This window comes from Alternaria atra (genome assembly GCF_907166805.1).
Source record: "Alternaria atra isolate CS162 genome assembly, contig: 37, whole genome shotgun sequence".
NCBI classification, from domain to species: domain Eukaryota; kingdom Fungi; phylum Ascomycota; class Dothideomycetes; order Pleosporales; family Pleosporaceae; genus Alternaria; species Alternaria atra.
Window position 1 is genome coordinate 443,171 of NW_025091336.1, and position 469,143 is coordinate 912,313.

The window sequence follows — 469,143 nt, forward strand, 5'->3', positions numbered from 1 at the left end:
AGATCCTGGATATCTTCATCGTATGACTCCCGGCCATGGGCATCTTGTTATCGTTGTTCCATTGTGCCTGTACGAGCGCGACTTCGTCCTTCGCTAACAAAATGACATGGCGATTCGATTCCTTAAAGGAGGAGTAATGGCTACCATTATGGTACTCAGACTTTTTTACCCTTTCTTTTTGCCGCCCACCTAGCACATGTCGCCTCAACTGAGCATACCTAAACAGCACAACCTACTGCGCCAGATTATAGATTTGTTGGTTCGCATCTTTGAGAGAAAGCCAGATCAGAGAAGAACTGGCATCTGTTGCAGACGATAGTTGCATGGCTGAGAGCGGGCTTCTCAGCTTCCCTGCATCTCGGACTTTCAGCGTGTGCCTCAGAAGAGATGCGTGTATGGGCGTAGTGCTCTGATGCCTGCTTCCCAGCGACATCCTCTGTAGATTGAGTTCAGAACGTTGCAGCGCATGCGAAAGCGTGCAGCAGGATGATAATGTTATTCAGCTTCAGTGGTTGCTGGGATACGGCTATGTCCGCTATTGAAGTTTGGATGACCGCGATCATGTAACGACAACGCTACGATGCAGCAGCTGAGAAAGAGAGGCTTACGTCTTGTGGTGGATCTGTGATAGCCAGACTCCGCTCCAAGACCGATAAAAGCGAGCGTTGGCATCGAACTCAAGGTGTTGCTTCGGTTCACCAGATTCGTGTCGTTATGCCGGATAGCAATGCATCGCTGGGGCCGGTATGCAATGCGTTGTGAAGTATGCATAGAGTCGACGGCGAATGTACAAGAATGCGGCTATCGACAGTCGACTGCTTGAAATCAGCCGTTGGTGACAGCATTGACGGAGATGACGAATAACGAACGCCAAATTCTGGACATTGGAGCGACGAGCATGTCAGCGCTTGGACCGTATGCGGCCTCAATACACTGCTAATAAGCGGCACGATCAGAAATGGTATGCGAACCCATCCTCTACACAAGACAGTTCTGATGCGCGCCGCTTGCTTTTACTGAATAATGAAGCTCAATTATGTCTACAAGCTTCCGAGTGCTTTCGAACATATAACTATTCACTCCGGAGACCCTTTGTCAGCATTCAATGCATCCTTATAGCAAGATCCAAACCTATCAACTGCACCAGGGGCGGGTTGGTCAGGAGTATCTTGGGAGGATGTGTATACGACACGCAACGTCGTCGATCAGTCGCTCATCGTCGGAGAGTATTCCTATCGAAAATGGCTGATTGCGGCCCGTGTCTACATCGATTTACCCTGAAGCCGAGAGTATATCGCGGCGGATCCCCAACCTTATCTGCATCATTTCAACGGCTTTGCGAATAGGTTTTCTATCACTCTCGCCGAACCGACGCGTGCCGTATGGATTCAGGGGTGAGATGTACCCTCACATTAAGCACCGCCTGGCTCGACCGGTGTCACGATACGGATACACACCTTTAGAACAATGTTCTCTTCAGTACATGAAGTATATATACTACGCAAACCCAAGATCTACGGCTTAGCAAGATCGAGCCCGGTCATCGACCCACTGCCATAGACTTACACTGGTACAAAAGAAAGGACACCTCATCGCATATCAAAGAGCTTAGAGGCTCAAGACTACGGACATAGAACCGAGAAGTATCGAGGATCAGAAATTGCGATCAAAATTACCACTTGCTTCGGACGATCGATGCACGCGACAGTGTCCACTCAATTTGGAGTGACATGCATCAGGACAGTTGCAAGATACTCCAAGGGATGTGCGTCGTCGAAGCAATCTCGCTTCTGCTATTAGAGGTTGGCATGTCGTGGTCGATCGTGTGAATTGCCTCAGATGCTGCATATGCTGCAAAACATCAAAATCGAGTTGCGAGGACCGGCACAACGCGACGAGCAGCATCCAATGCCTAAGCGAGGCTTTGCCCTACTAGTAGACCCTGACCCTCTCGTCGCTGCGGACGAGGTGAGGGAGCCTCTGCACTCGTTACCGCCGCCCTGCCCAACGTCATCTCCGCACAGGCACGCACCCCTTCGTGCCTCGAAAATCAACCAAGGCCTCTGGACAACCTCAAAGTCCTTTGGATATATATACACCACAAATTGATCAAACTTTCGCCGGAGCCCCGGGCGGGGGGTTAGGTAGCCGAGTGGCGGCTTTGTATGCCACTGAATCTTGAAAGAACGTGCTAACAGGTGCTTATCTAGGAAACACTCGGGCTTCGGCCCATGGGTTCGAGTCCCATGGAGGGTGGAATTCCCACTGTTGAAACCAATACAGTTTTTTTTTCCTGTTTTCTCAAGCACTCTATCATACAGTACAAGTTCAGATAAGGCTTGCAGGCGCAGAGGTAGGTGCAGGCTTTTGTGCTTGTGTAATTTCTTATGCTGTTGCGGAGGAACGGGCTGACTGTACCATGCCCGCACTCACTCTTTAATGTTTCCACCGCAACAGCAAAGTCACTAACGTGGGATATATCTATAGATTCTGCTCTTCTGCCTTCCAAAGGTCGGCCTTGTGAGAGATACAACTCAGTGGGCTATATTGCTTGAGGATAAGCTGCTTTTGCGACAAGCACGCACCTGGGAGCTTCAAAGGGTACATTAAAAGAACTGCTTTTGATGCAGCTTGCAGGCTGCGGAGCCCAAGATCAGGTGGCTATAGACTACGACGAAGCAGCAGGCTTGGTATCCTCCGAATGCGCCATTGCTATCTTGTGACATGCTCTCCTTGAAGAGCATTACTGCAACTTGGTGATGATGAGTACAAATGTCGCACATGATACTGGACCGCCACTCCCCAGCTTGCTCGACTTCAGCGGCATCACACCCACCTTCTATTGTTACAATAGCCGTTCGAGGATCTCCGGGATGTCTCATAGAGTGCACGGTACAAATGCATGAACATCACTGAGATCTCACGATACAGTATAGCATAGGCGTGTGCCTTACATTTCTCGTTTCTGAGTAAATACACACGTCTGCAAAAGTATGAGTGTTATTTCATTGTTATCCTTTAAACTCTCCCATTTTGTCCTTTGGTATCCAGTCTACAGTATCCAGTATAGTTTTGCGCTGCAACGCAGCTGTCCAGGTGCCACAGCCATTTTACCATCTACTTCCAGTGTCAACCCGGCTAACCCGGACGTGGAACCTCGAAGTCAGCGAAGAGCTAGGGCAAGAAAGGGCTAAGGCGCTTGTAGCTGTAGGACAGGAGTAGCTTGCTGGAAGGCCAGTTGGTCATAGACGAGTCCGAGCCAGACATCCACAGCATGTACCGGCCGGTACATCGAAGCTTTTCAGTATCCGTCGTCCCTGACTTCCAGGCAAAACGTGCCTACGGTCGCCACTCCTCGTTCGCGAATAGCAACGACCCTCCCGTGTTCTCGTCCATGTAGTGTCGAATGCTGGTAGTCGAATCCAGCTCGCGGTCGAGCAGCAAGAATTGCTTGCCTAGCTCCGCGCGGATGCTGCAATTAACGTATCCGTCGTCGGTGGTAGGAGTACCGAGCTGTTCCTGGAGCCTCTTGTGGGCGGCGGTAATGATCTTGAGCTTGTCGACCTGCTTTCAGACATCGTGGTGTTTCTCCAAAGCCTGGTCGAACCATTTCGCCTGTCGTGAACGGTCAGTAAGTCATTGATCTTTCGACGGCAAGTACTTTAGGGACGTAGAGTCTCGACTCTCCAAGGTATGTACATGGTGTGTTGCAGCTTCCTCAATGCGGGCGCAGTTTTGCGCGCTACGTCCGCATGTTCGGAGGAAAGTGTGCACATTCTCCTAGTAAGTCGCTTTCGTGACAAGAGCGATGATTTTGCGTTGCATGTCGCTGCAGAGCCGCATCTTTGCGCGTCCTTCGCGCTTCTTGTCTAGCCATAGTTTGTGCGTGGCTTCATTGGCTTTGTTCTGCGACATCTCGGCGGTGGTTAGCAGAGGCGTCTGAAGAGGCGGTTTGAGGGGCCGTTGTGGATTTGACGGTGGCAGAGATTGCGATTGAGAGGCTGTGGAAGCTGTTAGTAACCTACTCATAAGGGATTTTATACTGCGAGACCTACTCCCAGGCGCTTGTAGCCATTTTTTCGAGACTCTGAAATTTATAGCTGCCTCGAGTCGAAGGCATGCGATCGGAGCATGGAGGGGACAGTGAAACTTCGGAAAGACTCTACCCATAGAATATCGAAATCATTCACTGTCGCCAGACGCTTGGATACTCGTGAAAGTACGAAGGCATCGGCTTGGATAGCAAGGAGTGTGCAACTACGGCGGTTGTTGTGAAAGAGGTTAGGTGGTGGTGACGGAGGAGTGTTGATATGCGAAGTCGACGCAAGAGAAGAATAACAAACGGGCGATGCTGCGAGGAGCCTGATGACGCATTTGACATGGCGGGAAACTTTGAGAGTTTGGAACATCCACAACACAAAACCGAAGATAATGTACCAAAGGTTTCTGAACTATCGACAACTTGACGCTGTTCGCGCACCGACCCCATAAACCGCCGACAAGACAGTCCATCCTCAGCGCCCTCTGTATACTCCTCGCGTCACCAGACAACAATGGAATCTTCAATGAATTCGTTAAGAACGGCTTCCAGGACAATCTCCTCCCTCGTCTTCGTCGGGCTCACAAAGCATGTTGGGCTATAGTGACTTGCAAAGACGGAGGAACGGATTGGAATGCATGAGGTTGAGAGATACAACCACATATAGATAATTGCAGAAAGAAACGAAGACAGCTAGGAGTCTCTTGGCTACCTTTTATGCAATGGGACTGTTTTGTGCATCAATTTGATTATCTCTGAGCTATACTATGATAATCTGTATACGGACTGCAGAAGACAACGAGTTATTCCCGGACTTGCTGACTTGTCGCGCCCACATCGACTTGGCCGAGGCTGGCACGACACAATTCGAGACACATAACGCACGATATATAATCACTCGACGTGCAAGGACAGTAGTGCTCAAACCGATGTGTTGAAAATGAGAGTAATATATTGTGGTTAGTGCGATTCTTGCGGTGAGTCACTGAAGCTCTCCTATTTGCAGCATGACTACCGCACCGGCTGGTCAACATGCCACCGAACGTCAACCTGTATTGCATATTCGCTTTTATGAAGTCCAAATAAAAATTTAGCTAAACAAGGGCAGCAGGACCGAATGACAGCTGGCATGCATGCCGATCCGTGTGGTAAGTCTCGGCTCGTCGGGACAACGTTGCGGGCGACACTAAACCGGTTTTCTCGCCTAGCCCATCTGCCATTGGGTGTCTTCGCACACATGCCACAGCGACCCTCTTTAACCTCGTAACCCTAATCGTACTGCTCTGCGACCGACCGAAAGCGCCAATTAATAAAGCAGCTCCATGACGCCCTTCGTGCCTCGTCGCCGTGATGTTCATCGCACCCGTGCCCTCCTCCATCACCGCCTAGGACTCCCAAATGAACTCGTCCTCGATATTTTGGACAAGGCCCATTACTGGGTCGAACACGTTCATGAAAATGACCAGACTACAGTGCTCCTTGACGAAGACTTCTCTGACGACTTCTCCGCTGCGCACCCCTTGTTGAGGATACCCATTGACAAGCGCAAAATCGCGCGTCGCGAAACAAGCAAACTCCGAGAGATGGAGTTCTTGGTTGTCAGCCACGACCAAGGCTGGACCACAGAGAATACGATTGGCACATACAATACCTCTTCTTGGTTTGAGGTCTCTATCGTGCGCCCGGGTCTCCAGATCAATGAGGAGGGCAATGAGATCGTTGCTGATAACTTCGAAGAACACATGTACCCACGACGCGACATCCATAGCGTTATAGAAGACATATGCGGTGACCTAGGTTTCAGCAATGCACCGCGTCCTTCGTCGACTACGGAGCCGCAGAGATTGCACTGCGACGAAATGCAGGCTATGACATTCTTGCATGAGGATTCTTCATGCCCAATGGGTATTGAAGGACAACATGCTTGGTATTTGCAAGGCAACGAGGTCGCAAGAGCTGTGTCGAAATTTGAAGGCGATTATATTCGTCGGTATCGCGTTGTCTGGGGCTGCAGAAACAATCCAACATGGGAGGGTAACGAAGGGGCCGGACGTGGCGAGAACTTCATTGACTCTCTGCAAGATGGCGATTGGATATGCGTATGGGCAAGAGCTAAGGTGAGCTACTCTGTAGCAACAATGTTGACATTGACTGATTTACGAAACAGAGAAGAGGTTGGGAAACTCACGTCCACGGCATACGTGTCACCATGCGATACACCGTATAGCCCCTACCAAACCCACTCGCTTAGGATGTTTCGACGGATGTTTATCGCGCGCTATTGTCCACGCTCTGCAGTGCATTCATTTACGAAGGTTCTCATATTCACGACCACGCTCACCGAAACATTTGTCGCTTATAGCTTGAAGTCTTCCTGCACACCTTTATCGGAGGCATCAACCCCATGCGACAACGAATCCTCTTGTACTCCAGAAGCGACAAAATCATCATCAACCGTATTGATGCTAAATGGTGCCCCGCGCACCTTGGCTCGAACCTTCGCGATATGTTCAGCTTTTGCACGGGCTTGCTCCTCCGCTAGCGCTTTCTGCCTCTCATTTTCGGCGCGAACAAAGGCTGCCTTTTCTTCAAGTTGGGCTTGCTTGACTGCCTCAATTTGAGCTTTCCTACCCTTGCGTGCTTCGGCTCGGGCCTTAGCTTCTTCAGCCCGCTTTTCTTCGGCCCGTTTACGTTCGGCGGCTCGCGCATTCAAGCGAGAGAATGGCGTAACCGTAGAGGAGATATCAGAACAGGTACATCGCGCGGCCACATCCGGTGTGTTCGGCGATTGTGCAGGTACGACCGTGGTCGACTTGGTAGACGCACTTGGCGTCACTGGACGATGAGCCACAGCCACCGGCGTTGTGAGTGTCACTATTGTGTGACCAGGTGTTGACGCCTTTTCCAACGACTCTCCATGGTCCCTCTCGCGACGATCGATCTCCATCAAGTATTCGTGAGAGAGAATGGCACATCGAGCCTTCATCGGGGGATCGGCTGCATTCTCGTTCTCGAGATCCCCCCAGATCTTGACCAGGCTCTCGAGCTCAGCCATGCTCCAACATGCCTCAGCCTCCTGTCGCTTCTCGCGTAGGACTTTCCAATGTTGAAGTTGTTGACGTGCTCGAGCGCGCATCGAGCTGTTCTGCTCCTGTATCGTGAGCGTAGACTGGGCATGATGGTGGAAGGCAAACACTTCGTCGACGATCTCGCTGTCTTTTCTGGCCAGTTCAGCATCGTAGGCGGCCTTATGGTTCTGATTTTTCAATACGCCAAATGCTTCTTGAAGATTACTAAACACAGTGGCACGCGCAGCACGCTCAACAGCGGCTAGCTCCAAGGTCTTGTCAGGATGGTATGTCAATGCCAGCGCTTTATACGCCGCACATACGACTTCCTGGGGCGCGTTCGGGGCCAGCCCAAGTGTCGCATAGTGTGTCTGAGTCTTCATCTTGGGATGTGTCACGTTCTGGATCCTTCCCATCGGCGCAAAACTTTCATGCCCATACCGCGGCACCTTGGAAATACTCTTTTATAGACCTACGACTGCAAACAGCGCAGACATTGTGTATTGACGACTCACCTGACACAGTGGTGCGATTGTTACCAACGCATACATCGCGACACGTCTGGGATACAGCACGGGATAAGACAGTTTTGGACAGTGGTAAACAATGTACCGAAGAGACTGCCGGCTGCAGCGCATCGATGAGAGGCAAAGCAGGACTGCGTTTTGGGAAGCCTGGGTTTTTCCCGACACTTCGGGTCGAGCATGGCTGCAAGCTCACTGTAACCCACTGACGCCTCATGCATATCTCGCCCCACTGAAGCGCTGGTCGTCGCGATTCTGGGCACGCGAGCAAAGCCCGGGAGTATTGCGCATTTGCAATTCGACACTGTCCCGCGGGGCGATTTAGGTAAAAGCGTGGAGGACTTTGGCAATCGTATGAGAAATATGGCGCAATCAGACGCGATCGCCATTTCCATGGCTGCCAGAGGGCAATTCTGGCAGTGGGGTGCGCTGCCCACAAGCGCATGCCGGTGGGCATTTGTGTGGTTCTTATAGGGCGGCACACCATCGCTCGTGCAGGGAGGAACGTCAATCCTCGATCCCCCAAAAAGGCCGGCGCGAAGCTCAACAACGAACATACACCCAGACCTTGAGACCGACGATCAGAAAACGAACGACAAAAGGAAAGACGCAATTGCGCGAGAACGCATGGTGCCGATGGAGAATAATGTCGGAAACTTATCGTCAGCAAGCTTTTGGGCAGCCGACCTTCATCGACGCACATGCGAGTGGGAGTTCCTCTGGACATGATCTCTTCGATATCCTCGACGCCGCCAACCTCTACCACGACCAAGAATATCATCCCGGTGGACAGCACCTACAACCGCTGCAAATTCCAACCCAGGATGATATCACGCAAAATCAGCACTTTGCATATGCGTTGCACAGCAGCGGTGTGTCGGCTCCAGGTAAGCGCAACCCCTCTATTTATCTTCATTTGATCATCTTTCGTGTACTTCATCCTCAACGAATTCCTTGTACTTCTCATTAGGCCCGTTCCTGCTTGTGGACGCGATTCCCGTGTCTCTGAGTTGCCGGGCCTAGATGACGTTTGTTCGGGATGGGATGGCGTGCTCCCGCTAGCTGCACGTGATCGATCACGGTGATGGGACTTGCGACGACTGTATGCCTGCCTAGGGAGGTGTATATGCACGCTGTGCACAGACGCTGGTGGTTGCATCAAGGAGTTCCATCGATCAAATACGCAGCGATTGCCGCGTATTCTGGGTTGCTTTCTGTTCCCTCCGTACCATGGTCACTAACGTCATCTCGAGGCCTACAATACACCTCGCCCACGATGCCGACCATGACCAGACACATCCCGCAGCATTACGAGCACGACGCTACACTTCAGATTGGCTTCGATGATCTCCAGAGCTTTTCTCCAGTTACACAAGGCTTTAACATCAACGCCTATCGCACGCCATACCCCGACAGCAACGCGACATCCACATCATCTGCCACATCACCCGACCCCACCAACGCAAGTCTCCTGACCGATCCGATTGTCGTCGAAGCGGAGGAAGATAAACGAAAACGCAATCAAGCTGCTTCGGCACGTTTCCGCCAGAAGAAAAAGCAACGCGAGATGCAGCTCATGGAGACCAGTCGCGAGATGCAAGACCGAACCAAGAAGCTCGAAGCTGAGAATGACGGGCTAAGAAAGGAGAACATGTTTTTAAAGAAGCTGCTTGTTGAGAAGGTGGATCATATGAGCGATGAGGATCGGGAGTTGCTGAAGAAAGCTGCTGAAGGTGCGCTGGCTGGTGTGATTGGAAAGAAATCATGAAATTTTGAATGCCAGGAGCCTCGAAGTGGTCCCGATGGACGAAGATTCCCAGTATGAACTAGTACACGTTGGTGGTAATTGGAGGTGTGGGGTGCAGTTTACATGTGGTGTTACGGCGTTGACGCGTCAGCCACTTTACCGTCTTGAAGCGTTCAATCGCGGGTAGTGAGCAATAGGCGCATCGGTTTCATAGTTACAGCAACTGGCTTCCAGCGATACACGACCCTCCCTTCTAAGCACTACCTCAATGTGAGACACCTATTATTACAGAGGAGGAATGTTAATGTTCAGGCAGCGCAACACAACGCGATCGAATAAATCAATACAACAACCTCAATGCAGGTGTGTTTCCCAAACACCTCTTATTCACTGTATGCAGCTGTCGTAGTCGATAAAACTCTCTCTCATGCGATAGCTCTCATGCTTGAACGGTCGACGAAGGTATGGGTGAAGCTCTCTCTCACTGGGTAGATTGTCGTGGATTTGAATATCCCATATCATTGAGGTGCGGCGAGGTTTGAACAAGCCTCGCAGAAGTGTAGTTCAAGGGGCTAATCGACCTGTCGCTACCGCAACAACAGGAGAGCCTCCCCATTCACAGAGGCTCAGGTTGAGACCCCTATCATAATAGCTGCAAATGCACATATGGTTGGTTTACTGCAGTTCAAGGATGAACCATGTTATGTGGTATAATGTTTAAGAAGGTTTATGCGGCTAGCTACGATACAAGAGGTGAACCCGACCGACGCTCGTGAGAAGTAGGCGGTGTACTACTCAACTACCCCATGACAGCCTCGATGTTTCTACCCATGAAGCGATCTCCCCATACTTGATATTGACGCGCTCGGGTGCTGAGATCCGGGCATGTGTTTACCATGATAAGAGCCAGTAAGTAGGTGCAGTAACTTTGTGTCTGAGTGTTCAACAGTGTAGTGTTCAACTTCCACTGCAGCTCGCACACATTGGCTAAGGTCTGGATTGGATCTGACAAGATACAGTTTTCGCACATCTTCATACCGCTACAAGCTGTCCAAAGAGCCCGGGGGACGTTCGGGGATCTCCATCCGCAATATCTAATCCTTGAAAAATATGCTGCCAGGTTGCAAAAATATCAATGATTCTTTTTGGCCTTCTAACTCAAGATCGTATTCTATCATATCTGTCGACAGAGACATATCATAGGAATTGGCGATAGTAGGCTCTTCTGGCAGCAGCTACACCATACGGCCGGCACCATGTCATTCGTGAAATGTCCTACAGACAATGATACGAACTTCCGCAAGCAGTTTACACAGTTCGAGTGGAGTGGTATAGTCATCCTGTACGGGTGAACCATTGGTCAAAAAACGAAGGCACGTAGATGGTTTCGCGCAAGAGAGTTTCGGCGCGAATCCTCAATATCGTGGTAGTCCGTAATTGACAAACTAGGTGGATCTAGGTTCGTGGTTGTGGATAGTACAGCTAAATTCCATCGACTAAAGCGATAGCTCGGTGCATGATTTTCAGATGCTGTTCAACATCAGCTGAGTTTGTTTGATCGATACACTCTTGATCGATCCAAATTCGTGGACAGACTCGGCGTTAAGAAAATCGTAGGGCGAGATGAAATACAAGTGATGGACATCTGAGTTGTTATGGTCGCTTGTTCGGGTCGGAAAGGTCCCAAATGCAGTAAATTAGGAATCCTTATCCCGTCAAGAAATCATTCATGAGCCCACACGTAAGACACCGCGACGTAGTCCTTGCTCCGCCCATGGTCGCCAGCAGCCGTGAGGACAAAGTCATTATTTGATCCGCTCTGAGGATAAGGTTCCAAAAAGCGAAGGCGGAGTGAACTCAGCCCGTAGCTTTCCACCACTGCAGTGCGTTCGACCTCTTCGATTGCGGTAAAAAGTACTTCACTACTCCGTAGATCTCTTGGAAAGTGATTGTCCTGTCATCTTGCATAGCTGTGAGCGAACGACAATAGAAAGGAGAAACTTCGGGTGTAGAAGGCTAAAGGAAGTCTTCGACGTGGCATACTTAGCCTTCCAGGTCCACGCGGGTAGGCAGTATCAGGTGTTGTAGTGATAGGACGCCACATATGCATCTTCACCCGCACTAGTCCTCCATCGCTCTTACTGGTGGTACTTCATCGAATAGATGCAAGCCTCGCATTTATCCGCTTCTAGCCGGTTTCGGCTAGCGTTATCAGCATTGACCATTAGTCACTGACAGTCTTACGTGAGCTTCCCCTCGCTCTTGCGAACGCCCGAATCGCGATCAAACAAGGCTGCTTACTTGCAGTAGCTATCGTCGCAATCTCCATGTCATAGTCGCTCGGCTTCGGTCCTTGATACCTCTTTAGTTGTCAATCATGGAGCTGACAAAGCTCGCCCTGTTCGCTTCTGCCTCCGGCCGTGGTGTTGTAATGCTTCAAAGGCCATGGCATGAAGGCCAATACACGTGTATGGTGGTGTGAGACTAAGTATATATGCAACAACACCATCATCCTTTTTTGCACATCATCAACACTCAAATTTGGCAAATACAATTCAATCAAATAAACCACACACAATTCTGTCCTATCTTAGTGAATCTTCAACCAACAACGGTTACTCTCTACCCTACCTCAACTACACAACATCTCTTTCATCTTCCAAATGGCGACCACAATGCGCGGATGGCAATTCAACTCCGCGTCTGGACCTATGGAGAAGAACCTTTCCATTCCTTCGTCAGGCCTTCCCATACCAGCCATCAAGAAAGACGAAGTTCTTATTGAGAGCCATGCGACAGCCCTCAACCCAATTGATTACAAGATCCTCGAACTTGGCCTAATAACGCGCATGGTCTTCTCTGGTCTTACACCCGGACTAGAGATATATGGACGCGTCGTGAAAGTCGGCAGCAACGTCGCAGGCTTCCAGGAAGGCGACATAGTATACGGTGGTCTTACTCCAGGAGCGAAGCATGGTGCTCTAGCAGAATACGTGCCTGTGCCGCACAACTTGCTGACAAAGGTGCCGCAAGGCTTGAAGGGAGATGATATGGCGGCCATCGCGAGCACGGGCATGACAGTATACGCCGGACTAGAACCTTATGCTAAACCCGGTAACAAGGTCTTCATCAATGGTGGCTCGGGAGGAACTGGTGTGGCTGCGATACAAATCGCCAAGATACTCGGCTATCACGTTACAGTCTCTTGTTCGACGAAGAACATCGAACTGGTTAAGAGCTTGGGAGCAGATAAGGTGATAGACTATACAACGGGCCCTATCATCCAACAACTAAAAGATACCGGCACGATGTTCGATCTCGTTCTGGACAATGTCGGAGCACCAGCAAACTTATACCGGGTCTCAAGCGCGTTCCTACGTCCAGAGGGCAAGTTCATTCAAGTCGGTATCGGCATGAATCTAGGCGCCGCAGTGCAGTTCTTTGGCAACAAATTGACCAGCCTCCTTAACTGGGGAAAGAGGGAATACATTTTCGTTGATGGCAACCCGCGTACCGCAGTGTTTGAGCAGCTTGCAGCATGGATGGAGCAAGGCAAGCTTCGCGCCATCGTGGACTCTACATGGGAGTTCTCGGAGGTCCCCAAGGCATACGAGAAGCTGAAGACTGGCAGGGTGAAGGGTAAGGTTGTTGTACACGTGAAGGACTATTAGGGCAATTGGACATTTGTGTATATAGATGCTGTACGAACGGATTTGTGATTAGATTGCTTCTTGTAATTTAGCGGTGCTTCGATTAGCCTTAATTATTAATGCCAATATCTTCTATGTCTGAACATTCGGTTGTTGGTGTGATTCTGCGGATCAGCTGCGTGCCTCAATGGATCACCCGAGCCATATTCGAGAGCGGAGTAAATATGTGTACCATGGTAGAACATACCAATATCCTACCAGGTCTTCTGATTCTGAATAGCCTTTGGAGAACACTGACAACCATATATCGAACATCTCCGCTTACCCGTATAGTTGGAGAAGGTAGTTTTGATATACGTGGCTTGCTATACGCTTTTATCCGCAATCTACAGATATTATATCAATCCACTCGAGATCCAAGATCTTCGTCTTCTTCGAATTAATCACCATGGTTAGAAGGCTAGTAATATATGCCATCTCCGAACGCTATCAGCTCAGACGATGTTGAACTTAGAAACACAATCTGGTTCACGATAGTCATAATAAGTATGCCTGGACACATTTCTCCACGTTCCCTGGGACCGAAACCTCAGCTGCCAAGAATACTGGCAAATCTTCCTGTTTGCTGATGCGAAACAGTATCAGCTTTCCTACTCGAACCTCAGCTGCCAAGGGTGGCGAGAGATGAGCGGGGAATTTGAATCTTGTGATGGTTCGAAAAGACTATGCATTGAGAGAAGGAGGAACATAAAAATCTGACAACGGTCAGCTTCGAGCAAATCTCAACAACGATATCAAAATCCTCTGAAGTTACCTACTACAAACTTGTTACACATACCATTATGAAGCTGACGGTATCTGTCATCGCCCTTCTTCCACTGGCTGCAATTGCATCACCTATTACGTCTTCCAACCCCTCTGCTGAGGCTATCACCGATCTATTGCCCCGCGCCGACAACTGGTGCTGGCTCAATTCCGATGCCCTCAAATCCGTCCCGCATGGTTGCTATATTACACCCTTGAGCGACACGAGTAGACGGGGCGTAACAGGCAGTGATCGCTTCAGCGTACATTGCACAGCCCTCGGAAGGAAAGGGTATAATGGTTACGACAAGTGGGACTGGGTACCCGCATGGGAATGCTGGATCTGGGCCGGCTGGACTCAGGAGGGATGTGAAGGTAAGTAACATGTTGCTGAAGATTTATCAATTGATATGGTGCAGATATGCTGATGCGAGTAGGCGGTCTTCCATATTATGAGGACTATAGGAAGTGTTTGTAAGACGGGAGATGGTAAAAATCGGTGACTGTGCATGTGGGTCAGAAGGGCGCGTCGTGAGGATCGGGATACTGGGTTATGATTACTAGGAAAATTTTAAGGATAGTCAATACTAGTGGGTCTTTTTGCAACAACTACACTCTTTTAATTTTGTGCTCCTATCGTGTTTGCATTCGTTAATCTGAACGTCCTGCTTCATGTTGACCAGGACCTATCGGGAGTCCATTGCCTTGTTGTTAGGCAAATGTTCATCACATTCTAGTTCCGATTAGGCTTTCGAAACATTGTGTCTTCAACAGAAAGTTTTCAATATCATAGAAGGAAAGTAATGAACAGGAGATAATGGAGTCTAGAGACCGGCAAGATGCGGCATGACGTGCGCTTGGCGAAACAAAAAGTTCGGAAGCTTTCCGAAATTCACGATCGTCAAACTTTCAACATGCGCGCCTTCACGAGAAGCATACAACCTTTCTCGGCAGCTTTCACTCTCCCGAAACAAACCAATCGCATACGCATATCGAACGCGACTTTACCGACGGCATGGACGCGCTCATTTCACGCGTCGGCGAATTTGAGAGTCGTCGACCTTGCGTATCGGCTTCATGATGACTCGGGCAAGGCCGATGGAGATCCGATCGTGATTGTACATGGCTTGTTCGGGAGCAAGAGGAATAACCAGGGTGTTGGAAAGTATGGATCTCTCTTTGGAATGTCTTGGCTGGAACTTGACTGACACAGCGCTTCCAGTGCACTTGCGCGCGTCCTAAAGCGTCCCGTATACGCCATCGACACACGAAACCACGGCGAATCTCCTCACGATAAAGTCCACAACTACACTACGCTCGCTGAAGACGTAGAAGCCTTTCTTAAGAAGCACGAGCTCAAGAATGCCACGCTTATAGGACACTCGATGGGTGCGAAGACAGTCATGACCATGGCACTCAGGAACCCAGACTGCTGCGCAAATATCATACCGGTGGATAATGCGCCAGTGGATGCGGCACTATCAAGCGACTTCCCCAAGTACGCAGAAGGCATGCAGCATGTCGAGAAGTCACAGCCCAAGAGCCAGAAGGAGGCAGATAAGCTTATGGAGCCTTACGCAAAGGATCTACCAGTTCGCCAATTCCTCCTGACCAACCTCATGAGAGGTGAACCAGGCGCGCCTCTCAAGTTCCGCATACCTGTGAGCATCCTTACCAAGGCGCTCGATAACATGGCGGACTTTCCCTTCACCAACCCGGACGAGACTTCGTTTAGCAAGAGAGCCCTCTTCATCCGAGGCACCAAGAGCCACTACGTGAGCGACGAGACGCTTCCAATCATCGGTCGTTTCTTCCCTAGGTTCGAGCTGGTGGACATAGATTGTGGTCACTGGGTCATTAGTGAGAAGCCCGAGGAGTTCATCAAAGGTAAGCAGCGATATATACGTATCCTAGCAAGAACTGCGCTAATATATTCCAGCGGTTGTGGAGTTCTTGCAGGAGAAGGAATAGATACCCAATCAGGACACAAATACGGAAATATTATTCACAATCACCTATTAGACGAGCAAAACGACTTATAAGCCTCGACATTGGATGGTGCGGCATCAGATATCAGAAATTATGGGAACATGGATTCGCAAATCCATTGTGATTGTTAACGAGCGACAGACACACCTGCAGCTAATCTATCTGACACTATGCCACTACCCTCACACCGTACCGCGCCCCCTTTCGCCATTATCTCAAGATCCACCGCCCACTTGATATCTCCACTACAAGAAGCTGTATGAAGTAACCATGCCAGCAAAGCACTTAGTCTCTCCAGGAAGAACATCATTGTAGTTTCCGGATCCAAAGCCATTGCACACTGGGTTGACGAAGAATCGCGCTGTGATCACTCATTAGCTTGTTTTCCACGCTAAGGAAACGCTGTTACATACCAGTCCTGGTGAATCCGTTCTGTTGTACCCTAAAGCTACCATATGGTCCCGTGTACTCGTTACTGCGACACTTGTCGCCCTGAAAGAAGACAGTGTCCTCTAGCCATGGCTCTTCGCATCCGGAACCCGCGTAGAAGCGGATTATGCCGATTCCGGGTGACTGGCGCTCCGCGATAGTGGAGGGTTTGGGGAGAGCGTGTACGGTCATGGCTGCGAGAGTGGTGATAAGAGGGAGGAGGTTGGTGAGTTGCATTGTAAATATCGGATGAGGATAAGATATTGTAGACCTGGATGATGGACTGGAGGTTGAAAGCTAGCTAGCGAGAAAGTATATGGCATGGAGAGACCGTCTCTTATACCTTTTCGCTGCCAGACCTTGACCGAGCGTTCTTCCTGGGCGATGTATTAGTGGTACGGTATATGTTAAGAGCTAAGCCAACTCCAAGCTTCCCAACAGTCGGTCAACTCCGCCACCAACTGTTGGTGTTGAGGTCATACGCTTCCAAGCCGTGACATACGGTCGTTTGAGGTATCTCGAGAACCCACGAGCTTCGCACGTATGCCTCGCTGCCTATGAGGTTAGTCGAAACATGCGAGTATCCCACGACGTAGTACGAGATGAGATCTCGCATCAGCTTGCATTACCTCATGTTGGAGGAGTTGATTGGCTGGACAACTCACGTTATCAACGTCAGTCTTTCTTGTAGATCCAGTCCTGATTCTTCTACGCATGTTGGTGGATGAGAGAACGAAAAGTCACTCGGGCACACGACGGAAGGCTGACTCGAGATTCCATGGACCAACAGCTTGTCCATAGTCCTGTCATCACAACTACGACCTCTCTATGCTACCCGTCAACGACTGCAACTGATATGCGGAAACCTATCTTAGAAAAAGAACCCCCACTCAGTATTCACTTGGCTGCGCCTGATGCACACATCCGCCACCACCACATCTGAGTCTACGCAATAGAGACGTGCATCTGTCATACTTTCGGCTATGTACAAGCCGACATGGATGTAGCGGAGCTCATTGGTATACACACATACCTGTGCACGTGGCTGCTCACCAAATTCAAAGCCAGTGAGCGCACTCAGTTCCCGTCGCCACATGCACACCAACAATGGTCATCATCTCAACAAACTTTCAACCCTCAGATGCTACTGTATCAATCCCAATACCAGAGATACCATTATTGCGAAAATGTTACGACAACATTCTCGTAGATGCGTGGGTAAACAATGAACTGAAAACGCGGGCCGCAATCGCTTAAGCAACATGCATGTGCATGCGCCGGTCCATCGCGCTGACGCGATACGAGATGTATGGTTTCCGCGACCTTCCGTTCCGAGTCTAGGTCAAGCTGCGATTTGCTGAAGTTCACGTTGGTGGGCTTTCGGGTTGCAGGAGGCTTCTTGAACTTGCTACGCATGTCTTGTCATTGGAACGAGGCGTCGGCCCGGCGCTGGATTCACGAGTGCTTCGGGGTAACATCGACACGTAGATTCGTGGTGGATGTAGCATGGCACGTATACCACAGGTTCGGGCCGACGGTGTCGCATGTGCAGAAACGCATTCGGTCAATATGGTGTCGTTACATTCGAGTGGAAACTAAGATCTTGCGCGCTTCATACAAGTTCCCTATCCTCGACTCTTCCCGCATCACTAGACCATCCTATACTTCGAAACGGCCTAGTCCTACCATCGTTACTACCTTCTCCTGGATCCACAATTGCTAGTCTCGGTTCTACAGCTCCATCTGGGCCGACATTTGCGCCCAAACTCGTCGTTCTGGAGCCTAAAGAAGGGCTGTCTTGGAACTTAGGATTACGGACAGTTTGTACAATGTCGTGCATCCTTTTGCCTGGCATTGCACCGTCGTGGATGTAAGATGTCAACCCGAGACCGACGCAGACAAGAGCGAATACGTTGGTGAGAGCGTAGGAGACGAACAGGCCGTAAGCTTTGTAGTTGTAGCAGTTTACTCGGTGGTGAGTTTAACGGTCGTGTTGGCCATGTCACTATACGAATCAGCACATATGCGGGTGGAATGAAGCTTGTCGTACTCACGTTAGTAGGCGGTTGTGCATCATACTGACGGTCAGGTTGAAGCTCAACTCTTCAATCAAGACATCTAGCATGAGATTCCTCGCCATCGCCTTATCCTCCAGTAGCTGATCGCTCAAGTCGAAGGCTGTCGACATGTTTTGATCCTTGTACAGTTCCTTCTCTTATCAAACTCAAAGCATGCATCCAAGTCCTTGGAACCTAGTAGACTGGTGCGCTGGATGGGCGAGTCGATGGCACTAAACTGAGCTGCTGCTTGCTGCTCATCTTCAATACTCGTGTCATTCAGCCACGCCAGCTTTCCGACAAGTTGGTCGCATACAACCCACACGGGTGCTGCGTATGCACGTTGAGTCATGTTTGAGATTTCATTCGGCTGCTCGTTCGGGAAAGACATGATATGGCTAACTTCGTATTTGCCTAATACGTTCTGCAGTCCATGGTATTGCGAGATCTCTAGACTATATGATGCATTATGCGGGCAACAGATTTGATAATGGCGTGACTTGACCCGTTTGCCTTGGCCATCGATTTCAGGCCGCAGGAATGTCATCCCAAGTTCGTTCATCGGTCTTGAGGGTGTTTGTTGACAAGGGTGCGAAACTGCTGTAAAGTCTCCGGAGCTGTTGTAAGTAGGTACAAAGCCTGATGTATGCATCGTCCGTCTCCTCTAGCGCACTATTATTCCTAGCTATCTGTTTCTGTAAGAACTCGTATATAGCATGTTTTTCCATCTCGTTGGAATCTCCGCACTTGACCACTGGAGCGTAGAAGTCCACGGAGTAAGCTGAGTTGTTGAAAGGCAGATCTAGCGGCAGTATCTCACCGAGGGATGAAGTAGCAGTAGCCAAGAGGTTCATGACGGTCCTTGGTCCAGTGAAGATCCGGTTCACGTCGGTTTCGTACTGTATCGTCCCGCGTAGGGAGGGTGGCGAGTAAGTGAACAGATGCGCTGCGCTGACGTTTGCGATGGACGGATGCGGTATAGCTGCAAAGATGTTTTCAACGTTGGTGCCTTCGAATATGAACAGAGTCGCAGGTGTAAAGAACGGTGGTATCAACAGACCCCTAGACGCACGTCAAAAGAAGTTCAGCAGGCGGAGCAAACCACTTACCATGCGCGGAAAGCCATTATCGATCCTACCTTCAGCCGCTTCCACATATCGATGTTGAGCAAAGACAACACCGATGTATCAGCCCCAAATGCCGAATTCAGGACTCTGAGAGTCAAATCCTTTCTCATGAGGGTCCTCCAGGGCCGCCGAGGGCGCGCAGTCCAGACGCTTGCCCCTAGGCAGATCTGGGCGAGCAAAGCAAATGCAGTGCCAAATCTGACGCCATCAGCCAACTGCCCAACATACAGAATTTGGAGCCCGCTGCTACCTGATTTTCTCCTTTTGCAGATCGGCTATGCCAACTATCTGGCCTTTGAGCTTTGAATAAAAGATGCAATGCGTTACGCTCATTGCTAAGCCCACAAGAAAAAAAGCAACCATGAGAAGTGGAGATTTCCAGGTATGAATGTGACGTCCCTTCCGCCCAGGCAATGTTCGTGAGTCGTGACGTTCTGCTACTGGTCTAATTGCTGGGGATGGTAGCGCTTTAGGGAGCAAATGTGCGTTAGATCATGTGGAACGACTGCCATCGTGGACCTCTCGCACTCCGATCGAAGCGGTCTTTATTAGTCTGGGACTCTCTATAGCAGCGTTGTATGAGACTGTTGTTCTATGTTAGGCAGATACACTGGGCAGCTCAGTCTCCAAAGTCATGCAGGACTTGGTAGACGCCTGCTACCCTCAGTCACAAAAAGAGCGTCGCGCGGCGTCAAGAAGAATAAAAACAGAAGCTGTGGCATGAACCAGCAGCCAAAGACGCTCCACCATTTTTTAAGCATCCTTTCGGGGGCCATTTCATTGTCGTGGCACCAGTACAGGCTGCCAATTACAGAGAATGTAGTGGCAGGGCTGAGTCGACAAAGTAAGACGGTTATATTCCTCCAAAGAGATGTGGGCCTGCATGTGCCTGGCCCTAAGGTGGACATCAGAAACAGCTGCATAATTGCGGACCAGGTGTTCGTCCCAGCCTAGGCGTCATGTCGAGACGCGATCGGTGCAAGGATATTAAATTGCTCCATCCCCGTTGGCACTGCTTATCTGGGTCGGGGTTCCACGGTTGTGTATAGTAAGCATAATACGATTTAACTTTTCTTCCCCAGCAGGTGAAAATTCGATCGGCTTCCACCGTTGTAGCATATAATAACATTAGGTCGTATCCACGAGCAGATCGTGCTCCTTGACTATCGATAGTGAACGGCGAGGATATCCGCGGAAATGGTTAACGATTACGCTCAGCCACCATCAGGTGAGAGGAGTGAGCAGCGCCTACACCGCTTTGGGGTACAAAATCTACTGCGAAGGGGCGAGGTGCAGAAGACCTGATTGGGACGGTCTCGTGCCACAGGGGTCATCCAATCGTAAAGCTCCTTGAAGCAACGTAAGATTCTTTAGTAGGGTTAGTTAGACTGAAAGTCTTGATGAGGACACAATATGTCCTATTCTTGATGCGATAGATGGAAGAAGGTACTCATACTCTCCATAGTCTGCAGTGGTGTTTGGTGGGACGAAGGACCGAATTGCTTCTTTGGGGCCTGTGCACCGACGGTTCGGTTCGGGTTTTAGCCCCAAGTAAGAGGGGAACGGGTTGTATACCCGTCGGTTCTGACAATGCTATACACATAGACTAGATATTTGCTGAAATCAATGCGCATGTCATCACAAGAACTCTGTAGCGCTACTGCAAGATTCTGGCAACCACAATGGGAATTTGGTTGTGGTGTGTATGTGCGAAGGTGGGGCGCTTCTCAGAGAGAATTGTCGGTTGCTGTACCCGCGGAGCCGTTCGCTGGGTAAAGGGCGCCCCCACACGTAAAACTTGATCTCGTATACCAAGCCTGAATCCGTAAAACTCGGAAGACAGCAGAGAAGATATCAGGCTAAGCTTGAGCCGAGCCCCGTGACTAGCTGCACTAGACGAAATGCAACTTAGGGGGGGTTGAGGCATCATCTCTGTGGTTATACGTCTCGGAGAAGCAGCGCCGGAATTGCTGTATACCCTGGACATTGATTGGCGGTTGGAAGGAGCCTCGATGTGCAGGCTATGGTAAATTTGATTGGTAGTGGTTGCTTCTTGCATGCTCCTATCATGCTATTCATCGCAGTGCGTTGGTCGTGTCCCACGACGCTGCTGTATAGCCTCGAGCAGTATTGTAGCATAGGTTTCGCACTGCGACGGGTTGTTTTCTTGGGCGACTATCTCCATCCTCTGGATACTTCTTCAGCCGGCAACGTTCTGCTGTAAACATCCGATCAGAAGCTTTATCAGAAGGGTTCTATCAACTGGTTTGGCAATGTAACCCGTCATGCCTTTAGCAATATATGATTCTGCTTGTCCTTTGAGCGCGTTTGCTGTCATCGCTACGATGGGAACCTGCAGTCCTTTAGCCCGGATATCTTTGGTAGCGCTAAGACCGTCTTGAATAGGCATGTTGACATCCATCAAAATCAGGTCGTATCCAGGCTTCTGTAACGCTTTGGAGACAGCTTCTTTACCGTCCGCTGCCGTGTCAACTTCGTCAAATCCTAAGCCTGCGAGCATCCGTGTCATGACCTTCCGATTAATAGCGTTATCCTCCGCTAGTAGCAAACGTTTATTGGCAGTAACTGATTTGAGTGTTTCCATAGGGTCGGCCACTGCGGGTGATGAGATCTTCAGTCCAGCCATCCCTTCTTGGAGGACTTCTAGAGCCTTGAGCTGATTGCATTTCTTGAGCCTGGCTGTGAACCAGAACACACTGCCAGGACCTTCGGGATTAGGATGAAAGCCAATATTTCCACCCATGAGCTCAGCCAGAGACTTGCAAATGCTCAGGCCTAATCCTGTGCCTTTGTACCTCTTCGTTGTAGAGTTGTCGATTTGAGTAAAAGGGGTGAATAGCGTTTGTGAGCCGCTTGCTGGCACGCCGATGCCAGAATCTATCACCTCCGTCAAGATAGTGAAGTAGTCTTGGTCTTCTTTTTGTAGGCGAGCCACGATGCGTACGTAGCCCTGCTCGGTGAATTTGGTCGCATTTGATAGAAGGTTCTGTACTATCTGTCGATAACGCAAAGAGTCTCCTTCAGCTGACCTTGGTAGATTGTCGTCCAGTTCAATCTCCAACTTGACATCAGGACTGTGACAGGTCTGATGTGCTCGGAATACTGACTGAATGACATCACTCACGCTTATGATGTCGTTGCTGATGGAAAAGCTACCTGAAGCGAGCTTGCTAAAATCCAGGAAGTCATCGATCAGCTGGAGAAGCACGTCTCCAGACTCTTGGATGATCCGTGTAAGCTCTCGTTGATTATTATCCAGTTTCGTATCAAGTAGCAACGTTAGCGCGGACAGCATGCCGTGCATGGGTGTGCGGATCTCGTGGCTCATGTTGGCCAGGAACTCCGATTTGAGCTTCGACGCCTCCTCGTAGGCGGCGATAAGACTGTTCTCTGCTTTCCGTCTTTCCGTCAAATCCCTTGTGACTTTAGAGAAGCCGAGCAAAACATTGTCCTTGTATACCGGTGTGATGACGACGTTTGCCCAAAATCTGGAGCCATCCTTGCGGAAACGCCAACCCTCATCTTCGCATCTTCCGTCGCGGAGGGCATCTCGTAACTCTCTTCCTGGTTTGTCATTATCGCGGTCCTCTTGGGAATAGAAAGTTGAGAAATGTTTGCCGATGATCTCAGAAGGCGTGTATCCTTTAAATCCTTGGGCGCCTGCATTCCAAGTCGCCACATGCCCAGTCGGGTCCAGCATGAAGATGGCATAATCCTTGATAGTCGCTACCAGCAGGTGAAATGTTTCGTTCTGATAGGACCGTTCCCTGAACTCAAGCTGCCGCCTATGGTCCTCAGTAATGTCGAAAAACTCCATCTGGACGCAGCGCAAAGTTCCTTGGCGGATAATTGGGATAGCTCTCAAGCTCCAGGCAACACCCTTATCTGTCACAACTTTCGTCTGCTGTAGTTTCCCGGTTCGACATGCGGTGCTTACTAGCTCACGAGCTGAAGTGAATGCTGGGATGGTAAATTTGACGTCGAAAATGTCATCCGCATGTCGGCCTACAAGCTTGACGCGATCGCTTGCCTCTGAAACAATCACATAACTTAGAAATGTTAGCAGACAATCGAGGCATCGGACGACGCTTGTCTTGGACTACACTAACGAATCTGAGACATGGCGCACGAAGAGCGATGCATCTAAGATGACAGTCGGCGCAGGCGTGAACCTGATCAAGTCGTATGCAAGACTGCTGGAAGCGTAATCGTCTTGTGTTCCCATGGACGGGAGATCGCCAGGCGCAGTAGGCGGCAGTGATGTTGGCAGCACTCCCATTGACGCGGTCATAACTCCGACACAGTGAGCTAGCCTCCGCCAGGCTAACAGTGGAGACTTGTGGTGTGTTCAAGAGAAATCGTACGAGTTTTGCATAGTAAAGGATTAACAACCGGGGTAAGACCAGGCTTTTGTGGTTCACAGATTAATCAGGTTCGCTCTCCTGCTATGAAATTCATGTGACCTCGGCGGTAGCGGCTGGCAAATCTAAAATCAGCGTTACCGTGACGTCATGTTTAACCCCTCGTTTGATAGCTACCTAGGTATTCATCGTCGATGAAAACACGTCTCTGAAAATGCTGGCGATGCGTCGGAACGCCGAATTCACTTCGCTGCATGCTATCTCATACTCTCGCAATGTGATTGGCTACATGAAAATCATGCGTCCGCTTGAGCTCCTCGCACATGGTGAACCCCACTCTTCAGGACGCTACGGCACTTTCCCCCCTGCATTGCGCTGTCATCCAGAACCTTCGTCGACAACTACTTTCACTCATCCGACAGTCCATCAATATAGAAGGCTTACAGTAATACGAAAGAGAAACCTGTTCCAAAAGCAAGCGAAGATTTTAATATTAGTACTTGTGCAGCTTCTGAGTCACTCCGACATCGGCCTGCCTAGTCATCATCCGAGGCACGCCGCTTCAAAACCATTAGAGACAACCGTGGTGTGTTGCGCGTCTCATGCAGCATGGCTGAGGCCACTAGCAGAAACTGGAATATACCTTTCTTAGCATGTAAGCTGTAGTCGTCTGAGTATGCGAAGGGACTAGTATGTCTTACCGTCACCTAGGAAGTATATCTAAGACATAGGAGCATCTTCCCAGTCTCTTGATAATTTACACATTGTCTTATTTCTTCTTGGTCCACGCAATCTTCCGTGCTGATCCCAACCAGAAATGTAGACAATTCCTTGCATATCAAGCTTTCGCTTCCGTCCGATCTTTCTCCGCACGATCGCGTTCGCTGCTATGTGACGGACTCAAAATTGGTTATCAGGCACTGTCGCTCATGTCATAGATCTCCGAGTCATAGATTGTGGATTCGTTCGCTACAAGTCGCTGAGAGACACTCTCCAATATTGCGAGTTGTCTCTCACTTTGTCATAGTTGGTTTGCTTGAGCACACCGAACTCTATGCACTTCCGCTCCACATCGGCTACACCTGTGCTCCTGTCCTTATTTAAGGCGGTATACCAGCGTTGAATGTTCGTATAATAGAACCAATTTAGCATTAACTATGCAAAAACCGCCCACGTGGGCTATACGACTATACATCCTCACTTCTAACTCTGATCTCACTCCCACAACGGAATCGAGTACAACTAGGATACCAATCAGCCGTTCTTTTACCTCCAGACTCTTAGAAAATCTTCATGGATAAGCGCATCCGTTCAGAGTCACCAACGCAGGCGCGCAAACGCCATGCCTCAATAATCTCGACATCAGGCTCTACAGGACTACAGAATACAGTCCCGAACATCAGTGATGATGATTCGAAAACTCCCAGCTTACCATCAGGCTCGTCTAAACACTCGCCAAGAACGAGATCATCGTCTTCCAGATCCGGTGCCACTTCCTCGTCACAGGTCGACGATACAAATAGTGCACTCTCACCTGATTATTCCCTCCCACGAGACAACGGTTCAACGAGCACTCCACGGCCAGTGGTTGTTTATGCGGCAATGGTCACACCAGGTTCCTTGACTCCAAGCATACATGATGAGCCGTCTTATGATGGCACAGTGGTGCATACATCCAGCGTTCCATTCCGTCAACGTAGCTCACACGCGTACAGACTTCTTCATATTTTGCAAACGGTTTCCAGTATCCAACCCCGACATCGCTGATGCATTACACACCCGCAGAGTTCTTCTCCATCTTTAATACTGGGGATGTGTTCATCAAGACAGAACTGGTCACTCCGTCGAAACAGTGGCAACTGCATAGCAACATCCTAGCGCGATTTTCTTCGTGGTTCGCCAAGTCACTTTCAAGCATGGCTACTAGCACAATAGGCGCACAGTGTGCTTCATACATTATTGAAGAAGTTGATGGCAAGATCCTGCTAGTACAACAGCAAGCCACCGGAGAGCGACCAGTAATCGAAGACGTTAATAACGGTACACTCAAGAACATCAAGATTACAATGAAGAACGAAGACCCAGAGTACAAGCCTTCTTTTTGCAACCCCACAGATCACGCCGCCACCATCCACTTATACGATCAGATCTTCAACACATTCTACAACATACCCATAGACCTCTCAGCTGCCAACATCGCCGCCTCACTCACGCACTCTGAGAATCTCATGAAGACTGCTAGGAACTTGGGTTGTCTGGAAAGCCTTCCCAGCTTGACTTCCCAGATCAATGCCACGCTTCTCCAACACCGACATGCCCTCTTCCGCGCAATCAAGAATGATCCTGCACGCTGGCTTCTCCTCTCCCTCTCCCTCCAAAACGGCTTAATCTACACCGAAGCACTAATCCACATGTCTGGCGCCCATCCCTGCTGGCCCTGGCCCACCCCCCGCTCCAACCTCCCAGAAGAAATCCTTCGCCTCATCACCACCAAGAGCGCTTCACTAAACCACCTCTGCACGGAAGTCGAACGCTCCCTCCTCCTCCTGACAATCCATGTGGGCCGCAACGCCAACTCTCACGCCGTCTCCCCCGTGACAAACTCGGAATTCGACACCTGGTTCATAGTGTCCACATTCCGCTCCATCCTTGGCAAGGAACTCACCGAGCTAGACAATAACAGCAAGAAGCCCCTCTTACGCGGTACTGTGTTTAGGAAGATCAGGAAAGGAGAAGGGTATATGCCTTATGAGGATATGAGACGTATGATGGAACAGGTGATGCCGTCTTCTGTGCAGAACTTGAGTGAAGATTTGGCGATGCTGAAGAGGGAGGCGAGTGTTTATGTGGAGGAGTTGGCAAGGAATGAGTGCTTGCTTGATGTTGAGGGGCAGAAGGTGGGGTGGTTGACTTGTGTTAACGTTGGGAAGGAGGATATTCCTTGGAGGGCTGGAGATGGGGATGAGGTGGGTAGGTGAGCTAAGTGGGAAAGAGGCTTGGAGACTTCTGCTGCTTTAGGACGTTACTGAGGCGCTTGTACTATTACTTGGGCTATGAGCATGGCGAGATTGCTTGGTGCGAGCGAGAGGCACTTCAGTTTTGTCAACCCTTTTTCCTAACATTCTTACTTCATCTTCACATACACATGCCCGTAAGCGCAGAACTCATGGGAATGGTCTTCATAATGCAAAAATAGGGGTATCATTCTTAGGCCAATAAAAAACTTCCCACTAACTCATCATCTGCGTGATGTTCCTCCAAACCCAGTGCTCTCATGCCTAGGGCTGGAGAAACTGTCACCAGATGAACTCCTTGAGCTCCCTTCCCCACCGTTGTTCCAGCGACTGCCGCTCCCGCTTCCAGCACCCCAGCCGCCAGTCTGGTTGTTCCTGTTCCCTCTGTTGCCAAACTGACCGGCAGCCCACCCGGCGGCAGCACCACCTGCAGCACCAGACCAGAAGCCAGGTCTCCAGCCTTGTGTCGCACCGTAACCTGCTTTGGGATTGCTAGGGTTGCTTGGGTTGTTCGGATAATATGGTGGAGGCGGGTCGTCGTTGTCATCGTTGTAGCCTCCTCCCCATCCACCACCACCGCCGCCCCAACCAGGTCTGTTGCCTCCTGCTACACCACCATCAGGGCCTTGCGCGCGGTTTCTCAACGCAGAGTATATCATCCACAGCACGACACCTCCAAATAGCATCCAGAACAATCCACCAGCAATCTTCTCACCCATGGTCTTCGGCCCATCACGTCGGTCCTCGTCGTCGTCACCCTGCCATCCTCCTCTTCCTTTGCCATATTTCTCTCGCCCTTTCTCCGTGAGTATGAGGCGGTACTCTACACCACAGCTGCCCTTCAGGATGTATGGATCTTCGGGGTAATCGTAGCCCTCGCAGATGACGTCTGTAGAACCGAGCTTGAATTCTTCGGGAAGCGAGGCGGTGCATGTCCATTGTATGGAGTTTTCGTCGTAGTCGGAACCGCTGTTCTTGCATCGCATTACATCAGGTTCATAGAGGCCGCGTGCCGAACCGCCAATACATTTCAACTAAGATGTGTCAGTAGGCTGCATAGAGGGGTACGGTGGACGCGTGAGGTGAGTGCGTACCTGAGGAATCGGATCAACGCGTCTTGCAGAGGTTTTCTGGTCTTTGCGCAGCGTGAGACTTTGAATGTTTGCGAGCTTGACTTTGTCGGAGCGGAGGGCTTCTGCGCCACTCGCTGCCAGCAGCGCTGGATAGACGAAGCTGGGAAAGTGCATGTTGTTGCAAGTAGTGAACCGATAAACACCTCAATAGGTATACATAAAGTAGCTCAAGTAGCCCCCGGGTGGCGACAGCATGTGAAAGAACACGGTGGATGTCTTGTGCTCCAGAGCTGTGAATCTAGAAGCTGGCGCCAGTGAAGGCCGATGACGCACCGCCGAGGCACCATCAGGGATGCTCATACGCTAGCGCCGAATCAGGGCTAGACTACTTTACTCATATAGCATCGCGAGCATTACGCGTGGAGGAATATCGACACCCTTCTCGCAACAATCATGAAACAACGAATAACATATGTAGTCAAGAAACCAGAGGAGTTTACTCCCGATCAACTTGAAGTCGGCGAAGACAAGCATGGTCCGTACTTTGCCTTGGACAATGTCGTTGCAGCAAAGGAACACCGTATCACACTCGGTCTGGATGAGCTACCTGAAGAGGTATGTACATTTGCATTGACTTGCCAGTCCACAAGCTGGAGGTTCTTCGGCTAACATCATACAGATAAGCAAATTCTTCCAACAATGGCACGAAATACACCTACGCTGGACATCCCCAAGGCCTTACGCATCTACTCCACCATTCACATCACGTGTCTCACCAGGTCTACACGTCTTCTTCACGCCTCTCTCAGATACGCCTGAAGATGCACTATGTTCAGGGCTTCACTCCCTTATTTCCCCAGATCTGAAGTGTTTATCTACATCCTCCAGCTCCACCAAGATGCCTGTCCTCTCAGAGCGCTTCTCAATGTCGGCTACCTCGCAGTACTACGATTACTTGGATGAGATCGACAGGATGAAAGGCCCCTTCCAGCAAGCCTTTTGTGGAGTCGGAGAAAATTCGAGTCATTATTGTCACAATAGGGTCAATAGCTTCGTTACGTCAAACTACCTCGATGTGGACTACGACACTATCTCGAGAAGCGTGGTCCTGACAGCTGGATGGGCACAGGCAAAAGATCCCAATGGCTGGGAACTGGCCGGAGAAGATGCCAAAGGCTGGACTGAGAAAATCAGGCTTCCAAGTAAAGACGCAACAGTCGAGATTGGGGTGTTGAGTCTGGAGGGGAACGCAGATCCGGAAGACATCCAATTTGGAGGCTTCTTAACAGTGTTAGGGCAAGATGAACGACCGAGTATGTCTATTCCATTCACTATTTCAATTCCACCATAGTATGACTGCGCGATACTGACAACACGCAGAACCCACACGTTTCCAAACCCCAACCCGACACTACCCCCTCCTCCAGGCCTCCAAGAACCCAACAGCACAACCCAAACTCCACCCTCTAACATACAGCACCTCGTTCAACCAACCAACAGGCCTCCACCCAACACTAACACTCACCTTCCCTGCACACAATCTCACACCCCCGGACCGCTCCTGCAAACTTCACACCCACTTGACCCTCCCCTCCTACCTCTTCATCGACAAATACCAATTCTCCGACGCCCTCTTCCTCAAAAGTAAAAACCTAAAGCGCCTCCGCAGTCTATCCGGAGCCACAGACCTCGAAGCCCCAGACTGGGTAGTTCCAGCCTGGGGGTCCGCCGCGCTCTTCGAACTCGGCGTACCCAAACCAGAGAAGATTGACTACCCCAAAGTAGACCTCGGTGCTGGCGGGGAGAATGCTTGGGGAGATTTACCAACGCATCGCGAGATACCAGAGGGGCACTGGAATGTCAGCATACCCTTGCATCTACGCTACATGCCTGCTGAGGCCAAATCTCATGCTACACTGCCGGTCCCCTGGCCTGTAGTCTTTTGGGCTTGTCGGGCCGAGAGTGGCGCGCAGCATACGTCTAATCCGTTTGATCGCGCACATCTGGGGTACGAGGGATTGTTTGGGCCGAAGACTAGGTTCATGCATGTGGAACCTGAGGTGCGGAATCAGACAGCGGAGGGTAGCACGGATCGAGAATTTAGGGGAATGGCGGTGCAGGATGGTGGATTGATAGAGTGGATTCGTGTGCCAGTGCTTAATACAAGGAAGGCTGGGTGGGTCGAGGGAGGGACCGTTGGCGTGGTTTTGCTAGCGTTCTTGGGGTTGTGTTGGGTGCTGTTTGGGAGGAGTGGGAAGGGGGATGTGAAGGATGAGAAGAAGACGCAGTAGATAGACTTGAGCACGACTTGTTAGTGAGAGTTCAAGAATATAGAATTTCATTGCTCCTTCGCTGTTACTCAGCGACTTCATTTGGGTATCTTTCAATCATGTGCTATGCCCTCTAGATGCTCCTGCATTACTCTTTTTCCCTATCTCCCAACACGGTCATCCAACCGCGCAATGTAAAACTCTGCTGGTCTTGTTCCGTGTCCCTGCTCTCAAAAACCTAGACAATCGTGATCGGAGCGCTCACAGGCATGCTCGACATGATTGGTAGCGGTGTACCAGGGAAGATAGGATGAAGCGCGTATACCGGTCCTGTACTGTCTTCGCCATCAAACAACATGAGGTTCTGAATGGGCTGTTCACGTTGTCCCAGTACGTTGATGACGTCTTGTGCTAGCTGACCACCCAAGAAAGCCGTAACGGGTGCCAGTTCGCTACCGAGGTTCTGCAGGAAGCTACGAAGGACTTCGGCTTTAAGGGAGTCAGCAGGTAAAATGAGCTCCTTGTGCTTGAGGTTCGCGATGGTGGTGAAGAGCTGCAGATCTGCTGGTGTATGCGAAGGGTAGATACCGTGGCCGTTGCGCTGGTACTCCCATAATGCGCGTACGCAGGTGAGTAGTGGGTGGACCTTCTTCAGTTTCCTGGCGTTGTTTGCGATCTCTGCTGGGAGCGGACTGTCCTTGACCAGCATCAATGGACTGTAGAGTTCCTGCTTGCTGACCAGCTCAACCACCTTTCCGTTCTCCTTCTTGATCTGGACGCCCTTGACACTCCTTGTCGTGCTCTCAGCGCCAACCTGTGTATCGCGGTTGCTCTTCTCACGCTCGATGACGAAGTTGTGCTCGACCAGGTCGGCGAAGATGTAACCGTACATGCCGTGAGATGCGCCCGCGTAAAAAGGTTTCCGTGCTATGCGCGCACCAGCGTTGACGGCGGAGGTAGAGAGGAAGTCCATATCAGTGCATATGATGACGTCGTAGGCGGCGTAGAAGTTGGGGTCTTGCTCATTGCGAATATCGGTGGTGAGGGCCTTGACGGTGACGCGGGGATTGAGCTTCTGCACTTGAGGCAACGCTGCCTCGGCACGGTTTTTGCCTACATCGGCGTCGCTGAGGAAGAATTGCGCGCCCAAGTCATCTTGGGTCACGACTTCGTGGTCTGCGAGTGTGATGGAGCCTATGCCGGCGAGGACAAGGTTCTTGGCGATTTCGTTGGCAAGGGCTTTGATGGAGACGAGCAGGATGTTGGCGGTACGGATCTTCTGTTGCGCTTGAACGCCCCACAGGCGGATCTGACGGTCGTAAAGGGCTATTTCATCTGCGCGCGAGGTTTAGGACTGCTGCTGCGACTTGCAACGGGATCGCTCTTACCTGCCGAGATCTTGTCGGCTTCAGCAATGGCGGCTACTGTCTGGCTAGCTGCATCCTCGGACGGCAATGCGCCTGGCAATGCGCCATTGGTCGCCGGCGGAGGTATCGCAGAAGATTCGGTGAGATCGGTCATGGTGTTCTGAGACGCGCTGTGGTGTGCTTTGTTGGTGGGAAGACGCGTAATGGACGTGGGTTCTCGACAGCGCGATCAGTCCAGGTAATAGGATAGGGCTAGTCCAAGCTGAGGTGCCGTCTTGCAGAAGGCCGAGTGACGACGGCTAGCGGTGACGGCATTACCTCGCACCTTGCCCGTACCTTGTGAGGCTCTGCTCGTGGCCCGTGCTGCTAGCTTCGCCCCGCGTCACCTGCGTGCCAACTACACGGGACCCGACCAGATGCTGCCTTTGCTTGTTCGTCCTCTCAGCCTCGACAAGTGCCAACCACGCTATCCTTCACCCTGTCCACATAGCGCAAATCACTAGTCCCGACTCTGCCCAAAATCTAACCACTGCGCCAGATCTCGTCTCTTCAATGGGAGCGAGCACCGACGTCACCAATGCCCAGACCGCCCTCATCTCCGTCCCCACCGCCCGCGGCATTCCCCTTCACGACCGGCGGCTTTGACTTTCCTCATGCTTCGACGTCGCCTCCGAATCTCTCCCGTACGGCGTCTACCAGCGCCTCACGGAATGCGCTGCGCTCCCTAGCCGAACCGACGCCACCCGTTTACGATGCGACGTCGTCGCCCAGAGACACCGCCAGGCGCGTGCGCACTCGCACATCTAACAGAAGAGGCCCACTGCACCGCCTGTTCGGCCCCCCACGTGACAGCGATGCCGCAGATAATCTCTCCAGGCGGCCATCCACCGCGAACCCCAACCGACCTCGTGCTACACCAAGCGAACGTTACCTCCGCCGCTCACAGGCCCGCACAAGAGAACAACGCTTAGCCGACATGGACGCTACCAACGACGTCCTGGACTCGTTGAATGACCTACCAATCAGCAACCCCTTTACCATGTCAAATACGCAAACCCGGCCTCGTAGCCCCATCGTACAAGTCAACAGCGAGCGCAGACACAAGCGACGGAAGCTGGAACATGACACTGGTGCGGCTAATGAGTACATGTGCTTCAAGTACGGTCACAAGGGTCAGGTCGTCCGTGGACGTCTGCGAATGGAAATTGTGAGCTGCGACGGCGGTGAGCATCGCAGGGACAGCCCGCCTGGGTTGTATAGGGTACAAAACGTGTTGAGGAACGACAAAAGTGTATACTGCAGTGAGAGCTCCCAGTGCAATCTTCTACTGAAGCATATCGGGGAAGCCCCCTTCGCCTTGGAGAAGATTGTCATTCGAGCACCGGACCGTGGATTTACGGCTCCGTATGTGTCTCCATCTCAACTTTGATCAATACTAACGGGGAAAAAACAGTGTTCAAGAAGGTCTTGTATTTGTATCCATGTCTGAAGATGAACTCCTATCTGGCACCTCCGCCTATAACCTCCACTACGACACAAGCTCGCCGCTCATGTCTCCTACACCTAGCTCTCCGATCGAGGCCAACGAACAGATATCGTTGAGAGAGGCTCTCGAAGATCCTTCAGTGTGGCAGTACTCGCGCCAGGGCACTCAAGAGGAGATGGAGGAGCGTATTGAGAACCTTCGGCTTCGCAGTCAGAGACTCAATGCTGAATCTGAGAACTGGATATCGTCTTTGCGTTCCGATTCTGAACGTCGACGCATCATGCGCCAGATGGTAGAGCATGAAGACGAGGCAGACGGTGACAACTGTGATCATGCAGCAGACTACTCGTACAGCGGCCCCACTGGCATTTCCGCACCCACTCCACCACCGTTTACCGTTACTACTGCTGCTAGCGATGAAGAATCCGACTCAAATGAAGAGCTACCTAGTGCTGCTATAATGGCTGACCGCATTCGAAGAGAAAGCCGCTGGCGCCCAGATAGTGACGACGATGATGATGAAATTGTTCCACGCCTCGGTCCTTTGCGTCGTGCACCTGCTCTCGACCACAGCACATACAGCGAATGGCGGGAGCGAAGGGAGCGCTATCTAGAGCCTATTCGAGCGTCTCGTGTAACTACACCCAGCCGCATCGAGCCCTCTGAGCCTGTAATAGACGCCGAATCACTTATCCGTCCACGTTATCGATTTTTCATTGGAAAGAACGAGAATAAGATCACGATCAAATTCCACCCTGCAATGTAAGTTTGACTTGTTGGCACTGGAAAATCAGACGGTCACTGACACACCTTGCAGTTCTGGAAGATATGTCCTGCTCAAGTTCTGGAGCCCGAAACACGACGGCAATATCGACATTGAGAGCGTCCAGTTCCATGGATACTCTGGCCCTCGCTACTTTCCGGCCGTGCAGCCTCGGTAAAGGGAACCTATGGTAAACTTTTGCTTCGTGCTTGTTCGTCTGGGGGTCATATTGATGGGAGTTACGAAAAAGCATGCATTCAGGCCCTCGGGTGTGCTATGGGAGCATGTTCGTCTGGCGAGTGCTCTAGCTGTTGTGTGTGCAGCTATTCAATAGCAATAATACCCCGGTATGAGATACGAACGTACAACTATTGGTTCTGGAAAGTCATTGGTTTCGGGCAATGAAATCCATGGATGACGTATGAGTCGTTAATAAAACCCATTCGCTCTGCACTTCAGTACTATAATATCTCGCAGGCTCGAGTGAGATCAAATGTGTAGATATATACCAAATGAGCAGATGTCTGTTACCACGCGCAGACTGGGAATGTAGCAGCGTGCGGTAATAAGGGCAGTGCTGATCTTCCTATTCTCGGAACGGAGCACATGAATCTGAGCTGAGATCAGAACAACTCGACACCACCACTCAACGCGATACTTGCCCGTCCACGAAGACTGACAAGGGTCCCATATTGAACTTTCATGTGCATATGCATGCATCTCAATGTAGTATGTGCTTTGTAACGTCGCCTTCTCCGGCTCCTTCGGCGTTAAGTAACGATCTCCGAGGACGAAATCCGAGATGACCACTCAATGCGACTTTCTTGCTGCCAACATTGACTCTGTTTCATTGCTTCATCGGACAACATGGAAGAATTCAAGGCCCAAAGGAGACAGCGAGCGGTTCTCTCGTGCAACGACTGTCGAAGAAGAAAGTTGAGATGCGACAGGAAATTACCATGTGACAGATGCATCAAAGGCGGTATTGCAGAGGAATGCGCTTACGACACACAAAACCGGACTCCTTCTTCCGATGGCTCGCACGAACGACCTCCGAAAAGGCGACGATGTTCCCTGTCAAAGACAGCTACTCCTGGGGCCGAAGAGGCGCCACGGTCGCACCTTGACGTTCCCAAACTATTCAACCCATCGGAGTTTGTCAAGTCGGACATAACTGCTCAAGACCGAGTAAAGCATCTCGAACGACAAGTCGCTCTACTGGAGCAGCAGTTGCTTGTTCAGAAGAGCGTTTCGTTAGAAGCATTATGCTGTTCTGCAAAAATAAGCGAAACCGCCAGCAGTCCTGCTTCTCTGAGGGGGCTTCTCAAAGGTCGTCATTATGGGAGCTTCTGCTATGGACCTTCTTCACCAACATCTATAATGGCCTATGTGAGAATGACATAACTACCAAGTTGTTTCTTATCCGCTGACACTGACAGTTCCCAGAACTCCGGGTTTTCATGAAAAGCGTCTTCCATAACTCAACCGCTCAGCGACTGGCTCAAGATATGATGTCTGTCGGTAAAAGAGCGCGCGTCGATGTGTCTGCATATAATGTTGTATCCGTTTCGAACCTAAGGGATCTCCTTCCAGATCGATCGACCACCGACCGGCTCGTACAGAAATATCTTGATACCTTTGAGACAACGTACAGAATCGTGCATATACCAACATTCCAGGAAGCATATGAGCGATACTGGGACGTTGAAAATCCTGATATTGCAGATATGGATGCCGTCGTACTTTCAATCCTAGCGTGTACGATCTGTGTCAATACCAACGAAAGCCCACAGTATAGTCGCAACGGTTCAACGCTCCATACCCAAGCAGTCTTGTGGATTAAAGCCTGTGAAGCTTGGCTCAGGCGGCAGAGTAGCAAGCACAGAACACTCGCCTCTCTCCAGGTGCGATGTTTGCGTCTGTTGGCTCTTTCGGCAACCTCGCACAAGGCGAAAGATTACTACCACGAAGTACAAGCGCATATAGGTCTCATGATTTCCTGTGGAATGCACAGAGATCCTGCTCACTTTGGTGGTCGCTGCTCAACATTCGAGGGAGAAATGCGACGAAGACTATGGGCAACATCTGTTAGTACTTCGCATGCGCAAAATGAGTTCGAGAACCACACTGATCCGTATGATGTACATAGGTAGAGTTAGAGCTACAAGCATCCATCGACAAAGGTAAATATGCCTTGGACAGTAAACTGAGCTTATTTAATTCCTTCGCAGGTACTGCATCGATGGTTTCCAGACTCGAGTCTGATTGCGCAGCACCTGCCAATATTAACGATGCACAACTGCGTCCCAGCTCAGAGGGGCTTCCAACATCGCAGCCAGTAGATGTATTTACCGACACATCATTCCTCTTCGTCTCTATGAGATCGCTTGACTTGCGTTCGAGACTCTGTACCCTAGCAAATAGCTTGCAGTCGAGACTCAGCTTCCAGGATACCCTGTCGCATGCAAATACCGTTCAAGAGCACTTGGGACGAATACCCAAGTGGACTGATCCAAGATCCCTTCAAGCTCGCACACTTCTTGACCTACAACTTCGACAGTTGTTGGTCATCTTGCACGCAGCGAACACGGCTGATATGGGGACGACAATGAACACGGAAAATCAATATTCGAGCATCGCACTGCTCGAGGCTGCAACTGCAACTGCGAGGTTGCACACGGCTCTGACGGCATCTGGAAGCCTCGCACTATGTTGTACCCGCAGCGACTACTATCGAGCCGCCCTACTGGCCTGCCATGTAGCTTACCATGCTAGTAAAAACAACGGTATGTTTTGGTCTCGCACCTAGCGCATGCGGCTAATATTGGCATAGATACTATGGTAGGGCCAGTTGCCAAGACAGTATTAGAAAGCTGTGCACAGCAGGCACTTCACCTCCAAGAAGAGAGAGCAATGTTGGCTGGTCGTGGTTGTCGGCAGTATTGGGTTCTGAGTAAGACTTACTCCCGTTACGCTTCCTGCTTGAGATGAAACTAATAAGCCATACGCAGGTGCTGCAGTTGGGTTGGTCAATCTACAGTTCGAGCCTCTACGAGCCGACGCCGTCAAGCTTCAGGCAATAGACCAAGTTTCACGCTTATTGTACAAGATGCTTTCTCGACAAGATATTAGTGGACAGCCTCCTGCCAATGAGGTCAGTTGCTCATAGCCCGCATAGCTCTGCAGTATTGACACAAGACAGGTTCTGCTTCAGGACGCTCCACGAGCAACCAAACAGATCAATGGCCACTCCGGTCACTCCGCTGAAGCACTATCGACAGATTCTTTCGCCGACGCTGGACTGCGCATTGATGCCTTTGACTTCGGTGAGACATCAGAGTGGATGCTAGACGACTTCTGGTTTCTCAACGAGCCGTTCGAAAGCGGAAGTCAAACCCACTACTTATTCTGAAGAACAATACAACACATGCCAAACTTACTCCATGCGAGTGAACATTTGCATGCTTACGTCATGCAGGATCAGCAAATACCATAGGAAAGCTCGCCGCGGCCCCATCGACGTTTGCCGTACAGCCGGATCGTCGACGTTTCATGCAGTCTAAGATGACAATTCTCGAGTCTTTCTCTCCGCAAACTCGGCGCGTTCTGCAGCAGTGACAAGCTTCCGGGTGATCGCCATGATCGCTCGGTCACTCGGATGATCCACTTTGTCAACGCCAAGCACCAATGACGTCGGGCTGTGAAGTCTCCCCGACCATCGCATGGCTCCGAGAGACCTTCACACAGCTTGGGATACTTGGCGACGCCTAGACTCCCTGTACCTGGCACTTAGCTTCGAACAGAATGATAGGCGAGTAACACGCCTGATGTCACTTTTCAACGGGCCCTTTCACTCTCGGCGCTCTCATACCCTCTATCGAACTTGTAGAGTCTGCGCCAGACGTCGACGGTGCATAGTATCTCATCAAGTGCACGAGCGAACTCGGATACAACGGCTTCAGAATTTGGTACCTGGTCGCTGTACACAAATATGGTCGGAGCATGGCGGATGGGGTGAAGAGTAGATGTGGTATAAGAGTTACTGGGTTCGACATGTAGAAAATCAATCACAACAATATCCAGCCCTTTCAACAATCTTCAGCCACTTCAAACTCACTACTTTCACTTCCAACAAGTCGAATTCAAACAACCCAACATGCTCTTCTCCAAGCTCGCTTTCGTTTCTGCCTTTGCGGCTCTCACTGCGGCTCAAGACACCAATTTCGACTTTGACAACATCCCCGCTGAGTGCACCGATGTTTGCGCACAAGTTGGTGCAGCCGTGAACGGCTGCAAGAACGACAGCAGTAAGTTTTACATCTCATGCACAAACCCACCAACCTGACCTTCCTGCAGACGACGATTCATCCGCTGTACTCCAGTGCATCTGCACAGCCAACAACGCCAACACGCTCATCCCGAATTGCGAGGCTTGCGTCAGACAGTACAACGACAACGACAACGATGACGACAGCGACCAATACCGTCTCTTGACCGACTGCTCATACAGCACCACCACCGTTGCTGCGGGTGGCGCAGGCGCTGCGCAAACAACCGCTGTCGACACCAACACCGTTTCAGTCACAAACACTGTCTCTGTCACTGACGTTATCTCGACTACTTCTGTTGCTGTTATCGTTACCACTGGTAGTGATGGCTTGGTTGCTACTACCACTCAGACCAACACCAACACTGTGGCGGCAAGTGCCACCAATAACCCCGCTGCTATCCACACTGCGGGTGCTGCTATGGGTCTTGGTGCTCTTGGGTTTGTTATTGGCATGTTGTAAATCAACATGGAGACGTAGATAGATGGTTATGATAAAAGGTGTCTGGAATCTTTCAAGGCTTAACCAATACCCTTGTGGCTTGTAAAGCCTTATGACTGTACATAGTAATACCATATGTCTTACCTAATTGTGCCTTGTCACCAGAGTTATGTTATCCCACTTCTGGTATTACTAACAATGAAATCCATGGCCTGGCATATTCACTAGAGTCGCGGTTTTGGATATTAAAGAGAATTCAAGGGTAGTGGTAGGTTGAGGATGAGAATTTGTAGTTTCTGGGCGGGTTTGCACGACGGTAGCCGTGATACCTGGTTGCATTAGGCATCTACTGGTGACGCAATCTAGTAGAGTGTCAGCAGATTCAACATCAATTATTTCCGTTGCCACTGTTGCGCATGTCGATATGTGCTTCACGGTTACTACCACCAACCATTGTTTTCCTACGACGACGCTTCTTAGCACGTCGTCAAAACGACCAATTGCCTGCTTCATTCGGCAAAGACCAAGATACAGACAGGCAATATTGCCAATGCGTTGCACGGACGCCAATTTATGAGACAAGAAGTGGAAGAAGACGGAGCACGAGAAAGCACGCAAAGAATCAAGAAAGTGATGAAATAGTGTCACTTCATTGTTAAAAGTGATGCGGTGACGACAATCTGTCGTTGCGAAAAGTATGTACCATGAAGATACTTAGAAGCGAATTAACAAGGCGTCAAGAAAGGTATCCATCAAATAATCATCCGTCATCAAAGGTTAAGCCCATCAGCCAAAAAAACAACGAATCGAAGTAAGCACCCGTTATCTCAACTAAAGCCTAAGCGAAGTTGCTACCAGCAGTCTTCTTGCTATTCGCAGCAATGCTAACGCTCTTGACAACAATGCTCTTACCGTCGCTGCTCGTAACCTTGACATCAACGCTGTCGGCGCCGAAACCAGCCGGGTTCTCAAAGTAGTTGTACTCCTGGCGTGTGGTAGCCTTCCAGGTCGCGCCTCCGTCGGTGGAGACCTCGAGCTTGGAGACGGGCATGTTGGAGTTCATGACTTGCATGCTGAACCAGAATTTGCTGGTGCCTTCTTTGTTCTTAAGGACAATGGGGGTGGTGATGCCGCAGGGGACGACGTCCCAGGAGATAGGGATAACGCCCTTGGAAGGCTCGGCGAGCTTGGCGAAGGCGTCGGGGTACAGGTCAAGATGGTTGGGGCCGCATCTGCACTTAGAGTTAGTATCGCCATGTCTCTGGGATATTCGTAGAGGTGACTTACCCAGGGCACTGGTCAGTAACCATGGCGGTGACCTTGTTTCCATCCGGGCCTGTTACGCTGACGCAGACACCGCAGTTGTTGGCGGTGTCCCAGTTGGAGTCGGAGAGCGCGGTGCCGTAGATACCAGCGGGGATAGTGTAGCCGGTGAAGGAGCACATGCCACCAGAAGTGTTTCCGCCGTAGAAGGTAGCTTCGCCACGCTTGGAGCCTGCACCTGAGGTGGGAGCTGGAGCGGCCGGGCTGGACGCAGCGTAGGTGGACACCGCGGCGGCCTCGTAAGATTGCGCGGCCTGAGAAGACTGCGCGGCCTCGTAAGATTTCGAGGCTTCACTCTGGGGTACAGGAGTGTAGGCCAACGAGGAGTAGTCCAGCTGAGTAGTCGGCGCAACGCTCATGGTAGGGTATGATGGCGCGTTCGATGATGCCTCTGGCTTGAAGAGAGCAGAGGTGGAGAAGTTGCCAAAGTATCCACCTGTTGGGCGAACGGTGACCGTGGTGTAAGTCTCGGTGGTGCTTGTAGTCGTCGATTCCTCGACGGCATCGGGAGTAGCAGCGCCAGGAGTGACAGTGACGTATACCTTCTCGTAAGTGGTAGTGTAGACGGTGCTCCTGGAGGAGCAAGCGCCAGACTGGCTGGCGGTAGCGTCCGCAACAAGAGCGGGCTTTGCAGTCTCATACACTGTTTCGTATGCAGTCGTAGTGACAGTCTTCTGTGTGCAGACCGACTCAGCGACAGCGAGACCCGCGATGGGTAGGATAGAGAAGAAGGTGGACCTCATGGTGTCTGATGTTTGTTTGATGGAGCGATGAAAGATGGATATGCAGTGACGACTTGTTGAAAATGAGTGTGAAGGATCGTATCAACGAGTCCTGGTAATGAATGGCAGCAGCTCAGCGGCTTGCGAAGAAAGAGTGACTGAAGTTCGACTTCGTGATGGAGAGTTTTGGAAAGTTGAAACCCTACCAAAGGGCGTCCCCGCCCGACTAGATAAAGCCCTCGAACAACGCTGACATCTCATTTTAATTTACTAACCTAACGCAGCGCCACGCAGGAAACTAACATGTGGAAATTTGCGCCCGGGAGGAATGGCAATAAGCTCATCTCACGATCAACTCCGCCGTCTGGACCCACCGAACACTGCAGAGAAGAGCCGGCCTCGAGCCCGCGCGCATCTCGCCTCTTGCCGGCCTTACCCCAGTGATATGCGTCTGTTGACAGACCGGCGTTTGGGGCTGAACGGGTCTGAGTTCGTTTCAGAAAAAGCTTGTGTAATGCTTGGTATGATGGGTTGAAGGGATCGTAGGTGATGAGATGCTAAGAGGAAGGATGCGCTAAATGGAGATCAAACATGAGCGAAATGAGAAGGCGGCAACACCATGAGCAAATTTGAGACGCTCTACCGAGAGCCGAGATTCATATGTCGAACACTACAAGCGGTGTTCTACGACTGATTGCTTAGTCGCACAACAATGCACTGATCGGAGAGAATGCTGCGAGTATGTTGTTTGGAGATGCGCTAGTGGTTCGGGATCCAAGGCGTTTCAAAGAAACCGCTTCGTCGCACTTCGGGACTTTTTCGGTGGGGTAATACATATGGTGGCTAACAGTGAATCTAGAACCTGTCTATTACACAAAAATACCGAGTGTGGTCCGGTGATGGTCCGGTGGATATTGTCAACTCGGTAGACATCCGTGATACCTTGAGCGACTAAACTTCTGTATGATCCCGAATTTCACCACGTCACTTCCAAACTGAACCTGGTTTGTAAACCATTGACCAGACCACAAGTACCCACACATCAACGGAACGGATGTAGGTATCGGTACGGGAGCCGCAGCACCATCAACGAGATGCTCATCTTCCAACCAGGATAAGAGCTTCCGCTACGCAGCTTGTTCGTTGGAGTAGCCATCGGCGTCCTGAACGCGTCGTCGTTGTCGTTGCCGCGAGAAAGAATCTATCGATTCTCATCCCGGAAGAGAGCGCTAGTGATTATAACCAGCATATTGTCTTTGCCTCATAGCCCTCGCGAAGACATGAGTATGATAACTATCAAGCCAAATAGAAATTGGTCAGCAAACGACTTGCGCTCGAGCGCATACTGGTCTTGCCTGAGCGCTTGCTGCAATGTGCTATTATCCCGTCTCTAGATGACCGCCACAGCCACCCAATCTCAATCTGTTGCTGTTGTTCCGGTGTTCATTCCACAACAATGCAGAAATTGTTCATTCCCGGCCCGTCTCTAATCTTCTTTTTCTCGGCCCTTGTAGCTTTCGGTTCATTTGTTAGGGCGAACAGGTAGTAACACAATTTTGAAGTGTTCTTGTTGAATCTCATCGTAAAGCCCAAGTCGCGCATAATTCGCAGGAGTAGCTCTTCATCGAGGTAGCGTGAGTTGTCAACACATGGTAATGGTAAAACAAAGAACAGCGCTGGCAAGACTGAATTGGGGGGTTCAGTCCGCGCAATGCTCTTCCTCAAAAACTCTGTGATGCGTTTCAACATCTCCCCTCGACCAACGGCATCCGGGACATAGTTGAGCACCAACGATAGAGAAATGATATCGAAGCGCTCATCATCACATGTAGGAAGTGGTCGCTCCATGAAATCCTGTTTTTCGATGCCTGGGCCCTGGCTGTTCAGATCAATCCTCGTCATGTCGATGGCGCTTGAGTACTTCGAAATCTCATTTTTGGTCGATAGAGCTCCAACCTCGAGGCATCTGAGTTCGGCGTTGCCAGCACTGCGACGGCCTCGTGCTTTCGAGTCCAAGACTTTGGATCGTTCGAGCCATTCGACTAACAACTTGCTAGAATCACCTCCTCTGTCTTTCGCCTGGCCTTGCTTGCTTGCAGCTTGATAAGTCTTGATTCCCCCATTCTTCTCAATAGCTCGCGCAATTTCTTCAGCTAAGTTTGCATCCCCCTTCTTTAAAGCTGCTGCATGCTCCTTCTGTAGTCGGTGATGGGTCCGAATGATAGTCCTGGAGCGCTCAGAGGTCATCCGCTCTTTCGGTCTGCTGATCGGTGGGCGACCATGCGATATTGTCTTTTGGCGCTTTTTGACGGCCATGATTTTTCTGGTGTCGCAATCACATGGCTAAGATAAAGTGATGGTTGAGAGGCGCCCAGAGTTCAGATGCAAGGATTTGACGCTAGTGCGTTAGCGTGCTTTGTTCCCACAGACGACTTTCGTTTGGAGCAAAAACCACAACTTTTCGACTGCGACTCTCGACACTAACACCAGGACCAACCAAACCGCCAAAATGGGACCCAAGGCCGTATCCAAGAGTACGTCTACGCAAATACCGCAACCGCGAAATCGAGGAGGAGCATACAAGTCGCAAAGTGGCACCGGACCGTGGCAGCAGCCTGTCGGAAAGGGAACTTTGCGAATGCGCCTCGATCAGCTACCCTCAATTTGCGCTCATGGCTAACATCAATCGCAGCCCCTACCAAGACTGGCAAGCAGGCCAACGCTGCTGCCAAAGCGGCTCTCCGTGGCGTAAGCCTCCCTTGATCCTCTTGAGTCGTGTCAGAAACATACCTCTGACGGGCTGTACTTCTCGTGTGATGGGCACAATTAACGAGATGACAGTCGTATGCGAACAAGAAGCGCGCGATCAGGAAGAACACCAGCTTCCACCGGTATGCCCAACCCCAATACAAAAAAGTTTTGCCTGCTAACCCGTCCCAGCCCCAAGACCCTCGAGCTGTCCCGCGCCGGCAAGTACCCTCGCAAGTCGGTCCCCCATGCCCCCCGCATGGACGCTGAGAAGGTCCTCATCCACCCTCTCAACACCGAGTCCGCCATGAAGAAGATTGAGGAGAACAACACCCTCGTCTTCATCTGCAACGTCAAGGCCAACAAGCGCCAAATCGCCGCCGCCCTCAAGAAGCAGTACGACGTCAGCTGTGTCAAGATCAACACCCTGATCCGCCCCGACGGCTCAAAGAAGGCTTTCTGCCGCCTCACCGCCGATGTCGATGCTCTCGACATTGCGGCCACCAAGCTCGCCATCGTTTAAAGAGGTGGTCTCTGTAAAAAGGGAAGGCATGGTCATGATAGGGTCTGGTTATACCCGGCAATGGAAAAGCGATGTATTATGCATGGCGGGCGTTCATGGGATAAACGTAGTCACGGTGACTCGAATGAATCAGATTTCCACATGACGCCAATATTGAACTTGGTCCTCAATCATCTCATTGTCCTTGAGTTGTGATGTCTTGTTATCAACCGTGATTGCAGTGCATACATTGTGAATTGATCTTGCAGATACGCAAACATTCGTCACCCATGATCAATTTGCTGGTACGACTTGTGATGCCAATACTGCGCTCAGTCTATATCTATCGTACATCTCGTTTCTTCATTCCTAATACCATGCACTAAACATTTCCCGCCATGCGGTGTTGTACAGGTCGTTATATCCCCTCGTTATCATACACATGCGTCCCCGTCATCTTCTCATCCCAGGTACTTCGACCACATGTTTCCCATTTCCCAAGCACCTCCTACATGTCATCTCCCGATCATCTCTATCCCCTCAACCTCTCCAACTCCCTCAGTACAACCATATTCGCATCCAAGAACCTATCCACACACTGCCTCATACACGGCTCCTCGTATTTATCCAATTTGCCCGCTTTGACGGTACCCGCGGGGATGCATTTGCGGAAACATGTGTCGGTTAGGGAGTGTATCGCTATATTCAATCACACAATACGTTAGCCAGTGGTTACACTTCGTACGCGCTCGAGATGAGCGGGTGTAGAATAGAGGAAGGCGACAGAGGGGAGTAATGAGATGTAGAGAGGAATGGTGAAGAAGGGGGAAGGGGGGGTGAATAGAGAGGAAAGCCATACAAGATTGGATCCTGGCCTTCTGACCCTCGTTCATAGCGAACTGCTGGAGTTCTTGCTTGTCGCGGTCGGATAGCTTGCTTAGGTCTGCATTAGCGATGCCGCCTCCTAGAGAATCCATGATGTTTTTGTGAAGGATTTGATCGCGAGAGTCTTTTGGCGTGTGCCGTAAGGGTGTGTAGGGGCCGGATGTAGACGTTTTGAGGGTTTGCGTGGCTGTTACAGGCGTTGGCTGTGGTTTTTTACTGGATTGACGTACTTGAAGCTTTGCGCATCGGAGGTTCTGCGGTGAAGAGACCGATAGGTGTTAGTCAGCTTTTGCAGTGAGAAGGGTCAACTATTTGAACTTGGTATTTCCTCAGCACACGTTGCTTGATTATTAGAGTTTTTGTTGACAGTTTTAGGAGTGTCGAGTATATATAAATGTGATTATGGTGAAATATGCCGGGACGGAAACGAGAGAAACACAAGATGCACAACAGAGGCTCAGCCCCTTGACTTTGGTATCCTCGTCCTCACAACATACTCTCGAACAATATGTTTTCCGTCCTCACTTCGTCTTACCAATCTTGGCCTATCGTACACACCTGCTACCTCCATCTTGTCTGCGCCTGTCCTAGAAGCCGTGGCACCGTCAACATAGAACAAAAAGTACGGCCAACTGCCCGCCTTCTCAGACTTGAACACTCTAACCTTTGAGATCCATTTATTCCCACCCAACTGCCTCTTATGTTGCATGAGAAAGTACCCAGCCCATCGCCCAACAGGAATTCCTAGCAAGGCTTTCCCCGCATCCGACTCCATATCGAACTCATGTCCTGGCCAGCCTTCCACGTCCTCTTTCGGTGGATTCAACGTACCCAACGCACGCTTAATGTGTTGATTCGTCTCCTTGTTGATAATCATCGTAACAAAGAGATACCTAATATTTTGCAAACTCTCCGCATCACCGTGTACACGATTCCAAAATGCCCACGCGATATCCGAGACGCTGCGTATAGCAGGGAGTTCGTCGACACTCGGGGCGCGTCTCCAGAGGCGACGCGCAGCTTTAGCAGCGGAAGAGAGGTTGATAGCATATACTGCGCCTGCGTCTACGTTGACACCGATTGTGTGCTCGGCGCCAGTGACCCGGTATTCCTTGTCGCAGACGTCATATCGTTGATCGGCTCTCAAGGGCATCTTGCCATCATCGCCTTTCTTCACAGCTGGGCTGTCAAAGTGCTCGATTAGGAAACATTGGTTTGGGCCGCCTTGACTCTTCGGCTTGGTCCCGATGCTTAGGTCGCCAAAAGCTTTCTTCAGTATGTTTCCGCTTGAGCTGTCGAAATTGCATTCGGGATCTGCTTGTTTGGCGAGGGCATCGGTGGCGTCGTTGTAGCCCCACTCACGTAACTTGTCAATGAGGTCGCCATCGAAGGGGCTCTCGGCGCTGGCGCCTAGATCGTAAAGAGTTGCGGCTTCGGCGTCGCTGGCTTTCATGCCTCTAAGGAGCTTTGCGCCTCGGGCCACGGTCTGTTTCCATGAATCGTCGTCGGCTGTTGTGACTGGACCATCGATGTGATTGTCATTGGCGAAGGTAAGGTTATGTTCGGAGCCGATAGTAAAATTGGGAAGATTGTTCGGGACAGCGAGGACTAGAGCGGAACTTGCAAATAAAAGTAGAAATCTCATTGAAGGCGATGTGCAGTGAGTGTATGACCTGAGTAAGTCGGACAGACCCTGCATAGAGTCGCGGGTAGGCGATCCAGGTAAGTTCGTATAAGCAACGTAAGCAAAGGTCAGTGTAGCAGTAGGTGAAAAAGGAATGTGAAGTACGGTCTAACCTCGATCTGGGCCAACTTCACTGTAAAACCCTATAGACCTCAGACTCACTTGATGATATACATTGTAGTATGAGTAGCTGATGCTGAAACAGCCTGCCCAACATAAAGAGAACTGCAACAAAAAACGCCATGCTTATTACCTCTGGATATCAAATCCTTAACGAAATGAAAACATATTACTAGACAACTTTTTTTTTCCATCCAACATTGTCGTGATCTTGACGTCTTCGTTTCTAAGCCCCAATCATCTCTTTAGGTAGACATGCAAAAACAGTGCTGACAATAGCCATGATAGTGCTGACGACAATCAACACCCAATTCATCGTCTTCTCTCCGCTAGATATCTCTTTTCCAAACAACTTCAGATGAAACGCCAAAGGAAGGATAATACAAATGCTGAAGCAGGCGACACTGCCGAGAAGCGTCATGATGCGATCGAACGAAGGGAAGATGATGGCGATGACAACAAATATGACGATAGTGACGATGCGAAGGGTGATCTTTAGCGCCCCCCGAGTAAGGCCACTCATGCCATCGATGGATGAAGACATGGCCAGAGAGCGCGTGTCCAGACCGAAGAGAACCTCCAGCGTGCTGACAATAGGCCTTGCGTTAAGCGGAATCTTGGTTAATGGAATGATGGCGATACAGATGGCAATAAAAACGGAGATGCCTGGAGGAAAGCCAGGAGTCAGGAATATGTTGCTTGTCACTTCCTCCTTGACACCGTCTCCGAACATGAGGATACCCGCGCAGGCCATACCAACGTCGATGAGGTAGGTGAAGATGTAGGTGACGTTGACTGCTTTCCTGTACTTGTACGGATGTCGCATGTCACGGTAGATGTTCGGGAAGACAGAATGACCACCCCAAGGAGACATGAGAAGGCCAATAGAGAGCGGTACGGTAAGCCAGTTGTCTGGGAATAGGTACTGAGTAGCTGGCTGGCGAATGGATCCAGGGGCCTCAGGTTTGGCGAGCCCGTCGATCCAGATGGCGAGTGTGACTACTTTCTGTTAGCCTACGGAGATGGTGTGCATAGTTTTTGACTCACTTCCAAAGCAGGACATTACACCCAGAATAGATGTGAAAGACAAGAAGCGCAGGGGTAGGAAGCTCAGTGGTATCAATATCAACCCACAGACAATCTTCCACTGGAAGACGTCCCAACCGGGAATGAGAGCGTCCATGCTGTCAGCGAAGAGGACGACTAATGCGACACATGCTGCTAGTAACTCCAAAGAGAACAGAATGCTAGTGGCCACTCGTGCTTTGGTTCCAAAGGAGACATATGCAAGATCAGCGAAGGTGATGAGGGAACCATCAACATCGAGACATTTGGCAAGTAGCTTTGCAGTATAGCCGGTCACTACAGCCGACCACGCCAGGAAAACCATACCTATCAGCCATCCAGAGTACTTGAGCGCAAGTGGCAGCGTGAGCAGCCCAACACCGACCAAGACGTTGACCGAATTGAATATCGTCTGTGGTAGGGTTGATTGACCAACGACTACGTTGATGATGTGCCCGTCTTCTTCGACCTGCTTGACCAAGAGTGGTTCTCGTTCTTGTTCTGGCTCTGCGACGCCCTTCAGTTGTTGCTCTGTGAAGAGGCGGCCAGCATGGCGCATGGACGACTCGTTCACGCGCGAACTCAGACTGCCATATCCCGTGCCATAGCTGGCTCCGAAAGGTGAGGATAGCGAGGGCTCGATCTGGAATATGCTCGACCCTCTCCCTCTCAGACGCTGTTCGACGGTATTGGGCAGCAATTGCGTCCGCTCCGTTGCGCCCTGCTCCTCGTCTGTTATGGCATTGTCGGATGCGCGTCGTCCGCCTTCTTGAAGCGCCTGTCGCAGGGCGGATCGTTGGTCTGGCACTGGCGTCGGAAGGCCGCTGCGTGAGAAGTCGGACTCTTCTGTATCGTCGCCGTCTTCGTCCTCGATACGGAAGGAGGGTCGCACGGGTGTGATTTCGAAGAAGCCTGCTGCACGCTGCCACGACCGCGCAAAGTTGTTGATGCTGTTGACGCCTCCGACCTCGCCCAATGCGCTAATCTGTTGTCCTACTGAAGATCTGCCGTCTGTTAGCTCAGGTGTGTCGCGAAAAGCACGATATGCTCACCTTCGTCTTCGTAATTCGCCAACCGTGCCAGTCCACCTCCCCGTGCCTGCATTACTCTCTCCGCTTGGCCGCCTCGAGAGCTCGTCCCATTGTATGTGGCTTTCCGTGTCCGAGTCGATTGACGGGCGGTTGGCCGACTCGTAGGCGTCCCAGGTGGATGGTTGCTTCCCTCTGTTATCCATGGTGAGTAGCGGCAGTCACGATAGACAAAGAAGGCACGACCAAAAAGTGCATGTGCAGCAGGACAGGCGACGTGAAGTATAAAACTCGTTGATTCAAACCCTGCAGGGAGGCGGGAGCTACTTGAATCGATAGCTGGCTATCGTCGGGATGAGATTGCGCGTTGGGGATTGCGGGTGATAGCCGCTATCCATGACCGTCCTGATTATATAAAGAAGCGCCGAGCATGGCACTTCTCCCATAGAAAGACGGAGAAGCGCAAGATGGCTATCACGAGGATATCATGCAGCCCCGCAGGTCTGCCGTCATAGCTGCCCACAGCCGGAGCTACCCAAGGCACGAGTCTGATAACGGGGCATTGCAGCTGCTTCATGCCCGTTGCCCGCTTAGTGGCCATGCAAGCGAGCCTGTGTCAGCCTCCTGTTCGTGCCCCATGGTGAATTGTGCTGCCTTACTGCCTTGCGAGCACAGTCATAGACCAATAAATTCACATAAGCCCAGCTGGCTGCCCTTTCACTCTACACTTCTTCACACAGCCAAGGCGCGTTGTAGTAAAGGCTGCATAGGTTGACACTCTCCACCCTCCTCCCGCCGCCAGTCGGCAGCTACGTCGCTTGTTCTTGCCCCTCGCTGAACAAGAAAATCTCTCGACCCCACCAACACCAAACTCTCACATCGACAACACCGCCGCGACCATGTCGTCCGGGAAGAACGAGCAGCCCAATGAGGCCGAGAAGAACATTGAGATCTGGAAGGTCAAGAAGCTGATTAAGCGTCTTGAAGCCGCTCGCGGAAATGGCACATCCATGATTTCCCTCATTATCCGTATGTGACACCTGCACGCTTGCGCAGGCGCCAGCGACTGACCATGTATAGCCCCTAAGGACCAGGTTTCTCGCGCTGCGAAGATGTTGGCTGAAGAATTCGTGCGTCTTCTCCCCCTTCTGCGCCGTAACCAAAACTAATTTTCCTAGGGTACTGCCTCCAACATCAAGTCGCGCGTCAACCGTCTCTCCGTCCTTTCGGCCATTACCTCGACCCAGCAGCGTCTCAAGCTCTACTCCAAGGTCCCGCCCAATGGCCTCGTTGTCTACTGTGGTGAAATCATCACCGCAGAAGGCAAGGAGCGCAAGATCAACATCGACTTCGAGCCCTTCAAGCCCATCAACACGTCGCTATACCTTTGCGACAACAAATTCCATACCGAGGCACTGAGCGAGCTGCTCGAATCCGACCAGAAGTTTGGCTTCATCATCATGGACGGAAACGGTGCGCTCTTTGGCACCCTGTCAGGAAACACTCGTGAGATTGTCCACAAGTGAGTGCGACCAACACATCTTGACATGCAAGGAAACTAACAGATACAGGTTCTCAGTCGACCTTCCCAAGAAGCACGGTCGTGGTGGTCAATCCGCTCTGCGTTTCGCCCGTCTCCGTGAAGAAAAGCGCCACAACTACGTCCGCAAGGTCGCCGAACTGGCTGTACAGAACTTCATCACCGCCGACAAGGTTAACGTAGCTGGTATTATTCTCGCTGGTTCCGCCGACTTCAAAAACGACCTCAACCAGTCCGACCTTTTCGACAACCGTCTGCAGTCCAAGGTCATCAAGGTCGTCGACGTATCTTACGGAGGCGAGAACGGTTTCAACCAGGCCATTGAGTTAGCTGGCGAGACTCTTAGCAACGTCAAGTTTATCCAGGAGAAGAAGCTCATCAACGAGTACTTCGACCACATCTCCAAGGACTCTGGCAAGGTCTGCTACGGTATCGACGACACCCTGAAGGCTCTTGAGGCTGGTGCTGCAGAGACCTTGATCGTCTTCGAGAACTTGGAGATTACTCGCTGGGTTCTGAAGAGCTCTGCAGGTTCTGAGATTATCCTCCACACCACCAAGGCGCAAGAAGAGGACCGAAGCATTTTCATGGACAAGGAGACCGGTCAAGAGATGGAAGTCATCGACCAAGGCTCCATGCTTGAGTGGCTCGCCGAGAAATATCGTGACTTTGGTGCCAATCTCGAGTTCGTTTCCGACCGTTCTTCCGAGGGCAACCAGTTCGTCAAGGGCTTTGGTGGTATCGGCGCCATTCTCCGCTACGCTCTCAACTTTGAACAACTCGCCGATTTCGACGATGATGAAGATGAATTCTACGATGATTGACGGTTGTGCGCCCTCGCTGACTGCGAGGTAGCGTCCCCACTCGCTTCGAGTGACGGAACGTCCGCTACCCGCGTGATAAGTCAAAACGACGTGTCCGAGATCAAGGCTGGAGTAGTCGAAGCAACGACGCTTCGCCTTTCCAGATTGTAAGATGGGAGTGCCTACGGAGGGTTTGCAATGTATGTTAGAATCTTTCTACCAATAAGCTCCTACTAATACTCCCAAGGTCGACCAACACCATTCTTACCACGACCCGCTCTCGCTTGCACAAAGAGGCAGCAGCCTCAATCAGGCTTGACCTCTCCAAACCTCGGTCTGAAAAGCTCTATCTTAGCTACAACAAGGACTAGAAAGCATAGGGATCCCGAAGGATGGCTATCGTCAATCGTCGATTGCGAACCTCTTGAAAAGTAGTCCTTGACGGAAGAAGGATAGGCAGATTGTTCGCTCAGAAACGTGTCAGCTCGTCGCTCGCTCAACTTTAGCTGAATGAAAAATTGCTTTATATATTGCTCGACCACTAGTGAAGATACGCTTGAGGCTCTGTGCTGTGTACTTGATTCGCTACTCGAACCGCTCCTGGTCCTTACAATAGGGCGTAACACGCCCCATGGGGATGTACAAATTAGCGTTTGTTTTTGCTAGCGCCGATACCGGGTTCCGACGTCATTCCGAGTCTAGTGAACGATCAATCCAAATGCTTTATGTACTTGCGTACCTTTCAAAACTTCAAAGGTCACAACAGAATATGGCAGAAGAAAAGAGACCTACCGTAGCCTTCCTGGGCCCAGAAGGTAGCTATACACACCAAGTGAGTTATTTCACAGTATTACAGTTCTCATGTTTGAGCTTTTCTCCTTCAGTTTCGTCTTCTCATTTGAGCATGACTCGTCACATGTTCGTCCCCTATCCGTACTAAATTCTCCTCATTGGAATGATGAAATACTTTTCTCCTTTTCTTTCTCCCCAACTCATTCAAATCAACATCTCCCAACACATATCCCCACATTCATCTAACCACTCTCCCACAGGCAGCTCTAGACGCCTTTCCCCCGACATCAACACCCCCGGTAACGCTAACTCCCGATATCACAATCGAGGATGTCTTCTCCGCCGTCCAATCCGGCACCGCATACCGGGGCGTCGTCCCCTTTGAAAACAGCTCAAACGGCAGCGTAGTCTTCACTCTCGACCTCTTCGCCGACCTAAACAACAAGTATCCCGATATCCTTGTTTGTGGCGAGGCTTATGTGGATGTCAAACACTGTTTGTTGGGTTACTCGCCTGGAACTCCTACCACAACCACGCAAGATGGAGAAGATGGCAAAGCTACCAAAGACTACGGAAAAGAAGAATTCTCACACATTAAAAAACTCTACTCCCACCCCCAAGCCTGGGGCCAATGCAAGTCCTTCCTCACACGTTACCTCAAGACGGCCGAACGCCACGACGTGAGTTCCACGAGCAAAGCCGCCGAAATCGCTAGTCGGGATAAGAGCGGCGAGTCGGCTGCATTATCTAGTTTCATCGCTGCAGAGCTATTTGGGCTGGACGTCTTGGCAAAAGAAATCAACGATAAGAAGGGGAATAGTACGCGGTTTTTCGTCATACGGAGGAAAGAGTCGACTACAACATCATCATCATCATCATCATCATCATCATCATCATCATCATCATCATCATCATCCCACACCCACCACAACTGCAACTACTACTAGTACAACCGCAAAGCCAAAGTCGGATGGAGAGAATTGGAAGTCACTCATCACTTTTACGATTGAGCATTCTAATCCTGGTGCGTTGGCCAACTGCCTTACCGTCTTCTCCTCGCATGGCATCAATTTGACGAGTATAAATACACGGCCGAGTGGAGTGAGGAATTGGCATTATGTCTTTTTTGTGGAATTCAAAGGGAGGAAAACAGACGATGGACAAGGGGAGGTGAATGCAGCGCTGGGGGAATTGAATAAAGTGTGTAGGGGGTGGAGGTGGTTGGGGAGTTGGGAGAATAGGTTAGGTGACGAAGGGGAAGAGGATTGAGTGAATAAGGGAACGATGTAGGAAGGAGACGGAAGAAAGTGGGTAAGGAGGCTACAGGACAACAAGATAGACTGGAAGGATGGATTTGTAAGAGTCGATTCTTTCCTCTCAGAGTGGTCTCTAGACGCGATATGCATTGAGATGTTACATAGATCACGTCTACACCCCTTAAGGGCACAGAAAATGTGGAAAAGCTCATTCCCATGTTCTTCGTTTACGAATCAACTCGCTAGTCCACCAGAAACATAGCCCGGCGTAGATCTAGTTCTCCCTCTTGTACGTATCCCAGCTTAACGCTGTTTACATATCTATCCTAGCAGCCATTCCCGCAACAGTCTTTACGCCTGCTTTGTCCGGTCAGGAAGGGGCTTGTCCTCCTTGGGAGCCCTCCACTCCTTGACAAAAGGCAAGAAGTCAGGCTGACCGGGAATGTATTTCCTTAGCACTTCAGGGACAACGAAACCTTCAGGCGTCTGGTAGTTCTCGAGGATGCAGCAGAGTGTTCGTTCGGTTGCGCAAACTGTTACGGAACGTGTTAGCTTTCATGATTTCCACCCTCACCGCAAAGAGAGAGATAATAATTGGGGAGTAAACTTACGAGTACCGTTGAGTGCGTGAACATACTCCTTACGAGTCGCATTCAGCTTCTTGATACCATGTCTGATCTCCAGCTCGCGAGTCTGGTAGTCGGTACAGTTGGAAATGGAAACGAGTTCCTTGTACTCTCCACCACCTGTGACGGGGAACCAAGCCTCCAGATCGCGCTTCATCGAGGCAGCATTGTTCAGCGCTCCAGAGACAATGGCAACAACCTGGTAAGGCAGACCCAGGCTCTGGTAGAACTCCTCTGAGTTGGCCAACATCTCGTCGAAAGCTTCCCATGACTTCTCAGGGTTTGTAAGGAGGAATTGCTCAACCTTTTCGAACTGGTGTATCCGGAAGATTCCCCATGCGTCTTTGCCGTGCGAACCAGCTTCTTTTCGGAAGTTTGTTGAGTAGCCGGCGTACTTGATGGGTAGTTCTTTGTCGTGTAGCCACTCCTCCGAATGAAGGGCGGAGATGGGTTGTTCTGAGGTGGCAATGAGGTACTTGTCGGTCTCCGGCTTGTCCTTGCTCTCAGTGACCTTGTATAGTTCCTCGTCGAAATCAGACAGTTGCGCTGTCTTGGCCATTTGATCGCGGAGCATGAAGAAGGGTGGTTGGTTGGGTGTGAAACCTTTGCTAAACTGTGAGAGCATCAAGTCAGTACAGCGCTCTTCAAAACCCGGCTCTTTACACACGTACCAGGAACTCCAGACCGTAGTTGATCAGCGCTTGGTTGAGGAATACACCGTATCCAGTCAGGCAGTATCCTCTGTGACCAACAATCTTAGTACCTCTCTCCGGGTCATACCCATTCAACCGCGCAAGTACACCATGATGTGGGATGCCATCTTGCTTGAACTCTGCCTTCCTTCCCTCAGGGGCCCACGTCTTCTGAACCGCATTGTTGTCCTCGTTATCGCTAACCGGAACATCTTTGTACACGTAGTTTCCAACCGTCTTTGCCTTTGCGTGCAGCTTGGCCAGCTTCTCAGCTGCCTCAGTCTCCTTTTCCTTCTTCTCGGCCTCTAGTTTCTTCTTCTCCTCGAGCAGTTCTGAAGCGTCTTCCTTGGCCTTCTTCTTAGCACCGATGTTCTTCTGGACCGCGTTTATCTTGGAACCGAACTGGGTAGCATCGTATTGTGTGCGACGGTGATCTTCAAAGTCTGCAATGATCTCGTCGACGATTTCTACAGGCGCGCATCGCTTTTTCTGGGACTCGCGGATTTTCTGGTCGTAGGATTAGCGTTGGCACAAGATCAAAGGTCGCGCGAGATAGAGTGGAGAAACACTTACTTCTGGGTCGCCGCCGCGCTCCTTGATGAAGTCGTTTCTGTTGTAGGCACAAATGTTAGTCCATATCTCTTCTTGTCCTATCGTCTTCCCCAATTTCGCTCCACACTCTCCATCTCTACCTCCTTCAAGTGCAGCCCCTCCAACCCAAACTCCAGCGCGTGCGCATTCAAGCAACCCACACTTTCCTGTCGTGGAAAAACAAGCAACTTACATATCGAGCATCTTGTCTGTCTCTCAGTGAACGTAAGCTGAGCAGAATTGATCGTATGTGGTGGTGTGTAGTCTCGTATAGAGAAGATGTTCAAAACGCGGGACTCATCAGTGTCCCGCACCGCACTCAAACAACCGACAGGGATTAGATTGAGCGACCCGCACTAGAGCCAAAAAGGATGAAGCTTGGCGCTTACCACTTTGGCTGCGATACACGGGGATTGAAAGTACTGTACTCGACGGATGTACTGCAAACCTGCCCTTTTAGGAAGGTAGAATAAATGACGTACATACTGATACCAGCACAGATACATGTTCGAGATAAAACACCCTTCGAGCCAGACTCTTGAGAGAAAGAGGAACGATAAAGCGTGTCTCGCAGAGCCTCAAAGCTCAAACTACCAAATACAGTAGGCTGCACAGACTGCACAGAATTGCCGTTGAAACCAGTGGCTTTTCTGTCAAAGCTTCAGAGCTTCCTAATCAAGGTCTGTGGGTAGGATGGTGGGTGGTGGTCGGTGCATTCGCAAGCCAGCACGAGGCATGTGGAGCAACTTTTGCGAATCGAGAACACAGCGTTGACAAACAGTTCTGTCAGAGCAGTCGTGCACACACAATAAAGTTGGACACGAATCGTATACCGTCTATTGTTGAAAGTAACGTAAAGTGATACGTAGTACTGCAGCCGTAAAACATCGTGAGTGAGAACCAGGTTAAACCCAGGATACCAGTAAAAAACGCCTGTTACACCGCCGCTCATACCATTACGCCATTACATACTGTTTCTTTCCATGAGGATAGTGAAAAGCCGGAACCCATTAAAGAGATGTCGTTCGCAACAAGTCATCCGCCGTCTATGCCATCTACACCAAACTAGATGAAAGTATACCGCCTCTTACGTCTTCTTGAGCATGTTCGTCAGATGATCGAATGGATGCTTCAAGAGATGCGTGCTGCTTCGCCGCTTCTTCTCTGTCTTCGCGCTCCTTCTGGGGAGCTGCGTATTTGTCCACGCCGACACCTTGGTAGAAGCGCTCATGTTAGTCAAGAATCTTGCAATTACATGACTATACATTTGCTGCCGCCAGCAGGCTCACCAGGGTTCTGGGACCGCTCCACCTCGGCAATTATGAGCTCGAAAGCCTTTTGTACGTTCTCGTTGTAGCGCGCGCTGGCTTCGGTCCAGGCACACTTGAACTCTGCGGCGAGGGCGCGACCGTCTTCGGGCGTGACTTGGCGTTGCTCGGGACGCAGGTCAGACTTGTTGCCGACGATGACAAGGGGAACCCATTCGACGGCCTAAAATGACGGGTGGTTAGACAGTGGCGCTGACAATGGCACGTGTCAAACTTACAAGGTGGTTCAGGATCTTATCGCGAATGATACGCGCCATTTCAAAGCTCTGCTTGGAGGCGACCGAGTAGACAATCATATAGCCATGGATGCCAATAAAGTGCTTCGAGTTGAGAATACTGTATTCATCCTGGAAGACAGTACCCGAGTCAGCGGGTTCCTCAAACAAGGCCTTAGTCGACGCGCGTGAAGCATGGCAAAGGTGGGGCGTGGAGCTGGGCTGAGCTTCGCGACGCGGGGGAAAAGAAAACCTCATGTACCTGGCCAGCCGTATCGATAATCTCAGTCGCGTAGTCCTGATTCTTATACTTGATCATCTTGCTGAAGGTATTCTCGATAGTCGGGTAGTAACTGTCGACAAAGTGTCCGTCGACGAATTGCACCGTCATACTCGACTTGCCTGTTCATTTGGGTCAGTATGCTGTTTGTTGGTATTTGCATGTGAAGCTTGCGCAAGCTGCACTCAACAATCACGTACCGACGGCTCTGCTGCCGACAATGGCCACCTTTCTCTGCTTTGGTGGGGGCGCCATCTTGTTGTTGGGTTTGGTAGAAGGTCGTAAGGAAGCTGAACGACTCGCCAGGTTTGAGGGTTGGTCGTCTCAGTCGACTGCTGAGAGGTAGCTGCCTAGGTTTCGTTTGGTGGTTCGGACCTGCAATTGCCTGTACGAGCTAGCTTCCAGCCCGAATGACGCCGTCTAGCTGCAGGTGATGGATGCGCGTGTGGGACAAACAAGCTACTTTACTGGCCCAAGCGTTGTAACTGCTGCTGTTGGGAAGAACGAGACGCAAACTCCAGCGAGCGTCGTGGGTAGAGAGCAGACGTGGCTCAGAAAAAAAGTCCCCAACCGCGTCTCAATGCCGTCATGTCTGCCGGGTCATCTCTCGATATAGCAGCAGCGACTCGCGTTCGCGTCCGCACATCAAAGTTGGGCAACCGTGATATATCGCTTTGGGCATGGCACCGAGCAGCTGGTATTGGGTTCCCGAGTTCTAGCCATCCAAACCGAACAGTGCACGCGGCAGCCGACGAATCCGGAGCTTCTCGAAGCATTGCCTTACGTATTGCCAATCGTCTCGAGTTTAGCGCAAAGCTGTCCAGCACACCACCACCATACCAAACCATTCCAGAACAACCACTCAAAGCAACAAGTACCTCCGAAATGTCCAAACACTATCCATCGCTCTCCCGACGCCCCGAGAATACAACTTAGCCGAAATGATTTCGGGCGTTCTTGACTCAAGGCGAAACAATCACATGCAAGTTTTTGCGGAACGAGAAAAAAGTTGCCTGCGCGGATATTACACACCCGCTGCATGGAAGTTTCATAGAAGAAATCTCGTAAATTGTCCCGACGGCAAAGACTCTCCACATACCGGCTGTTGCGTCGCTTGATCCGGCTCCCTGGGTCGGGTGCAGCCGTATGGACGGGTACGTGCGAGGTTATACAAGCCTCCATTTAGCCTCTACTGCTTACGCCATGGGACAAGAGGGCAAAACGGCGACGGGTGGATGGCATGTTGCTCAATTGGTGTAATTTTGCACATCTTTAATATGATTGCTACGGCTGATTTGCTAGCCGGAAGAACCTCACTGCACGACCGTTGTTGCTATCTATCTCTCCGTCCAAGACGCTGGGGTATCGACATCTTCGTAAACAGTACAAGTGAACTCGTTTCTGTAACGACTGCATATGCATAATTTGGGGTATCATGTCGTGGCCGCCAAAGACTTAACCAGTATAAAGCCCGCCCATGACCAAGGAAATGGGTTCTTGCCTAATAGTAAACAAGCACAAATAAATCAAATAGAGAACAGGCACGTTGGTCAATGATGAACCAACACCCTAGCGTGCATGCCAGAGTCGATCTTCCATAGTTTCGCAAGATCATCAAATGCTCGCATTCTGCAGCCTTTCCACAACAAGCATGAGACGTGTGGTATAGGTCTGCAAGGCCTCCTGGCCCTCTACTCCGTCAAAGTCTTCTACCCTCTGGTCAACGTGCTGATGCACACGAACAAAGTCTTTGATGCTATCCACTAGCGTATCGAGTCGCTTGCTCGGTAACAGCGTGCGGACCTTCGTTCTTATAATGTCGTTAAGGCTTAGATTACCAAGAAGGACACCGAGATACCCGATGGCTACACCAGAGCGAGATTCTTCCACAGAAGCAGCCTGGGAAGTAGTTAGCATCGTTGAGAGCGTCATTGCGGAGGAGGTACATACCTGGGAAGCGCGCTTCAATCCCTCGAGGAAGATCTCAACCAATGTTTCAATGTCATCGGCAGTGTTTAGCCTCATTTGATCGCTCAGCTCCGCGAGATTGATGGCGGCGCCCAGGCTCAAAATCAGGCTATCCGAAACCTCTGTTCGCTTTTCCAGTGCCAACCCTGTATTGATTGACCGGAACTTTTCAACGATAGAATGCACGAGTGGCTGGACAAAAGCCTTCGCTGAGAATGGCTGGCAAGCCTTTGGCTTGTTGTTTGTCAGGTTCATACAGAGTTTGACGGCAAGCATAGTCGATGATGCAGCATCAGCCTGAAAGAACCGAGGCATGAACTCCGCAATCTGTTGAAGCACACCAGTTGACCAGGTGGCTTGTATTTGTCTCGTAGCTGATGTAGACTCCAGTATTGAAAGTACCATTTCCAGTATCGTATCATCCTCTAACGCTCCCTTGTCCGAGTGTGATCGGTCGTTCGAAACTGAAGCGATCTCGACAATCTGCGAGATCATTGTTTGGTTGATAAGCATATCTGCATTGCCAGCCTTCCGCAGTCCAATGATGAGCAACTCAATGGCTTTCAGCGCCACAAGCTGCGGTGATACCTTTTCAATTACTGCAGGCGACCAAATAGAGGATTGCTGAACTAAGGTGCGAAATGAGAGTACCGACTCCTTCGCGATCTTTGACAGATTTGTCTTGCGATCTTTTGCAATTTCCTTGATGTCCGCATCGTTGGCAACAAGTTTAACAAGGTTGTTGAGACTACCGGTTTCGTGCAGTTGGTCAAGGACAGAGTAGGCAGGGTTAGTGCGGAGGACGAACACCGTGGCGACGGCAGTGACAAACTCGAAGATGATCTCACGGCCGACAGAGATGTTCTGGAAGAATTGATGGACCAGAGCAGAGTCCAGAAGCTGATCGCAAAACGTTTCGTCAGCCATCTTGGTGCATAGATCAATCATTGCACTACGCCGTATGTTTTTACTGTTGGTGACGGACGTCTCTTCGATCATCATCTCCGCTTCGTGCTGGAGGACCGTGTTGCGTCCCCGGGTTTTGAGCTCATGCATTTGTTGAGCCTGCGCTTGGCTATTCTGCTCGGGATCATCCTCAGACACAGATCTGGCGTCCCTCTGGGAATGAGACCCGAAGTTGTCATCCAAATCCATCGAGATCAGTAGGTCATCTTCCGGATTGTCTTCCTTCAGATATGACCTTGCCATGGCGTAAGTGAGCTTTGGGCGCATGCCAAATCCAGATGTGGTTTGTGATGTCTGTGAGTCGACATTTGCTTGATTATCCACCTCCATGTCATCTGAGAGCGCCTTTGGGGGATGAACTCTTCCGGATTCTTGTAAAGGCTCTCTTGCAGTTCGGGGAGGGTTTGAGCTTGCTTCCAATTCATCTCCAACCTCATCGCTGCTCCCTTCTTCTTCTTCTTCTTCTTCTTCTTCTTCTTCTTCGTCGTCATCCGAGCTAGTCTCTGTGGGTTTGAGAGTATCAATAAGTCTAGTCTTACGAGCCTTGGCACTGTGAGTGACATCAGACTTTGATCTTGATAAACTGCCGATAAGCGATCTCGGTTTACGATCCGTTAGCTGTAGATTGGAAATGCTGGGCATTGGCGTAGTCGAGGATGATGAGTCACTTAGCAAGCCACCGAAGAGGTCCTTTTGTCGCGGTGTCACTGAGCCAGGTATGGAAGCTTTCGATTTACGAACAGGCGTAGTCAACGGATCTGGTATGTCATACATAGTCTGATCTTCCAATTCAGCAACTTCAAACACTTCCTTAACAGGAGATGGCCTGGAAGGCTGGCGGCTCGGAATCATGCTGCTTAGCATAGCCGGAGAAGATCGACCCTTGGTAATAGTTCGTGGTGCTAGTACAGGCACAGTATGTTGTCTTGTCCTTGTCGGTTTATTGATTGGCGGCGCCGGTGGCTGCAGCTTCTGAGTTAAGCCTGTGGTGGGCTGGTTCGATAACCCATGTCCCGGTGAAGCGCCATCCTCGTTCTTTTGGTACTTCTGGCTCCGCTGAGGGGCCGACTGCTCACGTTTCTGTTGCACCACTGGTCTGGCTATAGTGGCAGTTGAAGAGACGGATCCTTGGCGCTTGCGCTTCTTCGCAGCATTGGAATCGTCCGACTCCGCAGTGTCCTTGTGAGAGTCTTCAGATGTTATTTTAGACTTCTTGGCAGGCTCCTTTGGACCTCTCGATGGAGCTTGACGTGAGATCTTCTTGACCGTTGGCGGTGCCTCTTCGTCTGACATTGGCACATCAAACACGGCCAGATCGTCACCTGATTTAGCTGATGCTTTCCCTGGCGCACTTTTCGCGGGCAGGACCGGAGCTGTCTTTGCATTCTTCTTAGCTTTGGCTTGTGACGGTGCAAGAGTCGTCGCCTCTGGTAGTGCTTTCGCCTTGGCCGCCGGCCTCTGTAATAAATTGTGGTCTCGTGTAGTCTGTTCCGGTGCCTCTACGGGCTGGGGCGTCTTTCCGCGTGGTTTTCGGGGTGCGACCGGAACCGAGGATGAAGGCAGCGGTGCCTGTACGGGCTTTGGGATCTGCGCGGCCGTAGGAAGCTTCTTCTTCACGGTAGTAGGCTTCGCGACGTCGGGCTTGCGCACCGGCTGTGCGGTTCTTCCTAGCTTCTTGGGTTTCTGGAGAGTCTCATCTTTGGAGGAAGCTGAGGTTTCCAGGTCTGCTTCGGGTATGCGACGCTTCGCTACTATTTTCTTGGTCGGCTTCGGGCGCGAAAGGAACTCGTCCTCAGAGGGTACGTCGAAGATGTCGACTTCATCAGTCTTTGCGCGCGCATTTCCCAAACTAGGCCCGACGTTGAATGCGCCTCCAGTTTTCTTCAACGAACCGTTCAAGGCTGCGGCATGTTTCCGCGGTCGCTCTGGGGATGGAGGCGCATCGTCGTTCGAATCGGGTAGAGGTGGCGGGAGGGCGGACGGACGCGACGATTTGCCATAAACTTTCTTGCGACGGTCGCTAGAAGCTAAATCGGCGAACATGGTCGTGGCCATGTTTGTGAGAAGACGTGTTGTGGTGACACTCCAAAAGGTGACCTAGACGCGCATCTCGCAGGTGCCCGCGGACGTTGAACCGTGGATGTCTCGGCAATTACCACTCACGCTCACATTGGACGGGTCGACGCGTTGATTCACCACAAACCTCACCTCATTGTAGCGACATCATCACCATCATGGTGAAATGCTCAAAGCGGCTGTTTGCATGGTGGCTGGTGATCGAAGCAGGGACCCGAACGAAAGGCACGCTAAACAGCGGGGCATGGGTTGCTCCTTCCCAAACAAAGTGAAGGAGTTCGCCGACGGTCACGAGCCTAGACTGTTAGCCCACCTACGCTTCAGCTCCTCTTCTCTGCCTCTTATCTAGAGGTCATATCTGTTAATAAAAGATCTCTCTATCGTTTGGTTTTACTCTTGAACCGATCCTATTCTCGCTACCCCACCAATATCAAATTGCGTTCCAACAGCACAAACTCTAGTCGCATATTCAACCTCAGGTGAGCTCTTTCTATACACATCAGTCTTCACAATAGCTCCTGTTAGAATACCGTATAATGTCCTTAGAAGATCTCTATAAGGTTCAAAAGTAGATGACTTTGACTGACTGTAATTAGCCTCTTACCTCAAACATGTCTTCAGACTCTCAACCACCGTCCCAGTGCCTAGGACCCGAATATCGTCCTTCATCTCTAAAGCCAACGGCTACTGTCTCGACCCCTCTCAAACAGAAGAATGTTCACATTCTACCCCAATCCCCTCAGCTGATAGCATTGCTCACGTAAGATTCCCATGTACCACGACCAACACCACAAAGAAGTAATTCATTAACGATACCAAAGCATGATACGTGACCGTAACACCGGCCGCGCAGATTTCATCTTCTACAGCAACCGCATAATCCGTCTGCTCGTCGAAGAAGGCCTCAACCATCTGCCGACAGAGTCGCAGGAAATCACTACCCCTGTAGGCCGCACCTACTCCGGTGTCAAGTTCGAAGGCAAGATCTGCGGTGTCTCGATCATGCGTGCGGGAGAGTCCATGGAGCAAGGTTTGAGGGACTGCTGTAGAAGTGTACGCATTGGAAAGATTCTGATTCAGAGGGATGAGGAGACTAGTAAGCCGAAACTATACTACGACAAGTTGCCCGAGGACATCAGCGACAGGTGGGTCTTGTTACTGGATCCAATGCTGGCTACTGGTGGTTCGGCACTCATGGCTATTGATGTGCTCAAGTCGAGGGGCGTACCTGAGGAGCACATCCTCTTCCTCAACCTCATTGCCAGTCCGGAAGGCGCGCAGAACCTTGCGGATAAGTTCCCCAAGGTGAGGGTGGTTACAGCCTTTGTTGACGCAGGCCTGGATGAGAAGAAGTACGTTGAAACCCAGCCTCCCCACGCATGTGCGGTACTGACGAGATATCTAGCTACATTGTCCCAGGACTGGGTGACTTTGGCGACCGATTCTACACGATGTAAAAGTAATCAGCAGCGTATCCAGTTCATCAAGAGCATCTGTTGGGCGTAGGGCGGCTTGGGTTTGCTTGAGCATGTGTTAGCACGAGACTGTTCAAAGAAGAATGCACGATTTTGAGCATTTCACGCTTGATTACCAAGTAAACTTGTACGGATATTGCGCTCAGCTAACCGTGAACACGCCTCAGCCTGATACTGACGATAATGAAACGCCATGGTGAATCTATGGATCCTTTTTGGTATCCTAAACGCCGTGCAAGCCGTGACCCCTTCCCATGTATTATACAAGGCCCGAAGCCTTCATGCCCTGTCGCTCTTGCGCGACCGCCCCTAAGCGACCTAGTCTGCATACTCTCCTTCCGCGTCAGGCTCATCGTGCTCGATGAAGCCGCCGTCCCCATCATCATCTTCTTGGTTGTGTGCCGTCGGCATCCTGCCCATGCGATTCGTACTCCGCGCGGTATCGACATTGCCCTCGGCCGCCTGCTTCGCAACTGCGTCACACGCGTCGATCCAATCGGCATACACGTCGACGGGCGCGCTGAGATAGTTGATGTTGGTCTGGAAGGTCTGGCCACAGACTTTACATTGCAGGTTGCCGACACCGGACTTCTTTTCGATGGAGACGCTGACGGAATTTTCGTGGTTGCAGAAGAGGCATTGGAACGTCGTCGGGAGTTTCTCCTTCTACAGCGGTGTTAGTCAGCGGGACCTCCATGGAGATGGGGTATGGCGTGCCTTCTTGGGGCCTTGAGGCTTGCTGGAGGATTTGCGCTTGCCCTGTCATTGCCATTAGTTTGCGAATGCGATACGTGAAGCCTGGAGAAACATACCATTTTCTCGCGATTACTCGAGTCGCCAAATGCGGAAGGTGTGTGGATACGTGGCTATTATCCAGCGATTGTGGTGTGGATATCACGGAACAGTGTTTGGTGATTGTTGCGCTCTTGTCGTGTGCAGTGACGCGAAATCGCGAGCCTGGGTGAATGCGTCTCGAGTCTCGCGTGGTTCCGACCGCCAAGATCCCTGTCGCTTCCCTTGCAGCTGCCGCATACGTCGATAGCCGATAAGCGTCCCCGCTCCTATCAGCGCTCTTCCCGAGCCTCATGCACGTGTATAGTCAGCTGTTCAGTGCTGGCACCGCCGGCGAGCTCCTACACCGGTATAATATCTGACCACATTGCTTCTCCTCGTCCTTCTTTCTCCTCCTTCTCTGGATCCTTCTGGTCCCCTTCGACGTTTGTTTGAAGTTGTGTTTGTGCCTCTGCCCACTACCCTCCATCTACATCATCTTGTGTGTTTGTTCTTCCTACCATCGGAACTCACCGGTCTTTGTTTCACAACTCGACACCAACGCGGCAAACATATTTGCTATTTGCTTCAAAATCCAAGAGCCTGTACGAGTTTGTATGCGGTTTACCTTTACCAAACATGTCTTCTGAAAGCACTACCAGCGATGCTGTCCTTAAGGAGATCCTCGAAGGGCTTAAGGCCCTCCGATCGGAGAACTCCGTACTCGCAGCGTCAGTCGACAAGATCAACGGCCGTGTGAACATGCTGGCAGGCATCAAGCAAATCAAGGACGAGGCAGCAGATGCAGCTGCCAATGGGAAGCTAGACGTCGAGAAGGCGAATGGAGCTGAGCCGTCCAAGTCTGTAGAAGCCGTTAGCGAGCAGTATGAGCAGCCACCTTCAAATGCTGATGCCCAACCACGTCGCACGAGTGTATCCAAGATTTCAAAAATCATCTTGACTTCGTATCCCGGTCAAGCTGGTGTCGATCCATTGCCCATGCAATGGGGTGCCAAGGACCCTGCAGTCCGTGGCCCTGTCGTTGTGTCAAGACATGCGAACACTATCCGGAGACGTAATGGTATGTAATAAGAACAATCGTTGAATATATCAGTCCCTAACAGCTTTCAGCTATCGGTGCTCATGGTGGCTCATACTCCATCTACAATGCTTTGGCCGTAGCAAGCAAGAACCTCGATATCACCCACAAGCCAGACTTCACTAACACCGAGCCTGCCGCAAAGATTGGTCCTTTCCCGCAATGGAGTGACCCAAAGAAAATCGTGGCCATGGACCCATACGGCCATCTTGCACCCTGGTTGTACAAGGAAACTATGGACAAGGATGATGTTGAGATCAGACCTACCATTGCCATCACAAGAGCACACATGAAGGTGCCGGAACTTGAGGAGAGTGTAAGAAAAGGCAGACTTGTTCCTGATGGCAAGATCTGTATGAACGAGACTGGTGAAGTTGCCGTCACCAAAGTTGCCGTCGAGCCTGTATGGTACTTGCCTGGTGTCGCTGAGCGCTTCAATATTGGTAAGTGGCATCATCATGGAGTTATTCTTACCCTGACTAACGCACTAAAAAAAGACGAGGGAACTTTGCGCCGGACACTGTTCGAGGAGACTGGTGGCTCTTATCCAGAGCTCATCACCCGTCACGATATCAAGCTCTTCCTCCCTCCTATTGGCGGTATGACTGTCTACATCTTCGGTGACCCAGCAAAGATGTCCGATCCCAACGCAAAGCTCGCTCTCCGTATCCACGACGAATGCAACGGAAGTGATGTATTCGGATCCGACATTTGCACATGTCGTCCATACCTGACTTTCGGTATCGAAGAAGCAGTCAAAGAGGCCCAGAAGGGTGGAAGCGGTGTCGTCATCTACTTCCGCAAGGAAGGTCGTGCTCTTGGTGAGGTCACCAAGTATCTTGTCTACAACGCCAGGAAGCGAGGCGAAGACCGTGCCAGCGAGTACTTCAAGCGCACTGAGAACATTGCGGGTGTCAAGGATATGCGCTTCCAAGCTCTGATGCCGGATATTCTACATTGGCTGGGTATCACCAAGATCGACAGAATGCTCAGCATGTCCAACATGAAGCATGATGCTATCGTTGACCAAGGCATTCCCATTCACGAACGCGTACCTATTCCTGATGACATGATCCCGGCCGATAGTCGCGTTGAGATCGATGCCAAGATCCAGGCTGGTTATTGTAGGTCTTCCTATATTCTAGTACGCATTAGCATTACTAACATCAGAACTCGTAGTTACAACCGGTCATGTCATGTCGATGGACGAGTTGGCAAATGTAAAGGGTCGTGGTTGGGATGATGTTGATGTAAGTGCAACCATGTGACTCTTATCTTGTTTACGAACTCATACTAACCTCAACGCTAGCATTAAACCACGGTACCATGATACGAACAAGACAACAGATTGTGGGAGCAATACACCCGGATAACAACATAGCATGGACATGACACATGATGATAGTCGAAAAAAACCTCGACTTCAACCGCACATTCAAAACACACAATACAATCTATCACTCACAATGCTCTATCAATGACTGTGCTGATTTTCGTATGATATAAATTCATATCACAACAATCTCTTTGCTATCGTCCACCTTAGCTTCACGTGCACACAGCGTTATCCGAACCTACACTCAGTCCACCACATTCAATCTACCGACACCACCCACCAACCAATCGCTTACTGTCAAGTCCCCTCAACACACGTATCCACAATCCACACGCCCAAGCAACTGCACGTCGCGTTCCCATCGTCAAAACTCCCACCGTTCACCGCACACATCCCCCTTCCCCACCAAGACCCAGTATCCACCTCACCATTCCAGTCATACTCGCATCTGCATATGAGAAAAGCCCACATCACATCTGCAACACTAAACCTAGTCTGCACAAAATCTCCCCTGGCGTACCGTGATCGCTGTCATTATACAAGCATACCTGGTCCCCTCCTCTCCTATCCCCCCTGGTTTTTTTGACACCCGCGCGAAGCCCTACCCGCATGTACCGTGCATGAGTTGTGTGTGTGTGTGTCAGATGCGTACTACGTATGTGGATGGGGTGAAGATCTACCATCCGGTGTGTAACATGTCTTTTGTGGGTAGGCGTGTAAATCAAAGGGTCTAGATGCGGATTTTGTGGGCGAGTAGTGTGCACGTGTGGGTGTGTAGGAAAGTGGGGGGGTAGGGTAATGTGAACGGAGCAAAGGACACCGATTGATTGCCGGGAGCGGCCCGCTAGCTATCTTATTTGACCGCTGGTGTTGGTACACGTTTTTTTTTCTTCTTCTAGTTTACCTGTATTGCAGACCGCTTCTTTGTTTGTGCGAGGATGTGTTCAGTTGTAACTGGAGACACTCCACTGTGTCATACCTAAGTATGTTTCAGATATTGGGAAACTGAGATTTAGTGTGGTGGATGATTTTGTTTTCGCCATGATGTCGCCGTTCTTCTGTTAGCTATCGTGCAATGTGGGTCAGGAAGATTGTGTTCTTATTTGTCCGAATGTGGAAGGAACAGATGTGAGGAGTTTGGTTGGTTGATTGTGAGGAGTAGCGAGATGGAGTGCAGTGCAGTCTGGGTAGTGGCGGTAAACCCGTCACGCTGTCGGCGACCGTTTCTGCGTTGCCGCAGTGACAGGCGCTTCTCTACTCGCTCGCTCAAGAGGGAGGAAGCAGCGATTGCTCGGCATGGTGGTGAGCGGGTATGTGTGTTATTATGCGGGTAAGATCGGCGGCGAGATCTGCCGTAGAAGCGTGTCTGGATTTGCGGAGAATTTACTCGGGGCAGTGGTGTTTGAGCTGAGGGTGTGGTGGTGAGGGGTATGTTAAGGAGGGCCTCAGTACCCATCACGAAAAGCCCAACGCACGAGAAGTTACTTTCCATCGATGAACAGCTAGGAATGTGAGCTTTGGTCGTAGTTCTAATCATACCCGGTCCGAAAAGAGTACATGGGAATTTATCGTCGATGATGATGCGGAATTGGAAAGACGGGATACTGTTGAACGGCCGCGGCTATGACGGCGTGGAGGGGTACCCGCTTCCCGGGTTTCAACATGCACGTCGGCATGCTAACCACATCGTATGTACACAATGACGGACTGGGCAGCATGGCATGATACTAGACAGCTTTCGGCTTCTGCATCTGCCTCTCGAAATGGACGGACGGGCGAACGGTTGGCCTGCCTATGGGTTCCCTTGTGTTAATACAAGAAGGGCCGTACTGTACTTCTAAAGACATTTGACATGGTCCTGTGTCAGCGTTTTGTTGAACGTCCGGTTATTAGGCGGCCAGCTGAGAATGCGTCGTTGGGATAACGACTGTCAAATCGGAACGTTGCCCACTCTAGCATGGCAACATGTGAGAACAGCTGACGCGGAGGTGAAGCGAGACGAGGTAACAGCCGTTCCAGAACCAAGTCAGACATAAGCATTGCCGACAGAGTTACGTTTTGCAGCATTCTAGTATTCGCCTGGTTGTAAAGTCGAAAAGGGTGAGGGGTAGATCCGGGGATCACAGCACATCTCAAATTATGCCCGGGAAAAGCTCGAGATCATTCATCCTTACAATGTGAAGCCTCTTTTGTTGCCACATCGTTGTTTAATTAACGATACCAAAGAAAATGTATTTGCCTTTGGTCGTCTTAAGCGGTAACAGTTTATCGCAACCGTTGGTGCATCAGGGCAGCCTCTAAGCGGTAGGATGCCGGGTACGTGTCTTCCCCTCAATCGCTATGCGACGGAAAGACCATACCGATGTGACATCCAAAACACGAGAGGTCGTTATCGAAGGGTCGTGTGGGTAATAGTGACCGGTGTCGAAGGCGTTGGTGTCCTCGCGTGTCTTTATGCTCCAACCGGATCGCACGAAAGCGTTGGAAGGATGCCCTTGCAAGTACAACGTTCTCGACTTTCGATGACAAGGGATTGTCATCTGCATTGCATGACACGGCATAAATAGAAACCTCAGCTGAGGCAATGTCGTCACCGACAAAGTGACCGATATGAATGAGGCTCATTGCAGGTCCGGTACCTGTCTCATTGTCGCACAAACCGCATGGTGGTCAGTAGAGACGTCTGGAACTCGATAACAACTTAGGCTATGGATAAGCATACGTGTGCCCCTCGAACGTTCCTGATACACAGCAAGGAAGACTCGCCCAGTTTCCAGGGCGAGGAACAGGGCAGAGCCGGTTCTGTCATCACCGCGCAGCCATGACGGATGTTCATTGGGATGGCGGCTTGCATCCGCCGATGCCATGGTTTGAGGATGCGACGGCGCCGCTATGGCAGTGCACCCGCTCTTCCGACGAGGCTTTGGATCGAGGTGCGCGATGCCAATCAGGAACGGCCGACGCGAATGACCTGCCACACCGTAAGCGCACTCCAGGGCGAAATCGACCTTTCCCATTTGGCTACCTAGGTACTATGCCAGTGTCTACTGAATCACAACACAGTGTTTCATGTCTGTCATCCGCCTCGTCGTCGGCGGTGGCCAACTCACACCTGCAGCAGCTCGCAGCAGACTACCAGGCTAAAGAAATGGAGGTGAGATGGTCTTGTGTGCACCAGGGGCGAGTCAGGGCGAGTCAAAGCATGACAGCACACCTCCCTTGCAAACAGACTAATTCTGAACGTCCACGTTTTCTGGCGGTATCCACTTCGGCATGCATAACTAGTCCAAAAAGCCAGCGATGTCGAGTGGGGAGCTCCGGGCTGCTGATGCAGCTGGCGTCGACCAGGGTGCCTGGAACAGCCAGAGGCGTCACTATACATATATGCATTCGGTAGTATGGGGTGAATAGCGTCTAGGCGATTTGGACACCATTATTATACTACCCTCCCGCACACTCCGTCATTCTTCAAATTCCCATACCGCAGTTAATTCTCCGACTTTGACATTCGCTCGTTGTCGATCGACGCACATCTTCGCCATGTCCAGCCATCCACGATACTACTTCTCGCTACCTACCGAGGCGCCACAACGATCCCGCTCAGCAAGTCGGCGGCCGCCTCTAACACCGTCAACTGTTTCTTCACCATGCCTTACCACACTCGTGCCCGTAACTTCTCGACGGGACTCTGGCACATCAACATCTGGTAGCCCCACCAAAGCCTCCATTCTCCTGGCCAAGGTTGCTTCATCGCCTACTACACCTCGAGGCGAGACGCCACCTGGAAGCCCAATGCTCACTCCACGATCGAGGTTGCAGTCGGAACCGGCCTATTCTTCTGAGAGGCCATCAATGTCAAGGACTGAAAGTGAACGCTACGTCAGACAGTACAGGCAGCAGGGTAAGCACTGAGTATGTCAGATCGAAGTAGCACAAGGCTAACATACTTGTAGATGGCTACATCAGCTTTCCTGACTTTGAGAAGTTCTGCCAGAACCAAAACCCATATGGCCAGGAGCAGCAGCGGTCTGATGTCAGGACATGAACAGACATGCAGAAGTCTTTGATGTTACGCAACAAGGACTTGTCTCATCAACAACACCCACCAACTCCATCACCGCAACGCTTACCAGGTTCACGTTCTCTCCTACGATGAACAGTGTACCTTGATCTGGATCCAAGACACCGCAAGTCGACAGTGTCCGATCTTGGAAACTGCACAGCTGCTTGACTGGCGCACCATATGACTATCACCGTATCGTCTTCGCTGTCACTAAGAACAAGAATGAGCAGGGGTCAGACTAGTGATTCTACCTCACGACAATGATGTGTCGAGATGTAGAGAGAAGGAAAGAAGTCATTGGGGCCGAGGTACACGAGTGTGTCTTCTGATGCTAGGTCCAACCATTCAGCTGCGACCATGATCGCATTGTTGCCGCATAGAGCGGAGCGCTTGGCGCTGCCCCGAGGAGACTTGAGAATGAGCGCAACTCGAATTTGGATGAGGGCGCTAGCGTGTGCGAAGGGTAGTCTAGTCTATTCGTTACTGCTGAAAGAACTGTAAAGAAGTTGCAGTCGCTACAATGTAAACATATTTACATTACTTGACATGCGTAGCCTGACTGACATTTGCACTACATGACGTTATTGGTCGTCCCTCCCGTTGCCAGGTGCTTAGAGACGTGAAGTCGCGTATACACCCTACTCTCCAAGCGACCCCGACGACCGTGTCTCATATATATGATGCAATTACAGCACTCTTTGTATGTTGCACTTTGTTTCTTGTTGTGGGGAATATCATGCGCACGCAATAGATGTCGACTTGCAAGATCGCCAAGTGCACCACCGTTAATGGCTACATTGATCGCAACGCATGCGACATCAGGTAACGTTGCATCCTATAAGTGTGCACATGAACTACTGACGTCCCAGATGATTTGCATTGGATGGTGCAGGTGTGGTGTTGCTGATCGCCGCACTCGATTTTGGGCTTGGCACACGTGATGCGCTACTGGGCTCGCTTAGCGATTTTGAACACCACCAATTTGTGAGATCTCAGTCTCCGACATCGACAGCGACAACCACCCTCTCGACGACCGACAACAAGACTCGTAATCATGGCTGTCGGCAAGAACAAGCGTCTTTCAAAGGGAAAGAAGGGTCTCAAGAAGAAGACCGACACCTTCGCGAAGAAGGACTGGTACAACATCAAGGCCCCAGGAACTTTCGCGGTCCGAGAGTAAGAATTCCCGCTGCTCTACACGGGGACGCAATGCTTACTCTTCGCTCTTTGCAGTGTCGGAAAGACCCTCGTCAACCGTACCACCGGTCTCAAGAACGCCAACGACGCTCTGAAGGGCCGGATATTCGAGGTCTCGCTCGCCGATCTCCAGAAGGATGAGGACCACGCTTTCCGCAAGGTCAAGCTCCGCGTCGACGAGGTCCAGGGCAAGAACTGCCTGACCAACTTCCACGGTCTCGACTTCACCTCCGACAAGCTCCGCTCCCTCGTCCGCAAGTGGCAATCCCTCATCGAGGCCAACGTCGTTGTCAAGACCACCGACGACTACCTCCTCCGCCTCTTCTGCATTGCCTTCACCAAGCGACGACCGAACCAGGTCAAGAAGACCACATACGCCCAGTCGTCCCAGATCAGGGCCATCCGCAAGAAGATGGTTGAGATCATGGCCCGCGACGCCAGCTCGTGCACCCTCGCCCAGCTTACCCAGAAGCTCATCCCCGAGGTCATCGGTCGCGAGATCGAGAAGGCCACCCAGGGCATCTACCCCCTCCAGAACGTATGTGGCTGCACAGACAATGGTGGATGACATAGGCTAATGTGACACAGGTTCACGTACGAAAGGTCAAGCTCCTCAAGGCACCCAAGTTCGACCTTGGTGCCCTCCTCGGTCTCCACGGCGAGTCAAGCCAGGACGACTCTGGCCAGAAGGTTGAGCGTGAGTTCAAGGAGACTGTCCTTGAGGAGGTATAAGGTCTTGTTGGATAGGCAAGGGGTTCTTGGGTCTTTTCAACTTTCCGCGGCATGATATCGGCATTCCAAAGGTGTTTGTGTTTACAAATAAAAGATAAACATGGCCCTTGATGCGATCCCGCGGCAGTGATGGCGTGCATGGGGTACGATCCGCATCTGGTGTTAACAGGTCATGCGGGAAAAGTATCATGGAAATGACATTGATGAGTTCCAAATTCATACCCACTGCTATGCATTGTTGATGGTGTCTATGGTGCAATGATCCAATGACGCCCCACTGTCTTAACGATGGGAGTGTTGCCACGACCATGTCCACCTTGACGGGCTGTATGCTCCTGCTAACCTCTGAACATGAGAGTGGCACAGAAGAGAGACGCAGTTAAGGAATTCCGAATTCAGGAGGATGATTTTATACGAGCAGTGCGTGTCTCTAGAAGCATAGTAGTAGGCGAAAAGAAAAAAAAGAAAATCATCTCAATTCAAGGAATGTTTCGATGCGTGACGCAGGATGGCTTTCACATCACTGCGATTGACACACAATACTTTCGTGCTTGTGTCAGAACAGACAATGGCAGCGACATCAGCAAAAAGCAATGCCTTCCGCCAGAATTGAACTGACGACCTCGTCATTACTAGTGACGCGCTCTACCACTGAGCTAGGAAGGCTGTTTAGAGCTGTTATGCTCCTTGTTGGAGATATTCATAAATTGAACTTATATAGCCCGCACACATATTCATCAGCAGCAAAGCTTATGGTTTACTACAGTGAACTTAAAATCGTGTATGTTCAGGGATCAGGATACATCATGAGAACTAGCCCAGAATCGGAGGTAACCTTCCGACAACGTTCCTCTAACATCCGAAGACCCATGCACAAAAGCCTCCGACTACATTCTCAACCTCCGACATACTCCCTAATCCACATCACGATCGTCAGCCCATAAAACTTCGATCTCTACCTCAAACTCTGATTAACAGAACACTATGCTACCAAGCCCCAGTGCGGTCCTTCTCCATCATAATCCTGCGGTGTGCGATTGCCAATGTGACAATCAATACATTTACAGTAGATAGATGAGTCTCGACTTTGCTGATCCTGATGATGATGTGGCTTTGCGTTTTCTCCTTTTCGCGTGGAAGCGGGAGTAGGTGGGAGATGGCTTGATTCAGGTTTCAGCGTTGGGTGTGTTGGTGTTGAAGCGGTACCTCACCGCTACTTTGGCGAGGGGGGGGGGGACGTCAGCGCGTTCGCGAAGTAGCGATACCATGGTACGAAAGGATGGCCATCGGGATCGATCGCGACTGTAGAAACTACTAGAGGAATGATATGGGGATATGGGAGAGAGAATTTAGCTTGGGATCAAGTGGGCTAGTTGGGTGGAGAAGTTAGCGTTGGGCTGGGGTGAATTGTAAGACGTAGTGGATCACAAACATGGGTGGAAATGGTTCCCATCGTCGATGAAGACAGTTTGCGATTGTATCCTAGATGCCTACTTGCTTGTACGTATAGCGGTCCGATACCTGTAACTACCCTACCGGCCCGTGCCAAGGTCAATAGTCGCGGACATATACTATCGCGGCTCCGCAACGCGCTTCCATATAGTTCTCTCGACACCGCCAGCCGCAGATTGCGCGGCTACCATGGACAGTCGCATGCTGGTCATGCATGCACGTTGACTCCGGTGAAACCCCCAGTACCAACGCTAACCAATCCTCCGCACAACCTTGCTAACAGGCAAACCCTCCCTCCTTCTGATTCTGACCCGAATATCCCCTTTGGGGACCTTTATTTCCGCCCCGTCAACCGCTTTTGGAAGCACCCACTTGGCTTCTTTTCTCTTAGCATCCTCTTTCTCCCTATTCGCTTCCTCTTTAGCAGCTTTCTGCTCTGCAGTAGGCGCCTCGGCTCCAAACGATGCTTCGTTGCCTGCTTCTTGGAGGTGATCAAAGAAGCTCTTCTTTGGAGCAGGCGTGATTTCCCATAGCTGGATGATGCCTGATACTATGGAGATGATGAGATCAGTCTTGTAAGACTGAGACTTATCCATAGGCGAGACGATAGATGGTGAACCTGGTGTGTCGAAGAAGAAACGATCGGGTCTGAAGGTTTGTGGGGAAGTATGAAATGCTGTTGACGAATTTATGAGAGATCCAGAGAGACCGATATCAACGTACGTCCCGGCTTCTAATTCCCATTCCTCCCCCCCATCAGGTCGACTGATGGTGCCCTCTTTTAGATGAAGTGGTCTCTGGACTCTGTATGTGCTGATGGAGCAGGTGTATAGACGTCGAGCTTCATGAATGCATGAGCGAAGGTTAGGTAGAGAAGTCGGTGTCAGCGCTTCTGTGATTGAGCCGAAGCATATCTCTGGTGGTGCTGGGAAGGACGGATGTATCGATGGAGGCTGTATGGCTTGGGCCCAGGCCTTGGATTCTGCTTTGACATCCTCAAGAGCTGAGTCCTTCGCGTCTTGCGCTTTGGATGCCGCGTAGATATGTAGGACCGTCCAGAATACAAGTGGCATGACTTCTGAGTAAATACCATGCACTAGGTGAAGCCCAATCGAAGCCCGTAATTCCGCGGGTAGTTCATGCTTAGTAAAGAGCTCGTTTAGTTTCATAAGAGGCGTGACTATATCGGCGTCTGTGTCTTCTTCTCCGCTCACGCTCTCATCATCGTCTGGTACCCTCCTCGTGGGCGGGTTCGTCAACTCTACAAACAGATTTGCGAAATTCTTTAGTAGTCTCTTTCTTGCCAGAGCTGCTCCCGGCAAGCCTTGAATAGGTGCCAATCGCGGTAATCCGAGAGCAAGTGCCCAGAATCGCCCGTTGCAGGTCGCCAGGTCCGTTGCGAGTAGTTGATAGGATTCGATAAACTGGGCTCCGAGAATTGGGGGTAAAATAGCATTGCAGCAAAACTCATTGATGAGTGTGAAAAGGTCGCACTCGACCTCCGATGTACCATCCGTAAGTTCCACGTTCGAGACGCGTTCCCATTGCATTTGGTCGACAATAGAGGAATTGAATGTAACCAAGTCCGGAAGCGATTCGGTCAATGTGCGTAACGATGCCTTGATCAAGTCATCCTTCGCCGTACCTTCGTACAGTTCCTTTTCAATGATCTGATTGATTTCACTTTGAAGCTCGAAGCAATGGCTTTCCATTGCTTCCGGTAGGTTGAAGGCGTTTCGGAGAATAGCAGATTGGCTGCTGTCTGGTAGCTCCAGGCCTTGCGAGTTCTTGTATATCTGCTCAAGCAAAGATTCTGATAGCAGAATATTGTGTTTGGTTCCAGCAGCTTTGTATGCCACTATACTTGCTGTTGCAGAATCTCTATAACCGGTCAGATAAATCCAGCAATTACTGCCAGGACACGTACCGGACGCTGTTTAACCACTCCTCGCCTCCAAATGCAATGCTCCAAAGATGGCGTACACCCGGGATCCAGTATGGCAGCGATTGTACCCGTCTCTTCCCATCTTGGCTTTTGACTACTTTTTCTGAACTTGACAGTAGCCTCGTAGGTAGCAACACAAAAACTGCTGAAATCGCAAAGGCAGGCAATAGATCGAACCAGGAGAAATCTTCAGGTATAGTGTTCTGAACTTTTTGACCAAGGCCAAAGAACCAGGCTAGAGCAAGTGCGAATGGGCTGAATAGTGTGAGGTAGCATAATGGCAGGAACAACGTCCTTATAACGCCGTTCGAGGCATACACACCCAGGAACAGAGTCCTGAGGGAACCCATACTGGCGGTGACAAAAACAACAGTCCCCGCGCCGTCCTCGGCGATGACTCTATCGCGGTATGACGAAAAGGAAAATGCCCAGCCTTCTGCACAGTCCTGGGAACAGTTGCAGAGCGTTCGTTGCGCGCGGTGAAGTCGTGAATTACAGTCGAATGATCTTCAGCCTCAAGCCATGCGGCTCTTGCCCGGCGAGCTCGGGGGGGTTTGCAGTTTCGCCCAGTCGGTATGAACGGTAAAAACCGTTATGAAGGATTCAGGAACCTTGCAGGGTGTGATTTGATGCGGCTGAAAGTGATGTTTTGTAGGGCCACGGTAACATTCAATGCACGCTAAAAGACGGACCCCTGCTCAGCTCGCTTATGGAAGGGCCTAAACATAGACCCTTCAGCCCTGCGACGATACGTCAGACGGAGACTTTGCACATTGTGGCATTAGAAGGGTGTTAAGTCATCGACTCTAAGATGTATGTGCTTTCAGCCCTAGCGGTGTACCCGTCGGCGATGTTGAGCGCCCTTTACCGATGGAGATTGTCAACCAGACCGCTATCATTCCAATTGCGCCCTTCGCAACTTGAAAACCACTAATCACGCTCAATAGTTAACCAAACCTTGCTTAGCAAATTAAGGATTTCCAGACTAAGGATCAAAATAATCGTGAGTATCCAAAACATAAATCGCCCAAGGTTCCCAGTGCTTAGGTGTGATTGACACAAATTTTAACTGACACTCTCATCGCAGCCGCAAAAACCATCAAACCAAGCAACAAAAATTCCTGAAGCTACCCTCCCAAGTTCAATCAGCAACCTCCTCAATATGTCATCCTCAACAATCCCCACTGTTTTAAACTTCATAACAGGCAACAAGAACAAGCTTGCCGAAGTCCAAGCCATCCTCTCCGGCGTCATCGAGCTGCAGAACCAAAATGTCGACCTAGTCGAAATCCAAGGCACCGTTGAAGAAGTGACGAAAGACAAGGCACGGAGAGCAGCTGAGGCTGTAAGTTATGATTTCACATAAAAAGACTCTTTTTTTTTGTGGATAGTATATGTGTTATCTCAGATGCTGATGGTTGAATTAATGATAGGTACAAGGCCCGGTTCTAGTAGAAGATACATGTCTCTGCTTCAAAGCCATGAATGACCTTCCGGGACCGTATATGTATGTTGCCTCTCTCTCTCCCCTGCTCTTGTCCTTCCTTGCCTTCTTCCGCATCTATTCCAGCCTCAAATCCACGTCAACAATCTTTTACTTCCCCCACCAAAGCCGCTCATCTAACACTCTTATCCTGCCAGCAAATGGTTCATGCTCTCCCTCGGCGCCCCAAACCTCCACAAAATGCTCTCTGGTTTTGAAGACAAATCCGCCCAAGCGGTATGCACATTTGGGTACTGCGAAGGTCCAGGCAAGGAAGCAATTCTCTTCCAAGGACGCACAGATGGAAAGTTGGTGGAAAGCCGGGGGTCTACTGTTTTCGGTAAGTAGAGGTTTCCCCCGATGGTCGTTTTGAAAGGCGAAGCATGGCTTGATGAAGATATGCCGGAAGCTGACAATAACACACAAAGGTTGGGACTCGTGCTTCGAGTACGAGGGCCAGACGTACGCTGAGATGGACAAGAGTGAGAAGAACAAGATAAGCCATCGGGGCAAGGCATTGGAGAAACTGAAGGAGTGGTTGGCAAGTAAGAACGTTGAGGCGTAGAAAGAGCATTTTGTATTGCTATTGCGTTTAGGGTAGACGGAAGGGGTTGAGATGTAGAATTCTGCACTCGTCCATAACCCTCCCAGTTGGTATCATATCACATCATGTCATATCCCTCTTCTCTTCGCTTCTCAGTATTCCCAACACCACCTACTCATCCCCCTCTTGCCTATCCTTCCTCCACTGCGCAATCCACTGTTCCACCCTCTCTAAGTTCCCCTCAACATCTTCATTACTCTCACTCCTGAGCTCCACCACAATCTCCTCCTTGTAGCTCTCCCTCGCCTCATCGAGCAAGACCTGCATAATCTCGCTATCCATGTTCTCCTCTAACTTCTTTCCCTTGTAACCTCTTGCGGTAAGGCGATCGTATAGAAGTGTCGAGTCGCAGCGCAGCACGATGACGAGGTCAATCCAGCGTTCGGGGAAGAGATCGCACGCGTGCCAGTCGAGGATATAGCCACCTGTGCTGGCTAGCGGGAGAGATTCTAGGTGGTCGAGTAGCTGCGGGTTGGAAATGTTAGTGATGCGCAGTTGGTGGATGTTTTTGGAGTGGGAATGTTTGGGGGAGTATGCATACCTTGTCTTCATCCACAATCCAACTCCCCGTCTCCTCATCTTTGCCCTCATGGAACCCCTCGTCCTTGACAATCTGATTCACAGAAACGTGTTTGAACCCTGTTGCTTGCGCTAATTGCTCAGCATGTGTCGTCTTTCCTACTCCAGGTGTACCCGTGATGACAATGTTTGGGTTTTGGCGCGCCATGTTTCTCGTTGTAGACTCTTGTCGCAAAGTCGGTCTCGGTCGCGTAGCAGGCAGGCAGGCCGTAGTGAGTGTGGTAGGTTACGCAAGTCGTTGCTGTATAGGCTCTCGATGTTGGATCTGTTTTCAGATACGACAGGATATATCAGAGGGCAATCGAAGTGGTTTTTTTTGGGCGTGTAAGTGGTAGAGTGTTGTGTACCGTTCAAGGGCTCTCGTCGCGTTGGATACCTGTCGCATTCCAGAATTATTTTTTGAGCGCCCGAACTTCACCCGGCGTAACCCCCACTACCCCGCACTACTTGTCCCTGACATGGCCCCCCAAGGTAAAGCAAACGCATGACATCTGAAGTAAGACGACAGGTGCAAGGATACGTATGTAAGCACAGCATGTATGACATCGCTCTTCAAACACATATGTGGTTGGCTAGATATGCGGAATGAGGCGAGCGTTGTCTCACACCTGTACTGAGGTTGACCAACAATACATCTAGATCATGAGCAGGTTATGCTAGCTACTACCAAAAAGTGAGGCTTCAAACTTTTCTTTTCATTGATCCGTGACATGCGCTCAAGACTACCTATGCCGTCTAAAATACCTCGTAAACATAAACATCCCTGAACCAAGGAAAACATGCTGCAAAACCCCACCTAGACAACGCCTTACATGCTAGCGATCGTTGGTTGTAAGAGCCCAGGAACTTGTTTGGGCAGAAGTCTGGAGGGGTGAGAAGAAGTGGTGGGGGGAGGGTAGAGAACTGAGTAGTTCTTAAGATATCTAGTCCAGAGGAAGCTCCAACCAACCATTGCCGAACGAACACCCCTGAACTCTTTTGATGCAGTATTACGCCGAGTAAGAAATCGTGAAGTGAAATATCGGACGTGGAGAGTCGTTTAAAAAGACATCTCAGTGTGACGGAAGGCGGCTAGGAGCTAGCTTGGACTGAACATGCCGCTCAGAACGACCTGGGGATATTGTGATCTTGGGAGTGCGAGATTACTTTTTTTATCGAGCATTTAGCTCTGCTTGCACTCAGCAGCTTCCTGCTTTGGTTTTGTGCCGTCGTTCTGGTGCTGTGTTAGATGACTGTAGTTGGTAAAGTGGGCGTGGCTGCTTACCTCGTCATCTGACTCCTCCTCTTCGTCACGGTCATCGCTGAGCTCATCCTCATCCTCATCGTCCTCATCCTCAAACTCGCCCTCGTCAAAGTCCTCAATGTTCTCGTATTGAAGAGCCTCGCCGGTGAACCAGTCAATGGCACGGGGGATAAGCTTCTCCTTGATGTCCTCACCGAGCTGGTAGTCGAGTTCGAGACGCTCCTCAATATCAGAAGTGGCATCGTCCTCGTCTTGTGGGGGCTTGGGTGGGTCGAAGAAGTTGAAGAACGACTCTGTGGGCACGGTCTTCTTAACGACGCGAGTCTGCTTGGTGTCTGGATGTTGTTAGTTTGCTATTCGCTTCGTGGCAAGTAATTGAAAACTCACTCTTGTTCCTCTGCTTCTTGCTCTCAATGCGGACAGTCAGGTCCTTGCCTGCCTTCCAGTCGACCTTGTCACCCTCGGCGTGGTCGTAGATGAAGTCACCTCCGTAGCCGTTCTCCTCTTGGTAGAAGTAGGTCTTGGTGATGGTCTTGTTGGTGAAGAATTCATTCTCCTCAAACTCGAAGATTAGGCGGAAACCGGGGCGGTCGAGGTACTCCATGCGGATGTCAGTCAGGTGCTTCAGAGCAGCCTCGTCGCGGTCTGTGATCATCTCGGCAAGCGAAATCTGGTTCTTCATGGCGCTGAGCCAGAACTCTGGAATACCCTTGACGTCCTTGCCCTCGTCCTTGTTGAGCTCAGGCTCGGGCTGGTCCTCGTCGTCGTCGTCGTCCTCATCTTGCTGCTCGCCGACCTTGACCTGGTCTTCTGAGGGCTCCTCGTTGCCGTTGACAATCTTGGCACGGGTCTGGTATAGCGGTGTGAACTTGGCGAAGTACTTCTTCTCCAGCTGCAGGACCTCCTCTTGGAACTCAGCCTCGAGCTTGGAGTGCTCCTTCTGGACGCCCTTGAGGCCGGCAACACGGCGGCGGACCGAGGCAGGAAGGGACTCAATGTAGCCGCTTGAGCGACCGACGAGCGAGCCGAGCTTGTTTTGCATCATGGCGACGAGAGCGGGGTTGGCAGCGAAGAGTCCAGCGGCGGTGCGCTCTAGTTCCTCTGCAGGAAAAATCGAGTTAGCGGTCAAGGCCTTGACGAGAATACAAGGCGGGGTTGGAGGGGCACAAGACTGCGAGATTGCGACATACCTTCCTTGATGCTGCTGACGCCGGGCTGCTGAGCGCGCGACGATATGGGGGCAGCATTTGCGGGTGTGTTCTGAGGGGTGCTAGCAGGGCGCACGTTAGAATGCGGTACGTCCATGTTGGGGTCTTGTTGTCGTCGTGTTTTTCGGGACAAAATTGTGTGGCGGACGAGAGGGAAGCGACTTACGGGGCGGATATGGAATCCATCTTCTTATTGCGGATCGGCTCAGACATCTTGGCGAATTAGTGATGTCGGTCTGCAAGTGGCGAGTTGTTGGGCGAAAGGTGGGTGTTGTGGGTGAGCCGCAGAATTGTTCGGCGGGTTGAGCGAGAAGGACAGGCGCTACGCAAGGTTGTTTTCGCCCCTCTATATGGCTAGTTGCAGGCTAGTGCAAAATGCAACGAACAAGGACTTCGCGACCAGGTAACAGACACTGCCGTGGATGAGGAGGATACAACGCTCACGGAAGAGGCGGGCGTCGTGCTATTTGTATCCTTGACCGTCTTTTGCCAGACGCATGGCACGTGTGCCCTTGCTTGCATCTCTCCGACTTTCAGCAAACGAGCGATTCAAGTTTATCTGGCGGCGATACCTCACTTGCTTGTGCGCGCAGTAGTCTACCACGTCGACTGCCCTGCACCAAGAGCCATGGCCGACCTTGGCCGCCGGTACTTGGAGAAGTGCTTGGGGGAGTGCATGTTGTCTGATGCATTGGTTGATGAGACTCTTCCTCCGAATTGGCCAATAGCCGGCCGGAAGACGCACCCGACTGAACATTGTCACCATCCTCAGCTGAACGTGATTGCACTAAGAAGCACCATGCATGCGCCCTACCTAGCCACTGTATACCGCCGCTGCAACAGATACCATCTCTACACACACCCGATCAGCGTCAGCTTCGATTAGTAGCCACACCTGCCTTCTAGAACAAAGCGGGTCTTGGGAAAATCCTTAGCAAACCCTTAGCAAAATCTCTCTGGCCCCATCGCATCTGCCTAAACCCAAAAGCGGAAAGCGGCAATGGCAACCACGGACGTGAGCATGTTGGGGGTGGGTGTCATCAAGAGTCATGTTCTCTGCTGGCGATTAGCGGCCTATGCGACACAACCGCCGTATTCCCGGTAGTAACGACTGTTCAAAGAGAACTTTAAACACGTTTAGAAGCGGCAAACAATGTGCAAGTGACTCAACATGACGCACGAGGCCATGGAAAGAACATGACAAGAAGATGAAAACATTTGACATGGACATGACGAGGATGGTTTTTAGGCTATTCTGGCATCCACGTCTTTCCCGTCTACAGTCTTCCCTGTATCCTCCCCAACCTCCTCGTAGCAACAACTGCCATACACGCCGAACAAGCCCCAATGAACAAACAAACCGCAATCGCATTCGGCCCATCCGTGTTGTGATGTTCTTCAGGCGGCGCCTCACTCAACTCGGGACTTTTCCCGGGCTCTAGGATGGAAAACACTACCCATGATATCCCTGTGCCCATGAATTGTGGTAGCGTCGTGTATAGGTTCATGATGCCGAGGTACTGGCCTGAGCTTGCTCCGCCGCTAGAGGAAGATGCGGCACCCTTTTCAAGGTTGGATTGGGCTTCGGGAAGGTCGATGGAGGAGCGCTTCGGGTGCGAGGAGTGCGAGGTCGAAGTGTTGAGACGGTTGATTTCTACGCCGAGGAAGGCGAAGGGAGCCCAGCAGGCTACGGACCATGATCTGTATTGTGTCAGGTTGGGTTTCTGATTTTGATCCAAGGATAATGGTTGCTTACATGCCACAGCAAGCGATGATGATAGTCGCATGCCTCAGACTCCTTACAAAGGGTGCCATGATCATGCTTCCTGCGAAGATACAATGCGCCGTTGTCCACGCTGTAAGTAGGCTAGGTTTGTATTTCTCTAGCCCAGTTAGGCGCTTTGGCGGGTGGGAGAAGCCAGGGCCTTTGTCGTCGTCGTCGGGACTCTGAACGAAGAAAGGCAGGAGGACAGACATTACGAATGTAATAATGGAAAAGGCAATAAGGGCCGTTGAGCCAATGCGACCAACCTTGCCCGTAAGATCACTTGATGCTTTGACTTCAGCCGGCGCGTCATACCGTAGGTATACCTCGCCAACCCAGGTCGTGCTGTAGAAGAGGAAAGGAAACCAGCCTAGACATTTGTTAGTTCACGGTCCATAGCAAAAATACGACTTTGACATACCAATCCAAGCCCAGAACTGAACAGTGCAGATGGCTTGGATACTTCTGGGCAGATTCAGAGCAGTATGCGCGATAGTACCGAGGACTTGCTTGAGATCCAGCTCCTTGCCCTCCTCAGCTCCATCATTAATAAGCACTCTTTCAGTGACAGCCCAACTCGTCGTTCCAATCGCCAAGCACAGCGTCAACGCCGCAACACCCGTCAACTGCTTGAACTGCGTGTCTCCCAACATAGGTCCAAACACACTCCTCAGATCAATCGCTCCCGCCCCATACCCAATCAAGCTCCCGACCGCAACCATCCTACTCGCCCAACTACTGCCCATCTGTTGTTTCGAAATAGGCAGCGTATCCACGACCAGGCCTCTACAACTCCCCTGTACAGCATTGATCGCGAAATCAATTCCATATATACTAAACACAGCCACGTATATCGTTGCGCTCTTAGCCGCAGCCTCGTCTTTTATAAAGTACCTAACCACCTCCTTCGTCCAGCCAAGCAGCAACAAGAACATGGCTACTAGTATCGTGCCAAAGAACATAAAGGGTCTCCGGCGGCCCCAGCGAGAGGTAGAACGATCCGCGACGACGCCGACGATGGGCTGCATGATGAGGCCTGAGAGGGGACCGGCGACCCAAACGAGGGAGATTTTCGATTTCGTAAGACCGAGTTCGAGGAGGTAGGGTGTGCAGTATGTCATTTCGACGTTCCATGTGAATCTACATGTTGCTTAGTACAGGACACAGGTAGAAAATCCTGGGCGAGGATTGATTTACTGCAAGCCTATCAGCGATGCTGTGAGCAAAGCCATGCGTATGCTCTCAGTCGCGCCCTTGACTGAAGGTGTACCCTGCCATTGCGCAACAGACGGCATCTTGTCTTCCCCTGATTCAAGCCTCGTCCTAGCACCTTTTGACAACAACGTGGACGCAGTCGCGTGCGCTTCTCTCAAGGTCGTTTCTCGGAGTTTAGGTAAACGTGGAAGGGCGCATTGGGGTAAGCCGTATTCTGTGGTTCGGGTTTCGTATTACGTTCGCAATATGCAGGGTCGAGCCAAGTAATCAGTCAACCAGAACAATGCACGCTCAATGCAACAACGTATGAGATAACGAAGAAGTATAAAAAAGCAATGGTAAAGGGAATGGATTCCTAGGGAGCGAAAGGAAGTTGGTATTTATCTCTCCTCTTTTATCGGAGTCTAGCCTGGAGGAATGCGAGGAGAGGGCGTGCAAAGGAGAGGAGACGTTGTCGTCAGCTCCATGGCTTGGCCGTGTCGCTTGTCGAGATGATTCCGGATGTCGGGATCGTGGGAAGGGCCAAACGGCGGCCAAGTATAGCTAGCGTACTAGACTGAGCGGGCCGTGTGGCGCACCCCCGAACGTGTGGTTCGGCGCAGCTTGCGCCGACAGTCGTCGAGTTCTTATGGTTCGCGTGTTTGTCATCTTTATTTGCTTTTGTTGTCTCATCTTTGTTGGTACGCAGTGTCAAACTCCTTATCTCCACGAACACAGTCTCCATGAGCCAGGTCTCCGCACAGCGCAGCATTATCCGACGGTGTCAAAAGCACATTGATTGTCTCTTCTATGCATCGCAAGAAACCAGGCAAACAAACCCGAGAACAAAAGGAGATCTATGAACACAAGGAAAACTCGGCAGCCATTGCTAAGTTTGGAGGCAGTCCCCGGGACCAAAACATGTATGGAAAGCCTGATTGCTGACTCTTCTAGCAGTCTCTAGCACCATCCCTCGTCCCCTCAGTCCTCAATACGGATACTTGGCACGTCTGGCGTGAAGTCGTACTCGACCTTGGCGGCTGCCTAATGATAACAGGCGACTGACCCTCAGTACGGTGCACAAATACTGCCTGTACTATCTGTTAGTTTCCCGTGATGTACTTATTCATAGTTCACTGAGTAGTCTTGGAGAGGTCAGTGACCTTGTCTGCAATCTTGACGGCAGCGCGTTACTGCAGCCGTAGACGCATCTCCTTCTCGTACTCGAAGTAGCCCCATGCACTGGTATCTGGTTCCTTGATAAAGTACGTACAGCCCGTGTTCTCGTCTCCAGGCTCGAAGTTCTGTAGCAGCCAGACAGTGCCGGCTGTGCTATCTTCTCCGATGATAACCACCATGACCCAATCTGTCTCTACCCAGATGGTTCCCTCGACCTTCTTCCCTTTGGTTAGCTTGCCATTGTCTGAGAAGTGCTTCTCGTCAGCTGCGTAGCTTTTTCTCATTTGGATGCATGCGAATCTGGTGGTACCGTTGACTAAAGTGCTCTCGTCGCTGGAGCCATTAGAATGCGAATGTCCTGACATATCAGCGCGCTTAGCTTCTGCGTCCTAGTATTCAATCTTCTGTCTTACTAAACTGTCCGCAATGATCGGCTCGTTGGCGAATTCACGTGGGTCATCCCAGTTGACTTGATCTCCATCGGGTCCCAGTATTCTCATGCATGGATGGACGAAGTAACGGTAACCGTTATAGGAGCCAATAGGTATGGGGGGTAGAAGTAGTTGCTTAATCGTGTGAAAATCTTGATGAGGAAAGACTCGTTCACGTAGTCGGTGCTGGCGAGAGCGTTGATGTAGTCTTCAGCTGTTCCAGCTTCGGGCACTGTGCAGCTCATCATATCCTCCTTGTGTACCCACAACCAAACCCTCTCTAAGTCCACAGCATTTGGTAGCGCAGCTTTGAGGAGTTTAGCGTCGTCTTCGTATACGTTGTCAGGGTCTGTGGATGGCGAACCAGTCGGGCATCGAAGCTTCTCTCTTTTCGAGAACATCCTCTCTTGGATTCCCTGGAATTTCGCGAACACTGTCGGTGAGCAGGTAAAGTTGCAATTGTATCTATACCAAGCGAGGAAGCAGGATGAAGTGAGCCAGGGAGCGCCGATGAGTAGTTCCAGGGTCAACCTTTCACACGTGTAAGGTGGGACTAGCCGCTGTTGCCTGAAAGAGCCTATTATCAGGGTCCACTGAACTTGCTCATAGTAGAACCAAAGAAAGGAAACCGAATGTAACGCTCTATCTTCAATTGTAAGATGTTGAAAAGAGCGGGCTCATTCAGGAGTTTCATGTGTTCATCTCATTAACCCGCTTTCGATGAACAACTGGTAGAGGAGACCTACCAGATTCGGCTACTTATACTAGATACTCATGTATTCTTCAGGTCTAAAGTCTTTGTAATGTTTGAAAGTTCACTAGCAATGGTCTGACATCCTCGCCACCAGCGCCGGTATACCCAACCAATCTGGAGGCAGACACAAGACTTACCTCCACACACCGTTCCAAAGTGAATACTATGTCCTTGCAACCAGATCTCCACCCAATCGCCACGGCACATCAACACCCATACACAACGATAAACACATATAAGACAAGTTAAAAAAGATATAGAATTCCCAGAAAAACCGCTCAGCATTAAATACCCAACATCATCATGCGTCGTGCGCCTTTGATCCCCCTCCCGCAATTGCAGAAAAAGTGTAGTAGTTTGGCGCAGACACACCTTCCATCCCCCTCCCAGAAGTCCCGCGACTAGAACAGAAATCGAAGAAACAGCTGCTCTACTACACCTAACAAGCAATTGGTTTGGTCTATCATCTTGTGGGCGCTTAGTTTCCCCTTTCGTTCTCATTGTCTCGTGTCATGTCTAGTACCAAATTTTTCGCTCATCGCTCACAAAGATGCTAAAGTTCATGCCTCAATACCTTCTTCAATCGTACCATGTCCGTTCATGCCGTTGCCGTTGATACCCATTCCGCCGGTCAAGGCGTTCATGGCGTCGCCGTTGCTTTGGCCGTTGGGCATGTCGTCGTCGAACTCGAGCTTCTCTTGTTGCGCGATGGCTTGTTGAGAGACGATTTCAGCAAGACGCTTGAGGCGGGGTGTTTGCAGCCCTGTTGTGCGTATTAGACGTGTTCCGATTAGGCGATAAATTGTTGAAGGGAAATACTTACAAGAGGGTGTGTATGTCTCGAGTGCTGTGATGACTCGCGGTTCTGCGATTTCGTACGGACCACTGTCCTCCATATCGACTGCTGTGAGCAACAGGACGTCGCTCTTCTCTGTCACTCGCGACGCGACAGCCTTCATGATCTCGCCGTTGATGGGCTGTTCGTAGTCGGCTACCAAGTACTGGTTCAGCAGCTTTTGGATCTGATTTGGACTCAACATCCAGCAGATGTCCTGAATGATCTCAATGTCGTTCAAGGTAGCCTTCTTCAGCTGAAGCAGCTTGGTAGCTTGCATCAGATGCTCAAGCTGTAGTGTACCCTCAGGCATGTCATGCGACTTGCACCACTCTTCGATACGGGTGATGTTGTAGTTGATCTGCAGACCTCGCTTCCATGAGAGGAAGTTACGGCGCATGAGCAAGTCGTTGAAAGCAGTGACACCCACTAACCTCAGCAACTCAGTGACACACTGTGTGATGATAGAGTCTTCGAGGTAGTAAGCCTTCATCGCCTTGTAAACGCTATTGAGCAGGGTGAGTAAGTTGTCCATGCTGTAGGCAGGGGTGTTGCTGCCCTGAAGCAGTTTTCCGAGGAAACGGTTGCTCTCGTTGGTGACGAAGCCAGGTAGCGATTGCGACTCGATGATAGCAGGAATGATCATCTTGTGCAACTTCTTCTTCAGGACCTTCATCCAGGTGTGGTAGATGTTGAACTCGAGACTCTCAAGATCATGCTTGACAATCTCCAATAATCGGTCGTACTCGTAGTTATCGGTCTTTTGTTGCTCGTACCAGTCCTCAGCGAGGAAGACGAACGACAGCATCTCGTGTACATTTGACAACCAGAAAGCGCCTGGGTTGATCGCATCTTCCGCATCGTGCTGCATGACCTCTTGTTGGATCGACTGCATGACGTTTGCGAGGAAGCGCTCCGACTCCTTGACGAAGCCGTTGTTCCACATCTCTGAGGTGACAAGGTTGATGAGGTAGGCAGGGAAGAGCACCTCCTTGTCGGTGGGTGGGGGTGTGGTAGTGGGCGATGGAATCTTCAGGTTCTTGATCAACCCCAGGGTAACCTCATCGTTCAACATATCCTCTTCGGCAAGGATGTTCTCAAGCTCAAGCTCGACATTATCGAGCTGAGCAAAGGTTGAGCCGGAAAGGTTCTGTCTGTGGATAGTGGAACCAGGAGCCATCGAGACTGGCCGTGGGTTGTACTGTTCGCTGAAGCGGTTGATATCGCGGGTATCGGGTCCGGCGCTGCGCCTCTTTGGCTTCTTCGATGAGACGAGCTTGATCAAGCTGCTGGGGGCTACAGAGGTGGAGTGACCGTTGGTCAAGTCGGCGATCGGGCCAGATCGCTTCATCAGTTCGACCTGCTCTTGCAATTCGGCGAGCTGTTGGCGAAGCGTCATCTTTTCGGTCTCGGTAACATTGCTCCTCCTCTTAGATTGCTCCAGGTCGTCCGTGGTCCTCTTAAGCGACGCACGGAGTTCCTTCTCTTCCTCCTGTAGGTGTCGCATCTTTGCGGTGCTCTCTTCGTAGCTTGTCTGCAGTTTCTTGTATTCGTCCTCCATCTGGCTGAGCTTGGCAGCGGTGATACCAGCCTGGTTGGCTTCGGCTTGAAGTTCCTTCTGGCGGTTCTCGAGTGTACGACTGCGTTCTTTGTACGACTTGATCTGGCTCTCGTAGTTCTCCACTTGTGACTTGAGCGACTTGTTTTGCTCTCTCATCGTACCGAGGTTCTGGGTGAGTTCTACGACCTTGTTCTCTAGCTTGTAAGAGATGTTCTTGAGGTCGCGAGATTCGGCGCGAAGGACCTTGTATTCCCTGCGGGCCTTCCTTCCCCTCCAGAGCTTCTGGACGGTGATGATGTCGTTGATCTCCTTCTTGTATGCGCGGATGTATCTTTGTTTGCGCCAGTTCCGTTGGATCATACGAGCAGCATCTCCAAGCCTCTTGTCCAGCATGTTCTTGCGGAGAAGGAATCCCTTTGCGGCAGCCTCAAACTTGATGAGCGAGTTTCGAACAACAAGGAAGCGCTTGCGGTCTTTGCTACCACGCCAAACTCTCTGGATGGTGGTCGCAGCCTTGACCTGCCTAGCCTCTTCGGCCTGTTCCCTGGTCATGTAGCCCCTAGCCAACGATTGCACAAGAATAACAGCCTCGCGCATCTCGAGGTAGATGCGGCGGTAGTATTTGGCTCGGAGGTTCTTCTGAATCATAACGGCCGCATCGTTGAGCCTAGCTGTACGCAAGTTCTCAAGGAAAGCAAGCATACCGGCACGGAAGAAGATCTTTGTCAAACCCATCTGGTACTTGTCGGTGCCATCGTTCTTGCCAGATCCTAGTGCTTTCTTCAAGATGGCCGTGGCCATGTTTCGGATTTCGGGCGTCCATTCAGCGGATCTGACTAACATGTAGTAACGTAGGGCGAACTCTTCGTAAGTCCATCGTGTAGGGTAACCAGCGCAACTGATCCTGACTGTTTCAAGGACACCACAGGCGCGCAACTGACTGAGAACCATGGGTCCGTCGAACTGCCAGGCAGCCTTGGCCTCGTTGGGCTTGATACATCTAATATAGTGAACGTCGGTTGAGTTGATAGTCTGCATGAGTTCGATAAGAGAAGACTTGAAGATGCCACCGAGCGTTGGCTTGCGGTTGGTCGCCATCCTTCGTCCAGCCGACATGGCAGTGCCCGGCTTAGAAGAGGCATTGGTAGCGTTCTCCTTCTCTCGGATAGACGCAGCAACATCCAAAACTTGGGTCAAGAACTTGTTGCTCGCAGCCTTGAGAACCTCCATGTGCTCATCGGGCACGGTATCTCTGTTCTTCTCGATGAAGCCATCGGATTCGTATGTGACATCGATGGCGTAATGGCAGACAGTGAAGGACGACTTGCCAAACCGAGGCTTCTTGTAGAACTTGTGCTTATCTCCAGAGTAGTTGTGGTGCAGCTTAGTAACAAATTGCTCATCTGAACCCATGGGCAAACGTGATTCTTCGTCTAATAGAGACAAGATACCCAGCTTGCCTTCAATGAGGTCGATACATGGCTGGTTGTCGGCGAAGTCGATAAAAGTCCAGTCGATCTTTTCCCGCATGTACTCCTCCTGCTCCAGCTTGAAAACGTGAGCGTTAAATTCTTGTTGCAACTTCTCATTAGCGTAGTTGATACAGAACTGCTCGAAAGAGTTCTTTGCGAAATGCTCGAAACCGTAGATATCAAGGACACCAATAAAGGTGTGGGCGTGCGAAATAACCTCCTCAGTGGCCAAACTCTCGTTTGTTCGCTCGACCAGCCAGTCGAACAAACTTGAATAGATAAACTTGGCAACGGAATCCCGCACCACGATGGCCTGCTGTTGCGTCAAGTTGGAAACGATCTTCTCTCCTCTAGTAATGAGCTGCTTCTTTACAATCCACTTGGCAAAGGTGTTTGCGTCTATTCCTAGCAGTGAACAAGCCTTGACGAGAGAGGGCTCGTCCGGCGAGAGATTTGAGTCTGTCCGAGTTGCTGTAATCTTGATGTCTCCCATGTGCAGCAGGGCCGCTAGCAGGCGCCAGATGCCGGCTTGAGTTTCCGGGGCCACACCAATTTTGGTTAAGGACTGCCTTGTAGCCTTGAACTCAGCCACATCGTCCATACCTTCAATCACAGGCGCACTGCCTTGGTTGAGGTAGCTGAACTCTTCGACCGACTTCAAGGACAGCTCTTCCCGCTCCTCGTCCGACGCACCGGCTACCAGCTGGTAGAAGACGTGGTAATTCCGCTCTTTAAGCGGCTGAAACACCAGTCTCGACCGTTCCAACAGGTATGTCCTGATCTTTGCACCAATAATGTCCGTCTGCTTATTGAACATGATCTCGATGTATTTACCGAATCGCGACGAGTTGTCGTTACGAGTAGTTTTGGCGTTACCGAAGGCTTCCATGATGGGGTTGGTAGCCAGAATCTGTTCCTCGGTCTCACTCATCGAGTCGGACTTGCCTCTCCGCTTGTGGGGGTTGTCGGGAGACTCTCGTGTCGCGAAGTATCGCATGATGTATTTGGCGCTGACCGTCTTTCCGGCTCCAGACTCTCCGGAGACGACAATGGTCTGGTTCTTCTGATCTCGCAACATGTCGCTGGGGAGGGTTAGTCACTGCCATGGTGGGCATGAGGAGTGGGGAACTCACGCGAAGGCTTCTTCAGCAATGGCGAACAAATGCGGAGCGCCATAGGATCTCTGCTTGCCAGCGTAGACCTGTACCATGCCGGGTACGTATAGTGAGTCGACTCGCGCAAAGGGATTTGTCGCAATCAGGACAATTCCGGAATATGTGTAGATCTCCTTCTGCAGGTAACGTAGCTTGATGGCCTGGAGCACTGCACTATCGTCAGTATGCCATGCTTTCGGTGTGGGGTTGGGCAGTCCGTACCAGCCGGCTCGTTTAGATGTGACAGGTTCGTAAGGTCATCGCTGGCCTCGAGCATGGCCGGGTTCATCAACGGAGGGAGATTGGGGTCATTGCCCGTCTGGATGGCAAGTATCGTCGTCTCGACGGATTTGGTCTGCGCAGTGAATCGTCGTCAGTTGCCATGTTTCGCAGTAACATCATGTCTTCTCTAGTGGGCATACCTCGCCATTCTCCAGTGTGAACACCAGCTTCACTTTGTCTCCCGCAATCTGCTTGTCCGTCACCTCGGAGGCAACCCAGCCCTCGGTGGTATCGGGCTGCCATGCCCGGGTGCCGATGTCGTAGATGTGTGCCATGGTGGGTGGTTGCGGTCCTTCTTTCTCCCCCTCCAAATGGCGGTGCGGAATCAGGGTCCAAAGGCGGCTCCCTGGTGGTGGACAGTACGCTCAGCTCGCTAAATCGGTGCGGTCGCTGGCTTCTTCCTAGTCGTTGTCGTGGGCGTCGTCAGCGTTGGATATCGCTGCAGTCACAGGGCTCGATGCATCCCTAAAGGAGAGAAGTGCAATCGTGTGGGCGAAGATATGCGAACTGTTGCCCGCCGTGTTGTCGACTTTCTCTGGTCACGCTAATCGCCTCTCACCGCCAACATCCCGCCAGCCCGCACGAGCCACCTCCAGGGGGCCGAGCCAACCACCACTGCTCAACGTCTTGGAACCGCGCAGACAGGCGTCTCACCATATGCACCTCCTCACAAATGCACACAAAATAGCCTCATCAGCCTGCGTCTGATCTGCGGCCCTCCTCGACAGACCTGGAGCAGCCTGTGACGCTGCTCGGCTTTCCTACGTGCTGCGTACCACGTCGAATGCAGGCCAGCATTCTTACTCGCACTGTCCCGTTCTCCACTCATGTCATCTAAAGCGTCAGTCCTTCCCCAGAATTTATGCAAGTAGACTCCTTGTCATCGTTTTGCCGCTCGGGAATCTCTGGTCTCGCGCATCCGTTCTTACTTGGCTGGGCCTCCTGAAACGTGCCGCCTCACCATGATACGTGGGCGTCAACACTTCACTGTACTTCGAGATTGAGAAACCTAGAGCTTCAATGTTCAACGGGTCGATCAACTGTCAAATAGTTGGCTGGCTGGTCATGGCTTAACTGTATCCACTACAGTGTGACTGTGCACTTGTACACCTGTCCGTCACTGACTCCACGAGCTTGCTACTGGTAATAAAATGCTGTTGCATAATATGAACAATTCCTGATTGAATAACTGAGTCAAAGTGTCGGAAGATGTTCGTAAATACTCGCGGACGTACCTGCGCTTTAAGACGCTCTGCAGGCGATTGCCTGGTTGTTCTGAAATGGAGGATCAGAGGGGCAAATGGACAATCACGTGCGATAACCCTTATCCATGAAACACTCCCACCAGACAGTCGCAGCCTTCCTGGTTATCCTCGAATAGCCGCATCACTTCCAAATCGTACCAATACGATAAAGTCATTCGATAGGTATTCACTCGAGTTCCTACTGTAACACCGCAAGACAGAAGACAATGTATACCTCTAGGGTACATTTTGCTTATTGTGTATAAACCAGTGAAAGCGAGCTTCTTTATCCCCCGACTATCCCTATTACCTGTCATGAGCGACAGGAGCAAAGCGATCGGTAAACTAGATCATAGACCCGAGCAATTCCATCCGGAAAAGAGCCATACGTGCGATCGATGCTTGGCAGTATGGCCAAAAGTATTGTTCAACGAATACAGTGCGGATATCTTCAAAATTGAAGAGAAAGCGGAAGAGCTTTTGTTATCAGCTTGTAACGTATGCCAAATACTTGGAATGGCGATGCAGGTACACCAAGATGAAACGCCGAGCTTGGAATGGCCTTTTCTATTGCGTTGGGAACGTCGGTTGGGCCACTCAGGCGTGGCTGTCTTTCATGATTCGAACGGCATCAGAAGAGGGGACAGCGGTCGACCGGGAATCGTCAGAGTTTGGTATTCTGGGTCTTCCAGAGCTGACAGTTGGAAAGGTCACGAAACTCTTGAGCGCCTACACGTTGATTTTGATACAATCAAGAGCTGGCTTGACAAATGCGAGTCGCATATTCAGTGCAAGTTCGGTGTACAAGAAGGGCCGCGGAATATAACAGTCATCGATTGCATGGAAAGAGCTCTCGTTTTAGCATCTGTAGACTGCCAGTATGTGGCTTTGTCGTATGTATGGGGTGGCTTGGTCTTCAAGACAGACTCGATATCCGGACTTCTGCCTACTACGTTGCCTCGTACTATAGAGGACAGTATCAAGGCTACCCTACTTCTAGGTTATCGGTATCTCTGGATTGAGTGAGTTTCTCTGCACTAGTTATCTAAGGAGTTTGAGCTAATGTTACTCACAGCGCCTTCGTAAGTACCACTCTTGGCAAGTTCGCGTTTCTCATCAAAGCACTAGTGTATAAAGCAGGATGACGCAGAGGACAAGCATCGTCAGATCCAACAGATGGACTTGATATACACCTCAGCGGTGCTCACTCTGATCGCTGCAGCAGGCAATGACCCCTCCTATGGCCTACCGGGTGTAAGTAATGCACGGAAGATGAGGTATCGAGATGCTGCTATAGGAAGCGTATGCGTGTCGTTTGTTCCAGACGCAGTTTACCGTGTTGTTGCCGATTCTCGGTGGTTCACACGGGGGTGGACATTCCAGGAAGGCTACCTTCCGCGCAGAAGACTATACTTTACAGAGAGTGGGGTCTTATTCATTTGCAACCAGGCACAAGAACACGAAGGCTTCCAGCGTAGTATACCTGGATCGGATTTCTCTCTACTCGAAGGTACCTTGAATCCGCGAGCCTTAGGGGGTAGGAATGACGGATCTCGCGGGCTCAACGAAATCATGCAATTGCTGGAACAGTACACAAGACGTGAACTCAGCTACGAAAATGACGTCTTGAACGCAATACTGGGCGTTCTGAACTACCATCATACAAAGAACCCGTCTATTGGTACCATATGCGGCTTACCATATCAAATACCAATGGCCGGCCCGGGTATCATATGCATAAAGTGGAAGCACCAAAGTCCCACTACCAGACGACTAGGATATCCTAGTTGGTCACCATTTGGCTGGATTGGTCGTGTTGAATTCTCAGATATCCCGTATCAATTTCGTTCATCGGAGAAGGATGCTGCCGACATTTCTCGTCACATTCGAGATGGGTGCGGTGACTGGAACCATCGAGAGACCTCACAGTACTTACGAATCACCGTCAGTGTTCATCATCTTCCTATAGTGAATCTAGTACAGTCAGGTGCGGAAAGAATGGGGGGTATACTTTCAGACCACCCGAGAACGATGCTGGTGCTTCCCGTCGGCGGTGCTAAGGGGAATAATGGAGGCTGTAACTTTTACATGCACATTATATGGGATGTAGCGCCACCTGATCACTACGACAGCACTCGGGTCACATGCGCGGCCATTAACGATCATGACCTGGCACATCTGTCGATGATGGTACTACAAGACTACGGAACTCATTACGAACGTACAGGGTTTGCGGTGCCCGCCGGTTTTGATTACACGTCCATGACAAAATCAGCAGGGTTGGACGAGTTGGCTTCCACCACCAATGGCATACCGACCGTATGCCCTACCGAAGATCATGACACTTCTTGGTATCACAGCAGCGATACAAAGACTTTAGCTTGGCTGCGAGGCACAAGAAAAGTGACCATTACTCTCGGCTAAGATTCCTCCTCGATCAGTCCACTTCACATTATAGCGGCCTTCTAGACCACGCAACATACGTCCGATACAAGGGGCCTTCCAAGTCTCAGCTCAAATCCGCCTTTCTACCTGCCTTTGTTATTTGGACGCGAAAAGCGCGCCTGATCACCACCATTTCGAGTGTATCTCGTTCCGGAATCAAGGACTCGAGGAATCTCACCATGCTCTCCCCATGGAACGTATCACAGTTTCAGATTGTATCTTGGGAGTTAGCACTGCGTCGAGACGAATTCGCCTTACCGATATGGAAGGAGGCCATGAAGCAGAGAGTTTATTGAAGGCTTTGATTAGAAAAGAGTGAACAACCGAAGTGGCGAGGATATCAAGGAAACTCAACGCGATAACGTGACCGAATTCGTCTGCTTCTAACTCGGATTTGTAGAAACAGCTCCGGAACCTTCGCAGTCAAATTCCGAATCTGCCTCTCTTCCATCAGTCACTTCCATCCCCTAGGAACCAATCCCTTGCGCCCTATCCGTCCTCTCCTCCTCAAACACGCCATCCACGGTGCAAGAGAATGGGAGGCTGAGGCGGATAAAAGAGGGTAGTGAGATGGGGCGTAGTAGGTGAGGGTTGGATTGGGTTGGCTGTGGGCATGACTATGTATCAGGGCTAGGGCAGTGCGTGTGCGCTGAAAAGTTATGGGCTTGTCATAATCTCACGGTAGATACACAGACATACAGACATGAAGACAAGACGCTTCTCTTCTCTTTGTATCTCATGTATATCATTTAGTATGACAGTAATAACGACCCAGTGTTGAACTCTACTTTTCGAACTCTATTCTTTGCAGTTCCTAGCCAATGTATGCACGAAACCAATCAGACGCCATGCGAAAGTCTCCTACCCATACTTTTGAGGTCACGGATATGCGGCAGCGAACCCAACATATCAGAAGCCGTATCATTTTGGTGTTGCTTAACGAGATCAGAAGGGGATGGAGAGCGCTTTTCGACGTCCTCCGTTCTTTCTTCGCGATCCTGAAACGGGCTGTCCGCCTAGTACAAGACCCTGGTACGGATACATGCTGCAAAAAGTTAGCTGTCTGTTCTACCCGAGTCAGAAAAGATGTAGGTATAGACTTACAAGAAAGCTCCTCCAAGCTCGTGAACAAATCTCTGATTTCACCCTCCTTGACTTCACTGATATCTGCCATGAGGTACGCGACATCGCCTCTTGAATCGGACATTTGCTTCTCAATGTTGTGGTGGAGAAGGATACCGTTGACTTGTCTCAACACACCGGGTACGTTCTTATGGATGTAGATGACACGCATGCAGTCTGGTTGGTCGAGAGTCAAGCTTCTCAGGTTGACTTCTGGTAGGTTGACGGCACCGAGTGTAGTACCCTCGTTGACGTAGCGGACGAGTGCTGTGCTGACTTCGACACCGATGGCGGATTGCGCTTCCTCGGTGCTGCCACCGATGTGGGGAGTGAGGATGATGTTCTTCAGGCCGACAAGGTCCTTGGTCCAGGAGTTTAGGTCGCTGGTGAAGTAGTCGCCGTTGCCGGCGGGTTCGTTGGGGAAGACGTCGATGGCGGCACCAGCAAGCTTACCAGAGCGGCTGGCTTCGATCATGGCGGGGATGTCGACAACAGTACCACGGGCGTTGTTGATGAGATAGCTACCGTCCTTCATCTTTGCGAACTCTGCCTTGCCAATCAGGTTCTTAGTTTCAGAGGTAGCTGGAACGTGAAGGGAAACAAAGTCGGCTTGTGCGAGGAGGTCGTCCAGCGTCGCTACTTGTCGCGCAGTTCCCAGACCCATGGTGGTCAGGACGTCGTAGTAGATGACGCTCATGCCCATGGACTCGGCCAACACACTCAATTGGCTACCAATGTGTCCGTAACCGACTATACCCAGCGTCTTTCCGCGAATCTCCCAGCAGCCTTTGCTGACCTTGTTCCATGTGCCATTGTGTAGTTCCATGGAGCGGTCAGCGAGCTGACGGGCGAGCGCGATGATCTCCGAGATGACGAGTTCGGCGACAGAGCGCGAGTTGCTGAAGGGCGAGTTGAAGACGGCGATACCCTGGCTGGCGGCAGTTTGGAGGTCGACCTGGTTCGTTCCGATACAGAAGCAGCCGATGACGATGAGGTGCTTTGCCTCCTCCAGCACCTTCTTGGTGAGCTTCGTCTTTGAGCGAATACCAATGACGTGAACATCGCGAATCTTCTCAATCAGCTGGTCCTCTCCCAGACTGGCCTTGATTGCCTCGACCTGGTATCCCTGGCCCCTGAGGATATCGACACCGGCTTCGTTGACATTCTCGAGCAGTAGGACCTTGATGTCCTTAGTATCGAACGGCTTCAACTGCTTGGCGAGTTGTTGCGCGTGCAAGCTGTTGGCTTGATTGCTGACGCTGCCCGGGGTCGGTGGTTGCCGGAATGTGGAGGGCGGGCTGTGGAAGGAGAGGTTTGGGCTGGTGCTAAGGTTGAGGCTGTTCGACACTTGACGTGCGAGTTGGCTGATGCCGCTGCCGGCGATGTCCTGTGCGGGAGTCATGGTGTGTGCGCGGGGATGATTGCGGAGGTGGTTCGGAGGAGGGATGCGACAACTCAATCTGGTTGTATGATCCAGAAGACGATGGAAAATCCAGGCTATTAATACTGCTGGATGACTCTTCTACTACGGCGACCAAATTGTGAAAAGCTCAACGAATCACAGAGTAACTACAAGGCAGGTTCTAGGAAACTGCGGCGAAGGATGACTGGCGGCGACAATGCACAGCAACAACAAACGCATGTGAGTTGACCCCCACTTATTTAGGAGTACGTGATGACTGTGTGGAACTAATTTTCCCTACAGTGACACCTACAGTTGACTCAATCGGCGTCTTCTGGCGTGACGCTTCTCAAAAATTTCTCATGCCGCCGATGATGCCATGCCGCTCTGGCCCTTTACCCCACCAGGAATACCTAGCTTACCAGCCCTCCGCTTTCGGAAGTCTGGTATGCAGGTCCAGGCACAAGTGCTTCGTAACGGATAATCAGTCATCACATATGCATAGTGAACTGCACTGATTTACGACGTAGAGTCGTCGTTGTATTCATTATCTATTGGCTTGAATCTGCTTAAGCTGCTCAAACCTCCCGAAAAACTTGTGTTCATTGTCATCCTGAGCATACCTCACCAAAGGCATCTGCTGCATATATAACAACCGCTTACAACTTCTGCTCGTTCATGGGCCACTGGTATCCTAAAAGAAAATTGTCAGCAAGTTTGTCGGAGTTCGCTACAGAAGTGAGACCCTACCTGCTGCGTCGCTGAACTTGTATCCGTAAGAAGAAGTGAAGTCGTCCAATACGGCAGGGCCGCGGGAGCCTGATGATAGTTAGCCAATGTATGCTTGGTTCATCGTTCTAATACGAACCGTATGGGTACTCCATAGGAATGATCTCCTTGTTGTCATCAAGGTAGTGTAGGAGAGGTGTGAAGATCCTCCAGCTGGCATCGAGTTCATCGTCACGGACGAAGTTGGAGTGGTCGCCCTTCAGTGCGTCGAGAATGAGCGATTCGTATGCCTCGGGGATCTTCAGATCGGAAAATCGCCGTCTGTAGGTAAGGTCGAGTTCTGTGACAACAGTCTGCATGCTGAGACCGGGCAGCTTGGAGTTCATCTTAATGTAAACACTCTCGTTGGGCTGCACTCGGATGACAAGCTCGTTTCGTGGAATGTCCTTGAAGATACCAGAGGTGACATCCTTGAACTGGATGCGAACCTCGGTCTTCTGCTCGTTCAAGGCCTTTCCGGCCTTCAGGATGAAAGGCACACCGTCCCATCGCTCGTTCTTGATGTAAGCGACCATGGATGCGAAAGTGGGGCATCGCGAGTCCTTGGGAACTGTGTCGTCCTCCTTGTAGCCAGGCTTTTGGCCGTCCAGCGACTTTCCGTACTGTCCGATAATGACGTTCTTGGGCTCGATCGAGGCCATACCACGGAGGACACGGACCTTTTCGTCACGGATGTCTTCAGCGGAGAAGGAGATGGGTCGCTCCATAGCGAGGAGGGTCAGGACTTGCAGCAAATCTACAACCGTTAGTTATCCGTTCTCCTAACCATGAGTCTTCCACTTACGGTTCTGCATAACATCACGGATGATACCAAACTCGTCAAAGTATCCTCCACGGCCCTCAGTTCCGAAAGGCTCCTTGAAGGTGATCTGGACGTTGTCGATGTGGTTCCTGTTCCAGGTTGCGCCGAAGAACTCGTTGCCGAACCGGAGAATGAGGATGTTCTTGACCATCTCCTTACCCAGGTAGTGGTCAATTCGGTAAAGCTCATCTTCGGTCCAGTCTGGCGCCAATGCGCGCTGGAGCTCTCTTGAACTCGGGAGGTCCTTGCCAAAGGGCTTCTCGACCTGTGTGACGGCGGTTAGCTGCATGCGTCCGGGAAGATGCATACGAGCAACTTACGATAACACGAGAAATGCCGTTCTTGGGATAGCAGTTGCGCTTCAAGTGCTGAGAGACTGTAATGAAGACACTGGGAGGAAGAGCCATGTAGAATATCCTGTTGTTCTCCTTGCGGCCCTTCTCGATCTCTTGCATGTGCTTCTCAAGTGCGATGAAGGAGTCATCCTGGTCGTACTGGCCAGAAACGTACGAGCAGAATTCGCAGAACTCGTCCAACTGCTTCTCCAATTCCTTTGTAGGGGTCTTAATGTAAGACTTGACGCGCTTGAGGTACTCCTCACGGTCCATCTTCGTGCGTGCATATCCGACGATGTGGATGTTCTTTGGGAGAAAGTTGTTTCGGTGCTGTATTGGTGGTCAGAAGTCGAATGCGAGTCTTTATCGTGCAACCTACGAGGCCGAAAAGCGCTGGGAACTGGAATGACGTTAGTCTGATGCTTTCTCATATATTTGCTTCTTTACATACAGTCTTCTTCTTGGCTAGATCACCGGAGGCACCCAAAACAACAATGATGGTGTTGTCTTTGAGCTCCATGTTTCTATCCGAAATCGTGTTAGCCGTGGTGCTCAGAATCTCACAAGCGCGTTGGTCGGTTTCGCGCATCGAGCAACCCCTCCACCGAGGAGCGCGATGCAGTTCAGCAGAAAACAACTGCCGGATAAATTGATTACATATCCAAACAGCTCTTCCGAGGCTGTGAAAGATCGATTAGAGACGGTGAGGGCTACCTACCCGGCATTGACCTCCTCATGCTTAGGCTGGATAACCGTGTCCGCCATTGTGTTGATATGTAATGTAAACGCTTTGCGGGAGGGGCGGTCGCAAGGTTACAGCTCAATTAAGGGCTGTAGTGAGTGATGGAAATAAGGTTACACGAAAGATCTCGATGTAAGGGCGGAAGCTACGGATAGGACGTTGGTGTGAGAGGAAAAGTCCTATGTAGTGGGGTTATCGGAGCTGCTCTAGCGGTTTCGCGTGGTGGTGACGTTGGTTAGCTTTAATTTGCCGCTCGAACGCCGGTGATAGGGTATCAGACAGGAATGCTCACACATACACACAGCGAGGTCTGACGTCTTTAAAAGGGCATCAATAAACAACTAGGCCATTCCTCAAGCATCACTAAGCGGCCGCACGTCTTGCAAAGCATCTCCGGCACCAGTCAAAACCCTTGAAGCCCGCCGGAGGAGACCTTGCTAAAGCCGTACCCTGGGATGCGCGGACAACCCCACCATCACCATGCCCTGCGCGTGGAACGGCTTCGTACAGTATGCACTTGGCTGGAAGTCAATAGACTTTGAGGCTCTCAAACTTTGTTTACTTTTCTATAATTGTGTCCCAAGACCTTGGTTGTGTCTCATTACTGTCGCAGCGCCTGAGGAGGTCGCATCTCATGTACGGCTACCCCACCGCGAGGCTCCCCGAGTCCGGACAATGTGTAAATTCTATTAGAGTATACACAAGCATCGGCGCGTCTCAGAGTCTCGGGCAGGTAGGTACTTGGGTCTGTCAAACCCTCCGGCCCCTCTTTGAGTATACCGAGCGGACAGCGCTGGTAAGCTAGTAGCTTTGGTGGGGCCTGTCGTAATTGAAGACCTGCAGCAGCTATGTTGGCGTGCTGGACCCCCAAACAATGGGTTGTGAACGTGACATGAAAGCACCGGGGGACACGATGGATTCGTGAGAATTTTGCCGTTGGCTATTTGGGTTATCCCAGGCCGTTGACTTGATGAGTGAACCGTCCTCGGCCGGACCGATTACTCAGCGTCCATATGCCGGCGTGCGAAACGCGACGGCTGGTCTGATAGACGGTCGAACACGCCCAAGCAGTTTGCTAGTGATTGAAAGTGAAGCGTCAGCCTTATACATTCGCTGCAAGAGGAAGCCCAAAAGGGTAAGAGGAGGTTGGGGCCAGCATAACTATTGTGGTCACGGAACATTTTCGGAAAAATTGTGCCTTCACTCCCAATAACCGTACATACGAAAAGAATGCTGAGAGCACAGTTTGGAGGTTCGTGTTGTCCAGATAGATTGACGATTTGACAACTACAAAGTTGCCTCTGCTGGTAGATAGTTGCTCCCAAGGCAGGAAATGAAGAACTTCCGTCCGATGTGCACCGGGACTTTTGATCAGTCTGCTCGCCACCAAAGTCAACAATATGCGATTATGATGTGAAAGCATGTTATTATCTACAAAATCTGATACTTCAAAGTTGTTGTGTTCTTCGCAGGCTGCACACTGGTGCTGGCGAGGCGAAGCATTTGCGCCACAGCAACAAGACAAGCTGTGGCTGGTGTGGCGCTAGTAAGCGAGAACGCCCCACTGGACATGAAGCAATTCGTCTTTCTCTTTGGCAACGACGACTTCTCTGTACTAACGACAGCATCCCCCCGACCCAGACGTCCCCTTCATCCCCCCGAGGCCGCCCAAAAAATTCGCCATGTCTGCCGACAACAAGTCCCACCGCCTTTACGTCAAGGGCAAGCACATCAGCTACCAGCGCGGCAAGGTTTGTGCGCACCGAATTCGCGTATTGTGGCTACCGTTCTGACGAAGATGGCAGAGGAACACCAACCCCGGAACTTCTCTGCTGAAGCTTGAGGGCGTCGACGATGTCAAGGCAGCTCAGTGGTGTACGTCCGCCCTGATGTCCTTTCGGCCACGAATTTTGATGAGCTAACATACCTTCAACAGACGCTGGCAAGAGGGTAGCCTACGTCTACCGCGCACAACGGGCGATCCAGGGCTCCAAGATCCGTGTCATCTGGGTATGAAGACGCCAATGCCACTGTCTCCGAAAGACCAGAAATCTAACATCAGAACAGGGCAAGGTCACCCGCCCTCACGGCAACTCCGGCGTCGTCCGCGCCAAGTTCAAGAACAACCTCCCTCCCAAGTCCTTCGGTGCCTCCGTCCGCGTCATGCTTTACCCTTCTTCGATATAAGCTGTTCCGATACGATCTTTGGCGACGGGAACGAACGGTCGAAAAGCAATGGAGTGATGGATGACTAGGCGCAAATACCGGGCATGGAGCGAGAGAACATACAGTAGTATGGGAGACACCATGCACAGTCTCTCATACACGCAAATGTTCAGGCTGGTGCAACGGTGTCTTTTGGTTCCGAAAGTCCATATACAATGGCAAATTCAATCAAGATTCCTTCCAAGATCAATGATACAACGTTCAAAGTCAATGAGAGCATTGGCGTGATGTCGACTGCGATGGAGACTGTAGCGCGACGATGAAGGTTATACAAATTCGTGGTGTTCACTAACGCGTGCAGATTGTCTTTCGCAACGCCCAATACGCACCCACTGGTCGCGCGATCGCAATACCGCTCGTCAACCGCGTACCTATTCATATAATCATAACCAGTAACGGGCGCCATAGACGCTTCGGACAGTCTATCCTTAGTCTGATCAATTGGCGTATGCGTGCTTGCGCTTGTCGATTACGGTAAGATCTAGCAGTTTACAATCATGCAATTCGTTCACGATAGAAGGACTAAGAATTAAGATTACATCTTTGTCATGTTGTTGCATTGTGGGTATCGTGTTTCCATTACTTCGTAAGCCCATAGACTATCTCGCGAGTCGCAACTCGGACACATGATACATGTACAACCCTCGTCTTCTTCAAACGATCTCGCAACACCCATACTTCCCTTCCGCCGTTTCGTCGTCGTCCTGTCATCCCTATCTACAGGAACGCCTAGTCAGAGTCATCACTACACTGTTCTCCTTGATCTGTATCAGGCACATCGTCGTCGCCATCGCTGCCCTGCCCCCTCGTCATCCAGGCAGGGCTAGAGAAGTCTAGCTCATCCGGTGAGGTAATAGGTCGAGGTGGATTTATTGCTGTTGCCGGTGGTGGAGGGCTCGAACGCGCAGGAGGGTTATGAAGATTAACCCTAGCAAGATCCGAGAGGGAGATGTCGTTGCGGCGATGGCCCCTGCCATTATGCAAGGAGGTTGCTGGGAGGGCAGGTCGTGCGAAGATAGGACTGCTCATCTTAGGCGTCGCCAATTGGAAGCTTTGTCGGCCGGGAAAGGACTTTGAAATTGCCGGTTCATTGTTCCTACCCGTCGGTGTCATTACTTGTGGGCCAGGTGTGAACGAGCTGCTCTCCTTGAGTTTGGACATCGACGAGTTAGGCAGACGTTGATCATCTGTTTGCTTCGCCTTTTCACCACCACAAGCCGGCGTTTCTCCATCCAAATCTTCTTCGCAGGACTCGTCCACCTCAGTGTCCGATCCATCTCCCTGCTGACGAAGGCTATGATGGAAATTGAGACCAAAGATACCGGCAGCTTGGGGGTCATTGTCATCGTTCATTACTTTAAGCCAATCCTCCGCTTGCTTGTAGTCGTCCTCTAGGTTGAAGTCGCCATTAGATACGATCGTGAACGTATCCTTTGTAGCCGCAGAAGCTGGGGGTGGGCTGACAAGAATGTTTCTGTTCACTCCGCCGTTGTGCTGGAAAAAAGACACGTTCGTCATGCTTGAGGTATCAGGGGGTACTCTATTCGACGGAGGTTGCGACTGGCGCTCCATGTTGGCTATCATATGGTCTACTTGACGGTTTACGAACGAGGTCGAGAATTTTGGTGCAGGTGCTGACGGTGCAATGCTTAGAGTAGGGTTGTCGACGGTAGGAATAACATGTAGACGCTTTGCAGCGGGCATAGCTGCAACTGACGACTGATCGCCATCGTTGCGTTTTGCTGGAAATTGGGCATCACTAAAAGCTTGCTTGCGAATCTTTAGTGTTTGAGCGGGTATGGACTGATCAGGATGTGAGGAAGGAACTTGATGGGACTTTGCTAGTCGCGATGCGGCTTTCTTCAATGGACGCTTCGCCGGCAGAATCGTTCGCTTGTCCAAATCCGCCGCCTCATCGAGTTCTTTTGCAGTCTTGAATTTCGACCAGTGATCGGGGCGCCAGTACTCTGTTCTACCGTATAGCACTGTTGGCAGTATATTCATACTGCCAAAGTAAGTCGGCAAAAACCTCCCAGCAGTCTCGGGCGCTTCGGCAGATAGCGGTGCATGGAAGTTGAATTGAGCGCCCTGGCGAGTGACCGATGCCCAAGGAAGGAGACCAGTATGAGTGAGGACGATATGGTACAAGACCTGGCTGAAGTCTGCTGGATCATACAGAGGGAAGTCTGGCGTGGTGTTTGGAACCTTCACTGTCAATCCAAGTTGCGTACTAAAGGCGGCTATCAAGGACAGAGTAGCATACAATCCCTCTATCTTGGGCTCCCCGCGTACCTCGACGAAATTATTGCAATCAATGTTACCCTCATTGATGCACGCGAGAAGTCGATCCGGACTTGCCAGCCGATGTAACTGCGTCAGGTTGAACATTCGCGAGGGCTTGTGGTACCACACCTGATGGACTTCCTCGATCTGTGTAGTTGGTTGGTTCTTGATCTCTTCGGCAGTCAAAAGTACGAATGTGGCTCGCATGAACTCCGGCATAGTTCCATATTCTACCAAAGCATCTCGAAGCCTCTTTACATCCGCAAACTTGATTGTACCATTCTGGGGTGAGATGTGGCGCTCACATTCCTCAACGAATGCGTGACGCCACTCTGGACAGATCTCGCAACAACTTGCTAGCCAGTCCAAGATGCAATGCTCTTCAAAGCCAGCAGCTTCCTGTGTAAATGACGCTGTTCGCTTGACTTGGAATGTCTGCCATGGCTCTTCCACATCGCCAGCGAGCTTTCGGATCTTGGTGCAGACGTCCTTCGGCCTTAGATCCCATCTATTGTGGTAGAGCATCGATACCAAGCCGTCCAAGTAAGAGTGCCCTAGAGTCAATAGCATATGTTGCTCATCACCAATCTTCGAGGATGGATGCATACGCGTCCAGTCAAGTTCCATTTCCTTGATTGTTTCCGAGCGACATGGCCCGACCTCGCGGCGGGTTGCGTTGTGTATTTGATCGTTGCGGGCCTTGTGCCAACCATGTTGTTTCATACTCAGTAAGCGGAGCATCTTCTTGCCTTTCTTCGACTTGCGCGACATGCCTCTAGGTCCAAAGAAGTCTGCGACTACACGCTTCATGAGCTCGAACTCTTTATGCGCAGCCTCAGTCTTAGACCTCATGAACTCTTCGCTAGATGCATCCTTGCTCGCTGCCTTGCGCAACTGCCAGAGATCGCAACAGCTCTCGACGATCTCCATCGCGGCGCGACCGTCATCAGTCATCCTCTTGAAAGGCTCAGCCGCGCCAACGGGGAACGAGTAAGATTTCGAATAGTCGACTAAAAGCACAGCTTCAGGTTTAAAGTCCACGAGACGAAGTAGAACAGCCTCTTTGGTAACGCCTCCATGGATAACCTTGTGGAAATTTAAAAATGCCAGAGCAGAGAAGAGTCGTCGCAGAAGTTTCGAAGCGATCATGAAGCGCACACGTGGATGTTGATTCTTGATGCCCTCTTCTAGAGCCGCATATGTCTCGAAACCCTTGTGCGTCTCAGTGATCACAGCCGGAATCTGATTGATCTCGACTGATTGTAGGTAACGAACAAGAGATGCATCAACTTTGGCCTTCCCGAACTTGAGAAATTCAGCGTGCCGAAGTTCATGGCTGCTCTCTGTATGGCAAAAGAATTTTGCCGTCTCGATCTTGCCTGTGAAGCGCTCAAGAATCCGGTATGTATTTACGGAAACTTGTTCAGGACGCTGTAGATGTCGATCGTGTGCCCAAGCCTCTAGGCGATGGGTGACTTCTTGTAACTGGGGCCGCAGCTCCGCAAGCCGAAAGGTCTGAATTGGGTGAACTTCTCGTACCGTCTTCAGCATGAAGATATCGACTCGTAAGCCATTGACCGAAACGTGATTGACTAAACTTTGTCGCAGATGAACTGCCTGCGGCAACTGGTTCGGAACTTTTCGCGTACGAGGGGTGCTGAGTTGGATGGGTGCACCGTTCACCTCCGCGATGGTTTCAGAAGCGGACTGCAGTCGCCAGCTGTTGCTCTCCCATACTGGTACAAGATCAAACTGATGGACACCAACCCTAGTGCCAGGGAGAAACACATCGCGTGTCGGTGGCAATGCGCTCTTGGAATCAGTACGGCTCATTGTGTAGCACGGCCGGCCCTGAATGACATGGAGGAAGACATGGCAGCCGGCTAAGGAGCACTCACCACTGGGCAGCGGAGCTCTCAAGCGCGACTTTCTATATGCCGTGTCGCGATTTCCATGAAGAGCTCTAGGGTCATGGACTGTGATGATTCCAATGACGTCGTCGGCAGAGAGTCCATCTGGAATAGGAGGATGTCGGGCCTCAGTAAATTCGTCTCCAAGGAGATCAGCCATGATTGCGGCCAGTCTGACGAGACAGAGCACGTGCGACGCGTTAGAGAGTGGTGTGGTTTAGTCTGGTTGGCGCGGTGCTCTTCGTGCGTAATTCAGGAAGCGCCCGGGTTGGGTCCTGGAGCTGATTGGGTTTTCGTTGACTATTGAGCGAAGTCGGCGCGCACTGTTATACTGACTCGGCGTTCTGGATATCAGCAAGCAAGCGTGTGCCAGGCTTGCTCGCCTTCCTCCTTCCGTACTTGCGCCAGCGACAGAGCCTTCCGCCCACTCACAGATAGATCATGAGGTCCGAGACATTCACACGTAACTGTGACAGCCCGCGAATCCGGAAGCCCGGTACAACGGCATGATTCACTTGCAAAACTTGGTCTTAGCTGTGGTGAGATAATTGAACCAGGTCTTCCTCTCTTGAACTCCGTACAGACCTAGCAGATTTGGCTTGCCCTCTTGGGCTATGTTTGTGACTGTGATGATATATCTGACAGCCAGTTAGCTTGTCGGAGCGGTTTATATTGACTTGAGACTTACATGACTGAACCCCTTGCTATTTGGTCAAGCATTGTAGTCTTCTGGAATTGGTGTACGTCTGCTGGAAGAGATAGCTGCATGTCGGCAACCGCAATAGGTGCGTCCGTTACCAGGATCTCGTCGCCCTTGCTCTTCTTGGTCTTTCCCCACAAGAAGTAGTGATCCAGAAGCATGGCGTGTACGGGGATCCAGGGCCCCTGGCTCTTAAACTTCATCGCCATGCCACCTTGATGTACGACACGGCGGACCGGCTCATGTAAGCGTAGCTGCGAAAGCGTACCAGCGTCTGTTCGAATACGCTTCTCCAAGTTCTGTATGTCTTCGCGAGCTTGTGATTCGTCTAGCAAAGCCGATGTCGATGTTTTGAGCCAAGTGACGGCCTGTAGAGCGCGTCTCAATCGCATGACCTCGCTACTCGCCGCCGGATCACGGAGTGTTTCAGCAATGTTAATAAGACTCTGTATGGTATCAACATAAGTCTGCAACTGTAAATTGGGAAGCTCCAGATAGTCTTGCCAGCTCTTGCCAAAATAAGCAATACTCAGACCAAGTGTATTGACAAAAGGCGTGAACTTCGGGTCCAGAATCTGAGTTGTACGCAGTGACGAGGACGCATGCGGCATCTTTCGACAATATTCTCGATATAGTTGTTGAGTCTTGCCCACCCAGACTTCGAACATGTACGGATTGCAGAGGGCACTACCATTGCCAGCAAGTTCTTGGTCCATTGTGTGCAACAAACACTGTTGGTGTAGGGTTGCAAGTTGCTCGCCAACAAGAATGGCATCCAGATGTTTCTCGATGATTGGCCATTGCCTTATGATGTTGTCGTAGAACATCCGTTTGAGTTTTACCATGCGGTCAACAAATTTCCTCTCTGCGTCCACGAATGACCTCCAGATACTATTCATTTCGATATTATTCAGGAGCAATGATGCCTCCTGTGCTGTAGGTTCACTCGTACCAAGCCCAATGTTACCTAAAGCATTGTAAGATGACTTGTGCACAAGTGGCAGCGCCTTCCGCAATGGTCGACCGGTCGAGTTGGGGGTCATTGTCGAAGCTTCATACACAGTATAAGACGACGCCGTCGATACTTTTGACAGAATCGATGGCGCGTTAGAAGAGAAGATACTATCATCAGATGACACTGAGCGCATTTTGGGCGTTACAACATGCTGCTCGCTCGGACGACGAGGAGGTAACGGGGGTGGAAGTTCTGAGTCGTTCGTGTCTTTGTCTTGACTGAATGATCGCAGTGGCGCAGGAGTGAATGAGCCAGTAGGATGACTTGGTAGCGCAGAGGGGTTCTCAGATCCCGTATGGTTTGGAGTCAAGCAAAATGTCGATGACGTTTGAGGCATGAAAGAAAGTATGTCGCGCTCGAGAGTATCAAACAAATCTGCGTGTTCGTCTGTGGTTGTGACTTGAGATGAAGAATTTTGTTCTGTTTCAGACTTCAGTACACTAGTCGTAGCATTCTCGGCCTCTGACCATGGTGGAGGAAGGACTGTCGGTTCATCTCTCTTATCCTTGTTGTTGCCCTGGAACATGGTTCCAAGAGCGGTGGAGTCATCTTCTGCAACCGCAGTATCTGGTCCCTCGGGTGCATTGATCTCGTTGCGTGAAGTGGACAAGGCCATTGCCATAGCCCTACGATACGCTTTTGAATTGACGACCTCATCGTCAAACGTGAACTCTGTAGCTTTTGCGATGGATTCCGCATCGGCCTCTTTGCCGTCCAGGCTTTGCCGACTGAAAAGCGACTCCGGTACTTTTAGGCGTGGGTGCGACTGCCGTAGAGTCCTCGACCGCTTTACAACCTGATCGAGTGTAACACTATTGTCTTCAACCAGCTTCTTAATATCCGCAATCGACTCCATTTGCAGTCCCTGAATCAATAGACTGAGCGCCGACTGCTGGCCACGGATCTGTGTGAGCAGTTCTTTGAACGTATCTTCTTTCCACAGGAATCTCGCTCGGTCCTTGAACTTGAGGTCGTCATTTTCCGCTTTTATTCTCAGCTCTCGTACTTCCTCCTCCAGACATCCGTACACGACTCGACATCCCGTGAGCGCGCGATCGAACGTCTCGACCAGTTGAGGCTTCTCTCGTAATGCGTCATGTTGTAGAAGGTTTTGGACTTGAGACAAAGACGCGGCAATGACCATGGACTCGGAGTATATCGCGGTGATGAGGACCGAGGCATCTTTGTATTTGGTACGCAGGTCGTAGAGGTCTTTCGCAGATTGAATGCTCTGTGGCAGGGCGGCCAGCTATAGTAGTGGTATGCGCATTAGCTTGATACCCTGGGCAGAAGCTTGTTGACGCGCTTCGGAAGGGGGGAACGTACAACACCGATTACAGCGGACATCTCCATGCGTGCCCAACAAGTCGAAGAACGAATCTAACGCGAGCACGAAGAAGAAGGTAACATTGAAGAAGGTGGGGCTAATAAGGCTTTCGGGCCTCGCAGAGTTCTGTTTAGGACTCCCATGTTTACGCCTTTCCGCCATTTGGGGGCACAATACGCGACTTGATGCACAGATCTCCCGCGGTAGGAGCTCCGCACGTCATCACTACAATTCTTTTTTCAACTCAATCTCGACCGGTGTTAGCCACAGCACATATGCTCATATTCTAGTCCTCGCGCTCGAACCTAATGCATCTTAACGCAGGAACTTTGGTCGGTGCTCCGAAGTTTGCAAATTTGGCGACAGTGGTTAGGACATAATCACGTTGTCAAGGATCAAAATAGGCCAAAAAATGACTTGTTCGCTCTTGCGTATTTCCGCTGAACCCGATCATCCCAATCGTATAATACAAAGCTGGGAAGCGAACATAACACACCGCGCCAGCCAATGCCCGCCCGTCCATAGACGGCGCGTCGAGAAGTAATGAGAGATTACCATGTCCGCCATCAGAATATCCATCAATCATGCCTTTCTTTGCCCGATTCGATCAATTACGTGCCCATATGCACGCTCAAACCCAGGGGTATGTCCAGCTAAAAATGCCAATAGTTCACACGAAACGGTGGAGGCTCGCAAATGCGAGAAGAAGTCGTAGCTACCGACTCTGCAAGATACTACCTTGCAAATACCTTCACGATGCCGTCACCACCTGCTGAGACGACAAGGCGACCATCCTGGCTCCAGACAACGCTGCATACACCTTCACCGCGCATGATACGATGTGCAGTGATCTCTTGCGTGCAGATGCGCTTATCGAGTGACCAGAAACGAATAGAAGCGTCATGGCCAGCGGACACTGCCTCTCGGCCGTCCTTGCTGAGCGATAACGAAGAAATAGCGGCGGGGTGCGCAAGCATGCTATATGTACATTGTCCTGTTCTTGGTTAGCAGGGGCAGAATTCATTGTTTTGGCAAAACATACCAGAGTTGGCATCGAAGAACCTAATGAGATGGTCTTCGTGCCCACTGATTATAACACCCTCGAGGCCGTCATTGGCAGAGCCGGTCGGGCCATGTATACCATCCTCGTCAGAACCACCTCGGCCAGCCTCCTGTGACCCACTTTCAAGGTATTGCGAGCTCGTCACAACTGATGTGATACCAGTCGCTGGAGTTCCGTCATAAGACTCATTACTGGCCATGCCGATCAGCTCCTCACCAGTCCTCGTATCATACACCAATATCGATGCGTCGGAGAAGGAGACAACAAAGTTCTCTCCAGTAGGTGAAAGCGGGCTGATACACGTAGGTGAAGGATGCGTGTCGCGCTCGATGGTATGTATCAACATGTAATGGAATGGTGTCGTGGTAGCAATGCTAGGCTGCGGCGATGATGGGTGGTTTGATCCAGACGTGACCGAGTGTCTCCGGCTGCCTCCAACACCACGACGGGAGTTTGTTTGCGGTGAAACCAGTTGAGGTGGTGCACTTACAGCCCAGATCTTGATGGTACCGTCGGCGGACCCAGAAGCGAGTATGACGCGGTCCGGTCCTCCATACTTGCTGCTGTCGGCGCCGAAAAGGTTAGCACAGGTGGTGGGGAGGACGCACACAGTCCAGACAGCATCGGTGTGCCCTTCGAGGGTAGCCTTTGGATCAACCCGGCCTCGTTCCCATACGCGGATCGTAGCGTCTTGACCACCAGAGAATATCCAGCCATCGCCAGAGACCCTTCCGCCAGTGGCAAAATGAGCAGAAGCGGGACAGGCTGCTAACGATGTAACAGTGCCTTCATGACCCCGATGTGACCAAAAGGGCTGAATATCTAGATCATTGTTCATGCTGTGCTGGTTTGCGTAACTCGCGGGTATCATCCATCTCTTGATCATACCATCATCTCCTGCTGTGCAAATCTCCGGTTCGCTAGGGCTACCACCCCCGGTGAAAATGACTGAGCGCACCACATCAAGATGACCACGAAGTGCAAATCGGACTTTAAAACTTTGCGGGTCGGTCTTCGCTGCAGATTGAGCTACTGCTTGCTGAGCTTTCTGGTCGTTACTCAGTCGTCTGACGTGGTCTTTGCTGGCCCTCTTTACAGGACGCGGTGGCGATTTTGCTGGGATGCTATTCGCTGATGGGAATTCTTCGGTGTCTGGTCTTCTAGGTGGGCCCTCCTGAGCTGTCTCTGATGCGGGGTCAAAGATCCAATCATCTGTCTCTTTCTCCTGATTGGCAGCCTGACTTGAATCCGAGGCGTTTTCCTCACCAAGTGGTATTTGGCGACCTTCGTTGTCGAACGCATGTGTCACCTTTTCGACCTGCTCTTCGGGTACCGAGGAATAATGCTGCTGGTTCAGGGGCTGACGTTGCTGTCCGAGGAGTTCTTGGCCCATACTAGCGTTCTGTGGAAGGGGTTGTTGCTGTGAAGGTTCCCGTGTCATCTGTGGCGCGTGGTGGATTTGGTGCGGGTTGGTCAAGCTCTGGAGTTCGGATGGAACTGGTACGTTGGGAGGCTGGTGAGTAGGCATTGACGTGCCTGGCATGGTGGGGAGTTGCGACTGCAGCCGCTGGCGATGCTGTTGGATGTATATGTCTTCCATTGAGGCCTCGCCGTGGTTCAAGTAACCGTTACCGTTTGCGAGTGGCTGTAGATTCTGTTGTTGTTGCGGCGCTTGTGGGGGAGTGAGAAGGTATGTGATCTCTTCGACGCATTTCGTAAGGTAGAGCTTCGATTTCTCTCGTAAATTCTCCCGGTCGGCCTCTGCCCGGTCGAGGAAATCTGAGTCGACGTCAAGGAAGGAGTTGTGTTTCTTGTTTTGGGCTTCGTCAAGTTAGCACAGAAACGGAACATGATCCGACAGTATGATGTACGTACGCTTGGTAGGATTCAGGCCACTCTTCTTGCCCTTGGGGTCCTTCTTGTCGTCTGTTGTGGCCTCAGATTCACCTCCTGCTGCCTCGCTCTTCTTCTTTCTCTCGTTGGTGAGTGCCTGTTCCAGCATCCGAATATGCTTGTTCAGCTGGTCGTTCAACTTCTTCGCGCTCCGCACCTCGCCCTCCTGTTTCGCAATCTTGGCCTTCATCTCTGCGCGCTCAATGTCCCATGCATTTCGTGCTCGCTCGTGGTTGTGCCATTCCAGCTGTAGAAATCGCATAACACCTATGATTGTGTTAGCCTGCCAGTCTCCCCACCATCGGCATGGCAAATCTAGGGGAACCACATACCCTGCAATGTGTACTCTGTCCCCGCTGGCGCATTGCCGTCACCCGCTCCGTTGGCACCGCCGCCATTCATGGCCGAAGGCGACTGCCAGGCCATGACAGACGTATGCTAGGGTCTCGTCGCGGCGATCTCGGTTCTTAGTGAATGTTCACTGAGGGTTGGCATGCGGCGTCGGGGGGTCGGCAACAGCGCGGTCGACGTGTCGGAATCTGGCTCCAGAGCTCGGACCCTGGGACACGGGATAGATGAAGAGGCGCGGACAGTGGTTGAGGCTGTAAAGAGACGGGCTGTGAGGATTATGCGCACGCGCAATAGCAGGTCTTGTTAGGGCTGCGGCAGCATCCACATATGTCGTCGCACAGGGGAGGAAGCCATGCAGTCGTAGCGCCGAAGCGGGACCCTGGCGCACGGACCCTATCACCACAGGTTGCGGGAGGAGCGAGCGAGCTGCTCGTCACTGTGTTACCACCACGACTTTGGTGGTAGAAGCTTGAAAACTTCCCGAGTATACTGCTCTCACCCACCATATCCTCGTATCATCGCTGAAATGGTAACCCCGAAGCAAGGTTAGCCGAACTATCCTCATGGAATCGCCAAAGCATACCATCAAGGGCTTGCAATCTTATCCAACATATCATCAGTACTGACAGGGAACAAAGTGAGCAGAAAGCTCTTCTACAGGCTCTCTACTGTAAGTTGACATCTTATCATGTTCTTCCAATTATGACCCTCCCCTTGTCCACTCATGTTACGTCACTGCATACAAACCCTAGGAGCAATGATGACTTGCTACCACTTCAATAAGCCTTTTCCACCTGGTAGCTTGTCTTGTCGATAATTACAGTCAAAAGCTGTGCCCTCCAGTCAGATTCTTCTGTAACCATCACAGAGCGCCAGCGAACTACTGCTGTCCTGGGTGACGCTGTGCTTCCCAGTTCTCTGTCAGTCTTTTAGACACATTGCTAACGAGTACAACAGTTCCTATTATTCCTGTAGCCACTATTATGCCTGTAGTAGCCACACGTGTTATCCAATATGGAACATGGCAAGCTGAGAGCTGCTTTCCTGCCTTAGTAAACGCTTATTCACTAGTCGGCCAAAAGTGGTATTGTTTTCACATTTCATCGTTTCTTCTGTCTGAATCTACGCTCCAGTCCCTTCAACTACGTTCTTTCAGTCTATTCTCGTCATCTTCCTAGCCTGGTCATGGCAAAATCACACTTCGCACACCTGCACCGGCCACCATGTCGCGCTACAATCCACAAAAAAGAATTTGGAACACTATTTATCTATCGAATCAGATTAACTTGCATCTTACAGTAACCCGAACGATTCTTTTACACGCCGTATCAAGGTTGAAGACGGGGCTGGTGCCTTACGTCCAACATGCCAAGTGGAGCCTTCCCGATTAGTACATAGGCGTCGGACGCTACAACCTTGTCACAACATTGGAACCTCTTCCCAGCAGGACTTTACCACGTTCAACCCCACCTGCCGCCAAACATCACCACTTCGAATCCGCCTGTAAACCCGGGAATCACGGTCGCGCACCTCTACTAATACCATCGACACCGACATTTACACCAAATAAATCATCAGACATGGCTGGCGGTGGAAAAGGTACGCGCTGACCCTGCGTCGCGCTCCGAAAGGCCTCGAGAGCTAACAGGATGCGCAGGAAAGACAGGTGGCAAGACAGGAGGGAAAGGCGATGCGCAAGTCAAGACTCCCAAGTCGCACTCCGCCAAAGCCGGTCTTCAAGTGAGTAGCTGCCCGATACGCGTCATCGCCCAACCTCACCCCGCGCATGCCTTCGCACGCCGCACTGAAGAACGACGCGCTAATTCACCTCGTCGTTGTAGTTCCCCTGCGGTCGCATAAAGCGCCATCTACGAAACCTTACGCGACAAAAGACGCGCATCGGGGCCAAAGCCAGCATTTATTTGACCGCTGTGCTCGAATACCTGACCGCCGAAGTTCTCGAGCTCGCAGGCAACGCCGCCAAGGATCTGAAGGTCAAGCGCATCACGCCACGCCATCTACAGCTTGCCATCCGAGGTGACGAAGAATTGGACACTCTTATCCGAGCTACCATCGCTTTCGGAGGTGTTCTACCACACATCAACCGCGCACTGCTACTCAAAGTAGAGCAAAAGAAGAAGGGCGGTGCGGCAAAGGCTGTTGAGGCATAGGTGTCTGGTTCTCTTGCCAGCAAGCGCACGCGCCCTCACCCACGGCAAAATTGACCGCTTCGGAAACGAATTTCGGCTGAAGAAGCGGTCAATCGTCTGACATATGTACGGATAGGCACGCTCTTTGTCTGACTTTTCTATCTCTAGCTGTCTCATTGATGAGGACAGCTCATTTTTTTCCTGCCGAAGGGCTGGACGTCATGATACGGTGTTAACTTTCTTTAATCAGGCGTGAGAGGCTCGGTGTTGAGGGTTATGGATTTCATTTGTCCTTTGTGGTATGTAGTAACACTCAATCAATGTCACTAAGCGGCAAGAGAGGTTTATCACGTTCCCCGCTCGACCTGTGTGCGATACGCGTACAAGATACTTTCGCGCAAACCACACAGCCACCTGCACGGAAGGACGGAAACCGAAGCGCAAAGCTCAGACATGCGCGGCCTGTATGCACGTGTTTCGAGTTGGCGATCAGGCACACACGACGTGTGTTTGCGGATTCGGCTTGCACAACAATCACGAGTACTTGGATTCCAAGTTTGGTAACACCAGATGTATCCTCCCGTCCCTCAAACCGCAGACATGATGCGAAGTTGAATACCTTGTAAGCCGACCAGATAGTATCCATATCAGCTTGCTCCTTCATCTTCGAACCTTTCTAGTCTCTTTACAAGATTACGATCCATCAGCCTAGCGTTTATCATATATCCGTCTTCACTATGTTCTCATCCTCCCCGTTCAACGGCGACCCCTTCCGCCGTCTCCCAATCCCCACCACGTTCTCCTACCCAAATTACATAGTCCCAGGCTCAATGCCCTACCTTCACTCCTCACATGCCCACGAACCGCTTCGCCAACATCGTCACTGGCCGAATCCTCGTCTTCCACCTCACCATACCCGCCGATCCCGGCACCGCCACGAATCTAAGCGCCATTCGCCGTACTCAGACATAGAATCCAGCTCCTCGGAACAAGACACTCCAGACGAAGCATACTACATGTCCCCACCGTCGCCACCATCTCCAAGCCCTCTCCCCTCCCGCCTGCACACGGGTACAAGCCGGAAACACAATGACAACTCCACTCTAGACCTCGCCTCCGGATTCCGTCTCCTGCATGCTAAAGTCTCCCGCCTCACAGCAGAAGACGTTGGCAGGGACGACATCCTCATCCTGCCATCCACTCTCACGCGTATGTGCGTGAGGATCAGATCCCTACATAGCAACGAAACACTACATGCTGCTGTAGCGGGGGATATGCAGTTCCGTGATGTTGTTAAACAACTTGTTCCGGAGATGCATCATGGCGAGGTTAGGGCATATGTGAAGATGAGGGGTGCGTGGCAGGAACCAGGACTGTTTCGCTTGAGTCAGATCATGGAGCAAGGGCGGTTTGTTCTTAATGAGAGGGAGGAGTTGAATGTGAAGATTGAGATTGGGTGGAGAGGTGGTGGTGGTGGGGAGGGAGGGATGAGGGGGGTCAAGGCGTGGGAGAGGGAGAGGAGGACGTGGGAAATACGTTCGTAAGTAAATTAAGAAGACATGGGTTTGTTAGATTGTGAGATTGTGAGAAGAGGTAGTTTGGGATTTGCAAAATAGGACACAATGTGAAAGACAGTTCGAAAATATAATGGTAGTTGCACAAAGTGCTAATACATCCGATCGCTCCACTTTACTCCACCGCCCCAGACCGCAGGGTCCATGTTGCGCTGCTTCGATCCGGAACGCCAAGCTCGATCTAAGATTCTGAATATTGTAGGTTAAGATGCTCCAAGGCATGCGAGGTACAAAGAAGAGACCTTGAGAAATGAAGCTTCCCTATTGGCCAATGCGAAATGAAAAAAAGACATTCGTTCGTATGCAATACAACGCAAAAATGCCGTGGAAATACAGGAACGAGAGTCATTTGCTTTCATGCCTGTTGTCAAAAATTCTTGCCACACGACCTCCCCTATGACTTCAGGCTGTCCTGCATGCTGCGGCTGCTAGCACTGAGCGGGATGTTGGTAGTAGGGAGAATGGTCTTAGGCTTGCTGTTTTGTCGGACCTTAGCCAAAGCATAGACGAGACCACTGACGAATCCAACAAAGATAGCAGAACAACTGCCGAAGGTGACGGGCGCATCGAAGAATACCAGACCGCTGAGCGCAATGGGCAACTTGTTCAGGGCGCCGACCATGGAGTAGGTTGTCGATGAGGTAACACGGACCGCCCAGGCAGAGGTGTATGAGATGAAGACGGTGGAAAGACCAGAGATGATCATGACCATAATGACAGTGTTGCGCTGTTCGACGGGGAAGTTCTTTTGGATGTTGGCCGAGGACCAGTCTTCGACCAGGATAGAGGCAACGAGCAGGATCGGGATGGTGAGGAGGTTGTTGTAGTACATGGCTGGTTCAGATTAGCAAACGTCTTTACCCCTCGTGGCTTGATAAACCTACTATCGAAATCCTTGAAGTTGGTGAGCTTGATGCGCTTGCGCATGCACAGAACGTAGGTAGCGGAGCAAAAGCAGTTGAACATCATCCAGAGGTATCCGGCGTGCAGGGTCGACATGGCCTCAGTTGTCTTCTCTGCAGCGTGACCCATGCTCGACAAAGCGTGCTGAATGTCTGCCCAAGCCGCGATAACGGAACTTAGAACCATCAATCCGAAAGAGAAGAGCGCCATGGGTGTAACTGCACCACCGAACCAGAGAACCTCTCCGTATGCGATTAGGATAATCGTCAAGTTCTTGAAAATGGTGTAGACGGGAATCGAGAGGTACTTGAGCGCCCAGGTACTGGTGTAGATCATGCCGATGAGGAGGAGGGAGATGGGGAACCCTGACGCAATTAGCATTCTCCTACATCTTCTCAAGTGTGTCGGACGTACATTTCTTCGCTTCATCGCTGTTGAAGTCGCGGTAGTTGATGATACCAGCGGCTTTACAAATCGAGATTGCTGCCACACATACAACAGACTGCAATGAGTTAGAAGAGCGACCTACTACATAAGGGTATAATCATACCTGCACGCAGAGTAGGAAAAAGTTAAGGTTGAAGTCGACGCCAGACAGGACGTATTTGTTCGTAACTGTCATCATAATGGAAGATCCACAGTATGCCAGGACAGCAGCAACTGGGTTCTCCGTTATTGATGGACCCCCGGCGCGGCTAGAACTGGATGATCGGGGCAGCGGCGATGCTGCGCGGAAGTCCTTGCCCGAAGGCATGTCGACCCTGTAGTCGTCGCTCTTCTTGTCGTCGGACATGGTGATGGAGAGGGCAATGTGTGCACGCTCGTGTGTGTAGAGTTGTGGTATACGGCAGCGACGGGAAGGTCCGGAGGAAAGGACAGGTATGTGGCGGCCTGTGTACGACTTCAAAGGAGGGGTTGTAGTCGAAAGAAGAAGAAAAGACAGGAGTGTGGGACCAGGAGGAAGGAGACGGGCGTCGCAAGAGAGATGCGCCAGGACGCGAATTGGGTGGGTCTCAGCGATGCTTCTCCCCTGGCTTGGAGTCGCTCTGCTGTGGTAGTGGTAATTTCATGGGCCACTAGGCCGCCTTTGAACACGAGGAACTTCTTGTCAGCACCACCCTGCAGCCTTTACGAGATTTGTTCTATTTTTCACTTCTAGTCCCAACTACAGCGCATAGCGTGTTTTCTATACGATCGAAACAGTTCACGCACCCCTACTGGGAGAGCTTGTGTAAAGGTGTGTTCTTCACTCCGCCAGCCTATCGCCACGTGACTTCTCCTTATCGAGCCTTGTAGTCTTTCCCCTGATCCTCGACAAGCGACCCCAGACCAACTCAAAAAAAAAATGGCCGCCTTGGATCCCAAAGTCGCTTCACTCGTCGACCGTGCAGCGCGCGAGGACGACTCAGACGAAGATGCGCTCATTGCATCTCTGGAAGACGACGAAGAACTTGATGCTTTCCGTGAACAACGACTTCAGCAATTACATCAAGAGTACGACAAGGCACGGCGCTTGAAAGAGAGTGAGCATGGAAGGTATACAGAGATCAAGGACGAGAAGGCGTTGATGGACATCACGACAAGCACCCAATTATGTGTCGTCCACTTTTTCAAGCCAGACTTCAACCGCTGTCGGATCATGGACACACATCTCGAGGTAAGAACAAACACTGCTAGAAAAGACAACTTCTGAAACTGCAACAGTCCCTTGCGTTATCGCACTACGAGGCCCGCTTCCTCAAGATCAATGTGGAGAATTGCCCTTTCCTAGTCACCCGCTTAGGGATCCAAGTTCTACCATGCGTCATTGCTTTCATCGACGGTGTGGGAGCTGACCGCATCATCGGATTTGAGGGGCTTGGCCACACTGAACAAAGCTTCACTACTCGCGATCTGGAGGTGCGGCTAATCCGTGCGAATGTTCTTGCTAGGAACAAGGTCAATGAAGAGGATGAGAGACGGAGGCTGCAGAAAATCAGCGCTAAGCAGCAAGACGATGAGGACGAAGACTGGGACTGATCGACTCCCTGTGTCATACTGGCTGAGGTGTCAGCGAAGCTGGATTGCTGTGAGATGCTCCGAGCTTAGATGAAGCGAGAATATGATCGGAAAACAAGGCTTGTATATACAAGTCGATGTGTTGTAGATTCTTGCTTTATTGCACATGATCTGGTCACATAGCCTCACGGTCATCGAGCGCTGAGGATACCCAACATACAAACAAATACCCTACTAAGAAAGGACTGCGTTTGAACGGTCTTGCGCATATTCGGATAGCACAGAAGAATCAAAACATCATAGGGCATCTCCGGCCGAGTCAGTCGGGCGATTACCTAAGGTAGTCTCAATATGTCTGCCTGGCGTAGTGTTGGATCGCGGCGAAACTATGTATAGTGTTGTGCCTCGCTTCTCTTACTACATGAAAGCTGCGGCAGCACTCAAAGGACGACTGCGCGGAAAACAATCAGCACTGCTGGTATAGCTTGAAAGCTGACAGCTGATGGTACATCCCCACACCGTAGATGATGGCTGTGTGAATGTTGCGTTCAAGCCGTTAGCTAGCTTATCCCAGCTGGGTAATCGCGATGACGCCATTCGCCACGTGCTTTTGGGCATCTCAAATTATTTCCCTCATACCCAACGGCAAAGTCATCCTCCACAACGCGCTACAGTAACATTTGATTCGTGAGATACACATCCCGAAAGAAACCACCAACTGCAAAATGAAGGCATACTGGTTCGACAACCTCCCAGTAAGCCTCCAAATTCTTGTCTCCGCATTCGGCACATGACTTAACTTCTGTAGGGCGACCAACGCCAGCCCCATGACTCTGGTCGCTCAGTCGACCCAGACTATCTGCAAAAGCTCGGTGTCATCTACCACAGCGTCCCGGAAGTCTCCGGCGTCGAGCCGATTGCTACATCCCGCAGCTACAAGAACCGGGATGAAATCACCGTCAGCCCAGAGAAGATGGGCGACATCTACGAAGAGAAGGTGAAGTCGTTCTTCCACGAGCATCTGCATGAGGATGAAGAGATCCGGTACATTCTGGATGGTGCGGGTTATTTTGATGTTAGGAGCGAGGGCGACGACTGGGTGCGAATTCGGCTTGAGAAAGGCGATTTGATTGTTTTGCCGCCGGGGATTTACCATCGATTTACCACTGATGAGCAAAACGTATGTATACCGGAAGAATTGAAACAAAGAAGAGTATTGACATTCTGTTCTAGTACATAAAGGCTATGCGGTTGTTCAAGGAAGATCCAAAGTGGACGCCACTTAACAGGGGGAACGAGACAGACGAGAACCCATACCGGAAGCAGTACCTGACGGAGTACCTGAAGGCTAGACAGGGTGTGGAAGCTTAGTCTCAGCTACCTGCGGACCCACCTTTTTTTTCCCTAGCATTGCCGAAATGACATCTTCTTAAATTTCTCTTTCCGATTGACACGCCTGCTCCTGCTCGTATCAACCCTACATTCTCTACGCCAAAACCACAGCACTCTGCGCAAACCTCCTACAGCTACTGGGTATACTTATCACTGCTTTGTCTTTGTTAGATTGCTCGAGCGACTTCCTCATCGTTAAAAATGACATTGCTACATACTTTCGACTGAACTCTCTGGGAACGCAACTTTGGGAAGTGAAAGTGAAATTGATTCACGTTAGGTCAGGGCCTCTAATCTCTACAATGGCATTGTCTCCGGACGCTTCGATCTTTGCTCATATATACACACGTTCACTTCCACGTACCCTTCCCTTATTGCCTAAGCCTTCACAGCTCCAGTTGCTTTTATAACAGTCCCGTACACAATGCAGCAGAACTCAGCCTGAACAAGATATAACTCTTTCTTGTTTTCAAACCCAGCTTCGTGTTACATACAAAAACACCTGCCTTCCATAACACGCTATTTTTCTGCGAGTATGCCTGAAATCGTGACAGAATCATGTTCTGAATACGTCCGATCTTCCGGCCCCAACGCTATCAAAGCTGCTTTCAAAAAGAGCAAAGGTACTGGTCATGCCTTCTACGCTACTGGCATGAGAAACGTTACCGAACTTGCCTTTGAATCTCAGTCGGGGGATGAGAAGCCCATCGTCCGCAAACAGTCTACGAGGGTTTCGTTTGGAGATATCATGGCGCAGGCTAGAGGTACCCACGATGTTGTGACACAGGAGAAGAAGAAAGGAGATAAAACCAAGAAGGAGAGACCATATGCACGAGCAGATACACCGCATTTAGGAGCGCCGGTCGGTGCATGTGGTTCGCTGAAAATGAATCGTGCTTCGGAGGCCTCAGGATATGGTAACCAGTATCAACTAGAGAACCCTCACATTTCGCATCAGCCACTTGGAATTATAGACACCAGCCAACTTCCTGCTCTTCTTTCCATGAGCAGGCGCAATCACCAGACAAATCAGTCTGAGGTCTCCTTGTGCGATCACAAGAACTTTGTCATCTACTGGGATCCTGATGATCCTTGTAACCGCAATGGTTCCTTCATCGCCAGAATCGCTGACTGCGAAGAAACGTTTCAAACGGCCCAAGCGACAGGGCACTACCGCCGGAAAGATGTCAATGTCGAAAAAATGGCGATAGAGATGGCCACTGAGATTATCAACAAATTCAACAAGGAGGAGAATGAATGGTTGACTGGTCAAGATCGGCAACGCAAATTCAAGGAGCCACGACGACTGCCTACTCACAGCATTCTCCTACGAGAAGTACACAACATGTACTCCCAGCTCTTTCGTAACAAGCATAGTCAGCTGGCCAAGACTAAAGAGGCTCTTCGCATGAAGCTTGGTGCAGGCGAACGGCGTAAAGAGCTCGCTGAGAAGACCCAACTGGAGGCTCAGCGGTCACGTCAATGCTGTGGCACCGCAAAGGCTCGCAACAACAATAACCTAGAAGGCAGTGACAAGCCAGACTCAGCTTCGGACTCAAGCCCTTCTAGAGGGAAGAAGAAGACCCCCAAGCAGATTGCTCGGGAGAAGGTAGCTCGAAACAAGGAGCGTAGGGGCATGACCGAGATTGCCAGGATCTGCGCTGAGCCATTGGACCGCTTTAAGCCATCCACGGTTGAAAAGCAGCAAGCTCAGGAGGCTCGGGCCAGGAAGCAGGTTCGACGAGAACGCGCGACCAAGTCCAAGTTCTCGCAAAAGTTGAAAAGTTTCGTAACCGTTACCGACGCTGAAGAAGATGACGAGACTGCTGCTACTAGGCGAGCAACGAAGGCTACGCGTCGCCCAGCTAGGCGCATTTCCGACTCTGACAATAATTGTAGCGAAGAAGAAGTGGTCAAGAAGCGCAAATTTGCTACGAAACTAAAGTCACGACGCATGACCAGGGGAGATCGAGCTCTACTCGCTAGCATCGCACAAGCGGAGCAAGAAGAGAGAGAAAAGTACACTCGTGCCGAAACTGAAGTAGCCCAGGAAGAGACATCCGAACCTGAGCCTGCGCTTAGCAAGGCACAGAAGGAAGCAGCGTTCTTCGCCGACATCGCAGCAATCGAACGCGCACAACTCGCCGCTCACGAGAAGTGCAAGTCGGTCGTAGTCGATGAGAGCATCGCGGATGTTAGGGATGAGAAGATTGACGGATATACGGAAGTGGTGGAAGCGAGGACGACAGCTATGCTCGTTGAACCGCTTGCTGAGAAGATTGAGCATACTGCCAATGTTGGAGACAAATCAGAACTGCCGCCGCCTCCCATGCAGACGCCAAAGTTGCCTACGTCTTCAGCTTCACGAGTTTCAAAACGGAAGAACTCTTTCCCTGATGCTGGGGAGGAACTTTCATCATTCTCGACTCCGCCTTTCTCGCGACCAATCAAGAAGGCGAGGCAAAACGACTTCTTGAAAAACATTGTGCCCACTGTAGAGCAGGACCGGAAGTCGGGTACGCCGCCTGCTATTGCAGTAGAATCTGTGAAGGATTCTATGGTTGTTAGGGAAATTTTCAGCAATGATTAGCGATGCGAACATGTAGAGATGTCCGACGAAGAAGATGGGGGCAGTCGGGTCACCGAGCAGACTGATGAGGGACAGGATGATGGACTGCATCATCTATTTGGGGGGTAGGACTGCTTGACTTCTATTATAGCAAATATGTGGGGGAGCTTGAGAGCATAGGTCGAATGGGATCTGTTCCAGTAGACTGCGGTGTACTCTCCAGCCTATTGCTCCATCTCATACCGTGGTCGTTCAATTGGCTCACACCATCTTCATACAAGTTTGAACGCACGAACCTTACCAACGTAGTCTTCCGTACTATCCCAGTGAAGATGTACTTGTGAGACATAGTCGTAGCCAAACCCAACTCTTCTAAAGGTGCCCTCAAATTTGATCGTGTGAGTGTCGCCTTGAAAACTCCACTCATATGGTTCTTCCTCCTCTTCTGGGCCTGCTACCATCTCCAGAAACAGTCCTTGAAACTGCTGCTTCGGGTTGTCACTATCTCTCTGACCACTGACCAGGGGCGCAAAATGTGTAGCGCGGCCAAATACAGTTTTATCGGTCGGATCGTCCGGGATCATGTCGATGACTGCAGGACCATAGTTCCACTCCGCTGCATAACGTTCTGGAAAGAGGAAGGGCACTTCCAAATCGTCCTCATCCATGGGACATTCCTGTCGGAGTTTTAGAGACAACGGTTCTTGCTGCACCGGGATACAAAAGCCGAAAAGCGTCAATGTACAGCGGCCCGCCCCAAACACGCTGGACTCAGAAGTGTCGGACTCCTCCCGCTTGACGCGTATGACTTGTGTGTATGTTTGAGCATCGGGCTCGAAAACGGAATCATAGTACCCCACCCCTCCAACACTTGTCACCCAGGACCACGATGGTGCAATTTCTCTCAATGTCGCAGCTATCGTAGAATCTCCTGGAGTTCTTGGGTGTCGGTTCCAAAGCATATAGTTTTCCAATTTTGGCCTCCAAAGTCCAAATAGGTAGTCTTCAGTCTTAAACTTGTCTGGCATGGTTTGGGCCAAGCCTTCCACTACACCCTGTATCGCGGCCAAGCGATCTGTCCACCTGGTCAGCTTCTTATCTGAGTATTTGCGCACTACATCAGCCCATAGTTTCTCTTTGTTGGAGAGCGGTTGATCGGCCGACCCAAGACTTTCTGCACGAAGTATCTGACCCAGGGTTCGTATGGATCCGTAATCCTCGACTTTTATAGCCGTAAGAGTGGCGTCTTCGCTTGTAGGAATGCAACACTCACACCCTTTGTGATTGCTACATTCCCAAGCGAGTTCAGATGGCGTAGCATACAAAATCCTGCGCGCGAGAAAACTCTCTTGGAAGACCCATGCGCGAGTAGTGAGAGGAACGAGAACATCATCGATGTCAACATCGTCATCCACCATGGGCCGAGACGAATGGTGCGCTGGAACGTCATGATATCTCTTCTCTTGCTCGCGAATCGAGAGTTTAACTGTGCGAGAAGTTCCGTCTGGCATGCGGAAGGGTACCTCGATACGTTTGAGGGGCGCATTCGCAGCTGCACCTAGAGAGAGAAACCCTTCATGGACGTTAGACGCACCTTGCGCTGAGATGACGAGTTCGGCTCCTTGGTAGATAGATGACATGCGTGGAATCTGGTCCGTCCAATCTTGCAAATCATCCTGGATGATGCATAGCGCATCGATCTATGGTAAGAAGTCAGTTTCTGTTCTGTGTGTATCCCGGGAAGTCTGTAGCTTTACCCATAGATACCGTAAGCCGAAAGCTCGGGAGACGTGAACAGCATCGACCAGGGTACGAGGGAGCGTGGAGATATCGATACCCTGCATGTGGGATCGTAAGTTATTTGTTAGCGTTTTGAGGTTCCCGGTCGTGCCCCATGCATAACTGAGACATGCGTAACCTTCCTGTCGTTGCGATGATGTTGATTCGATTGACGCACTGTTCAAAAGCTGAAGAGAGTCAGTCGCGAGGTCAAGGACGCGGCGTGGCCATCCGTCTTTGCGCGGTACACAACATTGATGGTTGGCCTTGCAATCCTCGAACCAGATGCGCGCTTCATTCAAGCGATCTTCAAGGTTATTCGACTGTTCTCGGTACGTATCCTTTGGACCATTCCGCAGACCGAGCCATGGAATGGCAGAGTCTTCCTCCGCATCTGTTTGGTCTTTAGCCTTGTACTCCCATATCAACACCGTACGCTTAGAGCTTGCTTGGGCCAATTGAGAGGAATTTCACTAGTGGGAAGTACTCACCAATCGGAGTATAAATTTGATAATCGTTCGGCCTCGAGTCTACATACTGCTGACCGAACAACGACCTACCCTCACGTGGCTTACCCACCTGCTCGCATTTTACATGCAATACATTCTTGGGGTCCAAAAAGTGCCAATGGTCCTCCGCCTCTTTGCGCCTGATCTTGATAGTTTTGAATTCTGGTCGTCGGATATCGGTAACAGCATCAAGAGCCTTCAGAATGATAGAGCATCCATGACAACTGCGGGCGGAAGCAAGGAAGTCCGCGGTCGGTACACTGGTTTCATGGCCGTCTGCGAAGTGGTGGCAGGTACTGCATGGTGCGGACATGGTTTCCTCTGGTGCCCGAGAAGGCTTGACCGTGTCTGACGTCATTCGCACTTTCTCATGTACTAGCGGTGGTAATAACTCGCGTCGCCTTTGACGCCACCTAACAGGATGATTCTTGATGGAAGAAACGTGACACGGATTATAGCCACCTCTGGTACATGCAAGACTTTTGGAGAACCGAGATATCAGCAACAACATGACTTTCCCGAAATAAGACTTGAGGACTCCTGTGGAGTTGCGACACGTCGCGTTCGTATAAGAGCGCCTCAGCTGACTTGGCAAGGTTCCCAATGCTTGCTTGAGCCACACGGAATTAGGAAGGTTGAAATTGCTAAGGCCCGAATAGTAGCGCAGTTGCTGCAAAGATCAACCTTTTGTCTTATTCTATCTAGAGAACGTGTCGCTCTAGGTTTTGAGACTACACGTGTTCCGTCCCCAAAACTTAATCGCAGGTAAGAGTGTGCAAGCCCAGGTGGCAATCTACGTGGGTGTATAGCAGCCACGTTAGCATAGCCTCATTGCCATGATAGCAACGCCATAGCTAGAATGCCTTGCCAGAAGCTGGTAGCCTTATAGCTATGCGTCGCAAGGTATATATATTAGGGGATGCACAGGCGACGGTTTAATCCATTTTGCTCACTTCACACATTTCTCAGCCTCGTCTACTGGACTGCAATTTCTCCCCACGGCCGCCTTCCAACAACTTACCTAAGATGGCTGATCCTCTCAGCGTCATCGCCAGTGCCTTGACCGTGATCGGATCCGGATTCCACATCGCCAAGGGGCTTAATACACTCGCGGACGGTCTTGGCTCCGCCGGAGGATCAGTCCGTATGTATGCAACAGAAATTCGAATCTTCTCAGAACTACTGGAAACTGTCCGAGAGGAACTGGAAAAAGATCCAAAGCACTCTTGGTCTCGCGCAGAGCATCTGACGATGGAGATTCTGAACGTTTGCAAGTCCTTGTTAGAGCCTACAAACCAGTTACAGGCCAAACTGAATCCATTGTTGGTATTCTATCGTGATAGCCCAGCAAAAATAAGCCAGATTGCGCTTCGGATTCGATGGGTGTTTTCTGCCCAGGAGAAATTGTTGCGGTATCGTGGGTCATTGCAAGCCCTTACAGTGACGCTGAACGCGGCCCTTGCTACAATCAAGTTCAAAGCGAAGCCCAGCAGTCCGACCACCTGGTAGTAAGTGAATCCAATGCAAATCTGTATACAATACTAATAATGTTGCTAGCATCGAAGAGAATTTAGTGCAGTGTATTAATGATGTTCGTAGGTCACTCAATGATCCCAGGCGACTAGCACTTGGCGGCTTCCTACAACCCATAGTACAGGTGACCCCACCACCAGATACGAGAGCTGCTATCATGAATGGTGCTTCTATTTTGTCAAAAGCACCTCTGGAATACCATACCTCTCGGCGAATCACCTTTCAAGCCAGGCTTAGTCCGCAAACTTCCGATTCGGGTGCGGAGACCAATCATGCAGATGATGATTCCAGCAATACGACACATCATATCGGACTATCTCAAGCGCTAATACGTCCTACCTTCCAGGAAGATGAGCCAATCGAAGGTTTTGAAAACCCAGATACAGACGAGATCGACGAGATCGACGAAAAGATCTACAATGCGATAGACCAGACACTGTACCAACAGCCTGAAAGTGCAGAGCAGGAAGTGTGGGAAGACCTTCGGGTCGTATCGCGCAAGGTGCTCCTGTATGCCGAAGACATTCTTTGCGGTGCGTCTGAAACGTCATCGCATGGCCCGTCGGTAGGCCCCCGTCTTCAGCCTGATGAGCTTCCAAAGGATTCTGAAGCAGAGTCTACTGGCTTCTTTATGAAGACGAAACACGGCGTACTGAGAATGCCTAGCGATATGGCTCAGAACGTCATGATAAAAACTACGGAGGACGGCATTGATGTGATACCCAGGAATGATCGTGAATCCATATCAGTTGGTGTACCCGTATCAAGCGTATCTAGTGCCAGCGACCTAGTGGCCTTGAAGGACCTCGACGGCAGAACCTATCGAGTTCCGTACGACTCAGTACGAGATTGGGATGTAAGTTCAATCCTCTCATTGCTGGTAACTTTCGCTTACAAAGCTAGGATGCGAAATCCTTTTTCTTGTCATTGTGTGGTCCTCCAATCTTCATATCTGGTGGTTATGATGATGGAATGCAAACTTCTTTGGCTGAAGTATTTGAAAAGGGTGATTTTTTGTTGAGAGGGGATGATGGACGCTATATTCCACCACAATATTGGGCGCAGAACGTGCAACCCCAGTCGACCGTTGAATTGCAACTCAACGACAATGTCTTCTTGGCGGGGAAGTACTTTACAGGAACTCTGGAAACTGGAGAGCAACCCAAAAATCAGGAAATACCAGTAGTTTTCCAAGCCGAAGAACTACCAAAACTCGAAGAGTCTCCGAACGAGACAATCTCGAGAGCACCCAAAGTGCTACTAGGGTCATCGTCACCAACAGAATCATTGGAGAAGCCAAGGGAGTCGAGATCTGCTAAGATCGGCAGGTTGTTCAGTCGAAAGCGATAGCAGTTTCGTGTAAACAGGGGCTGGAAGGATGAGATTGTGAAATCGTGATTAGATTTTCTTCGCATTGTGGGATACAATCAAGATCAATGCTAACATCGGACTCTGCTTCTGAATAGGTTTCTGCGCACTCTCGTATGCTAATCACTCTAAGCAGTGTTGTACAAGTATATGGAGTAGTTGAATATACCGCATGTTCAACGACCATGTACCACAAGTCTCAGCTTCACACGTCATTCACAGCAACACCCGCTACCCCATCCGATATAGCACCCATAAAGTCCCCAACATCCTCTCCACGCTCATCGAGCACAAACTCCAACGTCTGCACCCACGTCTCCCCGTTGTTGGTAAACCAATCATAATCCGGACACAAGCTCCTCACGTAACTCTCCACCATGCCCTTTAGCGGCGCATGCTCCTTCAAGTATAGTATCTGAGCGGGATCGAGTTTCATGTAGTCCTCGATAACGTAGTAGTGGGGGATATCGTCGCCCCAGCCTTCAGCGCCGACTTCGTGGGATGGGTGCAGAGAGTACTTCGATGCGGCGTAGCGCGAGGTATAGGTTGGTGTGTTATTGAAGTAGGTGGAGAGAGGGTTCGGTGTAAAGGGATTAAAGGCTTGGGGGGCCGTAGGTGGATAGTTGAGGTGGATGTTGAATAGCAAAGAATGCTCATTGCCAGGATGCCGCTTCTTGAACTTTCTCGCAATGGTGCCGTTCGATGGACAGACGTTGCTCTGTACGACCTCTCGTATGACACTATGGACATCGGCGATTTCGGCTAGTGCCCAGGTACTCCAGTTGTGTAGGAGTGCTGCGCGCTTGAGCAGAACGAGTCTTGTTGCGCGGGATTCGCGAGGGTGATCGCGGTTGTGGAAGGCGCGTGAGTACAGCCATATTCTGTATATGGCTCTTCTGACTAGGTAGCGCTCATCCGTTGTCAAGAGACGGCGGCTCTCATAGTTGTGCTTCCACTTCTTGAACGGGTATATATCGCACCATTTCTCCGCCACGCGCCCATGATGCACAATCTGCTTAAGCAGTGCTAGAGAGAAAGGAACGGAGCGAACGATGTGCGCAGGCTGACTGGCATTGTGGGTAAGGAGCTGGGTGAGGTCTTCGAGCGGTCCGAACTGCGTTTCGGCGGCATTTTCGAGGATAGGGAGTTTCTGGGAGGAAGAATAGATGTTGCGGAAACGACGACAAGTGGAGGATAGAGCTGTTACGTCGGTGACGGAACGGCATGATAAGAACACCTGCACGACGAGTTCTGTGGCTAGGTCTTCGAACAACATCTTGAGGGTGGTCGTAGAGTAAATGGGTGTTTCAATTTCTGGAGTTTCCACAATCAGCATCAAGTCCCTGTAATTTATGCCATATAGTATCATCGATACGAATGGAACTCACCTATGGACTATCAGGTTTACGTGTGTCTTCAGCCCACCCGACCGGGTTCTGAGCTCTTTCTTGTGATAGAGCGAGAAATGTGTCTCGATTTCTCCCCCTCTTCACTATCCTTCGGCTTCAATCTTCTAATATGATCTATCGATCTAATCGGTGCGCAGCTATCTTGCCTCTACACCAATACGTATCTCGTAGTTCAAACAAATCGGACCCCTCCGTTGGGGCTATAGGTAGAAAACGCGACAACATTCTGGAAAGACATGGTGCAAGTCAATGCAAGCTCCGACGAGCTGTCTCTGGAAGCGAGTATCATCGTTGGTGGTTTGAAGAGGAAGGAAAGGAGTCATCGGTCGTGACGACTATCAACGTGATGGTTGCCGCCAAGGGGGCCTAACCCGGACTGTGGGGGCCAATCGGCGTGGAGGTGGGAGAGCACCGATGGCGTCAACGAGCAGGAAGTATACCACACGGATGTGTACATAGCTTCACAGTCTGCAATTGCAGGTTCAATGCCGCACGGTAATGATCGCATAATGCAACACTATTCAGATACCGCGTCACAGCAGCCATCCCCGCTCCTTCGCCTCCCAATCGAACTCCGCCGCCTTATTTTCGACCTCGTCCTTCCCCACACCACCACCTTCGAAGTGCGTTTCCAGCGTCTCGCCGATCCACCCCCAAAATCCGAATTCAATCTGACCTTCGTGCGGCAGAAAAATGGCGACAGGGGCTGGCGCATGCAACGCACGCTACCAAAGACGGAGCGTCAAACCGGCAACGACATTGTCTGGCGACGCGGAAGCACCAGCCTACTAGCCGTGTCGCAACAAGTGCATGAAGAAGCAGCGGACATGCTATATGGAGATAACACATTCGTGATTGACGTGACGTTCGACGCGATTAACTTTCGGTACCGCTGGCGCACTGCGAATAATCTTACGCCAAATCGGACGTACCCGTTCTTGGATCACTTTTCGCAGAGAAATCTGCTCAGGATTAGGAATTATATCATTAACGTTGAATCTATGGATGACTATACGGGCATGATCAAATACAATTGTGGTGGAAGGGGGTTGCCGGCTGGTATACGGAGCAAGGTACAGGAGCTGGTTGATCTGTTGGCTGTTGCGCCGCAGTTGCATCGGTTGCATGTACATCTCATAGACGGCGCGATAAGTCGCGTGAGGTTTTCCAGTGGACGGGTGCATCGGGTACAAGACGAGAATAATCTTGCGCAAACACAACTAGTGCTCGATCCTTTCAGGTCGTTATATGGAGTCAGGAACGCAGTTGTGAGTGGTGTCAATGACGAGTACAGAGAAGCCCTGGAGAAGAGCGTGACTGCGCAAAGAGGAATGGGTTAGCGTAGGTTAATGCGTCGGACACTGATTTCATTAAAAAGACAATGACACTTGGGTGAACGGTCGCTCAATAATGAGCTACCCATTAGACGATAGCTTTTGGGTATATCGCTATACATACAGGCACGTGCCCAGCCACAAACCGACGCCGACCTATATAAGATGCATTCCATAAACGCCAATTTTGCCTTCCCTCGAAACGTTTCCATCAGTTTTACGCGAACAGTACATTGTCGCTGAGTGGATCCTTCTCCTTCCTGCGTCCACCATGCGACGTAAGTCCTAGATCCTGGTGCTTGAGCAGCGTGTCTCTCTGCGCATCGGTTCTCTTGTTGAACCTGCCAGCCTTTGATTTCCTCAAGTCGGAACGGATCTGGTTGGGCGAAACGAACTCCTTGTTCTCGTAGATGATAGGTCCTCCGAAGCTGGACTCCTGGATAACGATGGGAGTAAGCACAAAACGGGGACCGATCTCGACAAGGCTGACGTCGAATTCACCGCCCTTCTTCTTCTTGGGCAGGTCATCGACATCCATCTCCTCGCCATCGACAGGCTTCTTCTTTCCAGGTTCACTTTCATTGATCTGGAACACGCGAATCCAGATCTTGCCATCTGCGATTGTGAAGCCCATCACGTGGTCTACGAAAGGCTTGACTTTTCGGCTCGTCTTGGGAACGCCGAATATCTGGGTAAAAAGCTCCTTGATGACGCGCAGATGGGCTTGCTTGTCGAATGCAGCATCAAAAGAAAGAACTGGCCGCGATCCTTTGAGACAGTTGCCGATGAAGTTGAGCTCTTCCATGGTGTGCAAGTTTTGCATGTGCATCTTTACAGTAGGACCGTTTGGTGGCTTGGACATCCACATGTAGAGATCCTTGCCCTTACGGGCTTCGAAAAAGAGAACATTGTTGCAGTTGTAAAGTTCTGCTAGCTCGTTGAGTTGGTAGAGCTTGGTCTTGGTGTCGAGTTTGGCCTCTTTCCGGCTGTGAGGCCTTTTGCAAGATCAGTAAACGAACTTCTGCAGCGCGTAAAACTACTTACATCAACGAGTACAAGTCTTGTAGCAGATGTCGGTGTCGGAAGGTAACACCTCTTGAACTCTACCTTTGATTAGCAAGGGTCTCAGATTGCGCCGCGCGTGAATTCGTACCAGGATAAGAACACGCTGCTTGTTTCTCTTCTCGCCCGTCTCCTTCTCCTCCTTCTCGGCGCCGGACAGGGTCTTGTATACGGAAGCCATGGTGATTTCAGATGGTTGTTGCTGCGCTCGACGGGGTGGATGCGCCGTTGCAAAAAAGTTCGAGAATTGATACCGCCCAGAGTTTTAGCGCGATCTACGCTCGGGCCGCGCTACGACCGAAGAAGCTAGAGCTAATGGAGTCTTCGCGGCATGGTCGCGCCTTCCGTCACCGTCGTGGTGAGGCTTCATCCAATGGGAAGTTGCAGCCCCAATAGTCTGCCCTGTTCATTTTCTGTCTGGCTGTTGGCATCGTGTCGTGCATGAGAGAGGAGATGAAGATGAGATGGTATACAGAATTCATCGGACTCGGATGCAGATGAAATGAGACGTGCACGTCCGCCGTGGTCCAGAGGCTCGTGGTAGATTAGCCGAAGCTGGCAACGCCTCAACCCGGCACGCGGAGCAGAGAAGAGTTGCAGGTGCTGAGATTGGAAATAAGAAAAGCTTAGGCGTGGGCATGTTGTAGCAACAAGTGTATCGGAATAGAGAGAACACATGTGCAGATAGTCACAAACGAGAAGGGGCTGCACGCTGCATGGCGCCGTTTGTATGCAGGTAAATTATTGGTCGATGCACCCCATCTGGGCGTGTATGCTCCTACGAGAGATGGGGTTCAGGTGCTTTGTTAAGAGGCATGCCCAGTAGCGGAGCAGAGTCGCGATGAAGGTCCCCACGAGTAATGCGGCCATGCCAAACTTCATCATCGCGCTCCGCAGCCTCCCGTGATAGAATTTGGTCGGCTCGTAGCTGGTCGCAGCCTCTCCATCAAACCTCATCGCGGCTCTGCATCACGCCCGGAGCTGCTCCAGGACATAGTTGCCGCAGCCGCACTAAGCAGTCGCTGACTTGCCAACCGTTCGTGTGTGATCTAGACGGCGCTCAAGCTGCTCCACACCAACCCCCATCCCATCTTCCCTTTTCCATCTCATCGTCGCCGTCGCATACACATCGCCAGTCGTCCGACGACCCTCGCCGACGGCACACGCTCAAGGCGCATTCCCTCTGCCGTCGCCGCCGCGCTCCCTGCGCGCCCCACAGTCAGTACCTGCTGCTGGATGCCCATGGAGCAGCCATTCCGCCGTCTCTAATCCCCCGTACGCGCTGTCGTCATGTTTCGCGATCCGGTCCTGCGGCGGTCCGTCGATGATGGGGACGAGCATTCGCGAGGAGAAAGAAAGCCGCCAGGGCACCAAGGGGAACCTACGCCAGCAGCTTACCACAGATCGCCGACACAAGCAGGCCAACCATACCAACACCATTCGCCAAACACACCAGCGCCCTTGCCTCTCCACCAAAACCTGCACCATCCTCATCAACACCCTCACCCTCCACAACACTCTCCCAACACCACCGAGCTGCCGCCCATCAGCACGGCCCTCTATTCTCGCGACACGTCCCGATACTACGACCCGACTTCTGACAATGGAGAGCGAGGTGTAGCCAGGGACCCGGCGCGTTACGATACCACTACTCAATACCCTGCACAGGTGCGTCTCTCATCATGATATTCCCACCATCCCCCCTACCCCCAATATATATTACTTCATCATCGCCATCGTCCACATTCAGGGACACGCGGCTAACAACATCAACCCTCCCTTAGACTCGATCGGCACAATCCCCCTACGAGAAGGTCTATCAGTCGCCCGTCACGACATCCTACGCGCATCACTCGCCGCTGCAGCGACCCCATTCGCAACACCAGCACGTCGGCGGCATGGAGGCCATGTCTCACTCTCCCGTGTCGCCCTCGGTCTATCAGTCGATGAACCGAGGCGCTGTACAGCCGCCGCCAGACTACGCCAGGAGGCCGTCCTTCAAGGAAGAGGTAAGTGAACTCGCGACGCAGAACGCTCCACCACTCTAGCTCACCACTACAATAGGCACCGCCACCAACGCAAACGCGTGCTGACCCCATGTCGCTCTCGAGTATAATGTCCTCTGGCGCTGACAACGAACCTCCTCCCAAGCCACAACCACTCCCCCCTGTCGCTGCCGACCCGTATCAGACTTCAAAACCTGTACATGCTTCTCACTTCGTCAAGCAAGAAGCAATGGCGTCTCCCGCGCCTGTTGACCTACCTCACCAAGAGAATGGTTATGCCCCACAAGGATTCGACGCTATGCCGCCGGTCGGTAGCTTACAACCTCCACTGCAGTCTGCAACTCGCGAGTTACCTGCGCCAGACGAAGCCGAGATTGAGGCTGCCCTAGCACATATCGAGACCAAGCAAATGAGTGACATTGACGAATCGGCCGCCCCACGCGATCTCGAGGATTATAAGCAAAGGAGCCAAAAGCGTGTTCTAGAAGTCGGAGTCGTGGAGGCCAACAAGCGCAAGAAGCGACGAACTGCTTTCTTAACACGTTACCAGGACGTGTCTGCTGCCCACCGCGACTATGCCAAGCACTCTTACAACGTCGAGCACGAAGGCGACGCATGGCAGCAGGTTCAGAGCCAAGAGATTGCTGAAGAGAAAGAGCGCAAAAAGGATATGCAGCGCAAGCGAAGGCGAGAAAAGACCATACAGAATGAGGAGGCTAAGCGCGCTGAAGCCCTCGCAAAGGCAGGCCAGGCTGAGAACGAGGAGGAGAAGGAACGACACCTGCTCGCTGCACAGAAGGCCGAGCGCAAGGCCAAGACAACCACTCAGCTTCTGCAAGGTAATGCCCCTAGCAAGGACATCCGTGAGGTCACTCCACATGGACCGAATATGGAGGGAGGCACTATGAGTTCCTTCCAGGCTTCTGATGACCTCGCGGGTGGAAAGCGCAAGGGCAACCGCGGCACCGGGCGTCTTAAGAAGAGCAAAGAGCAAAAGCAGGCTGAGAAGGATGCTGCCGCAGCGGGTCAAGCCGCTATAGACCGTGGAGACGATCTTCCCATGATCGCACCGCGCGAAGAGGCGCGCCTTGATTCCCTACGCGGCCGCAGCTACACAGAAGATTTGGGTCCCGTCGTTCTGACTTCATACGACTCGTCTGTATACCGCAACCTTTACCACCAGATTGTCAAAGACCTGGCCCGCAAGGATGTTCCCAAGGTTGTCCGCATCAAGGAGAACTCGCTGTCGACGAAGCAGTCGAACCTCCGGAAGACCGCTCAACTGGCTGCTAAGGAGGCCCGCCGATGGCAGATGCGCACCAACAAGAACCAGAAGGATACGCAAGCTAGGGCCAAGCGAGGCATGCGCGAGATGCTTGCTTTCTGGAAGAGGAACGAACGTGATGAGCGTGAATCACGAAAGAACGCCGAGCGTCAAGAGTTGGAGAACGCGAAGAAGGCTGAGGCTGATCGTGAAGCAAACCGACAGAAGCGGAAGTTGAACTTCCTCATCTCACAAACTGAGCTCTACTCTCATTTCATCGGCAAGAAAGCCAGGACCGATGAGATTGAGCGTTCCACCGATGACGCCGACGCTGCTGCAGCTGATCCGCAGGCTTCAGCCAAACCTAGTATTGATGTTGGCGAAATGTCAGCAGAAGGAGGCGCCAAGGTCACCAACTTTGAGGATCTCGACTTCGACAACGAGGATGAGAGCGCACTCAATGCGGCCGCCATGGCGAACGCCCAACATGCTATCCAACAAGCGCAAGACCGTGCCCGCGCCTTCAACAAGTCTGGCGACGATGAAGAGGATGGCGAGATGAACTTCCAAAACCCCTCTGGTCTGCAGAACAAGGAAGACTGGATCCCGCAACCAGGCCTTCTAAACTGTACGCTCAAGGAGTACCAATTGAAGGGTCTCAACTGGCTGGTCAACTTGTACGAGCAGGGTATCAACGGTATTCTTGCTGATGAAATGGGTCTGGGAAAGACAGTCCAATCGATATCGGTTATGGCCTACCTCGCTGAGAGGTACAACATCTGGGGACCCTTCCTTGTCATCGCCCCCGCATCGACACTACACAACTGGCAACAGGAAATCACGAGGTTCGTCCCGGATCTGAACGTCATTCCGTACTGGGGTACCGCCAAGGACCGAAAGATCCTCCGTAAACTCTGGGACAGGAAGCACGTTACATACACCCGCGACTCGCCCTTCCACGTTGTTGTCTCGTCATACCAATTGGTTGTTCAGGATGCACAATACTTCCAGAAGATGCGTTGGCAGTACATGATTCTTGACGAGGCTCAAGCCATCAAATCGTCTCAGAGTTCCCGATGGAAGAGTTTGCTCGGCTTCCATTCTCGTAATCGGTTGCTACTGACGGGTACACCTATTCAGAACAACATGCAGGAACTTTGGGCTCTTCTCCATTTCATCATGCCTAGCTTGTTCGACTCTCACGACGAGTTTAGTGAGTGGTTCTCCAAGGATATTGAGAGCCACGCACAGAGTAATACCAAGCTCAATGAGGATCAACTGCGGCGACTACACATGATCTTGAAACCATTCATGTTGCGTCGTGTCAAGAAGCATGTTCAAAAGGAGCTTGGAGACAAGATCGAGCTGGACGTCTATTGCGACTTGACATATCGACAGCGTGCTTACTACGCCAACCTTCGAGCGAAGATCAACATTATGGATTTGGTCGAGAAGGCAGTTGGAGACGAGCAGGATAGTGCAACTCTTATGAACTTGGTCATGCAGTTCAGGAAGGTGTGCAATCACCCTGATTTATTTGAGCGAGCCGATACCTGGTCACCATTCTCTTTCGCCTCCTTCGCCGAGACCGCATCTTTCCTACGGGAAGGCCAGAATGTCAGGGTCGGATACTCAACACGAAACTTGATTGAGTATCCTTTGCCACGATTTGTGGGCCGTGAGGGTGGTCGATTGGAGCTTGCTGGACCGGATAACCAAAAGGCTGGTTTCAAAGGACGCTACCTTGATAACCTGATGAACGTATGGAGCCCAGACAATATCGCCCAATCTGCCAGAGAAGCTGGAGCATTTTCCTGGCTCCGCTTTTCCGACTTGTCGGCTACTGAAGCCTCAAGGGTCGCCAAGAGTGGTCTCTTCCAACGAGCTCTCGCTGCCGAGCAAAAGCCAAACAAGGTCGGCCGCTTCAACGTATTCTACGACAACGACAACGGCGAATGGGAACCAAAGCATTCGATGTTCAACATTGTCGATCGCCAGGATCGTGCACCTTTGGCTGAAATCACTGCCGAGGGACACATGCATGGCCTCTTCAATGTTGCCCGAGCAGCCTTCGAAAAGACAGGCTTAAATGTCATCGAGCCCTGTGCCAAGCCCAAGGCATCTGCGCCTCCAGTTGAGCTGTACTGCGCTAGTCAAGGTGTCATTGCAGAGACACGAAACCTTTTCTTCAATGCTCCTATCCGTTCCGCGCTCTACGGTGTCTCGGAAGCGACCGAGCATGCTCTGCTGGAAACCAAGAAGGAGAGCACTGCTTTAACTGTCAGCAACAGACTTCCACCACCCACAAATGAGCGGACACGATTCACTCACATTGAAGCACCGTCAATGTCACGCTTCGTTACCGACTCTGGCAAGTTGGCTCAGCTTGATGCGCTATTGAAAGAGTTGAAGGCAAATGATCATCGTGTGTTGCTATACTTCCAGATGACTAGGATGATGGATTTGATGGAGGAGTACCTGACTTACAGGAATTACAAGTACTGCCGTCTTGATGGATCCACCAAGCTGGAGGACCGTCGTGATACAGTTGCTGATTTCCAGAGCGATCGGTCTATTTTCGTCTTCCTCCTATCGACTCGCGCTGGTGGTCTCGGTATTAACCTGACATCGGCCGACACGGTCATCTTCTACGACTCGGATTGGAATCCTACTATCGATTCGCAAGCTATGGACCGTGCTCATCGTCTCGGACAAACACGACAAGTCACAGTCTACAGGCTCATCACACGCGGTACTATCGAAGAACGTATCCGCAAGCGTGCCCTTCAGAAGGAAGAAGTGCAGCGCGTCGTTATCTCCGGAGGCGGCGGCGCTGGAGTCGACTTCAACACCCGCTCCAGGGAAAACAGGACCAAGGACATGGCAATGTGGCTCGTCGACGATGACCAGGCTGCCGAGATTGAGAAGAAGGAGGCGGAGTTGGCCGAGCAAGAGAAGAATGCGCCACCAGGCAAGAAGCGCAGCAAGAAGAAGCAACGGGCTGAGGCTAACCTCGACGACATGTACCATGAGGGTGAGTGATGATGACGAAATATGATTTAACACATGTACTGACTGTTGCCAGGCGAAGGACACTTTGACGAGAGTGCAAAGGCGAGTGGTGCTGCTACACCCATCCCGCCCACCGAAGCCCCTGCAGGCGGCAAGCGCAAGAAGGGTGGGCTAAGCAAAAAGGCGAAGACAGCTAAGCAGCGTCTTGCTGTGGCTGATGGAGAGGTATAATTTTCTGTAACACCACGACAACATATTTCTTTACATGCCTATAATTCGATACGGAGGCGGTAGCGGGAGTAGCATTATTGACGCGATGCTTGATCATGTTGGTTTCTTTGTAGGGTGTAGGCTTCTCGCGTGTGTACATTATCCGTCTTTCTCTATGCGCTAGGGTTGATCACTTGGAGGCTAGTAATTACGAGGCCTCTCTGCATAGATTCGGGAGTTGAAAAATTCAAGAGAACACGTTACATCCATGTCACAGGCGGTTGGTTGGTCGTGCTACGATCGCAGCTGCCATAACTGAGAACAGCAATAGCAGGATGACCTGAGATTTTGACACTCGGTGCAATTGACCCTAGGAGTCAGCAGCTAAATCTCCGCTGACAAGCATACCCTCCCAAAACTCCGCCATGTCATCAACTTCAGAAGGTTTACACACTACGTGTATGCGCCCAGTACGCGTAAACACCAAGATTACCACTACAGTACTGTCGCAGGTCGCACCAATCTGAGGATGCGGAAGGGCCACTAACGCTGCGTCCGCCGTATGTAGTAATCGGGCGACAGGTGCGACGAGCGAGATATTTTGCCCGAGAGGTGGGCGGAGCAGAGCCGGGTGTGTCGGCATTACAAAAGCAATGCCCAAACGACGATGACGATCAATACGTCCTGGAACGTGGTTGGGAGAGTTTGCCAAGGCCGTGTCCACAATACATGGACATTGCAGCATCATGGACATGTTCAGTGTTGCGTACTCTTGGTAAACATGTCGACTCTGACGGGACCGAAAGCAGTATCGCTACCGCATCGAGGCCTAAAATTAACCTCGTAGATTTGGCTGACAGCGTGGCGCTAAAAAACGATTGATTGGCCTGGAGACTGGGGCTGGTTGCCGTCGGGCACGTACCTAACCAACGAACCCTGCATCGCCTTCGCCCCCTTCAGCATTCGTCTTGGCGTTAGAGGATCCCTTTCGGATAGCATCTCACTCGCGTCTTTCGTCGTGTACCCCTTTGGTCCTACCCGCCTCGCTCGCCTTTCTTGTCCTCTTCGGTAGCGCTTTCGCAACCGCATCTTCATCGTCCGGTTTCTCTGTTGTTGTTGTCTCTGGTCGCTGCAACCACGTTCGCTGCTGAAGCTACACCGGACTATCTGCCTGCACCGCCGCACCCTCCCCCCGGCCCACCCGCTACCGTGCAACAACACCATCAGCCCGCGCCTTTCTCATCTCTCGTCTCCGCCCGCACCCCCAGCTCGCACCTTCCCACTGGCATGAAGGCATAGTCTATACGAGCCCGCCCATCCACTGTCGCTCGTTACATTCGTAATCCAACATCGCATACCATGGGTACGTCAAACCCCGGACACCGCCTAGACCCTTGACACATCGCATGTCGACGGCATTACAACCTACCCGAAATGGCACGCGTCAGGGACTGACAGACACGCAGTTGAGAAGCGCCCCTCAATCGAGGGTCTCGTCGACAATGTTGACCCGCGAGAATCCCACGAGCTAGAAGAGCTGCCCACTTTCGAGAAACCCTTGACCGAGCCAACGCCAGTACCGCTCAAGGAGAAACTGATAACGTGTTTTTGGATTGCGCTAAATACGCTCTCAACCTTGGGCTTGATTTTCCTGAGCAAGCGGTATGGCAGCACATATGTCGAACTGGTGGGACTTTGCTGACAGCCGGATAGAGTGTTCAGCGACAAGCAGCTAAAAGGATGCCAACTCATGGTCGTAATGTGGCATTTCACAGCCACCGGCCTTGTCCTCTTCATCTCGACCCTCCGACCATTCCATGCCTTCAAGGCCGTACGCCTGAATGTCTGGAACATGCTACCCGTCTGCGGCTTCTTCGCCGGATACGTCGTGCTTGGCAACCTTAGCTTGACCTTCAACTCGATCGGTTTCTACCAGCTCTCCAAAGTTATGACCACCCCGACCGTTGTCCTCATCAACTTCGTCCTCTTCCGAAAGCAGGTTACACGATACATGTTGGCTGCAATTCTGGCAACATGCATTGGTGTCTCGTTTACCATTAATGAGGCGGCCAAGACCCAACTTTTCGGTGTCATCGTCGCGACACTGGCATTCTGCAGCACTGCTCTATACCAAATCTGGATCGGCAAGAAGATTGAAGACTTCGCTGTCTCCCCACCACAACTCCTGCTCAACCAAGCGCCAATCTCCGTCTGCCTCCTCATCCCCTTCGTCCCCTTCTTCGACACCATCCCGAACCTTTCAACTGTACCCACCGACATCCTTTGGAGTGTATGCGCCTCCGGTATCATGGCTTCCATGTACAACTTGAGCCAGTTCTTGATCATTGGCCGCACAAGCGCACTCACGTTCAACATCGTCAGCCATCTGAAGACTATCATGATTCTGAGCATAGGGTGGTACAGCGAGGGCAAGATATTGAGTGGAAGGGAGTGGTTCGGTGTTCTCCTTGCGCTTGGCGGTGGATGGGTGTACTCGCATCTTGCGCTCAAGGCGAAGAAGCAGGGTGGAAAGTAAGACGCAGAAAGAGGCTACTGGACCCGCGCGTGCGTGGGCGGGTTTCATAGAATCATACAATGAGCGTTGGGCAGATTTGAGAAGGGGTTTAAGGATTTCTTTCCATTTTGATTGCGTTTGGCTACGCATTTCCTTTGGGTTGGGCTTGACAGCAATGTGTAGAACGGCGGCAGGCGAGCGGCTACGGCTTTTCCACAAAACAACTTGATGACGATAGATTGGCACGGTTCAGACACCAAGCGCTGTTCTTTCTTCACTTTCTAGGGGTCCAGCAGCCGGGAGTTTGGAAACCTGTCTCTTATGCTTCAAGCATTTTTCCTTTTACTCTTATACTTGGGTCCTTTCTTCATGTCTATCGATACGGCGCTATATACTCCAATGACATAATTCTGAAACTCCAACAGCATGCGGAAATCAAGTGGTTTTGAGACTGAAGGGAAGTAGGGTGTGTGTGCCTTGTCTTTCGTTTGGCGAGATAATGTCGTATGCCTCGTATAAAAGTGCATTGCATCGCATTGCACATCACTACGCAGGTCTACCGTTCTACTCACCAACATTCTTACAAAACCCCCCACTCCCCCAATGGCGACGATCGGATATAACCACAGCCTCAGCCACACACAGTTTCATCTGATTCAGATTACAGATTTGCAACCCCATAATAATGTTCTTCGCACCTTCTCCCGCTTTAACCGGTCCCAGCACACCGACATGAGCAGTTTTTTTTCGGCCCGAGATTGAACCACGTGATGCTCTTGCACAGCCTCCTCGCTTCTTGACCTCCTTGTAATCAACTCAGCCCTGTGCGCGCGCTCGATGACTTCCTATCTGGGAGGGTGCGGTCGACGATCAGGTGTGCCTTATCCGAGCCGGCGAATGAAAATGACACGAGTTGGAACAGCACAAATGCGATACAAGCATTAAATCGGGTAGTGGTAGAACGCTTCTGTGGGCTGTGATTCAGGCCGCCGGTCACGGTGTAGGCTTAGTCTGACGATTAGGCGGAGCGGTGCTGGAAGTAAAGTGGATTGCGATTAGACCCCTCGCTCCACCAGTCCTGAATCAGCCTGTTAGAGCGTCTGATAGCCAGAGAGGTGTGACGATTGTGGATGCTGTGTATGGGGGGCCTAATGACTTGTGCCTAGTTGTGCGTATCTCGTAAGGCAGACTTTGTTATAGTAGATGACATGCGCGTGATAGGTAAGATAAAGAACCGTGGTAAGTATATAGGGTCTTTGATCTCCCGTGGTCCCAGTAGTCGTATATCATCAACATCAACATCATCATCATTGTCGTCGTCTTCACGAAACCAACTCATATCAACGCTTTCGTATATTACAAGATATCCTGCGTATTCGACACGCATACGCATACGCATTTCCGACTTTACGATATCTAGAAATCTACACCCTTCGAATCTATATCTCATACAACTCCGTTTCTCTCAAACACACGCTATCAACGACATACCGTAACAACCCACAACACAACGTGGCCATACGTCTTTTATCTACCACATCCTGACAGCGTCCTAATACACTTACCAACAACCGTCAACATGGGCTGCGGCATGTCCAAACCCCCTTCTCAATACCCCCCTCCCATGCGCCAAACAAAACGCAACAAACGGCGACGCGGTGGTGGTACATATGGTGGAGATTACGGCGCGTATGCAGCAGGATACGGAGGAAGCGGTGGTGGATTTTTTAGTGGCGGAGATGGCGGCGGTGGAGGTGGATGTGGAGGTGGCGATGGAGGAGGCGGTGGCGGTGGCGGTGGTGGTTGTTAAGGGAAGAGGGTAGAGATTGGGTGAGTAGTTTTGTAATAGTGGGCTGGGGATAGGCGTTTTGGACATACCATTGAGGAGTTTGTTTCTATGCAATAGGTTTGGGATGGGAGTTTTGTGGCTAGGTAGACTTTGATGGTACCGGTTTGACTTCTCAAATGAACAGGCTTTCGAAACACTTCTCCTATGCGCATCTTTGAACACATTGTGTCTAGGGTGTGTGATCTACTTCCGTAAGCACATGCATGAACACGTGTTATCTGTGAGACGCTATCGTCAGGAACATGCAAATATATGCTATATCTTTCCTCTTGCCCGCTGCTCAGTAGTCCCGCGAGCGGATACTCTTCAGATGCTGAAAAATTGCCTATGCGATAGTAAAGTTGATCAAAAGAGTGCTTAACACTGGACTAAAGTGTGTTATGAGTCCCGAAATGATATTCAAATGAACATAACGTCTATCTGAGACGAGCTACATCTCCCATGTTTCGTTCTTAGAGAGAGGGAGAGAGAAGCATCACTGATAATGCGAATGCGCAAGACCAACATGCACTCAATCATTCAATCCAGATACCCATCTCCTAGTTCACATCCTCGTCTACGTAATCCTCCTCTTGTCCGTCATAGTACTCCAACTCGTCGTCGATATCGTCCGATAACGCCCTATTCGATTTTTTGTACTTCCTGTCTCTTGCTATCTTTGCTTGTCTCAAGTTAATCGCTGTGCTTGACTCCAGGTCTTGTTCAATATCTTCCGCTAGCGCTCTGCTGGAATCGGTCTGTTGCCGTTTGTTTGCGCCTCTGCCGGTTCTCCAACTACTAGTTTTGCTAGCAGCAGCAGCAGCAGCACCCTTGGTTGTCAATTGTTCTTGCTTGAATTTCTCTCGGTCCTCTTTGTTCTTAGCAACGACCCTCCTCCATTGCTTCATGGCACGTATGGCGAACGACAAACGCTCAGAGTGTGATCTTGGTAATCGATGCCGCGTAACCCTGATACTATCGTACACAAGACCCCAGCGATAATCAATTAGTACTTGGCGCCGAGATCGGGAACTATCGTACACAAGATTCCAGGAATGTTCGGTTTGTACTTCGCGTGGAGATCGGGAAGGTGGTTCTTGGATACTCTTCGCTGTCCAGCTAGAGCTGTCATCTTTGTTCTCCACCGAGTCATCAGATTCTATCTGTCCAAGTACGGGTTCAATTTCTGGAACCTGGGTATCTGACGTAGCCGCAAGTTCAGAAATATTTTCGCGCATTCCTGGTAAGCTTCTCAAGTAAGACAAAGCACGATCGTGTAGGTCGTTTGGTGGACCCCCACCCGGGCCTACCGATCCGATACCTCGAGCAGCCGGTAATTGCGCTTTTGCCAAAGCATGTATCTCGAGCACTCTTTCTCTGCCCAGGTTGGTCAATGCCCATGATCCATGATCCTCAGAAGTAATGAAATGTTTGGCCAACAATCTCATAATCAAGGGGAAGAAAGCCACTCCGGAAGACCTAAGGTCAGACATAATCTCATCAGGAGATTCTCCACCGTTCATGCGTACCAAGATCTGGTCAGCTAGAACATCCGTGTGGATGTCGCCTGACTCGGCTAACCGTTCCTCTGGCTTATGTACAGTGGATTCGTTGATCTGTTCCGAGATAACCCATGTGTTGTTATCGACAGTGTTGTGCACGCGCTCCTGTGCAGCAAGCTCATGTAATAAGCCATTGGCTAGTTCCGTGTCAATGTTAATTTCAGAAGCAATAATATCGGTGTTCTGCCCTATATAGGAGCCAGGCCGGGTCTTGAAATCGTTGGCAAGATAATCGAGGATCTGTACGCGCAGCTTTTGCCTTCTCAAAAACTGCCTCCATTCAGCAGATACGACACCCGAGCTGGATTCAGTATTGTTCGTGGCGTGCGCGGTAGATTGTGGATCGGTTTCCTCTTGATTGCGGTGTTTAGCATCGATCTCATCTTTGATGTCGCGCAATCTTTGGTTCCATTGAGGGTATGAGTCTGCGTTAATGGCTTCTCCAGAATCCCCAGTTTGTGCTGCTGGAGCTACTGTCGAAGCTGAATCTGTAACTCCCTCAATATCAGGCGTGGCAGACTGCGGGTCGGTTCTTTCCTCACTGATGTGTTTGTCGTACTCATCTTCTATCTCCCGCAATCTTTTTTGCCATAGAGAGTATGGATCTGTATCAGGAGCTTCTCCAGAGTCTTCAGTTTGTGGGGCCGACTCCACTGAATCTTTCGCTTCGTGAACCTCAGACACAAGCGGAAAGTGCCTCGTCTGATAGTTACGGCTGATGGCCTGTCGAAGAATGTCGAACAGTGCGACGCCAGTTGTAGCTCCACCGCTGCGAAAGTGCCAAATTCTTGTTGACCGCCGTTTTGCTAATCTATTGTCTGTCCCGAAAGACACCGTGTTGAAACCGGTCTCAATTGCATTCGTGGACGCCGTTGTGAGGTCTATCGACTCGTGTGGAGAACCTTCAGGAGAAGTGTCTTCAAGATATATATCGATCTTGCTCTTATGGACATGGACAAAGGAGTAAACCCAATCATTGCGCGCGTCAACAAAGAACTTGGCCCGGATTACTGTACGTCGCTCTGTAGCCGATGCCGAATCTGTTGCTTCTTCAACTTGCGGCGACACGTTTCTCCTCCGCTTTGGGCGACTACGGTTGACAGCTCGTTGAAGGAGTTCGAAAAGAGCGATTGAATCAACAGCTTCAACGCTGCGAAACTGCCATATCTCCTTTATATCTCTTGCTGCGTCCCCCCACCAAAACGACACGGTCCTTGCGTCTTCACGAAGTATATTGAAGTTTGGATCTGTGAGATCTATTGACTGGTACGGAGAATATCCAGAGAATCCTTCGTGTCGGTCAAGAACAAAATTTTCATACAATTCGAGCTTGTTCTTGTGGACTCTGACCCAAGTGTCCACCCTGCTTATGAACGGAGGAAGAACGTCGACCCGTATCAACGCAGGTGGCTCGGTAGCCGATTCAGATACGTTCGTATCTTCATTTACTGAACCGTGTGTGGTGTCGTCGTCCCCAGATCGGTCCTCGAGTTCCGCCGTTTGGGACTTGGTGACTTGGACAAATGGATCTCCTTTGAGGTTTCCCGTATGCATGCTCTGCGCAATAGTCGAAAGCAAAAGCATGGCGCCAGGCAAACGATCCATCGGTACCTTCAATTTGACCCGGTCACTCTTCTTGTCCGCTTTGCTGTAAACGTTCGCATCGTCAGACATTTCCATGCGCTGTGAGATTGCCTGGGCGAGAGAGAAACCCTGTTGACAGAGTTCATGGCGTCTTTCGAACAAACCATCGCTACATATATTGCAGTCATTGACGTGTGATTCAAATTGTGTCAATGCATATTCCTCGTCGTTGTGCATGGAACGGGATGTTGCCGGTGATTTGCTGAATCTGACGCTGCGAGAGGCTTCTTCCACGGAGTCAGATGAGGCGTCAGGATGTTTAGCGAGTGGATTCGATGAGGACAGAATTTCTCGGGTCTCCGCAGTTTGTTCAGTTGACGCTGGAAGTGAAGCATCTCTTGCATCTCTTCCTCGCATGGAAAGTTCCTGCACTTCTCTCTCAATTTCTCTTGTTATGGAACCATCTGTGTTCGTCGCTGCTTGATGTTCAGCTGGAGCTTGCCCTTCGCGTTGCGGTTCCTCTGGGGCATTGCCCTTTGTTGGCGGAAAGTAGACTGGCAGAAGGCTTTTGTAGATGAACTCGTCGCTTGAAGAAAATACCACGAAGATGATCTTGTCGAGACCATGACCCGGTTCTGCAGATTCGAGAAACCGCTTGACTTCCTCCATGGCTAATGATGCGCAGTCGCGCCGCGGGTAGTTGAGCATACCGGTCCCGATGCTGGGTATCGCGACAGAAGTCGCCTTCATTAGCACGGCAGTATGTAGGATTTCCCGGTAGACGTTTCTCAGGACACTCTTAGTGTCTTTCCTGAACTGTCCGGGTGGAATGACATGGAGAATGTGCTTGGCTGGTAGGAGGTATCCAGGAGTTAATTTGACGTCGCCTTCTTCGCATCTCCCGAAGAATTTTACTTGGTCACGTAGTTCAGATCCGCCTTTCTTGAAGACGCTACGATCCAGGGTGCCCATGCCGGAAAAGGAAACATCCGTCGAGTTGACCATAACATCGACTCCGAGCCTGGTTATATCCTCTCTCAACAGGCAAACCGCATAATTGAAAGGAGTAGATGGCTGCGCCATCGTGGGCTTAGCCTCAAGGTTTCCGAGTAGATATAGCCTGGCCACGGACGGTATTTGATCAACCGGGATGGTTTGTCGGTTGTTTGGGGCAGAGCGTTCAGACTCGCGCACGTGTATGACCTCGTCTAGATGATCGCGGATACCTTCCACATCTTGGCCTTTCTGCTTGACACCATAGCTCTCCAAGACTTGTCGTGCTCTTGCCATCGCATCGGGTTCTCTCATGTCACGTGTTATAACGTCGTCCAAGCTATTCGCAAACATCCAGCAATAGTCGAAGAGAGTCGAAAGATCGAATCCATGCTTGACGTGCATGTCGGTGTTGGTCTCATCCCAAAGAGACTGCGTCTCTTTAGCGAATCCCATCTCTTTTGCTCGTTCAGCGATCTCCGAGATACTAGCACAGGCGGTCAGAACGACAGAGCACAGTAAGTTAAGATCTCCTAGACTCCGCTTGAGCTCTTTCGACCCCAGAAGGTAATTACGAATTGAAGTCAATGCAGAGTCGACCCTCCGGATGTCGTGAGCACATGCGGTACTCTGTGATCTAAAAATGTACGTGTCGGACATGTCAATCAATGTCTTTTGAAGTTGCGAACGTGCTTCTAGTATCTGAGCAGCTAGTGCAGCGCGATTTGCTGACCAGTTTGAAGTGCGCGCCCTATCCAGGTCTCCATGCGTTGGTGGGAAGAATACCGGTAAGAAGTCTGTATACGCCTTCTCATCAATTGCCGCTCTGACGCAGAAAATGATTCGCTCGGGACGATGTTCAGGGTGTACATCTAAATACTCTCGGATCTCCTGCAGTGCTATACGTGCAGCGACACGTGGTGGAAAGTTACAGCCTCCAGTACCAAGGCAAGGAAAGGCGATCGTTTTGAATTCATAGCTAGCAGCCATCTTCAAGGCACTACGATAGCACTCACTCAAAACGTTGAATTGACCGACGCCTTTGGAGCCAGTATAAGTTGGCGCTGCAGCATGAATCACCCACGAACTGGGAAGAGCGTGTCCGTGAGTGAGCTCAGCCTGGCCCACTTTGACTCTAGCTTTTGATCTTGCCTCTTTTCTGAGACCTGAACCGCCAGCTTTAAAGATGGCGTGATGCAAAGAATCTGGAGCAGGTGGGGTCTTGAAATTACCTGGAGCATTGTTAACAATAGCATCCACTCTCAGTCTTGTCAGGTCGTAATGACAAAACGAAATCATCTGGTTATAAGTGTCGTTCGGTGCAAAGCTTTGATCGCGCTGCAACAGCCGCCGAGACTGGTAAAGCGAGCGCAATGTGGGTATTTCGGCTGTCGATATGATTGCCGGTTTGCTTGATTCATGATCTTCTTCGTCATACAATTCAGACTCAGAGGAAAGAATATCTGCATGTTCAGTGGTCTGCGTGTCCGCTGTTGACTGTCGGTTGAATACGTTGTCTTTTCCTATGGCAAAAGTATCGTTAGTATGCTAGTCCGGTAGGAAGCTTTCGTAGTCGCTATTTGGTCATCAACTTACTACTTGTACCACTGGTCCTGCTGAACTTCCATTTGCTCGTGTCCTTTTTGCTTTGAAACTCAATGTTGGGGAAGCGTTGAGCATCGAAAACCGTCAGCGCCTCCTCACCAATCCAATCATCAGCAAAGGTTATCAAGCCAGTCCAGGAACCATAGCGTCGATAGAACCGAACGGATAAAGCCCCTGGCAACGTCAAGATGTGTTGTCTGAATGCTTCCTGCTCCTCTAAGTGTTTCTTGTGTGAAGGTAATATATCTTCGTCGAGCTGCTGATCGTCGGGTTGCTCATCTTCCGAGTCATCCGTATCGTCCACTTGACCTGAGATCATTGCTACCCGATTTTGGCTCTCGTCGGGAAGCTGCTGCAAGCTCTCTACGGACAGTAAACCTTGGCCAGGCTCGGCCACATGAAGGGACTCAGAGGATTGTTTGAACTCCAAAGCGTCTTCGGGTGCAACTATATCATTGCTTGTATCCGTGCGCACCGATCCTGGTAAAGATTGAGAGTTGGAGCTCCCACGGCTTGCAACGCTGCTTGCGCCATCCGAGTCGTCCTCCCTGCTGTGAGGCAGCGCAAAGGTAGCAAAGCGCTCCAGATGATTTGCAATGTGGTTCTGCAGATCGCCAAGGCCTTCAGTATCTGCAGGCGCATAGCAAATCGGACACTTGGTGCGTGTGTCCACCGCTGTTGTCTCCCCAATCTTGGCAATGATCGCTATCTGATTTCCGGGAAAGCTGCCATTATGGTCTTGCCTAAGATGGTTCTCTAGACCAGAAAGGGAGCTATACAAGGCTGTTGCGTGTTCTGGGCACCGCCATAGTTTACGATGAGTCGCTTCATGCTCGGCCCACTCCCGACGACTACGGAAGAGCTGTTCAGAGCTCTCACAGTCCTGGTACGTACATATATATGGCTGCAGATCTTGTAGCAGATGCGTCTTCCAAGCTCGTCCCTTGCCATATCTTGCGGGACAGACAACCCAACAATAAGGACATTCGAAGTCTTTGTCGCCGTTGGCGGCTTTCGGTGGAGGTGGTAAATCGATTCCTTTTCCGTGAAGATCCCTTACTGTTTGAGCGTAGCTTGTCACCGACTTGGTGTCGACAATGTCATCTAGAGACTGATGATGATGTGTCGCTTCTGTGCCTGACAGGAGAGTCTTGCCAGTCTTCTGGCTTGGTGTTGGTCTTAAAGTGGTGATCATTGGAATCGTTGGACGAGCTTCGAGATTGTCATTACGGACCGGAATAGGCGCTTCATGCGAAGCAGATATGCCACGTTCGGGTGCCTCTTCAGAAACTGCAGAAGCACCAAGTTTGTCACGGTGTCGCTTCCAATACTTGAAATGTCGCCTGCGTAACGTGATGGATGAGCTCAGCCGCTCGATTAAGAATTCTTGCTCTTTTTGATCATCCGCAGGATGCGACTGTCGTAGCTGCGAAAGTAGTTCTTGAACATGCTTTCTGTCTAGCTCAGCATAAGCACCGAGAATGTCCACTCCGGTTTCTGGATCCTTCGGCATATATGAGGAAGCTTTGAGTGATCTTGAGCGTATGCTCGGCGTTCTGATGCGTACGCTAAGCTTGTAAAGGTTATCGATGATGTCGACCACCTCTTCAAACCTCATCTTCAACTCGTTCTTGGGCTCATCGCTATCACTATCGTCTTCCTCACTGAAGAACCCATCATCGTTTTCATCTTCCTCAACCTCGTTCGTCGATGTTTGTGCCTCATAAGGCGGACGAGCTCCGGATACAACGGCATACGTCTCATTGAGGTTGTGCTCGAGCTCGTTCAAAAGCTTGAGCGCACTGCTGAGCAGATTTGGGGAGTCGCGCAGTCTGTAATCGAGCGAGCTGTGGCCTTTCTGCAGCGCCCCCAGATTACCAGCCCATACCCTGAATCTTCCGATCTCGTCCTCGAGTGCATCACCATCTAGACCTTCCGTCCACTTGCCGTCGCTTGCAGCGAGAGTGTCGGTCAAAATTTGGAAAGCGCGTACGTTAGCAGCTGTTGCGAGCCTAAGGGTCGACATTATGAGCGGTTGGCATGCCGAGGACGCAAGCGAGCGGGGACGTGGCGGCTCCGACAGGCCTCGAACATTGGAGTAGAGTGGCGTCGTGACCCCAGATCAGTCGAGTCGTGAATGCTGGTGGGCAATCTCTGTATCTGTTGCTATAGTCTCAATCACAATGAGATGGCAGCTGTTTAGTCAGCGCCTGTGTTACTGTGTAGCCTAATGACTGCATGGTGAAGCGATGCTAGGTTCTTTCCAGGTTGGTGGGGGCGCAGTTCAGGCGCCTCGCGGGCAGTGGCACCTTCTCGCAACCTCGTGTCGCTCGCAAATCAACAGGTTCGCGTGTCTTACGCACTCTTCTTCTCAAAAACATGGTTCTTTTGTAGCTGGTAGTCGTGGTTCATTCGCGTTTCTTCGTGTGCCTGCCGCGAGATCTAGCCTCGAACCCCGCTCGGCGTTCGTTCCTTCAATCACTCGCCCATGACATGCAACATTGACGTTCGTCCTGAATCTTAAGGCAATCGCTGCAATGAGCGGGATAGAGGTAGCTGGCCTTGTACTTGGCGCTCTGCCGCTTATTATCCAAGGTGTGTTGCAGTCCAATCTGAAGGAAAAGATAATAACCGGCTTACTATTCTCTAGGGATTGAAAGCTACAGAGAAGGACTCAGTACCCTGAAGAGCATGTGGGATCGAGAGCATGAATTTCCCGCCCTGCTCAGGAAACTCAGGGCCCAGCATGTTCACTATGAGCTAACGATTCGGATTCTTTTCGGATCCATTACGTCGGACGCTGAATGGACAAGGATGACGACTGATCCTATGGCATCTCAGGAACTATGGAAGAGCAAGGAGATCGCACTGCAAGACAAGCTCCAAAACGCGTACGAGTCGTATAAAAGTACCATGGCGGAGATTGAACAGATAACGAAGAGCATCGCGGGCAGACTAGATCTGGATCGTGCAGCCGAGGTAATCACATGTAGCACCTTCAGTGCATCGTAGACTAACACGATTCTTAGCTTACTAGAAATGATCTCGAGGCGCTCCTTGCCGCGAACCCTAAAAAGGCTGACGATAAGTTCGAATTCAGGAAGCGTGTTCGTTTTGGTATGAAGAAGAAGAATGTGAGCGCACTTCTAGAGAAGCTCGATGAGTGCAACAGGCAACTCGAAAGGCTCACAGAAAAGAGCGAAAAGATTGAGACGTACCACAGACCTACAAAGCCTTCGTATGCCACTCGCTTGCAGAAGCTGCAGCGATACGCCAAGATTCTACATGACGCACTATGTGTGTGCTGGTCATGCTCATGCAAATCCTTCCATACAGCAAGTCTCCAACTTGATCCTAGGGGAGACGTGTTTGCGCCAAGATTCCAGAAGACACTTCACTCCACTAAAACTAGTTTCAATATTTCTTTTTCGACTGTCTCCTCAGATAGCACTGGAGTGCCGTGGTCGTTTCAGGCTGCCAAGATCTCCGTCGACGAGGAGGAGGACGACTATCTTACACCGATGGTCTCTTCTAAACCCAACAGGATGCAAAGAAATGTCAGCTTCGGATCACTTCCGCCTTATGCAGTTCAAGACCCGGCGACCAGTTCACCACCTTCTTACCAAGAGGTCAATGACCTCTGTGCATCTATCCAGCAACTATATAAGACATCCCCGACTATCGGCTTCTCCTTGGATAGTAAAAGCAAGTTACGGGGCGCTTATGCAGTCGACACCGCAGGAGCACATATTCCTAGTGCCGAACTGATCTCTCTAGAGACACTGTTAGAGCGACCACCAGTCATTAATGGAAGACGATCCAAGTTGAGCAGGAAAGAAAGATATAGCTTGGCGTTGACATTAGCGTCCAGCATACTCTACCTAAACTCAACTCCATGGCTCGCCAATGAATGGACTGCGCGAGACATTCTTTTCCATCGAACGTCGGACCCCATGCGTCCGATCGATCTCAACCACGCATACCTCGCGCCGAATGTAACCGACCGCTTAGAGAACGGTTCAAAAGGCTCCAAGCAAGTGGTTTTGAAGAATAGCTTCCTGCTTGCTTTGGCGGTCTCGTTACTTGAGCTTTATTTCGGGACAACTGTCGAAAAATATAAGGAGTCTGAACTTGAGGATGAGGTTGCTGATGCATCAGCGAATCAAAAGTATACTCTCTTCACATTGGTGCATATTTGGACAGACAGCGAGGCCGAGAACCTCTCTGCTGCCTTCCAAAATGCAATCAGTCATTGCATGAAAGGGTATGGCGATCCCACCGCTAGCTTACAAGACACCGACTGCCTCCAAGCAGCAGTTGAGAATATCGTCCTACCGTTGCAGGAGGAGCTCAACCAGTTTCTGGGCAAGACATTGGCTTAGCGCAAGAAGCTCAAAGCATGTTCCGACTGCGTTTCCATAGCGACACGCAACGACAGACGCGATACGGTTCCAAGTGCAGACGACAATCGCGCGTCAACGCTCCAGTACCGGGTCGGGACGAAGGCGGCTTACTCAACGCACATCACCTCGTATCCGACCCACGCGCCGGGCAATACGACATGCGATTCCGGGGTACATGAGGCCAAACTAGTGCGGTAAATCTCCGAAGTCAAACTGAACGTCGAGCGATGGGTCAGTGATTGATGGAGAGGGAAGCGTATGTCACAGTAGCCACTTCGGTTACTAGGCGATGTGGCGAGAGAATTGCGCGGCGGCTAAAAATATCAGCAACAGCCTTGCAACACCCCCGCACCCCGCCGCCTCTCAGAACCTCGTACAAACGCATGTTCCCGGATTGCGCGGCAATATTGTGATTCGAGAGGGCGCAACACGAAGCTTTATTAGTGGAGGGGACACGTACTTGGCGGGGTACAGAGTTCAAGGACAGGCTCTGTAATACACAGGGTATGCTCAGGATGAGTTGCAATTGGTGCTACATGTCACATAGTCGAGCGGAACTGCCCGTCATATTTAATCTGAAACACAACCCAAGGCTACTGATTGAGATATGCTGGATAGTTGTTGCTTGATGCAGACTGCGCATTGCCGCAATCTTACGGCGGCAATATGTTCTTGCCGGTTATAGATCTACGTCATGACGACGAGGAGCTGTGCTGACCGCATCATGAATCAAGGTTAGTCGTGCCCCTTTAGGAGATTGTGGCGGAAATTGAAGATTTGGCGCATGGCTAGCGGGGGATGCGCATTATCTTTATCGAAGGATTCTGTAGCTGAAGATGTGGAGATGTCATCATGGAACAGATACGCACGCATCAAGGCGCGCAGCCAAGCCTCACCAATCTTGTGCTCGAGGAATTGCTTGTGTACGTGGCCGAAGGGTTGAATACATGTGCCGTGTTTGAGGAATTATGCCGCGACATGTGTCGGATTGTTTTTGCTACGACGAGGCGGGAGCATAAAAGTGATACGTTTCGTTTTACACCGCCTTGACGACGCCATATATGCAGACGCACCTCCTAAGTTCTTAACAGGGTAGGGAGCGATAAGAAGCTAAGCAAGCGAAGCCACCCGGTAAAGCCTCTTGTTGGCGCGCACGACGCCGCCCAAGTCTGAAACAGGCCTACGGTTGGACGAACGGCGCCGACATGAGGCGGCGAAAATGGGCTACATGGGGGTAGGTCGGGGAGTGAATTGGCCACAGCAAAAGCGAACAGGTACTGCCCGAGCAAATGGGGGATGTAAAAGGAAGTCGTCGTAGTGATGTGGGTGGCAACGGCGATGCATAAGGGGTGCTCATGCTCTATTAATAAACGCGAATTGGCCAGGGTCAGTTCAAGTTGGCTCCGTGGTTGATGGAGAGGGGGATAGAGTGGAGAGGAGAGAGTAGATAGGTCACGGCTGCCCGGAGGCCGGCGTGAGTGGTTGCACGTCTTTGTTGTGCAGGCGACGAACCATAACATCAACACAACCACAAGACTCACGACGGACCGCCACGACGACCTCTTGAGCGCATTCACCCTGAAGTCGTCACTTGTCGTGCACCGACTACTTGTCCTGAAGCAGTAGGCCAGCATTGAGCATTCAACGCTCGTCAATCTGCCCAGGGCCATCCCGGTCGTGCTTTGTCTTGGCGCGTCGGCGCCCCTTAACGTCACCTGGAATCCGTTTTCTCGATTCCCAATCCAAGCTCCTGCCAACGCTTACCAGACCACTTCACTTCCCCCAGCCCGCCGCTCTTTGAGATAGCAACCCGACACTCGCTGAGGCCCGGAACACGACTCACAGGTTGACAGCGCAGAGCGCACCCATACGCTCTTTTTGCTGTTCCGCTCTCCCTTTGACTTCTCGACACCATGGCACAACAGTACGACTCTCCCAGACATAGATGCGCCTCTTCCCCCGCGCACCACATGGTGGACATGGCTAACATTGAGGCAGAATAACCGCGTCCTTGAAGGACTTTTGGCACACAATGACCTCGTACGACCGCCACGCCTCGCACGACTCGCCATATCGGACGGGGCGTCACATCCCCATTCCTCAGAGCCGCCATGCCGCCCTCACCTCCATCACGGCGAGCGGCGCCGAGTCCCGCACCGACCTGCACTCGCCCTACCAGCACGACGAGCTCGCGACGAGCAATGGCTTCATCGGCTCGCCCAAGGGCCCCATGTCTCCCAGCTCTCCCTACTCACCTGGAATGCGCGGGTCGCTGAGCCGCCAAGCGACCATGGACTCGGACACTTTCGACAAGGGCGCCAATGGCCAGATTCCCATGCAGGACTTCAACGAGGGCCTGCCCCCGCCACCGCCTGTTGGCCATTCGTGGAGGCGTATTGACCGCTGGGTCGAAGACCACTACCAAGAGCTCTTCGACAACATGTGCGAGGGCTGCACATCAAACGACGTCAACGAATTGGAGCACGAGCTCGATGCGACGCTTCCCATGGACATTCGCGAGTCACTACAGGTCCACGACGGCCAAGAGCGCGGCGGTCTCCCAACTGGTGTCATCTTTGGTCTCATGTTGCTTGATTGCGAGGAAATCGTCATGGAGTGGAAGAATTGGCGAAAGGTCGCTGAAGAATACCTCACCACAAAGGTCGATTACCGAACACCGCAGATTCCAGTCAAGGCTTTCGCCGGCTCTTCTACAGCTGCCCCCGTAGCCACAGTTCAGAGCACAGGCAACCCTCTCTGGCGACAAGACCTCCTCGCGCGCCAGGACTCACAGCCCCCGAATGCGGTACAAAAGGCCTATGCTCATCCCGCATGGATCCCTCTAGCCCGAGACTGGGGAGGCAACTACCTTGCTGTCGATCTTGCTCCGGGCCCTAACGGCACATGGGGCCAGATCATCATCTTCGGCCGCGATTATGACTGCAAATACGTTGTCGCACGCTCATGGGGTGCACTGCTAGCCATGGTTGCGGATGACTTTGCTTCGAATGACGTACACATGGACGAGGAGACGGGCGAGCTGAAGCTGTTGGCTTTCAAGCGCCAGAACGTAGAGCCGCCTTACCTAGAAGTCCTCCGCTGGCGGTGTGACCAGAAGCACGGCCGCCGGCAACCCAAGAGGCGCCCAAACAGTGGTCTGCGCGTCAACCCCAACGCACCGGGTATGGTCGTCCCCAGTAGCACTGCGAGCAGCCCCTACCACAGCCCTGTAATGGGACCAGAAGACCGCGGTCGAAGCCCCCACCGCCTATCCAAACCACCGAAAGGCGTCAGCCCGCGAGGCAAGCTTTCAAGTCCGCTAGCACGAGTCGCTGAGGAGAACCCAGCACCAATCCGCGTGCACACCAATCTTGACGCCAAAACTGCCGCACCCTCGGAGAACTTGATCTCCATGGACACACCCAGACCCAGCGACGAGCTCCCTACTCCCCGACTACCCACACCCCGCGATAGCCTCGGCAGCGACAAGGAGAACAACAAGGAAAACAAGGACACCAAGCCCGCACCCTCATCGCTGAAGAGCCCCGTCCTTGCATCTGAATCGGAAGACCTCAAGACCGTCGAGATATAGGAATCCCGTCATAATCGTTTCTCCTCCTTCCACTACGCTTCCCATTGATGATCTACTTAGAAACGGCTAAATACCTGGGCAGCCCCAATATACACGTTTAAGGAGTGCAAGGCGTAGGACTGGGGAGCATGGGCACATCAATGCAGCCGCATGGTTGTCAGATGTTTATGTGTTCGGCGTATTGATCAGCATTTTCAATTCTTCATCCTGGAAGTTTTGAACAAAGGGCGTTTTCCTCCATCGACAACAATTCAAGACTTTTACCCTTCTTCAACAAAGTACACACTACCTGCGCACACAGAATGGAAGCGGCAACAGAACACCATTCTTCGCCCATACACACAACCATCAACAACCATCACCACGACTACCTAGCCTTATCGTCCACCATCTGCACGCCAACTTGTAACAACACATATGATCGCTTTTTCTTCTCTGCTTCTTTCGGCTTTTAGTGCTTGGCTTGGCTTTCCAGCTCTACTAGCTGATAAGGATTTGCTTCTTTCTTCTTGTGGCTTCTTCCTCCCTTATCTCCGGATTGGAGTTTATATGCTACTTTTTCTTTACTATTCTGGGCGCATTGCATGGGTGGGGGCTCTGTGAGCGCTTGTTCTTGGCTTGCGTCTGTGGCTTGTAGTGGTGGTTTGTAGTGGTGGTTTGGTAATATTGTTTTTCATCTCCAGAGGTGAAACGAGTTGGTGGTTTGTTGAATTCTTTCGTGGGTGGCATGGTAGAGACAAAGGGAGGAGGGGGTGGGATGGGCATCTCTGTCGTTGTTGGTGTGGCAGTCATGTCGTCGGGATAGCTGGTGGAATACGTAGGATGGAATCAAGATTGTTCAGAATTTAGTCTTTGGTGCATGTCAGATAGGCTGTTACTGGAACACGATTTAATGAGAATCGACGCAGCCTTGCTAATTCAAAGGACACCTGCGCCACGCCTCGTCCCGTGGCCCCGGGTGCGCATCTGCTTTTTTTTTTTTTTTATCGCGGACGAAGACGTTCAAACGGCGTTTGAATCAACGAACGCCGCATGGATCAACTTGTATGTTTGTAACAGTACCACCTCGGTAATCTCGCTACCTCTTACTACACATACATGTTTTTTCCGCGATCATCACTTAGTGTTTTACCACCATTACCGCCGTCCGCGAAAAATGCACAACCCTCCCCCTCTCCTCATCCCTATTAACACCGTCCACGCCACCTGATCAAGAAAACCTTATGACCACCTCCACAGCACTCCATCGCCATACGTCCTCGTCCTCGTAACCTCTCTCTCTCAGCAGTTACAAATCACATGTCCTAACCTCACTCGCACAATTCAGTCCTCCCCTCAGACACGCTCGTAACTCACACCACCTCCCACGGAGAAAGCCATTTAGACGCAGTGTTTCCTCGTCGATACTACTACCCGTAGCGATGACAGTGGGCATGTTGATGCTGGGATGCAGGGTCGTGGAAATGCAGATGAGGAGGATGAGAACGACGTTGAGGAAGATGGACGTACAAGGTTATGCTCACGAAGCTACTTTGTCAAGATAGCGCGCGGACGGAATGGGAAAAGTGTGTTGGGGGGAGATGGCAGATTTTGAACAGGAAGGCGAGGCCGAAGGGGAGAAATGACCTTTCCATCTCCGAGCTTACGTACACATGGAACATCCAACTATCGTCCACCAACCCGTCGACTTACATACCAGGAGTGCGGAACAATTCCTGGAGCTCACACATAGCCTCGCTATATGGATACAAACTTTGTAGCATACCGCGTTACGATATACCATGCTCCACTCCATCGCGCGAACCGACCATGAGATATAAGGAGCCGCATCCGCTATCACGACCAACGAACCACAACCAATTATCCTCTCTGGTATCTTACTGGTCATACATACGTGCCGCCACAGCCCGCCCTCATCTGTGTGCGGGGTAACAACTCGCCCCCAACCGGCAGGGTAAACTCGTATACTTGTCATTTTCAAAATTACGAGAGTGACCGAAACCACATAGTGGCACAACATAGCACAGTTCAGAGGCTAGAGCTCCCCCACACATCCGTTCCAATCCATGCTACACGCACGTAAAGCCGCTTTGGGTAGACAGGCTGACGAGGGGTTGGCTTCAGCCTCGTGGATCTGAGATGATAAAAGTAACACTTTGTCCGTGTTTAATAACGTTCTGACTTTGTGGATTCCCCCCATTCAGCCTTTTCGCATACGTGAGTGATGTCAAACCCTTTCGAGCTCGCGCCAGACGCTACCGCGGGCGCCTCCATCGACGTCGACGACGCGGTCAAACGCTGTAAGTGCTTCTATAGACTGTGAATGGTTTTCTTACAAGCGCATTCGACTGATGAGGCTCTTCGCTAGTCTTCCCAGAAGGATCAAGAATCGATTCTGCGGTTGGTCATGGTGCCAGTCTGTGGACGCGATCGGCACGCATTGATATCGAAACGTCGGATGGAACGCCAAAGTCTTACTTCATCAAAGTCGCACCGGGTCCAAATGGCCGCAGTATGCTAGAAGGCGAGTACCATTCGGCCATGGACATGCGAGCAGTCTTACCAGGCTTCTCGCCCATACCTATCGGCTGGGGCGTCTTCGATTCTGACCAAGATCTCGCGTTCTTCTTGCAAGCCTTCCATGATATGGATACCGAGATACCCGACATGGACCAGTTGACTAGAACACTCGCCGAATTTCACATCAAGAGCGAGGAACGATTCGAGGAGCTTACACGAGATCGACGACCCGACGGTATGAAGTTTGGTTATCACGTTACGACGCATAACGGCAAGTTGGCACAAGACAATACCTGGACACGGACTTAGGAGGAGTATTTTACGCAAAACATGAAGCGGATGCTCGAGCATGATGAGAAGGAGGGAGGGGAGCGTCCGCAGGAACTTGAAGAGTTGCTACAGCCGTTGTTCGACAAGGTTATCCCTAGGCTTTTGCGCCCAATGGAGATGAATGGGGGGGAAGTGAAGCCTTCGCTCATTCACGGGGACCTGTGGTATGGGAATACTTCAACAGACCATGAGAATAATGTGCCCATTGTTTACGACGCATGTTGCTTCTGGGGGCACAATGAGTGTGAGTTGCCCATCCGCTGTAGTCATGTGTTCATAGATTACAAGCTAACATTTCACGTCCTAAAGATGAGATCAGGACCATGCGAGCAAAGACGCGATACCGATTCGGCAAAGCCCAACAGAGAGCCTATCTCCAACACTACCCTGCTGCATACCCAGTCCAAGATTTCGAAGCGAGGAACGCACTATACCATCTGTAAGTAATCCGGCCTTGTGAGCGACCAAAGAAAAAGTAATCCTGACATCGATCACAGCCGAAGCCAACTTCACGATTGCGCCTTGTTCCCTCAAAACCCACGATACCGCCAAACGTACGTACAAGAAATAAGAACCGCCAATATACAAGACAACGCTAACATGCAAGAAAGGTTCACGGAAGAAACAAAGAAACTGGTGGATATGTTTCCGGATGGGTTAGAGGGCTGGCTAGCAGAGCAAGAAGCGCAGGGGGAAATCTCAGTCGGCGCAAGAGAAGGATGATCAGAATGCAATAGTGTAAGTCAACGGCCGCTTGATGATAGCAATTTCATCCCTTTTCGCAATCACAAGTTCGCCTTTTGTCGTGAGAAGTAGTAGAGGCCGGTTGTTAGCCTTGAGCCACTCATCGGGAATGAACATGTGGTGTGAACATGTAGCACCTTGTACACCGAGTGCGAGAGAGCACAGCCACAAGTCTTTGTCAAGGAAGTAAAGTTTGTTTCCTTGGATGCCGATAATGTGCTCAACCTTTGTATCGTCGCCTGCTGTCACTGGGTGCAATACGTGTGGCGTTGCGCCCGTTTTCTGGAAGCTCGAGCAGTCCAACAGTGCAGTGAGTATCGCAAATGGTCGCTTGTCACCCTTGGATAATGCGATGCCCATGTGTTTTCGTCCAGCGGTTGGTGCCGCGTGCTGCACGACTAACCTTGGCTCACCGTCTGCAACGATCTCTGCGTTTCCCAGGGTTGATATCAAACTGAAGCTGTCCCACGAAAATTGCCTGATCAAGTTGTACTGGATCGCGAAAAGCGTGTCTGGTCGAGTCGGGTCATTGGCCCAGATCTCATCGGACGTAGGCTCAGATCTGCTGTTGACTCCCTCAGCTTCGAGGTCGAAATGTTCAACTGAGTCGTTCAAAACAACTAGCAGCTTGGAGCCTTGGGCGTTGAAAAGCAGTTGGCGGATGGGCTCTTGATAATGTGTATGCAGAACATCGTCGCACACCCAGCGATCTATAGCCCGATATGTTTTGACGGTGAGCTCATTCGTCCCACCTATACTTGCAACAGCCTTGGGGCTGACAGCGATCTGAGACACCCAACTACGTGTCGTATGTTCGTACAAAAGTTGGATTTGCTCTCCTGTTTCTGTCAGGTGCAATGCCACGGCGCCGTTATCTGTACCGCACAGCACGAACTTGCCGCAAGCCGTTGAGGCTATAGCGGATATCTCCGCCACTTCTTCATCTATCGTAAGATTTTCGTCAAGCGTTGGCAGCATATCCGACATACTTTCCGTCTCTTGCGGTTCCGTGCGCATCAACACTGGCGGCTCCCAAACATTGCATTGCGACTCGCGGATGTCGATGAGGCGCTCGCTGTCAGCACTAAACGTGATGTTTCGAATAGCATGGTTTGACTTATGGGTGATTTTATAGAGAAGCCTCAACGTTTCTGTCTCGTAGAGTAGTATCGCGCCGGTGCTGTCACCAACCGCGAGGGTACGGCCATCGGGGCTACATGCAAGTTTTTCGACATCAAAATCATGGACTGTATCGATCAAGGCACCTTGTGCGCTGGGGTCGTATGTCGCAAGACCTCCGTCTCGATAGACGACAGCTAAGAGATTGATATCTGAGTTGGGACAAAACTCGATGGCTGCAGCTGGCTCTAGGAAGTCAAAGTTTGCGGTGTCGAAATCCGAATCCGGCTCACATTGAGCTATCTCTTCGTTGGTATCAAGTTCTGACAGAATGATGGGGTGGCCGCGATGTACTGTAGCCAGCATGTTCGAAGCGACGTCAAGGCTGGCGCATGTTATGTCGCCGCCAGGGAAAAGTTGAAGACCTCGCCCAGCATTTGAGTACGGCCGCACAGTCATCTTCAGCAATTTACCGTCCATTGAATCTCGCACTACCAGAACGTTGTTTCTCGTGATGCCAATGATTTGGCGGTCCTCTTGGGCGAAGGAAAGTGCTAGTGGCTCCGCAGTCACTTTCTCTTCCCACACCTTGACACCGTCAAAGACGTTCCAGAGCTTCACGTATCTCAAGCCCGCGGAAACCAATAGATCTCCTGATGAGCTATACTGCAGAATTTTGACCATTTCCTGGTGTTGGAAGCAATTAATTTCTTGAAATGTAGCATGGTCATACACGTAGACCATCCCACTTCGCAAGCCAACCGCGAATGTAGACTCTCCACTCGCGACCGCAGTGGCAAGCTTGCCATGGAAAGACATTCCACAAAGACGATCATCCCACAACTTGTTCGAGATACCGGCAATGTCAATGCCCCTGCGACTGTCGTATTGAGAGAGAAGAGCGCTCTCGCGCGGTACAAGGGGAGGAATGAGTCCATAGATCGATTGTGGTAGCCTGAGTAGATTTTTGCCGAATTTGGCCACTATGCGAACCAGGTCTACAGACCATTGCTGCACACATGTCGACTTCTGGTCAATCAGCGGCTTGTGCTTTGCCCGTGCTTGAAGAAAGCCACGTAGATTCTGAGAGGCCTGTATAAGAATCCGTAGATTGCCAGTAGCAGCGACATGTTCAATCCAGCTAAGACCATTGGTAGTAAGGAACTTGTGGATACTGTCCAGTAAAACATCGTCCTCGGAAGTTCCTCGTCGAACGTGGTCGCTGAAATGAAGACATGCGTACTGGGCGAAAGGCGAAGTCTCGAGCCTGCGATTAATACGTACCGTGGATGGCCCAGGAGACGCCAGCATCCTTACGGACCTCATTTGAGAGCTCTTGAGGTACTCTAGACATAAGTTTGCTAGAGAGTGATGCGCAATAGTCGAGTTTGTACCGAAAGTCTCGAACAGCCCATGGTTCAACAGATAGTCTCGAGCTGTCTGATGTACTAAGCACACCCGGCTGGCCTTATCGACGTATATCAGATTTCCACATGCTGACTTGATCGCGTGTTCAAGCAACGTAACCCGAAGGTGGATCTTGAGCGCATTGGCGAGTTCCGCAACGGTCAACGGGTGCATGGAGCAGACGACAATACTGAGGATAGCCTTCGTTAACTTCTTCCCCTCCTCGTCCGTCTCCAGAATTTCAGTCAGCGTCCTTTTGTAAAGCTTGTCCATACCCGGCGGCATTTCGTCCAAGATGCGCTCAATGTCTTCGATGCTGTAAGCATGTTCTAGCTCCTCCATCACCAACTGGACCCACAGGAAACAACCTTCCGACTTTTGCAGTATCTTCTCAATAAGTTGACTGCGAAGTTTTGCTGGTCCTCGTTGGAGAATGTGCGATTGCGGGCCGCTCTTCACGAATCTTTCAATGTTGTGCCGAATATCATCAGCACCGAAGCTGTGTTCAGTTACCCTCGCACCCAGGATGACCATTTTGGTCCGAATCTGTGGCGTTGGGCGGCTTGTGATGAGTATCTTTATTTGGAATACCGCTTCCAGCTTGCTGACCATGCTGAGGAAGTTCTCAAAGTCTCGACATTCGTCTAAAGCGTCGATAATCCAGTACTGCGGTCGACTAACTGGGCAAATGAAGATGCCACCAACGAAAAGTTTCCGCCATATGAGCTTCTCCTTTGTGCTGTCGAACTGAACGCCAGTCTCCTTCAGTTGCAGAAGCTTTTCTCGGACGCAAGGATGTAGCAGCGCCATTTGATATGCAATGGATCGCAGCATTCCACTAACTGTCGATTTTGATCGTTCTTCTAGCGAGAAGAAGTAATAGCAGCAGTCCATATTGACAGCTTCGAGATGACCCACAACCTGGCTTGCCAACGTAGATTTTCCTGCGCCAGGCATAGCGTTGACCCACAACAGCTGTAGCGACCGAGGAGTGGTTGGGCTCGATGCTACATTCATATCGTACAGTGGGCCATCGCGCCAGTTGTGGAACAACTCCAGTTCCAAGAACCAGAGGCCCGAGCCTGGGAGCGCAATGTCTTCCAACTCGCAAAGATCGTCTTCCGGTTTATCACGAACACCGAGGTAATCCTGCAGGCCGCGTAGCATCTGCGAGTCGTGCATGTGCTGTTTTGAGGACACTAGTACAAGGCACTTTAGCGAAGTGATATGAGAACACAGGCTTTACTCACCGTTGCGCATGATCTTCTCTATCGTCTGACAGAGCGAATTTCGAAGCAAGATGAAATCCGGGTCTTTGGGGCTATCAAACTTGCATATCCCACGATGGTTTTTGTTCATGGATATCCTTTTCTCATGCTCATAGCCTAAAACGGCCGAGTCTGGGCTTACTATCATCTGTGATTTGCCGGCCCAAGTTTCTAAAGTCTCATAAAAAGAGAATAACTGTAAGCCCTTCGAGAAGCGTGGAAAATCATTGTTAATAGTTTGTATCATGACTGAAGCGGGCTGAAGGTCTTTCACGTAGGGCTTGTCGCCATGGAACGGTGAAAGAGCGACGAGTAGCTCCGCCGACTTGGCACTGTCAGAGCCTTTGTGTGGAGTACCAAGGAAAAATATGCTCTCTATCCGATCCGCGATGTCTTGGTAATTGGGGTTTCCGTGAGCTTCGATGTGAGCCTCCCGTAGTTAGCTTCATGACTTTTCGGGTATGGGGCCATAACGTTACCTTTTTCACTAGAAGCCCACCCATGCTATGCGCAACAAATATGATCTTGGAATGCGGGGTCTCTCTCATGGAAGGAGAACTTTGTATTGAAGCTAGAAGCGTCTCAGCGAGATGGTTGATGTTGAGGATGCTGGATTTTGTATTCGTCCAGTCGGATCGGTATCCGAAGCTGTGAACGCGGGCATGTTGGAAGCCTGGGTCTCTGGATAACCATTCCTTCGGCCAGAAGTGTTCTAGCCTCTTGGTACTGCTCCATGTTTTGCGAGACCCTCCCTGCAGTCCATGCACAAATATAATGTCTAGCAGAGGGTGGGATGAACTGAAGAGAGTGTTCAATCCGAGTGGACCAAAGAAATCCTCATCGTTGAAGGTCGTCGAATCATGGACCGAGAGGGAGGAGAGGACGCGCTCTAGGGATTCGGTATCGAGAGTGTCTTTGGTTTTTCGACGGCGGCCGAACTATGCACGTCCTGTTAGCGTCCCATTACGTCTCGGTGCAGACAACCCAGATCTTACAGGGTAGTCCATCACGCCCAAGTTTCTTCGTTCTCATGCCGATGGTGGACTCGCTGAAACTCGTGAGAAGGACATGTGCATGGGTTGTGTTTCGTCCACGCGAGGCCGTGAACCTCAACTCCACGTCAGACGAGCCAAGCCGCCTAGCACGCGTTGGTACCTCCCCGAGGCTGCTTACAAAACAGTATTGAAAAGTAATTTCGGTGCTCACCTAATAGAGCATTGCGATGCAGGTGGGCTGAGTGCATGCAGGTGCTGCAAGCCTGCGACAAGGGCATATGCGCTTGATGGTCATGACACGTACGGCGAATTGACGATCCACTGACTATGTAAGACAACGACCCAGTTACTTGCAATGCCAACTTGTGCTCTTTGTCACATTTGCTAAACAAGATTACCTGTGACATGGACAAATCAGACTCAACTGTGATAATTGGAGCAGGCATCAACGGCTTAGCGACAGCCTTCTACCTTGCAAGCACTCGCAAGCGCGGAGACAACATCTGGATCATCGAGACCTCTTCAGATGTCGTGAGCTCTGCTTCTGGAAAAGCGAATGGTATCTTGTCGGATTACGGTCGTACGGCTCCTGTTGCTGACTTGGCTCACCTGTCTTGGAAGCTACACCAGCAACTTGCGACGGTATATGAAGGAGCTGTCAACTGGGGATATACAAAGACAGTGAGACATGAACTTCTAAATGCAAGCGACTTAATGCCTGGGTTTCAGGCTCAGTATCCTTTGCCAGAATGGATACGCAAGCGAGAACAGTACTTCCAGCTGATTAAGGGTAACCCATACAATTGCGCACGTCTGTACGTATGCCTGTTATTTTTTTTTGTACAGAATGCTCCCAGGCTGATAGCTCCGAGGGATCCGCGCAAGTTTGTCGACTTTCTTCGTCAAAGATGTGAAGAATCTGGTGTTAACATCCTCTTCCAATCGGAGGTCCAACATGTACAAATTGATCAAGAAGAACTCACGGGAGTCACAATCAAACACGACAACGAGCTCCGTCAGGTCGAATGTGGTACACTCGTCGTTGCGGCAGGATCATGGAGTGGGAGAGTGCTCGAGAAGCTTTTCCCTGAGTCTAGTTTTCACCTCGAATTTGAGGCGAGCCACCGGTCTGCAGGTAACTGGCTAATATTGAAGGCGCCGCTACCTTCAAACAGCGAGTATTGCCACCAAGTGTATGTCAAACGTCTTGCTGGTGCGCCAGTCGAAATTTCAGATTATCGAGACGGAAGACTCTACGTGGGCGGCTACGTTGGCAGTGCTGAAGTCATGCCCGCAACAGCCATGGAGGTGATACCTCAAGCCGCCTCGATTGCAACCATGAAGGTAATCGCTTCACAATTTGTGGATTTCGATGATGCCGAGCCAGAAGTGTTGGAAATGGGGCGCTGTTATCGACCGATCTTGAATGAGGGCAGACCTATCATCGCAAAAATACCGATACACACATTGATTGGAAAGCCCTGCAGTGCAGCCGGCGAGGCGCATATGCGGGGTGGTGTTTTTGTCAATACCGGACAAGGTACGAGTGGGATATGCATGGGTCCAGGCAGCGGGTTGGTCATGAGCGAGCTCATCCGCGGGCTGCAGCCTTCAGCAGATATCAGTGGCTTGGACATAGCCACATGATACACACAGATACACTGAGCACGGTCCAATGCATGTGATAACTGATGTTGGCTGACATGATGCACGTACATGCGGTCGCCCAAATGACACAAAGACCGCCATATTCGCAGTCCTCAGATCTTGGAGGTATGTGTATACGTTTAATGAGCGGAACGAAAATACATGCTATGTGCACGAGTCGAAAAGAGATTGGACAGATCGATGGAACGAAGAAGCGGCGCGTCTTCCATTCAGAGGACGAAAAGAGGGGGCTGGCGTGGAACGCGTCTCCGCTCGCGCGCTAGCAGCCGACTTGTCAAGATGGGCTGCCTAACACCCGTCCCCCTACTTCAGCAAACCCCAACAGCCTTGTACACAAATGAAACCTCGAAATGATGAGCGCAATCTTACGCATGTTAAGATCAAGTGTTGTTTAATTCTCCAAGGAAAAGCAACAATGTTGATACCATAATACTCAAAACGATATGGTCAATGCGACACGCGAGTAACACTGTATTCATATGCTTCATCCCTAATAGTTCTCTACGGGATGCCAAGTTTACTCTTCCTTGATGCTGAGACCTACACCTTCTCCTCCCTCCCAAAATGCCACAGTCCTTTCCGCAATTGTCTTCGGGTTCAGCACCTTGTTCTCGAGCGCTACAGACCCTTCAACATAGATGAGCCCGATGTGCACACCACTATCAGCAAAAGCACGATTGAAGCTCTCAACCATGTTCTTCTGCGACGCCTTCACCAAGCTCAGCGAGAGGAGTTGTGGTACAGGGTCCCAAGGTAGATGGCTGTTGGTGACAAGCAGGGCTGGTTTGCTCGTGGAGTTGGATTTAGCCAGCTTTTGAAGTTTGGGGATGTAATGCTGTGCTACAATGTAAAGGGCGAGGTTAGTCGTCTATTCTCTCAGTCAGCATACAGTATGTTGTTGGTATTGGAGAGGAGAGTTGAGTACTTTGAAATCCTCATCGATTTCCTCAACACTGACGCCGAGTACTTCACTTGGCTTTATACGAGCAGCGTTGAAGAAGACGACCTCTACGTCTTCGCCTTCAGTCATGCTTTCGAGTTGCTTGAGTACGTCTGGGATGGAATTTGTATCTGCGAGATCGATGCGGAGTGTGTCGACTTTGACAGGGGAGGTGCTCCTGGCGACGAAGGGCGCATCTTCATTTTGGAGACGTTCTGTATTGCGGGATAGGAGAATGATATGCTCGATGCCTTTGGATGCGAACTGGGTCGCGACGTTGTTGCCGATTCCGGGCCCGGCGCCGAAGACGATGAGGGTGCGTGTCATATCGAAGTGTTCAATGTGTTGAAAAATCAATGTCCTGCTTAGGGCGAAAATATCCCCCCCATGCTGCGCGATGCTTCGAATTTATACCCCGGAGCGTTTGTAGCACATATTTCCAATCACGGTGTCATCAAGGGTCACGTCAGTCGCGCTCACCATTGCCTGGCTGCATCTGAATAATGGTCATGCACGTTATTCGTTCCTCATAGGCTGAACCAGTACAGTCTTACATATGTACGTGCTTACTCAGCCTGGCCGAAGCATCGCAAGTCGGTTATGAGGACGACCGCATTATTCAGCTCTGTTCCAAAGGGGAAGCCAACAATTTTCCAGATGGGTGAAAGGCTGGCCCCACACTTCGGCGCGCCAGGTTAGCGCGGTACGTCATACGTCTGTCTCTGTTCTGGACACTCCCATGAGCGTTGGTATTGATGTCAGGAGACTGAATAAGAGCATGTTTGTAATTATGGTGAGATGGCATATTGCTTAGGCACAGTTTAAGCTTTATGAGACTTGCTGTACTGAGCAACAGGCGATGTCGGCGCAAACCACCGAAGACCGCTGCCAAACCTCCCGGATAATATCTCGTCTTGTACAGTTACTCCATCCACATCTTCGCAACACCTTCTCGATCGAATATAGCAAAGAATCGTGATACCTAGAAGGATTAAGGCTTGAAATGAATCATGCCCTCCAGGCTGCTGCGGCTCAATATGAGTCATTCTGACGGGAGCTAGGCTCCACGGGGCAGATAAGGCGCGCGAGTATATCAAGGAATAGTCACAACTATCGACGAAATGTTTCCATCCCGAATCTTCGGACCTATTATCATGTCACAGCGAACAAGAGATACTACGCTCGCCAGCGGCTTCACAAAAACGATCCATAGCAAGCCGACTGCTGCCCTGGATCCAGCCTCCAACAAGTTACCAAAACCAATCAACGTACTCATAATCGGCGCATCTCGTGGTATAGGAGCCGGTATCGCGTACGCATATGCGCAAGCGGGTGTTGCATCTCTTCTCCTAGCAGCGAGGTCGTCTTCAGCCCAAGAGTTAGCGGCAGTGGCACAACAAGCCAAAGACCTAAACCCTTCGGCATCCATTGAAAGTCTACAGGTCGACATCACATCTAGCCCAAGTGTTGCACAGCTTGCAAAGCATGTGAAAGAAGAAGTCGGAAGGTTGGACGTTGTCATTGTCAATTCGGGATACTCCGGGCCGGTGGTACTGAAAGTCGACCAAGGGGATCCGAAAGATTTCCAAGATGTTTTCGACGTTAATGTGCAAGGCACATATCTCGTTGCGCATCACTTCATTCCGTTGCTGAAGGAGAGTGATGGTGCTAAGACGTTCATCGCTGTCAACTCATTCGCAGCATGCATCGTCAATGGACACATTGCGAATACTGCGTATTGCATCTCGAAGTTTGCGCAGGCACGTCTTGTTGAGTTTCTGTCAGAACAGTACGGTGCGGATGGTATATTAGCCATTGCGGTACACCCAGGTGCTGTCAACACAGAGATGGCGGATAAGAATACGCCGGATAGCTTCCGATCTTGTAAGTGCATTGGCCTTGTGAACTCGATGAGAGTTACTAATTTTCCAGACCTTACGGATGATGTCGGTCTTGGGGGTGCTTTCTGTGTTTGGTTAAGCACTGAGAGGCGGATGTGGCTCAATGGCCGGTTACTGGGTGCAACTTGGGATGTGGACGAGTTGCTGGCGAAGAAAGCGCAGATTGAAGGGCAAGACTTACTAAAATTTGGTTATAGGATTGGCGATGCTTCGGCCGCTGGACAAAATGTATGAACCTGAATTCAGTGAATACCACAGCCATCATACTCAGGCTGTCGATCTCCGTCAGCCTCTCTCACTCCCAATAAGATCCTGATCATCTGTTGTCTGAATCTTCTCCATCACTTTAAAATCTCGAGAGTCCCACTCTAGACTTCGCCTGCCAGTCTTCTCCCCAAGCTGCAAGCTCAACAATATACCCTTGATTCTCTTGCATAATCGAATTTCCCCGCCGGCTCCAGCAAGCATCAATTAGCACATCGCGTAAGTACTGGGAATCGTAACCATACGATCCGCTGTGCGGACCTGGAGCACGTACACTGGTACCAAGAAGCACTATGTCCACCGTGGGGCTGTTGTAGACGTTGCAAAGTTTTATATGATATGAAGGTAAATGCCTACTAGAACATGTCGTACATACTCTTGGCCCAATGCCTGGGCGGCTGATCAACGATTGGATTCCGGCTGTTCTCATCGGTGGGCACGGATTGTCTGCCACGAATTGGGCAAGGATAGGATGGTTTTTCATCGTCAAGAAACAGAGACCGGCGTATTGAGCCCACTGAATGAGAAAGAGAAAGTGATGATAGATAAAATGTTCCCTGCGTAGTAGTGTGGCATTCCCGGCCGGTAATAAAGCAGTTCAACAAACTGTAGAGTTACCATACAGGATATTGAAAACATCCCTCTGATGATCTCGAGGAAATTGGCGAAGCCGCTTCGTGTCTCAAAAAGATCTGATGCGGGTATGCTGAGTCGAGATGGTTGCGAGAGCAGCTTGTACACTTTGAGCTTGGGTATGGCGTACGCTTCATGGTAGGCCATCCTGGACACTCGCAGGATAGCAAGAGGAAGCACTGTGAGGACGAGAGTGCTACTGCCATTGTAGATAGGGTTATATAGCATGCTCAGTGTTGAGTGCCGTCTGATGGCTGGTAGTCGTTCGTAGACCATCAGTCGGATGTCTTTTGGCAGGTCGAGAAACCTGAAGTTATCCATGCTCGCTTCAACAGCCATCTCAGAAGACCTAGATGGAGGGAAGTTGGTTGGGTATCGGCCGGATGCAAACAATTTTTGTTCGATTGGGAAGATAGAAGCTACGCAGAATGAAGTGTGCGTGTTCTCAATGATATGATGGAAGCGAGGTGGTTGTGGTACCATACATTGCTACATTGCGCGAATCCCTGCACCCCGTTGTTCATTACTCGGACACAGCCACATACCCTGGATGCATGTCTTTTCCTGTTCTTTGAGCATACTGTCGGGCCTGTTCGATATCAATATAGTTTCGCCGCATGAAAAAGGCAAAGGTCTCGTTCCGAGCGCTACTCAAAATTGCACGATTATCACCCATACTTATGACTCAGCCTTTGAAGCAACTTGAGGCTAAGTTTGCTTCAGAAGACGGACGATGGTTCTTGTAAGTAGGTTGTAGAGGAAGAACAACGAGTGTGGTCCCCGGCTGAAATCTCCAATCGATTCGAGGTTAGCCTGCTTTGATCTAGCTCGGTTCGTGACGGAAATCGTCCCTGGGCTACCACACCATAGATCTTCCCACCTCTCATGCCATCAGCTACCGGATATTAACTTCATCAAAATCATCTTTATTCTCACTAATTTCCTGTACTTTCGCATTGTGTGCCCTGTGTTGTACTCAAAGGCTCATAAGAACGCACGTCGTCTTAACGCGTAACTAGCGTTCATGGTGTTCCTGTGGGATCCGCACGCATCACGATGCACCACCCACACTACATATATACGAGCAACGCAACTACCACTAAAAAGCCGATATCGATTGTATTGATCCCAGAGTCTGCATCGCTGCCCAACATCGAAGTTGGGGTGCCCAAGATGACAGCAGGCTAAAGCTCTGGACCAATCGACTGCGCCTCTTTCAGGAAGCGAGATGGTCCTCCAGCGTGCTGCGCCCACTACTCAACGCCATTGAAGTTACACTGTAAATGTGTCTTACGATGCCGTGGTCCGGGCAAATCATAAGGAAGCTTGCTATGATGGTGCAATACATACATCCGAACGGATACCGGATTCTAGTGTCGTTTGGCCCGTTCAGGACGCCGTTGCGGCCGGCTAACCTAGAATTGACCATGTCGAGACACCGCACGACTAGTTGCGTTTCCTTCGTATACCTTGTCGTTGTCTGGAGATTTAGAGTGTACGCATTTGGTGACATCGGCGACTTATTTACACATCTAGTTCCCTCTCGAAACTTACGATCATCACGGATCATCCCTGGACGAAGAGTTCCTTTCAACGTAAGTTTGTCGTATGACGGATCGAGGAAGGCCAAGTTGCTGTACTACAGTAACCGCGACGTGTTGCTCGTGATCACCAGTAGGACACTCTTGGCATGATCGCGGCTAAGTCGGCTTGCGGCCAGCACCTCAAGACATTCCACAAAGCTTCCCCATCAACGTGATCATGCTGACGCTAAAGTAGCACACTTGGGCTCTGAGCAATGCCAATCTATTCCACGTATGCTTTTCAGCGTTTCTTACTGTTTTGACAATACTAACATATACCATAGCTGAAGCGCAATGATGAGATCCATTAAGCGAATACACCCGACGAGTGACGAAACTCCGCCATGGGCAGGCATGGCTTTTACCCAACCAGTCGATTCTGATGCTTTACATGAGCTTCTGAAGAACCAATACCCACAATGCACAAGTTTGCGCCAGCGGAAGCATATGGCCGCCATAGACTTTTTGAGGCGCGAACTCGAGTCGATGCAAAACGAGACGGCAGGGACGATGACAGAAATGTCGCCTGGCGACCAAGCACGTGTTGTCTTCCATGCGTCTCATCAGAGCCTCGAAGAACTGAGTGAGCGTAAGCATCAAAGAAGCATCTCACCTTCCCTGTCACAGAGCAGTTCGTGTAGGTCACCGGCACTTCTGGATCATCACCCACAGCAGTCTCCTGCTATAACCAAGATCGGGGCTGGTCAGCAGCATGTATTCAGTATTGTGGATGGACTTGCGATGCAGCCGAAGAAGAAGCGCAAGATGACACCCGCAGAACGATCTGCTTACAAGACGACGAGAAAGGTCGGTGCTTGCGACAAGTGTAAGCGCCAAAAAGGCAAGGTACGAGACAGTTCCCAACAAGTGGAGCCTAAGGTTAACATGAGGAAGTGCACGCATGTCATAGGAGCGCTCATGCCAATGGGAAAGGATCTGCAGGAGGACAAGGTTACCTTACAAAGGTCAGTAACGTTGGTGGAAGTTGGCGATTTCCCATCGAAATGCTAAGCCGATACACCCAGGCCTGACGCAACACTGCCGGTTTTGATCGCCGCTCATAACGCTGAAGACACGACTCGTACGCATCAGGAAACGCAAGGCTTGTCACAACAACCTCGCACGTCACCAATGACGCAGTCGGCTACAGCACCAGGCAGCCCGCAGTGGGCTCAAGAATTGCAGGGGACTCGGGAAGGCGGTCGATCAGAGATATCGGGGTACGTACCTTCACATGTCACTGGGTCTTACCCAAGGCCTCTACACAACAGCCAGGAAATTCAATGGAGCAACCAGTCCCCCTTCGAGCTTCCGTCATTACAGTCCAGTTATGATGGCTATATAGTTCCCCCGGACCAACCAGAATGTTCTCCTACGTTCTCACCCTATCATGGTCTCTCACCAAAAGACATGCAGTACCCGCCTGGCCTCTTTGAACCGTCTTGGAACTAATCTACGAGCTACATGTAGCTGCCACCAGGATGGACGATCTTTTACCATTTGCCGGAACACGGAACAGGGAAATAGTCTACCCTGACTATCTTCACTGTCACTCATCTGCGTATCGCTTCTTGTCATACAAGAAGTATTTCTTTGTTTCCTATATCTATTGCGGGAGCTAGCTCCCAGACTATCTACCCACGTATGGATTCCCGGATACCAGCATACCAAGGTCTACAAACCAGCCTAAGGGATATAGAGGTTCTCACCGAAACATATGGTCACTCTATCAAGATGCACATACATGTTCAATCAATTTTTAGGAAGACGGAGATTCGGAGGTCCGCTGCTGTGCAGTGTTGAACCTGCCTGCTGGTTCCTAATGGGTACGTTCGATGCGCTAAAAAGAAGCAGTTAACGCTACAATCAAGACGTTCACAGCGCCCGATCCTTGTTCCTTTCCCATTTCTTTACCGCTCTCCCTCTCTTACAAATGTCTGTTCGTTGACTGCCTTTTCCCATTGGGCTTTGGTCCTGGGTCGTGCTGCCGGCATCGCTAGTAGACCTAGGTTCTACTAGCGTGTCATCAGCACGCTCGCTGGAGAATCGCCATACAAGTTTTTGGTTGGACTTCGCCGGCCATGTCCTGCTCCGGTCTTCTTCACTTTCTTCGCTAGTTAGACCTAGCATATGTTCCGCCTGGCATTCTTCTATGTTATGGCCAAGCCTATAAGCCGATATCTAAAGCCGCGCACAGCCTCTGACTGTCTTTACAGAATACCAGCATCCGTAATGTCGTCCAGCTCAGAAGCCCCATCTCCGACCACGACTACGACTTCTCCCCCTGATACCCCCAGGACAACAGTAACGACACCGACTGCGATCCTTCGCCCATTTGACTGACGCATCATACGTTTTAACGATAACAAATCGACGATACGCTTAATGACTTGATGTTCTAGCTATGGTTCTTTTCTACTTTCCAATCATATACATAACATTGAGAGACTCTATAGTTGTCTGTTATTACGAACTAGATGCAGCACGTGATGAGCCGGGGCAGAGAGGAAGAATCCGATTATCGTACTTCTTCAATACGAAATACAATGGTTGATTGACAGCTTGATTTTATGAGTGGGTAGTGACGAACCGGTTGTGTTATTATATTCGACCTTAGATACAAGACCAAGTGCATTTCATATGAGCTAGCGTAAAGAGACTCGAGTTGCGGAACGCGAGTTGGTCATGACAACATTTGCGGAGCGAAAGCGGCGCTGGGCTTGCTGTCCCGAACAGGCAATGGACCTCGGCCCAATCACGAAGCCTTGGTACAACCCGACACCAACCTCGCATGCGCTGGAGGTTTAACGCCTGCATTTGCTCTTCCATTCATCACAACTGCACGCACATGACATCTATTGTTACAATAGCAAGAGTTGAATAGAGACATCCCTCGCACCACGCACTGCCGCATTGACACGTCCGTGAGCTGCCGGGACCCTGCGTTATCTTCGGTCTTCCGACATTCCCCACACGCGACGCCTGCTCCACCCCCAAGTACGCGGGCTGCATAGCCCTCTCAACCATCAACATGATACAAGGTACGCGTCGCTGGCTTAGACGCAACCGCACAAACTTCGCAATCGGTGCCGGAGTGCTCGGCGCGGGTTATCTGGCGGGGCAGTATGTCCTGGGCAAGCTCGGGGAGGCGAGACAGCGCATGAGCGATGATCGCATCGCGAAAGAGAAGTGCGCTTTTAACATTGTTATCACGGGATAGTCTCTAATGGCTCTGCAGTCTACGTCGCCGTTTTGAACAGAACCAGGAAGACTGTACCTTCACCGTCCTTGCCATCTTACCCACCGCGACCGAAAACATACTCGATGCCATCCCGGTCGAACAAGTGCTGGAAGAGCTACAAAGACAAAAGGCAGAGCGCTTATCACGCAGTGTCGGACCCAGCGAGATTGCCAGCTCAGCGCCTCCAAGTGTAGCCGACACAACCGAGGATGACGCACGGAGCTCGAGTCTCCAGACGGATAGTTTCATCCATGCCAGCCAAATCGCTACAGAGGGCGATATTAGCACAGGTCCAAGAGGGCGCAGCCCAGATCCTGGCGAGGAAAAGAAGATCAAGAAGAGCAAAGCACAGCTTTGGAGCGAGATGAAGATAAGCTGTATGTGCCCCAAACTTGACATGGAAACCTGAGATGCTAACGTGACCAGCAATAACACGAGCTTTTACCCTCATCTACACCATCTCTCTCCTCACACTTCTCACTCGTATCCAGTTGAACCTCCTCGGCCGCCGAAACTACCTCGCATCTGTCGTGTCCTTGGCCGCTCCACAGCCGACTAGCGAAGGCTCGAGGATCAACCTGGAGAACAATGATGACGACAACTTCGAGCAAGCGTACGGCAACGATTTTGAGACAAACCGTAGATACCTTAGCTTGAGTTGGTGGCTGCTACATAAGGGGTGCATCGACCTGATTGAGAAAGTAAGGATCGCAGTGAAGGACGTCTTTGGCCTTGTGAACCCAAGAGAAGAGATGACCTTGGAGAGACTGTCAGAACTTACTTTGGAAGTGCGCAAGAAGGTCGAAGGTGCAACCGAGGAAGAGCGAAGGTACGACTGCAGTCCCGTTTGAATTGGCGTTGACTAACTCTCCACAGAACATGCAAGTGGCTTACCTTCCTACTCCCACCACAAGATCAGGAAGACTACGTCCTCCGTGAATCAGGCATGACCTCATCGTCCGAGTCTGCATCGCCGACAACAACAGCCTCTCTTCGCCGCCTTATTGACGAAACCTCCGACCTCATCGACTCACCTGCCTTCACCCGTGTCCTCACACAGCTCCTCGATGCTGCTTTCTCCCACCTTGTCGACGTCAAGATCTCTCAACTCTCATACAAGATCCCGCCCATTTCTGATAATCAAGCTCGTATACAGGAGATCGTTGGTAGCGATGTCAAGGCCAAGGTCGCGAATAGCTTAGCAGTCTTCTGCAGGCAAGCCCATAGTATTGGTAGCGGTGCGAACAATGAATACCTAGCTGCTATTGAGGCTGTCGGCGGCCTGGAAGCATTCGCTGCTGTAGTCTACTCAAGCAACTTTGAGTACGAGAGCCCAGAGGCTGCTGCATTGAGCCGCCCTGCGGCTGTTGAATTGACTAAGCCGAGCGTGGTACCCGATGTTGCAGCTTTGGAAGATACACAGCAGGTGGATGTTCCGAAGCCTGATGATCCGTTTGAGAGCGCTTGGGGAAAAGCGCTGGCGAAAGAGGATGGGAAGCAGTTCTGAGGAGATTGTATCATAGGCATGAGTAGTGCAATGGCTGTTGTTGAAGTAGGATTCTTGAGATACCCGTAATTTGAACCTGTAACACCACCTGCTTTCGTGACCTCTGCTGTAGCGACTAGTCGAGATTCGTCATCATCAACATGTCTACGCGCTTTGTAGGTTCCGATAGTAAGATTTGTGCATTCCGGCCTCGGAACGGGAGTCGTGACGTCAGCGCCTACTTGGTTTGGTGGGAGGTATAGACCTCTGCAACTACATGTATCCCTTGCCATCCCTGTCTATATTTTCCTCCAATTGACTACAACTAGAATACTTGCGGTCCAGATAGCCACCGATACTCACAATGGCGGACCAACAAAATGCTGGTTTAGGCAAAAACGCATATGTAACGCTCCTCACCCGACCCAGCTACCTCGCCGGCGCAATCCTCCTAGCCTACACACTCAACAAACACTCGCCAAACACCCCACTCATAATAACCTACACACCCGAGACGCTCCTAGAAACCTCAATCAACGCCTTCAAAGCCGAAGCCGCGCACTCAAACATCATCCTCCACCCCGTAGAACACCTTCGCCTCCCCGAAGATGGAACGGAATCCGGCATGGTCGCCGAGCGCTTCATCGACACCTGGACCAAGCTCCGTGTCTTCGATCTCTGGGATATGTCTCAAAAATTCGAACGAATCTGCTGGCTAGACGCCGACATGATGATCTTTTCCAATCCCTCCCCTCTAATCTTCAATGAAGAAAACGACGTCTACCTCAAGGGCGGAGACGGAATGAGAACAATGGCCGTACACACCTGCGTATGCAACCTCGACCACGACTCCTGGGCCCCCGCCGAATGGAACCCAAACAACTGTGCCATGGCCAAACTAACCTCCTCGGACCAACTAGCAGAAGTGCACCCGGAACCGTACACCTTATCCAACTTCAACTCCGGAACTTTCTTATATCGCCCGAGCAAAGCTCTCTCGGACTTTGTTTTACGCAAATTTGAGGAACTGGGCAACACCAAACTCCGCGCTATGAAATTCCCCGACCAAGATTTCCTAAACGAAGCGTTCGACGGCCGCTGGTCGACCTTGTCCTGGAAAACAAACGCGTTGAAGACGTGGAGGTACTGGCATACTAATATCTGGGTGGACGATCAAGTCGCTGTTTTACACTACATTGTCGATAAACCGTGGGCTGCGCGTGTCAAACCTGATGGCACGGCGGGGTATCTAGGAAAAGACGGGGAGACGCATCGATGGTGGTGGGATGAGTATGCAAACTGGCATGCGGAGCGTACAGGGCAGAAAGAACAAGAGCTGTTGGATATCGTGGGGAAGTATGCGGCGAGGGAGGATGGAGAGGAGAATGAGGAGATGAGGGCTATTGGGGTGGAGCGCAGGACTTTGCGAAGAAATGGCCTGCGAAGGGTACGGAAAGTGGCGAAGGCGGTGGTGGTGGTGGTGGTGGTGGTGGCAATGAGCCGAAGTTGACGGAGGAGGCACAGGAGCAGGCTGAGGTGTTTGGTCAGGGGCCGAATGGTCCAGTGCTGAGGAAACCTATGTTGGGCGAGAGGGGGCATGGGCCGGTTGTAAGGGGTGGGAGGGGAATTGGTGGTAGAGGGAGGGGTGAGGGGTGGAGTGTTATGCAGGATTGAGTTATACGGGACGCGATGGAGTAGAAGATAGAAGTAATATTGGAGGGTGTGGTATGGAACCAAGCTTCTTAGATGGATGCAAAATTATGATGCATAGAATGGCGGAAAGGTATTCAACATGTTCTGGCTAGGAAAGACGAGGTAGAGAAAAGCATTGTAGACATTGAAAATTACTTTGGGAGTGCTAGCATAGACATATAGTCTTGTATAGCTTCTCGCATATATATATTTTGAATTATTTATTTACATCTAGCTTATCATTCCGTATATCCAAAACTTAAATGGTATCATCTCGAGTCATATAGCTTATTCCATATGCAACCTTTTGCTCAGTTTCCTCCTTCCATCTCAAGCCCCACCACCCATCTGCCACAATCACTCTTCCCCTTGCCACACCGAAATCCTGGAGAAGTCCAGAAGCCCGCAATACCAGGCTACATAAAATCAATCAGATTCTCGACATCGTTCTCAAACTGGATGATGGGGCGTCCGGTTTCCCTGACGGCTGGCGATGCGGCGTTGTTGTTGGCGAGGATGATGTGACCGTTGTGTGTCGCGGAAGGCCCACGGAGCTCGGTAGCGACGGTCGGGCGAGCCGGAAGCATTCTGACTGATGTTAGTATGTGTGAGTGAGTGGAAAGCGTGACTTACTTGCGAATTGGCTCCTCGTGCTTGCGGACCATGGTGCCGTTGGCATCACCGTTGACCCTGCCATCGATCGTGGGAACTCCTTCGTGGGCTTCATGGTTCCTGCTATGGGACGTGGCCTTTTTCTCAGACACAGTCTCCCCCTTCACAGCGCTCGTCATCTGCAAGGCCTTGTCATCGTGCTGCAGGCGACCGACGAGCTCCCCAATGTTCCAGAGGTTGTGCGGATGATTGGCGTCATACAAGAAATCGAGGTCGGGGCTATCGCGGGGAATGAGACCCTGGCGAACTTTGCTCAAGGTAATTTGGGTACGGTGGCATGCGCCATAGCCCTCGAGGAAGCCTCGCTGGTGAGACTTCTCACGTGCTTCCTTGCGACCAACCTCTTTACCCGCGCCGAATCCGTTGTTATACTCAATCTCGGCAATCTCATCAACCTTCTCGGAAGTTAGAGAGTCGACAAGCTCGTCCTTGAGTGACTCGCGAATCATAGCTTTGTACTGCTGTTCACGCATCTGTTGTGCTGCTTCACGAAGACGAAGGCCTTCAATCTTGATATTGAGCTTTCCGTTCAAGTCATCGATAGCCTTCTGAGCATCCAGTTTAGCTTCACGTCGGGCGTGCTGCATCTGCACTGCGCTCATGGGGCGGACACCATTCTCTTCAAGAGAAAACCAGAGCTGCTTCTGGCCTTCGGAAAGGTATACCTCATGCTGTGAGATCTTCTGCTCTCGGAAGCCAAGTTCACGTTCCTTAGCTTCGACTTTAGCTTTGAGCGTGAGAGCTTCAGCTTGGTCGCGCAGGAGGTTGGTAAGCATACTCGACGAAGCTGCTTCAACTTTCTGCTGCTGCTCAGCCTCGATGATTACCCGAAGTCGCCGGTTGTTGTTGCGCTCGGTATCAAGTTCGTGCTTGGTCTTCATTAGCTGAGCGCTCATACGGGCGAACTGTTCCCGATCCATGTGGTCGCCTCTAGGTTGATACGAAGTATAGTGAGAGCGAGGTGCGCGAGGTCCCTCGTTGGGTCGAGCGAGTTCGTTGGGTGTCGTCATTTGCTAGACGTCTTAGTTCATATATTCTTGAAGGTTTATACAGCAGCTTACTCTTGAGTCTTGAAGGCCGAAGTGGCGGGATGGTGGTGACTGAAAACCAGGACGCATATGAGGAGGTAGACTCTGAGCCGACTTGACGGGCTTAGGAGCCTCGATAACCATGTCGGTATCAGTCTTGGAATCGCTGTCTTCAATATTGACATCGGCATCGGCAGTCTCGGCTTGGACTTCGGGCATAGCTGTTACGAGAGATTCCTTCTTGGCGATGGGGAATGCTTCTGTCAAAGTTAGTTCATGTCTTGCGTGATGAGATTGAGAAGTACCAAGCTTTAACTCCGCCTTCTCATTGGACTGCTCTTCTTGGCCTTCTGCAAGAACAGGGCTCGCTACGACTGACTTGCAAGGCTTCCCCTCCAGGTCCTCTTCCCTCTCAAGAGAGACAATGCTCTCGCAGTCATCTGCAACTGGCTTCGGTGATGGGAAGGGGGAACTAAAGGCAGTTTTCTCGATATCTGTAAACTCTTGAATGCAGTCTAGCTCTTGAACCTCTCCAAACTTTTCGGCCTCGCGCGTGGACTCTCCCGAAACAACGGGCAGAGGCTCGGATCTCGGAGTAATGTCCTGGCTCAGATGTTCCTTCTCGGTTAACTCTGTATCTGCATTGGCTGACTCGACATTTGAAGGTGCCGTGACATCTAAGTGAGTGGCTTGGTCGCTCGGGATATCCATGTTGATGTCGCCGAAGTTGTAGAAGCCCAGGGTGTGACAAGAGACTCTCGGTCCGAGGTAATGTTGGCTTCTCAAGGTATTGCTTCTTATCCAGCGGATAGCTAAACGGCGGGTTTTCGAGTGATGCTGTGGTTGCCTGATCTGTACTAAAGTTCGACTGCTTTGACGAGTACCTTGTGAGCTGTGAGGGTTTGTAGTCGGAGTATACGAAACAGCTGTGGTGAGACTGAATTGAAGATTAGTCGTGGAAGTGGAGGCTTTCTAGTTAGTATCAAGGAAGATACCAATCCAAATTGGAGAGTGTAGGAAGGTGAGTCTGGAGCAGTAGGGAGAAAGGCTTATATGGACGTACAAGATCAAGTGAGGGACGCTGACACGTGAGAAGGTTCCTGGTCGCGCTGGAAATTACTGAAGTAAAGGTAAGATCACGTCATTGGATCGACGGCGGTACGATTGAGATGAATTCTCACATCAACATTCCCACTAGGTGTTCGTCTTTGGACCGCCAATGTCGTCTGCACTATAATTTTGAGTTCACGTAGGCTCATATAGCGCGATGTTTACGTCTAATCGGCTCACTGTCTTTCTGGTGCAAATGTTGTGGCCCTTCGAGACCGATGTCATTGTAATTTGTAAAGTGTCCGCCCGCCTATGTCTTGTTGATGGCATAGGCATGTCGCAACTCCAACAACCAAGCAGTATTCGACGTCGACAAAGGTTTCGTGGCGGCACATTTTTAATCGCTTGTGATACGATAGGTCCCATTCGAGATCATCTTCTTCGTGCATGAAGCCTATGGCATACGAAACTTGTGAGTGGCTTGTCGTCCATGGGTCATCGCAGTACCACTGGTTGCACTAAGTTCAGCTTCTGTGGCAACGTACAACGATGCATCAGGACCAAGTCCTGACTTCAAATTGCACACCAATCTCCCAGAACGCTTTCGTGAGATTGGGCGCCCTAGGGTAGAATTCGCCCCCGACGCGGATGTGCTTTAGGTTCAGGCCAGAAGACTTGTAGTCCGCGAATAAATCCCACAGGCTAGGAGAGTCATCTGCGTCACCGTAATTCATCTCCTCTGGGTTCCAACTGACTATCATCCCGAAGCTTGACAGATACGGTGGCAGCAGCTCAGTCATCGGAGGCAGATGGTCATCCCTTTTCCAACAGGGAGGAAATGGATAACAGGAGCCGAGAAAGCAATTTTCTGATATAACCAGCGCCTCTAGACATTTGAAGGGCCGAAAAGTACTAATACATTGAAACGCATCCAAGTCATCTAAGCATCCTTCGTCGCGGAGATCGAGATGCAGACTTTTCAAGGTTTCGGAGTGCCGCAAAAGACTGGCATAGAGGTCGGGCAGTGTCCCGGGCAGTGTCCCAGTCCAACTAGGGTGGGCTTCCCACTCGCAAAGAAAATGTCCTAGTTCTTCACATGCCGACACAATCTGAGCCACTAGCTGTATTGGAAGCATACATTCAGTGATTTCTATACGCCTCAGCATAAATAAGGTACCGAGCTTCGACGGCTGCGCTAGCAGTGCGCATGCTTCCACATCATGAGCTCGGAAGTCGGAGAGCAACGGAGCCCTAGACATAACGGAGTAAATGCGTTGGAACGACGCAAAACCACTGTGAAGGGAGGAGACTCTGCGCATTGGTAGACATAGAGTTCGCAGCTTATCGAAACCCTGTCCAGCCACCGTCATTGGTGTGAGCGCGGTCGTTGTGCTTTGCCCAGGTATAAGGTGTTTCCAAAAAGACACATCGCTAGTCTCCGGGACTTCAGCAAAGATATATTGTAGATTTGGCGCCCACCTTATAATATCTGCTAACAAATGATAGTATGCTGCCAGGTGTGCGGCGTCCGGTACCTCTTCTCCCGCCGAACCATCGCGATCATAGTCGGATGGGTCAATTTGCTGAAGAGGATCGGCGTAGAGACTTTTGCGTCGAGTAGCTGAGATCCGGGCTTCCACATACTGTAGATGCTCGATACAGTTGCCACCTGAAAAGTAACAGGCCATCGTCCTTTCGTGGAATAGCCTGAGACGCTTGAGTCCGTGGCGAGTAACAGATCCTGTAAATGATGCGTACAACATCGGGGTAGCTATTCGATTTAGGCGACGGGACGTTAGACAAACACTGCATAGTGACTGCTGAAGGATATTATTCTCGAATTGGCGTGTGTTCTCCTTCGATTTGTATGTCCAAGGTCCCGGATACATCTCATAACAGCGAATGATTCTGAAATGATGCAGGATCTCCAATACTAGCTCAACCGGCAGACCGCTAAGCGACGCATCATTGGTCGCCATGATAGGATGAAATGCGTTGTCGACCCAATTGCCTCTGGAGGGGCACAGATGTGGGAAATTGAAGCTTTTTGTTGTGTGAGCGTAAGGCTGCAACATGTCACCCAAAGTTTGTAACGCATCAGGCGACCACAAGGCTAGTCTGTAAAAAGAAAGGGCGTAGCAAGAAAGGGCGTAGCTTGTAAGGCCGCTATCCCCGAATTACAAGAACCATGAAGCCGATGTGCACGTTGACTAGCAAGGCTCATAAGATGTTGTTACATTATCCTGGGTATATCGCATAACTCAATCAGATATTACAAGTAGCTTACACAATCCTGCTCGTCTTTCCCGTCTCTACGTCGTATATCCAACCGCTGAATCTAATGTTCTCCTCGATCGCTTTGATCCGTAACCATTGTATGTCTTTCTTGACTTGTATCTCCAGATCGCGAAATGTGTGGAAGTCAAGTGTCTCGACCTCTCTCGCGGCCACTTCTCCTCTCTTCTTCAAGACCATGGCTCTCGCAGTCTCGTTGTCGAACGTGAGCATGCCGCATCCAGTGTGCTTGACAAGTATGACCTCTCTCGTACCAAGAAGTTGTTGCGATATAACGATCGATCGGAACGCATCCTTTACGCATCCGCCAGCGTTGCGTATTACGTGGGCGGCTCCAAGAGGAATGCCGAATGCAGCAGCAGGATCGATACGGGCGTCCATGCATGTTACTGTTGCCCTGGGATCAGCGGTTGACGACGAGAATTGTAGTCGCGAGCGCTTACCGATAGTGTATCTCTGACTAGGTGGAAGTGCTAAATGTCCCTGGTCAAAGGAAGCAGCATAAGCCTGGTTCCCGAGCTCGAGGTTTCTCTCTCCGTGTGTCGGCATTGTTGGCAGTGGCTATAAATGAGTGTAGAGCATTTATGATGGGTGGTACAGTCGAATGCATCACCACGATCTCCGGCTTTATATATCGTTATGTTGCCAACTGATTGAGCGTTGTGCAGTTTTTGCATCTAAGTGGAGTCGCGACATTGCGGGGGTGAATTTCGCCATCTTACTGAACTGATACAATTGGCGTCGATGGAAGCACGATATGCGACAGCCTTAACGGCGGCTCAGCGTTCGCCGGCACAGTGGCATCAATGCGAGCATGATTTCATTGGTCATCTCAGCACGGTCCTAAGGCGAATCTCAGGCACGTCGCCAAAAAGCGGGGCGAACATCTCTAGCGTGTCGCATACGCATCTTCAGATCTTCCATTAATCCCGATCCTTCATTCATTTACCTAAGGCGCCAATGCCACACGCTGCTATAAGTATTCTTCGGTCTCCCCTGAGTCTCACTAAGCTGCTCTTGCATCCTGATTGACGTTCATCGATTCAAGGTCTTCGGATCGGCTCATGTCTTTTGGGACATCAACAGCAGCCGAACCCCTTGTACCAAGCCTAGGCATACCTTCCACGAGTTGACGGACGAGTTGCCGGATGAGCTACTGATTGATCCTGTTGCGAAGTTGTATACTATGCGCTGTGCTCTAATGACGCAGTACTTATGTAGGAGCCTACATCTGAAGACTGATGTCAAGAGCAGGCGCTTAAGTTGGGGGTGCATGAACCGTCATCCTTGCGCTTGCTAAGCCTCAGCATTGATCCTCGTTACAACGACATACTATAGTACACAGCCTCCCTCAACCACGCACGGCCAACACGAGCAGAAGCCCTCGGCAATACATAGGCCATCCCACTGGATGATCATACTATGCAAGCACACACTACACTACCAACTATCTGATGCGGCTCCTTTACATCAAGCTCAACACCGAGCCGTCTCACTCTCTGCATATTTCATTTTGCGAGTTCTTCGGGAGCGACATTCCTCCATACGCGATTCTTTCGCACAGATGGCGCGAAGACGAAGTTCTATACGATGATATGGTAGCCGCAGATCGCAGCATCGCACACAGCAAGAACGGTTATGCGAAGCTTGAGATGACTTGCCGGCTTGCGCTTGAGAATGGTCTTCACTATGTCTGGAGCGATACCTGCTGTATCGATAAGAGTTCGAGCGCCGAACTATCCGAGGCTATCAACTCGATGTATAGTTACTACACCAACTCAGCATGGTGCATCGCATACTTGGATGATGTGTTTTTTGACCAACAATGGCCTGAAGTCTCACTTCAAGCGAGCCAGATCTTCCCCCGCGCGGTGTGGTTCACAAGAGGATGGACTTTGCAAGAATTGATTGCGCCGTGCAACTTAACCTTCTTTGCTAAGAGCTGGAATAAGATAGGAACCAAAGCAGATTTGAGCCATCAGATCTCAGTAGTCTCCAACATCGCTGTGAAGATTCTGGAAGACCGTGAATTGCTTAGTACCATTGGTGTATCCGAGAAGATGTCGTGGGCGGCGACAAGAGTCACCATGCGACCAGAGGACGAAGCATACTCTCTGATGGGTCTTTTTGGTGTTAATATGGCGACTTTGTATGGGGAAGGTAGAAGCAATGCCTTCAGACGACTGCAGCTCGAGATCATGCGGATTACGACCGACCATACTCTTTTCGCATGGGAAGCAAAGACTACCAATGGCGATATGCTGGCACCAAATGTATCTTGTTTCTCGAATGGCGCATTCTACGAGCCATGCGACTACCCGCCCGGTCGAATCTCTGACCTGGACTTGATGCCAAATTACGATATGACAAACGCCGGACTTCACATACAGCTGCCCATGAGTATCGTGCCCGGGTACGAAACGTTGTATTTCGCATTCCTGGCCTGCCGACACAAACTTGTTTCGGAGTCGTTTGTTACCATGTTTATTAGCCGCCAAGGCGGATCCCTCAGCTTTCCTCGCTTCTCTAGGGAAGCTTTTAACGGTGAAACGTTACGCATACCACGGCACGATCATTTCTCGCTCGTCAAGTATCGCCCAATATGGATCTCAGGCGCAAACCGTGTACAAGAAGAGCCCACTGAAAGTACTCGGGATGTGGACTTATGGTTTCCCACTCCGAAACTTCTTGTTGATAATCTGGTCCACGCTGGTCGACCGTTGTATTTTGTTCTTGGGGTACTAGAATAGTTCGGATATGGGGAAGCTGGGACAAGATTAAAGCCGATTAGTGGAGACTGCGAAGGCCTGGTACGGGGAATACTATTGATCATCTGTTGAAGAAAGGAAAGGGCTGTAGTGCTCTTTCCTCCGCCATCACATAGTGAATTGGTCACGTTTGCTCTATTTTAAAGATCTGCTCCATTACTATCCCAATCACGAGGCGGTGTAGGAACCATCTTGAAAAACTAGAAGATTGTCAATGCTTTTCAACAAACTCCAAAACACCCTTGACAAACCCATCGGGATTCTCTTCAGCGATGTAGTGCGCGCTTTCCTCGATGGTCAACAAATTCGCACCTTCATGATACTCATCCGCCATGCTCTCTGCAGACTATGCAAGCATGAACTCCTTTCCGTTCATTAGCAGAGACGGTAGTTTGACCTTTCCATGCTCAGCCTTCCAGTTTCTGTTCTCTTCAGCATCCTTCTCAAAGGCGCGATAAACCTCGAGGCCTGCTCTGATAGCACCAGGTTGCGAGTAGGCAAGCGCATAATGCTCTAAATCGGATGGCGAGATGGCTGCACTGTTATATGAGATTTTGTCGAAGAAGTGCTTGAGATATTCCCGCTCTTTGCCAGCGATCAGGAACTCTGGCAGGTCGGGTACTCGGTGGAAAATGAAGTGGAACACGTCGGGAGTACCCTTGACATCCTCGTAGTATGACGTACCAGGCAGCGGACACTCGCCCCAGATGACGCTACTTACGTCGTCGGGGTAGCGTGATACATATGCGAATGCGATCATGCCGCCGATGTCGTGGCCTACAACGTGGATTTTCTCCTTGATGCCGAAGTGGGACTGGATTAGGATGTGTAGGTCTTCTGCCATCTGCGTCTTTTGGTAACCAGTCAAGGGTTTGGAAGATTGTCCGGCGCCACGATAGTCAGGCGCAATGACACGATAGCCGGCGTTTGAAAGCGGTGTAATGACATGACGAAATTGATATGATGTTTGAGGGAAGCCGTGAATAAGAAGTAATACCCCCTTCGCTTTCGAATCGGATGGCGGTTGACAGTCAATGTAGTTCAGACGTAACTGCTCGCTGGATGTTGTGGTAATTGAAGCGATACGTTGACACCAGCGTGAGGGATCGATCGTTGGAGGCTGTGGAGTAGACATAATGTAGAAATCTGCCAGGCAAGTCAAGAAAGTTGAGAGATATTGAGATATTGGGAAGCCACGTCTATGCGTTCAAGTACATCCGGTGGTGGAATACCGTTGTTGGATTTGTAAGACATGACGCTGCGAGAGCGTCATACCGAGATCTAAGGTATAGGGCTCAGCGCCGTGACTGTGGTAGATATCCTCCGAAAAAAGCCAGAGACACTACTTCTTGCGAAAGTATTAGCCTCGACTGCAAGCACCCATATTGTGTCCCGGAAGCAATCCATGTGTCTTCCTTCTAAATCCAAGCTATTCCGGTTTCGGCATAGCTTCTTCGGCTCCATAGAGATAGCAGACGCAATGGTACATTCGTCAAGGATAGCTGTCGCTATCATCTTCGGTTTTGTACGTGCAAGCTCCGTAGCGTACAGACATTTTCACAGGGCTATCTGCCAGCATATGCAGCACGTAGAATATAACCATACCTAATTAGGTATTACCGTCCTTATTTCTATCTAATGAGAACTACGGCAACTTCACATCGAACTTCCCAGTAGCCTTCGGCTTCGAAAGCACCCATAGTATGCCACCGTCAACGCATTCATCCCAGTGCTCCGATGCCTTCAGGGCCTTTCCGAACCGCCTATGACCATGTGGGACACCCTTGAACAATGTGATGTCTGTCGGCACGTTGGCCTCCGAAAGTAGCTTCGCGTACAGCAAAGCCTCGTCGCGCAATGGATCTAAGCCCGCGATGCCAAACACAGTAGGAGGAAGGCCTTTGACTTCCTCTGCCGTCGCATTAATCATGTTAAACTTGGTATCTTTTAGATCTGGTGAGCCCGTTGAAGCGGTATTTAGCAGCGCTGTGAAGAAATCGACAGTCTTCTTCGGCAATACTGGTGCATTTACATTCTCCATGTAAGACGAAGTCTTGAGCAGCTTGCCGGGTCCTTGGTCGTAAGTGGCGGGGTGAGCGACCATTGGGATGATCAAGATCTGTCCAGCTAGAGTAGGCAGGCCTGCAATGACCTCACTTTTTCCAAGATGCTGCTCTAGTGTGAGGGAAGCTGCTAATGTACCACCTGCTGAAATACCCCCAGTGACGACTTTCGATGGATCTCCCCCAAGTACATCGATGTTCTTGTGCAACCAAGCAAACGCATCTTGTGAATCGTACCAGGCGGTTGGGAAGGTATGTTGTGGCGTATGACGATAGTTGACATTGAGCACGATCGCTCCAGTTTTGATGGCAGTTTGTGCACACAAGGGATCCTCGCTAGACAAAGTACCGAAGATGAAGCCTCCGCCGTGAAAGTACAAATAAACAGGAAGCTTTTCGGACGCGTCTGTCTTCACGGACCGATAGGTCCGAGCTTCGATAGTTGAGCCGTCGCGGGTTGGGATCGTATAATCTTTGATTTGAACATGTGGTGCCAACAGCCCCATCACCTCTGCAGCTCGACCCTCTCTTTCAGCATTGACAGCTTTTTGTAGCTCGTACGGATTTTTTGTAATGTCGTAGGACAGCGCGGGTAATGTCTTCTCCACTGCCAGCCACTCCTCGGAGGGCCCGCCATAATGGGAGAAATCCAAAGCCATATTTGATGCGAGAAGAGAGATCGTTTTGAAAGCGGATGTTCCAGCGAATTTATGGCAGTCAGTGACGAAACTTCGTACGAGTCTAGCATCAAGGCGTCAAGTTGGCCTCGCGACATCTGCGTCCTTAACCCCGCAATGTACCGAGGTTGACATCTGCATGCCACCAACGCTACGATTGGTTGACGGACTTCTCAACGTTGTTGGCCCATGTCAATCAAGTTGATCGCATCTGAAATCTTTGGCCTGAAAACTGGTTTCTTGCCTAAGTAACAATCGCAAACAGCATCTACAACCCTCGCTCAGAGATAACGTCATAGATCCGGAATCAACACAATGGCGGAAGTCCCATCTGAACCTCCCCCGCGCGGCCTCAAGAACAAAGTTGCGATTGTGACTGGAGCAGGATGCGATGGTGACGGTATTGGTAATGGCCGTGCGATATCAATCATGCTCGCGGATGAGGGCTGCCATGTCCTCTGCCTAGACAAGGATTTGGCATGGGCGCAGAAGACCGCGGAGATGGCAGCTTCGAAACCACACCGTGGAAGAGCTGTAGCAATTGAGGCCGATGTTACCAAATCCAGCGATTGCGAGGCAGCGGTGGCCAAAGCTATGCAAGAGTTCGGCAAGCTAGATATATTGGTCAACAACGTCGGCATCGGTGGTGCACCAGGAACGGCGGTTGAGGTTGACATGGAAGCTTGGGCGAAAGGACTTGAGATCAATGTGAGCAGCATGGTACAGATGGCGAAGTACTGCATACCGGCTATGCAACAGAATGACGGCGAAATGAAAGGCAATATCGTCAACATGGGTTCAGTCGCCGGGTTGAAAGGAGGGACACCGCATTTGTTGTATCCAACCAGCAAAGGTGCAGTGGTGAACATGACGAGGGCGATGGCTGCGCATCATGCAGCTGATGGTATCAGGGTAAACTGTGTTTGTCCCGGAGTATGCTCCCCATTCCTCCTGCACAACAACGGACTGACACAAGGTAGATGCTTTATACACCCATGATGTACGCAGGCGGCATGAGCGAAGAAGCACGGGAAGCTCGAAAGAAACGAAGTCTGCTCGGTACAGAGGGCAACGGTTGGGATGCAGCCTGCGCCGTCACTTACCTCGCCAGCGATCATGCGAGATGGGTGACGGGTGCGGTATTACCTGTCGACGCTGGCGCAACAGCAGCGGTAGGCATCGGAATGCCGAAAAGCGCCAGTGTCAACGGATAAGACGCAAGACATTCGAAACTCGATCGCGGAATCGAAGGTAGTCAGTCATGAATGTTTCTCAGGAATAGTAGCCTCGGCACATCGGCTTCTCTCGGGCCACGATGCGCGCCAGCATCACGTTCCAGCCTCAAAATTCAGAACCCTCCGTACGCCCATCGAATGTGCCACACGAGTCCTGTATCCCCACTTGACGTCTGTCTTGCATATGAATTAGAAGTTTCCGTAGTACGCATGAAGAAGGCCTTTCTGTGGGGCGGATAATTGCCGGATGCGGGTATGCTAAAACAATTTGCACCAATCGGAGCATTTCACAGCGGCCAAGAATGAAACACGCAGCGGCTCGCCCCTTCAGTCTATCCTCGTTTCTGTGCTCTACCCCGGATTGTTACGCTAAACATCTTGGCAAGTCTCTAGCCTCTGTGGTCATTCGTGGAACGCAGGATGGATGTAAGATATAAAGCTCTGGACGGAAGGACCAGTTTTGTGGGGTTGGTCTTCAATTTTGATATGCATCAAGACTGCGATCTTGGCGAGCTCTATAAGATGTACTACTACGATCGTACCTCGAATCTTTACTCCAGTCACAGGTTTCATTCTCTATCACTCCAAACATGAAGTTCCTCCAATCGCTGAGCACATGTGTGCTCGCACTCTCCTCCCTTGTTAGCGCAGCAAGCTTCAGCAACCCACTCAGGCAGAAGGATGGCTCAGACCCGCACATTGCCTGGAGCGGTGGCTACTATTACATGATGACAACGACATGGACAAACTTGTCAATTACGAGGGCGAAGACGCTGGGAGGCTTGAAGACGGGAGAGACAAAGGTTGTTTGGACCGACTCGAACCCAGACAGGTGCTGCAACATGTGGGCACCTGAGCTGCACTACCTCGATGGTGCTTGGTACATCTACTACACTGCCGGTCGCAATGGCGTCGACAACTTGGACCTTCAGCGTCCTTACGTGCTTAAGGGTAGGAGGGTTTAACGATATAGATTATGAGTAAACTGACAAATCACAGGTGGTGCGGATCCCTTCGGCACATACACCTACCTTTCCCAGCTTACCAACGTGTGGGGTATCGATGGCTCTATCGTCCGCTTCAGCAAATGGGGTAACTACTTTACCTGGTCTTGCATGTCCGGCTCACTCCAATCACTCTGTATCGCACCCATGACCTCACCCGGCAAGATCGGCGCCACTAAAATCCTCTCCACACCTACTGAATCCTGGGAAAGGAACGGCAGCCCTGTCCAGGAAGGCCCCATTGCCATGTATCACGGCGGCAAGACATACATCGCTTACTCGGCAAGCTTCTGCTGGACACCCAACTACAGCTTGGGCTTGCTCACCTGGAACGGATCTGGTGACCCAGCACTCAGTGCAAGCTGGAAGAAGAGCAGCGGTCCTGTCTTCACTAATGCTAATGGAAACTACGGCCCTGGTCACAATGGGTATGTTTTCAAGATAATACTGTGTGTCGCTGGATGCTAACCAACTTATAGATTCTTTACCAGTCCCGATGGCACCGAGATCTGGAACGTTTACCACGCTACTGCTATCACAACCGGAGCTTGCGATGGTAACAGGTACACAATGGCGCAGAAGGTCAACTGGAACGCTGACGGCACTCCAAACTTTGGAACCCCAGTAAGGCCGGGTACCACGATTGCCGGACCTTCTGGCGAGTAAATTCCTCGGCTGTGATCGGTCGTTGATGGATCAAATCTGATTATTCCTGTACATATTCCATGATAGACGCTAGCCAGCCCGAAGAATTTTGATCCAAGTCATGCTGATCGCATCACTGCTGGCGATGAGCTAGTACATGCAGCAAAACAATATCGTACTACCTGTTGTATTGCGCTTGTTGGGCATACCCAAGGAGTGTATCGAGCGTGTGATGTTCGATACTAACAAGTTAAATTTCTCGCGGATTACTGATCAAGGCACTCATTCTTGCCAACGCACGTTAGAGATCCTTTTCTCACTCAGCGTCTCTAGAAGTCGGGCTTACCAGACTGACTGTCCTTTCCTGCACTTTGATTAGGAGAAGGTCACCATGCTGTATGTGAGTTAGCGGTTGGGGCTATGGTCAAACGTGTACCGATAAGCAATCCGGACCGGAGCCGTGAGCGCATGGGCCGCCGATTAGCTAGCTTGCTTTGTTCGGTGGCTGCCTAGGACAAGTGCACAGCGCTGCGCCTGAAGGATTTGAATGACACAGCGATGTTGGCGTGCTACGTGGAAGTCAAGACGCGCTGCTTAATGCGTGCACAAGATGACAACTGATGGATATGTGGTCTTGAGATGAGCAACGGGAAGCGATCTGATGTGATGTCGGAGATGTGCGAGTCATGTATCTGCAAGGTCCCGTGCTTAGCGTTTCCGCGCCAACATGTCGTCAGCTGCACCCCGGATCTCCGCTTGTAGCCACCTGCATCACCTCTTCCTCCTCCAGCTCTTCATCTTCATCATCAATTCATCTCGGTGTTCAGCTGGCTGGCATCTTACACACTATCACTGCTTTACCATCGTGCCCCAGTCTGATCAAGCGTCCCAAGCTCTTCATCATGGCGGAGAAGGCACCGCTGTTATCCGCATCCGACGCGTCCGCCACCGTGCAGCCAGGCCACGTGCAACGCTATTCCAAACGTCAAGCGATTGGAAGGGTGTTCGCTATCGCTGCGACAGCTTCGATCATACTCTATGGACTTCCGCAGGGTTCGTTTTCACTGCGTTAATCATGTATCGTTGCTAATCTATTTGCAGTGGATTATGAGCCCACCGGCGACTACCCTGAGGAGAGCGAGCTATGTTTGACTCCAGCCTGTGTGCATGCCGCCTCAGAGGTTCTTTACAATCTCTCGCCTCAGTATAAAGAGCTTGACCCGTGCGACAACTTTGAGGAGCTTGTTTGCGGAGGATGGAGAGAGCGTCATGACCTGAGAGCTGACCAGGGTGATGCCTTCACCGGGACAATCATGTCTGAGAACTCGCAGATGTTGCTTCGTCATATTCTTGAGGCACCATACCCGAAGGATTCTGAGGTGAGTCTATCCTTACTGGGTGTTCGAATAGAGTTAACCATCAAGTAGCATTCGTATTTCTCACCTATGCAGCTGATGTCGGTCGCCAAATCTGCGGATGAAGTGAACTTTGACAAGATGAAGGCTGCGTACGATGCCTGTCTTAACGAAGGCCAAATTAAGAGCATCGGCGCTGAACCTCTCAAGCATGTCCTTGAAGAGATCAAGAAGGTGTATCCTGCCTTGACTTCAGACTCTCACTCAATCAAGGACGCCATTGTCCTTCTCGCAAAGTATGGTGTCACTGGCCTCGTCTCAGCTGGCACTGGTGCCGACGATACCGACCCAGACACTGTTGTTGTGTCGATCAGCGCGCCGTGGAGCTTCGGCCTACCTTCCAAGGAGCGCTACGAAGACGACAAGCTTGTCGAGAAGTACCGTGGTGTGGCTGTTGAAGTATTGAGCGCTCTCTACCCGGACCAAGACAAGGCTGTGTTTGAAGGTATCATCGACCTCGAGAAGAAGCTTGCGGCTGCGTCTCCCAGCGAAGAAGGCCGTGAAGACGTCACAAAGTACTACAATCCGATGTCGATTGACGAAGCGGCTGCGATCGCCCCCGAGATTGAGCTGAAAGCGCTTCTCGCAGAGCAGGCGCCACACGGTAGCGATATCGAACGTGTCATTGTTATGACTCCGCATTATCTGAAGGACCTATCAGTAATCCTCGCAGCTACGCCTAAAGATGTTCTCCAGAGCTACTTCGTCTGGAAAGCCGTCCAGTCCTTCTCTGCTTATGTTGACGCGGATGCTGTCAAGCCCTATCGTCGCTTTGTTAATGTGCTCTCAGGCAAGGACCCTGACTCCGCCCCTGAACGCTGGCGTACATGCGTTAGTCACGTAGATAGTGGCCTAGGGTGGATCTTGAGTCGTTTCTTCGTAGAGAAGGCCTTTTCGGCTGACGCAAAGAAGTTCGGCGACACCATCATCACGGACATCAAGACCGAGTTTGCCAAGAAACTGAACGCTGCAGAATGGATGGACAAGGATACTACGAAGAAGGCTGTCGAGAAAGTGCACAACATCGTCCAGAAGATTGGATATCCTACCAAGAGCCCGGATATTATGGACCCGCCTACGCTAGAGGATTACTATGAGACTGTCAACGTGTCATCCGACGCATTCTTCGCCAACGCGCTTGCTATGCGCCGCTTCGCTGTCAAGGAAGAGTGGTCTGCACTTGGAAAGCCTGTTGATCGCGACCAGTGGGACATGACTGTCCCAACAGTAAACGCATACTACAACCCTCCCGGTAACGAGATCGTGTTCCCCGCTGGCATTATGCAGTTCCCAGTTTTCGATGTCAACGTACCAGCTTACATGTCGTACGGTGCTTTCGGTGCCGTTGCCGGCCACGAGCTCAGTCACGCTTTCGATAGCACCGGACGCCATTATGATCAGAACGGCAACTACACTGACTGGTGGTCAAATGCAACGGTGGACGCTTTCAAGCAGAAGGTTGAGTGCTTTGTCGACCAGTACTCCAACTTCACCGTTCCCGGATCTGATGATAAGCCTCTGCACGTCAACGGTCGTCTCACTCTTGGTGAGAACATCGCTGATGCGGGAGGTCTCTCGGCGTCGTTCCAGGCTTGGAAGCGTCGCTCAGCTGAGACACCCAACCAGAACCTTCCTGGCCTGGACCACTTCTCTCAAGAGCAAATGTTCTTCGTCAGCTACAGCAACTGGTGGTGTGGCAAGACCCGTAAGGATACCGCCATCAACCGCATATACACCGATCCGCATGCACCTAAGTGGGCGCGTATCCTGGGTACCATGGCAAACTCCAGGGAATTCAGGGAGAGTTTCCAGTGCAAGGTCAAGGAGCCCACATGCCAGCTTTGGTAGATGATCGCAAATTCAACACGCGTTGGAAGGTGCATGTCGCCATACTGTTTGCACATAGCAGTAGCTTGTCATATTGTATCATGTTATACATAATCGTTGTCACACAATAAGTGTGCTTTGAAGAATGCAATCTCACACCTGCAGTGTCAACTCATACTTGCCCGGTTTCAGCGCTATGGTCGCCCCCTTCCTCTCTACCTCGTACCCACCTTCACCAAGTCTTTTCATGACAACTCGACTCTCCTCCTTTGACAACAATAAATACCCCGTCGTACTCGTCGGCACATTAACCCACATCTTTACTTCCTCAACGCGGCCTACATCTGTCTTCTCATACTTGACCTCGATCTGCCCGTACGGACACTCCACGCTCCCCTCGACCATCTTGAACTCGCTTCCTAACGGCGGCTTAACCCTCCACGTCTTGTATGCCTCCGTCTCAGCCTTGACGCCTAACACACCCTCGTAGAACCACTCATATATCGTGCCCAGCATATCATGGCACTTACTCCTACAGTTATCCTGCCAGAATTCGTTCAATGTAGTTTCACCTCTCGATATAAAACGCATGTAACTGGGGTGTTCTTTCTGTCGGGCCATCTCTAAAATGATATCGGGGCGATTTAGGTCGGAGAGCGTGTTGAAGAGGTACTTTAGGCCAATCTCGCCGGCTTGAATGCGGTTGCCGGCAGAGGCGCAGTCTGCTAGGAAGGCTGTTTGAACGTCGTTAACATGGGAGGCAGGGACAAGGTTGAACTGAAGTGCGAAGGCCTGCGCGACCATGTTGCGATCGTGTTTCTGTGGATCATCGCGAGATGTGTAGAAGGCATACGGATACTCATTCTTATCTGTGACGAGAAGTCGGTCGTTGTACACACCGTATATGCGATCTGCCCACTTCCGAAACCGCTCTTCGGCATCCGGTTTGTTGAGCTCATGGGCCATGCGTTCGATGTTACGGAGACAGCGGTAATAAATTGCTGTTTCGATGTTGGCTTGGTTGTTGCCAAAGGCGATGTCACGACCCCAGTCACCTAGACCGTGTTCGATGAGTCCGCCCTCCCGCTCCTTCGTTTTGATGTACTCCATGTAGCGTACACAGGGTTCGAACAACTTCTCGAAAACGTGCGTGGAGTCGTAATAGAAACGCAGTATCTCTGGCAGTAATGCGACGGCACCACCCCATGTAATGGTGTCGTGTAGAGGGCCGCACATATATCTGATCTCGGGGTGCTTTTGTTCGTCATTCCGCCTTCACCACGCCTATACGTAGCGCGTCGGCGCCAAGCGTTTGTCGTCCCCAGGCTAGGCTCAAACCTAACTTGCGCTGTGTAAACAGAACGCACGAAATAGAGCAGCGTGTTCACGACCACTCAGAGGTCGACGCGTTCTTGTCGCAGACCTTCAGCACTAACGCTCCAACACGATTACATCGTGGATGCAACGCGTCTCTGTCGCCTACAGCCTAAAACCTATCATTCATATATCTAGGTATAGCGCTCGTGCGATCAAAAGCCTAAAACCACACTAACTGGAATACCTAGTCTCACCCGCACGACGTGCTATGGCTGTTGCTACCGTTAACCTGGCCCAACTGCGAACGCAATTGGGTCCCCAAAGCCAAACCCTACTCGACCACGCGCCATACCAGGAAATAATCACCGCGCCGCAGTTATATGACTCATGTGCTGTCTCTTTCAAGTTCTTCTTCGGCTTCATTCCCGAGAAAATCACCAGAAAGCCACAAAAGGTCTGGGTGTTACTTTACCCACCTTCGAGAATCACAGGACCCGCAGAAGTGCAGTTTCACTCTTGTGATCCTGAGACGGGAGAGTTCGCGAAGCACGATGATGGCAACATCAGCTCCACGGTCACCGAATTCGCTCCTGCTTTTAGGACTCCCAAGAAAGCCTCAAAGGGCAAGCATGTTGCACTAGCCAAGTATTACTACTTGGAGGCCCTCGCGGCGTTAGAGACACAAAGCGGGTGTGCCAGCGAGCTAGCGATACCGATACCCATTTCGCGTACTTTTGTTGACAGCCTAAAAGCCGCTTGTCGCGAGTTCGAGGAAGCTAAAGGAAAGGTCTTGAACCTGGCGCTGCGCTCACCGCCAGCAACGCTGGCGGGTGACCAGGATAGCGGTCTCAGCAATGCTCCAGAGGATCTACCAGTACAACCGGAGTCGGTGCTCCTGAGCGCGTCAGACATAACGATCACTCTAGAGGTAACAACCACTATGATACGTGAGCTAAATTGGCTTGATCCTGCAGCGGGACTAACTTCAACAGGAACATGATGCAAATGCTAAGCGGTTCGAGATCCTTCTTAAGATCCGCGACGACGAGGCTCAGCTCCAAAGTTCCGACAGCGCGATAGAGGCAGAACTGGCAGCGTTGGAAGATGCACGCCTAGAGATCGAGGCTCGCCGCCTAGAGATCGAGGCTCGCCGCCGGGTACTGGAAGAACAGCGCCAGATGAATCGCGAGAAGAAGGTCAGCATTGCTGCTCGCAGAGAACAGGTCTTCAATGGCATGAGTGTCGTTGATGCGTTCGAGCTAGGCGGGGAAACGGAACGCGCAGAGAAGCGTCGAAGGCTGTTCTAGCCTTGCCCCATGTGGCCTAGTGCATAACAGCCATAATTAATGCAGCAGCTTGTTCTTTTTGAGTTGTACTCAGGCACCCAAAAGGTACCCTAACGGTATGTACTGTGACTCTTAGCAAGACTCTACAGAGTTCAAAAATTGTATACCTTTAGAGTAGACTTTGAATATTAGGTAAAGTCCAGAAAAAACAAACGGTTCGATGACGTCACACCAATTCGCGGGCTGGGGCTGAACTGGAAGCGACTTGGCCATCTACATCTTTACGACGCACACTCCTAGCACGCGAAGTCTACTAATACAACCATCTCCAGCTTTAGCTACGTCAAATGCTTCGTATATTATAGTGTAGAATTGTTTTCGCGGTGCGACCGGAATAATATCTGTCTTACCCCGCACTGGAACCTATTTCTCCGCCTCAAAGTTGCATCTCTGACGTCTAATGTTGTAGTACTGAAGTGCACATAGTGGGACCTGGACATGCGAGAAGAAGGAGTTATACCTCATTCGAGACGGACGACGGTAATGCCAAAGGCGGCAAGCGGCCGTTGGATGCTACCTAGATGACCTCGAGGCCAACCGATATAGGATGCGATAGGTATGAATACATGAGTTTGGCCTCCCCCGAGGGCCATACATCTCGTCAAAGATCTTTTCGCTTCATGCACTAAAGGTTGCCTGGATACCATGAAGATACTGCGTGAGCTCCTCAGCATCGCGCTTGCGTCTCTGTGTGCGCATCACGCAGCAGCGCGAGCAATAAGCGGAAACCTACGCGATTTGATTATAGAGGAGCGTGCACCGCTCCAAGACATTGTGGGGTCCGGCAACTCCGGAACACTGTCAAGCATCTAACAACAGCTGTAGGTGACATGGGATGAGCATTCTCTCTTCGTGCATGGCGAGCGTGTCGTCTTTTGGGGCGGCGAGTTCCACCCCTTCCGGTAAGTCACTAAGTTCCCATACTACATTCGTTCTAACAAATTTAGCCTTCCGGTTCCGAGTCTTTGGCTAGATGTCTTCCAGAAGATCAAGGCGATGGGATACAATGGTGTTTCTTTCTACTCGGCATGGGTTCTTCATGAGGGTAAGCCGGGAGACTTCCGCGCTGAGGGTATCTTCGATTGGGTGCCATTCTTTGATGCTGCAAAAAAGACTGGGGTCTATCTCATTGCTGTAAGAGAAGAACTTCTACTATAGACGTGTCTCGCTGACTAGATAGCGACCCGGCCCATACATCAACGCTGAAGTATCGGGAGGTGGCTTTCCGGGATGGTTGCAGCGCATCTCCGGTAACCTTCGGACGCCAGACGAGGACTATCAGGCAGCATCAAAGAACTACATCGATTCGATAACACCAATCATCGCGAAGGCACAAATCACCAACGGTGGTCCGGTTATACTCTTCCAGCCAGAGAACGAGTACTCTATGGGTGCGAACAACGTGACCTTCCCTGACGCTGAATACATGAACGGTCTAATGCAGCAGTTCCGCGAACTTGGAATTGTGGTACCATTCATCAACAATGTCGCTTGGCCTAACGGCGTCAATGCGCCCGGCACTGATGCCCCGGTGGACATTTACGGTCACGACTCGTATCCGTTGGGCATGAACTGTACTGATCCCACTTACTGGATTGACGATGCCTTGCCCACGAACTGGAGGGAGACACACTTGAATCAGAGTGCAAGTACACCTTATACGATCCCAGAGTTTCAGGGTGGGGCGTATCAAGGCTGGGGACAGGATGGTTTCGATCGTTGCGCCCTCTTCACGGGAAAAGAGTTTGAGCGCGTCTTCTACAAGAACAATATCGCTGCAGGACTGACGATCTCCAACGTTTATATGGTATGACCTCTTCATCAACTAACGTCTCTATACTTATCATGGACAGACCTTTGGTGGCACCAATTGGGGCAATCTGGCAGGTGCTGGCAATTATATGTCGTACGATTATGGCGCGGTAATTACAGAGGAACGACAGGTACATCGTGAGAAGTACAGTGAAGCCAAGCTGATCGCACACTTTGTACAAGCGTCGCCTGCTCTAGCTTCAGCAGTACCAGGATACAATACTACCGGAGTGTATACGGATAACGATGCCATCACGGTAACGCCGCTCTTCGGTGAAAAGACCAGCTTTTACGTCACACGACAAACAAGGTACAACTCTGTCGCTTCAGAATCGTACAGGCTTAGAGTCCAAACCAGCCAAGGCAATATCACAGTACCGCAGCTTGGAGATAAGCTCTCTATCAACGGCCGCGACTCAAAGATTCATGTCGCAGATTATAGCATAGGAGATTTCAACCTGCTTTACTCCACCGCCGAGGTCTTCACTTGGAAGACTTATAAGGATAGAACAGTTGTTGTTGTGTATGGTGGGATGGACGAAGTCCATGAGCTGGCAGTCGCCGAGACTAGTGGGGCGACATCGGTGGAGGGCTCAGGTGTCAAGTTCTCGAATCGTAACGGCAACACCATCTTGCACTGGTCGACCAGCGCGAATCGTCGCGTCGTACGCATAGGTCCAAGCTTGTACATCGTCATCCTCGATCGCGACTCAGCATATGATTACTGGACTGTCAGTACGTTACCTGAAGGTAGCTACTCTCATGTCGCTACTTCATCCAGCGATCTTATCGTTCGCTCCGGGTACCTTGTTCGTAACGCCACAATGGCAGAGGGACACATCCATCTATTCGGTGATATCAATTTGACGACAGATGTCGAGGTACTTGGCGGCGCCCATACAGGTAGCGGGAAGCTCACCTTCAATGGAGTTCAAGTTCAATCGAAGCTTGATAGCAACGGCTTTTTGAAAGCCACTATGGACTTTCAAGCTCCCAATCTCGAATTACCAAACTTAAGTACTCTCGCCTGGAAGTACGTCGATGCGCTACCCGAACTCGACTCAACGTACGACGACTCAGCGTGGACGGCTGCCGATCATACGGAGACCAACAACACTTACTGGCCATTGACCACCCCGACTGTGCTCTGGGGCTCTGAGTATGGATATAATACTGGATCGTTGATAACCCGCGGCCACTTCATTGCGACGGGTAGTGAGGACGTCATTCATCTCAACGTCTCCGGCGGTCCAGCATTCGCATTCTCCGCCTGGGTGAACCAAACCTTTATCGGATCGTGGTCAGGTACTAAAGATGCCGCGATCGCAAACATGACACTGAATATGCCCATGCTGCATAGCGGTGAGCAATATGTATTGACAGTCTTGAGCGACCACATGGGCCAGTACGGCAACTGGTTCGCCGGCTACAACGAGATGAAGACACCGCGTGGCATTATTGGATACAACTTTCCAGGTCACACTCCTTCTCATTTGAACTCGTCGCGACTTGACGATGGCATTATATGGAAGATAACGGGCAATCTAGGGGGTGAAGACTACCAGGACAGGTCGCGCGGCCCTCTCAATGAAGGTGGTCTTTGGGTCGAGCGTAACGGTTACCACCTTCCTTCGTCACCCACTTCTAGTTGGGCTGACAGTTCTGGACCCGAAATCGGCTTGTCACACGCAGGCGTTGGCTTCTATAGCACCAACCTCCCTCTCGACATACCGAGCGGCTGGGATATACCCCTGTCGTTCGTCTTCAACGGCGACGCGTTCACAGGCAATGGTCGAGGATGGCGTGCGCAACTCTGGGTCAATGGATACCAGTTTGGTAAATTCGCAAATGGTATCGGACCGCAACGACGCTTCCCAGTGCCCGAGGGGATTCTGAATTATCGTGGCGATAACTACATCGCAGTAAGTGTCTGGGGGCTTGAGACGGGGGCTGTGAAACCTACCAGCTTTGAGTTAGTGGCTGGAATGCCGGTGCGGAGTGGGTTTGGCGAGGTCCAGTTGGCTCCGATGGAGCAATGGGCGGAGAGAGACGGCGCATATTAGCGATATGCGACAGGATCGACAAGAGGGTATCGATCAAGGGGGCAATAAACGATCAAGTAGTAACTGTTCCAGTATGGCTACGCCTTATGTAGGAGCATACTAGTGTGCACATGGCTCTCAAGCAGTGGAAGCAATCGCAAAGTACTTCTCCATTTACAAATCCATTGGTAAGCAGCCATAGTTTCCAGTGTCACCTGGGCCATTTAGGCGGAGCCTCGTGCACACGTGTCGGCAGTACAAGGCCATATCTGATGAAACGCATGGCAAAACCCTAGCAGGCCGGTGTTCATCGATCGTTTCCACTGAAGATAACCATAGGATGGGTCATGCGCAGCTTCACAACTTACAAGAACCCTCACACGCAGCACCCCCTCTTCAAGCCTTTCTCAAGCCTAGTTTCCCGCTAGAGTGTGGTCGCTCGAGTCGTCGGAGAAAAGACATGTTGAACGGCGAAGTAGATGACTAGCAGCGCAGTCCACGCAGTCTAACCATGTCAGCACGGTGTTAAGCTCTGATGAAAGACTGAACTTACAGGCAATCCAAAAAAGAGGGTGTCAAGCTGGACCTGTCCAACAGGTATGTAGGTTGCTATCGGGAAAACGCATAGCACGTACACGAATGGGACGGGGATAGCGAGGAATAGTTTACTTGTGTTTGGGTAACGCTGCCCAGCGTAGAGAGCGAACATGTACGCAATGACGCCAAATGTGACGATGGTCATCTATGCAGACTCCGTTAGATAGTGTTTAGTCTAATTTAGGTAAAGTTAATATTGACATACTGGTATTCCCACAGCGTAGTAGAGGTACTTCCGATAGTCGTTGTCGACGCCCTTGAAAGTGTAGTCGGTATAAGCAGCGCCCATGCCCCACGTAATGAAGGCGCTGACGATTAAATACGCGGTGTCTTTGCTAAAGGCGTCGCTCGTCTTTTCTTCGCTGTTGAGGTCATTCTCAAAGAGGTCGACTTCGGTGTAATCCGAGTAGGGAGGAGGAGAACCAAACGTCTTGGGTTGAGGTTGGGTGGTCATTGTTGCAACTGACAGAAAGAGCTTTGCAGATGTTCAATCACCAAATTGAAATTTGGAAGTGAAGTGCCACGTCGCTACCAAGAGGATGCTAGCGTTGAGATGATTGGAACTGATGCTTCGGGGTCCAATGTTAGCAAACAACGTTTGGGAAGCACAGCTGCAGGAGCCACTGCGAGATATTGACGAGATTGAAGTTGACACCAAATGCAGTATCCGTATTCAAGTAATAACAGAAAGTGATGCGTCATTTAGTAAGGCACCGACGTAGGGAAGTAAGATCGCTGGGAGCCCATGAAGCGGTTTCCGAAGAGATGGGGACGGAATGTCGGGGAAGAGGAGCTAGGATCTTAGGTACTCTTGCCACGAGCTCAACGCCACATGATATAATCAATGCTGAATACCTGGCGCCGCAGCCCTTGGGTTCGAAAGTTCAATTTGGCGACTTTGCGACACCACCATTCCTGACACACTTTCCACATTATAGGCTACGTTTCAGGAGATCTTTTGGTATCGTCCAGCTCAAGTGATTGCGCGCCTTCGCTAGTCACATATCCATGCCGACCCTTGTGTATTGCACATAAAAGATCGAGGACCTTAGGGAATGCGGATCCTTCTTGTCGATAGATAATCGTAAGCAAATATTTGCGGAAAGAATCACTTATATTGACCCACGCTAGGTGTGCCAGGAGGCAGGAAACTACGATGACTCTCCATCAGCCCCACAATGAGTTCAACCGTGCTTGAATCTTTTTGTTAGGCTATCGCGGCGACCTAATTCCCGGATATCCTCCTTTGACATGGCATCCCAAATCCGCTTCTTCGCAGCCTCTTGATCGCGTTTCTCAGTAAGAAGCAGCCGTACAGCATGCCGTTTTGCCTCGATTTGTATCCTGATCCCAATAAATTGCCGTCTTAGATCGCTGATTCGATCCTGGTGGCGGTCCAAATTGCCGAGAAGTGTGTGATGCTGGCTTTCGAGCTCAAGAAAGCGATCGATTGTTTCCTTTGAGTCGATAGGACTGATTCTCCCTGATGCATGTGAAGTTGGCCCAGACTGCAGAGAGTCAGAGATATCAGCCACAGAAGGAACATTAGTAACCTACCTTGGCGTCGGCATTCGCGTTACTGCCTGATGAGGCCAGCGGACAGGCTGATGGGGTCGGCCTTGAGCTGACACTCTGTAGGGGCATAATTTCTGGAGACTGCTCGCGTACAGTCTGTCCTTCTGATGGGCCGTCAATGAAATGGTCCTCCGGAATGCCGACTCGCAGCTTAACGATTTTGGATGGAGTTTCAAAATTCATGATCTGTTTGTCCGAGGTTTCGAAGCTTTACGGCCTCTCAGGAGACGTGGTAATGAAGCCTTCAAATACCATGAAATACCCATGGCAGAAGACAGGGTGAGGAAGGCATCAGTCGTCGCCTGACCACACCTTTACCTGGGGTATTGTAGGTGGTCGTACCAGTTCGGAAGTCTTCGAAGCGCCAGCCAATGGTTCTATAATTCTCTAGGCCTGCGAGACCTCTAGTTTTAAAGTCTCTTTTCGCATGAGGTATCATCTAGATTCCGGAAATTATGAGTGGCTTGTCGCTATGCGCCTACTGATGGGTAACGATCAACGTTTGGTACCGTTCACCATTGCGGGCTGAGGGAAGGCAAACATACACTACCAGTCATACAGGTCGAATGATGCCTTTCTGAAACAAAGCCCCCTGTTGCCAAAACGATTGCACGCGTTCACCAGACAATGCAAGCGATGTCACACAACATATACCGCTGGTTGTGTGTCGGCTTTACTGGTGCATCGGGTTGGTTCCATCTCACTTCCGCCATGTTCTCCAAACTTGTTTCTATGGGTGCTACAATGATCCAGGACAAGTGAAGGAAGACAGAGCACATGGTCCAGAAAAGCGATACAGTCATAGTCAGGCAGAGATGGCCCTAAGGCAACCTCATGCCCTGCCATTGCCGTTCCACTCTATAGTACAGGGCACAACTTCAGAGTACATTATCATGTAGAACAGCTCCAAATGGAAACGAATATCTTGGTGTGTGGTTCCTGATTCACCCGCGCTCTTTCGCAAGATGCACTAGTGCCACGCTAGTCGCAGGCCTCGTCTACATACACACACCACCATCACAACAAGACGCGAATTTATCAACATTAGAGTCAATATTCAGATCTGCAGGAAGCTCGTCACCGCTTACAATGACCGTCGAGGCGAGCGCTGCCAAAACGGCCCTCCACGAGATCCAAGTCGCCATGGGAGCAAACGCTTCAATTCTCCAGCACCTTCCAGTCGAGAAAGTCCGTCTCTTGGCTTTCACGATCAAGCCACACGAACGCCGCAACTCGATGCCAGTCCGCATGTTCTATGGACATATCAAGGAAGGCAAGAACAAGGATCTTGAAGTGTGGATCCTCCTACAGAAAGACCACGCTGCTGGCCGCTCGCCTGCACATTATTTCACTATTTTCGACCGTCTAGGTAATGTGCAAGGAAATATTAGTGCAGATGATGCGGTGCGCCAAACGAATGCAGAGATTGCGTTCAAGTGTCTCAAGACATCGGGCGTTATCGATATGGATCAGCTACGTTCGACTATCAAGTACTACTTCATCGCCAAAATGGTCAGTACGCCATTGCCATGGATAGTCGGTGCACACTTCGTAAGTGCGTTGTCTGCAGCATGCAGAGTGGCTGGAGACTATAACGCAAAGGCGATTGCGAGTAAAAAGAAGGAGAAGAGTCGCGACTCAGCTGCCCAGAACGTAAATGGCATCAGGTCTTCCGTCTCCCTGCATGACACCGAAGAACCGGTGAAGGTGGTGAGAGAACAGGCTGTAGCCCCGACTTCCACCATCGCCAAAGTTGGCAGGACTCTGCAACCCCCAAACCCGCAACGCGCTCCTATGGCTCCTATGATCCTTTCAAATCAGGTAGCATCAGATCTGTTTATTTCGGAAGGCCCAAGTGTCAAGGCTGCGTCTGAAGTCTCCAGCAACAAAGTTCGAAACAAAACTTCGGAGATCCCCACGCTAGGTTCCTCTCAGCCCGTTACCCTCAAGAGACGAGGCGGCCAATTGCAAGACCTCCTCGCGCAGTTTAGATCTCAAGGTTCAACGCAGTCAGCGGCCAAGAGAAGGTGTATCTCTCCACAGCAAGAGGTTAAGCAAGAGCCGACAAGCGACAACAAACGCAGCCTGCTAGCGCAGTCACCGCCAACGATGCCGGAAGCCATGAGAATTCCACCATCCCATCCGCATCCATTTACTGCTACCACCAAACGCCCCCACTCTACAACCGTCAACGATGTATGTAATTTCCTCATGCACTCGGACTCAGAAGAAGCAGAAGACAGCACGCCTATGGATATCTCGGGTTCAGCTTCAGCACGTGCGAAATCTGCTGAAGTACTCGTAAGTCATCCCTAATAGATTATCTACGACAATAGAATGGACACTAACAGCATACCAGGGTGAGAAGAGCCCCAATTCTCGATCACCCGACAACTTCGTGCCCGCCTACCGCAAGACCATCAACGATAGAGACGCCATCAAAGACGAGATCAGGGAAAACAAAGAAAAGCAGAAGGGTGTGCGCAGAGATATAAAGGTTCTTGAGACAGAGCTGGCCGATCTCGAGGAAGAGGCGCGGAAGCTGAAGGAACAGGATCTGTTAGCCGGGATCACAAAGAAGCGCCTCCGTGAGTCGCTTTCTGAAAAGGAGCGCGCACTGCTTATCCTCGGAGGTGATATCGCGGAGAGAAGATTGAAGCGGGTAAAGTCAGGTACAAAATCGGAGGATGGCATTGGCGAGGACGATGACTAGACCGTTCTGGACATGTCGTGACACTGAAGATTCGGAGAAGTGGTCTTGGTGGGCTTTTCTTTGAGCATTCTGTTCATTACATGGTCGACTTCTTTTTGAAAAGCGTCAAGATGATCTCAGCTCAAAGGAAGTAGGTTTTTTATAAACCACGTAGCTAATGAGCCGGTACACAGCAGCATAGGCTACGCTAAGTGTGGTCGCTATGTGTTGTACCATACTTGTACTACTGTATATCCTCGAGAGCACCTTCAACGTAACGTTTAACTAGATAAGGCTCGGAAAAGACTGAGATTCTTTGTACATGACATGCGCAGCACGGAGATGATGAATCACATCCAGAACAACCAAGTTCTCGTCTGTGATACTCCGCACGCTGTGACCGGAACCAGTCGATGATATTGCACTTTCAGCATTCTTGTGGGAACAGATGCCAGTTCCGACTATGTAATTCCTTTGTACTGAGCAACTATGTTGATAATCTCACATACCACTAGAAGTTTGCTATGAGAACATATGCCACACGAGCCTCTGTGATAACCCAGTACTTCCTTTTACGAATCTTCAATATCTAATTGCTAGGAATATTAAGGCTCTCACGGATGCCGTGGAGAAAATGCGTCTGTGTAGTGTGGAACGTTGAGAAACTGATCTGTGCGTCAATCACATCTGTTAGCGATAAACCCGTGCCTGCGATTCTATATCCCATCACTCTCAGCTTTGCCCCCATATATTCTACGAGCTAAGAGATATCCTTGACAAACATTTGATGGCTACTCCGGAAGATGTTCACAGCACGCTGCCGCTTATCTGGCAGCGGCACGTCAACAGATTGAAGGCTTCATTGAAGCGGTGCAGTCTCTTGATCGTGATTGATGATGCGCTCTCTCATTCTACGTTCAAGCTCGACCAGTCAAGACTCTCCGGTCGCGCGGCATTGAGGATCTCTCTCGGAAAGCGGGACCAGAGTGATGGGACAACAGTCGCCGTTTGGGCGTACATCTCCGACGACCGTACTGGAAGCGAGCCGCCCATCGTATTTCGCGATGAGGTACCAGTTTTTTTCAAAGGTGTAACTACGACGCGACTATATCCACGCTCTGCGTCATCGCTACTGCGAAAAGCTCGTCAAGTCCGACCGCCATTCTGCTTTCTACAGCAGGAACTGGATGAGGGCGTCAAAGATGGACGTGGTATGCTATGCGCAGTTGTCGCTTGCTATGCACTGACCGCAGGATCGAGCGACTGTGCTATTCTATGGCCACAGTTTGATGCGTGCCTCATAGCCGCCTTGAACTACATCAATACCGTCGGTACTACAGCACAGACAACGAAGCAAGAAATCCAGCACGAGACAGTGTCAGAGATGACAGTGTCCGCAGCCACTATGATATCACTCAATTCGGCGTCAACGAGGAAGGCCCCGACCCTCACAGCAAGTTTGTACATAACTCCGGAAGTGGAAGGCGGTGCGGGCCAACCCACGGGCTTTGCGGACAAAACTAATCAGCACAACACGTCACTTATCGTGAAGCTCAAGCTATATCGAGAGGCTGTTGCAGAAATAACACAAGTAACTCCATTTGTTGAAGTTCTGGAGAGACAGGATGAAGCAACAGGGTTTGACGCCGACGAATGTGATAGCGGTATTGACGATGGGGTTGATAGCGTGATTGGAGAGGACGTAGACACTGTTATTGGGGATACCATTGACGATGTTATTGTAACAGCCAACTGGTTTGATATAGGCGCCACCGAGGCACCCTTCCAAGTGTGAGGGAAAGATCGGTGAAGAGAAAAGTGCGGAGAATGTTTATTCAGTAAACGAAGGGAATGAACGGAGATTGCCTCCGAGGGTGGACAACCGGAAGCTACTGAAACGATGAGAGAACACAATGACAGACACACAGCAGGTAGACGAGAAAAAGGTTTATGAGAAGTCGTTATGTTATTTCATATCGTGTAGAGAGTACATGAAGCTACTTGAACCCCAAAGTGGCCACCAAATATCCATCACAGGATGTTATGGACGCACGAGGTACTTGCACTAGGCTTATCACAGGGAGATGCCTACTCTAGTGGGTATGTTAGCGAAAAGTTCACCGAAAGCCTACTTGTCATGACATACCGTAGTGGAAGTTGCCATCGTTGTTGATGATGCGCTCGCCCAAGTTGATGTCGCGAGTCTCACCGTTGCCCTCCTCGTCCATGAGGGTAGCGCGGAGGACGGGAATGTCGCCGTCTCCCTCAAGTGCGAACTCGATGTCCTCAGCGGAATTGGCGAAGCCCTCACCGTCCCAGACGAAGTGGCCTACTGCAGATGAGTAAGGGTCATGTTGAGTTTGAGCGTCTTTCTTACCGTTGTCGTTGCCGATGTGCTCGTTAAGGTCGATCTCAGCGTCGTTCCACTCGCCGTCGGCAGTCTGGAGACGAGCCCTCAGCACGTGGCCGTCGTCGATGCGGATGTCTTCAGCTGTGTGGTAGAAAGTCATGTTGGCAGGTATCTGAGTTGTGTTTGGTTTGGTGTAAGAAGTAGATTAAGCTGAACAGTGTGCGGGTGTGTGAAGTGGTAAGGAGAGAGAAGTTGATGAAAGGTCCACAGTAAGAGGAGAAAGCTAAGAGATTTATGGAAAGAGCATAGGCCGAATACCGGTCGCCGCACGGCTAGAATGGAAGTAAGAGTGACCCATATGCCAAGCTAACAAACATGACACAGTCAAGATTCACCAGCAGTACTGCTCCACGGGGTGGCAGGATGTCATTGCCACTCTTGCATCTTACCGTCTCCCGCTGACTCCCCTATGATGCCGTGCCGAGTGCCGGCTTGGAAGCGGTGAATGTTTACACAACATTGCCGTAACAGGCGAACCACGCAATCCTTGAGATTACACAATGTCCATGAACAGGTGCGTAGACGAGTGCCAAGAGCAGGGGTTGCGTATGGCCATGCACGAGTGCCCCAATGTGCGCCCCGTGGCTGAGTGTGAGTGGCTTTGCAGCAGTGGCCTGACCGTAACGTGCATCACGAGTGGGTCTCGTGCGCCGTTTGTAATTCATGGCATGCAAGCGCGATTGTGGCTGTGCGGATGGGATACGGCATTGTGTTCGCAGAGTGACTGCTCCGGTGTCCACGGTATCGCGGGTTGGAAAGTCCTTGCTTGGCAGAAGTCCGAGGCGTGGTAGTGAGGAAGTAGGAGGACATCTGACAAGGGAATTCAGGGTACGCGCTAATATCGCGCTAAATTCCGCACGGGCCGGACCTTCCCCACTTCACGATGGCACGATGGTCTCGACTTCTTTCACCGGATTCTCCTGACAACTATGTGTGTCTTTGCCTATCGATATCGGTTGTCCATCCTCATCGCCTGTTCCTGATCATATTACTTGACTAGTGTCATTGGCTTCCGCCACTGCTGTGCAGGTCACTATTCTATTACGTTGTTTCCCTTAATTCTAGAGTGGGCCCTCCTAAGGATCGTTCCGCCTCAACAGCAGTTTCTACACTGCAGGCTGTACTCATAAAGCACAAAAGGTTCTTTTCAGCGGGAAGATGCCGGGTCGAAGGGGAAAAGGCGATGCATCATTCGGCTCACCCTACATGGCTACAGCATACTTTCCACCATATTCGTTTCTTCAGTCCGTATTTGTTACAATCTTCCGTAGGTAACGTCGGTGGTGAATCATATTTCTTCACCACGAAAATGAAATCCGCTTGCGATGGTGAAAGCTGGTCCTCACCCACGTTCGCATATTGTCCCATGTGTATTTGAACAAGTATTCTCTCGATAAAAATCGATACTAAACAGTCAACAGTCCAACTCTACTAAACAACAGCTGCAATACCCGATTCCTCAGCCCGTGCAATACGCTCAGCCATGGGCAGAACACTTCCACCCCGTCTTTCGCTACCCGAAGCAGAGGCAGCACTCTCACCGCCGCACATGGGCACAACCAAATCTTTCAGGTTCTTAGATCTACCAAAGGAGATACGTCTTATGGTCTATGAGGAGCTACACCCGGTTACGCGGCGTCAGAACGTGCACCTACAGGACGGTCAAGACCATCTGACGCTGATCTACACGACGATACCAGGCATATCCATCCTAGCAACCAGCCGTCACCTCCACTCCGAAGCATCCTACATACTCGCACCGCACGGTCAGAAGATCGTAGCAGTACCACCAACAATTGCCATCAAGGCCGACCAACTCCTCGGCCTATTAGATCTCCGCGACTCGTTCGCCATCCCCCGCACATTCTGGGACTGGTTTCTCCGACATCTAAAACGCAGCAACTCCAGCTGCATGAAAGATATTCGACGCTATCGCGCTGGTATATTATCAGACGACGAATTCCGTATCAGACTCAACACAAAAGCCTTCACTCGCAACGTCGACACAAGAACGTTGGAGGCACTGACAGCCTTTATCCTCCGCACTATCAAATACATCGGCACAAAACCGGACACCATGTACAAATATCCCCCTCTCACTGTCGTCATCGAGATTCCGAATAACTTCCAAGGCCTACCTGTGACGACGATAACTACCAAAGCAAAGAGAGTATGCTACAAGATAATGTTTCCTCTTACTCCCGCGCCACCGCTAGTTCGCATCGGCCAGTCTGATCTACCTTGGTTACTACATCGGTTCGTCTATCACGCTTGTTGGGCTGGTAACTGGCGGAGCATAGTCTCATATAGCGTGAAAATCAGGTTTTTGGATGCGGAACAAGGGAGTGCTGGGTGGCCGGCGGGATACCTTCCGGAAAGTGCGCTTCATGTGGCGATTATCAAGGGGGTGAGAGACGCGAGTAATATGGGTAAGGGAGTGCTCTACTACGCGGGGATGGTGCAGGAGAGGGTTGAGGATGAGCTCTAAGCTGGATGTTGACGAGCTGGGTTGTGAAGGGGCTCTGCTGTAGGTGTTTACCGTGTATTCGTAGAAACTTGATCATAATCAGTTGTAACAAACACTCTGAGTAGAGGTATGCACTATCCTGGATCTTGTTGGCCTACCAACAGAGATTCTCGCGGTACCCTCAATATACCATACGGCAGATGGGGGCCTCTAGTCACGAAGAAACCGTGGTGTAGGCCTTAAGCGGTGTCAAAGCGCGGTCTAATCATGTAATTGTTCAGGTCGTTGGAGAAACAAGGTATTGAACAGCGAAGTAGATGTTCAGCAAGGCGGTTTACGCAGTCTAATGATATTAGCGCGGTGTTAAACTCTGATGAAATACTGTATACTTACAGGCAAGCCGAAGAAGAAGAGTGTCGAGCTTGTGAACAGCAACCATGGCCAAGAAACAGATTTCATAGCAGCGATGCAAGGAATGGCCTGGCTACTGGTAAGACAGTCACACCACTTTACCACTTAATACCTAGGTACGCTATAGAACCAAAGACATGGATCCCAAACGAAATCTACGTATCTATGAATTAGGGTATACCAACGACCCACCTACGTACAACCATTGCAAACTGATCACAGCACAAACCCACCAGTGGTCACCACTTTCCAGCTACGTACAGGATGCGTATCCTCCAACTCAACGCACCACCAAAGCACATCCTTTGTCTTGTCAATCTGTCCGCTTTCCTCATACGCTCTAGCCATCGCATACCACGCCTCGGAGTAATCCCAACCGGCACCAAGCTTGGTGAGTGTAGACAGTAGACCGAATGCGCGGTCACGCGCTGCAAGACGAGTGAGCTCGGGGGAGGAGAGCTGATTCTCTGCCGATGGTGTGTGAGAAGTGAGGTATTGCGTCTTAGATTCCGATGCGCCTGCCTGAGTGGAGGACACCGACGGCGGTAAAGGATGAGAGACGGCGTCGACATCAGTAGGCTCTAGTGATATCGCCTCGCTATAGATATCCAGAAGAATGTTCGATAGCCCAACAATAGCTTCAGGATGGTCGGGGAAATGTTGTAGAGCGCGCTCAAAGTCTACGCGAGCTTCATGTTTCATTGACTGGGCTACGAGCTGTTCTGCGCGCTGTAAAAAGTGTTAGCAGGGGCAATATGAACGAAATTGAGAGGCTTACAGCAGCAAACACGTCACCCCATAACTCCTCCACGCTCTTACCACCACCCCATCCCTTGTCAGCGAGCGCCTTGGCTGTTGAGGATTCCAATGACACCTCTGCCTCAAAAGCCTCAACCAGTTTCAATGCCTCCGCAACAGCTTCCCTGGCGTCCAGGAACATGTGCGCCCGTGAATACAATCCCGAAATGAAGATCCATATGCTCACCAACAGGCAGACTTTCTGACGACGCTCTTGGATCTTCGAAAAGTAAGGATCAGCAGGGATATAGTCCGCATGCGGAAGGCGAGAGGGCAAGCGGGTGTCTTGTCTAGGCGGATGTTGTTCGTGGCTCAATGGTGGGGAGGTGTGGTCTAGGTTATGGGCTATTGGTCGCAGTGGTCTGTCACCACCTTCTACGGACTTCCTCGGAGGACTAGAAACGGAGGTTTGCTGAGGTGAATTCGGATTCACAGTACTGCTATGTGTAGGTGTACCGTTTGGAACGTGCTCTGGCAGCGGCGGGATCTCTGAGGTAGGGTCTTTGCCAGCCTGACCTTCATCATGTTTGTGGTGATGGAACAGATGGTGACGGTGATGGCCGTTGGCATGAGCTGCGCCTTTATCATCGGTGACTTGAATGGCAGGAGGCACTTCTGGTTGAGTGGTAGCTGTCTTGGCGCTGACCGCAGATTCATTTCGTGTGCTGTTCTCCTGCTGCGTCGTCCTGACCGATCCTCGTCCGCGGAAAATGCTTCCTCGGCCAGTACCCATAGCAGTCTTTGGAGGCGCTAGTGACGCAGGCTCGGGTACTGGCTTCACTTTATCGGCTGCTGGGTCACCAAAAAGTCTGCCGTACAGCGCAAGAAGTTCGTCGCACCCATCTACCGCGGCAGTAGCGCCATCAGTAATCTCGAGCAGGGCTAGCTGCGTCATCTTAATCTGCAGTATGTTGCTCCTCTCGAAGCGTTCCATGCGGTCTACAACACCTGATTCAAGAGCCTCTTGCCCAGCAACATCGTTGAGGTGTTCGCTCCGGAATGCGCCTGAGTCACTACGGCCAAAGAGGATGGCGGGATCACCGAACTGCTCGAAGGCTGCTTCGCATGCCTTCTCAGCAGCGGCAAACTCTGATCGCGATGTTAGAAGTAGGGCGAGAAGGTGCCATACAGGTATCAGCTTCCGTTCGCGTCCATATTCAGTAGGAATACCACCGGATATGACTCCATCTGTGCTGATGGCTGTGCCCTTTGTTGCCGGAGAAAGTGCACGTTTGGCGACCTTGATGGCTCCGGGGATATCTCGCATCTCTGCCAGGACTAGAGCCAGTGCGTATAGAGCTTCCACATTGTGCTCATCACTGAAACTCGGCGAGAGTGACTTCCTTAGGTACTGTATAGCTTTGGCCTGGATCTTCGCTCGTGCCTCAACTTCGTAGGTCAATCGTGCCCAGTGCGCTTGGCTGACGCCAATAGCACAGTAAGCGGCAGCTAAGGCGGTAGGTTCGATCAGAGATTGATTTGAGGCGACAGAACCGGCATCGGACGTCGACCGGAGGTGATCCGCCTGCTCAAGCCAGTGTTCGATACTGTGGCCGATCTCGAGAGCCTTCTCAGCATCTTGCCTAGATCCCCAACGACAGAGCATTTTAATGGCCTCGGCAGAGGTTCTCAACACAGTACTGTCGTCATCAATGCCCACTTCGGCTTCACCTGACTTTTCTGACCGATCCTTGTTCCGTGTGATGATCTCGACGTACGAGTCGTAGGCTTTGTATGCTAGTTCTGGCTCGGCTAGCGATGCGTGAACGACGAAGAGATTGCGCAAGATCTGCGTAGAGTGGTATGTCTTGGTAGCTGCTCGGTAGAGGATCTAGATAGTGTTAGAGGGCATACTCCTGCTAAACTCAATGGTTGTCTTACATCAAGAACACCTCGTGCGACACCCTCTTTTCCACCTTCGCCTAGGTCATCGTCGCTCCAGCTCGGACCGCACAAGAGGCGCCAGTTGTCCATGACAGAGTCCACCCATGCTTCGACTTCGTGGTTGGTCTCACTAGCTTTGGGGAACTTTGTTTCTCTTATCAACAAGTTCTCGTAAACGGCCTCGACTCGTTTCAATTCTGCTCGCTGCCGTAAGCGTGCGTCGGACTGGGCGGTCGGTGTTGGCTTCTCTTGGATGATAGGCGTCGAATCAAGTTCGTAGGCTAGGTCGTAACGGAGGATCGTGGACAGCGAGTCGTAGTAAGCTTTCCATGCCAATCTTCGGTACAGTGCTGAGTTGCCGGTGTCTGACGCGGCGTTCTTCGATGTTGCATCCCAAAACTTTGCCCAGTAGCGGTAGGTACGAAGAGCCTCAGGCGCGTTGATTTGCCCGCTGGCGCCTGTAGATTGATCGGAGAGCTGGCAGAGGCGGACAAGAGACTGCTCGCCCCACATTTTGAATTGGGCTGATTCGGTGTTTGGGGTGGTCGTCGTAGACAGCCAAGGTATTATGGACGAGTAGGTCGCGGCTGCCTCGTGGATAGAGCCTGTTTTCTCAAGAGCGGATCCTAATTCATGTCAGTCCCGAGCTACAACGTATTACGAAGATATAGCTATACCCTTGAGATATGTGCCCTTAACCAGACAGACCCTAGACCAGCCGCTTAATGTGCCTGCTTCCCCGGATAGCTGGGTCGCGACTGCCCCAAAGTCTTGTGGTAGCCGCGCAACTACCAGTCCTGGCTCACCCAGTACGTAATGAGCCCAGGCAAGGCAGACATTGGCCTGGAAGGTGTCTTGACTGTGGGTGCCATCTTCTTCGATTGTAGCGAGTAATGTGGGTATAATATTTGACAGGCCGCCGGTAGACGCGGTAGATGAGGCAGTCGAGGGCCTTTGAGAGCTATAGGTGGCTATTTGGGCGTCGGATCGCGCTGTGAGGGTGAGGCCTTGGATTGCCGTTAGCCCTCAGAAAGACCAAATAGAGAGGTTTGCTGACATCGTCGGTGCGGCGCATGCTTCTCGACTTTGCGACATAGCTCAGGGACATCGGCCCATCGTCCGGCGCATCTTGCTTCGTCCAATAGCTGTATATAGCGCTTGGCCTTCTCGTTCTCGGGGGCGTTCTGTGTATCCTGTAAGCTACCGTTGTCCAAGATGACGTTGCTTCGGGGCCCGAGGGGAGAAGAAGAGTCATGTCAACATACCACCATGATGTTAAGAATATGCCTTTGGCACTAGACAAAGTCGCAATACATGTACAATCATGTTCGACGAGTAATACTGAATGCGACGACGCCTGTCATGGCTGTACACATGTCACAGACCGACTGCAATGCCAGTCCCACTCTTCCCAGCTGGCCCGCTCATCCCTGCAGTCTTAGCGCCATGCGGTCCGACGCTAACTCCGAGGCTCGAACTTTTTTCCTACCATCTTTCGACGACAACAAATCCGCTGATCAGAGTCGAGCTGGGTGAATTCGCGAACGGAAGGATCGCGATCATCATGGCGCCCATTACAACCGAGTTGTCGACGCTGCGTGCGCTCAGTTTCCGCATCTCGTCCACACCAACGTCCCAGCTTCCTCAACACGTGCCTGCCATAGCTGCATCATTAGCCAATTGCAGAACTCTACTCTCCTCAGCTCAGGCCTCAGGTACTAAAGCGACATCCTCGGAAGCATCCGTCGCCATACACAAGTTCCGGACTCTACTTTCCACCTTGCTCCAAGATCGGACTCCCCAAGGAAGATGGTGTGCTATAGTGCTGATCAAGGCAACGATTGAAGTCGGGGGTTGGGAGACTCTACAGAAGAGTTTGCCGTGGGTGCGCGGTCTTCTTGGCTTCTTAAACAAGCCAGATTCGCCATCATCCAAGAAGTTATGCATCATCACCTTGACGCGCATCTTCCTTCTGACCAGGGAATATCCGACGTTGATCCGCGAAATCACTACTCCATCGTTATCACCTTTCGTGCAGACCTGCCTACAAATAGCAAATGCTAAGACTACCCCCGTCGGACTGTTGCAGATCATTCTGGAGAGCTTCAACGAGCTACTGCCACGACATCCTACCATCTTCCGGTCATATCTCAAGCAACTTTACCCGCTTCTGGGACGTCTCGTCGCGCCCACCCCATCTGACAAGACCAGTCAAGAGCAGCAAACTGGAGCGAGACATGGTACTTGTTCCGACATCGCGGCTGCGGCGCGCCAGCTTTACGTACAACTGCCGTGCTGTGCACCGAAAGGGGCTTCGAGCGAAGAGTGGACGAAAGCCATCAAGAACATCACAAACGTCACCCATCAAGCATCAGACCGTGTTTTCCGCGCTGTGGTAGAGGACTGGCAATCTGCGGCGCGTGAAGCGCCTCTGTCCAATGGCCATACGTTGGATGATGAGGTCCAAGACCTAGAGCCTAGCTCAGACCTCTCATCTTGGTCAGGAATCTTTGCTGGTGGCGAACGGTTGACAGGCCTTCTCTATGTCATCAAGGAGTACCTTGAGAGCCCCACGGCAAACACTGTGTATCTCAACGTTGGCACAATCGTCGACTTGATTTCAAGGATGCTTTCTCTTACGATTCCTGCATCCGCAAGCAAGAATTTCCAAAACACCGTGCGCCTGAACGCTCAAGTCAGCAAGGAAGAACGCGAGTGTCTTTGGTTGCTGCTGCCAGATGTGCACGTTGCCGCTATTGAGGTGCTTCTTGCATTGGCCCACCGAACCCAGACCAGCACCTTGGCGTTGGACCCTATCATCATCGATCAACTTGTATGGGTGTTTAGCGCGGAGAAGGAGACTTCCCAGATCAGAACCGCATGCTACACGGCCATTGATGCTCTAGTGAAGAGATCAGGTGTCGCTTTACACAAGGCTACTATCGACTCACTCGTACCTCTCATCCGCGCTTGCTGCGACGACCTGCTACCATCCGAGATTGCAACGCCTTCAACCCAACAGACCCCGGGCCAAGCCAAGGCGAATGGCAACAGTCAGCCTCAGACGACTGCGAATGCCGATAGCTTCCTTGGTGCTGCGAAGAACACCGGTGGACCGAATGCTGGATTTACTGGTCTCAAACAAGCAGCCCACCATTTGCTTCCCGTTTTGCTCTCGAACATCCCGGCTCAATACTTGTCCGACTCGATGCGAGCTCGCCTAGATCGCACCGCCATTCTCACTCAGCACAAGGAGGCTATGGTAGCTAGCGTGCTAAACCCGCCACCAAGCAAGAAGTTTGGAAAGCCTGCAGCAAGCATTCTACCACTCATGGCGCGGTCGTTCTCTGCCGAGAAGGATGTGGAAGGCATTCTCCGACCAAGGATGCCAGTAATCCGTTTGGGTGGTAAAGACGTGGAGATGGAAGACGCGAATGACGAGGACGAAGAGATGGAGGTCGAAGAAGAGCAAGCGGAGGAAGAAGAGCCGCAAGCTTTGGAGCAGGCGGATGATCACTTTGCTGGACAAGAGTTAGACAATCTGTTGGAAACAGCTGGCCAGCCGGATACGGTAGCGAAGGACTTTGCTATGGGAGACGCGCCAACACCGAGCAAGCCTGCCGAATCCACTCCACGATCGGTTCGTAAGGGCACACTTGCGCAACGTCCTAATATCTCCGAACCTACGGCATTCAGCGATACCAAGCGACCGATAGGCGAAGATGGACCTCTTTCACCCTCTAAGCGAGCGAGAACCAGCGAAGACGAACAGCGCACAACACACCCAATACCTCCTGTGTCAACGTTCACAACTTCATCAAGCGAATCTACTGCCGATACTACCATACCCGCTACCTCGGATTTTGCCGTTACCAGCACCGCCTCGGCTGTCCCCGATCTTCCCGAACCAGGTCAAGAAAGCGTTGACGACGACAACGACGATAGCGACGATGACAAGATATCTCTGGTACTTGGACAAGACACTGACGATGACTCGGATTAGCAGTTTGCACGGTAATAGTGATTGTATAGTTGTTGCAGCTTGCCAGAAGGCAGTGAAGTAGTAATCGCAAACGCAGCCCGTGCAGGGACATATAACTCTATCTCCCATTGACCAAACTATTTTCCTTAAGTTTTTCGTCTTTGGCCTTCACCTCGAGGGAAACAACTCCGCGACATTCAGCAGCAGCGCGCAGTAATATACCCGTGACATCGTTACTCACACGCCTACCCGCCACAATGGCAAGATTTCGTCTCCTACAAACTGGCGCCGATCGACGCAGGCTCGCAGCACTTCCCCCAGATCCATCCTACATGTCATCACCCGTCAAGCAACCCCCCAAAGGGTCTCAGAAAGATTACCCTTGGGACTCCCACCAAGATGACATCGTTGTCAACACCACCGAACTAGACACACCAGGCCGCAAGTTAGGAGTCGAGCACTACCGTCACCAACTCACTTTACGGAAGACGTACGAACATATCGCAACGAATTTTACTGAAGATCAACGGAAGATGATTCCCGAAGATGCTTTACTCATCCCCTGGTCACCCGCTTCTAATAACGACAACGACAGCGACGACGACTACACAAAGACGAGAGCAGTCCACCTCTTCCAATGGGACGAAGACACCAAACCCTACACTTCCCTTCCTAACCCGAACTATAGCCGCTTCAACTACTCCGAGTCGATCTACCGCGCAACAACTACCAACTCTGCCGTCTTCCTCGCCATGATCCGTATCGCAGAACAAAATCTCCCCTTCATTGACTTCGACTCTGCAATAACGCATCTACCCAATTTAGCTCCAGATTCGCCTCTGCCATCCCTCCCGTCTCCCAAGGATTATTGGGATAAGAAGGGTAGGGGAATGTTGAAGGCTAAGTCCACAGAAGACACACTATATGAAGACAAGAGAGGGGATGAAAGCATGACAGTGTTATTCCTACCGAGGTTTTACAAGGACGGAAGACATGCTGTGGGGTATTATGGTGTAGTGCCTGATAAAGATACGGAAAAGAAGTTGGGGATGGGGGATGTTGTGCAAGTGCTTTTCACTCCTTGTGTCACGGAAGATCTAGAGAGGTGGGGGTTGGTGCAGTGGGTTCATGGCGCGGACAGTTTTGATGAAGCAAGGAGGCTAGATGAGGCGGCTAGGAAGGAAGAGGAAGAGAAGGAGGAGGAAGCAGACGCGGAAGGTCGAGAGAGATCAAAGGAAGGAGAGACAAAAAAGGATGGGGACAAGGACAAAGACGTGCGTCGGGATCAAGATAACGAGCATTTAGATATCGAGTATATGGAGTGTGTCGGGGCGAGAGGCGGAAAGTGGCTGGAGTTCGATATGGTGGAGGATTATGATGAGTGGGTTGAGGGGTTCAGAGTTGTGAGAAGGATCTGGGAGAAGATGATTAAGAGTGTGGTGTCGGAGGTGGAAGAGGGCGAAGCGCAGGTTCAGTGAGAATTGACCGGAGATGTTGAGCTCGTTAAGAAGAATTTTCAGGTTGGTATTGCGATTATTGAAGTATGTATGCTCTACAATAAGTAATCAAGTGTCGTCCTGTAAACTGAGACCCTCAAGCTGTGATTCTCCACAAGCGGCTAGGGGCTCAGATGAGCTGTCTTCCTCGTTACTATCTCTTTTCACAATCCTCCCATGAATGCCCAATTCGTATCGACTCCTGCCAATAAAAGTTTCTCTTGATAGCGAGATCCAGACCCGAAGACAGCTCGAATTAGGACCTCTGAGTGTAATGGGTTTCGACCTATGCAGCTCCGCGAGCGGCATAGTTACGTAAGTGTCTAATGACTCGAGCTCGAGGTCAACCATGGGAGCGATCTGCTCCTGGATGACTGTCGGATCTTGGTGGACCATTGGGGCGGCCGGCTCCTGTATCACTTCCTGGTTTTTCGGTTCAAGAAATGTTCGAATGCTAGATTTTAGGGAAGTCCAGTCCCGGTTCCAGTTAACGCAAAACTGTTCACCCCACGGACTAGAAAACTTTAGCCATCCTAAATGTGCAGTGTCTGGTAATTGCTCTGCGATGAGATGCGATGACGAAGTGATTTGGCAGTTCGACTCGCTGCAGACTGAAAATGTGTTAACTCTTACGGGCACTGTCGCATGGCGATGATTGTGATTGTCCATCTTCTCACTAATGATTGTAATGCGAGCGCGTTTGATGTCACTGACATCGTATCGTATGCGATTGCTTGACCAAAATACTGTATCAATTAGCCATCTATCTGAAAAACTTTACCTACTCGGGTGGACATACACGGTCTGGGTTCTAATGTACGATCGGTCATCAAAACAGCCTCCCCAAGATGGCTTGATTCTAGTCGAAATAGCTTGATATCCCCGGAACTTCGACGAAAAATCATCTTTCCTTTGTGTACGGGTGTCAAAAGGATAGCAGGTCTCATAGAAGGGTCTCCATCTAACGAGCAATCCAGGATGCCAAGATACTGGTCTCGATGCATTCCATTCCCTTGTATCGGACATATGAGCATTTCGATAGATAACGTGGTTCCAACCAGACTTACATGCGTACCACGAGCTGGCATATGCATGTTGTGGACCTCGTCGCGAAATAACTTCGGGTGTGGTGCTAGTAACGGAGAATCGCCAATGAAGGGTGACGATAGCAGATCAGATCGAAAAGCCAAGATTGATTGATCTGACGATATCCCAAGGATAGCCTTTTGTAGCCGATAGAATGCTTTCGTACCTTCGCCATACAACAGAGGCATGTTCACGTCGAACAGCCCCATTAGGCAGTAAGCTATGTCTTCCTCACGCGTGGTAGTTCGTTTCGAAGCCCACTTCATCTTTTGCGCTACGCTGAACCTTTCAAGCATTGATTCCACGTCCACTTCTTCACGGCTTGGACAACATCGACATTCGCGTTCTGTCGCTCTGAAGAGTGGGGCTTCATCCTCTTTTCCTGTGCGTTTCATCACCACAAGTCCAGTTGGCACTGGATTTGAGGGCGGATGCGATTGGGGAATGCCAGGACGATGCCTTCGTAACAGTACAGCTTCATGAATCCCAGTGGCTGCTGAAAGGTGTCTCGCAAGGGAAATGCGGCTGCCCAGAAAATTCCAATCTATGTCATAAAAATGCACACGATCGGGAGCAATCGTCTCCTGCAGTGTCCAACCTCGGGTGAGCCAGCGACATTGGGATAAAGAATTATCGTCTCCAGTGGTGCTATCAGAGATGTAGGCGTAGCAGATAGTGGCCTCTTTATACCACCTGAACATGGAGTTGATGGCCTCTGAGAGCTCGGTGCTACTGTCCTTATTGATGTTGCAAGTATCGATCCATACAAAATTGCACCCATCTTGCAAGGCTTGTGTACATGTTTTCTTTATCTTGAAGTAACCTTTCTTTGCACTCCAGTCGGATCTGGACGTATCCCGCAAATCCTCAAACAGCACTTCATCGTCTTCCCATGTGTGTGATAGGATCGCGTAATTCGGCTTTTTTGAACCTAGAACGACTTGAAATTCGTATGTGCTGGCGTTCAAAAGTCTCATCGAGGCGGTGGTCTAATCGCGCTGTGCCTGCGCTTCTTTCGGGGCGATGAAAGTGGGGGCTTGGGTGTTGCCGAAAAGCGACCCTGCAAAAGACATGTAGCAATGTGAATGCGTCTGAAAAGCCTGAAAGCAGAGTTTAGCGCATTGTGCTGGTTCGGTTCGGTCAAACCACTTTTAGTACGAAGCCTGCGTTGAGGGATCAAGTATATTTAGTGGTGTGAAGACCCGCACGCTTCAGCTGCGCCCCTCACGCGCAGCACAGCCTTGAACGATCGCATGCGAATGATCCACGGGGCTAGCGCCATGCACACTCAATACCAGTGCCTGTCATAAGTATCAGGCATCCACATAATCAAATGCGTTGGAGTGCAAACCTCCATCTTCAGTGTCACAAAGCATGTGCGAGGTCGCATTCTGGAAGAAGGCTAGTGCGTTACGAGGATATCTCAAGGCTCTGACTAAAAGAGATGGAACAATGTGGCGCATAAGTTGTGTCAGCTAGAGTTCGTGGAAAAGCACAGAAGAAGGTGCTTCATGGAGGCTTGGAAGCTTCGGCACTGGTGTCGCCAATGCAGCGCACGACGTTAGTACACTTTCGTCTCCATAGCGTGCCACGTCCACGCGTAGCTGACACGGAGGCCAACCTCTGTACTTTTACTCCAACATGATATATGTCACGACAATGACATCCCTAACGCCGAAAGAATGGGGTAAGCTGCAATCTTCGACATATATTGAACAATCATAGTCTCCTCGTCCGTATTGCCACTTTGCATCGAACGTGGTCGAATTTAAGGCTGCGATCTACCTTGATAGAGAACATCTATCAGTTTGCATATCTTTTAGGATGTGGTACTGTCGGGAGTGGCTCCCAGAGTGTAAAAGGAACTCGTCTCACTATCCTTAAAAGTATGAAACCAAGGCAAATGGAGTCGGAACGAGCAAGGGTATTAAAACGTGATCCCCATTCACTTTGTGTTTGTTATCATTGCCAGGCTCAGACTCGAATCTCCACCGCCACTCTGAGCTTTGGCGTACGAATATATCGAGCTTTATCTATCGGCTGCACATTTTCCTTCTACTCCATTTCCCTTACTCTCCCCCACCACCACGTTACACTGTTTGACAAAATCGCGTTAGTTGCACAAATCGCTGGTTTACGTGCAACAACATACCAGCCGCGCGATGTTACCACTTACCCTTCTCGCCCTATTCACTTGGTGCGCCGTTGCGTGCCCAACTTCGTTCCCTACATTCAATACCAGCCTTCCCGGCGGAGGTATGGGTATCCTCGGTCCATGGTAAGTAGACCCCACAGCCACTCATTCGTTACTCATATCCCTAGGTTTGGCGAGGAGAAGAGCGGTCGCTGGCCAAAGAACCCGAATGACCACGGCAAGACGGAAATTCCCTACTGCTACAAAAACAAGGCCGCCAAGGATGAGCTCGAAACGCTTGTTGGGCGGGGATGGGGAATATGGCAGCGTTATATCGGTCACTACGGCCCAGAAAGCGGTCATTCTCTAATCTTTGCACGCCGCCTTGTTCCTGGTCAGAACTGGTATTGTTATCTGGAAAATGGCGAATAGAACCCGCAATTTCCAGCTGATATCGTCGTTATTAAGCGTGGAGCTCCAGGAGGCTGAGCAGCATTGTCTTCTTTGGGATATGATCCTACAAGTGAAGCTGGTCGTCATTACTTGAGCATTGGCGACGCGGAACAAGCACCGAGTAGAGATAGGGCCTGGGTAAGTGGAGTAACAATCTTCAGCCATTTGAATGCGCTAACAAGTAGGCAGTCGTGGCCCATGAGCTCGGTAAGGCCGTTTCTTCTCGAACATTATACCTAAATCAACTAACAATCTTCGTCTAGGCCACATATTCGGTTTGATGCATGAAAATTCCCGTGGAGACCGCGACGAGTACGTTCAGTTCAACTGCCATAATCTCATCGGTTTCGCCGAGGCCCTGGAGAAGGCTACTACCGACGGCTTTACCAAGGATGAACTTTGCAACAACTTCAACGTCGCGAATAACTACAAATTCGATGCTACACAATACTACAAGTGGGAAAATAAAGGCATGGAGTACAGCTCGGATTACGACTACAATTCAATCATGCATTACAGCTCATGGCAGAGCCACAACCCCGCTCTTACTGATGCTGATCCGACCAACCTTGACAAATACCCACTGGTTCGTCTTACTGGCGGAAGGAATAGACAGAAGTCATTGCTTCCGCTACCACTGCCATATCCAGACTGGCAGATCTCGAAGTTTGATGAAGATTCCATCAAGATGCTGTATCCGTGGGAGTAAACAGCCTTCTGGTGGTGAAGTGTTGGTCCTGCAGATACTCACATGGCGGCAGTAGACTTTCCGGAAAAGCTCTGTCGGGTTTCTTTTCATTTCAAAAGGCAAATCACTGGACATGGGTTTAGAAGCGAGATAAAAGATGAGTCATCATGACATTTGGATATCTAGAATAGTTTGCGTCCAGAAATAGAATGCAGCTTTTAAGCTCCGATAACACCAAATACACTACAACTTTGATTCCCATCGTGATTAGCTCGTTTAGCTAACCATAGTCACACCATGGTTCGTGCAAAGTACTTTTTTTTTACCTTTGTAGCAGACACATGGTCTTCTCGAGATGTTATATCGCAGACAAATAGAACGCTACCGGTTTCGCGCTGATAATCAAGCCTCAATCAACTCACGTCTGTAGACTTTCAGATATCTATGAGCGCACACACGTATTCGCCAGTTTGCTTTCATAGATCATCGCGGTAAACATGTACATGTAGGTTCGGAGGTCGTTAGGTACCTCTTGAACTGTGGGGGTCCGTACGAAGATGCCGCGTGGAAGGGTCTAATACACTATTCATGAATCTAGTCGAGGATCGCGCCAAGGCGGATCGAGTGAATCGAAAGGAATGGATTTGTAGTAGATCTTCACTGCCACAACAGGAACCACCGAGGTAGAAGAGCCGTCAGACAGACATAATTCATCCCATTCTCTTATCGCCACACCATGATTCACTCTGACTTACAGTTTACGCGCGGAACGCAATGACCTTCGCTGCCTAGCGGCAGTTTCTAGCTCATGAATATATGTGCTGGCGTTTTTATGCACTAAGATATCTACAATTTTCAACCCCAGACGCCGCACACTAAAACATGAATCTACTTTCAAGCATGCAGATTCCGATCCTGCTCTTCACGCTTCTGGGGCTCGTTTTCGCGGGAATCATCGAGAAACCCAAAGAGTCTGACACTGGAGGTCAAGCTGGGTGAGTTACTCTTGCCATTGACAAACTCTGCATTCATGCTTATTGATTCGCACAGATTCCCCGTTAACCCAGAGAAGCGGTGGCCTCGGAGTATAGCCTTCGAAGTCATAATCCCCTGGTGCTTCAAAGACGCTGCCTCCGAGCAAGCCATCGGCCCAGCCATCGACCGCGGTTGGGAAACCTGGACACGTACGCTGGGCCTAGCTTCCCCTCAAAACGGCCACAATCTGCATTTCAAGCGTTGGATGCCATACAACACAAACCAATACCCATACTGCCACGACGCGAACGGCCATTGGAATGACCGAATGCCTGCCGATGCCGTCATGGTATCTTATACCCACGATTTCGGAGGGTTTCAGGCACGAGCTACAGTGGGTTACAATCCGGAAAACAGACCGGGGAGACACCAAATTATCATGTCCCAGGCCCACAACATGGATTGGACTGCCGCACATGAAATTGGTCATGTCTTTGGCCTTTTACACGAGCACCAGCGCCCCGACCGAGATTTCTTCATTCATTTCGATTGTAGGAACGTGCAGGGTTACCAACAGGCACTGGCTCAGGCCCAGGCCGATGGATACACTAACGAACAGCTCTGCGAGCAGCCTGGTGTTGCTCTAAGGTACGGGTGGCTCGGCTCAGAGTTCATCAAGTTCAAGCCGCTCTCCGCGGATATCATTACGCCATATGATATCAACTCCATCATGCATTACGATTGTCGTTTTGGTGCTGATCATGCTAGGTGGGGGCATGATCCTACAAATCCTACGTTGTACCCGTTGTTCACGTTTAATCCGGAGCGAACTATGTCTTTCCTCTTGCCTCTCAAAGGTGGCAGGCCTTATCCGCACTTCGATATTTCTGCTGGTGATGCGGCTACGATCCGGGCTATGTATCCTTTTTACCCTACACATCTAAAGGGATAGAGCCCTACACGTCTGTTCGCAAGGATAGTTGGGGCTACTGAAGCGGACGGAGATAGCACTATTGCTTGACGAGGTATATACAGGTAGCCTCGACTATGGGTTACATGGGAATTGTTGATCGAGACAGCTTCGTCGAGAGCCGATCGGACCGTGTTGTTACGTCCCATGATGTTTCGAATTTGGTCTAGATATCGGACAGGCCAGTACAACAATGAAATCACAAAATCTGCTCCAAGTGCGCAGGTGACTGGCTTCGAATGAGCTGACTAATTCTTATCAACTCACTTCCCTCAGCCGTTCTCCCAACTACCCCTCAATCCTTCGCAAATTCTTCAGTCCAACTTCTAGCCGTCTCATCAAACACTTCTCTCGTGCGTACATACTCATCAGCAATCCCCAGATAGTATGGATCGTCGGTATCCGGGCTATCAAGGAAAGCCCTTATGCTCAACAACATCGTCGAAACCGTCAACACAGGACTCCAGTCCATGGTAAGGATATTCAAACAGATATATCCGTTCTCATGATCGATGTTCGGATGGTAGACCTTGGTGGTGAATGTTACCTTGGGTGGTACGCGTGGGTAGGCCTCTGGAAACTCTATGGTGAGGTGGAAAGTGCCTGTTTCGTAGGGAGTTGCCGGCGGCCCTTTGATTGTTGCCTGCCATAAAAACAGGTTTGAAGGATCGGTGGGCGCGGCGGAACAATCTTCTATAGGGTCGTTGGTGATGTTTCGGAGTTCTTGTCTCAGGCGTCTTTTGGTGCGCGCCAGGTCCGATTGTGGAAGTACCATCTTTAGTGTCAAGATTAACGAGGCTGATCTAGAATGCGAGCATGGTGGTGTAGAGCTTGATGTAGGAATGCCATGATGCTGTGGTTGCTAGTTTAGGCAGCAGCCAAGTGCTCAGCCCGGGTTCATTGCGCCGCTTCTCTCGAGAACTCCGATACCTCCAGTGGACTTCCCCTCAGCGACCAAACGATAACTCGTTCTGGATCCAATAGCTATCGAAGACGTTCATCTTCAGATAGAACTTACGGGTGTCTCGGCTGCTAGGTTCTTGGTCTACTGACGTCATTACAAACCCTCTTGCACCTAGCCATCACCACCTTGCTCTATCAACGTGAGCCTGCGATGATGGCTTTTGAATTCATAAGATCTATCGAAAACTTCGAGGGTCAAGGAATAGATTATCAGGAGCAAAAGGCATAACAGCAGACGCACGTGTCGAACGTTTCCGAAGTCTACTCGAAGAGGCAAGATCATTCGGCTTTTTGGTGCTTCTTTCTAGAGCCCATGAATTTTTTCCCTCGTCTTTTGAGGCTTATAATCAGGGGGATTCTCGTTAAGGTAGACTAGAGGAGGTAAGAGGAGAAGCTTTATATACCCGCAGATCAGTGCAGAAGAACGGCGCCATGCGATCTCAGCGCGCCCTCTTTGGATATTGTGACACAAGCGACCGAGGAGTCCGTGAATACATCGAGTGGCATTTTTTCCCCAGAAAGGATCATGATAAACGGATGTGGTTTCGGAGAAGCCACCATGAGAGTTGTGTAAGGCTGTTTCTCGAGTCCGCTCAAGGGTAGTGGGTCACAGTTCTTAGAACAAAACTCTCTCGCCGAAAACATTGTAGCACTGTTGTGGCTTTTGGAAGAGACATAGCCACTGGTTATATTGCTTTTGGACTCTTGGATTTTTGGTATCCGAGTGTGACGAAGATAGCGAACCCTAAGCTCCGGGAAGGAGAATTTATATACCCACTCAGCAGGCAAACGGTAGTACAACCACTCGACGCGCCATGGGGTGCTCTGATGACCCACGAGAAGCCGCCGAAACGGGCCTGTATCGATTGGAAGAAATTCTCCGGGCCCAACCACATGCTTAGTTTCTGGAAAATAAGAAAGAGCACGACGGTAACGCCATGGCTACGAGTGATTGTGAATTGCGAAAGTCCCCCTAGACACGTAGAAGCTTTTTTGGTCTTTTCGTGGCCGACAGCATAGGCAAAACATCTATACCCCCGTTGATCTTTTTTAAGGTTTTTAGATAAAGAGGTAGTGATGAAGAGAAACAAATACGACGAGAAAGAAGGTATTTATATAGCTATAGTGGCCGATTAGTCTGAGATCGAAAACGTAGTGTGCTCGGTCCATGGTATAACGTGGAGCACCTCAAAACATCGTATCGCAAGGCTAGGTGTACTCAGCGCACACTGAACGACTGAGGAGGCATTTGCGCTCTTTGTATGCCAACTGTTTTGTTCATTTCAGGCGTGCATACGATCGTGATGTTGTTCGCAGCCAACGACACCATGAGAAATTTCAGAGGTTGTTTTGGTGTCTTGGAAAATGATATACATAGTCAAGCCCGAACTCACTCAAGGCAAAAGGCCAGACATGAAGGTGTTTGAGATTGTTTTTTGACTTAATTGCCTAGCTTGTGGATTGCTGACGATCAGCTTCGACGACGTTCTCCAAAGCAGACTTCTACTTCGATGTATGAAGACTACCCCAGCGCATTCCGTTAGACTTGTCGGGTTCAAAGCTCGCAAGGCTTGTGTGTATTGATGATACTGAATGAAAAAGAGCGCGCAAACGTCATGTCCTGAAAGAGGTTTCGGGCGAAGCTCCATTTCGGCAATCCATTATATTTTCCATGGTTGTTTTTTTAATGCACCGATCCAACATGTGTCTTCTGGATCGTAATTTGAAGATTGGAAAGGTAGCAAGATTGATGGAGGAACGAAGAAGCATGCTCGAGGGAAGATTTATATCAAGGATGAGAGGGTCGGAGAGGTGCACGTGATGCGAAGTTTGGAGACGGCACAATGAATAAGCATCAAGTCAAGTAAGCGCACACCATATGTTATGTAAACTGTCGTGTTATAGAAGATTAGGTTCGGTCATTGTAGGGCGGAGAAATAGGTACTATAGGAAGATTGGTACGTCAAGTCCTCGATTTCCAGACACGCTTCTAAGCAACTGGAGCTTCCTGTTATTACAATTAGCCAAATATTCAACAATAACCGGGAGCGTACTTACCGCTTTCAGGACTTCAAAGACGTTTTCTGTATCCAAGACGACCGGCTCAGACTTCACACCATCCCACTTCCTCTCCCACTCAACAGTGCCCTGCGTGCCAGTCACGCCATTTACAGGCCCGCCATCACGCGTGTGCGACGATACACCACCATGTGCGTGCCCAGCACCATCATCATGGCCCTTTGTAGACGCTCTAGAACCCATGCCGCTTCGGTCATGGCTGCTCTCCGAAGATGTCTGATCGCCTTGGAAATATCCCGATCTACCGCCTGTCAACTTGTGCAACTTGTCACCAACGCGCGTGCCAAGCTTAGCTGGCTCCTCACCCTCATTGAACCTGCGTAGGATGATGTAGCCTACGAAGCCCCAGATGAAGATGAAGGTCGCTGAGCAGCTGGCGATGATGACGGTGGGGACGACGAAGAGGAGTGCAAAGCCGACTAGGAAGAAGGTTATGGCGATTGAAACGAGCAGGCCGAGGAAGAGGCAGGTGGATAGGGAAACAAGGAGGGTGATTGTTGCGAAAGCGAGGAAGAGGACGAGCGGAAGACCAGTCAATGCGGCCTGGGTGGTAAGAAAGGCCTGTGAATAGATGTCAGTAGGGCATTCCGTAGAGGCTTCCACTGACGTACAGCTGCTTTCGGATTCTGGTGAGCGTATTCTCGAGCCCTTTCAAGCATGTGCTCGCGCTGCTTGGGCGGCAAGACCTGATTAGTGGTGGTTTCGATCTGATCACCCACTCTTCTCGTGGTGTAGTGGATCTTGTTTCCAAGATTATCGACCATGTCGCCCGCTGTCTGGAGAACGGTAGGCATGGTAAAGGCTGTGGGAATAGGTACGATTGGAAGCAAGTTCAGTGATGAATGGAACAATGGTGGTGATGATGTGGGGGGGAAGACGAAGGACAGTGATGAAGATTGAATTGTTTGCTGTTTCAGCGCAGCTGCATTGACTGGATACAATAAACTCAATCCAGGAACGATCCGTGTGTGCCGTGGACGCACTTGGTGTGCGGGAGTGCGGCAGTGTGGAACGCGTCCGTCGCGTGGACGTCATCACGCCTGCACTAACATGCTAGCCCGCACCAACCCCTGTCGCTCGGCTATGTCTGCTAGTTCACCGCCCGAAAGTTCTGCCAATTCGCGATTCAACTTTTGAACTTTTTGACATTTCGCGACCAATGCTGCCCTATCGCAACCGCAACGCCGACATGAGTGAAAAGAAGAGAAAGAGACAGGAGCAGAATGGCGAGCGTCCGAAGAAGAAGACCGCGGTTGCGCCGCAGGGAAATGTGTGCGTTCAGATGGTAGAGAATAAAGAGACTCTGGGTCCGCTTCTAGGTATGCTAGCCACTCTGGACACTGTCGCATGACTTCCAAAGCCATCGCAATAAGACAGAAGCTATGAAACATGCAAGCGAGTTCTGTCTAACACCAGCAAGCTGTCACACCCGGTCTCAACATCCCATCGAAGCTATCTTTCAAGCCATACAAGCGCACCAAGATCCTACCACAAGGCGAAAGCAGCGAGCTACTCTTTCAGTCATCCGATCATCCTCGTCTAGACTACACCGCACAAGAAGAGCACGATGGCAGCGCCGAAAGCCAGCTACAAGACTACATTGGCGTATTCGACCCTGCGACAAGCAAGCTACAAATCGTTCCAGTCAAGAGAGTCGTTGTACGAAGCACACTGCGCAGTGAGGCACAAGAAATGCGAGAAGAGCAGGACAAGTTGGACGCGGCTATGAACACTGTCACGGCAAAGAGAGCTGCTCTCGCCGCAGAGTTTGGATCCAAGAAATCAAGGAAGGCACTTGAAGACCGAACGCTCAACGCGATCAAGAGCGGCACTGGCGCCGAAGACGCCGCGAGAACCGACGCTGTTGCTGAGAACGTCCTACAGCAAATGAACTCTGCGACAGCTATTATGCCAAACAAGGACGATCTCGCAGCAGCCGTAGACAGCTCGAAACCCCGACCGACACCCAATCTTGCAGCCGAATACCCAGCCGACGTCTACTCTACAGATGTCGTAGTTGGAAGCGAGCTAATGACTATCCTGGATGTCAAGGACTGGGTGCAATCCTCAGCAGCTGGCCAAGGTGTCAGCGTCCCCAGCAGATACGTCGCGAAACGCATCGTCAAGCTTGCCCAAAACAAGCAGATACAGAAGCTCAAGGTCCTACGATTCATACTGCTTTGCATCAACTTCAATTCTGCATTGTTTGGAGGAGGTGGACCACGCCCGAAGAAGATACCCATGAAAGGAAAGCTGGAGGCAGCAATGGGTGAGGATACGCCTGCTGGTCAAATCATGGCCATTAGGAGGAAGTTTGCTCCCGAGGGAGGGTGAGTTGTACCAGCGTCTTTCGCCATGATCTATGCACTGACTATTGTAGTAACGGCGAGATGCCTCGTTGGAACATCGATAACCTCATGACACACATTGCGGCGGCGGCACTGATTGTCGATGACTTTGAGGTCGACGTGAATGACCTCCGAGATGACCTCAAGCTGGAGAACAAGGAGTACGTTCTTCCACCCAAACTACCCTTTGAAGCTAATGCTAATGCTACGCAGAATCAAGCAATACTTCGCCGAGCTCGGATGCAAGCTCACCGCACCCACACAGGCCGACCTCACACGCATGAAGCTCACCAAAGCCGAAAGCGCCAATCACTTCATCGCCAAGCTGAAGCTACCGTTGTCATTCCCCAGGGTAGGCGGAGCACGAGCAAAGAGACGCGCTTAGACATGACGCGCATGTAATTCCAGCCTAGATCCAGAAGAGGCCACCAGCAATGATACCAGTCAGCATCAATGAAGTCACAATTCCTCGAATCATGTCAACCGTGCGGGTACCTTTAATGTAGATCACGCGTGGAGACCATCTCCCAGACATGACAGCTGCATAACGCAATAACACCACCTAGCAACAAATCACAGCCGTTCAAACCAGAACCCAACCCCACAATTTCGCACGCAAAGGCATATCGAGATCCACGGAAGCTACTCACTAGATACATCATCGACTTTTGCTCTCAATCCGCATGTGGTGTTCCCCAATTCGCATAATGCGCTCCCACCACCCTCATCATGACATCACCATCATCACTTGGGGGTTTGTGACGTACCCTTCGCGCATAACCCATCCAGCACTCTGCAAACATGACATATATATAGCTACTTTCCCTTATTGCACCTAATAGATTCCATTCAACAACTCCTTACAACCATAAACTAAATGCCCAAATCCACCGGTCCCCTCAGCGAACAACTCGGCCTCGGCACCGCAAACCAATCTACACCAAACAACGCAACACAACCCGGCAACATGACGGACAAGACCACCGCTGCCGCTGACAAGCTCGGCGCAAACAAGGATACCAATGCTATCCCTAGCCAGAACCCTAGCGTGATTAGCAGCGCAGGTGCTATTGGAAAGCAGTGTACGTTCTTGCCAACTCACATGTATACTTACTGGATGGATGCTGATAAGTCTTAAATAGTCAACCCTGACGGCGCTATTGGTCAAATCGGCGAAGCGGTCGGTGGACCTTTCAGCAAGGACGGCGTTATCGGAAGCCAGTTCGATGCGAGCAAGAATGGTATCGCTGGACATGTCGAGAGGGCTGTTGATGGACCCAGCAACCCTGCTGGAAGCTCAAAGTAAATCCTCTTTTTTAGGCAGAGAAGAGGTGGAAGAAGCGAATTTTGTATTATAGCCAAGAGGCAACTAAATGGATGAACCATCATAATCGTTATCATCGTTACCATATATTCGGGTGTATGATTGTCATTTCCGGTCATGACATTGCTGTTGACATTGATGATTTGGTGGGCCAGCTGGGTTGTTCATATCTAGTGTGACAGTCAAAATACTACTTGAGCACCTGTAGTCACACATGTAATCAAACGAGACTACAAGTGCCGTAGAGAAGTCATGTATGCATTACTATAATATCGAATACATGCTTGCTCTACGGCATTTGTAGCCTCGTTCGAGTATAGCCCGGATATGCTACCAAGCCCACACTTGTCCACAGCAGCCCAAGAAGTATGATCATACGCGACATTCTCAGCCAACGCACCATCTACTCTCCAAGCCTCCTGCCGGGACCCATGCCACCCCAAGCAGACCCCGTAGCCCTAGCCGCACTGGGCGGCGGTGCACCACTTCCAGCCGCACCAGCCGTCCTTCCCCGTCCCTCGACAACATGTCCAAACCCCCTACTCTGTACACTCCCTGGCGCCGCACCAAACCAACCCTTGACCATCTGCGGCGTACGGATATAGTTTGTTCCACCACCAAATGTAGGCCAGATGCGTGTCAGGAAGTCGTACAAGTGCGCAGCGATGAGACCGGTGAGTTGACCGGCAGCAGCATCAGGACCGTCGATGATGAAAGACATGAAGAGCATGGCAAAGGGTAGGTATTTGCTGTCGAAAGTGATGATGAAGAAGGATACGGAGCGTGTGGGGTTATCTTGGGCGAACGTGTAGGCGTAGGCGAGAGACAGCGCGGGGAGGAACGTGTATTGGTTTAGGATGCCACCTGCTGTTGCCTTTACACAGGACTGTTAGCACAAGTCCATCCACAGCACATCGACTTCAGAACAAGAAGATCAACAAAGTCAAAAAAAGTATGTAGGGAGCCAACACCGCCTTGCGAAATGGAGAGCATTCGCAAAGCTTTCTCAAGTGACAATCCCACCATGCCTACACACCACACAAGTCCCTTTATATGATTGCGAATGACGGAACCGCATGATGTGCAAGGGTATTCTTCCTCCGTTCCAGGAACCGCTTCAGCTAGAAATAACAGGCTGGGCGGGCAGATATGCGGAGGTGATTTGGTTGACCGAAGTCGTTTCGCAGACAGTTGTGTCGATGCGATGTGATGCTGCGTGATTCTATGTACGCGTGCATTTGCAACAGGGTGGCTGCGGAATGATGATTGCATGCAAGTACTTACGACAATGACGCTTCCGACAAACATGGTGTATACAAAGAAGTCGCCGGGCTGCGAGAAGCGAGGCGACTCCCGCTCGATCGAGCTGCCGTATTGGTATAAAAAGTATGGATCAAGCAAGATACCGAACTTCGGTTTCGTGATCAGAAACGCCGTGAAGATTCGCCAGAGCTGAGGGAACACCTTCGTCGTAAAGACATAGTGGCTCGCGAAGATGTAATGGTACAGGCTGATGATGCCGCCATAGCCCGCAGCTGATACAGCGACTGCTGCAGCTGTGATGGTCCTGTGGGGAAGCTGTCAGCGATTGCTCGATCGTGTTTGCGAAGCAGCTTGAGAGCTTGCGAGCTGCCAGAGCTCGGTGAGGAATGAAGAAGCTTACCTAGAGACCGGCGGGAGTGTCCAGAAGACATCCATCGTTACGTGAAGCTATAGCAGTTGTGTGTGTGAAGGTGTCGTGAACGAGGATCAGCAAGTGCTGCCTGGAGAAGGAAGAGCAAGCGAATTCGCAAGGTGGCTTAAAAGGCCGCGGCGAGGGTGGTGGGGGCGCTATGCCGCATCTGCGCCGAATCACGTCATTGGTTGCCGAAGCTTCCAGGCACCGCTCCACCAAATGAAGCTACACGAATACAAACATGATGACATTTAGATTCTCATCCATAACTATCGACTTATCCTTTACCAGATATGGTCGATTCCATCAACAGGTACCAGGTTCCACTGATCTGAGTCCGTGCCTATTTTCATGCAGAAGCACGCGTTACAACACATGTTATCATGGTTATTCTCGGGCTTCATAGCTACAAGCACGTCCTTCTTCATCTTGTTACACTGATGGCACTTGAACTCCGTTTTCTCCTCGAAGCGATGCAAAGTCCATCCCTCGCGAAGTTCGTACCATTGTACGCCCTTACGCTGCGGTGTGGATCCCATAGTTGTAGAATCGCTGGAACCGCTGTCTGAGGATTCGCTGTAACTGCTGTCTGAGGAGTCGCTGTTTCTAGATTTGGTAGTTGTAGATTCGGCGATTGTAGATTCGGTAGTTGAAGACTCGGTGGTTATAGATCCGTCTGTTATGGATCCGTCGGTTATAGAGCCGTCGGTTGTGGATCCGGTGATTGAAAATTCGCTAGCCGTGGATTCAGTGGTGGTGGAGCCGGGGGATAGAGACAGTGAGAGAGAGGGGGAGGATTCGCGCTCGCTCTTATCCAAAGGAGTTGTTGTCATTGTGTCCGTGCGTGTGAATGAACACTGCGAGGCAGATACAAGGGTTATGCGGAGTGAGGGAGGTAGGATAAAGAAAGTAGGTAAGGAAGATGAAGCTGCCTTTATATAACATGAAAGCAGAGACACTCCGTTTGATTGTCTTGTATATCTTTAACAAAGCTTTGTTACGTGAGAACATGTTGCATACTACACACAGAACAGCCATGTGTTGTCTCAGTTACCCTTTCCCTGAGTACCATGAACATCACTCTCGGCTCCCACCCCAGGCGTCCCCCTCTCCTCATAAGAATCTTCGTACCGTCTCCAAATTTCCATGTCTCTGGCTACTCTCTTATGATGTCGTATACGATGCTGGTAGGCGATCATGCGTTTATCTGCTTCGAGATAGCCGCCGAGTATCATGCCAGACATTTGTATGTAGCTAGATTATGGTCCCGCAAGTCAGCACCTGGGATTAAAAGCAAACAAGGATGGGATGCTGGAGGGGAACACAGTAGGTAGAGGGTTATGGAAGACCACATACGTTTTGAACTGAACGGTAAGACCCTTGTATACTGGTGAGAAGGCGTATGCGACACCTCCTGCTACGGCGAAGAAAGCGCCCCACTGTTTCCTCAAAGTTAGCTACGATACCAGCAAACACACATCAACACTTCGGATACCCCTCTATTCTATCTAATTCACAGATCGCATGACTTTTTCTCATATCCGGAAACGCCATTTGACGAATACTGATACGAGTATACATGGTAGTTCGACGCACGCGACCTCCCTCTCTTTCTCGTTGTGACCTCACATTCTTCAACGCATTCTCGTATTTCCAGGAGACGAAATGACCATCGGCATCACAATGAAAAAAAAAAATCGATGATACATACCTTCGTACTACCAATCAACGCGCCCCTTGCAGCTTCCCAAGCCGCCTGATTGGTCTCCTCGTCCTTTTCCAAACTGCCATGTTGTCTCACCATGATTAAGATATCATTGGTGATGCGTGTCTAATTAAAGAAACGCTGGATCGGTCTCTTGTTCTGTCGAAGAAAGTGTTGGAACGTTGGACATTCGACGTGCAGATGAGAACATCGATGAGGTGATGTCAACGTACATTTTCGGTCGGAGCTCGGACATGAGCTTGTTTAGTGGGGGTGCGATGTGGGGTGCATCTCATCTCAGTTCACGATCGGGTACACGATCCTCACTACGCCGCATCCATGTTCTTCCGTTTCATGGACATATTTCGTTGCCATGAATGCAATGTGGAAATGTTGACAGAAGACTACTTTTTGGTCGTGAATCTTTGTTCGCATGTTCTGGTATCTGCGCATGCTACCCTTCCCTTCTAAAATATACATATACTCTTACATCTATTATATAGAACGTTCACTCATGCGACCATGCACTTCGTATACTTCAATAGAGACAGAACGCCGTTGTCACCTTTTTTCTTTAGACATAATCCCTACGATGGCACTGATGGCAAGCCATGCAGCACTTCCTCTTTCTTCTCCTTCGAGAGTGATTCGTCCGGCTTGGACTCCTCACTGTAAGGCTCCTCGGTACGATCGTTCTCCAGTGTAGTTTCATGATGCGAAGCAATGGCGTCTGAGCCCGGGCCAAGTGGTCGGAAGAGCTGCACACCCTTTGCGGCGTTAAGCCTGTCTTGCTCTTCTCTCCATTGACGTCCGCGGTTGCTATAGCGTTGAATTAAATCGCGGTAGTGTTTGAGGCCCTTATCGACTTGTTCCTCATCTTGTCCAATAAGTTGATGCCTTCGCGCCTTGAGCGCGTTGTACAGCTTCCATCGGGTCTCTTCAGGTATCTCTTTGATATGGTACTCCATCTTCCAATCATCGAATTCGTTGAGCTGCTCTGGTCTTTCAACATAGCCTCCGTTGACCAGATTGCGGACAGTCAGCGTCCAGCCCATCAAGGGGCCCTGAGGTGTTGATGGGGGCTCCACGATGTCTTCGGTGAGAGTCTCTGTCTCCTCGGCAGTCTCTTCGGCAGACTCTCCGGAACTAGTCAAAGGCTCGTCTTCTTGCTCAGCGACTTCTTTAGGGTTCTGGTCAACATCGATCTGTTCATCGACGTCATCTTGAGCTTCCTGCCAAGCTGCTTGGGTTTCAGGATCATCCTTTCCTACACCAACTACATTCCGTGCGAACTCTTTCTGAGCTGCCTCCCCAGCATTCTGGATCTCTTCTGCTTGTTCTTCGGTGACAGGTTCGGCGAAGACATACATGAAGGGCGTCTTGCCTTCGCGGGCCTCAAAGTGTAACCGGATAGACTATTATGATTAGCGATGGACTTGTAATAATGAAGAGACAGCTTACTGTATCGGGGAACTTTTCAGTGGCCTTGACAAGAAGTTCATCAACTAAACTTAGAGAAAGCTTGAACTCCTGGTCTCCCAGAGTTGTATCATGTTGGCCGTGGAGGACAGCGTCCATGTCCGAGAGGCTCAAGTACTGGAAGCCGAAGATGCGCTCGATGTTATGATAAGCAAGGAAAATACCGTCCATGCGCCCCATGCGCACTTGCAGAGAGTATTTAAGCATGGTCGCGCGCGTCATGTCGTAGAACTCGCGCTCAAACGACTCCCACTCGCCTAGACTGTGACGAAGTTGGTAACCAGCACCTTCTTCGTAATCCTTGTGATTCATGCGGATCGAAACAACCGCTCGCGTCTTCAAGTCGAAGACTCCAGTTCCGGGTAATCGCGGGTCAATTGCGTCTAATTGTGAGCGCATCATGATGTTACCTTGTTTCGAATAATGGTAGCAACGACTGGCATTCTCCTCAGCAGGTGCCTTGTCCGGGCTTGACTTTCGGAATTTCTCAAACTCGCTGCGCTCGGTTGTGAGGAGCTTTTCCAGCGAGTGACCCAGCCAGCTCATGATGTTGGGATTATCGTAAGACTTGTCGGCGTCTATCGCATAGGTGCCATCCTTGTGCCGGAGGAAGACGGCACTGGGACCAAGTGTGATCCTGGAAAACTTGGGTGAAGGTTCCGGAAACTGGCGAGAGAGCATGCCGTGATTGAGCTTGCGGAAGTTGGAGAGGATATAATGAAAGTGCTGAAGCATACTTGACATGCTGGATGTAGAGCCGGTGAACTTTGTGCCAATTCGCTTTGTCAAGGCCAGCAGATCTTTGTCCTTGGAAGAGGTCTTGTACTCGCTCAAGGCGTCAAAATCAAACTCATTCGCCGGCATGATTTTCTCGAGGTATGGATCAAAGTTGTACACTCGCGAGCGTGGGTCCTGTAGGCGATATACACCGGGGTTGAACAGAACGCGGTCGAGCCCATAGGACAACATGGGAACAGGCGGCCTGGCGACGTCGACGGCCTCGAATTTGAGGTCAGAGGGGTATAGGGTGCTGATTGGGATAAAGTCCTGTTCTTCGCCCTTTCTCTTCTTTCTCTTCTTCTTGCCACCAAGAAGGGCATCCTTGATCGATTGTGATCCGTCCTCTTCGTCTACCTCCCCCCCTTGAGTAGCCGCCTTCTGCTTCCGGTTTTTGACAACATGCTTCTTGATTTTGACAGCGCCTTCAGACTTGAATCGAATTGTTTGGCGTTGCAGCGGATGTATCTGGCTGCGGGCAGCGCAGAATAGGCATACGGGGCTTCTAGGCCATAGTGAGGCTGGCGACAGCTGGCGACGCAGCATTGAGGGGAGCGTGGTGGGGGAAGGCGTGCAGGTGGCGTTTGACTGCAATGGCAGTGACGCTCGGTCGCGCCTGTCTCAGAAAATGTGTCGGCGTTTGTTAACGCCGGGCGATCATTGAGATCAGCCATGTGACGTACGCGTGCAAGTGGCCAGGGCAGGCGGACGCGCGGAAAGCTGCCAGTTACCAGAGACCCACCCTGCAGTCCACCCATACACCTCGTGCATCGTACTCGTGTATCTTGTCCTGTCATTTCCTTGCAAACGCGCCGTGGTTGTCGGCCCGGTGAAGCAGCCCGCGTCCTCTCACAGACTCACACAACATTGGAGAGGAGGATTGCTGGCGGCAAACCTTGGAAATCCTCATCCATGCCACGGAATAATGACATGTCGTGATTACAGCACGCCTGCCAACCCCCTCCCGCAAAACGCCGAGCCCGCCATCTGCTGCATCAGGGCTACTGCTACCGTCTGATCGTTCCGCCGTTGTCCTCCACATTGTCTCCCGTTGCGCCCACGCCCTGATTGGTCCCACCGCCATTCTGTGCCCAGCTCTGCTCTCCTGCTCCAATTTCCACCCCCAGGCCCTTGAACATATTTTCCGAGAATATCCTCCGGCGCGACAACTGTCTCCCTCTCTCACGAACCCTTCTGCATGCGATAGTCGTGTCGCCGAGCTCGTGCTGGGCTTCGCGCGCCAATCGACAATCTCGGAATGTCCAAAGACAAGCGGAGAAGCATCTTTGGCAGCAGCTCCCTGAATGCTTTCGCGTCGCGCAGCCACAAGGATGAATCGCAACCCTCGAATCTTCTGCGGAAGCGGCGCACGGCGTCGTTCATGTCAAATCTCTCCGATGTGTCGCAATACACCGAAGCAGCGACTTCTAACGGCAGCACGACAGCGGGAAGTAGCACCCTGATGGAACCGCCAGATCCACAGCGACCGAACCTTTCAAAAGCCAGCCTGAAGCGCGCCAGCTCTGTTTTCAGCTCCTTTCGTGGTTACAAACTCTCCGCAGACGACGACCCGGAACCTCTTTCTGCGACCTCGACGCGAACATCGACTGGCTTTGGAGAATATATCTGGGAGGACGTGCAAGATCGTCAGGTGCTACAGCATGGCGAGGTTCAGACGAGCAGTTCCATGTTCAGGAAGAAGAGGGAATACTTGGTGCTGACCGACAAGCATCTGATCCGGTTCAAGAACCTCTCGAAAGCGATTGAAGCTTTCCCTGGGTGCGCTCCAACGACGTCAAGCTTTAGAGACAAGACTAACAAGCGTAGGATACCTTCACCGAACAACCGCATGAGCTACTACCGCCACAGCCATAGTCCATCTTTTGGATCGGCGCACGAACTCCAGTCCATGGCCTCAGAGTCGTCCGGAGATCGTCATCATGGCATACCCCTGCGTCACATCGTCGCCGTGTACCATCTAGACGACGGTCGGCCACACTTTGCGCTGGAACTATATTATTTGGATGATGAGTCAAATAATGCCTCCTCCATGACTCTGCAATTTGGGGACCCAGAAGAGATGTTTTCCTGGCTCAAGGCCATAAGAGAAGCCGCGAACAGGGCGCGACTATCTGACGCGAAGCCTATATCCGCACACAACTCCCATCTGGCAGCTCGTGTGGTTGAAGCAGAACGTGACTATGTACCTCCACACTACGCCATATACAAAGTCGTCCTCCGACCGCAAGGGAAGACAACGACGAGATCCTCAACGGATGACCTAGCCAAAGTATCTGCTTCAGTATGTTTCCTTGCTATTGGTGTGCACAAAGTACACATCATTCCGTTGTTCAAACCGTCTTCACAACGGTCATCAAGCCCTTCATTGGTGTCCCACAACACTCAGTCATCACATGGTATCCTAACCCTGACTGAAGTGCGCATAAATGAAATCGACGATACCTTCCAATTGACTTTCCGGTAAGTGCCTCTTCTTGGACTATGAAGTCACTGCTAACAACACATAGAAAGCCTCTTGAACGTCCCAAGGTCCTTCATCTGGCATCTTTGGCCTCACGGGACATTGCTCTCCGTCTACGATCCATAGAAGCCACTCTTAGACCCGAGTGGGAGACACGACCTTTCGACTTCCTGGTCCCAGACGATGTGCATCATGATATCGGACGCCAAGAAAGCCCACATCCAATGGACCAAGATTCTTTGGATAGAACTTTGATTGGATACTGTGTTGCGTATGACGTACAGCCAGAGAATATCAGCTATCAAATCACGTATCCACACGAAGATGCTCCACGCTTCGAGCTTCTACCACCTGTCGGCCTGCGCAGGAAAGAGTATAACACCCTTGAGTTACTTGCTGTCATGCGTGCGTTACGCTACAACGAGACCTTCGGAGGCATCTCATTCAAAGACGTACGGTTAGATGTCCTGAACGGATTGAAGGATCCGAACGGTGCAGAGCATCTTTGCCTTAAAACTAAACGCGGCACATACGCACGGCTAGACGTCGAAGAGCTAGAACGGTCTTGTCTACTAGTGCAAGAGATTCGCGCTTTGGCTTTGACAAACCGGAAGCTGCGGAGAATGGACTTCACCGCGTGCATTTCCAGAAAACCCAGGGACCACGGAGAAGCTAGAGGCAGCGCGAGAGACCAGGGTTGCGGCATCGTGGAAGCATTATTTCCACTGTGCAAGTACCAAACAACCAATGTCGATTGGATAGCTCTGAACAAAATACAACTTGGAGATACAGATTTGGATTACCTCGTCGCAGCGGGTGTCGAGCGAGCTTGCCATTTCCGTGGACTAGAATTGAGTGGATGTGGCCTCACGGATCGCTCGCTTTCTCTTGTCTTGGATGCAATCCGCGCGCAGGAGACTACGCTCGAGGCCTTGGATTTATCGTCGAATCCTTTCAGGCTATCACCGAGCATCTTCGATTCTCAGATTGGCGTTTTTGGATATCTCACACGTCTTAATCTGTCGCATGTTGCGCGCTCATCGGGTCTTGAGTCTTTGATCTCAGTCGAAACCTTTGCTGGTTGGAGATTACAGGAGTTGATCCTGAGTGGCACCTCGCTCAATCCTGCCATGGTCGACGCGATCGCTGGGTTAGTCACCCGATCACTTTGACATATTGAAGATCCATGCTGATCATCCTACAGTTACCTCGTCAACTACAAGCAATCGTCAGCTCTCCGGGAATTGAGATTGGACCATTGCTTCCTTACTGGAAGGGACATAGCATACCTCCTACACTCGATGACAGAACACCCTGGAAAAGCCCGCGAGCTACATTTGGATGTTAGTGAGAATAACATTGAGGAAGACCTGGACAAGTTAACCAAGGCAATCTCTAACGGCCTCGCTCCGTCCAACTTTACGCTCCGTCTGCTAGAGTTCGAAGAAGACGCCGACTTCCGCAAAATGATACTTGCGTTGGCCACAAACAACACCATTCGACAGCTTGACATTTCACGGGCGTCATTACCATGCGATGCCTCGGAAGAAACCTGCCATGCTATGGAGAAGATGTTTGCTGACAATACAAGTCTCGAGTGGCTTGACATCTCTGGGGAGGACTCCCGCCTTGAGACGACCAAGCTAGGGGTTGGCATCAATCGAGCATTGCGGGGTTTGCAGCGCAATCGAACCTTGCGCGCCTTGTACATCAGATGTGAGTTGACATGTATTACATATTGACTGTACAAACAACTGACTATACCAGATCAAAAGCTGGGCGTACAAGGAGCGAGCACCTTGGCCGACGTTCTGAAGGTCAACACTACTTTGCAATACCTCTACTGCGAGGACAACGGTATTGCCTTGACAGGCTTTACTGATCTCATCAATGCGCTTCATCGAAACACCACTCTCCTCTTCCTTCCTAGTATGCATGAAGCACGCCAGATGGCACTGAAGCAGACTGAAGAGCAGGTCAAGTCTATGCGAGACGACGTAGCAATACCCACGCAACCAAAGCCTGCCTCTGTCCGAAGCAGACTCGCAAACCGCGTAGTCAGTAACTCGAAAAAGGAGTCTAACTATCCATCGGGTCTTTCCGACCAGGACATCAAAGCCGCCTTGGGCCTTGTCGATGAAAGCTGGGCGAGGCAAGAGTACCGTCTCCAGCAATATCTGCAACGAAACCACAACATTGCGCACGGCATACCAACAGCCATGGACGTCGACGAAGAAGACTTCGAGAGACCGGACACAGCAAGTAGTCTTGGCAAGATCCTCGAAAAGGTCAAGATAGAAAGCACACCGACAGCCGAAAAAGACGTACAGCTCGGGGTTTATACACCACGGTTTTATTCACCAGGCGCATCGACCCCCACGACGGAAGTGGACTACGATATCACGCCTCTGGAAAAGGAATTGGAAATGTCCTTTGGCGACAACAAAAGAGCATTCCCCTTCCCCACATAGACGACCCAACGCGATACCATGACGCAAACTCTCACGCGGGTTTACATGTTTCCGATTACGATCACCCGCGCCCTCATGTACATATAGAGCTTGTTTTGCATATAAACCCCCTCACACCAGGGGTCACTCGGCGTTTTCACCTTTCTTCTCTTTCTTCACATCATGCAACAATACGACGAAGGGGAAATGCATACACTGGGAGGGGGGTGTTGCCTGCAGTTCTCTCTTTTTCCTTATATATTTCTGATTGAACATATGCATGGTTGGAATGGTTAGGGGCGTGGCGGGGGGAAGTTGGATTACTATTTCCCATGATACCATAGATGATTTGAACATATGTATATGAACTGCCTTGAAGCCTTACGATACCACATGGTTGTTTTGCACGTGAGGGGAATGTGTTTTGGTAGTGGCACGCAGGACAACGGTCGGCTATCGAAGCACGACCCCTGCTCCACCGGTGTTGGCGACATCATCGCTCCGCTGCCCGCATGTCACCTCCGCGAAGCTCGTTCTTCAAGAAGCTCCTCACCATGCCACCATACACATGAGTGCGCCTTTCCACACTACATCTGACCTGTAAACGCCTGCCAAATATCACTAGGCGACTGCTGCTCGCCCACCTTAGCTTCGCGTTGTCGTTCTCCGACTCTACTCGCGCCCGCTTGCTCGCCGCCGCTCCACCTCGAAGATCTCAACTGCGCCAACATCACTATCCCCTCGCTCCACCACACCCACAGCAACCATGGCGGACGCCGACATAGAAGCCAATATCGACCTTCTACTCAGTTTTGGAGCGGATCAGCTAGACAGGAATGAAGCCAGACAGCTTCTCGCGGTATGGCCCAAACAGCTCGCAATCTGTTTGCGCCTTGCGACAAAGCCCTAACCAAGTATACAGAATCATGGCCAAAGCGTCGAGGCCGCCATGGACAAATACTTTACCAGCATGGAACAAGGAGGGATTTCTTCTTTGAAGACCCATCTGCGCAATTCGCAAGCCAAGTGGGACGAAACTGCTTTTGCGGGGGCCGGGTATGGTATCGACGATACAAATGTTCCCAGTACGTCAAGTCCGGCTCTGAAGACTGCCTACGATAACACGACTGACAGCGGCCGGTTTCAGCGTTTAATATTGACCATGCTCCAGGTCATGAGAATTACCCGCATAGCAACGTCAATAGCAGAGCACCTACCCGCCCGCCCTCTCGAACGAGTGTCGCCTCTACACAAGCTCAAGCTGGTGACGCGCCCATACAAAGTTAGTGCATAGGATGCGCCAGGAGCACTAAACTGGAAGTGCTGACAGATGTTCAGGCATAGAAGGACAAGAAACGGGTATCACTGGTTCCAATACCAACTTTGGGCCGGCCACTAGAGACAATTACGATACGTCTCAGTGGGCCCTGGTACCAACCGCGACCGAAATTATCGCCGACCCAATCCCTAGTCAGCGAAAGCGCGAAGAAGGACAACCCGCAATCCTCAAACCGTCCTCCAACTTTAACTACCTTCCTAACCTCATCCCCATACTCCATTCGATACCGCTTTTCCGAAATGCGCTTTTATGTCCGGGCATACTACAAAAGGATTATTGGCAGGGCGAAGAATGGTGGAAGGGCAATCCCAAGCCGGCTTCGCGCATTTTCGATGCCAACGTGGGACTTTCGGAGTCTTATAATCTAGAAATCCTTCACGAAGCGCAGCGACTCATGGCCTTCCTAGACAACACTGACCGGATTTACGGATCGGTCAATGGATTGCTTGAGTGCGAGGCCTGGAGAGAGTTGCCTTCGACTGTGGAGGACCCGGACGATGATTTGCTTAAGTTCCTTGTGTTATGGGGCTTCGCATTCCAGAGCCATATGCCTAATGCCGAGTTGGACGGTACTCTTCGATCTACAGTGAATGTTGCGGGCACCACTGCAGAGAGCTTTGTGCTTGACACTGTCGTAACACGCGATCCATCCCGGCCTGACTTCAGCTTATACGACGTCCTGGATGACTCGCTCTTCTCTTCGGTTGTAGGCAGTGCGCATATTCGCGAGCCCAGCAACGTACTGATACTTCGACTGTCCGCATCGAACACGGAGGCATCTGATCTGGGAATTCGCATTCCGGCTACCCTCTATATTGACCGATACCTCGAGAAGAACAAAAATGTCATAGATGGCATGTACAGTGATATCAAGCAGCACGAGGAACAACTGAATGTTATCAAGGCGCAGGTGCAGAAACTAAAGTTCTACACCCCGAAGAAAGCAGGCGCGAAAAAGGTGGACTCCTTACAGTTGCTGAAAACAAGCATGACCGCATTCGAGCCTACAATGTCTGATAGCTCTCCGGAGGATGCATCAATATTAGCTAAGCTACAAGAGCTATACAGCAGCATTGAAAGCAAGCTTGCAACCCTCGAGGAGCAGACCGAACAAGCGCAAAAGGCTATCGCAGGCATCTCCGGACGATTCAAACCCCGCGTAGACGATAGTAATGACACAGCAGCGACCACTACAGACGACAATGCCATGGACACTACGACCGAAACCACCAAGAACGTTGCAAACGACACTTCCGAGCCCACGAACATTGAATATCCAGAGGGTCAATCTCCCGAAGACGCCATGAACCGTCCCTACCAGCTCTGGGGCGTTGCCACGCGACGCGACGTAGTCTACATACGTCACCCAGACATCACCTCCAACACGCCCAACGCAACCCAATGGTGGCGCATGCAATACGACAGCGAATCTTCCAACCCCTTAATCCGCCGCGACCGCCTCTCCATGTCCGAAGTCATTGAGCGGGCAACCACCGAATCCGCATCCGCCCTCCTCGTCTACGCGAACGCTGACGCTACAACCGCCGATCCCTTGCCTTTACCCAAACCCCTCGAAGACTTCGCCAAGAAAGATAACCTTAACTTCCTGCGTGAACTGCAAGAGAGCGCTACAGGTTGGGAGAGTTATGGCGGTGATTACGGGAATGTAGCACAAGGAGGGTGGGACGACTCTATGAATACTACCTCTAATCCTTCCTTTGACAATGCAGATGGGGACAATGGGTGGAGTGAGATCAGTGCCAAGGAGTTTTCTAGCAGTCGGCCGAGGAACGATTCGAATATGAGTTCTGCGACGCTGACGCCGAACACGGAGATTGAGGATGATGATGCGACGGGGACGCAGGAAATGGGCAGAGTGGAGGATCGTGTTGGTGCTGGGGGTATGAGTAGCGCTAGCAGTGAGACGGTTGGACGGGGGGACGACACTATGGATGTTGATGGCGATAAGTTACAGAGTCAGGTTAGGTTTTCGGATGTAGAAATGGAGGATGCGCAGGATGACGGGCCGAGGACGCAGCATATTGAGATTTCGGAGAAGAAGGGTGGTTAGGATTCGCCTTGTGAGCTACCGGAAGACGACAATTGGTATCATGCTTTTTAAGCGTGGGTGAGGAGGGGTAGCGTCATGGTGTCTCTATACGCTCAGTTTGGAGAATCATGGGCTGACTTGGATGGGATATCAAGTCTTTCACTTCCAAAGTTGGTCGATCATGTGCGTCTCGTGACCTAGCCTGCGCTTCCAGATATAAAAGCCGCTCAGCTCCCCATTTCCTTCCTTTCTTATTCACCACATCCACACTTTTTTACCAATATGAGCCCGGATCTCCTTCATAACCGCTCTTCCATCCCTTTTTCCAAAATGGCGTTAAAATCCCGGCATGTCTGCGGAATCCTTCCAGAAACGTACCTCTACTACTAATATCCCGTTCTCTTTCTTCAAAAAGAACCCATCTCTATTCTGACGACCTCCTCGACTTGCCCGTGACACCAGAACCAAAATTCAAATCCACCTATGGAGTGAGAGCTGGCTATTAATCCTATTAATTGGAAACTTGCTCCAGTCTGCTTCTTGTCTTCTACTTCATCTTCTCACTTCTCCTTACCACCAAAGGAAATTTGAATACCGTCCACATTCGTTCCTGCGCGTCTTCTTAAAAGAAAAGGGAAACGTGGTATGTTCTTCGCGTCGCTCGAAAACACAAAGGGTGCAGATACATGGTCGGTGACCTTTTATCTCCCAAAAGATCGGAACAAATGAGGGTCATGGAGTGTCTTTGCTGTGCGAGACCGAAAGGTTGCACCGGACTCCCGATGGTGTCTAGTATTCGGTGTCCAAAAATGCGAACAAGGTCGATCGATGGTGTCTGCTGTCGGAACGCCAAACCATGTCTTCGGGAATTCTATATGCGGGGCACAAGCAAGCAGCCAGTATAATTCCGCGCTGCTGCGAAGAAGTTAATGAAAACTCATCTACAACATCGCTATGGCTCTCGTGCTGAGCAGCGGAGTCTCGAAGTCACTGAATCTGGACGCGCATGCATATAAACCTTGTCTATCTGCGCTGTTCTTCTCTCCTTTATCACATTCGCTTTATTCATTAATTACCAAAAGCCATTCTTGACTTGTCTATGTTCGCTTTCTCTTTCTTTGAAAGATCATGCGATAAGGTGCATGAGTGCCTGCTCTTCCTACCTTCTCTTCTAGGAAACACAAGAGCCAAGGCATTATGCGAAAGCACTTTCCAAAATCTACGTACAGGTAAGCACATATGCGGAGGAGCGAGTTCCAACCCTGTCAGAAAAGTGCAGTCGCATTGAGATGTTTCCTTTCGCCTCAGCCCTTGTTGGAGTCTACCATCAAAACGCCGCCCCTCACTTCCCATGTGTTCTGCAACACTCCGCGAGATATAGAAAAAGAGTTTGAAACATATAAATGTCATGTACCAGCTGTCACTACTCTTCTCGACGAGGCGGAGTGTATATAAACACCCTTCTCGAGGCGTACACTTCGTCTCCTATCATCCACATATATTTCTGAAACTCCAAAACCTTGCGGGTGCCCGTTTGTGGGCGGGGTGAGCGATCCAGAACTTCAAAACCATCTCCGGATGTCTTTCGTCGCCTCCTTTGCTTGACACGTAAGACGGGCTTACGCCATGTCTCTGCGCGGTCTCGGCCCTTCCAAACCCTAGTATTTGTCTCATATGTCGTCTCTCCGGTGGCTGGAAGACTTTACAACACAAAGGAAGAAAGATTCCAGTCCATACGAACGTACCAAAACGACCCTGGCAAAACTATGTGCGGCGACTTCTGGCTCGCATGGGTAAAAATATATCTTCTCGCGCTGGAATGTGTAGTTTCTTGCACCCTACGAGGTGGGGAAGGGGTTCCAAGATTAAAAGTTAGGGGTGCATTTCCTATGGTTCGCTGGCTCGTTCCTACGAGTATTATCAAAACTGCTCGTCCAGCAATGTATGCAGTGGAAGGCTCTCGCGAGTTGAAAGACTTATCAAACGTGCGATTGTCGTAAATTACCTGCCAAAATGAACATTTACAGCCGCCATGAGGAAAGCAGGGTATCTCCTGTCGCTATAAACTTGCTGCGTATGCGGCGGCAGAGACCATCACGAATGCACCAACCATTCTAGAGTGACCTGAGTCTCCATTCCAAGCTCGATATAAAGGACGTCTTCTCGTTGGATTCCCGTTTCCTCAAAACACAATCTCGTCGCAAAGCAGTGAGACTAAGAATGCATACCGACCTAGGACATGTCTCTCTGCTCACGTTTGAAACAAATACACCTAGGCACGTTCAATGCCTTTCATGTTTTCGAGAGGCACCAAGATATGCGGTGTCACCACTTTAAATGCTATACAAAGCCTACCCTCTCCTTCTTCCTTCACTGGAAGCTCACACTGTCATCATATGTACACCAAAAGATCACTGTGGTGGCTTTATGGCCTCCTGATTCGATTATCAAAAGGATTGGTGTCCAATTCGATAACTTTTCGACCTAAAAGAACGGGGATTCTGACACATGCCGAGTCCTCATTTCGATCTCCATATAAATCTCACGTTCTTCTTGCTTCCTCCTTCACGAATACCCTAGGTTCCTGTTCTTCTCGAACACAGAAAAAGCGACGCCCAAGCCGATGGCGACATGTCCTCGTGTGTCGTCCGTTCGCAAACCAATCGCCATAAGAAATTCTGGAGTTGTAGCGCGTAATCATCGAGTCTCCACATTGACCGCGATATAAAGTCAACCTGTTCTCTCTTCTCTTCTTGCTTTACACCACACCTCGATTTCGCTTATACGTTGAAAGTTCATACTGAATGAATTCATGGTTTCTTGGTCTTCTTCTCAAAAATCCATGACTTCTGTCCATGGCTTTGCGCTCGACGAAAGTCCCTGATTAACTCCAGGTTGATGAATGCCTCGAGTACCGAAATTAAAAATACTCACAAACGACCTCATGTTGCCCTGTGCTGCTTGGTGGAGGAGAAGGTTTTATGCTACCCGTTAATGACGGAGACATCCACAAAATCAGTATACATATGTCCATGTGCGACCGTGAAAGATGCGAGGAACGAATACCACTCTTCCTGCTAGCGCGCAGCGGACAGAATATATATGAAGTTTATTAAGTGATTATACCTTCACTCTTTATTTACACATCCTCACTCCCGAATGCCTAGAATGTGTGCAGAGCAAAGGCATGATCGTCGTTTTTACTGTCCTCCAAAACCAACACCAGCCTACCACATGTGTCTACGGCCTTCGTTGGAATCGAGATGGACGTCTATCTGCTCATTTTAGCGCCGACTCCGTTTTGAGAAGCTCAAAAGTATGACGGTGTCGCTACATGTAGCTACCTTTCAAGTACCGAAGCACAAGGCCCACGATTCCATGGTTCGTACTATCTCGGATCTCTTGGCAACGAGTGTATAAAGTCCTTCGTGAATCCTCCTTTTCTTCTCTCGCATTATCTAACTGCAATAGTATTGCCAACCCAAAAGTCACGTTCGACCGTCAAATGTTGTTTTGCGCACGGTCTATCCAAAACTGAACCCTGTTCCAAACATGAGTGCAGGAAGTGTCGTAAGCCTGCGCCATCGGATGGTGTGACAAATACTCGGGCCAATGTGTTGATCAAGATATCAAAGAATCCAATCCGTGTCGTTCTTTTGTTGTGTTCAAGTTAGAGGGAATGTTCTGAGAAAGGTGCTCGCATGCCGGCGTGCATCAACCATGCGCTGAAATTAGATTCATTCGAACTACTCCAAAAGATGTCTTCATCATCATTCTTCTCTCATGTCGTCATTACCACTACAAGCTCATATCTCTCTTAACCCTGCATCTCAATACCACCAGATCCGTGAAGTACTTCACCAGTGCAGTACGATCCCAGTGGCGAAGCAAGATGCACATAGCACGTTGCCATCTCAACAGGCATACCTGGCCTGTTCAACGGGCAAGCACCAACACCAAGAGAATCCATAGCGTCTGCTGGGTTGTTCTTAGTGGCTGGCTGCAACGGCGTCCAGATGATACCTGGTGCGACAGCATTAACACGGATACCATTGGGGGCTTGCTGCTGCGCAAGACCACGGGTGAAAGTCGCGATAGCTCCCTTGGTGGATGCGTAATCGAGAAGCATGGGGTTGGACATGTAAGCAGCGACGGAGGTGCTGTTTACAATGCAGTCGCCGCGCTTCATGTGCTTGAGCGCGTATTTTGACATGGCGAACATGGAGATGACGTTTGTCTGGAAAGTCTTTTCTGTAACGTCGAGGTCGATTTCTGTTATGTCTGTGCAGGCTTCTTGCATTGCGGCTGTCGTGCTGTCAGTATTGCTTCTAGATATGAAGAAAGTGGCGTAATCTTACCATTGTTGACGAGTACGTTCAGCTTGCCAAAGACCTTCATGTGTTGCTCAACAGCCTGCTCGCAGTTCTTCCTCTCCCTCAAGTTGAGTTGCATTAGGTTCGCCTTTCGGCCAGCCTCCTCAACCTTCTTCTTGACATACTGCGCGTCCTCCTCTTCCTCGGGCAGGTACACAATGCTCACATCCGCGCCTTCTCTCGCGAATAAGATGGCTACAGCACGTCCAATACCTGAGTCTCCACCTGTGATCAACGCAGCCTTGCCCTGCATCAAACCACGACCCTCATACTCCTTGAGGTACGGCTTCTGGTTCTCATCCCAAAACTCAAGACGCGACCACTCTGCTTTCTGCTCAGTCCTCGCGTCTAGACCTGGGCCACCTTCTTGGTTTTGGGGAGTGATCTCCGTGGAAGGGTATGCGGTAACGGGGGCTTTGTTGTCGCTCATCTTGAAAATTGTGTGAGTGAACGTACGTGTGGTTGGTTTAAATGAGATTGAAGATGTAATTGATTTCCGGAAGAAGAGGGTTGAAGACCTGCTGATTGTTGTTCTGAACATTTCTGTCGATCGGGGAGGGTAATTGTAGGGGCGGTTTTTGGTGGGGTTAGGATTTGATGGGATCGTCATCGAACGTCATTGTTGAGATTCAACACCACGTCACGACGACGACGAGTCTAGACTTTGTGCTTTGGCGACTGTATATTAGCCGGTGCATGCAATTACGATAGCGATAGCATGTATTATGTATGCGGTACTCCTGCTGGTTGATGGAATGTTGCTCTTGTTGCACCCGAATGGGTCTGTGCCGCTTCACAGGTATACAGGTGTGCGCAGACTTCTTGGTTCCGACCTAGTCACACGTTCAGGTGATAGGGCGGTGTTGGAATAAGTTCGCTGAAGTAAATGGACGTTCGAAGAATACATTCTAGATGTTAAAGGGTGTGGAAAGTGGCTGGTCAGGGACAGCACAGGACAACCACTTATCGTTCGGAAGACGCGTCGTTCGCGTCGCTATACTACCCATGTGAAAGGGCTGTGCGCATCAACTTCTGGTCACCTCGATGCGCCTGATAATGTACCAAAGCTCTGTTACGAGAGGACCTTTCACAACCTCACTGTCTCGCCGGCAACATTACGAATGCTCGAAGCCGAATTTTGCTGCAATAACCATTGCGCGGTCGAAACACGGTATTGTGTTTCGGCAACGCGGAATGAAGACATACTGGCGATGGGGCTCTAGAGCGAACGCTCATTCAGGTCAGCATCTCGCCTTGACTTGAGTTGCGCTGTTGTAAGGATGTGCGTGCTTGAGGAAGACGTGTTGGAGATGAACCGGTCATAGCTTCCGCGACGGGCCCTGGTCCTGGGTTTCAAAGCTCGTTACCCCTAGCACTTTCCCAATTCCGCATCACTCATTGACAATAGAACTCGGACTTCCCAAGATCAAGATCCACTGTTGAGCAGCGACCCGCTATCTACAGCTGATTTAAAAGAATGAGAGCTCGTTCGTAGCTGGACGTTTACCGAACTCAGACCGTACTCCTCAACACCCGCTCTTTAATGACTAAGCCGCTATCGCAAGCCATGGAAGTCCGCAAAGCTCCGCTCTGCCGCTTCCCGGATGGCCTATCATGAAGGTAACGACGTGTGAGTCCTATATAGCAGTACAGAAGCTGGGTGGTATTATCAACAGGGCTCTTCCAGCGAAGAGGAGAGGTTGGTTCGTAGTCTTGGGCCCTTCTCACGCTGGTCAGGTAAGACTACCTACTTGTGTCCCGAAATCCTCTCTAGACTTGGTACCGCTCTCGGCAGCTGCATCACCATGCTCATGTACCCAAAATTCTTGTATATATCTTATTTTCTCCCCTCATTACATTGATACAACTTCAGCCCATTATACCAAGGATATTCGGAAGGAACACGGCCAATGATGCTGTGAAAACGCTCAATACGCTGGACTGAGTCTGGATCTTCGATTTCATAAGCTACGGATTCAACTTCCTGGCGGTCGACGAGGCTACATGAGGTATAAATCACATGCTGGAGTCTAATACGATACTCATAAGGGTTACTGTCGCGGTGTGGATGATCTTCGGGAAAGATGACACGCTTACGGCACCGCTCAACGAGCATTAAGCCACTGTTAGTAAAGCTATTTCGGAGCCCTCGTAGCTCGACGCTGTCGAGCGGCCGTTCTTGGAATATTCGAGGACGAATGCAACAATCAGCCCGTGTTGTGAAGTAAGCATAACATCTCAAAAGATCACCGAGCCGTTACGATAGATGACCTCTGGTGCGGATATTTGAAAGCGAATAAGTTAAGAAACCACGCAATACTAGGCAAAGTCGCAAGCAACCGGAATTGGTGTAAGTTCTGAGTCTGCTGGAGCTACGAAAAATTGGCACCAATTCACGACAGCCTCGAAAAGACACTCAATTCCCTGCGGGCTTCCGAAGTACGGACTACCACAGTTAAATCACGGAGCTGGAAGTATCAGGTATTTGTAGTGTAATGTCCTCTACATGACCTGGTCATATGTTGTGGGAAGCAGAATATTTTATCCGGATGCGCAACGATGGCCCTACATGGAGTATGGACTCCATGGAAAATGGGAAATGCTTCTCTTTGGGGAGTGTTGAGAGATAATTCAAGAAGCGCATAAGAGGCTCGAGTTCAGGCGTAGATGCTCAATTATCAACCAAGCGACCGACCGACAGTCCAACCACGACAAATTGAGTGGCAAGTGTCAGAACGCAGCCCTACACCACCACGCTATACAATTAAAAGGTACGTATAATCAGTGGACTACTGATCATAGTGCAGAATAGTATATATATATCGTCAGCCAGGCTTGACAGCAAGCAGTTACGGCCACTCGAAGACTTGAGCATTGCAGAAGACTACTCTTGATCCGGATGCAAGCCGAGTCCAAAACAACAGCAGAGGCTCACGAGCGACTCATACAGTCAGTCAACTTCGTGTGCAAACAAGAATCATGGAAGATCTTGGATTGACAGAAGAACCTACCTGAAGATACATACGAAATATCGGACACTTTCGAGTCCGCAGAAACGCAACGAAATTCTTTGACTTTGTTAAGACAACTCCGCCAATAGCTGCTAGTGAATGAGCGTGATGCACACTTCGATTGGCTTGGTATACTATCGACCTGTTCGAACATCTGGAATAAAATAATGCCATCTCCCAGACATCATCCTGTCTTCGAGGCCGAACTGGGCGCCCTGCATTAGGCCTGATAATACGGCAGCCGATCTGCCTTATTGGGCATCAATAGAAGAAAAGAGTGGGATGACCATGTGCCTCTTCGAAACGATTTGGTAAACTATACAGCGCACATTCTCTACTCTGTCACGATCAATCACAATGGGCTTTCTGAGGGCGCCGGCGGCAACAACGTCATCGTTATGTGCAGCCAAATGTCACAACCAGCAGTTTTGAACAGGTCGTAGGTCTCCCAGTTACGCATGGCTCCTGATGAGAACATTATGGTAGGCGGCACAGGTTCCCGCGAAAGATGCTGCCACCACGCGCATCGAAGCGCATCCGCGCATAGCTACAATGGATACTGCACTAGAACTTTGTGCATGTGGTTTTAGTCGGTACGGAGTGGATTTGCGACCGATCACGAAGATGAATACTGAAGCTGCAAAGGTGCAGCATTAATGCATGAGTGCATTGTTCGAAGAGGTCGACGTGCCGAATGATGACATCAAGGACACTGTAACGGTATCACGGTTCAGGATCGGAGGCTCGGGAAGTCGAGCAGAAGAAATGCGAGCACGCAAGTGCGCTGAGGAGGTGCGGGGGTGCTGTAGCTAGTTATTGTATATACTCGACCACGACATTGTTAGTACCTGGGTATCTACTAGCGTTCGCTCCGTGATATGATCAATCGTTACTGCAACGGCAGTGACGACATTACGAACACACCAAGTGCTGCTGGGTGCTTCTTGGAAGTGCATCGCACCCGGACTTCTCATCTTCGGCTTTTCTTGCGCTTTCAAGAGATTTTCCGCAGATACTGCCGTTGGTTGCAAGTAGCGATGAGAATGGCCTCGACGCATGCCACTGAGTGCACCTTGGAAAGCTGCAACGCAATGCCGATCAAAGTCAATGCTGTTACGCGATGGACGTTTAAGATCGAGTTTCCGCTTTAGCAAAGCAGAAAATCAATACTTGGGTGCATTTCTCGCTAACAGAGACGTGCCGGGTGACGATCCTCGAGGTGCCGTTGCAGAAAGCCCATAAGAGCACTTCTGAAAAGAAAGGAAAGGACAATGCAGGTTCCAAAGCGGGGCTTCTCGAGACGACCAAGGAACACTCTGTCAACTTTCTTTTGATGTAGTATCGAACAATACAACGACCATTGGCCAACAGCAACGCAGGAAATTACACACGGACAACGCCACATAATGATGCTGAAAAATACCCGAATCTTCTAGGTATGGACCAAGTGTTTCCACGTTTGCCAGCATGTGTTCGCTTAATCAAACCATCGAGAACACTGGGAACCAAGGTTGCTGCTGCACGACTATGATGGTACAGAGGCATCGGTATCGCGGAGCGCTGGTTGGCCGTCTGCAACATTACTGATCATGTTGCTATTCCGCTTTGGCATTTCCTACACGTAAGTAACTTTTTGCCGATACCGCAGCTATCCCCATACCGAGGGCTACCACGGTATTGTAGGCTTTGCGGGATACGCTCGCATGCATCCGAATCCTCCGGATCAGACGGGTGCACAACTCAAGGAGGAAGGTCAAGCCTCCTCGTGGCGACATGTAGATCCCTGAGCGGAGTGCCAGCATCTGGACCACGGAGGAGCAAAAGTACCAAGGCTTTCGGCAGTGCTCACGCGTGTCGCTCGTATTACCAGGAAGGACGGAAAGCGTTCAATTGCTACAATCTCAAATTTGCATTCGGTGGAAGTTGGTCGAGTTGCATCTTCTGAAACATAGCACCAGTTCTTCTCGAAACAACCATACATTTTCGTCGCAGAAGTGAACCGTAGTTCTTGCATGCGTCCGGCATGTGTTGAGAGGCAATGGGCCTTGTCGATAGGCTGTTTATCGATAGCCCTCCGGTGGCTGAAACAGCGGCGCTATGCGGCAGCGGAAGCCCCCCGTATTTACCCCTGCTTCCACGACACACAACCGAGCGGCGATCCGACCGCGAGAAAAACAGCCCAAGTCATTTCAAACGCAAATTCACATGACATCACGCCTTTTTGATTCGTCGTTTTGGTTGATGAGGTTGATCTCGGTATTCTCCGAGATCCACCAAAATTCCTTGAGGCTTCTGTGTCCGGGCTTCGACATACGAAGATACGTACGCCAACTCCACTTGGGGATGAGCAGAGCACTGCAGGCTGAGACACCGACAACGACGTGACAGCATTAGTACGATGCAAAGAGAAGGGGCACACTTCGTCATCTTCACAGCTGACATACGCGCTCAGATGACTACCTACGGTAGCGAATGTGTTCTCCAACGCGCCGGGCGAACCCAGTCGTCGTGACTAAGAAACTAGTCCTTTCGTACCTACATTAGCGTCAGGCACACTCTCCACATGCTGAGCGCCGGCGCAGCTCTTTGGTCAGCACGACGCACGTCAAAGAAAGCAGAAGCCACCGTGCAAGCCCCTCGCGGCCGACGGGAAATGCGGGGCGAAAAGCAAGCGCCTGCGAAATGTTGGTCTGGACGTTCGCAGCATCTTGGCTGTGTGCTGCTGCGAGTATTCTTAAGGGCTGCCGTCCGCCCTTGGTAGAGGATATCCTTCACGCTCACAGCAAGCAAGTCACTCGCTCTTCAGTCATTCATTGACCAGTCATTCTTTCTATAGCCCGGTGCTATCAACCAATCATTCGCTTTACATCACACTCTTCATACAGAACCACCCAAAAACTCTTCCAAAGAACCGTACCTTACGATCACCAACATATCAACCATGTCTATGTCCAAGATTTTCCAAACCGGCGCTCTCGTAGCTGCCCTGATCTCTGCCGTGGCCGGCCACACCTCTGTCGAGAAGTTCGAGGCTGGAGGCAAGACCTACGATGGTTTCCGCCAGGCCTCCAAGCAGGATCCTGGTAACAAGTCGCCTGCTTGGTGGACCAACCAGGGCTGGGGATACCAGCCCATTTACGGCGACAAGCTGAACCAGTATGTTTATCAAAGCCTATAGTAGATCCTTTTCGTTCATATACTAACTGCATTCCAGCCCCGACATCATTGCGCACAGGGATGCCTCCCCTTCCCCGTACACCGTCGAAGCCCCCGCTGGCGAGCCCGTCAAGTTCACCTGGCACCACGAGGGTAGCTGCGGCTCCGGTGAGGAGGGCTGGGACTGCTCCCACCACGGCTGGACAGCCACCTACATGGCTTCTTGCAACGGCGACTGCAAGAACGTCGAGAAGACCGAGCTTGAGTTCTTCAAGATCCACGAGAGCGCGCTCATCGACTACCGCAAGGGCCGCTACTCTTCTGGCCAATCCCAAGGCCAAACCGGATACTGGGGTACCGACGCCATCTTCTACGACAACGGCAACTCCCAGAGCGTCACCATCCCCAAGGAGATCCCCAGCGGAAACTACGTCCTCAGAACTGAGGTCGTTTCCATCCACAACAACGGCGATGTCAGCAACCGCCAATTCTGGCCTCAGGCTTTCAACATCAAAGTCACCGGCGGTGACGACAGCGCTCAGGTCCCAGCTGGAAAGAAGGGTACCGAGCTGTACCACTCCAGCGACGAGCTCCTCCAGTGGGACCTCTACTGGCACCAGGCTGGTGAGACCATCAAGGATGCGCCCGGCCCTCAGCTCGCTGCTGTCGCTTCCATTCAGAAGCGCGCCCACGCTAGGGATTTCTCCGCTTAGGCAACACTTTTTACACTTTCTTCTTTCTCTGTCCGCTTAGGGATGGCTGGTCGCATGCTACACAAGGATTAGATGCGCGGGTTAAAAAAGGTGTACATGGGTATAGGTTGGGGTTTAGGCTTTCGGGACTGGGGCTTGGGCTTGGGCTTTTTCTTCTTCTTCATCGGTTTTCGGTGGACTGGGTCTTTCGAACACGACCCTTTTGCAACGACCATTTACGATTCACTTCTTCCGACACAATTAGTCATTACTGCAAATGCACATTTCGAGCAATGTGCTCTCCCCCAACATTATTCCTGATTTTTCCAGTGCCGTGATCTTGTGCGCGTGCCACCAGTGATCGCTCTCATTCCACTGTGTGGGTGACGTGGGCTCGACTAAGCATTTAGCAGCTGTGCGGTCTCGTCCATAGTCATGCATGGTACCTTTGACTTCGCGAAACGCATCGGTAAGCCTATTCCCGCCGAAACCTTGTGTGGTACTACGTGTCTTTTGCCAGGTGAGATACAATTACTCAGGAGGGTACATTGCGCGTCTGTAGTGCTGAGCGATGCGCGCAGAATCAATGTGCATATCATGAGCGATTTGCTTAGCAAGTTGATACAATGGTTATGACTTATGCTTGAGCAATGGTTAATGGCTACATCAAATGGAAAAAACACAGAGCGTTCATTTGTGGTGAGATGTAGCATTCCGCCGCACATTTTGTTACGCGATTGGGTGATTGCTGGCTGTTCAAGGCCAACAAAAGCTAACACAATATGCCCATACAGGGCCATCAAAGGAATGCTGGAACTTTGAGCGAGTATATTGACCAATATGGTATATGGGATGAGTTCAACAGACCAAAAAAACGTAGATAGAGAGTAAAGCAATACGGACAGACCGTGCTATTACAAGATATACACCCGGGCTGGATTGTCATAGTACTCGCTTGGGATTTGAACGCCTCCTCGGTCCACTCATTGGACACTCATAGTCCATGCATGAAGACGCATCATCATTAGCCACCATACGTCTTCATAGGCAATATTCTTGGCATGGTCATGAACTGGACTCTTTTTCATCCTTTCGACAAACTGGGGTACATTTTCAGCGTCGATGTAGGCGCGTTCCGTAAAGACTGGGTCTCGGTTCTGTGGGAGTGAATCGCTATCTCGTGTCTTGTCATATCCGATTTTGATGTTTTCCTCGGCTTGCTGAAGACTATGTGCCTTGGTGGTGACATTGCAGCCTACTAGCCATGAACGAAGAAGATACTGCTGGCCATCCTGGTTGTATATATACAACGGTCCATCCTGCCCCTTGCACAAGATGTGCGTGGAATAGGCCGATGTTTTGTCAAATGCATCCTTGAAGAAAGCCATCCACGCCTTATTTGACCGAATTCGGTGATATTGTGTAAAAGCCTCGGGGTCTGCCTGTACCCAGCTGTCGTAGAATTGCAGTACTTGCTTGCGCGGGTCTGACAGCGTTGCCTCTTGCTCTTTGAGTACTGACCTCCAAACGTTGCGCGACTCAGGTCTTTCGCCCATTGTTGTCAACGGAAACGGGAACGGGTTGTCCAATACGTTTGTTTGGATGTCCTGTATAGGAAGCCATTCGCACCACAGGCCAATGCCGTCCGTGAACGCGGGAAGTCTATGAGCTGGGACTGGATGCGAATTACTGTCTCTCAAAGCTACTTCCGCATCACCTTGTATTCCCATAATAGTAAAAGCTCGGCTTCATTCCAGCGTGGCAGGCAACTGCGTATGCCTCAAATGTAGATCGAAGTGTTCGAAGCTGAAACCCACTTGACCACTGGATATGATCCCATACGCCATCTGATGTTCGTAAGCTAAGGCAACAGGAGAACGACGGATTGCAACAGTTTGCGAGCAGATCCTTGTTGCGAACAGTATGTCAAGACAGTAGTAATAAACATAGCATCATGTTTAGCGACGCCGCTCATGAAACGTTACAAACCCTCGTTGCATCAGCAGATGTATCTTTACTCACCTTGTCTGCAGCTTTGCTAGGTATACGACTCACAACCTCCAAAGACTTGCTAGATCCGATTTTGTTGTACTAAGCGAGTAGTCCTTTGCTAGGTATACGACTCGCAACCTCCAAAGACTTCTTAGGCCCGATGTTGTTATACTCAACAACTAGTCCCATACCACGCACTACTGATGTGGCAAAGCTTCTTCCGCCGCCCATGGCACGCATTTTGCCTTCGTTAAGTTGAAAATCCGTCCAGGTCATACCCGGTCGATGTGCCATAGTAATCAGACAGCCTACTGTGATACTAGCGACTGGCCGCACGATGTCTGGCGGCATAAAGTCCCATGATCGAGTTTTTCCTATAGAGATTAAGATGCGAATTTAGTCCCCATCTCACAAACATCCTATGTACCCTGGACTTACTTGATATACACACCAGTGCCAGATCATTCGGTCGTCCCCTGACTGACGGAAGCCCATCAGGATGTTCCAATGTCTGGTACTGAACATCATGAACATCTTCTAATAAATTTACCCATGTGGGAACGTCGTCTCCTGTACTGATACCTTTACGGCTGTCAAGTTGACAAAACGTACCGAGGCGCGAGCGTACAGTGCCCATCAGTGGTGCTGGCGTCGAAGGAGGGACCAGGTATCGTGGCTTCAAAGGAGAGACCAAGTATGGTGACGACCTATCCATGAACCAAGACCAAGAAAACTTGAAGGTGGTGAAAGTCGATCGATTCAGAAGAAATGACTCGCGATGGTCACAATCAGACATTGTCGCTATCTGGAAGTGAGGTGTTGTCACTTTGACTTCATAACGAAATGAGCTCCTACTAAACTTTAGTATACTTAACTGAGTTGGTGTACCTGTTCGAGAGTTGATAACGCACCATCTAAACTTCAACACAACCAGTTTGTACCAATTTCCAATGACGGAAGGCTGGCATCTGCGATACCCATCTGCAGTCGAGAAGAGCTGGGCGATGAGTTGACCAGCTGCGATGACCAAGGCTGAAATCGCTATAGCCAAGGCGGCTGTCGCTACGTCGGTTTCGTTGACCATATCGCTTGATATCCGATGCATGGTACAGCGTATAGCCCTTGGACTATCAGTATCACCAAGTCCGACTGCGCTTAGGGTGGAAGCTGTGAAAGACGAAGGGGGGTCACAGAGTGATCGGGCTGGGGCCTTGATGAGCTGAGCTGTGGACCTGCTCAGCTCATGCAAGACTTCGCCTACCTAAGGCGTCCCGCGTATTTTGGATCCCGCCCTTTCTTTTGACAAGGCGATCTCAAATTAGATGCAACATTCGAGTTCGATGCGAGACCGCTGTTATGCGAGAGAGCCGCCCTGGCAGACCTATCCTAGGCGCATAGGTAAGCGCCAGCCCCCACTGCTGCCATCCGGTCCCACCTCAGCCCCGCCATCAGCATCCCCCGGCTAAACCGAGATGCTTTCAAAACCATCGGACTTTCTGTAATGGTGCCTACTTGTTGGTGTTCTAAATCGAGAGATTTAGGGGCTTTTGTGGCATTATAAAGATACTTATTCATGTCTTAGCTAACTATTACACTGCGGGAATGGTTTAAGGGTAAAATCGAAGCTTCCCACGCATCATACGTTGTCTGCTTTGGCTCCGGGTTCGAGTCCCGGTTCCCGCAAACCTCATTATACTGGATGATGAAGATTACCTTTTTTTAATATGTCCATGTGGTGAGGGAGGGTAGAGCTTTTCTTTTTGCGCGGTCACGCCTTGGCATAACCTTCGTCCAAGGCTTTGAGAAACAAATGTAGAGACGTGGAAAGATTAGCTGTACAGAAAGCATAGCGAAGAAAAAAAAGGCTGCGAACATTGGGCGATAGAAGTTTAACTCGAGTATGAGGCTAATGTGGGGTTCACCAGCCGCCCGTAGCGCTGCGTCATCGCTCCCGAACGCCATCCAGAAGCTCTCCAGGGTTCCGACAACAGCACAGCACAGCATCCCCCACTACAGCCCCTCAACCACGCAAGATGGCCTCAAAGATTGAGAAGACGCTTGCGCGACAACGCGAGAAGTAAACACACCATTCACCACCATGTACAGCGCAGATTACTAACCCCTCCCAGAATCGCTGAGGGCCAATTCTACGAAGCCCACCAACAACTCCGTGTAATCGCCTCCCGCTACACAAAAGCCTCAGATTGGGCATCCGCAACCTCTATCCTACACTCTGGCGCGTTATCTCTTCTCCAGGCAGGCCAAGGCGGTTCCGGCGGCGACCTATGCATATTCCTTCTCGACGTATACAACAAGGGGGAGGTTAAGGTAGATGCAGAGAGCAAAGGACGATTACTAGGTCTCCTCCGCGCTTTCCCCAAAGACGAGCCTACAAAGAAGAAGTTTGTTGGCGAGATGGTAGCATGGAGTAGTCGATTTGGCGATTACCCTGCTGGCGACCCAGAGATACATCATGTCGCTGGAGGACTATACGCTGAAGGTACGCACACGACCTTCGTATTCTCATATCTACAGACACGATGTGTATTGATCTGACAACCATCAGACCTCGAACCCTACGAAGCAGAACGCCATCTCCTCCTCGGCACCCAAGACTCCGCCTCAACCCTCTCCTCTCTCCACTACTCCTGGTACACATCAGACGCCCTACACACCGCGCCCCTCTACGCCGCCCGCGGCATCCTGCCCTACCTCCTAACTGGAAACCTACGCGCAGCAAACAAACACTTCCTCCTCTTCACGTCCTCGCTCCAAAAGGCACCAAACCCGCCCACCCAGCCCGTTAGCACAAAGTCCTCCGACTTCCGCGTATACCCCTCGTTACCTCTGTTGAACTTCCTGGGTCTACTGCTACTGAGTGTGGAGAGGGGCGATCCGAGCTTATGGCGGCAACTTAAGAGCCATTATGCGGGGGATCTCAAGGAAGTGAATTGGGGTGAAGCTTTGGATCAGATTGGGGAGATGTACTTTGGGATTAAGATCCCGAGGCAAGGAAACCCGATGTTTGATATGTTGGGGAGCATGTTTGGGGGTGGTATGGGTGGCGGTGGTGCGGCGCCGAAGAAGGCTGTTGGTGGGAGGGCGCCGCCGTCTGCTGGACTGGATTGAGCGGATGGTACAAGGTCGGGTCAATGGACGAGGAAGCTCAGTGTTTCTCTTGCCTAGGTGCGGTGCGTTGCATAAGAGGAGAGAAGGCGTCTTCTAGATGGAACATGAGATAAAGTAGAAGGGATACCACTATACAAACAAGTATCTAGTCATGGAAGCGATTGGTGTTTTTCATTCAGTCATCTCGAAGCTCATTGGCTTTTGTCTATACCAGATCATAGTCACCAGATATCTGCCTTCCGTCGTGCATCACAGGTGACCACCTTACAAAGGGACAGTCTTCTCCTTGAACACAACACCGTACTGCTCCTCGAGTGTCTTCATCAAGGGAGCACAAATCTCGGGGCTCATGGGAGCGAGGATGCCCTTCTCGCTCAGGGTACCGTCAAGCACTTGCTGTACGGCAACTGCACAGGGTACACCGACAAGCTTGGCCATGGCAGAGTAGCCCTTGGGGTCACCGTAGTCGACTAGTGTGCATGTACGGACAGACTTGCTGCCGTCCTTGTTCTCGATCTCGAACCTGTGCTGGAGCATGACCATGTCGCGCTCGTCATTCTCGTACTGCATCTTCTTCTCGAGAGTAGCGCAGAGGGTGTCGAGAGGGTTGCCACGGGGCTCAATCTGTTCATCGGAGATGAGACCGATCCAGCGGAGACCGGTAATGATGCGGTCCTTCTCTTCTGTGCTAGCAAACTTTGTCCGCGAGGAGATGGCCCAGATGAGGTCCTCGTCCTTGTCGCTGGTCGCGCCAATGATCTTGGCGGTGGCATCGCGCCAAGTGCGCTTCTCGCCTTCCTTGAGGAAGTCCTTGGGGTCCTCGGACAAGAAACCAATGTCAACGAGGCACTTGATGTACTCTGGGAAGCCTTGGTATCTCAGTGTACCACGGATGATGGTCTGGCACTCGGGGATGTTGTAGCGCTCCTTGTAGGGTGTGGAGTCACGGTTGGGGTACGCGACGAACGCGTAACCGGGGTAGATGAAGTATGGCTTCGCCTCGGCCATGAGCTCGGGGCCCTCAACAGACTTGACCTTGCCGTCTTGGTAGAAAGCAGCCTGGTTCCTTAGGGCGAGGAGCACACCGCGGGAACTCCACGAGAACTTGTAACCGAGCGGGTTGTCTGAGCACTCCGGTGCGGGAAGACCACCGCAGTATGACTTGAAGGAGAGGATCTTGCCACCGGCCTTGTGGACCTCGTCGATGGTGAGAACGGCAGAGAGATGGTCGACACCGGGGTCTACACCGATCTCGTTCATGACGGTGATACCGGCCTCCTTGGCTTGAGCATCGAGCTCCATCATTGCTGGGGAGACATAGGAGGTTGTGACGACGTTCTTCTTCTTGCGGATCGCGGACTTGATGACGGTCGCGTGGTATGTGTAGGGGATGAGGGAGATTACGACGTCGACCTTGGCGACTTCAGCGTCGAGAGCGTCGGCATCGTTGACATCGAGCTGAGAGTTGTTAGCAGTGAGCGATACATGAGTGGATTGTACGCTCATACACTGATGGCATTGGTGTTTGGGATACCCTTAGCCAGGTCTTGAGCCTTCTGAATAGTACGGCATGCTACTGTGACCTTGACACCAGACTTTGCGAGGACGTCAACAGTGGGTCGTGTGCTGTGAACGTCAGTCTGAAGTACTCTCTGATGAGTGCATAGTTAACTTACACGAAACCAGCACCGAGCAGAAGAGCAGTCCTGTCACCAATTAGCCAAATCCTACCAGAATACACCTACAGCGAGCACCTACTTTCCGCTGTATGCTCCAGCAGCAGCCCCGCTGACGTTGCCCATAAGGTTCTGAACTTTGTCTACATCATCAATTAGCCAAGTTTCGTCTCATTCATGCTCCTGACTTACTTGTGATGGCCTCCATGATGTGTGACTTGAGAGTAATTGCCAAGATGTGGAAAAGTTTGGGGAAGATTATATCTTTGGCGTTGACTCCGGATCGGAATAGAGAGAAATCGGCGGGGTTACTCCGTCATCGCTCCAGAAAGTGGGGCATGCGCGGCGCGTTCAGCTGTAGATCAATTGCTTTGGAAAGCCGATGAACGTTCCGACCTCAACCATATTTTGGATACTTCGTATGATGAAAAGTATGAAAGAATCGTTCATGTTCTGCTGCAATGGCTGGACGCCAGATCGATTGGTTTTTAGGCACTTTAGTTGTGAGTATCTTGCGAGTACACGAGCGATAACGATCAACACATTGAACTCCAAACTTCGCTGTTTGTAGTAGGTGTGCAGAACTCTGAGTTGGAAACACACATGTCACATCAGAATCATATGCATTTGTTGCACTCTCAATCGATTGTGGCATGTTGGTCATGGAACTTCCAATTGTAAAACATTCGAACCTCAAAAGGGAAAGCGGGCCTCATGAGCCCGTGAGCCGCGCCAAGTACGCTAGGTTGCATTCGTGTTAGGGCTGTTTCCGTGGACTTGCCAGGTACGCGTTTCACATGCAACGACGACGAGCAACACCATCCACAACATCAGAACAAGACTAGACATAGCTACCATCATCGTGACCCGTCATTTGTTTGATAACGGACGTGTTTTGCCACTGCGCGCGACAAACCATACCAGGCAACCGCCATCATGCCTTCCGCCGTGGACCCTGATGATGACTTGTGGATGGCCATCAAACAAGTGAACAAGCCCAGTATACGTGTGTATATGTTGTGTACTGACAGAAACAGATCTCCCAATCGTCTGTGGGCTCGGATTACATCGACCAGCTGATCCCCATTATGAAAGATCCACGTTACTCAAACCAGCTGCAAATCACATTCGATCGCTATGCCAACGATCGCGAGAGTGAGATTGAACGGATATGCAATGCGAATCATCAAGACTTCGTCAGTTCAGTTGATTCGCTACTCAGGATACGAGATCAGACCGTACAGATGAGTGGTGAGATTCTGCAGCTCAACGAGTCGATTCAAGAGAGCATTGAGAAGCTGGCGGAGCAGAAGAAGGCCCTCGTTGATTCGCGAGGCGTGCGCCAAAACATCGATGAAGCATCTCAAGCACTGAACGCATGTTTAAATGTACTGCGAATCGCCAATGCGGTCCAGGATATGCTGAAAGAAAAAAACTACTATGCGGCATTACGAGCACTAGATGAGCTGCAGACGATTCATTTGAAGGAGATAAACCGGTTTAAGATCGCCAACTTGATCGAAAAGTCCATACCGCAGACCCAAGAACAGATTAGAGAAGCGGTCAAGAATGATCTAAGTACATGGCTCTACCGCATCCGCGAGTCGGCGCAGTTCTTGGGTGAAGTTTCATTCTACTACACCGATGTACGGAGGACCCGCAACCAGGAGCGCGCTGAGGCCGACCAACGTTTCTCAAAGTTCAAGCTGAACTCGGCGATCGAACTTGTAGCCGATGAGACAGACGAGTTCGACGTGCTGAATAACGAGGAAGCTGGAAATGAAACAGACTTCTCGCCTTTGTTCGAAGCGATGCACATCAACGAGACACTCGGCAAGAGCGACCAGTTCAGATTGGAGTATGCGTCGGATCGGCGAACGCAGAAAGACCTAATCATTCCAAACAAGCTTAACTTGCTGGATGAAGAGTGCGGCGACTTGAGTAGCTTGTTAGAGAGTATCGCTGGATATGCGATCATAGAGAAGGCTACCATGTCGAAGACTCTCAATCTACGGTCACAGGCTGATGTACGGGAAACTCGCTCATTCGCATAAAGCATTGCTAATGCGGCTACAGGTCGATGAACTATGGGACTCAATGTGTCAAAGTGCGATCAATCTCATTACTAGTCAACTCCACACGGTCGAAAACGACGAGCTACTCCTGAAGATCAAGGGTCGCATCGCGCTTTTCATGCTGACAATGGAGGTCTGTCACGCCCAGGCATCATTTTCTCACCTCACGTGCTGACAATGTCTGTAGAAATGGGGCTACTCCGTCTCCGCAATGAACGACCTCCTCCTAACTCTCTTCTCCAAATACTCCACCCTCCTCAAACACCGCTTCAGCGAGGACTTCCTCGAGATTGTGCATACCGACGACTATATGCCCATGCCGATCAATTCGAGCGAAGAGTACGACAAGGTTGTTTCCGTATCCTGGTACAATCCTCCGGCCTCCAACGAACCACTCACGTTCCCGTGTGTTCTACCATTCTCTCAGATGTATCCGCTATGTTGCATCGATATCCGAAATTTCTTAAACCAGATCTATTTGTTCAGCGACGACTACTTCCAGAAGAGCAGTATCATTGACGAGACGCTGAGGACGAGTCTGGATGAACTACTCTGCGAGAAGGTCTGTGGTAGTCTCATAGAAAAACTTGCCAGTCAATATCCCGGGCAGATTGTGCAAATCTTGACCAACTTGGAGCACTTTGAGAACGCTTGCGTGGAGTTGCAGGATCTCCTCTTCGAGGCGCGCTCCTCGCCATCAGCAACAGGCCCCATCGTCCTCGCCGCAACGGATCGTTTCGCAAAAGCCAAGAACACCGCCTCAAACCGCGTCTTCGAGCTCGTAAACAGCAAGATCGACGATCTGATCGAAACAGCAGAGTACGACTGGATGGCCACGAAGCCGCAGACTGAGCCGTCGACGTACATGTTGGAGTTGACTAGGTATCTCTCCAACATAATGTCCTCTGTGCTTTTGGCCCTGCCGACGGAGATCAAGGAGTTCATCTATTTTGATGCCTTGTCACACGCATCTACCGCCATCCTCGACCTCCCTCTCGCCGACAACATCAAGCGCATCTCCCCCGCTGCCGTCGCTACCCTAGCTGCCGACACCGCCTTTCTCAGCCAATTCGTCAGCTCTCTCAACAACCCCATCTTGATGGAGAACTTGGACGAGTTGACACAAACAGTAGCGTTGATGGGTACAGACGATCAACTCGAGTTCTTCGACATCGCGCAAAGGAACAAGAAGTACAGTAAAGTGGACCAAATGAAGGGCGCTATCCTACTAGAGAAGGTACAAGAGGGTGCGCAGATCGCAGCACAGAGCCCAACAGTGGGCGGAAGAGAGCGATTCGGTACTATAGGCTCGAGATTCGGTATCAGGTAGATTGGGGCTGTATATATTCATATGAGGTTACTATCGAGAAGAGGGATGCGGTGTATGAGGCTGCAGTCATTTATTACATTCTATAACGTCATATCAACTCTCCAGAACGCCGTGAAGATAGCCAGGCCCGACTATCAGGTATCATCCCATATCCCACATCCTTCATAACTGAATATACATCAAAACTTCCGAAAACTTCCCGAAAACAGAACTCTGTTACTCATCCTCTTCACGAGCGACAACAACCCCCTCATCCCACCCCTCACCTTCATCCAACACTGTACTAAACTCATCCGCCAAAGCCAATTCGTCACTCGCGCTCAAAACGCCTTTGATATCACGGGAAGCAATTTCCTCGTATACAGCCGTTATACCAGTGATTCTGCATACGCGAGCCACACTCGCCATCATGACAAGACCCAGCATGGCGAAAGGGCCCACAGCAACAAGCTGACTAAACTGGCTTCAAAACAATCAGCATCGTGCAAACTTCACGGAATATTGAAGCGAAATCGCAAAGACAAAGCGGATAAGGAAGATAGACGTACTAGTACCACACGTGCACAACCCCGCGGTCCCAAAACCTCAATCTCGCCTCAACTTTGCCCGCCCTCTCCTTCAGAGGACCGTGCAGGAGTTCTTGGAGCAGGAGGCCGATTTGCTTGCGGAAACCGTGAAGGCCTTTCCACCACGTGCTGCGTTGGTGCTGGTTTCGGTTGCGCGTGAAGATTTTGTTGAGGAGCGTGTGGATGTCGTGCAGCATGGCTATTTCATGAGTGGAGGCAGACATGAGGGCTTTTGCTGTTATGAATGGCGATGTGGTGGTAGTGATAGTGGTGGTTGAGGGCATGGTTGATGGGTTGGGTGGATGGTGTGGGAGAGTTGAAGTTGCTGTTGCCATCTTTGTGACAGATAGGGAGGTAGTAGATCTTTTAAAGAAGTTCTGGGTAAGAAGAGCTTTTGGAGGCACGAGGATGGATAGGCGCTGTTTTCCTGGTATGGGTATTGTGCTGGTTTTGGGCGGATGCAGGTTCCCGTGTCATGTGTAGGGCCGCGGATATGGGGTATGTGCGTGCGTGCGATTAGATATCGTATCCGCGGAATGATGGTTGAATACCCGAATGCAAACAACGAAACGGCAAAATACTGAAACGTGTGTCTAGATGTGATTTGGCGGTACGATGGTGGTGTTGGTTGGAGTTGTAGGGGCCTTGCGCATTGTTTCGTTGGAGAGAAGAAAATTTTTGCGCGCGGACTTGGAACAGCTAGCTTTCTGTCAACGATAAAACGAAAAAGTGACGGTGAAGATGAATAACGGTGACGTTGGAGTGTACACAGGATGTAGCTAGGGGTCTATGCTGGGGATCGAAGAGAGTGGTCTTGGAGATTCGGCGCGATGTTCCTGACCGCTATGTCAAGTGACAAACGACCAGCGGGACAAGCCCCAGCTTAATCTAGGTAACACGCACGTGCGCTACAGTTGATGAAACTACAAAGATTGGAGATTTGAAGTAGATGATGAATGTCTGAAGATCTTCCTGATGCTCTTTACGCTTTGGAATCTTCATCAAAAAGTCATCAAGCCGTAAAAAGCTCTAGCCACAAGGATAGTGGTACTACCTACCTCCCGTCCTAGATCTCGCGACCCTCGCTACGGACGACTATTTTGGGTTGTATGAGGTGATATAGAAGCCTGCAAATCGTCCTGTGCAGCAAACCCGGAAGCCATAAGCCTACGGGAGGGAGCATCTGGGGATGCGGCGAGGCGGAGGATGGGTGGATGACGCTTTCTAGAGTAGTACAGCTCTTCAGCTGGATGTTTTATGATAAAAAAAAAAGCTGAGTATACCGTGCGTGGTCTTCCGTAGTATTCTTAGGCTGACCTGTCGCGTGCCGTGAATTCGATGGATAGCATCGAGCTGTGTGGTCGAGGTAGGTAGAGCCAGACAGAGCCATTCGAGGGGTTTACCGAGTCCTATAATGTTCACATCGTCCTTGAAGACTTCAGTAGTGGTAATGTATTCAAATCTAGAGTATTCAAATTGTGCAGACTTGCAATGGTCTTCTCTGTCATACTAAGCCTGTTGGACGTGGATGGAAACGTGATTGGGGGGTGCTGGTAGCCGTCCAGACAGACCCCTGTCTTGCTTCGACATTGAGATTCTGTGTGGGGTAAGCTTCCAACTTCCTTCAACGACGCTGCCTCAACCACACCACCGTTACGATGATACACAACACAACGACTCGCTCGCTCGAATTTACGCAGCTAATAGAGCAAGCTCATGTGACCCAGAGTAAGGAGTGACGAAGCTTCGCTGGGTGCGATGAAGCTTCGGACACGCTTCTGGGACTTTATTCTCTCAAGCAATTACCCGCGCCGCTTCACACCACCACACACGGACCATGACAAAGGTAGTGACAGAATCACTATGCGCCTGATGATCTTCGAGAGAGCCTTGCGCTCTATGAGAATCTCTCCTATGATCGTGATTCACGACAGCTTCGCTGGCCATTTGAGGCGGACTCCCGCCGCCACCTCTATCCCCTGCTAACGACTTCCAACCGCAATTGAGGTGATGATGGGACTTCTCGCAAGCTTTGCAGTTCCCTCAACAGGCTGTGCGTGGTATAGAGGCTCTCGTTGTCGGCTCGATCTGCAGCAGCTTCGCCAGCGCATTGACGCTGACATGCGCGACAAGCCCAACTTTTGGCCTCTCTAACAAACCCCAACCGCAGTAGAAACGATCAAGAGGACTACCCTATCTCCTGGGCTTGCCTCGAGGAGCCGCGCATTTCCTGCGAGTCCTTTCCGAGCCCTCACCCCAGAGGCCTTCCCGACGCATCGAAGCGGACCCCCGAAGCATTGACACCCTACCCCTTCAACCCCCACGTCGAGAACTTCGAAGATCGAAACACCCAGATACAGGAGGCTTTGGGCGGAGAGCTGCATGTATCCAGCTGTCTTGTGTCTGATGCGGACCACGATTGCTATGCTGGTAAGCAAAGAGGGCCCTGGAAGGCAGCTACAATCTTGCTCTGTTATGACCCAGCAACGACCAAGGCAAGCCTTCCCCCTCAAATGCGCCCCAACTCTATTCAAGGGAAGCCGCAAGCAGGCAGCTGCCCATTTCACAGTCGTGTTTGAAGTCCACAGCTTCGGCGGCCTGCTGAAGCGGACTTCCGCTGCCCAAAAGACGAGCACAACAGCAGCCACCATCATGAAAAGCGGCACTGAACGAACCATGTGTGGGGGAAATGACCTCTGGATGGCAGCGCCTTGTTGCCTTAATCTATGCAGGAAGCCTCTTCGTCGGTGGTCGTACAACCCAAGACGGGAGGCGGCAAGCACCCGAGACTGAAGCAAATAATCCTTGCTGCATGCAATGCCTCGATGCGACGGAGACAATCGAAGACTTTGATCCCGGATACTTAGCCTTGTCTTTACAGGCGCACACCCCGGATGTGTAACCTTGCAAGACGGCCGAAGCTTTGCGGATGCGGACACACTACAATGAGACGACCTATTGGCAACATCCCCGCATACGAGCCGAGCCGTGATGACAGGTTGCATTTAGGGAGCCATTACACCGTATGTACGATATGGCGAATGGGAAGAGACAAGAAGCTATGCGTCACAACGTCGCATACACAAGCCATTGGATAACATGCTGGCAGAAGGCACAACGACCACAATGAGGTTGTTTGGACACTCAACACTGTTGAAAATGGCGCCAGGCTTCTTTACAAGTGTCTCAAGGTTTGACAAGGGTCTGGAGTAGCACTTGTTCGCTGTCGCTGCATAGACGTCCGCTTTTACAGCGGTAGTATACCTATATCGCGTACGCGGCTTAGGTCTAGTGGTCGCTCAGCAAGTTCGCTGCGACGTATCAAGGACCATACGAAAAATTTTATGCTGCTCTTGCCATTCTGCAAGATGGAGAGTTGGTCTTCTCGGTCTGCTGCCTCGATGCGCGATGGACAATCATTGGCGTGTAGAACCGGAACCGGTCATGATTTATGCTGATGATGCTCGGATGCAACGAGCCTAGCAATATTTCCCTCTTATGTTTTGATGGAAACAAAGCTTACGACAGTGAGCAGTTGACGATGAATCATAAGAGCATGGAAATTGCGTGGTTATCGGTAGCAGGACTGATCTGAGCTGTGATGCTCAGTATCAGCCTCGTCACAGCTACCGAAAATCATCGTTGGAGGTTAGCAACATGAAAGCCATTTGCTTTGGTTCAAGATGGCTACGGTGCTTTCCGGTCCACTTGAAAGACAGCGCTTTTGCCCTCAGCGGTTGGCATCGCATCTGCCTCTCTCACTGTCGTTTTCGTATAGGCTCAATTAATCAAGGACGATGAGACGTATGTCTGAAGCGACTCCGGAGCTCCAGGCTTGGCAAAAGTCGTCGGCTATACACCAACCTCAGATGTGCAGCCCATGAGCTAGTATATATGCTGGAGTGGGCATCATCACAAAATACTACTTATCGATCGTACTTGATGGTCGCCTTGAAGCCGGCCGAAGTTTGCCACATCCACGACCAACCGGCGTTTTGTCTGTTTGTAATTCGTCTTTCTCTCAAGCAGTGCACAAACTTCCAGTAGGCGACGCATTGAACACCTCAACTGCTCGACATGATCATCGTCGGATGCGGTCGGCTGTTACAATCGACCATGGCATACCCGGATGTCTTGCGAGCTCTGGAAAGGTCTTCCGACGTCTGACTGTCGTTGTATCCGCCTTTGCGCAGTCCAGACTGCATGGATAGAAAAGCGCATTAGTCATTGACGTTGGTTTCGGTCAATTAAGTCCAGTCAGTCGCTGTGAGCGCTGGCGTTGTCGCAAGCCATGTCTTGCTAGGTTGGTGTCCAGCAAGTGCGTATCTGACCTTACCTACGGCTTCGACCTCAAGGCTGAGTTGAGCGCCAAAGCCTGGACAATGTTCTCTAAACAGTGTCTAGTGGATAAAATGCGGACCTGCACGCAACCCTTGACCCTGCCGACGCCATGCCTGCAGCTTACGGTAGCTTCAGATCCAGTCGACCCTGATGCAGATGCCGTTCGACTAGGAGTTGGCTCCGAAGGGGAAGGGTCAGGACGCTTGCTACAAACTCGCTACCATGCACAACATACGCTATTTCATCATCTACATCGAGAGGCGTCTGCAGCTAGAGATGGCGCTCGATAGTGTACCTGATTTGACTCAGGGGCTCGGTTGCGGCTAGTGTGCGCCATCTTCGTCAGTCTGAATATTAGAGGACTCTGCCGGAAGAGCCGGACGCCCTCGTTCCTATACTCATCACGACCGAACGTTCCCGTCTTCCCGAAGTATCGCCTAAGTCTTATTGCCACGGCGAATCTCCGTACGACCAGCCTCTGTGGTAGGTGAAATGGTTGCTGGGAAGTGATGCCGACGAGACCGTCGCACTGCTCACCATGGTGATCGAAAGAGCAGAGCCGATCACGTCCGTGATGCTGTGTGTAACCGCATCGTCGGCGGCCTTGCCTCGTCCATCGCGCGGACTGAGATATCTTTCGAGTCCGAAAAGCTTGCGTTGTCGACGGTCGCGCCCGGCCAGTAGATGGATTCTGTGTACACGATTGCCTGCTATGTCAGTATGGTCATCACGTCAAAGGAGAAGGTACTGCACTCGTTCATGTATGTGTTTCTCGTTCTGCCTGATCTGCCATGCCGTCGTCGATGTTCATGGCGTCTCCGTTTACTCCGTCCGTCTCGTGTTGGCTGCTCTGATTACCGCGCCCGTCTGGCCGTCAGGTCATGTCGCGGTGTCAAAGAGGTGCAGGGGAACAGATCGCGCCACCAGCTGAGCTGGTATCCTGTCCATGGTATGCCGCGGGGGTCATCGGACGCGCGAGGGCCGAAGAGAAGCAAGAGGTTACCGCTTCATGTTCGGTACGCTGTTGCCCTTGTCGTCGTACTTTTGGTTTCTGTGTGGTGTGTTAGTCGGTTTGGTTCAGAAGAGGGAGGCAAGCAAGCTCTCTAGGCGCAGCAAACGTATGGCGCCACCACGCTTCTGCGATCATACACTGCGGATGTCTTCGCAGGACTACCGACCGTCGAGCAGCTAGCCGCAGGATAGTCGTAGGTTCGTATGTGGTGTATGGGGAGTTCTTTTGGAGATGGAACGTACCGCGCGGGCCTCCCCAATTACCTGCTCTGCAGTTCCCTCCACGCCCGCCTCTGCATTGCCCTCAGCGCTGACCTTCGAGCTTTGGTTACAGCTGTCAAGCGGCCGCTCTCGGTAGCGTACAGACCATCCCTAGATCGAAGACAGAGGCGGAGCCCTACGCGAATGTAGGCGTCCAAGAACAGATCTTGTATGCCTTCATCCTTGACCCACGGCTTGTAGGCCTCGATGATCTCGCGGCAGAGCTGCTTCAGGCGGGGAAGCATCTTCTTGTCTGCCTCTGGTCGTTTTTTATCTTGAGGATGTAGTGTGTGTTATTGTTGTTGTCGTCGCTGGCAAGGTTGAGGGATCCAGCTGCTACACCACAACGGACTTCACGACATGTTGCTGTGGCCCGTGCACCGCACTTTGAGATTCTGCGTCCTCACGGTATGCGTCAACGAGGGGGTTGAACATGGTGCACGCAGTTCGAATGCATGCCATGGAGCTATACAGTCACCTCTGAAGTAGTCGAGATATTTCCGATAGATTGAGGTACAACATACGGTTGCGTAGACCAGAGATGATGAGCAGAGCCCGCAAAGCATCAAGATGGCTACGAAGACGACAGCGAGAACATGAGATTTGTGAAATCAATGCCAGGCAGATACTATGGGTCTCTTGGAATGCGATATCGTAGATTTCGATAAGGGACGTAGTATCGAAGTTGAGCATGTTCATTTTACATACATGCTGTTATGTGTTTTAAGGCCGAAGCCCCTCAGCCAGCCCCTCATGAGGGTCAAGAAACCCAGAAGCTCTTTCCTCCACAGTGCGATGAAGCGTCACGACATATGGATCATCAGCTTGTAAAGGGGTAGAGGGTCAGCTTGCTTCAGAGCTGTATTCTCCCCCATTCATTTTTTCTTGCTCCATCCCGTATCTGCTTCTTGGACGACCTTGGCGACACTTGGTCAATCCAAACCAATGCCGCTACACGCTTTGTGTCCACAATCGGCTCCAGTACGTCAGTATAAATTTCCACGGTTTGAGTTTGCTGGTGCATCCTGTAGGCTTGAAAGGGAAGGAAGCAGGTCGTTGGCCGCACACCACGCCTCAGAGTCCACTCCAGCACACCGCCTCGCAACTATCACAGTCACGGCGAGGATCATTGGCGATGTACAAGGCTCCATTGGCATTAGGGCATGCGTCAACGTACTATCAGGGCCTAGCAGAGGAGTGTGGTATGTCAGTCACTCTCCCAAACGTTATCCACGCGACCAACACTCCCTACGTTATCATTTCACAACGTCAACCACTGGATTTACAAAATACTGGGAGCTGCTTCTTCTACGTATCAATGTTCACCGTGCGAGATATGGGAGCGTTCTGACCCCTTATCGTGGCATTCCTTTGCAACTTCTGAACGAGCCATCTTCGTCGTATCCTTAGCTCACCACCATTACACAACGATGTCTCGCCCCTTATAGTCAGAAAGTACCCAGTCCTTGAAGATCCGAAAGCTACAGCCCACAGATATACTTCTTTCAATCGAAAATTTTGGGCAGCTGCAGACCACGAATCCATACGCCCATGCCGCCTGCCATAAAGCCCAGGTTCATCTGCATCAAACCTGCAGTACCACCGCCATAACGTGGTACTATGGGTACAGACTTCCTCTTCGCTCCCACGCCAGGCTATCCAGGCTCTCCTGTTACCCCTGGTCGCATCGGTCCGCCTAGCACACAAAAGCACGGCGTCACTTCTATCAACAAGCGGAAGAACTATGCGCTCAAGGAGATGATGCCATCTGCGCAGACCCTGGTCCCCAAGGCTCCTCTCACAGATACTGAGGTTATCGTTTACTTTTTCCAGTCCATCGCACGCCCACCAGTCGCGCTCCGCCTCTACCCCCGCCACTGGGTGGACTTGCCATCGGGGCGCACACACCAGTATCGACGCAGGTTACAAGGGAAGCATCGGCCTTGGATTGGAAGAAAGGCATGTCTCACCATTCTCATATCTCTTCAGCCAATGGTCCTCCATCAAGCCCCTTCGGCGGCACCAAGGTCGGCGTCAACCCAGCAGGCATGTCGCAGATCCCACCACCTTCTGTTATGGGACCTGGAGCGATCACCAAGTCCAAACAACACCCATGCTCCCCCTTCTACTGTATGTCCTGTCTAAGGCTCCAACACACACATGGTCCTGGGCTATCCAAGCTGCACATGCCAAGATCCTTCCTCGACATCTCAGCAGGAACCCTGGGCATGTGCAGCACATGGAGGCACAGAGCTTCAAGAAATATGTCAAGGACCATGAAGAGATCGAGTTCTTCAGCAACGACTTCCAGGAGCACAGGTATAGCTGGCCATCTTCTCAGCAGCGAACATCCTCAGCCCACCTGGCTATCGCCCTATCGATCGACAACCAGGGTGGACCTTTCTTCCCTATTCAGCCAGTACGCTCAGAGCGAACATCGTTCCAGCCACCACCCACAGGTTTCGGCGATCACCACAAGCTCACATACTTCTACTACGCCGAGTCAGTATTCCCAGACCAGTGTGCTCAGCCTACCCTTCCTTCGCCCCGACAACGTCTCAAAGCTCCAAGCTCTAGTGTTCCATGGAATAGTGCTCTAATCAGGCTACTGAACCCTCGTTTCTGCCCACGACTTCATCTATGGAACAAGATTCTCGAAAAAAATATATCAGTACGGTCATGTTGTTCCCCTCGTGCTCGTTGCACCGGCTTTGTACCTCAAAATCTTCAAACTACCGAAACCTCTTTGTCATGCAAGATCACGGTTTCAATGGTGCAAATGCGCAAATGCTAGTCCGTACTACTGTAGAGATATGTTCTTTTCTGCCTATGCTGCTCATCGTGTTCTCGATAAGAAGATGCAGTTGATCAACCGCATCTTGTCGCTCCGACAGGATCCCGTTTACGGTATCAATAGCCACCTTCATTTGGCATTACCGTCCACAATGACCGATATCTCACCCCGAACCGGTCAGAAACAATGTCATATCGAAGGCATTGAGAGCACGAGGAAGTCAAGCCAGCACATTCGTTGATCAAGACAGTCACCAGAACAGGTCACGATGCAAGAGAAGGAACAAGTTTGGTGAGCAATGCTCGTTGTATTTGAAGAAAAGCAAGTATTAGGTACATTCAGTGTCCATCAGTGGCATCCATCATCCGGTCAGATTATCTCTCAATCTGTCAACCATCCACATCCTGAACAAATAGTCTCGAAGCCGACCCAGAAGACATACACCCCATACTGTGTGTGTCGATAGCCATACCGAACAAGTCGTGTAGAAACATCCTGGCCTGGCAAGCATCTGGGAACAGATCGAAAACAAAGAAAGAAACAGTGCAAAGTCTAGTCGGAATAGACGTTGCAACGTTGCGCGCCAGTGGGTAAACAACGTTTACAAGAAGCGACCGAGGTAGTGGCGAGGAATAGGTTGGCCCATGGTGGAAAAGTGTTGGAGAGCAACTGGGCGCCAGGGGCTCATGGTACGACCAGGACGAGTGGGAGTGCTAACGGTATTGCCGGCACCGGGGTGCTCGTGGAAGTACTGGGTGATGTGTGTCATGGGGATCGAGTTGAAGCCGATAGCACCTGCGAGGCCGCCACCGAAGGTGTTGAGATACCAGGCCTCAATGTCTTGCTTCTGGTCCTCGGTCAAACCGGCGAACTGGACAGGAGCAGCGTGCTGGTGAGCAAAGTTTATGGCCGCCTGCATCATGTCACGAGGGCTGCCGCGGTCGTAAGCGCTCGAACGGTTGCGGTATTCGGCGCCAGTAGAGTATCCACGAGGAGGATAGAGACCAGTGCTACGAGCGGAGTCCATGGAGCGCTGGAGCTTCGAGATGTTGTCAGGACGAGGAAAGGGCAGCTCGGTGCCAGTGAGGCGAATCTGGTCCATCATCTCGGCCTCAGCGAAGGTGATGATAAGACGAGGGCGGCAGAATGGAGTCTCCTGCATGACCGAAGAGTTACGGAACTTCTGAACAAGCGCCTCGCGTCCCTGGATTGTCGCGTACGAGATCTCGGCGGCCTTGTCGGAGTTGAAACCGGGCCAGAAGCGACGCTCGATGCGGTCGATGAGCATGAGCATACCGTTCGCGTCGGTAAAGTTGATGAAGGCGTAGCCAACGTTGCAGCCGGACTTGAAATCAATCCGCAGATATATGAAATCGTAGGTGCCGAAGCAGGCGATGTCGATCATATTCTTCAAAGCCATCTGTCAAAGAAGTCAGTGAAGGTTCATGACGTTCATGACGTTCATGGAAGAAGAGACATACCCAATCGAGTGTGTTCGGAATGTTGCGAAGCATCACCGTGGTGCGGACGTCACTGCCGTCGAGAATGCGCTCGCGGCGAACACTGTTGTGTTGATCATGGAGATGGTGGCTGGAACGCTCGCTCCGGTTGTACTGGCCCGACCATGAACGACGAACGGGAGAAGAGTTGTGACCGGGAAGGAATTGGCCCTGCTTGTTGATTTGAGGCAGGTAACGAGGCGGGCTCAAGAGACGTTCACCCAGCCAGCCGCCGACGTCGTCAGTGGTCCAATAGAAAGACTCCTTTGAGAAGATTAGCAAGGCTACATGGCAGAGGAAAGAGATGGAGTACTCACGTCGACGTTGATACCGTACACAGGATCTTGGCGGAGGGACTGGATTGCACGATGCGCGGCGTCAATGGAGTCGAACTCGATACGGTAGATCAACTGCATCTTGTTGTGCAGAGTGTCGACATGTACGACGTTCCGAACTGGACCAAAGACCTTGGCGATGGTCTCAACGTTCTTGGTGACACCAGTGAGATCTTCGGAAGAGAACTCCCAGATGGCGTGGTCAGGGTTGGCCTCAATCGACACCGATAGGTAAATCTGGCCCTCGAACTCCTTGACCTTGCCGATATCTTTGCCTTGTACGTTGGCGAAGTCGAAGATGGATACGTAGTCGACAGACAAGCCGGCCTGACGAAGGATGTCCTTTCCTTCCGCAGCATCGGAGACGGTATCGTAACGGGCAAACATACTAAACGAACGCTCGTGCTTGAAAGGGATTGCATGCAAGAAGCAAGCGTACTAGAGACGGTCAGTATGTTGTATGATGGATGGAGGTAAAGACACTTACACGCTTCATCTGGGACTGAACGAGGAACTGGAGGTGATCGAGGTCGGCACCACCCTGGATGTGCTGGTACCGAGAGACGTAGGACTTATCACCTTCATCAAACTCGTTGACGAAGGCACCCTCGACGTAGATCGGAGGCTGAGGAAGAAGCTTCTTGGAGACCTGCTGGCCGGGGGCGATGGCAGTGATCTGTCGGCGATGGTGTGGCTTGCGGCTGACCTCGGGAGAGTAGACGGTGGGATTGGTGCCGCCGAATGGGCTTGATGGAGGACCGTTGGCCGACGAGGAGTTGGGGGAATGGTGAGACATGTTGAGATGTTGAAGAGTGTTGTTGGTATGAAGCAAGTGTGTATGATGTAAAGTGGATGGCAAGAGTTGGAAGATTGGCAAAGCTCAAGCAACGAGTCTGTCAAGGTGAGGTGTGGGTGTGTGGGTGGGGAGAAAAAGAGGTGGAAGGAGCGGGGGATGGGCACTTTATATACTGCCACCAGCGCCGAAGCTCCAGGCGTCAGGTGACTGGCACTGCTGCAGGCAGCGGCAGTATAACAGGGCAAAGAACTCATCGCTCACGATATGGAGACACAAACCAGAAAGGAGGTTGTGTTGAGCAAGTTCCGAGCGAGGGGTGGCGGATGAACTGAGACGAACGTGTACAGATATCCCATGGAAACCAACGAACCACTACTCGGACGAGACAAAGCCGGGCATGACAAGATAGCGCTCGTCGAGCTCTACAACTTCCCTTAGCCAAGTATACGAGGCTTCAATGAAGTTGAGGATGCATCGTGGCTGCAAGAACACTCCTGAGCTTGGAATTCCATGCTTCAGCTGCTTTTCACCATATCGTGGAGCCCCACTCACCACTTTCTAGCGTCGTCCAAGACATCTGACCGCCTCGCGGAGGGCACCGGAATGGCAGGAACGGAAGGCAGAAGTCTCCGCGGGCGGAGCCTAAGGAAGGAGCGGAGGCCGTGTGAGAGCGTGTGATGGTGGCACTGGAAGATGCCCGCAGTGAGTTTGAGGCTGCAAAGGGGTGCTATAAACTGCTGTGAAGCCTACGTGGCTGCATCAGATCTCGGTCCAAGCCTTGTGATGTTACGAGCATAGCCAGGCTTCGTTGACAGAAGGTTGAGGAAAGCGCTCAGACTCGCGTTGGGGGCATGTTGATAGATCCCACGATGTCTGCGGCAAGCTCGTAAGGCTGGCACATGTACATCACGAGCTTCAAGCGTGTGGACTGATGGGGAGCGATGCGAGAGCATGGTGCTCAAGATTGCAACCTTCTGCACGTCATTGTCTCTTTTGGCGAAGTCGCTGCTGTCTATGGCAGGCTTGAGAGAAACGTGGTCACTCTGAGAAGGCACATTGAAGCGGGCGTGGGAGAGCGAACTCAAACTGAAACCTCAGTATGAGTCTGCTTGGGGAAGCTGAGACTTCAAGAGAGTGATTTTAGAGACTCAACGGTCTTGGGAAGGAAGACAGTCTCACCACAGAGATGTAGCATTCCATGGTGACTTCTGTCATCGAGGGCGCTTCGCGACTGCCAAAGATACAGGAACTATAGGTTCGCGACTTACGGCAGCAGGAGCGACAGCACAAGGACGAACTGGCACCCATGACCATAGATCGGATGATGAGGTGCACACGATAGTCACAACAACACCGCCCCTGAGACAGCATGCCAGTAACAGCCACAAAGGAAATGAGGCCTAAAGGTCCTCGCGACTTCCGCCATGAGGATCTGAGTGACCCAGACGTGTGCGGATACCTTTAGGCTATACTTTGGCATCGCGGGAAGAAGGAAGCTATTTACGGGTATCACACGAGCGACGCCGACAGCTCACTGTGCGGCTGCCCAGATGACACGTCCAGGACTGCAAGTCCGGCGGGCAGGGAAGCTGCACGACGAGAACACCACGATCTTCTGCTTGGAACTGTGCAACTTCAGAAACCAACGGGCATACCCGAGGACGGCAATTGACTTTGGCCTGTAGCTACTACACCACCCTTTTCCTGGCAAGCAAACTCTCCTTCATGTTGGTTGTTCGCATTCAGCGCCTCAAGTCGAACCGCCAGGGCAGCTGAACCACCGCGCGGAAAGAACATCACAACTTCCATGATTATACCGTACAGTTGGAGGGATTGACTAGCATACGGAGCTTGAATCGATCGTTCTATACATCCACTGCGCCGTCCCTTTCCAGGTCAAATCGCCAATAGCCTCATCCTTTCTCCTTTGCCGCCTATTCTCTATCCCAAGTCTAGCTGGTTGCTTTCGTGTACGGTCGAGGGCGCTTGCGGTAGCGGCTTGGGGTGTACAGGATGATGGATTTGGCAGGAAGACGACGACGACGTCTTGTGGCAGGCGGATAGCTACTTCGCATTGTAAATGGGCTCGTCGAAAGGCCTAGCTGCCTTGAGGGTGTCCGCGGTGGTGCAGGAGCTTTATCCCATGGATGCGTGCAGCACTCCTAATGCACTACACTTTAGGTTAGCCGGATATCTTGTCAGTAGAAGAACAAGGTACTCGCAATCAACCCGAACATCACCGTCACTGTCAGTACAGTATCCAGGTTCGACAATAACGATGCCAGACTGTCGCCAGAGGTGGTCTTGGCACCGCAAAATCCCACAACGCAAGTCATTGAAACCAGCGCCCTCCAACCACCAAACTAGCACCAATAACCTCATCGTCATCAAAACCTCTTCAACATACTACACACTGCTACAATTCCTCTCCCAATACCACCAATACCACCAATACCGCCACCAGCGCCATCAACAACAAGATGGAATTCACCATCAACCTGGATGGTCTCCGCTCCGACTCCGCCGAAGAGTTCCCCCACCTCCCCCCAGCGTCCGACCCTCAGAGCGGAAGCGCTTGTACTTCTTCTGGCGCGGCCTTGAGAGCGTCCTCGCGGACCTTTACGGTCGGATGGAGCCGTTTTGCGACTTCGTCTTGACGACCGGGCTGTTGGTGGAGGAGGAGCTGCCTGTCTTCGAGGAGATGGTGGCATATCGGGATGCTTTGGCGGCGGCGGTGGACTGGGCTGCGAAGGCATATGGCAATTGCGAGTTGCTTGGGGACGAGGAGGGTAAGTTTAATTCATGTTTGTTGACGATTGGAACGGTTTTGTTAATTCGTTTCCAGTGATGGATACCAGCGTTTGAGCTTTGGCAGCGGTGGGGAAGGATGGAGGAATAAAGGCGTTAACGGATGTGTTTTGATATGATACCCCCTTGGGCTTGTGTTTTTGGTGGGAGTTTGGGCTGGCAGTCGGATTAGGAGTGAGGGTGGGGTTTAGTAGGAGCGGCAGCGACGACGAGTATAAATCCGCGAATTGATTTGTTCTGGCCCTCTCTGAAGGTTGTCGACGTTCCTATGCGAAGCAAGTGTGAGTCTTCCACGTTCATGTATGCATCAAGTGGAAACGACACGGTCAGGTATACCAACCCAGAAATCTGACATCCAACACGGCCCTATGTTATTCTGTGATACATCTTCAAAACTACCTCGAATACCTACACGAGGAAGTGACCATGACATCAATTTGAACGATTCACATGTAGTTGTAGTGCACCAGCACTCCACTCCCCACTCAGTCTCGACGTAAAGGTAGCACAAAATCTTTTCGATCTCACCATTCACACTGCACAAGGACTTACCACATCAACCACATCACCTACATCAGTCGAACCATGTCTCAGTTCCCAAAAACGAAATATGCATACAAGGGTATCATACAACCAAACGCCTCCCTCCTATTCCCTCCATCACACATCCAACGACCGCGAGATGAAAACTTACTTCCTCCCCTCTCCCCCTCCCTCGAACATCCACCTATCATCCTCCAGACTAGCAACCTTCTTTTTCAAACTACTCTTAAGAGCAGCCCTGATCTCTTCTTCCACGGCGACAGCATCCCACTGAGCGTTTGTTTTGCCGTATAGGTTTATCATTTCATTTTCTTGTTCTACAGTCTTGTCAGCTCATCCATATCCTCTCATATTTCTTGTTTTCCTCCTGCCATTCCTCATCAGGTCGCATGGAAGACGGGATATGTAAAATGGGAATGGGAAAATGTGCGAATGTAACGTACCAGCCTCTTCATCCCCCTCACTCCCCACACCCATATCTTTATACACTGGCGTAGGCGCCTTTACAACATATTCTCCGATTGCATCGCGCTCGACGAATTCTTCTTGGGCGGGTTGCATGAAGATGTCCTGTTCTATCTCACGGCTATCCGGTCGGATGGACGGTACGTTTTGGTTCTGGCGACGAGGGGCTTGTTGATGTGGTTGTTGTCGCTGTTCTGGTTGTTGAGCGGTGTGGGCGGCGAAAATGTTGCGCCGGGTGGTAGGCGGGAGGCGAATTGCGCGATTGTCCATTCTGGTCGACGTGTAAGATCGTATGAAGCCAGATGGTGTGCTATGTTTGGAGAGTTTGAGAATGAGATGTGGAGTGAGGTTGTGTTTGGGATATGATGGAACGAATGGCGCGCCGTAGCTAGTCAGGTACCGTTTGGCGGGGGATGCGGCTGGGATTCTTGGATTGCGACACTCCCGCGGCGAAACCTGGTGCGAGTCTTGTGACCTTATCGGCGCGCAATTACATCATGACGGACTCAACACCACCAGCGGCTCCTACTGATATTGCGGCACAGTCGCCAAGTCCATCTGTCGATGCCGAAGATAGATCGCCGCCCCGGAAGCGACCCAGAACTCGCGCGCCCCCTCAAGCAGTAGTTTCAGCTCCAGCCTCAGCGACAGCGACGAATACCGAGATATCAGCTTCCACGATGGACGTTCCCACAACCGATGCACCAGTTCATAGATTCTCAGTACAGCCTCTCAATCGCTTCCGCGGTGCGTCAGCCAAGATAAAGCGTCCACGCGAAGTCGCCCACTTCTCATACGATGACAACCACGAATACCAGGCAGATGAGTCGGGCATCAACTACTATGTACCACCGCCGATGGGTGTAGATCTGAAAGAGGGATTCGAGACTTTCAAACACTACGAGGACAAGGAAGATCCACATCTAGACAGTCTGTTGAGGGCGCTCATGGAAGACAAGACGGGCAAGGAAGATGTGAAGGCCGACTTCATGACCTGGAGAGGCATGATGACCAAGGTATGTTGAAGTGGACTGGCGCAATATATGGCAAGGTAAGCGAAATCAGCTTTCTTACCTTGCTGCTGCTTTGGACTCGGGGATGTTGCTAACAGCTATCAGATCATGACAGCGCCCTTCGACAACTTCGCAGAATTCGGCATGTTCGCAACACTCTACAACGGCACCATCTACATCGAAGAAGACTTCCCCTCACGAGCCGCCGAACGTGCAGCAGAAAGCGACCGACCACCACCTCGCTACCAACACCCCGACCAGCAATCACGCGAGATGATGACGTACTGGGGTTACAAGTTCGAGAAACTCACACTCATACCCACGCTTCCAAAAGACACATCGAGAGAAGAAATCGAGCAGCACCAAAAGGGCATCGTATCAAACCATGCCCAACATTGCTCCATCGTCAACACATCCTTTGGACCCCATAGCCTCATCCTCGGTGGTGAAGTAGATGGTCTCCTCGCACCCAAACCTACCAATCCCGACGAACCTACCCAATGGGTCGAGCTAAAAACCAGCGAAGAGCTTCCTCCCCCACGCCAACAACAACACCGCGACGTGCTCAAATTCGAGCGCAAGCTCCTCAAGTTCTGGGCCCAGTCCTTCTTACTCGGCGTACCCAAGATTACCGTGGGATTCAGGAGTAAAGCTGGTATCCTGAGGGGTCTGCAGACGTTTAATACGCATGAGATTCCTGGTATGGTGCGCAGGGGAACAAACTGCTGGGATGGGAATGTGTGTATCAATTTCGCGACGGAGTTTTTGGGGTGGTTGAAAGGGGTTGTGGTTGATGAGGGGGTATATAGTGTGGTTTTGAGGAAGAAGAGTGGGGTTGTGGAGGTGAGGAGGTTGAGGGATGGTACGGGGGATATTGTTAGTAAGGAGTTCAAGGCGTTCAAGAGTAGGGTGTCTGATGGTGGGCATGGCGATGCGGAGGATGGTGGAGAGGCGCAGGTGGGTGGGAAGTCTGCGGGTGGAGATGCGACGTCTTGAATGCGCGGTGTGGCTGTGATGAAGGTACAGTGGTGGGTCAAGAAGCAGAGGAGGGGACGTTCCTCGAAGAGGATCGACAGGACGAGATGGATGTTTTTGAGTGGATGAAAGCTATCGAGGCGGAAGCCGAGGTGGAGGGAAATGACGATTCCGCTCTTGAGGAGGATGAGGATGACGACGATGGGGAGGTATCTCAAGGGCTGCAGGATATGCGACTCTAGTCTTATCAGGAAATACGGTATCGACATCCTGGTTTGGGGACGGAGAAGAAATAGTGAAGGAAAATTTCGAATATGGAAAGCTTAGCATGGTGTATGAGAAACGATCTTTACTCATGCCTTCTACTAGGGTACTCATTCTTCTTCCTCGCCAATATATATCACATCCTCCTCTAACCCTTCCTCAACCCACCTCGCAGCCACCCGTCCCGTCTCTTCTCCGAGTTCCTTCGTCATGCTAGCAGGCTTGACCTGCATACCGTGATCCGCACCCCTCACAACAACGAGTTGCGATTTCGCTGACATCTTACTCTTCGTTTCGTTCAGCAGATCTAGCGAACACATGGCATCTCTATCGCCGATTATGAAAAGTATGTTGACAGTCTCTGGCAGGTCCAATAAGATCTGATCGCGCAAATCATCTTTAGGACCCTGCAGTGGATAAGATATCAGTACAAGTTGTACACTACATTCGTCTCCGACGTCGTCGTTTCGTTCAGCTAACCAATCACTAGCAGCAATAACAGCGGCGCGCGCACCCATGCTTCTTCCGCCTAACAGCAGTCTCTTTTCTATACCCTCCTCTTTCGCCTTTCCCTTATACCCCGTTTCCTGGCTAGAGTAAAGTTCATTGATGCACGCGTCGAAGCCTTTCGTTCGCGCCTTGAGGTTCATGGAGCCTTGGAATGCGAGGACGGGGAGGGACGAGGAAAAACCGGTGCAGAAGTTTACGACTGCATCTGCGGAGAGTGTGCCGCCTGCGCCGTGAGTGAAGATTAGAGCTGGTGATGGGGTTGAGAAAAATGATGTGGGTGTATATTGGTGGCATTGAATTGGTTTTTTTACTAGGACGTGTGTGATGGTTAGGGTTGTGACGTTGGATGGTGTTGAGCTCTCGTTTGCGATATCATTTTCGTCAAACTTGGCCGTCTTTGAGCTTGGGGCGCGTTTCGTGGCTCCTTTCGCATGCGATGTAAGTTCTGAAGCACTAGCTTCAGTATCTAATTCTGCCACGTGATTGATTTGACTTTGTGAGTTTGTTGCTTTAGCTTTCGTAGACGATCGGGTAACTCGTCTTTTAGGCTCGGGTACTGAATCTGGCGGTATGGTCTCGCGTCGTTTGGGGGGCATATTGAAAAAACGGGATGAGTGGAAACTAAGAGTTCAGTGTTGTACGGTACTTGATGAGCACTAGCGAGGAGGACATCTACCAGCCATCCACCCAACCACCTATGATCAATGCGCTACGCTACTTTGCCCACTCCGTCACACATCTCCCGCACCTCAGATGGCTACAGTTGCTGCAACTGTTCTGCCACGCACCTTTTGGGCCATCACCACAGGCAGAGCAATACCACACCATGCTCCCAGCTTTATAGCTGAACGAGTTCGAGCTTGGAGTATGTGGTGCAACAACTATAGATGCCAGACTCTCTTCACGGCCACTGGAAGTCATCACTTCACACCATTCCCTTGTGTGCTTCTCGGAACCGCATCGTGTACAAAACGTAGTGTTGAGGGGATCGGACGTGGCTTCGGCTTCGTTCACAGACAACCGGGTCGCTGTCAGGTCATCCGCCGCGGCTTCAGAACTCGTGATTGCGGTGTCGTTCATTCTGCGCAGGATAGTGCTTATCTCCGAATTGCTTTCTGGTAACCTTGCGCCTTGAGCGCCGAGAACGTGTTTGATGTCATCAAGAATATCGCAAAGAGGCACCATGTAAACATCCCCTAGGGAGTCATCTGCAACTACATGTCCGAAGACAGTTATGTTCCTGCTTGGTTGATCGTCTAGGTCGTTTGCTGCTGCGCTCTGATGCCGGACGCTACTCGCTGGTTCCGTCATTTCCGTGGATACCCACGTACCCGAAGTGCCTGCTGGTATCCCTATGATGTGTGAGTTTTATGCTAGGGATCAGATTTCGTGACTTACCACTAGCATTGCGCATTGTGATGGTGTGAACGCATACGAAGTCGCTCCCATAAGACAATAGTGCATACGATGGAAGACGAGAAAGCTTTCCTATAAATGGAGGCTGAAGACTCATCTCCATTCGATCATCCCTCAATACGGCACCAGATCTGGGATCGCCTAGAAGATATCTTTCGAATGGCTGGTCATCTTGATTACCACAGCCAGGTTGGCCTGCTATTGCTTCCAATATAGCCCAATCTCGATCGCATGCTTGAGGGGAGAAAGATGCTGGTGCGACTCTTGCGGTACCTGACCACTCACCCACTTCCTGGGAATGTGTGGCAAGGTTATATGTGGTGTTGTTCATCGCTCGGCTTGCCACTGCTTTCGGCACCTGCGAAGGTGCAGTAATAGCAAGGTCAGGAAAAAGACTTCCCTCTATATCCGGTTCTTTATATGCCTGCTCGCTTTGGACCTCTTCTTCAAGAACATCTTGAACAATGGTATGGCCAGCAGTCAAACCGTACATCGTCAGCCCCTCATCCTGGTCGATTACGACGATGTAACCACCCATCGTAGCGTATCGAGTTCCATGGATTCCGTCAATCTTGAGAGGAGTATCCCTGAATCTCCTGGAACCAGTAGTCGAGTGGCCCATGCAGATAGAGGTAGAGTGGGGATGTTGCGATGTGGTTGGTTGTATCGGGTGGCCTTCAACAACCACATCGAACGACGCCGGACCAGCCTTGCCAGGCTGACAAAGACGTTTAGAGCTGTCTTTTCGGAAGTAATTCTCAACCAAACCGCTTACACAGGCTGGGCAAAAAACGACAATGTAAGGTTTAGCCGAATTTTCGTCCGTACCTAGGACTAGTAGACGTATGACGAATGGCCGAAAGTTTTTCCTGGATTTGCGCAAGCTTAACAGGAGCGGTCCTTTCAGTCGCTGTACAACATCTTCAAAATAAAGAGAGGTCGTCTCGTCAACATCTTGTTCAAATCGCGTTAAGCCCTTGATCGTATCGAGAGGTTTGCAAGGATTATTGTTGGCCGTCGCCCCACCCGGAGACGTTGTCGTGGTAGAAGGAGCCTGCATACTGTACGCAGGAAAACAGGAACGGCGGAGACCTCGAGGAAAGAGGGACATTGCAACTTCTCAGAGCCGAGAACCCACTGTAGATCTACATGACCGGTAAGAAGCAAGGCAATTTGCGTGGTGTTGATGCTTCGGCGCAAAATTCTGCCCAGAAGACTGCCTTGACGTTCAGAACTCCAATCAGATGCGGTAGAGCCACATCGATTTGCAATAGTGGCGACCAATCATGCATTTGCGTCGCTCTGCCTCGCATGCGCCTAGGAGGGCTGAGCTCCAAGAACATGCAGTAGCCTTGGAGCATCCCCTCATGCTCGATTGTTGGTAGTGTGTTAAAACCATCCTCTGATGACGACCACCTTAGATACACCGTTTCTGTTGAACAATGTCAGTTCCGAACAGTTGCAAAAGCTGGGCAAAGCCATGTGGAACTGGCACACCTGCAGCGCATGCACTGGAGACGCAACGTGCAGTCAGGCAGAGTGCCCGTGGAGTAGAGCAGAACGTCTTCAAACATTCTGGGATCGGTACAGAACTCTCACTACCGCATACGTGCCGGAATACACCAAAGGCTCGTCTCCAGCCTTGTCGTCACATGACGATCTTCTCCGACTCATTCAGACTATTCGAGATGACCCAGATAAGGACCGGGAGCGCATTACCAAATCTCACTTTTCGGTCGAAAATTCCGACGGGAAAGTTTGTACAGATGGCGCGGACCAAGACCGAGCGGTAAACATAGCAGCCAGTATCATGTTCATGACCAACTGTGGAACATCGCACCACTGTGCGGATTTCCTTGAGGAAGGCGGCCCGTCCATTTCGTGGCGCAGCAATTTAACAGCCACGTCGTTCGTTTCCGAAGCATTCCCACATACAAGCGCTGGTTTCCTAGCAAACAGCCTCAACGACATGAGACTGTCCGATTTTCTGGATTCCCTGACTGCAAGTAAACTTGTGAAGGCTGGGTTCAGGCTTGAACCGACTGATGATCTGCGTAGCCACCTAACGATGAACTACAGCGGAAAGAAAAAGATCATCCGAGTTTTTCATTGTTCCGCCGTACTGAAGGAGATGTTGTTAGCAAATCGACCAGACAAGAGTCGTTATTTGGTCCCTCGATTACTCGCACTGGAAGTCTTGGACACGCTGTACTGCATCCTATTCAAAGATGATCGGTCCGAAGCACTCGTTTCGAGATACGAATTTGATCTGGATCTGCTGCAATACGACGTATCGCGATACCGACGGAAGGATGACCCCGAGGTCGACCACACCTACTTTGGTATTCGCCTGAAGGAGATCTACGACGAGATGCAGCATCCAACCCCTCGCCACGACTGGGAGAATTGGTTCCAGAAGTATAGTGTACAGAGGTACATGTTGATGGCAACAATGATCGGTGTCTTCATCGCGGTATTCATTGGGATCCTAGGCCTCGGAATCTCCGGCTTCCAGGCTTACGTCTCATACCAGCAATGGAAGCACCCTACAAAGGATACATGAGCTGAAGCCATGTTATTGGAATGCGCAATGAGAAGTAATGGACGTCTGAGGTTTTCGTTGATGGATTGCAGTGTTGGGATGATGGGACAAAACGGAATGGTAGGAGGAAAGTGAGTGGCTGGAGGAACAAGCGAGATCGCACGCGACGCGGCTCCTCGGGATGGCACGTTCTCTACACTACTCATCATATTCGCGCAATGACGACCTATATACAACGAACATACTCAGAGAACGAGTACATTCTACGGCATCCGATTGAGCATGCACAGTGATTTGGAAGTTGCTCAGTTGATGGATGCGCACTGTAATCATAGTGTGGTGACACATGACGCTCCAGCGGGACAGCCAACAGCTACTACGAACATTGCGCCCCTGAAATACGCGTCTGACAACGATTACAAGGGCATATGCAGTATGTCAAGTCAGATCTGTGGCTTCTTCTTCCCCGTTAATGGATGCGCAGTCGCAGTATCACACACAACCCTTGGCAATCAAATCACGGAGGACACGAAGCTCGTCCATTATAGCAATTCGTTGTATGACACTTTTCGCACTCATACCACCCGAGGTCATCCATGCAACGTTTTCCAAGAAGTACTGAACGAAGGAAGGTACAGCCATGAAGGAGCGCGACCATGAGTCGCAGATTCCATCACGCACATCGAGCCGCGATTGAATTTTATGCAGCACATACTTGCAGCCCTGTAGCCAGAACAAAACTCCATCCTATAGGAAGCATACCATCCGTGTGACATGCAGCGATGCGCCGGCACTAAAAACATACATCTCAGTCACCATCGCCAAGCACTCACGCGTATACTTGCAACTCTTCATCCCTTCCAACAATCTTGGGGCCGTGCCATTTTCTCCATCAATCCACTTCTCCCAATCCAAATGCTCCACCTTTACTCGTTCAAAATCTCACCGAGATCTCAACCTAGCCATCCCGTCCCGCACGCCACCATCACACCAACTACTCAGTCCAGCAATCCCTTTCTCGATCCCTTTCTCAATCCCAGAAGCTTTTGCTGTTGATGCTGCTGTGCCGATTGGCCCGGTCGCCGCATCTCGCGAATCGGAATCCTGTCATCGATGTGCGTTGCGTAATAACCATATCGCGGCGATGCAGCGCGGCGTGGCCAAGATGTGATGTGAATGATGTGATATTCGTTCCTATGAAAGGGGAACTCCGTTGGCCAGTAGGATAGGGCCGGATTCCGCTGCGGCACGGTTGTTGTGCTGTGCACTTAGCGTGGGAATGCAGCGTAGAAACTTTCGTTGTCTCTCTTTCCGCTTTGGGTAGTATAGAAGGTTGATGTCTGGGATGGGTCATGTAGTTGTCGTGTTTCGTGATCCGCCTAGTAGGAATAATCGTACGACTGCACCGGCAGGCGACAGCCCGCACATCGACAAAGAGCAAACGATAGTCAACCAAGTGGACACGTTTTGAAATACGGCACAAGATAAATGAAGCGTAATGTTTTGATAGGATGGTTGATTTATTTGATTCATCGCGCGTTTCCGCGGTGTTTAATGGTAAACATTGCTACTATAGAGCACTAACTACATTCATCGGATTATATTTGTACAAGGGTATGTCGGTAAGAGTAAGCAGGCATGGCAATAGAAACGAGAGGAAATACATGCAATGTAATGCGACCAGGTATCATAGACGACCGTACGAAGTAGAACATGAGAGATGCTTTTGGTAGAGAAGACTACCATGCTGAACAGACTGATTGGAGCACATGTACAAAAGTCGATAAACTTAAGCAAGGAGAACGAAAGGACCAACAACTCCGACCGTACCCGTAGGAAAGAGGATAACTGGGTTACCATGAGCCAAAATGCCGGTATTGAGAAAGTGCCGCCTTCGCCAAAGGAAATGTCGCTAAGGGGGTATCGCAACCAAACAATCCTCCATGAATGTCTCGTGTATGCGCTGTAGATCGTGTGGATATATCGAAAATGTGTGAAATGATGCAAGGCGACAGCACCTTAGTAACCGTGGTGCGCATTAGATGTGTACTTTTGTTCTGGGACGTACTTCTGATCCGTTACGTAGTATGAGTGAGGGTGGGGAGCCGCGGGGAATTGAGGCTGAGTGAATGGTTGGAGAGCCACAGGTGCTGAGGCCCTCCTTTGTTGGTCATGTTGCGGTCCAGGGACTTGCGTCTGTTGAGGACCGACTGGTGAGCCTTGTTGAGGCAAGGTCTGTGCCTCAAAGCCGGCAGATTGAGGCAATGCATATGGTGCAGGCTGTGGTGCCTGATATTGTGAGGTAGGCGCATGCTGAGAGTACGAGCTTGCTGATGTAGCCGACGGAGGGTCGAAAGAGTAGTGGCGAGCAGATTGTGGTTGCGGCGTGTAGTGTGAAGACGGCGCAGCTTGCGCGGAATACTGAGAGGTTGCTGAATGCGGCGAAGAGTATGGTTGAGGGGATGGAGGATGGGCGTAGTGCTGCGACGAGGGTTGCGGGACAGAGTATTGGTGTGGCGGCTGGTGAGCCGAGAACTGAGGTGCTACAGGCTGGGGTGTTGCGTAGTGTTGGGGGCTATGGTGGCTCGACGAGTACTGCGAAACCTGGGGTCCATGCCAGTAGTCGGGAACCGTTAGGTGAAGAGGAGCATGCGTCTGAATCTGACCCTGTGCGCCGATGGATTGAGTTACAGCTCCGATGACATGATGCTGCACATGACTTGGCTGGATGTGGTGTGGGTATCCTGCTACAAGGGGCATATCCTTGGTCTCCTCGTCCTCGAGGCTGACCTTCCAACCATTCAGAAGCTCTGGTCTTGGCTGAATGTCGGCTAGCTTTGGGTCTTGAAACGGTCGCTTGAGCTTCCCGCTGACGACGTCTTCAAGACTGTAGTAGGAGATGACATGGTGGTGAGTGCCCTGGTACTTGACCGAGATGGTCTTCTTCATCAAGCCGCCTTCTTTGAACTCGTAGCTATCGATGAGGGAGCCGCAGAACCGTCGTTGTTGATCGGGGGTTAAACTTTGAGCGAAGTTGGCGTACACCTTGTTCATGGAGTCGACATCGCCGGGTAGCGAAGCGTCGAAAGAGGGATTCTCGTATTCATCCTCGGAGTTCTCTAGCACTTCGCCAGTCTTGGACCTAACCGGGCCGCTGTTTTCCTTGCGCTTCCTCTTGGTTCCGCACGATGGGTTGAGAGCCGACTTCTTCTCCTCAGGCTTCAAGGCTCGGACGAGCTGGCGGTAGATAAGGCAGTTGTTCATCACCCGGCTTGGGGACCAATGGACAGCATCGGTCCATCGCTTGATACCGGAAGCGTTCTCCTCGTACACCAAAACGGTTCCGGAAGTAAGCATCTCTGCGCGCTCTTTGTCGTGCGGTCTGCGACTGATATGGCTAAGGCGGCCCTGGAGTGCAGCTTCCACGACGGTCATGGCATCTTTGGTAGTATCTAGGAACCCCTGCCATGTGGGCTTGAATGCTGGCTGCGCTTTGACCATGTTTCCTGTGACCTGGGGCCTGGGGGGTGGTGGCGTGCTAGTCGCAGTTGAAACGACGCGAGATGTGGCAATTGAGTGATGGCGAGGCGGTTGGCGAACTTGCTGTTGCATTGGAGGAGTGAAGCTGGCGTACATGGAGGGATCGAATATGTTCGGGTACGAAGCTTGGTGAGAGGTCGGTTGTTGAGGCCAGTTCCACGAATCCGTATCGCTGTAGCCTTCCACCTTTTGTACGCCACCGAGGGACATGTCATGTCCGAAGGGAGGCATCGTCAGAGTCGATGCCCTGATACCTTGCAACATGGGGAAGAGTGGCTTTCGAGGGATTCGATTCCGTAATTAGATGGCCGTATCGTATCGAAAGTGATCCAGAGAGGCGATATGGGTTAATCGCTTAAATCAGCAGAAAACCATAAGAAATGATCTTCGATCGCACAGCAGTCGAATTCCGATATGTCAACGGATGGAACGGGAAACGTGCAGATGTTACACAAGACCAAGAACTTGGAATACCAGTTTTAGTATAAGCCGCTGTGACCAATCAGCGCGTGCAACAGCAGCGGGTGATAGAATAGGAACTTACCAGTGTCAATGTTGGAACAAATGAGTGTTGTAGAGAGTGAGATATGTCGAGACAAACAGTGTCGTTCCAGATGTTGAGGTTGGAGATGGGCGGGACGAAAGGCGGGGCAGGTGCGTTGACGATGCAGATGGATAGCTCTATCCCGAGTCCAGTCTGTGATCTCGCTTAGAGGACGAGAATTATGCGTTGGCCGTCGTGATGGGTTGCAGCAGCAGTGGATGAACTGTATAAAGGGTCAGAAATTGTTTGGATGGTCGTCAAGCCACAAGGTGGTAGAGAGGCAGGACTGTGCACGTACTGGCGCTGCAGATGCAAACAACAATATGGAGAGTGTAAGTCGCCGACAGGATGTACCAGAGAGCGGTCCAGGGAACGGGTACAAGTATGTATAATTGGGGGTTAATATCGATGCGTCGGCGAATTGCGAAGCAACAAGGATGCCAGGGTAGGTAGGCCCTGGGACGATAATAGGGAGTGGAGGTAATAGTAGCAACGGCGGCATCAGCCAGTGGACATGGACATGGCTCCTTGCGATTAGACGCTATCCAGCCTATGACAGCTAGGATGGGCTGTCGGAGATAATTGGCGACTCCTGGCAATGACTCTAATGGATGGGGCAGGTGAAGCGTGAGGGAATATGCACGACTTGCGACAGAGCACGAAGGCAATACGTCGTGATGAAGTGCCTGGGAGGAAAACGCTTGTCTCCGGCGGCCATGACACACTGTGAGACTGGCCGCTAGGAAGGCTTTACCTGGTTCGGATGGCAGACAGTTGATGGCCACAGTAGCGCGGCGATCGCCCCCTGCTGAGCGCACTGCTAGGCCCTGGACGGAGACACTGGACATGTGAGGCAGTCCTGCTGGGACGTTCGCCTCCAGCCATCCGCCAGTTCGTGGGTCTGGCCCATGAGACGATCAACGCGCACAAGCAGCATTCCCTGCGCCCTCTCCACCGCCGCCCACCGCACCATTACCAGCTAAACTAGTGTGCCATGACTCCACAGCTGCCAGGGCCTGACGTTAGGACAGCGTAAGCTTCATGTTCCTGGACGGCGGCCGCTGGTGAGGCAGCACGCGAAACTCTTTTCATCCCGCAACGTCCTGGACCCAGAAACGGTCGTCGGACTGCATTGAAGACGAGTATCGGGTCAGCGTGAGCAATGCGGCCCTTCCGCGTCGCTTCAGCAGGCCCGAAGTCGGTCGGATGCTGAGGAAGCAGTGCGGAGATGGCCAAGAGAGCAGGATGCAGCCGGAACAAGGCACAGCGCAGACGTCCAGCATGGCGACTGGGATGAGGATATGCGAATCCGAATGAGAACAAGCGTCATAAGGAAGAGTGGCCAAGGACCACGCAGACTGGTCTATTCCACGCGGATCCGGGACGGTGCGCTATGTTTCACACGGTCGCGTCTGCTTCCTGGCCCTGCCCCGGTGTTGTCGACCAACCCCTACCTCTAGTATTCACTGCGGCCATGCAAACGCCGCACCACCAGAGGCTGGGTACATCCAGGGCGACAGATAATCTTCCGAGCATTGCGCATCTCCGCGCAGGTTCCGTCTGGTTCTGCATTCGCCTTGCGTCTATCGAGGTCAAGTGACGACTGAACACAGCATAGCGTGCACGTGCCACTATGAAGTCCTTCCTCCTCATCCTGGAGAGAATCATGCACGCCCATCACACTCCATCTGAAAAATTGCACCGCTCAGCACGCCGTGACCTGCGAACTTCTCCAATAGTCCGTGTAAGATGGAGCTATGTATGTATGCCTGAGATTTGCAGTGATGCTTGCTTCACGCAAGCATTCCATGGAGTTGTGGAGTCGCGGCACCCACTGCCGCCCATTCACACATCTCAAAGCTCGCCAATGCTATCGCCATGCTACTCAGCTTCGAAAGCTATCGCTATCCAGGCAATAGACGCGGGGCTGACAATGACGACGATGCAGCTGAGACGTGACGACGATGCAGCTGAGACGTGACGACCAAGCGGGTCCTGGTGCAGTTGCAGCAACAGAACTGCATGGTCTACTGCAAAGGCAGCTTGGTGACTGACGTGACATCCTTGCCGTTGAGGGCCAGGGATAGAGCCGCGTCTGCTCTCTCCCCAGACGTGCGCTTCAGCCTTGATCGTCCCTTGCAAGCTCAGTCGATAACTCATCATCTAGTCAGGAACGTCATCTATAGCCGATGATGTACTCTGCGCCGATTAGCCAGACAGCGAACGGCGCTATCAAGTCCGGTCCGCAGCCAGAATTCTGAGGTACGAGTCAGTGCTGTCCTGCAAGTCACGCACTTCGCCCTTTTCGGCCGGGCGGCATTGCAGGTATCGTCCCCCTTTGGTTAGGACGGGCATCACTCGTCTCGCATCCATGCGTTAGCATCATTATTGAGGCTTGCTGACACCGCGCCTGACAACAACCAGGTTCCAACGGCTATCGCTAGATACTTCGGGGTCTCAGCGAGAAGACAACCCGTGAGGAAACAACTCAACATGTGCTAGCTCTCCACCGGCATGAAGTAAGTGTCTTTGAAGGGCAATTCATAGCTGGGTTACGCATGTTTGCCGGCCGCAGCGCGCGCCTCCAATGCACGGCTTTGACTGGGAACATCGTTGCTTTACAAGCTCTTAAAGAAAGCAAATATAGGTCCCGGACATATATACAACCAGCATCGACTCAGGCCGCACGTTCACAATTTGTCGTTGATCAGTGAGTCCACTCTCAACCTGGTGATCAGATTATGGCAGACTGTACTAACCTAGTCTTCCTTGCACTGTTCGCATTTCGATTGCAATAGCGCTGACGCGAATTAGTTTATGGGGTCGTCAAAACACCCACGTGCTCGACCGTGTCGTCGTGGTCTGATTCTTGGAGTACCAGACCTATCGCATCACTCTTAGTCACGCTATTCCCACTGCTATGACCAGAAGTTCAGCTGAGCCCACGAATCGTCAAACCAAGAATTGTACCTTGTCGGTTTTGGAACAGTCCTCTGTGAATAACTCATTGGGCCTACGCCAGTGTCTCGCCTGCCCCGGATTGCTTCCGAAAAGCAGGTGGCAGCAAGTGTGACTTCAAGTGCGCGGGTAGGCGAAAATCGGCTACGATCAGCACAACTTGGATGATGTGATGCATTCGCACATCAACCACGACACGCTAATAACATAGCAGGGTCTTGTTACGTACGGTACGATCATGGCCCAGTCGCAGACTCCTGTATCGATTCTACTTCTGGTGTAGGCACGATCACCACAATGTTGCTATGTGACATTCTGCAGCAACCGGTCAACCATCACGCCGCGACGCGCAAGTGCACAGCAGTGCTGTGATGGGGTCTCTCATGTCGCAGCTATTACATGCCCGTATTCGCTTCGTTTTTCACTGCCTTGCTCCGCACCGGATGGTTTCGCAATGGAAAGGAAGAGGCGACTCAACATCCGCTTGTCACAAAAGCCAACTTGAGTCAGCTTCCTCGGATTTTGAGCACTCTTTCAACAAACGTTGAGAAAGCCGTCCTGCCGTCTTGTCGACGGGGGGAAGATACCATGACGATCAAGCCCTTCCGGCGTTCAGTCTACCTAGGATTACCCCCGGCGAGTTCTATTGATTGGTAGTGCACCTTGGCACTACTCACGGCATGATCCGCCCTCAGCATCCATTTCCCTTGAGATAACCGACCTCACCGTTCGGCAAACTCCACTAGGCCAGCAATCACAGGTGCGCAGATATGTGCACATGACGGGGATGATCTACGCTGGAGTATGAGGTCCCTGGACGATCCTGGAGATCCGGATCGTACGGATAAAATCTGCTAGCAATGCGCTAAGCGGCTATCATCCGCGGAGCGCAACGAATGCGAACACTTGTGTGCGGCGAACTCCTCTACAGGGACCAAAAGGAAAGCTTGTTTCGGGGCCACTTCGGCCAATGTCGAACGCCTATTTGTCAAGCGTTGTGGAGGGGTCCGGCCCGCGCAGCTGTAGCTGAAAGTGTAAGTGCGGGTGCCACGTGAACTTGATAACCAGCAACCTGCAGCAAATATTCTCCTGAGGTTAACTCGAGTACAGGAAATAATTAGCCGTATTGCAGTAGCATGCGGAGCATAAATCGACGCCTCATTTAAGACCCTGTTGGGAATTATGAGAAGCACCGCAAGCAAACAACACTCTTAGCTGCTATAGACTCGCTGGAGTTGCTGCTAAGTACATCGCCCACTGCGTGGTTTCATGGCACTTGACATACCCGTAACCTCCCGCTATCGGCTTCATACCACGTTATCTGTCTTGGTCGCCTGAACCTCGGCACATTCTCCAGGAACATCGCCACGACCATCGTGCGTCAGAAACAGCGGCGCTGAATTCTTCTCTCGTGGCTTCGAGCACGCTGCCGGATTTCCTTAAACACCATGGTATACGTCCGCCATGGCGCGTGACGATGGGCAAGCTAGCGACTAGCATATCAATAGATCGTCTAACATTGCCGTGGATCTTCCGCCACAACGCACAGTCAGTTTTGAAATGTCCTGTCAACTCGGGCAACATACGGGCTTCCAAGAGTGGGCAGCGCAGTCGTATTACAACGTCAACGGAGAAAACACTCTCGCCCAGTGAATGACTCAGTCATCGCTCGGGGCTGGACCCTTCCGCAGTGGCGCTTGCAACCTCACTAAACTTCCCATCTAGTTATCTGACATCTGCTGGAGTTACTGCAGGCGACTAGCCTTCTGTTACTTGCTTGCGTTCAGCAGTTTCACTAACCGGCTACATCCCTATCTTGGTCGCCCTGGTGCCCAGCGTAACGGGTTTCGGCGAATGAGCCAAGCCGGTGTTGTGTCCGGAAAATTGAATTGATCCTATTCGCACGAAGGATTCGATTATTGAACGAAATAGCTTGCATTCTGGTACGACATCGCACCAGCAGTGTTTCAAGCCATTGGAGGCTGGGTACTGCATTGAAGTGCGTGCTTCACTATCTCTAACGTCTGGGTTAAATTTGTGTTCTGTAAGTGCAGTACTTGACGGAATGACGTGCGTTGAAAACCTTTCTGGAGCAAACCTTCGTGTCATAGCAGGATTGGCGAATCCACTGAACATCATCGGAGGCTTCTGCCAAACCCGGCATGCCTTACGACAGATATCATGTCCAAATTCGTACATACAAGCGCCTCGAGATTGCGCACTTGAGCTGTCAGCTTTCCACTACTGTACTACGACCGTTGCTTCACTGCTGCTACAACCGTTGAATATGCCGACCTAAGCTAGGTAGTCCAGGTACATACCCACCTGACGAAGTTTGTTCAGCCACAAATCCACAGCCCCTCTTAAGAGTGAGGTCGTCACATACGTTCGCTCATACCCGCATCGCGAACGCGAGTGACGCCGTTTCACCAAGCGGGTCACTCCGTATTCGCAAGTCTTTTCGTGCGCAAAACCTTTCGTGCGTCTAGACGCGGATCCGCGAGGTTGTACTGGCCCTCAATCACTCCAAGATCTGGTGTCGTCGTGCGCGGATCACGAAATAGCCCTACCGCACTGGACGTTCATCATAGTTGCACCACGTTCATCCGTGTACCTCTTCAAGTCCGTTTGACTAATAGGGCAACTTGGTTGTTTCGACAACCTTTGCCACGTGGATCTGAGGTGGAAATTGCGGAGAGGCAGGTCGAACAGGACGAAACCGAGTCATTTGGCAATGGACCCAATACATCTTGAGCGGACCGCCAGGCCGACGACGATTTGGTATTTTGATACCGATTTTTTTCGGCTTAGCGGAAGACATTGCACAACGGATCCGGACGACAGTGATGCGGTGCGCAGCTACAACCGCCACCACATTCGTCGACAGACAGCCCTAAATCTGGGCGCGCTACATCGTATTCCGTAACGTGAGCTATGGTTCTGACCTCATGTCGGTTTGAGGAAATATTTGCGAGCTGCACGGCGATACCCTCACACACTCATGCACACCAATCACAGAAGTGCTGGTCTACTTGTCTCCACAGCTCTACTATCCTCCCGATCGCTGCAAGGGGTGTGGTCTGGTAGGTTCAATCGAAGTCGAAAGTTTCGACCACTGCAGGCATTGCATGATCGAACACTTCGGTGCGGACCGTTTGGCTGGACAAGTCAATCGCAGTTACGCGTCAACCTTACTTCCCACCATGCCACCGAAATTAACCACTGTGTGATCCTGCAGGCAGATAGAATTCTACGATGATGCCATGATGAGCCGTTCACATCGTTTGGCCTAGTCGTTCGCTTGATGTTTGAAACGCCTCCGATGCTGCAAGATGTGCAGGAGCAGATCTGAGCGGCCGGGTGAGTGAGCTGGAAATCGATACCCTGCGCGTGCGTCCTCCCCAACGAAAGTAGAGCAAGATTGATTGGGCACTGGTGCAGCGTCCCGTAAACACACCCATTTCCTGTTGCAGTAATGCCGGCGCATCCTCATCTCCCATTTCCAGCTTACGGGAAGTACCAAAACGGACAGACAAACAACGGCCATCCTTACACATTATGCTCAACAGCGTCCAACTGGTTGAACTTGTTGAGTGAAGCAAGAAAACCGGGAATATTGTGGTGAGGGGTGCAAGAGTACTGGCTGTTTAGGGCTGACTGTGTAGTACTCATTCCGTTCATGATCAGCAAGAAAACGGTTATGATCTCTCCGAAAGAAGGACCGATGAAGCCGTTGGACATGGGGATAGGATGGCTTCGCGCCATCCACGGCTGTTTGCTTATCTCAGAGGATCGGTGACTGGGGTTCGCAACATTACATCTGATCGCGATCTCTTCGGCCTTGGTTGAGATCATTAGAGCTCTCCGCATTCATGGTGTTGTTCTGGGTCGACATAGCGGATGAGGTAATCAATAGTGATGCTGACAAGAGGGGCCTGAGCAAGAGCTTGAGCCGCGTTGTTGGCGCTGGATTGAGGGGTTTTGCTGCCTCGAATGGCTAGTGAACCCCGCATGAGTTACGCGTGGTCGGTCTTGTAGCGCTAGATTTGCACAAGAATACTTCCCAGGAGGTTTGCTTCTCAATGTCAGATCCGTTTGCCCGCGATAACGTAGTTTACCTGGGTGTTCACGAAGTCTCATTGCCGAGAATTGCACTCTTACGTTGACATGCTCACTACGGCTCTCTTCCAAAGTCTGACATGAGGACAAGGTGAGCACTGGGAATGCACATGTTACTATCTTGACCCTTTTGTCATCCTTGATTCTCGTGAATAGCGAACGTTGATACATATAGTTGTCTAGATGTTGTATAGCGGTAGTGATATAGTAAATAGTATATGTTAGTGGGAATATGCGTCCTCAATAAGTGGATGGAGTGACGCTCATTATAAAGGTGAAGACGCAGCCGACACCCCGCCTAAGCCGGTGCTTAAAGCCACAGATGGTCTTTCTAACCTCGCCAACGTTCTGTTGTGTGCTTCTAGGAGCTTCTCATGACAGAAACCAATGAGCTTCTCTCGAAATTCAGTATCGTTATATGTGCATAGTTGATAATGATCGCAATCAGCTACCATCATCTCTTCGTTAGGTAGTCAGATCTTAGCTAAGTCGTCGTCCACTACCTGTAACATATGATAAGTTCGCGAAAGGCTCTTTCTGATTTAATACCTGGAAGATGAGTTTACCGAACGACCACATATTCACAGCAACGGTATATACACCGCGCCTAGTGACTGACTAACAGTGGAGAAAGCCAGTCTCTACTAGAACCTCAGGGGCCAGAAAGTCTGGTGTACCAGTATAGGTTTGCAGTGCTGTTCCCTTTTCCGTACGCTTACTGAAGCCGAGATCACCGATCCTAACCCACCGTCTGGAACAGTGCGCTTTAATGAGGATATTGAATGGCTTGAGATGGCGATGAACATATCCATCGTCGTGCATGTATACGAGAACTTCTAGTATCTGAGATGCGATCTGCTAGATCTCACTTCCTGAAAGCGGACTCTTCAGGCTCTCGTAGTAGTTTTCTGGGTCGCCATGCGGAAGGTACTCCATCGCGATAGAAACTTGTTTCTCATCTTCATAACAATCGAACGATTCGACGAAGCAAGCACTGTAAAGGTCAGTCGTGGACTACGAAATAGCAGCTAGAATGGTCGAACCTGTAATATGCACTGTATGCACTAGATGGTTGTTGCTATAGATTTTCGATGCGACGTTAATAAACTTACATGCAATTTGAAGAACTTCGCCAGAGCCTTCCGCTCAGAGGCGTGATCTACGCCCGGATGTTTCCTCACAATCTTAACGGCTTGTTCCTGCGTGCGATGTTCGCCTTTGACCAGCTTTTCCATCCAAACGGAGCCATAACTTCCATTTCCAACTGGGTCCAGCCTTACCTACTTCTGTTTGTTTCGGATCTTCTGCTGGAGAGCATTGGTATCTGCCGACTGTAAACCGTTTTATCGATGGCAAATTGAACAAGTTCGAACTCTCCAAGACCAACGCGTCAGAGGAGCACGCTGAGCGCCAATTCGTTTCCTCGGTGAAGATTATTCGTGACTCACTGAAATCGGGGTCGCCGTCGCAACTTCTACCGCCACCCGACTACACCGAGAAGAACGAAGAAGGCAAGGTTACGTCACTCAGAAACTCACTCGTGGCCCTCGCGCAACGCGAACTACCCAGCTGCATGGGCGATAAGTATACTGGCACAGTTGTCTCATGTCTGCCATGTCTTGACAAGAGCAACCTAGATTTTAGTGACGAGAGCCATTGAGGACTAGGATGGTTTAATTATTGGGGTACGCTACATTGAGAAGGTAAGTATCACATTCGCAAATGATCCAGGGAATCACTAATGAGTCGGTCAGATCTTGCTTGGACTGTATAACATTTCGGTGTGAAAGCACATGGCTAAAATGCTCGCGATGAAGGAGAACGATGTACATGGGCCAATCCACATGGTCAGTCCTGTGAGAGACCGTGATCTTAGAGAGGGAGTTACCACGCATGGCATACTTGGGGGCAGAATACTAGCACCATCATCTTTTCAGCGCCCACCTATTCGCTACGTTGTTGACGCATCGACACCATGACTGAGCGTATCCAGTCCAACTATCACGCAAACATGAACAATACTACGTACAGCGAGACAAGCCAGAAACCAATCACACAAATAAAGTCTTCTCAATGTGATCTAAGACATGATATTCTTACACATACGTCTGCGCACCATCTGGTACTTTTGTAGCCAGCACATCATATGCCCGCACTATTGGGTATCATCCGTACCCCCCAGTCCATACCATGCTATGCCTTCTCGTGTAGAATGTGAAACCAAAAAACGCCCTCGCTATGCATACAATATGATCATATGATACAACCTTCAACCACCTCAATTCCCTTCAACACCACACCAAGTGGGATCGGATGCCTAATCCGAGAGCTCGATAGCATCGTCTTCGGTAGCTCCTGGTTTTTCGTCTCCACCAGGACCCGTGGCACCTTCGTCTTCGTCGCTACCTTCTTCTTCTTCCTCTTCCTCTTCTTCCTCGTCGAAAGATTCTTGGTCTTCTTCTTCTTCTTCATCGAGGTCAGATTCCTCGTCGTAATCAATAAGCTCTTCGTCCTCCTCGCCGTCGAGCATCTCGGAATCTGCGTCCTGATCGCTGTCGAAGTACTCTTCTTGCTTCTGCTGCTGCTGCTGCTGAAGGTGTGACTGGGAAGAAGAAGCATACTGCCCGCCAGGATAAGAAGAAGTAGTGCCAAAGTGGTTGTAAGACTGGAACTCTTCTTCGTTGTCCGTCATGACAGCGTTTCCATCCTGGTCGTCGACGTCGGTGAGGTGTAGACCGCTGTGTTCCGTGGAATTGGCAGTGTACTGCTCTTGCTTGTAGCTCATCGGTTGGGTGTTCGCCTGTTGATTGTACGACAACTGTGTCGGTATCGGTGAAGAGATATTCAGAGGCTCAGTACTAGTTGGTCGCGTACTAGCGGGTGATTTACTCAGACCCTGCTCTATCCTGTATGCGCGAACGGCTTCCGCACCTTGACCGTAGAGATGGCGAGGCACGAAGCGACTTGTGCGTTCCCAATATGCCGGACGGTTATTGGTTGATGAGTTGGTACGTAGAGTGCTGCCATACATGGATGTACCGTATGTGGAATGTTGGGTCTGAGATGCCGAGAAACCTAGGTTGGGTACACTGCGACTCCAGTCGTGTTGGATGTTTGGTTGAGTGGCGGCAGGTGATGCGAGAGCCCGAGCTCGTGCGATGAGCTGGCTGGCGTTTCCGTCAAAGGATTCCCTTCGATACAAGGACCTGCTAGGGGTGAATGATGGTGGCGGCATCTCTGCCTTTGATTCTGCCAGCGTCTGCCGGGCTCTTGCAATGAGACTGCTTGTGGGGTCATTGAAGGAGGATCGTCCGTTGAATGACATCGCACCATTAAAGGAGAGAGAAGGTGATACTGTGGACGCTGATCTCCTAAAGGACTCCTTGATGGCTTCAACACGAGCGCGCTGCTCATCAAGCATGGTTTTCGGTGCTGGTTGCTCCTGGTGCTCCAGTGCAGGAGACGCTGGTGATAACTTGGGTCGCTTGGGCTCGATTAACTTTGGCTTCTCTTCGTCTGACGAACCAAAGTCGAAGCTACGCTTGCGGTGCTTGCTTGGATCGATACCCCTAGCCCGAAGTCTGAACCAATCAGTCTCAGTTCGGTCTACGGGTGCGTTCGCAACTGCTTGTTGATAGGCCTGTGAATATGCGGAGATTGATGTGCTGGCGTTACTTGTGCTCTTGTCGAATGTAGCTTCGGTAGTCGTGTCCTTTGCCTGTGCCGGCACCGATTTGGCTGAGCTCACACCGTTCGTCACCGAAGCTTGCGCGTGATGACGCTCTTGCGTTCGCTTAGCGCGTCGACTATTCTGGGGAGCAGTGTGTTGCTGCGATGCCGATCGTCCTTCTGGTGGCACCGCTGTTGACGCCTTACCGTTCGATGTCGCCGGTTGTACTGGTGCAGGCGCATCTGTCGATTCCTCGTCTTGTCCAGTCTCCAACTTTGCTCGCTGCTCCTTCAGTCGCTTCCTCCTCTCTCGTGCTTTCTGCAGTCGCTTCTTCTTCTCCGCCGCCGCCATCATCTTGGCCAAGCCTGCCCGCTTCAACTCTTCCAGATACTTTTCATACTTTCGATCTACCATCGCCACCCTCCTCTCCATCTCTACTGTCATTGCAGCCGCCTTCGCTATGTTCATGATATCGTTCTCGACGAACTGCATCAACAGTCCTTCCTGAGGGTTGAACATCACATCCGCCGTAAGCGCATGCAATGCCGCGTCCTTCTCTCGTATCCGTGCTGCCCGCGCCTCCTCCTCTTGCAGTTGACGTTGCCTCGCCTGTCGAGCCAAATCTTCTTGTTGCTCGCGTGCCTTTCGCTCTCGATCAGCCTGCTCTTGTCGCTGTCGTGCAGCCTCCGCCTCTGCAGCCTCCGCCTCACGCTTCCGCTCTGCTTCTTTCGCCTGCTTTGCCCGTTGTGCTTCTTGTACGCGTTGACGTGCTTCATCCTCTCGTCGTTGCCTCTCAGCCGCTTCTTGCTTCGTCTGCTCCGCCTGCTCCGCCTTCTTTGTTTCCTCTTCCTGTGGAGAATTGTCAGTCGGAGGTGGCGTTCCTGCTGGAGTGAAAGAAAACCCAGCCTCTGAAGTTCCTTGCGATGGTGTAGCATTGAACGACGCCCCAGTAAAATTGAATGCAGAAGCGGGCTTAGGCGTAGTTATGGCAGCAGGTGCCTCGGGGTCTTGAACTGGTGTCTGTGTTTGAGTTTGAGGTTTCGGCTGCGAGGGTGCGAACGATCCTGGCATGAATGGGTTCGCTGGCGTAGGAGGTGTCGTAGATTGAGGCTTGAGTGTATTGTTCTTCAAGAAAGGATTTGCGGGGGTCGTTGATGCTGTCGACTCTGGTTGCGCAGCATTGTTGAACTTCAGGAAAGGATTTGCGGCCGTCTGTGGCGTTGTAGATTCCGACTGCGCAACGTTGTTCTTCAGGAAAGGATTCCCCGACGGTGCAGGCGATGTCGAAGGGAAAGAAATGGCGTCTTTGCGGAGGAATGGGTTGACGGTCGCATCCGCGGGCTGCGCAAACTGGATATTGTTCTTTGAAGGATCGAAAAGGCCGGGCTGGATGGCTTTCGCGAGTGGGTTTGGAGCCGTCGTAGAAATGCTATTGGGCTGGAAGGGGGACGCTGTCGCACTGAAACCAAAGCCACCGGCGGAAGGTGCTGTTTCGATCGGCTGTTGCTTGAAGACACTAGTGGTCTCCGGAACGAATAGCGAAGTCTGGTCTTCCATTTGCTGAGCTTGCGCAGCAGACAGACCGCCCTTCTTGGCCTCCTGCACAGTCAAGCCTGCAATGACAGCCGATAACGGGCGACCACAACGCTTTGCCTCGACAATTGTTGCCGAGAAAGATTGAGGCTTGATATCAGCCTTGGGGAGGACATTGGCTTTCCGGTCATAGCTTTTTTGTTTGATGTCCATGAAAGTGTGACCTTCCTCGTTGACTTCGAAGACGAAGCCATGTGCTTCACAGAATTCCACGGCTTCTGATTCGGTATCCATGCCAAGTACTTCTCTCAGTTTGTCCGTTGTCCAGAACTCGACAGGAACTTGATGCCTGTACAAGCCAACTCGGTAGCAACGCCAGACCACGTCTAGCACAACGTGACGGACCCTATTGAAGGATATAGCGGCCGCACATGCCATCAGGTATGATACCCTTGGCGACTTGATCAGATCCCAAAACCGCTTCCAGTTGGACTGGCATTGTACAAAGCTCTTGTAGTCCCTGTGAATGATGATGGACTTGAGGAGGCGGAAGATCTCCAAAGCGGTCTGCACTCGCGGGTTGTTTCGTAGGTCGCTAGGTAGACGATGTAGTTCGTTTTCGAGCTGGGTGTTGGCGTAGATGGGAGCCAGGATCAGTCGGTATGCCCAGAATTCAGCCTCGCAGGCTGATATGATATTGGCGCGTCGGTTGTCGGCGTATCGCTCCTTGAGTGAGATTAGAGTCTGATTCAGCTGCTCGACATCCTGTTGATGAGAGTAGTCGTCCTTGGTGCTTCGTGACATGTGATGGGCCGACAGCATGTAAAAACGGGCGCTGTACTCGAGGGAGGTAAGCAGTATGGCGATGTCGGGCCTGTTCTCGATACGCTGGGTGCGGAGGTCTTTTCGGACGGCTCGTGTGCGGTCCCAGAGCCATGAATGGAGGAACTGGAAGTCATCTTGGTCTAGGCGTCCGTACAAGTACTTGAGGGTTTTCTGCAGATATTAAATCACGAACTCGGACAGAATACTACTGACTTACCAAGCAAGTGGCCGGCGACCGGATCTCCGAGACAAGCTCTACGTCCATGCCTGCCGCTGAGCGTGCGTATGCCTTGACCATTCGTGATTCGTCTGCAATGCGCTGACTACGGGACGGTAGATGTTGGGTCTCGGGTGTACATTCTGGCGCTTTGACATCCAGCTCGACTATGCGACGTACGCGCTCGTATTCCGGACACATTTCCTGGCAAAGGCCGTATAGCTTGACAGAATCGGCCAGGCGCATTTGGCCCTCTGGGTTCATTAGGCCATCGCGGATGAACTTCTCGCGAATCTTTGGGCGCTCCGCTTTGATCTGTGCCTGTCAGTACTGGACAGGTGCCAACATGTCCATATTTCTTACGTGTTGTAGTCGCTTCTGATAGTCGTGGGGCGCAAACGATGGCGCAGTCGTCGTACCGAAGGGGTTCGAATTGGAAGAAGTCCTGAGAGAGTCTTGTTAGAATAGGCCGCGAGCGGCCGTGGGAGGCCCTCGTCTGGTATGGATCGCAACGATGGTAGTGGTGTAGTATGCTCCTGGTGATGGCGCCATCGGTCCGCCCGCGCCCTGTGCTAATGTCAGAGGGAAGATGCAGACTTACGAGTTGCTGCCGTGCTGCCGACCCCGTCCTTGTCCAGGTGTGTATAGGCCTTGCGCCGGTCGCTCTTCGTTTTGCGCATTACTTCTGCCGCGTGCGCGATTGGAATTGGAGTTGTTGCCTCCTTTTGAACCGCGTCCTCGATCGCCTCCGCCGCCGCCTCTTCCACCTCGCGGTGTCGCCATGGTCGCGGCTCTATCACGAAAGGTGTTAGTTCGCGATCAATCCACGTCAACGTCACGGTCCGTGTGCATGCGACAAAGACGTTTCGGTGCGGGCGAGGTTTCGACAGTCGTGATTTGGGCTGCTTGGCCGAGTCGGGTTGGATGCGACTGGCGGCTGCTGCTGGATGCAACAAAGTCCCATCCACGTCGCGAACAAGAGAAGCCGTGAGCTCCACGCCCGGGCCTGTGACGCGGCACTAGCGCCTTGGCATACGTGTGGCTGGAGCCCCGGGTTTCCGCGCCTAGTTTCACACCTCTGCGCCACTTCACTCGGAACTTCACGCATTGCGCTCAAGGAGCTCTCTGATTCGATATCTTGGTTTGATATCTAACATACCCGAAATATTGTGAATATCGATGTGTCTGACTGACATGTCTTTTCTACCACTTAGATACCTTCACGTAGGTTCTGGCCGTCTTCCCGCCTTCTCTCCAACAAGGACCAACTTCCTCCAGCTTTTGTACAACGCCTTGCAGCAAGCACAATCCCAAACCTAAGAAACTTGTTTCATATCTAATTACTTCCCCCACTATGCAGCCATGAAATTTTATACCAGGATCGTTGCAATGCAGTCGTGAGCAGCGTGACGTCGTACGGGGTATATCGCAAGACATGGACGATCGAGAAGATGAAGCTAAGGAAGCGCAACAAAACATGTTCCAGCAAGTGTGCCGAGGAAACCAGCATGGGAGGTGTCCGGTTGCTGTGCTGGAACGATGCTTAACAAACGTGACCGCGATAGAAGAAGATCAAGGAAAGCGTCGTAGTCATGAGTCGTGTCAAGGAAGCCGATGAAAAGCAAGCAAAGGACAAAGATACAAGCAGGTAGGCAAACGCGAGAGATGCACGCTAAGTCACAAGCAATTAATCGTGAGAAGCTTCCGGTTGACAGCGAATGCTATTCAAATCCGGTAAGCCCTCGAAGAATGACGGGACGAACATGTCATATTCGTAGGGAAGCCCAGCGTTGCTGCTGAAGGCCATGTCTTCAACTTGAGGGTGATATGATGTGGGAAACATGGAGAACGGCTGGTCGTATCCTGGTGCGGACACTGAAGCCACACCGGATGAGCTAACACACTGTTGAGGTTGTGGTACATGATGGTATCCTGAGTGACTAGTATAATACTGCATTGGCTGACCACTGTGGAAGTCACTGTGGCCTGGGGTTTGATCGGGGTACGGTGTGTGGTCGGCCACCTTAGCGTCTAAATCCATGTCGTCACCCAGATGAAGAGCGTACATCGGCTGACCAAAGGAAGTGTTGGGCGTCGTGATAGAGTTGTGTGGGCGCATATGTTGTGGTTGCGAAGCTTGCACCTGTTGTCGCAGCTCCTCAGCCTTTCTTTCCCATCGCAGATGCGATTCGGTTGTGGTATTATCAACCTCGGTCTCGTGGCCAGACCCATCGGCATCATACTCTACCCTTGGAATTGGAGTGGCCTTCGTCTGTCGAAGGCGCTTCCTAGGTGCAGAAGGCTGGCGGGTCGGTCTCGTAAGTGGCTGCCAGGTCACACACGTTCCTATACCAGGATCCTGATGGTTCGAACCTTCATAGAGGTTATATGTCGCAAGATGTTCCTCGTATGATAGCGTGATGTCGAAGAGGTTTGGTAAGATCTCGGACAGGGCTCGCGCTTGCATTTTCTCACTAAAGGCAGATCCTTTCGACGAGGAGAATTGGTCCGGCGGTGTTGTCTCTACGGCATAGCGTGCTGCTTTCCTTAGCTTGGTGGTCCAGCCCAAAGTACGCTTGACCACGTCGATATTGCGGTGCTGGAGCATAAGATCGACTGCTAATGTCAAGAGGCCTTTAAAAAGTTAGTTGCGATTCAACTCTATACAGTAGTAGTAGCTTACCAGCCTTGTCCAGATGTGAGGGTTCTTCATAGGGCACATCTTGGGGCCACCAAGGCGGGGTGCACTGTGGGGGCTGTTCTCTGGGCAACTTCTTGTGGTAGGGTCCAAATCGGGTTAGCCGCTTAGGCTCCAGTAGCTTGACCCAAGCCGTGACAATGGGTCGCACTGGCTTCATGGTGAGTTCGTCCAATCGTCGGCGGAAGAAGCGCTTCAACTCGTCCACATCGCCAATGTAGAAGGTGTAAGACTTCCCAGTCGGTACGATGATATCTCTGTCGTCGTCGTACTGTTCGTCGTCATCTTCGTCACTAAGCTGTTGAACGATGGCCTGCAGTGGACGTGCTCGAGGACGGGACTGAGTCCTCTTGCGCTTCTTTACTTGGTTCTCTTTCGGTATAGCTGGGTCAATTAGCGGAGGGAGCATCCAGAGCAGGCGTTTGATCTTACCCGGTACTTGGGCTATGGATGTCTGGTAGGCTGGCGTTGCGACGGGTTTAGGCGAACTTTCCAGACGGGGCACTCCCTGCGACTGTGCTGGACTGTTAAACAAATGTTCGAAGCCAGGGATGGGCTTGAAGACACGCTCTTCACGGCCATCAGGCGAGATGACCTTCCAACAGCCGATGGGTGTTGGCAAAGCGATAGCCTCCTCTGTTTCGTTCTGCTTGATGGTGGCTTCAACAGCGCACGAGGATATGGCCTGAAGAAGTCAGCACATATGCCTATCGCTATTGCCGATTATGCTAGGCGTATGCCGGCTCCGGTTGCTTGGGCCGCGGCGGCCGCTAAATGCTGCACCGGTGGCTCAAGTAATTCAAGCGAACCGAAACCTTATCCACTCCCCGAAACACAAAAAGAACCAACACTCACCATCGATTTTGGAGACACATCACTGCCATGAATCATCGCCCACGGGTCTTCTGCAAATCGGTTTATTGCCATGGCGGCGCCGTTGTTCTTCTGCATTGGCTGTCGGTCCCTCCTGAGAGGAGCTGATGGGTCCACGGGCCGAAACCTCGCCATGGGTAGCTATGTAGCTGCAGCTAACGGAGCCCGCGAACTGCTCGATGAACGCCTTTCTCAGACGTGAGCATGCGTCTGCGTGCTGTGACGTTCGATCAGAATACAGAAGTAAAAACAGGCTGCGCATCTGTCAGTTGATATCTTATGCCCAACAGGAACCACTCCATTGGAGCAATAATCGAGGTAAAATGAGAGGACGAAATGATCAAGATGATCTAGAGATGACCCTCTGAGCATAGCTCTGGGCTGTGCACACGTCGCCTAACATCTTGCGCTAGCAATGCTTACCAGAAAACTGCAGTCCTCGGGCGAACGACAGATGCCCCTCTTCTAGCTGCAGATCTGAGATAAGCCTGAGCTCGATGCTGAGTTCAGTTTGAGTGCAAACCTGCAGCTATATCCACCTTTGACGAAAGTCCCGAATTGTCACGAGCTTCTAAGCCACACCGAAGATATTTGGATGAGGTAGCTAGGCGAGAAAGATTGATCGCGGAATCGGAGCAGGACAGCACACAAGTTTGACCGGCCTTTCGATCACTGTGCGTGCCAATGCTGCGAACCCAAGCAGAGCTGCAGTATCAAGGGTAAAAAAGCAAAAATGGGATCTCGATAGAACAACGATAATAGAACCGAAAGTATTGACCAGGCTCTCAGGTTATAAAGCAGGCCTTAATTCGTTATAACAAGCCCTGGATCTATCGACTCTAATTTACTGCACGTACCCTCACAGGCATTCACTCGGCGACGACAGGCATCCTGGACTCTTCGAGCAAACACACAGAACACATCGCATGACATGCCCGTCCGCGGACGTCGTTGGAAGGACTACAGCAACCATTGAGTGACAGGAGGGTTGAACCAACTTGAGCGTCTGAAATAGGGCTTGTGGAGATGTCTCCTGCATACTTCCACTTCCCCGACCGCACGTTGTAGCTTTATTTGGAGATCCCGCGCTTCCTTTCAATTGTCATCGAATCGAAGGAACGACTAGCTGCGGGTCGAACAGGGATCCTGACGTTGCTCCGCACAGGTGTACACTAACTAGCGTGAAGCCTGCTGCATAGTGTACACGGCGTTCTAAACCCACATCACACATCCCACGCGAGCCATCAAGCTAGCCTACAATTTGACATAATCTACGATGGCGTCTCGCACATAGCCTGAAGCCGACTAGGCAGCAGACGTCCCACGACCCACAGTGATATCTGGGATCCTCCTCATTGTTCCATCTCGCTTACCATATTACCGCCAACCATAGCAAGGCTCACCAAATGTACAGTATGAAGATTGGACATCACATACGGGAGAGACACTAAGCGAACGTATCCGCATCCCCGAACCACAAATTCAAAGCCCCCAAACAGCCGAAGGGCCTTCGTCTACATAATTTTGCGCCCACTTTAGCGCTACGAACTAGACCTAGACGAGGTATACAAGAATCCTTCGCAGAATCCTTTCGATCTCGGTGAGGTCCGCGCCGTCTACCGCTTACCAGGTTGTTGGCAAGAGATTGAGATCTATCTGGATCGATGCCTGATCGATTCGATCTGTCTGTAAGCACGTCCAGAGCAAGTTAGACAGGCTCTCTACCTCGCTGATGCTTGCACACTGGTGCATGGATGGAACAATTTCTGCAGGTCGCCGCGCGATGCGTCTTCCATTACGCTGTTTCGCTCTCGACGGATGGGGACCGACTCACCGACAACAATTTACCGTATCCAAACCAGTCGGCCATGAGATCATTTCGTATCGATGCAACAGACCCGAATTCTAGACTTCGACGGCGCCACACTGGGATAGTGTAGTGGGGATAACGTGCTGCGCCGTTGCACAGCTGCTGCTAATACGGCAACGGGCCGCTACCCTACACTAAACCTACATCAGAAGCATACAGAACTATGTCCGACTACCCATCTGGGCCTCTTGGCCAGTCACACCACCGATCCTTTCTCACTAGGATCCGGCATATATGCGCCACCCGCAAGAAGCGGAAGGTAATTACCCTGTCAACGGAAGCTGTGACACGCTGGCCTACGCCATGGCTCTTCCCGCTCGTGTCGGCAAGGTAACAAACATCGCTTACACAGAAGTCTGCACATGCTCAGGCGATGAATCTCGCTCGAAATCTCTGCTTTGGGTCGGTGTGACGATTATGAACGCATACCTTCGTAACGAGGGTGCACGGGTACTAGAATCTGCGGCGAAATTTGTATGCAGGTCTCCATTGGCTCGGCAATCTTCTCGAACGTTCGGCGGGTGTCTATCTAGATGCAGTGCAGTACTGTGGCGCATGACGTTCACCGCCAGAGGGAATTACCATCCCCCATAATCGTTCCGGAAAGTGTGCATGATGAAACACTTGCTCCGATATCCAAGTAACCATACTATCAACGACAGGCAGCACCATAGATTCCGGAACCCAAGCTCATGTCTAGTGCGAGAGAAGCGATGAGGCACTGCTTTCACTGCTGCTGTCAACAATTTTCGCTTCTATCGACAACACACAACTGGCAACCGCCGCTGCAAGATGCAGATCGCGATCCAGATTTCTGCCGTCACCTCATTCCATCGGTTGACCACAACGGCCGTTGTGGCACATGTGTAGATAACGCGCTCCTTCCAGCCTTTTTCTCCATCTCTCATAAGAACAAAGTCAGAGCGCTTCCGAGAACGCAAAAGGTTTCGGCTTGAAATGACTGGATAGTCAAACATCGTTTTCTCCAGCTGAACAACCATAAGTACGGTTATAGTATCAAGAACTCCGAGTCTTTTCTTCAGTGCACGTGATGGAAGGTAATCAACGATCTGGGCATGAAGACTGGGTCGCAGCTTCGAACGCCGTTTCACGCATATCATTACTAAAAGCACATGGTCCGCACAAGACCATGCATCACCCAGAAGGACATGATGCTAGCATCATATACCAAACAGCGTCATCCTGGTCAGTACTCTAATTTGTACATCGTGGCGACTTCCTGCTCTGAACATGAGTTGCATGAAGAGATGAGCACGATCTCAGAGCATCATCGTCAAGTACCACGGTACACAGTGCGGCGCAACAGCTTGATGACTGTGATATGATCAAAACACAAGGCAACAGGATAAATAGACTTCAGTTACCACAGCGAAAGCGCCATCACTTACCAACTCACCTACGTACTTGTCACAAAAGGGAAGAGACACCAACAAGGGTTCGCAAGTTGAAAACAGTATTACAATTTTATACACATTTTTACCAAAGCCTAAATTTCCTTTTTCCTTTTCGCCACCCCCACCTCCACCGTCTGAGTTTTTCTGGCCACGAGGTAGCTTGAATAGTCTCTATGCCTACACCAGCGATGTTTTCATACTTTGAGAAGTCCTCCGGGCAGGCTTCATCACTTAAAGCGCCGTTACACAGTCGTGGTTGTCCACCTGACTCCACAATGTCTTCCTTGATCCTTGCGGATCTCGCGCTACTTCACGGCAACCTTCCTCGCCGTCACTACCAACATTTTTCAAGCTCGACCATTTTCAACCGCTCGATTGACTCATGTCCAACGCTCCCAACAACCCTGCCTCCTTGACCAACTCATAAAACAGTCCCTTCCTCCTTACGAGCTCAGCTGGACTATCGAATTCCTTGACCTCGCCCTTGTCCAACACAATAATGCGATCACTGTCCAAAATCGTGTTAATACGATGCGCAATAGTGATGATCGTCCTGTTGTTGAACATGCTAGTGCGGAGTGTAGTTTGAAGCATGGCGTCTGTTTCGACGTCGACGGCGGCGGTGGCTTCGTCGAGGACGAGGATGTTGGAGGGGGTGAGGAGGGCGCGGGCGAGGGAAACAAGTTGGCGTTGGCCGGAGGAGAGGTTGGAACCGCCTTCATTGATGGTGGCGTCGAGTTTGCCGGGCATGGAGGAGATGTGGTCCTTGAGGCGTGCGTGGTCTGTGGAGGGGATGGAGTTAGCATGATGATGATGTGGTGGATGGAAATGTGGGTGGGCTTACCTAGTACACTCCAGAGTTCGGTATCATCGTGTACGTGTCCTGGGTCGAGGTTGTCACGCACGGTGCCTTCGAAGAGAGCTGCATCTTGTGGGATGATGGCTAGACGTCTGCGGAGGTCGAGGAGGCCTATGGTGCTGGTGTTCAGGTTGTCGATGCTTACGTTACCCTCTGCGGGCTCGATGATGCGGAATAGTGCCAGGGTAAGTGAACTTTTACCAGCACCAGTGCGACCTACGACACCAATCTTCTCCTTTGGCTTGATAGATAGATTGATATTTTTCAACACCAAGTCAAGACCAGGCCGATACCGAGTGCTGTAGTTGTTAAAGGCGACAGCGCCCTGAGACGGCCAGCTGATTGGTGGCCTGTTCTTGGAGATGATCTCAGGTGCCTCGCTGGGTAGCGCGGCATACTCAAGCACACGTTCAACAGAAACGATGTTGGTCTCCACTTCAACAGTTTGACGAACGATCCAGTTGAGGCTCTGCGTGATCTGGAGCGCATACGACATGGCTAGACCCACGGTACCCGCCGTTAGACCGCTGTGGCTAGCGACGGAAATGATAGCGAGACCAGCAGCAGCCAAGATGATGACTGAGCCAAGGAATTCTAGACGAACAGCCAGCCATCGGTTAGCGCTAATGGAAGGGTAGTATGCACGCAGATTAGCATCGACACGCCACTCATTCTCCATCTCGAATCGCTTCTGCTGGTTGTATGCACGAATCGTGCTCATACCGCTCAGACTCTCCTGGAAGTGGGCGTATATCGGGCTACGGCTAACGCTATCGAGACGCTTGAGCTCGCGCGATGTGCGCAGGTAATATCGCTGGATGTAAAGGTAGAGCGCGCCGAGCGGCAGGATGAAGGCAACGAAGACTGGGGTCGACCACGAGATAACGACAAGGGTGAACCCGGCTACGTCGGTCAGTCAACTGTGTTACAAAACGGATCAATGTGGGGGGTGGCTGCATACCTCGGGCGGAGTTGACGAAGAGCATGTTGAACGTTCGGCTAAAGGGACATGTTAGAAATCTACTAGCAGATAGTTCAAGAGTGGAAATCAACTCACGCTAGAACTTCATCGACTCGATAGATGTCACTGTCAAGCAAGTTAGCCAGTGTCAGTGTACAAAATGGGTCCAGGGTCATGCTCCGCGGGACAACAGGTGGATAGGTTGTCAGCAGACATGGATCGGACCGCGGGATGAACCTAAGTATGGATGCTGACCTACCTTGAGAATCGGTTGAGTATGCGTCCTGCAGGTGTTGTCTCAAAGAAGCTCATTGGAGAGCGGAAGATGGCAAACGCCATCCGCTCGTGTAGCTTTCGGCTAGCCTCGATGGAGCAGAAAATCCAGAGGATCAAAGTCTGCACAACGACAAGGGCAGCAGATCCTACGCCAAACGCGAAGTAGATGCCGATGTATTTCCCCACATGAGGGTTTCCACCGAAACGCTGATTGATCTCTGACCAATGCTTGAGCCATACGCTTGCGCCTGCATGATGTTAGCGTCGCGTCCAAGACGACAAAAAAGCGATGGGCCAATAGTATGCTACTCTAAGTTCACCGCGATTCGGAAGTACCCATGACCTTGCGACTTACCAATTGATGATGTCTGGGCTCCAAGAAGAAGCATCAGATAGATGGCAACAGCTGCAAGATTGCTGGTCTTTGCGTATTCGCCATAGACGGACCACTTAACCTTGCCTTGCTCAGAAAATTCCTTGGTCTGCTTGCTCTTCAGCCCGCCACCCTCCTCATCGGTCAGCTTGCCACGAGGTCCCTTGAAACTTGCAGTGCTAGCTCGGCGAAGCGTGTGGAAGCTCGACTTGCGGGCCGTACCGCCTCCGACCCTCAAGGGAGCGAGATGCGCGCCACCTTCCTGCGCAGCCTCGGCTTCAGCTTGGTCTTCCTCGTCGTCTTCGCCAGCGGGACTACCGCCGTACACAGTAGAATCTTCGTCGCTCATGATGCTGTCAGATGTGCGGGTGCTGTCATCTTCTCCTTGATCTTCATTCTGAGATGTCTTGATCAGTTGAGCAATCTCGCCTTTCATGGCCATTAGTTGTCCATAGCTGCCTCTCTCCAGGATCTTGCCCTCGCGCAGTAGTAGAATCATGTCCGCTTCCATCAAAACCGGGATAGAGTTGGTTGCCAGAATCCTGGTCTTCCCCGCAAGCAAACCCTTGGGTCCGAGTACGTTGTCGATAAGATGGCGTCCGACGTGCTGGTCAACAGCTGACAGGCAGTCATCGAGAAGGTAGATGTCTGCGCGAGCATACACGGCACGAGCTAGTGTAAGACGGGCCTTCTGACCACCTGATAGTGAAATACCTCGTTCACCAACCTCGGTCTGGTCACCATCAGGAAGCGATCCAAAGTCGTCTCGTAACGCACAGGCGTTGACGGTTTTCTCGTAGAATTGGGGATCCCATCGGTGGCCAAATACAATGTTTTCACGAACCGAAGCGTTCATTACCCAAGCCGACTGTGGTACATAGGCGGTCTTTCCACGAAGCACGACTTCTCCGTGTATCTTCCACAGATCACCGAGCACTGCTTGAAGAAGCGATGACTTGCCTGCACCCACGCGACCGACAATACACGCGAGATCTCCCTTGTGCGCGGTGAAGTTGATGTCGTGAAGGGCTCGACGCTCAGCGTTCCTGTCCCACGTAAAGCTAGCGTCGCGGATACGAACCGATTCGTCGCCGTTCTCGGTAACAGCATCTTCGCGGATAACGGCATCCTCCTGCAACTCATCGGCGGTCAAATAGCCAGTGATACGGCCAACGGCTACGCTGGCCTCGACAATGGCCGTAATGACCATTGGGAGGATAGCAAGAGGGAAAGTTAATAAGTTGAAGAGCGTGAGAGCAGGGAAGACGATGTCGGTTGTCAGAGCACGGTTCTGCGTCCAGACGAAGACGCCGAAAGTTGAGCAGGAGACTAAGAACGGAGTGGTGGACCAGGTGAAGGTAGAGAATGCTTGAGTAGCACCAATCTTGCGCAGTGTCTTGAGTTCCTGGTCGTTTCGGATGGTGTTTAGACGGTTGGCAAAGGCTGTTGTCCAGGCGTAGAGCTTGATCGACTTCATGTTGTTGAGAATCTCGGAGATTAGTTTGGTACGCGAATCCTTGTTCTTCATTTGCTCCTTCTGCAATGTCTTCATCCATCGTGCGATGACACCATTGATGGGAATCATGACGAACATGGCGGCAACTCCTGCAAAACAACTAACACCGAGCAGTTGGTAAAGTGAAAGCATGCACAGAATGATTTGGAAAGGGGCAGACCACAGCTGTTGACCATATTGTGCAAGATCCTGGAGACGTTGTGTGTCCACGGCCATGTAGTTGACGATATCACCAGTTGACTTGGATGCGCGGCCCTCGTTGGATAGACGAGTAGACTTGGAGTAGATGGCAGCTGTAAGCGACGACTTGATGCGCATGCCAGTCTCGAAAGAACGCTGGAAGTACTGGTGGAGGCAGGCAGTCTGAGAAACGGACACGACGAACATGGCAAGTGCGATAGCCGCGCCACGAATGAGAGGCTGGGGCTCTCCGGGGTAGTTAGCGCGATACGAGTCGACGAAGGTGATGAGGAGTCTGAGCAACTGAGGTTGAGCAAAGTTCAGGACATCGCTTATAGTCTTGATGGCGGCGCCACGGAAGTAAGGGCCGCCGAATGAACGGAACATCGCCAGCCACAGTGAAGGGTGCTTCTTTTCCATCTCATATTGCCAAGCATCCTCGAATGTCTGCGAGGTGTGTCGGGTCGTGTCGCGCTTTCGCAGATTCCACAGATCGTCCTGGGTAAGGAAAGTCTTATATCCTTGCTTCATCAGAGGTGTCATCCAGCCGAATGTCAAGACTGAGAAGACGTCTGCATACTCGTATGGACATTCATCATCATCCCCAAGCATGTCGTAGTCGCTCATGCGCTTTGGGACCAGCCATTCCAGGATGAAGGAGAGCGCAGCCAATCCAACACTAGCGCAGAAGACTGCGAAGTATGCCACATGCTCGCGATGTACCTGCTGGGAGACGAGCGACCGAAGTTTAACGGCGTATGCGATGAGTAGGAAGAGCCAGTAGAAGAGGGCCACGCCGTTGGCATTCCGCGACCGCCAGTGTTCGATATATTGGATGTAGAAGATGACGCCGAGTGAAACGATGGTAATTATCGATGTCCAAAAACGGAAGTCGCCGGCCCATACGTCTTTGTAGTATTCGATTTGGAGCGCTGCTTGTACGGCCGTAGTGGCAATGAGTGCTCCGAGAGATATCTGGTAGCGCCAATTGTTAGTAGGTGTTTCAATAAACCCCATACAAACTCGGGATGTCCTGCATACCAGCTTCGCGTAAAAGTGCCAGTTGCGCTTTACAGGCTGCGGTGGGCACTTGCTGTACAGGTACCACAACGCGCCTGCTCCTCCCACGATTCCAAACGCTCCGACGACTGCTATCCACACGTCCAAGAAGCATGGTGTGAAGTCGTATCTTATGGGGCTGATTGGGCCCCAGCCCTCGCTATTACCGCATAATGGCTGCTGATGGTGCTTCGAGGCTGTCAGATAGCCATGCGCGAGCGGGATGCTGGGGAGAAAGGGCGTCTGTTGTTGGCCCTGCATCGATCGGATGGTGCTTGTGATTGCCAGGACTCTGGTTATTGCAGAGTTCAGGCAGATCAGGACGTCGAAAGCGGCGAGAAGGTGTCGAGGCGGTCGCGGCGCGAGGGCACTTTTGAGGTGAAAGCTCGGGCCGTCGGTATGATATAATCATCGCTGCTTACTAGCCCTACTCCCGATAACGCCGCGAGCTACATATGCGACTAGCCTCGAGTATGTGGTAATAGACTATGCGACGATACGAACAATCCGACTTGACGCATCGCAGTCGTGTTGACAACGGAATCCGGCAGTCGCTTCTTTGTGGACCATAAGCGCGTACTGTCGCCGCATGCCGCAGTTCCGAACACGTCACGAACCGATGGGCCCGTCTTTGTCCGATCCACATCCCGGAGAACAGGTTCTCAGCTGAGGAACTTGACACCAGATCACGTGCACACGTCACTCTATATACAGCCAGAGCTCGCGAAACCATCAAAAACGAACCGTTGTCGAACCGTTGTCATATCGGATGTCGTCACGTCTTGGCGACTCCGTATGATAGGTCATAGTACAGTTATACAGCGAATGGCTATCAAGGCTGCATGCCGTCCTGTCACTGATAGTAGCCCTTATATCCCTTCGCGATACCATTCAGTGCGGGCGTTCATGGTAAAGGTGTGGCAGAGCGGGTCGGCCGCCCTCTATTCTCCAAGTTATGGTAGTCAACATTTGTGCACACGTGACGGTGGGATACTACTGGTAAGCACGCTATCGTAGGTACACGACTGATATGTGCACTAATTCAGCAGCAGAGCTGCGCGATATCTTTTGCACTGGAATCTAACATTTCGACGTTGGCCTGAAGTATTACACGTCCTTTGCTGTAGACATGCAGTCACTATTGCAATTTTGTGTTCCATTTTGGGTTCATCGGCACAACGCAGAAGCTCTCAGTGTTGCAAGGGCTTAACCTTATCAAACATACGCAATACCAAAGGTAACAGTCTATATCGATTCCAACCAGAGATATGTATGCAATTAGAGAATGTGTGTAGATCAAAATAAAGCGGGCTCGACGTTGGGCCGACCGTAACAAAACTAGGGCAGTTATGCGGTCGCCTCGGAAAAAGTACAATACCATGAATGATCTCATTCTATGTATATCAGCGTTCCAGCCCACGCGCAAATATCTCAACTACCACCTATGCATAGCTCAAACGGTAAGTTCATCCTGCACCAAAGCGCTCTCTATAATCGAGGTCGGTGGAAACGTTACAGTAGTGTTCAGCCTTCCATTTATACCTCGGCTCCCCGCCATCCAATTCCCTTAGACGGTACACTCTCCCATCCTGAAAGGTATCGGGCGGCACCACTGGTGCAGTATTGAACATTCTCCAACATGTATCCTCGCCCGCCATAATGATAATCCCTGCACAATGTGTGTCGTCCTTGCTTTGACGGAAGATCGTACTCCACTCTAGCATGTCTAGAACCGGCTGGTAGGAAGGATTCTCCAGAACTTCTATTCGCTGTTCCAGCCAATTCATGTCGATGGATTCTAAGATTCTCTTTTGAGAACTATCTCTGGTGGAGATACAGTTCTCAATGTCGCTGTGGTAGCCCTTCATTCTCTTCGCAATGCCACTAAAAGAAGTTGTCCGATCGAGAAGACGGTCGTCGAAACGAATTTGAAATTGTGTCTGAGACCTTTCCTGGACATCTGCACGCGGATTCAGGATACTCAGCGCCATGTGCACGAAGCGCATGCGAGGAGGGCAGTAGATGGTGATGTTAGGGTACTGAAAACGAGGTGGAATCACGATAGCCTTCATCATTCGGGAAGCGGTGATTGCGTTTGCGGTCGTGATCCGAGGAATATCGTAAATGGCGTAGAAAGTCTTGTCTGTCTTTGGAATCCATGCTATCAGTGCACTTGTGCTGCATAACACAAGTACCTGCGTGTCTGTCTTCTCATAGGGGGTGTCTGCGCAAGTAAGCATAAAGTCTGCATCATACCTATGACAGGGATGCATGTACCGAAAGTCTTCAGTCTAAGACGACTAGGACTACGAGAGCTGCCCGGTCTCGTTTGAGGTGGCGAGTGCAGGGAACCTGCGAGTTGTGATGATTCATAGGCAATCTCGCTGGTATCTGGCAACATTTGACTATGATCCTGACCTGGAGATATTCCTTCTGCAATGTCTCGGCGAGGATCAATCTGCACCCACTTTTGTATATCCTCTCGCCCCTCAGTAGTTAGCCGATTCTGATTGATAAAGTAGGCGCTCGCAGAACTGGCAGAGCTCCTCCAATCTGTATCAGAACAAGTCCGCTCAATAACTTTCAACATGTTAAGATCCGACATTGATTGCGTCTCTTCCCGAATAAGCTGTCCCTTGAGGATTGTTGATCTGGAAGATGTTGTGATCTCACCAAGCCCATCCAGCAAATCCTTCAAGTCTTGAATCAAGGTGGCAAACTTCTTTGAATCCCGAATGGCCCATCGAGTCTTCTCCACAAGCCCTAATTTTCTAATATGCTCAGAGAATCCCGTCTGAAACTGGACCAGTGGTGAGCTCTCAAAAGACAACGCGCAAACCGCGCTGCCTTGAACCTTTGCTTTCGGACCATTTTGCGTTGAGGATGCTTTCTCCAGACCATACTTCGACTTAAGATTCTGTGTTTCATCGAACAGTCTCTGAACGCTTGAGAGTATTCTCTCGACCAGTGTCCGTGTTTCCGGGTCATCCAGAAGAGGATCTCTGTCCTGATCTGGCCTGAGTATACCCACTGCTTCGCCCCAGACCATCAATCGCCGCTTCTCTATGCTGAGTTTTACAACCAAAATTTCGTAGTCCACGCTAGTCTTCCGGCCAATCTCGATCAGGTCGAAACATTGTATACACAAAGAGAAAAGCCCAGCCAAGGCAACTGCACCAATAGTAAGGCCGACAGGTTCCATCGGAAGCTTGGGCTACAATGAACGAAGAATGTTGTGGACCAGGTTTCGCTGAAGTCTTCTTAATGCACAAAAATGAGTGTTTAGGCAACGAAGGTGTAGCAGCGAGATGATGAGGAGTTGCGCAACAGTTGATGCGAGTTCGGCCAAGGAAAAGCCCGCCTTGGGGGAAGCCTTGCCAAGGAACCTCAGGTGGTAATTTCAAAACGTAACAGGATCTATTCTAAATTCAGCTAGCCGAGTAATAGCTACGTATCTTCTACAACCAGAGTAAGTTTTAGTTGCTTCACAAATAGCACATTGACTTTCCTAATTATCATCGCAGTTGGCGCAATCTTCTACCGATGGCGGGAGTTGAGAAGGCCGTTTTCTATGGGTCCGTTGGAGCTACAGTGCCCGTGCGCCATGTGAGCCAGTTCGCCGTGTGAGCCACCCCAACAATATTCGAGCGTCTAGAAAGATGAGGCTGTAGAACGCTACACAATAGCTATTATCGCGAGATTTCTTGGTGTATTGATCTATAAATGTATCGGAAGCTTTCTATCTACTTATATCTCGCTGGTGTCTTAATGTTGCGGCCGCGTGCGCTGATTTTCGGTGGGGGAGACGCAGCTAGAGGACTAGCGTTAGCACGACTTGCTGTGCGCTTTCTTAGCCTTACGACGCTCCTTAGCAGCATGTTAACGAGCTACCTTTACCTCTTCTTGTTGCTGTTTTCTATATACTGTTGCCGCCGCTTTTATCTCTCTATCGTGAGTTTTTTGGAGTTGTAGCTGCTTGGCTTCGTCTTGTTCTACAGCTTTGCGCGAGCGCTATGTGCGGAGGCTCGTAGGACTCTAGAACACGGCGCCGCTATGCTACTTATCGCCCTCTCGTGTATTAATTATTGTGCGCTGCGTTGGCTGCTTCTTTGTAAGGTTAAGCTCGTGTCGTAGGCCCTCGTTTTAATCGTGGAGGATGGCGTTGTTAACCTGTAGCGAGTGTATGCTTTGCGACAGCCGTTTAGCTTTAACTTTTGCCTTATTAGCTACTGCAGCGTTAAAGACTTTTCGCATCTATATCTAGCTATCGCTATTACCTTACTCTCTAATTTCTAAGTTGTGCGCATGTCGTTGGGAGCGGGTGTTGAAGCGCTTTAGTACGACGTCAGCATCTATTAGCTACACGCCTGTAGCTTAAAAACTCTTTAAAATAATATCCCGCCTTATTGTAGAGCTCTATGCGGCCTAAAAGATGCGGAAGAAGTCGCGTTTCGTAATTCTAGTAATGCCTTGCGAGCGCTGCAAGCTGCAGTTGAGTTCTGTTGTATAGTTGTCAAGCAATAGAGTCTTTATAGATACGAGATGCACCGCGATAGTGGAAGTAGAGGTATATTGCCTTGTAAGACTAGAGACGAACCGCTGTCGAGCCACAACAGCGGTAAGGTAGGCTAATATACTGCGATTGCTTGGCATACCGGCCCGAACGGGCCCGGAGTAACCTGGTGCCTGACAATAGTTGCGCGAGAGCGGCGAGAAAAGCACTATATCTAACGGCTATAAGCTGTAAGTTAAATAAGGTAGAAATATAGCTAGAAGGATGCGATTAGCATCGCAAAACTCTATAAACTCGCGCGTTACGTGGCTTCCGTGGCCGTTAAGGATCAAAAGACGCTAATAGATTCGTGTCACGAGATGCTACGAGCACGTGTTTAAGAGCTTACTAGAAGCGTTAATTGTGGCTACGTACGATATCTGGTGTAATACAAGACGTTGCGTAAGGAAACAGAATCAGCATGTACAGGCGGTAAGAAGTTATCGATGGGGGCCGTGCGCATGGCGCTAGGCCCGGCCGGCTAATCAGCAGAATCCTGGTGCTTGGCGGAGCACTCGGATTCTGTAGCGCGTTCAGTGTCAAGGGAACCACGGTGGTTACCGTGACACTAACAGCGTTACCTATTCTCTGTTACTATCCTAGAGCGCTACTGTGCGCTCTTTTTAAGCTAAAGAAGCCTTACTAAAGACTCTTTTTAAGCGCGTTACGCGACCGACAAAGAAGCCCTTCTTATCTATATTGTAGGTGTGTCACGATGTTCCATCACCACAGGATTCCAGCCACAGACTGGTGAGCCACCGGGAACCCTTCGGGGCACCGTCGGATCACACCAGCCACAATCACGTGACGTAGGTATATATCATCCCTCTGAGAGGCTTGATAGCTCCTCAAGGATTCGTCTCAATACAAGCCTATACCGATATCTCAGTGCCTGCCCAACTACTCCTCACAAGGTGTTACGCTCGTTAATGCCGTACTGCTTTATCTTCGCATGAAGGAGGTTGAAGTAAGACTTGTATTTGCCGCTGTCGTCAGCTTTGTGCCTATCACGGTCGATTCCTGCGCTCAGTTTAGTAGTGAGCTTGTTAGAATAGCGATGTAGAATGTAAGGGGCTACGCTCAGGGAGCTATCGCACAGGTATACTGGAGTTGTATTCGATAGAGAAGAGAACTACAGGTAGCTAGGGTTCTGAAGGTCGTTCAGGGGGCGGCGGCTCGGGATAACCTTCTGCCGGGCTCGCTTGCACAGAATCCGGGTGCTCAGGGGGGGCACCCGGAATCTGTGGACAGTGCGCCTCGCGCACGTGACCGAGATATCATCGAGGACTCACCAACTGGGCTCCAGCCCATCACATAGAAACCGAGTTACCTAGCTTTCAGAAACCTCCTACTGCGCAACCGCGCTGCTAAAATTTTGTACCATCTCTCGTGTAGGTGGCAAGCCTCGCCTTGTGCACTTTTCTATATATCTTATAAGTTCTAACTCTTGTTGTGGGTTAAGTAACTGCTGCGCTTCTGCTATAGCTGCATTTGAGCGTGTTAAACCTTGGTGGCGGCGCGATAACGTCGTTCTGTTGATATTGAATTTACGCGCGATTTCGCGGTACGAAAAAGATGCGCCATCTTCGCGCGATTCGATATCTTCAATCGCTTCTTGAATCGGGTCCATAGTGGCGGAGTTATGACGCGTTGAAGTTGGGATGATTATATTGTTATGATGTTCGGGTGGCTCACACGGCGAACTGGCTCACATGGCGCACGGGCACTGTACCATCGGCCTTTGAAGCGCCGTTGCTGAAGGGTGCTAATGAAGACAACGCGCATCGAATTACTACGTGCGAACAACGCGTGCAGTTTAGGGGAAATATGGTTAATCACTCGGGAACAGTAAGTCGAAGGTTGGTCTTGGGGTTAGCAACGGACGTCCAGAGACCTCGCGCAGGAGAAATGTATGATTGTTAAGGTGCTAGGACAGGAGACTGGAGCAGATCTTGTTTCTTCGAGCTGGGTCGACCATATTAGTGTCGCGGTGATAGTACTTGCTCGTTAAAGATATCAGAATGCGCCTATGAAGACGCCGGATTGTGTGCGCGTGTTATCTCGACGTGCTTTGGGTTACGCGACGTTTCGTGATGTGAACGTGCCGTAACTTCATGTGGCGGCGGGGGCATCTTGCCAACCCAGCGATCCCTACGTCGCAATTTGCCTGACTATTAACAACCTCTATACGACTTCCAGACCTAGCTAGCCGAAGGGACGATAAGAGGCTATTCTGCACGTAAGTCTTTTGGCAACGCGCGCGAGAATGTCTCCGCGACTCGACGCGTTACGTTTACTATACCAGACCCCTACCGTGTCGTTGAGTGACGCCCACCCCACTAAGTTCTTAAACCTATACAAAACGTGTTATAAAACTACTATCATAGACCTAATTTAGGAAGCAATTATAGAAATTAAATCGCGCCTCTGCTTTTATAAACTCTTTACTACATACTACAAACCAAAACAACACTACGCCCAACTTCTGCTTATTGACGTTCGACGAAGCTAGGCTTATGGAATTATCCCAATCGGCCAGATAAAAACGCCTGGTCGTTCACTAGAGACCACTTAAGAATGCTTGATAGTCCACCTGACAGTTGATGTTCCGAAGCCGTTGTTGTCGCATTCTGTCTGTCCCTGAGAGGCAACGACACCACCAGACTATTTTTGTCAGCAGAGAAACTTGGCACTTGATCAGGGGAGCTAGAATGTACCTGCCACCTATTGAGGGCAAGTTCAGTGATGTCCGCGATGTTCGAAGAGCCAATCCAGGTTGTCTGGATGTTCCGGGTGCCTGCTTCGAAGACACAGGTGCCGTAGTACAAGACGCTGTGTGTGTCGGGAGTGTTGTTCCAAACGCCCCAGTAGGTGTTCTGAGAGCGGGTCCCTGGAGAATGGTCAATCTGTCGCTCAGTCGGACATAACTACTTTAGAGCAATGAGTTCAGGTTCTTGGAGGCTTACAGTCACGGATCACCGCACAGTCTGCGGTGTTGGCGAAAGGAGCAGGATGGGGGTCGAGAGTGGTGCCATCACAGGTGTCAGAGTCAGGGGCATTGCCGTTAAGAAGAGCTAGTTTCGCCCCCTCAGCGGGGTTGGCAGATACGGCCACTGCTGCGCTGTTGAGATAGAGTGTCTTGCCATCAAAGTCGATCGGTATCCATTGAATTGCGGCAGTAGCGGCTGAAAGGGGCTCAGGAGCTGGAGCTGGAGCTGGAGCTGCAAAGGACAGAGGGAGTAGGGCCAAGGTAAAAAGATTGAGGAGTTTCAAGGAGATCATCTTGAATAATGAAGATTGGCAATTATCGGATTTTGAGGGTTTGGTGATGCTGTTGATGCTGTTGATGCTGTTGATGCTGGTGCAAGATTTGTCTAGAGGTGGCAGCGCCTTATATAGAAAGATATGAGTAAGAGAATCTGTCTTGGAAGACACAATACAAGCCTGAAATCTCGAGGTAGGTAGGTATTCCAGCATCACGTTGCACTCTGCCAATGGTCTAGATGCTAGATAATTGGTAACAGACCTCCAAGTGTGCCTCATGTCTGCGCTGAGATTGAAGTAAGCTTCGTAGCTGTGCAGGAATTAATTTTTTCTACGCAGGTCTGCATATAAATGCTTACGGAATCGTCCTCTTTCAGAAGGGATGGTAACTTAAGGGCAGTGAGTCTGACTGTACCACGTTTAGGGGTATCCATGATCGCGTGTAACTATATTGATGGCATAATGCCAGAGCCAGGCATGATGTCTAAGTTGATGGCTTCGCATTACACAGTTAGGATCGTGATAGATCAAATCTGTGAGAGAACGATTTCAGGAGTCTGAAATGGTGACCGGTGAAAAACTTAAAATCTGAATCTAACCTTGGAAGAAGACAGCGATAACAGCTACCTACCCTTTTATCTAGCATGCATATAACCCTAGTGCAAGGAGGGGATCAATAAATTACTTTGCGCATGTTGCGCATGCGTGCAGGGATCCGGCGTGGGCAGGTAGTGGGCGAATCGGAGCTCATCCGAGGTGTGCCAAGATAAGGGAACTTCACCCTCCCCTCTCGTCTATCGCTCTTTGTAAGATACTTTAGCTCTTAAAACCTCTCTCTATAGTCTTGTGATAGCTAGGTATCAAGAGCTGTTATGTGTTGAGTACTTGAAATGATGTTCAAAGTCTGACATCATGCCAGACCCTTGCACAACCTTAAGCCTGACATGCTGCTGTCATCATTTCAGTCATCTCAAAATATGCCTGACCGCCAACTTCAGGCGATATATTGATATCACAATGATGAGGAACCTATGAAACGCGGTACGGGACCAGCCTTAAGCTTGCCATGATCGAACGCCTATGTATCCATGTACTCAGGTCCGTATAGCACTACTACCCTTCGAGAAAATGAACTCTCAGTCGTGCGTCTAGCACATAGGTTGAAATCTAACCTATATGCAGAATTTCCAGCCGCAACTATACACCGGCTTGGCATAGACGGGTCTAAGCCCTGGATCGTGCAGTATGTTAGAAAGCCTCGCCACCAGCCTCTTGAGGCAGGACTTCGGTATACAAAATTGTAGCTCTGCGAGGATAGTTGTGCGCCTAGCGCGGTCAACGCAAGTCCCTAGTTTCTGGTAGTAATGGTGCTGGTGTAGGAGCTCTCAAAGCTTTACGCCGACACGCCGACCACTATCAAAACCACCACCCGAGACCTACGGATGAGGTAGCAACATCATGCGTTTATTAATTTCTAGTAGTAGATCGTTGACAGCACGAGAGGCTTAAGTCTTAGTGCAGCAAACTGGTGCAGGAAGGTCGTTTGTTCCTCGGGTTCACGGATTGCCAATCCAAAAAAAACCCCTTTTTGCCCATCTTGTGACTTTAGCCTATAGAAGCCAAGATATACAGCTCGTCGTATGATAAATCAGGTATATGCTAGCGATTAATTGCGGTAGTAGTAAGGGAAAACCTATAAGAAAATAGCCTTTCCTTGTCTAGTACTTATTTTAAGGTTTAACGTGGTTCACTATTAAGCGCCCTATGTGAGGGGTAGTTATAGGCAATAGTATTTGCTTCACACTACAAGAGAATAGTGGGGGAAAGCTCTGTATTACTACACTAGGTGGGGAGGTCGTGAGAATAATTCTTGTCCATCTCCTAACACGCGGAGCGCAGGTTATGAGCAGGTTCAGAGGCCAAGGCGCGAGCGAGAGAAGCAAACATGTTGGGACCATAGTCGTCCTCCTCGCTCAGCCTCTGCCATCCCGTGTTACACCTTTAGAGGCCTAAACTATTAGACCTTTTATAGCCTAGCACCTTTATCTAGCTTCTCTCTTTTAGCTATATGACCACGCGTACACTCTACCTCTTCTAGGGTCTTTGTCTACTATTCTCTACTTTAAATATAAGCTTCTACTGAACTAGTTCGCTCGTCTGCGCATGAAGTGTGCCTTACACACGGCATGTCAAAATTAGAACTTACTTAACACCAAGGCCCCATAACCTACAGTCTTGGGCCTGGAATACAGCTAGACGCTGATGGAATCGATTTCTAATGTTCGAAATCTAGTGCAAAGCTGTTGGTCGTTCCGCCGGGTTGATATACTCCAACCATCAGCATTTCCTTCACATACGACCATAGGGGGTCAGAAACACGGCTTCTCATTCGCTGGGAACGTCAAACAATACAATGACACATCAGTGTCGCGGTGGTCGAGTAAGTCAGAATACGTGCTGTTGTACGCTCTGGATTCCCCTTGTTGAGCATGAATAATTGATTTATGCGTACCAGCTGAGGAGTTAAAGATGAACTGATACATAGTGAAGCTTCAGTCTCCGCCTCTTCGTAGATTTGAGCAATACTTCAAAGTATCTCTAATCATCCTCATTCATCATAGCCTCCACAATCAACTTAGCCTCCTGAAGATCGTCGTCATCATAGAACTTGAGTCCATAAGACATCATGAACTGCTCCGAATTGTGATAGTTTTTTTCGATCCAATCAAGCTGGCGGTCCGTAAAGTTGTAGTCTGCCTGATGGCCTTCGAACTCTGACTCGTCAAAACCATCCTCCTTGTCATCGGACTCTTCATCCTCGGACATCTCATCCTCACGCATTACGGCACGTAGAATAGCCCGCCCCTCTTCGCGGTCTTCATCTACGTGAATCTTGAGCCCGTGCTGGATCAGGAAGTGGTACTCGGAGCCAAAGTTCTTCTTGAGAAACGCAGTTTCCTCGGCTGTGTAGGACGCAGCATTTTGCGCCGGTGTGAACAGCCCATTTCTAGCTTTAAATTCTTGCCACTTACGCTTCTCGGCAGTTTCCCATCGGCAACCTAGCACGTATAGCACATCCTTCTTGAGTACGTGCGGACCGAGCGCTGGCCCATTTGGTGGACAGCGCACCTTGATTGCGGACAGCGGGCTTTTGGGGTCAAAATAGGCAACATTCTTGCCCTGACTATCTTTAATGGTCCCACCAGATTTGGCGCTGAATTTAAGGGTGGGATAGTATCCATCAGTGAACATGAGTGGTTGCCCAATGATGTTGCAAAGGCAGTCAGGCACGTGCAAGACCTCGTGGAGAAGGAGAGATCCATGCGAAGATGCACCTGAAGTATTGGGCGAGCGCTTTGTAGGGATCTCGACGGTGCCTATTCCTAGCACGGGAATGTGCTTGTGGGGGCTGACGAAGGGCGAGGCATCAACTGTTGATGTGAAGGGTGTGTACGTTTTGAACCAGCCCCGGTCTTTTGCGACGCTAACAACCCAGTGTTAACCATTTATGTTTTGGATTCAATTGTAGCACACTTACTGTACGTTGGCATTGTTTAGAAAGACCCAGTCGGGGCACAAGGGTGAATTGGTATCCGGATTCATCTCACTGTCAGTCTGCTTGACGTGGGTGTTCACACCGGTACTCCTGTTGATCGAGGCTAGATGAGACGAAGCTCACTGATGAGTGCCCTCCTATATGGGGTGGTGCGGTTGAGAGATTGTCTTTGTGCGGTACCAAGGTTGTTTGCTGCATGAGATTGCCACGTCCCGTATTAACCAGAAGCAGCCACGCTAACTCTCGGTACCCCACCTGCACCTGGGCACTGGCGAGTTGCCCGCTATCGCTAAGCCCCCACAAAAACTACTACCAGACCACCATGTCTCAGAACATCAGCACTCAGAACCTTCTAATAGAGCTCAAATACAGATTGCGCTTAAAGCGATTGAACAAGACGCGACGCTCTTCCTGCAACGTGCTGCATCGTCTACAGGATCCTTGAAAGCACGCTAATCGACCGACGCGCAGCACGAGCCCCAGGCCTGTCAATTGTTTCATTGGTTTTATAAATTCAAAAACTTGCTTATCTTTCACATACGACCATAGGACACTGAAAATTAGGCTTCCCGTCCGCTCAGCCATATACAAGCAGTGTACCGGCGGATTAGTAGTTAGGTGGGTGACCACTAGCGAATCCCCGCTGTTGTATGTGTCCCATTGTTTTTGCTCACCTCATCTCTTCTTAAGACTTATTCACCGCACCGGAAACACTACTTCTGATCCGCCGCGGTCTCTCTCCATTTGCACCGCCTCGCCGTACATCATACCATGCACATAAGCCGCACCAAGTAGCCAATAACCCTCAACTTTCTTCCGTAAGATGAAGGGCGTATCACCTCCCCTTAAGATTACAACGATATCTTCAGGTCGCATACAATGAGGTCCTAAACCCATACGTCCAGCCGCTGTAACAAAGAAACGACGGCCTCTGCAGCAGGTCAATCTTGAGGTTTCGTACACTGCGGCCATGCTTTCCTCGTCAACTCGTGGTTTAATACTGGTGCCGCTCGAGATAACACCATCCTTGTATATGGTCAAATCCTTGATATAATCCATTAGCACCTTCAAGTCATCCGGCTGAGCCTGTTTTCGACTATGCGTCTCGCCGGCCACCAGTGTGAAAGCTATGGCTAGGAAAGGATCTTCGTGAATTGCAGTGTCACAATGGTGTATGGCCATATTTTTTACGGAGACCAGCCACTCATAATGTTCTTCGTAATCCTCGGAGACATCGTAAAGGCCAACAGTGGTTGCTTGAAGAACGTCATCAACCACTATCCCTTCGAGCAGTAGTACGTTCTCGTTGGAAGGCACATCCCCGAGTGAGGATGGTGCCCCGAGGCCATCGCAGGCGCGGAAGAACGTAGGCAGGTGGTTAATGCTGTGTTCTTGGCGAAGGGAGTCTGCACGAATAGCCCATGTTGGAAACTTTTGGGATTTAGCTAGTTCATCGGAGCGATAAGCTATTCCACCCAGAGCTTTCAGGTCGCAAGTCTGACGCAAGGCGTATCGTGTAGCATCTCGCAAAATGTCAGCAAGTGACTTCGTATAGTCAACTTCAAGCAATGTCGCCCGATCACCTTCCAGGGATGTTCCGTGATCAAGCAAGCCCAGAACAGCATAAATGCTATCCTTTGGTTCGGTTTTCTCGAACTGCTGAGATATCTCAAGCATTTCGAACAGAAGTCTGCGGTTCTTTTCGCGACTATGGTCGGGGTCAAGGAAAGCAAACATCTCAATGGCACAGCGCCAACCATTACAGTCGTAAAGACCATTAGGGATGGATCGGAACTTGTAGAGGAGCCACCGTGCAGCCCGTACTGTATCGAGAAGGTCGAATGTAGAAGTACCCCAATGGCAGGTATTGGATTGTGCGAGGAAGGCTTCCTGCAGGACCCACAGCCGTCTGCAATCGCTGAGTCAACTGGAACTATCTTAGAGTCTTGGTCGGACAAATTTACCTGAACCAGTGACGATTGAAAAGAGCCTCGAGTGCTTCGAAGTCAATGTCCGTACTGAAAGCCTCGGTCGAGTAAAGGAACGCGCCCGTCGGCTCATCATGTATAGTTTGAAATAGCAGGGTCAAGTCCGCGGTAGCGGTGCGCATGTCATTAACAACGTCCTGGATAGCCTTGACACCTCTCTCGGACATTCCGTCATCTTCGCCAAGGTAAATGAGGTTATGCCTTGCGGCACGATAGATGCATGCCATGAAAGCTACCTGGGCGCTGCGTTCTGTTACCGATGACTGATCTATACATATGGCATCGATCCATAGTACTCGCGGTCGGTCGCTGAGGCGCATCCGTTTGAGACTAGCCTCTGAGCTTGCCGGTACAGGTGTTAGACGGCCATTGAGCTTTATTGAGGAGGGAGCTCTAGGAAGTTCCCAACAATATGAGATAGTCTCGTAGATTGGAACAAGATCGCCGAGAAGCGAGATGCGTCTCATGGTGCACTCAATGATATCGTCCCCACTCGCGGGCACTATTTCTAGAACGCGTATCTCTTTAGCAGTCGGGTCTAGAGCTTCGTAGTGTGATGAAGCGCAGGCAGTGGTTTGCGTAGACATGGTCGTGTCTCTTGAAGGAATTTTCTGGCCTAGCACTCTCGACAAGAGGATGGTGCTGATATAGCGAAAGGATGAGTTGATACTTAGTAGGCTCTCTCAAGCAGACTAACCAGGCTGAATATGAGATGCGCGCCTAACACGCAGCTGGCGTTCCTCGCTTCCTCCCACCAATACCGCGTCATCTTGAAGCCACAGCTGAGCGATAGGCGACACATGATAAGCAAAACAAGCAATCAGCTGAGGAAAGGAGTCAGACTGATGTCAATTAGCCACATGGCTGTTCGTGTCTATGCGTCGCGAGCTGGTAACAGCCAGCGGCCCAGGATACTTCATGCGGCGCTTGATATCTCCATTCATGTTGTAACCGTGACATCCTGCCACTGCAATGGCGCAAGCCTGTAAGTGGAGCGCCAAACGAGACGGTTCACTGTGATCGCCGCCTAAAGACGCTAGCCCAGAAAAGTCGCGCGTCTGCCCACTGCGGGGCACGGTTCCGAACACGCGTCGTGCCACCAGCCACTTCCATCGCATCACGAGCGTAACATGTGTTAGTCTCTTCCAAGAATATCATCTTCTACGAATGCGTCGCGAATGATGACTCCAACCAGATGGTCATGGCTCTGCCTAGCTTTGATGCTCGGTGCAGCAACGGCAGCTAAACCTGGACTGAAGTACAACATGTACTTGACAGGGTAACGCCAAATATCTGCAACTACTACGGGGAGCGATGTTGCTGATAGCCATCAGACAGCACAATGTAGTACCGGAGCAACCGCTGGTTGAGAACACTACCGATGTTGCTCTTGCTTTTATGCGTTCTGACATCTTCAACACTCCAAAGCAACGCGACTGGCCGCTATTCACCACTATCGAAGAAGTGAGACCAAAGTTCTCTAAGGGGACAATCATTCAGGTTGCGATTGGTGGGTGGGGAGATACAGACGGCTTCTCGAGAGCAGCGAAGACGGAAGAAAGCCGAAAGCTTTTTGCTAGCAATGTCAAAGCTATGCTTGACGCGACAGGCGCTGACGGTATGTTGCATCTCACAGTTTCTCACAATGGGACAGCTGCTGATCAAAGTAGGCATCGACGTAGACTGGGAATACCCGGGCGGCAACGGCGAAGACTACAAAACACCCGGTCACCTCAACAGTGACAAAGCTTGGGAAATCGAAGCTTATCCCAAACTTCTTGCCGAGATTCGTTTCGCTGTAGGCCCAGAGAAGACTATTTCAGCAGCTGTCCCCGGTCTCCCACGCGACATGCTAGCCTTCACCCCTTCCACCATACCCTCCATTATAGAGTCCGTCGATTACTTCAACATCATGACATACGACCTCTTCAACCGTCGTGACAGTGTAACGAAACATCATACCGGAATCCGGAATTCTCTTGAAGCTATCGACGCGTATCTAAATGCCGGTGTACCACCCGAGAAAGCGAACCTCGGGTTGGCATTCTACATCAAATGGTACAAGACCGCTGCAAACTCAACGTGCGGTGTCGATCCTATCGGTTGTGCGACGGAACTCATGGAAGACCCCACTACAGGCGCTGATCTAGGTAAAGCCGGTGCGTTCTCGTGGCATGACGCTGTTCCTGAAGAACTCTCTGCGTCTTATGAGCGTGCAATGGAGAAAGGTATTTATGATGAGGTTGGTGGTGGACATTATTATTGGGATAGTGAAGAGGATTTGTTCTGGACGTGGGATACGCCTGAGGCTATCGGGCGAAAGGTGCAGGTCATCATGGAGAAGAAGAAGCTTGGAGGCATTTTTGCATGGGGTTTGGGTGAAGATGCGCCGGCGTTCAAGCATTTAGGAGCGAGCAATGAGGCGATGGCAGCATTGGAGAAAAAAGAGATCGAGAGAGACATATTTGGTGAAAGGAGTGAGCTCTAGTATTGCTGACTTGAGGAGTTCGTCGGCTATCTTTATGATAACTGACTATTCTATACGCTGTTCTATACTGTTGCGAAGACTGCGGATTCTAGTGGAGTCTAAATTATGGTGCGCCGGTACGCCGTTAACTTGCAGAGTACGTTAAGCCCCTTGCTATTCCATGCGCACAAAAGAAAGACGCTCGTCAAAAGAGGAGAATACTGTAGCACAACAAGATGTCGAGCGAAGGCAGAAGGTATTCGACCCGCAATCGGTGGGAGAAACAGAGTTAAAGAGTTGCCGAGGAGCAATCGCTGAGTTGGTATTGTCGAAGGAAGCTGCCCCCTCGCTGCGAAGGGCTATCAGAACTTATATCTAGTAGTCGGACGTCACGTGACTAGTTACTACACCACAATACAAAGAAAACTTTACACAGATGCCCTCTTCTCGGGAATAGACACAACCGGAATAGTGCTGGCCATATCATGACCACCTATTACTGGCGTATCCTTCCAGCGGAGGCTAGACGAGTCCAACAGAGCCATCCTTCCCTCAGCCCTCATCCGGTCAGCGGTGATCCTCTCCGGATAGTTGCGCATGAACATGTTGGTGAAGTGGGTACCGTAGTGGATACCCTCGACAGGCTCCTGATCCGCCTCGAAGCCAGGCAAAGGCTTCATAACGGCGGAGAAGTTGGGCTCGTGGAAGTAGGCGAAAGCGAAGCGCTCGCGGGTGTTGAGACCGACTTTGTGAGGTGTCGACGGGAGGAAGGAGTTGGTGATGTATTGCATCATGTCGCCGGGGAAGACGGTAAAGACATCAGGAACGGGTGGGACGTAGACCCAACCATCGGCATCCTCGTGCTTGCCGGCTGCGGTCTCCTTCCAATTCGCGTACGTCTCGCCCTCGATCGGAGGGCGGATAAAGAGGCCGCCTACGTCGTCTTGCGCGGCAATGACAAGCAGTCCATAGTCAGTGTGTGACCCGATGCCGCGGCCAGCCTTGCCCTTGCCGTTTACTTTGGTGTCCTGTGGGAAGCGTAGAACACGCATGTGGTGCCAGCCGTCCTGCGTGTATCTAGTCAAGGCATTGCCGTCCTTGAGGCCAAGACCCCAAGCGATGAGTTGCAGCATCTTCTCCCCACTCTCGCCGAGGTAGTCCATGTAGGCTTGCATAACGGTCTTCATCTGAGAAAAGGGCCAGGGACAAGGACCATGGCATGGCCACTTTTGCTGGACGCGGGGATCAGACAGCGCGAGGTCTTTGGTGACGGTGAAGATCTCGCTGTAGTCTGCAATGTTATCTGTAATCTCCTCCCCCGAAGCAATATAGCCAGCGAAAGACTGGTCATCCAAGCAAGATGCCTTCTTTGCGTAGTTCAGGCCGAAGAATTTCTTGCTGGTTAGGAATGCGGCGTCGGCGAGCTTGCGATTTATGGGGTCCATGGAGATTTGGAGGATGCCGTCTCGCTTCCAGGCGTCGATCATGCTGTTGCCTAGCGCCTTGTCTGCTGCACTGCCGCTGAGTGATTCTGGGAGCTCGAAGGTCTGGAGGTGACCGACTGTAGCTTTGTGGCCAGGCGGCATGGTGCCGATCTTGTTATCGACCATTGTTGCTAATCTTCGGACTGAGCTAGCTTGTGTGGAGGCCCGGGAGAGGGTGCGGACCGTTGCTGGTCTTCGTATCATGCTGCGGGCAGGCATTCTCGTGAATCCGTGATGTGTATTATGAAAAGAGAAAGAAAAGTAGGGACGACTGGATAGAACACGGAAAGATGCTCTTGAATGCGAACTATTGCGGATATGAGTAACTGGATAGAACTCGATGTGGAGAGTGTTTGGAGGAGATAAATTCCTGGTTATGAATGCTTTTCAGTTGCATCTATTTCCCAGACTTATATACACATCCGTTAATACTACTCTAGCCTCGGATGCCGGCGGCAGCTGTGGGTGTGGCTCTGGCACTGACCGAGAGTTAATTCTTGGTCTTCCTGAGCGACCCCGAGCGGTGAATCTGTATCATTGAGTGTAGGGCTTCTAGATGACCGGTGAGTCTGGACCACTACGTGCGCAGCAGATGATGTTGATGGGCCGTCTAGGGATGCCTACACCCTCCTTACCTGTTTGGGTTCATAGCGTAGTTTGCTCAACCCTTTGGCTTTCATTGGCCTGTGTCCCTTTTAAAAGGTCTTTGCGCACCCTGTCTTACCTAAGTAAGGCCGTGTTTCGGAGATTCTGTTCGTGGTGAATGCATGGTGGATGCGTTGTGAATGACTAGAGTCGATGCCCACCTAGGTACGTAAATCCTGCTCGTCGTGAACGACTGGAATCGATGCCTACGCAGATCATAGAAGGCTGTAGTAGAGTAACGCAGTATGACAAGCATTAAAGAGGCCAGACCCCACATCTCGAACTTAAGGAAACAAGCAGTACAGTAGACAGTACATGCTCGCAAAGGCGCTTCAATGACCTCGGGGACATCTTCTCCGAAATGTCCTCAATATCTTTTCCGAAACATTTCGGAGAATCTGTCCCCTTGTAGGAAAATCGAAATATGCAGCCGAATTGGGGGAAGGGTGTAACAATGGTTGAGATGCGGCTCTGCATGGCGAGTGATAAGGCCGATGAAGCTGGGGTTGTTAGATTTGGCTGACGTCCCGACCGCACGTGCACTTGGCAGCCCTATATTTAGCAAGCCTTCTTTTGGTCTACGTTACACTTCCAACGGTCGCATCTGATGTCATTCTCGCTCGTATACCGCTAGCAGCCTCAGGTAGTATGAAGGGCAAACGTTGTTTTCATGGTGTGCGCATGGACGGAATCTATCGTGGGTCTCGTTGACCACTTCTTCCCCAGGTTTGTTAGTGCCGGATCAATCGGACCTTCTTAGTCAGCCTCGTACTGTGCGGATCTGGTCCAGATCTCCAGCATCAGCCCTAGAGCTTGGTGCTTACCTCGCAAATTCGCGTACCTTGCTGACAGTGGTCTTTATTCCCTGCTGCGTAGTCGGAGGTGGACAATAACAGTGAGATATCTTACACCAATCCAGTTTCTCCAGTACCGAAGACTTCAGAACGATCTAGACTCTAGAGAAGGCTTGTCTTCACTGCTAAGCCTCTTGGTAGCAAAAGCCGGCATAGTCCCAATGGTCGAAAACTGCAACACGATGACTTATCTCTACCGGTCTTCGGAGGAATGCAAAGACTTCGAATCGCTATCTTACTAGTTTCTCTCTGTCTTCTCCAGTTATGCGCAATACAACGAAACTCTAGATTGGTAAGATATCGTGAACCGCGGGTCGAAGCACTCCGTATCAGCTCGACACTTGACTTTCTTTTCTGCCTATAATAAGTGTTGCTCTCTCCGCATGCCCTAGTCTTCATATACGAGGGCGCAGGGCATTTTGCAGAATGAAGGCCTTGATAGATTGTTCGTGTGGGGTTTGGATGAGGATGCATTGGCGTATGATCATTTGAATGGAGCCGAAGTTATTCAGCAGTGGTAGCGTTGGAGAGAAAAAGGAACAGAGACAGAAATATCTAGTGGAAAGAATGAGGTGCAATCTCGCTGATCTATTGGACTTGTTGGCGGATGTCCACAGACTGGGTCAACCTAGGATTTGGGTATCAACATCACTAAGCAGCAAAGTGTAAAATGGGAATTCCGAATACCATATTGCAACAGCTAACAAGTATAAAAGAGATTTACAAGAATGTATGGGTTGCCAAATGGCGGACTACTCGAGCTGAGCTCACACAGAACATATGCTTAGTTCTTGCCAGTCTTAGCCTTGAGCCAGGCGACGAACTGGCTGATGGTGAACTCTTCGGGTAGCTTAGCGTCAGAGCCAGCTCCAGCAGTAGGCGTAGCGACAGGAGCGGCAACGGAAGTAGAAGAAGCAGCGGGAGTCTCGACGGGAGCAGCGCTGGAAGCGGCAGCAGCAGAAGAGGCAGCTGGGGTCTCTACAGGAGCAGCGATGGAGGAAGCAGCGGCGGTGGAAGAGGGGACGGGAGTCTCAACAGTCGCAGCGCTGGAGGAGGCTGGAGCAACAGCAGCCTTGGAGGAAGTAGCAGCAGGAGCAGCAGAAGAAACAACCTTGGAGGGCGCGGCAGCACTGGCAGCGGGCTTCTCCGGGGCCGCACCAGCAGCTCCGCTACCAACCTTGGTAGTAAGCTCACCATCCTCAATGTATACACCGCTGAAGAACCAATCCTCAGCACCATCCTTGTCGGCATTACCCGGCAGCCTTAGGACACCAAGGTGCCAGTCCGCACCGTTGGAAGAGGTGCTGGCATCGAATGGACCAGCTGTCTGCTTCAGCTCATCAGCACCTGTAGAGTGCCAGAATGCGACGGAACCGGCATCGAAGTCGATTTCGTAGGCAACGTTGTGCCACTCGTCAGCTACGAGCTCAACGTCCCACTTAGAGACGCCACCGACGTGCCATTGCAGGTTGGTGTTGGAAGAACCAGACGCGCCGTACTTCAACTCGGTGAAGTGGCTCTCGAAGAAAGCGACCTGGTGTTCGTTGGTGGCAGTCGGCGCGTTCTCAGCCGTTGTCTTGACGGAGAAGTGGTAGTAGACCTTGCCCTTGTTGATGGCGGCCTTGGTCTCTGGGATGAGCTCTGTGCGCAGCATTGTTTGGCCGTTCCACTTCGCGGTCTCATCGATGGTGATTTTGACACCTTGCTTAGAAGCTGTGTCGGCAGGGTTCTTGAAAGTGGCGTCGAGGTTGACGTAGTCGGTTACGGGACCCGAACCGTGGATGTAGTATTGGTAGCTGCCGACGGGGTTGGAGAAAGACCAGTTGGAGAGTTCGCTGGAGGAGGTCATATCGTTGAAGCGACCGTCCCAAATGATTTCTGTAAACATCCTTAGTATCTGTTGGTACGTTGGGGGTGACAAGGCTTACCAGCAGACGCAGCGCTGAGCAGCGCGCTCATGAGAGTAGTTTTGGCAAACATCTTGAATCTATATGTTTGGAAAGTAAGAAACAGAGACCAGCTGTAAGTTGTTGGAAACGAAGAAAGATACTACGAAGACGAAAAATGAATGACAGTAGTGAGCGATGGAACAACACGAACAAAACAGCACGACGAGACCAAGCAGACAATATAAGAATCCTACTTGACTCGGCGCATATACCTCCAAAGCCTAGCTCGGCATCCAGACAGCGCGAACGCATCGCATGGTTAATATCGAGGAAACGCGCGCAACTACATAGAGTATCGCGCGAGCGGTATCTGCAGGCATGACCAGTTTTGACAGGACGCCAGATGGTAGGACAGCCGTTTGATGAGGGAAAGTCCGGTGTGAAACGTTCGCGTCGGTAACGCTAAGCCCGAACGAACCGTAGTCGGACCCGCTTTCTACTCGATCAAGGGCTAGTGCGGGCGGCTTCAAGATGAAGGATTCATGAAACGCTCCCTGCTCATAGAAGCTTGTTTCATAGTGATTCGCGAGACCGAAACGGAGATTAGTTGAACCAAGGCGGAGATTAGTGCATTTTTTCCTCGTAGACTCAATAGTGCTATTGAATACCATTAAACATGAAAGAGACGAAAAAGCCGTTATGACTAGAGTTGCAACATCGTGTAAGAGCCATGTAAGTTGACAAAAGAAGAGAGAGAACTGTGTACCCTTCGTAGTCATGTGTCTACTCACTGAAAGTTGATCGGCTCATCGCCATCTGTCCTTCGCTTTCTTCTTTCACGTGTTATGTAAAATTACACCCGCTCAAGAGGCCAGTCGTTACCTTGTGCTGCGGTGTGAGCATCTTCAACAGAAGGCTCATGTGCCTCCAGTTCAGCCGGTGGTTCGGGTAACTCATGCACTGGCTTCGAGTCAAGTTCATTCCGGGAAGCTTGAGCATCGACTTCACTCCTCCATCGTCCGCCTAGATACCATCTACGCTGACTGTGAGTGTGGTCTTGATCCCCCATCTCTGGTATAACAACATCCGGTTCATCGGTTGCAGCAGCTTTTACACGACGTCGCAGACACCAGAAGATCAACAAGCCTCCAACGAGAGCGGCAGCAAGCGCTACCCTACCCCAATCCCTACTTGCGTGCCAGTGCTGAGACCATCGGATTCGGGTGCGGGTGTGGGTGCGGGCGCAGGTGCCGTTGTTGGCTTCAAGGCGTTGGTCATCGACATAGACGTACTGGCTGGTGCAGATACGTCGGTATATCTTGCAACCAAGGACTTGGCATACTCATTTGGGAACATCCCAATGTCTTCCATCTGCCAGTTTACTATCACAGGGTCGGCTACCGCTAGACCTGTTGCAAGTGTTGTCACATCTGATATCCTAGCTGACTAAGAACACTCCCGCTGGACGCATAGGTGGTTGTATAATCGTAGAGAAGTGTGACCACTTCGCCATCATACGCAGGCTGTGTTGTGATCACAGCATAAGCGGGAAAAGGTGTTGAAAAATGGGACAGGCAGATATCGGCGAGTTCGGAACCAAAGCTCATACCACTATTCGCAACACGTCAGCTTCTCCGACACTGAGGAATAAGCAGCGCTAGCATCGAACCTTCTGTAACAGCTAGCTTTCCAGAACGTCCTCGTTCCATTCGATATAGTGCTTTCAAACCCAATCACTTCAGCGACGGTTTGCCCACTGGGACATATGCCTGGACTGTATGTGGAATTACCATACAGCTGGCATCCAGTGTACGATGGATCGGAGACAAGGCCTCGTGTAGGGTTTGTAGACCACACAACATCACCGGTAGTGCTGTCAGCGTTGCAACCTCCTGACACTGAGGTAGGCAGCACCCATCTATCTCAACACGTTGGATCAGGGGTGTATACTGTTGTGAGATCCGGCACATTCGGATGCTCGAGGGTTGATAGTGTTCCAAATGGCGTGAAAAACACCTTACTGTGTGACCAGAGTAACTCCCGTTTAACGAGCTTGTGAAATTCCGATGACGGCAGAACCATACTTTGTGCAGTCGGTTTACAGACCGTGACGGTAGTCAGATAGGAAGCTGTGCTTATTATCGGCATATTCACAGTAATGACTATGTGATAATGGTAGAATGTCGACAATGAAGACCTCCACGATGTTGAGACGCTTAGGAAAGCAATCAATATGTGAATCTAGGGAAACCTGGGGCTTTTGAGCAACTCTCCAGACAGGGCTGAGCAATACCGACTATCCAGCAGAAACGATAAGCTCCATTCTGGTTATGGCTGTTGCGCGGCACAGCACAACCAGTAGTATCCACGTTCATGAATATCGATTGGCTATGGCTGCGCAGACTTGCATCGTTGCGCAGCGGGTATTGTTTGCCCAGGGGAAGACTTCTTTCGATAACAAAGGTAGAAACCGAAGAAAACTTTTGGTATAGCGATATTTGTAGTTCATGCCGTGAAACAACAGCATCGCAATCAAGTTTCTTTCGTTCTCCGCTTCGTCCGGTATCAGGCGGTCATGCGGGCGTGTTATCAACTTCATCCGGTCACATTTGGTACCGATCCTTTTACATCGCGATAGCAAGAGGGCGCATTCCACGTCCTGGACTCATCTTTGAGATTTCGCGCAACCGATGAAAATGGCGCCTTGCTGCACATGGCAAAGCTAGGTGGCTGAGGAGCGACGTCATCGAACAGGCCGTATATGAGGGATGAACGACCGATCGCAGCCAGTTGTGCCATCCAAGGACTTCTTGCTGTTAGGTCCACAGACTGAGAGACAGAGTTCGCGATGGTAGGTGATGGAGAAATAAGATCCAAAAGCTCGGGACGATTTCTACCTAGATAGCTATCGCGAGGATCGGCGCTAGACACGGCAAGCGGCATGCGGCTGATCCACACGGCCAGCCTAGGCTCTTAGATCCATTCCACTTTTCCAAGTTTACCTAGAACTGCATGACAGCGATTCCATATGGCTGCGACGATAGCGACATTTGGCACGGTATCATCTTTGATAGTGACTGCGCAAGAGGAGGACAGACGGCCATATGCAGCGCTGAGATCGGTTCAATCATGACGGCCTTGCCTCCACGCGATAAGCGACCCCTCGAACCATCATCTCAAAATGGCACGTCACCACTGCATCGTGTCGGCATGCTGGACTTGCTAGATCGAGACCCACGACCTACTTTCGTTACCGATACGTCGCCAGACAGCTTGAAGACCGAAAATGGATGCCTTCTGGAATACTGGAATCCGGCCATGGCCGCCACCGACCCGGGAGGCTTGCTGCAGTTACTCAGCCGAGAAGGTGGTGCATACGGTACCAACGCGAAGGGCTATGCTCCATTCACCCAATTTCAAAGCTGGTCTTTGAAACAAGATACGACGAATGAGCCCTTTCTCTACCATGGTTTCAATTGGATGAAGATTCACGTGGCTAGCCGATGGAACGTCATAAGTGGTGCAGCCGCCACCACGTGTACAGGCAGTGGAGGATCTGAAATAATACCTTTAAGTCGGAAAACATCCAAAACAAAACCCCCAAATTTTGATTGGACTGATGAGCTTCCTCCACTGCGCTTGTCGCCACACGGGGCATGGGCACGCAGCATCGATTGGGCTTCCACGTCTCTTGGCCCAATGTCTTCCTGGTCATCTCAGCTACGAAGCATTGCTAACCTTGTTATGCAAGACCCAAGGCCAGCGGTAGTATTTTACGGACCTGATCTGATCATGATCTACAACGAAGCAGAGATAGAGCTCTTGGGCGGTTTCCACCCTTGCATGGGTGTTAGTGCTCGTGTTGCACTTGCTTCGGTCTGGGGCGAATATTTTGAGCCTATCATAGATAAGAACCTGGCTGGAGAGACAGTAGAGAAAACCAATACTGCCATACACATGGTACGCAATGGTTTTATGGAAGAGACATACTTCTCCTTGAAGTTCATACCTATTTTTGACTCGGAAGGTATCACAGTTGGGCATTACGAGCCCTTGGTAGAGACGGTACGTCAGGCCCCGTGCAGCCTCATTCTCTTCTTCCGCCGCTGGGTCCTCTATCGACATGTTTGAACTCACCTGACTACGAGGATCTTACGTCACATATAAGAGACTATGTACATGCGGAATTGCGACTTCTGGAAGCAATTTATCTTTATCGTAAAGCCATTCTTGGGCCCGCTAACGCACGTCCAGACTAAGCAAGTTATCACGCAAAGACGTTCACGCACACTGTTGGAGTTGAGCGAAGAAATACCGAGAGCGCGTAACACAGACACATACTGGGTTCTCGCTACTGAAGTTTTATCACGCAATGACAAAGACGTTCCTTTTGCTTTACTATACTCGGCTGAAGCAGACGGCCATGGGTCGGAGTCGAGCAGGACACGGTTTTCCGATACGAACCAGCAACACTGCAAGCTGCGCGGCTCATTTGGCTTGCCGAAAGGTTCACCTGCAGGTCCCGATCATCTCGACTTCCAGCAAGACCATGGCTTCACGCCGTACTTCCGTCAAGCGCTCACAGCCCGCAAACCGATAATCATTCGGTTCGATCAAGATCCTGTGGCTGCAGATTTAGTAAAAGATGTTGACTGGCAAGGCTTCGGTGACCCCTGCCGAGTGGCAGCTATTTGCCCGCTAAATCCAACCTCTTCAAAGGATAACATCCTTGGCTTTATGGTCATCGGAATCAATCCTCGCCGGCCATTCGACGAAGACTATCTTCAGTTCATCCTCGTCGCAAGTCGACTATTGTCTACTTGCTTGACTTCAATTCTACTTCATGAAGAGGACATTGGGCGCCGAGAGCGGACTATTGCCAATGCTGAAGCAATGAAGTTCCAACTCAAACAACAATTGACACTATCTCAACAGGAGTCTGAGCGGAACTTCTCCAAGTTCAAACGCTTCGCGGAACGTGCCGACATTGGTATATTCCTTATAGGCATGGATGGGGTCTACTCGTACAGAAACGAAGCTTGGTTCGAGATGCTCGGTCCAGTGGATCCCGCAGTCGATCTCAATGATGCATGGAAAATGCTCATTGATGATGAGTTTGTTGAAATGGGTCAACAAAAGTTCGAAGCACTCGTCAAGACTAAACAACACCAGTAATTGATATATATCTCACGATGTGCGATAAAGCTTATGATTGACAGGTCGTTCGAGTTACGTCTCAAGAAGAGATGGAATGCGCCGAGTCAGCATTTGGATGATACATATCCCGAGAAAGAGCCAATGTGGGTCATCACATCGATCTTCCCCGAGCTCAATGATGAAGGGGAAGTAATAGAGATCATTGGTTGCTGCACTGACATCAGGTATGAAATCGCGTCGACTGACTATTCTTGTACTAACAATTACTTCAAGTCAGCAGAAATGGGGCGAGAAGCTACAGGCTACCCAGGCAACAAGAGCTCGGGAGTCTAAGCGCAGTCTGGAGAACTTTATCGACACGACGTCGCACGAGATGCGAAATCCTCTTTCTGCCATCGTTCAATGTGCAGATAGCATCATTTCAGCTCACAAAAGCTTCCACAGGTCGACAGACTATCAGAAAGCCTACCAAAGCATACTGGAGACCACCTTGGACGCTGCCGAAACCATTGTTCAGTGCTCGAAGCACATGAAGACCATTGTTGACGATGTGCTTACCATGTCCAAACTGGACTCAGGGTTGTTTGTAATGACCCCAGTTGATGTAAAGTTCGATTCGATTGCAAGAGATGCGGTGAAGATGTTCGAAGGTGAGGCCAAGTCAGCTGGCGTGGATCTGCGATTCCAACTTGAGGATTCATGCAAAAAAATTAAAGTTGATCATGTTTCGCTCGACCCGACCAGGGTGTTACAGATACTCATTGTAAGTACATGACACATACCGAAGTGCGACTGCTAACAAAGAAGAACCTTATTACCAACGCCATCAAGTTCACACGACTGGAAGAGATACGAGAAATCTCTGTGAGCCTGGGTGTCTCTCTTCAGCAGCCAACCCACAGTTTTAGCGTGCCGTTCTCACGTAGTTCGGAAGCCTCGGAGGCGGCGACATTACAAGCGGATTGGGAAAAGGGCGAGCTAGTAAGCCAACAGTGAAAGAGAAATCCTGGATCTCCTGCTGACCTATAAAGGTCTATATCATCTTTTCCGTGCAGGACACGGGTCGTGGCTTGAGCGACGAAGAACACCAGCTTCTTTTTGCTCGCTTCTCTCAAGCCTCTCCACGTACACATATCGACTATGGTAAGATCTCATTGCAAGAGTGACAGTGCATCTTACTAACGAGCGGCAGGTGGTTCCGGTCTCGGTCTCTTCATCTCACGACGCCTCACTGAAATGCACGGCGGCGCCATTGGTTTCGCATCCAAAGCCGGCATCGGAAGTACATTCTCCTTTTACGTGAAGAGCCGCAGGAGCACAATTCGTCCCCACTTCAACCGTAAGGAAAGCGATGCTATCGTCAGTCTGAGTATACGCGCCCAAGAGACGCTACTTTCCAGCCGATCTCACAACGAAACGGATGAAACGCCCGAACCTGCCGTTCTTGCGAACGATATACCACACAAGGATCTCCACGTTCTTATCGTCGAAGACAACCTTGTGAACCAGCGCGTCCTCGCCAAGCAACTACGGAACACAGGCATGCAAGTTGCTGTTGCAAACCACGGTGGGGAAGCCCTTGAATACCTGCGCATGACGAAGTACTGTATTTCCGATGGCTCTGGGAAGCCTTTGGCGCTCATCCTGATGGACTGGGAGATGCCTGTCATGGATGGATTGACATGCGTCCGAAATATCAGAGAGCTACAGAAGGAAGGTGTTGTGAGAGCACACGTGCCTGTTATCGCGGTAACGGCTAATGTTAGGAGCGAGCAGGTAGAGGTGGCGCTCAAGGCGGGCATGGATGATGTGATCAGTAAACCATTTAGGATACCAGAACTTTGTGCTTGTATACAGAAGACGTTAAGGAATACGGCTAGAGCGTAGCGAGTTGGAATACATGTTATTACTCCCAGCACTCTGACTTGAGAGGTCGCACAGTCTTTGTTCATCGGCTTCATAGCAAGGACGGGCAAGTGCTACTTCTAATTTTATTCAAGACGATGTAGGCGAGAAGATGGTCGAAAACATGCTCTGTCCTTCGGAGACGCTACCCGACGGGAACGACAAACATTGCGCTGCTTCGTGCCGCCGCAAGGCACCCGCATTCCGCACGGCCACTCCGCAACTCTACTCCGAACCTGTGGATTCACATGCTGAGCATGCTCGCAACAGTCTCGCCATCAATCACGAATCTACGTGCGCCATCGCGAACATTCTAGCTCACGCAACCGACATTCGTTGAGCCGCACGCGCCAGCTGACGGCCAAAATAGCCACCAATCTCCCTCCTTCCCTCTAGCACGACGAAACATTCAATTTTGCGCAAACAGCGACTATGACACACGAAATAGCCTTTAGAGGTAACTCGTGTGTCAAATTCAAGAACGTGATGGTTGCGCAGTGGGACCTTGCGGTATAAAAAGTCTGACGAGGCTGAGCCGATGAAAGCCGACAACGCCTCTCACCACGTTCTCACGAGTACCTGACGGGAGCTAAGCGGTTAACGGAGATCATGCCATCGCCATTAGCTATGTTCGGGTTGATTATCTACGGAAAAGGTTTAGTCAGGGCAAATGTGAAAGGTACATGATGACGTCTTACGGTGTGCGTTGTGGCTTCTAGACACTCGGTAGAAACCAAGGCGAGGCGATACTACCTTGCTAGACCCACATGTGCGACTGTTGCGAAAAATCAGTCACGATGCACGTGGGAGGATGTGTCCAAGATCTCACGATCGTTTGGGTGGTGGTGGAAAGGGGAGGAAAATTTCTTCATCGTGCCATGGGGTATATAAGGAGCGGGGAGGTGGGTTCGTTGGAGGAGCATCAGCATCAAGCCATCATCAAGTCTACTGCTACACTCCAAACTTCAACTTCGATAACGAAGAACTCTTCCATATATCTTGAGTCATCCAAACAACCAACGCAACAACCTCATCACACCTGCCAAAATGAACAACCTCGACTGCCACCCGCGCATCATGTCTCTCTCCTCCGCTTCAACCCCATCTTCCATCCCCACAACTCCCTTCTCGCAGTCTCGCCGTCAATCCCACGAGTCAGCGCATGACGCCCACCACTTCGTCAACCAGGAGGAGAAGACGCAGCACAAGCTCAACCTCAGCATCAAGAAGATGTGGGAAGGCGTCAAGAAACACGCTGTTGAGCACCACAAGAGCGTCAACGCCGCTTACATGGCGAGCTATGGATACGGTGCTCCCACTAAGACTGTCACTCAGGGCAAGCCGTTGTAGGTGGAGCGAAGATGGTACATGGAGACACGGATGAAGATTAAGAAAGAGGAAGAGGAGGATATCAACGACGACACGACGACCAAAAGTGCATTTCAAGCGAGACAAAAAGTGGATTTTTATATCGAGCATTATACCCCGACGAACGATTAGTAGCGCCGAGGAGGAGCTGGGACAGTGGCTCTAAATACTGTTGTAATACCTAATAATACACCTGCAAGATTTTGATCAGTAGTTCATCCCTGAAACTGAATACGGATGTGGCTGTTGATATGAAAGAGACAACGACGCTAGGGTTACTGTTGCTGTGATATCGTTTCTTCATCCTTATACCGGATTAGCTAAATTTGATCTTCTAGGTAGCTTCGCAGCTTCAACCGCATCTCTCAACCATTTCGGCACTTCCTCCTGTTCCTCTCCCCCTCCAACATTCCCGAACAAACTCCCTAACCACCTCCCACTCGTCAACATCTTCCTCCCCTCATCCTCGCCCTCATCTTTGATGTGCACAGTAAGTCCTCCACTTCCCACCACACTCTCGAGGTACGCCTTAAACCCCGGATAAACAAACATAGCCGCCGTGCCGCCACTAGCCCAAGTAACACACGCCCATTCCACCTTCTCCCAGTCCTCTTCACTCCCGACGAAATCTCTCACTGCCGTTCTTACGCTATTCTTATCTAGTTCGTCCAGGTCCTCATCTTCCAGTATCTTCTTAACGGCCTCTTTGATCGGTGTAACTGTGGATGGCGGAAGAAGCCAAACGTTATCGATATCCTCGGTGCCGACCTCTAATGCACGGCCAATGATGAAGTGCTCGAGCGAGTCACCACCATAGCCTATCGCGGTGGGAGGAGGAGCGAAAGACCATTTATCCCATCGAGCGGGCATATCAAGCGACAGACCGGTGAAGTAATCTTCTTCGACTAGGTCCAGCCATCGCAGTTTGTCAACTGGGTGGAGAAGTGGTTGGTAGCCGCAAAAGGAATGGTCCCATATGTGCCCAATCGTACCGTTACTGATGCGAAGGAAGGTGGTATAGTCGGATGGGAGAGTAATACCCAGCTGGGCCTCGGCTTCTGCGATCTGCGCTTCTGTTGCGGGGGAGCTGAAGAGGGAGGTGTCGGTGACATGAGCGTAGAACTCTTGAACGTTGGGATTGGTTTTCACAGCTTGGGTAACGTGTTCTGCGACCTCCAAGAGTTCTGGTACGGACATCTTCGCTGATGGTCTGCTACGACCATTCGTGAGTCGCTCGGTCAAAGCAATCTCGAAGTCGTTCGCGAAGGATGTGAGCGCTGCTTCATCGACGTTGAGCTGTTGTCTTAGTGCGCCGCTTTTGTATAGTTTCCAGGCTTGTCTCGATCCAAATATCGTGAGGTTTTCATGGTACATTTCCCCTAAACTGTGCGCTAGCCATCGTAATAGCTCCTCAGATGTTGGAGCTCCACGCGAGTTTCGTACTCCGCCCGCGCTGTGCTTCTTATGATGGGCTTCAGCTGATACCACCAATTCTAGTGCTTCGACCAAGCCACTCCTCATTTTGCTGATCTCGGGTGTTGAACCTGCGGTCTCAAAGCCCTGGATGATGTCTCGCGCATCAATAAGCATCCGAGTGGTGGTGGGTGGGCGGTCGGACTCAGTCGTTCGAAGCTTCAGTTCTCTCTGTATATCATCCAGGGTGACCGTGCTACCATTTTCCTCCGTGCCAGCATCGCTGCTTCTCTCCTTGGCTCGCCTTTCCCTCACAGCCCGTCGTACCTTCTCTTCTTCGCCTTCGGGCCACGGCACCCCATCGTCTTTCGCACGCAGATCCCAAAGATACCAAAGATCTATCAATTTCCGGCATGGGAAGCTGTCGTGGTAGAAGTCATAGTCGTTGAGTCTGCTTAGCAGACGTCCTGCAATATCTGTGCAGCCTAGAAGAGCGAGCTCTGGAATGACGCGCGAGGTGTAGACATATAGGCTACTGTTGTCGCAACAAGATATATGGGACTTGATAGAAGGGACCGACGGGGAAGCCATGATGATATTGTTGGGAAGGTTATTGACGCGTTCTGGGTGATGGTCGCGACGCGTTCGAAGGCGGGACTGACGTCATGTGGAGATTTAGGCAACCAAGAAGGTCACGACGAATAAGGTCTTAACAAGAGGGGTATACTGCCTTCCGTTCTGACTCTTGCCTGAACAGTATTTCGCGACCGTTATTGAATTTGTGCTTTGGGAACAATGAACAGGACACGGCAAGATACACCAGGGAAAGGAACATAGCAATTCAAGTTGGAGTGGCTGATACATAGTTTGAAAGAATGTGCAACAAGGCCTGATCAGACGCGCGACGATACCTTTCATCGAAGGCCTGCCATATGAACAAGCACAAGAAAATACTCAGACCTCAAGATTGATAAGTGACGACACCATTCGTCGAAGACCTGACGCCAGAAAAAATGTGAGACAAAATACAGCCCCCAAAGTCCGACTCCAACGACACCAGTCCGAGCACAAGCAGAGTCTTCAGCCTGGCGAGATGGTGTATCGTATAATGAGGTAAGATGATGCCGAAGTCGAGAGCAAGCCAGTGCCGTGGTGGATAATGGTAGTGCCTCATGGAAAGTGACGAAGGAAAACGAGTGAGGGGAATGACGATGGAAATGACTTGAGAGAGAAGGAAAGTAAAAATTGACTGTGGAAATGACTGGAAGTTTGGAGAGACACAGACAAAACCTGGCCACGGCAACCGGAAGCGATGCGACCGTGATGATATGGGCAATACCATAATGTATCTAGTGCTGAGGTAAGTTATCAACTGCGAAGTATTGTCGGTTGATGGGAGTACCTTGAGAGCGAAACCGTCGTCGTGAAAGTGATGGGCGGTGGTGGTGTTCGTCCGACGTCGGCGCTACTGATAAAATTGGAACCAGCATCGCCGATTTTGCTGTTTCGGCGCGTTGCCGTGATGTTGTCACACACCGCGAAGTTGGCATGTTGTTTGTCTATCGCTATCAGTCACTTCCACATAGTTTAATCATCCTAGGAACTTACTTGATACCAACTTGATATCACAATAGCGGTTGCCATGATGTGTTAGAACACGTCGCTTAGTGGTAGTGGTGGTGGGCTTTTGTGCGCGAACGAGTGGGGCGTACCTATGTCGGATTGCGGAGACGGGCCGATATTTAGACACAAGAGACTCTGTGCTTGACTTCCGGATCAACTCCCGCAAGTAGGTTAAGCGAGGCTAAGGAACAGGCGGCTGTTCGTTTGTAGAGTCGGCGGTGATGGAGTGAGAACGGTGGCGAGGCACTCACTCCAAGACCAAGCTGAGCTCGGGTCAGAAAGCCGTAGACGCGGAGAAGAGACCTGAGGCTGAAGTTCTGGGATAGAGGGAGTCTGTGAGTAGAGGTATCATAGTAAAGTTGACATTGTGACCTGAGACTTATTGTACGACGACGGTATTGAAGTCACCAATTGTGATTACATATCCACGGGTATCATTAATTAAAACAGCTCAGCAAACATAGGAAAAGGCGCTCTACACCTCCCTCTCTCGTATCCTTGTCCCTTGCTTATGCAACGGTGTCTCATCTCCAAACATACTCGGAGCCGGCGCGTCATTGCTACTCCTCGAGCTGCCCTCCACGAAATCTTTCCTATCTTCATGCGTGATGCGTAGATCTGTCGTACACTGAATGCCACCCAGATCCAGGCTATCATCGCTATCGATCTTGCTTAGCCCCGGGCTGCGCATGTTAGTGTTATTGCGCTTGGACCGGTTGGTCAGCTGTAGGGAGTGCGGTTGGTGCGAAAGTGCGGCGGATCGAGAGTGCGAATCGGGGCCTGAAGAGCTGTGGAACTCTTCGGGGCCCATATCGCTTTGTTTTCCCTGGGCTAGGCGGACGACGAGAGAAGCCATGGACATTTCGATGTTGAGCTTGACCATGTAGACAACAGGGTGGAATTGGATGTATACGACCTGGTTCTTGAGGAACATGAGGCCGATGAGAAGGGCATCCATGGCGATGGAGACGACCATTAGTTTTCCGTTGAAGCCTACGAGGGGCGCGTATTTGGTCAGGCCGTGTTGTTCTACTAGCCTGATCTTGACGGTCCGTAGGAAGTACCAGTTCAAGCCTGCGTCGACGATCAAGATAAGGACTTTACTGATCTTGTCCCAGACGTTGTTGATCTTGACGTATGTATCGCTAATTGGCGGGACAGTATGCGATGGGATCCAGATACAAAAGACGGCGATGTTGATGAGAGTGATGACTACCACTGTTCCCCATTTGAGGTTCCGGATAGTGTTTCGGTGTTCTGCGATGAGGGCAATTCGGTTGATGATGATTTGCATAAGCAACTGGACCTCGAAGACCCAAAAGAACAAGATGAAGAACAGGACAGGAACACTGAGTGATTGTTCGTTAGCAAGGACTCTTTGTAGTGCATAATCTTCCAGAATACTAACGTTGGACCGAGTCTGTCATTCAAGAACAGCCATCCGATAATACCAATAACAAGGTTGACAAAAATCTCACCCCATATCATGTAGATATAGGCAGACCGTAACGGGCTGTGGTTTCGCCTTGTCTGCTTGACGGCCTCCCATACTGTTAAGAACCCAAATCCGATGGTGAAGCCGGCGGCCAAAGCGGCAAGCTGGAAGTCCTGGACGGAAGCCGACATGGTGTGGTGAAAGTAAAGCCGAAAGTTGGGGAAGGAGGATTTCGGTCAAAGAGATCCCAGAGGATAAGAGTTCAGGGTCTCGAAACCGACCATATATCGTCGCTGGTCCCAGAAAGGAGGCACGTCCGTTCCAGTAAGCTCATCATGGGTAACTGACTAGCAATGGGATGGTGTTAGTAGACGGGACGGCATGCACCGTGGAGCTGTCAACTTAGTGAACGACCTGGTTGTCCTGCATCCCTCTAGTCTGCCAATCACCAAGTGTAATTGTTACTCACTAGTAATTCGATGTGTCTCAAAGGACCCTCGGTTATGTTTGCGAATAGACGTGCATTGCATAGTGGGTAGAACCCTTGCCTGGTGTCGACAAGCGGGGCACTACGAATTCTAGCGTCCGACGTCCAAAGTGCCACTCGGAAGTTAGATGTGTGAGCCTGCCATTCGAAAGTGAGTGTCATCTTAGACCTAAGATTGGGCACGGATGATGTGCATCCAGAGACGTAATATAGTGGCCGTCTTTGATAGATCCTAGAAATTCTGGCCGTCTTCTCAGAATATCGAGTGCACATTCCCAATTTGTTGACAGTCAAGTCATGGTGAACATAGATGTCGCGATGATGAATCCGAAGACTGGGATTTTCGGGATTTTCCCAAGGTTATGTTACTGCGTGGGTCCGCCGATCTTCGAAGTTGCTGAAGACCGTTGATACACTATGCATGGATGCATGACATGCGACTCCACCACCCGATCAGTAAGACGCAGATTCTGCACCGCCACCTCGTCAGTTTGCCTATCAGACGGACGCACAGCACTCATTCAGTGTCGCGTGCCTGCCGCCATTGCGCAAGTCTAGATGCCGAGGTACCTGGCCTGTATACAACGTTCACCGATGACTGAGACAGAGCTGGTACTCATCAGGCGATGATACCCGCATGAGACCATGTCGAGCATGGGATCGTCTCTGCTGGTGTGTTCTGGGCACGATCGTGGCTTCCGTCGCGGCCCCTGACTACAAGAGTGAAAAAGACCGAAGAAGACCCGCAATTGCACATAACGATGTCTGTGGTCTGTCGAGCCCAAGATCATGACGGAATGCTGGTGGCCGACATTGACCGCATTAGCAGTGTGTACAGAGTCATGGAACATCGGATAGAGACTCTGGCTCAGCTGATCGTAATTCTACAATTTTCCGATGCTGCGAGAGAAGGTTAACTTCCTGCGGGTCGGAAAATGAATGTGTGGCGTTCTCCCTTGCGATGTCCAATCTACTGGAACTCTTCGTTTCCAATCGGCGCATTTCCGGTCTTCCGACAGTCTGGCCAAACGCGTCCCTGCAACACGGAGAAGCCTGTGCGCAGACGTTCTCGCTAACTGAAGAAATGGCGGCGCATCGTACAGATCTGGACCGGGTCTCTCAGGCCCATGTGTGCGCTCGCTGCTTGTATTGCGCCATTCGTGTCTCGTCGCGTCCAGCCGCAGTCAAAGTTTGTCAAACGATGTGTCAAGGCCAAGGAGCGCTACCGAGTTTCGTGAGGAACAACGGCATCACCTGGAGCTGGCATCTTGGGCGAGTCGCAGCCCAAGCCTGGCGCGACGGATCAACGGCATGTCACACTAGGCAAAGGTACACTGGTAGGTAGTTTGAACTCAGAAAATTGCTTCTAGAGCGAAAGAGGAAGTACATACAGCATAAGGTTTATTTGACACTCACTTCCCGTGTCTAACACAAGTCAGACGTGCGTCCGTCATCGCTAGTTCATGGCTTTCATTTGTTTCTCCATTTCCATTGATGTTCGTAGGGTGATCAGTCTTCTATATCGATGCCAAACTCTTCTTGGACTTGTACTATCCGTACGCCCCGCTGATCCGCGATAAGACCCATCAACCCCTGACCCACATCTTTCAGTTCGTTGTATTCATGCAGCAACTTGATGTGTTCTTTAACAATCTGGTTCGCAGCTGCCATGATTTCGATCTCGGTAGGTGCGTCGTTTGCATCGCCTGGTTCGGCGTCCAAAAGGGCGTTCTCTTCTATGAGCACTTGGATTGCTGGAAGTGAACCGAGAGATGCCAGGAGCGCAGCCTTCTGTGCTTTCAGTCCGTCGAGAGTAACTTCCTGGGGTGTCTTCGGTGGAGATGTCTCTGCGGCTGACGACGTGGGTTGCGCGCCAACATGTGGTTGGGCGTGGGTAGCTAGTTCGGCGGCCGATGAACTAGCATCGAAGATACGATCTGCGCTCTGTTTCGATAATGCCACCTCGTTCACGGCTGAGTGTTGTTTCGCGGATCCCTCTTTCAAAGTCTGTTCCTGATCGATCATCGAGGTAGCCTTTTCTATGCTCACGGACGCTTCGCTAGTGTCGATATCCATCTGCGAGATATAAAGCGTGGTTCCTGGATCTTGGGCTTCACAGTGTTTGGAGCCACCACTTCTGTTGTGCATGGTTTCGGTCAGGAAAGGTGATGGCACTGAGACTTCAGCGAGTGCGTCATTTGATGCGCCAGTTAGAGTTATTGGAGTGGGAACCTATTGAATGTGAGCGAATGAAATGGATGAGCATTGATCGAGGACAGACTGTAATCTCGCTCGAGTGTTGATCTGTTTTATCACCACTTGCAGCGTGACAAAGTCCTTCGGTTGACTGTTGGGGCCGACCGTCGCGCGTGGCATAATCTTGCAATTTACATGTTGACCACCCACTTGGTACTTCCAAGTCAACTCCAGTATCTGATAGATCATGTCCAGCGGTGCTTGGTGCTTTTGATGACGCGTCCAACGTGGTGGGATGTATGCTTCCAGTCGCGCTCTGCTCCATAGCAACTGGGTTGATACCACCTACAGTAGACTGTTGTTCTTGACAGCCGGCTGCAAGATCATGTTCAACATTCTTTGCCATTGCATCCTCTACAGGTTTGACTTCTCTTTGTGCTGCAAGATTGTCTTTGGCCGTCTGATTAGTGCTCCTTTGTCGTCGGATATGGGTATCTGCTCTTTTAGCTGGCGTATGACTACAAAGTTGCAATGCATCTGTTGGCGAAGGTTGTGCCGCCGCCACGTTAAACTCATCTGATATGTCTGCAGTTGCGGGTTCCGCTTTTGACAAATGCAACTGTGAGTGCAGCTCCAGGTCGTGTCTGCCCACTTCAATGATGGCTCCTTCGTCTTGCACTCTGCTGGTATCATGAGATGTCATGTTAGTCTGATCAACTTTTGACGCGTCGACGTCTGATGAAACGCCATGAAGATCGACATCCAAGCCCTCAGCAGCGCTGGCATTGCGTTGGGCAAGTGCTTGGTGAAGGCCATCTGCCTCATGTAGCGCGTCTTGTCGCTCTTGGTACGGGGCGCCTGCCATTGCGCAAAGCTTGTCCGTTGATTCAAGAGCAGGTGACGACGGCATTGAGTCATCTTCAGAATCCGCGATTTCGGTAACACCCTTCTCGAAAGCCATGTCGTGAGTGGCGAAGCTGAAGCTGCAAATCGGCGTTGGTGTCGGAGATGATGGTGTTGATCGCTCCGCCGGACTGTGGCGGAAGCCAATGACGGTGGCGCCAGTCGTTCACGTAAGCACGAGATTGCGACGACGCATGCAAGGGAAACAACAAACACACTCGCCTGTCCATTCGTTCCCGCCTTAGCACACGCCTGATGCCATCCTGAAACTCTCAACGCGGCAAACGACGACAATAATCACCTGCTCGTGGCGCCAGCTGCAGCACCGCGAATCTTATTCAGAAATACCCACATCGAGATGGCCATTACGATAAGAAGAGCGGCCTTTGCGGCGCTACTTTACACCACAACTGTCACAGCGCATGACCACCAGATGGATGCGATACCAGAGGGCGATGCTATATCACCTGACCCAATCGTGCGTTAACAGGAGAACCCGTTGTAGTCAGAGCAGAATGACTGATGGTTGCTGTAGGACTCAATATTATGGACGCACATCCTGATCCAATCAGTAGCTTGGGGAATCATCTTCCCCACTGGTATGGTGCTGGGGGTATGTCGTCACCTCATAGCGGCCCCAAGGAAGATGGACTGACAATTCCACCAGATAATACGATCGAAATGGCACGTCCCTGTGCAGTCCCTCGGAACCGTCCTCGCAATCATCGGATACTTCCTCGGCCATAAGCACAAAGGCAGACAGTTCACCGAGAACATCCATGCCCAGTTCGTGCCCGTCCTAATGCTCATGTTGGTCTCTCAAGTTGCTATGGGTATTTACCTCAAGCTACACCTTGAGAAGGGTATAAACGGGAAGATACGGCATGTGGTTGTCAAGGTGCATGGTGTGGTTGGAAAGGCCATGCCAGTGGTGTCGTGGGTGCAGTTTATCTTTGGAGGTATCACTGCCCTCGGCTTCTGCAGGGCGGATCACACCGGACAATGTTTGGCACACTTCATCATGGGAAGCGCTTTCATCGCATACGGCATCATCCTCTTGATCCTGCTTCTGGTTGGACAAATGTGGCTTCGGAGGACCGGAAGGAGCCAGGAGTTCTTTGACTCGCTCGTCATCGCTGCGTGGGGCTGCGTGAACACTTTCACTGAACACCGTTGGGGAGGACCATGGGTACACAACGACCTTCAGCACACGTCTATGGGCATCGTATGGTGGGCCGCGGGTCTGGTCGGTGTCTGGCTGAGCCGAAAGCGCAATGGACAACCGAAGCGGAACCTCATTCCTGGTATCATCATCCTGATGACTGGCTGGGCCATGTCCGCACATCCCCAACATCTCCCGATTTCAACCATGATTCACACCATCTTTGGCTACACGCTCATGGCTGCAGGTGCCGCACGCATCATTGAGATCTCATTCGTGCTCAAGGACCGAGCTTCCGTTGCCACCGATGGCTCAGACCCGAACAGCTTCCAATACTTGACACCATTCTTGTTAATGGCCGGAGGTTTCATGTTCATGGGCGCCACCGAAGAGCAGATGAAGCTGCTATCAGATGCGAACGTCACACACGTGTCGTATGTGCTGATCTTGTACAGCATCGCTTTCTTACTGTTCCTCTGTAAGTCTTCTCTAAACCCTTCAGTACTGTTCCCGGCTAATATATGTCTAGTCGTCAACATGCTAATCCACCTCTACGCCGTATACACTTGGGGCCAAGACGACAAAGCTGATGCCGAAGCACCCCTCACGAACGGCCATGCGAACGTACATATCAATGGCTACACCAGGGTTGACCGTAGGGTACGAGATGCTGAAGAATTTGAACTGGAAGGCCTTGATTCAGATGATGACGATGAGGATTCGTCGCGTCTGAACAAGGAGCACAGGTCACTGACTGCGCAGCATTGAGCCCTTCAATTTTTTTTGTTGATATAGACTCTTAGGCATATAGGAATAACATACGTGGAATATGTTTTTATCACTCGCTACGATGTTACACCGCACGCTACTTAAAAATAGTCGTGTTGTTCAAACAAGTGGCCGGCTACGTGTGTTGCACTTGCCAATGTGAGAACATCATGAGTGGCCAAACACCGTACAGCTTTGCCTGCATGCACTGCGCCTCAGCCTCAGCCTTGTACGCCTGCCCTTATGCCCCGCATCTCCTTCTCACGCTTCCCTTCCTCTTATTTCTCACACTGATCACAGTTGACGCAGCACCTCTTGCTATGGCAGACCCATTTTCCATCACCGGCAGCGCCGTCGGTGTTGTTTCTCTCGCGATCCAACTTTGCAAGGGCCTAGAATGGTATGTCAGCGGTGTCAAGGACGCAAAGGACAAGGCTGAGCAGATTGCGGCGGAGACGGAAGAGCTTGCGAATCTACTTGAACTACTCGAGACCATCATTGGTCGAGTGAATCAGTCCCAGTCCGTGTCAGCGACGCATACCGGTATTGCATCGTGTGCAGATGCTATAGTGACTATCAGGAAGAAACTCAAGCCTGATGATCAAACGTCGAGTGGCGGGATCAAGTCGAGCTTGAAGAGGCTGGGCAAGCGGATGACTTTTCCGTTCAAAGAGGCAGACATCAAGTATTGGAAGGACGCTCTAAATACGATACAGCAAAGTTTACAGACTGCGCTACTTGCGCTCGTCATTGACCAACAACGCTTGGCCTCTGAAGATATTAGGCTATGTTTCACCCAGCTATCCTTGGAGCAAAGCACGCAGCATTTTTCTGGCTTACAGCTTCAAAGAGATAATTTCGATAGGACCCAACTTCAGCTCGCCGGACAATCACAAATCCTTGACACAGGGTTCACAGCCACGTCGCATAGCCTCCGTAGTCTTCACGCCGATGTATATAAATTACAACACTCGATGCAACCTATTGTCTCTCAAACTCCATATCTGGGTCATTTGCCACGACTCCAGTCTACTCTGGAGCGCATGGTACTCACGTCTTTTACCCACGCGGTACCGACTAACAGAAGCCAGGAAGCAAAGCTTAACGAAGTATGCTTGACGACAGACTATACACTGGAAACCGACGTAATGAGTCTGAGATCGCTTCAACGGAAGGGTCGAAGGTTGAACCGACGATTCGCACAAGTCGCATGTACATGCCAACCGCAGACCTCCGCGCTGGGTTATCAATCAAAACAGCTCTCACTCATATGCACGAGAACCTCGAATCACGACCCTCAATGCCCACAATCCTCCATTCAGGGAGCAGTAACAGATCTGCAACTCCGGGCTACACTGTGTAGTCTCATCCTCAGAACGAAGGTTTCGCTGTCGCTTAAACTATCTTATGACGCTGGATTCTCGGTCACACAGAATCTGCAGTGTCACCGTGTTGTTGATGAATCATCTCCTGCTTTCGCCCTTGTTAAAAATCTTGTGTGGTTCGATAACAACATGTCAGATGAGATCTTTCGTGGAGAGGTCGACAGATTATTTGCAATGTTTCAGCACAAACAAGCGTCACCACATGATCGACTAGAAGATGGAAGTACGCTTTTACATGTATGTACAATATGCTCCGTTAGTCCTTGGTGTAAACTAACCGTAGTATAGCACTTATGTTTTTATGTTAGACTTTCATCATCATTTGGAAACGGAAACAGTCTTGAAGCCACTGCGAACCTTCGCTATCTTTTTACAGTCCTCCTTCTCCACATGTCAACTGAGGCTTTGGAAACAAACGACGAAGGCCTGTAAGTCTGCATTGGAACTTCTTTTTGATCTCACCTTTTGATGCTAGATCTGCGTTGTTATACTACTTGAAGTGGCAAAGCTCATTCTTAACAGTACATGCGTAGACGAGCTTGTGATGAATGTTCGTCCACAACATTCAGATTTCTACATGAATCTCTTGACTACACTATTAAAGCACGATTTGCAGGTTACTCGGTATGGTTTACTGCAAATAGTGTCCATAAGCGCTGAGCGGTCGATGGCTTTTGCTGGATTCCCATTCAAAAGTTTTGTCAACCCATTGTTAGACGATAGCGAGCTACTAGAGGCGATAATAATGAAATCCGACAATCACATCAGGCATGTCCTTAATCAGGCTCAGGACCCGCAAGCTCTGGATCCCGAATCGGTGGCCTACGCTCTTGCCATGGCTACCATTAATGGTTGGATAGAGGGCTGCAAAAGCATGCTTGAAGCAGGGCTCATGACATGCCTGGACAAAGACTATCGCATTTTCAATCCTGCTATCTTGCTCCGATGCTCAGTTGGTACAAACCAACTGGACATGTTGCAATTCTGGCTGTCACAAAGGGAAAAACACAAGTCCTTCCAGCTCGGCGTCATTGGCAGTGTTGAAGACATGCTGGACGCCGATGACAGAAATATGAACGCTTCCTATAACATGGACGAGATTCGAATTCTTGTGGAATATCTCTCCAGTTCAAGGCACGACATCAGGCTGTTGGCAGAAGAGCACGGAGTCCACTATTGCTGTGATAACGCTCAGAAATACCTACCGGATGCACATGCTCGATGCATGCTCAATGCGTTGGTTAGCAGTGGATTCGAGGTACCGCAACATTCGTGGCCAACAAAGAAGAGCGTTTATTACATGTCCATCAGATCCTTAGCTCCGAAAGTTGCATTGCTTGACGGTCTTGAGAGGGTAGGCTTTCGTGAAATCACTCAGGAAAGCTTCGAATGTAGGGTGGAGATATCCTGCTCGCCTTTGCTGTATCTAGCAACGCAAGATTACTTTGTTATATATGCGACGAGACCATTAACTCAGCGCGACCTGACAGTCCGATGGTTTCTTTCGAGAGGGGCGGATCTGAGAGAAACGTGGCCAGGATCGGATATCACTGCTTTACATTGTTTGGCCTGGCAATCCGCAATGCACTTGGGGAAAGTATATGAATGGGTATGCGGCCATCAAAGCTGTACCATGAAAGGACTTTGGGCTTACGAAGACTTCGAGTTTCTCATGAAAGATCAAATACTGGATGGTTGCAGATGTGGGTGCAGCAGCTCGGGCTGCAGCTTCCTATCGTGCTTTTGGAAGGGATTGTTCGTGGGGAAATTTTCTTGTCCACATCTCCCCTCCATTTGCGACGAAATCGAAAATACAATTGAGATACAGCGTGCTTTGGTCGATACCGACGGTCAGCACTTATCACTACAGCCCATTACGAAACTGCTTCTCGACTTGACCTTTTGGGTTGATGAAGCGGCCCGGTCTCTCGAGCTTTGCCACATCATACATGAGTATATCCGCTTATTCGTCTTCTCATACCTGGAACTAAGACACATCTGCTGCGATATCAATCGCATTGAGCACGATGGCGATAAGGATCCTGATTGTACCAGACAACCATACCCTCGGTACTCTCCAAGGGAAGAACAACGCATAAAAAACGAGGACACACACCTACACGCAGTTCTCGAAGAGCTAGTATCCCAGCTCATCTCTCAATACGATTCTGTCGGTAAAAGCCTCCAGGACTTTGTCGTCGATGTACTACTTCCGAAAATGCGTGAAACTGCGACAGCGTTGAAAGAGGAGGACAAAGCACTGTATGCGCTGGGAAGAAGAGAACTAGGTGTTATCATTCATGAGGACGAAGCTGAGTCGGAACAAGGAGAGAGCAGTGAGGAAGAGGAAGCAACTGATGTTGAGGAGGAGTCGGAAGAGGAATATTGAATGCATGGTTCAAGATCTGAATGGTTGGTTCGAAATGCACATGCTAGCGGACAGTGAGCGCTTTCGGACAGGGGCCGTCATTGTGTATACCTCAAAGTCACTATCGGATATGTTTCTCTTTCTTTTATCACACACATTCACTTCTCAGCTGCCAGTAAAGAAAAAAATGGACATACGGTATAGTTGTCGCCCCTTCTTTTATCGACTTCCTAAACATCGAAATATCGCCTCTATGGTCTCCGACGAACCTAAGAACCGGGATGCATTCTCAGGTACACAAGACTGCTTCTTAACTTTCGAAAATCACTATCATGTTCCTGCCTCTGTCGTCCTCCGACAAACATCACTCAATCTTCTCTCTCAAAAGCACTCGCCACGAAGCAAACAACTCTGCAAGTTCTACCTCAAGTACGTTTCAAAAAACAGCGAGTATCTAGCTATGGAAACTTCGCGTTAGCCTGTGAGTTATACGAGAACATGATCTTTGTCACAATATCGAAACCATTGGGGCTCTGTACATGATTCCGAATCGCTGTATGGGTATATAAACCCTCTCGATACCTCAATATACCATTTCTACTACACCTCACACTCTGTTATTCTTTCTCAAAACGAAGACGACGTGCCGCCATGCCTGCGTCCCTCACCCTCTGCTCCAAACACCTATGCACGTGAATGGATGCCCCGCGCATCATTCCCGAAAAGAATACATAACGTACACATGGCTTCGAACGCTGCTTCAACAAGACACATTGGTACAAAAGTATGATCAAGGTCACAGTTTGTGGAAGAAGAGTTTGCCTTCTACACTTTGCATCCTCTGCTCATCTTCCAAAAACTCAACCAGGTTGCGCGATGTCTACTTCCCCAGTCTCTCTCTTAAAACGCACACCAACACTGCGAATGTCTGCGGAAGTGGCGCCGATCAAACGCACAACTATATGTACATGATCAGAATCCGGGTTTACAAAATACAATCTTGCCTCAGAAACCCCTTCTTCTTTCCAAATCGTGTAACAGAAGCTTTCATGTTTCCGCCTCACTCCCTTGTCTAAAACGCTAGTGGAGAATACTATGTTTCCGAAGAGCTCGCTAACGAATATCAGCACCAAGAACACATGTTCAGATTCGCGATCTTCGGAATACGAACGACAAGTCGACCATGCACGAACGGAAAATCGAAATAGACACGCAATACACAACAGGAGAAAGTAAACAGATTCATCATGCATGCGCGATACGAAAAACGAAGAGCCTGAATATCGACATCGAGCGTCATGGTCTGCCTGGTTCAGGCTACGATGCGACATGTATAAAGGACTCCTTCCTCCTCTCTCTTACTCCCTTCTCACAAAACCTTCTCTTCGACTTATCCACCAAAAGAATTTGCAGAAGTGTACCGTGGTCAGCGAAAGATCGAAAAGCGTCAGCAATTTTGCAATGTTCGACCTGCGTCGGTTCTGTAAGAAATCACATTCAAAACTGTTGTTTCGCTCTCCCTCCTACACTCCATGTACAGTCTTTCTTTTGACTAAACACCAAAAAAATCTTCAACAGTCTCCCACGAGAGGTGGAGAGCACGAAAAACAGAAAGTCAGATGGAACATGTCCGGCCAGCCCCAATTTCGGCCACGAAACGCATACGATACCCTGTCTCAGCTGTTCCTCTTGTGCTTCTCACACACTATCTTCGCCATTACTAAAACACCGAAAGAAACGGACGAGAGATCCATGGGAAGTGGAGACTTCAAAATCCTGCATCAAACACATGGTGTCCGCGTTTCTCCTGACCAAATGAGGAGTGTATAATAGACTTCTTTTCTGCTCTTCTTCTTCCTCTTCTCAACAACTTTCGTTTGAATAGGAGACTAAAGTTTACCGAAGGCATGGCGATTGGAGCAGAGATCAGAGAACCAAAAGTGGTGCTAAACTCGCAGAACGTCAAGCGTGGGTGTGTTAAGAAAGCATTTACGGTGGCCTACATGATGTGAAGTAGCAGCCCTCCCTTTCATGTCTAAAAAGCCGTCCATACGACGCTATGAGTCCCACTGCGTTGCATCCGCTTCCATCGAGTCAGAGTAACGTATTTTGTTCATGACATTCGTAACTTCGTAACACGTATGCATCTATCGATCAACCAGAGCGTCTGGTCTTCTTCAACCGATTCCTACTTTTCCCTTTACCCTTTCCGCTATCCTGTTTCTCATCACCTTTCTTCTCTCCATCTTCTCCATCATCGTCATCATCGTCATTGTCATCATCGTGGTCGTCTCCATGACCATCGTGAGCCTGTCCATCACGACCCCTCTCCCACATGCTCTCCTCCACCCACGTTGACTCCCGACTAAGCGGTTTCCGACTTAATCTAGCCTCTTCCACACCCCTCAGATACCTCTTCCGTAACTCCTCATCGTCAAGTACATGGAACGAGATATCAGTATCGGACCTCACCAACGACTTAATCTCATGATCCTCCACCGATGAAGGCGACACGGGCCAACATTTCTCCCTCTCCTTCCCTGGCGTAAAAGCCGGACTCGGCGGCGACAACGGCGACCGCGGCGACTCCGGTGTCCTCAACCCATCTTCCTCTCCATCCTCCGGATTCTCCAGGAACAAATGCCCCTCAATAACCGTACCCCTCGTCCCCTTCTTCCCAAACAACTCCCTCTCTAAACCCCCCGTCTTTGCCCTCACCAACCCCTTCCCACCCAACCCCGTCCGCCGCCTCGCCGCCACCACCATCGCGAACGCTGCTCTCAACGGCGTGAGTCGATACCCCTCCTTCACGAGCTTACAATTGAACTGCGCATCCTGCCAAAGCACATACATACTCAGCGTCCAAGCCGCCGTAACAAAGATGAACAAGCCCGACATGAGCGTCGCGAAACCCCATTGATATGACGGATTCGCTGTATCGGGGAGGCAACGCGATTTATCAATAAGGTAGGAAGAGTCGTAACCCACGGAGTTGTAACAGTAGCCATATCCTCCATCTAGGTCGTCTGCGTCATAAGTCTTCCCGTTCACGGTCACGGGGATGGTGGCGTTGCATGAGTATGTGTCGCGGAGGTCGGTGCGTGAATCGGAGCTACTGGAGAGGTTGTCTTCTATCCAGGTCTGTGTGTTGTTGGGGTAGTAGTAGGAGCAGTCTTCGTAACGGGGTTGGTAGTAGTAGTGGTAGTAGTAACTATAGTAGTCTTTGAATCGCTCTTCAGAGGTGACCATGGTGCCGTTGGGGAATTGGCAATCGCCTATTTGTTCAGTTTGGTTAGCAAGCTTTATTTCGTGTGTGTGGGGGGGGGGGGGGGTATTGGGTGCGTACAGTTCTGCGTCCTACCATACACAATGCTGTTGTGGTCGTACTGGAGATGATATTCCGCACAAGCGGGTTGTTTGAACGTCTCATTCTTCGTCCCGGTGTTTGTCACGTTGACTGTTCCCTTGATGACCCATGTCTGCTGTAATTGACTCGCAGGAATGATGTTGTTCTCTCCATCGAGATCAATCCACGCAATACTCGTACTGTCGTAACCTGTCATGGCGCCTAGTACGATGGGCACAAGGAGCACGTAGCCTGTCGACCAAAACATGTAAAAGAACAACGCGCGTGTCCTCGCACTCTTCGCAGCCCACAACTCTTTTGTCAACGTCCACAGAGAATGTAATCCGGGGCCTTCCATAGCAATCCTCTGGAAAATCTCAAAACTCGCTGGATGCCGTTCGATCGCTCTGAGTAACGCATCGCAAAAAACGTTATAACTAGCCCACCAAGCCAACGCCTGCGCGCCTCTTCCGACCAGTAAATCCCACAAGATATCAATCGTCTTGACCTGCGAGAAGCTGAATTTACCAAATGTAAAATCAAGCGCGAAGAGTTTCTCTATCCCAGTAACCGTAGCATTCTGAGGCTGTCCATAGAAACCGTCACCGCAACTCAGCGTTTTATCCGCAAAAATCATTGACATGGGTGTCAAGTAGCTGATTAATGTCAAGGGCAGAACGACCCAAATGACCACCAACAAGAAAGCGTAAAACTGTTTCTTGCTCCAACGCACATGTTTCCACAACGGCGCATTCTTAATCTTCTTCGCACTCCATTTTGCTGCGTTCCAGATACCCAGACAGGCGTCGTGGAAAACCCAGGTCCAACGGACTTTCCACCGCGCTTTGGACTGCCAGTCCCATCGTGCGAATCGGGATTCAGATGCTACGCTGTCGTTTCCCCAGGTTCTGACTCGGTCTCGCCGCTGCGCAGTAGCAGGCGTTTCCTCCGAAAGCGTTGTTGACGTCGAATTGACGGATGTACACGAGACATTTAGATCCTTCTCTTTCTTATCGGCATCACTACTGATTGCTCCGGTGGTGGAACCAGTGAGAAAGGTGAAGCCGACCATCTCGTATCAAGAACCAGCAAAGGCGACGCGAGAAAGCGGGTTAGTGAAAATGCATAAACGATACTCGGTGTCGAAGAAGCGAGATGGGGCGGCGGGCGGAGGGGCGTCGTGAGGCTTCTTTCCACATACACGAGAGAGAAAAGAGAAACGACGTGTGTAATCTGGGTACCTTGCGATTGTGCACGAGCTGACAGAACGGCCGTTTACGAATCGCGTAGGACGCCTTAGCGGAACTACCGCGGACGGGCTAGTCCTGGTCTTCTTTTTCGGGCGTTGCATGCATGGGTTGCAGGTGTTCACGTCCTAACATTTGCGCGCAAAGAAGCTCCTGCCAGTCATCACCATCTAAAGTAAACCAAAAAGATCCTTTATAGCCTCGCAGGTCATTTCTACGCGTTTTATCGTGAATAAGCAATACATGCGTGTCGTTCAAGCCTGGTGAAAGAAGGTGATGAGAATGTCAGTCCATCTAGGATGAGGCTGTGTAAATTCTACTAAGCCCAACGCAGCTAGTCCCAGGTACATCTTCATGCTAGTACTAGGGTAAGCCCTGCACACCGCAAGGCAGACATGAAATGATACCTGCAATTCTCCCACGCCGAGAGTGATAGCTAGAGCTTAGCGGACCGGCGTACAACCCTAAAGTCAAGGACCTCAAGATGTCGTAACATGTTTCTTAGATATCATGGCAAGATGAACCGTCCTCAATCGCTCAACGGCTATGCTCATCCGCTTTCACTCAGTTTTGAAACCTTGTTGAAACCCCTTCATATATGTATGGATGGTGTCAAGCTCCAGGCTCAGACCATGCATGCAACTAAACAATGATCCTATGTGTACAAAAACGCCATTTGAAAACTCCAAGTCGACTATGATTAAGCTTGGCATCTTTTCTTCTCAGCTTGTCACCGGTCCCTCATCTTTAACTTCATCAACTCCCAACCGGTGTCCCGCTCCGACTGAGGACACTAGCAGAACTGTTGGTGCGTAGAACAGGAGTTGCGCTTCTACTCCTCTCGCGCTCACGGTCCCGCTCTTCCGTTTTGACTCTCTCGCGCGCCTCCTCAACCAGCCTCTTAGCCTCCCTCACATTCCGCATAGTCCTACTAAGCTTCCCCTCCTTGCCATCTTGAATCTTCTGCAATTCACCTCTCGCCTCAATATCTTCTTTAGTCTTGGTAACAAAGGATTTCAAGCTAACCTTGATATTCTGACGAAGATCCTGACCCTCATCGAAGATGGCGTCGCTGTCGCGGATGGATTTGACGTTTTCGACACGGCGTGTAAGATAGAGAGTGGGACGGCGGTTGGCGGCGGCGGCGGTGGCGGCGAATTGTTCGCGGCGCTGGGCGATGATGCGTTGCACTTCTTCTTCATAGGCTGTCTCGTAGACGTTGATATCGACGTTTGAGGGGGATTCCGAGACGATGCATCCGTCTTCAGGCTCGGGTTGGAAGTCCTCACCCGTGCCAATGTTGAGGAAGAGCGTATCTTCTAGCGGATTATGTGCATGGCCTTTGCCTAGAGGTGTGGTTGGCGCTGATGATGAGGGATTGATGCCGGTAGGTGTTGAGATGGAATGTATTGGCGGTGGTCGGATTGACATGTTCTCGTTTATGACCTTGGCACCATCAAGATCCGGTACTGTCGGCGCTGTCGGACTGCTAGTAGCAGGTGACTTAGGTGCTGAGCGTTTGCCAGCAGCTTCAGCTCGGAGACCGGGTTTGACATATGCCATGTCATCCATCTTATGGGGAAGCCTTTGGCCCTTGTCGTCGACTTTGATCTGGTGGTGTACACCCTCGATGGAGAGTGCGCCTTCAACTGGTCGCCGGTCGTGTGTGTCTTGTGATTTCGATTTGCGTAATACTGATGGTCGCATGGACATGGGAGGTTGAACAATGCGTGAGGCACTACCCAGTATGCTTTCTATACGGTCTGGTCGTCGCCTGAATAGTAACTGCTTGAAGCGCTTCACCGCTTGTACCTATGAGATTGTTAGCCAAAACGAGTTTCGAAACCGTGCTAGCAATGCTCGTTGTATGCGATAGGGACTACATGCACCTACCACTGTTACCAAGTGACCCATGTTGCCTGTGATGGCGGCATTCACCTCTTCATCGGTAGGCGGATCAATGATGATGACGACATTCTCCGACTTTGCTAACAAAGGGTCGGTCCCTTGTCGCGTGACCCATGGGTGTTCCTAACACATCAGTTTTGCGCGATTGAAGCAAGCGGCCAACTCACTCTGATCTCTTCCATGGTGATCCTCTTCTTGGGATCCTTCTCCATAAGCCGCTGCAGGAGATCCTTGAGCTCAGGGTTACACTCGCCCTCGAACTCCAATGGGTCCGTTCGGATCGATTGGTAGAGCTCGATCATACCATGCTTTTCGAACGGTATCCTTCCGAACAGAAGGCAGTACAGCGTGCAGCCCATTGACCATATATCTGCAGCTCTTCCCGAAACATGGCCATGCTTGGCAACACACAGCTCCGGCGGCATAAAAGCTGGCGAGCCCGCTGACTTGGCCGTCTTCATCTCACCTTCCTTGTCGAACATCTCTGATACGCCGAAATCGACAATCTTTAGTACGTCCTCTTCTGTGATCAGGCAGTTATCTGGCTTGATGTCGCGGTGGATGATACCCTGAGCGTGGACTGGAGGAGGTTAGCATGTGCTTGCAATTGCCCTAGCCTTGACGTACGGTACTCGAGACCCAGTATCATGTCTCTGAACCAACACCGACATTGCTCTTCGCTGTATGGGTCGGCGCGCTCCTCGAGACCAACTTGCATGACGACGCCCTTCTTGCACATCTCCATGACCATGTATAGCGAGTCTTCCTCTGGATCATCCAGTACCTCAATCAGCGTGACAAGGTTCGGGTGGTGTAGCTTCTTCATAATGGCAATCTCTTCCTTGATCAGCTCAAAGGCATTGTTTTCCTCGGTTACCGAGTGCCGGTGCAGCGGTGAATTGAAGCCGATGCCAGCAGGGAGCGCGCGCATTCGTTTCGCAGCCGTGGGTCGGCGAAGGAGGTTGGATTGAGCGCGTTTTCGTAACCGCGATTTGGAGAATTCCTTGACAGCCTGCGCGTTGATGCGTCAGCGAAAGCCAATGCCTGTACCTCGTAGGAAACCCGCATGGTCTTGTCCAGGCGCATGCGCCTGGGTGGAGCCTTCTCTTTTCGGTGGTGTTCAGGTCTAGAGGGCTGGTGTCCTCACAAATTCTTGGCCATATTGGTCTACGGCGAGGTGGACAGCGCCAAAGGAGCCGCGGCCAATCTCCTGCTTGACTAGGTATTGGTTGATGCGGTGTTGGGCGCTGCCGTCATCTTCGCTGTTGCTATACTCGGAGCGCGCATTGAATGTTTCCTGTGCTGTCAGATGTTGTGCTGGCGTATCCTGTGTGGAGTGAGTCGCACCTTGACACGTCTTGTTGAGGAAGCTGCGCGCTTGTGGTGTCGTAACGGGCTTTGGTATGCGGGTGTTGACCTTGTCTAGCATTAGCACCAAGACCAGGACCAGCACCTCCGCGGGGTAGCCATGGCATGTCCCCGAGCAACACGCACATAAACTTAACGGGCGGCGGTCGTCCGGCCTCGCCGACTGCAGGAACGTCTAGGGAGGGTTGGGAAGTGTAGATTCGCAGGTCAGATTCGGATGGGCGTCTGGGGGGAGGTGTCGGGGGTTGTGGCATAACTACCACAATAGTAGTCGGGCAAGGCGGTAGCTAAGTACGTAGTTGATAAGATTGACACGGGACTAGGAGAGGGTTAGGGAGAAATAATATGGGGAAGTTCGGGACCATGGACTGTGACGTTCCGAGAGTCCAGGATTCAGTTTGTTAGAGGCCCGACTAGAGAGGGGGACAATGCAGCAGAGAGGGGGCCTTTCCTGACATTTCTTTCAGCCTCACCCGTTGACAACACCATATCGCCCCCCCCCGCCTCAACACGCCATAGCCAGGACACTTGGCATCCAGACTCCACCGCCTGGATTGTCGTGCTCCAAGACTCCACTCTGATTTAATTCGCCTTTAATCCACTTCCATCGCCGTCGCTCCGGATACCCTTTTGTCGTGGACCGGCCATTTCCTCGACGTTCAATTGGCATCGGTGACCACACCCGCCTGGGGCGCTTCCCTATCTCCAACACCACCTCCGCATACCAATTACCTTCCCCCGTTATCGCATAACCTCCCATCTACTCTCCGCCTACGTCATATCTCTCGTAATGGTCCTGTACAGCTTCTACATATTTGATCGGCACAGTAAGTAGCCATATCGACCTTGTCATGTGCACGCCGCTGACAGCACATGCCCAGCCGAGTGCATCTACTCGCGCCGCTGGACACCCGCCCGCCCAACCTCGTCGTCGTCCAAATCCGCCGCGCGCCCGCAATCCGGTGCCTCCATCGCAAGCAATGGCGACGTGGTCGCTGCCGTCCGCAAGGGCATGTCGCATTCGGACGACGAGAAGCTAGTCTTTGGTCTGGTCTTCTCCCTGCGTAACCTCGTTACCAAGCTGGGTGGCGCCGACGACACGTTCCTGAGCTATCGCACCGGCGAGTACAAGCTCCATTACTACGAGACGCCTACGCGCATGAAGTTTGTCATGCTCACGGATACAAAGGTTATCAACCTAAGACAATACCTGCATCAGATCTGGGCAAATCTCTATGTGGAGTATGTGGTCAAGAATCCGCTTGCGCCCGTGGAGCATCCGGGCGGTATTGGCGTTGCGAATGAGCTGTTCGAGAGAGGGTTGGAGGCTTTCATTACAGCCGTCTTGCCTGTATGAACACGATAAGGGCAAGGTCAAGATTAGCAATAGAAGAGCGGCTTCCAGCACATAGGCGTGGCATGCGACACACAATGGGACTAGGAGGGCAGCCAGGCATATACAACAACGCAGACGTAGGACCCCGAGCAGTTGGCGTCCTCAACATCAGTGCGCTCTCGAACCAAAGCATCACATGAAAAGACCCAGAAATCTACGCAAGACGACTGAGCCTTGTCAAAGGTCGACATTCATACAAGCTTCGAGGGGAACCGGGAGCGCCCGAACGATCACACACCCCATCAGGAGATGCCCCACATTCATGTACACAGCCTCACACTAAGCCTCGACTGCGTGGCGCTACGCCCACCACGCATCGTGGTAGTTGGAGCCCTGCAACACGGGCCTGTAGACTGGATTATGTAGACAAGATGTGGAGATGAACTGTGTAGAGTACAACATGTTATACAAACTCTTTCACCGCTCCTTGTAGCCCTCACAACGTCACATAGCCGAGGCATGAAGCTGCAGCAAATTACATGTGACACATTCCAATCGCTTTTTGTTGCATGAGTGCATTGGATCACTTTTCGAAAGCATCATTTGTGTCTTGTTTTCATGTCACACATCGTTATCGGGTAACTTTTCATGTACATCGAGTGACCACAGCGATGGCAGCACTTTCATGGTCGAATTTTATGGGGTTTTGAGTTTTTGTCATTTTTGACAAGTAAGCAAAACATATGACAGATGGTCTATGTGCAGGAAATGAAGTTCTCTATATTTCTACCCAAGCATCCCTAATACTTGAAGCTTTTGAAATGCTTAGCATGCGAATAAAGACTGTTATCAGTCATAGGCTGTGCGTTCAAATATGAGGAGCTTGGCCAAGTCAAGTCTTGTCAGCGTTCGTTTGAATCACGGAAGATGTCAGTGGCTCGTTGCATCTTCGCAGAGTTGGTGACCCATGGTTCCAGAAACCGAGTTTTTGAGAACCGTGTACTATGGTTTATTTCGCTGCTTCAGTAATATGTCGCTACGGGGTTCCCTTTTTCCGCAGCTATATAATGCCCGTCGGCCTTTTGCTTTTCTTTTCTCTTCTTCAACACATGGACCTTTAGTTGTTCAAAACCCACGTCTCTCATACTCACCTTTTGATTCCGAAACCCACTTTCTCACCCGTCATGGGCCTCCCTAAGGACATCCTGGAAGACTGGGTACTGGAAAACATCAAGAAGTTTGACGACAAACTCGTTGGACATCCAGCCAACGGCACACGAAGAATCTCTGGACAACTCTTCTCTCCTCCTGACACTGTCGGCACCCTAAGCTCTGCCTCCTCCACTGCGACCGAACTCGCACCCGCGCATCCAGACCTGCAAATCCCCCTCAACCTCTACTCGGTCCAGGCCTTCGAGTTCATAGGATTCACGACCAAAGCTTCAGAACACCTCCTGAAAAGGTGGACATCTGAAGATGATCAGACCCTGGAACATATCATTACAACACATGTTCAAGAGTTTTGCGATGACATGACTGCGGACTGGCGTGCAAGTATGAAAAGGCTGGGAATTTCAGAGGATATACAAGCAAGGATAATGGACCCCAACTTCACTCATATAAGATGCGCCGCATCTCTGCTGTTCTGGATCCTGGAGCTTGTGTCTGAAAATCTCTGGACACTAGAGAACTTGAGTGAGCGGCTCAATCGGAATCTCGCCATCATCAAGTCTGGTCCACAACAGTTCCCCTCTCTACGTGGCGGCGCTCCTCAGAACAGATCGTGTTATCAGTTGACCCAACCTGGTCATACTACTCTCTTCCGTGCGACGTCAGCAGCGAAGCTGGTCAAGACATTCCAGCCAAACTCTCTCCGCCTAGACAAGATGTGTTTCGGTACAGTCGTACCAAGCGACTTCTCCCTTGATAGAACCGCGTATCATTGGAGTACCGAATACTGGGTCTCGGAGCGATTTGCCGCATACACTGCCAACATCATCGGCGCACCAGCTAACATCTGCATAATCCGAGCACTGGTGCCACAAGGGCTCTTGGAGGGCAACAATGTCTGGAAATTGAATTTTAGCAATGACTGGAAGAAATTGGTTTGGTATTCACGTAATGAGGAACCGTACCCCATTGACATCCAGAAGAAGTGGGACGAGTCTAAGCTCATCATCGGACCAGTCTCCATCAACGTCAATGGGACATTCCAGGAGATGAAGACATGGAAGGACGTAAGCGAGTCCAACACTTTCCGTGTTGGCCCTGAGGAGGGTACGCAGCATGTATGGATTGGGGCGGCGGCAATGGCTCAAATGAACGAGTCTTTGGAGGGAAAATGGGATATCTTCAAAGGCCAGTGGTTGCTTTGTAGAAACAACGTGAGGGCCGACTGCAAGGCCAAGTATATCTCCGAACCTGAGAGGTGGGTCAAGGACCATTTGCCTTGAAAATAGGCACATTGAGGAGTGTATGATGAGGGCTATCGCAAAAACAAGTAACCCTAGTCTATTCTGCAGTATAGATTCAAGGAAAAACAACAGTGTAGGGTACAACATGCCATTGGTGGTTTCATTGTTATTCATTTCTATTTGATGGACCAAAGTTCGCGTTGTAGAAGTGACAGAGGCTGCGTAACGCATACGGTCATTGGTGTTTGGGTCAACACGCTTATTAGATAACATAATATGACCTTGTTAGCCAGCTTTCAACAGGCGAGAAATCAGGATCCGTGACACTGATATTGACCGCTCCCAACCTGCGAAACCGATTTCGGGACTTGTTGTTCACTTCAATCTGATCTACCCAGATTAGTGCCACACATCTAGGCAAGACCGCTGATCGATCTTGAGCCAGCAAGATGATTTCTCTCCATTCTGTACTCCTTTCCCGAGCGTCGAGGTGCTGGAATAACCGAATATCAACGCCGTGCTCGCCGTACCCTTCTCCGCGCCATCTAAACTCGCTCAAGTCTTCTTTTGGCGACTCGTCTTGTCTAGTGTATCGCCATTCGATACTGAAGGCAGGGCCTTCAATGTGGAGCGCGGCACTGCTTACGGCTCCATATGGAGTATCAGTCCTCTCCAGCGCGTATTCAATCGATAGTACCTTGCAATCGCAATCATCGTTGACACCAGTCTGTACTTGATCGTCAATCGATACCCATGACCAAGATGGACCTCGGTACTCAACCGGTCTATCAGATAGAGCTGAAGAACATCGATACCAGAACAGCGCCTGGGGCATCCTGCTTTCCCAAAGACCTGCTATATATCGTGTTCGTTTTGGTACAAAAGCTGCAAATCTTTCAGCTATTCCAGAGATGGCAAGAATTCGGTCTTTTGATACTGTCACTGACCGCGAACTGTAAGCTTCCACGAGTTCACACCAGTACTTAAGGACGAGAACCTCGATCAGCTGACGGGGTTTATATCCTGGGTTGACGGAGAAGAACATCACCGCGTCGAGGACATGGCTGTTGCAGATAGACTTCATTTCGTCGGACTCATAAGAATCTTGACCCGCCCAGCCGTGGCCATAGTATTCGAACGGATCACCCCGGGCTCTTCTGCTGCTTCCGTATTCGTCGTAGATCCAGCCGTCTAAATGAACATGTTTCTCACGTCGACAGCTCTACTCTGTTACCCAAGTTCCAATGATGAGCAGGTGGCGGGAAAGAATGTGTTCTTGCATGGTCCATCCTCGTGTGTTCAAGGCAAGATTCTCCTCCTCTTCCAACGCAGCTCGGAATGTCAGAATGATCCGTTGTGTTTGGCCATCGTTGGTCTGAAGCTTGATCGAACTGGTTCCAGATGGGAGCGCCCTGGAATGCAAGAAGCCATCAGTCACTCTTCCGCCTCTTCTAGCCATGACGGTCAATCTTGCATGAGCATAGACCTGCGTCATCTGACTGATTTCTACCGCCTTGTCCTCTTCGCTGTCCTGTATGATGCACATCGAATCGACCCAGACATAGTGAAATCCCAGCGCCTGAGCTGTTGTTGCGGCATCCTGAAGTGTTTTCGGCAGAGTTTTCCAAGGAATATCCGTCTTGTAGGAATCAAGATTGTTTCGCATCAACTGCTTCGGTTGATCTCCACCCCAGCAATAGCTGAGGGCCATAAATCCTGAGGTGTCATGCTCCTCTATATCTTTTCCCCGAATGAGCCTCAAATGCAGCCCTTGTTCAGAAGCAATTATCTTGATGACGCGGGTGGGAACAAACGCGTCCTCGCTCAACGAGCAGATCTTGTGACTACCGTCCCGTTCGTCTTCACACTTCTTCATCCATTCGCGTACATCAATGATTGTGCGGTCTGAAAGTGGATCGAGCGATATCGGTCTACAATCGTTGAGTCCCCGACCCAGATCATCTCCTGCCTGCGTGAGTATCTGTTTCTTTCCAAACTCGGGGTGGCGCATCATGAAATAGTGCATAGGTCTCTTACCTGAGGTCGAGGTCAACCAACAACAGGTCTCCGGCCGATCTTCCCATCCTTGAGCATGTACAAAGAGGCAACTCAGATCGCTACCATCAGGGACTCTGCCTGTAGGGTGCAGGCTCTGTAGACATATCAAGGGATGGAACTTCATGTAACCATTTTCATGAGAAGTGAAAAGTTGGACAGCATCAGCACTCACGTCCTTGTACATCTGGTCTTCTAAGCGGCCCTGGAGGTACTTTGAAAAGTCGCATCCAGCCTTAGCCCTATGCCTGAGATCCGCCAAAGAGAGACCCAAGCGATTCCATTCCTTGTCTACAAACCGTATGTCATCGAGTCGATCTTCCGGTGAGCCGTAGAAAGATACACGTATTTTTTCTGGGCTGTCCGGAAGCACTATGTCTATACAATGTACGCATGAGTGAGCAGGCGGCGAAGTATTCTCCTGCATATCTGATCTTGCTCTTACTATCGCATGATCAGAAGTCCTTTACAACAGTAAAGCCTTGGGACAACTTACACACAGGATCAATTCTTTAATTCGGAACATTGCTACCTCGTTAGATAGAATAATGAGTAATTTCTAGCGGAACAAGTCAGCTAAGCAGGGAATGTGAACAATCAAGAACAGTACCTAGGTATGAGGTGTAAACATTGGCAGCCTACAATAGCTATTGTTTTGAAAGTTTTTTTTTCTCGGGTTTGTTGCTCGACAGAGACGTAGAAAACTTTGGTGCTACATACGATACTTCTTTGGTGCTACATACGATACTTCATTGGTGCCCGTGTCAATGTTCGTGGAGCGGGCAGTGCGGGCTGCACCTCCAAAGAGACCCCGCCTCCTCCAAAATGCAGTTATCGGTCACCAGCTATCGACCTCCAGGGGCGCCCTTTTTTGTACACTCTTCGCACCGCGCGATCGCGATTTCCCGCCACCTGTTCACTTTCTCTATTTTATTTTATTTTTATGTACAAAGTGGTGCATCGCGCATTGTCAGACGCACTACTATCAACAGCAATCCTCCTTACCCCGTTTTCGATTTAAGGCAATTGCATCCTATCGCATGCGATACGCCATCAGCTTCGTCTCAGCCTTGTATCCATGTAGGCCATGAGGAGATGGCAGATTCTTTTGACGGTTTCGAAACAAGGGGGAACTTGTGCTCTTATCGAAGAGTGTCTCGAGACGCAGACATCGTGGAGCTTTGCGACTTCTCTTGGTACAAAGAGAAGTGTATGTCGACGAGAAGAAGTAGTGTGCAGAAGAGGTATATTCATATACGTCACAGGATCGGCCCAATGCTCCATCGACATGCTCGCTACTAGTTTTGAGGCAGCCACTATCTTATTCATGTTGGTATTTGATCATAGCCATGTTTGAAACATTCTCGACTCGCGCAAGACATGGGAGCTTTCCCAATATTTCTGGTTGGGAATACGAATTGCTAGAGAAGTGTACTTAAGTCGGTTACAGAATCGACGAAACAGCCCATCGTATCATCAGCGTGAATTTTAGGACTCGCCACAGCAGCGTCCTTCTTGCATCTTTGGGAGAGCAAAACAATTCATGAGGCGGTTGCCGTTTGACTTCGGGGCGATCATCAGACGGACCCGAACGAAACTTCGAACTAGGTGAAATTGTTGAAGGTTCTCCGCCGGCGAAAATCATGATTTTTGGTAGATGACATTTAGAAGGGTTTCATTCCGTTGATGGTAAGTTCGTAAGAGGATATGAGTTGAAGGAAGTCGAAGCTTATATACCTGCCATGTCGTGGGCTAATCTGAAAGCCGTTATAAGCGCATCAATCGTGTCTAATGACTGATGCACGAGCAAATAATGCGCGAGATATCATTCCTTTGAAGGGAGCGTAAAGAGGGATGAGGCTGCACATGATACTTTTCATTGTTCGTTTGACGCGCCTCAGAAACCTCAGACACAGTGAAATAGAATGAAGTGGTTTCGTTACAAGATCACAACCCATCCGGCTCGACTGAAGAGGGTTTGGGAGAATACTTGCTCTGGACGGGGCGGTGGAACAGCATCGTCGTGGCTTAATGCTTTGTCGTGGCTTAATGCTTTGTCGTGGCTTAATGCTTTGTCTGAAATCTCTTTCAAGCTGCTTGGACATAACGCTGGCATCGACCAATATCTACTTACGTGATTGAATCTACTGGAAACTGTAGGATGTGAATATTTTGAAAGCTCTGTCGTCTTCTCCATGATACTGTTCGTTGTCGATCGCTTCTCTTCGGACCCGAGTATCGCTTTTCGCCAACAGTGACAGGCACGTGGAACAATCGGACATTGTTGCGGTACCAGCTCGCTGTCCAGACATACCCGTACAACCGGGACCGAAACTCGCGTAAGTCGCGGTCAGTGTGATAGCCCAGGATTCATATGAACGTGCGGGTACTTGCGTCGCTTGTGTTTTCTATAATCCGGGGGTCAACAGACCAATCACCGCAAGGCTGACAGCCACGAGCAGCACAGATGGTTTCGAGTCGCGTAACAAGTCAGGAACGCGATTGCAAAAAAAGCGACCGCTAACCCGGGCCGAATCCGTGCGCTTGTAAATCGTGGTCGTATGTTACCTAAACTAAGTAACTGGCTGCGGAAGAAATGCCAACTGGTGCGCACTGCTGACCGTTGACGGGGGCGTTGTGGAACCAGCTCGATCTGAGCTGCCAAGTGCGGTTTGAGCGCATTATTGTTGATGTGCCTGGGACTGCAGCAGGTAAGGAGAAGGAACAACAAGATACTGTAGGTGGAGTCGATCACACGCATTGCCAAATCCAAACCCGAGATTACGGCAGAGAAATGACGAGTGCGCGGTATCCCGCATGGCGTGGATCCCAGAAAGGCAGTTGAGACGATTCGAAAGTGATGGCTACAACCAATGAGACGAAACTTGCGGGATGTACCAATTGTATTCTGTAGACCCAAGTGAATGGTTCCTACCGTGGTAAAGGGCCAAAAGAGGTCAGTGCGAGCATGGAACAAGTGTAGCCGTTGATGCATAAAGGCTTGCAGCAAACTCGCTGCACGACAGTCGCAATTCTGCTTGGAGCGGTAGCTGCGGTATTTGTTAGTGGCCGGATGAGGTCCTGGCACATGTGGTTGGTGTAGCGAGTTGCGGTGTGCATGGTGAAGTGGAACGGGAGTGGTGGGGAGGAGTGCGATGAGGGGCGCTATTCATGTCGCTGCTGCAGGCTGCGATGCGGGGCACAAGGTTTCGAGGAAATGCCCCTCTTCCTTGTAGTATCGCGGGATGTTACAAGTGTAAACAGGTCAAGACGGAATGGTAAACAAAGCTTCTGTAATTCGCGCAAGCATCGCTAAAGGAAATGAAGTTCCACTCGTGGACGAGAATGTCAGGACTCAATCGGGTGGCTTACCAAGCATTCGTATGAAGCTGTGCGGGACAGGACCGAGGTGCAGCAACGCTTGATGAAATTAGCTTGGAACTCAGAAGATAGTAATTGCCGGCGCATGTTTCGGCGGACCTCGGGACGGTGGAAGTCTGAGCAAGTGGTGACAAACTGGATCGTGTGAAATGATGGTGTGCAAAGTACAGTGGCGTCACAGTGCTTGAGGGAAGAGCAGAAACCAGTCAGATGGTAGACGACGTAACTGTCATGCTCTGGATCGGGGCATATGTCTCTAGATAGGATTTGTGGCAGGAATACGTCAGTGGATACCAAGGTGTCCATATTCTGGACAGAGTGGTCATGCTCCACAGTATCAAGTGATGGCTTCTTCCATGGTTGTTATGGAGTCTTCCATAGTTGCTATGGAGTGAATTTGAAGAAAATAGCTAAGCATGTGCCGTTTCTTGACATGATTAGGCAAGGCTTCTTCGCCGATGGCCCGCGCCCGAGTGAGATTCCAGCGGTCAACTGGCGACGACTGGCGTACATGATGTTTATGAAAATCCCGCAAGCCAGGCCTGTTGCAGAAAAACGTACACTTGGACGAGGCAGTGCACAATTACCCATGGATTACCCCTCGCACACCTGAATATTAGACCCGCCGGCCTCGTTGTGGTCAGCGTAGAGATTCGTAGTCCCCAAGCCCGCCCAGCTCGCTGTTGTGCTGCAAGTTTGCGGTTATCGGCCACGCTGCCATCGCCCAAGCCAACGACATCATCTGCCGCTGATCCGCAAATTGCTCGGCACTCGTGCACAGCCACTTTACTGTGGCTCTCGGATCCCGTGGCGGCAAGCAATTTGAAGAGGGCGCTGGACCTCACTGCGACGGCGTTTGTCAGCGCTGAAGACGCCTTTCACGTTGCCCGCACCTGCCAGAATTATTGCCCACTCGCGCTGGCGACGACTCCTCCACAGTCACCGTGTATTTGCAGCATAAATCGCCTCACGCGCGCCTTCCGAACCTCATTTCCACCATCCGCCGTCGACGAAGATACGCCGTTTTGACCGCCATACAATAACACACCCTGGGCTCTTTGCCCGCGAGACACCTGCGTCTCCAAAAATCCCACTGAGCCTACTCCATATAAAAGACCCACACCACATCCTAGCCGCGCCGGCCAGAGAGGAGACGAAAAGTAAGGAACATGGCGGCACCAACGACGAATCGCCCGCCTAGCACGACGGTCAAATCCGCTGCCTCTCCGTCAGCCTCCGCCTCAACGGCCTCTTCAGTCCACTCGCAGCCTGACACGATACCTGCCCTCCCCCAGCCCGTTGTCAACCACTCTGGCGCCAGCAGCGTGCAAGCCGCTGCCGAAGCGCTGCTGAAGCCCAAGAAGCCCACAATGACGTCGCGCCTCAGCAGCATGATGGGCATAAAATCCTCCGCCTACGCCGACAAGAACGGCGACGTCAAGGCTGCCAACGGCACCCCTCCCAACGGCCGCCCACAGCCTGTACGCCAGGGCTCTGTTACGAGGAAAGAGGGCCCCGCCACTGCCTACAAGCGCTTCTGGCTCAACGATGACGGCACCCACGAGCACGTCCTCAAGGTTGCGAAGCGCCAGGAAAAGCTTTCCGACATGTTCCAGAGCCTCATGCTCGGCAAGAAGAAGGGCGACAATGCCGAGGATCAGCCGCTGAGCCTCATGTCAAATTGGGTTGACGTCATGCGCAACGAGAAGGAGAAGCTTGCCGAGCAGAAGAACGCCGTCAACGCACTGCCACAGACGCTGGTTCAGAAGTACGGCAAGTGCCAAGAGGTCGTCGGACGGGGAGCCTTTGGCATTGTTCGCGTCGCACACAAGCAGGACCCCAAGGACTCGAAACGAGAGCAGCTCTACGCCGTCAAGGAGTTCAAGCAGAGACCCGGCGAGTCTGCGAAGCGGTACCAGAAGCGCCTCACCTCCGAGTTCTGCATATCCTCCTCCATGCAACACCCTAATGTCATCACCACACTGGACCTGCTCCAGGACGAAAAGGGCACATACTGTGAAGTCATGGAGTACTGCTCCGGGGGTGATTTGTACACGCTTGTCCTCGCAGCTGGTCAGCTCGAGGTAGCCGAGGCAGACTGCTTCTTCAAGCAGCTGATGCGTGGTGTAGAGTACATGCACGAAATGGGTGTCGCACATCGGGATCTGAAGCCTGAGAACCTGCTCCTCACCACCCACGGTTCCATCAAAATTACAGACTTTGGCAACGGTGAGTGCTTCCGCATGGCGTGGGAGAAGGAGGCACACATGACGGCTGGTCTCTGTGGTTCGGCTCCCTACATCGCCCCAGAAGAGTACGTGGACAAGGAGTTCGACCCCCGTGCTGTTGATGTCTGGGCTTGCGGTATCATCTACATGGCCATGAGGACGGGTCGTCACCTGTGGCGTGTGGCTCAAAAGGGCGAAGACGAGTTCTTCGACCGCTATCTCGAGGACAGAAAAGAGGAAGAGGGTTATCGACCCATTGAGGTTTTGCGAAGAGTGAGTCTGATCTTACTCTACTTTATGTGCAGTACTAACACCCCCTCCAGCGACAATGTCGTAACGTCATCTACTCAATTCTTGATCCTATACCTGCCCGTCGCCTAACCGCGCACCAAGTGCTCGCTTCTGAATGGGTATCCGAGGCCAAAGTGTGCCACGCTGGCAACGAAGGCTTCTAGGCCAATCCTTCGTATTCTTAGTCTGTCGCCATATGTCTGGGATATTTGCGTTCGTTTCTCGACTTGGATTTCTTTTTGTTTTGGACATACCCCCTTTTACGCCCGATGCCAACAGCATAGCGAGATTTTGGGCATCGGCAACTTCTTCTTGCACTCTCGTATGGCGTTTTCTCCTACTCTCAGCATCAGCGGATCACCACTACGATACACATGAGTACTAGATGACGATGGCGTAAGACGTTTGAGAGCGATGCTGGGTTGAATGAATATATGGTTCGGGTGGCTCGTTTTGGGTGTAGACCTTCGCTCGCTCGTTAATGGGTACTGGCGGATTGTATCAAGGCTGCAACCGGTGGAGCAGCCGTTATGAAATTCTATACGAACAGCACGCATTTTTGTATATGAGCGTGCCGCGTGCCGCGTGCCACGCTATTGAGTTATGACCCTGCATACGTCTTGGTACTACCCTACATATAAGTGCATAGCAATTGAGAGCTACTTTCCAATAGTGAAGAACGAGGACATGTGAAAAGCCACGAGTCAAGCATCGCTGTCATGCTTCATTATCTCTTGGCAACGTCATCGCTTAAACAACGGGTGCGCCTCGCGATTCATTAGGCAAGCGGTGAAACAATCAAACGTGTCTTGACGAACGCCTGTTCACGCCGCGCCTTCCAACCCCAGTCACTCCTGACCTACCCCATGTTATTCCTCGACAACACTGGGTGGCTCGAAGAAATGCAACCAAGCAATGCTCACGACTGGCACTCCGCTCCGTAACTGGACTCTCTTCCTGCTGCTATGCAGCATACCCACGTCTGCCCTCGCTGAGGCAGCGAATGAGGCGTCCACTGTCGAATCGAGCGCTACTGCACAAGTAGGTGCCACGACGCACCTTACGTCCAACGCCGCGTCTTCGCCCACGTCCTCGTCGTCGCCGTCGTCTGTTCGGAGATATACCAGCAGCGAAAGCACTTGCCCGTACCGCACGATAAATTACATCACGCATACGCTCCCGCAGCAATGCGCAAAGACGAGCTGGTCAGCGCCGGGCGAGACAGTCGCAACCAATGGCACGGGCGCTGAGGAAGGAGCTATAGCTGGTCTACGAAACCCAACACTTGGGCTAGGAGAAGGGTCTGAGGGCATTACAGATGGAGATAACGGAGCTACATCAGTAGTAGCGCCCCAGGCAGATCCAGCCAACCCAGCTTCCGCTGCATCCAACAGCGGTACAGCAAGCGCAGAGCCGGAGCTTGACTTGGAAGCCGACTCACCATTCGATAATGCCAACTTTCTCTCCTTTGAGGAATGGAAGAAGAGGAACCTGGCCGAGGTCGGTCAGTCGCCGGAGAATGTTGGACAAGGACGAGCAGCAGGGACGAACCAACCCGCACGGCGACGACCCGTCAACGTCAATGCCTTAGACTCGCTTGGCGATGAGGGCGAGATATCCATCGACTTTAGTGGATTTGGGTCCTCGGACGACGAGAACGTAGCGAACAGCATGCAGCATGGCAAGCAGAGCGCGGGTGCTTCAAAAGCCACCGACGGCGAGGGCAAAGTGGCACCAATTTCATGGGCTCTCAGCAAAGACGCAGGCAAGACATGCAAGGAGCGCTTCAACTACGCCTCTTTTGATTGCGCAGCTACCGTTTTAAAAACGAACAAACAGGCCAAGAGCTCGTCTTCCATCTTGGTGGAGAACAAGGACAGCTACATGCTGAATATATGTTCGGCAGACAACAAGTTCCTCATAGTAGAGCTCTGTGACGATATTCTCGTCGACACCATCGTTCTCGCTAACTACGAGTTCTTCTCCTCCATGTTCCGTCATTTCAGGGTCAGCGTCTCAGATCGCTATCCTGTGAAGATGGAGAAGTGGCGGACATTGGGCACGTTCGAGGCGCGCAATTCTAGAGATATTCAGCCCTTTCTTATTACTGAGCCGCAGATCTGGGCGAGATATCTGAGGGTGGAGTTTCTGACGCAGTTTGGGAATGAGTATTATTGCCCGCTTAGTGTACTGCGTGTTCATGGTACGACGATGATGGAGCAGTTCAGGCGAGAGGAAGAGGAGGCGAGAGGTATTGATGACGATGATGATCTAGAGGCGGAAGGTGTTGAGGTCAAGAAGCCGGCTGCGGATAGTGGGCCTTTGCCGCCAGAGGATATACCGATCGAAGCAGTGAAGGATATTGGCAGTAGCCCAGATGCCTCGGTGGCTAGTGACGATGCCAAACAAGACCTCTCTCGGGATGTTCACTCGAATTCGCCTCATAGCGACGCGCCATCCGAGACCCCTCCTTCATCTACGGCTATGGCAGAGACAGCGACTGACAAACCCTACGGTCAGGCCGTGTTGAACTTGACGTCCATTGCGCCTCCATCTGTGACAGGCAACCAGAGACTCGGAAGCGAAGACAGCACAGCCAATGGCGAGATGAAATCGGGCGAAGCGCCTTCGCCAAGTCCGACGGATGTCACATCACAAGCTCAGAGCCCTACCGCCGACGCCTCTGCGATCAACTCTTCAAGCTCTGTATCTCGAGTTGATAACGCTACAACACCTACAGCCAACGCCACCGCTTCACCTTCGAGCAGTTCAGCAGCCAAGGCATCAAGCAACAGCACGATCGCAAACCCACCACCACCACAAGGCCGCGGTTCCTCCACCCAGCCAAATGCCCCTGCTCCCTCAACCCAAGAATCGTTCTTCAAGTCCATCCACAAGCGCCTCCAATACCTCGAAGCTAACAGCACGCTTTCCCTGCAATACATAGAAGAGCAATCCCGCGCCCTCCGCGACGCGTTCGTGAAAGTCGAAAAGCGCCAACTAGCGAAAACAGAGAAGTTTTTGGATCACTTGAACAGTACGGTCATGTTGGAGTTGAAGAGTTTCAGGAATATGTACGATCAGCTCTGGCAGAGCACAGTTATCGAGTTGGAGAGTATGAAAGAGAGGCAGGAGAGGGAGGTTGGGGAGGTGGGGAAGAGATTAACGCTGTTGGCTGATGAGCTGGTTTGGCAGAAGAGGATGGCTGTTGTGCAGTCTACGCTGCTGCTTTTGTGTTTAGGTTTGGTGCTGTTCGTGAGAAGTGGAACTTTGGGGGGTACGGGTGATGTGCCTATAGTACAGCAGTTAGGGAGTAAGTACAATAGTTTCTTCGAGGCGAGTCCGCCGAGGAGTCCACCGGATACGGCGGGAAGGGGAATGGTGAGGCAGAGGAGGACTTTTAGGAGTATGTGGAGGAGCGAGGGGGCTGCGCATCTTAGCGATCATCAACGTCGTGACAGCAATGGTGGGGGACAGCAGGGTATGAGTGATACGGAGACGGATGGATTGAGAAGTCCAGTGAGGATTCAGTATAGTCCTCCGACACCTACTTCCCCACCTACACCTACTACACCCCACACCCATTCCTCCCGACACAGAGACGCGGACGGGGATGCAGACGTAGAGCCGTCTAGTCCCTCTGTTCGCATAAACGGTATACACACCGCTCACCTCGACCACCACGACCAAGACAACGATAACGCAGACGAAGTACCGCCAACGCCAACCTCAATAGCAGAAGACCAGGCAGCTAGAATCCAAGTCCTGGAAACGCAATCGGGGCCTGCGACACCAAATGGGACGAGGGACTGTAGACCGAGTTGGGAGGAGGTGGAGCGGGCGGTGGATTTATTGAAGGCTGAGGAGGCGGATCAGGGACTTGGGAAGGGAGAGGGGATGAGGGGGAGTCCGCCGGGGTCGCCAGGGTCGCCGGGGAAGAAGAAGAGAGGGGGGAAGGACAAGAAGAAGAGGAGTCCGTTGAGGAGGAGTCATAGCAACTTTGATGGGGTGGGCGGGTCGGAGGGGTGACGGGGGTGATGGAGAGGGAGTGGTTGTTGGTTTTTCCGGCATGGTATAGCGTTCTTTGGTGGGGTCGTAGGATATCGGTGTATGGGGGCTTGGGTATTGTGTATAGCGTTTATAGGTTATGCATGTCGTATGTATATATGTGCCTTGAACCTCTTTCTACACATACAACTTTACTTTGGTATTATGTCAAAGACGTTCCTGTCTATGGCTGTTTTCAATCTCATCTCCCATCAAACTCCTTCCTATCCAGGTAGTTTGTCAAAAGCTGTGGATTGCGGTTTCATTCCTACCTTCCTAGCACTCTCTCATCCCGCCATCCTATCACTCTGTCACTATCTCCCGCATTCCTCTCCTACCAGAATGCCTCCCCTAATTAGGTAGGTCCAGAAGAGTGCGTGGATTACTGTTTCATTCCTATTCTCTTACTACCTTCTTCTTTCACTGCCCTGCTGTTCTCAACCTTCGTCTGCGACTTTGTCTCTTGGAAAAGTTTCCTAATTAGGCAAGTTCTCTAATGAGTGTGGATTACGGTAAGCCTTCACGGGCGCAGGGTGACCATGGCATGGCCACTGCGGTGAACATGGCGAACATGGCGAACATGGTGACCACGGCTGCTACAGCTGCCAAGGCGCACATGGCTTGTAGGGCTTCTAGGGCGTCCATGGCCAAAAGGGCTCCTGCTGTAATCGACACTTTTGCGAGAACCTTCCTGCGGGAAGTCGCAATTCTACCTAGAAGTCACTATAGTTTTTACAATGCTGCAACGAGGTGTCTGAACTTTACAAGTTCACGAATTACACTTGACCACACAGAAACAACTCCGACAATATTTTAGTGAGGTGTTCGTCACGGTGGTTGTCTATTCACTCTCCACCTCAAACTTCACCTCTACAACTTGCTCGCTGATTTGCAATAGACAAGGGGAAGCGGCAGGTGAATGCTGGTCCAAATCAGGCGAGTTTACTACAAGGTGTAGACTGCGGTGCTTTCCACAACTCTCCTACAGTATCGCTCTCAACTTTGTATGGCTCCTTCGTTCATTTCCAGTTATCCTCCACGGTTTTATATATGCAATTCCGGTTAGACAAGTTCCACGAGCAGGTACGGATTACTCCAACCTTCACAGCCTTTCCTACTACCTGCGGCATTGTCTGAAATTGGTCGTGAGTACGTTTTGGTAGTTATTTGCAAGAGTGTCCACATCGGGCAAGTTCTGCAAGGTGTGGATTGCAGCTACTTTCACAACGTTCCATCACGTCGTCTGAAGGTCTGGACATGTGGGGGTCCACATCAACAGCTCGTCCACGCTAGGAATTGCAGTGCACTTGCACGCTAACCTCCCGGTGGTCGGGGCCTCAATTTCGCTGAACGCTACTACCATTTCCTTGTCACGTAAGGCTAGTTCTCAGCCTCGTATCATGGCATGAACATGCTTTGTAATCATCCGGCTATGCTTATCGAGCACAGCTAGTACATTCTCGTACATATCTTCTCTCCTTATGGCACAAGCTGGTTGTCAGCCTCGTTGTTCTACTCGCGCTTCCGCACTAAGGATTGCAGTGCACTCGCTTGCTAGCCACCATGCATGAAGCTCTGAAACGCCATTGGCCTTTCCATTCTACATAAGGCTACTTCTCAGGGTCGTAGTCTCATTGATGACGTTAACCTCAAAATAGAATGCATAAACACCCAGATCGTGCCCGTTATCCACTCCGGTGACCACCACTCTATCAGTCCACACAACAGCCGTAGGGTCATCGGAGCGACGAAGTACCTGACGCGATGCTGGTCGTTGTGATATCTGGTCAGCCTTGATCTCTAGCACTCCTGCATTGTATCTATCATCCTCCGAGGTAAGCAGATCCCTTATAAACTTGATATACTTCCACCACTCGCTCCTTTGTGCCTCCCTCCATATATCGGCAGGTATTTGAATTTCTCTTGCGATAGCATCGACCACTTCATTGCCGGTCGCGACCCCAATCTTTTCTGCAATTTTTCCCACGTCCTTGAGACCGTTGAAAATCACATTAGCAATCTTCAGTGGATCACCCTCGCTATTGTCTAGCTCGACGAGCTGCGTGGTGATTATGATGTTTGCGGGCGGGCCATCGTAAAGCAAAGAGCTGGTTGGCATGATGCGCTGACGGTCATGACCAAGTTTCCATGGCTCATCTCCGGAGGGGAATTTGATGACCTGGTTCTGCTGCGTACCTGGGACGTAAACGGAGACGCCGCCAGCAAGTTCGTCTTCGCCTTCTTGTCTGACCTGACACTCCAAACCGCGCCACCAGACTTGAATCCTTTTGGTTGTCGATGGCGAAGCAGCAGGCTGATCAAGGGGCACAGTGATGTTCCCTCCTCGAAAATTCGCAGTAAAGACATTTCCTGCTCGAAACACAGTCATGTCAGCCGCTGTCGGCAAACCGAGCTTCGAGAAGATGCCACCAACGTTACGATACTTCTGCAGGATCTTGTCTTTGAACGAGATACTTTCGATATGACGATCATGCGCGCGCCACGTCATCTGTCCGCTCTCGAAACTATTCATTCTCCCACCTAGAACATCCACCTCACCAGTAAGCGGATACCCAAGCCATGATCGCTCGTAACCTGCGGTAGCCCATGCTGCAAGGATGTCGCCATACACTTCGTGTGCGCCTGTAGTGGGTGTCCAGTATATCATGCCCTTGGAGAAGCGGTTGAAGCGACCCCTGTTATCGGGGCAAGGCAGCTCATCTGAAAGCGGGAAACCAACAGCAGACTTCGCAGCACCGAGTACCCGGAGGCGTTCGCGGATATCTCCGTACACTAAAAAAGTCCCTTGGATCTGCAACGTATTGTCGTTGCCTGCGTTCCATATGTCTCCGTTCGCGTACGAGGTGTACCAAGCACCTGCTTGATACATGTTTGTGTAGGTTGAGACTCTGCTCCCTAGCCAAGGGTTTGCGTTCCATTTCGCTTGGGTTGCAGCATCGAGCTTATTGCCCCATGCGATAGCGTGCTGGATTTGTTCAAGCGTGATTCCTGATTGGGTAATCCTGTCGGTGTTGATCTGTAAGATCAATTTGTTGTGATCTATCGCTGGAAGGTTGAGTCTGTCAAGAATCGTACGAGGAATAGTGATGGGAGAAATCCGTATGGGGGAGATTTCTGCCATCTTGAAAGGTACACAGATGTGACAAAAATTGTGGAAAAGAGAGTTTCGAGTAATGGTATTACTTGAATCTTTTCCAAGAATGCTGTCTGGAATATAAGTCGTTCCTTGGATCGAGCTGAAGCCCTTCGATCAAGACAGCTCAGCTATTTAGATAACTGCAAGACCTCTTTGAGTTAAACCAAGGACACTTATCGGTAGCGCTTTGGCACTCTTCCATGTCCTTCCATCCAATAATTTCCAACTCATTGCGCCATATCAAGTTGTCGGACTCAGCTTGGCTTGGCTTTTCGTGGTCACCCCTCTTTTCAAGCCGTCCGCAGAGCTGAAAGCTGAATACCAAGATTGATCTGCTCGGTTATCTATTCATTTGATTGGACACCTCTCACATCTCCATATGCATTCTGGCTGGTCTGGACTTGCAGCGACGAACCATTCGTGAAGCCAAGGCACCGTAGCCTCCAAGCCAGTGGACTGCATTGTAAACTGCTTTTCATCGCATAACGAATATTTCAGCTCCTCGTCTGGAAGTCCGCGTTATGCACTTCCGACTCTCAACACGCTCCTAAATACGCAACTCCTTCAGCTCTGCGGCTGGACAGGGCTAACGCACTATCTACTTCTTTGCTAAGGATGCTACGTAGGTATTCGTCCCGTCGGCATCATCTGCACCTCCTCGCCCAACCAAAGCTTCCCTAATCTTTCCGACATGTCCATAAAGGTTGCGTCGTATTCCAGAATATACCTGGTTCCGTCGGTCTTCGCTCGCCTATAAAAAAGTGTCGCAGTCTACGTACAGCTTGCTCGGTCCGATAAGTACTCGGTCCTATGTGAACAGAGTTTCACCATAACCCTGCTGACATCCGATCATTCCGGTATATCAACACGTAGACTTACTTTAATTCAACTTTAGTGTTCCTACCAAATTCTACTGCCTAATAGCCTATTACTTAAACCGTGATAAAAAGACTGTAGCGACCAAAATCGTCAGCTTGCGATCAGCCGCTTAGGAAAACGACTACTAGCATTAATAAAGATACTATCTTCACTTCCCGTCATTATATTGTCCTTGATCCAGTCGTGAACCGGTGTCAAACCTGCCAAGCACCTGTCAACTAGTAATCTGAAACAGAGGCTGGGGACAAATTTACCGTGCTACCTCAATCCATGGAGCGTTATATACACAACTACTGTTATAGCATCGGTTCTACCTCAACGGGAACCGTATTGGTTGTGAACAGGAAGCTGAAATGGCGTAAAGTTTGGTGTTGAAATTCGAAGAATGAACTTTTGATACTTTTCATTTCCATAAAGAACATTGACTTCGATATTTTCATTGGTGCTGCCCGTCTTCTTGACCGCGTACAGATCTGGCGGGCCGCTTTTGTTTGAGTTGCTCATGAGGAGGCTGAATTGGGCGTTTGTCTCTTGCAACATTGTGGGTTCTTTGAAGACGAATTCAAAGTAGTCGGACTGAAGAACAACATCTTCTCCTCCGGGCACTCCGTCGGAACCTTGAGATCTCAAGATTTCTGTGCGCAGTCGCTTGAAGGCCTTGTCCCTGCCCTCACCATAAAGGTGTACCATCTGGATGTCGAAAATCCCAAGAAGAGAATAAGCCATATCTTCGGGTCGTGTGGTTTTTCGTCCGTTTGCCCAAGCCAGTCGTTGGTCCACACTGAAGTGCGACAAAGCTGTCTTCTGTAGTGCTTCAGTAGGTATACGAGTGATTTCGGCGATCTGCAGCACACGAGAGGACTTGCTACCAAGCGGGTGTCCTTCTGTGGAAAAGAATTCGACGCATTCCGGTGCAAGGAGCTCTTGGAGTGTCCATCCTCTAGTGAACCATCTGCTCTTTTGGAACGCCAGCTCATTCTTATCCAAGCTGCTAGCCGGCACATCATCAAGATACACATAGCATTTCGCCGAATCCCTGTACCAGCGAAACATGCTGTTGATCGCTTCCTGAAGCTCTGCGCTGCTAGATTTGTCGATGCAACATGTATCGATCCAAAAGAATTCTAAGCCATCAAGAGCAGCCTGGTCTGCGCAAAAGTTGATTTTGCGTTAACCAGCTTTCGTAGTGCCTATTCCCGTAGTCAGGTCCAAGAAGGTGACCTCGTCCTCGTCTGCTCCCCAGGTATGGGAGAGGATCGCGTAAGGCGGGATGTTCGGGTCAAGACGGTAGAGAAGCTTGAAGCTACCATCACTTTGGCGCTGTAAAAGGCGCATGTTGGACAGCTTGTATCACTGTGCTAGCAATAGATATAGTCTGACAGATGTATTTTGAACGTCAAGTTTGCGCATGTGGAGTCGATAGAGTTCAGAGGTGAGAGGTGTGTGGACACGTATGTAGATTGATGATAAGCGCGAAAGAGAGTTTGGCCCCCATCTGAGACAGAGGCTTATCCTCGAGGGCGCCAACGTGGGACGGAGGGCATGAGCTGAGCGTGACCACATTCATGACACCGATTTACCCACTCTGACATGGTGCGGTCGGTGAACTCAAGACTGAGAAAGATAATACGTGAAGCTGCTAGCAGCGCCAGACGAAGGTTTAGGGGATCTAGGTGTTCCGGTGGGCGCTAAGCGATATACGGGTGATCCAGAGAGGAAAGAACCCCTGTTCAAGCCGCGAGCCAGTTCAGATCATGCTACAGGCTGTTGCCACGTTATGAAAAGCACTGGGATCAATGGTCTCCTGCAACTTGCCTGTTGTGGAGATTGTTCACCTCCTGCGGGCGGAAGAAGCATGAGACAGCGGGTATTGTTGTTATCAGCAAGCACGTTAATAAGGGCTATCCTCCTGGAAGCGCCTTCTCTCGTCAACCAGTCCTAAGCACGAAGGTAGTACAATGTCTGTTCCTTCACACTACTAGAAATCCCAGCGTCGTAATGCCAGATGAAGCCACTACAATACAGACGCAGCCTCAAGTGAACCCCTCTTCCACGCTAAGAATGGCAGTGCAGGCCAAGCGGTTGCCTGAATAGGCCCACAATCACTCATCGAAGTGCTGTCACGACCCATCTATGCTAAAGATTGCGGCACAATTGCTAGCGCGACGGGGCCAAACACAATCTAGTGACTCAAAGAGGCGCATCAAGTTTCCAAATGTCGTTCCAATACTCAAACTCCGTAGTCTCGCTACACGCCCGTCATAGAGGCGCTAACTTAAGACCAGCAATGTTGGAAACGTAGAGTCTAGAAGCATCATCACATGGATTCGGAATCCTCAAGCAACTATGAATATCACAACCAGATAAAGTACTGGGTCTTGCTTTCTTGTTACTTTTTCAAGAACCCTGAAGAAACACGGCTATATTCGTCGCTGAAACAATGTACGCTTGAAGTGATGACGAGGTAGACTCATACACAAACATTCCTCATCTGCATGTTCAGCCTTGCCCTTCGATCTGCTCTTCCGCGCTAGAGATTGCAGTGCAGTTTCGCCAAGACGTGAGAGACATCCTTCATGCAGTCCTTAAAGTCCCTCATGCATGCACCCTCCTGCAGCCCAATCACTTCTCAAGCCCCCTCATTCGCGCTGCAGATTGTAGTACATCTTTCCCCATCAGCCGCCCAGCTCCTTGCTTACGTGCCGCCAAGACACATTTTACCATACTCTTCAACACAGCAATACAAGCAGTTGGAGAATGCCGCACCACAGATATATGAACTAACATGTAACCCACCCGCGCTCTTCGCTACACGCTATTTGCTTACACATGCTAAGAACCTATTGACCCGATCAGCCAAGTTACTCGGAACTGTCAATCGCCGTAACTTTCACGACTTTAGAACACATCGTTCAAACTCGATACAACTGTCTTTGCTGTCGCCCCTGGGAGGCTTTGCAGCGTTTGTCATGGGAGTCGTTCTAATCCCTTCTGGCCCCCAAGGCTGGTTCTCAGCCTTGTCCATCGGTCCTTCTTGGTTAGAGATTGCAGTGTTCTCATCGCACGAGGCTGTTCTTCAGCCTAGTTTTCCCATCTGCTCATCCGCGCTAGCGATTGCAGTGCAGCGTAAGGCCGATTCCAAAAACAGAGCTGCGTCTTCGACTGTTTAGTTGCGCTAAATATGGCAGCGTAGACAGGGCCGCACAAGATCGTCTCACTCTACAACTGCCGTTAGCGAATAGCACTCTGCCATTACTACGCATACCCCCTACGTACCTGCTCGTGCACGCTAAAGATCGCAATGCCAACCCCGCATCCTCAATTGCTCTCGTTTATCAGTCAGAGGTTTCTGTAACATTGCCATGGCCGGTGGTTATAATTCCCTCCACCAAGTACATCAGCCCAACATGCACTTGTCCTCTTGCCAAGCCATAAAACTGACATATATTGTCATCTTGATGTAAGAAACTTTGTTTCCCACAAGTGCTGGAAAAGACTTTGCAAGCATTTAGTAAGGAAGAGGTAGGAAGTTGTGTCGAAACACGCTGCCTACAAATAATTATTCGTAGGGGTATTAGTTTCATTGATAGACACTCTCTTCTACAACCCTTCTAACCCCTCCCGACCATCATCACCTCTCCCTCTCTACCTCGTCCTCTCTTCTTCCCTCTTCTTCCCTAAGATCCTCTCTACTCCCTTGCCCCCTAATCCCTCTCCAAAGCCCACTCAGCGTACTAAGTGCACTCAAACTCCTTCCTCTGCCCACCCTCCTCCCACCAGGTGTTCTAGCGCCTCCCGGCGTCCTACTCCCCTCCTCCTCTCTACCACCCGCACTATCTCTCGTCCGTCGTCTACTCAACGGCTCACCCAACCCCACTCCCATCATACCATCCTCCGCATCCCTCTCTGCATTTCTAGCACCGAGAGCTAGCAAACTTTCACGCCGCCTCACAGAATGTCCGCGTTTGAGATCCTGAACCATAGTACTCAAACTGGTACTCAACGGACTTGCTAACAATGGCCCTCCCACAATACTATTCCTCGCACTCTGCACCCGGTCTCCAGTCCTTAACCTCCTCAATCCCAATCCTGAGCTTGGTGTTGTCGGGACTTCATTGTGGGATTTGACTCGCGTGGGTGTGCGGGGTGCGGTGCCAGCAGTAGTAGACGTGATGAGATCAGTATCCGAGACTGAGACTGAGGGTGCGGGTGCGGCCTCAGAAGGAAGAACGGGCGTGGAAGTATGTCGGTTTAGAGGTGGGGTGCGGTAGGTGGGTTCGTTGGGGTTGGACCAGGGGTTTGCAACGAGGGAGGATATTATGTCGGCGGTTGCTGGGCGGGAGGAGCGATTTGGCGGTGTAACGGGGTCGGTGGGTGTGAGCGTGATGTTTGGGGTTGAGGGGCGTGTGCCTTCATCGTCATCTTGGTAAGGACGTGACATATCAATGGGTGGGGATAGGGCTCGTGCTGTTGAAGAGCGGCGAGTGCTTCCGGGGACTTCTTCGCTTGTGTCATTGACGGCGTCTGTGTAGGTTTCGCCGGCTAGGTGGATGGCATCTTCTGGTTCTGGGTCATGGTCTTCTTCGTCATCATCATGGTGAGAGGGCCGTCCGCTGGTGATTAGCCAGACCCCGAAGAAGGTCAGGGCGCATCCGCCGACGAATTTTCCGGCGTCTTCTCCTGAGGTTCTCTCGAAGTCGCGGTAGAGGACTGCGGACCCGCCGATGACTGAAAGTGTGAAGAGAACAAATTGGACAGGGATAACCTGGGTGGCATCGAATCGCTGAAGAGCTCGGTTGACGTACTTGATCTGCATGACTGCAGTTCCAACGAGGATGGCAACCAGTAGGTAGAAGACCGGAAATGTGATGGCTCGCCAGAGCGTGTATGACAGTAGCGAAGCAACGCCCTTGGTCGACAATGCCGTGTATCCGCCTAAATGTAAGTTAGCTAACGGGTTCTGGATATGAATCGACGTCTCGAATCCACGCAATAAACATACCAAACAGCCCCACAAGTCCCAGATCAATCAAGATATTCTTCTCCCCATACCGATTACTAGCCACCATCAAGACTGCAATGACCCCCACCGTGATCCCGAAATACGTCTCAAACTCCCACCTCCTAATCAGATCCCAGATCTCGCCAGGCCCCAGCTTGGGATTGTTGTCATTAGCCGACAACACAACCGTGACCGCGCCTCCAACAGCAATGATAACACCCAGCGCGTCCCTCTTGCGAAACGGTTCCTTGAGCATAAAAGGCGCAATGATGCAATTCGAAATGAGTGCGACAACACCCAGCGGTGACACAATAGACGCAGGCGCGAATCCATACGCAAGGAAATTCCCCGCTTCGCCGACAGTCATGAGAATGATGCCGAACCACCAATACGGCGATTTAAGATACGACGTCTGCTTGAACGCTTCTTCCTGCTTGCCCGACTCCGCGCTATCCTCTCTTTCAACGCGGGGTCTCGAAGTCGACCGCGGAATCAACGGATCGTTCTCCGAAGCCTCGAATAGCCCTTCTCCGTTCCCATTTTCCCTGCTACTTCTCCGCCTTGACTCGACCATGCCTTCACTTCTTCGCCCTGCCAATCCCATCTTCTGCACTTCCTCTGCTAATCTGCTCACTCCACCATCATCACCCATCATATCGGCTTCCCGCTTCCTCCTCTTCCTCTCCCGCCGTTTTTCCTGGAACTCCCTGTCTAGCCGGATATGCGCATACCGCTGCATGTTCAACGCAAAGGATATGAGTACATTGCCTATTATCGCGGTGATGATGCCGATGAGACTGCTCCAGTTCTCCGTGTAACCGCCGCCGCCTCCACCATGCTCTTTCGATATCCAGGATAACGCATTGTATGGTATTGGTGTGGGTATTAAGCTTTGTAGGGGTGTTGGTGTCGCTGGGCCAGCAGCGACTGTGTGGCTGGGTGGTGGTGGTGGTGGTATATGCATCGCGCAATATCGTAAGGGTAAGGATTCGGAAATGCGCTTTGCGTTGCTTCGTAGCCAAAGAATATGTCCGTCGTAGTAGTTACGAATGCGATACACGACAGGTCAAGCGGCGGAACTTGGTCGTGGAGGGGTGGTCTTCTTCGTTTCGTTTTCGTGATTAACAAAGAGCTATGTACCGCGTCCAACTTCCCTTATCAGACACAACGAGGGAATTAACTATATGCGATGAGAAATCCAGGGCGGTGACAACATGTTGTTTTTTTGCCGCCCGAAGCTGTTGCAAAAGAGTTGCAAAAAGGCTGGGTTTCGGCGGTGCTACGAAACTCGCATCACTGGCTTGGGATGGCTTGGGTTGGCTCGGGTTGGCGTGGCTGTCGGCGTTGGCTTGGGATATGCCGCGCGACATTTGCAGGGGTCTCGGAAGCCCATCTGCTTTCACATGACGGCAGAGTGGGCCGTGCGGAGATGCATGCTGTCCCACGCTAGCGGTCACTGTGCATGGAGTATCCGTAGACTCCGGCGGGTCGCACGAATGTTGCGGAGATGAGCAGGCAGTTGAATAAACCCACATGGAAGATGTGATAAACTTTGACGTGTCGTTTTCTCTTGTCGGCTTCATTCCTCGCATCGTGGGAGTCAAAAGCCAAATCTGGTTCTTTGTTAGTCCCGCTGACGCGGATAAGCAAAAAGCGCCTCTGCTTCCTTACACTGGTCAAACTGCATTCACCAAGTCGTCATAGAAGAATCTCGAAGCCGCAGCACTAAGTCGTCCATAGAAATTTCATGAAAATACTCATTTTTGAGATGTAATGTACACTATCAAGCAAACTCGATGCCCATGTTAAAGAGAAAGAGAAAGAAAAAGACCCTACGTGCGCATCATCTCGCCTGTCGGCGTGAAAGATGATGCCCATTAGCACTTGCCAGAGTACGCCACCCAATGAATGCAGACGCTATCCTTGTGCTTTTGTTATGTCCGATATCGTACCCTTTCAGTCTCAGCCTGCAAAGTCCTAGGCAAGAGACATCTGCGCCTCTCCGTTGGTAGCCTCTGCAACACCCTCGCCATCTTGCTCCATGCTCTCAGCAACGATATCGGGCTCAGCAGCGAGAAGCCTGATGCGGGCCTCAACCGCTTCTTCGCCAACAACAGACTCTTCGACCTGTGCCTTGCGGATGAAGACAGTGTGCCAGCGCTTTCCCCAGGCCTTGATGAGCTCAACCTCCTCTTCGGTAAGCGTGCCATCGGATGACTTTTCGACCAGAGTATCGGCGGAGCCCTCAGCAACGCCACGCATAGAGTCTTCGATGTACTTGAACAGCTCGCGGGCGTTGTCACGGTCCTTGGCAAGCGTGGCTTCAACCATCTCGATCTGTTCCTGAGGAAGACCCTTTTGAAGGCGGGCAGACGCGATCTGACGGTTGCGGTTGGTAACCTTGGCAACTGTGTTGCTGACCATTTCAAACACCCAACTCTCCGTCAAGGCTTCCCCAGCTCCCATATGGCTACCGAACACCCACTGAACGACAGTCATTGGCGCGAGAATAGTATAGTTGAGCAGAATATCGATGATGCGGACCGCAACACCAGGCTGGTCTTTCCAGTATTCAACGACGCTCGCCACGATCTGACGACGCGCGACCTCGTTTTGCGAAAGCTCGAGAAGTCGGTCCTTGCCGCGTTCAATGCAAGATAGAACATGAGATAGTGACTTCGCTCCTAGTCGGCAGATGGCGGTGACAAAGGCATCAGTCGAAGGTACGAGAACTTCGCTAACACCTTGTTCGAGAGCCTTCTCATGAATTGTGTCAATGGTAACTTGAATCTCCTCGGCCGTAGCCTTCTTCCTCAGTTGACTGAGTAGCGTCTGGCCTTCAGTAGCATAGGGGGTTTCTGGAGGAGCTGTTAGTGACGTCCATGTTCACATGCAAAATATACATACGCTGGTTGTCGTATTTGAAGTCAGGACTGTTGTCCGCATCCAGTCGCTCGGGAATCAACGAGTGCATTGGCTCTGGGAGCGTTGATCGAATGCGCTTGGCAAAGGACAATCGTATCTCCTTGTCCAAGGTCGCAAGGATGAAGGCCTTCTTGGGGTGCAGGTTTGAGAGCTCAAGATCCTCGAGCCATTCGGTCCACCTCCATCGGAATTCAAAGTTGCTGAGATGGTGGGAGAACCAGTCAAGGAATCGGTAGCCTAGCTCCAGATCCATCATGGGAAGGTTCTTGTAGATAGTACGGATAGCACGTCCGAGAGAGGGGGCGATAGCAGCGGGCGCAACCTTGCAGCACTGGGTAATGAGCGCATGGTAGTAGACAAGCTTGTGTTCCGCGCTGGGCAACTTGAACAGTTGCGAGAAGATAGCATCGATGATCATATCCTCCGACTTGTACTGAATCTTGTCGCCAACCAGCTCACGGAACTTGTCAAAGGGTGAGCCGCGCTTGGCAAAGATGTCGACAGACCAGTAGCAATCGACATCTACAAGGAACTTGGCGACCATTTCACGGTTGAAGTCGAGCTGGTTGATCGTGTCAACGATGGCATCTCGAACGAGCGACGACGCAATGTCCGTGGTCTTGGGTACGGTGTCGACTTCCTGGTCAGCGAACAAGGAGAAGTACGCCTCCGGGAAGACAGGGCGTGGGCCAGGGTTGACAGGGGATGGAATAGTGAAAGTCGGGAAGGCGTGAGTCTGAGGAGCCGTGGGCAAAGCGTCTTCCTCCGTGTTCATTCTACGCAGAGCATCCTTGTCGATGCGTGGAATGCACCTCAGTTCAAACCCAGACTCAGCCTCAACTGACAGCTGTGCTTGAAGAAGGCCAATAACGCTGTGGTGGTCTACCGGCTTCGACTCGAAATCGCCGACGTAGGAGTGAATGAGGCTCTCGATGGGAACCGCATTGCTCGCTACTATTCCAGTGTTCTTCAGCAGTTGTTGCGCTTGCTCATGGAAACGCTCTCCTCCAGCGACGATAGCGTAAGGAATAGTAAGAAGAATGATCTTGACGAGTTCGATTCCGACAACCTAGAAGTGTTAGTGGTTGTCAAAATTGAGTATCTGGGCCTCTTACGTCGTTCTCATTGGCACTCTGAAGGTCAACAACTGTGTCGAAGAGTTGTCCAAGGAAGGTGAAGACACCATCTTCCTCGTAGAGTGACTGCAGGCATGCGAAGAATCTCAGAAGCAACTTGAATTCCTTCCACTCGCCAGCATTCAGCGCCTCCTGTGCCCGGTCTCCGACACGCTTCATGGCCTCAATGGTGATTTCTGGCTTGACATCGTTGGCGTAGTAGGCGACGGCTGCGACGAACGGAATCTTGAAGGGTTGCTCAATGATACTAAGACGATTAGTGATGTGAGGGATGATGGGCACAACCTGGTCGTGCTTACAGCTGTACCAAGACATCAAAGAAGTCAGAGCGGAGACGCTCATCGTCGAAGTGCTCTCCGAAGAACTTTGCGATCTCGATAGCCTCGTCCTGGGGTAGCTTGGTGGAGCTGGCAATGTTCAATAGCAGTCTTCGCAGCTTGGGGAACGGCGGCTCTTCGTATCGGCGACGTGGAGGTCCATCGTCATTGCGGCGGCGCTGGGGTCCGCGTCGGTCGTCGCCGCGGTAGTGGTTGTCGTTGTCATCTGGGCGAAGGTGTAAGTATCGTAGAAATATGTAAGTACCCAGACCCCAAAGCAGAATGATGAAGACAGATTGAAGGTTCAGATTTGGAGCCATGATAGCGATCGAAGCAATGAAGCCTTCCAGACTAGCTATGCAGCTTGCGCAGTCGCTTGAAAGAGGATGGATGTGTACTCACCATCACGGCGGCGCTTGTTGTTTCCTCGATAGTTTCCACGGTCGCGCCTGTCATCACGTCGGTCCTCGCGCCTATCCTCACGCTCTTCCTTGAAGTCTGCGTCCGCCATGTTTGCGACCAAGACTGCGCGTGCCTTTTCTTCCAACGTCTTCGGAGAATCTTCCTTCTGTTGCGACGGGATCTAAGCACGGTCAGCGCGAAAGTCGTCGCGGTCGTAGTATACGGGCTTGCGCGGTGAGGAACAGTTGCCGTGCCGATGATCAGAAACACGGTTGTGGTATGGGGCGGTTCGATTGCGATGTTGGCGGATGCTTCGCGATAGTGAATCGTTGAACTGGCGCGGAAGTCGCTCTGGAGCTTGCGTATCGAAAGGGCTAGCGGCATTCGCACCACCCGGACCTTGGCGCGCGATCCATGCACCCTCGACGTCAACTTCCATCGACGAATCATTGGAGGGTGAAATGCTCAATACTGAGTATTGCTGTGTTTGTTCATCTGCTGACTTGATCAAAGCCCTTCGATCCAGGTTTATGTTTTCTATGTCCCCGTCCAAGCCATTCATATTATTGCTGTTGTTAGCTTGTACTGTGTTGCTTACTGTTTGTTCGCAATTGTCAAGTTGACTGTTTAGTACGTAGTTTTGTTGTAGAGAGAGATTACAGAAGGACACAGAAGGAAGCTTTATATACAGAACAACCAGACCGTGCAAGACTCGCGAGGTGAGGCTACAAGTAAAGGCAGGTCGTACATACTGATGGACCTACCTGGGCTGTTTCTTGATCCAAGGGTATGAAGTGATGCGTACAAACATAACACCTAATGCCTTTATATTCCCGCGGAAGACTGGCTGGGTCCTCGAGGAACGTGATACTGTGATCATGTGGAAAGATGTATCGGTTCTCACACAAAATGCATCACGAACATATTCAACGACTTCAGAAAATGACAAATCATGAAAGAAGTCTTCGTTCTAGAAAGTGTGCTGAGAGGTGGGCGAATGGCAGGACAGTCATTTCCCGGTGGCCATTCGTCCCGCTGCAAAAGCGCGGTGCCTTGCTCTAGTGCTTGCCCAGGCTAGCCGTCCATCGTCCAGCCTGCATGATCCCATTACAGGAATAGCATTTCCCACGATCATAAAAGCCTCGTCGCGCAATGTGCAGCCCGCCGAACTCATCTTAACAGAAAGAAAACTCCCGCATGCAACCCAGGTGACGCATCGTTACCACTGTTGAAGCGTCGGAAATTGGATGAGCGAGACCATCCCTTAGCATCCCATACTCAATACATGCCGATTTTTGCCCGTTCCTCATTTCCATCATAGTTGCAACCATCTGCGCCCATTCGTCATCTTAAAAGGGGATCGAGGAACATCATTTGCGGTGCCGGTCCATGATCATTTCGCGTGAACGGGGAGGCCAGTAGCCCCCAAGGAAAAGCAAGCCAGGTCATTCTTTGTAAAGGTGAATGTCGGTATCATTTCAGACGCGCTCAGATAAAGCAGGAAAGGGTGTGCTCCTCGTAGTATACACCTAATAGAACCGACGCCCATTTGAGACTCCATTTTGCATCTCTCCGGACGGAAAAGCTTCGTGCTTAGGCCCAGAGAGGATCAGAAGCCGCCGCATGAATGAATGGTATCGTTTCGTGTGATAGCAGGGGCTTAATCTAGCCTTGCTATCATCTGATCCCGCGTTAATGGCTTGAAGTTCGGCGATTCGAAGTCGAGGCCACGTGCGGCCAATGTCGCGCGGATGTGCTGCGGTACCAGCTGGTTGTTGAGATGAGGAGCAATGGAGAGTTCTGAACAAATTAGATTATGCATCGCTTACAGGGCCAAGAATACATACCGTGATGAGTAAAGTTGTACAGCTCAGGCAGATCACGAGTTGCTCCATTGGGATGACGCGAGTCTGGTAGGCGTGTGCTTGGATCCCTCAATTCATCGAAGAAGGGGTGTACCATAGCATCGATAGCCGAAAGACGCTGGGTAGGCGTGTACTCGAGCAGCTTGGAGATCAAATCGATCGCATTTGGATCGGCCTTTCGGAACACCTGGTAGATGTAAGTAAAAAGCACGCAGTTGCTGATGATGATTTGCACAACATACCTTACTGAACGGATGAGGCTTGATCTGAGGGAACTTGTGCTCCATGTAGTTGGGGTTCATGGTGCGGATCTGGTCCCGGGTGGGCGTTCCCAAAACCTTGATAATCTCTACCAGCTGGTCAATACCCGACTCGCCTGGGAACAGTGGCTGTCCGAGCATCAGCTCCGCCATGACGCAACCTGTAGACCACACATCTAAAGAGTGTTAGCATGGAACACTTCCAGTCATAACACAACCAACATACCGATCTTGGTGGTGTAGTTTGTCGCTCCAAAAATCAGCTCAGGCGCACGGTAGTACCTGGAGCAGATGTAGGACACGTTTGGCTCGTTCTCAACCAGGATCTTTGCGCTTCCAAAATCGCAGAGCTTCAGAACACCGGTTGAAGGGTCTAGCAGCAGGTTTTGGGGCTTGATGTCCCTGTGGCAGATACCCTGCGAGTGGATGTAGGCGAGCGAGCGGAAGAGCTGGTAGATGTACAGCTTGACTTCGAGGATGGGCATAACCGACTTCATCTTGTTGAAGTAGCGCGAAGCACGGTAAACAGTCTCAGGAACGAACTCTAGCACGAGGTTCAGGTACACTTCGTCTTTCTGTGGCTGACACGGTTAGTTACACGAAATGCATAGATGCGCTTGCTTGCAGACACATACCCGCTCGCCGTTGTTGTAGAAGAAGGCCTTGAGCTCAACAATGTTGGGATGTCGGACAATGCGCATAATCTGGAGTTCGCGGTTCTGTTGGGGGTCAGCTGAGGCTGTGTGAATTGGTTTTGTCGCGCGTATGTACCTTGAAGCGCTTGTCTTGCAGGACACGCTTGATGGCCGCATCTTCACCACTAGGCGACAGCTTCGTCTGGAAGACGACACCGAAAGAGCCGTTGCCGACAATCTTGCACTGCGTGTATGCGAGGTCTTTGTAGTCGCCGGTCAGGCCGTCCTGGACCTTTTCGCGGATAACTTCTGTGGGATTGTGAGCATGACATCAATGACGCGGTGTTTTCAAGGGGGAGACTCACCACCCATTCTTAGCGATGAGAAGGCCGATGGCCGGTTCTGGCTCATTGTTTGGTGTTATGCGTGTGGGAGGGGGGTCCGCAAGCGCTGCGCGGATTGCTGGTGGGGAGTATGGCGGACGGTAGCGGAGCAGAGTGTGGGCGAGGAGTCGAGTTTGGCGGAGCAGAGGCGTGGTGGATTAGGTTGTAGGCGCGAGGTTGAGTGTCAAGAGGGCGTGGTCCCGCGTGCCGTCTGTGCAGTACCAGGTGACGCTTGTTGTGGCTGACGGAGCTAAGGAACAAGGAAGGCGCAGGGGGACCGCTCAGCAACGATGCTCAGGCGAAAGTCACAGCAGGTGGTGGGAAGGGGAGGGTGAAGGATAATTGACGGCAGAGATGGAGAGCTTGTGAAGGTGTGAGGAAAGGCGACGATGGGGTTGAGTGACGGCAGTGCTGGGGATTAAGGGCGGGGCACTGCTAGTGCGAAATTGGGTGCCAACGTGATCAGAAGGCCTGCAATTCACGTAGTTGTCAGCGCAGGCCAGTCGAGCGGCGTCTAAGCTGGTAGACCTTGAGCGTGTAGTGATAGCCCGGTGCAGGAATTATGGACCTGCAGCAAGTAGGCGGGAAGGGATGCAGATGATAAATGCTCGTGGAGCCTTATGTTAGGTACACAAGGCTGTTGGTGTATTGCGGAGGCAGGAGCTTGCGGATCGTTCTTTCTTGGAACAGAGACGTCAGCAGTCGCGACTTCTTTCTTGCACACGACGTCAGGCGTGTTATGACTGCTGGCCCAGCCAGTCTATACAAGACGACACCACGAACATTCAACATGACCATTGCGTCTGCAGCTGCGGACGCCGGCCTGCACGTGAGGCATCAGATTTCTTCCCAGCACGCCGTCATGCCGCCTGAAATGAGCTGCACCCACTTGCTCGCTGGCGCGTGGCTGAGACGCACTCCAATCATCGCTGGAGCTTGCCATGCTTATACCAACCGGGCAGTACGAGCACCGAATAGCTCTCTAGCGATAGGTTGAGCGCGCCAATTAGTGAGTAGCTGCCTCTGATGCTCCGTTTGACATGCGACAACGGTTCCCCTTGAGACGTTACCAGCCCATTGAGGCCGTTATCATGGCCTGAGGAAAACCCTATCCACAGGGCCCACGACGCCTTTAGCGAGTGTCCCTCAACACTCCGCGAATGCTCGACAACGTCAGCCAATTCAATGCTGCGGACGCCTGAGCGCCCGCCGCAGCAATTTCATGCAGCACGCAGTTCGAGCAACCACAACCTTGTCTTTGTTTGCACCACAGCCCGTCAATCCAAGCCGCCGCCGCCGCCGCACATTCGACAACGACGTACCAGGACACTCGCGATGAGTACAGGGGTGAGTAGCCGCAAAAAGTCTTCCGACTGGCGTTGAAGAAGCTGGAATTCGACTCAACAACATGTCTTTTTTCAAACTTTGTCCTCTCACCCTTGCAGCTTGCAGCAAAATCAAATCCCGCTGCACAGGCCTGTCGCCTCGTTTTGCAGCATTGTTATTATTGCTCAAGGCCCCGGCCACGCCCTCGTGGCCTGCAGCTCCACTTGGAGGGCAGCTGATGTTCTCTCGCGCCCTGGTCCTGGCGCCCCCCTCTTCGTCTACAGCCGAATGTCCGGGCGACCCAGAGGCGTGGCGTGTTATTGTGGTGCATATCCTCTCACAGCCGCCCAGCCCACAACCTCACCATGCCATTCCCGTCTCGTCAAGTGCCACTCCACCGTTTGTGCCCCTTCCATCTTGACCGGCAGCTGCGACAAGCGGAAGCGGACCAAGTTAACGACACCGCTGTCCAAGCATGTCAGGGGCCCACTGGCCGGTGTGAACCACTGCTCGGTGCGGGTTGCACACGCGCACCTTTAGACCCGAATGGGCGACACTTGCAGGAATCGACATCGTTGCAAACTATTCATGACGCTTGTGTTCCCCTCTTCGCCATTCCCGCACTTCGTGCTGCAAGGCACGTGCAAACCGCGCACGCAACATGTTCCAGACGCCGCCGACAGCCATGTCTCCGATGTGAATTGAGGTCACGACCATGTCTATCTGCAGGCTACTGAAACAGATCGGGCTGAAACAATTACTACAGATTTTGCATTTGGCGCTTGCTGTGTGGGTAAGCTAGTCGAGCTACACCATCGATGCCCGACTGGCCGCTCATACGTCAACCTGCAGTGAGCATTGCCGTTCGGAAATCCGACCCACCCTATTGGCTTTCGTCATGTGACTACAAGCCTCTCGAGGACCATATTCCCAGCCGCTGCAGACGACCGCACAACCCTTACAACAGCCATGAGACCCACTATGACCGTCACTAACACTCTATGTTCACCTGCCCTACTACCGACAATCTGGATGTCATCCTGGTGTGAGCAGGGCTACGAGAGTGCTGTCCCTGAACACCATCACCATCGACCCTTTATCCAAACTCATCGCCATTCTAACCGTCCCTGATATGCGGAAACAGATTACACGCCGTGAGGAATCGTAGATCTTGAAGCCCCTGAAGCACTACATTAGTGCACAGCGACCTTGTATAACGAAGCCTCCCGCTTTGTCTTAGATCTGGTGGCGGGAGGGTATTTGTAAAGCAACGAACAAGAAGACGCAGGCCCAGACACCAGCGCTTTATTCGCCCGTCAACCTTAGGTGTAAGACGATCTGCGAGATGCCGATATGTGCATCCGTTCTACTTCAAGCACCGCACGCATGCGGACTTCAGCCTTACGGAGTACCCGGCCTACTCGTCACACAGAGACCGCAATATGCCGACCCACCTATGTTGTCGAACACTCGGAGATTTTTCTTCCTGATACCGCGCTATCGTGCGGTACGGAAGTGGCATACCCCATTCGAGTGAAGACGACGGAGGACGCGCGATGGTTGTATCACAGCCTATGTTCGGCTACCGACATCGGCCGGGAAGCTCGCGATGCTTCTCTACAGCTGTCACTCCGGGATATGTAGCAGTGCAGCTCAAGGTCGTGGTTACATTGCCATGGTTCAGCGCACATATCCCATGCATCTATCCGGATTAACACAGAAGTAGCAACGCAGCAGCGTTCCGGACGGATGATACCAATCTGTCAGCTATCGAGTACTTTCGCGACTAGCATGAGCTCTATTATCGTCCCATTACACGCCACAACCAGGCGTACCAACACCCTCTGGTACTTTTTAGTCGGTTTATCCAACATGAACTCGGGTACAGAATATCAACATCCGCGTGTTGTGGCAAACCTGCGAACATTCACTATTTGGAATCTCAACAGTTCGGCTACCAGGCACTTGTACCGCCGCTGTATCAACCAGATCACAGTCTGGACGCTCTTGGTATGAGACACAGTTGCAAAAGGTACTTCGCTTGGTATTTCACAATGTACTCATTAAACCCGACCCAAGGCAAGCAACCCTTCCGCAACAAAGACCTGGTGGGGAGAGTTGAGCAACGTTATAGCCTCGCGCTGTATGTTACTGTGACTGGTCTATTTCCATCACAGGCTGTACTAGGTGGCACCCCTTTCACATTACTACCTATACTGTCAAACTCAACACCATACCTTGAACCTCATTTGTGGAAATGCAAATGACACATTGCAATTGATTCGCCTCTTTTCTCTCTCGATAAACGACTAGTGACATTAATCATCTCATACTTTTCGTCCAGGTCGGATCCCACACCATAATTACCTAGAATATTTCCATCGAATACCGGCATTCACTTTGAGCTTCCAATTACCACGGTACATGTAAAATCAACAAAGATAATCTGCGAGGAAAGGTATGAAATTCGACAACCTCCCCACTACTCAAGGCCAAAGCGTCCTCGGTTCCAGCGCTTCAGCCCTCAAACGCTTTTCAAGCACCTTGTCACTCGCCACTCTCTTTCTTCCCATCTCATCTAGTTTGTCTTTGTAATCTTCACCTCAGAACGTTGTGTCTTCAAGGTATGCTCAACCCCAAGACGGAGGCTCACACCATGATCCAGCCATCTCTTCGATAACACGCAACCGCGCTATATCACGAACATTCCACGTCTCCCAGCCAGGGAACTGGAGCACCATGCTCTCTTCATGGGCGAGAATATAGAAGTTGTCGTAGATATCAAGATCAAGCTTCTCCCCACCTCGGTATATATAGGGTATGGAATCAAAAGGTTGCTTTGTAGTAAACGCTTTGTAACAGTGGCCTTCGTGGTGCTCACGAGGGTATCTACCACAGCGTCCTTCATACATGAGAGGGTATTTGTATCGTCGACAAGCTTCAAGCACAGCCCTACATTGCCGTTAAAAGTGATTACGTAGGTAATGATGTATAGCTACTTTCTGCAGCTCTGAGCACTTCTTCCCTTGTTCTAGGGTAGGAATGAACACCTCCAAAAGCTTATCCAGGAATGCTCGCGTGACCAATTCCTCGGTGAAGAGCCAAGTAAACAGCACTTTCCAATCGAATGAGAACTCCCAGGACCACGTTTCTAAATTAGTCGATAACCTGGGGATGGTGACGACGTTCCTCATGCCACCTTTTGCGAAGCCTTTGTTCAGCGTGCCTTCGCCAAATCGCACGAGTATGTTTTCGTCATATTGCTCCCATGGATGTCTATCGTTTGATCCTCCAACTTCCTCGGGCCAGCATCGTGGCACGCCGGATAGATGAAGACCGCAGATCTCTCTGAATGTCACGATGTCTGAATCCTCAATCCCTTCGTCAACCTTCTGATTGGCGCGAGGACCCGTGGGAGCTTTAAATTCGACTGGGGGATATGACCTATGGTAGTGGTGGATTTCGAACGACAGCTTGGGCACCCAGAAGTTGAGGAAACGCTGCTCGAGATCTTTCTTGTGGTGGCGCGTTATATGTCGCAAGTACGTCTATTGCTAGGCTGGGCCGTGGTCATAGAGAGGGATGAGGGATGTGGTGATGTGGTCGATAGGCTTACGTGGCAGTGCTGGGAGCTGTGACATTGTTGGTAATCAAGCATGGAACTGTATTTGTGAACAGATGGATTTACACTTGGTTGCTTCAACTGGTTGCCTTACAACTGCTGTGGCCAGAAGAGTCAACTAGTCGCGCCATGATTGTTGGGCAAAATTCAATATCCTCTATCTCGGAGTGACTACGTTGATGTATACATGGGACTTGTTCACGCCTTGTCGGAAGATTAAACAGAACGCGCCGCGCGTAACGGTGGCGTCGCGTCTATGGCGCACTTATCGCCAAGTACGATCGCAACACCTGCAACACCATTACTATCATCGATGCCTCGGTCAAGAACATCTTTCGCTGGAGTCCATTTCCCATCGGCAAAGTATCATGTTGTCGTGGTGTGAGACGGCCAGGTTACGAGCTCTAAAGCGGAGGTGTTCCAGATCGTACCTCGGCAACTCTTAGCTCCCCAACGTCAATGACCGAAGCAGTAGCCATGGACGAGTCGTCTCCGCATCTTTTTGTTAAACTACCCCGGATTTCCTCCCTGAACTTCCTCCTACCTCATACTTCCTCGACAGCAATCAATCATGTCTGTACCGTACGACCGCGCCTACGACTTGCTTAGCAATAGCCAGAATGGCCATGTTTCCGCCTCGCAGCGCATTCCCGTCATCGCGCGGCCATTCGTCAGCGAGAGAGCGGCGAAGACTCTCGATATTGTGGGTTTCTCCGTGAACCTAAGTCTCACAGTATGCTAACGTATCCGTAGGTAGAGAAGTTCGTCGAAGAAGAATGTATCCCCGCCGACGCCGTCTACGTGCGCCAGATCGGCCAGACCGTACAAGAGCGCTTCTCGTCACATCCGTCCATCATCGAGGACCTGAAGAAGAGGGCACAAGAGCTTGGACTATGGAACATGTTCCTGCCCAAGGCACACTTCAAGGAAGGTGCTGGCTTCAGCAACTTGGAGTATGGACTCATGGCCGAGTACCTGGGCAAGAGCCGGACAGCCTCCGAGGCTGTCAACTGCGCTGCTCCCGATACTGGTAACATGGAGGTCATCGCCAAGTATGGTACCGAGGCACAGAAGAGGAAGTGGCTCGACCCGCTGCTGGAGGGCAAGATCAGGTCGGCGTTCCTGATGACGGAGCCTCAGGTTGCGTCAAGTGATGCTACCAACATTGAGATGACTATCAAGAAAGATGGCGATCACTACGTGCTGAACGGCCAGGTTCGTTCGCCTTCTTCCCAACTCTATACTTCATGATACTAACATCGCTCTAGAAATGGTGGTCATCAGGCATCGGCGACCCTCGCTGCAAGATCTTCATCGTCCTCGGAAAGACCGACCCCAACAACTCTGACAAGTACAAGCAGCAATCCGTCATCCTCGTCCCCAACGACACCCCCGGTGTAACCATCCACCGTATGCTCTCAGTCATGGGTTTCGACGACGCACCCCACGGCCACGGACACGTCACATTTGAGAACGTCCGTGTCCCCGCCAGCAACATGGTGCTAGGCGAAGGCCGCGGTTTTGAAATCATCCAAGGCCGTCTCGGACCCGGTCGTATCCACCACGCCATGCGTAGTATCGGATCTGCCGAGAAGGCCCTGGAATGGTTCCTCGCTCGCATCAACGACGAGCGCAAGAAGCCGTTTGGTCAGCTGCTTAACAAGCACGGCATCATGCTCGAACGTGTCGCCCGCTCGCGTATTGAGATTGACGCCGCGCGTCTCGCTGTCCTGAACGCAGCTATCAAGATCGACGAGACAAACGCCAAGGGCGCGCTCAAGGAAATCGCCGAAGTCAAGGTCCTCGTTCCTGAAGTCAACCTCAAGGTTATCGACTGGGCGATGCAAGCTTACGGTGGTGCTGGTGTAAGTCAAGATACACCTTTGGCGCAGATGTGGTCGAGTGGTCGCACGATGAGGATTGTAGATGGACCTGATGAGGTGCATCTTCTGCAGCTGGGTAAGAATGAGAATAAGAGGGGATTGGCGCATAAGCAGAGGATTGAGGCGCAGCAGAAGAAGGGTGAGGAGTTGTGCAGGAAGTATGGTATTGAGCCTAGGGATCCATTGTACCTTAACAGGACGAGCGGGGAGGCGAGTAAGCTGTAGATGAAAGTCTGGTGAGTAGTCTGAATGACATCGTTGCAATGCATCTGCTGTTGTTTTTGGTAGTGCAAGTCCGATAAAACCCTCTGCCAATAGTAATCGAGGTCGTAGAACGAGTCTTGATAGTATACACAGATCATGTCACGCGGCTTGGCACCCGAGGTTCATCTAGCGCTGCACCCACTGGTACTGCGATGACGCAGAGCGATGAGCCACTCGTAACGACACCCGTACGAAAAGACAATCTCGAAGGAGGAACCCGCAAACACAATGTCCTCAAGGATGCGATTATCCCCCTCTGGCCATGGCATATATCTTCTCAAAGATTAGCGGAATGTTCTAAGTGTCCTACCACCGATACATACCCGTCGTCTTTTAAGACCTGCGCTCCGCAATATGCACATCCCTCTGAACGAGGACTAACGCAACAAGTACACATTCCCTCCGAACTATCCCGTATTGCAAAAGCTGCTGGCGAGGTAACACCGATGCCTTTTCTAAATCCGACCGGTCTGTCTTTGATCAGTATCGCTGCCGTCACAGTTCACTTGCTCGACCAATTACTCACTTTGCTTGTTGGCGCGCCTTCGTCTCTGGCGAAGCAGACATGCAGCAAACAGAACGAATATCGGAACGCAGGTTGCAAGAAGAGCAAGAACAGAGATGGTATTGTCCTTTGACCAGGTCATCATTGAATGTGTGAATTTTCGAGCTTGTCAAGGTAGGCACAATGGTGGATTTGCGAGTCTACAGCGTGATAGCGCGTCAAACATATCTACCGAGAAAGCAGATTCCCAAGAAAGACCTCGGATTCAGATTTGAAGGACGCTGTTGGTAAATCAGATTTCAGCCTCGATTACGGATTTTAGAACTCCGCTAGGAAACCAGATTCCTCCAACGGACCTCGCTCGAATGCAGATTCAGAAGATGCTATCGAGAAAGAAGATTTCAGCAACAGACGTCTAATTCAGATTTGACGTTTCATGCTGAGCAATTGAGATTTGAGCTTGGCATCATGATCAAGCAAGGCTGGTCCTGTTCAAATCTGAATTGAACGAGGCTGAGCGTTCCGAAATCTGGATTTGGCAGGCGCAGTCATGACGGTTATGACGCATCAGCCGCGACGGTGAGCTTCAATCCAGACTCTGTTCATGTGTTGTACACAGCGGTAAGCACTGTAGCTCTCATTGGTCTAAGATGCAGGCGTATTGTGGCTGAATTCAGATTTCGAGCGCCATCTGCCTCGCCTGCTTTCTTACAAAAGGTGCAGGCGCCCCGCTCTCAGCCTGGTCTTTGAACATCATCCGACTACACGCACAGGAATTGATGCTCTTGCGCGACAAACCACCTGGCCAAGCGTTACGATGTCCGAGGAGAAGTATGCGCGGCGCATACCGGAGCGGGAGTGGCAGTTGCACGAACCCACTATCCGCCGCCTGTACGTCGAGCAAAACAAACCTTTGACAGCTTCAGGCGGAGTCCAGGAGATTATGTCAATTAACTATAATTTCTCGGCAACGTAAGTGAATGACGTGACGTTTTATCGTTGTTCAAGTTGCGAGGTGTGTGTTGACTTGCGAATAGTAAAGCGCAATACGAGACAAGGCTGAAGAAATGGCGTCTACACAAATACAAACCTGCACGTGGTGGGCGTGCTAAAGCATCGTGCCTTAACAACATTGAAATAGGCAAGGTCCAGGAGGCAGAGAGACACGTGAGAGACCCTGAGGATGAAATACCCTCCGAAGGTAAAAGCTTGAAGATGCTTGAGTCTCTTAATGGTACTGATCTTTCTTTGTAGCCAACCCGGTTTCGAGAATTATCGCGATTAGAAGCTCTTCTCCACATCGCCCTGCTCAGCAACCCGCTCTTCTCAGTATCCCATCACCTATATCTCCATCAGCAAGTTTCGTTGGACGATGGCAAGATTACCTGTCATCCTCTGCGGCTATTACCAACATCAAATCTCCCATGTTTTCGCAAGAGATTAAGCATTCCTCCATCCCGAACCTTGCGTGGACTTCAGACGCAAGCCTAGATGAAAACGATCTGTTTGACTCAACATGGCACACATACGCTCATGAATTCGCCACCCCAGCGGCATCAAGATGTTTGCATTACTCAGAGCTACGTACAGGGTCCGGGGATCTAGATTCTTCTCGGTACGGGATGAATGCTGGCAACTTCATGAGGCGCGATAATTTTGGAGTCTCGAGGAACTGTTCCCGCACCAGCTTTTCACCAAGTGCAACAATCTTGCCAGTCAACTCGTTCACATCCAACTTCGCGATGTCAATAATGCCGATTATTTCGCGCATGCTCCGGAATGCTGGATCATTTACCCATATGATCTCTAGAGAAAATAGCAGTGCATACGAATCTGCAATCAGGAACATGTCTCATCCGAGCACATTACAGCTTGTTCGCCAACAAAGCATCGATCATCAGCTCATTTACATGATCTTCCACCGACTAGTCAATGAAGGCGATGTCGCCCAGGCGCTCGATGAACCGAAGACAACGCTCGACCATTTCTTCAAATTAGGCATATCCTATTGCTTTTCTCTTCGTGAAGATGATCTAAGCAGTGTGATCAATCTCACTCCACCGCCCTATCACCTGGCATTGTTACAGAACATGTTCTGTGCGGCGCTCGTTCTGGGGAATGCATCCGTTTTGAAGGTTGTTCTGAACATTGACCGAGTGGGTCTTCCACATCGACCTCTCCCCCTAGCAGGTCCCCATATATATCCATTGGAGTTTGCGGTCCACAAAGGACACCTTCAGGCGACGCAAACTCTTCTAGATCATGGCGTCGACCCTAACCGAGATAAGATCCCATTTCTCCTGCACAGTATTGGCACATGGCATCCAATAAAACAGCAGGATTCTGCAGCAACGGTCGGGATCATGCGTCTGTTGATTAACAATGGTGTGGAACTCGATCCTGGGTTTGCTGCGGGCCGCATGTATCATTGCGACAAGAGTGAACTGTTGTTACTAGTCGATCAATGCTTGGACAAGAGCTTCAAGACATTCTTCCAGCAGGGCGGTTTGCCTACATTCCTGGCTCGAAACGACTGGGACGATTCATTCTCTACGGCACTAGAATCCATACTAGATCGAGCATTCTCAGACGGGATCGATCAACAATATGTTTGGAATTCAGTATTATCGCAATCACTGTCTTGGGCAGTACTACGCAGCCATACGTCGGCAGTCTGTATTCTACTCACCAGACAGGTACAACCCGATGTCAGGTGCTTGGTCAGTGCTGTTCAAAGTCAGAATTTAGGAATTTTCGAAGACTTCCTAAATCATGGTCTGGACCCGAATGCTAGAGTGCCGCCACACCAAAACGGGAATTTTCATGAAGGGCTCCATCAGGACCTGTCTGGTACTGCTTTGAGCGAATCGATCAAGGACCCTTCTAGAGGAGCATTCAGAATTCTTAAAGCGCAAGGATTTATACCAAAACTGGTTCAGCAACCGGCTGGCTTTGCACCTTCTCTTATAGCAGCATGTGAAGTTGGCGACAGCCTCCTTGTCGAAGAGCTTCTGGCATTACAGATTTGTCTGAGGAGGCAGGCAAACATACAGAACGCTCTTTTAGCTGCCATTAGAGGAAATCACCATGATATCACCAGAAAGCTTCTCTCTGCAGGCATCAAACCGACAACGTCGTCTATCATCCTCGCGATCCAAAACAGGCAACTAGCCGTTGTCATGCAGCTCATCAGATATTTAGACCTACGGGAAGTACCCTTAGCAAAGGCTTTTGCTGACCAAGTCATCATTCTTGAAGCTTTGCGATGGGGCGATCAAACAGTTATCCAATATGTACTTCGGGCAGGGCATCCTGTCAACATTTATGGTACAATACTGACGAGAAAGCTCGAGGACTGGAGCATACCGCCAAAGCTACGGCCTATACGCTTTAAAAGTTGGATTGTTACACCTCTGAGCACTGCCATCCTGAAGGGAAATCCAACAGCAGTGGAAGCTTTGTTAGCTCGTGGCGCGGATTACTGTCCTGTCTCCCACACCAGTAACGGGCATGACCTAACGCCGCTGGCCGCTGGCGCGGTCAGAAACAACCTTCCTTTGCTCAAAGAACTATTGCGCATAGGAGCAGATCCTTTCGATAACTGTGCCCTTTTTGTATCTGCTGTGCTAGAACGGGAAGATGTTATCACGTTGCTGGTTTCTGCTTTCAGAACCCGATACCCGGACGGAGCACGAGATTTTGGCTCGGACGCACTCTTCCATATCATAAGGCACGGTAATATACGGCTGCTTTTGCTTCTTGCTAGAGATGCCGATCTGACTGGGCGCATCGCATTAAATCAGGAATTTAACCTGGATACTCTGCCACCACTTGTGTATCAAGCTCGGCCTCTACCTCGGCCTCGATTAGTGTATCCAGATTCGTATCCACCTCCACCTTCACGTCCTGCTCTTAGTGCCCTCAATGAGTTTACAAGTCCACTCGGCGAAGTAATACGTTTCCACTCTGCAAGCGGTAGTACTGATGAAGTGCTTGACCTTATCTTACCTTTGGTCACGGACATCAACGCTGTTATCCATGGAATTCTCAATCATGGTAGCATGACTTGTCTACTTTACGCTATCGCCCTGGATTCATTGAAGACTGTTCGGAAACTGTTTCAAAACGGTGCGAATATAACACTACCAGCCGAATGGGGAATTCCGCGAACGCCATTGCAGGCAGCAGCTCAAGTTGGGAGCATGGATATTGTAAAGTATCTCCTAGGCAAAGGTGTCTGTTCAAACGAGCCTCCGGCACCTCAAGCAGGTGCGACAGCACTCCAATTAGCAGCGATCGCAGGAAACGTTGGTATCACAACGATTCTGCTGGATGCGGGCGCCGAAATCAACGCGAAACCAGCTCCTTTCGACGGAAGGACTGCATTTGAAGGCGCCGCAGAACATGGACGGATCGAGATGATGCTCTTCCTCGTACATCATGGCGCAGATCTCCTTGCAAACGGCAACGAACAGTACCGACGTGCTGTTGAGTTCGCGGAAGACAATTTGCAGTATGCTGCGAAAGAGCTGGCAGATGAGTTATTTTCGAAGGCTATGGCAAACCGCGAAACAAGCTTCATTGATCCAGGTACAAATGGGTGGACTGGATTCGCCATGACCGACTTCGAGAGTTTCTTCCCCCATGCGGAAGGGGCTTGATTAGGAGCTTTTCCTTTCTCTGCTCTCGTTTCTGCTTGTCTTTGTTTCTATTTGTAAGACTGGAAGATCTAGCACACATAGCGAAAATCTTATAAATAGCCTTTCTTTGTTGTGTGGTGGATGTCAGCGGTACTCAGAGCATTACAAAGCCCTTCGTTTCAACTTTATACCTATCCGCTCTAGCTGCACTTTTCAATCTCTAAGAGCACCGTACAAGTGGGTGTGTTGCAGTTCCTTGTCAGCCTGCACCTGCAAATCAGGATAGCTTCGAGATGAGACATCTAACCACCTGATCACGTTCAAATAAGTTTACATATCGGAAGTCTGAACAAACTTGCAACATCCATCTTGGTGATGGACCACGTTACTTTAGAAATTTATTTCGTCCATGTCGTATGGTAGACGCGTCGTGAATCTCGCATAACATGTTTCACAAGCGAGTCGCCTGTACAAGCGAGGCGCCCACCCCGCCAACTTTAATTACACCTAAAGACGTGTAACTTAACAACGTGTTAATACAATATATAAACATCTATACACTAGATTAAGTAGTACCTGCAGTATCCTTTTTGCACGTACGCAAATTATGCCCCGTCTCTCTACACCTTGTGCAGCGCGCGAGAGCCTGACGGCTAAAGCCTGATCGCGCTCCTCCTTGACGCTCTTTATAAGCAATCTGCTGCTTAACCTCACGTTGAGTGAGTATATCCTCCCCCTCTCCCTTTGTTAAGGTCCCTCGCTTCTGTATACGCTTTTTCTTCCGTTGCTTACGCGCTGACGCTGCCTTATTAGCTCGCTTAAGGCTAGTGATCTGATCGCGCATAAGCTTAGCTAAGAGCATTATTACCTTAGCGCCCTTCTTAAGCTGGTTAATCGCCTTAATAATTAAAGCTGGTGATGAGCTCTTGTGCCGTCGCACGCGATCACGTATCAACGTTGATTGAGCCTCAAGCTCACGTACGTTGCTTGGCGTACGAGCCTCCTAGAGAGCCTCTGGTAGAGCAGCTGGACTAGGCGTACGCAGCTGCACGTCTAGCTTTGATAGAACAGCGTCTGGCTGGAGAGGAACAAGGCCTGCGCCTCGAAAAGCTGAGCAGATATTGACTGGTGTGAAAGCTTGATTAAACGCTGCCTTAAACGCTGGCAGAAACTCGAGCTTGGTGATGTGGTTGATGTGGTGGCGGATTAGGCTCTCACCTCACGACTGTACGCGCGCTTCAACGGCAAGAAGCAGCCAACGTTAAGAGGCTGCAGTAGGTGAGATGAGTGAGGTGGCATACAGAGCGTGTAGATATTGTTCTCCTTGCAGAGCTCTTGAAACTCGAGAGAGTGATGGCTCTCATGCCCGTCAAGGACGAGCAGGCGACGTGCACTAACAACGCGAGTCTTCGTGTGAGCGTTGAAGTGCTTTAGCCACTCAACTCTAAGCTCGTTGTTTGTCTAGCCTTTGTCGCTAACTGCGATCGCCTAGTCGCGTGGGATCTCTGCTTCCTCGTACTAGGCAGATAGGTGATACTGGCCAGTAAAGATGAGGAACGGTAGGATTGACCAGCCAGCTGCGTTGATCGCAGCGATCAACGTCACCTACTTACGATTGCCTGGTTGAACAGCCTTTGGCCTGCCTCTCCTCTCTAACCCTGTCACGACAAGCTGAGTCGTAATCTTGCCTATTATAAAGCTAGCTTCGTCAAAGTTGTAGACGTCCTCATCGCAGATGCCGTACTTGGCCTTTGTCTCCTCTACAAGCTTGAACTAGGAGGTAATTAGGACTGGGTCCTCACACAGAGCTCTCTGCCTATTGTATGTACGACTAAAACGTGTTGTGAGACTGTCTGTACGCTTAACAAAGTTGCGCGGCTAGTGGACGCCAACTTGGCCTGCGCCACGCGCAGCCAGCAGCTTGTCAGCTATATCGCGCACAGCTGCGTACGTAGGCGGAAATCCACGTTAGTTAAGATTAAGTATATAGCTGACTACTACCTCCTCCTCTAGCTGGGTAAGCTTCTTTGAGTTGGGCTGGCAATCGCGTCGAGCAGGCTTGCCAGCGCGTCGGTCGCGCAGCGTCGTACGAGGGACATTAAAGGTCTGAGCAGCTGCTCGTACAGATTTTATCTGACGCCTATTAAGAGATAAGATAGTTATCTGTATATTAGCTTTAGATGAGCGTGCTAGAGCTTGTTAGTGTCGAGGCATAATTGATTTAAGCTGTAACGTGCCCCACTATCGAGATGCGCACACCATCGAAATGCGCACTCTGCCAAGCCCCCACCACTTTCAACTCTCTATTACAATGTCTCAACTACCAAATCTTGAACTGCTTTCTACTGAAGACAGAGTCATCCAGGCTATCCAAGCTATGAAATCTAACGCGTCGCTTACCCAGCGACAAGCCGCGCATCGCTACGATATACATGAAAGCACTCTCCGCAATCGACGCGCTGGGAAGGCTTCACGACGCGATACTCAACCCAACCGATCAAAACTCCAGAGACATGAAGAGGAGGCGATTATACAATATATAAGGAAGCTTGACGCGCGAGGTTTCGCCCCTACGCTTAACTATGTGCGAGAAATGGCCAACCAACTACTAGCTACACGTAGTGGTGGCCAGGTTGGAGAAAACTGGACCTACAGGCTTGTACGCCGGAGACCTGAGATCAAATCTCAGGTAACAAGACAGCGGGATCATCAGAGAGTCCTCTGCAGCGACCCAGCTATTATTGGGCCCTGGTTCAATCTTGTACACAACGTCAAGGCCAAGTATGGGATTCTAGATGAAGACGTCTATAATTTTGATAAGACTGGCTTCCAGATAGGCGTTAGAGGGTCTGTTAAGGTAGTAACAGCCTCTGAGAGACGTCTCAAGCCACTTGGTGTTCAGCCTGGCGATCGTGAGTGGGCAACGCTGATTGCTGGCATCAACGCGATGGGGTGGTCCATCCCACCCTTTTTCATCTTCAAGGCAAAGAACCATAACCAGGCCTGGTATCACAACCCTAAAGATTGGAGGATAGGAGTTAGTGAGAATGGCTGGACAATAAACGAGCTTGGTCTTGCATGGCTGCAGCACTTTATCCAGCATACAGAGGCTCGCACAGTGGGTAGTCACCGGCTGCTTATTATTGATGGCTATGAGAGCCACAAGTCGCTCGCCTTCCAGGATCTGTGTGAGGAAAGCAATATTATCACCCTCTGCATGCCTCCACACTCATCGCACATCCTACAGCCACTTGATGTGGGTTGTTTTGCCCCGCTGAAGCAGGCGTACAAGAAGGAAGTCAGGGGCTTGGCAGACAGCCACATCTACCACATCGACAAGAAAGCCTTCCTAGCTGCCTTCAGGCCAATATTTGACAAGGCGTTCTCAAAGAACAATATCTTATCAAGCTTTCAAGCAACTGGCTTAGTCCCACATAACCCAGATGTGGTGTTATCTAGGCTTAAAGTACAGCCTCGTACGCCAACACCACCTGCATTAGGGCCTACCCCTTAGGAACCTAAAACACCAAGCAACGCCTGGGAGATAGAGGCTCAAACAACGCTGATTGTCAAGAGGATAACAGATCACAAGGAATCATCACCTGATTCTATCATTGAGATAGTGTTGCAGGTCAAAAAGGGATCAACTTTGAAGGTGCACTCACACACGTTGCTAGAGGCTAGAATAGCCAACCTTGAGGAGGCAAACCAGGCAGCATCTAAACGTATAAAGCGCAAGAAAAGCGAATCCAGAAGGGAGGAACCCTATCGCAGGCAGAGGCAGAGGATATAGTTGAGCAAAGGGATGTTGAGATCCAGTTAGAGGTGGAGAGGCGTCAGGAGAGGGTGCGCGCAGGTGGTAGTGCAGGAGGTATCCGACGCTGCAAGAACTGCGGCGAGGCAGGACATAATAAGCGCACATGCAAGAAATATGCAGCAGAAGTAGAGGATTAATTCGAGCTATTAAATGCGTAGATAGCTTGTTGTGGTGTTGAGTTATTCGCATGCGAACATAGATTGCTGTATTTCGTGCGCATTTCGATGGTGTGCGCATCTCGATAGTGGGGCACGTTAAAGGTGATTAAATTTGGTGGGGTGGGCGCCTCGCTTGTACGGGCGACTCGCTTGTGAAACATGTTAGGGCAAATAGCAGCGGAATGGTTCCGCTAGCGCGAACGCGTAATTGAGAGGCTCAAGCACGCGATAAGTGCATGAGGCTCACCTGGGCACTTCGCGCCAAACTACATCCCAACGACATGCCGCCCCATAGTAGAGGGGACTCTGTTCCTTCAGGGTTCTACTCGAAATCGACGCCCAATCTACCCACTTTAGGGTCATTCGACAGGGACGGTCGCGAAGATCATACACATGCTTCCCCTCCACGATCCGCTACTCGTCCAGGAGCAAGTCCCTTGTCGCCAGTATCGAACAGCGCTCTCTCGGAGGCGGCCTCCGTAGAAGATAACCAAGATGAAGACGAGGAGCCTTTCGTGGTAGAGGACGTAGCGAGTGAGGATGAAGAGGACGAAGAGGAGCCAGCGCATACGTCTCGACCACTGTATACCTCTAAATCGTATAGTCACCTCCCGCGACATACTGCGACTGCGCTCTTTCCACCCTTTTACAACAGACCTCCTACTCCGCTGCCGCCGTCCCCATCATTGACGTCGCTCCTCCGACCCGCGTTCAGCCGCCCGACCTCGAGACCTACAACACCAGACTCGTCGGATGTAGAAGGATATACTAGAGCTGGTTCGCATACCACTGGCACAAGCACACCCACGAACCTCGCGAGCTCGGCACGGCATGCGCCGACAGTACCTCGGGCCTCGCCGAAAGTCCCTACATACGAATACTACGGCTTTGCACTGTACCTAGGCAGCTCTGCCGCATTTCTCATGTACATCCTCTGGGCCTATGTACCAGCTCCCATGTTGCACCAGATGGGAATTCACTACTACCCGAACAGGTGGTGGGCGCTCGCAGTGCCATGCTGGCTGGTCGTGCTAGTCATCTACATCTACGTTGCCCTAGCAAGCTATAACACGCGCTACCTCACACTACCGCTGAGCAGCTGCGAGAACCTCGTCGATGAATGCGCACAGATAGCTGTTGTTGATCGGATAACTGGACAGATAGTCCGCGATCCGGTGCTAGTAACAGACAAGCTTCACGATAAAGACAAGGAAAAAGGTACTAGAGCGAGTGCACCTCCTAGTCGACGAAGCTCTTTCTCAGCATATCAATTTAGTGCGTCAGACGAAGTGGATTGGAAGGCCTTCTGGAGCACGGGAACAGATGCCGTGATGGATGTACCAATCGGCGGCGTCTGTGAGATATTGTACGGCAGCGACGGGTGAATTATGTATCGTCATTCTGACTGTTACTTATTCAATGCTGACAGTCATTCTCGGCCAAAGATGCCTGTTGCGCGGAAAAAGCTTGTCACGGGCAGTGGGTCGCTCTAACCCCCACTTACACATGCCCCTCCCGTAGTTGCGAGATTCGGAAAGAACCATGCGTGTGCCCCGCTATACCATGGGTTGGAGATTCTTCGGATTGGGCGGCATGGCTCTTGCTATCTAGCTGCTATTGTTTACTCCGGAGTTGGTTTGCTTTACTCAGCGGGGCATGCAGCGAGATAGCTGGTATAAGTCATGCCTTGACGTCCGCCTTTACCCTCTTTTCTATCCCACCTTTGCTCGTGAGTTTCGCTGCTTTGCACTGGGTTCACTTGCTTCACTCGCTCTTGTGAATAGCTTCCTTCGTTGACAAGCTATCAATTGCCCACCATGAAGTCCGTCATTGCTGTTTCTGCTCTCTCTCTGCTCGCTGGCGCCGAGGCAGCTGAGACCGTTCTTGGTGCTTACATCTTCCACCGCCATGGTGACCGTACACCAAAGGCTCTTGCTCCCACCAACCTGACTACCCTCGGTTACGAGCAGGTCTACACATCCGGCCAGTACTATCGCTCGCGTTACCTGTCCGGCGACTCCAAGATCCACGGCATCAATGAGGATGAAGTCAAGCTTTCGCAGCTTCAGGTCCAAGCACCTGTCGACAATGTCCTCCAGAACTCAGCCATGGGTTTCCTCCAGGGTCTATACCCACCTGTTCAGACTGTCCAGACACTCGCAAGTGGCCAGAACGTACAGGCGCCAATGGACGGTTACCAGCTCATCCCCATCAACACCATCGAAACCGGTTCCGGCTCTGAAGACAACGGCTGGCTACAGGATGCATCGAGCTGCCAAAACGCAAAGACGAGCTCAAACTCCTACTTCGACAGCGAGTCCTACAAGAACCTTGCTTCCAGCACCGGGGACTTTTACTCCTCCATTGTTCCCTCAATCAACGGCGTGATGGCCGATGATCAGGTGACCTTCAAGAATGCTTACGTCGGTACGTCTACCCAAAACTCCCGTATCTGCGCTCCAAACTAACACATTTAGTCTACGACACTATTCACGTAGCCGAAATCCACAACTCCAGCATCCCCAACTCAGATGCCCTGACCAACTCCACTCTCCACCAGCTCCAGACCCTTGCCGACGCCCACGAATGGGGTCTGGCCTACAACGCCAGCGACAACATGCGTGCCGTCGCTGGTATGCAACTCGCAGGAGAAATCCTATCTTACATGAACAACATCATTTCTTCCTCTGGCTCCAAGAAATTCGGCATCCAATTCGGCGCCTACGCTACTTTCATGTCTTTCTTCGGCCTTGCAGACCTGCAAAAAGTCAGCGACGACTTCACTGGCGTCGTCGACTACGCCAGCTCCATGGTCTTTGAGCTCTTCACCAACGCGGATGTAGGCTCTGGTTTCCCCAGCGGCGATGATCTCCAGGTTCGCTTCCTCTTCCACAACGGCACGGCGTCCAACTCCAGCGAGCCCACCGTCTACCCCCTCTTCGGCGGCAGCGACAACGCCGTATCCTGGAACACTTTCCAAGACAACCTCAAGAAGTTTGCTATTAGCACTACGGAGCAGTGGTGCAACAAGTGTGGTAACACTGCTGGTTCCTGCGCTGCGTTTGCTAACAACGATGCTGCTACTTCGCAACAGAGTGGCAGCAACGGCAGCGATATCTCGCCTGCTATTGGTGGTGTTATCGGTGCTTTTGTCACTTTGGCTGTTGTGTTGGGTAGCTTGGCGCTGCTTATGCTTGTTGGTGGGTTCAGGCTTGTTAGCAAGAAGGCGCTTCAGAGGGGTGTTGCGCAGAGCAGTGTTGAGCCTAAGGCTTAGGTTGGAGGGTTTGGAAGGAAGGTGGCAGTGTGTGATGGATCACTGCGATGGAGATGAGAACGATGTGGTGCGGATAAGGCATGGGTTTTCTGATGCTTAATCACGATTTTTTATGATATCAATGAATGAACTTATGATCATGAACGGCATTGTCTTTGCAAACATCAAGTCTAAATCGTCATTCCACTGCTAACAAGTCTAGTTAGTAGGTTAATAAATATTAAGGGCCAACCGAAGCAAAGGAATATAGGAAAGGTTATCGCGAGGCGCTTGGCTACGTGATTGATAGTACGTTAAGACTAGCCATTAGGCGCTAGTGAGTGATGGTTGCTAAGTTGTGATGTTCAACCATCACAACTATCAGGCAAGCAAGACATACAGGAGGTGTGGCAGTGAGGGCAGTACTATGATAAGGCAACAAGTATAGAGTTGTGGAGGTCTCTCGTTACACGCTTGTTGTGGCCGGCTCTTATAGATTCATCTCTTACCTAGACTATTACTTAGTCATTCTATAGTTCACATAGAATCGGAATGTCATTTCCAAATGCCTACTATCCCACCTAGTCGCCAGATAACCCACGCGGAACTCCAATACCACGTCTCACCCGCTTTAGTGCGGACCAGGATTACAGAGCAGTATAGCGACCCCGTGTAATAAGTGGAAGAGTTGCAACACATGGCCCTTGAACATCTTGAATTCCAACATGATTTTCAAACTTCATTGACAAACACGACAATGTAAGCTGGTCTCTTTTCTGATAGGGGTTCTCAAATTTTCAGTCCCCAGTCCCCTAAGCCACTATATCCTGCAATGGAGCAGCTCATCATTTCCCCCCTTCTTCAAATCACTTTCTAGCAACCGCATCCGCACTCCTCAGGGTGGTGGCAGTTCTTGCCACACGACTGCTGCTGGTTGCACGAACCCCAGTCGGTACATCCGATCCAGTCTCCAGATCCATCACCCTTGGCAGTCCAGCACCACTTTCCGCCATCACCGCAGACTTTCCAGCAGCGTTTCTTGCCCATGTCACATCCGTATGGAGCGGCTGAGTAACAAGCGCGGCGGTCGAGGGGACTCTGTAAGATGGGGGTGTCAGTAACTGCCTATCGAGGTAGGTATGGAGGGCAAAACAAAGAAACCTGATTTCACATACGGCTTTATCGGTGAAGCTCAACCATGGTGTGTTTGCGGGTGGGGTGGACGAGTTCTCGAAATCGGGAGCTGCGCCTGTGTCGCCAGCGTAGGGAGCTGAGAGGACGCCTGTAGCTGAGATAGCGTAGAAGAGGATGCTGGTGAGTTGCATCGTTACGGCTTCTCGAATCGAGGCGAGATTGATGAGTTGAGTGATCAATGTGAGTGTAATGATGAGGAAAAATGAGGAGGAGTGATCAAGAGTTATATACGTTTTCTTGTCAACTTGGCGTTGCTGAATGCAGTCTGAGTTACCCTCTCTCTTTCCAGGCAACTCGCCGATTGATCATCTCTGTAGCGCCGACAGCTGCAGGTGAGCCTAGCATAGCTGCTTCACGCCCTGCTCTTCACCGCAAATTACCAATGTTCTCTTTTGCGTATCATAAGATTCGCCTCCCATCTTACAGGGCGCGTATGCAGCTTGCCTGTTGTCCTTTGCTTGGTGTAAGTCTGACGGCTGTGCTGTTGCCCCATTTAATCAAATATGTTCGTATACTGAGGGTGGCCTTGCCTTAGCTTATCCCTCTAGCACAGCAACTCCAATTCTCCCCGCAGAGTGAAGTCGAGGATTTGCCAAGTATGTCCACTTGAAGCCTCAGGGTCCACCACAGGGCGCCTGAGAGACAAGAGCACACCTAAAACAGACATTCAGCCTGAATTCCAAAACCATACGACGATACAAACCTGAGTCTGACCGAAGCTGCGCCTATAGCGATAGAATCACCGAGTTCTGGAGAATATCCCTCATACTTAATCAGAGCGCAAATCAATCCGCACTACACTTTCTTGCTGTTGCCAATATACCAAACCGTTGCAATGTTACGTGGAATCCGAGGAAATCAGCCTTCTCAGACTCGACCGGTAGAGACCTAATTTGCTCTAACGCCCTGCGAGCTGCGGAACGGGCGTTCAGACCGCAGAGATGACTTACCGCTATCGTACGACTACCCCGTCAAGACCCTGGAGATCCAACATGCTGAAGATGTCACGGTCTAGATCGTCCATCATAGAGTGTTTCCATCACACCGTCACTACAGGGATCTATTTACCACCAATGAAAAAGGACTCAAGATGTTGCTTGCATCCTCTGGCGGAACCACCTTCCAGCTACGTAGGTGAAATCTAGGCGGGTACCTGCCGGGCGTACGCAGGGTCATCGTAGCGGCAGAACCCGCATGCGGCCCCACAAGCAGTCAGCATACGCCAACATTACCCCGAGAGCATCTCAAAGAAACCGCGCAATGAAACATCGCAACGGAACATCGCCACGGAACATCGCAACGGAACATCGCAACGGAACATCGCAACTCGCGCCCGCGCCTACTGTATACTTGTGAATACGGGTATAATATATCCTAGCCTTTGTCTAAAACCTGATACCTTTTTTTTTTACCAATTCTCCCAGAACGCCAACAATGCATACATTCATATCCGTCATACCAAAAGAAAAGGACGTGAATCTCACCTATCAAGCTCTCAAGACACTGAACCTGTCCTGCGGCTTAACCTTTGGCGCTCCCAGTCCTCTCCTCACCTCTTCCAACTGCTCAAGCCCACTCTGCTGCTTCCCCTTCTTAACCCTACGTCCACTCTTGCCCTGCGTATGATGGTTTCCCAAAAAGTCATCCATGATGGAATCGAAATCCGATCTTAGTGGCGGCGCCTCGCTACTTGACCAGCCGCTCATACCAGACATCTTGCTCATTCCGCTCATCTTACTCATTCCAGACACCATGGAAGCATCGTCGTCTTCGGGGAAATCGTAGTTGCCAAAACCATCATCAGCGTACTCTTCTTCGATTTTATCGAAACGCTGGTCGAGCAGGGTGAGACCTTCAGTGCGGTGGAGAGCGGAGGAAGACATGGAGTAGCCAGAGGTGGATGTCTTGGCGCCTTTTCGCTTCTTCCTGCGGCCGCCGGATGTGAGGGCTGAGGCGCCTGTTATGAAGGATTGGTCGTCTGCTGCCGGCTTGTTGGCGGTGGGCTTCGCGGCTTTGACGTCTTGTTTGAATTTCTTGAATTCGTCTAGGTAGGCCATGTCTGCGGCGTCGGCTGGGGCGGGGGCTTCATCTGGAGCGGGGAGGGAGGACGGATCGGTGGGTTCATTGGAGGGTTTCTGGGCGCGGAGTTTGGGGGAGGAGGCTTTGATTGTGTCGTCGGTTTCCCAACCTGGGTCTTCTTCGTCGAGGAAGCGGTCCATGAGGTTTCTTTGGTCGGCGTCAAAGTCGGCGCTTTCGAACTCTCGTTGGTCAACTTCGTAGCCATCTTGGGCTAGTTCATTGAAGATGTCTTCGTCGTCCTCGACATAGGCTTCGTCTTCTAGCGCTTCGAGCACTTCTCGTAGTCGGGGGTCCATGTCGGGTTGGAATCCCTTGAGGGCGTCTGGGATGTTCTGCTGGTCTTGGTAGGTTGACTTGCGTACGAACTCTGAAGGTGCCATGTCTTCTCCGAAAAAGTCGCTCACGCTGCTGATGTTGCTGCTCACGCTGAGATCAGCCTGGCTTCGGCTGTCGCTCAGCGATGCGTCGCGCAGCATGTCCGCCAAATCCATCTTCTGCTTTCCCTTCTTCTCGGCCTTGGCCTCGACAAAGTATGCATCGCCGGCGCCCGAGCCCAGGTCGCGCATGTGCTGCATGTAGTCGTACTCTGTGTCATCGTAGTAGATGCCGTAGTTGGCGGCTTCACCCTCATTCTTCCGTACTTTGGCGCCATACTCGCTTTCTAGGTCGCGCCTTGACTTGATCTTGCTGCGTCCCGTCGCTGCCGAGTATTGCGATGCACGTGAACTTCCCGCCGGCTCGGACTCTTCGCGCTGGTTCGGCGCGATGGTCTCAGCGAAGACCATCTGCGGGGCATCTTCGTCGTGGATTCGGGGGTCATTTTGCGCGCGGTGGACGAGACGAAAGTTTGTCGCAGTCTTCTTATCGCTGTCGCGGGGTTAGCGGGGTACTTTTGATTGCGCACCCAAATTTCTCCACTCACATGAATTGTCGGCGAGGCATCGTGGCGGGTTGCGTGACTGTTCACGATGATTTCTACGGCAGTGGCGAGTATTGACTGTCGTAGAATTCTGGGGAAGGCGCTTACAAAGGGTCTTTTGGCGTCGGGCGCTCAGAAAAATAATTTAGGCGAGGCAGCCGGTGAATGACGTGGTGGGGCAACTCCCGTCGCAACTTTCTCTTTCCACTCACCCCTCTATTGGGTCAAAAACACCCGCCACAACCACACAACACACACTTTCAACCGCAAATATGGTGCTCGCCAAATCCAAAAAGAGTGTCGGGCTGGGTAACAGCCTGATGAACGATAGGTTCGCAAAGGGAAAGGGCGACAACCTGCGCAAGGGCAACTTCAATGCGGGTATCGAGCGAACAGGTCAGAATGGCGAAAAGGTATGTTGTGGCATGCTACACCCACTCTGGATATTTGCGCACTTGTACGAGGATCGCGAAATGTCTTAGGCGGCGTCCGGAAGAGCACACGGCCATTGGAGGACTCATACTAACATTCTCCAGTACATCACGAACGAGAAGAAGGAGGCTTCATACATGAAGATGCGCTCCGTTACCGAACAGGGCGCTCTCGACGACTTCCTTTCGACTGCAGAGTTGGCCGGTACCGACTTCACCGCCGAGAAGATGAACAACGTCAAGATCATTCACAAGGACCAGAAGAACCCATACCTCCTCTCGCCACTTGAAGAGCGCAATGCCACTCGCCGGCACAAGGAGAACAAGAACAGGTTGACTGTGCCGAGGCGACCTCGCTGGGACAAGGACACTACGCCACAAGAGTTGGACGAGAAGGAGAGGGCATCCCTACTGCAGTGGCGGAGAGGCTTGGCTGAACTACAAGAGAACAACGATCTCCTCCTGACACCCTTCGAGCGCAACCTCGAGGTTTGGAGGCAGTTGTGGCGTGTTATCGAAAGGTCGGATCTGATTGTGCAGATTGTAGACGCTCGAAACCCGCTCATGTTCCGATCCGAGGATTTGGAAGACTACGTCAAGGAGGTAGACCCCAAGAAGAACAACCTGTTGCTGGTCAACAAGGCAGATATGATGACGTTGGAGCAACGAAAGGCCTGGGCCGACTACTTCACTGAAGCGGGTATCAACTACAAGTTCTTCTCGGCTGAACTCGCCAAAGAGATCAACGAGGCTCGCGCTGGACTCGAGGACGACGATGAATCGGATGAGTCTGGCGACTCCGACGAACTGCTGACTGACGATGGCATGGGTGAGGACTCCGACGCAGAAGGCGATGAGCTTGCAAAAGAGGCCAAGAAGATCGACTTGCAAGATAAGCAAGAGGAGAAGGAACAGTGGGTGGATGAAGAGACAGTCGACGTACCAGGCGCGAGCCAGTCAGAGGCTGATGGCGACGAGCGCACGCGGATATTGACTACCGAGGATCTCGAAGCCCTCTTCCTTCAACATGCGCCTGATGTCGACACCGGACCCAACGGTGAGCCGCGAAAGACATCGATTGGTCTTGTCGGTTACCCCAACGTCGGAAAGTCGTCCACGATTAACGCCTTGATTGGCGCAAAGAAAGTGTCTGTGTCTGCCACACCCGGAAAGACTAAGCATTTCCAGACCATTCATCTCAGCGAAAAGGTTGTCCTCTGTGATTGTCCCGGTCTAGTGTTCCCCAACTTCGCAACAACCAAAGCAGAGCTTGTCTGTGCTGGTGTCCTGCCAATCGATCAGCTTCGAGAGTACACCGGTCCCGCAGGCCTTGTCGCACGTCGCATCCCGCAACCATTCCTCGAGGCGCTATACGGAATGAAGATCCATCCTCGACCCATCGAAGAAGGCGGAACCGGCATCCTGACCTCTGACGAAGTCCTCCGTGCCTACGCTATCGCCAGAGGCTTCTCCACTCAAGGTCTAGGTCAACCAGATGAGTCCCGAGCAGCACGTTACATCCTCAAAGATTACGTCAAGGGCAAGATTCTCTTCTGCCACCCCCCACCCACCGACCCTCCGCTAGACCCCAAGCACTTCAACCGCGAACTCTACGATATCAACCATCTCCCCGCTAAGCGCCGACACCACCCTCTTGCAAATCTTCCTGGTAACACTTCCCTCGCTGGTCCGGAGGCTGACGACATGTCGCTCATGGACGACGACCTCGACGGTGGTGTACCTGTCCAAGGTGAAAAAACACAACGTATGGACAAGCGCTTCTTCGGCCCTGGGCAGGGTATGGGAAGGGTCAACCAACCGTTTCACTACAAGTACAGTGAGCAGGGAAAGGAGCTGAGTGGTAGGAAAGCGAAGATGGTCGCTGCGCTTGAGGCGGATGTTGATCCTACGGAGATGAAGATGAACAGTAAGAAGCACTTCAAGGCTAACAAGAGGAGGGCCAAGAAGGTGCGGTCGGAGTATGTGGATTAGAGGATGATGCGAAGGAAGGATAGAATGAAGGAGGAAGGAGGGTTATGAATGCATGATCGGCGTTTGGTATCTGACTTTGGGATGATATACCGGAATTCAATGCATAGAATATAAAAGTCATGTTATTAAGTCTTGCTTCGTCTTGTCGTGTTCTAACCACGGGGGAAGATGGTTGAAGCACGCCAGTTATCTTTCGGTTTCTGTGAATACGTCACGGCTACCACTCCTCCTTATTTCCAGGACTTGGCTTGCACTAACGCTGTTGTCGCAGCTTAGAAGAATAGATGCATGTGTCCATTCTCTTTCTTCGCCAACAGACGCCTTGACCAGTTCTTCACTGTAACCATTGGTATCGCTGGCCTCGATTTTATTCTTATCCTAGGCTTGTAGAGACGTCAACAGAAGGCAAAGTGAGATGAAGTTTCCGTAAGGGCAAGTGAGAGATCTGGCTTGTATTGTGTAACTATGTCTGTTTTGATGCAATTTGATCAACTACTCTCAGACGAAAGTGTAAAGTGTAACCATGTCGGTGGCGGCCTCTCGCGTATGAGTCTCTCCATGAAAGATTATTTCAAGATGCAATCTGGAGACTTAGAAAAACGCGACCGAAGGATCTTATCTGCAAAACAAGAATTTTCCAGAATCAGGAGCCAGTGGGGTGGCACGATACGGAAGCTGCCACAAAATGACTATGGTAGCTTCTTCGATCTCAGTAACGAGAAGGACTAACCCTTGGCTTGGCTTTGAAACATCTCTCTCGGTGTCGGGCCTAGTACCTTTTCATGCACAAATTGTCCTTTTTTCTTTTCCGCCTTTCGACCCCCATTAGGCGTCCAACCACGCGCCGCCCAGTTTGGAACAAAAGATGTCAGACCACAGGTGGCCTGACATTAGTCCATCCGTCCTCACGACTCCACCTTTGAATAATTCCCTCCTCAGCAAAGCGTGTATTCCATCCCTACACACTCTGAACGCTTTCCTTTCAAGACCGAAGTACCAGTACACCCAAGTGAGGTGCCCATCATGGCGACCACATCGACGCTAGGACTTACGCTCACACTCACACCCACCCTTCTCACAATACTAAGAATCGCGCCTCTGCTAAGCAGCACCGCATCTCTCACACACGCATACATGGAATATGTCACCACATCGTCCTTTCTCTACCCACCACCAACAGATTCGGGAATTAGTCAATTCCTGCTTGGGCGACGACATTCCGCGATGCCGGGTACCGAGAAGGAAAAGGATAAGGGAGGGGATGATAATGGGAAAGACGGGGAAGATGATAATGCGGGAGCGGTTAGAATTGCAGAAGCAGAGCAGATAGTCGTTCCCAGATGGTTTGTGGCGTTTTTTAATAGAGGTGTGCGGTCGGTTGTTGGGTTCAATAGCATTACGCTGCTGGCTGCGGGTGCGAATCTTGGGCTGTGGGGGGAGGGCTTGGGGGGAGCCAGGAAGTGGTATGTGGGTGGGCTGGGGCGGCGGCGGCACATTATGGGTTTGTGCCACTGGTGGGACCGAGTGTGAGGGCGTTGTTTGTGATGTGTGAGAGGAGGGACGGGAAAGAGATGGAGAAGGGGAGTGCGGTCGAAAGTGTGAGGGAGTGGGTTAGTTGGCATAATCTTAGGATGGGAACGGTGGATATAGTGGCTTGGATGTGCTTTTTTGTTGGGGCTGTGGAGGTGTTGAGTGCGTAGATGTAAGTTGGTGAGAGAGGAAGAGGAGGGGAATTGTGAAAGAGCTGTCGGGACGTCTGGTGACTTCGGTGCCCTGGTTGAGGTGAAGGATAGTTAGGGGTCACATGAATGAGTTTGGTATTTGTAGATATGTATAAATATACTTCTAAATAGTCAAACGAGTGTGCATATACTCAACGAAAGACTGCAGGTGAGATCTGAGGAGCTTGTTGCTAAAGCATCAATACTCTAAAATTAACATGGTGATGCCGACGAGAAGTTCCAAGCACCCATGTAGGTGATGCATGAAGCCAAGTAGTAGAAGTCATGTTCGTCGCACATTGGTCGTAGACCGATGTTGTTTGGAGTACCAGGCCGGAACGGAGACATGCCCAACGTGATCATCACAGTGCCGGACCGGTCTACAATGTCGGCGCCAACATACCCTCCAGCTACTGTGTCATGGGCAAAAACGACTCAAGGTGCAGTTTAATCGAGGGTGGCGACAGGTATACGGACGAGTTATAGGAAGAAGGGAATGATGCAGCTGTGTATATAAGGATGAGATGTCTAGATCAATACCACCGTAACTCAATCATTATCTTTCCAGACATTAGTCTGAAGTGGATTTAGTGGTGCCGTCCACCAACACAGTTCTCACCACGGGCGCAAATCGCGGTCAGCAGACCTCATCCCCAATCGATTCAAGTATGGCACTCACCTTAGTGCTTCCAGATATTGGCAAAAGTCTTTTTAACGCATACCTCGAGCATTCAAATACGCCCCTTGTTGCGGCAGTCCGAGATCTCAGTTGCTCAGTCTCTTTATACTCTGTCAAAGTCCCCTGGATCCTTTCCCATCGTGATCGAGATCCATGTCGCAACATCTGAATCCATCAGACACAGTATCCAATCCCTGACGGTGGAACATCAAATTGATAGCCTTGATGTAGTTATTGCCAATGCGGCCATGACGCTTAGTAGCATCAAACTCTGTGAGATCGGACCTCGACGCATTCTGCCCCTCATCGATGTCAACGCGTACGGCCAATTGGATTTTTTCAAGGTCGTACTTCCGTTGCTGCGCAAAGCGGAGAATAAGATCAAGGCGAGGTTCATATATATGTCCAGTATAGATGGAGGCTTGTCGACTATGGACAACATGCTTCCCATGTCGACATATGGCGCAAGCAAAGCTTTGGGTAATTTCTTCGTCAAATGGCTGTCCCTCGAGTGGCAGGATATCATCATATGAACTCAATATCCAGAATGAGTATACAAATACATTTCTATGCTCAAGTGCTAATTAAACTCTAGTATGGTAGCGACGGATATGGTTAAAGTTGCGTTTGAGGACCCAAATTCTAAAGGTCTGAACTTGAGAGCATTAGCGCTTTCAGTGAAAAAATGTTACCAAAAACTGCTTCGGCTGGTACGTAAGCTTTCCAACATCTTGCGCAGCTACTGATATGGTCACGACAGATTGACCATGCTACCTTAAAGGCTACGCATGGCAGGTTCCTTGGCCTTGAGGGTGAGGAATTGCTATGGTGAGACTGCAGCGTCTAGGACGCTCAATTACGGTCGTTGGCGGTCCAGAGAATAGTGGTGATTTGTTGTGGTTGTGGCGCTGGAAGAAATTCGAGTAGTGGCGCACTAGGCAGTCGGGAGAGCTGCCGCGATCCATACTTCCATGCCAAGATTTGCCCAATCGGGACTGCAATAAAAATTTCCTTAAACGATGTAAAAAATATGAGCAATGTAATTCTTGTGGGTCACATGACAACAAAACCAGCCCGGCTAGCTCAATCGGTAGAGCGTGAGACTCTTAGCTTTCACGTCCTAATTAGACTCGATTGGTTATCTCAAGGTTGTGGGTTCGGTTAGTAATTCGCAAGCCGCCATTCGATTTCCACATCTAACACTTTACAGACCCCCACGTCGGGCTTTCTTTTTGCTGTGGTCTGTTACGATCCTGAGAAGGTGGTGTTCGCGGTGTGGCGCTGAAGGTGTCGCTTTGTAAACAAGTACCGAAGAGATGCCGGCTTAGCTTCCAAATACTTCGATGGATATATGCCAACTGCCTGACGGTATGCGGCTGTGCCAGGTTATCAAAGGATGGTGTTCTTGCGTGTCATAGTTAAGATAGAATGATGTTCCGCTAAGGTATCTGTGTGTGTAGACATCACCTGATGCTCGGACTCTTCAACTAATAAGCTTCAAGCTTCTTAAAGCCAATCAACGTGTGTACATTTTTTTCTCCAAGGGCCCTATATACGCGAACTAACCAAGATTCTGGTTTGCAGCTAAAGGTGTTAAAAGCCCCATAGAGTTCAGATGGCGCTTCGGAAGCTTACTAAGACACGTGGATAGAATGTCTTGGAGATCTGCACTGCAATCTCTAGCGCGGGCGAGCGGTAACGAAGACAAGGCTGAATTCTAGCCTTCTACGTGGTATGTGCAGATGGTGTAATCATCAAACTAGATGGTGAATGTAGATGAGTAAAGGAAGCTGCATAACTAGATAGCGACGTTAATGCTGCGACACTTTAACCACTGTTTAGTGTCAACAGACTGAAGCGCTTTAGTAATTACAATTGATGCCGACTAGCAATGATGCGGAGAGACGCTACAAAGGCAGCATGTGGTCTAAGTAACTAGTCCAAGTTCGTATGAGCAACTAGCGAACACATTTTGGGATATACAACGTATGGCAAGCGAAGTACGTATAATGTGACATGTAGAGAGATAGGTCGGAGAAGATTGTGAGCGCGTAGATGAGATCATCTCTTATAATCTAAACCTCGGCTGAGTTTGGTCCCTCGCCAAGGGTGGTCCGGAGAAGACGCTTCGCATATCTCATTCTATTAAAGTGAACTAGGCCGATTCACTGCTAAAGCGTTCAACCTAAGGCATATAGGGTGGCTGAATGTTGCACACCGATCATCAAGTATTCGCAACATAGGTATAACTAGACAAACGAGGATGGAGAACATAAGGTATCGTAGAGCCTGCGCAAAGTCCTAGACACGCAGAGTTGAACCCTAGCATAGGCAGCGACATTTGGGTCAAGCTGCGACGTGCTTTCGACAAGTACGTTAGATGTAGCTGCGAAGTATGGAATGTACGACCGCTCACCTACCATTCCTTCTCGTCAATCGAATCTCAGTCAAATCGCTAACTGTGTTTCCACCCTCCTTTCTCGATCTTCTTCATCTGTGAACAGATTTTTGTTCAAATCGCTGGTTTTGGTCGGTCCACTTGTATTGTCAATGTCGTTGTTGCAGTTGTTTCTTCGTTGGCGCCGCTGATGCTGTTGGCATCGCGGGATTTGTAGGAGGCTCGTTTGTTGGCTATGGATACATCGCCAGGTACTGATTGACCATCTCAACGTATGTATCTACATGGGTCATACTCACAAGCATCCTGTTAGCCTGTAATGAATACTCGTGCCATGTCGCAAGCTCGACCATTGGATTCTGCTCGAGCTCCAAGTTCGGTTCATTCTACAGTTGCTCCTCAATCTTGCGTTTCATGTCATGGTTCTGATCAGGTCGCAGGTCAGGTACCCCGTGGTTGAGTTGTGGTGCGTAATTCTTGTAGTAGTGGAAGGTCGACAATGACACTCGACGTTGTAGGACGCGTATCGCGGAGACTGCGGTGTGTATAAAAGGCCAGACGCAACGATATCATCGCGAGCACGAGGGCTTTTGATCAGACAGCCATGGTATAGGCTTGAGAATAATATGCGTCTCTGGTAAAATAATAGTACACGCTCGCAACGGTGTTCGTAAAGACTCTTACACCAAACATGCAATGATCTACCAAAACCGCTCACGGCCTTGAAGGTTCCCACAACATCAATGGCTGTTCATGGATGGGTCCACAAGAACTTGTGAAACCGAACCGGATGACCTCGACATCCTTGAACCCATGCTTCCGGTAGAAACGATGACCGACAGGAGTGGACGCCAGATAGATAGGAAGACCAAGTTTTTCGGCACGCTGTGTACCCCAGTTTAAAAGGAGACCTCCCGCGCCACGACCCTGAAAGTCTGGGTGCGTATATAGCAGTTGGAGATCTAGAATTTGTTAGTGTCGAGATATATGCCTGCTCGACGATACATATAGCACGCAAACGTACAGATGTATGGCTTATCCGCCATAATAGCTTTCCGCCTCTCAGCCATCCCTTCAAAGAAAATCTTGCATGCTTCCGGATCCATTCCAGGCCCGAAGCGTAGAGGCTTGAAGGAGGCGGCCGCCGCCTCGGTGGTCTCGAAAATATGCCATTTCGCCCATGCCACCATCTGACCAGTTCCATCGTCGAAAGCCTGCATGTAATGTGCAGTAGAGTCGTTGTTCCTCATCTCAACGATATGCTGGATCCTTTGTTGTAGCGCTCCAGGGAAAAACGGGCCCGGGTTGAGAATCGGGTTGAGAGGGTTGTCTTTATAAGCAAGAGACTCAATTTCGCAAGCTCGTGCGATGTCAGTATCGGAGACTTCCCGCAAGATGATCGCCATGCTGAACGATGTTGGTGGAGGAAGATGTAGTCGTGGTGATGTGCAGCCTGAAGGTGGTAGTCATGAGGCTAACTTAACACCTCAAATAGGAAGGTGCATCTTGACTTCCGCCCTTGCGCCCTCTTTAAAATATCTAGTAAGCATCCTACCAGCGATTGAGATGCTGATTTCTGCTACGTTGTATAGTGCGGGGAGTTACTCGCCTTGTACTAACGCAAAGACAGGGTTATATCTAGATGCAGTTCTCGCCAAAATTGGAAGACTCTCCCTTCAATGGCGTGCTCAGATTAGATGAAGGCCATCATACAGGTCTTGAAATTACCCCACTCTTCATGCAATATCCGGAGATGCGTGAAAAACACGCTATTGATCAATGTTTTGACTCTCTGTCTGATGCGTAACCGTTCGGTCAAGCCGCCACTAGGAACACCAACTACAACAAAAGCGAACGTGAGGATGCCAACCGTGGATCATGAGCGGCAGCTGCAAGACGAGAAAGAATCCGATCGACGCATATTTCGGGGATGAAGGAGCTATTCCAGATCCCAACAGAGAGCTTATACGTACATAGGTAGACCGCGTAGATACATGCTTCGTAAATGGGATCCGCAAATGACTGTGAAAGGCGAGACGTGCTAAGCAAGTCTACCAACCGAGACTCCAGATTCGCTGGAGTATCATCAACAAATGGCGTATCTCCTGTAATTGCACGTTCGTCCACGGTTTTACAAAGCATAGCCAGGTCTTCCAGTATGATGGCGAATTCTATCAGCCAATCTCCAACCATGCCAGAAAATCCGTTAGGTGTTGCACAGCAGAGCTGGGTATCTATATGCCGTGGATTCTTCCAACCATCATACATCTTGTGCGAAATCGAACGCATTGTATTCAGAACAAAGCAACCAAACAGATCCTGCCAGAACAAGGCGCGTTGCATTTGTGCAACAACGGCGATGTTCCCCGCTTGGTACAAGCTCATCATCATCTGTACTCCGCGTATATGTGTGAAGATGCTGCCGGCATCACCGGTCTCAATGCGATAATCATATCCGATGAGCATAAGCATAACGGTGATAGTAGATGCCGTTGGCTTCCACCCAGGGTCTACCATAGCGGTTTGCATGCCTTGGAGGAGCTTGCCGCGGTACGTGAGTATCTCGACATTTGGAACGTTGGCGTTAGCCGAAAGCGTGAGGACGAGCGATAGGGCGTAGAACAGGATGGGGCCCGTCAATGCGCCTTTGAGGACGTTGTCCATGCCCTGGAAGAAGACCTTGCCCGAATCTTCGATACAGAAGACTGGTTCACCTGCTTGCTTCGCCGATGCTATTTAACGTTATGGTCATCCGTTATAAGAGAGTATGCGCATGTACATACGATGTCGCAAAAGGATGCGCAGCCTTTCAGGAAAGGCGCAAAACGTGTTGAAGGGATCCGTCAATCCAATAGATGATGTTTTCGTAAAGACAACTGGGAACCGCTTCTGTCGCTTTTCGTTTGCTACAAAAGGCACAAATAGATCTCTCCGCTTTATACGATCAACTCGGCTACGCTGTATGCTGTTACGTATGGCATGCTGCCGGATACCTTCCTGTTTCTTTCGGTCCTTGAGCGGATCGGGATGCGACACCGTCACGAATTTGAAAGGCATGTCTCAACACCATGCAGATAAGCGGCACATCGCGCCCGGCCTGGCTGCTGACCTGTCTTATACTCGAGAGTTCTGCAGATGTCATATTAGAGATAATGGCACAAGCAATAGAGCTCCACCAGCAAAAGACGCGTCGCGCTGATCAATATGGCAGGTGTGCCATGATAGGCTGATGTTATCTTATCCCTACGCATGTCAAGCCCCACCACCCTGGCAGCTGCACTCTCTCTATGCAATACGCATGCTGCGTCTTTGCTATGTCAGTTTCGACGCATAGCTGAATGGCCCGGATACACCTACAGTATATTAATGTAACTGTTGTTATCGTCTCCGTAGCCTTCCGCGATCAGAAATAAAAACGCTATGCGACAGCTCGCGACCGCGACCCAACATGCCCAGGTGTCGTTTTCAACCACGTCCCGGATGCGGCAAACAGTTATGCCGGAAGCCAGGACCTGCCATCCTTTTTGCAGAGTTGAACGCTCATAATCAAATTTATGACGGACGTTTTTCCATACAGTGACAGAAGTCGATCATGATCCGGTGATGCCAGGCGAGACGCGGCCATGCAAGCAGAACTCATCCTTCTAGCCTTATGAATGAGCAGATGCGAAGCTCGAGGTAAGAACTTCGGGTACTACAGACCGCGTTTCTGCAATCTAGCCCACGCCAAGAGATACAGCTGCAACATTATTCACCAATCCCCCACCTCTCCACCTGCTCGACCCCGTATGTACAACTCAGCACAGTCCTCGCAAACTCACAAATCTCCTCTTTTGGCACTAGCGCAAACATCTTATCCACTTCCGTAAGCCTCACCATCCCCGCATATGTATCCATACACCGTTTCTCCCACACCGCCGCCGATGGCGCTTCCCAGAACCCTCGGCGGGTGGTGAACATCGTGCCGCCCATGCAGGTGGAGGTGGAGTGCGAGATGAGTTTGTAGATGCCATGCAGACCGGCAATCACTAGCCAGGTGCGGCGTATGCTTTCTATCAGGATCCAGGAGTACCAAAAGAGGGTTTCGGAGGGGGTTGTGAAGGACATGAGTGAGATGGGATTGTTGGGTGGTGCTAGGAGGGAGGAGCCGCAGTTTGGTACTTGGCTGGTGTGCTGCAGTAGGTTTATCATCCACATATCTAGCACGGGGATGTGCTTCTCAGCGAGGTGGCGAAGGCGCACGTTGCCATCGTATAGGCCGATGCACTGATATATCAGCAGTGCTTGAACGCGACCGAGATACTCAAGCGTATCATCACTTTGCGGGCTTGTACCTGGCGACGGAACGCCCTCTTTTACCAGGGATAGTACGCGCTCTTCGATGATCCGAAAAAGCATATGCTCGCTAGCTACAGACTTGTGAAGATAAGCAGATAGCGACATATATGCATCTTGGATACAGCGAGGCATCTGGTGTCGGTACAACTGTTGATGTATGAACGGACTGCTGCCCTGCTCAACCCACTCAGTCAGCCAGTCTACTACCTTTCGCAAGAGTCGGGTTAAGTCTGTGGTAGTGAAGCGTTGCTGGTTGGATCTTAAAGAAGGAGGAGCCGAATCGATCATCCATGTCAGTGGTGAAGCGAACCACGAAGTTTCAATTTGTGCATCTCCGAGCGGGAAGGATAAAGAGGGCGCTTGAAAGTCAAAGAGCAAGGGTGTGAAATCAAAGGTCTCTGGAACGTTGTTCGCGAGCACAACGAATGACGACGGCTTTGATAGCGGATAGTGACAGCTAATTCCCCGTGTCCGGCAGCGGAGACAGTGTGGTATTTGTTTTCCGCATCGCCTTCGTGCTTTGGCGCAAGCCGAGCATGCTTTCGATTCCATAGTACCGCTTCCTGATCGTTACAGCAACTGAGAATCGAACGTCCGTGGTCGCAGGCAGCATGGAAAGACACGTCCAACGTGAGATTGGTAATCATCAAGGCGTGCGGAAACTAACCCGAATCATCTAGCTCCTGTATCTGCAGCTGCGGACGCTTACCCGATACGAGTCGTTCGAGAAAGCATGCGGACGAGTGTATTAGAAAGCTGTTGCTAGCTTCACCAACTATAAGTATAAGGATAATTGCTTGCCTGTTCAACCCCATCAGACCATCTTATCTGCTACCCACATCTTATCCTTTCGACAATTACCACACGCGTTCGTCTCGAATTCTGTTCTCGAACTTCAAATCGTCTCCCTGAAGCCTTCAACCCCTCCAAGCTCGATCACAGTCACCATGTCCCTCAAAAAAGTCCTTGCCGAAATCCGACGCACCGATGCCACCAAGACTATACACCGTGAGCCGTATGCCGCTATATCCCCAACACGCCCGGAGCTGAGCCAAGCTGGCCGAGCTATCCTTATCACAGGTGGCGGCACCGGCGCCGGTTTCGCCATGGCAAAAGCCTTCATTCGCGCCTCAGCGGCCACCATTATCCTCATTGGCCGACGTGCTGGCGTCCTCGAGACAGCGCGTGCTCGCCTCGTCGAAGAAGCCGGTACAGGGACCAAGATCATCATCCAGACCTGCGATGTGACTAACACCGCAGATGTCGACGCGCTGTGGCAGTCAATTGCAGAAGAAGGTATAGTGGTGGATGTATACGTCGCCAACGCAGCGAAGTTCACAGAACCCAAATCGATGTTAGAGCTGGGCACGGAGGAGGTCTGGAACCAGGTGGAGACGAACGTCAAGTCGCCCTTGTACTTCGCTGAGAAGTTTCACACTCAGCCTGGTAGTAGTCCTGACAAGCGAAAGGTGACCAAGTGTTCCGCCAAACCCTACAAGCTTACGGTAGACTGAGTATAACTAAACAGTTCATCCTCAACATCTCCACAGCCTCCATAGCCGCTCAGGCCCATCCCGAAGTCATCTCCCGTCCCGCCTACACCCTCTCAAAACTAACCTCAACCCTTCTCTTCCAACTCCTCGCCTCCGATATTTTAGCCCATAACACCCAAATCATTTCTTTCCACCCAGGACTCATTTTCAACGAGTATTGGGACTCGATTGGTGGGCAGCCTGAGTGGTTCGACGATGAAGAATTAACAGGCGACTTTGCAGTTTGGGCGGCTAGCCAAGAGGCGGAGTTTTTGCATGGCCGGTTTGTGTGGTGTAGTTGGGATGTTGAGGAGATGAGGAATGGGGAGGTGAGAAAGAGGATTGAGAAGGATCCGTACTACCTCCGCGCTTCTATTGTGGGACTGGCTGCAGGGATAAAGGCTTGAATTGGTGCGCTATCATTGGAACGATGACCAGAGGCGGAAAATTGTGTATGGGGTTGGATGTAGTATCGGGACTTCCCAGGCACGATTAGTATTGGCTAGACATTAAAGCCTCCTTCCTCTCCGCCCTCAGCTGAGGGATAAACACGATGAAAATCAGCGTTAGTAAGTGTCACGATAGAGGCTACGCCACTATTCAGCCGGACCAGGTGATCGATCTTGCGCTGAAGTCAGAGAGACTCATGTCGGACGATCTTGAGCAGAAGCAAATTGGTACTCCTCTCACTGAGCATCAGAGCGCAGCTCTGTACGAAAGAGGCAGGGAGGTAGCTAAGGTACGTTTGCATTGCTCTTTAACTACTAAAACCCTATCCTAAACGACAGCTGAATACTAAAACAGCTTACTAAGACCAGTAATATCACCTTCTGCTACTAGAATTGAATATATGCTCCTGATGTTCCAGCGACCCACTCGATAAAATCAGCATCGCCTACGCCCACTAACTCTCCACCGTATGTGTTCCCAGCCGGACAAGGAAAGCCCTGACCGAAAGTAGGGAACCCGGATACCCAAGTTGCTGCGCCACCGTGCTTCGCAGTCATGCGACCGTAATGCTGGTCCCTCAGGTTACCCGAAGGCCAGGAAGATGTGCTGCCAGTAGCAGGAGCAAGAGAGGTAAACACATCAAACTGTCCTGTACCGGAGACCTTTGCTGATGCATCAGAAGCAAGGTCAAAGTGGAAGCTACACGTCTTGCCCGCAGACTCAGGAGGGAATTTGAAGGTAAGAAGGGTAGTGATGTCGGTGGTCTTGCCATCCTTGGAGATCTTGCCGTTGATCTTGTTGTGTTGGACTGCGCCTGTCCAGACCTCGTACAAGGAAGTGGCCTCAGGCTTAATAATGTTTGAGCATGTAGGATTGCTGAATGGTGTAATGCAGTTGGTAAGAGTAGAAGAGTCCGTGTTCATTGGTAGAGCAGAGGCGAAGCTGATGGTGGCAAGAGCGACGGCAGAGGTGGAGAAGCGCATGATGAGAGCTGAGGCGAAGTTTGTATGGGGAAGATTGTGTAAATGAAGTTGCAGCTGTAGGTAGTTGTGCGATGATAGACCTCAATGGCAGATAGTCTACAGTATATATAGTCAGATCTGACTGGGTTGGTTCGACCACTGGTTCTGTAAATAGAAGAGGATCAAGGTCAGCGGTGACTTAAGCGTAGCACAGCCACCAAGCTGAAGTGGCACAGTAGAAGCTTGGGTGAGAAAATGCGGCGGGGTAAGACATGTTGTTTTGGTACTGTGACGTAGAGAGACGTACAATTGGAGCGTGGTCACGTGTGCGGCTGATGAACGGAAGTCACATGTGCAGCTGAAGCAGGCAGGGTAGGAAAACGGTCAGTCGCAGTTGGCTGTGCCTATAGCGGCTCTTTGGATAGTGGTAGTTGCGTAGTTACGACGGGCCTATCAAAACAAGGTACCGAAATCGCGAGCCATATTGCAAGCAAAAGGCATTTCGAACTACGGGTGTCAGACAATTGAAGATAGATCTAGATAGACTATTATTAAAGAAAGGCGACTATTTCATCATATATAGGACCACTCCATCACATCCCACGCTTGTCAGTGATACCATTTCAGATCACAGCTTGACAATGGTACCATGGTGGGACTGCGACTCCGTATATTGCGGCTTTTGGAATAATAAAAGTGAGTGCACAATGCATCGATGAAGTCTTTCTGACACAGTCTAATAGGTAATCATCCTGTCCTTCGTGGGACCGTGACGCTACCAAATCAATGGGCTCTGGTTCTTGTCGGTTTTTTCACCGTACTCATCACGATCATCGGCCGCTGCCTGTGGCGCACGATCGCCTTTGTCGTCCACCAAGTCAACTCTTCAAGCAAACCGCAGCTTGGTTCGCACCATCAGCTACAACTCATGCTCCGTAACACCGAGAGTAGCGCCTCTGTCATCAGCCACCTGAGCAGGATAGCATGGGCACACCGCCACGGCGGGTCCAAGGTCTATTGCAAGAGCGTGGTCTTGTTATTATTTGCAAGTCTGTACGCTCTTATTTTTGCGCTAGGAGGTGGCTTCTCGATCACAATTATCGCCGCTCGGGATCCGAGTGTGCTTACCATTGACCGGCACTGCGGCTGGGTCCAAGAAGCTACCTATCTAAACCCACCGGAACCCACGCCCGACAACTCCTACTCCATCCCAAGAGAAAAGCTGTACGAACACATGAATATAATCACCGTCATGCTGCGTAAAGCCTTGCGCAGAAGTGCTAGTCACTCGCGGTCTTGCTACGGCCATTTCGGAGAAAAGTCAACAGCTTGCAACAACCTCGTGCAGCCATCCTTGCCTTTCATTGTCAATCGGAATGTAACGTGTCCTTTCAATGAGAAGGCATGCAATGGCCCCGCTATCTCCCTTGATACGGGTAAGCTGCGTTCCGATATTCATCTGGGAGTCAACACACGTCCGGAGGATGCTCTCTCCGTGAGAAAGGTTCTCACATGCGTACCTCTGGCTGGGGAGAAGTACACGACTGGTTGGCAGCAGATAATACCAGAGATAGCTTTTGCAACAAGTCTACCACTCGACACGAAAGTAAAGTCCTACGCGTTTGGTCCGCAGACGATGACCCTTGGGCAGCCTGTTAGCGGCTTAAATTACACCTCTGGCATGGACGAGATTCAATGGATGCAAGGTGTTCAGTCTTACAGTCTTCAGTCAGTCATACCCTCTTCTTGCTCTTGTCATCTGATGCCCTCGCCTCACACCGTATTGGCTGCCACTGGCATACCTACCCACATATGTCGGCACCATGTCTCTTACTCAATCACTTTCCCTCTTGAAATCTAGAAGTTCACACTGACACATCATAGAATCAGTAGTGCCATCCTTGACCTACCTCCGAACCCGGTCTGGAGTCAGTTCACACCAATCGATGACTTATTAAACACAACGGCAGATACTACTGTTATCGGGTTGACAAATAGGAACCTGTTCAGTGCCTCAGTCTCAGATCCTTGGTTTCGCGCAGATAATTGCACTGTGTTCCAGGGGTCATTGACTCCCATGAATTGCGTAGCGCCGAGTCCGCTGTCCTTCCTTGGCTGTCAAGAGCAATATCAGTTTTGCAAAGCAGGTTCAGCCGACTCTTCTGCGATATCGAATCCTGTAACCGAAGGTTTACATTCTTGTACTCCACTTACTGGCCTCTACAAACTCTTTCCAGATCTCTTATTCGCCAATAGAGCCCGATGGAACGGTACCACACTTACAGACTTCAATCCTACTCAGAAGGCCCTCTACTACTTTTTAGCAAAGATATTATCAAACAGCCAGCTGCAGTGGCAGCTCGGATTCATTGGCCAGGAGAACCTGATCGCGCAAGATGCACTTTGGGATGGCGGGTTTGGTTTCAAGATGTCTGCAAACCTGCCTTCAAATCAATGGGAAACCGAGGTCATGAACTGGATGAACGTATCTCTCTCGAACACACAACGTGGAACTGTGGCATACAGTCGCCCCAGTGAATACAATGTCAGCAGCACCAGCTCAAGCTTGCAGTACGTCGAACAACCACAGGATCCAGAATTGCGCAACCTTTGCGGCAGTATCAAGATACGTAGTGCACGGCATACCTCTTTCTCTGTCATCTACATGGCAGCTACTATCTCGTTTGGCCTTTTGTGCATTCTTTGCAGCTATGTCATCCGGCCGTTGTTCACTTGGATACAACGCCACACAGGGCACGGTCTCTACAAGACTCAAGAGTGGATGGAATCATCCACATTCCAGTTGCAACGCATAGCAGCTGAAGGCAGAGGTATAGGGCCTTGGACAGGGAAAGAAAGCGACGTGCCGACTTTGGTGGAACCGGAATCTCGGTTCAGCTTGGCTGGTGGACGACAGCATGGCGATGTCGAGTGGAATTTGGACTTCGTTGGCAACAATGGGTACGGAGTTCAATATCAATCTCTAAAGGATTTGATGCGACAGTAAATCCCATTATCCTGTCTTTATCTCATCTAGTTTGCAATACCTAGGTATCACTAACCCGCAAAGTTGTCAGACGTTCAAGTTATCACTGATGTCTTGGATGACTTTGCAATGGGTCTTGTTTTCCTCTTCTTCTATCACTCCTACTTTCTCGCTGTTATCGGTAACGCACCATCGTCACATTCCCTCCTCACGCTGTCCTCCCTCCTTCTCACAACCCCATCCACAACAAATCCGCCGACGTTGCGTCTAAGGCTCGTTCTACCACCATTCCCACCATCTGCGAAAGCTTCTTCATGCCCTTTAGGTAAAAATGCAACAGAAACGCCATCAAGGTACACACTAATCACATTCATTCGCTCCTCTTGCCTGACCGATTCATGCGGGATCGCTGTGCAGTCTATGGTTCGCCTTCTCTTCCTCTACGTAAAATCAGGTTACACAGAATCTTCCTTAGCACACTTCAGCGTCCACTGTTTCGCGTGCATTTCGAAAGCCCCTCTTGAATTCGCATACTCATTCGCGATCTTCACCTCCACCGCGCTCTCCAACTCCGGATGATCCAACAAAGTCCTCAAGCTCATCAGTACCTTCTCCATTGTGTTGTTGTGATGCCAGTCCTCTCCCAGCATCTTCCAACTGACAACACCCGTCCTTACGTCAACATTGGGATGGTAGATTTTGGTCATGAAGTTGACTTTGGGCGGCTTCTCTGGGTAGTCTTCGGTGAATTGTATGTGAAAGGCGAAATTACCGCCTTCGTAGGGGGAATTATCAAGGCCGTGGAGAGTGCCGATCCATTCGAAGATGTCGCCATGTTTGAGCTCGACGTGATAGCCGTCAGCTGGACTTTTTCGCAAGCTCTGGAATTCCTTTTCGAGGCGTTTCTTGGTGTGCGTCATGATAGCCAGGTAATGTTTGTAAGTGGTTTGCGGATAAGTTGATGTGAATAGATGGGCAACGAATTGATGCTACCAGATGTCGTACAGTTAAACAAAAGGAAATGTTGAGGTTAGTCGCGTGGTTTGGCACACGTCATGGTGCACTTGCTATTGCGCGTTAGTCTAACGCGACTACCAACCCCTTACTATCGACGTGCCTCATATACTGCACTATTGGAAAAACAAGATCGTGTTGGAAATTTAGCTCTAGCCTGTTCGTCTTTCTGATAGAGCGTCGTACTTATTGACATCATACTTTTGCGTCTGCGCCTCGCAGGCTGATATGATCCTATCCCGTGGCCTCCCAGAGATGTAATCTATCTTGGTACATCTATTTGGGTTCCGTTTTGCATCACCTACTTTGAGTGGTGCCGTTTGGCTCATCCACCCGTCTTCTACTTGTCTCCGAGTCCACATGCGTCGAAGCCTGATTCCGTCCCGCACATACCTTGTTATGGTCTTTGTTCTCGCAGCCGTCCTGCTGTTCGGCTGTCAGACCAGGTAGCGTACCTTCAATAGAGTTTTGCGGCGTTGACGCTATCACGGTAGCGCGCCGCGCTTCCGGAGAGAAACACCCTCTACTCTACACATCCATCCGGTCAACTAACGATGCAGCTCGAGCTGCAAACTTCTGATTATTCTTAGGTACAATGACTACAGTTTGCATACAGTCCTCCCTCTCTCCTCTCAGATTCGGCCTCTGCCCATCACGTCTGAAACTCAATGCTGACCTTCAAAGACTTTGTCTCGGCTGCCCGTCCGAAATGATCGTAAGCTTTCTCGATTTCACTGAACTTGAAGTCTGCGAGGGCGAGCTGTCAGCACAAAATTCACTTTCCAAAACTTGCACACGTTGTACTGAACGGGAGGACATGCTTACCGTGCGTGACCATTGCGCTCCCGTTAATCTTGCCGGCAGCAAACAAATCCAACAACGTCGGAATCGTGTGCGCCGACACCAGCGCCATACTAATTGTCGTGCTCCTAGCCCACAGCCGCTCGATGTGTAAGTTGACACTCTTCCCATGCACGCCAATATTTGCAATATGCCCGCCTTTTCCGACAAGTTCCTCACACATGTTAAAGGTCGCGGGGATCCCAACGGCTTCCATGACGACGTCAAAGCCATCGGCCTCGTCGATGTGCTCTGCTGCAAGATCCCGGACTGTGCCTTTTAGGTTACTGGCGTTATAGACGTGTGTGGCGCCCATTCTCTTGGCGACGGAGAGACGGTAGTCATCCATGTCAAAGAAGACAAGCTTGCGGGGCGCATAGAGCTGCGCGGTCAGTCCAGCTGCAAGACCCACCGGTCCTGCTCCCACTATTGCAACAGTACATCCGGGAGTCACCTTTCCACGGAGGACGCCGACTTCCAAGCCTGTTGGGAGGATGTCGCTGAATAAAAGCAGTGTGCGCTCATCGACGCCGTCGGGTACATGGTATAGGGACGTGTCGGCGTACTTGATGCGAACATATTCAGCCTGGCTTCCATCAACGGTGTGGCCGAGTATCCAGCCTGCCTTTACACAGCAGTCAGCCATGCTGGGACACGAAGGTCAGCAAGTTCAAGGACTTCGTGGAGTGATATGAGTACTCACTTCTTTTTGCAGAACTGACAGGTACCGCAGCAAGTGATACATCGAATCAGCACTCGGTCGCCCCTTTTGAAATTCTTGACCTCTTGTCCGATTTCCTCAATCACGCCAATACCCTCGTGGCCCAAAGTCCTACCGACCGTGCACGTGGGGACATCTCCTTTGAGGATGTGAAGGTCTGAGCCACAGATGGTTGTTCGCTGCATCTTTACCAGAGCGTCGAGGCCACCGTCAAGCCGAGGGATTTCCTTGTCTACAAGCTTGCACTTTCCGACTCCATTATAGATGAGCGCCTTCATAGTTGGCTACGATACTGTTATGGTTCGAGACTGGATCAGCAGAATTGATTGTGCCAAAGGAAAAGGTGCAGAGTACTCTGAAAGATACTGTTCAGTTTCGGAAGTGACTGCTAGGTATCTTTATAGAACAAACTACCGTATCTACCATTCTCTAAAGCTCCGCACATGTTCTCCTAGCGGCGGATCGGAAGTGGATGGCGTTTCGACAAGAGAGGGGAAAAGATCCGCTCGTCAGCTGATCGTTGGTACCTATCAAGTTGCTCGAACTTCACCTCGACTCATTGAATGCTTCTACTTGCCTCGCTTCTCCGGAGATCTGGTCTGCCCTTATTCACTCTTCCCCGTCTTCACGGTACATTTTTCCTCTTTCCCGGCTACTGAGGACCGATGGCACTGCTTGGCATCAGTCCATTGCTGCTCGTGTTCGAAATCAGGCCATGACTTTTGAGCTAATCCCGCGCTGACCGCAGTTGGATCCTAAAACGGATGTGGTGCTGAACTGCGATCTACATGCGTAGTGAAGTGGGGAAAGTTGATGCTAGGGTCTACCCTAGGACGGATTCCCATCAAATCACCCAAGGTTTTCCAAGCTTTATAGTGAGCCGGTGCAGTTCGCGAATGCATACTCACACTGTTGAACTGACGCGATGCAAATGAGACGGCATCAGGCTCGGAAAACCGGGTCGGGCTACGATCACACAATTTGATCAGTCAACACACTTCACTAACCCAATTGCCAGATTTGACGGCAACGCGAGTGCGACCGACTTCCTGCACGAAGAACATGGCGCCGACTTCAACAATTGCGCGATCTCAGCTTTGGGTTTCCCAAGAGCGGAGCCGTCGGCTCCGAGCCGTGATGCCCCACTTCTGCGCGAAAGGAACGCGCACCATCTCACGCCTCCGCGTAAATGCTCGTCCTATAAGTCGTGCTCGGGGACGATGCGGAGCTTCCACACATTCGGTATCGTTGAGGCGAGTCTTGGAAGATTTTAGATGTCCCTCTTGAAGGTTTCGTCGGCCTTGGATGAGCATCGTCCTCTCATGTCCACACAGCCAATCCGTGTCGAACGAGAGAGGGGGATATGTAGGTCACGAACGGAGGTCTGGCGAAGAGTCATTTGGCACAATCTTGGAGGATTTGCCAATTGCGATTCAATATCTCTAGCCCGATTCTTTCTTCTTTCTTCCTAACACTCAACTCACTTCGCATTGTAACCTCGACTTCGCTTCAGTCTTCAAGTGCGACAGTCAGAAAGTTGCGTTATCGGAAGCACCTAGCATCGCATTAATGCTCGGACAGACCCATCTCATTGCTCCGATTCGCTTCTGGTGCGTTGATTTGGGACACCCGTGCGGTAATTTGGCTGTTTATGCAACCGCCCGGAATTGTTGTTGCTGGTACGGCGGTTAGGGAGTGTTGGTGCGACTTCGTGATTGTAGATACCTATATGAGTGCTTCGTTCAAGACTGAACATAGTGGAAGAAATTTTAGCACACTCACAAAGTACCATGATGGTGTTTAGCTTGAAGCACGTGCTATTTTACGGCAGGAAGCTGCAATTTGGCCACACACCTACTTTCCACGAAACAGAATACAACGGCTTCTATCCGATTATGAGGCACGGAGAAATTGTGACGTCAGCGGGTGCATTCGCAAGGATCAACATGCCTTTCCCCGCACTTTCTGTGGTGCCCTGAATTTTTTGAGGCTCAACAAAGCCCGGTGGCTCTGCAGCTCATCGTGTCACCCCGCGTACTAGGTAAAATACGTCGCATGCTCCATGTCAACAGCACCACGGAAGTAGTCTGGCTAAATGAGTACAACCGACATGCGAGATGTTCGTCGATCGTGCTTCATAAGCGGGTAGCACACTTTTCATCTTAAGGCCAAGGGTACGCATAAAGCTTTCTACATTGCCACGCACAGGGTATCTGAGTACATTCTGTCGCGATCTCGTGGAATAGTTCAAGATGCGCTTCTTACTGAGGGTCATGGCAGCTGTACTCGCATGTTCAAATCCAGCGCTCGCACAGAACTCGACATTCCTCAACCCGGTACTTCCAGGCTGGCACAGCGATCCATCATGCGTCAACGTGAATGGGACGTTCTTCTGCGTAACCTCCACCTTCATCTCATTTCCCGGACTGCCAATTTATGCGTCTAAAGACCTGATCGACTGGAAACACATCAGCCATGCATGGAACCGCGAATCCCAGCTTCCAGGCTATAGCTATGCCACCAAAGGCCAACAAGAGGGCATGTACGCAGCGACTATCCGGTTCCACGAGGGTGTTTTCTACGTGATTTGCGAATACCTCGGATCGGGTCAATTGGCAGGTGTTTTGTTCAAGTCTACGAATCCATTTGACGACGAGTCCTGGAGCGATCCGGTAAGATTCGAAGCTGGCAAGATTGATCCCGATCTTTTCTGGGATGATGACGGCAAGTTTTATGTTGCGACTCAAGGCATCATCTTGCAGGAGATGAACATAGACACTGGCGCGATGGGACCTATCGTACAGCTCTGGAATGGCACGGGCGGCGTCTGGCCAGAAGGCCCACACATCTACAAGAAAGACGGATGGTACTATCTGCTGATTGCTGAAGGTGGAACAGCCGAAGATCACTCTGTCACCATGGCTCGCGCGAGGAATATTACGGGACCGTACTACCCCTCCCCGTTCAACCCACATTTGACAAACCGCGGCACATCAGAGTACTTCCAGACCGTCGGCCATGCAGATCTCTTCCAAGACAACAACGGCGAATGGTGGTCTGTCGCGCTTGCGACCCGCGTGGGCCTAAATGGCACCTCCTTCCCCATGGGCCGCGAAACCGTGCTCACGCCGGTGACATGGAAGTCCGGCGAATGGCCTGTGTTCCAACCCGTACAAGGCAACATGACCGGCTGGCAACTACCTGCGCGTTCAAGGGATCTTCAAGGCGACGGGCCGTTTAATTCGGACCCAGATGTATACGACTTTCCTCACGGCTCAGCGATCCCACGCAACCTCGTGTACTGGCGCGTCCCTCGTGACGGCGCATTCAAGACCACGCATAAAGGCCTTCAAGTCGCGCTCGGCCGCAACAATCTCGCCGGATCGTTCAACACATCTGAACCAGCTACGAGGGCTGTAAATTTCATCGGGCGCCGCCAAACGGACAGCACATTCAAATTCAGCGTGGATTTATCGTTCGACCCGAAAGCCGATGGGCAAGAGGCTGGGGTGACCGCTTTCCTGTGGCAAACAGCGAACATCCAGCTTGGTCTCGTGCGCAATAATGGAACGACATATCTACACTACAACTCTACGGAACAGCAGGAGAAGAAGACGCCTGTGCCTGCGTCTTGGCTTGGAAAGCCAATGCGGCTTCAGATCACGATGCCGGATCCAAGGACGTACGTTTTTGCGGCGATGCCATCGAGTGACAAATCAAAACAGATCTCCTTTGGCAGAGCTTCAACGGCGCAGCTGAGTCCGTCAGGATCGTTTGTGGGGACGCTGATCGGTATCTATGCTACCTGCAATGGAGCTGGGTCCGGTCTGGATTGCCCGGCTGCCACTCCAAAGGCGTACTTCAAGCGGTGGAGGTACGAGGGCGTTGATCAGTACATCTCCGAGACTGAGAGCGTGCCGAGCGAGGATTTCAATCAAGATAGCTGAGACCCAATTGGATATCGAAGAACGAAAGTGGTAGAGATTTGCAACGATCTGACTGGAGTATGTGACATTATGAGGCATCTCGGAACTGTTGACCTGTACAAGGCTGTCAAATGAATGAACTGTGTTACAACCTGTGTACAATGGATACAATATTGACAATACGAGCCAATGAGACTGACGCGTGTAGGCTAACACCATCTCTATTCTCTGATCTACTTTCCCCAGCGCTTAATTCTTCTTTATTTCACTTCTCGAATAACTAGTGTGTATGGTCTGGCATGTATGTGCGTAAAGGTCTAAAATCTTCCTTAAAGTACCAGATTAGTCAACATCAAAAGAGGAAACGTACCTTTGGCCCGTGCTCTTTTCAATGCATAGTGGATCGTTTTCGCGACTTTGACACGTGGTTCTATCTACTCCGCATCAACGGAGCGATCACCAATGTTCGTATTTATTGGTCGAATTGTTCTAAGCAATACAAACACGCTTGTTGGGTACTTTTGTTGAGATTTGCGACTTCGTCATTCTATCGTGAGGACCCTGATCCCGATTATGCACAGGTTCAAGGGCTCATACAGTGCGCTGGTACTGATATCACTTGTTTCATAACATCAACGCGTAATACACCGCAAGGGTTGTGATACAATCATCTTCCCTCTCGCACCCACCGTTCTCGTTCATTTATGAACTAAGTTCCTTCCTTCCCTCCCTATACAAACAGAATCGTGCCCGTGACACTACTCAGTATCCATCTCAAAACGACGGATATCAACATAATTACGTTCAGTGGATCGTTTGTTCGCGCAATACAGGGGTTGTCGTTGATCATTCCGTGCTGACAATGTGATATCATCGCGGTATCGTCAGGACCCTGACCCGAACTATGTACCTTATCAATGCATCATTAGATGACCCTGAGGCTATTATCACTCATTGGAAGTATCTTCGCATGACTGGTGTGGTAGGAGGCCACGTAGAGGGAGAATGAAAGGGATACTACTCAAGATGTTGACTTCGTAATGCTCTCTAGTGGCAGCTCCTCACCTTCTTAACAACAGAAGCCTCTTTCTTATACCACAACATTTTTCAGTTTCAGTGCAACAAATAGTACAAGAAACGAATCAATTCCAACTGACCAAAACAATGGAATACCACCCCGACAGCCGCGTTGATGCAGGCGATGACGTTGCTAACGATGCTACATCTTCCTCTCCATCCGCCAACCTTCCAGACAACGACCTCATACCCGACTCTTGGTTCTTGTATGACGACTTGGACATCGATGCCATATCTAACGCCGACCTCCACTCCAACAACAGCACCCTAGCATCCTCACCACCCTCTATCTTTCCCCCCTCCACCAACAAGAAGAATGGAAAAGCCCACTCTGGACTTCATCCCACAAATCCTTTCTCATCCGCGTACAAGCCGACAGCTGCACCCGCACCTACCCTATCACCCTGCCCAATGGACGCACATTGTATCCCACCGTCCCCTATACGAGCACTCACACCTACCCCGTCACCTCGCTCGGCGAGAAGCTCCGAACTCCTTAATGCACGTATCGCCTCTCATGAAGCACGCACCGTAGAGGCAGCAGTTAGAGCCACTGCAAGAGCCACCGCAAGAGCTACCACAAAACTTCAATCACCATCTTTCGACAAAAACACAAGATCATCATCCGCTACATCTCTACCAAAACCTATCCACAACGTTGTAACTCAGAAATTCCCAGAATCACCATCCGATCCCGCCAAGCCAGATAACTCACAGGAGCCACATACTACCTGCAACGAAACGCTTTCAAACTCATCCCGCACCGCAGAAGCCAAAATGACGTCTCGAGAGATGGGAAAAGGTAGAAGATTGTCCTCTATATCCTCCCAACTATCCTCGTTTGCAGACTTTTACGTTGCTGCGACGGAGAGGTTTCCGGAATCGCTGAATGATGCGGCGTTGGAGTCGGCTGGATCGGAGCAGGTTCATGGATCACCTGGACCTAGTAGGAGACGCCAGGTAGTGTTGAATGGGCGGGAGGAATATGACATAGAGGACGAGGAGGGAGAGTGGGAGAAGGAAGAGGGGGAAGAAACTCCATCTCCCGATCTTACCCCAGTGTCGCGTTTCCAAATTCGCGGAGATGATGCTATGATAGCTATCACATTGAGCGCATCGAACAGCGGTCGGGATAACTCGAAATCTTTGAGTTGGGAGGATGGCAGGGCTAAAGCTAGATCCTCTTGCACCTCCTCTAGGCCCTCCTGTCTTGACTTGTATGATGCACAAAAGGAGGAGGAGGCGAGATCCTATTGGGAGGATGGGCTGGCTGAGCCGAAGGGTGTGGCGGATAAGGTGGTTCTGGCCGATGACGAGAATGGTAAGTTCTTGTTGCGTGTTACTACCTCTCTACTTACGAAGCCCATGGTCAAATGTTAACTTGCGTCAGCAGATCCAAGCTACTCTCGCGTCAACTCTCAGTTCTCCCGTTCCACGATACCAGCTAGAGACGAACATAGCGAGCCACTCAACCTCTCCGAGCGGAAGCCCGATCGCCACAAAGTCTTTCAACTTTACCTTAGCGGTTTCCCCAAGTACGAAGTGGACGATGTCTTCTTCGATCGTACCGAGCGCTTGAACGAGGAAGCTAAAAGGCGAGCAACATGCATCGATGACCCCAACGCTGATCCAACCCGGCCAACCTGTCCTGAGCGCAAGAACACAAAGATGCCGCTGCATGAACGGTTGAGCAACCTGTTGCCTTCGCCGAGTAATTTCACACCTTCACTAGTGCCAGGTGGATTCACATTCGGAACCTGGGATTATCGGCCAAGGGATTGGAGTCTTCGGACGATCGAGATGGCCAGTATAGCCCCGGACCTGGAACTCGGAGACGACTCACTCAGGGCTCGAGCGGCTCAGTACAGTGCGAACAAAAAAACGATCGAGATGGCACTAGGTGAGGATGGAATCCTAGAGGCGGATGTACTCAAGTGCCGACTCTGTCACAATGTGAAGGTGCCCGGAAACATGTCTCATGGGCCTCAATCTGCAGCCAATATCGAAAGGTTGCAGTCCCTCATCTTGGCGCAACACGAGCTGAGACAGGATATTGAGCGCCTCGAGGCCAAGAAGCGTGGTGTACAAGCATCGTTCTCAACACTACACATGCTGCCAATTCGCCGTCGTCTTGGAAATGCATTGCAAAGGCAATCGCTGGCGAATAACGTTGAACAGGTGAGGACGAAGAGAATAACAGGGACGGCTGAAGAGTTGACCGAAGTACTCATTGAGGAGTCGTATCCACTCGATCATGAGCTGTACCGCGCCCTGGCCAGCCTCGATCCTGTTGCAGAGTATCTCTCCAAAACCCCTAGTATGAGCATTGCGACGGCGAACTTGGCAACCGGAGAATCTTTCCCCTTTGCCGATCGGGCGAGATCGCGCCGCCCCGCTACTCGGAGATCTTCCTCTGTATACAGCGACCGTTCCGTGAGGCTGAAGAGTGGTACTGCCACGCCGCATGCCGTGCTCAAGGAACCGGAATCCACCGACGGTGGAGACGTTCCGAATCTTCCTCAGCCTGTCGCCCATGATCGTGCCGCTGCCTACAGGATCATGCAGAGTGTTCAAAAATACCACAACATTGGACGAACAAGTCAGAGATCGGCAGGCAACGGATCCGTCGACAGCGAGTCGGCTCGAACCGGAAGGATTTAGGAACGTGGGCTATAAGAGGATTTCTTCGTCACAGGTCCGTCTCGGCGCGACTTGACTAGCGGTGAGCGAACGATTTGTATCACCATCACAATGCATCCGTTCTCGAAAAGATCTTGCACCAGTCGTTTTGTCTGAGTTCTTCGCCGTCTTGGTCGAAGCGATAGTCTTTTGGAAAATGGTGTAGCAGTTGTTTCGAAGGATAGTCCGTACATGTGGTTGGAGTTCTGGCGATGCTTGATGTTGGTTCGGAAAAGACGCTCTCTTGTACGTTGAGCTGTGGGTCTGCTACTCATCGAACGCTTAGGATTGGCTGTCGCTGGGAGACTGGTTGTACTTAAACATACTGTTCGGCGAAGTTCAGTATCGACTAAAGGGTGCTCGTAGTACATTCGGCTGCCTCCTGAGACAGTCTGTCAGCACCGTATGCTCTGAACAAGGTCATGAACGTACAGATCATACTGCGCCAGTGGTTTGTTGCCCCTTCTTCCAAGTCCGACTGCTGTAAACTTGGAGATCAATGCTTCAGACTAGTGTCCTAGGATGGGCGTCATCCCATCAGTTTCGAGAGCATTCATTGTACTTGTGGCGATGCTGTTCAGCAGTTGAGGGTCAGAGATGCCAGATATAGACGCTCTTGTGTTCGTAAGCGGTGTTAGCGACTGTTGTGATCCGGACAACAGGCTCCGACCCAGATAACCTTGTCAACAACAGGATGCCGTCCATAGTAAGCGCATCGATCCACGGAATGTGTGTGGTAGATACAGCCGCAGACGGGAAACTTCTCGACTACGCGAATACACATGTTGTGCGGATGGAGTTCGGGCCGATAGCGGTGTTGTCTTGAGGTAGGTTTGCGAAATGTACACGAAACGGAATGGGATATATAATGAGTACATGGAGGCATCAGAAAGGGCGTACGAGAGATGTGACCATTTGCATAGCAGCGGCAGTATTAGAGGGAGCATGTTCTGTAGGCTTCGTCTCGAGTTCGGGACTAATGGGAGATGATCCCTGCCTGGTGTGAAGCATAACGATTGTCCTTTCTCTGATGCGCCTAGTGGAGATTTCGAGAGAAGCTGTGCTGCTTAGTCAAACGGTACAATATAGCTGTGGTAAATGGTCTTATTGGTGATGATAATCAAATTGGGCCCACCTGGCCGCGGACACCCGCGTGGAAGCAAGGAGTAGGACGAGGGACATTAAGCCACGGAACAACGCTTCGTACTTGAGGTCCAGGTAGATATCTTGGCTATCGAATGGCAGTCCAGCGTTGCCTGCTATAGTCCTAGTGATGTCTCAGCGGCGCACATGGCTGCGCGGTCACTAGATGGTTGTGGCTTGTGGTTCGCTCATTGGGAGCTGGGTTCAGCTTAGATCCACAGGAGGCAACAAAGGCAGTGCGGTATCCGCGGCACTGGTGTTATAAGCACGGGATGACGGTGATACGTCTCTCGCTGCCAGAGAAGAGGGCCGATTCTGGATGAGAATTACCAGGGCTTGTCGTGCGCAGCACATAGACGTGTTAGGTGTAGTAGCAGACAAAACCGTACGTCTTTTCAGTAGGATGCTTGTTGATGAGCAACAAGCTTCATGGTGTCGTGTGTGCAGGGGATGACGATGCCAGACCGATGGAACAGGCACGAAGCATTGACCACCCTACGTCAGCCCTAAATCACTGGGCGTTCAGGCCTACCACACCTCGTCAACCTCCCGAGGCTCGCTAGCAGTCATCCGAAGTCGTGCATTACATATCGCCATGTATTCGGAGGCGCCAATGCCGTTTCCAAGGCAGCATGCTCGTATCACACTACCTGGTGGAAGACAGCCTTGAGGGGCTCGAGAGGATTAGGCAACGCTCTATATCCAGCTTTACACTATTCCGTATGCATACATGCGTCTCACCTGAAGCAGACGAGTATGCAAACAATCTAGGTTGTTGGGATGTCCAAATTTGCGCATGACCAGTCGGCTCCAAAAGGCACTCTAGCGCCTTCTTGAGGAAACAGGGGCCAGAACAACTACCTGGACATCATTCATAACAATATCACGATCTCGAGGTGGATAACACGTCTTGCTGCCTATCACCAAGAAACCCAACGAATCAAGACTGAACTTTGAAATGGCAATGATTTCAACATGCAACAATACCTACGATTGCCATCGCACAACACCAATGGACTTTCCAGTTCCTACTCTGATAGCGGTCAAATACACCTGTGTCAATTTTTCACGTACGATGGTGTCCTTGTCGCGATGTTTCTCCATGTAATACACGGTGAAGGCGCATTTAGTCCTAAAAGGTCAGCATTATTGCGCAGCCCGGCAACTCACTCTCACCTATCCTCATCGCCGCTGATCGCCCAGTATCTTATCTTGATACCGCTTTCCTACCACTTTCTCACTCTCAACCTACCTCTTTCTCTCCGGTTGTCAAGGTCAACAATCAGTCCACAAGAATTAACAGATACTTCCGTAGCTACATTATCAGGCAAATCCGCCTTCAATAACCTAAATGCCTCCCAAGAAGAAGGTCGCAGACGACGGTGCTGAGGCTGGCAGCGATACCGTAAGTACAATCCGGTACCACAAGCCATTCATTCGGGGTCTAACATGCATTCAGTCATTCCGCTGGACCGCTGAGAACGACCGTACAGCAAGTGATCCGCTGAATTTATAAGTGCACAGTGCGCTAATGGAATCTACAGCTTTTGGTTCTGACCATGGGACGCACGCTCACCACGGACGACTACCACAAGCTCGCTGAAGACGCCCTGCCGTGTAAGTTCCTACTCTCTGGTTATGAAGAGACCTATACTAACCATGCCTCAGCCGGTACCAACTGGAACGCCGTTCGTCAGCGTGTCTCCAAGATGCGTGTAGAGCAGCGCAAGCGTTTCGAGGAGTTGGGTTGGGCTCTTCCAGATGGTGCCGCTAAGACTCCCACCAAGACCCCTACGAAATCCCCCAGGAAGCGAGCTGCTGCGGGCAACAAGGGCGGAGTAGATGGTGATGCTGAGGCAGAGTCACCTACCAAGAAGCCGCGTGCCAGGAAGCCCAAGAAGGAGATTGATGAAGAAGAAAACCCTTTCGATGAGGAGACAGAAGATGCTGGTGTCAAGGAGAAGATGCTTGAAGAAGGTGTTTAGACGTTCTCAAGGTGCTGCAGGGATAGTCATGGAGAGGTTCGATGGCACTTCGTGGACTATAGTACTGGCATCTGAGATTGGACTGCATCATACATGAATAGATTAGCGGTATCGAATGCTTGCATCATATGCGGGATTTACCTACTGTAGAAGTTGACTTCTGTGTGATGTCTTTTCGTGGTCTCTTCATCTCCCGTGGAATACAAGGTGAAGGTGACCGTTTCCCAACACGCCTAATCAGAATCTCAATCTCACCTCTCCTCTATCGGCACTCTTCGCATCTGCCATGCTCCCCATTTCCCAAGAGAGACGCATTAATATCCCCGCCTACCCTTCTCTCGACGCGATCCATCCACCACTTCGCCTCTTTCTTACTTGATTACCTCTTTACTCAAATACAACTCATGTCAGTCCCCCACAGGAACAAACACTGACAGCCATCATGCCACCCAAGAAATCTGTCGGAAACGGCGATGCTGGCGAGAACGGTGGTGTACGGATATCTCACCTACTATCCCTACCCATGAACTGACATCGACGACAGCCCTTCAAATGGGAAGGCCCAAATGACACGAAGGTAACGCCTCGACCACTCCAATCCACTCACCCACCAGATAACCACTAACAAATCCCCACAGCTCTTACTCTTGACTCAAGGCCGTTGGGTTAAGCCAGATGAGTACCCTCAGTTATCTTCTGCATTCCCTGGTATGTACCACTCCCCTCCGCATCCCGTCTCTCCATTCCTAATCCCCTATATCTCCACCTTCCCCCCTTCTCATCTTTTCCCAATCTTCCGTATCTCCATTACTCCTCCCATCCCCACAACATCCGACTAATTTCTCCCCCACCAAGGCACTTCAATCGGCAGCATCCGTAACCGCATCTCCACCCTGCGCGTCAAACAACGCGATCTCTACCTGGAACTCTCCTGGGAACTTCCCGAAGGCGGCGCAGGACACAGTGCAAAGAAGACTGCAAAGACGACTCCTCGCAAGACGGCATCTGCCAAGAAGAGGACTGCTGATGCCATTGGTGATGGATTCGGAGATGAGGGTGAGAATGGGGAGGAGATCGAGACGCCGAGTAAGAAGCCTCGGGCTAGGAAGGGCAAGAAAGAGAACCTGGGAGAGGGATGGGAGGAAGAGATGGTTGAAGATGAGTCTGGAGTGGAGGAGGACTACATCCCCATGGCTCAGAGGGTCAAGGAAGAAGTCATCGAGGAGATGGTTTAGTTCTTTTCCCGCTCCTCTGGTTTCTCTTCTGAGACGACAGGCTTTTCCAAAAACGCAGTGAAACACGAGCTGGGGGAGGATTCGAAATATTGAGAGTGGAAGGATGAAGTAATCGGCCTGGTGCAGCTTTTTGGCATTGGTCGTTCTCACAAGACTGGTATTAACTGTACGAGGAAAGTGCACTGAGCACTTCTTCGTATGATGAGAGAAAATCAAAATCAAAGAGAGCATGATTCTGTGTCCATGTGCACATGTATCGAATTTGCCTGACGTGCCCGATTCTTTGATCAATTCTTGGCACCGAGAAAATCACTGCGAGAGGAGTTGTAACAATGGTCGCGAAGGCAGGGCAGTACATAAATCTGTAAATCAAGTCAACACGTCAGTGAATAGACCAGCCCCTTTAGGTAGACGGCACACAAGGCAAGCGCAAGATGAGCTGTATTAGTTTCATGGATAGCTCGAGTTGGAGGTATCAAACGCCATACGCCATATCACCCAATTCCCTTCATCAGCGCCATCTAATGCTGCTCTCTGGAACATTTATCATGCAAATCCCATCAGCGCCATCATCAACCCGGGTATCTACCTCATTTGTCGCCCTTCTTCTTGCGCAGTGACTGACCAGCGCCTTCAAAATGTTTCGACTCCTTCTGCTCGCCTTCCTCCTCCTTGCCCTTGAGTGGCTTGATCTCGTATCCGAAGAACAGTTTGTTGGGTGGTAGCCTGAGTGGCTGGGGCCCGTTGGTGCGTCGTACTGTTGGAGGGGGGTTCGATGACTGGCCTGCGATGGGTGTGGAGGCTCGAGGAGTAGGTGCCTTGCTACCTTTCTTGAGCAGCTTGTGGCCGGTGGTGAGGAAATTTGAGGAGGTGGCCTTGGCTCCGCTCGCAGCGGTCGTTGATGATGGCGCGATAGCGGCGTAGTTGATCGCCTCTGCCATGGTGCCGTGAGCGTGTAGTGTGCCACCTTTACCGCTCATGACGCCTTTCCCACTGCGCGGTGTGCTTGTACCGCTGGTCCTCTGCGGCTCCTGGTAGCCTACTGGTGGAGCGAAGTCGACTGACAGATCGGTCTCGATGGTGCAGACGGCCTTACTTGGGTGTTCTGGCTTAGCCTCCAATACGGCTATACTGTACACGTTGTCGTTGTATGAGAAGGTGAATATGTCGCCAACTGTAAGGCAAGAGAAGTTCCGGAATGCATTCTCGAGAACGGCTTTGGGATCGGAAATCTCGAGGAAGGACGAATCTTGGGGCTGGAGCTTGATGAAGGTACCGAGAGGTATGTCGGTCGACTTGACTTGTAGCAGGTCACCAGGTTCCAGCTTAAGCGTCTCCATGAGCCAGTATGGCAGGTAGATCTTGCCCTCCTCTGCTATAAACTCCAACACACCTGCGTGTGTCTTCTTTCCGTCTGCCTTACCATTTATGAGCTCGAAGAGCATGGGATATGTGATGTGCAGCCTAGTGAGCTTGTCGAGAGCACTGGGAGGAAGGAACACTTTGCCGCCGTGGTTTGCCTCATGGCGCTCCGGGCCAGGCAGCATGACGATGGGATAGCATCGGAAGTACTCATCGAAGCGTCTAGGAGCGCCGCCGCGGCGTGCGGCTAGGGACTGATACATAGCCATCGGATCGTCTTGGTCGTAAAAGTTAGGGTTGAACTGTACGTGGTGAGTAAGGATAGAGAAGGTGGTGGGGTCGCTCTTACCATTTTTGTGTGTGGAAGGAGCAGGGAATTAAAAGAGAAAGGGGATTTCGTATGTCAAATCAGGTGTTATGGCGAAATGGCTAGCAGGCGGTGGAAGTAATATGTATTCGATGGGAGGGCTTGGAGATGACGAGCCATAGTCGCAAGTACAGCAGGCCGTTTGAGCCAGTAGGAACTCCGCTAAACTCCGATTAGCGCGATCTGGCCCGAGCTTCAAATTATCGCGTCTCGTGAAGACGTCACTGCCCGATTGCCTAGACTCAACTTCCTTCAAACTCCGACACAAAATAGCGCTGAGTCAAAAGATTATCATGGCCAGCTCTAGTGGGACGTATAACCCCGCGCGACCAAAGCGCGCTGGCGAGCAGTTCACGCGAACCCACCACATGGACGGCGACGAACCATCGACCAAGAAACCCCGCTTCGACCCGCGTAACCCTTCTACGCTCGCTCCGGATGCAGACGACGAAGAAGACCCTGCACTTGAGGCTGACGTTATAGGAAAAGGCGCAGGTATCAAGCGGAACGCGGTGAACATCGACGGCTACGATTCCGATAGCTCTACAGAGAACTTCGAGGCGCGCGCAGAGGCCCGACCCAACAAGGACGAGCCACCAAAGACCGAAGACGATGATGACGACATGTTCGCCGAGGAGGACAAGGACGATGACATGGACGAGGAATCACGGAGAGACCAGACAAAGAAGAAGAAGCTGCGATTCCTGAACGATGACGAGATCGAAGGTCAGGAAGCGAACAGCAAGTCTGGGGGTCACGTAGCTGTCGATTTCACCAAAGGTCCAAAGAGCAGGACTGAAGACGTAGAGAGCAGCAGCGACGAAGGAGATGACGAGCTTCGCGACCAGGTCGATCCTGAAATGGACAAGGAGCTGGGAGCAGGCAGCAAAAAGAAGCATGCGCCCAAATTAGATGCTTTCAACATGAGTGCCGAGCAGGAAGAGGGTCGATTCGATGAAGCTGGAAACTTTGTGCGCAAGGCCTTCGATCCAGAAGCTGCCCAAGACTCGTGGTTGGACGGCATATCGAAGAAGGACATCAAAAAGGCAAAGGAAGCGCAGGACAAGCTGGACGCTGAGCGAAAGGCCCGGGAACGAGCCGAAGACTCCATCGTCACCAGTGATGTTCTGTCGACTCTCATCGCACATCTGGACGTCGGCGAGACGCCTATGGAAGCTCTCGTGCGATACGGCAAGGCAGCACCGAAGAAGCCAGCCAAAAGCTGGACTAAGAAGAAGAAGAGCCAAGCTATGGAAGTCGATTCGGAGCCGTCGCAAGACCCTGCAGCCATCAAGGCAAAGGAGGTCATCGATTCTATAACCGAATGCGCGAGCCGGCTATCTGATCGCGGCGTCGAGGACATCTACGAGCTTCCCCGCGAATCCATCATGCGACAGTACAAGCGTGAGACCGGAGAAGACTGGAAGAACCCAAATCCGGAGACAGTGCAGTGGGAGTTCCATTGGCTCAATGCACCCGAAGGTGAGATTAACGGGCCATACGACCAGGCGACTATGCAAGCGTGGGAGGCAAGTGGACAGTTTGCAGCAGGTGCCGAGTTCCGACGCGTTGGCGAGACCGAATTCTCGCGATTGCTCGACTTTGAGGACTGAACGGGTATGCAATGAATGTAAGCACAGCCACGACCTCCGCCTGCCGCGTATTCGTCAGCAGAAAAAGCGACAAGTCGTTCCAGAGTGGTCTCCGACCAACTGGTCGGATTCACATGATCACCTATGCATGCGGGCTAAGCGATCCTACAAACCACTTCTGTTATGCTTAGCCAGTCGGAAACTTGATAAAAGCGGGAAGCCATCGTGATCGTCTAAGGCGGCCGAGTTTATGCCTAGCTTTATCGAATAAGATGCATCGTTTGCAGTGAGTATGTGGTGCGACGTGGATTCGCGCAGGCGTCTCTGCAATGGTGTTGAGTGTAGGAAGATTATACAGAAGTTTTTATGTATACCAGCATACGTTATGAACAGCAGAGTCTTAAGCGATGACTATGAATATGCAGCCTTATTCCAGTGTGCACATCTGGGGTGCAGCTCGATGAACCGTACATGGGGAGATTACCGGTGGCAAGGTGCAGCTGACGACGTCGCGTGTGCTCAGCATGCACCCCGAGCGTCTCGGAGGATTCTGGCCAAAGCAGCAAGTACCTCGAGTTCGCGAGAGCTGACAGATGTTACAGATTTGACCCGTGTGAACAACGTGGGTAGAAACGTCGATGGAAGGAAAAAGTACAGCTGGTGTTGTTCCACGTTATTGGCAGGGAGCTAACGCTACGGCCCGCCACCTGGCGACTTCCAGAACGCCGGGCCATCCCTCTGTCGTCGCATTTTTGTGAGGCTGGCCCGCCCGTGATGGTGGGTGATGTGGCCCATGAGTAGACAAGGTGGGCATGAGTAGTGGGTTGGGCTCTGGACAAGCTTGGGAGCATCTGTGCTAGAAAGATATTTTAAGCAATGTCATGTCGCGACGTGGTAACAGGATGGGGACAAGCCGTGTATACACAAGTCAATACCAAACACGAAACTAAGTGCTCGACGTCGCAGCACCCGCAGCGGGAGATGCTTTTTACGATTGGCGTAGAGGCACGACAGCCAATCAAGGCCGTGGCAAGGCATGACTCCTGACCTGGCCAGCCGTTCCCTTGTGCTAGATCAATATTGAAACCTCTGAACTCTGGCGCAGTCGGGCCTCTTGGGTTCAAGTGCACGTGTGCAGCCGTCTCCCCGCGCCGTTAGTGGGTTACAGCTCAACTTTTGCTTCCAAGCGTCGGCCATCCTCCCTCCCTTTACACGAGCCTACGCATCGCCGTCGCGTGTTAGCGATATTGAACCCCTCTGACGTCTGCTAGCCTGTTGTTCGCGTCCCACCTAAAAGTGCGGCTCGAAAGGGGACTGTCGAGCTGGGTCCGCCTGGCATCCCTGATTATTACCATCACCAGCCAACCCTCGACCACGCAAGCTCGAGCTCACGCCGACCCCTTTTCATCCCTCCGATCCGACCTGGACCTGTTTGCGACGGTCGCCTTCCGCTCATTTCACGACATTACGAGCTTGGACCACGTGCTACTCTTACCTCCGTTCTTAATTTTCTTGCACTCGCACCCAAACCTCTCACCGGGTCTCCCTAATCTTCCACGCATATAATGTACTCTTCGGGGTACGACCAGTCATCGTCGCGCTCGCCCATTGCCCAACGAAACCAACCCCAGACTGGCACGCTGCACCGCATGCCTTCACGCCAGTTCGACGCCTACGGCCAAGTGCCCCAGGCCAACAACATGTACGCGCAAGACGACCATCAACGAGCTTACGACCAGCCTCGCAACTACGAGCGCCTGAACCAGACAATGCACGCCGGCGGCTATGGCTACGACATGGGCACACCCCAAGGCTGGAACACCAACGCCTTCTCCCAGAACGGCGGCCTGGGATCGCTTGGAGGAGCCCAGGCGGCACGCATGAAATCGCAGCAGCGCGGAGGAGGCCGCAGCGCACTGCCATCGGTAAGAGACAATATCCACGGCGCCGCACACGTTCCGACACTGACAAGTACGCTATAGGGATGGATGGACCAGCAGCAGCCTCAGGGTTTGCCTAGCTTTGCTCTAAGTAACAGCAACCTCAACGCCATGCAGAACACGAGCTACGGCCACGACGTTGATGAAGAGCTCATCCCTACCGCCATCGTCATCAAGAACATTCCCTTTGCCGTCAAGAAGGAGCAGCTCGTCTCTCTCATGACGGAACTGCGCCTACCCCTGCCCTATGCCTTCAACTACCACTTCGACAATGGCGTCTTCAGAGGTCTGGCTTTTGCCAACTTCACAACAGCCGAGGAGACGGCGGCCGTCATCGAGTCGATGAACCACTTTGAGCTTAATGGCCGGAAGTTGCGTGTCGAGTACAAGAAGATGCTGCCGCTGGCCGAGCGCGAGCGTATTGAGCGGGAAAAGCGTGAACGTCGCGGACAGCTCGAGGAACAGCACCGACCCCTTGGCGGCGGTCTTCAGTCGCAGGCCTCGTTTGGCTCCCTTGCCTCTCACATGCCAGCTACCTCGCCTTCGCCTGTTTCAGCCATGCGTGGTGGATCGGCTCAAAAGACTGTCGGTACGTTTGAGCGAAATACGCTGCGTCTTAATTCACTACTAACAAATATCTAGACGTTGACCTGAATGACCCCCAAGTGCTAGGATTCTACACGCAGCTTCTTATATTCAAGGAGAACAAGGACCGCGACAGCATGACCTTCCCCCCGAACCTGGCGCCTCTACAGCGCCGCACCGTTCACACCCTGGCTCATCAGCTAGGCCTTGCGCATGTGTCCAAGGGCACCGGCGACCAGCGCCAAGTGCACATTTTCAAGGTCCACGACAACCAGGGCCTCAGCCCCCCAATGCCACAGATGCCCAGCAACCATATGGAGCAGCCCCGCCGTAACCTCAACCGCGCCGCCACCACCGACTTCAGCGACGTGCGCGCCGAAGGTGGCTTTTACAACGCCTTCAACAGACAGCCATCTGGTCTCCTCGGATTCCCCGATTCGCCCGGCGGTCTCAACGCAGTGCCCAACCTACGCGGTGCTAAATCCTACGCCGATCTACGGTCCTACACGCCTTCCCCTGCCCCGTCAACAGCCAGCCACCCTATCGGTCGCCCCGGCGGCATCTCCCTCGAAGGTCTCGGCTACAGCGGTAGCTCTACGAACCCCAACGGCACACCCACAACGGGCTCCATGTCGCAACGTGATGATAGTCTGTTGGAGCGCGAAATGAACCGTATGCAACTTGGCTCTGGTGGCTACCCGCAGAATAGCAGCAGCCCGCGTGCTTTACGCCAGATGACCTCTTGGGATGCTCCTGGTCCCATTGGTGGTCATAGGTCTTTCAGCACCAATTACGATGACAGACCATCGAGACAGCCCCGTGGTCCTCTGCCTGAACGAGGACAGGGGTTCGGTCGCCCGAGGCAAAATGGTCATCAGAACCGTAATAGCGATGAGCTGTCGAGTCAATCCAATGTTGAGATTCTCGTTGGGCAATAGTAAAAATCTCACGAAACGAAGTCGTCGCACGTTAGCAATCACTCCTTTTTCGCGTGCGATGGCAACTCCACGAACAAACGACAAAAACGCAAACGACGAACGTTTTAACGGCCTTTACCGTCGCAAAACCCCGGATTGATTGAAAACCCTTTACGATGCATACGAAGAATGATGCTACGAACGGTAGAGAAGACATTGTCATTAGTATAACAGATCAGATCCAGAACTTAAATCGGGCTCGCTGCCCATTTTTACCTATCCCCCCAACCATCGTCTATTCAAGAGGGCTCAGTACCTGTTTTTATCATTCCTCCCCTCTCCCACACCATCTATCCATGCAGACAGACGTTCTGCATCTCAGGTACAGCAAAAAGCATTTTTCATGAACATATGGGACTATGTTGTTGTTGTCGTTGTTTAGTTTCCTGTCGTTCTAAGTTTTTCTCCTCAAATTTGTAAGGTTGTTGCATGGAGACCTCGGATCGCTTTTTTTTAAGCCCGTTGGAAGAAGTTGCATCTAAGATTGGAGGTTGTACTTGTTATTTCTTGTCTGTCGTTCCTCCGCTTCGTTTTTTTTTATCATGTTCTTATCATCATAGTCTTTTGGATGGTGCTGGTGCCTGGTGCGACAGTCGTGTAATGGAAGGGTGAATTGATTATTTGTTCTGTTTCTTAGACGCGAGTTTCGATTTGACATGATTTTTTGACCACGTCTGTAATACTTGCAGTGTTCTGTTTCCACGAAGGTAGCCCAGATTTGGCCGGCCCCTTGGTCCGATGTATGCTGAAACTATGTGATGTGAGGAATGTGCCTATGGTAGTACCACACTGACGCCGACTGTGCCGCGGGCACTCATGTCAAGCGGGTACCAGTAATTGTAGCGTGGTCGTGTGGCTTGGAGGAAATCATCTTGGTTTCTCGACGTGAGACGACAGCTCTGATACGCCACCATCGCATTCACTCTCAGACAAGATAAATTACGCTTCAGAAAACTCCCTTCGCAATCTACCAGAGATCCCAATGCACCTCTGCTCGATATCGAGTTCCGACTTTCCTTGTTCCATTGTCAAGGTGCTGAATTCAGGTAGCTCTTCAGTATGGCCTGATCCAGCATCGTTAGCAACTGCGACAAGGTTTTCTTCTCTAGCCTTGTCAATGGGAGCCCGCTTGTTTGTCGTGACTGCAGTTCAGTGCCTTGTTTTCAACACATGCTACCACTTTGGCCCGGTCGTAATGGATACTCATGGCTGCTCTCGGCGCTACGGCATCACTGATCCCTGATACAGTCTTGTCATATCCCATCATGTATTGTATGATCCGGTTTGCACTCTCCCGATATCTAGGGAATCCCGGGTTTGTACAATAACGATACCGAGGTTACTATCCCTGACAACCATGTTCCACGTATCGAGCGTCCAAGTTTTGATTCGATCGTTTCTCCTATTTTGATAAAGTGCGTGCATTACATCTCAACAACCAATACCAATCAAGTTGTTCTAGCATGCTGGTACCTCTCGGAGAATATATCCGCACCATTCCCACGTAAATCACATCCCGCAACTCAACAAATGGTTTACCAAATCAAGTAGTTGCTAGAACATTCTATGTCAGTACCCCTGGCTTTATGGATTACTCGTGTCTTGCTGGACCACGATGAGTACACGCTGTTGATCGGTTAATATACGGAAAATCTGTTATAAGGTATTGCATTGGCGGAGGGGAGGTGGTGGGGGCCTTCTGCATGGGAACGCTCGACGCCGGAGTCGCCGCCTTGAAGGATTCCTCGTTCCATGGTGAATCTCGATGAACATGCGTTGTGATCGGCTGATATATGGGAAATCTATCGTAAAGCATCGGATTTCAGGACATTTCCCATCGTTCCACCTCAGACGGGCCGATTGAAAATCATGCAGGAGATCATGGGTCTACGTGGCTGGGGGGTTGGGATGACAAGATTTGACGCTTACATGTCGTCTGAAAAGTGCGTTGAGGTATTTCCCGAAATATGTATATTATGTGCATGTACTGCAGAAGCGGAGGACGACGTTAGCATAGTTCGACTGACAGGTCTCATACGACGCGGCGAGTCATGCTAGCCTGAGGCTAAGCGAATGACGCTGGCGGTGCGGTGAAGTCCACTGATCTCATCGTGAGCATTCATACGCGACAGTGCCGACGCTGCCTTGCACACTACCCAACCGCTTCTCTCAAGGTTCTCGGCGCATCTGAACACGTTGCGCATGCCTTTCGACATCGCCACTCTCCTATCTGCCTTCCCATTGGACGCCTGTACCCCAGATTTCTCCACCAAAAGTTAAACGATCAGACTCATCTTCCTCCGCCGAATGCCCGTCTGCCTCGCGACGCCCTTCCTAATCACCTCTCCGCTATCTTCCAGAACCGCCTTGTCCGACCTTT

At 51.0% G+C, this 469,143-nt stretch overlaps 158 protein-coding genes across 159 annotated transcripts; 79 read left to right on the top strand and 79 right to left on the bottom strand.

The window, feature by feature from the left end:
- Positions 1–5,361: 5,361 nt before the first annotated feature.
- On the top strand, positions 5,362–6,266 carry ALTATR162_LOCUS11870 (uncharacterized protein; the record flags this gene model as incomplete). The annotated part of the gene is made up of 2 exons (XM_043319514.1): positions 5,362–6,156; positions 6,207–6,266. The coding sequence occupies 2 exons, from the start codon at positions 5,362–5,364 to the stop codon at positions 6,264–6,266; spliced, it is 855 nt and encodes a 284-aa protein (XP_043175449.1).
- A 129-nt stretch (positions 6,267–6,395) lies between these two features.
- Positions 6,396–7,490, bottom strand: ALTATR162_LOCUS11871 (uncharacterized protein; the record flags this gene model as incomplete). Its single annotated transcript, XM_043319515.1, has 1 exon — positions 6,396–7,490. One exon carries the CDS (start codon positions 7,488–7,490, stop codon positions 6,396–6,398), a length of 1,095 nt encoding a protein of 364 aa, XP_043175450.1.
- Positions 7,491–8,907: 1,417 nt separating this feature from the next.
- Positions 8,908–9,399, top strand: ALTATR162_LOCUS11872 (uncharacterized protein; the record flags this gene model as incomplete). Its single annotated transcript, XM_043319516.1, has 1 exon — positions 8,908–9,399. One exon carries the CDS (start codon positions 8,908–8,910, stop codon positions 9,397–9,399), a length of 492 nt encoding a protein of 163 aa, XP_043175451.1.
- Positions 9,400–12,053: 2,654 nt separating this feature from the next.
- On the top strand, positions 12,054–13,049 carry ALTATR162_LOCUS11873 (uncharacterized protein; the record flags this gene model as incomplete). Its single annotated transcript, XM_043319517.1, has 1 exon — positions 12,054–13,049. The coding sequence occupies one exon, from the start codon at positions 12,054–12,056 to the stop codon at positions 13,047–13,049; it is 996 nt and encodes a 331-aa protein (XP_043175452.1).
- A 1,697-nt stretch (positions 13,050–14,746) lies between these two features.
- ALTATR162_LOCUS11874 (uncharacterized protein) lies at positions 14,747–15,803 on the top strand (the record flags this gene model as incomplete). The annotated part of the gene is made up of 3 exons (XM_043319518.1): positions 14,747–14,997; positions 15,055–15,719; positions 15,772–15,803. The coding sequence occupies 3 exons, from the start codon at positions 14,747–14,749 to the stop codon at positions 15,801–15,803; spliced, it is 948 nt and encodes a 315-aa protein (XP_043175453.1).
- Positions 15,804–16,066: 263 nt separating this feature from the next.
- On the bottom strand, positions 16,067–16,487 carry ALTATR162_LOCUS11875 (uncharacterized protein; the record flags this gene model as incomplete). Its single annotated transcript, XM_043319519.1, has 2 exons — positions 16,067–16,182; positions 16,235–16,487. The coding sequence occupies 2 exons, from the start codon at positions 16,485–16,487 to the stop codon at positions 16,067–16,069; spliced, it is 369 nt and encodes a 122-aa protein (XP_043175454.1).
- A 1,728-nt stretch (positions 16,488–18,215) lies between these two features.
- On the bottom strand, positions 18,216–18,659 carry ALTATR162_LOCUS11876 (uncharacterized protein; the record flags this gene model as incomplete). Its single annotated transcript, XM_043319520.1, has 3 exons — positions 18,216–18,255; positions 18,305–18,464; positions 18,512–18,659. 3 exons carry the CDS (start codon positions 18,657–18,659, stop codon positions 18,216–18,218), a joined length of 348 nt encoding a protein of 115 aa, XP_043175455.1.
- Positions 18,660–18,834: 175 nt separating this feature from the next.
- Positions 18,835–19,544, bottom strand: ALTATR162_LOCUS11877 (uncharacterized protein; the record flags this gene model as incomplete). Its single annotated transcript, XM_043319521.1, has 2 exons — positions 18,835–19,369; positions 19,417–19,544. 2 exons carry the CDS (start codon positions 19,542–19,544, stop codon positions 18,835–18,837), a joined length of 663 nt encoding a protein of 220 aa, XP_043175456.1.
- Positions 19,545–21,634: 2,090 nt separating this feature from the next.
- Positions 21,635–23,734, bottom strand: ALTATR162_LOCUS11878 (uncharacterized protein; the record flags this gene model as incomplete). The annotated part of the gene is made up of 2 exons (XM_043319522.1): positions 21,635–23,504; positions 23,565–23,734. The coding sequence occupies 2 exons, from the start codon at positions 23,732–23,734 to the stop codon at positions 21,635–21,637; spliced, it is 2,040 nt and encodes a 679-aa protein (XP_043175457.1).
- Positions 23,735–25,582: 1,848 nt separating this feature from the next.
- On the top strand, positions 25,583–26,794 carry ALTATR162_LOCUS11879 (uncharacterized protein; the record flags this gene model as incomplete). The annotated part of the gene is made up of 1 exon (XM_043319523.1): positions 25,583–26,794. The coding sequence occupies one exon, from the start codon at positions 25,583–25,585 to the stop codon at positions 26,792–26,794; it is 1,212 nt and encodes a 403-aa protein (XP_043175458.1).
- A 260-nt stretch (positions 26,795–27,054) lies between these two features.
- ALTATR162_LOCUS11880 (uncharacterized protein) lies at positions 27,055–28,077 on the bottom strand (the record flags this gene model as incomplete). The annotated part of the gene is made up of 2 exons (XM_043319524.1): positions 27,055–27,864; positions 27,925–28,077. 2 exons carry the CDS (start codon positions 28,075–28,077, stop codon positions 27,055–27,057), a joined length of 963 nt encoding a protein of 320 aa, XP_043175459.1.
- A 279-nt stretch (positions 28,078–28,356) lies between these two features.
- ALTATR162_LOCUS11881 (uncharacterized protein) lies at positions 28,357–30,194 on the top strand (the record flags this gene model as incomplete). Its single annotated transcript, XM_043319525.1, has 3 exons — positions 28,357–28,518; positions 28,583–29,216; positions 29,284–30,194. 3 exons carry the CDS (start codon positions 28,357–28,359, stop codon positions 30,192–30,194), a joined length of 1,707 nt encoding a protein of 568 aa, XP_043175460.1.
- A 217-nt stretch (positions 30,195–30,411) lies between these two features.
- On the bottom strand, positions 30,412–31,694 carry ALTATR162_LOCUS11882 (uncharacterized protein; the record flags this gene model as incomplete). Its single annotated transcript, XM_043319526.1, has 2 exons — positions 30,412–31,508; positions 31,562–31,694. The coding sequence occupies 2 exons, from the start codon at positions 31,692–31,694 to the stop codon at positions 30,412–30,414; spliced, it is 1,230 nt and encodes a 409-aa protein (XP_043175461.1).
- A 423-nt stretch (positions 31,695–32,117) lies between these two features.
- ALTATR162_LOCUS11883 (uncharacterized protein) lies at positions 32,118–33,967 on the top strand (the record flags this gene model as incomplete). The annotated part of the gene is made up of 3 exons (XM_043319527.1): positions 32,118–32,944; positions 32,994–33,788; positions 33,844–33,967. The coding sequence occupies 3 exons, from the start codon at positions 32,118–32,120 to the stop codon at positions 33,965–33,967; spliced, it is 1,746 nt and encodes a 581-aa protein (XP_043175462.1).
- Positions 33,968–35,169: 1,202 nt separating this feature from the next.
- On the top strand, positions 35,170–37,201 carry ALTATR162_LOCUS11884 (uncharacterized protein; the record flags this gene model as incomplete). The annotated part of the gene is made up of 5 exons (XM_043319528.1): positions 35,170–35,178; positions 35,229–35,547; positions 36,623–36,742; positions 36,801–36,943; positions 36,992–37,201. 5 exons carry the CDS (start codon positions 35,170–35,172, stop codon positions 37,199–37,201), a joined length of 801 nt encoding a protein of 266 aa, XP_043175463.1.
- A 744-nt stretch (positions 37,202–37,945) lies between these two features.
- On the top strand, positions 37,946–38,579 carry ALTATR162_LOCUS11885 (uncharacterized protein; the record flags this gene model as incomplete). The annotated part of the gene is made up of 2 exons (XM_043319529.1): positions 37,946–38,096; positions 38,146–38,579. 2 exons carry the CDS (start codon positions 37,946–37,948, stop codon positions 38,577–38,579), a joined length of 585 nt encoding a protein of 194 aa, XP_043175464.1.
- An 817-nt stretch (positions 38,580–39,396) lies between these two features.
- ALTATR162_LOCUS11886 (uncharacterized protein) lies at positions 39,397–40,624 on the bottom strand (the record flags this gene model as incomplete). The annotated part of the gene is made up of 2 exons (XM_043319530.1): positions 39,397–39,790; positions 39,846–40,624. 2 exons carry the CDS (start codon positions 40,622–40,624, stop codon positions 39,397–39,399), a joined length of 1,173 nt encoding a protein of 390 aa, XP_043175465.1.
- Positions 40,625–42,046: 1,422 nt separating this feature from the next.
- On the bottom strand, positions 42,047–42,919 carry ALTATR162_LOCUS11887 (uncharacterized protein; the record flags this gene model as incomplete). The annotated part of the gene is made up of 1 exon (XM_043319531.1): positions 42,047–42,919. One exon carries the CDS (start codon positions 42,917–42,919, stop codon positions 42,047–42,049), a length of 873 nt encoding a protein of 290 aa, XP_043175466.1.
- Positions 42,920–43,112: 193 nt separating this feature from the next.
- ALTATR162_LOCUS11888 (uncharacterized protein) lies at positions 43,113–43,874 on the top strand (the record flags this gene model as incomplete). The annotated part of the gene is made up of 4 exons (XM_043319532.1): positions 43,113–43,137; positions 43,296–43,351; positions 43,445–43,494; positions 43,544–43,874. 4 exons carry the CDS (start codon positions 43,113–43,115, stop codon positions 43,872–43,874), a joined length of 462 nt encoding a protein of 153 aa, XP_043175467.1.
- Positions 43,875–45,195: 1,321 nt separating this feature from the next.
- On the bottom strand, positions 45,196–46,383 carry ALTATR162_LOCUS11889 (uncharacterized protein; the record flags this gene model as incomplete). Its single annotated transcript, XM_043319533.1, has 1 exon — positions 45,196–46,383. The coding sequence occupies one exon, from the start codon at positions 46,381–46,383 to the stop codon at positions 45,196–45,198; it is 1,188 nt and encodes a 395-aa protein (XP_043175468.1).
- A 385-nt stretch (positions 46,384–46,768) lies between these two features.
- Positions 46,769–48,841, bottom strand: ALTATR162_LOCUS11890 (uncharacterized protein; the record flags this gene model as incomplete). The annotated part of the gene is made up of 3 exons (XM_043319534.1): positions 46,769–47,541; positions 47,590–48,611; positions 48,660–48,841. The coding sequence occupies 3 exons, from the start codon at positions 48,839–48,841 to the stop codon at positions 46,769–46,771; spliced, it is 1,977 nt and encodes a 658-aa protein (XP_043175469.1).
- A 693-nt stretch (positions 48,842–49,534) lies between these two features.
- Positions 49,535–50,999, top strand: ALTATR162_LOCUS11891 (uncharacterized protein; the record flags this gene model as incomplete). Its single annotated transcript, XM_043319535.1, has 4 exons — positions 49,535–49,664; positions 49,716–49,765; positions 49,814–50,157; positions 50,207–50,999. The coding sequence occupies 4 exons, from the start codon at positions 49,535–49,537 to the stop codon at positions 50,997–50,999; spliced, it is 1,317 nt and encodes a 438-aa protein (XP_043175470.1).
- Positions 51,000–51,150: 151 nt separating this feature from the next.
- Positions 51,151–51,413, top strand: ALTATR162_LOCUS11892 (uncharacterized protein; the record flags this gene model as incomplete). The annotated part of the gene is made up of 2 exons (XM_043319536.1): positions 51,151–51,178; positions 51,226–51,413. The coding sequence occupies 2 exons, from the start codon at positions 51,151–51,153 to the stop codon at positions 51,411–51,413; spliced, it is 216 nt and encodes a 71-aa protein (XP_043175471.1).
- Positions 51,414–51,747: 334 nt separating this feature from the next.
- ALTATR162_LOCUS11893 (uncharacterized protein) lies at positions 51,748–53,272 on the top strand (the record flags this gene model as incomplete). Its single annotated transcript, XM_043319537.1, has 3 exons — positions 51,748–51,810; positions 52,031–52,589; positions 53,220–53,272. 3 exons carry the CDS (start codon positions 51,748–51,750, stop codon positions 53,270–53,272), a joined length of 675 nt encoding a protein of 224 aa, XP_043175472.1.
- Positions 53,273–58,372: 5,100 nt separating this feature from the next.
- ALTATR162_LOCUS11894 (uncharacterized protein) lies at positions 58,373–61,747 on the bottom strand (the record flags this gene model as incomplete). The annotated part of the gene is made up of 2 exons (XM_043319538.1): positions 58,373–58,657; positions 58,709–61,747. The coding sequence occupies 2 exons, from the start codon at positions 61,745–61,747 to the stop codon at positions 58,373–58,375; spliced, it is 3,324 nt and encodes a 1,107-aa protein (XP_043175473.1).
- A 632-nt stretch (positions 61,748–62,379) lies between these two features.
- Positions 62,380–63,225, top strand: ALTATR162_LOCUS11895 (uncharacterized protein; the record flags this gene model as incomplete). The annotated part of the gene is made up of 3 exons (XM_043319539.1): positions 62,380–62,528; positions 62,590–63,120; positions 63,174–63,225. 3 exons carry the CDS (start codon positions 62,380–62,382, stop codon positions 63,223–63,225), a joined length of 732 nt encoding a protein of 243 aa, XP_043175474.1.
- A 336-nt stretch (positions 63,226–63,561) lies between these two features.
- On the bottom strand, positions 63,562–64,058 carry ALTATR162_LOCUS11896 (uncharacterized protein; the record flags this gene model as incomplete). Its single annotated transcript, XM_043319540.1, has 2 exons — positions 63,562–63,909; positions 64,056–64,058. 2 exons carry the CDS (start codon positions 64,056–64,058, stop codon positions 63,562–63,564), a joined length of 351 nt encoding a protein of 116 aa, XP_043175475.1.
- Positions 64,059–64,653: 595 nt separating this feature from the next.
- On the top strand, positions 64,654–66,428 carry ALTATR162_LOCUS11897 (uncharacterized protein; the record flags this gene model as incomplete). The annotated part of the gene is made up of 5 exons (XM_043319541.1): positions 64,654–65,095; positions 65,146–65,556; positions 65,611–66,237; positions 66,293–66,363; positions 66,423–66,428. 5 exons carry the CDS (start codon positions 64,654–64,656, stop codon positions 66,426–66,428), a joined length of 1,557 nt encoding a protein of 518 aa, XP_043175476.1.
- A 3,561-nt stretch (positions 66,429–69,989) lies between these two features.
- ALTATR162_LOCUS11898 (uncharacterized protein) lies at positions 69,990–70,494 on the top strand (the record flags this gene model as incomplete). Its single annotated transcript, XM_043319542.1, has 2 exons — positions 69,990–70,350; positions 70,403–70,494. 2 exons carry the CDS (start codon positions 69,990–69,992, stop codon positions 70,492–70,494), a joined length of 453 nt encoding a protein of 150 aa, XP_043175477.1.
- Positions 70,495–71,566: 1,072 nt separating this feature from the next.
- Positions 71,567–72,441, top strand: ALTATR162_LOCUS11899 (uncharacterized protein; the record flags this gene model as incomplete). Its single annotated transcript, XM_043319543.1, has 3 exons — positions 71,567–71,688; positions 71,746–72,247; positions 72,298–72,441. The coding sequence occupies 3 exons, from the start codon at positions 71,567–71,569 to the stop codon at positions 72,439–72,441; spliced, it is 768 nt and encodes a 255-aa protein (XP_043175478.1).
- A 1,703-nt stretch (positions 72,442–74,144) lies between these two features.
- On the bottom strand, positions 74,145–76,188 carry ALTATR162_LOCUS11900 (uncharacterized protein; the record flags this gene model as incomplete). Its single annotated transcript, XM_043319544.1, has 2 exons — positions 74,145–75,774; positions 75,821–76,188. 2 exons carry the CDS (start codon positions 76,186–76,188, stop codon positions 74,145–74,147), a joined length of 1,998 nt encoding a protein of 665 aa, XP_043175479.1.
- An 812-nt stretch (positions 76,189–77,000) lies between these two features.
- ALTATR162_LOCUS11901 (uncharacterized protein) lies at positions 77,001–77,204 on the top strand (the record flags this gene model as incomplete). The annotated part of the gene is made up of 1 exon (XM_043319545.1): positions 77,001–77,204. The coding sequence occupies one exon, from the start codon at positions 77,001–77,003 to the stop codon at positions 77,202–77,204; it is 204 nt and encodes a 67-aa protein (XP_043175480.1).
- Positions 77,205–77,522: 318 nt separating this feature from the next.
- ALTATR162_LOCUS11902 (uncharacterized protein) lies at positions 77,523–77,886 on the top strand (the record flags this gene model as incomplete). The annotated part of the gene is made up of 2 exons (XM_043319546.1): positions 77,523–77,661; positions 77,750–77,886. The coding sequence occupies 2 exons, from the start codon at positions 77,523–77,525 to the stop codon at positions 77,884–77,886; spliced, it is 276 nt and encodes a 91-aa protein (XP_043175481.1).
- A 150-nt stretch (positions 77,887–78,036) lies between these two features.
- Positions 78,037–78,652, bottom strand: ALTATR162_LOCUS11903 (uncharacterized protein; the record flags this gene model as incomplete). Its single annotated transcript, XM_043319547.1, has 2 exons — positions 78,037–78,390; positions 78,467–78,652. 2 exons carry the CDS (start codon positions 78,650–78,652, stop codon positions 78,037–78,039), a joined length of 540 nt encoding a protein of 179 aa, XP_043175482.1.
- Positions 78,653–79,666: 1,014 nt separating this feature from the next.
- Positions 79,667–81,052, bottom strand: ALTATR162_LOCUS11904 (uncharacterized protein; the record flags this gene model as incomplete). Its single annotated transcript, XM_043319548.1, has 4 exons — positions 79,667–79,717; positions 79,769–80,082; positions 80,135–80,848; positions 80,938–81,052. The coding sequence occupies 4 exons, from the start codon at positions 81,050–81,052 to the stop codon at positions 79,667–79,669; spliced, it is 1,194 nt and encodes a 397-aa protein (XP_043175483.1).
- A 1,180-nt stretch (positions 81,053–82,232) lies between these two features.
- On the bottom strand, positions 82,233–84,015 carry ALTATR162_LOCUS11905 (uncharacterized protein; the record flags this gene model as incomplete). Its single annotated transcript, XM_043319549.1, has 4 exons — positions 82,233–82,656; positions 82,712–83,090; positions 83,142–83,860; positions 83,918–84,015. The coding sequence occupies 4 exons, from the start codon at positions 84,013–84,015 to the stop codon at positions 82,233–82,235; spliced, it is 1,620 nt and encodes a 539-aa protein (XP_043175484.1).
- A 1,089-nt stretch (positions 84,016–85,104) lies between these two features.
- ALTATR162_LOCUS11906 (uncharacterized protein) lies at positions 85,105–85,925 on the bottom strand (the record flags this gene model as incomplete). Its single annotated transcript, XM_043319550.1, has 2 exons — positions 85,105–85,426; positions 85,606–85,925. 2 exons carry the CDS (start codon positions 85,923–85,925, stop codon positions 85,105–85,107), a joined length of 642 nt encoding a protein of 213 aa, XP_043175485.1.
- Positions 85,926–86,838: 913 nt separating this feature from the next.
- Positions 86,839–91,857, bottom strand: ALTATR162_LOCUS11907 (uncharacterized protein; the record flags this gene model as incomplete). The annotated part of the gene is made up of 5 exons (XM_043319551.1): positions 86,839–87,041; positions 87,102–91,228; positions 91,280–91,469; positions 91,523–91,655; positions 91,723–91,857. 5 exons carry the CDS (start codon positions 91,855–91,857, stop codon positions 86,839–86,841), a joined length of 4,788 nt encoding a protein of 1,595 aa, XP_043175486.1.
- A 4,430-nt stretch (positions 91,858–96,287) lies between these two features.
- Positions 96,288–97,795, bottom strand: ALTATR162_LOCUS11908 (uncharacterized protein; the record flags this gene model as incomplete). The annotated part of the gene is made up of 2 exons (XM_043319552.1): positions 96,288–96,316; positions 96,376–97,795. 2 exons carry the CDS (start codon positions 97,793–97,795, stop codon positions 96,288–96,290), a joined length of 1,449 nt encoding a protein of 482 aa, XP_043175487.1.
- Positions 97,796–98,454: 659 nt separating this feature from the next.
- ALTATR162_LOCUS11909 (uncharacterized protein) lies at positions 98,455–100,241 on the bottom strand (the record flags this gene model as incomplete). Its single annotated transcript, XM_043319553.1, has 7 exons — positions 98,455–98,489; positions 98,546–98,614; positions 98,664–99,320; positions 99,369–99,651; positions 99,707–100,051; positions 100,101–100,121; positions 100,173–100,241. 7 exons carry the CDS (start codon positions 100,239–100,241, stop codon positions 98,455–98,457), a joined length of 1,479 nt encoding a protein of 492 aa, XP_043175488.1.
- Positions 100,242–102,145: 1,904 nt separating this feature from the next.
- ALTATR162_LOCUS11910 (uncharacterized protein) lies at positions 102,146–102,650 on the top strand (the record flags this gene model as incomplete). The annotated part of the gene is made up of 4 exons (XM_043319554.1): positions 102,146–102,214; positions 102,269–102,338; positions 102,400–102,473; positions 102,531–102,650. 4 exons carry the CDS (start codon positions 102,146–102,148, stop codon positions 102,648–102,650), a joined length of 333 nt encoding a protein of 110 aa, XP_043175489.1.
- Positions 102,651–103,418: 768 nt separating this feature from the next.
- Positions 103,419–107,042, bottom strand: ALTATR162_LOCUS11911 (uncharacterized protein; the record flags this gene model as incomplete). Its single annotated transcript, XM_043319555.1, has 1 exon — positions 103,419–107,042. One exon carries the CDS (start codon positions 107,040–107,042, stop codon positions 103,419–103,421), a length of 3,624 nt encoding a protein of 1,207 aa, XP_043175490.1.
- A 351-nt stretch (positions 107,043–107,393) lies between these two features.
- ALTATR162_LOCUS11912 (uncharacterized protein) lies at positions 107,394–113,306 on the bottom strand (the record flags this gene model as incomplete). The annotated part of the gene is made up of 6 exons (XM_043319556.1): positions 107,394–107,520; positions 107,571–109,846; positions 110,674–110,918; positions 110,967–112,808; positions 112,863–113,147; positions 113,213–113,306. The coding sequence occupies 6 exons, from the start codon at positions 113,304–113,306 to the stop codon at positions 107,394–107,396; spliced, it is 4,869 nt and encodes a 1,622-aa protein (XP_043175491.1).
- A 1,505-nt stretch (positions 113,307–114,811) lies between these two features.
- Positions 114,812–115,402, top strand: ALTATR162_LOCUS11913 (uncharacterized protein; the record flags this gene model as incomplete). The annotated part of the gene is made up of 3 exons (XM_043319557.1): positions 114,812–114,830; positions 114,889–114,971; positions 115,073–115,402. 3 exons carry the CDS (start codon positions 114,812–114,814, stop codon positions 115,400–115,402), a joined length of 432 nt encoding a protein of 143 aa, XP_043175492.1.
- Positions 115,403–117,349: 1,947 nt separating this feature from the next.
- ALTATR162_LOCUS11914 (uncharacterized protein) lies at positions 117,350–118,651 on the bottom strand (the record flags this gene model as incomplete). Its single annotated transcript, XM_043319558.1, has 4 exons — positions 117,350–117,789; positions 117,840–118,223; positions 118,273–118,360; positions 118,409–118,651. 4 exons carry the CDS (start codon positions 118,649–118,651, stop codon positions 117,350–117,352), a joined length of 1,155 nt encoding a protein of 384 aa, XP_043175493.1.
- A 552-nt stretch (positions 118,652–119,203) lies between these two features.
- ALTATR162_LOCUS11915 (uncharacterized protein) lies at positions 119,204–119,877 on the top strand (the record flags this gene model as incomplete). The annotated part of the gene is made up of 2 exons (XM_043319559.1): positions 119,204–119,515; positions 119,563–119,877. 2 exons carry the CDS (start codon positions 119,204–119,206, stop codon positions 119,875–119,877), a joined length of 627 nt encoding a protein of 208 aa, XP_043175494.1.
- Positions 119,878–120,581: 704 nt separating this feature from the next.
- ALTATR162_LOCUS11916 (uncharacterized protein) lies at positions 120,582–121,227 on the top strand (the record flags this gene model as incomplete). Its single annotated transcript, XM_043319560.1, has 3 exons — positions 120,582–120,611; positions 120,665–121,036; positions 121,090–121,227. 3 exons carry the CDS (start codon positions 120,582–120,584, stop codon positions 121,225–121,227), a joined length of 540 nt encoding a protein of 179 aa, XP_043175495.1.
- Positions 121,228–121,783: 556 nt separating this feature from the next.
- ALTATR162_LOCUS11917 (uncharacterized protein) lies at positions 121,784–123,838 on the top strand (the record flags this gene model as incomplete). Its single annotated transcript, XM_043319561.1, has 1 exon — positions 121,784–123,838. The coding sequence occupies one exon, from the start codon at positions 121,784–121,786 to the stop codon at positions 123,836–123,838; it is 2,055 nt and encodes a 684-aa protein (XP_043175496.1).
- A 251-nt stretch (positions 123,839–124,089) lies between these two features.
- ALTATR162_LOCUS11918 (uncharacterized protein) lies at positions 124,090–126,418 on the bottom strand (the record flags this gene model as incomplete). The annotated part of the gene is made up of 3 exons (XM_043319562.1): positions 124,090–125,517; positions 125,575–125,990; positions 126,172–126,418. 3 exons carry the CDS (start codon positions 126,416–126,418, stop codon positions 124,090–124,092), a joined length of 2,091 nt encoding a protein of 696 aa, XP_043175497.1.
- Positions 126,419–127,131: 713 nt separating this feature from the next.
- Positions 127,132–128,988, top strand: ALTATR162_LOCUS11919 (uncharacterized protein; the record flags this gene model as incomplete). The annotated part of the gene is made up of 3 exons (XM_043319563.1): positions 127,132–127,613; positions 127,663–128,494; positions 128,542–128,988. The coding sequence occupies 3 exons, from the start codon at positions 127,132–127,134 to the stop codon at positions 128,986–128,988; spliced, it is 1,761 nt and encodes a 586-aa protein (XP_043175498.1).
- A 223-nt stretch (positions 128,989–129,211) lies between these two features.
- Positions 129,212–130,282, bottom strand: ALTATR162_LOCUS11920 (uncharacterized protein; the record flags this gene model as incomplete). The annotated part of the gene is made up of 1 exon (XM_043319564.1): positions 129,212–130,282. One exon carries the CDS (start codon positions 130,280–130,282, stop codon positions 129,212–129,214), a length of 1,071 nt encoding a protein of 356 aa, XP_043175499.1.
- Positions 130,283–131,966: 1,684 nt separating this feature from the next.
- ALTATR162_LOCUS11921 (uncharacterized protein) lies at positions 131,967–132,992 on the bottom strand (the record flags this gene model as incomplete). Its single annotated transcript, XM_043319565.1, has 3 exons — positions 131,967–132,744; positions 132,794–132,852; positions 132,903–132,992. 3 exons carry the CDS (start codon positions 132,990–132,992, stop codon positions 131,967–131,969), a joined length of 927 nt encoding a protein of 308 aa, XP_043175500.1.
- A 1,109-nt stretch (positions 132,993–134,101) lies between these two features.
- On the top strand, positions 134,102–139,324 carry ALTATR162_LOCUS11922 (uncharacterized protein; the record flags this gene model as incomplete). The annotated part of the gene is made up of 4 exons (XM_043319566.1): positions 134,102–134,479; positions 134,596–134,820; positions 134,876–139,115; positions 139,167–139,324. 4 exons carry the CDS (start codon positions 134,102–134,104, stop codon positions 139,322–139,324), a joined length of 5,001 nt encoding a protein of 1,666 aa, XP_043175501.1.
- Positions 139,325–140,662: 1,338 nt separating this feature from the next.
- ALTATR162_LOCUS11923 (uncharacterized protein) lies at positions 140,663–141,839 on the top strand (the record flags this gene model as incomplete). The annotated part of the gene is made up of 3 exons (XM_043319567.1): positions 140,663–140,666; positions 140,770–140,965; positions 141,017–141,839. 3 exons carry the CDS (start codon positions 140,663–140,665, stop codon positions 141,837–141,839), a joined length of 1,023 nt encoding a protein of 340 aa, XP_043175502.1.
- Positions 141,840–144,206: 2,367 nt separating this feature from the next.
- Positions 144,207–151,416, bottom strand: ALTATR162_LOCUS11924 (uncharacterized protein; the record flags this gene model as incomplete). Its single annotated transcript, XM_043319568.1, has 2 exons — positions 144,207–149,308; positions 149,382–151,416. The coding sequence occupies 2 exons, from the start codon at positions 151,414–151,416 to the stop codon at positions 144,207–144,209; spliced, it is 7,137 nt and encodes a 2,378-aa protein (XP_043175503.1).
- A 511-nt stretch (positions 151,417–151,927) lies between these two features.
- Positions 151,928–153,772, top strand: ALTATR162_LOCUS11925 (uncharacterized protein; the record flags this gene model as incomplete). Its single annotated transcript, XM_043319569.1, has 3 exons — positions 151,928–151,985; positions 152,041–152,369; positions 152,420–153,772. The coding sequence occupies 3 exons, from the start codon at positions 151,928–151,930 to the stop codon at positions 153,770–153,772; spliced, it is 1,740 nt and encodes a 579-aa protein (XP_043175504.1).
- Positions 153,773–155,825: 2,053 nt separating this feature from the next.
- On the top strand, positions 155,826–157,385 carry ALTATR162_LOCUS11926 (uncharacterized protein; the record flags this gene model as incomplete). Its single annotated transcript, XM_043319570.1, has 1 exon — positions 155,826–157,385. One exon carries the CDS (start codon positions 155,826–155,828, stop codon positions 157,383–157,385), a length of 1,560 nt encoding a protein of 519 aa, XP_043175505.1.
- Positions 157,386–159,609: 2,224 nt separating this feature from the next.
- Positions 159,610–160,678, top strand: ALTATR162_LOCUS11927 (uncharacterized protein; the record flags this gene model as incomplete). Its single annotated transcript, XM_043319571.1, has 4 exons — positions 159,610–159,685; positions 159,754–160,160; positions 160,215–160,479; positions 160,545–160,678. 4 exons carry the CDS (start codon positions 159,610–159,612, stop codon positions 160,676–160,678), a joined length of 882 nt encoding a protein of 293 aa, XP_043175506.1.
- Positions 160,679–160,958: 280 nt separating this feature from the next.
- On the bottom strand, positions 160,959–164,864 carry ALTATR162_LOCUS11928 (uncharacterized protein; the record flags this gene model as incomplete). Its single annotated transcript, XM_043319572.1, has 2 exons — positions 160,959–164,704; positions 164,756–164,864. 2 exons carry the CDS (start codon positions 164,862–164,864, stop codon positions 160,959–160,961), a joined length of 3,855 nt encoding a protein of 1,284 aa, XP_043175507.1.
- A 1,309-nt stretch (positions 164,865–166,173) lies between these two features.
- Positions 166,174–167,415, top strand: ALTATR162_LOCUS11929 (uncharacterized protein; the record flags this gene model as incomplete). Its single annotated transcript, XM_043319573.1, has 2 exons — positions 166,174–166,583; positions 166,641–167,415. The coding sequence occupies 2 exons, from the start codon at positions 166,174–166,176 to the stop codon at positions 167,413–167,415; spliced, it is 1,185 nt and encodes a 394-aa protein (XP_043175508.1).
- A 538-nt stretch (positions 167,416–167,953) lies between these two features.
- On the bottom strand, positions 167,954–168,703 carry ALTATR162_LOCUS11930 (uncharacterized protein; the record flags this gene model as incomplete). Its single annotated transcript, XM_043319574.1, has 2 exons — positions 167,954–168,304; positions 168,362–168,703. 2 exons carry the CDS (start codon positions 168,701–168,703, stop codon positions 167,954–167,956), a joined length of 693 nt encoding a protein of 230 aa, XP_043175509.1.
- Positions 168,704–169,530: 827 nt separating this feature from the next.
- Positions 169,531–170,511, top strand: ALTATR162_LOCUS11931 (uncharacterized protein; the record flags this gene model as incomplete). Its single annotated transcript, XM_043319575.1, has 2 exons — positions 169,531–170,260; positions 170,309–170,511. 2 exons carry the CDS (start codon positions 169,531–169,533, stop codon positions 170,509–170,511), a joined length of 933 nt encoding a protein of 310 aa, XP_043175510.1.
- Positions 170,512–173,054: 2,543 nt separating this feature from the next.
- Positions 173,055–173,768, top strand: ALTATR162_LOCUS11932 (uncharacterized protein; the record flags this gene model as incomplete). The annotated part of the gene is made up of 1 exon (XM_043319576.1): positions 173,055–173,768. One exon carries the CDS (start codon positions 173,055–173,057, stop codon positions 173,766–173,768), a length of 714 nt encoding a protein of 237 aa, XP_043175511.1.
- A 2,020-nt stretch (positions 173,769–175,788) lies between these two features.
- ALTATR162_LOCUS11933 (uncharacterized protein) lies at positions 175,789–177,505 on the top strand (the record flags this gene model as incomplete). Its single annotated transcript, XM_043319577.1, has 4 exons — positions 175,789–175,946; positions 175,996–176,375; positions 176,425–176,827; positions 176,875–177,505. The coding sequence occupies 4 exons, from the start codon at positions 175,789–175,791 to the stop codon at positions 177,503–177,505; spliced, it is 1,572 nt and encodes a 523-aa protein (XP_043175512.1).
- Positions 177,506–177,848: 343 nt separating this feature from the next.
- Positions 177,849–178,994, top strand: ALTATR162_LOCUS11934 (uncharacterized protein; the record flags this gene model as incomplete). The annotated part of the gene is made up of 1 exon (XM_043319578.1): positions 177,849–178,994. The coding sequence occupies one exon, from the start codon at positions 177,849–177,851 to the stop codon at positions 178,992–178,994; it is 1,146 nt and encodes a 381-aa protein (XP_043175513.1).
- Positions 178,995–179,592: 598 nt separating this feature from the next.
- On the bottom strand, positions 179,593–181,587 carry ALTATR162_LOCUS11935 (uncharacterized protein; the record flags this gene model as incomplete). Its single annotated transcript, XM_043319579.1, has 4 exons — positions 179,593–179,764; positions 179,810–180,861; positions 180,910–181,136; positions 181,182–181,587. The coding sequence occupies 4 exons, from the start codon at positions 181,585–181,587 to the stop codon at positions 179,593–179,595; spliced, it is 1,857 nt and encodes a 618-aa protein (XP_043175514.1).
- Positions 181,588–184,209: 2,622 nt separating this feature from the next.
- Positions 184,210–184,770, bottom strand: ALTATR162_LOCUS11936 (uncharacterized protein; the record flags this gene model as incomplete). The annotated part of the gene is made up of 2 exons (XM_043319580.1): positions 184,210–184,610; positions 184,665–184,770. 2 exons carry the CDS (start codon positions 184,768–184,770, stop codon positions 184,210–184,212), a joined length of 507 nt encoding a protein of 168 aa, XP_043175515.1.
- Positions 184,771–187,335: 2,565 nt separating this feature from the next.
- On the bottom strand, positions 187,336–188,124 carry ALTATR162_LOCUS11937 (uncharacterized protein; the record flags this gene model as incomplete). Its single annotated transcript, XM_043319581.1, has 1 exon — positions 187,336–188,124. One exon carries the CDS (start codon positions 188,122–188,124, stop codon positions 187,336–187,338), a length of 789 nt encoding a protein of 262 aa, XP_043175516.1.
- Positions 188,125–188,634: 510 nt separating this feature from the next.
- Positions 188,635–189,711, bottom strand: ALTATR162_LOCUS11938 (uncharacterized protein; the record flags this gene model as incomplete). The annotated part of the gene is made up of 1 exon (XM_043319582.1): positions 188,635–189,711. The coding sequence occupies one exon, from the start codon at positions 189,709–189,711 to the stop codon at positions 188,635–188,637; it is 1,077 nt and encodes a 358-aa protein (XP_043175517.1).
- Positions 189,712–190,044: 333 nt separating this feature from the next.
- On the top strand, positions 190,045–190,943 carry ALTATR162_LOCUS11939 (uncharacterized protein; the record flags this gene model as incomplete). Its single annotated transcript, XM_043319583.1, has 2 exons — positions 190,045–190,662; positions 190,710–190,943. 2 exons carry the CDS (start codon positions 190,045–190,047, stop codon positions 190,941–190,943), a joined length of 852 nt encoding a protein of 283 aa, XP_043175518.1.
- A 611-nt stretch (positions 190,944–191,554) lies between these two features.
- ALTATR162_LOCUS11940 (uncharacterized protein) lies at positions 191,555–192,634 on the top strand (the record flags this gene model as incomplete). Its single annotated transcript, XM_043319584.1, has 3 exons — positions 191,555–191,915; positions 191,964–192,396; positions 192,448–192,634. The coding sequence occupies 3 exons, from the start codon at positions 191,555–191,557 to the stop codon at positions 192,632–192,634; spliced, it is 981 nt and encodes a 326-aa protein (XP_043175519.1).
- An 881-nt stretch (positions 192,635–193,515) lies between these two features.
- Positions 193,516–195,876, top strand: ALTATR162_LOCUS11941 (uncharacterized protein; the record flags this gene model as incomplete). Its single annotated transcript, XM_043319585.1, has 3 exons — positions 193,516–193,666; positions 193,715–193,992; positions 194,041–195,876. 3 exons carry the CDS (start codon positions 193,516–193,518, stop codon positions 195,874–195,876), a joined length of 2,265 nt encoding a protein of 754 aa, XP_043175520.1.
- Positions 195,877–196,008: 132 nt separating this feature from the next.
- Positions 196,009–197,091, bottom strand: ALTATR162_LOCUS11942 (uncharacterized protein; the record flags this gene model as incomplete). The annotated part of the gene is made up of 1 exon (XM_043319586.1): positions 196,009–197,091. The coding sequence occupies one exon, from the start codon at positions 197,089–197,091 to the stop codon at positions 196,009–196,011; it is 1,083 nt and encodes a 360-aa protein (XP_043175521.1).
- A 349-nt stretch (positions 197,092–197,440) lies between these two features.
- On the top strand, positions 197,441–198,479 carry ALTATR162_LOCUS11943 (uncharacterized protein; the record flags this gene model as incomplete). Its single annotated transcript, XM_043319587.1, has 2 exons — positions 197,441–198,100; positions 198,165–198,479. 2 exons carry the CDS (start codon positions 197,441–197,443, stop codon positions 198,477–198,479), a joined length of 975 nt encoding a protein of 324 aa, XP_043175522.1.
- Positions 198,480–199,163: 684 nt separating this feature from the next.
- On the top strand, positions 199,164–202,393 carry ALTATR162_LOCUS11944 (uncharacterized protein; the record flags this gene model as incomplete). Its single annotated transcript, XM_043319588.1, has 5 exons — positions 199,164–199,292; positions 199,344–199,420; positions 199,466–199,652; positions 199,699–200,325; positions 200,372–202,393. The coding sequence occupies 5 exons, from the start codon at positions 199,164–199,166 to the stop codon at positions 202,391–202,393; spliced, it is 3,042 nt and encodes a 1,013-aa protein (XP_043175523.1).
- Positions 202,394–202,796: 403 nt separating this feature from the next.
- Positions 202,797–203,423, bottom strand: ALTATR162_LOCUS11945 (uncharacterized protein; the record flags this gene model as incomplete). The annotated part of the gene is made up of 3 exons (XM_043319589.1): positions 202,797–202,877; positions 202,926–203,114; positions 203,175–203,423. The coding sequence occupies 3 exons, from the start codon at positions 203,421–203,423 to the stop codon at positions 202,797–202,799; spliced, it is 519 nt and encodes a 172-aa protein (XP_043175524.1).
- Positions 203,424–204,153: 730 nt separating this feature from the next.
- Positions 204,154–204,727, bottom strand: ALTATR162_LOCUS11946 (uncharacterized protein; the record flags this gene model as incomplete). Its single annotated transcript, XM_043319590.1, has 2 exons — positions 204,154–204,477; positions 204,527–204,727. 2 exons carry the CDS (start codon positions 204,725–204,727, stop codon positions 204,154–204,156), a joined length of 525 nt encoding a protein of 174 aa, XP_043175525.1.
- Positions 204,728–205,633: 906 nt separating this feature from the next.
- On the top strand, positions 205,634–207,257 carry ALTATR162_LOCUS11947 (uncharacterized protein; the record flags this gene model as incomplete). Its single annotated transcript, XM_043319591.1, has 2 exons — positions 205,634–206,845; positions 206,904–207,257. 2 exons carry the CDS (start codon positions 205,634–205,636, stop codon positions 207,255–207,257), a joined length of 1,566 nt encoding a protein of 521 aa, XP_043175526.1.
- Positions 207,258–208,023: 766 nt separating this feature from the next.
- On the top strand, positions 208,024–209,031 carry ALTATR162_LOCUS11948 (uncharacterized protein; the record flags this gene model as incomplete). The annotated part of the gene is made up of 1 exon (XM_043319592.1): positions 208,024–209,031. The coding sequence occupies one exon, from the start codon at positions 208,024–208,026 to the stop codon at positions 209,029–209,031; it is 1,008 nt and encodes a 335-aa protein (XP_043175527.1).
- Positions 209,032–209,324: 293 nt separating this feature from the next.
- Positions 209,325–209,746, bottom strand: ALTATR162_LOCUS11949 (uncharacterized protein; the record flags this gene model as incomplete). The annotated part of the gene is made up of 3 exons (XM_043319593.1): positions 209,325–209,329; positions 209,383–209,565; positions 209,614–209,746. The coding sequence occupies 3 exons, from the start codon at positions 209,744–209,746 to the stop codon at positions 209,325–209,327; spliced, it is 321 nt and encodes a 106-aa protein (XP_043175528.1).
- A 1,383-nt stretch (positions 209,747–211,129) lies between these two features.
- On the top strand, positions 211,130–211,946 carry ALTATR162_LOCUS11950 (uncharacterized protein; the record flags this gene model as incomplete). The annotated part of the gene is made up of 2 exons (XM_043319594.1): positions 211,130–211,816; positions 211,863–211,946. The coding sequence occupies 2 exons, from the start codon at positions 211,130–211,132 to the stop codon at positions 211,944–211,946; spliced, it is 771 nt and encodes a 256-aa protein (XP_043175529.1).
- A 794-nt stretch (positions 211,947–212,740) lies between these two features.
- Positions 212,741–216,477, bottom strand: ALTATR162_LOCUS11951 (uncharacterized protein; the record flags this gene model as incomplete). Its single annotated transcript, XM_043319595.1, has 6 exons — positions 212,741–213,253; positions 213,303–215,153; positions 215,204–215,832; positions 215,884–216,213; positions 216,264–216,399; positions 216,472–216,477. The coding sequence occupies 6 exons, from the start codon at positions 216,475–216,477 to the stop codon at positions 212,741–212,743; spliced, it is 3,465 nt and encodes a 1,154-aa protein (XP_043175530.1).
- Positions 216,478–216,770: 293 nt separating this feature from the next.
- On the top strand, positions 216,771–219,209 carry ALTATR162_LOCUS11952 (uncharacterized protein; the record flags this gene model as incomplete). Its single annotated transcript, XM_043319596.1, has 1 exon — positions 216,771–219,209. The coding sequence occupies one exon, from the start codon at positions 216,771–216,773 to the stop codon at positions 219,207–219,209; it is 2,439 nt and encodes an 812-aa protein (XP_043175531.1).
- A 236-nt stretch (positions 219,210–219,445) lies between these two features.
- Positions 219,446–220,666, top strand: ALTATR162_LOCUS11953 (uncharacterized protein; the record flags this gene model as incomplete). Its single annotated transcript, XM_043319597.1, has 1 exon — positions 219,446–220,666. The coding sequence occupies one exon, from the start codon at positions 219,446–219,448 to the stop codon at positions 220,664–220,666; it is 1,221 nt and encodes a 406-aa protein (XP_043175532.1).
- Positions 220,667–220,753: 87 nt separating this feature from the next.
- Positions 220,754–221,589, bottom strand: ALTATR162_LOCUS11954 (uncharacterized protein; the record flags this gene model as incomplete). Its single annotated transcript, XM_043319598.1, has 2 exons — positions 220,754–221,430; positions 221,484–221,589. 2 exons carry the CDS (start codon positions 221,587–221,589, stop codon positions 220,754–220,756), a joined length of 783 nt encoding a protein of 260 aa, XP_043175533.1.
- A 2,343-nt stretch (positions 221,590–223,932) lies between these two features.
- Positions 223,933–225,066, top strand: ALTATR162_LOCUS11955 (uncharacterized protein; the record flags this gene model as incomplete). Its single annotated transcript, XM_043319599.1, has 4 exons — positions 223,933–224,048; positions 224,093–224,298; positions 224,547–224,564; positions 224,621–225,066. 4 exons carry the CDS (start codon positions 223,933–223,935, stop codon positions 225,064–225,066), a joined length of 786 nt encoding a protein of 261 aa, XP_043175534.1.
- Positions 225,067–225,927: 861 nt separating this feature from the next.
- On the top strand, positions 225,928–226,972 carry ALTATR162_LOCUS11956 (uncharacterized protein; the record flags this gene model as incomplete). The annotated part of the gene is made up of 2 exons (XM_043319600.1): positions 225,928–226,040; positions 226,096–226,972. 2 exons carry the CDS (start codon positions 225,928–225,930, stop codon positions 226,970–226,972), a joined length of 990 nt encoding a protein of 329 aa, XP_043175535.1.
- Positions 226,973–229,943: 2,971 nt separating this feature from the next.
- ALTATR162_LOCUS11957 (uncharacterized protein) lies at positions 229,944–230,826 on the bottom strand (the record flags this gene model as incomplete). The annotated part of the gene is made up of 3 exons (XM_043319601.1): positions 229,944–229,961; positions 230,012–230,593; positions 230,644–230,826. The coding sequence occupies 3 exons, from the start codon at positions 230,824–230,826 to the stop codon at positions 229,944–229,946; spliced, it is 783 nt and encodes a 260-aa protein (XP_043175536.1).
- A 395-nt stretch (positions 230,827–231,221) lies between these two features.
- ALTATR162_LOCUS11958 (uncharacterized protein) lies at positions 231,222–232,765 on the top strand (the record flags this gene model as incomplete). The annotated part of the gene is made up of 4 exons (XM_043319602.1): positions 231,222–231,351; positions 231,453–232,362; positions 232,413–232,541; positions 232,594–232,765. 4 exons carry the CDS (start codon positions 231,222–231,224, stop codon positions 232,763–232,765), a joined length of 1,341 nt encoding a protein of 446 aa, XP_043175537.1.
- Positions 232,766–233,257: 492 nt separating this feature from the next.
- On the top strand, positions 233,258–233,686 carry ALTATR162_LOCUS11959 (uncharacterized protein; the record flags this gene model as incomplete). Its single annotated transcript, XM_043319603.1, has 2 exons — positions 233,258–233,462; positions 233,523–233,686. 2 exons carry the CDS (start codon positions 233,258–233,260, stop codon positions 233,684–233,686), a joined length of 369 nt encoding a protein of 122 aa, XP_043175538.1.
- Positions 233,687–234,107: 421 nt separating this feature from the next.
- Positions 234,108–235,402, bottom strand: ALTATR162_LOCUS11960 (uncharacterized protein; the record flags this gene model as incomplete). Its single annotated transcript, XM_043319604.1, has 3 exons — positions 234,108–234,578; positions 234,989–235,271; positions 235,368–235,402. 3 exons carry the CDS (start codon positions 235,400–235,402, stop codon positions 234,108–234,110), a joined length of 789 nt encoding a protein of 262 aa, XP_043175539.1.
- Positions 235,403–235,663: 261 nt separating this feature from the next.
- Positions 235,664–236,212, bottom strand: ALTATR162_LOCUS11961 (uncharacterized protein; the record flags this gene model as incomplete). Its single annotated transcript, XM_043319605.1, has 1 exon — positions 235,664–236,212. One exon carries the CDS (start codon positions 236,210–236,212, stop codon positions 235,664–235,666), a length of 549 nt encoding a protein of 182 aa, XP_043175540.1.
- Positions 236,213–237,671: 1,459 nt separating this feature from the next.
- Positions 237,672–239,886, bottom strand: ALTATR162_LOCUS11962 (uncharacterized protein; the record flags this gene model as incomplete). The annotated part of the gene is made up of 2 exons (XM_043319606.1): positions 237,672–238,499; positions 238,546–239,886. 2 exons carry the CDS (start codon positions 239,884–239,886, stop codon positions 237,672–237,674), a joined length of 2,169 nt encoding a protein of 722 aa, XP_043175541.1.
- A 712-nt stretch (positions 239,887–240,598) lies between these two features.
- ALTATR162_LOCUS11963 (uncharacterized protein) lies at positions 240,599–244,293 on the top strand (the record flags this gene model as incomplete). Its single annotated transcript, XM_043319607.1, has 5 exons — positions 240,599–241,119; positions 241,168–241,821; positions 241,869–242,972; positions 243,027–243,538; positions 243,590–244,293. 5 exons carry the CDS (start codon positions 240,599–240,601, stop codon positions 244,291–244,293), a joined length of 3,495 nt encoding a protein of 1,164 aa, XP_043175542.1.
- Positions 244,294–245,038: 745 nt separating this feature from the next.
- On the top strand, positions 245,039–247,682 carry ALTATR162_LOCUS11964 (uncharacterized protein; the record flags this gene model as incomplete). Its single annotated transcript, XM_043319608.1, has 4 exons — positions 245,039–245,131; positions 245,195–245,357; positions 245,444–245,554; positions 245,611–247,682. 4 exons carry the CDS (start codon positions 245,039–245,041, stop codon positions 247,680–247,682), a joined length of 2,439 nt encoding a protein of 812 aa, XP_043175543.1.
- A 3,796-nt stretch (positions 247,683–251,478) lies between these two features.
- On the bottom strand, positions 251,479–252,464 carry ALTATR162_LOCUS11965 (uncharacterized protein; the record flags this gene model as incomplete). The annotated part of the gene is made up of 2 exons (XM_043319609.1): positions 251,479–251,966; positions 252,020–252,464. 2 exons carry the CDS (start codon positions 252,462–252,464, stop codon positions 251,479–251,481), a joined length of 933 nt encoding a protein of 310 aa, XP_043175544.1.
- Positions 252,465–257,986: 5,522 nt separating this feature from the next.
- On the top strand, positions 257,987–258,914 carry ALTATR162_LOCUS11966 (uncharacterized protein; the record flags this gene model as incomplete). The annotated part of the gene is made up of 2 exons (XM_043319610.1): positions 257,987–258,201; positions 258,260–258,914. 2 exons carry the CDS (start codon positions 257,987–257,989, stop codon positions 258,912–258,914), a joined length of 870 nt encoding a protein of 289 aa, XP_043175545.1.
- A 962-nt stretch (positions 258,915–259,876) lies between these two features.
- Positions 259,877–260,449, bottom strand: ALTATR162_LOCUS11967 (uncharacterized protein; the record flags this gene model as incomplete). The annotated part of the gene is made up of 1 exon (XM_043319611.1): positions 259,877–260,449. One exon carries the CDS (start codon positions 260,447–260,449, stop codon positions 259,877–259,879), a length of 573 nt encoding a protein of 190 aa, XP_043175546.1.
- Positions 260,450–262,918: 2,469 nt separating this feature from the next.
- Positions 262,919–264,014, top strand: ALTATR162_LOCUS11968 (uncharacterized protein; the record flags this gene model as incomplete). The annotated part of the gene is made up of 3 exons (XM_043319612.1): positions 262,919–262,962; positions 263,015–263,385; positions 263,452–264,014. The coding sequence occupies 3 exons, from the start codon at positions 262,919–262,921 to the stop codon at positions 264,012–264,014; spliced, it is 978 nt and encodes a 325-aa protein (XP_043175547.1).
- Positions 264,015–264,278: 264 nt separating this feature from the next.
- On the bottom strand, positions 264,279–265,898 carry ALTATR162_LOCUS11969 (uncharacterized protein; the record flags this gene model as incomplete). Its single annotated transcript, XM_043319613.1, has 5 exons — positions 264,279–265,472; positions 265,523–265,640; positions 265,691–265,720; positions 265,773–265,833; positions 265,883–265,898. The coding sequence occupies 5 exons, from the start codon at positions 265,896–265,898 to the stop codon at positions 264,279–264,281; spliced, it is 1,419 nt and encodes a 472-aa protein (XP_043175548.1).
- A 728-nt stretch (positions 265,899–266,626) lies between these two features.
- ALTATR162_LOCUS11970 (uncharacterized protein) lies at positions 266,627–269,095 on the top strand (the record flags this gene model as incomplete). The annotated part of the gene is made up of 4 exons (XM_043319614.1): positions 266,627–266,677; positions 266,728–267,717; positions 267,767–267,898; positions 267,953–269,095. The coding sequence occupies 4 exons, from the start codon at positions 266,627–266,629 to the stop codon at positions 269,093–269,095; spliced, it is 2,316 nt and encodes a 771-aa protein (XP_043175549.1).
- A 216-nt stretch (positions 269,096–269,311) lies between these two features.
- ALTATR162_LOCUS11971 (uncharacterized protein) lies at positions 269,312–269,945 on the bottom strand (the record flags this gene model as incomplete). Its single annotated transcript, XM_043319615.1, has 2 exons — positions 269,312–269,558; positions 269,644–269,945. 2 exons carry the CDS (start codon positions 269,943–269,945, stop codon positions 269,312–269,314), a joined length of 549 nt encoding a protein of 182 aa, XP_043175550.1.
- A 5,056-nt stretch (positions 269,946–275,001) lies between these two features.
- Positions 275,002–275,519, bottom strand: ALTATR162_LOCUS11972 (uncharacterized protein; the record flags this gene model as incomplete). Its single annotated transcript, XM_043319616.1, has 2 exons — positions 275,002–275,053; positions 275,329–275,519. The coding sequence occupies 2 exons, from the start codon at positions 275,517–275,519 to the stop codon at positions 275,002–275,004; spliced, it is 243 nt and encodes an 80-aa protein (XP_043175551.1).
- Positions 275,520–276,894: 1,375 nt separating this feature from the next.
- On the top strand, positions 276,895–277,851 carry ALTATR162_LOCUS11973 (uncharacterized protein; the record flags this gene model as incomplete). The annotated part of the gene is made up of 4 exons (XM_043319617.1): positions 276,895–277,155; positions 277,197–277,404; positions 277,455–277,776; positions 277,839–277,851. 4 exons carry the CDS (start codon positions 276,895–276,897, stop codon positions 277,849–277,851), a joined length of 804 nt encoding a protein of 267 aa, XP_043175552.1.
- An 818-nt stretch (positions 277,852–278,669) lies between these two features.
- Positions 278,670–280,698, bottom strand: ALTATR162_LOCUS11974 (uncharacterized protein; the record flags this gene model as incomplete). The annotated part of the gene is made up of 4 exons (XM_043319618.1): positions 278,670–279,488; positions 279,550–279,831; positions 279,885–280,340; positions 280,390–280,698. 4 exons carry the CDS (start codon positions 280,696–280,698, stop codon positions 278,670–278,672), a joined length of 1,866 nt encoding a protein of 621 aa, XP_043175553.1.
- Positions 280,699–284,196: 3,498 nt separating this feature from the next.
- Positions 284,197–284,784, bottom strand: ALTATR162_LOCUS11975 (uncharacterized protein; the record flags this gene model as incomplete). Its single annotated transcript, XM_043319619.1, has 2 exons — positions 284,197–284,366; positions 284,493–284,784. The coding sequence occupies 2 exons, from the start codon at positions 284,782–284,784 to the stop codon at positions 284,197–284,199; spliced, it is 462 nt and encodes a 153-aa protein (XP_043175554.1).
- Positions 284,785–285,011: 227 nt separating this feature from the next.
- ALTATR162_LOCUS11976 (uncharacterized protein) lies at positions 285,012–286,744 on the top strand (the record flags this gene model as incomplete). Its single annotated transcript, XM_043319620.1, has 3 exons — positions 285,012–285,530; positions 285,633–286,503; positions 286,554–286,744. The coding sequence occupies 3 exons, from the start codon at positions 285,012–285,014 to the stop codon at positions 286,742–286,744; spliced, it is 1,581 nt and encodes a 526-aa protein (XP_043175555.1).
- Positions 286,745–286,876: 132 nt separating this feature from the next.
- Positions 286,877–287,872, bottom strand: ALTATR162_LOCUS11977 (uncharacterized protein; the record flags this gene model as incomplete). Its single annotated transcript, XM_043319621.1, has 1 exon — positions 286,877–287,872. One exon carries the CDS (start codon positions 287,870–287,872, stop codon positions 286,877–286,879), a length of 996 nt encoding a protein of 331 aa, XP_043175556.1.
- Positions 287,873–290,760: 2,888 nt separating this feature from the next.
- On the top strand, positions 290,761–291,255 carry ALTATR162_LOCUS11978 (uncharacterized protein; the record flags this gene model as incomplete). Its single annotated transcript, XM_043319622.1, has 1 exon — positions 290,761–291,255. One exon carries the CDS (start codon positions 290,761–290,763, stop codon positions 291,253–291,255), a length of 495 nt encoding a protein of 164 aa, XP_043175557.1.
- A 1,998-nt stretch (positions 291,256–293,253) lies between these two features.
- ALTATR162_LOCUS11979 (uncharacterized protein) lies at positions 293,254–295,005 on the bottom strand (the record flags this gene model as incomplete). Its single annotated transcript, XM_043319623.1, has 1 exon — positions 293,254–295,005. The coding sequence occupies one exon, from the start codon at positions 295,003–295,005 to the stop codon at positions 293,254–293,256; it is 1,752 nt and encodes a 583-aa protein (XP_043175558.1).
- A 216-nt stretch (positions 295,006–295,221) lies between these two features.
- Positions 295,222–296,166, bottom strand: ALTATR162_LOCUS11980 (uncharacterized protein; the record flags this gene model as incomplete). The annotated part of the gene is made up of 3 exons (XM_043319624.1): positions 295,222–295,266; positions 295,319–295,471; positions 296,044–296,166. 3 exons carry the CDS (start codon positions 296,164–296,166, stop codon positions 295,222–295,224), a joined length of 321 nt encoding a protein of 106 aa, XP_043175559.1.
- Positions 296,167–304,712: 8,546 nt separating this feature from the next.
- ALTATR162_LOCUS11981 (uncharacterized protein) lies at positions 304,713–309,423 on the bottom strand (the record flags this gene model as incomplete). The annotated part of the gene is made up of 4 exons (XM_043319625.1): positions 304,713–308,594; positions 308,641–308,955; positions 309,004–309,085; positions 309,242–309,423. The coding sequence occupies 4 exons, from the start codon at positions 309,421–309,423 to the stop codon at positions 304,713–304,715; spliced, it is 4,461 nt and encodes a 1,486-aa protein (XP_043175560.1).
- Positions 309,424–310,327: 904 nt separating this feature from the next.
- ALTATR162_LOCUS11982 (uncharacterized protein) lies at positions 310,328–312,346 on the bottom strand (the record flags this gene model as incomplete). Its single annotated transcript, XM_043319626.1, has 4 exons — positions 310,328–311,274; positions 311,324–311,722; positions 311,771–312,023; positions 312,194–312,346. The coding sequence occupies 4 exons, from the start codon at positions 312,344–312,346 to the stop codon at positions 310,328–310,330; spliced, it is 1,752 nt and encodes a 583-aa protein (XP_043175561.1).
- A 3,513-nt stretch (positions 312,347–315,859) lies between these two features.
- On the bottom strand, positions 315,860–320,981 carry ALTATR162_LOCUS11983 (uncharacterized protein; the record flags this gene model as incomplete). The annotated part of the gene is made up of 7 exons (XM_043319627.1): positions 315,860–316,278; positions 316,341–317,258; positions 317,317–317,354; positions 317,413–317,442; positions 317,576–317,840; positions 317,948–320,636; positions 320,703–320,981. The coding sequence occupies 7 exons, from the start codon at positions 320,979–320,981 to the stop codon at positions 315,860–315,862; spliced, it is 4,638 nt and encodes a 1,545-aa protein (XP_043175562.1).
- Positions 320,982–322,186: 1,205 nt separating this feature from the next.
- On the bottom strand, positions 322,187–323,922 carry ALTATR162_LOCUS11984 (uncharacterized protein; the record flags this gene model as incomplete). Its single annotated transcript, XM_043319628.1, has 2 exons — positions 322,187–322,944; positions 322,998–323,922. 2 exons carry the CDS (start codon positions 323,920–323,922, stop codon positions 322,187–322,189), a joined length of 1,683 nt encoding a protein of 560 aa, XP_043175563.1.
- A 3,921-nt stretch (positions 323,923–327,843) lies between these two features.
- ALTATR162_LOCUS11985 (uncharacterized protein) lies at positions 327,844–328,554 on the bottom strand (the record flags this gene model as incomplete). Its single annotated transcript, XM_043319629.1, has 3 exons — positions 327,844–327,936; positions 327,990–328,162; positions 328,239–328,554. The coding sequence occupies 3 exons, from the start codon at positions 328,552–328,554 to the stop codon at positions 327,844–327,846; spliced, it is 582 nt and encodes a 193-aa protein (XP_043175564.1).
- A 2,580-nt stretch (positions 328,555–331,134) lies between these two features.
- Positions 331,135–334,667, bottom strand: ALTATR162_LOCUS11986 (uncharacterized protein; the record flags this gene model as incomplete). The annotated part of the gene is made up of 4 exons (XM_043319630.1): positions 331,135–332,020; positions 332,075–332,195; positions 332,863–334,001; positions 334,057–334,667. 4 exons carry the CDS (start codon positions 334,665–334,667, stop codon positions 331,135–331,137), a joined length of 2,757 nt encoding a protein of 918 aa, XP_043175565.1.
- Positions 334,668–335,345: 678 nt separating this feature from the next.
- Positions 335,346–336,568, top strand: ALTATR162_LOCUS11987 (uncharacterized protein; the record flags this gene model as incomplete). Its single annotated transcript, XM_043319631.1, has 3 exons — positions 335,346–335,359; positions 335,415–335,698; positions 335,751–336,568. The coding sequence occupies 3 exons, from the start codon at positions 335,346–335,348 to the stop codon at positions 336,566–336,568; spliced, it is 1,116 nt and encodes a 371-aa protein (XP_043175566.1).
- A 407-nt stretch (positions 336,569–336,975) lies between these two features.
- On the bottom strand, positions 336,976–338,157 carry ALTATR162_LOCUS11988 (uncharacterized protein; the record flags this gene model as incomplete). Its single annotated transcript, XM_043319632.1, has 1 exon — positions 336,976–338,157. One exon carries the CDS (start codon positions 338,155–338,157, stop codon positions 336,976–336,978), a length of 1,182 nt encoding a protein of 393 aa, XP_043175567.1.
- Positions 338,158–340,314: 2,157 nt separating this feature from the next.
- ALTATR162_LOCUS11989 (uncharacterized protein) lies at positions 340,315–341,510 on the bottom strand (the record flags this gene model as incomplete). Its single annotated transcript, XM_043319633.1, has 2 exons — positions 340,315–341,408; positions 341,459–341,510. The coding sequence occupies 2 exons, from the start codon at positions 341,508–341,510 to the stop codon at positions 340,315–340,317; spliced, it is 1,146 nt and encodes a 381-aa protein (XP_043175568.1).
- A 3,119-nt stretch (positions 341,511–344,629) lies between these two features.
- Positions 344,630–348,463, top strand: ALTATR162_LOCUS11990 (uncharacterized protein; the record flags this gene model as incomplete). Its single annotated transcript, XM_043319634.1, has 7 exons — positions 344,630–345,484; positions 345,674–346,590; positions 346,639–346,800; positions 346,850–347,339; positions 347,384–347,557; positions 347,608–347,719; positions 347,769–348,463. 7 exons carry the CDS (start codon positions 344,630–344,632, stop codon positions 348,461–348,463), a joined length of 3,405 nt encoding a protein of 1,134 aa, XP_043175569.1.
- Positions 348,464–349,528: 1,065 nt separating this feature from the next.
- Positions 349,529–349,831, top strand: ALTATR162_LOCUS11991 (uncharacterized protein; the record flags this gene model as incomplete). Its single annotated transcript, XM_043319635.1, has 1 exon — positions 349,529–349,831. The coding sequence occupies one exon, from the start codon at positions 349,529–349,531 to the stop codon at positions 349,829–349,831; it is 303 nt and encodes a 100-aa protein (XP_043175570.1).
- A 324-nt stretch (positions 349,832–350,155) lies between these two features.
- Positions 350,156–351,853, bottom strand: ALTATR162_LOCUS11992 (uncharacterized protein; the record flags this gene model as incomplete). The annotated part of the gene is made up of 1 exon (XM_043319636.1): positions 350,156–351,853. The coding sequence occupies one exon, from the start codon at positions 351,851–351,853 to the stop codon at positions 350,156–350,158; it is 1,698 nt and encodes a 565-aa protein (XP_043175571.1).
- A 1,507-nt stretch (positions 351,854–353,360) lies between these two features.
- Positions 353,361–354,511, bottom strand: ALTATR162_LOCUS11993 (uncharacterized protein; the record flags this gene model as incomplete). The annotated part of the gene is made up of 2 exons (XM_043319637.1): positions 353,361–354,234; positions 354,294–354,511. The coding sequence occupies 2 exons, from the start codon at positions 354,509–354,511 to the stop codon at positions 353,361–353,363; spliced, it is 1,092 nt and encodes a 363-aa protein (XP_043175572.1).
- A 1,805-nt stretch (positions 354,512–356,316) lies between these two features.
- On the bottom strand, positions 356,317–357,964 carry ALTATR162_LOCUS11994 (uncharacterized protein; the record flags this gene model as incomplete). Its single annotated transcript, XM_043319638.1, has 2 exons — positions 356,317–357,039; positions 357,089–357,964. 2 exons carry the CDS (start codon positions 357,962–357,964, stop codon positions 356,317–356,319), a joined length of 1,599 nt encoding a protein of 532 aa, XP_043175573.1.
- Positions 357,965–358,264: 300 nt separating this feature from the next.
- Positions 358,265–359,836, top strand: ALTATR162_LOCUS11995 (uncharacterized protein; the record flags this gene model as incomplete). The annotated part of the gene is made up of 4 exons (XM_043319639.1): positions 358,265–358,384; positions 358,442–358,519; positions 358,574–359,546; positions 359,598–359,836. 4 exons carry the CDS (start codon positions 358,265–358,267, stop codon positions 359,834–359,836), a joined length of 1,410 nt encoding a protein of 469 aa, XP_043175574.1.
- Positions 359,837–360,156: 320 nt separating this feature from the next.
- On the top strand, positions 360,157–363,610 carry ALTATR162_LOCUS11996 (uncharacterized protein; the record flags this gene model as incomplete). Its single annotated transcript, XM_043319640.1, has 4 exons — positions 360,157–361,458; positions 361,510–361,649; positions 361,744–362,389; positions 363,050–363,610. 4 exons carry the CDS (start codon positions 360,157–360,159, stop codon positions 363,608–363,610), a joined length of 2,649 nt encoding a protein of 882 aa, XP_043175575.1.
- Positions 363,611–365,743: 2,133 nt separating this feature from the next.
- ALTATR162_LOCUS11997 (uncharacterized protein) lies at positions 365,744–368,007 on the bottom strand (the record flags this gene model as incomplete). Its single annotated transcript, XM_043319641.1, has 2 exons — positions 365,744–366,864; positions 366,936–368,007. 2 exons carry the CDS (start codon positions 368,005–368,007, stop codon positions 365,744–365,746), a joined length of 2,193 nt encoding a protein of 730 aa, XP_043175576.1.
- Positions 368,008–368,938: 931 nt separating this feature from the next.
- On the bottom strand, positions 368,939–371,519 carry ALTATR162_LOCUS11998 (uncharacterized protein; the record flags this gene model as incomplete). The annotated part of the gene is made up of 5 exons (XM_043319642.1): positions 368,939–369,994; positions 370,076–370,213; positions 370,258–370,670; positions 370,718–371,102; positions 371,238–371,519. The coding sequence occupies 5 exons, from the start codon at positions 371,517–371,519 to the stop codon at positions 368,939–368,941; spliced, it is 2,274 nt and encodes a 757-aa protein (XP_043175577.1).
- A 729-nt stretch (positions 371,520–372,248) lies between these two features.
- On the top strand, positions 372,249–372,815 carry ALTATR162_LOCUS11999 (uncharacterized protein; the record flags this gene model as incomplete). Its single annotated transcript, XM_043319643.1, has 2 exons — positions 372,249–372,285; positions 372,340–372,815. 2 exons carry the CDS (start codon positions 372,249–372,251, stop codon positions 372,813–372,815), a joined length of 513 nt encoding a protein of 170 aa, XP_043175578.1.
- A 1,163-nt stretch (positions 372,816–373,978) lies between these two features.
- On the top strand, positions 373,979–375,247 carry ALTATR162_LOCUS12000 (uncharacterized protein; the record flags this gene model as incomplete). Its single annotated transcript, XM_043319644.1, has 1 exon — positions 373,979–375,247. One exon carries the CDS (start codon positions 373,979–373,981, stop codon positions 375,245–375,247), a length of 1,269 nt encoding a protein of 422 aa, XP_043175579.1.
- A 1,183-nt stretch (positions 375,248–376,430) lies between these two features.
- Positions 376,431–377,219, bottom strand: ALTATR162_LOCUS12001 (uncharacterized protein; the record flags this gene model as incomplete). The annotated part of the gene is made up of 1 exon (XM_043319645.1): positions 376,431–377,219. One exon carries the CDS (start codon positions 377,217–377,219, stop codon positions 376,431–376,433), a length of 789 nt encoding a protein of 262 aa, XP_043175580.1.
- A 4,594-nt stretch (positions 377,220–381,813) lies between these two features.
- ALTATR162_LOCUS12002 (uncharacterized protein) lies at positions 381,814–383,327 on the top strand (the record flags this gene model as incomplete). The annotated part of the gene is made up of 2 exons (XM_043319646.1): positions 381,814–383,145; positions 383,196–383,327. 2 exons carry the CDS (start codon positions 381,814–381,816, stop codon positions 383,325–383,327), a joined length of 1,464 nt encoding a protein of 487 aa, XP_043175581.1.
- Positions 383,328–384,078: 751 nt separating this feature from the next.
- Positions 384,079–388,347, top strand: ALTATR162_LOCUS12003 (uncharacterized protein; the record flags this gene model as incomplete). Its single annotated transcript, XM_043319647.1, has 3 exons — positions 384,079–384,204; positions 384,349–386,476; positions 388,109–388,347. The coding sequence occupies 3 exons, from the start codon at positions 384,079–384,081 to the stop codon at positions 388,345–388,347; spliced, it is 2,493 nt and encodes an 830-aa protein (XP_043175582.1).
- A 463-nt stretch (positions 388,348–388,810) lies between these two features.
- On the bottom strand, positions 388,811–390,352 carry ALTATR162_LOCUS12004 (uncharacterized protein; the record flags this gene model as incomplete). Its single annotated transcript, XM_043319648.1, has 1 exon — positions 388,811–390,352. The coding sequence occupies one exon, from the start codon at positions 390,350–390,352 to the stop codon at positions 388,811–388,813; it is 1,542 nt and encodes a 513-aa protein (XP_043175583.1).
- Positions 390,353–395,280: 4,928 nt separating this feature from the next.
- On the bottom strand, positions 395,281–397,212 carry ALTATR162_LOCUS12005 (uncharacterized protein; the record flags this gene model as incomplete). Its single annotated transcript, XM_043319649.1, has 3 exons — positions 395,281–395,356; positions 395,416–396,181; positions 396,249–397,212. 3 exons carry the CDS (start codon positions 397,210–397,212, stop codon positions 395,281–395,283), a joined length of 1,806 nt encoding a protein of 601 aa, XP_043175584.1.
- A 1,013-nt stretch (positions 397,213–398,225) lies between these two features.
- Positions 398,226–401,590, bottom strand: ALTATR162_LOCUS12006 (uncharacterized protein; the record flags this gene model as incomplete). The annotated part of the gene is made up of 6 exons (XM_043319650.1): positions 398,226–399,106; positions 399,156–400,242; positions 400,289–400,556; positions 400,609–400,981; positions 401,029–401,209; positions 401,252–401,590. The coding sequence occupies 6 exons, from the start codon at positions 401,588–401,590 to the stop codon at positions 398,226–398,228; spliced, it is 3,129 nt and encodes a 1,042-aa protein (XP_043175585.1).
- Positions 401,591–402,688: 1,098 nt separating this feature from the next.
- On the bottom strand, positions 402,689–404,199 carry ALTATR162_LOCUS12007 (uncharacterized protein; the record flags this gene model as incomplete). 2 transcript variants are annotated; one of them, XM_043319651.1, is made up of 7 exons in its annotated part: positions 402,689–402,828; positions 402,876–403,080; positions 403,136–403,329; positions 403,380–403,728; positions 403,789–403,872; positions 403,925–404,097; positions 404,154–404,199. In XM_043319651.1, the coding sequence occupies 7 exons, from the start codon at positions 404,197–404,199 to the stop codon at positions 402,689–402,691; spliced, it is 1,191 nt and encodes a 396-aa protein (XP_043175586.1). The 2 variants fall into 2 exon arrangements, with proteins under 2 accessions (XP_043175586.1, XP_043175587.1); XM_043319652.1 differs by having other exon boundaries at positions 403,380–403,734.
- A 5,491-nt stretch (positions 404,200–409,690) lies between these two features.
- Positions 409,691–411,227, top strand: ALTATR162_LOCUS12008 (uncharacterized protein; the record flags this gene model as incomplete). The annotated part of the gene is made up of 3 exons (XM_043319653.1): positions 409,691–409,822; positions 409,873–410,334; positions 410,388–411,227. 3 exons carry the CDS (start codon positions 409,691–409,693, stop codon positions 411,225–411,227), a joined length of 1,434 nt encoding a protein of 477 aa, XP_043175588.1.
- Positions 411,228–413,618: 2,391 nt separating this feature from the next.
- Positions 413,619–416,432, top strand: ALTATR162_LOCUS12009 (uncharacterized protein; the record flags this gene model as incomplete). Its single annotated transcript, XM_043319654.1, has 1 exon — positions 413,619–416,432. The coding sequence occupies one exon, from the start codon at positions 413,619–413,621 to the stop codon at positions 416,430–416,432; it is 2,814 nt and encodes a 937-aa protein (XP_043175589.1).
- Positions 416,433–420,667: 4,235 nt separating this feature from the next.
- Positions 420,668–421,771, top strand: ALTATR162_LOCUS12010 (uncharacterized protein; the record flags this gene model as incomplete). Its single annotated transcript, XM_043319655.1, has 1 exon — positions 420,668–421,771. The coding sequence occupies one exon, from the start codon at positions 420,668–420,670 to the stop codon at positions 421,769–421,771; it is 1,104 nt and encodes a 367-aa protein (XP_043175590.1).
- Positions 421,772–422,203: 432 nt separating this feature from the next.
- Positions 422,204–423,660, top strand: ALTATR162_LOCUS12011 (uncharacterized protein; the record flags this gene model as incomplete). The annotated part of the gene is made up of 2 exons (XM_043319656.1): positions 422,204–422,813; positions 422,864–423,660. The coding sequence occupies 2 exons, from the start codon at positions 422,204–422,206 to the stop codon at positions 423,658–423,660; spliced, it is 1,407 nt and encodes a 468-aa protein (XP_043175591.1).
- Positions 423,661–424,512: 852 nt separating this feature from the next.
- On the bottom strand, positions 424,513–424,964 carry ALTATR162_LOCUS12012 (uncharacterized protein; the record flags this gene model as incomplete). Its single annotated transcript, XM_043319657.1, has 2 exons — positions 424,513–424,737; positions 424,815–424,964. 2 exons carry the CDS (start codon positions 424,962–424,964, stop codon positions 424,513–424,515), a joined length of 375 nt encoding a protein of 124 aa, XP_043175592.1.
- Positions 424,965–426,320: 1,356 nt separating this feature from the next.
- Positions 426,321–427,854, bottom strand: ALTATR162_LOCUS12013 (uncharacterized protein; the record flags this gene model as incomplete). The annotated part of the gene is made up of 2 exons (XM_043319658.1): positions 426,321–427,779; positions 427,835–427,854. The coding sequence occupies 2 exons, from the start codon at positions 427,852–427,854 to the stop codon at positions 426,321–426,323; spliced, it is 1,479 nt and encodes a 492-aa protein (XP_043175593.1).
- A 249-nt stretch (positions 427,855–428,103) lies between these two features.
- On the top strand, positions 428,104–430,254 carry ALTATR162_LOCUS12014 (uncharacterized protein; the record flags this gene model as incomplete). Its single annotated transcript, XM_043319659.1, has 2 exons — positions 428,104–428,244; positions 428,368–430,254. The coding sequence occupies 2 exons, from the start codon at positions 428,104–428,106 to the stop codon at positions 430,252–430,254; spliced, it is 2,028 nt and encodes a 675-aa protein (XP_043175594.1).
- Positions 430,255–435,766: 5,512 nt separating this feature from the next.
- On the bottom strand, positions 435,767–438,109 carry ALTATR162_LOCUS12015 (uncharacterized protein; the record flags this gene model as incomplete). Its single annotated transcript, XM_043319660.1, has 4 exons — positions 435,767–436,014; positions 436,077–436,505; positions 437,026–437,784; positions 437,836–438,109. The coding sequence occupies 4 exons, from the start codon at positions 438,107–438,109 to the stop codon at positions 435,767–435,769; spliced, it is 1,710 nt and encodes a 569-aa protein (XP_043175595.1).
- Positions 438,110–440,337: 2,228 nt separating this feature from the next.
- Positions 440,338–440,904, top strand: ALTATR162_LOCUS12016 (uncharacterized protein; the record flags this gene model as incomplete). Its single annotated transcript, XM_043319661.1, has 1 exon — positions 440,338–440,904. The coding sequence occupies one exon, from the start codon at positions 440,338–440,340 to the stop codon at positions 440,902–440,904; it is 567 nt and encodes a 188-aa protein (XP_043175596.1).
- Positions 440,905–441,758: 854 nt separating this feature from the next.
- ALTATR162_LOCUS12017 (uncharacterized protein) lies at positions 441,759–442,355 on the bottom strand (the record flags this gene model as incomplete). The annotated part of the gene is made up of 1 exon (XM_043319662.1): positions 441,759–442,355. The coding sequence occupies one exon, from the start codon at positions 442,353–442,355 to the stop codon at positions 441,759–441,761; it is 597 nt and encodes a 198-aa protein (XP_043175597.1).
- Positions 442,356–442,975: 620 nt separating this feature from the next.
- Positions 442,976–445,341, top strand: ALTATR162_LOCUS12018 (uncharacterized protein; the record flags this gene model as incomplete). Its single annotated transcript, XM_043319663.1, has 3 exons — positions 442,976–443,030; positions 443,078–444,062; positions 444,219–445,341. 3 exons carry the CDS (start codon positions 442,976–442,978, stop codon positions 445,339–445,341), a joined length of 2,163 nt encoding a protein of 720 aa, XP_043175598.1.
- A 434-nt stretch (positions 445,342–445,775) lies between these two features.
- On the bottom strand, positions 445,776–446,240 carry ALTATR162_LOCUS12019 (uncharacterized protein; the record flags this gene model as incomplete). Its single annotated transcript, XM_043319664.1, has 1 exon — positions 445,776–446,240. One exon carries the CDS (start codon positions 446,238–446,240, stop codon positions 445,776–445,778), a length of 465 nt encoding a protein of 154 aa, XP_043175599.1.
- Positions 446,241–446,986: 746 nt separating this feature from the next.
- ALTATR162_LOCUS12020 (uncharacterized protein) lies at positions 446,987–448,173 on the bottom strand (the record flags this gene model as incomplete). The annotated part of the gene is made up of 3 exons (XM_043319665.1): positions 446,987–447,081; positions 447,160–447,821; positions 447,878–448,173. The coding sequence occupies 3 exons, from the start codon at positions 448,171–448,173 to the stop codon at positions 446,987–446,989; spliced, it is 1,053 nt and encodes a 350-aa protein (XP_043175600.1).
- A 1,974-nt stretch (positions 448,174–450,147) lies between these two features.
- Positions 450,148–451,842, top strand: ALTATR162_LOCUS12021 (uncharacterized protein; the record flags this gene model as incomplete). Its single annotated transcript, XM_043319666.1, has 1 exon — positions 450,148–451,842. The coding sequence occupies one exon, from the start codon at positions 450,148–450,150 to the stop codon at positions 451,840–451,842; it is 1,695 nt and encodes a 564-aa protein (XP_043175601.1).
- A 1,143-nt stretch (positions 451,843–452,985) lies between these two features.
- On the top strand, positions 452,986–455,559 carry ALTATR162_LOCUS12022 (uncharacterized protein; the record flags this gene model as incomplete). The annotated part of the gene is made up of 2 exons (XM_043319667.1): positions 452,986–454,219; positions 454,289–455,559. The coding sequence occupies 2 exons, from the start codon at positions 452,986–452,988 to the stop codon at positions 455,557–455,559; spliced, it is 2,505 nt and encodes an 834-aa protein (XP_043175602.1).
- A 2,512-nt stretch (positions 455,560–458,071) lies between these two features.
- On the top strand, positions 458,072–458,705 carry ALTATR162_LOCUS12023 (uncharacterized protein; the record flags this gene model as incomplete). The annotated part of the gene is made up of 3 exons (XM_043319668.1): positions 458,072–458,125; positions 458,265–458,337; positions 458,389–458,705. The coding sequence occupies 3 exons, from the start codon at positions 458,072–458,074 to the stop codon at positions 458,703–458,705; spliced, it is 444 nt and encodes a 147-aa protein (XP_043175603.1).
- A 442-nt stretch (positions 458,706–459,147) lies between these two features.
- ALTATR162_LOCUS12024 (uncharacterized protein) lies at positions 459,148–459,940 on the top strand (the record flags this gene model as incomplete). Its single annotated transcript, XM_043319669.1, has 4 exons — positions 459,148–459,198; positions 459,250–459,282; positions 459,344–459,503; positions 459,561–459,940. The coding sequence occupies 4 exons, from the start codon at positions 459,148–459,150 to the stop codon at positions 459,938–459,940; spliced, it is 624 nt and encodes a 207-aa protein (XP_043175604.1).
- A 590-nt stretch (positions 459,941–460,530) lies between these two features.
- On the bottom strand, positions 460,531–461,654 carry ALTATR162_LOCUS12025 (uncharacterized protein; the record flags this gene model as incomplete). Its single annotated transcript, XM_043319670.1, has 2 exons — positions 460,531–461,604; positions 461,652–461,654. 2 exons carry the CDS (start codon positions 461,652–461,654, stop codon positions 460,531–460,533), a joined length of 1,077 nt encoding a protein of 358 aa, XP_043175605.1.
- Positions 461,655–461,962: 308 nt separating this feature from the next.
- Positions 461,963–463,282, top strand: ALTATR162_LOCUS12026 (uncharacterized protein; the record flags this gene model as incomplete). Its single annotated transcript, XM_043319671.1, has 1 exon — positions 461,963–463,282. The coding sequence occupies one exon, from the start codon at positions 461,963–461,965 to the stop codon at positions 463,280–463,282; it is 1,320 nt and encodes a 439-aa protein (XP_043175606.1).
- A 1,544-nt stretch (positions 463,283–464,826) lies between these two features.
- ALTATR162_LOCUS12027 (uncharacterized protein) lies at positions 464,827–466,724 on the top strand (the record flags this gene model as incomplete). The annotated part of the gene is made up of 3 exons (XM_043319672.1): positions 464,827–465,186; positions 465,244–465,790; positions 465,844–466,724. 3 exons carry the CDS (start codon positions 464,827–464,829, stop codon positions 466,722–466,724), a joined length of 1,788 nt encoding a protein of 595 aa, XP_043175607.1.
- Between the last annotated feature and the right edge of the window lie 2,419 nt (positions 466,725–469,143).